General features: G+C 42.2%; 2 protein-coding genes across 3 annotated transcripts; one reads left to right on the top strand and one right to left on the bottom strand.

Moving 5' to 3' along the window:
- Positions 1 to 92414: 92414 nt before the first annotated feature.
- KCND3 (potassium voltage-gated channel subfamily D member 3) lies at positions 92415 to 514004 on the top strand. 2 transcript variants are annotated; one of them, XM_040423873.1, is made up of 7 exons: positions 92415 to 93572; positions 442629 to 442791; positions 475934 to 476032; positions 488672 to 488764; positions 496607 to 496663; positions 499220 to 499467; positions 513809 to 514004. In XM_040423873.1, exons 1-7 carry the CDS (start codon positions 92467 to 92469, stop codon positions 514002 to 514004), a joined length of 1962 nt encoding a protein of 653 aa, XP_040279807.1. In that variant the 5' UTR covers positions 92415 to 92466. The 2 variants fall into 2 exon arrangements, with proteins under 2 accessions (XP_040279807.1, XP_040279808.1); XM_040423874.1 differs by lacking the exon at positions 496607 to 496663 and having other exon boundaries at positions 92467 to 93572.
- A 14421-nt stretch (positions 514005 to 528425) lies between these two features.
- Positions 528426 to 550110, bottom strand: DDX20 (DEAD-box helicase 20). The gene is made up of 12 exons (XM_040423872.1): positions 550022 to 550110; positions 548221 to 548449; positions 546348 to 546442; positions 546090 to 546258; positions 542966 to 543080; positions 539201 to 539343; positions 538981 to 539119; positions 536117 to 536175; positions 535532 to 535614; positions 534308 to 534413; positions 531681 to 531782; positions 528426 to 530535 (listed from the first exon to the last, which is right to left on the bottom strand). Exons 2-12 carry the CDS (start codon positions 548402 to 548404, stop codon positions 529415 to 529417), a joined length of 2316 nt encoding a protein of 771 aa, XP_040279806.1. The 5' UTR covers positions 548405 to 548449; positions 550022 to 550110; the 3' UTR covers positions 528426 to 529414.
- Between the last annotated feature and the right edge of the window lie 26606 nt (positions 550111 to 576716).

The following is a 576716-nucleotide window of genomic DNA, read 5'->3' as shown; positions in this document are numbered from 1 at the left end:
CTCAATCCTGGAGATGTGACGGCAACCCTGGACCTCAAGGATGCATATTTGCACATCCCGATTCATCCTGCTTCCAGGAAATATCTCAGGATCGCGGTCCAGGTGTCAGGTGTCACCAGACACCTTCAGTTCGTTGCCCTTCCCTTGGGCATTTCTTCTGCCCCTCACACTTTCACCAAGGTGGTAGTTTCAGTGGTGGCGGCCAAGACTCCAAGGACTGACCATCATTCCTTATCTGGACAATTGGCTTTTAAAAGCCTCTTCCTTTGTGGTCCTGACCCACCATTTTCATGTAGCGATTTCCTTTCTGTTCCGCCTAAGGTGGATCATCAACTGGCAGAAGTCAAACGTGAGCCCGTCGACTTCAGTAAGATATTTAGGCTTCATAATCGACTCCGCTGGGAGATCTCTCCGGTTGACTCCAGAAAGAAGATCCCGAATACAGAACATGGCAGAATTCCTATCCGTGCCTTGGTGAGTTCCAATTTTGACTCTCATGAAGATGTTGGGGTTCATGTCAGCGTCTGCGTAAGCAGTCCCTTGGGCTTTATGGCACCTGCAGTCGGAGGTTCTCTCCAAATGGAATGGCAGCCCCGCCAGGCTGAACTCCCTGTGCTCCCTGTCTTGGCAAACTTGGCATTCCCTCAGATGGTGGAGCCATCTTTTAGACGGGAAGTCTATGACCCAGCCAACCTGGGTCATATTGACAACAGATGCGTCCCAAGTAGGCTGGGGTGCTCATCTAGACGATTCTCCAGTGCACAGATCCTGGTCTCCTCAGGAGCGGCTCCTCTCATCCAATCTCCGCAAGATTCAAGCTATCCGGCTAGCCCTCCTTCACTTTGCCCCTCAGATCCGGGGCAAATCGGTGAAAGTCCAGTCAGACAATATGACTGCGGTACTTTACATCAACAAGCAGGGAGGCACAAGATCACTTGCCCTCTTATCAGAGATCGGGGTGATTCTGGAATGGGCAGAATTGAACCTTTCACACTTATCTGCGATCCACATTCGAGGCTCCCTCAATATGATAGCGGATCAGTTGAGCCACGGTCTTCCAACAGTGGAGTGGTCTTTACATACGGAGATATTCAAGCAGATAGTCCTCAAGTGTGGAATGCCAGAGGTGGATCTTATGGCAACAAGGTTCAACGCCAAGGTGGAGAGGTTTTGCTCCCTTTACAGGGAGGACAACCTCCTGGCGATAGATGTTCTGTTAATATCCTGGAGGTTCAGGCTGGCTTATATCTTCCCTCCCTTTTCTATGATACCGAGGGTATTGATGAAAATTCGGCAGGATCAGGCCTCGGTAATAGCCATCATACCGTTTTGGCCCAAGAGATCCTGGTTTACCCAGCTCATTTAGATGAGTCGGGGACATTATTGGAGGCTCCCCCCACGGCAGACCCTGGTGTCATGGGACACTCACCTCTGCCCAGATCTGCACAGGTTCAACCTGACAGCCTGGAGGTTGATCAGTCCCTTCCCAGAATAGAAGGGCTTTCAGAGTCGGTCCTGAGAATGCAGTCTCATTCAAGAGCAGACTCTACTAAGAGAGCCTACTCACAGATTATGAGGATATTCTCTTCTTGGTGTTCCTCAAAGGAGGTGGTGTCTGCAGATCCGCCCCTCCCCATCATCCTTCAGTTTCTGCAAGATGGCCGTGACAAAGGCCTTGCTCAATCTACCTGAGGGTTCAAGTTTCAGCCATTTCAGCTTGTTTCAACAAGTCTTTTTCGCAGGACCCGCTCATCAAACAGTTCCTTAAAGGAGCTGAAAGATTAAAGCCTACAGTACTGAAACCCATCCCTCAATGGGATTTATCAGTAATTCTCAAGGGGTTAACATCTCCCCCTTTTGAGCCTTTGGAGGAGGTAGATTTCAAGTTTGTCACATGGAAACTTGTTTTTCTCCTTGCTGTGACTTCGGCCAAGAGGGTCTCTGAGCTTCAAGCTCTATCAGCGCACAAGCCCTATACCATTTTGTTGCAAGACCGGGTCCTTTTAAGATTTCTCCCGTACTTTAGGCCTAAGGTTCCTTCTTTCCAGAATATCAACCAGGTGATATCCCTCCCGGTTCTTTCTAGACCTTCTACCTCCTCCGAGGAACCTGCTATACATCCTTTGGATGTCTCGAGATGCCTCCGGATCTATGTGGATAGATCAAGGAGTTCAGGAAAAATGAAAATCTTCTAATCCTGTTTGCCGGTAAGTTTAAAGGCCGTAAGGCGTCTAAACCATCCATCAGTCGATGGATTAATGAGGCTAATGGGGAATCCTTTATTTCCCAATCTCTAGACCCTCCGGGGTTTGTAAAAGCCCATTCTACGAGAATTGTAGCTACTTCTTTTGCCGAGAGGAGTCTTCTTCCGCTCGACATGATTTGTAAATCTGCCTCCTGGAGCTCTGAATCAACATTCATCTCCCATTATAGACTAGATGCCAGATTAGCTGAGTACTCGGCCTTTGGGCAGACTATTCTTAGTTCTTCCAGGCATGATGGCCCTCCCTAGGGGTTCTTCTTGCTATCTCCCCATCTGTTCTGCTGGTAGGACGTAAGGGAATCGTTAATTTCTAACGATAATTTGTTTTCCCTTAGTCCTAACAGCAGCACACAAATTTCCCACCCTAGTAATACTAGTTTTTTCTTGCTATAACACAATGGGCTGGAGGTGATTCCCTCCTTTATAGGGGAGGTTTAAGTGTTTAATTATTACTTGGGCTCATTAAAAATTCTGCCGGTCCTATCAGTCCATGGGGGGTGGTTAACCCCATCTGTGCTGCTGTTAGGACTAAGGGAAAACAAATTATCGTTAGAAATTAACGATTAGTGAGCACTACTCCTTTGCCGAGATAATCCATTCCAGCAGGAACTGCTGACACACTCCAGCCACATGAGGTCTAGCATTGTCTTGCATTAGGAGGAACCCAGGGCCAACCGCACCAGCATATGGTCTCACAAGGGGTCTGAGGATCTCATCTCGGTACCTAATGGCAGTCAGGCTACCTCTGGCGAGCACATGGAGGGCTGTGCGGCCCTCCAAAGAAATGCCACCCCACACCATTACTGACCCAATGCCAAACCGGTCATGCTGGAGGATGTTGCAGGCAGCAGAACGTTCTCCACGGCGTCTCAAGACTCTGTCACATCTGTCACATGTGCTCAGTGTGAACCTGATTTCATCTGTGAAGAGCACAGGGCGCCAGTGGCAAATTTGCCAATCTTGGTGTTCTTTGGCAAATGCCAAACGTCCTGCACGGTGTTGGGCTGTAAGCACAACCCCCACCTGTGGACGTCGGGCCCTCATATCACCCTCATGGAGTCTGTTTCTGACCGTTTGAGCAGACACATGCACATTTGTGGCCTGCTGGAGGTCATTTTGCAGGGCTCTGGCAGTGCTCCTCCTGTTCCTCCTTGCACAAAGGCGGAGGTAGCGGTCCTGCTGCTGGGTTGTTGCCCTCCTACGGCCTCCTCCACGTCTCCTGATGTACTGGCCTGTCTCCTGGTAGCGCCTCCATGCTCTGGACACTACGCTGACAGACACAGCAAACCTTCTTGCCACAGCTCGCATTGATGTGCCATCCTGGATAAGCTGCACTACCTGAGCCACTTGTGTGGGTTGTAGACTCCGTCTCATGCTACCACTAGAGTGAAAGCACTGCCAGCATTCAAAAGTGACCAAAACCTCAGCCAGGAAGCATAGGAACAGAGAAGTGGTCTGTGGTCACCACCTGCAGAACCACTCCTTTATTGGGGGTGTCTTTCTAATTGCCTATAATTTCCACCTGTTGTCTATCCCATTTGCACAACAGCATGTGAAATTGATTGTCACTCAGTGTTGCTTCCTAAGTGGACAGTTTGATTTCACAGAAGTGTGATTGACTTGGAGTTACATTGTGTTGTTTAAGTGTTCCCTTTATTTTTTTGAGCAGTGTATATATATATATATATATATATATATATATATATATATATACAGGTGAAACTCGAAAAATTTGAATATTGTGCAAAGTTTATTTATTTCAGTAATGCAACTTAAAAGGTGAAACTAACATATGAGATAGACTCATTACATGCAAAGCGAGATATTTCAAGCCTTTATTTGTTATAATTTGGATGATAATGGCTTACCGCTTATGAAACCCCAAATTCTCAATTTTGAGGTACCAATTTTGCTCAGGGGGTATGGATTAATTAGCTGACTAGATTGTGACACTTTGAGCCTAGAATATTGAACCTTTTCACAAAATTCTAATTTTAAGCTGCATTAATGCAATTCCTTTTATTTTGCATTACTGAAATAAATGTACTTTTGCACGATTTTCAAATTTTTCGAGTTTCAACTGTATATATATATATATATATATATATATATATATCTTGAGAAAGGCTCTAATGTTGAGCCAAAATGTTGCTATGCCGCATGGGTGAATAAAAAGATTTTATTTTTTCTATTTTTGGAGTGCTGCCCTTCTCTTGGTATTCTATATGGTGGGTAATTGCTGAGTAAATGCTTATTCCCATAGGGCGCTGCACCCGTTTATTACTATTATTATCTGTGCTGCCATTTTTTCTCATTTTATATATAAATATATATATATATATATATATATAATTAGAAGAAAGCAGGACTGGAAGAAGGCTCTTGTGAGCCGAAACGTCGCTAAGTTGCCAAAGTTATGGGTGAATAAAGCTTCACTGATTTTTCACTTTACTTGGAGTGCAGTCCTGCTTTCTTCTAATCGTATTGTTGGGGCATTACCGCTGCCTCTTTGGATTTTGCACCCGACTCCTGGTGGTGCTCCCGCTGGATTTTCTTCAGTATATATATATATATATATATATATTGTGGGGGGATAAGCTCGGGATCGCCTTTGCTGGGGTCAAAGGACACTTGTCTGTTTCACACAATTCTGACCAGCCACCAAGGTATAAGTTTTCAGCTGGCCTGGAGCCAGGTTTATTGAGCAGGTTGCATAAATAAAATAAAACAACAAAAAGAAAAGTCTTGCCTGTCCGGCACTTACTAAACATTAACGGTTCCTATCTATCTGCTGGAGGGCTTCTCCCAGCCAGCTCACAAAACAAGGCTTCAGCAACCTAGTACTCACAGTTTGCTCACTCACACAGACATGCTTTCTGTGTCCCCAGGCAGAGAGAGACTGACTGACCTCCTGACTCTGTTATATCCCCACCCTCAGTGCTGCTTCATTAATTACCTCACAGGTGAGAGTCTTTCACCTGCTACTTACATAGGAGAGGAATCTTGGGGAAATATACCTCCCTTCCACTACCAATCCAGCATTGGTATCACAATATATATATATATATATTGTGTGGTTTTGCCCTGGTAGACAGGCTATAGAGGCAATCAGAAAGTCTTTAACTTTAACAGTTCCGTGTTTATTCACAGATAAGGAAAAACAAAATGACCATTCACAATCTTGGTGTTTTGTTCACACAATGCAATGTCCATAGAACAAAATGTTCACCTGGTTTAGCAGTTTTCCACCCGCAGTCCACAGAAGGATTTAGGGGCCTGTTTCCCGGCATTCGGCTCTCAGCCCTTTAGCACGGCACAAATTCATAGGTCCTAAAACACAGAGACTCCCCAGCTTCTCTGTCAGATGGAGGATAAACCAACACCAGTAGGGATGAGCGAACCCGAACTGTATAGTTCGGGTTCGTACCGAATTTTGGGGTGTCCGTGACACGGACCCGAACCCGAACATTTTCGTAAAAGTCTGGGTTCGGGTTCGGTGTTCGGCGCTTTCTTGGCGCTTTTTGAAAGGCTGCAAAGCAGCCAATCAACAAGCGTCATACTACTTGGCCCAAGAGGCCATCACAGCCATGCCTACTATTGGCATGGCTGTGATTGGCCAGTGCACCATGTGACCCAGCCTCTATTTAAGCTGGAGTCACGTAGCGCCGCACGTCACTCTGCTATGATCAGTATAGGGAGAGGTTGCAGCTGCGACGTTAGGGCGAGATTAGGCAGATTAACTCCTCCAAAAGACTTCATTCTGTGATCGATCTGCAGCTGTGGATCATTGAAGTGCTATTATTGACTTGCTCACTTTTTTGAGGCTGCCCAGAGCGTTTTTAGATCACTTTTTTTCTGGGGTGATCGGCGGCCATTTTGTGACTTGTGGTGCGCTAGCACGAGCTATCACCAAGTGTATTTAACCATCGATAGTGTGGTTATTTTGTGCTATATCCTACATCAGCTGCAGGCTGAGCCTGTGTCACCCAAGTGCATTTAACCATCAACAGTCTGATTATTTTTTGGCCATATACTACATCAGCTGCAGGCTGAGCCTGTGTCACCCAAGTGCATTTAACCATCAACAGTCTGGTTATTTTTTGGCCATATATTACATCAGGGGCAAGTTGAGCCTGTCACCCAGCGCCTAAAAAATAGACCTGACATTTCTATTCAACCAAATCTGCACAGTTTTAGCTGGTCAAGTTATTTGTAGTGACCGTAAAAGCAGACTTTTTGTTCTGGGTTGAAAAAGCATTCCCAAATTTGCCATTCTGAAAATAACTAGTTTGTGGTATTTGAGGCCTACTTGAAATCTATCCCAAAAAGAAAATCTTACATTGAAGGTATTGATAGTGTCATTCAGAAAAACCTAAGACACACGCTAGTGTGCTGATAGAAGTGTCATTCTGTGATTAAACCTATAACTGTCACACAGCGCAAAAAAAACAGGTCTCACATCTCTATTCAACCAAATCTGCACAGTTTTAGCTGGTCAAGTTATTTGTAGTGACCGTAAAAGCAGACTTTTTGTTCTGGGTTGAAAAAGCATTCCCAAATTTGCCATTCTCAAAATAACTAGTTTGTGGTATTTGAGGCCTACTTGAAATCTATCCCAAAAAGAAAATCTTACATTGAAGGTATTGATAGTGTCATTCAGAAAAACCTAAGACACACGCTAGCGTGCTGATAGAAGTGTCATTCTGTGATTAAACCTATAACTGTCACACAGCGCAAAAAAAAACAGGTCTCACATCTCTATTCAACCAAATCTGCACAGTTTTAGCTGGTCAAGTTATTTGTAGTGACCGTAAAAGCAGACTTTTTGTTCTGGGTTGAAAAAGCATTCCCAAATTTGCCATTCTCAAAATAACTAGTTTCTGGTATTTGAGGCCTACTTGAAATCTATCCCAAAAAGAAAATCTTACATTGAAGGTATTGATAGTGTCATTCAGAAAAACCTAAGACACACGCTAGCGTGCTGATAGAAGTGTCATTCTGTGATTAAACCTATAACTGTCACACAGCGCAAAAAAAAACAGGTCTCACATCTCTATTCAACCAAATCTGCACAGTTTTAGCTGGTCAAGTTATTTGTAGTGACCGTAAAAGCAGACTTTTTGTTCTGGGTTGAAAAAGCATTCCCAAATTTGCCATTCTCAAAATAACTAGTTTGTGGTATTTGAGGCCTACTTGAAATCTATCCCAAAAAGAAAATCTTACATTGAAGGTATTGATAGTGTCATTCAGAAAAACCTAAGACACACGCTAGCGTGCTGATAGAAGTGTCATTCTGTGATTAAACCTATAACTGTCACACAGCGCAAAAAAAAAACAGGTCTCACATCTCTATTTAACCAAATCTGCACAGTTTTAGCTGGTCAAGTTATTTTTAGTGACCGTAAAAGCGGACTTTTTGTTCTGGGTTGAAAAAGCATTCCCAAATTTGCCATTCTCAAAATTGTGGTGAACTGGAACAATGAGGAAAACATCTAATAAGGGACGCGGACGCGGACGTGGACATGGTCGTGGTGGTGTTAGTGGACCCTCTGGTGCTGGGAGAGGACGTGGCCATTCTGCCGCAGCCACACGTCCTAGTGAACCAACTACCTCAGGTCCCAGTAGCCAGCAGAATTTACAGCGATATTTGGTGGGGCCCAATGCCGTTCTAAGGATGGTAAGGCCTGAGCAGGTACAGGCATTAGTCAATTGGGTGGCCGACAGTGTATCCAGCACGTTCACATTATCTCCCACCCAGTCTTCTGCAGAAAGCGCACAGATGGCGCATGAAAACCAAGCCCATCGGTCTGTCACATCACCCCCATGCATATCAGGGAAACTGTCTGAGCCTCAAGTTATGCAGCAGTCTCTTATGCTGTTTGAAGACTCTGCTGCCAGGGTTTCCCAAGGGCATCCACCTAGCCCTTCCCCAGGGGTGGAAGAGATAGAATGCACTAACGCACAACCACTTATTTTTCCTGATGATGAGGACATGGGAATACCACCTCAGCACGTCTCTGATGATGACGAAACACAGGTGCTAACTGCTGCATCTTTCTGCAGTGTGCAGACTGAACAGGAGGTCAGGGATCAAGACTGGGTGGAAGACGATGCAGGGGACGATGAGGTCCTAGACCCCACATGGAATGAAGGTCGTGCCACTGACTTTCACAGTTCGGAGGAAGAGGCAGTGGTGAGACCGAGCCAACAGCGTAGCAAAAGAGGGAGCAGTGGGCAAAATCAGAACACCCGCCGCCAAGAGACTCCGCATGCTACTGACCGCCGCCATCTGGGACCGAGCACCCCAAAGGCAGCTTCAAGGAGTTCCCTGGCATGGCACTTCTTCAAACAATGTGCTGACGACAAGACCCGAGTGGTTTGCACGCTGTGCCATCAGAGCCTGAAGCGAGGCATTAACGTTCTGAACCTTAGCACAACCTGCATGACCAGGCGCCTGCATGCAAAGCATGAACTGCAGTGGAGTAAACACCTTAAAAACAAGGAAGTCACTCAGGCTCCCCCTGCTACCTCTTCTGCTGCTGCCGCCTCGGTCTCTTCTGCTGCTGCTGCCGCCGCCTCGGCCTCTTCCTCCGCCTCTGGAGGAACGTTGGCACCTGCCGCCCAGCAAACATGGGATGTACCACCAACACCACCACCTGCGTCACCAAGCATCTCAACCATGTCACACGGCAGCGTTCAGCTCTCCATCTCACAAACATTTGAGAGAAAGCGTAAATTCTCACCTAGCCACCCTCGATCCCTGGCCCTGAATGCCAGCATTTCTAAACTTCTGGCCTATGAAATGCTGTCATTTAGGCTGGTGGACACACACAGCTTCAAACAGCTAATGTCACTTGCTGTCCCACAGTATGTTGTTCCCAGCCGCCACTACTTCTCCAAGAGAGCCGTGCCTTCCCTGCACAAACAAGTGTCCGATAAAATCAAGTGTGCACTGCGCAACGCCATCTGTGGCAAGGTCCACCTAACCACAGATACGTGGACCAGTAAGCACGGCTAGGGACGCTATATCTCCCTAACTGCACACTGGGTAAATGTAGTGGCGTCTGGGCCCCAGGCGGAGAGCTATTTGGCGCACGTCCTTCCGCCGCCAAGGATCGCAGGGCAACATTCTTTGCCTCCTGTCTCCTCCTCCTCCTACTCAGCTTCCTCCTCCTCTTCTTCCACCTGCTCATCCAGTCAGCCACACACCTTCACCACCAACTTCAGCACAGCACGGGGTAAACGTCAGCAGGCCATTCTGAAACTCATATGTTTGGGGGACAGGCCCCACACCGCACAGGAGTTGTGGCGGGGTATAGAACAACAGACCGACGAGTGGTTGCTGCCGGTGAGCCTCAAGCCCGGCCTGGTGGTGTGCGATAATGGGCGAAATCTCGTTGCAGCTCTGGGACTAGCCGGTTTGACGCACATCCCTTGCCTGGCGCATGTGCTGAATTTGGTGGTGCAGAAGTTCATTCGCAACTACCCCGACATGTCAGAGCTGCTGCATAAAGTGCGGGCCGTCTGTTCGCGCTTCCGGCGTTCACACCCTGCCGCTGCTCGCCTGTCTGCGCTACAGCGTAACTTCGGCCTTCCCGCTCACCGCCTCATATGCGACGTGCCCACCAGGTGGAACTCCACCTTGCATATGCTGGACAGACTGTGCGAGCAGCAGCAGGCCATAGTGGAGTTTCAGCTGCAGCACGCACAGGTCAGTCGCACTGCGGATCAGACCCACTTCACCACCAATGACTGGGCCTCCATGCGAGACCTGTGTGCCCTGTTGCGCTGTTTCGAGTACTCCACCAACATGGCCAGTGGCGATGACGCCGTTATCAGCGTTACAATACCACTTCTATGTCTCCTTGAGAAAACACTTAGGGCGATGATGGAAGAGGAGGTGGCCCAGGAGGAAGAGGAGGAAGAGTGGTCATTTTTAGCACTTTCAGGCCAGTCTCTTCGAAGTGACTCAGAGGGAGGTTTTTTGCAACACCAGAGGCCAGGTACAAATGTGGCCAGACAGGGCCCACTACTGGAGGACGAGGATGAGGAGGAGGTGGAGGAGGATGAAGCATGTTCACAGCGGGGTGGCACCCAAAGCAGCTCGGGCCCATCACTGGTGCGTGGCTGGGGGGAAACACAGGACGATGACGATACGCCTCCCACAGAGGACAGCTTGTCCTTACCTCTGGGCAGCCTGGCACACATGAGCGACTACATGCTGCAGTGCCTGCGCAACGACAGCAGAGTTGCCCACATTTTAACGTGTGCGGACTACTGGGTTGCCACCCTGCTGGATCCCCGGTACAAAGACAATGTGCCCATCTTACTTCCTACACTGGAGCGTGATAGGAAGATGCGCGAGTACAAGCGCACGTTGGTAGACGCGCTACTGAGAGCATTCCCAAATGTCACAGGGGAACCAGTGGAAGCCCAAGGCGAAGGCAGAGGAGGAGCAAGAGGTCGCCAACGCAGCTGTGTCACGCCCAGCTCCTCTGAGGGCAGGGTTAGCATGGCAGAGATGTGGAAAAGTTTTGTCAACACGCCACAGCTAAGTGCACCACCACCTGATACGGAACGTGTTAGCAGGAGGCAACATTTCACTAACATGGTGGAACAGTACCTGTGCACACCCCTCCACGTACTGACTGATGGTTCGGCCCCATTCAACTTCTGGGTCTCCAAATTGTCCACGTGGCCAGAGCTAGCCTTTTATGCCTTGGAGGTGCTGGCCTGCCCGGCGGCCAGCGTTTTGTCTGAACGTGTATTCAGCACGGCAGGGGGCGTCATTACAGACAAACGCAGCCGCCTGTCTACAGCCAATGTGGACAAGCTGACGTTCATAAAAATGAACCAGGCATGGATCCCACAGGACCTGTCCATCTCTTGTGCAGATTAGATATTAACTACCTCCCCTTAACAATATATTATTCTACTTCAGGGCACTTCCTCATTCAATACTATTTTTAATTTCATTTTACCATTATATTGCGGGGCAACCCAAAGTTGAATGAACCTCTCCTCTGTCTGGGTGCCGGGGCCTAAATGTGTGACAGTGGCCTGTTCCAGTGGTGGGTGACGTGAAGCCTGATTTTCTGCTATGACATGAATACAGATTCTGCGCTGACATAAGGCCAGATTCTCTGTTACGGGACCTCTCTCCTCTGCCTGGGTGCCTGGGCCTAAATGTGTGACAGTGGCCTGTTCCAGTGGTGGGTGACGTGAAGCCTGATTCTCTGCTATGACATGAATACAGATTCTGCGCTGACATAAGGCCAGATTCTCTGTTACGGGACCGCTCTCCTCTATCTGGGTGCCGGGGCCTAAATGTGTGACAGTGGCCTGTTCCAGTGGTGGGTGACGTGAAGCCTGATTCTCTGCTATGACATGAATACAGATTCTGCGCTGACATAAGGCCAGATTCTCTGTTACGGGACCTCTCTCCTCTGCCTGGGTGCCTGGGCCTAAATGTGTGACAGTGGCCTGTTCCAGTGGTGGGTGACGTGAAGCCTGATTCTCTGCTATGACATGAAGACAGATTCTGCGCTGACATAAGGCCAGATTCTCTGTTACGGGACCTCTCTCCTCTGCCTGGGTGCCTGGGCCTAAATGTGTGACAGTGGCCTGTTCCAGTGGTGGGTGACGTGAAGCCTGATTCTCTGCTATGACATGAAGACAGATTCTGCGCTGACATAAGGCCAGATTCTCTGTTACGGGACCGCTCTCCTCTGTCTGGGTGCCGGGGCCTAAATGTGTGACAGTGGCCTGTTCCAGTGGTGGGTGACGTGAAGCCTGATTCTCTGCTATGACATGAAGACAGATTCTGCGCTGACATAAGGCCAGATTCTCTGTTACGGGACCGCTCTCCTCTGTCTGGGTGCCGGGGCCTAAATGTGTGACAGTGCCCTGTTCCAGTGGTGGGTGACGTGAAGCCTGATTCTCTGCTATGACATGAAGACTGATTCTGCGCTGACATGAAGCCAGATTCTCTGCTATGGCATGAAGAGACTGATTCTCTGCTGACATGAAGCCAGATTCTTTGCTATGGCATGAAGAGACTGATTCTCTGCTGACGTGAAGCCAGATTCTCTGCTATGGGACCTCTGTCCAATTGATATTGGTTCATTTAAATTTTTTTTATTTTAATTTTAATTCATTTCCCTATCCACATTTGTTTGCAGGGGATTTACCTACATGTTGCTGCCTTTTGCAGCCCTCTAGCTCTTTCCTGGGCTGTTTTACAGCCTTTTTAGTGCCCAAAAGTTCGGGTCCCCATTGACTTCAATGGGGTTCGGGTTCGGGACGAAGTTCGGTTCGGGTTCAGATCCCGAACCCGAACATTTACGGGAAGTTCAGCCAAACTTCTCGAACCCGAACATCCAGGTGTTCGCTCAACTCTAAAAAACCAGCTGAGACTGCTGGCTGGGTTTTATATAGGCCAAAAAAGACCCGGCCTGGAGTGTGGGAAGCGGCCACCCACCCAGCACTTTGGGTACTCCCAGTTAGAGCCGGCCCAAATCGGCTTTACAGCCATACTAACAACAAACAGTGTCAGTCAGCACTAGTTGCCGTTGACACTTAAAACTACCGGCTCTTACCTCACCGAGGCCAGAAATCTCGGTGACACATACCTTCCATCAATGATGGCCTTTTGCGCCTTCCTACATACCTCCTCCCTTTGTTCAACCCTGAGGGGGTGAACACCCACCAGACAGTGTACCCGGGACCGGGCATCTGCGTTTCCCTGTAACCTGCCTGCCCTATGTTCCACTGAAAATTTTAATTTTTTGTAACAACAAGAACCACCTGGTGACCCGAGCATTCCTCTCTTTGGCCTGGCTCATCCACTTGAGAGAGAAGTGGTCGGTTACCAGAAGAAACTTTCTCCCCAACAGGTAATAGCGGAGAGACTTGAGTGCCCATTTGATGGCCAGGCACTCTCTCTCCACTATACTTTTCCTAGTCTCGGCTGGGGTAAGCTTTCGGCTCAGGAAAACAACAGGATGCTCCTCCCCATTGATGTCCTGAGAGAGTAAAGCTCCGAGGCCCACTTCAGAGGCTTCGGTCTGTACCACAAAATCCCTCTTGAAGTCAGGCATCACCAATACCGGGGACCCACACAGGGCAGACTTCAAAGCGGAGAAAGCCTTTTCCGCCTGCTCATTCCACTGAACAGTCACTGACTTAAATCCCTTCAAAAGGCCTCTCAATGGTGCGGCGACTGTAGTAAAATTGGGGACACACCTCATATAGTACCCCATCATACCCAGGAACGACTTTACTTGCCGAGTAGTGACAGGTCAGGGCCAATTCCTAATTGCCTCAATTTTGTTCACCTGAGGTTTGTTAGTTCCGCGCCCAATTACATGCCGCAGGTACTTGGTCTCTTTAACCCCTTAGGGACACAGCCTTAATTCACCTTAAGGACCAGGCCATTTTTTGCAAATCTGACCAGTGTCACTTTAAGTGCTGATAACTTTAAAACGCTTTTACTTATCCAGGCCATTTTGAGACAGTTTTTTCGTCACATATTGTACTTCATGACACTGGTAAAATGAAGTAAAAAAAATAAAAAATTTAGCATAAAAAAAATACCTAATTTACCAAAAATTTTCAGTTTCAGTTTCTCTACTTCTGTAATACATAGTAATACCCCCAAAAATTGTGATGGCTTTACATTCCCCATATGTCTACTTCATGTTTGAATTATTTTGGGAATGATATTTATTTTTTGGGGATGTTACAAGACTTAGAAGTTTAGAAGCAAATCTTGAAATTTTTCAGAAATTTACAAAAACCCAATTTTTAGGGACCACTATAGGTCTGAAGTCACTTTGCGAGGCTTACATAATAGAAACTGCCCTAAAATTACCCTATTCTATAAACTACACCCCTCAAGGTATTCAAAACTGATTTTACAAACTTCATTAACCCTTTAGGTGTTGCACAAGAGTTATTGGCAAATGGGGATGAAATTTGAGAATTTCATTTTTTTGCCTAATTTTTCATTTTAACCCATTTTTTCCACTAACAAAGCAAGGGTTAACAGCCAAACAAGACTGTATCTTTATTGCCCTGACTCTGCTGTTTACAGAAACACCCCATATGTGTCCGTAAACGACTGTACGGCCACACAGCGGGGCGTAGAGTGAAAGGTGCGCCGTTTGGTTTTTGGAGGGCTGATTTTGCTGGACTGGTTTTTTGACACCATTGAAGCCCCCCTGATGCACCCCTAGAGTAGAAACTCCATAAAAGTGACCCCATCTAAGAAACTACACCCCTCAAGGTATTCAAAACTGATTTTACAAACTTTGTTAACCCTTTAGGTGTTGTACAAGATTTAATGGAAAATAGAGATACAATTTCAAAACTTCACTTTTTTGGCAGATTTTCCATTTTAATTTAGAACGGCACAAATTCACAGGTCCCAAAACACAGAGACTTACCAGCTTCTCTGTCAAATGAAGGATAAACCACGACCAGCTGAGACTGCTGGTTGGGTTTTATATAGGCCAAAAAAGACCCGGCCTGGAGTGTGGTGAGAGGCCACCCACCCAGCACTTTGGCTACTCCCAGTAAGAGCCGGCCTGGATCGACTTTACAGCCTTACTAACAACAAACAGTGTCAGTCAGCACTAGCTGCTGCTGACACTTAACACTACTGTCTCTTACCTCACTGAGGCCAGGAATCTCGGTGACACATACCTTCCATCAATGACGGCCCCTTGAACCTTCCTAATATATATATATATATATATATATATATATATACTTAGTATCCAACCAAACCCATGATGCAGTTCTCTGCAGTTATCCCTAAAATATCAGTGACATCCAGTGCAGTTTTTCCGTAGACGGTGTCCTCTGCAGACAGTTAAATTATCCACGCTGCATCTCCTGTCTAAAGTATGTGAATCCCTAAAATATCAGTGACATCCAGTGCAGTTTTTTCGTAGACGGTGTCCGCTGCTGACTGTTAAATTATCCACGCCACATCTCCTGTCTCACGTGTGCTCATCCATAAAATATCAGTGACATCCAGTGCAGTTTTTCCGTAGACGGTGTCTGCTGCGGACTGTTAAATTATCCGTGCCACATCTCCTGTTTAAAGTGTGCGCATCCCTAAAATATCAGTGACATGACAACCAGTGCATTTTTTCTGTAGATGGTGTATGCTGCGGACTGTTAAATTATCTGCGCCACATCTCCTGTTTAAAGTGTGCGCATCCCTAAAATATCAGTGACATCCAGTACACTTTTTCCGTAGACGGTGTCTGCTGCGGACAGTTAAATTATCCACGCCACATCTCCTGCTTCAAGTGTGCGCATCCCTAAAATATCAGTGACATCCAGTGCAGCTTTTTCGTAGACTATGTCCCCTGCGGATAGTTACATTTTCCGCGCCACATCTCCTGTCTAAAGTGTGCGCATCCCTAAAATATCAGTGACATCCATTGCAGTTTTTCCATAGACGGTGTCCGCTGCGGACTGTTAAATTATCCGCGCCACATCTCCTGTCTCAAGTGTGCTTATCCCTAAAATATCATTGACATCCAGTTTAGTTTTTCTGTAGACACTGCGAACTGTGACATTACCTGTGGTACTTGTCCTGTATAACGTTTCCTCATCACAAATACTGTTGTAAATTATTTTGCACATTCTAAATCCTACACTACTGTACGTGTGACATACTTTCAAGAATGAAAAATTAGAAAAAAGCAGCTCTTACCTGCTTCCTACTATGCAGAGCACGGACAACAGGCCATTGGCTTTGCTGTTCCAACGATAATCCAAAAAAACTCTAGGAATCCAGCTCAAAGCATAAAAAGGGGACTCTTTATTTCAGCGGTTAAAAACTTCCAGTACAGGATATAATGTTACGCGTTTCAGACCTCTTTTAATTCGGGTTCTTCATCATGACAAGAATACTTTCAAGAATATATCACATTTAAAATGAAGAAGGCGAGCAGTAGGGGATGGGGAAGAGGCCGTGATGCTGATGGTGCACGCAGAGGCCGTGGCCCTGGGCGCGGAGAAACTGTGCCTGCTGCCAGAGCACAAGAAAAACAATCATCCAAGATACCTAGCTTTATGTCCCAGTTTGCAGGGCAGTGCAGGGCGGCGCAGGACACCAGTCTTGAAGACAGCCCAGTGCACGCAGGTGGTCGGTTGGATTGCAGCAGATAATGCTTCCAGTCGGTTAAGCACCACCCTGTTATCCACCAAGTCCAGTCTTAGTAGCCAGGAGTCTGATCCACACAATCCTCACCCTGATCATGATCCTCCTTCCTCCCACCATTTACAGTCTGGCCAAACAAGTGATCCCACACTCAGTTATATTCCGAGGAGCTCTTTTCAGTGCCATTACTTGATTTCGCCCTCTCGACAAGCACGCTTGAAGAGGGACATGAGATCTTGTGCCCTGATTCCCAACCTCTTGAGCATCCACAGTCACAAGAACATGACGGGAGTGAACGGCAATTAGAGTTTAATGAGGTGGATAATAATGAAACACAGTTGCCAATGAGTCAACCGCAATTACTGTCTCAAGAGGTTGATGAAGAGGATGAGACACAGTTGGCAATAACTGAGGTTGTGCTTAGGTCAACAAATCAGGAGGATGATCAGAGTGAGAAAGTGGAAGAGGAGGTGATGGACGATGAGGTCACTGACCGAACCTGGGAAGGTTGCAAGCCGATCGAGGACAGCAGTACAGAGGGGGGGGGGCTCTGCAGCACCGCAACAGGCTGGAAGAGGGAGTGGGGTGGCAAAAGGGAGAAGGCAGGCCACACCAAACAGGCCCGCAACTGTTTCATGGAGCACCCCCTTGCGGAAATCTCCCTTGCCAAGGGGTAGATGTTCCACATTCTGGCACTTTTTTGAAGAAAGTGTGAACGACAAATAGTAGTTTGCGACCTGTGCCATACGAAAATGAGCTGGGGTGTGAACACTAGAAACCTCACCTCCACCAGCATGATCCACCACATGGTATCCAAGCACCGTAATAACTGGGACAAACGCCTGAGTCCACAATCTGTGTCTGCAGGTCACACCACTGCCTCCTCTTCCCCTATGTTACGTGCTGGTCAATCCGCTGTCGAAGGCGCAGGCCCGGATGCCTCCCGCTCTGCACCTGGACCTTCGCGAGCACCATCAGCGACCACATTCACTTCCGTGTCCCAGCGCAGCATCCAAATGTCCTTACCCCAGGCCTTTGAATGCAAGCGAAAATACCCTGCCCCCCACCCACAGGCCATAACACTAAATGCGCAGCTTTTCAAATTACTGGCCCTGGAAATGTTGCTAGTGTCTAGTGGACACTGAGGCCTTCCGCAGCCTGATGTCAGCGGCCGTCCTGCATTATGCAGTCCCCAGCCGCCACTATTTTGGCTGACTTCATGTTAGGCTGCCTTTCCTGTGACCCACGCGTTATACGCATTTTAGACAACACGGATTACTGGTTGTTCACCATTCTCGACCCCCGCTACAAAGACAACTTCTCATCTCTCATTCCTCTGGTGGAGAGAACGAGCAAAACGGTGCAATACCAGAATATCCTTGTTGAAAAATTTCCATCTGACAGTGACAATGCTGGTGGCAGAGTCCGTAGTTCCTTGGCCAACCGAGGAGGGGAGACAAGGGGGACACACAGTAGTTCCAACAGAGGCAGGGCAACACTCTCCAACACTCTCGAGCACCCGAACATCCCTATGTGTTTGGCCCGAGCCCCCCAGCACCCGAGCTCTACGGTGTTCGATCAGCACTAGTGGCAAATTATTCTCTAAATAAATCCCTTGAGTGCTGGAAAATGTGTAACATGCCTTATATGTCCAACAGTTTGAAAGACCTTGTATGGATGATAATGCATGAGTGTGTGCCAGCTAAAGATTTTCAGCATCGAAGGGGATTAAGTGTAAAATCTAAGTGCCCCAGAAGGAACTATGCAAGTGATGAAACAACGATGCATGTTTTCTGGAATTGTTTCTTTGCCCAAAATGTATGGAGAAAAGTCGGGGTAATCTTAAAACATACATGTGACCTCCAGAGATTAGATGAGCTTGTGTTATATGGCTTAGAAAATACAGTAAAGCCAGAAAAGAAGAGAGTAATGTAGATCATGCTCAACTGTATAAAAAATGCAATTTGGAAGGTGCGCAACATCTTGCTCTTCAAAAGAGATAGCATTGAAGAAAAAGACTGTGTGAATTTGGCTCTGAGCGAAATGTATGTATACTATTGACAAGATCAGAAGAAAATGGGAAAAACAGCTGCCATGATATGGAATATATATATATATATATATATATATATATATATATATATATGGAATGTTTTAGTTTAATTCATAGTATAGGAGTTTTTTTTTAGATAAGATAGATTTGTGTTTAGAGATAGGATGTTTTTTGAGCTAAGTATGCTTATTGTTTTTTTTCTATTTTCAGATTGTGTTGTAAGTTTTTTAATTTTATAATAAAGATGTTAGCTGGTATTGTATGTCTCATATTGCACAAGGCTGCCATTGTAATGTATGCTGACTGTACCTGTTTCAAGGTTGTTGGCTTGCACATAACTGGCTTTTGGCATACAGACTTTGTGTGATTGTTTGTTACATGTTGTTTATTGTATGTTATAGGTAATGATTTATTTTAAAAATAAAATAATATAGCATCCATAAAATTAAATTATTAATGATAGGTAGGAAAATACTTATAATAAAAGTTAATTAATGATAGGTAAAATAATAACTATAAAAATAAAAGGTATGGATGATAGCATAATGAGGATTAAGCGAAGCTATATACAATAAATGTGAAAAGTTTATAGGTTTATCTAGTGATAAAATAATCTAGAATATTCGCTATTACGATGATATAGCATTATATTCTAGATCTACGCAAATTCTCGAAGTGCCGATATTCGCAATAAAATTCACGATTAGAATTAGGGTTGTCCCGATACCACTTTTTTAGGACCGAGTACAAGTACCGATACTTTTTTTCAAGTAGTCACCGATACCGAATACCGATACTTTTTTTAAATGTCATGTGACCGTTTTGGGGGATCTGTGGATGACGCACTGTCATGTGGGGGATCTGTGGATGGCACTGTTATGGGGGACCTGTGGATGGCACTGTTATGGGGGATCTGTGGATGGCACTGTTATGGGGATCTGTGGATGGCACTGTTATGGGGGATCTGTGGATGGCACTGTTATGGGGGATCTGTGGATGGCACTGTTATGGGGGATCTGTGGATGGCACTGTTATGGGGGATCTGTGGATGGCACTGTTATGGGGGATCTGTGGATGGCGCTGTTATGGGGATCTGTGGATGGTGCTGTTATGGGGGATCTGTGGATGGCACTGTTATGGGGATCTGTGGATGGCACTGTTATGGGGATCTGTGGATGGCACTGTTATGGGGGATCTGTGGATGGCACTGTTATGGGGGATCTGTGGATGGCACTGTTATGGGGATCTGTGGATGGTGCTGTTATGGGGGATCTGTGGATGGCACTGTTATGGGGATCTGTGGATGGCACTGTTATGGGGGATCTGTGGATGGCACTGTTATGGGGGATCTGTGGATGGCACTGTTATGGGGATCTGTGGATGGTACTGCTATGGGGTGGGATATCTGTGGATGGCATTGTTATGGGGTGGGGGGATCTGAGGATGGCATTGTTATTTGGTGGGGGATCTGTGGATGGTGCTGTTATAGGGGATCTGTGGATGGAACTGTTATGGGGAGGATCTGTGGATGACACTGCTATATGTCATCCACAGATCCCCCTCATAACAGTGTCCCCCAATACACCGGGCCCCGCCGCTCACCGAAGTATTTATAAACGTGAATCCTTATCCTGTTGTTAAGTTGAACTAACGCTGCCCTCTCCCATGTTCCCCTGTATCCCCCTGTATCTCCACAGCACTTACTTAAGCTTCCATAGCAGGCAGAGCGGACGGCACCAGTAACGTCACTCACTGACGTCGCGCGCCTGCTCCGCCTGCTTCACTCATAAAGTGGGCGGAGCAGGCGCTCTACGTCAGTGAGTGACGTTACTGCTGCCGTCTGCTCTGCCTGCTATGGAAGCTTAAGTAAGTGCTGTGGGGATACAGGGGGGACATGGGAGAGGGCAGCGTTAGTTCAACTTAACAACAGGATAAGGATTCACGTTTATAAATACTTCGGTGAGCGGCGGGGCCCGGTGTAAGAGTACAGTGACTGCACCGGGCCCCGCCCATAGTTACGCCCATAGTATTCTATTTATGTATCGGGGCGGGGTATCGGCGGCTGAGTACCGCCGAGAAAACTCGGAATCGGTCCCGATACCGATACTAGTATCGGTATCGGGACAACCCTAATTAGAATATTTGCGCTCAACAGTATCTCTAAATGAGTTAATAAAAGCACTTCCATATTTGGGTATTAACCCTTTCATGACCAAAGGTCATTGATGCCCCAGTGTCCAGGTCAAAATTTACAAATCTGACATGCGTCACTTTAAGTGGTAATAGCTTTGGAACACTTTTACTTATCCACGCCATTCTGAGATTGTTTTCTCGTGACATATTGTACTTCATGACAGTCATAAATTTGAGTCAATATATATCTCCTTTTTTTTTTTTTAAATCCCAAATTTACCAAAAAATTTTAAAAATTTGCAATTTTCTAAATTTCAATTTCTCTGCTTCTAAAACAGAAAGTTATACCTCATAAAATATTTATTACATAACATTCCCCATATGTCTACTTTATGTTGGCATCATTTTGGAAATGTTATTTTATTTTTTTAGGACGTTAGAAGGCTTAGAAGTTTAGAAGCAATTCTTCAAATTTTTAAGAAAATTTCCAAAACCCACTTTTTAAGGACTAGTTCAGGTCTGAAGTCACTTTGTGGGGCTTACATAGTGGAAACCCCCCATAAATGACACCATTGTAGAAACTACACCCCTCAAGTTATTTAAAACCAATTTTACAAACATTATTAACCCTTTAGGTGTTCCACAAGAATTAAAGGAAAATGGAGATGAAATTTCTAAATTTCACTTTTTTAGCCGATTTTCTATTTTATTACATTTTTTTTCTTTAACACATTAAGGGTTAACAGCCAAACAAAACTTAATATTTATTACTCTGATTCTGTGGTTTACAGAAACACCCCACATGTGGTCGTAAACTGATGTAAGGGCGCATGGCAGGGCGCAGAAGGAAAGGAACACCATATGGTTTTTGGAAGGCAGATTTTGCTGGATTGGTTTTCTGAACGCCATATGTTTTTTATTTTTCTACCGATCGTCTTGTGCAGGGGCTCATTTTTTGCAGAAAGAGTTGAGGTTTTTATTGGTACCATTTTTGGGTACATAGGATTTTTTGATCATTCATTATTACACTTTATGGGACAAGGTGGCCAAAAAATTGGCTGTTTTGGAACAGTTTTTTTTTTTTTTTTTTACAGCGTTCATCTGAGGGGTTAGGTCATGTGACAGTTTTATAGAGCAGATCGTTACGGATGTGGCAATACCCAATATGTATACTTTTTCTTATTTATTTAAGTTTTACACAATAATAGCATTTATGAAACCAAAAAAATGATGTTTTAGTGTCTCCATAGTCTGAGAGCCATAGCTTATTTATTTTTTGGGCGATTGTCTTAAATATGGGCTCATTTTTTGCGGGATGAGGTAACGGTTTGATTGGTACTATTTTGGGGTATATTCGCCTTTTTTGGTCGCTTGGTGTTGCACTTTTTGTGATGTAAGGTGACAAAAATGGCTTATTTTTTTACACCGTTTTTATTTTTTATGGTGTTTATTGGACGGGGTTGATGATGTGATATATTTATAGAGATGGTCGTTACAGACGCGGTGACACCTAATATGTGTGGTTTTTGTTTGTTTTTTTTTATAGGAAAAGGAAATTTATTTTTTACATTTTTATTTATTTATTTTTACTTTTATTATTTTCACTTTTTTTTTTATCAGTTCCCTCTTGGATCTTGAAGATCCAGTGGGGCTGATGGTTGTACTATACTTTGCAATGCTCTTGCATTGCAAAGTATAATACAATCAGATGCCTGTAGGTGGCAGCACTGCACGCCTATACCATGGCAACCGGACGCCTTTGCAAAGCGTCCGGTTGCCATGGCAACCATCGGGCGCTGCGATCGCAGCAGCCCTGATGGTTAAGAGAGAGGGGGCCCCCTCTCTCTATTACCCCCATGGATGCCGCTACTGCGGCATCTATGGGGTTACAGCAGTGTCAGCATAGAGCTGACACACGCTGCTGATGGCGGCGGCTCAGGAATGGAGCCGCCGCCATCACACACAGAAGGGGGACCGATCGGGGGCAGCGCTGGAAAGGGGGGAGGGGGGACAGCATTTTACAAATTACAGATCGGGGCAGGAGGGGGCGGACCGCATGGGGGTGGGCAGGATAAGATGATGGACAAGAAGGAGGCACAGATCGGTGCAGGAGGGGGCGGACCGCATCGGGGGCAGGACAAGAACAAGGAGGGGGCACAGATCGGGGCAGGACCGCATCGGGGGCAGGACATGAACAAGGAGGGGGCACAGATCGGGGCAGGACCGCATCGGGGGCAGGACATGAACAAGGAGGGGGCACAGATCGGGGGCTTCAGGACACATTACCGATTTCAGGCTCTGATCTGCAGAGCGCAGATCAGAGCCTGAAACCGGCATTTTAACACTGCCGCGATCCGATTGGTTAGTCTGCACAGACTAACCAATCAGATCGATTGCCGGCAAGGGGCCACTCTGATTGGCCCCTTGCCGGCATTACCGCACTGTATGCTGTCCGTGACAGCAGCAGGGCAGGGGCAGAAGCTTAAATCCAAGCGCTTTGCAGCGCTTGGATTAAAGAGCTGCCAGAACGTGTATATACGTGGTAGCTGCACGGGGCATGTGCAGCTATCACGTATATATACAGATTGCAGTCGTGAAAGGGTTAATCTATCTTTTCCAGTACACTTGTTTGATTTAAACTATGTCAACTTGTTAAGAACTATTAAGTCTGGCCTATCAAGTATAAAACCTCTTGAGAAACTTCTTTAGAAACATTCCCATAATTCACATGGAACTTCCAATGTTCTTTTCAGGTATTATTTTCCGTCCTAGGGGCTCAATACCGGAAAAAACGGATCAGTTTTATCCTAATGCATTCTGAATAGAGAGCATCCGTCTTACATTTTTTTTGGCCGGAGAAAATACCAATTCAATTCTCCGGCCAAAAATCCTGAACACTTGCCGGAATGCCAGCTCCGGCATTAATTTCCATTGAAATGTATTAGTGCCGGATCCGGCTTTAAAATTGCCGCATTGACAAATCCGTTCTTCCGATCCGCGCATGCGCAGACCTTTAAATCTGTGGGAAAAAAAAATACTGGATCAGTTTTTCCAGATGACACCGGTATTTCAATGCATTTGTCAGACGGATCCGCATCCGGATCCGTCTGACAACTGCATCCGTTTGCGTCCAGATTGCCGGATCCGGCAGGCAGTCCTGGCGACGGAACTGCCTGCCGGAATCCTCTGACGCCAGTGTGAAAGTATCTTTACACATATACAAAGGATTATTTTGTGTTTTATTTGGGGCGGAGAAGCAAGAATTGAAGCAGATATTTTATATTTACCCTTACCCAAAGGGGACCTAATTATGAATAAAGATCAGTGAATCGAATCCAACGAAGTGGAACTTGCCGCAAAGCCGAATTTCCTTGTGCTTTGTGATAGCAAATCGATTTAACATGAAATAATGTAAAAAAAATAAAAATTATGCTTATCTCCTCCATTTGCTCGCGACAGGCCAGGCGCCACCATTTTGATTGACCCGCCTGACCTGAGACCACCTTGGCGCTTGGTAGGCGGGCTTAGATGTGTTTTGATCAAAATATATTGACTAAGTGTCTCAGATATTATCATATCAGAGTGAGGACTTTGTCCATATATAATGCTTGCATCTACTTTACTAAGTGCATTATTATCTTATTTCTGTGGTTTTCTTCAATAATATGGCCAGGGACATCCGCACATTTGTATATCATATCGTGCAAGATGTTTTTATCTTAGTTTTTTCTGTGGAATTTTTTTTGTCTGTAGTATTTGCTTGAGGGAGTGGCACCTTCAAGTGTGAATGCGCACCTATTTTATCTTGGGAGTAGCATTCCTCTGCACTTTTGCCCTTCCTATCCAATAGAGCGCCTTGATTAGGTGGTACATATGGGTGTGCTTACTCCTCCTCCCATTGGTTGCTTAATGCACATGGAGGTGACTAGGAGCAGCACACCATATGTGCGGCGTCTGCGCTCCTGAACATAGAAGCCCAATGGCTTAGGTAGGTTTAGCGTAGGACCCGCCTGACCTGAGACCACCTTGGCGTTTGGTAGGCGGGCTTAGATGTGTTTTGATCAAAATATATTGACTAAGTGTCTCAGATATTATCACATCAGAGTGAGGATTTTGTCCATATATAATGCTTGCATCTACTTTACTAAGTGCATTATTATCTTATTTCTGTGCTTTTCTTCATTTTGATTGAAGATCTCGGCCGAAATCCCATCCTTGTTGAGGTATGATGTCATAACACCGGCCGGCTTGACAACATCATCTTGGGCCGTGCGAGATTTTGAGCAAGATCTTCAAGCAAGATGGCAGCAGCTATCACAAGCAAATGGAGGCAGTGAGTATGATTTAATTTTTTTGTGTGCTAATTTTACCCTGTATTATTACTTTAAGATGCCGCGATCATGTATGAATGCGGCATCAGAGGGGTGCAATGATGGGGAGCGGCGCTATCTCCGCTCCCTGTCATTGCACCCGCTACTTTAAAAAAAATGCGCTTAGTGATGAAAAATTCGTCAAGAAGCAAATTTTTTTTTCATTTAGCAAAGCAGCCGAATCAAATTTTCCAAAACTTTGTTCATCTCTAAATATGTAAAGTAATTTTATTCCAACTATATGGACTAAACATATGTCCCAAGTGTCTAGAAATGAGATCCTATCCATATCTTGGTGTACTGTACACCAAGATATGGATAGGATCTCATTTCTAGACACTTGGGTGATCAAGGGGACAGATGGTAAGGTACAGACAGATTTATTCACTAAGAACACTGACAGATATAGTTTGCTGGCCTTCTCTAGTAGTCATCCAGCTTCTATTAAACAATCTATTCCCTATTCTCAATATCAAAGGGTGAAACGTATTGTTAGTAATACAGACACATGTCGAAAAAGATTAGATGACATGACTTATAAGTTTAGAGAGAGAGGCTACCCCCTGGAGTTATTGAAGGCACAGCAAGATAAGGTTGACATTACACAGGTGGCTAAAAATAAAAAGAAGACAAGGATCTTTTTAGTGGTTAAATACCACCCATGGACCCAACGCCTAAGGACTATTGTTAATCAAAATTGGCACATTTTATCTAAATCCTACCCACAGATAGGTGAGTTTCAGAGACCACCTATGATGTGTTATAAATGTGCAGACAATATCAGAGATAAAATAGTTCGGGCGGATGTGGGCAGTAATAGAATAGAAAAAAGACAAAGTACATTGTCTTCCCCTAGACAAGGTACATTTCCCTGTCTCAACTGTGTGAATTGCTCTAGTGTCATTAAGGGTCCATGTTTTTCTCATCCACATTCAGATGAAAGGATTTCGATAAGGGGTACATTTACATGTGATAGTAGATTTGTGATTTACATTCTCAAGTGTCCATGTGGATTATTATATGTGGGGGAAACCTCAATGAGAATGAAGGACAGACTGAGTAAGCACAAATCTACTATCAGAAAAGGTAATTTACTGCTTCCAATACCCCTTCATTTACATGAAAAAAAGCATAATATTGCACAACTATGGTATCAAATTATTGAGGGTGTTTCATTACCCCGTCGTGGAGGAGACAGAAATAAATTTCTACTAAAGAGAGAGGCCTACTGGATCAATTGTTTACAAACTATAGAACCCAGGGGCCTCAATCGTGAATACAATGTGTCTAGCTTCCTTTGATGTATCCTGCTTGTTTATAGTCTATAATTGTATTTTCTTATTTTCCTAGCGGAATTGATTACCAAATGAATTGGATAACATCCCACTATATACTTTTCCCTATATGGCCATTATCGTCAATGAGGGGCAGGAGTCTTGCTGATGATGTCAGTTCCTCTGTATTTCATTTGCCTATTTAAAGATTGCATGTGAGATGTTTGTATATAGTCTGAAGAAAGCACACTGGTGCTGAAACGCGTCACTATGAAATAATATGTGACCAATAAATCGAATTCCTGATTGAAATTCTGCGAAGTGCCGGTCTTTGCTACATTGTTTCCTCCGACGCCAATCCATTGACACGTGCACTGCAACTTCAAAAAGGTAGTGCCGACCTGTTATCTATTGAAAATTATAGTAGGATGATTCATTTTCTGTATTTTAATACCTCACTTCTTGTTACAATATCCCTAATCACAACTTTTTCAAGTATCTTCAAATAAGAAACGCAGTCAACTCTATTACTCTTAATAAACCATTGAATAACAACCCTTCTTTTATAGAAAAATGTCTGGCTTCTATTTATCCTAATTCTGGAAGGATCTCATTATGCCATAAACTGCTTAATGTTTCCAGTAGGGACTCTTTATAAAATATTAAGAAAAAGTGGGAACCTCACTTAACTAGACAAATATCTAACACACAATGAATGTTAATTAGTGATGAGCAGCAGGGGTCATATTCGAATTAGCGATATTTTCGTAATGCGAATGTTTATTGAGAATTTTTCAACTTAAAACTATTAGACAAAGAAGATTATAGCACTACATTAGCTAAATTACTCTATATTCGTGTTTTTTTTTTTCAAATATTCGCTATATTGCTATAACTTCGTTTTTTCGAATATTCGTAATATTCTAAAACAAGCATATATAGCAATATAGCGAATATTCAAAAAAAAAAACTAATATAGAGCAATTTAGCTAATATAGTGCTATAATCTTCTTTGTCTAATAGTTGTAAGTTGAAAAATTCGCAATATAAATTCGCATTACGAAAATTCGCAAACACTACTCCTAAAGTCAAATATACTGCAGCCTTCTCATTGGCCCACAAGCTAGAAGCAGGGAGGTATCATGTGTACTGATCAAAAAATTTTTTTTTCGAATATTAGAAATTCTAAATATATTCTAAATATTTGAGAATTTTCAAAGTACCTATATTCGCGATAAAAATTCGAAATTCGAATATTCGTGATCAACACTAATGTTAATCAGATGGATAGGTACCTGGATTTCCATGGAGTTCGGACCAGCATCTCCCTACCATAAAGCCACCACGGACCTGGACTTAAATCTTGGCGGGAGGAGGAGCAGCATACTTTTTGGCACGAACATGGTGTGTATGAATAATATAGTGTGCAAATAGAATAACATTACTTCTCGGCAGTTTACAATGAGATGAGATGTCCCTTTTATTTAGTGTTTGGAACATTTAGAATACAGTTCAAATTAGGGTACTTCTCACACTTGCGTTAAAGTTTTCCGGTATTGAGTTCTGTCACAGGGGCTCAATACCGGAAAAAAACGCTTCAGTTTTATCCTAATGCATTCTGAATGGAGAGCATTCTGTTCAGCATGCATCAGGGTGTCTTCAATTCAGTCACTCTTACGGTGTATGCTGCGGTATTTTCTCCTGCCAAAATTCCGGAACACATGCCGGAATGTCAGATCCGGCATTAATTTCCATTGAAATGTATTAATGCCGGATCCGGTACTTAATGTTCTGGAAAACCGGATCTCGTTTTTTCCGGATGACACCTGAGAGTCGGATCTGGTGTTTCAATGCATTTGTCAGCCTGATCCGCATCCAGATCCGGAAACAAATGCTCTCCGTTTGCATATGGATTTACAACAACGCAAGTGTGAAAGTACCCTTAGTTCTAGTCTTCAGCTGTTTTCCCGTTGTCAAATATATTTTATGCACTCCGCTGGATATTATATTTGGGGTATTAACCCTTTATCTTAGCTGCCTGCGATATCTGTGCTATAATACAACTGCAGGGTATAGTGAATAGGCTGCTGGTCTTTTTTTTTTACAGCACACTGAGGGGCTCTAGCACGCACCTCTAGAACATCATCTGAGGGTGTATCTTAGTAGTATACTGTATATTGCAATGCCCATGTTTCATTTTGGGGGCATGCCTATTGAATTATATATAAAATATTAATCTCTGGTGGCTATCCTTTGTCTTTGCACCTTTGATAACTGCTGGGAATCAATTTTTTGCGATTTACCCATTATTAATTGTCATTTGTTTGGATTTCTTTTCATTACTGGGCATTAACCTCACAGTCACCTAAAGAACCGACACCCTAGACGGTGCAGGAAAACGCATCAGCACATGTGTCGTTATTTCAGGTTACCACTTATATTTTGGGTAAAACCAAATAGCATATTTTATATGCAGATTTTTCTATTTTTTCATGTTTGGATTTTCCAAATGTGGTAATAATTATTGTTGGTTATAATAATTATAAGCACTAATGACGTATTTGATTACGATCTGTTTGGTGGATCTATCCCTTCTCATGGCATTCCAGGGCTCATAGGAGGTTTCTGACACAGGATCGCCCCTATCGGGATGGCCGTTTCGTTTTGTAGGCAGAGTTAACAGTCTGTAGGGGCAGTGAGTTGGATGAGTTATTTTTCCTTTTCCATATAATGTCAGGGCCTCTAACACCCCAGACTCCCTAGATACATTATGTTTAACTCACTATTTGTGGAGTATTTTTAGTTACTAATATTATTAAAGATTACGTTTTATACTGGTAAAGGTGCTCTGTGACGTTTTTTGGACTTTAGTAACACCAGTGATTAATTGAGACTCCTGATGTTTCTATAAATCAGACCTGTGACTAACAACATGGATGTTAGCCTTTACCACAGTTCCTAAATCTTCCAGATGTGTTACCCACTTAGAAAAAAATTCTATAAGTAGTACTGTATACTACTCCATATAGGTTAGCAAAAATGTACCCTGATATCGAATCTATCTTTTGCAGTACTGCTGAGGATAACTTGTTTCACCTTTTGTGGGATTGCAAGATGATAGCTGCTTCGTGGACCCAATTTTTCCATAGCATTTCTACAATCTGTGGTTTCTTCATTGCACCAGAACAAGCCTTGGCCCTTCTGTCTGTTTCCATTGATGACTATCCAAATACACATAGGACTATCATCAACAATTTGTGCATTATGACTAGAGTTGAGCGAACACCTGGATGTTCGGGTTCGAGAAGTTCGGCCGAACTTCCCGGAAATGTTCGGGTTCGGGATCCGAACCCGATCCGAACTTCGTCCCGAACCCGAACCCCATTGAAGTCAATGGGGACCCGAACTTTTGGGCACTAAAAAGGCTGCAAAACAGCCCAGGAAAGAGCTAGAGGGCTGCAAAAGGCAGCAACATGTAGGTAAATCCCCTGCAAACAAATGTGGACAGGGAAATGAATTAAAATTAAAATTAAAAAAATAAAAATGAACCAATATCAATTGGACAGAGGTCCCATAGCAGAGAATCTGGCTTCACGTCAGCAGAGAATCAGTCTCTTCATGCCATAGCAAAGAATCTGGCTTCATGTCAGCAGAGAATCAGTCTCTTCATGCCATAGCAGAGAATCTGGCTTCATGTCAGCGCAGAATCAGTCTTCATGTCATAGCAGAGAATCAGGCTTCACATCACCCACCACTGGAACAGGCCACTGTCACACATTTAGGCCCAGGCACCCAGGCAGAGGAGAGGTCCCGTAACAGAGAATCTGGCCTTATTTCAGCGCAGAATCTGTCTTCATGTCATAGCAGAGAATCAGGCTTCACGTCACCCACCACTGGAACAGGCCACTGTCACACATTTAGGCCCAGGCACCCAGGCAGAGGAGAGAGGTCCCGTAACAGAGAATCTGGCCTTATGTCAGCGCAGAATCTGTATTCATGTCATAGCAGAGAATCAGGCTTCACGTCACCCACCACTGGAACAGGCCACTGTCACACATTTAGGCCCTGGCACCCAGGCAGAGGAGAGAGGTCCCGTAACAGAGAATCTGGCCTGATGTCAGCACAGAATCTGTCTTCATGTCATAGCAGAGAATCAGGCTTCACGTCACCCACCACTGGAACAGGCCACTGTCACACATTTAGGCCCAGGCACCCAGGCAGAGGAGAGAGGTCCCGTAACAGAGAATCTGGCCTTATGTCAGCGCAGAATCTGTATTCATGTCATAGCAGAGAATCAGGCTTCACGTCACCCACCACTGGAACAGGCCACTGTCACACATTTAGGCCCAGGCACCCAGGCAGAGGAGAGAGGTCCCGTAACAGAGAATCTGGCCTTATGTCAGCACAGAATCTGTCTTCATGTCATAGCAGAGAATCAGGCTTCACGTCACCCACCACTGGAACAGGCCACTGTCACACATTTAGGCCCCGGCACCCAGACAGAGGAGAGCGGTCCCATAACAGAGAATCTGGCCTTATGTCAGCGCAGAATCTGTATTCATGTCATAGCAGAGAATCAGGCTTCACGTCACCCACCACTGGAACAGGCCACTGTCACACATTTAGGCCCAGGCACCCAGGCAGAGGAGAGAGGTCCCGTAACAGAGAATCTGGCCTTATGTCAGCGCAGAATCTGTCTTCATGTCATAGCAGAGAATCAGGCTTCACGTCACCCACAACTGGAACAGGCCACTGTCACACATTTAGGCCCCGGCACCCAGACAGAGGAGAGCGGTCCCGTAACAGAAAATCTGGCCTTATGTCAGCGCAGAATCTGTCTTCATGTCATAGCAGAGAATCAGGCTTCACGTCACCCACCACTGGAACAGGCCACTGTCACACATTTAGGCCCAGGCACCCAGGCAGAGGAGAGAGGTCCCGTAACAGAGAATCTGGCCTGATGTCAGCACAGAATCTGTCTTTATGTCATAGCAGAGAATCAGGATTCACGTCACCCACCACTGGAACAGGCCACTGTCACACATTTAGGCCCCGGCACCCAGACAGAGGAGAGCGGTCCCGTAACAGAGAATCTGGCCTTATGTCAGCGCAGAATCAGTCTTCATGTCATAGCAGAGAATCAGGCATCACGTCACCCACCACTGGAACAGGCCACTGTCACACATTTAGGCCCAGGCACCCAGACAGAGGAGAGAGGTCCTGTAACAGAGAATCTGGCCTTATGTCAGCACAGAATCTGTCTTCATGTCATAGCAGAGAATCAGGCTTCACGTCACCCACCACTGGAACTGGCCACTGTCACACATTTAGGCCCAGGCACCCAGGCAGAGGAGAGAGGTCCCGTAACAGAGAATCTGGCCTTATGTCAGCGCAGAATCAGTCTTCATGTCATAGCAGAGAATCAGGCATCACGTCACCCACCACTGGAACAGGCCACTGTCACACATTTAGGCCCCGGCACCCAGACAGAGGAGAGAGGTCCTGGTGACCTGGCTGTATACCACATAGTGGCAGTGTTTCCCTGTTGTATTACAGGCTCCAGCCAAGTGCACTACACCTCAATAAAGCTTTAAACCACAGAAGACCTGAGTGTCGTCCCTTAGAGTCCACTTAGAGTTTATGCCTAGAGGAGCTGGTGACCGAGTGAGTGTGAAAGCTGGAGGTGTCGCAGATGGTGCAAGGAAAAGAGGATTACATTTGGTGCCGTGACTCGGATGTCATCATTCTGCTCAAAGTGACCAGTGAATATACCTAAAGTCACCAGTGTGCGAGTTCTGAGGTGATTGTGCCACGGCGGAGCTGCTAGGTGGCAGATTGACCTTATTAGCAGTTTATATCCTCTCAGGAATAGAAGATGAGTGGACGAGCCAGAGCCCGCAGAAGAGCACGTGCCACGGGGCAGCCAAGCCAAGGACAGCCTGGACAGGAGCAAGAGGCTCAAGAACCTAGACGCATTGAAAGACCCCAGCAGCCACCAGCCGAGCCTTTGCTTGTGGGAAGAGGGCGCCAGAGAGGCCCGCCAGTAGTGGAGAGACCTCCGACTGATGTTCTGCAGCTTTCAGCTGGATTTCAGGACATATCCCTCGGAGAACGGGGTGGCCGCAGGCGTGACTTCCATGACCTTGGAGTGAACACCCGGCAGACTATTGAATAGAAATGTGAGACATGTTTTTTTTTTGCACTGTGTGACAGGTTAAGGTTTAATCACAGAATCAGACTTCTATCTGCACGGTAGCGTGTGTCTTAGGTTTTTCTGAATGACACTATCAATACCTTCAATGTAAGATTTTCTTTTTGGGATAGATTTCAAGTAGGCCTGAAATACCACAAACTAGTTATTTTCAGAATGGCAAATTTGGGAATGCTTTTTTAACCCAGAACAAAAAGTCTGCTTTGACGGTCACTACAAATAACTTGACCAGCTAAAACTGTGCAGATTTGGTTGAATAGAGATGTGAGACCTGTTTTTTTTTTGCGCTGTGTGACAGTTATAGGTTTAATCACAGAATGACACTTCTATCAGCACGCTAGCGTGTGTATTAGGTTTTTCTGAATGACACTATCAATAACTTCAATGTAAGATTTTCTTTTTGGGATAGATTTCAAGTAGGCCTGAAATACCACAAACTAGTTATTTTCAGAATGGCAAATTTGGGAATGCTTTTTCAACCCAGAACAAAAGTCTGCTTTGACGGTCACTACAAATAACTTGACCAGCTAAAACTGTGCAGATTTGGTTGAATAGAGATGTGAGACCTGTTTTTTTTTGCGCTGTGTGACAGTTATAGGTTTAATCACAGAATGACACTTCTATCAGCACGCTAGCGTGTGTCTTAGGTTTTTCTGAATGATACTATCAATAACTTCAATGTAAGATTTTCTTTTTGGGAAAGATTTCAAGTAGGCCTGAAATACCACAAACTAGTTATTTTCAGAATGGCAAATTTGGGAATGCTTTTTCAACCCAGAACAAAAAGTCTGCTTTGACGGTCACTACAAATAACTTGACCAGCTAAAACTGTGCAGATTTGGTTGAATAGAGATGTGAGACCTGTTTTTTTTTTTGCGCTGTGTGACAGTTATAGGTTTAATCACAGAATGACACTTCTATCAGCACGCTAGCGTGTGTATTAGGTTTTTCTGAATGACACTATCAATAACTTCAATGTAAGATTTTCTTTTTGGGATAGATTTCAAGTAGGCCTGAAATACCACAAACTAGTTATTTTCAGAATGGCAAATTTGGGAATGCTTTTTCAACCCAGAACAAAAAGTCTGCTTTGACGGTCACTACAAATAACTTGACCAGCTAAAACTGTGCAGATTTGGTTGAATAGAGATGTGAGACCTGTTTTTTTTTGCGCTGTGTGACAGTTATAGGTTTAATCACAGAATGACACTTCTTTCAGCACGCTAGCGTGTGTCTTAGGTTTTTCTGAATGACACTATCAATAACTTCAATGTAAGATTTTCTTTTTGGGATAGATTTCAAGTAGGCCTGAAATACCACAAACTAGTTATTTTCAGAATGGCAAATTTGGGAATGCTTTTTCAACCCAGAACAAAAAGTCTGCTTTGACGGTCACTACAAATAACTTGACCAGCTAAAACTGTGCAGATTTGGTTGAATAGAGATGTGAGACCTGTTTTTTTTTGCGCTGTGTGACAGTTATAGGTTTAATCACAGAATGACACTTCTATCAGCACGCTAGCGTGTGTCTTAGGTTTTTCTGAATGATACTATCAATAACTTCAATGTAAGATTTTCTTTTTGGGATAGATTTCAAGTAGGCCTGAAATACCACAAACTAGTTATTTTCAGAATGGCAAATTTGGGAATGCTTTTTCAACCCAGAACAAAAAGTCTGCTTTGACGGTCACTACAAATAACTTGACCAGCTAAAACTGTGCAGATTTGGTTGAATAGAGATGTGAGACCTGTTTTTTTTTGCGCTGTGTGACAGTTATAGGTTTAATCACAGAATGACACTTCTATCAGCACGCTAGCGTGTGTCTTAGGTTTTTCTGAATGATACTATCAATAACTTCAATGTAAGATTTTCTTTTTGGGATAGATTTCAAGTAGGCCTGAAATACCACAAACTAGTTATTTTCAGAATGGCAAATTTGGGAATGCTTTTTCAACCCAGAACAAAAAGTCTGCTTTGACGGTCACTACAAATAACTTGACCAGCTAAAACTGTGCAGATTTGGTTGAATAGAGATGTGAGACCTGTTTTTTTTTTGCGCTGTGTGACAGTTATAGGTTTAATCACAGAATGACACTTCTATCAGCACGCTAGCGTGTGTCTTAGGTTTTTCTGAATGATACTATCAATAACTTCAATGTAAGATTTTCTTTTTGGGATAGATTTCAAGTAGGCCTGAAATACCACAAACTAGTTATTTTCAGAATGGCAAATTTGGGAATGCTTTTTCAACCCAGAACAAAAAGTCTGCTTTGACGGTCACTACAAATAACTTGACCAGCTAAAACTGTGCAGATTTGGTTGAATAGAGATGTGAGACCTGTTTTTTTTTTGCGCTGTGTGACAGTTATAGGTTTAATCACAGAATGACACTTCTATCAGCACGCTAGCGTGTGTCTTAGGTTTTTCTGAATGATACTATCAATAACTTCAATGTAAGATTTTCTTTTTGGGATAGATTTCAAGTAGGCCTGAAATACCACAAACTAGTTATTTTCAGAATGGCAAATTTGGGAATGCTTTTTCAACCCAGAAAAAAAAGTCTGCTTTGACGGTCACTACAAATAACTTGACCAGCTAAAACTGTGCAGATTTGGTTGAATAGAGATGTGAGACCTGTTTTTTTTTGCGCTGTGTGACAGTTATAGGTTTAATCACAGAATGACACTTCTATCAGCACGCTAGCGTGTGTCTTAGGTTTTTCTGAATGATACTATCAATAACTTCAATGTAAGATTTTCTTTTTGGGATAGATTTCAATTAGGCCTGAAATACCACAAACTAGTTATTTTCAGAATGGCAAATTTGGGAATGCTTTTTCAACCCAGAACAAAAAGTCTGCTTTGACGTTCACTACAAATAACTTGACCAGCTAAAACTGTGCAGATTTGGTTGAATAGAAATGTCAGGTCTATTTTTTAGGCGCTGGGTGACAGGCTCAACTTGCCCCTGATGTAATATATGGCCAAAAAATAACCAGACTGTTGATGGTTAAATGCACTTCGGTGACACAGGCTCAGCCTGCAGCTGATGTAGTATATGGCAAAAAAATAATCAGACTGTTGATGGTTAAATGCACTTGGGTGAAACAGGCTCAGCCTGCAGCTGATGTAGTATATGGCCAAAAAATAACCAGACTGTTGATGGTTAAATGCACTTCGGTGACACAGGCTCAGCCTGCAGCTGATGTAGGATATAGCACAAAATAACCACACTATCGATGGTTAAATACACTTGGTGATAGCTCGTGCTAGCGCACCACAAGTCACAAAATGGCCGCCGATCACCCCAGAAAAAAAGTGATCTAAAAACGCTCTGGGCAGCCTCAAAAAAGTGAGCAAGTCAATAATAGCACTTCAATGATCCACAGCTGCAGATCGATCACAGAATGAAGTCTTTTGGAGGAGTTAATCTGCCTAATCTCGCCCTAACGTCGCAGCTGCAACCTCTCCCTATACTGATCATAGCAGAGTGACGTGCGGCGCTACGTGACTCCAGCTTAAATAGAGGCTGGGTCACATGGTGCACTGGCCAATCACAGCCATGCCAATAGTAGGCAAGGCTGTGATGGCCTCTTGGGCCAAGTAGTATGACGCTTGTTGATTGGCTGCTTTGCAGCCTTTCAAAAAGCGCCAAGAAAGCGCCGAACACCGAACCCGAACCCGGACTTTTACGAAAATGTTCGGGTTCGGGTCCGTGTCACGGACACCCCAAAACTCGGTACGAACCCAAACTATACAGTTCGGGTTCGCTCATCCCTAATTATGACTAGAACTAAGATTGCGACATCATGGAACACTTCTCAATATCCCTCAATTTCTGACATCCTTAAGGGTATCAGTGATTAGAGATAAGCGAAGTTTTCAAAAATTCTATTCGGACACTTTGCCGAATTATTCAAAAAATTTGCTCTGTTACGAATTAATTTGTCACGAAGCTCATTCAATTAGCTACTGTATATCATGGCCTGCAGGAAGAGTGTATGTCGGTGTACATCACAGTACATTGCAGCAACTACAAATTCTGGTAGTGAAACACTTACTGTGCATCAGTATGACAGGCAGGTCACATACTGTATATGGATGACATACACCATACGTCACTAGTAGTCTCAGTTCACAGTTCAATTATTTGGTCAGTTATTAGTCCAAAATAAAGAACAGGTGCAGATCTTTTCATGATACATTACCTGCGAGTGAGGATTGGCTCCTGATTTTGGCTCACCATACAGTAACTGCTGGAATTAACTGACCAAATAACTGACGTGTGAATGTTTGCGTCAGGTATAATGTACTTAACCATGCTGTGGCCCAAAATTCTACTATAGAGTGAAAGAGCAGTGCCATTTTATACCGTCTGCTGTTTCCACATAGATTGCTAGTTAACCTGTTAGCCACTGATTTTACTAAATTGTAAAAGAGCAGTCTCATTTCACTGTTTGTGAGGTGTCCACATTGATTGATAGATAAGATATTGTGTTACCCACTCATTCTACTACAGAGTGAAAGAATGGTCTCATTTTACACCATCTGCTGTTTCCACATAGATTGCGAAAGAGCCTGTTACAAGTAGAGGCGCCATGATAGAGTAGGGAGGGTGTTAGCCGCAAGAGGAGTCAACATAGTGGCCCAGTCAGAGTGGGGCGGTAGGAAGCAACAGCAGTGGCAGGAACATCACAATATAGTGGCAGTAGGAGAAGATGGCAGCAGGTGGGTGGCAGCATCAAAAGTGGCTGAAGCACGTGGCCAGAAGTAGAGATGGCCTTGCGGTTCGCCCGGCAGGCGTTTCATGGCAAACTTTGCTGGTTCGCAGTTATCCGAACAGGCGAACATATGGCGATGTCCGCCGTCGCCATATTCTTTTGCATTGTGCAGAACTTTGACCCATGACAAATCCATCAGGTTGGACAGGACAGCCAATTGAGATGTTTCAGCACATGGACACACCCCCTACACTATAAATAAACCCCATCTGGCAGCCATTTTACATTCAGTTTTTTGCCAGTGTAGGAAGAGGTTGCTGTGTTGAGCAGGGACCGACTATTAGGGACACCAAACGTTAGCTAATAGGGCCACAAAAGTCCTTTTAAGGACTGGTATAGGTGTGCTATCAATACGTGTGACATACAGAGGGGTGTGATATACCTATAATATACTTTCTAACATATAAAGTATATTATAGTGCATTTGTATTGTGCAGCAGTTGTGTGCGGTTCTGCTGCGATACTGCAGCTAGATAGAGGGACAAACGCTATTGGAATAACTAATTGCAACTGGTGTGATATGCCTGTTGCCCCAAAAAACAAAATCCGATTGAGGGGTGTGATATACCTATAATATACCTTCTAACATAGAAATTATATTATAGTGCATTTGTATTGTGCAGCAGTTGTGTACGGTTCTGCTGAGATAACGCAGCTAGATACAGGGACAAACACTATTGGAATAAGTAATTGCAACTGGTGTAATATACCTGTTGCCCCCCAAAAAAACTTATTGAGGGGTGTGATATACCTATATTATACCTTCTAACATAGAAAGTATATTATAGTGCATTTGTATTGTGCAGCAGTTGTGTGCGGTTCTGCTGAGATACCGCAGCTATATAGAGGGACAAACACTTTTTTTATGTTTATGGACTGATGAAATGAGAGTGAGTCTTGATGGGCCAGATGGATGGGCCCGTGGCTGGATTGGTAAAGGGCAGAGAGCTCCAGTCCGACTCAGACGCCAGCAAGGTGGAGGTGGAGTACTGGTTTGGGCTGGTATCATCAAAGATGAGCTTGTGGGGCCTTTTCGGGGTTAGGATGGAGTCAAGCTCAACTCCCATTCCTACTGCCAGTTTCTGGAAGACACCTTCTTCAAGCAGTGGTACAGGAAGAAGTCTGCATCCTTCAAGAAAAACATGATTTTCATGCAGGACAATGCTCCATCACACGCGTCCAAGTACTCCACAGCGTGGCTGGCAAGAAAGGGTATAAAAGAAGAAAATCTAATGACATGGCCTCCTTGTTCACCTGATCTGAACTCCATTGAGAACCTGTGGTCCATCATCAAATGTGAGATTTACAAGGAGGGAAAACAGTACACCTCTCTGAACAGTGTCTGGGAGGCTGTGGTTGCTGCTGCACGCAATGTTGATGGTGAACAGATCAAAACACTGACAGAATCCATGGATGGCAGGCTTTTGAGTGTCCTTGCAAAGAAAGGTGGCTATATTGGTCACTGATTTGTTTTTGTTTTGTTTTTGAATGTCAGAAATGTATATTTGTGAATGTTGAGATGTTATATTGGTTTCACTGGTAAAAATAAATAATTGAAATGGGTATATATTTGTTTTTTGTTAAGTTGCCTAATAATTATGCACAGTAATAGTCACCTGCACACACAGATATCCCCCTAAAATAGCTAAAACTAAAAACAAACTAAAAACTACTTCCAAAAATATTCAGCTTTGATATTAATGAGTTTTTTGGGTTCATTGAGAACATGGTTGTTGTTCAATAATAAAATTAATCCTCAAAAATACAACTTGCCTAATAATTCTGCACTCCTTGTAGAATTGCTTATCTATTAACCAAGTTGACACTGTTCAATTAGATAGCTCTGTTCAGGAATTTGATGCAAAGTCTCCTATGGATCCTTTCAGCTTCTGATTACTGTCCCTGCAGTCTCCCTATGTTCTCCCTACAGTGTTTAAAAACTCTCCCTACGATCTCGCTACACTGTCCCTTCACTGTCCCTGCAGTGTCCCTATCCAAGACTCTACAATTAAAGTTTTATAAAACACTGTCCCTAGCACTTTTCACATCTCTCCCCATGCCCAGTTCACTGTAAAATGGCGACTGGGTGGAATTTGGATTTTTATAGGGCTGCGTTATCACTGAGGCTGGCTAACTGCTGATTGGCTGGCTGCACTTCATTATGGGTGATCTCTTGTTCCTAGGCTTCTTATTTTCACTTTGTAAAACATGCTGCAACCATTTTTGGAAAAACTCGATTTGTTACCACGAAGCTCCAGGAAATTTGTTGTGAATCAAATTTTTCCTAAAATTCGGATCAATTTCCAATTTTTGGATGCTTCAATTAGCTCAACAATATCAGTAAAAATTGTTAGTTTGAATGAATGTTGCCCTCAGCTCCAAACCAGTTGCTCATGTTAAAGACAAAATGGAACATTTGGTTGTCTAGTAATTATAATTGTCTGCAGCAATTATCTTTTCTAGCTTAGCCCTTTTGTGTATATACAATACTAATTGTTTACTTATCTCTTTATGTGTCTCACATAAAGACACATTCTGATTTTGTGTGCAATATTATTTGTTATTTAATTAAAATTAAGGGGGTTGGCCACCTTCTGGCTACTTGTGACCAATGTGTATGTAAGATGTAATGATGAGCGGCATAGGCAATATTCATTTTTGCGATATTTCACAAATTTATTGCATAATATTTGCAATAAATTAGCGAATTCTAGAATTCGTGATCTCCAGTCATTATTTTCAGCGATTGTGCAAATCGGCACTAATGATGCGTATATTTTTTGTGCAATACATGCAACTTCACATTTTATGAGGTCTGAGTAGATATTACTGATTGGTGCACTAAGTATTGTTGTGACATCACAGCACTATGTCTGTAGCATGTATGTATGGACAGCAGAGAAATAGTAATTCCTATCACACTACCTAACACCCTGCAATGAAATCTATCAGCTACTCTATATCACTATCTAACCTGCACTGACTATCTCCCACTAACTATCTGCATTATATATATATATATGAGCTAACTATATAATGTAATTGGATAAGGAATATGATCCAGATGAAAGCACAGAGCACAGCAATGTCACTGCTCTCTCTCTCTCTCAGAACTGCAAAAAAACTGCAGAAAATGGCTGCTGGGGAGTTTCTTATATAGTAATGGGGTAGGCAAGTTTCCTATTGGTTGCTAGGGATGTTGCTAAGCTCTGACAAATATATTGCAGCCTTCTCATTGGCCCACAAGCAAGAAGGGAGGTTACAGATGAAAAAAAATCTAGAATATTCTCGATTCCGAATATATAGCACTATATTCTACATCTTCGCGAATTCTCAAAGTGCCGATATTCGCGATAAAAATTCGCGATTAGAAAATTTTCGATCAACACTAGTAAGATGACTATATGGCACTTACAAATATGGGCTTTGTTGATTTTCTGTGCCGCTTGCTAAATTTCATATGGTGTGTCCCCTTGTTAGGCAAATCTATTGTGCTGTTTGCATAAAGGTCCTGTCCATAAGAAGGCTGCTGACCAGACACATCACTTCAGATACATTGTTCAGCCTCCTCCATTCAAACACACTGCACCGATGGAGATGATTGGCCTGGTCACATGACCCTCCATCACCAGCCATTTTATGAACAAGACCTCTTTGTGGACAATGCAAAAAACTTTGCAAACAATGGAACGTACTTTATGAAATACAGAAAATGGTGCAGAATTTCACCAACAGGTACATTAGTAAGGTTACCATATAATCATCTTACAAACACATTGGTGAACAGTACCCAGAAAATGTCCTAAATGTCCTAAATGCCCTAATAATACTTTTTGCAATATACATTACTAATTAAATTTCCTCCTTAAAGCGCACGTTTCCCTGTGCAGGGGTAACCATGTGCTATGCCACGATTTAGTAAACCTCAGGGGGTCACAGGCAGGAGCAGCAATGTGTGCTCCTGCCTATATTCCGTGCGTTGCTGCCCCATTGATAAATTGTAGACTACGTACTCTGTACACCGCTGAGAAGTCAGCGGCCTACAGAAAATTTAATTTAAAGCACACAGGGAAAGGTGCACTTTAGGGAGGAAGAACTCTATTAGAAATTCAAAATCTATTAATAAAGTATATTTCAAAAAGTATTATTAGGAAATTTAGGCCATTTTACAAAAAAACTTAATTAAAAGTTAAGTTACTCTTTTATGTTTCAAGAATATATACTTTCCCAAGTTATGAACCACATGGCAAACCTGACGTGGTTTACCATGAATTGCCGTACTTGCTTTAAAACTGCCGAAATCTGTGGTGACCCCTTGCTCTTTTAGGCAAAAAACTAAATTAGTCAGCACATCCCAATGCCCAGGTACACGTTGCCATAGCTGAAAATACAAAACCAAACACAATGCAACAGCTCTATGCAAACACAAAACATATAGACCAATGCCATACTCACTACAAAAAAAATACTCGTACTAATGCTATGCTCATTAAATAAATGTGAGATTCTTGGCAAATATATTTTGATCAAAATAATTTGTGCCCGTCCACCACGGCAAGGTAATCTAAATTCGTACAGGAACCTATGCTAAATGCTACTTCTTATGGTGCCCTCCAATAAATTTACAGAAGGCAGGTTCCACATATATACAGAGTGAGCTCAGTATATATGTGGAACTTGCCTTCCATAAATTTGTCAGAGGCCTTTTGGCACCAAAAGAGATAGCATTTAGCATAGCTTTCTGTCTAAATTAAATTACCTTGCCATGGTGGACGGGTATAAATTATTTTGATCATGTCATCTTTCATGATTCTGGCAAGGTGCATAAATTGGCCGTATGGGATAGCAGTTTTAATGTGTGGTGGATGGTAGCTCATGTAATGTAACAATGCATTCATGGATGTAGATTTCCTGTAAATAGTGGGATATAGTTGCCCATCTCTCACTCTGACTTTAACATCAAGAAAGTCCAGCTCATCTTCACTTAAAGTGCTGGTGAACCGCATATTCATATAATTGGTGTTGTTTAAATAATCCACGAATGCATTGAACATATCCTTCTCCCCCGTCCAGACAATAAATATATTGTCTATGTACCTTAAAAAGACTTTGATGTATCGTATAAAGGGATTCTGAACAGTGTAAATATATCTTTCTTCAAACATCGCTAAAAATTTATTCGTGAAAGTGCATGAGATGGGTATCCCCATAGCTGTTCCTGATAGCTGTTTAAACCATTCCTGATTAAAAATAAACGCATTGTGAGTCAGAATGAATGACAGGGACTCTGTCACAAACTCAATGTGTTGTTTACTTCTTCCCACTTTATGTAGAATGTTGCGGATAGACTCCACCCCCAGCTCCTGTGGAATCCTAGTATACAGACTCTCCACATCCACAGCGGCTAAATAAAAGCCGCCTTGCCATGTAATTTCCCCCAAGGCTTCCAGAAAGTCGGTGGTGTCCTCCAAATAAGAGGGGACTCCTTTTAACACCGGACTCAACATCCAATCCAAATATTGGGAAAGGGGTTCGGTTAAAGAACCGCTCCCCGACACTATGGGGCGCCCAGGTGGATGCATCACCGATTTGTGGACCTTGGGTACTATATACCATACTGGTTTAGTGGGGAACTGGGGGTAGAGTCTTGGTTAGGAAGCCTCTATCTACATACTTCCACAATAGTGTTTTAAGTTGTTGTTGATATTTAATGGTAGGATCTGAGCCAAGAGGGGTATAGGGGTTCATATCTCTGAGTTGCCTGTCAGCTTCTCTCATGTACTGAGTTTTATACATAAACATCCACATTGCCCCCCTTGTAGGCTGGTTTGATAATTATCTCCTTGCAATTTGCAAGCCATTCTAATGCTTTTTTCTCACCATCACTGAGATTTGATTTTATCTGCGGATATATCAGAGCTTTGGTTTCTTTAAGGACCTGCTTTTGGAATAAATCTAAACTGCCTCCAGCCGACAAGGGAGGGGGGGGGGGGGGAAATGTGGATTTGATCCCTTGTGTGAAGGGCTCAGGTTCCTCTATGTATTCCGGTATCTTTAAATCCTCACTTTTGTGTAGATCTAATTACGTGAGGACCACCTGTCCATCCTGCTCCTCCACCCCATCTCCTAAATGAAAACCTAAGGGTCCTATAGGTAGGGGTGGTACTATTTGTGCATTATCTTCCGTATTGAACTTGTTTACCTAAAAAGGTTTAAACAGATTCAATTTCCTTATGGCTTTAAACATGTCTACATCAAATTCAGATACCAATCCATAATTCAGGCCCTTCGATAATAATGAAAGACAATCACAGTTCAAAATAATGTCAGTCAAATTCACCACATTATGTCCCAATGGTAATGGAGTATCTCACCCACATCTTGTATCGCCTCCACGCCACCTGCTTCCTCTTGTACCTGCTCTTGCGGGATCCTGCGTCTTGTCCTCCCCCTCCTAGTTCCTCTGCTAAAGGGGGGTGCTGTCTCGCTATGTCTTGACTCTCTGTCTGTGCATCATCCATGTTTATTCTAGCGCTGTTAAGTTTCTCCGATGTGCTTGAGTCAGACTCAGATGTCCAGTAATCTTGCGATCGCTTGTTCCTCCTGCGTTGGCTCCTCCCATTGTAGCATCTTCTGACAGGTTTGCAATCGAAAACATGGCTGTTATCAAAGTCATTTTTATCTCGTAAAAATTTATCTTTTTTCTGCTCTTTAATCTCAGCTTGTATGGGTATTAGAAGTTTTTCCTACTTTTTTATAAATAATAGATTTTCTGTGCGTCTCATTTTCAAATCACTTTTTACTTTGTTCAATTCCGCCAACACATTATCATATTCTTTTTCATTATGTGCCAAAACAAGTTGCATTAATTTGGAGGAGTATTCAAGGTGAATAGATTGCCATTGCTCCACAAAAACAGGATTATCGTTAAATTGGGACACATCCTTATACATCCTGAGTCCCCTTGGGACCCTATTCTGAGCAACATACGACTTGAGAGAGTGGACTCTCCAGAACAAACGCATCTCTCTTTCTGCTAGATGCGAGACCTTTAATTCCAATGTTTTAATGCTCATGATTTGTGTGCTGTCTCCATTTTCACACTGTGTAAAAAACACGCTCGCGTCCACACGTCCTTCATTAATTGCTGCATCGCTCGAGTCTAGTGCTGTGATATTCATTGTGTCCATTGTGATCTCGACACTCATGTTGATAAGCGTGCTTTGGCTGACTGAAGTCAAGATCCAAAGTAATATGAGAAATAAGAATTATTGCAGCTGGCACTGCCACACGTGTCTGTATGATCACTTAAATCACTTTATCGCACTAAGGCCTCCTGCACACGACAGTATTTTTTCACGGTCCGCAAAACGGGGTTCCGTTGGTCCGTGATCCGTGACCGTTTTTTCGTCCGTGGGTCTTCCTTGATTTTTGGAGGATCCACGGACATGAAAAAATAGTCGTTTTGGTGTCCGCCTGGCCGTGCGGAGCAAAACGGATCCGTCCTGACTTACAATGCAAGTCAATGGGGACGGATCCGTTTGACAATATGGTGCAATTGCAAACGGATCCGTCCCCCATTGACTTTCAATGTAAAGTCAGGAGTTAATATACCATAGGATCGGAGTTTTCTCCAATCCGATGGTATATTTTAACTTGAAGCGTCCCCATCACCATGGGAACGCCTCTATGTTAGAATATACCATCGGATTTGAGTTAGATCGTGAAACTCATATCCGACAGTATATTCTAACACAGAGGCGTTCCCATGGTGATGGGGACGCTTCAAGTTAGAATATCCTACGAACTGTGTACATGACTGCCCCCTGCTGCCTGGCAGCACCTGATCTCTTACAGGGGGCTGTGATCAGCACAATTAACCCCTCAGGTGCCGCACCTGAAGGGGTTAATTGTGCTTATCATAGCCCCCTGTAAGAGATCAGGGGCTGCCAGGCAGCAGGGTGCAGACTCCTCTCCCTCCCCAGTTTGAATATCATTGGTGGCCAATGTGCGCCCCCCCCCCCGCCCCCTCTATTGTTTTATTATCATTGGTAGCCAGTGTGCGGCCTCCCCTCTTCCCCCCCCCCTCGATCATTGGTGGCAGCGGAGAGTTCCGATCGGAGTCCCAGTTTAATCGCTGGGGTTCCGATCGGTAACCATGGCAACCAGGACACTACTGTAGTCCTGGTTGCCATGGTTACTTAGCAATATTAGAAGCATCATACTTACATGCTGCGCTGTCTGTGACCGGCCGGGAGCTCCTCCTACTGGTAAGTGACAGGTCTGTGCGGCGCATTGCTTAATGATCTGTCACTTACCAGTAGGAGGAGCTCCCGGCCGATCACAGACAGCGCAGCAGGTAAGTATGATGCTTCTAATATTGCTAAGTAACCATGGCAACCAGGACTACAGTAGTGTCCTGGTTGCCATGGTTACCGATCGGAGCCCCAGCGATTAAACTGGGACTCTGATCGGAACTCTCCGCTGCCACCAATGATCGGGGGGGGAGGGGAGGCCGCACACTGGCCACCAATGATATTAAAACAATAGAGGGGGGGCCGGGGGGCGCACACTGGCCACCAATTATATTAAAACAATAGAGGGGGGGCCGGGGGGGCGCACACTGGCCACCAATGATAATACAATAGAGGGAGGGAGGGGGGGCCGGGGGGGCCGCGCACTGGCCACCAATGAAATTAATACAATAGAGGGAGGGGGGGGGGGCCAGGGGGGCCGCACTGGCCACCAATGAAATTAAAACTGGGGAGGGAGGGGGGGTCTGCCCCCTCCTGCCTGGCAGCCCCTGATCTCCTATAGGGGGCTATGATATGCACAATTAACCCCTGCTGCCAGGCAGCAGGGGGCAGTCATGTACACAGTTCGTAGTATATTCTAACTAAAAGCGTCCCCATCACTATGGGAACGCCTCTGTGTTAGAATATACTGTCGGTTCTGAGTTTTCACGATCTTCGGATCCGTCTGTATGAAAGTAACCTACGGCCACGGATCACGGACGCAGATGCCAATCTTGTGTGCATCCGTGTTCTTTCACGGACCCATTGACTTGAATGGGTCCTTGAACCGTTGTCCGTCAAAAAAATAGGACAGGTCCTATTTTTTTGACGGACAGGAAACGCGGATCACGGAAGCGGCTGCAAAATGGTGCATTTTCCGATTTTTCCACGGACCCATTGAAAGTCAATGGGTCCGCGAAAAAAAACGGAAAATGGCACAACGGCCACGGGTGCACACAACGGTCGTGTGCAGGAGGCCTAACTCAGTAGCTTCAAGGTGGTGCTCTGCTGGTAATGTAAGTGATCATACAGACACGTGTGGCAGTGCCGGCTGCGATATTTCTTATTTCTCAAAATATTATAATATGTTGCAAGAGGGGTCAGGAGTGAGGTGTGACGAAAAATATAGGAAGAGGAGGAGAGCAGCTGGCTCTGTAGAAGGACCTGACAAGAGTTAACAAGAAGGATCTGGCTGGCATATGGTGCTAATGGCCCTGGGTCTCCCTGGGGTTTGGTGTCAGAGAACCCCTGGTTTTGGGGCTCAATGACACTTGCTGAGACTCTATAGATAAAAAAAATACTGTGCCACTCTGCTAATTGAGTCTCTTATAGACTTTTTTTGGTCAGTTATATAACTTTGAAGCAACTATTTAGTCCACTGAAGCAACTATTTAGTCCACTGACAGTACGGTCATTTTTCTTTTTAATATACAGTAATTATATGTTGGTATGTTAAAAATAAAAATAAAATTATACTCAACCTCTGACCCCCAGCAGCTTTTCTCCCAACCCATTGCTGCTGAATGGAGATGGCAGATGGACATTCATCAATTACATCATCAGCTTATGCCTGCATTTAGGTTGTTACTACACATTCAGGTTTTGTTTAATGCAGTTTTTGAAGCCAAAACCAAAAGTGGATAAAAAAAAGGAGAAGTAGTACTTGTACTTAAGGCTACTTTCACACTGGCGTCTAAGTCAAAACGGATCTGTCTTGACTTACATTGAAAGTCAATGGGGGACAGATCCGTTTTCAATTGCACCATATTGTGTCAGTGAAAAAAGGATCTGTCCCCATTGACTTACATTGTAAGGCCTCATGCACACGACCGTTGTTCGGGTGCTGTCCGCATCCGTTGCTCCGTTCCGAGGCCCCGCAAAAAAAATACATGTCCTATTCTTGTCCGTTTTGCAGAAAAGAATAGGCATTTCTACAATGGGCCGCCCGTTCTGTTCCGCAAATTGCGGAAGGCACACGGACGGCTTCCGTTTTTTGCAGATCCTGGGTTTGCGGACAGCAAAAAAACGGAACGGTCGTGTGCATGAGGCCTAAGTCAGAACGGATCCATTTGGCTTCGCATAGGCAGGTGGACACCAAAATGCTGCAAGCATTTTAGTGACCGCCTAAAGAACGCAACGGAGACCAAACGCAGCCAAATTGATGCATTCTGAATGGATTCTTATCCATTCAGAATGCATTGGGGCTGAACTGATCCATTTTGGACCGCTTGTGAGAGTCCTGAAACGGATCTCACAAGCGGACCCAGAAACGCCAGTGTGAAAGTAGCCTAATCCTTTCACTTTTTTCATTATCCACACTTTATTTGGGCATCAAAAACCTGAATGTGTGGCAGTACCCTTAGACTATGCTGTAGCCCAATTACAGGTGTTAGATTGCCACTGGAAAAAAGCAGAAGTCTGAAATTAATGGCGACCACTAACCCAGTTTTATAGTAAACAGGAATGTCCGAGTTGAATCTAGCTATTAGGCCCTACCATTATATCCAAAGTTACTGTTTGATTAGTCTATGGACATTATTGACAAGGAGAAAACAAATTATCCATATATCATTAGCAATAAATTAGAACAACTGGACTTGCATTTTTTATTGAAGGCATTTCCTTAGTCATCTGACTGGCTTTCTCGGAATGACTTGTACAAAAAATCTCTGGCATTAAATACTGGTAACTTATGCAATTAACATAATACTGTATTTTTACCACAATCAACATGAGATCAAGGATCTTATGGAGGTAAGATGCTGATTGCAATTGGTATGAATGAAGCTATTAGATGTGAAGTTTTGAGGCTATAAACGTCCAATTTTTGTGAGTGGTAGAATTCCCACCTACTATTCTGTGGATAAGGCATAGCTTGCTACAACCGGAATACCCCTTTCAGAAGTAACCAATGTACGTTGGTACATTTTTGACAGGGTATCGAAGGTCTAATATTTATACAGGGAATTTATTGCACGTCTATGGCACTGTTTTCTAAAGGTGAGCTGTTTTCTTAAGTATCACAGCCATGGAAGTCTGAAAAGCAAACTTGACTAGTTGTATTCAGGAAATGGTTGCCTTTGCAGTGTTAAAAGAGTGAAGAACTAGACAAGATAATCAACCCTAGCTTCACTCTTCATTAAATGTATACGAGCTTCATTTCTGCTGCTGTGTTGAGCTGCATTTCAATTAATATATCGTGAGTGAAAGCTCTAATATTAATTATTCAGGTATTTAATGAGAAATGTCCTACCCTGGTGTTAACATATTATGGAATATAGGCTTGGACCATCTGTAGTATGTTTAGCCCTGCAGTCCTTTTAATACATTGCAGTGCAGGTTGTATTTATATTTAATGGGGTTATCTGAGTTATTTATTTTGTTCTTTGTATGTTTCTAACTAATTAAATGTAACAGCTTTACCATGCACTTACTGCATCTGTAGTTGCTCCTTTCTCAGATTTCACTGAGGGTCACATGACCTGTGATGTCAGCTTCTCTCCCTGCTCTGATGATGTCACTGTCCTGGCCATGCAATCCTTCACTGCCGTCTGCTGCTGTCTGCTCTCTCCCTGAATTCTTAACCCCTTCAGCTGCACAGACTCAGGGATGAAGGCTTTACTGAGTAGCTGCAGGCAGTGAGGAGACAAATGCTGGGCACAGGAACTGACAGAGGAGTTCTGCAGAGCATTGCACAACAGGTAGGGGGAAGAACCTGTGTGTATTAACAGTGTCATTGCACAGCTGGAACCTGTAGTCCTACACATACAACATGCTGCTGAGTATCCCAAGAGCAAGTAGAATCCAGTAGCGCAAATCCTTGTAATGTGCAGGTGGGAACAATCAACACATGGATATAAATAACAACCATCACCCCCCAAACAAATGTTTGTGTTACACGTGGAACGTAGGTGTCTAAGCATGAAAACAGTATAAAAAAAAACACAGAACCCCATAGAGTAATCAGGAGATCAATGCATAAAAGGTCAGGAGTAAACTGAGTGATGCAGCAGATAAAAAAGTTAATCTTAACTCTATAAGGCATCCCTTTCAGATGTTCAATAGGAAACTTGTCCATGTTCTGGTTGTAAACTCAGGCTTGTCTTAAAATGTACCACAGATGGATAGAGTCTTGTGTCATGCTGCAATTTTCTCATTTGCCCATGCAGATGATCACTCATCTATCAATTCAGTTGAAAGGGTTAGTGATCGGTCTGTGTACCATCCATTCTAAATTCGGACGGTACCCAAAGAAAACACTTTTCATCTAAAAGGGCCCTGCTATTCTAGTTAAAACTATGGATTGTGCTAAAGAAAGGCAGGGACAAAGAAATATAAAAAAAATTGAGGAGAAATGTCTGTTAATGTACACAGAGGCATGAGGCATGGAGGGTTTTGCAAACTGGTGCAGATAGATACAAACATGCAAGTTGTCCCTGACTTTCTCAGTCAAAAATTACTGACATGTTACCCCAATGTACAGTAAAACTAGTTCTAGCGTTAAGGAGATTCTTGAACCATTTTAGACCTAAAAACTCCTAAAAAATCTCCTTGAAGTGAATAAGTTTTAGCAGTTCTCATCCACACACTGCAGAAAAAAAATTATAGCAGAAAACGGCTTGTGGTACAAATCTGCAGCATGTCAATTGATGCTGCAGATTTTCATTGTGGATTCTACCCTTTGCAAAGAAATATCTTCTAAGAAAGAGAACCATCTCACCAGCGCCACCTCTGAGTCAAGATCCAACTTTCCAAAGACTTGGAATTTGACAAGGGAATATAACCACCTCAACACTGCAATTTCTAAATGTGTGAATGTACTCTTAAAAAGCAAAATGTGCCAGAATTCTGTACAAATGCAATAACTGGCATGCACAGGGTTTTCCAGATTTATTATCTGTTTCAAACCTTTTTTACATTTCAGTAGACAGTTTTGAAAAATGTCTAGAAACAACTGGTGTACCAAATTGATTAATGATGTGCACCATTATATGGGCCAAAATATAGGTGTAAAGCAGACCTACATATCTATGTTTTTCCTGTGTATACTGTATATTCATTCATGCCACCTACTGAACATTCATTCTTTTGGGTCTCCTTCTCATTATTAGTATTAGGAATTCCTTCATTCATATTCATTTCACCAAAAAAAAAAAAAGGAATGAAGAGAGAAGGAAAAACATTCCCAAGCATTCAAATTTGTTTGGCTCCTACAGCTTTTTAGTTTAGATTTAAATAGTGCCCAAGTTATGTATAAGGGTACTTTCACACTAGGTATTTTTATTTCCGGCATAGAGTTCCGTCACAGGGGCCCTATACCGGAAAAGAACTGATCAGGTATATCCCCATGCATTCTGAATGGAGAATAATCCGTTCAGGATGCATCAGGATGTCTTCAGTTCAGTCATTTTGACTGATCAGGCAAAAGATAAAACCGTAGCATGCTACGGTTTTATCACCGGCGAAAAAAACTGAAGACTTGCCTGAATGCCGAATCCGGCATTCTTTCCCATAGGATTGTATTAGTGCCGGATCCGGCATTCAAAGTGCCGGAATGCTGGATCCGGTAAAAATGTGAGAAAAGATACAAGACGGATCCGTCTGTCCGCATGACAAGCGGAGAGACGGATCCGTTCTTGCAATGCATTTGTGGAACGAATCCGCATCCGAATGCGTCTCATAAATGCTTTCAGTCACATGCAGATCGGCAGATCCGGCGGGCAGTTCTGACTACGGAACTGCCCGCCGGATCACACTGCCGCAAGTGTGAAAGTAGCCTAATGTACATTTGATAATCCCATGACTCTTATACTTTGCCAGTACATGGTGTCATTATTTATGCACTGTAATATATTATGTGCAGTAACACTGCTGTATGAACTCTCTACAATCATGTCATTTGAGCACTCAAAGTCAGTATTAGGTGGGTATTGTATGGGTCTTTCATCTGGGTATTTCATTCGCCACAAAGCCGAATTCCCTCACACTTCGCGGTAACTAATCAATTTTCCCTGAAATGGCAGGGAAAAAATACATACTCACCCCCTCCATTTGCGAGCGAAGAGGCCACTGCGGAAATCTTGATTGAAGATCATGCGTGAAATCTCGCTCATGGTGACATATGCCGCAAGAGATTTTGTGCGGTGCATTAAATCAAGATGACCGTGGCGGCCTCTATGCGATCAAATGGATAAGTTGAGTATTTTTTTTATTTTAAATATTTTTTTTATGGATTAACCCCTGAAAGTCCTAAATTTTAGTCCCAAATGCTGCGATCAGTGATGAATGCCTCATCTGAGGGGTTCAATGATCAGGGGCGGCACGATTGCTGTTCCCCATCATTGCGCCCACTACACACAAAGAAATGCGCTTCATGATGAATAAATTAGTAATTCGTCATTAAGTGAATTTCTTTGTGAAATTTGGCGAAGTAGCCTTATCAAATTTGTCATAACTTCGCTCATCTCTAGTAGTAATGTATGGACTACAGTCTACCTTTGTACGCTACCTATACTAGGATCAGATGTTACTTTGGTCACAAGTGAATGGGAACCATTTTGTAATGTAGATACTGGAACCTGATGAAGCTCCTGTTCCTAACATAGAGAGTGGTTTGTCAGCTTCGAGCAGTGTTTTCATATGTAGAGACTTGCTGTATCTGCAGTAAGTGCTTATATGTCTCACAAAGGCAATTCCTTTGCAAACAGAAGCCAGCCAAGCAGTCAGCTAATCGACGTGGCTCTGGCTTTATAAGGTTGGCCACACACACAAGAAAAATGAAACATTCAGCCAACAGCTATCTTTCCTGACCCCACCGTAGACATGCATGCTATGCTTGGTGGAGCATGTATGTGTTCTCAATGGGGAGTAAACCACTGCCACCCACCTATAACAGTGGCGCATCTCTCAAAGACAAAAACAATTGGGCATGTTGAAATCCAATAGCTAATTCTGTCTTTCCCCATCTGCAATCAGAGGAGTACCAGGAAGCCACATACATGCACATACAATACTTTAAATGTGTGAGGCCACGTCATCCTGTAATTGTAGGGTAAAGTCATTCCTGGCCATACAAATGAACGTTAGACCATGTAATACAGGGTTCGATTCATATGGGCCAACTCATAGGGTTAGTTCCAAGTGGGAGACCTCCTTCTATGACATGAATTCTGCCCCAAAAAGGCATATGGAAAGATGTTGTCTGCAGTGGGCACCTCCTGTGTGTGTGGGGGGGGGGGGGGGGGCTGCATTTTTAAACAAAATTAAGACCAACATTTTTTAAACATGTTAAACTAAAAATCTAAATTATTCTCATAGGAAGCCATAGAAAGAAACTTGTTCTACTTTTGTGGTTTTGCTGTTAGATCTCTTCCCTTTCGTGAGTCAGAAGTATGGTAAGAACTTGTACACTATTATTATTATTATTATTATTATTAGCCTTATCGACAATGCATATATCTCTATATTCAACACCTCCAGCTTTACATTAAAATTTCTGATCATTGTGAGTGTCTATTGCAATCTGCCATAGGAAATGAAAAGCAGGAAATATGTTATCTCGTCATCCCCTATCTTCTGCCTTGAAATACAAAGGTAACATCACATTGAGTTGGATTATGATGCTTTAAAATGAGAGATTGATTTTAATGTGTCAAATCGTTCCCCAAATCCCATTTCTACGAATCCGTGCAAATCTTTTCTTAGAACAAGCTAATTATGTTCCTAGCACCTCCGAAAAATACCATTGAGACCCAGGATTGTATGGAACGAGGACACAATAAATGTTCTGGGTAAGGCTTGTCTGTGCTTTAAAATGGATACTCCCTAACTGGAGTTCTGTAAATTAATAGCTTGTGACCCTGCCTGCTTTACACACACACACACACACACACACACACTCATATGCCAATGTAATTTACATGCAAATCTACAGAGCTGTGTGGATGCTATTAACCCTTCCAATAGCCGCACTCCACTCCTTTCTAAACAGAATGCTGGGGGTTGTACTCCTCAGAGATGAACCTGCCTTCAATCTCTGTAAATGATATATGTCAGGCACATAAGTATACAAATGATATCTCAATCCCTGCAGTCTATGGTATATAACATAGAACAAGACATTGTACATCAATGCTGTTTGCTCTAGCGCCGTCCATCTCTGAGAAGGAACAGTTAATGAACCTTTAACTCAGTAATTATGGTCTTGAAATAAATTTGTACATTTGCCGTAATACCCACTTCCCTTCCCTCACATACACGCAACAGAAGATGTGAGTGACTAATGGTGCTGTTTGACTATGCCAGAAAATGCAAATCATTGCCTGCCTGCCTGTCATAACACATCATCCATTCACGCGTCCCCAAAGGAATACTGGACTGGAACGGGTTAATCAGCATTTTAACTCATTCTGCCAGCTGGAACCTGAGCACGTTTTGCTCAGAACTATCATGTGACCGTGCCTGCTAAGGGGTTAATCTCTTCATCACCCTCCTTTCTCCGCCTGATCCTGGTGAGCATGGGAGGTCTGCTCATCCAGCAGTTGATCTGTATCACAGCATCACCTCTGAGATATAGGACAGTGCAAGAGCCTAAAAATAGCTCCACACACAAAAAAAGCAACCTTGAAGTCATCAGCAAGAAAAGGCAAAAAAAAAAAAAATCTGTAAGGTTTGTCTCCTCTACAGTGTGTGGACCTGTTACATGCTTGTGCTGAATGCAATGTAGGAAGAGCAGGAGTCTGCTTCTCCAAGCAGCATGTGAGGGAATATTAGGTCTACATTCAGCTAGAGAGTAGGGCGCCACCTGCCTTTTAATCCATATTATTCTCTGCAGGAGTAAAGCTATAGAGAGAGAGAGAGAGAGAGAGCAGGGGGAAAAGATGAGAATTCTTCAACCTGCATGCTCAGGAGGTGATGCTGGCTGGACCATGTCACTTCTACTCAGTGATCAGGACATGGATGTTCCTCAAAGGTTTCCCAATCCCATCTTGCTGCCCAGAAATGTTTCCTATTCTACATGATTCTTTCAGGATCTCCACTCTACAACAACCAGGAACTAGAGGATCCAAAATACTAAGACTTCTTCACGAGGTAAGGACGCAAGGTCTCCAAATAAGGGAAGAACCTGTTTGTGACTGCTTCTTCTCATCACCTCTGACGGATGAGACCTGACATTTCCTATCTCCACATGAAACATTGCTCAGTTGGGAAACCTCTAACTGATAGCTCCTCTCTTTTTGACGTGCAGCTTCCATTTCTTAACATGTGAAACCGAATGAGAGAAAGGGACATCAAGCTTTAGTAGGACAAGACTGACTCTGGGGAAATCCTTGCTTAAAAAAACAAGAACTTTGCAAATGACAATGTAAAGCATCGGTGGAAGAGGAGAGGGGGGTTGCTAATGAAATGGTCCTGTGGTGCTCTAAATGCGGGAGATCAAAAGCCTTTTAATACCTTTCATAGTGATTCTCAAGCCCCTCATCTTGTTGAGGATGGAATAAAATCAGCAGCACTGTGGGTAACTTTTCAGCAAGCTTCCCAGTGCTGAGCCCCATTAGCATGCAGTGTCAGATGTGTTGTGTGTTTAATGATTTCATTTGCTGGTGTGCCTCATAGCTCACATCTCTCTGTTGTTTTACAGGGGCTGCAAGCAAGAGAGAAGCAGACTTTCAGCTTCAGCTCACCAAGGCTGGGTACCATTTCCAGGGGTTATAAGATCCTAGTTGGATTTGATAAGATCAACCTCCCAAGCACTGTGTACACAGTGGACATCAGAATACTGAGCTGCTGGAGGTGTGGCACCTCTGCTTTCTACTTTTTCTCTTGCTGATTTCGCCTTCTTATTACGTCTGTCAGATTTTTTTTTTTCCCTATGATTCTGCAAAGAAAAGAGGGATAAAGACAGCTCTACATTGCATGCATTTTGCCTCTGATTTCTGAAAGGGTTTCCGCAAGCGATGCCTGCTTTATGCTTAAGGTAAGCAATAGCGTACAATTTTCCTTTTTATTCTTTGACTACCAGTTGACTGTACATGTGGGGGAAGTTTTAACTCTGTGTATACCTAGCCTGTTGCTGATGGCAATCACGCGGTGATTTACTATTGAGATTTACTAAGCCATCACTGGCAATCTGGAAGCATATTTACTGTTTGCTAATCTGAGAAGCATGAGATTTAAAGGGGAAAAAGTGATGTGCAGAATAAAATGGCTGATCCGGAAAACAATCATCTAGTAATCCAGCTGGGGTTATGGGAAAAGTGTTAAAAGGTAACAGGGTAGGCACAGTAATGCAACAAGTGGCTGATCTTCTGTTTCCTGCATTGTGACTGATGACCTGTGTGGCACAGGGGCTTTCTGGTGCAGTGATGGTTTATCTGGAAGAGATTACTTGGATGTCTTGGTTTGTTTGGTTTTTTTGGAGGGGGGATTTTATGTTTCATTAAGGATATGCAGAGATTGAGAACAAAAGACATCAAAATCCTCTCTTTTGATAAAAGAGCATTAATAGCTGTCTAATAAGATTGTCATCGGGTGTAGAAGTTAATGGCATGGAAATCACAGTGCACTCTAGATTGTGTGCTTCTTCTTCTGCATAGAGCTCTGTCGTCGGGGGGAAGTCATTGAATGAAAAAGCTCCACCATTGTATTTGGCGCTGAATACAAAAGTGTGCAAAGAAAAAATAACACAATCATAAAACAAGTGTATGTCTTGTATGTAGCCTTGGACACCAATGTAGTGGTGATGTATAATGATGACTCCCTGTATAGTCTTATACTACTCATCACTACTAGCATAGCAAGGATCCTACAAAGACTGATGATAATAAAGAATTGGCCGGTCCTCATCTTCTTCCATATCCAGTTCTATTGGTGAGAGTCATCCCATTGTAAGGTGAAGAGATTGAGATGTGGGAGTCTCTAAATTCTAATTAACTGATGTTCCAAACCATAATTAAGACTGTGAAGTCTTCCTCTTTCTCCTCCTCTTCCCCTTCCATTGCAGTTCATCACCATGACTTCATCTGCAGCTCTCAGATGTCATGTGTGATGTCACCAGAATCATCAGACCAAAATAATTGCAATTCACTGAAAGCAAAAACTGTCTTGCTTGCAGAATTCACATCCTGGCAAAAGAAATATGAACCTTTTCACAGGGCGCTGTGCCCTAATGCTTTTGTATATAGTTCATGTATATACTCATGGGGTTTTGAAACATGTCCCATGTATAAGCCACCGCTACTTCAAGTTTTCTACGCAAGTGTTATTGTGTCTTTAAGAAAATGTCAGTGTACCAGTCGGACTGTTAACGTGCCATTTTGCTTAGCCAAGTAACCCTTTCACTGTTTGCTACAAACAGTACATGTTAGGAATAGAAGTGTCAAGGAATTATTATGTAGATATAACAGATTATTTCCAGGCAAAACTAACACGAAAACATGTACTATTGTAATATCTCAGCAATTGAATGATATTTCTTCACAGTTAAAAAAAAAAAAAAAAAAAAAAAAACAACTCCCTTTCTGTTCGTTCTGCATAGTCTTGGCGGGCCCCTTCCTGCTATCATATAAACATTGTCACGTCATTTGGAAGTAAATCATCTTTCTTTTCAAAGCTTTCATGTACCTTGCTCAGTAAAGGTCAATTGTCCATGTTATAAAGGAGTCTGGTTTCCATTCCCATATATTTTATGCAGTACTATAAGGAGATGTAGCTGACAATTTATTTAACAGTTTAGAAGCTGCTTGGTGAGTTGCCCATTCTTCTATGTGAAAGATTAATTAATAATAATGACCATGAATGTTCCCTGTACCATTTTTAGTGATGGATATGTACTGCTTCTAAAACATTGTGGAGACAAAACATAATTTTTTGCTTGTTCTTATATGTTCAAAATGTTCCCCCTATTCGTAACAGGTCAAAAAGATAACCCAAGCCTAACTCAAAATGATAAAGAAATATCATAATAAAAGTGATAATGGAAAGAGAACTGTAGAATCTATAAAATGCAGAACAACATGAAACCAATGGTCCTCAGGAACCTACCATGGTAGATGGCATTGGCAATGTTTTGAATTGGATATAGACTGGGAGCTCTGCTACAATCATCAGCTGCATTAACAGAATGTTCTCTTCTTCCACAAGCTTCTCTTGATTGCGTTGATGTTGATGAATAGCCACTTTAATGTCATTTTGGAGACAAAATCTGAAGATAATCTGGAAGATTGCTAGGGAACTGTATTATCTGTCTCCATATCAAATAAATGTTTTTGTTTCGGAGGCCCACCCAGTGTCTGGGCCATGGCATACCACTTCTAGTAAACGATCCCAGGGAGATAAGAGTCCTGCAGTCAGGTTCATCATTATTCTTCAATGAATCTCTAGATGTCAGTGTCAGACTGGGGTTCCTTGGGCCCACCAGAGGAAACTATTCTCAGGGCCCAACCGTTATATCATCAATACAGTCTAATAAAGTTTGATTCAAATAAATAATAGAGCCTAGTGACAGGTGATCAGCTCTAAACTCAGCTCCAATTTTTTTTTTCCTCCTGTACCTTTGGGGCTCACATTGGTATAAAAGTCTAGGCTTACTGGAGGTACATAGTTGGTCGGTCAGTCCGAACCTGCTAAATTTTGCTTAATTTTTTTTTCTCCAAGACTAACTTTACAGTATAGTATAACATATAGATAGCTACTGAGAGCAGAGTCGTTGGCATACCCAAATGTTTTCCCTAGGCACAATACCAAATACAGCCTAAGGGTCCATTCACACATCCGTATGTGTTTTACGGATCCTCGGATCTGCAAAACACAGACACCGGCAATGTGCATTCCGCATTTTGCGGACCGCACATTGCCGGCACTATAATAGAAAATGCTTAATCTTATCCACAATTGCGGACAAGAATAGAACATGTTCTATTTTTTTCGGGAGCCGCGGACCGGAAGATCGGCGGCGCACTCCGAAAATGCGGATGCGGAGAGCACATAATGTGCTCTCCGCATCCATTCCGTCCCCATAGAGAATGAATGGGTTCACACCCGTTCCGCAATTTGCGGAACGGATGCGGACCCATTATTACGGACGTGGGAATGGAGCCTAAGAGTGTCACTGTTTCTGGGAAACATGTTGACCCTGTTTAGTTATCCTGGACAACCCATTTTAAAGGAAGGACAACCATTTGCATTTTGTTTTGGAAATGGAAAGTTTAATAGATTGGTCCACACCAATTCATCTAGTCTTCGCTTATATTATTTCCTATTTATTTTTCTCTTAAGATAGACTTTCCAGACTAGATTTTCCAACCATTCCAGATTTTCTGCTGGAAGTTTCTTAGAGGCATCTACTACTCTTTCAGTAAATTAATATTTTATGGCATTGCTTCCTTTTCCACCCCCCCCAAATAATTTCACATTGTGCCTCCTTGTTCTCATGTTGCGTTGTATTCAACCTTTTAACATATTTAAACGTTTCATGTTCCTCCCTTTCCTGTCTTTCATCAAGGCTACACAAGTTATGCTCTCTAAGTCTTTTTACCATAAGCAGTTTGGGGTCATTTATCAAGCTTAAAGGGATTCTATCAGCTGGATTTTAGTAACAGAGCTTATGAACTCACCACATCAGTCTCTTCGATTTGTTTTAAAATATACCAGTATTACTTCCATCTGTCTTGTCATTTTGTTAAAAAAATCGCTTTTATTAATAAGCTTATTACCTCAGTAATGTGCCCAAGGGGCTGTCCCTCTGGCCGTTGGTGCCCAGCCGCGCTCATTCTCTAGGAGCCCAGCACCGCCCTGCTGTTAATTATTCACTCCTCTCATCGCCGATGGTGCGCCGTTATCTCGCGTATGCGCCCTGGATCCACTCACTGGTCAGCGCCCGCGAGCGAAGTGGGGGCGCTGACCAGTGGATCCAGGGCGCATGTGCGAGAATACCGTGCACCATCGGCAATGAGAGGAGTGAATAATTAGCAGTGGGGCAGTGCTGGGCTCCTAGAGAATGGATGCGGCTGGGCACCAACGGCCAGATGGACAGCCCCTTGGGCACATTACTGAGGTAATAAGCATATTAATAAAAGCAATATTTTTTTTTAACAAAATGGCAAGACAGATGGCAGTAATACTACTCGAGGAGACTGATGTGATGAGTTCATAAGCTCTGTTACTAAAATCCGGCTGATAGAATCCCTTTAAATACGCATGCGACTTCTCCCCGCTCACGCCAGGTCTGTTTCAGGCATAGAAAAAGGTCTAAATGTAAGACAGCTAGGAAGCTGTCTTACACTTAGACCTTGCAGAGGATCCGCTGAAGTTATAAAGAGGCCTCTTCATAACTGCAGAGGAACCACCGCTAGCTTAGGGGTTTAGACGCTGGTCTTAATTAATTTGACCCTATATATTCACTGAATACTTGTTTGCTTCCTCTTAGGGCAAGCTACTGTATTGTACATACATCTGTCTCAGCCAGAAGTTGGGCCAAGAATATAGTGACCATAAATATATAGAGGCAGCAATATATGTGTATGCAGCACCATATTAATTTGGTCTGCAAGCTAAGTGTAAACAAAATAGAACTACTTTAACACCTTAAGGACCCAGCCATTTTTCAACTTAAGGACCCAGCCATTTTTCAACTTAAGGACCAGGCCATTTCACCGCGAAACAATGATTTTGATACTGAGAGAAGAACATGTGATTTATACTAAAATGAGCGTGCTGATTCCAAATATGAACTTGGAATTTGCCTGACATGTCTAAATTTTAACCCCTTAAGGACCTTGGGATTTTCCATTTTTGCGTTTTCGTTTTTCACTCCCCGCCTTCCCACAGTCCTAACTTTTTTATTTTTCCATTCACATAACCTTATGAAAGCTTATTTTTTGCGGGACAAGTTGTACTAATGGCACCATAGTTATAGTTATTACTTTACATTCCCCATATGTCTACATGCTTGGATCATTTGGGAATGCCATTTTATTTTTTGGGGACTTTTTAAGGACCAGTTCAGGTCTGAAGTCACTTTGTGAGGCTTACATAATAGAAACCACCCAAAATGAATTTTAGAAACTACACCCCTCAGGGTATTCAAAAATGATTTTACAAACTTTGTTAACCCTTTAGGTGTACCTCAAGAATTAATGGAAAATGGAGATGGAATTTCAGAATTTCACTTTTTTGGCAATTTTCCATTTTAATCAATCTTTTTCCACTAACAAAGCAAGGGTTAACAGACAAACAAAACTCAATATTTATTGCCCTGATTCTGTAGTTTACAGAAACACCCCATATGTGGATGTAAACTGCTGTACGTGCACATGTCATTGCGCAGAAGGAAAGGAAAGCAGATTTTGCTGGGATAATTTTAAGCTGCCATGTCACATTTGAAGACCCCCTGATGCACCCTTAGAGTAGAAACTCAAAAAAAGTGACCCCATTTTAGAAACTACACCACTCAAGGTATTCAAAACTGATTTTGCAAACTTTGTTATCCCTTTAAGTGTTCCACAAGAATTAATGAAAAATAGAAATGAAATTTCAGAATTTCACTTTTTTGACCAATTTTCCATTTTAATCAATTTTTTCCACTAACAAAGCAAGGGTTAACAGCCAAGCAAGACTCAATATTTATTGCCCTGATTCTGTAGTTTACAGAAACACCCCACATGTGATCGTAAAGTGCTGTACGGGACCACGGCATTGCGCAGAAGGAAAGGAACGCCGTATGGTTTTTGGAAAGCAGATTTCACTGGGATAATTTTAAGCTGCCATGTCACATTTGAAGACCCCCTGATGCACTCCTAGAGTAGAAACTCCAAAAAAAGACCTCATTTTGGAAACTAAGGGATAAGGTGGCAGTTTTGTTGGTACTATTTTCTGGTAAATATGATTTTTCGTTGCTCTATATTACACTTTTTGTGAGGCAAGGTAACAAAAAATAGCTGTTTTGGCACAGTTTTTTTTTGTTATTTACAATGTTCATCTGACAGGTTAAACCATGTGCTATTTTTATAGAACAGGTTGCTACTGACGCGACAATACCAAATATGACAACTTTTTTGGGTTGTTTGTTTCAGTTTTACATAATAAAGCAATTTTGAAAAAAATGAAAGCCATATTTTTTTTTTTTTTTTTTTTTTGGGCAACTGTCTTATGTAGGGTCTAATTTTTTTTGGTATGAGATGACGGTTTGATTGGTACTATTTTATGTTGCGTATGGCTTTTTGATCACTTGGTATTACACTTTTTGTAATGTAAGGTGACAAATAATGTTCACCTGAGGGGTTAGGTCATGTAATATTTTTATATAGCCGGTACTTACGGATGCAAAGATAACTAATACACATACTTTTTTAATTTATTTACGTTTTACACAATAACATCATTTTAAAATTTAAAAAAAATAATGTTTTTGTGTTTCCATATTCTAAGAGCCCTAGTTTTTTTTTTTTTATGCGATTGTCTTAAATAGGATCTCATTTTTTGCTGGATGAGATAACGGTTTGATTGGTATGATTTTGGGGTGTATATAACTCTTTGATCGCTTGCTATTACACTTTTTGTGATGTAGGGTGACAAAAAAATTGCTTTTTTGCGTTTTTATTTAATTTTTTTACGGTATTCATCTGAGGGGTTAGGTCATGTGATATTTTTATAGAGCAGGTTGTTACATATGTGGTAATACCTAATATGTATGAATTATTTTATTTATTCAAGTTTTACACAATAATATCTTTTTTTGCGGGATTAGGTGACTGTTAGATTGCTACTATTTTTGTGGGCATACGCCGTTTTGATCACTTGGTGTTGCACTTTTAGTCATGTAAGGTGACAAAAAAATATTTTTTTAGCACAGTTTTTATTTAATTTTTTTGGACGGTGTTAATCTGAGGGGTTAGGTCATGTGATATTTGTATACAGCCAGTCGATACAGATGTGGCGATACTTAATATGTCTACTTTTCTTTTTTGACAGTCAGCTTTTTACACAGTAAGATGCTGACAGTTGCCTAGGAGACCTAGCCCTCAGGCTGGATCTCCTGGGCTTCCGTAGCTAGCAGGCCCCGCAGTGCGGGGCCCTGATGGCTAAGGAGAGTGAGCGCAAACCTCCCATATGCCGCAGTCAGCGCTGACCTCAGCATATGAGGGGTTAATCCACCGGCATCGGCATTGTCACCGATGCTGGTTGATGCAGCACTGATCCGGCTGTCAGTAACAGCAGGATCTGTGCTGCTGATCGCAGCAGTGAACATGGGGGGAGGAAGAACCGCAGGACGAGAATACTCGTCTTGGGGCGCAAAGTACCGGACATTTAGGATGAGCATTCTCATCCTGGGTCGTTAAGGAGTTAAAGGGATTATTCAACAAATATTATGTATAGCTAAATCTAGCCTATAACTGTGTTTGTTTTTACAGTTATATTAAGAAGTGCTTATATCCCCAGATATTACTGGAATGTTAGAACAGCACCACCTACTGTTTCTTTTCAACAGCCTTTCGGTGTCCACCTCAATAGATGTGCAGAGGTAGACAAACATGCTCAGTTTTGCCATCTCTGTTCCTTCAGGTATGCAGAGGGTTCTCTGCAGTGTCTTTCTAAGAAGAGATCTTGAACATGTAATACGTGAGACTATGGCCCCTTTACACTGCTCATTTGAGCAGGCAATTGTCTGCTCCTCAGTGAAGGAGGCCACTACATTTACATACAACAATTTCTTCCACAGTATGGGGAGGAGCAATTGGTAATGTTATTGCTCGTCCCCATACTGAATCATTGTTTGCCAAAAAAAGCAGAGTGCTGTTTAGACGGCACAATCTACTGCCGGCAACCGATGATTTAGGTGTCCGCATAAACAATTTTATTACCTGATGAATGAGTGGTTTGCTTGTTCATTAGGTAGTCAGCTGAACCTTTACACCACCAGATCATCTTTAACGACAATTTCTACTAATGCCTGTTAGCGATGATTTGCCCGATGCTCAAGCAGTGTAAAGGGGCCACTAGACAGTTACTGTAATTGCACTTGTTTAGCATCTCCTCTGAAGCAGCCAACTAATCTCTTATACACCCAAAGTGGGAAGGAAAACTGAGTATGTGTGTCCACCTCTGCACATTTACTGAGGTGGACACAGAAAAGTTGTTTCATAGAAACAGGAAGTGGTGCTGTGCTAACACAATGGGCTGGTTTTAACTGTAAACAATATATTTCTTGGGACCACTGATTTAAGTATTTTCACGTACATACATTTCCACACTAGACTCATAAGAAACTGAAACTTATATATTGATTCAAGAGTATTGGTCAACTGTGTACTGTTCTTCCTTCCAAACAACCATATATTTAAGATCAGTGCTGGCTAAAATTCATTTTGGCCAATCGAGCAGGCAATAAGACCAACTGGCAATCCTACTAACATCATTCACATCAATCAGGCAGACCAATAGAAGATAAGACACAATAATGGAACTTTATATATAGTCTGTGGAAAGCGAGGGGACAACATTAATAGATATAAGTGGTTGTCACTCCACATCTATTACCGGTTTAGGAGACAATGTGTCTGATCAAGATGATGGAAAAACATTGATGCCTATGCAGGAGGAGGACTTAGTAATTACTTCATCAGATGGAAATGGCCTTTATCTTACTATATTCATTCATATTAGAAAATTTCCCTCCCCTACAGTCAGTTGTACAAGGCATACATGTTTATGGGGGAGTTGAGAGGGATACAGTAATTACTGGCCGAACAGTCATTAGGCTGACATAATGTAAGTGGTCAGTGAAAGATATATTTTCGATATTTCATATTTGATATTTCAGACTCCATTTTGATGGTTTTGGAGTGCTGCTTTTTACTCTTTAGCAGTATAATGTTTGAGCCTCTGCCTGGTAATGGTGGCCACAGCTCTCAAGAAAAAAAAGCTTGATTTTTTTTGCCATTCTTGAGATAAGACATTTTTAAGTGGGTCAGAAACGTATGGTTGTTATCTATGACCATTTCATGGTACCCCACTTGGGGATAATTGACACACATGGACTTGGCAAAGTTTAACTGGAACAGTATTTTACCCAGACTGAGGGAATGAGCATGTGGATACAGTCTGTCAGAGAGGGCATAAACTTGTTGGTTTCACACAATATTGTGGCACAGAGCAGGTTACACACACACACACACAAATATGAGGCACAAGTTTGATATGTAGCAATAGAAATAGAGAAGTCTCTACTGGTAGCAGTGCAGTTTCTAAATCCTCATAGTCAGATGCCAACAGTAATTGGAAGGTCTCTGAATCTCAGTACACAGTCAACTTATACTAGGCAATTGCCCTAACAAGAGGACAGTATTTTTACACAGGCTACGATGCAGCTCATAAACGCAACATACAAAGTATAACTGACAGTGGCCTGTTCATGGTCTCAGGTAGTGATGAGCGGCAGTGGCAATATTCAAATTTGCGATATTTAGCGAATATTTGATAGAATATTCATCATATATTCGTGAATTCGTGACTTTGAGATTATTTTCTTGATCGTGAAAAATCGTCAATGTAATATTCGCGTTATATGCGCGAAATACAGGCGTGGGTCACTATAGCTACATATTTCAAGCTGCTAGAAGTTTCCTGAGACTGAAAAAAATGGTTGGCACGGCAGAACATGGTAGCTTTGTATGCAGAAAGAGTGCTCCAAAATGCAATATCGGCACTAATGATGCAAATATTTTGGCGCAATATGTGCAACTTCACATTTTAACAGGTCTGACTACTTATTAGTGATTGGTGCACTAAGTATAGTTGTGAACTTGTGACATCACAGTACTATGTATGTATGTAGCATACATACATACATACATACAGCACTATGTATGCAGCATGCATGTATGGACAGCAGAACCTATCAGCTACACTATATCACTACCTAACCTACACTGACTATCTCCCACTAACTATCTGTATTATATATATAAGCTAACTAACTAACTATCTAATGTAATGACACAGGAAAGCACAGAGCACAGCAATGTCACTACTGTCTCTCTCAGAACTGCAAAATACTGCATACAAGGGCTGCTGGGGAGGTTCTTATATAGTAAGGGGTAGGCAACTTTCTTATTGGTTGCTAGGGATGTTGCTAAGCTCAAACAAAGACATTGCAGCCTTCTCATTGGCCCACAAGCAAGAAGGGAGGTTAATGATGCGGGAAAAAAATCTAGAATATTCCAAATCACAAATATATATCACTATATTCTAAATATTCGGGAATTCTCGAAGTGCCGATATTTGCGATTAATATTCACTATTCAAATATTCGCTGCAAACACTAGTCTCAGATCCCTGAAGTCAAGGCAGTTGGGTGTGTCTTCGCACAATACAGTTTCTAGACTCACTCCAACAGGCCTCCTCAACAACAGAAGTCCAGTGTGGGCAGCGATCCAAAATCAGATATTCAGAGTTTCTACTCTCTGCAGGATCCAATCTTGGATCTTCCTCACTGCATTTGAAGTCAGGAAGGTGCACATATCTCTGCAGAAATATACCTGATACATTCTCTTACTGATGACCTACAAGGTGCCCCAAGCACCTTCTAATATCATTAGGCTCATCTCACTTACCAGCAACTCAACATCTTTGTCCCTGTCGCTCAATTCCATCCTTGGGTGGACTGGGAACTTTAAGGAGGGCCTGGAAAAAACCTAAAAGTGGCCCCATGTTGTAGGTGGGTCCAAATTGACAGAAGGCATGACAACAGAAATAGTTGGGGCCAGAAATACTGTAGAGCAGAAAAAATACTGTCCCAGCAGAACCAAATACCTCAAAGCAGCACAATATACTGCCTCGGCTTAGCCAAATACCATAGTGCATCACAAAATACTGCAAAACCAAAGACTACAGTGCAGCACAAAATACTGCTGCTCATGCCACAACATGAACTGTATCATTATCCTGAGGACAGCAATACAGTTGAATTCAGAAGGGCACCTGTGGCCTCTGTCCAGGTGCATAAGTGCCTGAGGCTCCTACATTAATTAATGATGAGGGAATCAGATCTTTATGTACTTGGCTGGTGGGCCAATAGGGGGGCTTGGGATTCCCTCTGGGCATTAGCCCACTGGAAAATTTCCCTATAGGATAAATGGTCAGTCCACCTATGATTCCATCTGTCAGACACAGGCAATACAGCATCTCTGCAGCCAGCATCCTCTTCTCCTGGCTCAACAGCAGCTCACTGGAACCCTACTGCTTCTCTCATTTGGTTATAACTCTCTTTCCTCAAATGTTTGTGTCCATACATACATTCAACCCCTGGCATCACCTCACAAGCACATGCCCAAACTCTCATACCATGTGTCTTCAGCTACATAACCTCCTTTTCTATTTTTAAAGCCTTAATTTATTGCCAAACAGTGACAGCATCAGGAATATGTATTGCAGCAAGGACTGAATCACATGTACACAGGTAGGGCACTGCATCACATCACATCACATCATACAGTGAAAAGTTTCACATTTAAAGATGCAATATCTGCAATAAAATTCAAGTAGTTGGCAAATAACATTATGCATAAAACTGTACATGTCACAACATAATAAGGCATTGGGTGCTAGTTACTTCACTGGCAGTTTAAAGTGCAAGGATACATTCACAAGAAGGGGGTAGTTGAGTGCTCTGTCCTCATCAATGCACCCACTAACACATTGTCATTCAAACTGAATACCATAAGGGCTAGTGATGTGAATTAACGCATGCCACTAGCACTTTTGGTCCTGGCTGTCAGGAAGATGGCTGCTGGAAAATCTCCTTGCCATAGCTTTTCTTTTAGTGCATAACATATAACATTTTGAACAGTAACTGTTCCCTTTTTGGGGACCATAACTTTAGGTTCCTTCTCAGTTGCAAAAGGAAAACCAATGATGTTTCCTCCACATGCTATCAAAAGAAAGTTTATAACTTTGCGTCTATTAGTTAATAATTGGGTGAAGGTTTAGAAAATTTTCAGACTAATCTTTCTCTACCTACATTGCAGTCTGTAGAATGTTAGAAGGGGAGGTCCTTCGGAAAATATTCTACAGTTTTCACTTTTTCTGTAATTGTATATAATTGAAAATCTAGCATAGCCATGGAATTATTCAATAAAATGTATCTGTATAGCGCCACTGTTATGCAAGCGGGTGTGGAACCACTGCGCCACTGACTGGGTATACTCTGGATAGGCGTAACTAAGCCACTACCTGGTCTTCACTGGAGCCTCTGATAATGAGGATAGGCTTGGGCCGTTAAGGTAGTTGTCAGGAGCTAATCCAGAGCAGTCCCAGAGTCAGTGGCAGCTGACCAGGGGGTCAGAGTCCTCGGTGCCAGCACTGAGGGGACTTGCGTGGCCAGGAGGTTCCGGGTCTGGACAGGTGGCAATAAATAGAAGTCAGTAAGCGAAGTCTGAGGTCAGAGGCAGGCAGTAAACAAATAAAGTCCATAAACGAGATCGAAAGTCAGGGGCAGGCGGCAAGCAGGCGAAGTTCATAAACAAAGTCTGAGGTCAGAGGCAGGCAGCAAACAGGCAAAGTCCAGGAGTTCAATAAGCAAGGTCTGGTACACAGCAAAGCAGACAAGAGAGACACCTTAGCACTTGGAGATTGACAAGCTAAAACCATGAGGTGGCTCAGGCAACTTCCTGTAGTAGGAAGTGCCTTTAAATACCTGCTGCAGACAGACGGCGTGTATGTGTTGCTTCATAGGTGAAGAGAGACACACCCGCGCAAGCTCAAACACCAGTGCAAGTCTCCAGCAGGAAGGAAACTCTGGCATGGAACACAGATAGCATAGTTAAGCTACCTGTAAATGGCACAGTTAAAATTGGTGTGAGCAAAACCAGTGGCAATTGAGTAGGCTGACTGACCTCATAGAATAGCATGTTTATTGCTGCAGAAACACTGCCAAAAACACACCAGGTACTGCTAATTAATTTAGCCCTTCCCCATTTATGGTACTTCAATAGCGAATGGAGCTCAAATGTGCTTGAAAGGTGTAACATGCTACTTCTCATGTGGATTTAAAATCAGTGGTTGGAACAATGCAACCATGTACACATGGTTGCATTATTTTTTTTTTACATCTTAAGTGTGGATTATGCAGCTGAAGAAGTTTTCCTCCATAAAATCAGCAGCAGATTTTGCCCATGTGAGGATTTTCCTTTAAGGCATTTTAGCTTGTTGGTTCCTGGGTTTTCTTAATCCTTTCTTAAGAGATCTTCAAAACAAAGTTTTATGTTTGGTATACAGTAAAGCTATATGTGTGTATTTAGTCATTTTACTTAACATTTTATGACTGCTTACTGTTAGCAGATTAAACAATTATAGAACCTAAAAAGAACCCTGCATACTAGCCCTGCTCATAGGGACATAATCTAAGCAATGTTTTTGCAAAATAGACTTTATTCACACCAGTATCATGGCACTGTTTTCAGTGTAGACATTTATCCCAGGTTCATTCTTGAGCTAAAAAAAACAATTCTGACTAACCCTGTTGACTCCTAATGGGTCCATCAGTTTTCTACCTGAGTCTATGACAGCATGGGCTCTGCTAATCCTTTAGCCCAAATATATAAAAACTACCAACGGAATACAGAAAAGCCAGTGTGAATGGAGCCTTAGACTCAGCGTAGATTCCAGGATCATATGTTTCGGATTGCCCAGCCTAGATAAAATTGCAGTCGACCATCAACCGTAAAAAAAAACACATTATTTCTGTGCAGTTTTTAGCCTTTGGATTTAGGAAAAATTGTTCTTATTCAAGGATACCAGTAGAGGTCTTGAAAAATGGTCATGAATTGAAATACAAAGTATATAAGAGAGTTTAATATCCCAATGATACTCAATGATTAAGTTTCATTATCATAAAGCCTTCATAAAAAGTGCATACAATGAATTGTAATGTAAAGAATTATTATAGAAGAAACTTCATCTAGTTGCCACAGTAATTTTAGCTTTAGAAATCATCTTGAAGGGGTTCTACGAGAATTATTTAAAATGGCCGCAAGCAGCCAGTGCTAGAAAGTAAGCAGGACTGGTTGCCTCCACTTGCAGAGCTGCCTAGGGAGTGAGGAGGTAGGGCCTCACTGCACATTACCACTTTACATTTGAATATACTACACATTGGTGAGTTTTCCTGTCAGGCTGCTCAGCCATGATGGCATATTGTAGGCCGGATCACATCATTACTATCTATTGTAAAGCAGTGTAGTGTGTAGGGAGGCCCTGCCTCCTTACCAGGCAGCTCTGTAACAGGTGGCAATCCGTCATTCTCAAAGTCTAGGACAGGTTGCTGGCAGCTATTTTAAATCATTCCAGGAGAAGCCCTTAAAAGCCAATCATATCTCCTATAGCCTTGCCTTTTATATAATTTTAAGGTTTACAGATATTCTTTTAGGACCACAGAATATGGCTCATTTCATATTAGCCGCAAATTTGCTCGACACTGTTCTGCTCTTCCGGTATAAAGAGAAAAATGACCCATTTATTCAATGCATATAATGTACCAAGAATTCAATGTCCTTATCCAACACTAAAGGCATACATGCTCAGATGCATAATACTGTCTAAAAGTCAGCATAGACCTACAGGAGACAAGCAGAAAATATGGTAATAGATTTGGTACATGTTGGTTGATATAGTAGAGACTTGCTTCTCCTTACATTACCTCTTGGTCTACATAAATAGTCATTTTGGTGCATTTTAGGACGTCAATTTTCTAATGTGTGTAGTAAGTTGTAAACAATTTCTAAAACACATAATAAATCTGGCACACACCATTTATGCTAAATCCTGCCCAGTTATCCTTCTACTTAAGATATTTAACTACTCAGTATTAACCAGAAATCACTACTATTAGCAACCGATTACATACTAGTATTGGTTATTTTAGATAAAATGGAAAAGCAAACAAAATCTTGTGATAGGTCTGTCAGGCCGTCTCTACTATTTTCATAAGAACATTGTAAATGACTACATAATGAGAAGGAAATGATGCCAAATTACTGGTGATAATTCAGTCCATGGTATAGTGTATGGGCCCAGTGCTTGCTGCTCCTTATATCTTGTAGTATAAATGGTAGTGTTGCTCTAAAGTTGGGTAAACAAATTAGATGTAGTTAATGGACCCTGATTACTTCAGAAGGTTAGGGGAAGAGGAGATTCAGGGAATAGAAGAACCGAGAATGTTTGACAGCATGCATAATCCTTTTGTTCCCATGGGGTTTAGCTACATGCAAAGGTGTCAAGCAGTGGCTTTCTTCCCTTTCCCATTAACAGATCATGAATACTTGTCCAATTGTTTGGCCGCTGCTGACAGTAACACAACCTCTGCTACATCTGTTGTGTTACATTTGCTCATCCTAAATATCTGTGACATTGAGTGCAATTATTTGGCCGCTGCTGACAGCGACATTACCTGAGCTACATCTCCTATATAATGTTTGCGCATCCTAAATATCTGTGACGTTCAGTGTAATTTTTTCTTAGACGCTGGTGACAGCGACATTACCTGCGCTACATCTCCTGTATAACGTTTGCGCATCCTAAATATCTGTGACATTTAGTGTCATTTTTTCTTAGCCGCTGGTAACAGCGACATTACCTGTGCTACATCTCCTGTATAACGTTTGCACATCCTAAATATCTGTGACATTCAGTGTAATTTTTTCACCACTGATGACAGCAACATTACCTGCGCTACATCTCCTGTATAACAATTGCGCATCCTAAATATCTGACGTTAAGTCAAATTTTTTTGCCACTGGTCACAGCAACATTACTTGCGCTACATCTCCTGTATAACGTTTGCGCATCCTAAATATCTGTGACATTCAGTGTAATTTTTTCACCACTGATGACAGCGACATTACCTGTGCTACATCTCCTGTATAACATTTGCGCATCCTAAATATCTGTGACATTCAGTGTAATTTTTTTCTTAGCCACTGGTGACAGCGACATTACCTGTGATACATCTCCTGTATAACGTTTGCGCATCCTAAATATCTGTGACATCCAGTGTAATTTATTTGCGCATACACTTACAAAACCTGTGCTACTGTATGTGTGACATACTTGCAAGCATATATACCATTTAATATGCTCAAGGCGAGCAGTAAGGGACGGGGAAGTGGCCGTGCTGCTGATGGTGCACGCAGAGGCTGTGGCCCTGGGCGCAGCGAAACTGTGCCTGCTGCCAGAGCACAAGAAACACACTCATCCACAATACCTAGCTTCATGTCCCAGTTTGCAGGGCGGCGCAGGACACCACTCTCGAAGTCAGACCAGTGCGACCAGGTGGTCGGTTGGATCGTAGCAGATAATGCTTCCAGTCGATTAAGCACCACAAAGTCCATTCTCAGTAGGGCAGAATGGATAAGAACATTGCTTAGGAATGTGTGCAGAATAATATAAATGGAGCAAAATAGCAATTAATGATTCAGTGCTATTTCCCAAGTACTTCTGACAAGTCATGCTTGCTGGGCATAATATTTATTGTGATATAAAGTTTTTCAAATCAGCAAATTACATGTTCTTGCAAATTCTGACAAACCATCTGTCCAAGACCGAGCTAAATTCAAAGTACCTTGTAGCAAGGGCTCTTTTTTATATGTAGGACAAAAGATTAGCAGGTGTACAGGTATGTTAGATTGAAAAGAGTATTACAACAACCCAAAAACCTTATTGTCTACTCACCGCTAAATAGCACGTGCCCAGATGTCAGTTTTTTTTCTGTTTGATGGTTTAATTTGATCATTTTGCACAATATATTTCAACAATGGCATACAGCGGCTCATTCAGTCACCAAGGATTTCTCAGCTTTCTAGTTACTGCTAATATTCACGTAACAGAAACGTTCATGAACTCAACTGGCGTTTGATAAAATACAAATATAAAGCCTAAATAGCAATGCTCTTCAAATCTGAACTGTATACTGTCTGATAGTATAATTATATATCAGTATAGTTTCACTACATGGACAATACATCCCCAAAATGCATCTCAGAATTAGAATTACCTCCTTTCCAAATGGAAATGTTTTCATACTGGGCAGAGGAAACGTATATTCTTTAGGGCTTCTATGTCAATCCAACAGCAGATACAATTGGTTCCATGAAAGCCTTGTCTAGTAAAGTGAAACCAGAATACATGTTGCTGAGAATGACTGAATTCTGCGGACTGATTTGCAGGACGAACCATGAGGGAGTTGAATGACCTACAGACTGGGTACTTCTTGTACTTCTTGTGAAGGGGTTGCTTTAAATAATAGCTAGTGACAATTGAGGCTAAAAAAAACATATGTCCATCCATTTCAGCCTACACCCTACAAAGTTGATCCAAGGGAAGGCAATAAACTCTTATGAGGTAGAAGCTAAATCTTCTATGTTTGTGTAGAAACCTTCTTTCCTCTAGTCGTACTGGATGTCCCCATATCACGGTCACAGTCTGGAGTATAAATAGAGATCTCAGCATTCCTTTTTAATATATTTATATATAGTTATTAGATCATACGCCATCTTTTTTTCTAAACTGAATAGCCCTAATTTTGATAATCTTTCAGGGTACTATAGTCCACCCATTCCAGTTATTACTTTAGCTGCCCCCCTCTGAACCCTCTCCAGCTCTGCTATGTCTGCCTTGTTCACAGGAGCCCAGAACTGTACACAGTACTCCATGTGTGGTCTGACTAGTGATTTGTAAAGTGGTAGGACTATGTTTTTATCACGGGCAGCTATGACCCTTTAATGTACCCTATAATCTTATTGGCCTTTGCTTTGTTTCTACAGCTTAGTTTGCTGTTCACAAAAATTCCTAAGTCCTTTTCCATGTCAGTGTTACCCAGTGTTTTACCATTTAGTATGTACTGATGACTTGCATTATTCCTTCCCATGTGCATAAACTTACATTTGTCGTTGTTTAACCTCATCTGCCATTTATTTGCCCAAGCCTCCAATCTATCCAGATCCATCCGTAGCAGTATACTGTCCTCTTCCGTGTTAATTACTTTACACAGTTTATTATTGTTGATAAAAATATATATTTTACTGTGCAAGCCTTCTACAAGATCATTAATAAATATATTGAAGAGAATAGGGCCCAGTACTGACCCCTGAGGTACTCCACTTGTGATAGTGACCCAATCTGAGTGTGTACCGTTAATAACCACCCTCTGTTTTCTATCACTGAGTCAGTTACTTACCCAAATACAGACATGGCATTCCAGGCATTCTCATTTTATATATAATATGGAAATAGTAAGAGATTCGCTTTTCGGCAGCTAGCACCCCCCACCAGCCCTGTTGAGGGAAGCATGATTACCTGTTTCCCACCACTTGGTTCTAGCTTCTTTGGTTTGTCGCACTCCCGTTCTCTCAAGCAGCACGTGACCTTTTGCCAGAGACTGGCACTGTAGATACTGGAGCAGATTTACTAATCCTATAGATGGCTAAAAAAGGTTGTCTCATTTCAGAAAATAGCATTTATCATGTAGACAGTTAGTACAAGCCACTTACTAATGTCTACTCTGTCCATATTGCCTCCTTTGCTGACTTAATTCATTTCTTCCATCACATTATACCCTGCCCGTTTCCAGGGGTTATGGCCACACTGCAACACAGATACATGGCCGGCACTTTTTCCTACAGTGTGCAAGTCCGGCCACTGCTGGTGGATTGCAGGGTTGTTGTAACCATGGAAACGAGCAGTGTATAATATGATGGAAAATGAATCAAGCCAGTAAAGGAGGCAATATGAATAATAACAATATGAATAATAACAATACATTAGTAAGTGGCTTGTATTAACTTTCTCTACATGATAAATGCTATTTGCTAAAGGGGGACAACATCTTTAAATTTTGTTTATTACAGGGACTCATACTGAACACTTTTGACCCATTCAGTTCTATGGGGCACCAAAATATGCAGACAGCATCTTTTCTTCTGTTCCACGGCCCCACAAAACAAATAAAACATGTCTAATAGTGATAGACGAACATCGGCCTGGATAAACTGCGCGTTCGGCGCGGGACCCATTTACTTTAATAGCAGGCGAACCTGAAAAGCCTTCAGTTCATATTTGTAGCCACCAAATACTTACTAGAAGTGCACAAATCGTCCCACAACATGGACAGTGACATACCAGAAGGGGACCAATGGCAAAAATTCCCACAAAAAATATGTATTTTAATCAGGGGCCATTTTTATGCGTCTTAAAGGGAAACTCTCAAAAATGTGCCCTGCTGGAGCTTAGAAAATTTTTATTTTAGGCCATGGGAGTACGGGACCCAAAAATTAGGCATTCACCTGACAGAAAAGAACTTGTGATTATGTGGCTTGCGGTACATTTGGCGGTCACTGGATAAAAATTTTAAAGTAGGCCACTGGAGTAGAGGCCCCAAACATTAGGCGTTCACCTGACAGAAAAGAACAAGTGATTATGTGGCTAGAGGTATATTAGGCGGTCACTGGATAACATTTTTACTGTAGGCCAGTGGTGTACAGGCCCCAAACATTAGGCATTCACCTGACAAAAAGGACTTGTGATTATGTGGCTTGAGGTACATTAGGTGGTCACTGGATAAAAATTTTACTGTAGGCCAGTACAGGCCCCAAAAATTAGACATTAACCTGACAGAAAACAATTTGTGAATTGATTATGTTACTGGAGGTACATTAAGCGGTCAGTAGATAAATATTTTACTGTAGGCCACTGGAGTAGAGGCCCCAAACATTAGGCTTTCACCTGACAGAAAAGAACAAGTGATTATGTGGCTGGAGGTACATTAGACAGTCACAGGATAACAATTTTACTGTAGGCCACTGGAGTACAAGCCTCAATAATTAGGAATTCACCTAACAGAAAATAACTTATGATGATATGGCTGTATGTACATTAGGCGGTCACTGGATAAAAATTTTACTGTAGGCCAGTACAGGCCCTAAAAATTAGGCATTCACCTGACAGAAAAGAACAAGTAATTATGTGGCTGGAGGTACATTAGGCTGTCAGAAAGTTCACCCAGTGGACAGTAAAAGTTCTGTACCTTCCCTGCCCATGTTTGCTAGACGACGTGTCTGTGGTCAGATGTATCTTGGCACCGACACTGTGTGCATCAACTTATTAAGCTCGAACATTTGGGCCACGGAAGCCTGCCTTCTGCCAGATGAATGCGACGATGGCACAGTGGAAGGTTGAGTGGAGGAAAAATGGAAGGAGAGAGGAGAAGGAGAAGAGGCAGGATGTGGAGTGCCGGGAGTGTGGCTTTGTGGGTTCTGACGGCGTTGCTCCCACTGGGCTCAGTGATGGGAGGCCAGGTGCATTCTTAAGGCAGTCGTCCCTTGGTGAGTGTTGGGCTTACCGCGACTTATGCATTGACACCACAGGCTGCAGATGGCAACACTATTGTCACCAGCTGACACGTTAAAAAAAGACCACACTGCGGAGCCATGTGCCGGCATCCTGGGAGTGCAAGATGTGACCGTGCATGGTGGATGGCTCGCTCAGATACATTTGCAGTCTGCTTTTTGCCTCTTGTGCACTGCAAGTTATGCCTGCTTCTCCTCCTTCTCCTCCCTATCTGTGCTGCTCCATCTCTCCTTCTGAACTCCTTTCCTCTTCCTCTCTTGTGGGCACCCACATCACATCCATTTACATGTCATCAACTTCACCACCCCTGACATTAGAGATTTCGGAGTAGGCAGCAACAGCGGGGACCACCCTCCTTGGGCTGATCTGGGTAATGTCGTCACACCGCTGGGTGGCGGTCGTTGCTACCTACTCTTCCTCATCCGATGCCAAGAATGGCTGCGCATCAGTAAGGTCTGGGAATGGATGGGAAAATAATTCCTCTGACTCAAATGGAGGGGCTATGGTGGTGGTGGTTGTGGTGTTTTTGGGGGTGCACACAGCAGAGAGTGAGGAGGGTGCAGATACAGAGGATGAGGAGGGTGCAGAAGAGGAAGGCTGAGTGAGCCACCCAACCAACTCTGGTGCGTCCTTTGACGTAATCGCATGCACCTTCTCCAACTTCCCACTTAGGATCTGGCATGGTGCAGCTGCCCGACCCCTACCACCCCTTCGGAACGGCCTGCCGCTTCCTCTGCCTGTCATTTTCAAAATGACCCTGTGCCAAAGTCCCTAGAGAAGAGCAGTGTTTGTGGAAGCAGGTATATATTTCTTAACCCCTTAAGAAATATTTGATGGAAGCAGGTATATTCCACCCCTCAATTAGTATTTGGTGGAAGCAGTTATATAGAACCCCTTAATCAATATTTGATGAAAGCAGGTATATCGCAGCCCTCAATCTGTATTTTGTGGAAGCAGGTATATCAAACCCCTTAATCAGCATTTTGTGGAAGCAGGTGTATCGCAGGCTTCAATCAATATTTGGTGGAAGCACATATATCAATCCCCTTAATCAGTATTTTGTGGAAGCAGCTATATAGAGCCCCTTAATCAATATTTGGTGAAAGCAGGTATATCGCACCCTGTAATCTGTATTTTGTGGAAACAGGTATATTAAACCCCTTATTCAGTATTTTGTAGAAGCAGATATATTGCACCCCTCAATCAGTATTTTGTGGAAGCAGGTATATCAAACCCCTTAATCAGTATTTTGTGGAAGCAGGTGTATCGCAGGCCTCAATCAATATTTGGTAGAAGCATATATATCAATCCCCTTAATCAGTATTTTGTGGAAGCAGGTGTATCGCAGGCCTCAATCAATATTTGGTGGAAGCAAGTATATCAATCCCCTTAATCAGTATTTTGTGGAAGCGGGTATATCAAACCCCTTAATCAGTATTTTGTGGAAGCAGGTGTTTTGCAGGCCTCAATCAATATTTGGTGGAAGCAGGTATATCAATCCCCTTAATCAGTATTTTGTGGAAGCAGGTATATAAAACACCTCAATCAGTATTTTGTGGAAACAGGTATATAGAACCTTTGAATCAATATTTGGTGGAAGCAGGTATATCGCACCCCTCAATCAGTATTTTGTGGAAGCAGGTGTATCGCAGGCTTCAATCAGTATTTGGTGGAAGCTGGTATATCAAACCCCTTAATCAGTATTTTGTGGAAGCAGGTATATAAAACACCTCAATCAGTATTTTGTGGAAACAGGTATATAGAACCTTTGAATCAATATTTGGTGGAAGCAGGTATATCGCACCCCTCAATCAGTATTTTGTGGAAGCAGGTGTATCGCAGGCTTCAATCAGTATTTGGTGGAAGCTGGTATATCAAACCCCTCAATCAGTATTCTGTGGAAGCAGGCATATAGAACCCCCTTAATCAATATTTTGTGGAAGCAGGTATATCAAACCCCTTAATCAGTATTTTGTGGAAGCAGGCATATAGAACCCCCTTAATCAATATTATGCACTATATACTTTTTATGTTAGAAAGTATATTATAGTTATATCACACCCCTCAATCAGTTTTTTTTTGTGGCAACAGGTATCACACCAGTTGCAATTATTGATTCCAATAGCGTTTGTGACTCTATATAGCTGCGGTATCGCAGCAGAACCGCACACAACTGCTGCACAATACAAATGAGCTATAATATACTTTCTATGTTAGAAAGTATATTATAAGTATATCACACCCCTCAGTATATCACACCTATTGATAGCACACCTATACCAGTCCTTAAAAGGACTTTTGTCGCCCTATTAGCTAGCGTTTGGGGTCCTTAATAGTCTGTCCCTGCTCCACAAAGCAACCTCTCCCTACACTGGCCAAACACAGAATGCAAAATGGCTGCCAGATCGGGTTCTGTTATAGGGTGGGTGTGTGTCCATGTGCTGAAACATCTCAATTGGCTATCCTGTCCTACCTGATTTGTGTGACATGGGTCAAATTTCACAATGCAATGCAAAAGAATATGGCGCAGGTGGACATTGCCATATGTTTGCATGTTCGGCGAATCGCGAATGCGCAAAGTTCACCACAAAACGACCGCCGGGGGAACAACAAGGCCATCTCAAATGAATAATAATACTTGTCAGTGAAAATCAGGACATGGCCCCATTGAATTGTATGGGTCCGCAAAAATGTGGAATGCAATAATTTTTTTTTTTTTTGCGGACATGCTGAACCTTCCCCAAAAAAACGAATCTGCATTTTTGAGGACAGCAAAAACATACCACTGTCTGAATGAACCGTAAGAAAGAATTTTAATGCAAAATTGTGGTGCATTTTGTCACTAAATGTTGCACATCAAACCACGTCCATAATGCCACACCGCTTTTCCAATATCCCACAACCCAGGTTATGCTAGGCACAGAAGGCTAATCGACCCTTGAATCTCCAAATTTTCACATATTTTTGGTGCAAATTTAAGGCAGAAATTAGGCACACTCCCATTAGTAAATATGAGCTATTGTGTGGCAGTCATACACTATACATCATTTCTGCTATGTATTTTGATGACAGCACTTTATAGAATTCTTATATAAGCAACATTATTGAAATGTGGCCAGTTTTTGGAACTGTTATTTAGACACCAAACTGTATGGTGGAGTTAATGGTACACTGTATGACAAAAAACCTTACGGATGATACCAATATTACATACCATACAGTGCACCACCCAATATAAGGACCTGTTAGAAAAAATCATGCATTGGAGATGCTTGAAAGGTCTTGTATTGTAATGCCACGTTGATGGATTATGCTTTGCACTTGCAACAGATTCCAAGAGTTCAAGGTAGATCCAAACAAAAAAAAGTTCAACAAAAAAATACAGAAACCATCGCAATAATATTAGAAATAATGTCACAGCACAGAAATAATGCAAAAATAAAATCACCCTTCGATTGTCAATAGATATCCCTAACTGCACAGTGGAGTGGAGATGTTATTAGGGCCCATAGCAGCTGCTATGCCTGCTACCCTGTTAGATACACCCATGCCCCTAGGATCAATATAAATAACTTGAGAACAGAACACTGTTATGTAACTGAATTTAACACAAATGTGTTCCAGTAAAATCTATATTTTGCTAAGAAGCTTAAAATACATTTCCTTGACTTTATGCAATGCTGTCTCACCTTTACTTTTTAACAGCAGCTTTGTAAGTTCTCCTCAGCAGGATGGTGTAATTGATAGCAAGTCGGCAAAATGAATTTACACACAATGGTTCAATTCGTTCTCACAACACTGTGTTAAACCAATAAACACATTTTTAAGCGCACAGTGACGACAGACGTGAATGCAGTGCAGAAGGAATGGATCAGCTCCTGATGTTAATATTAACATAGGTAATGAATGGATAAACAAATGGAACCAGCGCAATAAAGCATAAGCGCTAGTCTATAAATGATGCAGTAACATAAATAACCTGGCACTAGGAAATAATACAGAGGTACATAGGCATTGTCTTTTTATTGCCACATTACTTTAATTGCTGTCAGAATCCCCTGTGATATGATTGAAGGACTTTTTAAATATTCATGCAATAATAAACTGTACAAAAGACATACCGTTTTCCCTTGTTTCCCTTTGTTTCTATCATGGGTTAAATAAATAACCTCTAGTGGGTGCATGTGTACAGCTCTGTTATCCCAATATCACATTTTATAGGGCCGCATTCAATGGGAGTTTTGTATATCATCATGAAGTCCTTAGACATAATAGTAACATTCAGTGGAAGGTGTGGAACGAGAGAAAAATGATGCTTAAAGTGAATGGTTTGCCTTAAACCAATATTCAAAAGGTGACTGAGTTTTTATAAAACTTTTGATATGTCATAGAGGCATCAAAGGTTTTGATTGGTGGTCACCTGAGTGCTGAGACCCCCATTAATTGTTAAAATGAGCGAGGAAAGTGCTCACATATCACGCTATCTCTCCTCGCTGCAGAGTATGGAATCTAGACAACCCCATAGACTTTGTTTTGCGTCACTCCTGCAAAGAGGAGAGAAAGTGCAATATACAGATGCTTCTCTGTCCTCCTACTAGTGATTGTTGGCTGCCATTGTAAGGTATGCTATCTGTTATCTGTCTCATGGATAGATTGTTGGCTTTCACATACCTGGCTTTTGGCATATAGCCTTTGTGTGGTTGTCTATTGTATGTCATTGATAGTAGGAGTCCAAGACGCATCCAGCCATCCTCTTAATGCTGTTTCCAAACCATTTTGATGGGGTTTCCATCAATTTCTAACCTTTTTTTGTGAACCAGACACCCTCTCTCCTTCAGAGCAGGGGGTGCCTGGTTTGATGCTCGAGTCTCCCATTGACTTTCATTGCATTAAATTGTACTCGAGTATTCGGCTGAGCACTGCAATGTGCCTAGCATAGCGATGCTCGAGCTGAACATCATGCTCGCTCAACACTGGTCTTTAGATCTCAGAGACAGGATTGTGTGGTGGCACAGATCTGGAGAAGGGTGCAAAAAAAAGTTCTTCTTCACTGAAAGTTCCAAAGGGCACACTGACCTCCATAATTTGTAAATGGAATAAGTTTGGAACGACCAGGACTCTTTCTAAAGTTGGCCACCTCACAATACTAAATAATCAGGGGAGACTGGCCTTGGTGAGGAGAGAGGTGACCAAAAATCCAATGAACACTCTTGTTAAGCTCCAAAGATCCTGTGTGCAGATGGGAGTAACTTCCAGAAGGTCAACCATCAAGGCAGCATTCCAGAACTCTGGACTTTATGGCAAAGTGGCCAAAAAGAAACTTCTTCTCAGTAAAAGATGCATTAAAGCCCTCCTGTAGTTTGCAAAAAAGCCAGACTGTGAGAAACAAGATTCTCTGGTCTGATAAAACCAATATTGAGCTTTTTGCCTCAAATCAAGTGTCATGTCTGGAGGAAAGCAGGCACTGCTCATCACCTGCCCAATACCATCCATATAGTGAAGCATGATAGTGGCAACATCATGCTGTGCAAGTGTTTTCAGTGGCTGGGACAGGGAGGCTGGTCGGGGTTGAGGGAAAGCTGAATAGAGCAAAGTACAGAGAACCTGATCCAGCCAACACAACAGAAGAGTGGCTTAGGGACAACTCTAGGAATGCCCTTGTGTGGCCCAGCCAGAGCCCTGCCTTGAACCCAACTGAACATCTTTAGAGAGACCTGAAATTGGCTGTCCACAGACAGTACCCATCCAACCTCTCAGAGCTTGACAGGATCTGCAGAGAAGAATGGCAGAAAAAGCCCGAAATCCAGGTATGCAAATCTTGCAGCATCATACCCAAGAATACTGGAGCCTTTAATTGTTGCCAAAGATGCTTCAGCTAAGTACTGAATAAAGGATCTGAATATGTATGTCAATGCAAGATTAAAATTTTTCCTTTTCAATAAATTAGCAAAGAATTCTAACATTCTGTTTTCACTTTGTCATTACGGGGTGCTGAGTGAAGAATGATGGGGAAAATCTTGTGTTTTTTTTTATTATTATTTTAGCATGAGGCCGCAATCTAAAATGTGAAAAAAAAGTTAAAGGCTTTCCAAATGCATTGAATAACGAATATTGTAGAGTAGATCTTATTGTACTATATGTATTCAACGCCTGCTCTAATTTTGGATGAAGTACACTCCCCCTTTCACCCCATCAATCAGGACATAGAGTGTAACCCAATATTATTTCATACAAATTTTACATTTTCAAACGGAAAATGCAAATGTTATCGCACTCTACATCCAGCACTCTCCCCTGCCTCCATGCTGGATGAGACATTGGTGTACATTTTGGCCAAAGCGTACACCAATGTCTCATCCAGCATGGAGGCAGGGCAGAGTGCTGGATGTAGAGTGCGATCACATTTGCATTTTCCGTTTGTATATGTATTTCGCCATAGTGATCTGCACCTACATACGGGTTGTGCTGACTCAACCCCCCACATTTTTTCTTTGTAGTATATATTGGAGGCATGGCGATCTCCTTTGAGTCATGCACACCTGACCAGTCAATCTGTCCTGGAGGCTGGTTTTAAAGTCAGTATAAAACTGAGTCTGCTTATATAGAACCTACCAGTAGCCATTTGGCTCCAGGAGAAGTATATGGTGGGCTCAGCGTGCATGTTGGTACTTGCATCCCTGGATCCGATGAAAGCTGTAATGGCACCGAACGGGGTTAAAAGCAGAGTGTGCTTGGCGTGCACGCTGACCTGCATTCCCTGGACTTTGTGTGGCTGTCATGGTCCATAAACAGGTAGGAACTAGTGTTAGGGACCACTCAAATGAGGCAACCTTGACGTGGTGAGTGGCTTATTACGCTTTGGCCAAAATGTACACCAATGTCTCATCCAGCATGGAGGCAGGGCAGAGTGCTGGATGTAGAGTGCGATCACATTTGCATTTTCCGTTTGTATATGTATTTCGCCATAGTGATGTGCACCTACAGGCAGGTTGTGCGGGCTCAACCCCCCACAAATTTTACATTTTGATACTCAGAATAAGTGATACAACCCTTGAATGAGTCACTTTAAGACTTGTATTCTGCATTTTTCACCAGATTTCTCCTACTGGGTCATGACTAGCTGATGTCTTCCATATACTGCACACAGAGAAGAGGAGATCCTGCTCTCCTGTTTCCCAGTAGTGTAACCTTAGAAACAGCAGCAGTGTGAAGGACATTATACAGCAGTAATGTAAAGCTAGCACTGGGGTGAAATAAAAGAATACTTGTAATAATGAGAGACTGGATGTCAGCAGCCAACTCACAAGTCAACAGGGCAGGCCTGAGGTACAGGACTTAGGTCTGTGATGGCTAACCTCCAGCACTCCAGCTGTGGTAAAACTATGACTCCCAAGATGTACACTTGCTTGGCTGTTTTCAGAATTCCATAGAAATGAATGGAGCTTGCCGGGAGTCGTAGTTTCACCACAGCTTGAGTGCCGGAGGTTAGCCATCACTGACTTAGGTGGTAGTTGGATGAGATAGGTGCAACACAGGCCAGTGTTTCTCCACACTCTGTTGGCTTAAAATCTCTGATTGCCACAGAGGCTGTTCTACTTCGACATGAATCCTCACACCATGACTTAGCCAATGATGCAGTGGCACAGCTCCTGCAAGCAGGGCCGGTGCAAGGATTTTTGCCGCCCTAAGCAAAGATCAATTTTTCCGCCCCCTCATGTCACTCACTCACTGACAGACAGACACACACACACACACTGACAGACAGACACGCACTCAGACACTCACTGAATGACGTACGCAGAAACTCACTGACAGACACACATACACTCACTCACTGACAGACACACATACACTCACTGACAGACAGACACGCACTCAGACACTCACTGAATGACGTACACAGAAACTCACTGACAGACATACTCACTGACAGACACACATACACTCACTGACAGACAGACACTCATTCACTGACAGACACTCACTGACAGACATACACCTACCCACTAAAACACACACACACACAGAGAAACTCACTGACAGACACTCACTGGCAACCAAACACACACATATACTCACTGACAAACATACACATACTCACTGACAAACATACAGACACTTACTGACCGACAGACATCCACACTCACTGACATACACTCACTTACTGACATACACACACAGACACTCAATGACAGACACACACACACACTCCCTGACATAAATACACAGACACTCAATGACAGACACACATACATTTACTGACAGAAAGACAGACATACATACACTCACTGACATAAATACACAGGCAGACACTCACTCAGTCAAACACTTAAACACTCACCTCCCTGGGGTCCAGTGTGGTGCAGCTGCTCAGTCCTCCAGCGCGCCGTTTAGTATGTCGGGGCCGGAATGACATCATATTCCGGCATCACAGAGGGCGCCAGAGGGAGGAGTGGGGAGCTGCTAGAACAGCCTCCCTTGCCGCCCGCCTCCTTTCCTCCGGTAATTTACTGGCAGAGCAGGCACCTGCCATCAGGGTAAGCAGATGCCCGCTCTGCCATATTTAAGAAGAACCTCCACCTCCTGGCCCCCCTCTAATGGCGCTGGGGGCGGCTCAAGAGCCACTCGCCCAGGGCTGCAGCCCCAGTCAGGGGGAGCCCACCAGGACGCCCCCAGCAGGCCGGCGCCCTAGGCGAATGCCTAGTTCGCCTATATGGTTGCACCTGCCCTGCCTGCAAGGCTGGTCAGGGCCACACTTAGCTTCTTAGCGCACTCACTTCTCTATTCTGCTGACAGAACAGAGATATACAGTATGTTGAAAATCACCTGACCTGCATGCCCACACTGGCAAGCCAGAGCAGTGGCTCCTCCCTACCCTTAACCATACACACTATACTTTAACTGCTCCTTTGGCTGGGCTGCATACATCCATGCCACCATTACAAACAATAAACATAGCAATAGTTTAACATTTCCTGCCTAACACAGATGGTGCTTTTTTTTACAACCTTATATACCTACTCTCCAGCAGCCCGTTTCCCCTCCATACCCTTCCCTCTTTATAGAATTCTATGTGAAGCATGTAACCTGATCCCTCAGTGAACTTATATAATATATATTATAAAGTTTCATATAGTCACTTGTACTCTTGTGTTATGTACAGTTTGTGCCTATTTGAGATGTGTTTGTCCATCTTAATGAGTATTTTTGTAATATCTATGAAAAACTATTGTATACTTTAGCACGCTTATTAAACACTTCAAATGTGACAACTTTACAAGTGTAGTTACAAGTGTTATAAATATGTGCAGATGCAATAAATGTGTGACAACATACTTAACAAAATGTTCAGTTGCTATTATATGCATTGGATGGGAAAAAGAGATTTCGTAAAAGACTCGGACATAGAGGAGGGCATATTTACAGAATAACCCCAACAGAATAGGTAGGTAGGGATGCACTAGAGAAGGCGACTGGAGATGAATTGTCAGTGAGCTTTTTTGACAGCTTTAACAGTGTATGACAAATAGTATCTTGCTGTATATAGGAGCACATGCAAGCTGCATAAGAAAAAACTCTTGAATAGCATTAATAAAATTTAAATACAAATGTATTTTTTTTATCACACAATAGAAGTAATCCAGTAAAAAAAATAATAATACATTCTTACAGCATTTAGGTGAATAGCCTTTAAATATGAAATGTATGATGTCAGTCTAGATATGGAGGAAGATATATCTTCCTGGAGATATGACCCAATTATTAAATATGTTAAGTTATGCATATGAAATGGGAGTTCCTGAGTCAATTATGGATGTGTGGTTCCTAGTAATAATACAAAACATTTTAGTTGGAGTCCTACAAAAAAAAAAAAATATTCTAAATTTACAGTACTCATGACAACCTCTGGAAAAAGGGGGTACATGCATTGAAAGATTTTGATACAGTGGAGTGGGGATTCATGTGGAAGGCCTTATTTAGGTTCGGAGATAAATGTATTGGTTGTATACACGTACTTATACGGTACTTTTTGTTTCAACCCTATTAACCTCCTGATAGACTGAATGTGACTCTAAGATGCCGCAATCAGCATTGAACGTGGCATCTGAAGGATTAAATGATGGGGGAAGGGGGGACGTTATTGCCGTTCTCCACCATTGCGTCCGCTCCATACAATTGAATGCAATTCATTGCAAAGTAATTTGTAGGGAATTGAATTTCTCGTTGAAGTTCGGCGAAGCAGCCGAACAGAATTTTTTTAATCTTTTCTTATCTCTAGTATTGAGATTCTCCCTGGACTCTTTGCAGCCTTAATCTAACTTTAGCTCATGAAATGGAGAACAGAAATTGAATTGCAAATGGCACTGATGAATTATAGGGCCACATCTGAATGAAAGAGAATGTTCTTGTTTAGGGGCCTGATGACATTTACTTAGGCTATATGGTTATATACAAAAAAAATCAACTTTTTACTCCTTCTTGTGCATAGGAGGGATGTGGGTGGGTTATAGAGTGGAGGAGAGTTACTGATCAAGATTCTGGACAATATTTAATAAAGAAAGGTTCATAAAGAAAATGCTGCAAATATAATACTATTAAAATATATCATCTCTGTTTATAAGGAAATTTCAGTGGGTAAGCTCTCCAGGTGATAAGGTATCAAGAGATTTAATAAAATTACAAATAAATAAAATAATATTTAAACATCATCAGTGGTGTTATAATGTAACAAAGAGTATGCGCATATCTTGAATAATAACAAGCAGGATTATTGTCCCATTAATATACTGTGAATTCATATGATGATCTGTCAATGCACATTTAATATACGCATCGTCTGGCTGGCCTTTATTTGATGTGGACTAGAGATGAGCGAAGTATTTGAAAATTCGATTCGGCTGCTTCGCTAAATTTTGCTAAACAATTTGCTTTGTGATGGGTTACTTTGTCACAAAGCGCATTTCTTTGTAAATAGTGGGTATAATGATAGGGAGCGGAAATTGCACTGCTCCCCGTCATTGTACCCTTCAGATGCCACGATCATCGCTAATCTCTGGATATGACATAATATTAAAGTGTAAAATAAAAAAATAAAAATAAAACAAACATACTTACCTCATCAATTTGTTCACAAAGAGCCGGCCGCAGCCACCTTGAATAAAGGTCAAAATCTCGAGTGGCTCTTGGTGACAACATCATGTCAGCCGCCATTGTGACGTCATAATGTCACCGCGTACGGGATTTCAAGCGGGATCTTCAATCAAGATGGCGGCAGCTGTTAGCGATCAAATGGATGAAGTATGAGTTGTTGTTTTTTAACGCCATTTCAGGAAAAATCGATTTTCCCTAAGATTCACTTAATACTAATGCGGAGCATAGGGACCAGTAAATGGACAACTCAAGTTGCATTCAAGAGCGTGCACTGGACCATCGTCCTTCAAATCCAATTGGTCCTTCATGTAGGCACTTTGGGCAGACGGAGACGCCAAGCAGGCGAACAGCTATTTCCGGGAGTCAGAAGTACCCAGTGAACTACAAGCACGCGTCATGCAAAAAAACTGTGAGTAACCAGGTCTGCCACCGCTATAGTGTGCGATATACAGTCAGGTCCATAAATATTGGGACATCGGCACAATTCTAACATTTTTGGCTCTATACACCACCACAATGGATTTGAAATGAAACGAACAAGATGTGCTGTAACTGCAGACAGTGATGGCCAGTTCGCAGTGTTCGCCGATGAACACATGCGATCTGCCATCTTTATTCCCAAGCCCGGCGATGCAGAGGTAAGTCCTTACCTGTGCCTGCGCCGCGAGCCGCTCTGAAACACTTGCGGTCACCGGGAGCAGGCAGCTCCGAGTACAGCCTTCATCGGGTTGTTCTAGGAACTGCCTGCTCCCGATGACCGCATGTGTTTCAGAGCGGCTCGCGGCGCAGGCACAGGTAAGGACTTACCTCTGCATCGCCGGGCTTGGGAATAAAGATGGCAGATCGCATGTGTTCATCGGCGAACACAGCGAACTGGCCATCACTGACTGCAGACTGTCAGCTTTAATTTGAGGTTATTGACATCTTAATCAGGTGAATGGTGAACGGTATAAAAATTACAACAGTTTGCATATGTGACTCCCACTTGTTAAGGGACCAAAAGTAATGGGACATAATAATAATCATAAATCAAACTTTCACTTTTTAATACTTGGTTGCAAATCCTTTGCAGTCAATTACAGCCTGAAGTCTGGAACGCATAGACATCACCAGATGCTAGGTTTCATCCCTGGTGATGCTCTGCCCGGCCGCTACTGCATCTGTCTTCAGTTCCTGTTCTTGGGGCATTTTCCCTTCAGTTTTGTTTTCAGCAAGTGAAATGCATGCTCAATAGGATTCAAGTCAGGTGATTGACTTGGCCATTGCATAACATTCCACTTCTTTCCCTTTGGTTGCTTTTGCAGTATGCTTTGGGTCATTGTCCATCTGCACTGTATAGTGCCGTCCAATGAGTTCTGAAGCATTTGGCTGAATATGAGCAGATAATATTGACCAAAACACTTCAGAATTCAACCTGCTGCTTTTGTCAGTAGTCACATCATCAATAAATACAAGAGAACCAGTTCCATTGGCAGCCATACATGCCCACTCCATAACACTACCACCACCATGCTTCACTGATGAGGTGGTATGCTTAGGATCATGAGCAGTTCCTTTCCTTCTCCATACTCTTCTCTTCCCATCACTCTGGTACAAGTTGATCTTGGTCTCATAGGATGTTGTTCCAGACCTGTGAAGGCTTTTTTAGATGTTGTTTGGCAAACTCTAATCTGGCCTTCCTGTTTTTGAGGCTCACCAATGGTTTACATCTTGTGGTGAACCCTCTGTATTCACTCTGGTGAAGTCTTCTCTTGATTGTTGACTTTGACACACATACACCTACCTCCTGGAGAGTGTTCTTGATCTGGCCAACTGTTGTGAAGTGTGTTTTCTTCACCAGGGAAAGAATTATTCGGTCATCCACCACAGTTGTTTTCCGTGGTCTTCTGGGTCTTTTGGTGTTGCTGAGCTCACCGGTGCGTTCCTTCTTTTTAAGAATGTTACAAACAGTTGTTTTGGCCACGCCTAATGTTTTTGCTATCTCTCTGATGGGTTTGTTTTGTTTTTTCAGCCTAATGATGGCTTGCTTCACTGATAGTGACAGCTCTTTGGATCTCATCTTGAGAGTTGACAGCAACAGTTTCCAAATGCAAATATCACACTTTAAATGAACTCTGAACCTTTTATCTGCTCATTATAATTGTAATAATGAGGGAATAAGACACACCTGGCCATAGAACAGCTGAGAGGCCAATTGTCCCATTACTTTTGGCCCTTAACAAGTGGGAGGCACATATGCAAACTGTTGTAATTCCTACATCGTTCACCTGATTTGGATGTAAATACCCTCAAATTAAAGCTGACAGTCTGCAGTTAAAGGACATCTTGTCCGTTTCATTTCAAATCCATTGTGGTGGTATATAGAGCCGAAAATCTTGTTGTGTCAATGTCGCTATATTTATGGACCTGGCTGTAACTATATCCATGCTACATTATTTCAGCTATTAATGCTTACCTGAATGGAACACATTTTTACTACAACTATATAAGCTGCCAGCAGATATATTGTTTTAATCAAATAGTGATGATAGTCCCATGACTATCATCAGCCTTTGGACGCTGCACAAATAGCTGTTTAATTTTGTATTATCTGAAATATAATACTTTTTTGTGGCCACATAACATCAACATCATCCTTAATGTGTACTGATAGACAGATTATCATATGAATGCACAGTATATCAATGGGACAATAATCCTGCTTGTTGTTATTCAAGATATGAGCATACTCTATATTAAGGTATAACACCACTGATATTTTAATTTTATTTTGTTTATTTGTAATTTTACTAAATCTCTTGATACCTTATCGCCTTAAGAGCAAACCTAATTTCCTATATATATATATATATATATATATATATATATATATATTGGCTCTGGTGTACTCGGTGTATAGGCAGACCATAGCATGTTAAAAGTGAGCCGCTTTATATATATTTTTCATTTATATTCACCCTCAAATAAATCTACTCTAGAGTTAGAGGGTGTTTTTGCCACATTGAAAACACATTGAAATCCCTTACATAAAAGGGAACATGTCATCATAAAATTATCTACTGTTGAAATCAAGTTTTTATGTTAAACAAATTTGATTTTTTCTTACATTTTTCATGCTTTATATTAAAAAAAAAAATCCTAAAATTGTCCAGTTTCCACTCTGGCCACTAGGCCTAAAGAAAGTCAAGACTTCTTGAAAATAGACTTCTATAGGAATTTTTTCTGGGCACACCCTGTGATCTGTGCAGATGTCCAAAAGGAGTATAAAATAAATAAGCTGGGATATCCTCTGTTGTGAATGGTGGACCAGTGTTATCTAAACAAAAGTGATATATGTCATGGTAATCATGGTAATCATGCCTGTAATGATAATGTGATGGCTAATGAAAAATAACCTTTTATACAAAAGAAAGTCTTCTTGACATATTATTAGTCCTAGTGGCCAGCTTGAAAACTGCACAATTTTTGTTATTTTATTTTTTCAAATACAGATACTGACATGGAAAATTAAGTCACCAAAAACTCTAAAAAAATGTTTACCATAAAAATATTTTAACAATAGCACATTTTCTGATAATACATTTCCTTTTAATGATAATACAGGCTTCTCTAAGATATGTGCATAACAGTGCATAATGAGATGTTATTTTGGCTAGGTTTTCTGGATCAAGACAGCTTGTTTCTAAAATAGTCTGTATACGCCCAATTCACCAGGATCCCTGGCAACACTGTCAGTCTTTAGCTGGTGAAGATGATGTGCAACAGTAACTGGATAGAAAGTTCCAACTGCAAAATTTCACTATGCAGACAGTACCAACTCTAAATGAGGGCAGTTGACTGATTGCTCAATATTATGATGTGGTTTCATAATGTTACATATAGATAAATAGACAGATATAAAACAGATAGATAGATAATCGATTAGATAGATAGATAGATAGATAGATAGATAGATATACAGTAGCTGCCCATGGAGCTGACAAAGGGCTATTCAGTCTTTTAATCTATACAGTTACTTGCATAAATTGACACATTTAGGAGACACTTTTCTAAAGGTTTAGGTTTGAGTAAACCACAATTATCTAAGAATTGCTATATTACCCGGCCAAAGAACCATAGTGAGGAAAATGAGTTTTTGATCCCTAAAGTGATACTTCTAAGGTGATTAATACTTAAATTAAATGAGTTAAGCCATGTTCACATCTCCAGCATGCCTGATCCAGTAGGCTGTTCCGGCATAAATGCTGGCTGTAAGCTGGACAACACCGGACCTCAATATGGTTAATAGGTATTCGGTGGTGATCAGTAGAATGTGGCAATGCCGGATCTGGTGAACTCCGGCAGGCTTTTTTCTGCTGGAACAGCCTGATGGAAACGCTCACTGGACTGGAGGTGTGAACATAGCCTTGCCCAATATGTTTTATATCCCATTTATCTGAAAAATTCAGTTCAGCAGTTTAGAAAATTAACATTTCCAAACTTTTCAATTTACTTGTTCTCACATCTATCTATCTATCTATCTATCCATCAAATAATTTTCTTGTTGAACCGCAGCCTATCACTGACAATTTAAATATTTAGAGATGTGTATTTCATACTTACATCTTGACCTGCTTGACTCTTTGCAATAAAAAATTGTTAATATGCCTTGGTCTTGCCAGTAGTGCATTACCGCTATAAAGGAAATGATATGGCAAGTTATGCTCCGGGTCCGTATATTAAACTTTTGTGGTTTACCACAGTTTATATAGTAATGTACAATCAATTACAAGGTTGTCAAACATATTTAAAATGAACTGAAACCTCCAAGGAGAAAGCCTTACCCATTGCCACTTACTATTTGAAATATAGGCCAGATCTCAGTCTTTAGATCAGATGTTACTTTTTAAATTTAAGCACTTTGAACAAGCATCGATTAAACATTGTGTTACTATATTATATTGTACAATAGCAGTCTATGTGATATATGTAACTATTGGAACTTCTGTGTTCACAATGCATATTATTCCATTATCTTGTGGAGATCGAAATCAATAGCAGATTATTTAATAGCAATATTTATGGGCTTTCTGTGATTCCTAGAAATGAATAAAATAAATCAATATTTTAGGGTCAGCTACAAAAATATTCTTGTGCATATATTAAGAGCTGGTGATTTTGAAAGCTATAGGGGGAATAGTAATCACCTAGTTATGCTCCTGTACTTTGTACTGTGTTCTGTTCGAATTTCATTATAGACGTTAACATTTCTATATGGTGCCTATTCAGATGATATTGACTTTATTCATTTTTTTCTGTAGATGGCGTTGATCTGAAATCAAGTTGGTATTAAAAGTACTCAAGCAGCCCATCGGACCTGGCGCCCTCATGGCTTCCGGTGTTGCAGCATGGCTGCCCTTTGCAAGGGCTGCTGCCATTGGGTGGATGCCTGTGGCCAACTGCCCAATGCCATTGGCACCAACTGACAAAAACAAAAGACAAGATGAGCTAATAATACTCAATGTTAGTGGGAGGAGGTTCCAAACCTGGCGAACAACTTTGGAAAGGTACCCAGACACCCTACTTGGAAGCACAGAGAAGGATTTCTTCTTTAATGAGGAGACCAAGGAATACTTTTTTGACCGTGACCCTGAAGTGTTCAGGTCTATTCTAAATTTTTACAGAACTGGCAAGCTTCACTACCCTAGGTATGAATGCATCTCTGCCTATGATGAAGAACTGTCTTTCTATGGCATATTACCTGAAATAATTGGTGACTGCTGCTATGAAGAATATAAAGACAGAAGAAGAGAGAATGCAGAAAGGCTGATGGATGACAATGAATATGAGCACGGTCAAGAACCCATGCCCTCCCTTAATGCACGCCAGACTATGTGGCGAGCCTTTGAAAATCCCCACACCAGCACTTTAGCCTTAGTCTTCTACTATGTGACTGGCTTCTTTATTGCAGTGTCCGTGATCACCAATGTGGTTGAGACTGTTCCCTGTGGCACTGTGCCTGGAAATAAGGAGCTTCCTTGTGGTGAAAGATTTGATGTAGCCTTCTTTTGCCTGGACACTGCATGTGTCATGATTTTCACAGTTGAGTACCTCTTGAGACTTTTTGCAGCCCCAAGTAGATACAGATTCATGAGAAGTGTCATGAGTATCATTGATGTGGTAGCCATTATGCCATACTACATAGGCTTAGTCATGACCAACAATGAGGATGTGAGTGGCGCTTTTGTCACCCTGCGGGTTTTCCGGGTCTTCCGAATTTTCAAGTTCTCACGCCACTCCCAGGGTTTACGGATCCTTGGGTATACCCTGAAGAGCTGTGCCTCTGAACTGGGATTCCTCCTTTTCTCACTGACAATGGCAATCATTATCTTTGCCACTGTGATGTTTTACGCGGAAAAAGGGTCATCATCCAGCAAGTTCACTAGCATCCCGGCTTCGTTTTGGTATACCATTGTTACCATGACAACGCTGGGGTAAGTTTTACACTTATTATATTCATTCAGTACAGAATAAGAACCTTCCTATAGCCATGAAACCCTTCATTTATTTCCTTCAGGTAGAATACCGTTCATGTACAATGACATTTAATGACACTCCATTGGGATTTCAAATGCATTTTCCTTTTTCGCTAAGCTGCTTACACAGACACACAAAATCAATTAGAGGAGATGGGGCCGAAGTAAAACAACAGATTATAATTATGCTTATTCTTTGTGTGCACTTTACATCTACCTGCTTTCTTGATTAGCTGGCTGTTGATGAGATGAAGGTGACTTTTTATAGGACGTCTTGGGAGTCAGGGAGGTCTATGTATACATTAAACACTATGTCATTAACTTGAATGAGAGGAACAACTGGCGTGATTGAGATTATCCCATTAACCTTATATGCACAGACATTAAAATGTAACAGGAAAAATGCAGCTTTGCCGTCTTTCCTTGTGATTGGGGCTGTCTGTAGCTGTGAATAATCCTTTTACGAGCAAGAAATGCTTTCAAACCCTTGATTTCGGCTTACAATTTCTGGCCTCCCTTTTTCATACTGTATTGCATCTGAGTAACATCACTTATACATTGGAGTAGCTCAAGGATATCTGATCCTATTTTCAATGCTTGGATTCACGATAAAAGTACATAATAAGGGGAAGGGTATGGCTAACATGTATCCTGTTGTTAATGATAGAAGTGTGTGCATGCAAATCAGCCATTTATTTCTGGATTCTGCAAGGGTTTTCAAGAATTTGGAATGTGAAGGTATTGTAGAAGGTCTCTCATAATGCCTGTTATATCACAATTACAGTACCATTCATCAGAGTAATAGAATTTAAAGAGGACCTTTCACCAGAATAAAGTATCTAAACTGACTATATATATACGTGTAGAGCGGCGCGCAGGGATCCCCCTGCACTTACTGTTATCCCCGGGCGTCGCTCCGTTCTCCGGTTATAGCCTCCGGTATGTTCATAGTTAGGCTCCACCCAGGGGAACCTGCCGGCGTCTCTTTTTCCTATGCTGTAGCACTGGCGAATCGCAGCGCTCAGCTCATAGCCAGGCTATGAGCTGAGCGCTGCGATTGGCCAGCGCTACAGCATAGGAGAAGGAGACCGCGGCAGGTTCCCCTGGGTGGAGCCTAACTATGAACATACCGGAGGCTATAACCGGAGAACGGAGCGGCGCCCGGGGATAACAGTAAGTGCAGGGGGATCCCTGGGCGCCGCTCTACACGTCTGTATAGTCAGTTTAGATACTTTATTCTGGTGAAAGGTCTTCTTTAAATCAGATGTTTGGTCCTCTACGTGAACAAAAAAAATAGTAGCACCGTTCAACCAAATCTCTCTGACCAGCATTTATTGACATGAAGATCTTGACCTCTTTGAAAAGACCACCTCTTTATCAAGAACAGATTTTCTGTGACAGATTTTCAATTTGTTTATATCCCATTTTATCTCGACTGGCCTATTCTTTGAGACAATCTTCCCTCCTGTAAGACCATTTTCCATTGCAGTTGTGGGTGGTTCTCTCAAAGATGTTTCACTGTAGGAAGAACTGACCATACAAAAACGTGAACTCATTACAGTGAGACTATACGTTCATGATGTAATGGAAGGTCTCATACATTGACAGTTAGTATTGAATTTGTTGAATGATATTGGCTCTATTTTCTTGTATTCATCATGGAGTCCCAAAGTTGTCTTCCATCTACACTACCTCAGATGGAGAAAATACAAAAGATATATGACAAATGTGTATGATACTACAGTATATTATCTAAATCAAGCTTTACCAAACAGGTTAGTGGTAAATAAAACCAAACTAAGGGCACTTATGGGGTGTTCAAATTGAATATATATATATATATATATATATATATATATATATATATATGTATTGTACGTTTGATGGAATGGTACATTTTCATTTTTAAAAAACATTAAACATGCCATAGTTTTGATCAGAGGGAATCCAGGTGCTGAAACCCACACCTATAAAATGAAGGAGAAGAAGTTTTCAGCTGACCTCTGTGCCCATTTATTTCTGATCAGCTTTGCATGGATCTCTTTCAGGAGCTGAGTGAGCAGTGCATTGATTCATATAAAGTTAAAAGAAAGAGCAAATTGAACGTAGTACAAATCCATGAACAGTCAATAGACTTTCGTTGGATCCAGACACTGCTCACTCAGCTCTCCCAGGACCTTCAAACAGAGCCAAGCAGAAATGAAGAAGCAAAGCACTCATCTAAGAACTTCTGCCCCTTCATATTAGCAACTGTGGGGGGTCTCTTTATGCAAAACCCTACCAATCAAAAGTTCTAATGTGTCAAAAGTTTTTAAAGACCATAAGTACTTTGTTAGACTCCTGGTCAGTCTGTATTAGACTTCACTGGTGGCAGTGATACATCTGACTTGTGAGCTGCTTTGCATTCATGCTTCAATATTATATCTGAATTGTGCGTCCTGCCTTCTTAGCAATAGTAATATTTTATATTGTGTTCTAAGATATGTTGGTTTAAATATGTGGCATTACAAGGTAGTAGGATATGTTAACTATGAAAGGAGGTGTATGTTCTTAACATTTGGAGAAGACAAGGCATCTAACATTGAATACTAAGTATCAGGCACATCTGAAATTCCTTGCTACAAGGTGGTTTTTTGGTCTTCAAGTGTTGCTATGCTTACATGCTATACTAATGAGTGCTATTTCTGGCTGCCAAGGTTGCTTCTCAACTGTCTTCAACATGTGACTTCAGGAGGTGGTAGAATAGGTTAGCTTTGCAAGCTAAGTCAGGTTTGCAACAAATGGAGAGGTCAAAAATTCCTACTCTGAACACCAAGTCTAGAGCATGTGGAAAATCAGTTGTTACAAGGTGCTTTAGTTGACCGCAAGTGTTGCTATGCTATACTAATGAGAGCTATTCTTGGCTGTCAAGGCTGCTTCTGTACTGATGTTGAAAGGAAAATGTAATGGGCATATTTGGATTTGTGTGACCATTTTAAGAACAATTTTCTTAATTAATGAAGGTAGTAATTACTTATTTACTTTATATTTTTTAAATACATTGTATTAAGTAGAGCATACCCTGGGGGTTGATTGCTATCTGATCAATAGAGATTGGCTTTATTCTGTGATATCACATAGTTTGTTTCAAAGATCATTTATTTTAAAATAGGACAATGGAAAATTTGCCAACATATTCCTCAGAAAACTGTAGAGAAAGGCTGAGCAATACATTTTGTTATGTGACATTTGGGCTGCTCATTTCTCTTGTGCCTTCCTACCTTAGGTAGAAAGTATTCAGATGACTGATAAGATTTCTGAAAGTACATGATGTTAGGTCTCATTTTTTCTCTCTAATAAAATCCTTTATTCTTACAGATTCTAGTTCATAGCCCACCGCTGTTCACCGGAAAGTATTGTAATGGTTTACACTACAAAAGCAGGACTTTTATATCTGCAAAAATAACATATCGTTAACAAAATACAGTCAAAGGCTTAACTAAAGTTTTTTTTTTTCATAGCAGTTTGATATAAGATATTGCAAACTATCCAATTAGGCTCAGGATGAAGAGGATATTTTCCAAGATTCTGATCCAGTGAAATTGTGGACCACAGTTTGACATCTTAACGGCTTCTCTGAGATTTTGATATTAATAACCTCCTCAGGAAACAGGATAGGTCATCAATATCAGATCAGCGGGGATCCAACTCCTGGCATCCTCATCAATCAACTGCTTGAAGAGGCCATGGTACTCTTCCTAAACTAGAGACGTCACATTCATCAGTCACATGGCCAAGTGAATGGGACTGAGGTACAGTACCAAGCATAGCTGCTATCCAGTGGACAGTTCTGTGCTTGGAAAGCTGGAAGGAGGCCACATTGTTGACTGGAGCATCGCAGCCTCTTCAAACAGCTGATGGAAAGAGGTGCCTCCATCAAACACATACAGATGACCCATACTGAGGATAGGTCAATCAGTATGAAACACTCAGACAACCCTTTTAAAAACCCTCAGGAAGTAATATTTGGGGATTTTCACCACATGACCCAGTAGATCTGGCTTTTGTCTGAAAGGTTGATGTTATTGAGTTTAGGTTTATAGTCACTTAGTAGTATGTACTGGCTGGCTTTACTCTGGTTCTGGGTTTCCATTGGGGTCAGTACAAAGAGAAATATTTGTGTGATTATTGGGAATATATGTTATGGCCACCATAATAACTAATTATCAAGGAGAACCTATAAAGCTATCCACCCCTGTGATGGTTGAATAAGAGATTACTCAAGAAAACAAACATTTCCCATTAGATAATAGCTTTAGTATGATACTTTTACATAAACTATATGATATAGCTTTGCGAAAAAAACAAAGTTACAATCATGTGATTGGGGCCATTTCAGAGAATAGTCAGACGGTTCAGACTGAGGGCATGTCATTTTGGCATTCACACTAAAGCAAGATGTACTAGCCTAGGTTTCATGTGCACACTGCACATGCGCCAATCTCCTCAGCTCAGTCTCATGTCACCAATTGTATGTTCGGTTCTCAGAAGGAGCTGAAGTGAGTACATTTTGTTTAACTGTGCATACCGTGGACTACAGTACCCAGAAAGATTCTGAAAATTAGGGTTATTCACTTTAGAAAACGAGTGAGGAGAGATCTAATAACTATGTATAAATATATCAGGGATCAGATGACTGTGACGAGGGGACATCCTCTGCGTCTGGAGGAAAGAAGGTTTGTATACAAATATAGAAGAGGATTCTTTATGGTAAGAGCAATGAGACTATGGAACTCTCTGCCTGAGGAGGTGGTGATGCTGAGTACACTAAAAGAGTTCAAGAGGGGCCTGGATGTATTTCTGGAGTGCAATTATATCACAGTAATAGTTATTAGATTTCTGAAGAAGGGTTGTTGATACAGGGAGTATTCTGACTACTTGATTGAAGTCGGTAAAGAATGAGGAAAATTGGCTTCTGTCTCACAGTTTTTTTTTGCCTTCCTCTGGATCAACATGCAGGATAACAGGCTGAACTGGATGGACAGAGGTCTTTTTTTCATCCTTACAAACTATGTTACTATATTACCCATAAGAAATGGCTTTAGCCTGTACAGCATGACTATTCCCTAAAAGGCCACCTCCAACATGACTAAAATCAGGTATTTGCGTACAACACAGATAATTATAACCTTTCTATCATGCAGTTTACGTAAAAGCATGATGCTAAAGCTATTAAATAGCAAAATTAACATGGCGTTGGCTTAGGGGGAGTAAACCAACTGACAGGTTCCCTTTAAGGCCCTTAGGCCCCTGTTCAAAATACATGGCCCCCACCTATCAAGTCTAATTTATAATACTAATGTCTTATAGGTGAAACAGTCCTTTTGGCTCCCTCAGACATTAGGGTCCAGTTGTAACTTCTACCTTTGGGCCCCATAAATATGCCTCTGATCCTATATTGGTTGAAGAAAAGTATTGCTTTAAAAAAAAAAATTTCATGTATTTTACATAATTTTATTAAGAATAACTGAAACAGCATAGATCTGTGAATACGAATATCAACAGTAATTACTTTGGCACACAAAGTACCTTCAACATCACAATGTAGGTCTAGGAAATTGGGAAAATTATCCATGAAGACGTTGATTTGTTTTATCTGACCACATTACATACCTTAACATATCTTAACATCTTAGATTATATTGAACAAGCATTAATGTTGTGCAGTGATCAGTGCGCATGTGCAAATACTCAAGAGATTTACTTACAGGTATATTAATTGCACACAATCCATTTCATGGCTGAGAGAGTGTTATGGTGCTTATGGTAATTGTCACAATTGATGTCCATGTTCAGCACGTCTCATGCACTGGATATTATATAGGAGTTATACTATGCAAATGTGACAATTTTACTCCATAATGCATTTCCATCATAGGATCTTTTATATAATTGGGTCCATTGTAGATGGCAGCTCAGTCATACATGAGTTGATAGATGAATGGAGTAGCATATTCCCAAACTGTAAAAGAAAACACATGGCTCACACATCCACATGAAATGCATTGATCTATTGCTGCTTAGTATAATGTATAAGCATGTTCAGGAGGCACCTTGTATGTGTTCTGATCATAGCATAGGCCCACTCACCATGCCAAGATGGCCTCTTTGAGTGGATTACTACTGTAATTTGGCACAGGACCTGCAATACAGCACCTACAGACATCCCAACAACACCTCTGCTTTTAGGCTAAGCACCCATGGCACACGGCCCACCAACCCACAGCACCACAGCCACAATAATCACCATGCAACACTGAACCGTGTAAAGAGATCTTAAAAGCTCACCCTTCCATATGGTCTCTAAAACCAGACTGCTGCTGGCTTGAACAGAAAGAATGCTGATACCATAAAAAGAAAGGGGACAGAATGCAAATGTGCATTTATTGCTGCTAAGTATGATTTATAGACATGTACATGAGGTACTTTGTATACACTTTGATCTACATCAAGGTGGCCACTTTTCAGTAAGTACTGTGTAGTGTAAGTACCCACTTAAAAGAGGCCACCTTGATGTGGTGAGTGGGCTTATGTATTTTGATCACAATGTATACAAGTTGCCTATAAAATATGCCTAGCAGCAGTAGATCAATGTATAATATGTGGATGTGCAATCCATGTATTTTTTCCTGCAGTCTGACATATCCCCACATGCAATAAAAGCATAATTTGATGGCTCAGCACTTCCATTAAAGGGGTTGCCTGGGTTCAGAGCTGAACCCGGACATATCCCCTTTTTCACACAGGCAGCCCCCTGATATTAGCATTGGAGCATTTCATGTTCCGATGCTCTCCCTTGGCCTGCACTGTATGTTTACATTTTAAGGCCTCATGCACAGGACAGTGAATAATGGCCGTGTGACGGCCGTCTAAGTAACGGCCGTCACACGGACATTTTTAGCACCAATGAAAGTCTATGGGGCTATTCACATGGTCGTTCTTTTAATGGGCACTGAATAGAGTCCATTAAAAAATAGGACATGTCCTATTTTTGTCCGTTTTCACGGTCAGACGGACCCATTGAAATCAATGGCACCGTTTTCAACGGCCAATTGACAGGAGTGCACCCTCAAACTCACCTCATCCTCTTGCTCGCGGTGTGGCAGTCTCTTCTCTCTTCATTGAGCAGGACCTGCCGAAGGACCTGCGATATGCATGGTGACGTAACCACATGGGAGCGCGCAGTGACGTCATCACACACCTTCAGCAGGTCCTGTTCAGTGAAGAGACTACTGCAGCGTGAGCAAGTGGATAAGGTGAGGTTTTGTTTTTGGCTGTGGGACACTATGGGGGCATTATTTAAATCATGAGGGACATTATAAAGCTGGGGGTGTAAAAAAAAAAAAATCACACACTATGGGGGGCATTATTTAAGATGGGGGCCTACATTGGGGGCATTATTAAAGCTGGGGGCGGTAAAAAAAAAAAATCATACACTATGGGGGACATAATTTTACCAGGGGGCCCTAAAGGGGGACATTATTAAAGCTGGGGACAGTTAAAAAAAAAAAATCCTACACTATGGGGGACATTATTTTAGTTGGGGGGCCTACCATCTTGTGGAAGTTCTCAGAAGCCTGGGTCTAGAAATTACTGCCAATCAAATTCATCCATTTTTCATGTCCGTTTTTAACGGACATGAAAAATGGATGCAAAATGGATGCAAAACGGACATTAAAAACGGACACACGGCCAGAAAATGGATGCACACAGTGATTTGGCCATGAAAAACTGACTGTGTGTCCGTTTTTGAAGGACTTTCTTTTTCACTGTCGTGTGCATGTAGCCTTACACTGCTAGGCGGAGGCTTCCACCCAGCAGTGTTGGCGTTGACATCACTGACACTATTGGGCGGGCTTTTAGCGCTGCCCTAGCCTGTTTTACAGGTATTACAGGTTTTATAGGCTAGGGCAGCACTAAAGTCTGCCTATTAGTGCTGGTGACATCGTCAGGAACACTGCTAGGTGGAAGCCTCTACCTAGCAGAGACCTGGTACATACCAGATCTGCAGAAAAAGCTCTGAATTGCACAGGTCAAGAGAGAGCATGAAATGCTCCAATGCTCATCTCAGAGGGGCTGCCTGTCTAAAGAAGGGGATATGTCCAGGTTCAGCTCTGAACCTTTAATTTCATTGTTCTGCTTCTATAACAGAGCAGTTAAATGTGATTTGCTGAACTGCTGTAAAACTAGCCTAACCCCAAGTTTGGACATGCATTAGAGCCATTTTAGTACTTTTATATTGGCAGAGGGAGCGTAATAATGCTATAGGCATAACACAGTGTATCAGGCTCCTTATTGGAATAACCTATGTTTTTAATAGAAAGGAAAACTTGCTCTTACATTGATTGCATATGGGCAATACAGTGGACCTGCCTACAGTGAAAGAATTGCTATTTTATACATTTTTTTTTATTTATAACAGTGTATGGCACCATATTTTTTGGTGTCGCTTTGATTCTCATGTGCAACTGAGTAGATATCACCTAATCTTCATGGCTTCTCCTCATTTCCAGGTTCATTCAGCATGTTCATTTTTAAGCAAAAACAACTTGCAAATTTTATGTCTGTTTACAGTATCAACTCTACTATTCAGAAAACATTTAATAATTCATAAGTAAAAATTCATGCTTGCTCTTGTTTTCTGCTCCCTTTGCCTATGTGAAATCCTTTGACATGTTTAAATTTAGAGCTCTGTTGAAAATGGAGGGGCTCCCTTCACCTTTGTGATTGTTTTTTTTCCTAGAAGACATCCACGCACATATAATCCATATGATTTACTGAGGAACAGGATTTTACCTTACTGACAGCATATGTTCTAGCACACATACAGTATAATGAATGCTATTGAACCCCACCCTCAATGGTAATGGCTGTCCTGAAAACTACAGCCAAGTCATACAAGTAACATGTATGTAAATATTATGCATCATAGATATAGCAGAGACACGCAGAAATGTACAGTTATGATAGCTACCATATGGTTCCTTGATATGGCATTGTTCTATGAGGCAATGGGCAGAATATCTCTACAATACTGCGTGCGATTGAGCATGTCCTGATATAGAGCATGCCATTGGTCATGCAAACTTACGGTATGACCTCATAGACTTTTATAGGTACTGTATTATGGCTCCGTACAAAAAAATTCCACAATATAGCTGTGTGCATGAGCTCCTAGAGCACAGATTAAGATTCTTAGGCTTGGGTAAAAGAAAAGGCTACCTCACCACAGATTATATCAGGTGCTAAAATGTCTCAAAACCTAATGTACCTCTGGACATCTTACATAAAAGGGTTTTCTGAAATTTTAATACTGATTACCTATCCACTGGAAAGGTCATCAGTATTTGATTGGTGGGGGTCCGACACCCCCACCAATCAACCATTTTAGAGTAAACCGGCACTCCAGTGAGCGTTGTGGTCTTCTCCGTGGTTACTAAGCTCAGTTCTGTGCATAGTATAGTGCCTGTGCTAGGTATTCATGTCAACAGGGCTGAGCTTCGCCTACGCCACATGCAGGGCTGGTTTTAGACAAAATGTGGCCTTGGGCAAAATCTAAAGTGGGGCTCCAAATCTTGTAATAATGTACTAGCAACACAGTTACAATCTGTCAATTCCGGCGCTCCTTCACAGATTTACACCCTGTAAAGCTCCTCACACAGTTCTTCACCCTCATGGCCCCAGAATACGCCACATGCCCCCTCCCCTCGAAGCAACGAGTTCCCCTCACTCACGGCATCTGAGAGTGTTAAAAACCAGAAGCGCAGGATTCAGCTTCAGGCGCGCTTTCCCCCAAGGGAGATCAGGGAAAGCACTCTATTCGAAAATGAGTCGCAGCCTGTACTAGGCTTCCAGGCTCATTGTTAGTATATCCCAGTTCAGGCCACTAGATGGCAGCACTGAACTGTGATATAGTGATTTCTATACAGAATAATGGAGCAATTTACATCTGATGATTGTAAGTTGTGGTCCACTTGGGGGACTTAACAGAAAGAAACAAAAAGTAGCATTATAGGCATCGCCGCATGCGAAAGCACCCATACTATTAAAATATATTTTTTAAAGTTAGCCCATATGGTAAATAGCGTAACAGAAAATGAAAAAAAATGCTGATTAGTTTTTATCATCACTTTATCTCCCAAGAAAATTGAATAAAAAGTGATCAAGTCATACAGAACCCAAAAATGGTATTGTCAAAAACGACAGATCGTCCCTCAAAAAATGAGCCCCCACACATCTCCGTGGACATTACTATAAAAATGTTATGAGGGTCAGAATATCGCGATGAGAAGAAAAAAAAGTTTTTTACCAAGTGAGCCCTTATGAGGCTTAGCTTGCTGCAGTGAGCGAGCCTCTAGAGGTCCTGAGTGGGGGGGTTGTTAGGGTTGCCACCTTTTCAACAAAAAATACTGGTTACACAAGTAAAAAGGTTGGTGTGGGTTAATACGGGTGTTATTTGATCATATTTTACATTTTGCTAAAAATCTCAATGAAATCAAACTTTTCACTGTTGGTGACAGCCTGTGTATTTAAGTTTCATTTAGCCTCTATTTTAAAATGTTTCTGTGGGGATTCAAACTCACAACCTTCTACATTAAAAGCAAAATCCTTAAACACTAGGCTGTAGAGCTCAATAACTCAAAGAAGTTTCTCTTGTGTTAAAAACCTCATAGAAGTTTCTCTTGTATTATACAAGAGAAACTTCTATGAGGTTTTTCAGCAGACATTTAGCATTGAGCTTTATAGCCCAGTGGTTAAAATATTTACCTATAATGTAGAAGGTTGTGAGTTTGAGTCCCTAGAGAAAGATTTAAAAATACTGGTTACACAAGTTAAAAAGGTTGGTGTAGGTCAGGGATCAGCAACCTCCGGCACTCCAGGTGTTGTGAAAACTACATCTCCCGTCATGCACACTTGCTTAGTTGTTCTCTGAACTCCCACAGAAGTGAAAGGAGCATGCTGGGAGTTGTAGTTTCACAACATCTGGATTGCCAAAGGTTGCTGATCCCTTGTGTAGGTTAATATGGGTGTTATTTGATCATATTTTACGTTTTGCTCCATTTTTTTCTCAATACATTTTTTTTACTGTTGGGAACACCCTGTGTATTTAAGTCTTATTTAGCCTCTATTTTTAAAAAGGCTCTGTGGGGATTTTAACTCAACCTTCTACATTAAGAGCAAGAACCATAACCACTGGTCTATAGAGCTCAATGCTAAGTCAATGCTAAGTCAATGCTGAAAAACCTCATAGAAGATTCTCTTCTGTTAAAAACTGCATAGAAGTTTCTCTTGTTTTTAACAGAAGAGAAACTTCTATGAGGTTTTTCAGCATTGACTAGTATTGAGCTCTACAGCCTAGTGGTTAAGGGTTTTGCCTTTAATGTGGATGGTTGTGAGTTTGAATCCCCACAGAGATATTTAAAAAAATAGAGTCTAAATTAGATTTATATACATGGGGAGTCCCTAAGCATAATGACCATTATTGGGAATACCCCTTCCATGTTCATTACACTGACTCCATATATGGACACATGCATATATGGAGTCAGAGCAGGGACTCCTAAGCCGGGAAATTCCCCACTCTGGAGTCGGACTGAAACAGGGGGCCCCTTAGAGCAGTCTTTCCCAACCAGGCACACTGGTTGAGAAACACTGCCTTAGAGGATCGGGCCCAGTTTGATGCTGCCCCTGGCCACATGACCAATGAACGTGTCGTCACTGGCCTAGGGAAAAGTAGAGAAGTAGCGGCACCTTCTTGAACAGCTTATCAGGTGTAGGACCCCACCAATCAGATACTGATGACGTGTCCAGAGGATAGGTCATTAGCATTAAAATGTTGGAAAGCACATTTTCTTAAATGTAGCGGAACCAGATCACTCTTCACCATCCTATTGCAAGACAACTGATAACTGAATGCTACTAGAGGTGAGGACGAAGCTGTAGGCCCCAATGCAAAATATGTGACAGCACCCTCAAGCTTTTTGTAGTAGGTTGTATATGAATGTTAGCAGATAAGTTTAGACTTATTGCAACTCTATATTGATGGAATTACAATGAGGTATAAGTCTTTAAGGGGTTTTCCTGGAGTTTCAAATTGATGGCCTATCCTCACAATAGGTAATCCATAACTTATCAGTGGGAATCTGAGGCCACAAAGAGAGCACCGCAGCCTCTTCCTAGGTTCATCATCAGATCATGTTCATCAGATGAGGATAGGTCATCAATATTCAACTCCCAGAAAACCCCTTTAAAGTATATATATATATATATATATATATATATATATATATTTCATATACCGGTATATCTTTCATTTAGTTAAAAGGGCTTTCTGCTTGAGGATTCAGAAATATGGAAAGAACTACTAACAGCCAGCTGAGAAGGAGAGATCTGGGATTAACTCATCTTAATGTTAGTGTGGTTCCCAACTAGTGCTGAGTGGAGTTTACAAAAATTCGATTCGTCTGCTTCTTTGAATTTCATAAAGAAATTCACTCTGTGAAGAATTATTTTGTCACGAAGCACATTTTTGTTTAAGTAGCGGGTGAAGTCACGGAAATAATTCACTAGAACAATAGATGCAAACATAATATATGGACTAAGCCCTCACTCTAATGATAACATCTGAGACTCTTAGCAAATATATTTTGATCAAAACACATCTGTGCCCACCTACCCAGCGCCACGGTGGTCTCAGATCAGGCAGCTCCTGCTCTAAACCTACCTATGCCGTTATGCATCTATATTCAAGAGAGCAGACACTGCACATATAGTATGTTGCTCCTAGTTACCTCTATGTGCATCAGCAACCAATAAGAGGAGAAGCACACATACCTATATGTACCACCTTAATCAAGGTCGCCTATTAGATAGGTGGGGCAAAAGTGCACATGAATGCTACTCCCAGAATAGAAGCGCCTTCACACCTGAAGGTACCACTCCTTCAAGACAAATAAAAAAAATCACGGAAAAAAGATGTATGATATGATGGTAACTATGTGCATGGCTACATTTATAAAGTCACGGAGAATAATGCGCTAGAACAATAGATGCAAACATAACATAATATATGTTATCACTCTAATGATAAAATCTGAGAGACAAATACAAATCAAAAAAATCACGGAAAAAAGATACAAAACATTCTGCACAATATGATGGTAAATATGCTGATGCAATGAAGGGGAATGACAATTCTGCCGCCCCGTCATTGAACCCCTCAGATGCCACGTTCATCGCTTTCAGGGGTTAATCAGTTACAATAAAAATAATAATACTCACCTTATTCGTTTGAGCGAGTAGAGGCTGCCGTAACCATCTTGATTGCAGATCCCACGCAAAATCTTGCTCGGTGTGTGATCACCCTGGCCGGCGTGGTGACATGATACATGACTGCACACAAGATTTTGCAGAGAATTTTTAATCAAGATGGCTACGGAGGCCTTTTCGCGCTCAAATGGAGGAGGTAGGGGTTTGATATTATATGGTGTTTTAACGCCACTTTTGGGAAAATTGATTCATTAACAATTAGCACAAGGAAACTCGACTTCGTGGAAAAATTGAATTTTCCCTGAAATTAAGTGCAGATGTGTGCAGATATCTAAGAATAGATATATAAAATATGTGAAAAATAGCAGTGCTCAGATCATTGCGATATTCAATACCCGTGTAAAATCATAAAGTGTCTCTGGAGACTCGGCATTAGCAATGGACAGTCCGTCTCACTGGTTAATAGAGATGGTCTCCAGAGACACTTTATGATTTTACACGGGTATTGAATATCGCAATGATCTGAGCACTGCTATTTTTCACATATTTTATATATCTATTCTTAGATATCTGCACACATCTGCACTTAATTTCAATAATAGAAATATTATTGTTTCTTTCACTAATTTATTGTTATTATTGATTTATTTTCTTGCCAGCACATGCTACTTATATTGGTGCACTTTTTGGATTGTACTTACTCTTTGGATTGTATTTTATTTTTTAATTTTCTATCAAATACCGCAATTTTCTTGTTTGCATTTATTTTGTGGGGATTTACTTGGTATCAGCCACTGCTGTAGCTAACTGATCATATACAGGCAGCCGGAACAGATTTTGGTTCCATATTCATTTTCATTTTTATATCTTCTATTTTGGCCGGGACAATAGGCCTCCCAGCCTTCTTATCTATCAGCTATATCAGTGGACTGATAATTATATTGTACTACCAACTTTTATCAATTTTTACCGACTTTTATCATTTATTTTAAGAGTCAAGTTCTACTTAGGGCATATAACTTTTATGTATGGTGACCATTGTTTATATACTGTTACTAATAAATCAGTGTCGCTTTACTAACTTTGTGGTCCAGTTATAAGAGTGCCCATTCTTTCTATATTACAATTATCAAAAATATAATAAGCAAAAAAGCCCTTGAAATATTTGTAAGGGTTGACCTGGCTATAACAATATCTAAAATGCTCTAACACTCTAGTACTAATTATCTAATACTTAAGATGACTCACAAAAAGCTTCATATTTTCTACATCATTTATTTGTTGCACTACAGTGCAGAATTGTGTATTTGCATTACTTTAAGTTTCAGTCATTACACATATCTATATATAGTGTCCAACAGGCCAATCAACTCATTTATCATCCAGATTGAAAAGTGGAAAATCATGAAAATCATATCTAACGTTTGGGCAAAGTGCTGTAGACGCCAGTTCAGTATATAATGTGAGAAAGCAGTGATGGCTTTCCACCAGGCTATACTCTTAAACCACTGAATCCAAAAGAGAAACCACATTAATTTGAGCTGGATTCTGATCTCTCGAATCAACAGCTGTAGAGCCTAGATAAGTGGAATGAAACATGGATATTCAGTTTCTGACTCTGAACGTCGTTCTGTGCTCTGAATCCAGTAATTGCCTTATCTCCATAAAGTCATTCCAGTCAAGTAAAAGGCTAAAACCTGAGTAAAGAATATTACAGTACCTTATCATATTAGAGCCTTTAGGAAAGAAGAAATGGCTTAATAGACATGCATGCTGACACATAAGTTGTATTATAAAATTAATGTAAGTCCTGTTTGCTGTATAATTCATAACATTTCACAAGTTACAGGAAAATAAACAGGAGATAATCTCCAAATCTCCAAATCACCTGATCTGAGGTTGACGGTTCTCATTTGGAATCAGCTTAAGACATCCCTAACATTGTAGGTAGCTGATAAAATGGGGCATCTAAAAAAAATGTATTGGGCACATGAATATTTCAGTTGCATTATGTAATACAGGAAGTCGCTTATCCGCATTCTTAAAGGGAATGTTTTATGAATTTAATCTGAGAAAATGGTTTTATTTTTATGTTTCTTTTCATTTATTCTTAAAAACTTTCCTAGGGGTGGTCATATTGGAGGCCCACACATAGAAATATAAAAGAATGACAATAAAAGAACACAGTTGGTCCATCTAGTCTGCTTTATATTATTTACTTTATATTGTTATGTTAGGATACATGTTCATCCCAGACATGTTCTTCCAGTCAAAGAAGAAATATTTACATCAACTCGGGAGCATTGCAGACAACATGGTTAGATCCCTTGTTTAGGGATCATACAAAAAGTCTACCACAACATGGCGGACTGATCCTTCTTTGTCTTTGCATCGACTGTCTTCTTACATATTACCATTAGTATTGAGCGTTCAAGATAGAAATCGGAAAACTTGGATTCGCAACAAATCCAATTTTACTCGCGCTTCATGCTAACGAATCAGTTTTTCCTAAAATAGCAGCCGCACATGTTACAAAGTGAAAGTAAGAACCCCGGGAACGCGATATCACCCATAATGCCGCACAGCCAGCCAATCCGCAGATAGTCATTTCCTGTGATGTCACGGCCATATAAAACCCTCATCCTGTGCGATCTCCGCTATTGTCCTGTGAGCTGAGCATATGGAGAGACGTGGCAAGCGCTATGTGCTATGGACATGTGCTATGGACAGTGTTGCTGAAAATGATTCATGTAAAAATACTGGAGAGAGAGAGTGCAGGGAGAGTACAGGGAGAGTGCAGGGAGAGTACAGGGAGAGGGCAGGAACAGAGACTTATTCTACGTCAGTTTAATTTATTCCTACATTTACTTATCCCTATATCAGCCGTAAATGTAATTCAATACCAATAAGATGAAAGCCTTTATAATTCCAGTGCCAACCAATAGTATCCAGTCTGCACCCCTTAGGGTAGCAAGGTCTTACTGATGACCATCCTCATCTTTCGTTGGCTTTACTTATTGCAAATCCTCCTTTTGGCCTCCATGTCCTAGAAAAGTCAGCAAGATGCAGAGAGAGGAGGAGCTGGATGTTCTGACTAACTATTCTCATTGATATTAGATGATGTGGAAAAGGAGGAAAAGTATATGGCAGTAGAAGGGCTCCCACCTGTAGAACAGGAGAAAGCTGGGGTTGGAGAAGTGGGTATGCCAGAGCTGATTAATATTCAGTGTTTACTGTCAAATAACCTGGAGGATATTGCATGTAAGAAGAGCAATAATATGCTTATTATCCCCCCAACCTAACCAGCCAAACCCTATACCAGCAACAGCCTGTTTAAAGGTGCCATTAACAATGAAGAAGGACTATACAGTGAATTCTTCATTATTAAATGAAAACAGTATGGCCTCTCCGTGTGGCCGCACCCTAAGGCAGAGTGGCCTGGGTATACCTGATTTATAATGATTTGTGACAAATACATTTTTTACAAATCAAATTTCGTGGCTAACTTGGACAAAGTTGTCGAAACAAATTTGTTCAAAACTTCACTCGTCTCTAATTACTATATTTATTTATGTGTCATTTTTCCTATATTGATAATAATGTATTTTCCATTACTGGCTTTCCATTACCAAAACATATTATTAGTTATAATCCATAAAGAAAATGTTCTGCTAATTATCTTATATCTGTCAATGTATTTTCTTCCCAGTTTCAGGGTATATATGTAAAATGTAACTTTCCATCATATTAGAAAGCTGTAATGCATTTTTTATTAATTCAAGTGTCATTGTCTAGAATGTTATCACTGGTTTTGTTGCCTGGCAACAGGAGGAGGTTTTCATTTATTCCTTTGTTTGTAGTCTTATACACATATTTGTCACTGCTTGGGAAATAGTTTTAATTAGAGATGAGTGAATTTAAAGTTCGATTTGGCTGATTCTCTGAATTAAAAAAAAAAATTTGCTTTGTGACGAATAACTTCATCACGAAGCGCATATTTTGTAAGTAGCAGGTGCAATGACAGAGAGCTGCAATAGCGCCGCCGCCGTCATTGTACCCCTTAAATGCCGCGTTCATACATGATCACTGCATCTGAGTGTAAAATTAACAATAAAAATAAAATTATATCAAACTTACTGCCTCCATTTACTCGCGACGGGCTGGCCGCCGCCATCTTGCTTGAAGATCTTGGCCAAAATCCTGTGCGGCCCGTAATCTCGTGCCGCACAGGATTTCGGCCGAGATCTTTAAGCAAGATGGAGGCTGGCGGCCCATCATGAGCAAATGGAGGTAAGTTTTAATTTCTTTGTTTTTTTATACTGTTTCAGGTTAAATTGATTCACTGACATGAAGCACGAGGAAATTCAGCTTCTAGTCGAATCAAATTTATCCTAAATCTGAGATTAAAATACAGAATATTCTCAGATGAAGTAATTTCAGTATTTTGTTTGGATTTAATTGAGGATCTGGACTGTTATGTAAAATGCATTAAAGGGATTTTTCAGGAATTTGATATTATTGGTTTATACTGCAGTAGTAAATATGGTAGTAAAATGAAACAAAAACATAGTGCCCCAGTAGTAATAAAACCCTCCTGTAGTTCCCCTAGTAAAAATAAGGCCAATTATAGTGCCCCCAGTAATAATAACAGATAAATGTCCAAAAGAAGCAGGCTGAGGAGCACAGGAGACCACAGAATTGCTTTATTCATGTAACATGTTTCAAAAGCGCGTCGCTTTTTCTTCACTTTCTTCATCAGTGTCTGATGAAGACATCGGCATGCTTTTGAAACGTGTTAAATAAATAAGGCAACTCTGTAGTATCCTGTGCTCCTCAGCCTGCTACTTTTGGACATTTTTCTGCTAGCATTGGGGATCCCTCTGGATTACCAGTGGGTGGTGCTGAGGTAACCTTCATTCCTTCCCTTGAAGGGTCAATGTGCCTCTCAGAGTTGTGAGTGAGTGCTGTTCTAGTGCATGCATACTTCACCATGGAGCGCCTGTGTGCTTTTATTTCTGTCTTTCAGCAATCCCAGTATATAAGGCTGCCTGTTAGTGCCTTAATAATAATAAGGTCCTCTTTAGTGCCCCAGGTAGTAATAGTGCCCAAAGTAGGAAAGAAAAAAATAAAATACTCACCTCACTCTCATTCCATGCCACCATTCATCTGCAAAGCAGTACACAATACAGGCCTCTTCTGGCCTGAAGCCTGATATGCCTGTGTCCCAGACTAGGCAGGTGCAATGATGTCATCGCTCCACCTGCATTGTTTATATGTTCTCTCCTAGGCTTCAGGCATAGTGGCCTAGTATGGTGGATGGTGGAACGGGAGCTATCAGTGCCTGTGCCCTGCTGCAGTATTCAACTGTGTCCACATTCTGAGGTAACCAATACAGTTGACTGTAGGGTGCAGCAGGGGGATGCTGATCTCTTGGGTTTCATGCATTTGTACAGTTAGGATAGGCTATCAATATTAAATTGGCAGGTTTGAACACCTGAAACACCATGATCGGCTGAATGAAAAGGATTGAGCATTATTTTGTAGTGGTTGTGTCTGGCATTGCAGCTTGTTGCTGCTTGTTTTCATTTAAAGGTGTTGTCAACAAAAAATATTAAAAAATTTTCAAGGCAGCATTCAAAATTTTTCAAGGCAGCACCTGGATCTGAATACTTTCGTAATTGCATGCAATTAAAAATGTAGTATAGCCACTGAGTAATTCAATAAAATGTGTCTTTACAGCGCTGCCCACTTATTGTTCATTTCCTCATCTCTCTGTCCACCTCACTGAGGTGGTCACACATGCTCAGTTGGAAAACCTCTAAAAATATTTCAGATATTTATAAGGGCACAAAAGCGTAACAAAAAAAAATCAAGTGGTGGAAGTAAAGGCCTATGAATTCTCCATAGGTGTATCTCTCAACACCAGACTGTCAGATCACAACTTATGAGTGACACAGCTGCAGTTTGGTTTGGAGTCAGTGTTGGGAGGAGTCTGGTCTGCCATCTTTATTACTCAGGAGTCTGGTCTGGTTAAGGGGTCTGGTGTGTACTTATTTAGGATGGCCTGTTCTTGCATCTGTATTTATTTAGAAGTCTAGGATCTGTATTTGTTTAGAGGTCTTGCCTAGTGTCTGTAATAAGTAAAGGGTTCTGTATTCTTTTTTTTAGTTATGATGTAGGGATCGCCTGTACTATTTGTGATTTGTGATTTCAAGAGACCCTCTGATTCAAGAAAAATTATTCACATTAACTTTTCAGGTGCAGATCTACAAATTCAAGGGGTCCTCTTCCGCCATCCAAAATGGCCACATCACTGCTCAGACTGCCTGATTAATAATGTGCTTTTGGTAGCCGAAGAAAATTCCTGCTGCCATTGGATTGGCCAGCACTGCTCACATGAAGAGTGCTGACCATTCCAAGAGCAGAGCTGGACAAGTAAAAAGTGTCTTAGGCTACCAAATAAACAGTGAGCACCAGAAGCAATGCAGTCATCTGCATTGGATGGCAGAAAAAGACCCTGGGAATTTGTGGATCTGCAGTTAAAAAGATGAAAGAGGTCGCCAGATAAGTGTTTTCTTTATTCCGTAGTTAATTTAAAAAAAATCTTAAATCAGAAGGTAAATGCTGCAGGTTGGTTGCATGTTCTATATAAATTGGAAAGGCATGAGGAAAAAAAAGTTCTGCTATACAGTATATAAATTTTATTTCTGAAGTTCCTTCTGAAAGGCAAGTACAGTATGTCACATTTTTACCATGCCCATTTCATGTATGGCCCCATCCCTATTAGACTGGCTAATCAGATTTTTGTACCATAGAAATTATTTTTGATGGACATCCACCAATTTACAAATCGACATTTCCTGCTCTTTCATAGTGATTTGTTTGGGACTAAAGGAAGAAGTCATACCCACTAAATACTTACTTTATAGAAGAACAACTTGTTACACATAAAACCCCTTTCCAAGGCTAAATTGGAATGACTGTGAGATTGGGGCATTTTGGATCACCATTTATCCTATGTTGTTCTGTCAGGTTTAGTAGAACCACTGTTGTTCTGGGTCTTAAGGGGAAACACAAATTAATAAGGCTATGGAGCCTAATATACATGATGAGTATTGTAGTCCGGCCAATGCTGAGCTGCATTTCTGGGGAAAAACATATGTAAATTAGCATCAATTAGTTCTGATGGCGTTTGATAGGCTTAGTATTTTTTTTATTTATTTTTTTTGGGGGGGGGAAGCTACTTTTATTATGTTTCTCAGAAACCCAAATGTTTGCAAATTAGCTTACCTTTATGAAAAAGCACTGATTGAACAGTTTGAGGCTACCACCAGGGAAAAATCTTTTTATGAAAAAGCACTGATTGAATGGTTCACTACTACCACCAAATTTCCACCTGCTGGTTTCCAAAAGAACATTGCTGCCCAATTGCATTTTGCTGAAGATCCTCTGGACAAGCCTGAAGGCTATTGGAATGTTGTTTTGTGGACAGATGAGACCAAAATAAAAGTTTGTGGTTTGGATAAAGGGAAACGCTGCATAAAGATCTCATCCCATCGGTGCAACACAGTGGTGGTAGTATCATGGATTGAGTCTGTTTTGCTGCATCATGGACAGGGTGGCTTGCCATCATTGATGGAACAATGAATTATGAATTATACCAGCATATACTAAAGGAAAATGTCAGGACATCTGTCCATTAATGGAATCTCAAGAGAATGTGAGTCATGTCGCAAGACAAAGACCCTTAACACACAAGTTAGGCTCCATTCAGATGTCCGTAGAATAGGTCCGCATCCGTTCCGCAATTTCTGGAGCGCGGCCCAATGTGCTCTCCGCATCCGCATTTCTGGAGCACGGCCCGATCTTCCGCTCCTCAAGAAGATAGAGCATGTCCTATTCTTGTCCGCAATTGCGGACAAAAATAGGCATTTCTATGGGGGTGCCGGCTGGGTATATTGCGGATCCGCAATTTGCAGATCCGCAATGCACTACGGACGTCTGAATGGAGCCTTATTCTCCCAAATGGTTAAAGACTAAAGCTAAAGTCAAATTCCTGATCTTAATCCAATAGAAATGTTGTGAAAGGACCTGAAGCAGCAGTTCATGGGAAGAAACCCAACAACATAATAGAATTGAAGCTGATTTGTATGGCGGAATGGACTAAAATTCTTCTAATGTGCAGGACGAATCAACAATTACCAGAAACCTATAGTTGCAGCTACTGCTGCACAAGGTTTACATACTTTTAACACGTGATATTAGTTCATATTTATTTATTTGCTTGATTGGTTATCCTTATCTAATTTTAGCACTTATGGAAATCTGATGTCGTTTGATGTCAATTTTATGCAGAAATAAAGAAAATTCTAAAGGGTTTGCAAACTCTTGAGCACCACTGTACATTATTCATATCTGTACAATAAGTGCTAGTGCTTATTTATGATTTGTTCATCAAAAAACATAATCTGAAGACATTGCCAAAAGTGGCATTTCTTGATTATATTGAAAAACTGAATGGTTATTGAATATGTTCTAATGATATAAAATGCTAAGTACTCAGTGATTGTATACTGAATATAAGTCGTGTCTCTGCATTAGTATTAATACCTACTTAGGATTAATTAGATTAGGTTTCTCAGATGATACATTTTAATATGGTATGCTTGTTGTAGCCAAATATGTAGACTTTCAAAGGTCTTGCTTAATTAAAAATCAAAAGATTAAAGCACTACCCACATGGCGTGCACAGATTAGGGTGGGTTCACACTAGCGTTAGGGATTCCGTTATGGCTTTCTGTTATAACATGGTTATAACAGAAAATAACGGAATCCATAAGACGGAATAGACTTGTATTATGGTGGAATGCAAAACGGAAGCCTTTAAAAGGCATTCCGTTTGCTTTCTGTCCTAATAAAAGTCTAAGGGAATCAAAGCGGATCCGTCTGGGTCCCGCTATGCAAGACGGAAAACAAAGTCCTGTCTGGGCATTCCGTTATTTTCCATTATAACCATGTTATAATGAAAAGCCATAACGGAATCCCTAACGCTAGTCTGAACCCACCCTTATAACGTTACATGATAGAATGCGCAATTATGTAAGTGCCTAACGTTACGCTATCAGTATGTTAAAGTAGCCCATTGGGTTTTTAAGTTCCTTGAGATGCAGCAACGGTTATGACTGCATATTACTTGAGAATTATGAGATGCCTTTAAAGAGAAATTTCAGGCAGGCTGTAAAGGTCACTCATGAACTGGAAGAAATGAGGATTCACATATGGAGTACCATTTTATAATGTAATGCACAAGTTTGACGGCAAAGCTGGGTTCACACAGTGTTGTTATTGTTATAAGAGCAAACCAAGGAAAATGAACCCACATAACTGAAACCATTAGACTCCGACAGACCTCATTGACCATAATGGGGTTTGTAGGTAGCCTGACTTTACAGGAGCCTAAGCAACAGAGATATAAAAAAGTAGTGATCATGAGGTTAGACATTGTTCTGGACATTCTGCCCAAAATCCTTGAAAGAATACTACAGATTGCCTATCCATAGCCTAAAATGTCTGCTTCCACATAATGGCCTGTATTAGGCAGCATATCAAATGGAAACACAACAAAACGCAGTATTAGAGACCCATTAGTTGAATATGGTGGGTTCTGAAGTGTTGATGTAATTGCATTCTCTACAGTATAACATAAAGCTTAAGAGTATGCATGATAGTTTTCATCGGTAGTTCACAAATGTGTTATAAGAGTGGAATCTTACCACAATATGTACTGGATGTGGGATATGTATATAGAGATATGTATCTGGTCAATACAAGCAAACAATGCCCATCCTGCAGATGCAACATGATTATTAAGAGGAGCATTGATTTTAATACTTTGGGTGCATCTTAGGCTGTCCATGCACCAAATATGAAATCTATGCCAACTAGGAGCTGGCGTACATTTCAGGCATAATTTGTTCCAGATTTCTGGAGTATTTTAAATTAAATGTGCCAGGCCACCTAGTGCCAGCCTCACAATGCCCACTTTTTTTGAAAGGTGTCAAGCAAAGTGCAAAACCCACAGGTTAAGTTTTGCAACTCTTTGATGTCAGAAAATGGAAAATCAGGGCTTAAAGTGGTTGTCCTGGTTCAGAGCTGAACCCAAACATAAGCTCCCCTTCACTCATTTAGCATGTATGAGTGGAGCATCGGAGCATTTCTTGCTCCTATGCTCCCCCTTACCCTGTGCTGCATCATGCAGGGCAAGGACTTTTTCTTTATTACCAGTGACATCCCGGGCTTCACATGGGTGTGCTTGGCGGAGCTGAACCAGAACAACCTCTTTAATAAATGTAACCCATATAGTTTATATTATGGAGAATGAATTCTGCATTTTATTTACCATATTTTTAGCCCTACAAGACGCACCTGACCAAAAAAGTACCTAAGTTTTAGAGAAGGATCAGATCAGACCCCCAATCTTCATCAGACCTTAGATCAGACAAAAGATAAATAAAACAACTTACCTCTCCTGCTCAGGATGGCTCTGCCACTTGGGAAATCCAGCTTGCTCTTCCTGCTGCACTGTACTGTGACCTTACGTCCCACTGGATCTGGTCATAGTGAGCGCTTATGTTCACTACGTTCTAACGCTGTACACTGTCAGGACACAGCACAGCGTCCAGAGAAGACCAAGCAGCGGTGAGTAAAGCCAGCACCAGAGATGCTATATTCACTGCTCCTTGGTCTTACAGTACTAATCAGCGCTTCCAAAATGGAAGCTCTCATTAGTATTTGCATTAAAAGACGCAATGCCATTTTGTGGGGAAAGAGGTAACTTATGTGTAAAATGAAAATTATGGTACACCTATGCATCTTAAAGAGCTTGTTCAAAATTAGAAACTCGTCCCCCTAATTATCTGACTATACTATACTGCCACTCCATTCATAGCGGGGCATGAGACCTCCCATTCTTGAATGCACAGTCTCATTTCATTGTAACCTACAGATGATAGATAGATATATAGTTATAGGCCTCTTTCACACGAGCGACTTTTCTGCGCGGGTGCAATGCGTGACGTGAACGCATAGCACCCGCACTGAATGCTGACCCATTCATTTTAATGGGTCTGTGTACCTGAGCATTTTTCTTTCTCGCATCAGTTCTGCGTTGCGTCAAAAAAGCAGCATGTTCTATATTCTGCGTTTTTCATGCAGCCCTGGCCCCATAGAAGTGAATGGGGATTCAGTGAAAAACGCATTGCATCCGCAAGCAAGTGCGGGTGCGGTGCGTTTTTCACTGATGGTTGCGAAGAGATGTTGTTTGAAAACCTTCAGTTTTTTATCACGCACATGAAAAACGCATCAAAACACATTGCATCCGCGCGAAAAAAACTGAACAACTGAACGCAATCGCAGACAAAACTGACTGAGCTTGCTTGCAAAATGGTGCGAGTTTCACTGAACGCACCCTGGACGCATCCGGAGCCAATCGGTCACGCTCGTGTGAAAGCGGCCTTACAGTCTCAGCCTTGTTGCTAAATCCAATAAAGAATATGCAAAGCTATACATGTATCAACAAGCCTGCTGATAATCTCTTTGCATAAATTAATTGCCGACACTCAAGGTCGTAAACACTGCATCCGTTTTTGTTGATTTAGCTTTCAAAAAGTCAAATGGAGGATCTGAACTTGAAAATATGGTATGACATTCACATTACATGGAGGCGCCTTAGGCAAGCAAGCCACATCTCCAGATGAAGGCTCGGGATGAGGGGCAGAGCCTACATGTGTCTAGATAACAAAGCGTAAGGTGATGGGGAGATAATGCATGTGTCAAAGACAGAACGGAGGTCTGTGCTCCTGTAAGCGAAACCACAGAATATGGAGTCCGTGTAATGCATTGAGAAAAAAAGAGGCAGAAAATGCCAATATACTTTTGACTGCTCCAGATTTTTTGCATTCACATCTAGGAGCACAATGCGATGAGAGCTTAATGAAATATTGAATAACTGATGCCAAACTGTTGACAGATGGACTGGCATTAGATTTCAAAAACTGCCTCCTTCCTCAGAATAACAATGCTACGTATCTCCAGTGCTTTGTCAGCAGTCATTTAACCCCCCCCCCCCCCAAAAAAAAAAAAAAAAAGAGGTTTCTACTTGGATCTTCACCACCCTACTTAATTCTAATTAATGTTTTCTAATGGTAAACAGAAAACCTGGAAATCCTTCTGTAGATTTTGCCACCTTGATGTGCAGCGAGTGTGCTATGAATATCTATTGATTTTGAAGCCTAGATAAGCAGCTGTCTCTCTCTTTGATTAAATGAAAGTTAAATGGACTCTAATGGACGATTGCTTTTTAAGGTGATCCAGTTTTAGCAGTGCCAAACAGGATTAGTCACTTCGAGGTTTGTTATATTTTTCACATTTGCCTGCTAGGGTCAGTAGAATCTACACATTAAATGATGAAACGGATAGATAAATAGTATTTTAATCTGCTCTAGACATTAGACTAAGGCCTCTTTCACACGGGTGAGATTTCCGCGCGGGTGCAATGCGTGAGGTGAACGCATTGCACCCGCACTGAATACCGACCCATTCATTTCTATGGGGCTGTGCACATGAGCAGTGATTTTCACGCATCACTTGTGCGTTGCGTGAAAATCGCAGCATGCTCCGCTTTGTGCGTTTTTTCACGAAACGCAGGCCCCATAGAAATGAATGGGGTTGCGTGAAAATCTCAAGCATCCGCAAGCAAGTGCGGATGCAGTGCGATTTTCACCCACGGTTGCTAGGTGACGATCGGAATAGGGACCCGATCATTATTATTTTCCCTTATAACATGGTTATAAGGGAAAATAATAGCATTCTGAATACAGAATGCATAGTAAAACCGGGCTGGAGGGGTTAAAAAAAATAATAATAATTTAACTCACCTTAATCCACTTGTTCGCGCAGCCGGCATCTCTTCTGTCTTGTTGTGTGAGGAATAGGACCTTTGATTACGTCACTATGTTCATCACATGGTCCATCACATGATCCATCACCATAGTGATGGATCATGTGACGGACCATGTGATGAGCGTAGTGACATCATAAAAGGTCCTATTCCTCACACAACAAGACAGAAGAGAAGTTAAAAAAAAAAAGATTTTTTTTTTTATTTTTTTACCCCTCCAGCCCTATTGTACTATACATTCTGTATTCAGAATGCTATTATTTTCCCTTATAACCATGTTATAAGGGAAAATAATACTATCTACACTACAACTAACCCAAACCTGAACTTCTGTGAAGAAGTTCGGGTCTGGGTACCACAGTCAGTTTTTTATCACGCGCGTGCAAAACACATTGCACCCACGCGATAAAAACTGAACATCGGAACGCAATCGCAGTCAAAACTGACTGCAATTGCGTACCTACTCGCGCGGGTTTGCCGCAATGCAACGGGACGCATTTGGACCTAATCCGGACACGCTCGTCTGCAAGGGGCCTAAGTGTTGCTGCACTCGATGTGGATTACATGCAGCATTTTCCCTGTGTTTTTTTTTTTTGCTGAAAAACCGCAGCAAAGTGAATGAAATTTGACAAATCTCATATACACTATCTCATAGCTTTTTTTCCTTAGGTGCGGAAATTGACCTGTTAAAATCCACCGCATGTCAATTGTTTGTATGATTCTGCCCCAGTCCATAGACTTCAATGAGGTTGTTTACGTGAACAGGAAATCCACCATAAAAAACGCATAAAAACTGCAAAGAAAAAAAAAGTGCCTATACCGCAATAAATAGTTCAGATTTATGTGGGGGGTTTTTTGTGCGGTTTTGATGCAGATTTCATGCAGATTTTTTGCACACAAAATTTATAATTTCCCTTACATGTTTTTTTGGCTTAAAAAAGTCGCAAAACACAAAATTCATAACAAAATATAAAAATAAAAAAACTCCAGATATTTATTCACCACTTTTCTGTGGCTAGTTATAGATGTCACAGAGGTTATCCTAATCAGAGATGAGCGAATCAATTCTTTCTTAAGAATCATCATTCAACTAAATTTTTTAATAAATTCTGAGACAGAGAGATAGAGAATTTTCCAGGAATTAAAAGTACTTTCAATTTGGATTGAATTCCAAGGTCAATTCAGGTGAATTGGACCAGAAAATAATTTTAAGACGTTCGCTCAACTCCAGCCCTCATACTAAGTCCCATTTGCCACATAACAGTACAGTAAATAGCAATCAAGAAGGAGGCCCTTGCACAGATTTTGCATTTGGGCCCAGAGGATTCAAGATACACCTTAAACTCACTCAAAGACTTTTGGCATGAAATGGACAGAAACTTCTCCATTAAAGCTCAGCTCAAATATTTGTTGAGGCTTTCTGTTGGTGTTTGATCACATTTGACGGCAAGAATAATGCTGTATGCAGTGTCATTTATGCCACCAAAACAATGGAAACCTTAAAGGAACGTCAATTGATCAAGTTACAAGTCAGTAGAGTCTATCAGGCATGGTTGGGATCTGTACGATCAATCTGTGAAAAGGTCACGACCACCATTATTATCCTGAACCATAATTGCCATGGTAAATAATAATAATAATAATAATAATAATAATAATAATAAATAGTATTTGAAGAATAAATTGTACTGTTATGTTACACAGCAACAAGAGAGAAACTATGAGAAGTATATATATATATATATATATATACTTACCAATATTTAAGAGCTTGCATGTACTGTGACTAATTTTGAGAGACATTCCTGGCAAATCTGGGTTTTTCTGAGCTGAAAACGGATGAGGCTTATGTAAACCACACCCATTAGTGAGTGGTGGGTATTCCCATGGGCAAGGCTTCAAAGCTCTGAATTTACAAGAAAGTTAGTAAATTGCACTCAGTGGTGGGAAATTTATCAAACTATTTGTGCCAGAATTTTGGTATAAAAAAAAAGGTAAAAATTTGATGCACGCTATGGCCCTGATTTATCATGCCTTCAATCCATAATTCTGACTTCAAAAAATCACATAATGGGGCTTTTGTGACTTTTTGGGCTCACTTGTGCAAAAAATTTGCATTTTTACATCACTCACTCCAGTTTTGAATTATGGGTGGAAATGTGAGAGTGGTTAGCTATATAATTAATTTTACTCCAGATTTATCACTTTTATGAAGTAGCAATCTCACTCGAATAGGACAGTGGAGTAGGAAATATTAATATATTGTGTTTATATATTATCACATGTAAGACATCCTTCCATACCCATGAATAGCATACTGCTATGAAAACCTCATTTTCTGTAATTTATGGGGTAGTTAATCTGGAAAGTAATCTCATCCTGGTTTTATGCCCATTTTTCCCTATTCAATTATCAATATCTTACATTCAATATGCATATACAGGTGAAACTCGAAAAATTTGAATATCGTGCAAAAGTCCATTTATTTCAGTAATGCAAAGTAAAAAGAATTGCATTAATGCAGCTTAAAATTAGAATTTTGTGAAAAGGTTCAATATTCTAGGCTCAAAGTGTCACACTCTAGTCAGCTAATTAATCCATACCCCCTGAGCAAAGGGTACCTCAAAATTGTGACTTTGGGGTTTCATAAACTGTAAGCCATAATCATCCAAAGTATAACAAATAGAGGCTTGAAATATCTTGCTTTGCATGTAATGAGTCTATCTCATATGTTAGTTTCACCTTTTAAGTTGGATTACTGAAATAAATAAACTTTGCACGATATTCTAATTTTTCGAGTTTCACCTGTATCTAATATACATACAAACATATCGAATCAAATCTAATAACCTTACCATAACATACTTGGAAAAAAATAATAATATATACTAACATTATTATATAATTGCTAATTTTTTTAAAGAAAGCTGTGTGTCATTGTAAAAGTAATTTCTGTGTTAAATTTAACACAAAGATATTCCTCTTTGCTTGGGGCTCTATAAAAACTGGAATTAACGTCTGTGTTTTCTCCATCAGTAAAAGATTGTAGGTTCTGTCAGGTGCAATGATGACCTGCAAATGAAATGCTGAAGGATTGAATTCTATTAATTCATATTTAATCGGGTTTTATCATTTCATTCCATAAGCAGAATATTGAACTTCTATTTATTCTCCATTTGTTCTGAAAGCCTGTGACCAGGGTGAGAAATTGCCACCAAACCGTGCTGAGGCCTCTAGAATTTATGAATTGTTAAAAGATGGGGGTCAATTCTAATATCCTTTTTTTTCCTACCTTTTTTGTGACTTCAATTGGAAAATTGAATTTAAGGAAGAATTAACATATAAATCTAATTTTTGTTGTTCACTCAGTGAGAAATAGCCAGGATTTGAATCTATTTAGAGACCGTCCTTCAGATACACTTTTACTGAAGTGAAACCTTGCTGAGCCCCAACTGAGAAGTATCCGAAGGTATGATTGACTGCAATACTTTGAAAGCACTTTAGAGAATGCTCATTGGGAGTTGAAAGGTTTATGACTGACTTTCCTATAATCAGGTGGCAAGTAACCCGGCTTTAAATACAACCCCCGAAGATTGCTGGCGTATTTTGCAGGCCAGTGCGGCAAATTACATTTATTCACCCAAAACCAATTCAGAAACATTTGATGCGTTTACAGCTCGTGGTTTCACTTCTTCTATAAAGCAAAGCAATACATTCATTTTCCCTAAAGAGCTTTTGGTGTTTTCATCTATACAGTTTATTGTATTGTAGCAACTGCAATATCGATGGATACAATGAGAATGTATTTTATTGGGAAGAATTAAGTCACAACCTTACTGAAGATGAGCATGACCGTGCCAAGCAGCCAGGCATTTGCTGCACTAACCGTGTGTTAATAATGGAAAACGGGTTCACGTTATACACAATTGATCGGTAAAAAGCTTTTCATAAACTGCAAGTATCAAATTCCAAAAGATTAATGTGGTTTTATTTTCCCCAAGTCAATCAAATGGACAGGAGGGGCAATTGTAGATTCATTCAACTAGGGACTGTTCCGACATCAACACCAGGGGGACTTCAGACATGAACAGTATGTGGGTATGCTCTCTCAAATAGATCAGCATGGATCACCTCCCTTAAAGGGGCTATCGACAGTATATAGTATTACATGGTGGGCTTTAGAACCTTTCATCATGATCTTGGACTCCTATCTGCTGTAGTATATGTGTAGAACTGCAAATAAAAAAGGAGTCCAAATTGCTGCTTTTTATTTTCCTACTGTTTAAAGGTGCACTGAGATACATTGTTAGGACCTGCTGTGCATGCGCACAGGAGTCCTCTCCATTTATGTTAGCACAGCACAACAGTCCGGACTGTGTATTTCACCACATCTTTGAGCACTGACCGCTGGGAAATCGGTGGGCACTAAGAAAAAAAATGGCAATCTGAACTCCTTTTGTGCAGTACTACTCATGTATTTCTGAAGATAATAGTGCAGAATTGTGTTGACAGATTCCTTTTAAGATGAATACCCAAAGTTTTAAGTTCTCCAGAACAGGAATGACGCTTAAGAGCAGCTTTCTATTCCAGATCATAGAGAGGAATCCAAGAAGGGATTCCTCCTCTATGAGGTCCATATGCACCAACAGGGAATATGGACTAGGGTTGCCACTTTCAGTCTCCTTAACTATCCATTAGGAAATGTGATACATGAAGTCACATACCTACTGAGCCTCTGTGAAACTGCACAGGTGTGTTTTCTTACCTTTCCTCTTGGCTCGAGGAATTCAGAGATGAGTGTAATGAGATTGCTAAATTTCAAATAAAAACATGCTTGCGTTACTGTGTCGGACATTGTGATCTAAGCCACTCATCTTGAGGTACCTGGAGCCCCTGCCATCAACCAATCAATGGACATGCTCAAAGAAGCTATTTTAAAATTCTTGCTAGAACTCCAAGTTATTTGTTATATTCTTTGGGGATCCTAGTAGGAAGGATTCAATTCTTCTGTAGCACTACCACAGGTCAAATGAAATATTACACAGCATTGAGATCACAGGAAAATCCTTGTAGTTCACGGACATGCTAGGCTCTCCAATAAGAGAAATGTTCTTTAACATTAAAGTACCCTATTAGCCTACTTTCACACTCGCGTTTGGTGCGGATCCGTCGTGGATCTGCAAAGACTGATCCGTTTAGATAATACAACCGTCTGCATCCGTTCAGAACGGATCTGTTTGTATTATCTTTAACATAGCCAAGACGGATTCGTCTTGAACACCATTGAAAGTCAATGGAGGACGGATCCATTTTCTATTGGGCCAAACGTTTGGCTCAATTTCGGCAGACGGACAACAAAACGCTGCAGGCAGCGTTTTGGTGTCCACCTCCAGAGCGGAATGGAGACAAAACTGAGGCAAACTGATGCATTCTGAGCGGATCCTTTTCCATTCAGTTTTGGACCGCTTGTGAGAGCCGTTTTGGACCGCTTGTGAGAGCCCTGAACGGATCTTACAAACGGAAAGCCAAAACGCCAGTGTGAAAGTAGCCTTACTGTTTAAAGAGGACCTGTCATGGGAGTAAGTACATGTGCTTACAGCTGCCTCCTCCCTGAGAATTGCATTTTTATTATTATTTTCTCATCAGCCCCTTTCCCCAGTTCCTGAGATCTGCCCATCCCCCACATTATTTGGCGTGCTGTATCTTAGTAGAGTGTGGTATGCCATTGGGGCAGCAACCACATCTATTTTCTGTGGGAAGTGTCTCTCACACTGTCTAATCAGAGCAGACAACTGTAGAGCGATGCAGAAGCATAGTAGCATCACAGGTGGATGGAATCTTCAGTGAGGACAGGCAGCTTTACAAGACCAGTCAGCTGGATAGACATCACATCATTGACTGGTTGTCAGAGGTGGGCCGCTGATGTTCAGTTCCTAAACCAGGAAATTCCTTTATTGTGGGGATCCTTTTATTAGCCTACTTGCAACATTTTCACTGAACAATTCAAACAAACCTAAGAGGAAGCCATTAAATTGGATATATTTTGAGATCTTTGGCGATGATGATATGTTCTACACTGATAGCTCACATTATCCTTGTTGAATTCATAGAGGTACTGCTAATGATTGGACCTGTCAGATGCTATAGCCATTGCAAACAACATCCATCTTCAGAGTTTTATAGTCAATCTCTGACTAGTAGCAGACTTTCAACAACCAAAGGCATTAAAGGTAAAAATGACCATACACACGCATAGTTGAGAGAGATACAGTATATGTTTGTTGGCTGACAGCTGTCTAACGTGTATGGTTGGCATAAGATGATAAGTTATATATCCTATATACCAGGGGATCAAACAAAAAATGCATGGTAGGACAGCACCACTTACTTGAAAGCATTCAAAAAAACTTTGCGGCGGTGCTTTATTGTCGGGAGCACACCCACTGATTAATTGGTATGAATTAGTACCCTTATATAATATAATGTGAGTCACTTGTAAACTTGTATGTAGCTTGATAAAGACTATTGTCGAAACGTTGCTGCTGAATATTTGGTGGATTAAAGAACATTGAACTAGCTTTTGGAGTGCCGTGACCTTCTTCATCTTCACCTATATACCAGGGGTGCACAACCTTTTCTGGTAGGATAACCATACCTTCAGACTGAACCAAATCCCAAGGGCCGAAAATAAAACTTAAAGGGGCATTACCAACATGATAAACTTTCAAAGGCATGTCTGTGACAGGATGGTTGGGGGCACAAAATGGTAATCAAGTGCTGCAGGTTGCGTACCCCTGCTTATATACATATTTTTTAACCAATATTTATGGAACCCTACAATCAAAAACTCCAAATTCTTATACAGATTTAAGGGTTTGTTTATCTTGAGATTGTTTTCATCATTATTTATGTTAAGCTTGAAAATTGTCTTAAATCTTTCTATAACCAATAGTCTTGAAAAGCTTTCTATTACCATGGGTAATACATAAAACAGCTGAACAAATTCACTCCATTCAACAAATGGTGAGCCTTGCACAAATTAGGCTGAAATGTACAAATATCTCATCCCTATTGGAAGTAGAGCATCTGTATTCCCTATTTTACTTGCCTTGGGCTGAGCATAAATATGTTCAATAAATATGGCTCATACAACTTTAATGATGTGACCATCCTTTGTTTACAGACGTCCCATTTACCCTACGAATACCCATCTTGGGTTATGTTTCTGTATGGGCTTACCAAATAACTATATCAGCAAATATCTCAGCTAGAAATTTTTCTGCCACTGACCGTCCTAAGGATGAGCCCATATGAATGATTTTACATAGAAGTGTCACAGAATAAGTAGTTAACGTGCAGTATAGCTAGCTTTGTCACTTACAAAGATGATGATATGATGATGTATGAACCATGTTCCCTACGCGACAGGAACGTTTAAAAGTGTCCACATTTTGGCCTCAGCACGTGAACCCCATGATGATAAAAGTCTGGCTATTTGCAACTAAAATACATACACAAAAATGCTCCAATATTAGGGCCCATTCACAATTTTTCTAAACGGATGTGGACCTATTCATTTCAATGGGCCGCAAAAGATGCGGACAGCACATATGCGCTTCCGTGCCGCAGCCCTGCAAAAAAGATAGAACATGTCCTATTCTTGTCCATATTTGCAAACAAGAACAGGCTTTTCTATCATAGAGAAGACGTTTAGATCCACAAAATGCGGAAAGCACACGACTGGTATCCGTGTTTTGTGGATCCGCAAAAACAGATACATTCGTGTGAAAAGACCATTACAGCTATGTGACGGTGACCCACAAGACTGCCATCTAACTTCTTTAAAAGGGTTTTGCTTGGTGGGGGCCCCACTCTTGACACTTTTGCAAATCAGCTGTTTGAAGGGCCTGTGGCATTCCTGTCAGTTCACAGCCCCTTCATTATTTTCACTCAAGCCATCTACTAGCATGTCGTCAACTGAAATTTACTAAGCTGCAATACTGTGCAACATGGCTACTAAGTAGACGGTACACAGACAGACAGTCCCTTGAAAAGGCTGAAACACTGAGCATCACAGCTCTTTCAAAAAGGGGTGCGGAGAGTCAGACCCAAATCAATCTGATTTTGATGGCTAATCCTGAAGAAACCATATAGGACATCACCTTTGGTACTCCACATGTTTGTCTGATGTATTGAAATGGAATCAAATGGCAGGGCACAAAACTAATATGCATTTAAGTGTATAGGCAGTTGTGTGAGCAAGCTTGGCCACCACACCTGGACCGCAGTGCTCAAGGACAATGGCTCACAAGCAAGAAGAGGACTATAGGCAATAAAGCAAGAGCGGTCTAGAGAATAAAGAATTTAAAAAAAATTATAAAATTATTTACTAATAGGATTGGATAAGCGTTACCAGCAGAGAAGAAGGAATTGATTCTAAAGTTTGGAAATTCGATCTGAATTTTCAAAAAGTTCTTATTCTACTGAATCTGAAATTGTGTGTGGTTATATTCGAGAGAATTGAGGAGGGAAAAGTGAAAGAGAGAATTGATTCTAAAATTTGGAAATTTCTATCAGAATTTTCCAAAAAGTTCTTATTCTACTGAATCTGAAATTTTTTGTGATTATATTCGAGAGAATTGAGGAGGGAGAAGTGAAAGAGAGGGAGAAGAAGAAAGAGAAGAAGAAGGAGAAGAGGAAGATTGAGAGAAAGAGAGAGGAAGAGAGAGAGAGGCAATAAAGTAAGGCTAGTTTCACACTTGCGGTTGGAACTCCGGCAGGCTGGTGTAGTAGATAACAGCCTGCCAGAGTTTTGCAGATCCGGCATTGCTGGATACTATCGCTTTAACAAGATCCAGAGATCCGCCTTCCAGAGATCCGGCCAGAACACCGAAGAGATCTTGGGAATGGATACTTTTCTAAAAAGAAAACTAATCACTCCTGCTTGGATAGGGGTTTCCTTGGCAGTATTATTAACCATGTTTGTTAAGATGAAATACCCCTTTAAAATTATAAATTAAGCATGGCTATATGTGTTCATGCCAATATAAGTCACAGGATCACTTGTTTCCACACAGCTAATATAGCTTTTTGCCTATCTAAATTGACCTCTGCTTCAGAGATTGAGACAAGTAATATACGTTATCCACACCAGGCTGCCTACAATTGCCTGCTACATGTACTAATCTCACAATTATTAGTATGAAATTGTTTCCATAGCATTCTATATCATTTTATCCCTGGATGATCACCTACTCTGATATAAAATGTTCCCTACCGGCTATGCAATAAAACCTTCTCCATTACCAGAAGTAAAAAGGTAATTACTGGGGCACTGAATGGATATCATCTATTTTTAGAGATATATAAGGAGAGATGAAACTGAGTCCCACCTCAGTAATTTGTAATGGTTTGCATGAAATTGCTGACTAACAGATTACGCCTACAGAGTAATTGTTAATATAGGTTAGATAGAAAGCCTGTGCTCTTGTGGACTCACATTAGACAGTCAGGATGGGCTATGTATCTCACCTGATTGACTATTTCAAAATGGAATCACTGTGGTATTTCAGACCGTAAGGACATACTTTCATGTACCATACTCTTTTCTCTCAACTTCTTCCATCAATATAATATCAAAATATTCACACGTATACACAAAGCAAAAGCAAAAAGGACGTTTAAAACTAGTTTTCACTGTAGTTTGACTACATAATAAATTACCAAAGGCTATTATAAAAATGAGGGTCTACAGTAGCTAGGGTGTGTTCTTTAAAGCATCAGTCACAGTGTTCTCTATGTAATTGAACCAAAGTCTTCCCCTATACAATTCTAGTAATAGTGTGCCCATATAGTGCTATAACACCCAATACAGTGCTATTCGATGTCAGACACATGGTTTTCCCTGCAGCAGTTGAGGTTTGTGTTAGAAAGAAGAATATTCCACAGTTTACCCTATAAGGTGTCAACCACAGAACGTCCCAATACGAGATAAACCAAAATGATTACTCTGTACAGTACCAGCTATAGTATGCAGTTCCATAGGGGGCAGTAGATAAGGGGGACCATTGCCACCTTAAAAGGGTTTTGCATAAATGTGGGCGGTTTAGGCAAACCCCCACTACTTGGTTGGACCTGCAAAGACAAGCTTACTTACCTACCTTCCGGCAATGGATCCTCGTTCCTTCTCTTCCTGGCCGGCTCCGCTGTTATCCCTCGCTGAAAACATTCAGTTTGGATCACGTGACCATTTGTCATGCTGTAAGGGGAGCCAGTCACCTCTGTGGCCAGTGATTGGTGTTGTCTTCAGCGTGAAAGTGCAGCAGGGCATCGTAGGCCGGAAGGAGACAGAGCAGGGAGCCAACATCGGAAATCGGGTAAGTAAGCTTCCCTTTGCCCTACATATTTGGTCAAGTTGGGGGGGAGGGGGGTTGCCAAACCTCCCCCATTCTTGCAGCAGCCTCTTTAAAGTAGCTTGGCTGGGTTCTCAGCAGCAACAAATTTTAATGGTCATCAATATCAGATTGGTGGGGGGTCACAAACCTGAATCCCAACCACTTAGCTGTTTCAGGCTGCCATGGCAACGGTAGCTGCGCTATTTATTGATCTGGATGCCGATATCTCTGTACACTGGTAGCGGCCATACCAGGCTACTGCAGCCCTGAGCTTCAATTTGTCGGAAACATCACGGTGTGCCGAGCCTTCTGCCTCTGCTCTATGCAGTGTTATTTTCTGGAGCCACCCCAACCAGAAACAACCGATCGTGGGGATGCTAGGTATCAGACTCTCATCAATCTGATATTGATGACTTTTCTGGAGGATACTTCATCAATATCTGTAGCCCAGAGAACCCTATTGACTAATGAATTTATGGCTCACAGTTATTGCTTACAGGACATACCCTATGATCAGCTACTGGAGAGGAAGGGGCCCATATACTGCTTGTGCACATGGGTCCTCTGCTATCTGTACCTGCCCCTACAAGAAATGCCCACATACAGTGCCACCAACAATGACCCTTGAGCCACAATGACTCCTCAGTGACTGTCAGCTCAGATTGTATAGTGACTTTACATGACTTTAGTCATATTTTCTCTCCTGTCTAGGGCGACAATGTGATTGTGTGCCCCCTCGAGAAGGAAAGCCTGCTACACAGCAATATATATTTATAACCTGCAACATTTTTCACTTTCAAATAGGAGATGATGTCTGTCCCTGGATGCTATATTACTTACATCATTCATTTACTACATGTCTCCTACTGCAAGGAAAGCAATGAGATTGAATATGAAGGTTGAGCTCTGTGTATATGTGTACTCCGAGCCTTCCTGAGTGCACCTAATGGGAAAAATCTGGCTTATAAAGTGTATAAAAAAAAACTAAGGTTTACCATGCTGAGCTATCCCAATTAATGTGATTCTTGGCAAACTATCCACAGGATATAGACACTCAATATAACATTATGAACCATGAGTTTTTAAATATTGTTTGACAGCAGGCATGAGAATCCTGTTATTAATACCTTTCAGGATGGAATCAATGGCAGCTGTTCATTTTTTAACTCTGTGCTATCTATATGAAATTGTCTAAGACTTCTCAACCTCAGGTGATATGGCCATACATACAGAAGAGAATGTAGTCGGCTCACTGCTAGTACATGATAGCACAGGTCTCCGATATATGTGTTCTGGAGCTGGAATGCTCCGCATCCAGTGATTCGGTGATATAAAAAAGGTAATTCTTCAGCATCCGTCATTAAAATATTTTACTTTATTGCATAAATTAAAAACTAGTCAGGGTGCAATTTTCCAGGAAGAAGCTTACCCATTTTTGATGAAATATTTCGTCCTCAGTCATACCATAATATCTTACCCTGGACATTTGGTTAAAATAGAAAAAGAATGCATATATCACATGCGGTTTCTTTGGTGTTAATTGAGTCCATTGCACATTAACCCTGCTGTAGCCAATAAAATAACATGCTCCATTGCTCCATATAGAAACTACAACCTATAGCGGCTATTGAACTGTTTGGCATATCTGGATTAGTAATATCATGTGCCCTGGGCAACACCATGAGGAGCATTCGTTAAAGTTTTTATGACACAGTTGTGGCGTAAAAAAGTACCAAATTATTGCCAAATCATACCATAATTTGTGACTTTTTGAGCTTCCGGGCACTTTTCTAAAGTGGAGGAAAAAGGTCAGGGCCTAGCAGGAGGTGGCAGAGCTTTGCACAGGCCACCAGATCTACTATACGCACAGGCTGCTAGAGATGTGCCTAATTTATGAATAGGCTTCTGCCTCTTAGTAAATAAGGTACATCTCACTCCAGCACAGAGGGACCAAGACTGGTGTATGGTAATGCCGCTCTTGATAAATTTCCCTCAATGTACCATAATAACATTTGCAGGTATGTCCAAAATGATTCTCTTTTACATAATTTATCTGCACAGTCAGGTTTTCAGTACGGTTCATAATAGAGATGAACAAATTGATTCTGCACAAATGAAATTTGTTACACACTTTCCAAAAGATTAGAATTTGGTGAATAGAAAACTTTTGTGATTTGTCCCACACAACACGTACAAAAGGTACTATTTTACAAATCAGAAGACAGAAAAGAAGGCATCTGCCACCAAAAAGGGATCATTTTTAACTGTATTAATTTTTTTTTTTAAATCCACGTTTTTGACCATGCTGTTTGTTACCACCAACTCCCATACGTTTATCCATATTGCCATATAGGTTGCAGTCAGTTTGTCATTACTAATGCAGTCCTGGTATTAAAGACCCTGGAAGGTTTTGAAAACATTCCTAGAAGACCCTAGAATGTTATGCACGACTTTGAGGCAATTGGGGCATTTTGCTCTGAATCAAACCTGACGGACGATTTGACCTTTCTAGTTTCTGTTCTTTCTTAATACCATATACTGTATTTGGAAGGAATCCACATTCTCTACTAGTGTTGGGCGCGAATATTCGAATCGCGAATATTAATCGTGAATATCGCCACTTTGAGAATTCGCAAATATTTAGAATACAGTGATATATATTCGTATTTTTGAATATTCTAGATTTTTTTTCATCTGAATCCATGATCCCTCCCTGCTTGTACCTTGTGGGCCAATGAGATTGCAATGTCTTTGTCAGAGCTTAGCAACATCCCTAGCAACCAATAGGAAAGTTGCCTACCCCTTACTATATAAGAACTGTAGTGTTTTGCAGTTCTGAGAGAGACAGTAGTGACATTGCTGTGCTCTGTGCTTTGCTGTGTCATTACAATAGATAGTTAGTTAGTTAGTTAGCTTATATATACAGTGACCAGGAACGGGTATACGGTTACACTGACGCCAAATTATGCAGTGGGTCAGGATATGGGTATAATAGTCTATAGTTTGTTTGTGACGCCAACGGTCACAGGGCCCTCTAAAGTGATATAACTCACACCCTAGGTGAGGAATGCCAAAATGGTGTAGTTGTAATGGTGTCTACCTGGGTACGGCTGGACTCCTGGCTCCTGGCTCACTAGCAATAAATTGAGTTATTTCTAGTACGAGTAATAGAGGGATTTGCAGCAGAAATTGAGATCCAGACCTTTAGATAAAGTTCAAACTCATCTTTACTGAGAGTAAATTTCATCCAAGCAAGGTACAGCCTTTGTCTTAGGTCCCAGCAGGCTTTTGCAATGTTTGGCAGGAATTTATCTTCTGCTCTATCAACCTGGATCTTGCAGGAAAGCACGTCTGCTTTGTAGCTCTAAACATGTGGCAGGAATTTGGCTTCTGCACTTTCTATCTTCTGCTGTATGGGGACTGACTAGCTGAGGAGGAATATGACTTCACCTGGGTCTCTGGACTTTACTCACAGTTATTTTCTCAGGGTATGCTTTCTTCCTGGAACTGGAGTTCGTCTGCTTTCTGCAGGGCTCAGGCTGGGGATTATTATTATTATTTAATGCACTTATATAGCGCTACTATATTCCGCAGCGCTTTACAGACATTAGCATCCAACTCCCCAATGGGGCTCACAATCTAAGGTCCCTATCAGTATGTCTTTTGAGTGTGGGAGGAGACCGGAGTACCCGGAGGAAACCCACACAAACACAGGGAAAACATACAAACTCCATGCAGATGTTGCCCTTGGTAGGATTTGAACCTAGGACCCCAGTGCAGCAAGGCACCAGTGCTAACCACTGAGCCACCATGCTGCCCAATGTGATCAATGTCTCAGCCGAGACAAGATCCTGGCTTTTCTTCCCAATATCGGGGAGCTCCTAACACACTGCCTTCCCCAACAGGGGTGGCTGGCACACCCCTCGAACTGCCTTCCCTCCCCATGCTGTAGGATGTTGGCACAGCCCACTCTGCTCACAGAGGGGGAGCTAAGCTGGAATGAACTATTCTAACTTAGAAATACTTAACTGAACCTAAGTCCTTACCAGACCATTGCTGCCACCTGCTGGTGAACATGGAAATTGCAACAATTATTAGATTTAACAAGATTTATGCACATCTGTGAAGATATCATGTAAAATTACATCAGATGACAAAGTGAAAGCTCTTAACAGATTGTAGCAGGGTAGAAGAGTTTAGTAACACAACTCTAGGGTGTTACATATATAATACAGAAAGTTAGTGGGAGATAGTCAGTGTAGGTTATATCCTGATATAGTGTAGCTGATAGGTTCTGCTGTCCATACATACTGTACATGCTACAGACATAGTGCTGTGATGTCACAAGTTCACAACAATACTTAATGCACCAATCAGTAATATATAGTCAGACCTGCTAAAATGTGAAGTTTCACGTATTGCGCTAAAATATTTGCATCATTAGTGCTGATTAGCGCAATCACAAATATATTGGAGCACTCTATCTGCATATAAAGCTATTGTAATGTTCTGCCGTGCCAACCATTTTCTCCAGTCTCAGGAAACTTCTAGCAGCTTGGAAAAGTTAGCAAAAGTGACCCACGCCTTTATTGCGCGCATTACGCAAATATTACATTGCCGATTTTCACAATCAAGAAAATAATCGCAAATTCTCGAATTCATGAATATATGACGAATATTATACAAAATATTTGCGAAATATCGCAAATTCGAATAGTGCCCCTGCCGCTCATCACTATTCTCTATAGCTACTGCACAAAATGCTGGAACGCAGCTAACATTTTTCTGGATTCAGGATATCCCAGATATGTTCTCCTAAGCGTTTCTGCAGTTTTCTAGCAGTTCAACAAGTGATATACAACATGTCTTTAGGGGTCACTCATACTGTCCTCACATTGTGTATATGGTGTGCATATATTTCTTTCTTGATTTGGGTGGGACCAGTCAACATGTATGGGGGCTCCCAATTCTGCACCAACAACAGATGTTGGGAAACAGAAGAATGAGGCAGTTGGATTTCAACATAGCATATCCTTTTGATCTTGAGACAATTAGTATTTTCAGAGGTATCTGACAGTGCCTTTCTGCTTTCTCCCTCAGCAAGACACATGCATGCCTGGCTGTAGAGGGGTCGGGAGAGATGGACATTGTTAGTGTATAAAAAGGATTAGACAGTAAAACTAAAATCTTGAAAAAAGCAAGCAAATAGAGGGCTTTCCATAATTGCTGCAGTTGGCTGTTCTTGGACACATTCATTTATCAAACCAAGTTCAAGGAGATCATTATAATTTGACACGGGAGGGGGGTTCGACGATTGCATTTTAGTTGCGCATACAACAGTATGTGATTACGTAGAATATTGCATAAGTTGTACACGTGGTAACATGCTAATAACTGCTTTGTTTGGTTATCCAAAAGAAGAAAATGTTAGGGGTAATTTCAACCCATCCATCCAGCAGACATTTAGAAGTCACACTCTAAAGTCCACTTACAGTACTAACCACATCTTTCAAAGAAAAATGAGCACGTACTGTAGCTTTGATCTACCTTTCCTCTAAGCTGGAACATGACATGGATGAATATTTCCCATTATCAGTAAAGAGCTCCATGTATCAGAACAGAATATAAATGAACGAGCAGTAGCATCTGATGTTATTGTCATCTTCCAGCCTTCTCGGCTCTTCATAATATTTCCTACACGCCTGGGACAAATACAGGCAGCATAATTAATGCAAATAACGTGAAAATGCCAAACAAAGACAATTTGTGTTCCTTGAAATAATTCCAAGGAAATTAGAACCCTAATGCAAGCCCTTCGTCCTAGCATCGCTCTAATTTATAACACAGATTTTTCTTTCGTTAAGCAGGAGTATTGTAGTATAGAAATGAAGGATTTGTTGATTGATTTAGTTTCTTGATCGCATTGCTTTTCTGAGTAATAGTGATTGCAACGTGTATTAGTGTGTTGTAGTGCCTGCTTTTTTTTGTCTGTATTCTCAGTTTCCATGTTTGCTATTTGATTTAATAAAAAAATATAATAATAATATATATATACAAAGTGGTCCCTCAAGTTACAATATTAATTGGTTCCAGGACAACCATTGTATGTTGAAACTATTGTAACTTGAGTAATTCGGTCCAAAGCCCCAAAATGTCATCCAAGATAAGAAAAAATGAAGATTTAAGAAGAATAAGCAGATAACTAAGACAGATAAAACAAGTCCTTACATATAACAGTCAGGAATAGCTGCTAACTAGCAACTAATACAGTATTTTACTAGAGAAGTGGCCTTGATTGGTTGGTTCTGAGTCTGAGACATTGAATGTTGAGTCTAGTTTCAACTTACGATGGGTCAAAAAAGACCATTGGATGTCGAAAGTATTGTATCCTGAGGCCATTGTAGGACCACTATATATATAGAAGAATATAAAAAAAAAAAAGTAAAACAAAGACAACAAAACATACAGAAGTTGTATTCACATGAAAAGCTTTCTACCGTCTTGCCTTATGTGCCCTATGTCAGGCCACAGACATGCTAAGGACATTATAGAAATGTAATATAGTATAGTATTAAATAGTAAAAAGATTACTTCTCTAAGAGGGTACTGCTGCTTCTCAATAGTGGTTTTTCTGATGCTTATCCAGAGTTAGCTCCCACACTTCTTAAAACATTTTTTTCCTCCCTGCATTCAATGATCTATGTGTCCTTCCTTACGTTTCCTCTTGGGTCCAGTTATCCAAAGATGTATAGCATCAGGTGACCAGACTTTTGCTTTACTCACAACACCCACCATCCAATCACAGCCAGGAAAAAAAAAACAGCTCACCTTCTCCCTGGCTGTGACGCGGTCTGCTGTGATTGGACCGTGGCACGGCCAGGGAGAAGGAGACACCCATTGGGAAACCCAGGCGTCTCCTCCTCCCTGTACCGATGCTCAGGATTAACATACTGGGCGCAAAGCAGGGGGGCACAGGGGGGCATGCGAGGGATATTTGAAAAAAACAACCAGGGTGGCAGCATCAGTAGAGGTTACTCCGCAAGGAAAGGTATTTAATTAAGCAAAAAAAAATTCATGAAAGGTCTTCTTTAACATGATGAAAATAATTCAACATTTGAAAAATCATTCTCACTCTACATACAATTTCTGTACATTCAACATTTTGACACATGGGGAGATTTATTAAAACTGGTTTAAAGGAAAACTGGCTTATTTGCCCAAAGCAATCAATTAGAACCTAGCTTTCATTTTCCTAATCGGCTTTTAAAAATGAAAGGTAAAAATGGTTCCTATAGGAAACTAAGCTAGTTTTCCTTTTCCACAGTTTTAATAAATCTCCCCCATAATGTTTAATCAGAAATTTATCTATATATATATATATATATAATATATATATATATTCATATATATACAGTGGGGGAAATAATTATTTGACCCCTCACTGATTTTGTAAGTTTGTCCAATGACAAAGAAATGAAAAGTCTCAGAACAGTATCATTTCAATGGTAGGTTTATTGTAACAGTGGCAGATAGCACATCAAAAGGAAAATCGAAAAAATAACTTTAAATAAAAGATAGCAACTGATTTGCATTTCATTGAGTGAAATAAGTATTTGAACCCTCTAACAAAAAAAGACTTAATACTTGGTGGAAAAACCCTTGTTTGCAAGCACAGAGGACAAACGTTTCTTGTAATTGATGACCAAGTTTGCGCACATTTTAGGAGGAATGTTGGTCCACTCCTCTTTGCAGATCATCTCTAAATCCCTAAGGTTTCGAGGCTGTCTCTGTGCAACTCTGAGCTTGAGCTCCCTCCATAGGTTTTCGATTGGATTAAGGTCCGGAGACTGACTAGGCCACTCCATGACCTTAATGTGCTTCTTCTTGAGCCACTCCTTTGTTGCCTTTGCTGTATGTTTTGGGTCATTGTCGTGCTGGAACACCCATCCACGACCCATTTTCAGTTTCCTGGCAGAGGGAAGGAGGTTGTCGCTCAGGATTTCACGATACATGGCTCCGTCCATTTTCCCGTTTATGCGAATAAGTTGTCCTGTGCCCTTAGCAGAAAAACACCCCCAAAGCAAAATGTTTCCACCCCCATGCTTGACGGTGGGGACGGTGTTTTGGGGGTCATAGGCAGCATTTTTCTTCCTCCAAACACAGCGAGTTGAGTTAATGCCAAAGAGCTCTATTTTGGTCTCATCAGACCACAGCACCTTCTCCCAGTCACTCTCTGAATCATTCAGGTGTTCATTGGCAAACTTCAGACGGGCCTGCACATGTGCCTTCCTGAGCAGGGGGACCTTGCGAGCCCTGCAGGATTTTAATCCATTGCGGTGTAATGTGTTTCCAATGGTTTTCTTGGTGACTGTGGTCCCTGCTAATTTGAGGTCATTAACTAACTCCTCCCGTGTAGTTCTAGGATGCTTTTTCACCTTTCTCAGAACCATTGACACCCCACGAGGTGAGATCTTGCGTGGAGCCCCAGAGCGAGGTCGATTGATGGTCATTTTGTGCTCCTTCCATTTTCGAACAATCGCACCAACAGTTGTCACCTTCTCTCCCAGCTTCTTGCTAATGGTTTTGTAGCCCATTCCAGCCTTGTGCAGGTCTACAATTTTGTCTCTGACATCCTTGGACAGCTCTTTGGTCTTTCCCATGTTGGAGAGTTTGGAGTCTGCTTGATTGATTGATTCTGTGGACAGGTGTCTTTTATACAGGTGACTAGTTAAGACAGGTGTCCTTAATGAGGGTGACTAATTGAGTAGAAGTGTCTAACCACTCTGTGGGAGCCAGAACTCTTAATGGTTGGTAGGGGTTCAAATACTTATTTCACTCAATGAAATGCAAATCAGTTGCTATCTTTTATTTAAAGTTATTTTTTCGATTTTCCTTTTGATGTGCTATCTGCCACTGTTACAATAAACCTACCATTGAAATGATACTGTTCTGAGACTTTTCATTTCTTTGTCATTGGACAAACTTACAAAATCAGTGAGGGGTCAAATAATTATTTCCCCCACTGTATATTTGAACCACACAAGATACTTTTTTTCAATTGTATAAACTTCCATTGGTTTGAATCAATTGTTTTAGGACAAAAGACAGCACTGGGTATAATCCCACAAAATCGATAATTCATTGTATTACAAAGTCAAAAAACGAAGCCTGCTTACATGGTCTTACCGTTTCGGCTAAACTACTTACTCATGGCCCGCTTATAAGAAGGAAAAGCCCCACCCCTCACTTAGAGCCCAATAATTATTCCCATGACCACCTTAAAAGGGTTGTCCCATCAAGGGCAAATCTGTTTAAACATACCTTGGTGGGTGCTCATGCTTCTTGCATGACCAAGGAGAAGTTTAAATCTTCTGGACGCTGCAATCACACGTGTCATGGGGGTGGTCACTTTATGTGCAGTATTCTGGGCTATCTGCACTAAAGACTAGTTCTCAGATCTCGCTGAGTGAAAGCTCTTGAGGTCTCCTGGTTGGATGCCAGAGACAGTAATATAGAATCCATAGGTCACAAAGGATACTATATATGTGGTCTTCCAGGTTCTCTAAGTTCTGTACCATCTTGTATTACATGGTTGCCCATTCATATTTTTATGCTATGGTAGAAATGTGTGACCACCCACAACTTTTATTAACACTAACAGTTGATCACTGGGGGTTCCCCTTTATTCCATTTAGTTATGTATGGCCTGATTTAGTCCAATGACCCATCTACTACACAACTTCTTACTATGAAAAAGATAACATATATAATGAATGCAACACTTAGGGCCCCTGCTGTTTGAGAAGGCACCCCCGCTTCAGTGACCACCGTGGCCTTCTCTGTGCTCACCAAGCATAGTGTCATATGTTGTATTGTGGCTGTGCTTGGTATCAAGCTCAGCCTCTTTCACTTTTATGGAGCTGACCTGCACTTAGGCCACGTGACCCATGAACGCGTCGTCACTGGCTTAAGAAAAGCTAAGAGAAGGCTGCGATGCTACTGCGAACATCTGATCGATCGGGGTCCCGGGTGCTGGATCCCCACGATCAGATACTGACGACTTTTCCTGTGGATAGATAATCATTTATAACCCCCTTTAACATTCTTGGTATGATTATTAATCTAATTTGGAGTTTAACCACCTTCACAACTGCAATCGGGTTTTTTCCTGCCCTCTTGAATGATACCACTTTATATAATCTACATTATTTCCAAAAGTTAAAAAGGATTAGGTAAAATGTTTTCTATATCTACAAGATCAACATACTGTCACGAGGGTGTCAAGAGCCACGTCTGACTCCGTTATACCCGGGGTCAGGAAGTCGCAGCGGGTGGCTGCGCGCTCTGTCTAAAGATAGGTGCCAGCCTCAAAGTGAGTTAGGGGTCACCACCTTTCCCTCTCCCTTGGACAGGGCCTTCCCATTTCCCTCCCTTTGCGTCACATATGTGATCGGCACGCCGGTCATGACATTATATCTGGCCACCAGAGAAGTGGGAGATGGGAATATAAGGAGGTTGGGATTGCTGGACAAGAAACAGCTGAGGAGGAGAAGCTACGGATCCCTGAGTGAGCCAAAAAGGATTGCAAGGCAAACCCCGAAAGCTACCATTAAGAAACAGCACTATCTTTAGACAGAGCGCGCAGCCACCCACTGCGACTTCCTGACCCTGGGTATAACAGAGTCAGACGTGGCTCTTGACACCCTCGTGACAGTAATGTCATGACCGGCGTGCCGATCACATACGTGACGCAAAGGGAGGGAAATGGGAAGGCCCTCTCCAAGGGAGAGGGAAAGGTGGTGACCCCTAACTCACCTTGAGGCTGGCACCTGACTGCCCTGACGTCCCTAGACGGGTTTCTCACCCGTACGCCGATCACGTGCCTAAACCCTGGCTTTCCCTGAGATGAGCCCTACGTAGTGAATAGGGCGGTGGGAACACTAGTCCGCACCACTAACACTAAAGGGAAACACCAAGGAGAGGACAGACAATACAGACAAACATATAATCCCAGGTGGGCGACAACAGCGGACAACAAAAGCCCAACAGGGATCCGGAGGGTAACGCTCTGGAACAACAACTAGGAATCACAGCTACACAGCTCCAGTGGGTCAGTATAGAAGTCCAGGCAGGAAGCTCTATATCTGGCAACCAGAGAAGTGGGAGATGGGAATATAAGGAGGTTGGGATTGCTGGACAAGAAACAGCTGAGGAGGAGAAGCTACGGATCCCTGAGTGAGCCAAAAAGGATTGCAAGGCAAACCCAGAAAGCTACCATTAAGAAACAGCACTATCTTTGGACAGAGCGCGCAGCCACCCGCTGCGACTTCCTGACCCTGGGTATAACGGAGTCAGACGTGGCTCTTGACACCCTCGTGACACATGCTTTTTGGAAGTGATCACAGAATTGTTTTAACATGCTGAGTACTATGGTTTTTCTGAAACTTGAAATAATATAACTGATTGATTATTTCTTTTCTCACAGTTTATATTTCTTTTCTCACAGTTGATAATACAGTACATTGAGTTTATCTAGTTAGCAATGAGCCCTGTAATACAAGAGAATGTCTCATTCTGGATTTTAATCATGTTAATTTATACCAGACACCTAAACCTCTAGTATTGTGTTAGTCCATGTATATTTTCTCTTTATTGCGCTATTGATTTAAAAAATCAATAGTATTTGTATAGGTTTTTTTTTGTGTGTGTGTCCGCAAATGGAATTTTGCAGCGCTTTTGTCCCTTGGTAATGAAAACTATAACAGAGTTTTAATGGATCTGTTAATCTTGTGTCATATTTGGCATTATATTTATATGCTATATAATGCCATATATGACATTATATGGCATTATATTAGTTCTCCAGCAACAAATAATTTCTCTCTAGGTATTTCTCTTAGCCACATGTGCAGGTAATGATTTATCTACCAAGGTATACGAGGCCACCTATACACACCTCTTAACTGATAATAATTTATCTTCTTGATGTTTCCAAGATCGGTGTCCTCAACACTTTCTAGTATTGGCAAAGGGCACTTTCTATTTCCCAAATAGCCGCTGAGTCAGTGCAATGCTAGACAAAGAAAAATTTCTTCTGGCAGCAGATCTTAATTCACATTGCAAATGGTAAATTAAACCCATATTCTTTTTCTGCGGTCAGACACTAATTGTTGAACTGGACACCAGGCTTGAAGACACACAAAAAAGAAATATATCTACAGGAGAAGACTATCTTCTAATGGCATCTAGAAAGGCACTTCTTGTGGTGAAAGATAGTTTTATAGAGTTTCTTCAAATAATGATGCCCTACAGTGCGATAGGCCGATCTGTCTCTATAAAAATCTTTCTTTCTATCCATCTATCTATCTATCTATCTATCTATCTATCTATCTATCTATCTATCTATCTTTTACCTGAAGTTACAGTTGCAGGAGCACACTTGGCCATACATGGTTTCACCATAGAAGAAAATACATTAATAATCCTTAATAAGCAAACACTACTTTCAACTGCAGTTGACTGTAGGACGCACTTTTGGCATGTGGTGGGTGAATATGGTGCATACGGTCCTATCAGTCACTTACCAAATACATTGGACATAAATGAAGTGTGAACAGAACCTAAAGCTGGCCATACACATACATTTTGTCAGCCAAATCTGCTGATCTTGGTGGGACTGGCAGACCATCTAATGTGAATGGACATATGTTGGAGGAGGTTAGGATTGGGTAAGTTAATCCGGATCCTTTTGGTTTCAGAGAAAAATGGCCTCCTCTTTCTACTGAGAATGCATGCTTGCTCTGCCAAGTGGAAGAGGCATGTGTATGAGGGGATTGGGAGTGATAGCCATTGGCTGAACAGTGAAATTCCGATTTAAATGAAATATTTGGTAAATGATTATCATTGTTATTACTGTCATAATTTTGGGTAAATGATGCTGAACAAGCTAAACCATAGTAAGCTGTTCATACTATTTAACTTGTACACCAGCTATAAAAATGGCATATAATAATAAAATGTGTATGGAGAAAATTATTCTACATATGAAAAACAAAATCTTTGTGGGACATCGTTACAACAGTTACTCGATAATATTCATCCCAAGAAAATGTACCAGAAGTTCTTTAGATTTATGCTACAGGAGACCATTTCTGAAAATGCTGCTTCCTGGTCAGCATGGTGGCAAACTAGTTAGTACTGTTGTCTTGCTGCACTGTAGTCCAGGGTTCAAATATTTTTTTATGATCTACCTCCAAAAATTTTGGTTTCCTACCACACCCCAAAACAAATATTGATGTGATAAGAGGATTCCTATGAAATTGGCCCGAGTGTATATCTTAAGGAAATTAGATTGTGAGCCCTAATAAGAGACTGATTCAAATAATGACACTGCAGAATATGTTGCCGCAGTTTAAGTAATAAATATATTTCTAGTCATACAACCTATAAATGTTTTTATATGTCTTGCACTGAATCAATTTATTTTTCAGTTGATTCATCCATAGCTCTAGACACTCGCATGCAAATGTGGTCTCTGGTGGCCTCATTTCTATTCTGGACAAATGTGATATAGCAGCACCATTTGCAGCTGTAATCATAGATCATGTATGGATGAAGTCATGTGACCAAAGGGCTTTTGCAGGAAGGCACTTGAGAGAATTTTATGCTCTACGAAGCATGAAGGCCAAGAAGTTTCTTAGCCACTTACTAGGAGCTGTTATTGTGCTGTCATTTAAGAGAAGGATATATCTAAGTGCTCAAACGAAACCCATGCATTTTACTGAGCATGGTTAGAAGCGGGTTAGGCTTCATAAATTGGTCTTTAACTCAAAGGTTACTTATTTCATTTGATACAGTGACACAGTTTCATACCAATCAGTGTAGTAGCATAGTTTTAGTTCATTATCTTTACATTTAAGAAGCTAATTTTATTTAAAATTAGTAGGGTTGAAGCATCCGAAATGGACTTCCATCCGAATTCCAGGGAAAATTCTATTTGCCGCGAAGCCGAAATTCCTCATGCTTCTTGGTATTGAATCAATTTTCCCTAAAATGGCGGTAAAAAAAATAAATCATACTCATTTCATCCATTTGAGCATGAAGAGGCCACTGCAGCCATCTTCATTGAAGATCCTGCGCAAAATCTTGTGCGCGGTGACGTATGATGTCACCATGCTGGCACTGTGCAAGATTTTGCGTGGGATCTTCAATCAAGATGGCCGCAGCGACCTTTCGGCACTCAAATGGATAAGGTGAGTATTATTTTTTTTTTAAAACAATTAATCCCTGAAAGCCCTCATTTTTCATCTCAGATGCTGCAATCAGTAATGAATGCGGCATCTGAGGGGTTCAATGACGAGGGGGCGAGGGCCCATCATTGCGCTGCTACTTTCAAAGCAAAGGTGCTTCGTGATGAAGTAATTCATCACAAAGTGAATTTCTTTGTGAAATTTGGCAAAGGCAGCCAAATAGAATTTTTGTAAACGTCTCTCATTACTAATAATTAGTATATATCGTAAACTTCTATTTGTTTGACACATTCATATAGGAAACGCAACACTCAGAAAGAATTTCTGTCTAAAATGTTAAAAAGGTGACCTAACATAAACAAGAGTGGTGACCACTGTAGACTGCAATCACTTTTCAGTGGTTCCAGAGTCCTAGAGTAAGTCATTGCTATTACAAAAAACCTGAACCTCAAGGCTGTAAGATATATGGAAAAATCTATGCTAGCTGTAGGAATTATCAGGGAAGTAGAGAAAATTTATTAAAATAATTATTTAAAATACTAAATAATAACACAATAAATGAAGTATAAACTATGACATAGTGTAAAATGTTTTGTGCTTCCTATAGTTGATGTTACACTATGGTTTCTATATTGCAGCAGCTAATGGCTATTATCTCCATTACACTTTTTTTCTTTTTTCATATACGAGGAAAAGAGTAAGCTGTATGCAGAGTTGAATGTGTGCCAAAGCAACAGAGGATCATCTAATGTGCCTAGGATCATACACAACAATGGACTCCAAAGGTCTACCAAAAGATAACCCCATTTGGAGTGAATAGATTGCTAATACAGTTTATTTTTTGTGGGTTGATTCATAAATAACCAGGCATTAAAGGCTATACCTTTATTAAACATTTTCAGCAGCTTTTGTAATACAGGGGTTAAATTTCAGTCTGTTTACTCTGAGTCCTATCAGATGACAGCTCTATCTGCTGACCTCATAAACAATTATTTAAGCCATATTCTTAACAGTTTGATATCAATTCAGCTATAAGGAGTGTCATCTGACAGGACTCACAGTAAACAGAAGTGACCATCTACAAATAGACTGAAATTTAAAGGGTTAATCTCATCTCAGACATTGAGGCATAATGATAGGATCTGCCCCCAATGTCTGAGGGGTGGTGGTCTTACAGTAGAAGTGGAGGTGCTATCTACATATTCTGTATAGCTAAATTATTAGCTCTCTGATTAATTCCTTCTGGTGGGCCCAAGAAGCCCATTCCAACAGTGAGAACATTTTCTATCCAGAAACCGGGGGTCATTTATTAATACTGGCATTTTAGATGCCACTCTTAATAACCCCTATAACCAAAGTTATGAAGAGGCGCCTAAAATTGGTGAATGAGATGGGCCTACAGCCTATTCCCGTTCCCGCCCACGCCACACCCACTTTTTTAGACCTGGCGTGAGTGTGGAGAAGTCGCAGATTTTGGCTCAACTAATCTGCGCCAGAAATACACCTAATATATGCGTATTTCTGGATAATAAATGACCCCCTCCCTCAGTTTGCACTTGCATGCAGTTATGGGACAGCTAGGCTCCATAAGGAATAAAAGGGAAGCGGTATAATAGGCATATAATATATGGAAAGAGGTTTCCTTCATAGACAACTCCTATAAGTTTTCTTAAAGTAGTGCTAAATCAATAACACCTCAGATTTCTATGCACTCATGCGGTCATAGTCACTTTCTTTCTTTTTCACATGACATAATGTTCAGTGTCATGGATTTATAAGTCATTGATTTTTTTTAAAATTAAAATCGTTGATTTACCACGGCCAATTTGATCATTTGATTTAGCGTACAGTGGTTACAGAAGTCATGTGAAACCCTGACTTGTGAAGTCAACACTTTAAGAAAATCTTACGAGTTCTAAAAACTGCTCTTATATAATTAACTGTTCATGCAACTGCAAAAGTGTTGTTGAACATCACAGAAAATGGTTTACAGTACCTATTTTAGATGCATCCATCTGGCAGTTGCCCTGGGTCAGTCTATTGATGACAGACTGCCTAGGGCTTATTTTTACACTGGGTAATATACCATATAATATATGATTAAACAATAGGGGTCATTTTTATGGCTCTACAACAGTTTTCTGGTGTAGAAAAATGGCAAAATTTGTCACGTGACGATTTGGGAAAAAGTTCTCCAATACAAATACAACTTAGAGCAGGGTTTGAGCAGGGGCGGACTGAGAACTAAAAATGGCGCTGGAAAAAAACTTAAAAGTGGTCCCATGTTGCAGGTGGGTCCATACTGAAAGTAGGCAACATAATTCGGCAGAGACAACAGAAGTAGGAGGGCCAGCAATACCATAGCGCAGAGCAATATACCTCGGCCGCTGAATCAAACACCACAGTGCAGCACAATAAACTGCCACTTGTGCCACAGTATTCAACTATATAGCTGTCCTGAGGAGGTCGATACAATTAAAGGGGCTGTACCACGAAAAATATTCTACAGTTTTTAAACCAGCAACTGGATCTGAATACTTTTGTAATTGCATGTAATTAAAAATTTTGTATAGCTACAGAGTTATTCAATACAATGTATCTGTATAGGGCCACTTAATTTCTTATTTCTTTGACCTGCTGACTGAGAAGGCCGCACATGCTCAGTTTCAACTTTTAACTGTCTCCTGAGTTGTGATAGGTAGAGCATGGACACGCCCTCTTAGCTGAAGCAGAAAAGACACTCCCCTTGAGATTTCAGCTTGATATAAATCTAGCAGAGCAATGAATGGGGAGATTTCTAGATCCATGTGAGGTACAGAGCTGGTTCTAGCTTTGTTAGAAAGAGATTGACAAGTACTATATAATGTCTGATTTTCTTTTTTTACATTATTTATGGGATAACCCCTTTAAATTCAGGAGGGCTGCTGGCTGAGTGAGTAGGAGATAATCAGATCATTATGTACCTAGCTTGCGGCCATGAGCAAGGCTTGGGTGTCCCTCCTAGGCATCGGCCCACTGGGAAATTCCCCTGTAGGGTCTATGGCCAATCCACCTTTGGGTGTAAGTGGCAGTAGGTTGGCCACAGACGGGACCTCTGAGGCCTGACTCATTTAATTAACATGTGCACCAGAAAATTGGTGAATATTACACAAGAAATCTGCCCCTGCTCCAAGCTGGAGTACATTTTTGTTCTGGCACGCAACCAGCAGAAGATTCAACACATTTGTTAAGAGATGTACAGTTGCACCTCTTAATAAATAGGTCCCATCTTCTTCCAGAGGGGTTTTTAATAATACTGAATTGTGAAACACTGGTTGTTAGTAAAATGACCCCCAATAGTGCTGCTTCGTATGATTGGGTAGTGGAATTTGGCTTCCATAGTGGAATATGATGTATGGGGTAATACTCTACCTATTGTATGATTTTATATGTACGGTATCTCCTGTAGTTCAGTTGCTTCTAGGAAGAAATAACGGTAAGGGTTTGAATGAGTGTTGACCAAGGATGACATCTACATGGTGTGAGTTTTCTCTGGAAACTCCGGGTTCCTACCATGCTCCAAAAACATACTGAGAGGTGACAATTTTGTCTAGCGGTAACAATTTGTGGACAGTACAATGGTATATGATGGCAATATATACCATACGTGGAAATAGACACAGTATCGTAGCCCTCCAGAAAAGAAAGTCAAATGAGGCTCCTCTGTAACTTTCTCACACTTCAGACACTTTTTTAATAGCCATCGCAGTCATACAAGTACAAAATTAGATCAATTATCGCCTTTAAGATCTTTTCTACACTGTTCTCGCAGTGCAGTAATACATGTACTTAAAAGATTTGGATGCAGAAAGATCATGAATCACTGGGAAAAATAATCGAAGAGGAAAATAGGCAAATAAAACATTTTAGCATTAATCAAGAAAAAAATGACTTCTGTTATTCCAGCTAGTGGACAGTGATGTATGGGATGCCCAAGGCACCGTGTATTTATGAGTTGCCTTATGTGTTGGCTTCTCTATTATGCATTAGCATCGGTGATATCCTCGGCAGCCAATGGCCTTGCAGCTTCTCAACAGGGAGGACATATTCTATGTTTCGGAAGTAATATGGTGTGAAAGGCTGCCGCTTATGTCTCATGATTATTGTACACTTGTATTTACCTACAGGCAATTTGAAGACACTGCATTCGCTGGTATTTAAATGTCAGGGTGTGTGTGCGTAGCATATATTAATTAAAGTGACATAACCTCCGCAGTTATGAATATAATAAACCTATTACAATGACAGAATAACTAGCGAATCAGTCAGATAGCTAACTGTGTAGAATCAGGCGCTTTACAAGCCTGTATCTAAAATATTAAGAATCTGTAACCCATGGTGATGCCAAAATATCATTAATACCGGATGTCGGTGGCTTGTTAGGACCACAAGTCACAGGATAACCTGACTGACAGGACACATGGATCTAGTACTAGGTCTTGAGCTACAGGGGAACAGGTCTACTGATGGCCTCATGAGCGCCTATTACATATCACTGTTACAAAATATAGCTCGGGGCTGTCTACAAAATGGCCGAATGTCAAAGATCAGTAAATAGCTAGAAAAGCAGCCGTTGTCAAACAGTATTACCCATAATGTCAGACAGTCTGCGGCAAAGTCTTCAGCATTGAAAATAGTATGCGGTGTGCTCATTCTGCATAGTAAAGCTGTGCTGGCTGCAAAATGTACTGTACACTGGAGGAACTAATAGTTTACAGCAATCACAACTAAAACCGACAACTTACCTATTCACACATAAGTGAGTGACTCACAGTATGTGACGTGTTCACACTGCAGATGTGTCGGCAGATATTATCACTAGGTGACTTGCTGAATCACAAGTTACACCCTTGGTTTAAATTTGGATCCCGAGAGGAGTTGTTGGAAATTCCAGCATAAGAGATAGGATGCTTTGTTAATGTATATACAGTTCCTGGTTGTATTTGCAATTGTTATGCTATGTATTTACACCAGCATGACAGGGTTGGCAGGGATAGGGTTAACCACCCCGTTCCTCTACTCTTGGTAGGAGTAAGCTGGTCCTGCTTCCTGAGTTCTAGCTGGGACAGTGATACAGCTTTCCTAGAAGCTACAGCGTTATATAGTCAGCAGAGTGGCCAGCAAGCCACAACTTTATAGACTTTGCTACAGGTGAGGGACTACGGTTTAACCACCCATCACCTAGATTACATCCAGAACAGACCAACTCAAACCCTGCATTACACAGTGGACACCTTTATCTACCAGTGCCAGCTAACAGCTGTTAGTCAGAGGTTTAAAGTAGAGTCTTCAGGAGGATAGCATATCAAAGGTTCCATAAAACTGCCACTTTGCCTGCCAGCATACCTCATCATCTGAGGATAGAATTTGCACTTTGTACTAACTACTGCTGGATGTACTACAAGTCAGAGAGTTTTATTCTTTTACTTCTGTCATGAGTCTTTGAATCAACTTTACACTGCACCCATGCCTAGGGGAAAATGGCCTAGGGAGTACACCGTGACACATCTCATCAAGGCCACTACCACTCCCATCCTCTGCACTGGCTCCTCAGGGGTTCGCTACATACACCTTATCCATAAAGTTGTACTGTACATAAAAGCTCATTTATAGAATAGCCGTTTGAAATTTTATGAGGTAAACCAACAATTGTACCCCCCCTCCCCCCAGTCTGCCACAAAAAAAACTAGTTCTAACTAAATATGTATCAGAACATGGAGCAATTTGTTATAAAAGTCTCTATGCTGGCAGAATCCATAGTATGTAATCATAATTAATCCCTATAATTACCATTATGTTTCACGCCCCAATTTACTGCTCCATATGATCAGTAAGATATTGAAATTGAGACTCCACCTTTGATTTAGGCCTCATGCACATGAAATAAACTGTTTTGAGGTCCATAAATTGCGGATCCACAAAACACAGATACTGACTGTGTGCATTAAATTTTTTCCCGTTCTGCACATTCCACCCTATATTAAAAATGCCTATTCTTTTCCGTAAAATGAACAAGAATAGGACATGTTCTATCCTTTTTGCAGGACGGCGGAATGGACATACAGATGCAGACACAGTTTCTCCTAGTTGTCTGGTTTTATTCTAGGAAGAAATATTGTGTAGCCAGAAACTATCAATAAGGTGACATTGACTGATCTGTTATTAGTAATTTCCATCTAAAGGGGTTATCCCATGATTATTGTAAAAAATGAAAATCATTCAGCATATACTGTAGTACACGGCATTTATTTTTTTCTAGGAAAGTTAGAACCAGCCCTGTACCTTATGTGGATCCAGAAATTCTCCCATTCATTGCTCCAATTGCGCTGCTACGTGGTGTGTCCTGTAACTATCACAGCTTCTAACAGTAGATATGGCTGGTATAAGTAGAAGGATGGAATTGAGGATGTGGGTTCACAAAGTGGACAGAGAAATGAGGTGATAGAAAACAGCAGGTGGCGCTATACAGATACATATTATTGAATAATTCACTGGCTATACTAAATGTTACAAAAGTATTCAGATCCAGGTGTTTGTTTGAGAATCACAGATAAATTTTTGTGGGACAACCCACAAAAAGTACATAATAATGTGATGTGAATGGGATGTGGTGATCACTAGTGTGGAGCGAATCGAAGTTAACGAAGTGGACCTCAATCCGAATTTCATGGTAACAAATAATTTTTTCCTGCAATGGTGGTAAAAAAAGCAAACAAACATATACACCTCACCCATTTTATCGCAGAGAGGCCATTGTGGCCATCTTGATAAAAGAAAAGCGTCAAATCTCTCGCTGACGTGACAAATGGATGAGCATGTACATTTTTTAACCCCTTATTAACCCCTGAAAGGCCTTAGTTTGACTCTCAGATGCTGTGATCGCTGTTGAACGCGGCATCTGAGGGGTTCAATGACGGGGGGGGCAGAGCGATCGCCATTCCCCGTCATTGCGCCTGCTACATACAATGGAATGCGATTCGTAACAAAGTATTTTATAACTAACTACATTTCTTGCCACAGTTCAGCGAAGCAGCCAAATCTAATCTCTAGGGATCATTGTGTTCCTAATCCTCGGTAATCCGGTAATATTACCAGTGAAAGCCATGTCTGCTTACTTATTTTTCCTGTAGTAATTGGAATGAAACCATTAGACCCCTTACAGACGAGCGTGTCCGGATTAGGTCCAGATGCGTTGCGTCTGCGATCAGGGAAAATCGTGCGAGTACGTACGCAATTTCAGTCAGTTTTGACTGCGTTGCGTTGCTCAGTTTTTTCCGTGCGAGTGCAATGCGTTTTGCACATGCGTGAGAAAAAACTGATTGTGGTACCCAGACCCGAACCCGGACTTCTTCACTAAAGTTCGGATTGGGGTTAGGTGTTCTGTAGATTTTATTATTTTCCCTTATAACATGGTTATAAGGGAAAATAATAGCATTTTTAATCCAGAATGCTTACTTAAATGTGGCATGAGGGGTTAAAAAATAAAAAAAGTAACTCACCTCATCCACATGATCGCACAGCCGGCATCATCTTCTTTCTTCTTCTTTCAGGACCTGCCAAAGGACCTTTGATGACGTAATCGCGCTCACCACATGGTGAGAGCAGTGACGTCATCGCAGGTCCTGCTGAATGAAGATAGAAAGGACCTTTGATGACGTAATAGAATCTTCTATCTTTACAGGATGGGGTGAGTTATTTTTTATTTATTTTTTAACCCCTCAATCCACATTTTACTAAGCATTCTGTATTAAGAATGCTATTATTTTCCCTTATAACCATATAAGGGAAAATAATACAGTAAATTGACTTCAATGGGGTTGCTTATGCCTATCATGCATGAAAATCGCACCACATCCGCGCTTGCTTGCGTATACTTGAGATTTTCACGCATCCCCATTCATTTCTATGTAATAATATAGAGCATGCTGCGATTTTCACACAACGCACAAGTGATGATTGAAAATCACCGCTCATGTGCACAGCCCCATAGAAATGAATGGGTCCGGATTCAGTGCGGGTGCAATGCCTTCACCTCACGCATTGCACCTGCACGGTATTCTCACCCGTGTGAAAAGGGCCTTATATGGAATTCAGATGAAAGGCTGTCAATCTAATGCATGGATAGGCTGATCAGAGCAAGAGTTATTTTAGACATACACATAAGCCCTAATAATAGTTACAATAAAATGAATCTGTATTAGTAGTCTGCTTGTTGATGGTTTCCATAAGTTATATTTTCTTTCTCTTTCTCTGGATGTATTTCTGGAGCGTAATAATATTACAGGCTATAGCTACTAGAGAGCGGTTGTTGATCCAGGGAGATATTCTGATTGCCTGATTGGAGTCGGGAAGGAATTTTTTATTCCCCTAAAGTGGGGAAAATTAGCTTCTACCTCACAGGGTTTTTTTTTTTTTTGCCTTCCTCTGGATCAACTTGCAGGATGACAGGCCGAACTGGATGGACAGATGTCTTTTTTCGGCCTTATGTACTATGTTACTATGTTACTAGTGTTGAAATGAAATTTTGTCATGACATAGTTTAGACCTAGAGCATAGAGAGCCAACTTGTCTACAAATGGAGGCATGTTCCATTACAACCTAGCACTTCCACACCACAACTGCTAGTAAGGATTTACGTTGGTCTTGAGGTTCTATTATCTGTTAATATTTGTTAATATTTATATTACAAAGCTCCCTTTTTATTTTCGGCATGACCTCATATGCTATAACATATGTCCACTACTGAGATATCTGAATTCATCACTATGCAAGGTGTATAGAGCCAAAATGATCTGGGATGTCACACCAGAGCGAGGTAGAAAATTTCACAGTTATCTCATCTCTTGATCAATAAGACAGTGTCCCGTGCTGCTAGGAAATCTGTTGCATGAGCTAGTGAATAAAGACAGGAGGAGATTCTAAGCAGCTGGAGATCATACACATAGGCCTTTTATGTTCATATTAAAGTTTTTCCAAGTGAGAATTTTTTTTATTATATTAACCCAGAAAATGCAGGGCTTGCCAAAACTTGAAAACTATCTCAGAAGTGGACCCCAAATAGTTTGCATTATGTATGTCACAGAGGATAAAAAGTTTAACCTGTGACATTCCATTTTTTACTCCCTCTTTTCCCCAAGCCATAACTTTTTATATTTTTCTGTATATGGGCTTGTTTTTTGCAGAAAAGTTGTGCTTACTAATGGCACCATCTTATATTAAAAATAATTCCAAATCAGTTGGAATTGGGAAAAAAACACAATTCTGCCATAATTTTATGGGTTTCGTTTTTAAGGCTATGTGGTAAAACTGACCTGTTTTTAGACAGATTGTTTTACACTTACATTAAGTCCTTTTAGGGGACTTGTACATGCAATTATTAGATCCTTTGTCCTATAGACGGCAATAAATTACCGTTGAAGGCTATGGGAGTCTCATTATGTTCCTATGAAGCCCTGACACAGACAGGGCTTCATAGGAACATCGCTATGGTAAGCTCGGGAGCCTCTAGAAGGCTCAAGGCTAGAACGGCACCACTGATCTTGACGTGGGGGTGCCGTTCAGGCCCCAGGAATGCAGTGCTCCCAGGAAAAGCCTCTCAGATGCAGTGGTGACATGCCCTTGATCATCGTTATAGCTGATCACAAACATTAGCCCCGGGTGTCTGCTGTTTAAAACTGCAGAAATTCGGCAGCTATGGCACCTGATCAGCTTCTGAGAAGGTGCCATGTTTAAAGACCCCCAAGGTAGGAAAAGGGTTAAGATTAGGCTCTATGGTAAACACATTCGGCATATATGCTAGGGAAATCTCTTAATATATACTCCAAACCTATATCCTCAATACAGGGAGTGCAGAATTATTAGGCAAGTTGTATTTTTGAGGATTAATTTTATTATTGAACAACAACCATGTTCTCAATGAACCCAAAAAACTCATTAATATCAAAGCTGAATATTTTTGGAAGTAGTTTTTAGTTTGTTTTTTGTTTTAGCTATTTTAGGGGGATATCTGTGTGTGCAGGTGACTATTACTGTGCATAATTATTAGGCAACTTAACAAAAAACAAATATATACCCATTTCAATTATTTATTTTTACCAGTGAAACCAATATAACATCTCAACATTCACAAATATACATTTCTGACATTCAAAAACAAAACAAAAACAAATCAGTGACCAATATAGCCACCTTTCTTTGCAAGGACACTCAAAAGCCTGCCATTCATGGATTCTGTCAGTGTTTTGATCTGTTCACCATCAACATTGTGTGCAGCAGCAACCACAGCCTCCCAGAGACTGTTCAGAGAGGTGTACTGTTTTCCCTCCTTGTAAATCTCACATTTGATGATGGACCACAGGTTCTCAATGGGGTTCAGATCAGGTGAACAAGGAGGCCATGTCATTAGATTTTCTTCTTTTATACCCTTTCTTGCCAGCCACGCTGTGGAGTACTTGGACGCGTGTGATGGAGCATTTTCCTGCATGAAAATCATGTTTTTCTTGAAGGATGCAGACTTCCTCCTGTACCACTGCTTGAAGAAGGTGTCTTCCAGAAACTGGCAGTAGGACTGGGAGTTGAGCTTGACTCCATCCTCAACCCGAAAAGGCCCCACAAGCTCATCTTTGATGATACCAGCCCAAACCAGTACTCCACCTCCACCTTGCTGGCGTCTGAGTCGGACTGGAGCTCTCTGCCCTTTACCAATCCAGCCACGGGCCCATCCATCTGGCCCATAAAGACTCACTCTCATTTCATCAGTCCATAAAACCTTAGAAAAATCAGTCTTGAGATATTTCTTGGCCCAGTCTTGACGTTTCAGCTTGTGTGTCTTGTTCAGTGGTGGTCGTCTTTCAGCCTTTCTTACCTTGGCCATGTCTCTGAGTATTGCACACCTTGTGCTTTTGGGCACTCCAGTGATGTTGCAGCTCTGAAATATGGCCAAACTGGTGGCAAGTGGCATCTTGGCAGCTGCACGCTTGACTTTTCTCAGTTCATGGGCAGTTATTTTGCGCCTTGGTTTTTCCACACGCTTCTTGCGACCCTGTTGACTATTTTGAATGAAACGCTTGATTGTTCGATGATCACGCTTCAGAAGCTTTGCAATTTTAAGAGTGCTGCATCCCTCTGCAAGATATCTCACTATTTTTGACTTTTCTGAGCCTGTCAAGTCCTTCTTTTGACCCATTTTGCCAAAGGAAAGGAAGTTGCCTAATAATTATGCACACCTAATATAGGGTGTTGATGTCATTAGACCACACCCCTTCTCATTACAGAGATGCACATCACCTAATATGCTTAATTGGTAGTAGGCTTTCGAGCCTGTACAGCTTGGAGTAAGACAACATGCATAAAGAGGATGATGTGGTCAAAATACTCATTTGCCTAATAATTCTGCACTCCCTGTATATGCAACTGAATGCCATATAGATGCATACATCTCCAATTACATAGTTACTGTAATGAACCAATGGGTGTGTAGCCACTGTGCTACTGACTGGAAATACTCTGGAGGGGCGTAACTAAGCAACACCAGGTTTTCACTAGCGCCTCTGGTGGTGAGGATAGTGGCAGCTCGTCCAGCAGACCAGAAGATACCAACAATGTTACCAGCAGAGACAGACAGCGATACAGATGCAGGTACAGGTACTACAGACAGGCAAGGCATAACAAAGGCAGAAGCAGTTACCTGCGCCGCAAGCGATAGAAGCTAAGCGGCCCCAGGCAGAGCTGCACACGGATGGTGGTTCCCCCTCGGGGAAGCCAGTGACCCCCTTCTGGGGGCAGACATAAAAAAAGAACAGAAGCAGACATGAACGGAATAACAGAAGCAGTAAGGACTGCCAGACAGACAATAACAGGACATGGAACAGACGCAGATAAGCTCTGCTAGGCTCTACAGGAATACAGACATGACAACAGACTCAGTTAAGCACTGCTAGGCTAGCAAGGAACAGAACAGGAACAAATAACAAAATACAGGGCAGATACAGATAGAACAGGACATGGCAAAACAAGGAACAGAATACAACAATGTAAACCTAGGCAGAACCCTATAAACGGACAGATGGAAAGACCCCTTGGGTCAGCAGCAAGGAGCAACACCAAGAACGGAACAGGATAACAGACAGACAAAACAACTAAACCAGAACTGATTCCAGGAACAGGACACACAGGGAGAGATAAACTCACCTAAAGAATTATTAGGAACACCATACTAATACAGTGTTGGACCCCCTTTTGCCTTCAGAACTGCCTTAATTCTATGTGGCATTGATTCAACAAGGTGCTGATAGCATTCTTTAGAAATGTTGGCCCATATTGATAGGATAGCATCTTGCAGTTGATGGAGATTTGAGGGATGCGCATCCAGGGCACGAAGCTCCCGTTCCACCACATCCCAAAGATGCTCTATTGGGTTGAGATCTGGTGACTGTGGGGGCCATTTTAGTATAGTGAACTCATTGTCATGTTCAAGAAACCAATTTGAAAAGATTCAAGCTTTGTGACATGGTGCATTATCCTGCTGGAAGTAGCCATCAGAGGATGGATACATGTTCTCATTCTGTTTACGCCAAATTCGGACTCTACCATTTGAATGTCTCAACAGAAATCGAGACTCATCAGAGCAGGCAACATTTTTCCAGTCTTCAACAGTCCAATTTTGGTGAGCTCGTGCAAATTGTAGCCTCTTTTTCCTATTTGTAGTGGAGATGAGTGGTACCCGGTGGGGTCTTCTGCTGTTGTAGCCCATCCGCCTCTAGGTTGTGCGTGTTGTGGCTTCACAAATGCTTTGCTGCATACCTCGGTTGTAACGAGTGGTTATTTCAGTCAACGTTGCTCTTCTATCAGCTTGAATCAGTCGGCCCATTCTCCTCTGACCTCTAGCATCCACAAGGCATTTTCGCCCACAGGACTGCCGCATACTGGATGTTTTTCCCTTTTCACACCATTCTTTGTAAACCCTAGAAATGGTTGTGCGTGAAAATCCCAGTAACTGAGCAGATTGTGAAATACTCAGACTGGCCCGTCTGGCACCAACAACCATGCCACGCTCAAAATTGCTTAAATCACCTTTCTTTCCCATTCTGACATTCAGTTTGGAATTCAGGAGATTGTCTTGACCAGGACCACACCCCTAAATGCATTGAAGCAACTGCCATGTGATTGGTTGACTAGATAATTGCATTAATGAGAAATAGAACAGGTGTTCCTAATAATTCTTTAGGTGAGTGTAGGTGCTTAATGAGTGCACCTGCAAAACCACACCCAGGCACAACAGACAGGGGAGTTAACCCCATCAGCACCAGAGCTCAGAACAGGACACACAAGAACAGAACCGGGCGTTGCCCATGGCAACCGGCATACGTGGGATACAGAAAGAGGTGTTGCCCATGGCAACCAGGAACACTGAACAGAACTACAGACACACGTATGTGTACCCCTAGACACAGTCAAGGGGTACACACGTATAAGGGCAGGTTCACACCAGATACCGCAACCAGCACGCAGCCAAAAGCAACCAGCCTGCACAAAATCACCCGCAGCAAGTATGCAAAAGGCGTGCAGCCAGCCTGCACAGAAACACATGGCACGGTGAACCGCCCCGTGACAGTTACATAGTAAAAGTAGCCATATACATTAGTCTAAAGTTGATCAAAATGGACATACATACATAGTGCTGTGATGTCACAAGTTCACAACAATACTTAGTGGAACAATCACTAATAAGTAGTCAGACCTATTAAAATGTGAAGTTGCACGTATTGCGGCAAAATATTTGCATCATTATTTGCCAATTTGCGCAATCGCGAATATATTGGAGCACTCTATCTGTATATAAAGCTATTGTAATGTTCTGCCGTGCCAACCATTTTTTCCAGTCTCAGGAAACTTCTAGCAGCTTGAAAAATGCTGACATAGTGACCCATGCCTGTATTTCGAGCGCATTACACGAATATTACATTGCCGATTTTTCTCGATCGAGAAGATAATCTCGAATCCACGAATTCTCGAATATATGACGAATATTCTACCAAATATTAGTGAAATATATCGCAAATTTGAATATTGCTCCTGCCGTTCATCACTAGTGGCTATAAGATCTTCTTTGAAATTGTGTTCCCAGAAAGTTCTTTCGACCATCTCCCGGTTTCATTGAAAATGTATGTCCAGTTTGAGCATCTGTAATGTCCAATATGGACTAACGTGTGTATGGCTGGATCTGCTTAATGATTGTTCATCAGATAATTAAGTTCAACCAAAGGATGTGAGCGCATGACAATGAAAAGGAGGGCTATGGCTAAACTTGGATGCTTTCTAAGAAAGCATCTTCCGCCATTACCAAATTCTTAGTATTTTCCATAATGTCATAGCTCAGTGGATTAATTTCCACTTTCACCACATGCAGTGATCCTATGTTCTATCATGTTGTCTCCCAGTAGGGAATAAAAATTTAAGCAGCCATATTTAGCAAAATATTGTTGATTTTTTATTTTTTTTTAAATACCAATAGGCAACAGTTGTTTTATTTTTTTTATTTTTTTTCAAGTGGTGTATAGCAAAATGCTAAGACATTCAAAAGGCAAAAACACCCATCGCCTCAAGCACACTGAGCCACTGTTCATGTATGTATTGAGTAAAGTAAAATGGGGAGATACAAAAATAAGCGTTTATACCGAGAAACTTCAGAATACTAAACTCTTGATAGAAATCATCTCACATAAACAGAGACCAAAGAGACAGCAATAATACATTTAAACTTTTGTCTAGTAAATGACATGACCTTTTCCCATGACAGAAGGGTCTAAAATCTCTTTCTTTTAAACAAATAAAATGTCAATGTAACCTAATGATGATAGCAGCATCGTACAGCAGCGTACTAATCACATTAACCTGTGTTTTTATAGCTCAATATTTTCTGTACAAGAAGTTAACCCCTGCAAGACCAGCTTTCGGACCTCACCAGGTCCTTTGCCAAGTATTGTGAGGTTTAAAAGCTTATGATGATGTAGATCCTTTCACCAAATAAACACCGTTTTAAAAAGACACTTCTTAAAAATATTTTTAGCACATATTAACAACCTATACAGCAATATTCAGTTTATTTTTTACATATATTTTTTTTTTATAAAAGCAAGCGGATGGTTTTCTGAATATATATTTTTTTAAGTCACATTATGCATTCTACTAGCTGTTCTAGCTCTTTAACTTCCTCTTTCTTTGGATTTATATCATGGCAAACAGTCTTGGTATAAGAGAACTTGTTAGCACTAATTGCTGTGTAATCTGCAGGCAGCATGTTATTGAGTAAGGGTGGGTTCACACTAGCGTTACGGATTCCGTTATGGCTTTCCGTCATAACATGGTAATAACGGAAAATAACGGAATGCCCAGACAGAATACAAAATGGAAGCCTTTAAAAGGCATTCCGTTTGCTTTCCGTCCTAATAGAGGTCTATGGGAAAGCATAACGGATACGTCTGGGTCCCGTTATGCAAGACGGAAAACAAAGTCCTGTCGACAGGACTTTGTTTTCCGTCTTGCATAACAGGACCCAGACGGATCCGTTTTGATTCCCATAGACTTCTATTAGGACGGAAAGCAAACAAAATGCCTTTTAAAGGCTTCCGTTTTGCATTCCGTCATAATACAAGTCTATGGGCAGCAAAACGTATCCGTCCTTCCGTCCTATGAATTCCGTTATTTTCCGTTATAACAAGGCACTTACTAATGTATTGTGATTGTCCATATTGCCCCCTTTGCTAGCTGGATTCATTTTCCCATCACATTATACACTGCTCGTTTCCATGGTTATGACCACCCTGCAATCCAGCAGTGGTGGGTTTTAGTGATGAACGAATCGTGCTTCGGATGCTACATCCAAAGTCGATTTATTCAAAGCTTCGGATTAATACTGTACAGAGATCCGTCTCCGTACAGTATTAAAATGTATGGGCTCCGATGAGCCGAATTCAGTTATTTGCAAAGTCACACGAGACTTTGTTGAATAACTTCAGTAGTTGATCTTTAGAGTGAAAAAGCACTTCCAAACTGGAATCGAACTCGGCTTCGGTTCTGAGGTACGAGTCATACTGTTATCCCATTTCTACGTCTACTATTATCACAAAGATTGCCTTTCAGATACCATCTCCCCCTCACAGCAGCAATAAACTGACCATTGATTACCAATCTATATAAGAGGTCTTATCATTTGTGCTGAGAGCTACAGAAGAACAAAATTTTGGTTTCATTTTCAGTGGTACAGTATTGCTGAAATTAAAATGAAAAGCAGCCAAAAAAAAAAAAAGGTTTTCTATGAATGCTGAGTTTGAAAACATAACCCTTTCTGTCAGAAGTGTGCTTTTATTGATATTGAAAAAAAAGTGCTGTGGACTTCACATACACCGCTGAATAGATGTCATATCCTAAGGAGTACTGACAGCACAACAAGACTTTATTCCGAACTTTGCCACAGTGGCCTTTATTCAAATAAATGGGAATCCTAAAATGACAGCTTAAAGGGGTTGTCTCACTTCAGCAAAAGGCATTCATCATGTAGACAAAGTTAACTCAAAGCACTTTCTAACGTATTGTGATTGTCCATATTGACTCCTTTGCTGGCTTGATTCATTTTTCTATCGTTTCCAGGGGGCACGACCACCGCTGCAGCTCAGATAAGAGGTCGCCGATGGGAACTGCTGTGCATGCATGCCTAGGCATACTCCCATGGTCTCAGCCACCAGAGAGGGCGGTGCTTTTTCCTATAGTGTGCAAGCACGACCACCATTGATGGATTACAGGGTGGTTGTAACTATGGAAATGAGCAGTGTATAACGTGATTGAAAAATAAATCAAGCAGCAAAGGAGGCAAAATGGACAATCAAAATATATTAGTAAGTGCCTTGTATTAACTTTCTCTACATAATAAATGGCACTTGATGAAGTGAGACAAACCCTTTAACACCTATCAATAGGACAAAGAGCTGAAACTGTTCCCTCAAAAGACTAGAGGAGTATTGATTGTATGTAGTCATGCACATTGGGCGAGCGATGGCAGGATTAATCAAGTCACACTATATAATAATGAGTTTAAAATTTCACGCTAAATTATTAATAACCACTATAGATCTCTTATTCTTAATTCAGCCTTTCTAGATTAACTTCTGAAAGCTGCAATGAATAAATATCGACATGACTAAGCATACATTGTGTCAGCTTCAGAGAATATGGCACCAGCCTATAAATAAATTATCATACATATACAGTCTTCTAGGAATTATCTTTTCAGAGATGCTCATTCAACCACCCCTATGAGCAACTATATTTAGGAATAAAGTGATTTTCCTCTTGCCGCCATACACATCTGCTTGGGACCATCTCCAACAGACCAGATGTTCTAGAAACCTTTACAATACGGCAAAATTTCCACACACGGTCCCCTGATGGAGCTTTGCTTTATACTCCATGCTCTACAGGATAAAACAAGGAGGTTATTGAAATGACCATCATCCCTATGTATATGAGACTGAACCCTGCTGCCATCTGTCACATCAGCACTTCAGTAATGGAGGCTGATTAAATGTGTAAAAAAGATATCACCTAAATACTTCCATCGTCAAAGGCAAATAATAATATGATCCGGTAACAGCGAGGAGGCATCTTTAGGCATAAACAGCTGTAAAAACAACGATACATATGCAGAACAATTGCTTATCACTAAGCTAACCCACGGGCGTGGAAATATCTCACAAAAAATGGCTGGAAAATGAGGTTAGAAAAATATGTCTTCAGTTTGGAAAAAACACTTTCTATGTCAATATGAAGATTTTGGAAAAATTATGAAAAATTACTTCTATGAAGGCAAATCAGTTGTGAGAGGTATTTTAATGGGAGGGGGGGTTGTTCATAGTTTGAGCACTTAAAGGGGTTATCCAGTTTATAAAACCTTTTTTCTTAAACCCTATCAGGCAATTCTAGGTTAATAGACAACAGGATCCTCTACTCAGGATCTTCATCTCTTGGTCAGAACGGAGAGTGCCTACAAAATGTGACTCTTAGGACTTTTCCTGTCCTGTATTAAGCCTCATGCAGATGTCCATGGAACACGTTCCGTGAGATACTGGACTGGCATCCTGCTCAGTGGCGCACCTACAGGGGGGGTCCAGCGGGTCTGGACCCCCCCTAGAACAACCAACCGAATTTTTTTTTTTTTAATCCTTCAGGGCCGCACCGCCGATCACCACAGGCGGCGCGGCCCTGGATGTAATTGCGGCCGCGGCAGTGGTGGGGGGGCAGTGGGAGTACTAGGAGATGAGCGCTTCCATTGTGGAAGCGCTCATCTCCATATCTAATCCATCTGTATCGCCGTCCTTAGGACAGCGATACAGATGCCTGTGCTGTGCTGCGCTGCGGCAGGGGAGGGAGAGGCGTGTCCCTCCCCTGTTCTTCTGATAGGCCGCAGACACTAATGCCTGCAGCCTATCAGAGGCCGACTCAGGCGAGATGACGTCATCATCACGCGCCTGAGCCGGGCAGCACACAGCAGGGACACAGGCCGGAAGAGCCTGCATCGCATCGCTGCTGATGGAGGTAAGTATCAGTGTATTTTTTATTTTATGGGGGCACTAAAGGGGAGAACAGCACTATGGGGCATCTGGTGGTACTCTTTTTTTTTTTTAAGTGGCACTTCTTACTGGCACATTATGGGGGGGGGGACCATGGGGGAGAGGAGCACTATGGGGGCTCTAAAGGGGCTTTTTTTTACACATTATGGGGAGAACGGCACAAGGGGGCATCTGGTGGCACTATAGGGGCATTATTTGGGGGGCACCATGGGGGAGAGGAGCACTATGGGGGCTCTAAAGGGGCTTTTTTTTTTACACATTATGGGGGGCACTACAGGGGAGAACGGCACTATGGGGCATCTGGTGGCACTATAGGGGCATTATTTGGGGGCACTATGGGGAAGTGGGGGTACTAAAGGGGCCTTTTTTTCTTATTGGCACATGGGGGCATTATGGCATCTGGTGGCACTAAGGGGGCATTTTTCACTGGCACATTATGGGAGGCACTATAGGGGAGGGCGGCACTATGGAGGAGTGGAGCACTATTGGGGCATATGGTGGCACTTTATGGGGCGGCACCATGGGGGAGAGGAGCACTATGGGGGCATCTGGGGGGTCTAAAGGGGCTTTTTTTTTATTGACATATTATGGGGGCACTATAGGGGAGAATGGCACTATGGGGCATCTGGTTGCACTATAGGGGCATTATTTGGGGGCACTAAGGGGAAGTTGGGGCTCTAAAGGGGCCTTTATTCTTATTGGCACATTATGGGGGCATTATGGCATCTGGTGTCACTAAGGGGGCATTTTTTTACTGGCACATTATGGTAGGCACTATAGGGGAGAGCGGCACTATGGGGGAGTGGAGCACTATTGGGGCATATGGTGGCACTTAGAAGGGGCATTTTTTACTGGCATATTATGGGGTACACTATGGGGAAGGGAGAGGAGCACTATGAGGGAATTTACTGGGGCACTATATAGGGGTATTTTATACTGGCATACATTATGGGGACATTAGCTCAACAGCGGGCACTAAGCGGGGGTATTTCATGTACTGTCATATTGTAGGGAGAATTATTAGTACTAGGAGGTATTATGCGGAGCTTTGCTAATACTGGGGGGCTATGAGGAACATGATTACTAGTATGGGCACTATAGGGGCATTATTACTACTAAGTGTGCTCTGGCAGAGAATTATTTCTATTTTGGGGAGCCCTGTTACTTTGGGAGGCACCCTGCCACAGTATCAGCTTAGCACAATAATTTTTGGGGGACATTATCTTTATACTATTAGTGTCTGGGCGCAGTTATTTTTTTAGAGCACTGTGTGCCAATAATTGTTGAGGGGGGCACTATCTGTGTGGTAGTAGTATTTCCAGGGGGACTGTTTCTGCAGTATAGTATTGGGGGCACAGCGGGCACAGTATTGGGGGCACTATCTGTGTGGTAGTAGTATTTCCAGGGGGACTGTTTCTGTAGTATAGTATTGGGGGCACAGCGGGCACAGTATTGGGGGTGGCAGGAAAGGGTGTTCAGAAGATGTGAAGATGATGGAAATGTGGGAAACTAATGTCTGTTTGTTAATCTCTGCAGAGATGGGAGATGGCTGAAAAATCATCATGGCGGTCTGGTCTGAATGGAGAAGATGAGGAAAGAGAACGTCTAGAACAAAGGTGACATCACTGGATGTAAGAGGTATGTGGTGCTATGTAGGAGAGGAGATGTTCCGGCTCCCCCCCTGCCATTTGCAGAAGGAGGATTCAGAGCTGGGTGAGGACGGTCAAGGGGGGCAGCAGGCCACGGGCGGGTGGCAGATGGTGGGGGGAACCACAGGCCTTGAGCAGGATCAGGGGAGGGAGGAGAGCGGAGGAGCTTCCTGGCTGTAGCTTGTTATATAAGCAGGCAGTGCAGCCAGGACAGACCCTCCCCTCTCCGTATGATGTGTAGAGACAGGCCGCAACTATAGAATGTCAGCTGTACAGTGTTTGTTGGGAGTGGCCTATTATATGTAGGAGGGGCTTTTAATAATGGGCGGGGCCAAAAAATTTGCCGCATTGTTATTTTCCTGCAGGCCTTTTAGAATCGCCAAGTAAAAGAATCAGCACAACACACTACACCCTTTCCCTGCATTTTTAAATATAAAGGGGGCTTTGAAAAATTCAATTAGCATAGCGCACTACACATGCCGCATTTTTTTGCCTTTCGGACCCCCCCTAAAGAAAATTCCTGGGTGCTCCCCTGATCCTGCTTAGTGCAGGAGCGCACGGCATCAATGGTTGCTATGACGCCATGCGCTTCATGCCGCCGCCGCAGTACAGTAATACACTCGTATAGATCATACAAGTGTATTACTGTACAGCAGCGGCGGCACGAAGCGCACGGCGTCATAGCAACCAATGACGCCGTGCGCTCCTGCACTAAGCAGGATGCCAGTCCGGTATCTCATGGACCGTGTTCCACGGATGTCTGCATGAGGCTTTACACTTAAAAATACGATTTGAATGGGCATGGTGTAATACTTCACTCCACCATGATGGCACTTAAGGGCACACAGCATAAACTTACTGTATACTAGGCAGTGTGCTAAATTTATCATAGTAGCTAACAAGATATAAAAAAAAATTGGTGCATCTTGTTAGACCAAGATGGTCTGCCTGCTCACTGAAGGATCATATCATCCTATAGAAGTCTATGAAGAGGAGAAGTAGAGTAGGAGGCAGGAAATAAGAAAAAACTAGACAGCACAGAAATGATTCAGGAGACAATACATTTTTTGTCTAACCTCGACTGCGTGGACTGGGAACTTAAAGTGGTCCTGGAAAAATAAAAAAAAAGTGGCCCCATGTTGTAGGAGGTTGAAAATTGACTGAAAGCGAGCCAACAAAAGTAGGCATGGATACCAGAAGTAGGAGGGGCAGCAATACCATAGTGCAGCGTAAGATACCATTCCTGCAGAACCAAATACCCCAATGCAGCACAAAATGCTGCCTCAGTAGAATAAAATATTACAGTGCAGCATATAATACTGCCACCCTTGCTGCAGTATTCAACTGTATCACCATCCTGTGTATGGTGATACAGTGGAATTCAGGAGGGCACCTGCGGCCACTGACCAGGTACATAAGTAACTGATACACCTAGCATTAATTAATGCTGAGAGCATCAGATTGTTATATCCCTGGCAGCCGCAAAGTGGACTTGAGCGTTCCCCTGGACATTGGCCCACTGGGAAATTTCCCTGTAGGGTCTATGGCCAGTCTAACCCTGCCCAACTGCTTTATTAACATTACTGCTCAGTACTTCTCTATAATGTCCTATATGCTGCTTCTGACTGATTGTGAGAGAGTAGAAGAGAAGCTGCTCTCTCTTTCTTTGCTGTCTCTGTCTTTAAACGCTAACAAAAGTAAACCTAGCTTTCAACCTTGAATTTCAGCAGGGTCAAAATTCCCAATTAAGTCTGTAGGTAAAATTATTGTGGGGCATATTTTTTAGGGCTGTCAGTGTCTAACTTGAATATCTTAGGTCCACCAGAGGAAATTATTCTATCCCGTTGTCTGTACGAGCATGAGCATGTCCACATTGTAAACTTTGTGATTATCATCGGTTAGTTGTAAATCTCATAAAAAATACAGTATACCCTACAGGCAAGTATTTTACTCCAAAGTCAGGTTCAAATGTGCTTGTCTTCTACTGGACCTTTGACGCTCTTAATTGAATGAGAGCTTGGGCCCACCGAATGATCCTCTAGTATTATGGAGGATCAGTTCAACTCACCATTTGGCCTCTTTCAGAAGGGCGTCGCGTGTGAGGGCCGGATAGGATGCGGGTGCATCGTGGGAAAATGCACAATTTTTCAGCGCGAGTTCAAAGCGTTTTGCACGCGTGTGAGAAAAATCTGCATGTTTAGTACCCAGACCCGAACCTAGACTTCTTCACAGAAGTTCGGGTTTGGGATCGATGTTGTGTAAATTTTATTATTTTCCCTTATAACATGGTTATAAGGGGAAATAATAGCATTCTTGATACAGAATGCTAAGTAAATTAGGGATGGAGGTGTTAAAAAAAAATAAAGAAAATTAAACTCACCTTATCCACTTGATCACTCAGCCCGACTTCTCTTCTTTTTTCTTCTTTGATAACCTGGGAGGAAAAGGAGCTTTGGATACGTCGCTGCGCTCATCACATGGTCCATCACATGATCCAATGATCGTAATTTACTTAGCATTCTGTATTAAGACTGCTATTATTTTCCATTATAACCATGTTATAAAGGAAAATAATGATCGGGTCCCCATCCCGATCATCTCCTAGCAACCATGTGTGAAAATCGCACCTCATCCGCACTTGCTTGCGGATGCTTGCTATTTTCACGCAGCCCCATTCACTTCTATGGGGCCTGCGTTGCGTGAAAAACTCACAATATAGAGCATGCTGCGATTTTCACGCAACGCACAAGTGATGCGTGAAAATCACCGCTCATGTGCACAGCCCCATAGAAATGAATGGGTCCGGATTCAGTGCGGGTGCAATGCCTTCACCTCACGCATTGCACCCGCGTGGAAAACTCGCCCGTGTGAAAGAGGCCTTAATGTTGTAGTTTTAAAACCCTTTTACACAAGTCGATAATCATTTAAAAAAAAATGTAAAATGGAACGAAACTGATCAATTATCAAGTAGTGTAACAGCATTGAATGATTGAGCATCAAGCAATAATTAGTAGATTTGTCCCTTTTTCGATTGTTCATGTGCCTCGGCACAAGACACATGTAATTGCCAGCTTGCTGGGGGTCTGACCATTCCCACAGTGATGATAATTCATTCAAACAGGGGGTGTAGTGAGTACAAAACAAGGAGCAGAGATTGTCTGTTCTCATGATTGATGGGTCTCCCAGCTGTCGAACCTCAGGCAATCACACATTTATCACCTTTCATGTGGATAGGTCATAAATTTTGTGTTTGTGAATACCCCTTTAAGTTATAACAAGCAATTTCTGTACTAAATAATGTTTAGTGTGAAAAATAAGTTCGGAAAGCACTATGGCACTCAGCCAGAATTTGAAATTACCAAGATATTATAGCGAGAATGTTTTCCTTGGCACTGCATACTGTGAAAAATGTATTAAACTTGAGTTAAAGATGTGGCAGAAACTACTAAAATATATTGTAAAGATATAGTCTAAACCTATCAATATTTGATTAACCTAAATGGCAAAATTAATGTCAGTCTTAACCATCTCTTCAAATGTGCATGTTTTCATACACCATATAGACACATTTTCCACTCCTTGGATAACCCTACTGGGCACTTCCTACTGTGAAGGTGACAGCTCCTGCTGTTTCTCTCTTCAGGGGGATATTTGACTAGGTTCCTTACTCTTATAGGCTATGATTATATTCTATGGTATAAAAGCACAAAAACTAATATAAAAGTGCACATCAAATTTCCCCTGAATAAAGGCCACCCCCTACCAATCATAGTTGTGAAGCTATCCCTCTAGAGCAGTGGTTCTCAACTCCAGTCCTCAGGGCCCACCTACCAATTATGATTTGAGAATATCCCACAAAATTAATACCTGTGGTAAGTCCTGATGCACTGACGCTAATTATATCAACTGCTCAATACTACGGAAATCCTGAAAATATGACCAGCAGGTGGGTCCTGAGGACTGGAGTTGAGAACCACTGCTCTAGAGGAAGATCTGCAGATTGGCTGGCTGCACAGCATTATGAGTGATCTTACTTTCCCGGGCTTGTCTCCTCTACACTTACTTTCACTTTTTAACTTGTGCAGCCACTATTTTAGGAAATTTGATTCGCTACTACGAAGCGTGAGGAAATTCATATGCGTTTAGAAAAGAAGTTTTCCTAAACTTCAGACCGAATTCTGCTTCGGATGCTTCGCTTCACTCAACACTAGATATAACTATTTTCGGAAAACATTGGGACAGATATACTAGGACTGGTATTACAAATGCCAGCAAGTGTAAAGTCCATCAGTGCAGAATGAGCCAAATTTATTAAGAGGCACAGACCTCTCCAGGCATCTGTGCACAGGAAATTTCAGTCTGTCTCTACAAGCTCTGAGCTGGAGTTAAACTATTATTTACACCACTTTCTGACAAAAATTGTATTAAATCTGTTGGGCTCCTGAGGCCACACTCCATCCTGCTAGACCCCCACCCACTTATATACCCACTTCTGAAAAGTGGTGAGAGAATTATAAAGTTGCCAGTATAGCTCATATATGCATAGGCTATAATTTGCAACTTTTTTGAAACATGTGCAGTGAGCCCCTGGTGAGCTGATGCAGAGGATAGGAGTAGTAGTAGCCCTGATGAGTTGATGTGTCACAATGTGCTCCCTCAAGCTGTTTTTTGCTGATGTGCAGTGAAAAGGTGTATAAGGAATCAGGCCAGAAGTAGAAGAATAACAGTCTCTCTTTACTAAGTGCAAAATAGAATTTGTAATACAGTACATGCAGTGTAGTACATAGTGCAATTTTTCTTCCCAGATGGTGAGGTATGGTGGCTGGCAAAGTGGCAAACAATGGTACCTCTGGTATGGTATCGTGCTGATGTCTCTCTCCGGAACTTCTGGCTAACAGCTAAAAGCTGGCACTTGTGACTGTAGGTTTCCACTGAGTAATGCAGGATTTTTTAATTTGGCCTGGCCTGGATGTGGGCTAAGGTGATGAGTGTCTGAGCCTTAGTCCCTCACCTGAAGGAAAGTCTGGATAGCTATAGTTGCTGGTCACTTTACTGACTGTAACGCTGTAGCTTGGCAGAATATCTGTAGTTTTGTCTATAAAGTCTCTCTGAAGTACTGGTCTCACAGATGAGTTGGTCCCTAAGGCCCTTGGAGCAGGAGCAATAGAAAGTGTTTCCTTACTCCTCATAGTCCTAGCTAAGACTCCCCTTTCCAGGCAGGAAATAAGACCAACCTTCTCCTACCAAAAGGGGAGGAATGGGGTGGTTAGCCCCATTCCTGATGCCAACCATACCTCACCTGCTGGTGAACGGTGCAAATATTGCATAACATTACAAACCAAACATATGCAGATACTCCCTGTACTTGTGTAGTGCAAATGTGAGGATATTTGAAACACTATAAATATTGCATTGAAAATTGCATTCCAACCTGTCAGAAATCACTCAATAAAAATGCATATTACGATCAATTTCCTAATTAAAAAATGATTTTGTGCCGATGCATAGATAATAGATTTCACCATAAGAATACTTAAAGAGTAACTGTCATTTTTATTTTATTTGCTAGTTTATTAGAGCCAGGCATGTATACCTGAGTTAGTCTGTCAATAATTGACAAAAGATCTGTAATTACCTTATAATAACAGCTTTCATTAATGTCCTCTGTCCCTTTCCACTGCTCTCTTAAAAGACCATTGCTAGGGCTTGTCTGTCTTCCCTTTAGTGTAAACAGAAGACCGAAGGGCGGTCCTTCACACTGCATGCCTGCATTAGGCTTCAGAGTGAGGAGGTGTGTCTCTCAGTAATCCGATCTGATTGGCTGGCAGGGAGCTGCTGACTACAGCAAGTGTGTATGGGAAGCGAGGGAAATCAGTTTTGGCCTCAGAGAACTGGCAGAGGAGCCATCTTGAGAAGGTCCTCATGTTGTAAATGTTTAAACAGCTGTAACTAAGGGAAAAACTCAAGGAAACAGTGGTATATAAAGAAACTAAAGATTGCTTTATGCATAATGCTGCTGCAGCAGTAACATATGCTAAAAAATATTTTTTACGAAAACATGACAGTTACCCTTTAATAGATGTTACTAAACTACTAGTGTGTATGAGTTGAGCAGATCTCAACATAAAGAACATAAAAGCAACTAAATGACTAGGGTTCTGTTCACACCTGTATTGTGGATTTCTTTTTAATAGAGAACTCATGATTCAATGCTGGACCTATCATTCAACAGATATTAGTGGTGCCCAGTGGACCCCATTGACTTATACAGGGGTCCGTGAGGGCTGTATGTTATGTTAATTGCTTCCTGCAGAAAAAGTAATGTTCTACAGTAATTAGCAACGAAAGTTCCTAATGCAGTCTCTTACACAGATGTGAACTTTAACTTATTAAAGTTGCTAAACTGCAAATGTGAAGAAAGCGTAATGCAGAGCCACTTGCAGTAGGCTTTGTGACAGTTTATGGAGGAATGTAAAGCTCTGTGTGTTATTTTACCATGCTCCCTCCAAATATGAGGGAGATGTTCTTCTTTGCAACATTGCATTCTGTATTGCTTCTAGGGGAGACTAGCTAAGTAAAATACCATCCGCTACAGCAACCATGATACTATGCATAGTACACTTTAGTTACAGAAAGGCCCAATTTACCCCTATGGGGGACCTATAATGGAGTTGAAACACAGCCATGTGTATAAGACTTTAGGTTATTTTCATATCATGGCTTCTGTTTATAACAAAGCCAGGAAAACTAGGCCGGATCTGCTTTCAAATGGATGCTGAGGAACCCTGACAGACCTAATTGACTTTAAAGGACCTTTTCAGACTCCAGATATTGATGACATCTTCAGGGGATCAGTATTAGATTGGTGGAGTCTGACACCCAGCACCCCCACAGACTCAATTGACTTTAAAGGTGTTTTCAGATTCCAGATATTTAGTCTTTTGGTTCTTTTCACATCATGGCTGCTGTGTAAAACAAAGCCAAGAAAACTAGGCCAGGTCTGTTTTCAAATGGATGCTGAGGAACCCTGACAGACCCAATTGACTTTAAAGGTCCTTTTCAGACTCCAGATATTGATGACATCTTCAGGGGATCAGTATCAGATTGGTGGGGGTCTGACACCCAGCACCCCCACCAGTCAGCTGTTTTCTGCAGCCTCCAATGCCTGAACTACCACTTTGAACAGAGCCGGAAGCATAGCTCCGTTCAAAGTGAGGTGACCATGCCGATGTTGCTGAGCTGCAATAACCTAGCAGGGTCACCACGTTTTGAAAGGTGCTGTGCTTATATAGATCTTGGAAAACTCTTCAGTGAAGACTCTGAATGGTGGTGTTGACAGAGCCTTAAAAGTTACTGTTCTGCTACCAACAACTGTGACAGATGAATTTAAATTGAGAACATACAGTCCATTAATTGTCGACCACTGTGTATGTTAGGCTAGTTTCACACTAGCGGCAGGGGACTCCGGCAGGCTGTTCCGGCGGGTGAACAGCCTGTCGGATCTGTCCTGCCGCTAGTTCACGTGTGCCCCAGGACTATTGAACCAGGATAACATTAATACGCTTTTCTTCTCCTTTATCAGGGAAGCATCTACTAGAGGCGTGCTTTATCCTTGGCAATTCTTTAAGTAGCAATATCCATGCCAACTTCTTCACAGCGTGTAAATGCCTAGAAATATGATTACACTGACCCATAATTACAGAGCAAACTCACAGTTTCATTTTCCCTCAACCTGTTTAAGAAATATTTCATTAAATACAAAAGAATTTCTTTTATCCTGTGTCTACAGGATGCTGAGAAATATCATTACTTTCTAAAGCAAACAAATGTAGCTTGAGATAATGATGTTTGTGCTAAATCCCAACTACATGAAAATGCAGGCTTTGTGCTGTTTGACATCATACTTTTCTATCTTGTAATGAATATTTTTTTGTGATTCAGGAAAGCAAATAAAACATCCATAGGCGCATATTGAGTCACTGGCATAAACTCTTGCCCCTGACTCATGGAGCTCCATCCATTTTCGCCAGCACTTTACATGTAATTAGCAAAAAACAATAAGGTTTCTAGGAAATGTTTTCATAGTGTTGTCATTGGCCTGTGCTGTATGTTATTCCATATCATTGAGCCAACAACACCAGGATCTTAGCCTGATTTGCTTTGAAGCCCATTAGACGACTGCTGCTAGCAATTTACTTAAGAGTGACCATACACACTGAATAGCTGTTGGCCGAACAATCGGCTGACAGGTGTTGCTCCTGACTCCGTGCCAGCTCCCCCATACACATACATGTTCGGCTTGGCTGAATGTTTATGTGTATTCAATGAGGATATGGGAGAAAGCCCCTGCCAGACACTTTTGGTAGTGGCTTATCTCCCAGGAGAACAAAAGAATTGGGCGAAAATATTCATTTTGACCGATCCTTCCCTTCCCCAACGTCATTTGTCGGCGGAGAGTCAGGATTTCTCTAGACACATTAAACTGCTGGCCAAACTTCAACTCTCGGTGGTTATGGCTGACAATAGACTAATATGTATGGGTGCCTTAATACAGTATAGTTGTAACGGACAGTGGGTGTGGACCCACTGTGCCAACTAACCAGTTTGACTTTGGGTTTAGCCTAAGGCCGTTCTCCTGGCTGTTCCCTGGAATTCACCCTTTAAGCCCTATATAGGGATCTGCACTTTGCGGCAGGGCACCAACCAGGCTCTACCTCCTGGAGTATAGTTGACAGCTGACCCATGGGGATCAGAGACACCGATGGAAAGCAACAAGGACTGAGGCAACAGGCATAGTCTGAACACAGTCCAAGATCAGGGAAGGCTAAGTATGTATGTATTCCAGATAGCCGTTCCAAGGTCGGGGCAGGCTGAGTATGTGCTTAGTCCAGGAAGCTGTTCCAAGGTCGGGGCAGGTGGCAAGGAGCAGAATTAGTGGACAGGCAAGGTATGGTACATGTGTAGTTAAACAAGAGATCACACTTTTACTGGTTACTAGACACTAGAAAACCTTAAGGCTCAGACAAGGAGGTGGTTCCACAGCCCAGCTAAATAGGGAGACTGATCAGCAACTTAGCCAGCACCTGGAAAGGGGCAGGAGGAAAGGATTAACTTTCACAGTCCTGAAAGGAAGTTCCCTGAGCACTAGTCCCAACACACACAGGAAGACAGAAGCAATGCCCCCACCTACCCAGGACAGCAGGACAGCAGCGGGCATGGAGCACCGGTGTGACAATAGTGATGAAAGCATGAATAAAGACTGAAGGTGGACATCTCAGTGGCATGGTGGATGAAAATTAGAATGGGAATGTGGTGCATTGTCATAAAGCATAATCAGGGTCGGACTGAAACTCTTACAATAATGGACCCTCATTTTTAAAAAAAAAAGGACCCTTAAGGTCCAATATACACAGAGAGTGGGCCCCCAGAATCATTCCCTCTGTTAGACCCAAAGTACTTCAGTCTGAAGCTCAGCATAATGCTCGTAAATGACCGAGATATATAGATGTAGTTGATATAAACAAGTTTGACATCTCGTCTCATGATATTATGACACAAAAACCATTGAAAATGTCAGTTAATATTTTCTTGCAATTGTTTGCTTAACATGCATTGGGAATGTATAGAGCCAGCTATGGATGAAAGAGGGGGTGCTGTTTTTGGGGAGAACTTACACTGTGTTGGTAGGGGCTTTCTATAGTGATCCTTTTAGGGTAAGACCTATAACAGCACATTGGATTCCTTCATTTGCATCCAACCCTTATCTGCTTCATGGACATACATATGGTGGCTTGCAATGTTTGGTTTGATGCTGCATGGCAAAGGAGTGTATGAGTGAATATCTCCATTTTCTCCATAGTACAATGTCCTACCATGACCGACCTTTTCTCTACAAACATACTTGATGACAAATGTTGCTAGCTACATGTTGCACTGTGTGTCCTTGTGCTATTGTAGCACATTTAGGCTGATAATGACCCATAGGAAGCTTTGTTTGAGATCAAACTGTGTGATATTTGGTTCTGTTATAATACACAACCTGGCATCACTCATATTAGTAATTGCTGAGGTTATCCTCTCTTTGTTTAAACATAAAGTGGTTTTAATAAAGGATTTTTGTAATTTGTTAAGAAAATTTGTTTTAAGATAAGTTTGTTTCCATTTTTTTTTGTGAAAAAAATATATTTCCAAGAGGAAGGGACAGCAAAATTTAGACTTGTAATTTTATAGAAATGAAAGTATTTACTTAAAACAAACATGTCAGAAGAGTTGGAAATTGCCATGATATCATTATTATTTGTAGTAGAATGGAAAGGATCCTCCGAGAATGGGAACTCCTCTTGATATTGGCAGGCTGCGTACAAGGGTTTTAAAAAAAGGACTCATCTGTCACTGTCACTTCAGTATCAATACCAAGCTCCCTTCTCTCCCGCTTTGGGTCCCTGCTGGACTGGAATTGTTATGCACTGTCTACACCAGGGGTGCACAGCATTTTTTGGTCTGGTGGCCGCATTGTCACATCGCTCTATTTCAAGGGGCCACAAATAAAAAAAATGTTGATCCTCGCTCACCTGCCTATTACACAATGATTAAACAATATCGGTCACAAAATACACATAGATTTACGTTCACATATAGTGATCCTATGTGAAAGGAGTACCAGAAAATAACGTACCCACTCTGTGTACATCAACCAAAGATAAACTGAGACTAAACGGGTTTTTGTAGCAAAATATAAATATACTTTATTGAATAATTGTCATAAAATATTAGATAAAAAAGTGGACCACACCTGAGGGGATATAACACAATAGACCAGTAGGTGGAGAACAATAAAAAACAACCACAATTGGCTGGAATACACACTAGGTACACTGATGTATACAGAAAATCACACAAATATCCAAGTCGTATCAAAGTGCAAGTGCATATCTCTGTAAGCATGAAGGAAATAACCATCAATACCCTAGAATTGGGCTGTAAGCAGAGATGTATACATACATATAAGTTAGTCACTTAAATGGCCGTGTCCACTGTTAGTGAACACAAATTCTATAAGAAAGGGATCGCAACAAGTAAATGCAACAAGTAATCCCTCTAACACATATAGCAAATGGCCAAGTGTAATAAAAACATATAGCATATGTAGGCACCAACCACTTATACAAAAGCCTCACACCATGGAGTAACATACCCATAAACCAGTAGTGTTCACCTCAGGAGAGCCACGTACCCCGATGCGCGTTTCGGCTAAAATGCCTTAATGACTAGACACTTTTTTGTGATTTAGCGCGCGTGGTGGTTCAAACGGTTGTAACAATTTTTATTTGGGGGAAACTGTACAAAATATTTTTTTAAAGTTTTTTTTTTTTCTAACTATAGCTCCTTATTCTTTAAATATGCAAACTGACACCAAAATAAATCATTATAATTCCCTATTATATGAAGTTAATATTATATTAATATATTATATAGTTTCACTGGAATGGGGCGGTAATGGGGATGGTTATGGTTGGTGTGGATGTTTTTTCTTTTATGTATTTTTTTTCTTTTTATTTTTTTTAACTTAATTTTTAATATATTTCTGCTACATAATATGTCCCCCAAGAGGTCATAAAAAGACCTTGAGGGGCACTGTCACTTTTTAAAATTTTGCACTATTTCCTTTTTAATTTTTTCCTTTTATTTGTATTTTATTAATATTTTATTGTATTATTTTTTTTTATAATTGGTTTATTACTTATTAAATTTAATATATTTTTGCCACATAATATGTCCCACAAGAGGTCATAAAAAGACTGTTGGAGGGCAATGAACATTTTTCCTTTTTTTTATTAGTATTTTATAATTTTCTTCTTTTTTTAATTTCCTTTTTCTTTTCTTTTTTAATTTTTTTTATAATTTTCTATTTTTTGTGCCATATAATATTTTATTTCTCTTTTCTTTTATTTATATTTTAATATATATATATATATATATATATATATATATTATTTTTTTTATTTTTTATATATATATATTTTTACCACATAATTTGTCCCCATGAGGTCACTGAAAGACCTTTGGGAGACAATAAGTGATTTTTTTTGTACTATTTCCACTTTAACTGGAGCATCCTATGTAGCCCCGGTTACAGGGATACCAGTTTGCTGGGGGGCTTTTTACCAGGGCTGAGGTGATCAGGGTCTACTGACCCTGCAGCTCTGTGTTCCTCTGCCCCCGAGACACCCAGCGATCACGTGATCGCCGGGACCACACTGCAGAGCTCTCATAGAGGAGAAGGCAGAAGCGCTGATAAAGTGCTTCTGTCTTCTCCTTGGAATCCCCGCTCTCACTAATAGGTGGGGACCCTTTCCGCTCCTGCTACAGTGCAGGAGCAAAACCTGTGATCCATCTGCTGTGCGGCGCTCCACAGGATCAGCTGTGTTTCTGCCCAGCAGGGGGCCGCAAACCATGGCTCTGGGGACCCCATGCGGCCCCCAGGCCACAGGTTGTGCACCCCTTGCTAATTATTGGCCTCAGCGATGGCATCGGTCACGTGTCTCCACGCATCACTGCTGAGACCATTGATTGTCCAGCGGTAGTGACGTGCATTCAGACAGGGGGTCACACATCTGGTCCAGTGGGGATTGTAAGCGGAGAAGGGAGCTCTACAGTGGAACTACAGGTCAGTGACATTTTTTTTTTTATCCCTGCACCTTGCCTGGAAATATCAAAAGGGGTTTTCAGTCTTGGAGATGTTATGGTAGTGGTCCTCTTATTATTAGTAATAATACTTGTAGTAATAGTTAATGTTCATCTTCTTATTATAATTATAAATATTATTATTAATAGTAGCATAAGGATATTATTGCTATTATTATTATTATTATTATTATTATTATTAATATTAATATCATATTAATCCTATTCAATGTAGTAGTAGTAGTAAAGGTATTAAAGGGGTTGTCCCACAAAAATATTCTAGAGTTTTCAAACCAGATCTGAATACTTTTGTAATTCCATGTAATTAAAAATTTAGCATAGCCACTGAGTTATTCAATAAAATGTATCTATATAGCGCCACCTGCTGTTTGTTTTTTCTTATTTCTTTGACCTGCTCAGTTTTATTGTTCGACTGCCTCCTGAGCTGTGATAGGGAGAGCTGAGACACGCCCCCTGAGCTGTAGCAGATATAATTGTAGTACTATTATTAGAAGAAGTAGTAGTACTTCAAGTATTTCATATTATTATTACTACTACTACTAGTAGTAGTAGTAGTAGTAGTAGTAGTATTATTAGTAATCTTATTAAAATAGCAGTAGTAGAAGTAGAAGAAATAGTGGCAGGTATTGTTACAGTACTATTATTAATAGTAATAAAGGTATTTCACATTATTATTATTATTAATCTTATTATTATTAGTATTATTTGTAGTAGTAGTAGTAGTAGTAGTTGTAATAGTAGTAGTAGTGATAGTGATAGTAGTAGAAGAAGTAATGATAGAAGTATTATAATACAATAATTATACTATTAATATGAGGTATTTCACATTGTTATTATTATTACCAATCCTATTAATAGTAGTACAAGTAGAAGAAGCAGCGATAGAGGTATTATAGCATTATCATTGTTATTATTATTATTATTATTATTATTATTAATAATAATAATAATAGTAGTAGTAGAACTAGTGATAGAAGTATTTAATAATACTATCATTATGCTATTAACAGAGGTATTTCACATTATTATTATTATTATTATTATTACTAATCTCAGTAGAAGTAGCAGAGGTGTTATTATAGCATTATTATTATTATTATTATTATTATTATTTATTATTATTATTATTATTATGTCTCATTATGGAATTTCCCTGCTTTCAGCCATTAAAAAAAAAAAACCAGTGCAGCAACAATATAAATATTACAATTAATGTAGCTTTGCTCAAGTAAGTTGCTCCCAGACATGCTGGAAAGACCACTTTATGTCTAAAACCATTATGTCTAAAATCTAAGAATTATTCACACAAGCTGCTGCCTCTCTGCGATGCCACATTAATTTGGCTCCAGTTATCTTTGGGTTCCACAAGCTTTCGATACCTTTTAACAGACCAGCATGAGTAGAGATTTCTCATCGGCCCTTTGATGACACAGCTGCCAAGCGGTGTAAAGACTCTAGCATTTATTTGATGGATGCTATTTTGGTCCAATATTTCCAAGCTACTCAATAATTGTCACTGTTTCAGATGGCTGTGTGCTGGAAAATGGCTCTCTATATTACCCAAAGGCAAAAATAACAAAGATTGTGGTACAAAAAAAATTCAAACTCGGTTAGGCTTCAATATACTGCCTTTTTTTAGGGTACTTTCCCACTAGCGTTCTGGATTCCGTCGCGGGAGCTGGCAATCTGTAAGCAAACGGATACCATTTGTATGCGGATCCGTCTCACAAATGTATTGCAATACCGGATCCGTCTCTCCGGTTTTCATCCGCAAAAACGGATTCAGTATTTATCTTTTTCACATTTTTAAAGATCTGCGCATACGCAGACCGCAAAACCAGATCCGTTTTTCCAGAACACTTAGGGCCGGATCCGGCATTAATGCATTTGAAATAATGCCAGATCCGGCATTCTCTCAAGTGTTATGGAATTTTGGACGGAGAAAATACCGCAGCATGCTGCGATATTTTCTCAGTTCAAAAACCGTACAGTGACTGAACTGAAGACATCCTGATGCATCCTGAACGGATTGCTCTCCATTCAAAATGCATTAGGATACAACTGATCAGTTCTTTTCCGGTATTGATCCCCTAGGACGGAACTCAATACCGGAAAAAAAAAAAGCTAGTGTGAAAGTACCCTTACTTTTTTTTCTCTTTGGCCTTGTCACCCAATAATAAAGCCGAATATGATGACTAATACTCTGAAGCAATTAAGAACAGGTTGCATAATGGCGAAGCAGAGGAAGAGAACATATGGCCACAGGCAGTAACAGCACAATAATATTAGACAAGTAACTTTTCTGAAGAATAAATGACATTTGGAAAATTAAAGTCATATGGAACAGACTCTGAGATTGCTAGCAGTGGGGGGAAAAAATGTTCCCTTTTTTTCAGGAGAAAATCCAAATGTTGACATGTGATTGATAGTTGTATAGCCTTAAGTTAGAATTTTACATTGGTGCCTAAATTCTCTTTCTTGTTGAACCTCTTCAGAAACAGACATGTAAAATTGGTCAAACGGAACAGTGTGTGAATGTTGCAGGAAAATACCTTAATACCATCCATCATTTCTGGTACCCCTGAAGATATTAGTGTGGAAGGTGTTTGAGAAGTATTTCTTCTTACACCTTTTTATATATGCCAAAGGTATATCTTCAAGCTTCCCCATAATGCTAGTGTCTTCTAATGTTGCAGAGTGACCTTGGGACCCCCGTCAAGACCTCATTCACACGACCATATTTTCGGCCAATCCATTAATTTCTATGGGGCTTCAAAAAAGCACTGTATGCTGTCTCATCCCTCAAAAAATATAGAATATGTCCATTTTGTAGAAAAGAATGGGCATTTTTACAATGGGGCACGCAAAAAGTGTGAAATGCACAACAACGTTATCTGTATTTTGCAGATCCGTGGTTTGCGGATCACAAAATACATACTGTGGTGTACATGAGGCCTAAATGTGACTGCTTCCTTTGCCCCCCCGATAGCCCTGAATCCCATCCAGTAGACATTGCTTCTTGGAAAATATGTAAATTGAATATCTTCTGAAAAAAGTGTAGACACTCTCCCATACAAATATCAACATCTGTGTAACAAAATAGTTTGATTATTTGCAAAGTTTTTTTTCTATCTTTTGCATATCTTCTCACTTGTAGGTACTGTATGTTTAGGTCCTATTTAGGCAACCACATGTAGCATTTTGTCTTTCTCTGTATAGACCTAAACCTAAAGGTAACCTATTTCAATGAAATCTAAATTTCCTACATACATTGTTGAAGACTTGCAGGAGTAGCTGGGTTCTCAAATATGTATAGTCCTGAGACGGCCAAGAAGTGCCTCAGTGCTAATAGTTTATAGAAGAAAAAGGAGAGAAAAAGAAAGGAGTGGAACATGTATTTATGCACAGGAAACCCACCTCCCCTTCCACCCCAACTACCACTCAGCCCTAATGCTAAAGACATATTTAGATGAACATTACATTCACTGCTACCAAACATAGAGATACCTATTACATCCAGTGATGTCTCCCCTAATATATATGTTCTTTCTCCTCATCTTCGCTATTGGAAGCAGACCGCCATGATGACATCTTTCAGCCACATCTCTTCTGCAGAGTTTGCCACACAGGCATCTAAATTCCCATTATCCTACCCCTCCTGGAGCCCTAACAGTGTTAATCTGCTGCTATCCCCAATCCTGTACCCTCTGTGCTCCCCAATGTCTACAAACACAATGCTGCACAAATAATAGTGCTATAAACATAGCCCCCCCAGAGTAATATTACTCCCAAAAGTCCCACCAATAGTAATAATGTTCTCCCAGTGTGCCTTATAGTACTAGTGCCCCCTACATTGCCCTCAGTAATGACAATGCTTGACAAAAGAGGGCACATTAGTAGTAGTGCCCTCAATATTTTCCCCACTAATAATAGTGTCCCTCCACAGAAGTAATAATGTAGCATTACTGCTACACTAATAAAAATGCTGTCTTCTCTAGTAATAATGCTAGCCAGTAGTAATAAAGCTCCTGTATGAGGCATTCCTATAGAGTCCCAATACTAATGAGGCCCCTCTATAGTGGCCACAGTAGTAATTAGTGATAATGCCCCCTATAGCGCACCCAGCATTGGACTACACAATCAAATGTTTGGGCTAGGGCCTCCCAGGAATATTGCTGAGTGTTTTGGGTGATTATGGGCCCCCCAAGGAGCCTCAGGCCCCTGGCAGCCACCAAAAACACCCATTGATGAGTGCTGTCCACTACAAGGTTGATGGAGCTGTGTAGTTCCTGTGCTGACATCTGACCAGCGATGACGGAGTTATATCCAACGGGGTCAGGTAGGGATGGCCTATCCTGAAAACAGGTCATCACTTAGTAAAGGCCAGACAAACCCTTTAACTTCAATAGGGAGGCAGAAATCTACAATCATCTCAGTAGATTTGACCCTTGTGTACACTTCATCAGCGAAACTACTTAGTTCCCTCATAACAACTGTCACTTTCATGATTCCTGGGTGTAAATGCAATCACTCAGTGAAGTTCTGCATTACAAATCAGGGATCGTTTTTCAGCAATCCATGGAACCATCCGCAAACAAGAGAAATGCATTTCCCATGACGAGCTGCTTTTATGCATTACTATGTATTTTTCTCCCTATGTGTCTGTGTCTTTGTTTCGTGGCTATAACTAAGCATAATGGCATGTTGTGTATCCAGAAATAGTCTTGTCACATAGAAAAGAACAGCACTTTATTTAGCTCCAACTAGAATCAGTGTTAACCTCTTTTATATCGGTATAAAAGGCAGTCGTGAATAGTTCTACCAATTTTTTTTCAGATCCTTCCTTTTGCTTCCCAAACGAGAAAACTTTGGTACCTCGAAATCATATGTAAAATAGAGCCCTAGCACCTGATATGCTGATCTATTGTAGCACAATTCCAGTCATTCTATGCATACAAAGAAACCAGTTATATATAAGCAATCTTTTCTGAAGCAGCTTCATTGTGCTGTAGGAAATTTCATCTGCATCCTAATGAAACAGCATTCTAATCTCCTGTACAAGAAGTGACATAATGGACCGCTTGTGATCAGTGCGTTTTAGACAAAAGAAATGCATTTTTAAATATATTCAACAGGGTTGTCTCATCGAGTATTATAAATGCTGGATCCTAGCCGGTACCCCCTCTGTTAGCCCAGATGGATAGCTGCTCCTTAAAACTGGCCATACACTTTAGATCTATGCCAGCCAAAGTTACCGATTTTAGGCTCGGACAATCATCTAAAGTGTATTGGACCTCCTGATTCTCCCCTGATGGCTGATGTTAGAGAAGTTAAGGATAATGCATGCTGGATTTCAACCATCCTATCCCTTAGGCTATAAGCCACTCTCAAATGATAATGGCAGCTGATTTCTTCCCTCTCATCATTAACTATATATTGGAGATGAGTAAATTTACCAAAATGTGTTTTGAGTCCGATGCAGTCAAATCAAGCATGGAATTTTTTTTTGGTCTGCATTAATTCAACCTAAAGCACCCAAATTGCCCATAAAAGTCATAATACTGTATTTATAACACCCTGAGGTCTCCAAGGACTGTATTCAACTCCTTCCGAGCTCTTGAATGCCAAGTTACCATTAGTAATGTCAAAGTGACAGTGACAAATGTGGCGTGTGGTAACAAACTCGCTGCTTAAAAACGCACCGCACTGTCTGATTATTTTTAAACAGTCCAAAAATGATCCCTTTTTGGTAAAAGATACATTCTTCTCTGCAGTGGTGCACCTATCCTTTCTGCTGCCTGAGGCGAAAATTTAAACGGTGCCTCCCAGTATGCCAATTTCCTAACCTAACCCCTTTGCCACGATGGAAGCGCTCATTCCCCATGGCTCTTCCGCTGCCCCCCTCTCGCCCCTACCTGGTGCTGCCTGAGGCGATTGCCTCACCTGGCCTCATTGGTGGTGCACCCCTGTTGCTCTGCCTTCCGACCTATAAAAGGGCAGCCACCACTTTCTGTAATTTGTACGAGACAAATCACAAAAAATTTGGATATGATTTTTGGAAAATTTATAATGAATTTGAATGGTTTAGAAACTATTCGGTCATCATCTCTACTACATATACATGGCTCAACCAAGCAAAATGTTAAAGATAGCTTTCGACAGTTCTCAGTATATGCTCAGCTAAATAGGGAACTAAACCCTGAAAAAACATAAATACCGCACATACATTCAATCCATACACACACACAGCTTTGTCTAGAAGGTGCCCCCAAAACTGCTGTCATAGGAGAGATCTTGCAAAGAACTTGCATTCTGCAGACTGCATATTAGATTAATATGGCAGTAACTCAACTTTCCCATGAAACTAAAAGGTAAATCTACCTAGCCATGGCACAGATTTAGTATTCTGCGGTCTATTATAGTTCCACATGATTGTAATCCAGTTTTCCCAGGACTGTGAAAGGCAAATCTGCCTTGCTATGGCCCTATTTAGGAGTGAGGAGGGGGATTTTTCTTGGTAGATTTTGTATTCTGCAGACTCTAGTACGGATCCATATGGTAGTAAACAAATCTATTTTGAACTAACTAGGAGATTCCTTGCAACAAAATGGCCACTCTCGCTGTATAGAAAAAAATTATCCAGGCTAACCCCAGCCCTCTCCTTTATGTCCTGTCTCACATACACTAGCATGAGGGGAAGGGGGGGTGACACGGCTGCAGTCTGAGAAAACCATGCATTGCTTTTCTATTGTATTTTTAATGGCCTGCAATTGCGATCTCTAATGAAACAAGAGCCAATAACAAAGACACATAAGGATATTATGTTTTGTATGTTCTTTTTATGTGTTTGAATTCTGGCTTTAGTTCCCCTTTAAGAGCAGCTTCAGCTGTAGTGGACATTTATAAATGCACAGCTATTCATCTGAATGGGCGGCATATAATCAGTGTCTGACTGAAGTCCCTTGGGCCCACCAGAGGAAATGATTTTGAGGGCCCACCCTCTGTGTATATAGGACCTTAAGGGCTCTGTTTTACTAGGGGTCCATTATTGTCAGAGCTTGGATCCGCTGGAGGATCCTCTGGTGCTGTGGTGGGCCAGTCCAACACTGCATGTAATAGGAAAGTTCTCTGACAGCTGCTACAGCAAAAGGTCTGGTTGGTTGTGGCCTACCACCGGCAAGATCAGATGATTGCAGGGTCCAACTTTGCTAACCCTCATGAGTACTGAGAATGCAGATCTGCGGCCCCTACAAGTATTTCCCTGCATATCTTCGTCTGGCCACACACAGCAGCATGGCGGAAAAGCAGAGTTTCAGCACTGTAGTTACTTCATTATCTGGATTCCAGCGATAGACTATCCGTTTTTTCAGATGGGAATACTGTTTTAATAATCCAAAATAGAGATAGCTGCTGAATATAATTTAAAAATAAGAAGGTAACTGCATATTACGTAGACAATCTATTCATCGCCATAAATGAACTGCAAACTTAATGAGCATGAATATGTAACTGCGCTGGATGGAGGTCAGAAAGAAACCAGCAAACACCACCGGCTCATTATTACCAGGTCAGATCAATAGGCCAGGGCTATTTATAGAGGTAGGCTAAGTGTGACTTAATTAGTAGCAAATCGAGCTGAGACTCCTCTGCTTCTCTCAGACAGTCTCCGAGATTTAACAAAATTCCTAATGCCGTGGTGAAGAGGGCCCATGTAAGATGAGGTAAAGATAAGAATTTCATGTAATGTTATGTTGCAAAGAAGGAGATTTATTTCCATTTTCCTCTTGGAGTTCTCCTTATGTCACCTTAAATACACTGGGGCAGATTTACTAATACATGAAGTCAATGGGTCTGCACACGGCCAGTGCCCATGTTTTCACAATCCGAGGTTTGTGGTCACACGTTTGTTGACTGCGCCCTTAGAATGTCTACACTAGTTTTCACTATCAATTTGTCGGCTTATGTGTCACATTTTTGGAGCCTATTTTGACGTACAGTGTTGCATCCAAGACAACCGGCCTTTCCCCACGATACTACACCTCTCCTTTCCGCCAAGCCACATCCCCTTGTTAGATGAGTTGCCAAAAGTGCGTAAAACAGTTAAAGGACCACTCTAGTTAAAAATGAAAAATCAGCTATCACATGTTATTTATATGTGTTGTGGAATTTTTCATTTTTACATGGAGTGACCAAAGTTTTTTGTCAACTGGCACATTTGAACAATTAAATCACCCCCACACTCTTTCTGTAGGACAGCGCACCGTCATTTGGCAGGTGCTTCTTTTGATAACTCGCCTCAATACATAAAGGGATCAGAACTAACTTTGCTAGGTGGCTGCAACAATGTCAACGAGGGCAGTCACATTTAATGTTCCTTTGTGTAAAATGAATTATGTGAGCATTCTGTGGAGACCAGCCAAGAGGATACGCAATATACCGAAGACTGTCGAAAGAGTATTACATTGCCATGAAATTACATGGAGTAGAGTGTAAGGCCTATTGCACACGACCGTATGGCTTTTTCAGTGTTTTGCGATCCGTTTTTCACGGATCCGTTGTTCAGTTTTTTGTTTCCGTTGTGTTTCCGTTTCTGTTCCGTTTTTCCGTTCCGTTTTTCCGTATGGCATATACAGTATACAGTAATTACATAGATAAAATTGGGCTGGGCATAACATTTTCAATAGATGGTTCAGCAAAAAACGGAACGGAAACGGAAGACATACGGATGCATTTCCGTATGTGTTCCGTTTTTTTGCGGACCCATTGACTTGAATGGAGCCACGGACTGTGATTTGCGGGCAATAATAGGACATGTTCTATGTTAAAACGGAACGGAAAAACGGAAATACGGAAACGGAATGCATACGGAGTACATTCCGTTTTTTTTTGCGGAACCATTGAAATGAATGGTTCCGTATACGGACCGTATACGGAACGCAAAAAAACGGCCAGTAAACGGGAAAAAAAAACGTCCGTGTGCAGGAGGCCTAAGTGATCTAAGCTGAGTCAATAGATGCTGATCTTGCGTTAAACACCAAAAAAAAAAACTATAGTAACTGCTGGGAGCCCACAGAAAGGACAAACAGGAGGCCAGGTGTAACAGGTCTTAGGGTGTTCTTTTCTTCTGCTGATGGTTGCATTAACCCATTTGCAGCTTGAGTTAGATATATTCTGTAACAAGCAGTCTCTTATTTTCTATGTGATAAATGATAATGGTCAATGATAGAAATTAGACAAACCAAATATCATAGTTAACAATCCCTTCTTGCCATAGGGTAGAAGTTCAGCAAAAGTTAAATGCTGAAGCTCTGACCCAGTGTGCTGATACATCTCTAATCCATGTTGCTAAGGTGCCTGAAATCAGTGGCACTGCACTGTCATAGCAGGTCATGGAAATATCTGACCAGGTTATTAAAATATCTGTGTCATAATGGTTGGGTATATTAAAGGGCTATTTCAAATTAGTTTTTTATTTCATGCCCTCCCTTCCTTGTTGACACATTAAAATTTGCCTACCGGGGCAGAACTGCTTCCCCCGGTCAACCCCCAATGAAAGTGTCAGTCATGACTGATGACACATTCACAACCCTGCAGTCTATAACCACAGCGCACGCGTATGAATGAGCCTCTCGCTAGCCCTGTCAAAGCATAAAATACTATCCTGCCCCCTAACTTGTGCAGTCAGGCAGCCTTAGGACCTGCATGACGTCAGCAGTCAGTATCTGAGGATGCTTAACTGCGCAGGCGTAGATGGCCTGGTTAGGGGAGGGAATAGTATTCTGTTCTCTGACAGCACAAGCGAGAGATTCATTCTTATGCATGGGCTGTGATTATGGAGGGCAAGGGGCAGGCCATGAATGTGTCATCAGTGATGACTGGCATGTTCATTGTGGGTTGTAACCAGGTTAGGATCATGTGCACAATGTAGGGCATATGATCCAGGCAGCGCCAGGAGCATAGCATTTGACCAGGAAGCGCAGTGCTGATCTGGTAGGCAAGTTTTGATTATCAATGAAAAGTTGTTAAACTGAAAACGGGAAGCATGCAATGCCTTAAATGCCTTTAAGGCCTTCATACACATTAGTCTATTTTCAGGGGGATCGGCTACCTACAACCTAATGTGTATGGGAAAAGAACTTAGGGAGAATTGAGGTTGCTTTCTGTTGTACAGACCCTGGTCCCACCAGAGTATCCTCCAGGACTCTAGTGGACCAGCCCAACTTTGGCTGCAGTGGCTTTCTTTCCGCAATTGATAGAAGTCCCCCTTACCCATGTATCTTTTTCTTTGTCTGAAAATATAGCAACTAGATGGGAAAAGTTCAGACATTACAAAGAAACATTTAATTTTATACAACCACGTGAAACCGTAACATTGTTTAATGAGTTTATGTAATAATAATTCTATATACATTAATACTTATTGTTTACTTCAGCATCATACAGAGGCTAGAAATATCTGAGAGAAGAGTTAATTGAAGGCACCCTTTTAAAGCAAAAGATCATTTCAAATCCAGAATACAAATCCAAGTGGGAATAAGCAGACACCCTAAATTTAGTGTACCTCCAGCACAAAACATACTCATGAATAAGTGAACAAGGCTTGGATGAGAGACTCGCTGTGCACAGATCCACAGCAGGCTGCTTTCATATGAGCATTTTTTATTTTACTTCAAAGGCTCCTATTGACACTTCTCAAATCGCAATCTGACACATGCGAGCTAAAATTGGGAAAACAGTATCTTGGCATTAAGACTCACATGATAAAATGCATTTAGCTGCAGTAAAATATCTCTACATGACAAACTGATGTTACAAGGACCATTCATATCTCCGATCAATTTTTCAGTATGAAAAGAAAAGGGCTGTAGTTTGGGTTTCAAAATGACTGATAACCCAGGAATGAAAGCCATTTTTATATGACAAGGTTTTATGAAAGTAAAGTGTGTTACTTCACCATGGATATTCATAACTTTTGAGACCTTTTTCTCCATGATTCAAGGGTTGTCTCATCAAAGGATATCACTAGGATAAGCCACCAATTTTCAGTTGATAGTCGGCAGAACTTTTAGGAAAGGAATATGCTTTTTTATCCCCACATGCCCCTATTTCACTTTTTCTGGGTGGCAGATAGTTGGCCATGTATTGCAAGTAAAGTGTGTTACTTTACCATTGATTTCATACCTTCTCAGACCTCCTCAGACCTTTTCTTCATCATTAAAGAGTTGTCTCATCACAGACAATGGTGACATATATAACTAGGATATGCCACCAATTTCCAATCGAAGGTTGGCAGGACTTCTAGGAAAGGAATATGCCATTTCATCTCCACTTGGCTCTTCTACACTTTTTCTGTGCACCAGATGATTGGCCATACTTTACAAGTAAATTGGATAATCTAAGACCTTTTTCTCCATCAATGAAGGGTTGTCTTATCATAGACAATAGTAAAATACATAACTTTTTTTCGACGTCGACGTTGGCAGCAAGTAGCTCATGAAGGAAGTCACGTGTCCTTTGTTACTGTCATGGATAAAAGAGTTTCAAATAGGGATGACAATTGGCTTTCAGGCCAAGGGTGGCAGTATTTTTTAAAGTGCACAGTTTTTGAACTTTTTTCTTGCTGCTGTGGTAAAAGTGTATCATGGACAAATGGCACCATTGCAAATAAGCAACATGGAAACCGTGTCATTGATGTGAGAGGTGAACATTAACTTCAAAGGTGCACAAGAGCCGACCGACACTACAATGGAGCAGCTCACCATCAAAATGAACCTCAGGGCTACAGCCGTTTTGCTAAAAAAAAAAACTGTTCAGCAAATCCTACTGCGTATGGGGCTCCGAAGCAGAAGGATAGTCATTGTACCTCTACTAACGAAGTTGCGTTGGCAGAAAAGGCTTCAATTTTCGCTGCAGTATTGGAATTGGTGACACAATAGATAATGGGATTTACGTTTCACTTTTTAAATGTAATCACTCCCTAGAGAAACGTTGATTAGCGAGATTAAAACACTAAACTTTAGTAGGTATATATTAAAATGATAGACCGGAGGGACTTATTTATCACATACCAAGAAAAAAGAAAAGAAAAAAGTATTGCTAATGACCTAAAATCAACTACACATTATAGCAGAGCTCGAGGCCAATCCTGTCTGCTGTAGCGCCTACTGACAGATGGGGTGCCCGTAGCTACTGTGTGCCATTGAGCCAATGAACACAGTTTGCCGGAGCCCTAGATAGAGCTATAGATAGGATTAACTCCTTAAGGACACAGCCTTATTTCACCTTAAGGACCAGGCCATTTTTTGCAAATCTGACCAGTGTCACTTTTGTCACATATTGTACTTCATGACACTGGTAAAATGAAGTAAAAAAAATATATATTATTTATAAAAAATACCAAATTTACCAAAAATGTGTAAAAAAATTGCAAATTTCCAAGTTTCAATTTCTCTACTTCTATAATACATAGTAATACCTACGAAAATAGTTATTACTTTACATTCCCCATACGTCTACTTCATGTTTGGATCATTTTGGGAATGATATTTTATTTTTTGGGGATGTTACAAGGCTTAGAAGTTTTGAAATTTTCAAAACCCAATTTTTAGGGACCAGTTCAGGTCTGAAGTCACTTTGCGAGGCTTACATAATAGAAACCACCCAAAAATGACCCCATTCTATAAACTACACCCCTCAAGGTATTCAAAACTGATTTTACAATATTTGTTAACCCTTTAGGTGTTCCACAAGAATTAATGGAAAATAGAGATACAATTTCAAAATTTCACTTTTTTGGCAGATTTTTCATTTTAATAATTTTTTTCCAGTTACAAAGCAAGAGTTAACAGCCAAACCAAACTCAATATTTATGGCCCTGATTCTGTAGTTTACAGAAACACCCCATATGTGGTCGTAAAACGCTGTACGAGCACACGGCAGGGCGCAGAAGGAAAGGAATGCCATACGGTTTTTGGAAGGCAGATTTTGCTGGACTGTTTTTTTTGGCACCATGTCCCATTTGAAGAACCCCTGATGCAACCCTAGAGTAGAAACTCCATAAAAGTGACCCCATCTAAGAAACTACACCCCTCAAGGTATTCAAAACTGATTTTACAAATGTCGTTAACCCTTTAGGTTTTCTACAAGAGTTATTGGCAAATGGAGATGAAATTTCATAATTTCAATTTTTGGGCAAATTTTACATTTTAAAACAAGGATAACTAGGCACACTCAGAATATCTGGACCATTTGAATTTATTAGCATATATTAACATGTATTGACAATGAATAACCGTATATACTGACGGTAATAATAAATACCTATCTGCTATAACTACAACATAAAACACAACATAATAATAGTAATACAATATAAAACAAATGGAAAATGGTATTCTAAAATGTACTAAAATTCGAGGAATAAAATGGAATAATCGATAATAAATCGTATGAATATTCAGGCGAATATTCGTATGGGAAAGTCTCGTAATAAATGGTAGCGATAAAACAATGTCTTCTAACAACGTCCCATTCGATATTTTAACAGGGCTATCCAAAAGTTATCAAGGTCCCAATGCACAATCAGTGAATGAACTGAAGCGGCCTCCCGCTAATAGCATCCACCAGCGGCGTCCCACTGGAATATTGGTATAAAAGTTTTAAATAGCTGGATAAAATCGCTGGATAAAATCGAACGGTCTTACCGTCTCCCTTGATCAATCGACATAGGTAATATTGTGGTCCTCTGGATATGCAGACCAGTAGTTCGTCATAAATTCGCACACTGGCAATTGTTTGACACTGGCAATTTGGGGTCCTGTTTAGGCTAGACGCATTTCGGGGTATTGCATTACCCCTTCCTCAGTAGCACAGAGCTACTAAGGAAGGGGTAATGCAATACCCCGAAACGCGTCTAGCCTAGACAGGACCCCAAATTTTGTACCACTTGGGAAGCTGGAGGATTTACTGGATTATCGCAAAGAAGGAATCGTCTGTCACACGAATGGTATATTCTACAAACAACCTGTAAGGTCTGACTCCATGGTGAAGGCCTGACTACACGTGTCAAACAATTGCCAGTGTGCGATTTTTTGACAAACTACTGGTCTCCATATCCAGAGGACCATAATATTACCTTTGTCGATTGATCAAGGGAGACGGTAAGACCGTTCGATTTTATGCAGCGATTTTATCCAGCTATTTAAAACTTTTATACCAATATTCCAGTGGAACGCCGCTGGTGGATGCTGTTAGCGGGACGCCGCTTGAGTTCATTCACTGATTGTGCATTGGGACCTTGATAACTTTCAGATACCCCTGTTAAAATATTGAATGGGACGTTGTTAGAAGACATTGTTTTATCGCTACCATTTATTACGAGACTTTCCCATACGAATATTCGCCCGAATATTCATACGATTTATTATCGATTATTCCATTTTATTCCTCGAATTTTAGTACATTTTAGAATACCATTTTCCATTTGTTTTTATTGTATTACTGCATGTTGTGTTTTATGTTGTAGTTATAGCAGATAGGTATTTATTATTACCGTCAGTATATACGGTTATTTATTGTCAATACATGTTAATATATGCTAATAAATTCAAATGGTCCAGATATCCTGAGTGTGCCCAGTTATCCTTGTTTTATTCTATTGCCTTTTTGGAGTGGACTGGGTGAGTCCACTCGACTGAGTGCACCTCTTGGGTCAGCAGTTACTCTTGTGCGTCACATACACTTCTTTTTTTCCAAATTTTCCATTTCAATCCATTTTTTCCAGTAACAAAGCAAGGGTTAACAGCCAAACAAAACTCAATATTTATGGCCCTGATTCTGTAGTTTACAGAAACACCCCATATGTGGTCGTAAACTGCTGTACGGGCACACGGCAGGGCGCAGAAGGAAAGGAATGCCATACGGTTTTTGAAAGGCAGATTTTGTTGGACTGTTTTTTTTTACACCATGTCCCATTTGAAGCCCCCTTGATGCACCCCTAGAGTAGAAACTCCAAAAAAGTGACCCCATTTTAGAAACTACGGGATAGGGTGGAAGTTTTGTTGGTACTAGTTTAGGGTACATATGATTTTTGGTTGCTCTATATTTCACTTTTTGTGAGGCAAGGTAACAAGAAATAGCAGTTTTGGCACCGTTTTTATTTTTTGCTATTTACAACATTCATCTGACAGGTTAGATCATGTGGTATTTTTATAGACCAGGTTGTCACGGACGCGGCGATACCTAATATGTATACTTTTTTTTTATTTATGTAAGTTTTACACAATGATTTCATTTTTGAAGCAAAAGAAATCATGCTTTAGTGTTTCCATATTCTAAGAGCCATAATTTTTTCAGTTTTTGGGCGATTACCTTGGGTAGGGAATGATTTTTGCGGGATGAGATGACGGTTTTATTGTCACTATTTTGGGGTGCGTGTGACTTTTTGATTGCTTGCTATTACACTTTTTGTGATGTAAGGTGACAAAAAATGGTTTATTTAGCACAGTTTTTATTTTAAAAATTTTACGGTGTTCATCTGAGGGGTTAGGTCATGTGATATTTTTATAGAGCCGGTCGATACGGACGCGGCGATACCTAATATGTATACTTTGTTTTTATTTATGTAAATTTTACACAATAATATCATTTTTGAAACAAAAAAAAATACATGTTTTAGTGTCTCCATATTCTGAGAGCCATAGTTTTTTCAGTTTTTGGGCGATTATCTTAGGTAGGGTCTAATTTTTTGCGGGATGATGCATATGCACCCCAAAATAGTGCCAATGAAACCGGCACCCGGTTTGATTGGCACTATTTTGGGGTGCATATGACTTTTTGATCGCTTGCTATTATACTTTTTGTGATGTAAGGTGACAAAAAATGGTTTATTTAGCACAGTTTTTATTTTTTACGTTGTTCATCTGAGGGGTTAGGTCATGTGATATGTTTATAGAGCCGGTCGATACGGACGCGGCGATACCTAATATGTATACTTTTTTTTCTCCCTATTTTCTACCAATTTTTTTTACTTTATTTGGGGAAAATGACGTTTTTGTTTATTTTTATTTGAAACTTTAACTTTTTGGGGGGAAAAACTTTTTTTTTTCCACTTTTTTTTTCCCTTTATTTTTTTCCCTTTATTTTTTGTCCCACTTTGGGACTTGACATTTTGGAGGTCTAATCCTTTACATTGCATTCCAATACTTCTGTATTTGAATGCATTGGCTGTATGGGTAATACTGTGCGTATTACTCATACAGCTTCCGGCCTGTGAGATCCAGGGGGCTGGATCTCACAGGCTCGTCACCAGAAGGCAGCGCAGATGCCTAAGGAAGGCATCGCGCTGCCTTCCATGCCATCGGGTCCCCCCTACAGCCGCATGGGGACCCGATGGCACCACCACACGCCGCCACCACAATAGGTAAAAGCCACAAACCGCAGGTCTGAATTGACCTGCGGTTTGCGGCGATCGCCGACATGGGGGGTCACGGGACCCCCCGCGCATTTAGCCGAGGTGCCTGCTCAATTATTTGAGCATGCACCGGCTTCAGATCACCGCCCCGCCGTTGCGGCAGTGATCAGAAATACACAGGACGTACAGGTACGCCCTGTGTCCTTAAGTACCAGGACATAAGGGCATACCTGTACGCCCTGTGTCCTGAAGAGGTTAAAGAAAGCAGAAACAGTTAAATCTATGGATAACATGTATAGGGTGCATAGCCGCTATAGTTGCCGGTAGGACGAAATAGATGTCTGAGTACATGGAGCGAGTGTGCATACCTAGAGTGGTAAACAAATAGACCACTGACAAATTGGTGCTCATATTAAAGCCCCTGACCCCTGGCTCAGCACACTGCGGCAAACGGTGTTCATTGGCTCAACGGCACACAGTAGCTACTGGCACCCCATCCGTCAGTAGGCACTACAGCAGATAGGATTGGCCTAGAGCCAGTTATATAGCTACAGTGTGCATTTGTGTGCAGCGTATAAAATATCCATGTTTCAGCCTACAACATTTAGTAGCCACTGGTCCATCATCTGTCATAAAGCACCACAGCAGGAAGTTTGGGTTGTAGGACCAAGTGCTCTGCTATAATGTGTAGTTAATTTTAGGTCATTAGGAACACTTTTTTCTTTTCTTGTTTCTTGGTATGTGATAAATAGGTCCCTCCGGTCTATCCTTTTAATATATAACTAATAAAGTTTAGTGTTTTAATCTCGCAAATCTACGTTTCTCTAGGCAGTGATTACGTATAGTATTGGAATTGGACCTGCAATGATTGGCAAAGGGTTGCTTTCTCCAATGAGTCACGTTTTCTGCTTCACCAAATGGATTGACGTTGGCGTTTCTGGCCAAGAAAGGTGTGAGAAACATCAGAGAACATATACCCTGCAATCATTGGTGCAAGAGCACAAGCTGGTGGTGACAATATTATAGTCTGCAGAATATATTCATGGCATTCAATGTGCCCACTCATCCATGTGGATGGCACTCTTAACAGATTTTGGGTATGAATGCATTCTTGCAGCTCTTGTACATGCTGGCTGTCTTCCCTGGGGTGAATGGGATCTTTCAGCAAGAAAATGTGACCTCACATGGCTAGAAATGTCTGACATTGGGTTGGGTGAGCATGACCAAGTACTTCCAAGTACTACCCTGGCCTTCTAATTCTCCAAACCTGATCCCAATTGAGCATTTGTGGGACCACCTTGATCATTGTGTTTACTCTATGGATGTTCGCCCACACACACTTCTGCAGCTGTGGGATGGCTCCAGATACCTGTGAGAACCTATCCGAACCTTATTGAGTCACTGCTAGCCCATCTAGGTGCTGTCTGTGCTGCACACTGAGGGTACTATTAGAGATGAGCGAATCCCACGAAGTGGAATTCGATCCGAATTTCAGGAATTATTCGATTTGCCTAGAAGCAGAATTTCCCCGTGCTTCGTGTCAGCGAATCAATTAATCCTTAAATTCAAACGTACCTTCTCCATTTGCGCGCAAAGGGCCGCCAGCCTCCATCTTGCCTGAAGATCTCAGGGCGAAATCCTGTGCGACGCGAGATTACATCATCATGCCGGCGGTCGTGATGATGTAATCTCGCGCTGCACGTGATTTCAGCCGAGATCTTTAAGCAAGATGACAGCAGCCGGCCTGTCACGCGCAAATGGAGAAGGTAAGTTTGATGTAATGTACTTTCACGCTGTTTGCACACTCAGATGCCGCAATCATGTATGAACGCGGCATCTGAGGGGTACAATGACGGGGGTGGCGCTATCGCAGCTCCCTGTCATTGCACCCGCTACTTACAAAAAATGCGCTTCGTGGCAAAGTAATTCAAAGCAATTAACTAATGGTCATAATAATGTGACTCTATTGTGTATATCAATAGGATATGCCACCAATTTCCAGTTGGGTATCTTACCACTGTGATGGGGACGCAACTGCTGTGACCCCCACTAATTGTTAGAATATTGTGGCACAACTTATAGGAAAGGGATATGCCATTTCACCTCCTTCTGGCTGTACTTCACTTTTTCTAGGTTATTATGGTCAATGGTAACCATAATAGTCAATGGTTACCTGTTGTCACTTGGAAAAAGCCAATATTCTTGTGAAATATTGCTTAAGAATTCAAAATAAAACAACTAATGAAATTATCCACCCTTTAAACCAATAGCAAACACAAAACCTGGATATTAGCCCTATGTTCTCCAACCACGGAAACTGTATTGAACTTATGCATCTGGAGTGTTAAACTGTACATCCAGTTTATGGAGTATAAAGAGTAATAAATCACAGAGCTGCATTGTAGGCAATGTTCAATTTTATTTGTATTAACTTATTTGTAGTAAGTGCATGACATGACAGGCATCACATTCTACCCATAAAATAGTGTTTACAGTACCTTGTCAAAGTATTCACCTTATTGGTGTTTTTCCTGTTTTGTCACATTACAGCCTGGAATGAAAATGGATTTTAGATAGATTTTGTATAATGAATCAACAAAAATAGTCAAAATTGTTACCAGTTAAATGAAAAAAAAAACCTTTTAAAAAAAAATAATTATATATCAACTGAATATGTATTTATCCCCTTTGCTATTAAATCCCTAAATGGGGTCTGTTCCAACCAATTAACTTCCAAAGTCCTATAATTAGTTGAATCATGTTTTGAGTTCAATCCCATGATTTGGCACATGATAGGAATATAAATTAAAAAAAATTGAAAGCCCCCTGAGTTTGTAACACTACTAAGCAAGCAACATGAAGACTGAGAAGCTCTCCAGACTGGTCAGAGACAAAGTTGTAGCGTTGTATAGAACATCCCTCGAGCACCATTAAATCTTTCTTAGCAAAAGTAAGGAATATGGCACAACTACAAACCTGACAAGAGAAGGCTGTCCAAAAAAATCACATATCGAGCAAGGAGAGCATTAATGAGGGATTCAACATAGACTCCAACGATAATACTGAAGGGTATCCTAAGATCCATAGCAGAGATGTGCATGTGATGGAAGTATCTGTGCATAAGACGACTATAAGCCGTACACTTCACAGAGTGAGGCTTTATGGAAGAGTGGCCAGACAAGAAGCACTGCTTAAAGAAAAAACATAAGAAAAAGGCAAGTGGCAGACTCCCCAAACACGTGGAAGAAGGTTCTCTGGTCAGATGGGACTAGAATGGAACTTTCTAGTAATCGTGGCAAATGCTATGTGTTTCACAATCACAACCCAACACTCACTACACCATCACTCCAAGAACACCACTGTGAAGCATGGTGGGGGCAAAATGATGCTATGGGCATGCTTTTCATTGTGACTAAAAAACCGGTCAGGATTGAAGAAAATATAGATTTGCATATATTTTTTTCCAGTATATTTTGTTTACATGATAATGGGGTTAGTTGTGTTGCCTCATGTGCTTCAATACTAGTTTCCAGTGATGAGCGGCAGGGGAAATATTCGAATTCATGATATTTCGAAAATATTTGGGTGAAAATTTGCAATATGAAAATTTGCGATCAACACTACTCCTAAAGTCAAAGATATTGCAGCCTTCTCATTGGCCCACAAGCGAGAAGCAGTGAGGGATCATGGGTACAGAAGAAAAAAAATCTAGAATATTTGCGATTACGAAAATATAGCACTATATTCTAGATATTCGCAAATTCTCTCAGTGCCAATATTCGCGATAAAAATTGTGCAGGGAGAGGGAAGAGATCAGGTATTGCAAAAAATGTGATCCTATGTTAACCCTTCCAGCTTTATAATGCAGTTTTTACCTTTAATTGTAATTGTGTCTGTGATGATAATGGGGTGACTGCTGAGAAGTGATCTCTATAGAATAGGAAATGTCAGCCTATTGTGATGCTCAGTGGTCAGTACGAAAATTTCTACATTTTATTTAATTTTTTTTCAATATAGCTAACAACATGGGAAATTAAAACGATATAATTAATTTATTTAGTGATATAGTGTATTTCCATTCACCACAATATTGCATATTTATTTATGAGTTTATTTTTGGCTATTCATATTGAATCTGTTCTCACTGACTATAATGCTCACAGACAGCAGAATGATAAGAGATTCAATTATATAAGATTAATTAACAGCTTTATGAATTTTATTCAAGTCCATTATATTAACAGAATAAAAAACAAGCTGTGTGTTAGCCATATAAATCATGCCTGAGAAAATCCAGAGGCTAAATAATTTCTTCCACAACCATGCCCAGCTCCTCAATTTTAACTTGGGTATCATTAGTGGAATAATTACATAAGGATCTATAGATAATTGCATGTCATCAATAAATCTCAGGGCCTGCATTGCGTTTGTCATGAAGATAGATAACTTTGGTTTTATCAGCCTTATTTCTAAGTTCGGCTGATATCTGAAGAAGTGGATTCCTTTTTCATTTTACTTTTTTATTTTAAATCTACTTTATAATGGAAGCATAGATTGTAAGAACTGTAGACGACAGATAAAGCTTGTTGTAAGGCCGTTCCCTGCATTGGGTATCTAGTTTTAAAAGGGGCATCTGAACTATATTGTGCCCTGTGTAACTTGCCATGTTAGAGACTACCTTAGTATTCTGTTTTAAAGTTTTGGGCTTTTTTAAAGCTAGGTTCACGCCACATTTTGGTCTGTATGTTCGGCTTTGGCATGTAGTTTTGCCACTGTTATCTGAGGTGCCATCAGGGTTGGCAGAACCTTGGATGGGGCCCTTGTGTTGTACATTCTACAGTACGATACCACACAGTGCCTAATTATAAGTGACATACAGTACGGTGCTCAAATAACAGTGCTATACTCCTACCAAGTGGCATACTTGCCATGGAGGCAGACCATGTGACTGCTATGGGATCCAGGGGGAGGTGGGGCCTGGCATTGAACTCCTTCTTTCAGGCATGGGATTCAGCCAGTTCCCTCAGGTTCTTCAGATCCGGTTGTTAATATTACAGCGGCAGCTGGAGATGAGCGCTGGAGTTTAGCTCCTTAAGCTTTTTAAAAGTTGGGTGGTATGTGTGTGTAGTGTATATATGGTGTATTTATGTATGTGTAGCATGTATATGGTGTATTTATGTGTATGTGTGTTGCATATATATGGTGTATGTATATGTAAACATGTGTCGTGATGCCGCGTGTCCGTCGTTGATTAGGGAACCTGTTGTTAAACATTTGAATCCCACCCTGCCTTTTTTAGTATCTGGCAGCTGCCACTAAGGAGAGCTCAGTGCAAAGACATTATACAGCTTCCATTTATTTCAATAGTACCTATAAATTCCTATGCACTGAGTGGCTCCTAGTTGTGGTAGTAGGTAGACAGCTTTATTATGTATTATTTCAAGGGAAGCAGTAGACAGATATGTATGGTGGAGATTTGTCCGTGCATTTATGAAGCGTCCGCTCCACCTTTTTCGACATAGAAGTGAGGTAAAGTGAATGAGGCTGAGCACATATTATATATATATATATATATATATATATATATATATTGTGGGGTTTCGCTCTGGTAGATAGGGTAAGCGGACGCAGTACAGAGACAAAAGACAAGTTCTTAATGCAAAACTTCAGTGTTTAATCACACTTGAGGCAAATGCACAAAACAATGCGTTACCTTTCAGTCTTGGTGTTTACTTCACACACAATGGAAAGTACATCTTGGTGTTACTTCACACAAATTGGAAAGTTCATACAGTATAAGACAAGTCACCTTGATGTCAGTTCTGCCTCCCGAAGTCCACGGCAGGCTTTAGGGGGTCTGTTTCCTTGACCCATGGGTCTCAGCCCTCCAACCTGGCAGCAAGCCATAGATCCCAACACAGATATCCTGCTGCTGAGCCCAGCTGCCTATTATTATTATTTTTTTAATTATTATTATTATTAAAAATTTCCTTTTTTAATATATAAAATCTACCTAATGTATCAACACATTTTGCTATGGGGTCCAATGAGATCTGTGTACACCCCTGCTCCTAGCAACATAAAGTGCTCAAATAATACCAACATACAGTGACGAAATAACTCCATACATAAAGTAGTCAAAAAAGTGATTTATTAACTTTGAGCTTGTTTCCACTGTCGAATTGTAGAACCAGACATCCTTGCTTTAAAAGGGATTTCCCATCTCAGGGACGCTAGGATATGCCCCTGTAAAGGATCTCCTGACACCCCGACTGGGTACCTCCATTGATGGATGCTCCCAGTGCCTCCTATGGACTCCAAGCACTCCACTCGAGACCGATACCACCACAGGAACCAGGAACAGCTCTTACAAGAGCTAGGAGTAATAGCCAGGGGAGTATACACTTATAGCAAACCCCACACACATGAGATGAGGCTCTATGTTGAATGTAAAACAGGAACTCTTTATTGAACACACAGCATTGACTTATATACACATGACATACTGATGACATGACATAGCAGCCAATCCTGTACAGTTTAAACACAAAACTAACCCTATTCAACAAACACAATGGCATTGTCTGTGACACAATTAACAAACACACTGGCATTGTCTTTGACGCAATTAACTAACACAATGGCATTGTCTTTGACGCAATCAACAAAATACAATTACCAAAACACATTGGGCTCTGCCTGTAATACAATTACCAAACATAATGGACTAACTTAATCACTCACAGACAGAAACCACATATTTTTCCCAAAACACAGAAAACACCTCAAAACCCCACATATCCCCATAATGTATACATTCATGGATAGCTCTGATCTGGGTGAACAACATATCCAAAAATCACCCAGATCCGAGCAGGGGTTCCCGAATTCCATGGAAGTCACATTTGGCCGGCCGCAAGCATGGCTTTCCTGCCCAAAACAGTTCCACAGATTTAAGCTGTGCAGCCGGTCTGTCTTCTCCTTCAAAGTTAGTATGGGCCATAATCCTGAGGCAAGAGGCTGGCAAACAGGCCCCTCCAAAACCCAGTGGCGAGGTTGGTTTCGCCACACATCTCCCCCTCCCAGGGAAAACTAACCAGATACCTGACCTCACGCCGGTCGGTACCTGAGTTAGTCTGGCAGTCGACCCACAACCAAATACTGGACCTGTTGAATTTGGTCGCCTGTTCAGTGAGTGCACCAAGGTTATGTTGGTAACTGGTACTCCCGGTCTCTGTGTTGCTCCCTGGCTTGGAGTGGAGGTTGCTTTGTGGGCAGGGATCAGCGGTACTCTGCCCTGGTGCCAGCGCTACCACGGAAGAAGCCTGGTTGGAGCCTGGTTGTTGGAGGGGGAGACCGACTGTCTCCCCTTTGGATACCCAGCTCTGCTGCTGGAGGGGAAGACCAACTGTCTCCCCTTTGGCTAAATAGCCCTGTTGCTGGGGGACAGGACCGACTGTCCCTACCCCCTGTGCTGTAAGTGCAGAGACCACGATCCCATCTGCACGGTTGTGGTGCTTACTGTCTCCCCCTGGTAAGTTAAGCTGCCGCTGGGGAATGGAGACTAAGCTCCCAATTCCCAACAAATCCTTCTGTTGCTGTGGGATGGAGACTGGGCTCCCAATTCCCAACAACTCAATCTTCTGCTGGGGGACAGGACCGACTGTCTCTGCCCCCTGTAACTCAGCCTGCCGCTGGGGAATGGAGACTGGGCTCTCAATTCCCAATAAATCACACGGCCGCTGGGGAATGGAGACTGGGCTCCCAATTCCCTGTAAATCACCCAGCCGCTGGGGAATGGAGACTGGGCTCCCAATTCCCTGCAATTCACACTGCCAATAGGGAGAGGGGGTAACAAGCTCCTCTCCCATACATACTTCCAGCCTCTGTCTCCGCACTGACTGTCTCCGCACCCAATACAGTGTCCTGTTGCTGGGGAAAGGAGACTGGGCTCTCTTTTCCCTGTAGGACACTCTGCCGCTGGGGGACAGGACTGACTGTCTCTGCCCCCTGTAACTCAGCCTGCCACTGGGGAATGTGGAGACTGGGCTCCCAATTCCCTGCAGGATCAGTGGAGAGACCACGGTCCCACCTTCACCGGCCACCTGGGGTTTTTCCCAGTAAATCTCCACAATATCCTCCCAGCTGAAGGGCTCTGGACCTGGGTCTGACTTCTTGCTGTCCTGCTGAGCCTTCCCAATGGAGTGGAAGAGATCTCGGTAGTCCTGCTCCAGTTCCCACTCCAGGGTTGCTAGGTGAGCCAGGTCTTTCTCTACCTCATGGGGGTCATCCTAATCCTGCCTAGCCTCCCTCTCATAGAAAATGTCCTGAAGTCTGGACTGTGCAGGGCTCCCGAAGTCAGGCTCTTCAAAGGACTCCCATAACAAGCCAGGACCATCAAACTCCTCTCCCTCTGGCTTGTCATGCTCAGCTGTCCAGGGTATATACTGTGCCATATACCACCAGCGCCTGGTAGGCATCCTCCAGCCATAGCTCCTGCCATACCTGGTGCTCTAGTTCCTTCACCCATTCCTCCAGGGGCTGCTCTCCCAGGAAGGGCATCCGTAGGGCCACTTGCTTCTGCATCGCTGCTCTTCACTGGGGAGACTCTTGCCTCGCTGGTGTTGTACATTATCCAGGGCCTGGTACCAGATGCCTTTCCTTAATGCATCCCGGCCATCCAGGTCTTCCTCATCATACTCCACTGCTGGTTCCATTCTGGTGCTGTCAGGGTCGCTGTACCAGGACATGCGTTGCCCTCAAATTGTAAAATCCATGGAATGGTGTCTCCTGTAGCTGTCCTTCTGGCTGTGGGAACGATCCCGCCTCTTGCCACCACTGTAAAGGATCTCCTGACACCCCGACTGGGTACCTCCGTTGATGGATGCTCCCAGTGCCTCCCGAGGACTCCAAGCACTCTACTCGACACCGATAACACCACAGGAACCAGGAACAGGAACAGCTCTTACAAGAGCTAGGAGTAATAGCCAGGGGAGTATACACGTATAGCAATCCCCACACACATGAGACGAGGCTCTATGTTGAATGTAAAACAGGAACTTTTTATTGAACACACAGCATTGACTTATATACACATGACATACTGATGACATGACATAGCAGCCAATCCTGTACAGTTTAAACACAAAACTAACCCTATTCAACAAACACAATGGCATTGTCTGTGACACAATTAACTAACACAATGGCATTGTCTTTGACGCAATCAACAAAATACAATTACCAAAACACATTGGGCTCTGCCTGTAATACAATTACCAAACATAATGGGCTAACTTAATCACTCACAGACAGAAACCCCACATTTTTCCCAAAACACAGAAAACACCTCAAAACCCCACATATCCCCATAATGTATACATCCATGGATAGCTCTGATCTGGGTGAACAACATATCCAAAAATCGCCCAGATCCGAGCAGGGGTTCCCGAATTCCATGGAAGTCACATTTGGTCGGCCGCAAGCATGGCTTTCCTGCCCAAAACAGTTCCACAGATTTAAGCTGTGCGGCCGGTCTGTCTTCTCCTTCAAAGTTAGTATGGGCCATAATCCTGAGGCAAGATGCTGGCAAACAGGCCCCTCCAAAACCCAAAATCTCATAACTGCAGCCTGCAAAGTCCTGGAGGGCGCACCGTGCATTGGCGGCTTCCCTCCATTCATTTCTATGGGGCTGATGAAAATAGCCGAGTGCTGGCTCAGCTCTTTCCATCAACCCCATAGAAACGAAAGGGAGCAATAGCCGCGCAAGCGTGGTGTGGTCCCATTCACTTCTATGGGGAGAGTGCTTGGTGGTGGCCGGACCCGGGAAAACCTGAGGTCCTTCAGCCACCATTTTCCCTGCTACATTTTCGATATACAGTACAGACCAAAAGTTTGGACACACCTTCTCATTCAAAGAGTTTTCTTTATTTTCATGACTATGGAGGCATCAAAACTATGAATTAACACATGTGTAATTATATACATAACAAACAAGTGTGAAACAACTGAAAATATGTCATATTCTAGGTTCTTCAAAGTAGCCACCTTTTGCTTTGATTACTGCTTTGCACACTCTTGGCATTCTCTTGATGAGCTTCAAGAGGTAGTCCCCTGAAATGGTCTTCCAACAGTCTTGAAGGAGTTCCCAGAGATGCTTAGCACTTGTTGGCCCTTTTGCCTTCACTCTGCGGTCCAGCTCACCCCAAACCATCTCGATTCGGTTCAGGTCCGGTGACTGTGGAGGCCAGGTCATCTGGCGCAGCACCCCATCACTCTCCTTCATGGTCAAATAGCCCTTACTTTAAAAGTTTTCCCAATTTTTTGGCTGACTGACTGACCTTAATTTCTTAAAGTAATGATGGCCACTCGTTTTTCTTTACTTAGCTGCATTTTTCTTGCCATAATACAAATTCTAACAGTCTATTCAGTAGGACTATCAGCTGTGTCTCCACCTGACTTCTCTTCAACGCAACTGATGGTCCCAACCCCATTTATAAGGCAAGAAATCCCACTTATTAAACCTGACAAGGCACACCTGTGAAGTGAAAACCATTTCAGGGGACTACCTCTTGAAGCTCATCAAGATAATGCCAAGAGTGTGCAAAGCAGTAATCAAAGCAAAAGGTGGCTACTTTGAAGAACCTAGAATATGACATATTTTCAGTTGTTTAACACTTGTTTGTTATGTATATAATTCCACATGTGTTAATTCATAGTTTTGATGCCTTCAGTGTGAATCTACAATTTTCAAAACTCTTTAAATGAGAAGGTGTGTCCAAACTTTTGGTCTGTACTGTAGGTGCGGGTCCCATCAGACGATGGGGATATTTCCTAGTGATATGCCCCTACAGTCTCAGATGGGAATACCCCTTTAGGTGGATAAAACGTTACATAATTTGTTAAATGCACCAAGCTGTGCCACAATCAGAATTAACCATTTTTGTAATTCACGCCAATTCAGACCTGGTATTGGTGGCGCTACAATTTAACAACAAAAAAGATTGCAACCTCTGCTGCTAAACTACAGTGATGCCATACACTAGTGTGTGATAGCAGAAAAAGGACTTACTTTAGACCACAAGATTTGCCCCCACCTTTGGCTTGGTATAACATTGCTATAAAAATTATATAATGTAGCCTCATTTATCACACAAACATATGCAAGAATTATTTGGACTGACCACTAACAGAGATATAATAGCTGTGCTTTGAAATGCTCAACTGGGTCTGGCCATTAGCTGGTGTGAAGATCTTGAATATTTTACAGTAATGTTTATTCAGAACCACAGTACCTTATTTGTGACCATTGCTTTATTTCTGTCTAATCGGTCCTACCCTACCCCGAACATATTAGGGCTGATGTTGGAGCCTAAAGCTGGGGCTCTAATTAAATTGCTTGTGTGACGGTAAGTGATCTTTTCAGTCATTGACCTCTTGTGATAAATGGTCTTTAAAGGGGTATTCCGGTTACCCAACCTATTTTTAAAAAATCCAGCTATATGCTGACTGTACTGTATTATCCCTAACCTGACGTATTTCACCTTCCAGTGGATCCCCTGTACCTTTTACTTCATGCTGTTATCTGTCATTGCAATCCTATTCATGGCCGTGGTGCCTGCCCACATGACCAGAAAGAGGATCGTGAACTATAATTCCCATAATCCTTTGCTGCAGTGCTGTGGCCCTGTGCATTCATGAATGCCTCCACTCCTTTTCTGGCTGCTAGGAGAGCCGTATGACGTGCACATCTCAGTAAGCCCTCTCCATCCCAATGATTGTAGAAATGGTGAGCTGTACAGATACGATGGACCTGAATGCACATGTCAGTACTCGTTCACATCGCTGGGTGGAAACTCCCTCTGGCTAGAGAGGAAGGAACTGCTCATGTTCTACCATAGCTTGAGAAGAGACTACAGGTCATAACCAGGGAAAACAGAGGGTAAATATTAGGCAGGGAGAACAACAGAGGTAAGTTTTTTTCAAGCAGACAGTAGAAAACTTTTAATAACAGTATATTGGGGACATTATTATTTTGATAAACTCTCAAACATAAGTTCAACTTCTATTAGAGGCACAAGGTCGGCTAGATCGGGATGTACGGGCCGGCACATGCTCATTAAACGCTCTCGTGCCTCTGCCCATAATGGGGAATGAAGTGCGCAGGCGCGGCGAATCTGTTGCCGCTGGATTTCTCACTAAGAGGAGGACATAATCAGAAGAGCCTACGGCGGGCCAGAGGGGTGAAAGGGGAGGGGTTTCATATGAAAAGCGCCGAGGGGCCTGGGCAACAGCCGCATGAACACCACACCTGAGCACCTTCAGAAGCTAATTAACATATTAAATAAAAGTGTTTTTCTGAGAAAATGGGCGATGGACAGCAATAAAGAAGATAGCATTCTAATATGGGGAATGTAATGGAGATCCTGATGTTAGTGTTCTATAATGGTGATTTTAGGTGAAAGACTCCCTTTAAGTAACGTGCCCCTTTTATGGCCCATTTGGCTAGAAGTTTATCGATCTTTGCTATTCTTCAATATCTATTGTGTGGTCTTTATACTGTACACAATAGAAATGATCTCAGCTAACTCCTAATACTGGACTCCTAAAGAGTGCATCAACAAAGCATATGTGTCAGTGGATCGTTATTTATGGTATCATTTGCCTTGCAAAGCAGGAGCGAGCGAATACAAGCTGCATAAACTACCGCCTGAGGTAGAGCAGTTTGCAAGACCAGTTCAAAGAGCACATTTCCAGTCTCTTGATCTCAATGAATGTTGACATGCATATATTTTGAACATTATTTTCTCTCACAAGATATGATAACTTCTACTGTCACAATGTAACACACTCCCAATGATATGACTTTGTTTATATGGCACCAGCATATTCCAAACGGACCTTAGAATTTACCATATTAGGTATCCATTCAAGGAAACACCCAATAACCTGTATACTATAGGAAGGCAGTTAAAAGGTTGTAGAATATTGATGAGCTATGCTAAGGACAGGTCATCAATATCTGATCAGTGGGCGTCCGACTCCTGACTCCTGACTCTAATCGGTTGTTTGAAGAGGCTGACAGCTGTGGTGAACGCTGCGGTCTCTTCCTAGGCCAATGAGGTCACATTCATTAGTCACATGGCCTGGGTTTAGCTCAATCCCATTCAAGTGAACGGGACCAGTCTGCATAACATTATACAATGTACGGCACTGTGCTCGGTCTCCTGTGAGGAGGCTGCATTTCTCGCCAGAGTGCCGTGGCCTCTTCAGACAGCTGATCGGTGGCAGTGCTACGTGGTGACCCTATCCTGAGCATAGGTTATCAGTATTCTTCTTATGGAAACCCCTTTTAAGGATGACTTTGAGAAAGGCGATAAAAACTGTGCTAAGCCTAGGCAGGCATTTTTATTTTGGGGGGTTCATGAGCGGTGTACAACCTCTATCTATCTCTATTTGCGGTGACCTTCATGGGGAGAGCCGGGAGGAGTGGAGTAGTACTCATGGCACTGAAAGGAGTGGTAGTGATTAACAGTGGTTGTCCTCACTCCAATGCTCCTGGGGCCATGCAAAGAGTGGAGGGCACACCCATTCTTCCTTTAGGGAACACCCTGGACTTTCTGGGGCTCCTGCCTGGTGTTAGGTGGGGTGCCCCTGATGTCAGGTAGATGGGTGCAAGGCAGGACTTCCTCATAGTGCAGGTATTGCAATGGTGACAGCATTGCAGGTGTTGGGTGCAAGACAATAAGGAGGTCAGTGTAAGATAAATCCAACAAGCTTTACTGAAGTAATCTTGGCAAATCACACTGACGAGGATAAGTTCAGTCTTTCCAGGGTACACACACAATCTTTGGAAAGTCTGTAAATGTGAACGCAGGCTATATAGTAGCTAGCTATCTCTGAATCTCTCTTTATTATATCGAGACAAATCCGCAAATTGACCACAGGTGTGCAATTCCATTCTCATTAAATGTTTCTGCAATTTCTTGGCTGAGAGGTGCAGATCTTAGGTCGGATGATCAATATCTCCAAAGTGTGGTTGGCGACAAAGCAATATACTCTTTCCATAAGCAGCACAGTCCAACACCATAGGTGTGTGTTACCTTTGCTATCACGCACTGTCTCTTATGGTCCTCAACAGTCTGTGAATATCTGTTTTTGTCTCAGAAGTTTGGCACTTGTCCTCAATATGTAGGGATGGAATCCCCCTGTAGCAGGTCTCATACTGCAAAGACCAATGCAGTTCCTCACACTTCAGCTACTGAGGCCAGACTGTTTGATACAAGCAGACTACTCAGATCCTTCTTCGGAGGGGGCAGGTCCTGCCTTCCTCTTGCTGAGTAAGGTATGATAACTAAGCTGTTTCCATTTTCATGTCCCACTTTCATCTTTTAGAATCACATTCAAAGCATCGAAAGTGCATAAATCCTTAATGAGACATTAACCCTTTTAACAATGAATTTAACTCTTTACCAGTGATCCACTGGGTCACTACATATAGTCTAATTATCTATCTGGGTCGAACGTTCACCTTCTAGCAAGACAATGACCCTAAACATACAGCCAAGACAACACAGGAATGGCTTTGAGACAACTCTGTGAATGTCCTTGAGTGGCCTAGCCAGAGCCCTGTCTTGAACCCAATCGAACATCTCTGAAGAGACCTGAAAATGACTGTCCACCGACAATCTCCATCCCACCCGACAGAGCTTAAGAGGATATGAAGAGAAGAATAGCAGAAAGTCCCCAAACCCAGGTGTGCAAATCTTGTGGCATCATACCCAAGAAGACTGAGGGCTGTAATTGCTGCCAAAGGAGCTTCAACTAAGTTCTGAGTAAACAGTCTGAATACTTATGTGAATGCAAGATTTTAATTTTTCTTTTTCAATAAATTAACAAAGATTTTGAACATTCTGTTTTCACTTTGTCATTAGTCATTTTTTAATTTTAGCACAAGGCCACACACAACATAGCAAAATGTGAGAAAGTGAAAGTTTCTGAAGACTTTCCGAATGCATTGTGTATACAGTATATTCCAGTATATTTACAAAAAATACAGTCTATAGCGCTGTCGGCAAACAGCATTACAGTCATTTGAAATCTATAGCCCTATACTACACAATAAGTAATCCTATCAGCAACTGCTATTTTTCTAGTGAAATACTATGTCCTTGTGGGCCTAGTATGCTGGACCTGCTCATAGAGAAAACTATCAATTCCCATGGAGTATTAGGCTTGTGTACTTGCTAACAAAAACTACATTGCCTTTGTGCTTATCAGAGAAAAATGATGGCTGGGGAGCATTCAATATTTACTCTGCTGATATGTCGTTCCCCATAAAACACTTTATAGGATTGGAAAGGAATTTACTATCTAGAAAACTTTCTGGTCCGTGTTCTTTTATATAAATTTAGTAGCATCAAGGGGAAAGAAATTTAAGACACAAAGTAATGATTTGGTTAGTCAGTTTAAAAAAGTAGAAAATTATTTTAAAAATTGTTGATTATTTTTTCAGCTGTTTAAAGATTACATGTCATCTTGTCAATGTATACAACTGTCAGTTTGAAGGCCCACTTTAATAATTTTAATAAGGGTCACCTTAAACAGGGATATCTACAGTGGTGCTTAAAAGTTTGTGAACCCTTCTGAATTTTCTATATTTCTGCATAAATTTGGTCTAAAACTGCCAAAATTATACAATATAAAATTTCTGTGATGGCAAAAGTATGTGAACCAGTGTCTGATGTGACCCCCTTGTGCAGTAATAAATGCAACTAACGAGGTCATTTATTAAACAGAAATACGCCTATATTAGGTGTAGATTTTGCACCGCAATCTGTGACTGTTCCCTGCTCATGCCAGGTCTAAAAAGTTGGCGTGGCTTGGGCGGGGGAGGGAATGGGCCGGTAGGCGTAGAAAATGGTCTAAGTGTAAGACAGCAAGGAAGCTGTCTTACATTTAAAAGCGGCATATATCATGGATTATATATTATCAGATGTAACCACTTTAGCCTGCGATTGGCTGCAGTTATTTGCAGCAACATGTTATCCTTGGAGGCCGGAAGTTCAGAGACTGGCAAGGGACCAGAGAAGAGATACCACAAAAGGACCACGTTGAATATAGTGTTTTTTATTTATTTATTAAATTTAAATGTTTTTTTTTTGTTGGGATAGGTCATTAATAGCATGACGTCGACAGCCTCTTCAAACAGCTCATTGACGGGGTGTCAGGAGTCGGACCCCTGCCAATCTGATATTTATGAACTCTACTGGTAATAGGTCATCAATATCAACATCTCGGACAACACCTTTAAACTAAACTGGAGTGGCAGATTTTTGTGTGTGAATATTGGATTCTGTTGCTATCAATTTGTGACATAAATTGACATGCTGCAGATTTAAAAGGTCACTAACTTTTCACAAAACTTTGCAGAAATCAATAGTACAAGTGACCACAAGAAACTTTAATATTTAACAGTGAGATATATATTGTTCTCATGTTATTAGCTGTTAACGCCCCCCCCCCCCCCATCTTGCTAATTGCTTTTCATTTTGAGAAATACTTTACTTCCATCTTCAGACAGACCAGCTCTGTCAAAGTATGCTGTTACATATGTCAATAGAGGTCTAGAGAGGTGAGGTGGTAGCACATGAGTGAGACAGAGGAGACAAAGAGTCTGAAGAACTACATAGGAAGTTTCTATCTCAGCTCAAGAGCTAAATTAACAGTCAAACAGGTCAGTGCTTCTCTGTTCCAAATGAATAAGAGAAGGTTAGGAAGCTGAGTTTCCTCTACTTTCTGTGTGTGAGCAGTGGATGGCAGCTAGTCTGCACCCACCATGAGAGAACTGCAAACTAGATAAAACTGCTAAAGAATGCCAGATAGAAGTGATATTATGGTTAGAAATAATGTTATTCCTCATGTACACACACTTTTCTACTGATTAATGCAAAGTTTGTTGAAACATTAGTGATGCTTTAAATATCAGCACTAAAGGTTAATTTCTGGGGAGACAATTTCCACAGACCTCATTCACTTTGCTGCTATAGTATTCCACGGTGGATAAATGTACATTTAAACTTGCAGCAAACTGAGTACTGTGCATAGTGCTCAGCAAAATGAGGAGTCTTTCAGCTTCTTTTGGCCAAGCAGAGATGTTTCATAGAAGTTGATTGGCTGTGCGCTCCTATAGCTTTGCGCTCCTTTGGTAAAGTCAGTAAAACCAGAATGTGGCCTTAATTCTATGTGCAGAAGTGCTTGTAAGCTACACCTGAGCTTCCAATTTGCAAGTCTTTTTTTTTTCTTGGCGTATCCTAAAAGGGTGCAAAAGTTGCATTATTTGGGGCATTCTAAGATAGAACAGGTGAAGGCTCTATGAATGGCAATTCAAAAATAGATGTCCTTGTTTAGAAATGCTACCACTTTAAATTTGCCTTTTGTATCATCCACTGCGACATAGTGCAGAAAAAAGAAAATTAGATGCTTTATGTAATAAGGTTTTGTTGTCAGCAGGCAGGACATTTACAACTTGATACACGAAATTTGGCTTTTTAATATCTTATTATTGCTCTTTCTGTATATTTTATTGCAGATTTGATAAATATCGACAATACTTTTTTTTTCAATTTTTTTCTTCCTCATAGTGTAATTTTCAGTCATGATATTTATAATTATTGACTTTACATGGTCTTTGAAATTCTTTTGAATAATTCATGTTATATTAGCATATATAGTAGATCGTTTTTCGACTATGTGCAGTTGACATGTGTATGATTATTCGAAACCAACAGAATATTTAGCTATTACATTCTCACATTTGACTCGGGAGGACTAATTAAACAAAAGAGTTAACTCTGTCCTTGAAATGTAGACATGTAAAAAAGTGGACCTTCAGCTGTGTTGTGGTGCCACAAACTGAGACACGTCTGATATGGTCTGCAGTTAAGAATTTGACATATTGATACAGCAAGAAAATGATGTTGTCTTCTTACATTTTGTTCCGGAGCTGTCACTGAAAGCATAGACTACCTTGAAGAATTTTAAGGAGGAATAAAAAATCCTTAACAGTACCTTTGGGGCAGCTGTTCACAAGAGATAATATGTCTGTGCCACAAGGATCGTTTACTTTTAACATTGGGAACTTTTATAAAGTAAAAATAATTTAGATTTTCTTTTTTAGCAGTTTTCATTGTATGTATTTGTACCCAGTCCTGTATAAGGACTGAAACTATATATTACTTTATATCACTGTTATATTTAATACATATATATCAAATTCATAATATATGATTATCCTTTAATGAGAAATCCAGGGTCAGTTATTTCTTGTCAACCTTTTTTTATAGCTTTACAACTGTAGCTCAGATGCCGCCACCGTCATCTTGATTGAAGATCTAGCGTGAAATTTCACGCTGCCTATGATGACGTCATACGCCACTGCGCATGGGATTTGGTGCGAGATCTTAAATCAAGATGCCGGTGGATGGCTCTTCATGCTGAAACTGATGAAGCATGATTTTTTATTTTATTTTTACCGCCAGTCAGGGAAAATCGATTTGCTACCACGAAGAACAAGGAAATTTGACTTTGCGGTGAATCAAATTTTGCCTGAAATTTACATCGAATTCAACTTCGTGGAGTTTGATTCGCTCAACACTAATTGCTATAAATAAGATTAGGTGTTGGTATCATGCTTATATCGAAACCCTAGCTTAGCGCAAGCCTCCCACAGTAGTCATTATTGATGGGCAATAGTGGACTTATTGGTTAAAGGGCTTGTCCACCTTTTTTAACAGAGCCCTCCAGTGTGTTGTACCTGTTGAAAAACTCAGTTACCTGCTCTCCATTGTGCACTTCCAGCTCTCTGGCTCTCATCACTAGTATTTTGGATCCTGTCTGTAAACTTTTGGATGGTCATGGTCATATGCGCAGCTGCAGCCAATGACTGGCCTCGGTGGTGAGACCAGTCATTGGTTGCAGCTGTGTATGTGACCCTGTTTATTAGGAGGTTTACAGGATGGGGAAGCCAAGGAACCATGAGTTTTTTTTACACGTACAATATGCTGTTAAAAAAAAGTCCAAAACTTGGACAACCCCTTTAAGGTACTTTTTCACAGGCAGATGAATTGCCTAAAACAAGCTTCAGTAGACAAAATAGGAAGTTGATCTGCACTTGCTTTCATTTTAATTCAACAATTACCATGAGGGGACATTGTAGTGTCTACTCGAGCACTCCTAGATATGGACAAATAGATTAGATAGATAGATAGATAGATAGATAGATAGATAGATAGATAAAATCTTATTGTTACACTAACCAGTGTTTAACTTTGCAGTAATCTTTAGAATTAGGTATTTTTGCATGTACATTTATGCTTTAAATATATATATACTTATGTCTCCACTCATACAAGAGAATTCAGAGGTGGCAGCATTGCTTTGGTGAAACCCCTTGGAGGACTCCCCTTGAAGCAAAACCTGGTGTTTGCTCTTGATTTACATACAAATCATTATTTCTCTATTAGATTTGTTTTGCTCTTATAATTACTTGGCTTCCTTTGTAATGCTTTTCTCCACAGCTACAATCATGTTTGCCGCTTCTGCTTTCCCAGCAAGTGTGATAATTTGACCTTTTTAATTTCCCTTGGGCATTCATGAGAATGGGTCATCAGGAGACAAAAGGCATTTGAAATCCAGATAGTAGTCGGTGAATCGATGAAGGAATTGGGAAATAGGATTGCCTGGTAATTACTAATGTACTGGACTGCTAAGGACATAGAGAGATAGGAAATGGGACCACCAGCTTGGCAGAACATGTGCCGATTTTGTGAATTTAAGTTTTAAATTTGGGTTTCTCGACATTCTGGGAAGCATGTATTGAGCAGAGTTATATTTTTTTCCATCTAAACTTCAGTTGATTTGTGTCATGAAGATGCACACAGCAGGTAAAGGGGTCATTCATTTTCTCTAGGCGCCATGAATGAGAAGTAAAAATGACAACTCTTGGACTTTTGTGACTCGTGAAGATGACTGCTATCCACATTTCAAAGTGTACTAATTAAAAAGTGAAAAAGTAATGTGAAAAAAATATATATATATTTCAATGTGTTGACCATATAGTCAAGGTTAATATAGTCAAGGCTAATAACTGTTCCAGCTTGCCTAACAGAAGGACTGCCGTATAGACAATCCTTAGCATTTGCTGTAGTATTAAACCTATAATGTGTGTATCCCTTACTGCCGCATTGTATATTACCTGTAGTAATTCCTCTAACTTGCTATTCTCTTGTCCTGCCGTCAATCAACCTGCAGCAGTCTGAGCTCATAATCATTAGGCAGGAAATGGGCTTTTTGGTAAAGGTTGTGTCATTTTGACGGAGCAATCACACAGTGGGGAGCCCTGCTGAATTCAATGCGTCTGGGGACAGCAAATCCTGACTGCTCTTGTCAAGACAAAGTGTATATGCTTTAAGGAAACAGTGAAGGGCATCTTCCGGCAAGGACATTATTCCACCAGCAGCTGAAGCTCTGAACTCAGTTACTAGAAATAGTCTCTTGAAGCGTTATTCTATTATTACACATTTCTTTATTTCCACATATTACATTTCTTTCCTTTACTTGACATGAGAACATTTTTACTGGGGGCAAGTGAGCAAATATTAAATTTGTAAATGAAAAAAGAAGTTGCAAATTGACAGTCACAAGCATGTGTGATAAAGGATTTTCCGGGTTCAGGATATTGATGGTCTTTTCTCAGGGTAGGCCACGGATAGCAGATCTGTGGGGGTCTGACTCTCTGTATCCCACAAATCAGGTGTTTGAATTGTCCACGGAGCAGTTACCTTACTCCATTTGCCTGCAGATATTCACTTAAATGGGACAATGCTGCAATACCCTGCACCACCGCTGCCATAAAATATGTACAGGAAGACATATTGAGGTAAAAACCACAGAGGATACAGACCTCTCACGGGCACTATGATCACTTTAAACAGCTGCACATCAGGTAGAGAGAGTCAGACCTCCTCCGATCCAATATTGATGTCCTATCTTAGACTCCATTCAGACGCCCGCATGAATGGTCCGGTTTTTAATGGGATGAGAAAAGATGCAGAGAGCACACAGTGTGCTGTCCGCATCCGCACTTCCGTTCCGCGGCCATGGCTCTGCAAAAAAATAGAACATGTCCTAGAATAGGCATTTTCTATTATACTGCCGGCCATGTGCACATGGCCAGTGTCAGTGTTTTGCGGATCCGCAAAACACTTACGGACGTGTGAATGGACCCTTAAGAAGAGTTTGTCAATAGGCTGATCGCATTTAATAGAGCAATACTACCAGAAGACATCGTAGGTATGTCAAACTGAGCATATATTTTATACAGTGGCATAACTACAATTGACTGGGCCCCACAAAAAAAATTTAATGCCCCCATGACCCCTGCCCCCCAACAGCTTCTTTGCAACTCCCAACTCACGTGCAACCCCCAATACTGTGGCTAATCAAGATTGAGCTCTCATACGAGGTCCAGTAGCCACTCTGTCTGTTTCCTACATGTATATACTGTATGTCATGTCACGGTATATACTGTCATTGTATAATACTATTGAGGGGACCCTGACAATAAAATCTTTTTGTCTTCCTCCTAAGGGGGCTCCTTATGGGTCTGGGCCCCAAACAGCTGTTTCCCCTATAGCTACGTCCCTGATTTTATATATTGTTTGTGGTTATTGGTCAATGCAATATTTTGCTATATTTTTATCTGTATGAGAACAACCATGTATATCCTGTGACATAACTAGAACTGACAGGGTGTCTGCATGTGATTCCTGGATACTCACTGCCTGGTCCATGGTAGTCATCCTCACGGGTAGCGATATGTTTAGACCTAACCCTAAATAGTCAATAGCGGAGAATGTGTGCAGAAGTATTAACTAGAGATCCCTGCTGCGCATTTGTAAACTTGACGTCAGTGTTCATTTCCCTTTCGTTGTGTGAAAACACTAATGGTCTCATGCGATTGGATAAATGGTCATTTTCTAGTGCCTGGTGGTATATGGGTGTCAGAAGTACAGTCAGTATTGTGTATTGGTATGGTGTATCTCTTATGTTGAAGTGGTCTTGTGATCTAAAGTATGATGCCCTGCAACAACTGCTAGGGAAGAAAACTGCTTATGGATTGACACAGCTAGTATTAACCTCTGTTATAGCTACAGACCTCATAGCAATAATGTAATCTACCTGTATAGTAAGTGGACTCATCCTCACCCAATACATTACACATTTTGTATGAAAATTAAACAGTTTAGTGAGTAATTGTAACCTGCATCGGCTGTCTACTAGAAGAAATACCAAGACTTCTGATGCCCATGCCAATCCCTTTCCACTTATTGTAGCAGATAGTGGTACTGTGTCACAATTTCAGGGGCATTTGTCACCAGATACTTAGACACCCTTCCAAATATTAGCCTGGGAGTACTCTATCACCCAACACATACCTCACTGCAAGGGTTGGATTGGCAATAAAACTTACAGGGAAATTTAACGGTGGGCCGATGCCCAGGGTGCCATCTGGGCCCTATCTCATGGCCAGCCAGTGGAAGTTTTTGGGGATGTATTTTGTGCTGCTGGTAGTATTTTGGGATGAACTGTGGTATTTGGCTCTGTTGGGGTGCTATAATGTGCCACAATATGGTACTGCCGACCCTGCCTTCCATCAATTTGGACCAAACTACAAAGAGGGGCCACTTTTAGTATTTTTTCCAGGGCCACTTTAATTTCCCAGTCTGCCCCTGCCTCACTGACTTCCCGATTGAAGGTTGTTGCCTTCCTGTGCCTTTAAAAACCATTACCGAGCACTCCGACCACTGATATTTGTGTGTGAAGTAGTAAAGACTTTCTTAACTTTAGACATAACACTTGGTAATAAATATCCAGGTTTAATATTTGAATCATATTTGAGTCTGTCATGCTGTCTTAGTTTAAATTCAAGATCCAGTGCTCTCCAGCTGTAGTACATTACATTGAGAATTGATATCAATGGTACATGATGGACACAGCAAATCCTGTTAAGACCATGTGATGCCTACAGCCCATCAGGCAAGTTGAAATCATTTGCTGCAGGGTTTTTTATACTGTAATTTCCAAACGTAATATATCCAGTTTTCAAGGTAGACATTGATGTAATGTCTTTAGCTATGCCCCCCACCATGCATCAGCGCAATACATTTCATTATACACAAGACACCGACATAAATTCTTTATGATTTTCTCCATAATCAACACCATATTGTAATTTATAATCTATTACTAGTTCTTTTGCCTATTTAAACCTAAACCTATGGTGTGTAACTTCAATTACAGCTCCAAATCATATCAATTAAACTAGCATTAGCGTATACAAAGCCTGAATAAATATTTAACGCACAGTGGATGCTAATTATTTTTAATTATGTTGACGGAAGAATATTGCGTTTTGAGTTATTTTACACTGTGAGTGATAATTTTAGTGTACTAACTGTATGTATGCCTTTAATAAAGTATTCATTATTGATAAGATGTTAAATATCACATCACTGCGAAGAAAGTTCTATCCGTATAAAGATATGGCTTTTGGAATTCCATGTTAAATATGCACATTAAAATTGTTCATTAATGTACTGACATAGCATATAAGCAACGGTATGAATTCTGCAGGGCATACAAGATGTTCACACGGTAAAGACAATGGACCTTTTTAGTGAGCTCTATGGGTAGTTTGTAGAGTTAGATTTTTCAAAAATGTTAAAAAATATGAATAAATTATTATTTTTCCTACAAAATATACCATGAAGATGCATAGTTATAGGGGTGGAGAAGTAGGAGTTGTACCTCAGGTCTGGTGCCCAAAGACCCTTCTGCCACAAGAGATTACACCTGTATTATAAATCATACATGATAGTTGGGAGGACCTATTACAGGCCTTACATTTGGACCCTGGGCTTTCACGCAATGCCTCAAATGCTATACATTATGATACTTGTCTGATTCATGGTATTAATTGAATGTCTTTTTACAGCACATTACAAAACCTGAACCTTGCAGTTGTTCATCCCAAGGCCCCCAAAACAAGGTTCTCACCTTGTGCTATTGATAGTTCTGGTGTCTTCTTATGAGGTAGAAAGAGGTAGATAGTAAGAGTTAGTAGTAGTAGATAGTAGGTAGCCTTAATATATCCTAAAGTAGCAGAACCCAGATGCAAATGCCATCTTTTCACCACTATAGATACACCCTTGGAGCAGGGGCATAATTATAGGTTGTACATCAGTTGCAGATGTGCAGTGAAGGATGAGAATGGTAATTGTGGCCCAGAGGGTGGTAGTAGTACTCCAAGTTCATAGTGGCAATCTCTCCCTGTGGCTCTGCAGTGACTGGAGGAAGCACCCTTTCTTCCAATGGGACGAACCCTGGTATTGGGGCTCCTGCCTGGTGGTAGTTGGAGCGTTCTTGATGTCAGATGTTGGTCTGGGTGTGAGGCAAGAGAACAGGTGCAGTGGCCTGTGAATGATGGAGTCAGAAATCAGGCCAGTTGGTATCAATAAATAAGTTTCTTTACTAACACACAGAATATGAGTAGTAGTATATCCGACAATAACAAGGCACAATTTCAAGACATGTAACACAGTGTATTCCTTCCCCAATATCAACGTATGGAAAGCAGAAATGATGGAGATCGTAGTACTCCCTCTCTCGGTCTCTTTCTAAAGTCTCTCAACAGAACCATAGGCAACAATGACGTTCTTGTTAACTGTTTCTACAATTTCCTGGGCTGAGAGGTACAGATTTAAAGGATGACTGTCATATTTTCATCAAAAAATCAATTTTAGCATATGTTACTGCTGCATCAGCATTATGCATAAAGCAATCTTTCGTTTCTTCACTTACCACTGTTTTCTTTGAGTTTTCCCTTTAGTTACGGCTGTTTTGAATCCTACATTATGAGGATCTTCTCAATATGTCTCCTCTGCCAGTTCTCTGAGGCCAAAACTGCATTCCCTCAGGTCACATACAAACTTGCTGTAGCCAGCAGCTTCCTCCTAGCCAATCAGATTGGATTACTGAGAGACACGTCCCCTCACTTTGAATCCTAATGCAGGCATGCAGTGTGAAGGACCGCCCCTCTGTCTTCCTAGCTGGAGACAGATGAGCCATAGCAACGGTCTTTTAAGGGAGCAGTGGAAAGGGACAGAGGACATTAATGAAAGCTGTTATTATAAGATAATTACAGATTTTTTTGGCAGACATTGACAGACTAACTCGGGTATACATGCCTAGCTCTAATAAACTAGCAAATAAAATAAAAATGACAGTTATCCTTTAAGATACAGCTGGCCAAACCATCTCAAAGTGTGGAAGGGTACATTAGCAATGTTCTCTCTCACAGAAACAAAGTCCCTATCAGCCATAAACATGCACAATACATATAGTTACATAGTTAATACGATTGAAAAAAAACATAAGTCCATCAAGTTCAACCAAGGGATAGGTGGGGACGTGAATCCCAGAAGGAATTGAGACTCAGATTTCTACACGTTTTCATAAGCATTAATGTTGTTTACTTTTAATAATTCATCTTAACCCTTTTTAAAAAACTGTCCACTGTTCCTGCTGTGACCACGTCCTGAGAAAGTCTATTCCACAGCTTCACAGTTCTTACAGTAAAGAAGCTGTGACGCTTGCGGAGACTGAACTTTTTCTTCTCCAGTCGGAGGCAGTGCCCCCTTGTCTTTTGAGCGCATTTTACATGTAACTGTTTTTCACCGTATTTTTTGTATGGCCAATTTATATATTTGTATAGGTTAATCATGTCCCCCCCCCCCCCTCCTTAGACGTCTCTTCTCAAGACTAAATAAAGTAAATTATTTTAATCTTTCTTTATATCTAAGACCCTCCATGCCCCTTATCATTTTAGTCGCTCTCCTCTGTACTTTTTCCAGCTATAGTGCGTCCTTTCTATGGACTGGTGCCCAGAACTGAACTGCATATTCCAGATGAGGCCGCACCAACGCTTTGTAAAGTGGTAATATCACATCTCTGCCCCGCGAGTCCATGTCTTATTTAATGCATGACAATATCCTGGTGGCCTTAGAAGCAGCTGATTGAAATTGTATGCTGTAATTTAATCTACCATCCACAAGGACACCCAAATCCTTCTCTTTAAGTGACTCCCCCAGTGTTACATCCCCTAGGACATATGAAGCATAGAGATTATTACTACCAAGATGCATAAATTTACATTTGTCCACGTTGAAACTCATTTGCCAAGTTGATGCCCAATCACTCAGAGTGTTCAAGTCAGCTTGTAGTATATGGACATCTTTCATAGACTGTACAGTACTACATAGCTTAGTATCATCTGCAAAAATAGAAATGGTGCTATTTATCCCGTCCTCAATATCATCATTAATAAATAAATTAAATAATAAAGGGCCCAGCACTGAACCTTGAGGTACACCACTTATAACCTGGGACCATTCAGAATAAGAATCATTGACCACAACTCTCTGGACACGGTCCTTCAGCCAGTTTTTAATCCAATTACTTTCCAAGCCTATAGACCTTACTTTACCTATTAAACATCTATGAGGGACAGTATCAAAAGCTTTTCCTAAATCCAGAAACACTACATCCACAGCCACCCCTCTGTCCAGGCTTCTACTTACCTCCTCATAAAAACAAATCAGGTTAGTCTGACAACTTATGCCCTTGGTAAACCCATGTTGGGTATCACTTATAATATTATTTATAGTCACATACTCCTGTATATAGTCCCTTAAGAGTCCTTCAAACATTTTTCCCACAACAGAAGTTAAACTAACTGGTCTATAATTACCTGTGAAGGACCTTGATCCTTTTTTGAATATGGGCACCACATTTGCATTGCGCCAATCACTTGGCACTGTACCAGTACCTAGAGAATCTTTAAAATTATAAACAGGGGCACAGCAATGACTGAACTGAGCTCTTTAAGCACTCTTGGGTGTAATCCATCTGGACCCGGAGCCTTGTTAACATTTACCCTATTTAACTTGTCTACCAAGCCAAGTGAGTATATTACTGGATGTACTAACAGCCCCAGCACCACAGATATCAGCTCCTTTCTCTTCTTTTGTATAGACAGAGCTAAAAAAAAACTATTAAGTAACTCTGCCTTTTCCTTATGTTCAGTGACTACCCCTTCCTTTGCCATTATTTAGGGGTACCTACCTGCTCAGACCTAGGTTTTTTTAGCATTTATATATTTAAAGAATTTTTGGGGATTTGTTTTGCTCTCTTTTGCTACCTGCTGTTTGTTTTGTATTTTTGCTAATTTTATCTCCTTTTTACAGATTTTATTAAGCCCTTTGTATTCTTCAAACGCTACAGCTGACCCCTCAGATTTGTATTTTTTAAATGCCCTCTTTTTGTCTTTTATTGCCCTTTTTACAGTAGCTGTAAACCATGGGGGGTTTAATTTTGGACGTTTATACTTGTTACCTAAAGGAATGAATATTTTAATGCAATTACTCAATGTGGATTTAAAGCTCTCCCATTTATCCTCAGTATTATTATGTGACAGTAGCTGCACCCAGTCTATGCCCTGAAATGCTGCCCTCAACCCAGGGAAATAAGCCTTTTTGAAATTTAGTGTCTTTGCTCTGCCTGACAGAGTTTGCTTCTTATAGTTTAGGGGGAATATAATTATATTGTGGTCACTATTACCTAGTGTTTCTCGAACAGTAACATTTTCAACAAGCTCTACATCATTAGGAATTACTAGATCCAACAGAGCATCGCCCCTAGCGGGAGCTTCTACAAACTGGCCCATAAAGTGGTCCTGCAGCAAGTTGAGGAATTTTCTCCCCTTTGTGATTGAGGCAGAATCATGTCCCCAGTCAATGTCTGGGAAGTTAAAATCTCTCATTATGACCACTGTACCAGCTAGTGCAGCCCGCTCTATTTGGTTATACAGTTGCGTTTCTATCTCTTCTGTGATGTTAGGGGGTCTATAGATTACACCAACTATTATTTTTTCAGTGTTTTTATCCCTATGAACTTCCACCCGTAAGGTTTCCACATCCTCACCATCCTCACCCACAATTGCCTCTTTCACACCTGTCTTCAGATCACTCCTCACATACAGGCACACACCACCTCCTTATCTATTGACCCTATCTTCCTAAATAGGGTAAAAACCTTAATATTTACAGCCCAGTCATGCGAAGAATCCAACCATGTCTTAGCCACACCAACTACATCTATGTGTTCTTCTAGTACCATAGCCGCCAGCTCCCTCATTTTTCTAGCTAGACTTCTGGCATTTGTGAAAATACATTTTAAATTACTATTACCTATAAAGTAAATATCCAGGATTTTTGGGTTATCGTGGTTGATGTTTGTATGTAACAGGTTCTTGTTACCAGCAGTTCTATTTTTCATAAGTGTATAGTTCTGCCCAGTCTTCTCCCTACTTTCCTCACTAACCCCCAGCCCCCACTAAATACCCACTGTCCCCTTCTATATCCCACTCTCTATCTACACTATCTACCCCCTTATTAGTATGACCCCCCACCCTCCCCCCAGATCCTAGTTTAAAAACTCCTCCAGCCGTTTAACCATTTTTTCCCCCAGGGTAGTTGCACCCTCCCCATTAAGGTGCAGCCCGTCCCTACTGTAGAGCCTGTAACCGACCGTGAAATCGACCCAGTTCTCCACGAACCCAAACCCAACTTCTGAACCACTAATTTAACTCCCCAAGCTCCCCAAGCTCTCTGGTGATGCTCATGGCACTGGTAGTATTTCTGAAATTACTACCTTGGAGGTCATGGATTTGAGCTTCTCTCCTAATTCCCTAAAATCATTTTTAAGGACCTTCCATTTCCCCCTGACTAAATATACCCCGACCCCGAACACCCGGCAGACAACACACTGTTCGGCATTCATGGTCTCGGCGACAGATGACCCTGTCTGTCCTCCTAATAATAGAGTCCCCTACCACCAGCATCTGTCTAACCTTTGCTGCAGTCCTTTTCCCATCCTTCCTGCAGCGGTCATCCTCCTAGTTGCTAGGAGAAACGCCCTGCTGCAGTGTTGCTGGTCCTGGGCTTTCATCGCTAATATCAGCCAAACAGTTTTATTTACTAGGGCGTTCTAGCTCAGGACTAGCTTCCCTGGCACTTTTTCCTCTACCCCTTCTTCTTACATTAACCCAACTGTTGACCTGATAGTCCTGATCTTGCCCTCCTCCTCCCACCTCCATTTCACTGACCCCAGTCAGTGCCTGCACAGTGAGGTCTAAGCCTCTCTCCAGGTCTGCAATGCCCCTAAGTATTTCAAGCTACTTATTTAGATCCAAGATCTGGGCTTCTAAATATGCAACATGATTGCATCTAGTGCAAATGTATTCACCCTCGAATGGCTCTTCAAAGCATGCAAACATTGCACAGGACACACACTTAGTAGCATTGTCCATGGAGCACATGTTTAAATGAGGATGAACAGTAAAGAAGAAGAACAGTAAATATGAGTTAAGATTTAGACCCTGTCTGCTGTAGTTGGAGGACCAGCTAGAATCAAGCCAACAACACACAAGGAAAATCTATCAAACCTTAGTATCTTGCTCCTTTTCTTAAACTCCGGTTCTTTAACTCCATTTATTCAGCAGCCACTTAGTGCTGCAAGTTTCAGATAGAGCAAGCTCTGGAAGAGTTCAGTGGTGCAATTAATAGCACCTGGAAGCACAAGCCACTCCCTTTAACCAAGCAGAGAGAAAAAAGGGGTTTAAATGACAGTACACAGCAGAGATGCACATGTAGGTCCTCACTGTTCCTGAGGCCAAACTATCTAAGTAACCAGGGGGGTGACCAAGTCCACCTCCTGGCAACGTAAAAGAATAAGACATGGTGTTAACCCTTTATTGCCCATACAGTGATATTAGGCATACAAATACAATAAATCAGAACATTTCACCTAATAATACAATATTACAGCAATAAAAAAAATTGCAGTAACCATGTTGTTGTGGGATACAGCAGATGTATCAAGCCACCTGATGGGGCATAATGACCCCTTTATTGCATCGGAGGACACAAGCACTGTGAAGGTTAACTTAATGGTTGGGTGGCCCGGGTGAAGACTTCTCATAGTACTCATGTGATACAGTATATGGTATGGATCTGCTGTGGATAGTTTTCCATTTGTGACTGTATTATAACATTTCTTAAAAAGGGCTTTCAGTGACTGTAAGGCAATGTAATAACAACTTTGGGTACCATCGCCACATTAACCAGGCACAGTGCTCTATATTTGGCTGCGGCTGTGCCTGGTACTAAAAGCTTTGCAGTCCCATTCAGGTTAATAGAACTGAACTTTAGTGTCAGGCACGGTCACAACCAAGTGTACAATGCTATGCCTGGCAAACAAGCCAATCTGCAAACATACCCAGAGTTGGACCCTCAGATAGTGATGACCTATCTAAAGGACAGGCCATCAGTATTATTGTCAAGGAAGTTATTATATATTGTAGAAAGTATAATTTGCTTAAAGAGAAACTGTCAGCTGGATTTTGTGTATAGAGCTGAGGACATGGGTTGCTAGATGGCCGCTAGCACATCCGCAATATCCAGTCCCCATAGCTCTGTGTGCTTTTATTGTGTCAAAAAAACAATTTTATAGATATGTAAATGAACCTTAGATGAGTCCTGTCTCCTCCATGCTTGAGTCCAGCGTTCTCTGAGTCTGACCCCAGCCACGGCCACTGTGAAGGAGAACAGCACCGCCCCACATCCTCCGAATATCCTCCTTGCTCCCCGACGTCACAAAGCTAGATCGCCGTAATCTCGCGAGGGCCATGTATACATGAACAATGCTGGTTTATGTGATAGCATTTTCTTATTTTGTCTATTTTGGGTCATTTCCTGTAGGCACTAACAAATATAGTTTTGTTCCTTCTTGGTATACACTATATAATGCTATACTACATGCTAGTAATAGGGTCATAGGAAGCAATGACACTGTCATGCACAAAATCAATTTGCAGAGATTGTGATACAGGAGACTGAAATAATAAGAAACTCCTACGCATGAGTATAGCTGGGGCACAGCGGAAGCTCACGCACTTCCAGCAGAGAGTTGACCTCTTACCATCACTGTGGGCACTGGTGCAGCTGTCAGAAGACATCAGCAAAAATGGCAAAGGAGGAGAAAAAGTGCCAAGCTGAGAGCAATCTACAGACATGGATGGCACCGCTGGCAAAGTAAAGTGGCGTACAAAGCCCTACAAATCTATGATTTGTCCCCTTGCCACGTTCAGGTCACCTAGAGGCTTATATGCATATATAAATGTAGCAGAGCCAAGTTTGTCAATTCGGTCACAATTCATTCATCTCTTTTTATCTCTCATCATTTGCCTTTTTACATGTAATCTAATCTACATACTTTCCCCATATAGTGTAGCTTTGTGTGATATGTATATTACATGTATATATAATTATTTTTATATATGATATTAAATATAGTAACATAATAGTAGAAATATGTGTAAATTCCATAATGGTATGAATTGCTTTCCTTGGATACTTTTCCAGAGGTGACTCTTTCAAAGGGGATAAGCCATCAACATTTGCTCAATGAAGGTCTAAATTCTGTCACAACCCCACCAATCAGATGAATAAAGGGGCCACGTTGTTTCAGTTGTGTCTGTGCCTCATACGACAGATCAATGCAGCATGGTCGCATTTAAATGAATAGAGCTGAGCTGCAGTACCAACCATGACCACAACCATATAGTAGGCGCTGTGTCTAGTTAAACAGTGGGGGACCTTCATTCAGCTGATTGGGAGGTTTGCCTGTAGACAAACCACCCCTGATCAAATATTTATGACCTATACTTTAGGCTACTTTCACACTAGCGTTTTTGCTGGATCCGGCAGGGTTCAGCAAAAACACTTCCGTCACTGATAATACAACCATCTGCATCCGTTATGAACAGATCCGGTTGTATTATCTGTAACATAGCCAAGATGGATCCGCCATGAACTCCATTGAAGATTAATGGAGGACGGATCCGATTTCTATTGTGTCAGAGAAAACGGATCCGTCTCCATTGACTTGCATTGGGGGTCATGCCGGATCCGTCTTGCTCCGCATCCCAGGACGGAAAACAAACTGCAACATGTTGCGGTTTGCTCTCCGGTCTGGGAACGCAACTAAACGGAACGGAATGCATTTTGGAGCACTCAGTTCTGTTAAGTTACGTTTTGTCCCCATTGACAATGAATGGAGACAAAACGGAAGCGTTTTTTCCCGGTATTGAGATCCCAGGACTGATCTCAATACCGGAAAACAAAAACGCTAGTGTGAAAGTAGCCTTAGACAAGTCCAGAACAACAGTTTTACCAGTGCCACCTTCAGGTCATAAAAGGTACTACATCCCACAAAGAAAAATCTGATAGTTGAACATATTATTAACAATAGTAACATTCTTGTGGTTTTTCAAATGAAAATAACAAAAGCTTTATTTCCCTGTTGTGTCACCTAAGCGCATCATTTGTTTATGCGGTTACAGTCTATTCATGTCGCTATACAGGAAATTTCATACTGTAGTCAACAGATACATCATTCACTGTGGGACATGCATTATATCCACAGTAGTGCAGTAGTGAAACACGCAGAACGTCTGTGCACATGTCATACTTCTTGATTATGTTATTACTCCATAGAAAAATTCCTCCTTTCATCTTATGTTCCTTGAAGACTCAATCAAGTTCATAGTGTAATGCAAAAATGTCTGCAGATCTGTCGTGCATCATCTTACACCGTTTTTGCATTAGAATTACCAGGAATGAACAATAAAGGGAATCTGTATCCAGTTCTATGCTGTCCTTTGTGGAGGCAGAGACCACCATTAAAATGCTAAGTCACTTACACTTTGCTAAAAGCAAAGTGCAAGCCTTGGAGTCCACTCAACACTGTTCTCCTAGATCTTCCCACCCTCTTGCAGATGATGGACAGCTCTCGTCCTGAGGGGTGGAGAAGTTGGGAGCTCATGAATATCAGGACTTTTTAGCTTGTTCACTGTACTGAATGGACTCCAGCTTTTGGGCTCGCACTGTAGATACTCAATTCAGAGGCCCGTTCCACACTAGCGGTAAACTGTTCCGGTAGAGGAACATAGACGGATACTACCTTTTCCCCGCCAGAGCCCATTGACTATAATGAGACCCATGGGGATCCTTCCTGTTCCTGTCATTAGTGCCGGGATTCAGCCGGACAAAAACCTCTGCTTGCTCGGCACTAATGCCGGAAACAGCAGACTCGCATATCCATTCCGCGGTCCTGCAAAAATGAACGACATGTCCTATCCTTGTCCATTTTGCGGACAAGGATAGGACATTTCTAGAGGAGTTTTAAAAGAAATAGTGGCATGCACATGGTCACGTTCTGTATTTTGCGGATCAAAACGGATATGGTCATGTGCGTGATCCCTAATGTGTATAGCTGAAAGGGTAAAGGAGGGGTCTGGAAATAGATTGATTTATTTTTCGCCTGTAAGTACAAACGGATTTATTTTCTCAGGGTATGTTAAACCTCAAAAACAATTGAAAATGTGGATCCTATATACTGTTATTTCTGTTTTTCAACTATCAACTCAGATTTATTAGCTGAAACTGTGACGGCCTTCTAATGCTCCCTCGCGACATCCCCCGACCCCCCCCCCCCCGCTTCTTCCCACCCAACCCCAATGAATACAGCGGACTTATAAGTAGGTGCCCACTGTATTCTTAGATCACTCTTTTAGCCAAATAGCACACACTTTTGTACTGTTTTGGCTACTAGTGATGAGCGGCAGGGGCATTATTCGAATTTGCGATATTTCGTGAACATGTGGTAGAATATTTGTCATATATTCGCGAATATTCGTATTCGAGATTAAATCTGCAATGTAAAAATCACGTAATGTGAAGTGGGTCAAAAACGAATATATAGCACTATAGAATATATTTGTTTTTTAGAATATTCGTCATTTTTTTTTCCATCTGAAGTCTTGATTCCTCCCTGCTTAAGTTGCTTGTGGGACAATGGCTCATTAGCCCACAAGCAAGAAGCAGGGAGGAATCATGCACTATATTCAAAATATTAGCAAATTCTCGAAGTTGCGATATTCGTGATAAATATTTGTAATTCGAATATTCGTGCTCAACACTAGGAGTATCCGGAATAAGCTGCCCATACAGAAATCAGCTTCATGAGGTTACAGATCTGCTTTCACCAGTATGCCTACATAAAGACCTTATAAAACCAGCCACTTCTGTTAACTTAGGTTCTTTTCCAGGCGACCCATCAATATTCTACCAACAGGCACATGAGGAGTAGACAAATGTGTATATTTATCTCGATGAAGATGGAGCGGTTTTGTAGCTGCCAGACATCACTGGAACGTTTGCTCTAGGATAAAACAATTGGACTTGGCTTAGAAAATTCTATCTGATCAAACTTTTGAAAACAGATGACCAGGGCATTACAGCACGTATTCAAATCTATTTCTGTTCATGGGACATCTAAGCTTTTCTAAGGAAAATTCAATCTGGCCAAAATTTTGGTCCATCTCTCTCAGCCGAGGATTCTCATTGTCTGCAAGGTCATTTCCTCTTCTCTAAACCTAGCTCTTTTTATTCTTTGCTATTATCTAAGGGTTTTCAGTTTGTTATTTTATATACAGGTCCTGGTTAGAGTTATTTGAGTTTCCTGTTCACTTCACACATAAATCTCCTGATCTTCAGTACCGATTCAGCTCTACAGCTCTGGTGTAGTTTAGCTTATCCTTTGGGACTTTAGTTTTATATTCCCAGAATTCCCAGCATACTCAATTCACATGATGTAAACTTGATCTCTTATCTATCAGATTTTAAAGAGGAACTTTCATGTTTTTTTATGAATTGAGGTAAATACCTTTCTTCGCGGGGTACCCCTTCTCCCTGGCTGTGACGCTCTCCGCTGTGATTGGATCTCGGCATAGCCAGGGAGAAGGAGACGCCCATTGAGAAACCCTGGCGTCTCCTCCTCCCTGTACCAATGCTCAGTATTAGGCCTCTTTCACACGACCGTATGGATTTTTCAGTGTTTTGTGGTCTGTTTTTCACAGATCCATTGTTCCGTTTTTTGTTTCCGTTTCTGTTCCGTTTTTCCGCGTGGCATATACAGTATACAGAAATTAAATAGAAAAAATTGGGCTGGGCATAACATGTTCAATAGATGGCTGCGCAAAAATGGAACGGATACGGGAGACATACGGATGCATTTCCGTATGTGTTCTGTTTTTTTTTTGCGGACCCAATGACCTGAATGGTGCCACGGAACATGATTTGCAGGCAATAATAGGACATGTTCTATCTTTTAACGGAAATACGGAAACAGAATGCATACGGAGTACATTCTGTTTTTTTCGCGGACCCATTGAACTGAATGGTTCCATATACCGTATAGACCATATATGGAACGCAAAAAACGGCCCGTAAATGGAAAAAAAAAACTGTCGTGTGAAAGAGGCCTTAACTTACTGAGCAGGAAACCTACGGGGGGGGCACAGCAGGGAGCAGGAGAGATATTTTTAAAAATCAGGCAGGGTGGCAGCATCAGCAAGTAAAGGTATTTATCTAAATTAATAAAAAACAACGAAAGGTCCTCTTTAAGCTCATTTTAGTGAAGCCAAGTTACTGATTTGTTGGTACCTTGCATTAGCATGGCACACTGAAAGATATGGGTACTTGAAATCTTCCTGAACATCCAGCATGGATACAGAAAAATATTCTTCAATTTTGTATATTCAAACATTTGCATAGCATGGTGATGCTGCTTTTACATGTATACTTGCATGAAGCCTGACTGGCAGTACTGATCCTGTATAGCTCCTTAGTATGGAGCCGTTCAGATTTGTAGCTGAAAACAGGTTATTTTTTTATGGTAGATTTCTAATTTGGTGGCGGTTTTAGAGGAGTATTTGCAGGTGTTTTAGAAGATTTGTTGTGTTGATTGTTTGGAAGAGTTTTTAGAAGAGGTTTTAGATACATTTTTGCCACCTCACTATTTTAACTCCACCAAACCTTTATCAGGATGGTACTTTGCAGTGGTTATACCTAGAACATACAGCAGGGATCGGCAACCTCTGGCACTGTGGCTGTTATGAAACTACAACTCCTAGAATCCTCCTTTGAGTTCTTTGGGAGTTTACAAGCCAAATTAGTGTGCATGCTGGGAGTTTGTCTTACAGCATTTGGAGAGCCGAAGGTTGTTGATACAGCACTTTTTATGATACAGGGGTTAAATTTCAGTCTATTTGCAGACTGTCTTTCTGTTTACCCTGGGTGCTGTCAGATGAGGTTCATGTGGAGCTCTTATCTCTGATCTCCTGAACACTTTAAGCCACATGGCTACACAATTTAGCTATAATGAGGGTTTATGAGGTCAGGAGATCAGAGATAAGAGCTATTCACAGCTGTAATCTGCAAGGACTTTAGAGAAAACAAAAGTAGAAATCTAAATTAAAAATAGACTCAAATTTAACCCATTTATCACAAAAGCTGCTTAAAATTTCTAATAAAGACCATTTGCAAAAATGATTTTTATCCAAAATAAGTACTCTACTACATCGGTACAGTCATAAAAATACAGTTACCGCCAATGTGTCCATGGCTTTTAATGTAGATGTGGATGTGGTCTACAATGAAAGAAGAAAAAAACACACAAGAAATTATTTCAAATAATATATATATTTTTTATTAATACTAAATAAATTAAAGGGGCCAAGCAAACCACCCCATCATCCCTTTATCCCAACCTCCCTCCACCTTACAGCTATATAAAATATATTCAAACACGCCTCTAGTGGCACCCAAAGTAAATTAAAAAATAGATGGATTTAACAGGTTGGCGAAAAATTGGAGGAAGCTTATTGTATATGATGGGGTGGGTCACTGTTGATATAGTAGGTTAAATGAGGTAAGGTAAAAATGATAAGTCATATTGAGAATCAGCAGTGGCCATGAGAGGGGCGGATGTTTTCTAACTTCTTACGTGGCCCATCTGGGTGCAAGTAGAGCCATACCTAGGGCATGTTATATGTGACACTGGAGCATTACAGACCCCACACACCATACGCATCAGGTTTAATAGATCTCTAACTTGGGGCAGGAAGTCTCCTGAAATGTAGACTGCCACCACGGCATTATGAAAACTCATGAAATCCTCTTGATTTTCAAGTCGCGACTCGCATCCCATGACAGTGAGATGCGAGCCCGTAATCGAAACAATCAAAATGATGATCACTGTTGACCCTCTGAATAAAGGAAAAAGCTTCGCATTCAGCCTGATGCTGCCTTTCCAATGTTCTGACGGTTCTACGACTAAGGCCTCAGGCAAAGGAATCTGTGTAGGGGAGAGCAGCCAGTCCAGATGGGGTGTCCACTCTGGCAGCAGCTGCCAAAATTGCTTCTAAAAGCACCAGCACCTCCATGACTTCAATAGAAAAATCTACCTCTAAGGCCTCTTTCACACTACAGGGTTTTTTTTCCGTTTTGCGGGCCGTTTTTTGCGTTCCGTATACGGAACCATTCATTTCAATGGGTCCACAAAAAAACTGAATGTACTCAGTATGCATTCCGTTTCCGTGTTTCCGTATCTCCGTTCCGTGCAAAGATAGAACATGTCCTATATTTGGCCGCAAATCACGTTCCGTGGCTCCATTACAGTCAACAGGTCCGCAAAAAACCGGAATGCATACGGAAGTGCATCCGTATGTAGTCCGTGTCCGTTCCGTTTTTTGCGGAACCATCTATTGAAAATGTTATGCCCAGCCCAATTTGTTCTATGTAATCACTGTAGACTGTATATGCCATACGGAAAAACGGAACCGAAACACAACGGAAACAAAAAACAGAACAACGGATCCGTGAAAAACCATACGGTAGTGTGAAAGAGGCCTAAGAAGTAAACATGCCACTCCAGAAGCAGATCTCAATTTCTACAACTGAATCCGTGACGGATTTAAATTGTGTGAACATTAGTGTTGATCACGAATATTCAAATTGCGAATTTATATCGCGAATATAGGCACTTCGAGAATTCGCAAATATTTAGAATATAGTGATATATATCTGTAATTTCCAATATTCAAGATTTTTTTTTAATCAGTACACATGATCCCTCCCTGCTTCTAGCTTGTGGGCCAATGAGAAGCCTGCAATATCTTTGACTTTAGGAGTAGTGTTGATTGCGAATTTTCGTAATGCAAATTTTCGCAATGTGAATTTTCAATTGCCGAGTAAAAACATGATTCTTCCCTGCTTCTTGCTTGTGGGCCAATGAGTCATTGGCCCACAAGCAACTTAAGCAGGGAGGAATCATGACTTTAGATGGAAAAATAGCCAAATATTCAAAAAAATTTATATATAGCACTATATCGAATATATTCGTTTTTCGAATATTCGGAATATTCTAAAACAAGAATATATAGCAATATAGCGAATATTCAAAAAAAAACTAATATAGAGCAATTTGGCTAATATAGTGCTATAATCTACTTTGTCTAATAGTTGTAATTTTTTTCTCATCTGAAGTTCAGAAGTATCAAAAAAAGATTATATCACAATATTAGCTAAATTGCTCTACATTAGTTTTTTTTCGAATATTCACTATATTGCTATATATTCTTGTTTTAGAATATTATGAATATTCGAAAAACAAATATATTCGATAAAGTGCTATATATTTGTTTTTTAGAATATTCGTAATTTTTTCCCATCTAAAGTCATGATTCCTCCCTGCTTAAGTTGCTTGTGGGCCAATGACTCATTGGCCCACAAGCAAGAAGCAGGGAGGAATCATGTTTTTACTCGGCAATTGAAAAATTTGCGATAAAAATTTGCATTACGAAAATTCGCATTACAAAAATTTGCATTTTTTGCATATTACGCGATCATTACCTTGCCGATTTTTCGAGTAAAAAAATTGTAGAATATAACGAATATTCGAATTTGCGAATATTCTACAAAATATTTGCGAAATATCGCGAATTCGAAGATGACCCCTGCCACTCATCACTAGTGAACATATCCTCCATGTAGATAATGTTTCTAGGGGAGAGTATATACAAGATTCATATGCAGTTTGATGGAACATGCAATTATTTTGTTTTCGGTCAGATTCTTAAAATCAGCATGCCTTCATATGCAACTAGGGACATACAGAGGTAAAATACAGGCTAAGGCCTCATGCACACGAACGCATCATTCCGTGTCCGTTCTGTTTTTTTTAATGGAACCATTCATTTTAATTGGTCCATAAAAAAACGGAAGGTACTCCGTGTGCATTCCGTTTCCGTATATCCATTTCGCAAAAAAATAGAACATTTCCTATTATTGTCCGCATTACGGACAAGAATAGTACTGTTCTATTAGGGGCCAACTGTTCCGTTCCGCAAAATACGGAATGCACACAGACGTCATCCGTATTTTTTGCGGATGCGTTTTTGCGGACCGCAAAATACATACGGTTGTGTGCATGAGGCCTAATGCAACCTTTATAGCAGCCCTATTATGACTTGGTATAAAAATATGCCATGTGTATGAGCCCTTATGTTATTTTATTAGTAAAGGACACATATGGTATGTCCTAAGCAAACACTAAAAGAAAGAGATAACTTTGCTCATTGAAGCGTTATTCTAGTTTTAGCAAATTACACTTACTCATTATGGAATAAAAAGTGATACGATTTTCCAATATAATTCTACATTATTATTTTTTTTTGCTGAACTGACATGAAGAAAACTTGGCTTCTTATCTATTTTAATTCTATACTTTTTAAAGTGGGCCTGATTGGCTCCTCAACAATACTTCCTCCAATTTTAACAAAGAATCCTCTAAAGCTACCTTTGTTTTTAACATTTTTTTGCAGCATTTTTTTTTTGCAGCTGTTTTTAAACTTTTTTTTTTATTGTAATGGTATGTTCAGATATGACTGAAATGTTGAGCACTTACCATTGCATTGTACAGTACCAGCACAGTAGATTACATTTTAAGAAACTCCCTAACCCACCCACAGAATATAAAATCTTCATCGTAAAGTGACCTGTGGTGGTATGGGTTTTAAATCTGTAGCATAAATGATCTCCACTGCAGGTTTCAGCCTTTGCAATGAAGAAGGTGAAATCCGCGGCCATTTCATGTTAGGCCTCATGCACACGACCGTTGTGTATTATGCGGTCCGCAAATTGCGGATCCGCAAAACACGGATGGTGTCTGTGTGCGTTCCGCGAAACGAACAAGAAAAGGATAGGTTATATTTTTTTTGCGGACCACGGAACGGAGAAACGGATGCGGACAGCACACAGAGTGCTGTCCGCATCTTTTGCGGCCCCGTTGAAGTAAATGGGTCCGCATCCAAGCCGCAAAAACTGCGGCTCGGATGCGGACCAAAACAACATTCGTGTGCATCAGGCCTAATACATATGATTTTTGCTGCAGCTTTTGTTGCAGTTTTTGCCAGCTGGCAAAATCCACAGTGGACTTTTCTGGTATATTTTATGTTAAATGTGAACCTGTGAATGCACACTAACACTTGAGTTTTTTTCTGGCACATTTTAATTGTTATAGAGATGTCTATGGTAAAAAGAACAATAAAAATGGATGCCTTAAGCACGCTTCATTTTGGAAAGAAAATTAAGAAAACAGTAAAAAAAAACAAATACAATGCACAAAAAAGGCCTGAAAAAAAGCTTTGTAGTGCATTACATAATGTACTATAGTTTAGAGTAACATCTGGCTGCATAAAAATGCTAAAAAGAAGACAGCAAAAATGCTACACAAAAGCAGTAAAAGAAAAAACTGCGAAGAAGAAAGGGTGAAATATATTTCAACATGACAATGTCTCAAAAACTTGTCAATGTCTCAAAAACTTTACATCTTGTCTCATGCTGTTCACAAGTCGACATATTGCCTGCTGAGGCATGGCACTTCTCTTGAAGGGTGGGCCTCAGGTCATTGAGGTTCTGGAGTACAGAGCTTCTACACAGCGACTCAGCTGATCCTATAGGTTTTCAATGGGATTCAGGTCTATTGAAAGTGCAGGCCAGTTCAATTGAGTTACCCCAACAGTTTTGAATGGTCTGACATGACACTTGGGTGCCACTCACCTACTTTAAATGTACCTGGAGTTGTTTGGCATTCATGATCCAGTTCCGCAGGGCATTGTTCACAATTAAGTTGTCATCAGTGTGGGATGTGGCCAAAGGACGTCCACTTCTATGACTTTCTGTGACTCTTCCAGTCTCTCTGTATCTCTGTGTTAACCTACTGATGACACTCTGTGGCATTCTAACCTCAATGGCCACTTCTGTCTGAGAACATTCTGCTTGAATCCTCGCAATGGCAAGGTACTGTTGATCAATTGTTAGGTGTTGTCTTGGTCTCATGATGTCATAATGTGAACAGCATGATGAGGAGGACTGTTTAAATACCAATTCTAATTGAACCAGGAAATGTATTGGGCGATTCATCGATCAAACACCAGTTGTGAATTTTGCCCTTATGTTCCTTGGCAGAGAACAGCAAGTTGTCCTACTTACCGTATATTTACGACTAATAGTGAAAAGCATTTTTTTTCTCATCCCTGAATCTTAAATGATATGCAAAATTTGTAGTAGAATGATCATGCTACAAGATCATCTGTCAACAACAGCCTTTTCGCCTTTTCGCCTTTTCTAGGACTTAATTAAACTTTATTGCAGGGCCATGTTTGTGCTCATGATTGAGGTCAGTAGTTCACTGTTCAAAATGGCAGCACATCATTGTTCAGTAGTACAGTATAATTAAAGGGACGCTATCATCTTTACGAATAGTTCTCATTTACTTGAGCACTAACGGTGCATTAAAGTAAAATTTGACTCCAAATGACTGATCTAAGGGTACATGACTGCTTATTATTTCATTACAAAAGTCCCATATTTGTACATACAGAGAAATCCATATACACTTGTACATGGTCACGTATAATTTAAATTGCTCACTTCTACTCTTTACTGGTCCATGTTCTACTACTGGCAAAACATGTATATTTATGGGAGGCTCAGGAATCATAGCTTTTGTCCAAACTCTTATAAGTTAGACAGCTTTAAGAATATGACTGCTATATGCTTCTATGACAGGAGAAATATTAAAATTAGGCCTCACGTCCATGGGGTGCATGGCCAGTGCCTGTGTTTTGCAGACCTGCGGGATTGCAGTCCGCAATTCAGGCACGGAAGCCCCACGGTTATGTTAAAAGCAAGGCCTCTTCACCAGCTTTTATACTTATATCCACAGTTAATCCCAGAAATTTTAAACATTTTTTTTTATTCTCATATTTGGATGACTTTCTTCTATTTCAGTGGGTGTGCAACAGCTCACCAAGCACCTGTATCTTTCAGGATGCATTGCAATTAGTTATTTTTAACCCCTTCTTCCCGTGGATAGAAAGTAGTCCCTCACATATATCCCCGGAGATACATATGGTATGTAGTGTCCTCCCTCCAATTTCCTTCTCCACTACCTAGAGAGAGAGAGAGATATGGCTATATATTATAGAAATCGGGATAAATGAATGAAAGGCATTTAGGCCGCTTCACCTACTTCAGTATGAGACTACTGTGCCACCACTGAGGGGAGGGGAAAGGAGCAGGGAAACTACTGAGCGTGTTAGAGCACCACCAGCAAGGGCATTACTAAAGAGTAAAATGTAATGCACATTAAGTTAGGGGTTTCAGAGTGTGTTCCTCCCCCTCCTTAGACCCTTGATACTGGAGTTGAGCATGAACCCTTTTTCACAGAGTAACATGCATGCTATGGCTGTCTGTGGATGCATCATTTGCGCCTGTACCATTCATATATGTATGTTCAGTTGTGAAATGCATTTTTGATCTATGAATTGCTCCACGTCCTCCAGAATTGCTGTGAATCACCTCCTACTCCCCCACCCCTCGTTCAGAGACTGTGACCCTTATACTGTATATGCAATGAAAAGATTCTTGTATAAAGTCGTAATATCATATTATAGTTTCAGATTTGCTAGGATTTGTTAGTGCGGTAAATATCTAATCGAAGGAACTACCGGTAATATGATGTAATTAAAAGAACCCCTAAAAGGTATGCCTTGAAGCATCTCTAAACAGGTTGTCTCATTTAGACCACTAAAGCACTCTTTACATTAAACACATTAGTGTGATGTTTCGTTCAGGTAAAAGATTGCACTTATCGTTGAGAAATAGACAATGTCAGACGTCCTAATGAGAACGTGAGGTGCTGCGAAGAGACAACTAATCCCATTTCTTCTCCAGACTGCCGTCTCTGTCTTACATCCACCCTTCCTATGAATAATGAATCAGCTGGTACCTTTCTGAACATTTTGCTTGTCACAGACTTGTTAAACCTTCCCTTGAGGAATAATGCAGTGTGCGTACATTAATCAGGTATTGACTCACTATCGAGGATGAGAAAACACCCATTAATAGTGTTCCGTTAATGCAACAGTCATCTCAGCCTCTTCTCCGCTCACTTCCTGAGAAAATCTCTGCAAAACATGACAAATACTATGGTACTTCTCATAGTGGGAGACCTTTATTTTTAATGAACAGAAAGGGTTCATACTTAAATAAAAATTCCAGAAAGACCTTGAAATGAAACTGGGAGCAATTGCATAGTGATTTTAAAGAAGGGATTTTACATGTTTTTTGCATTAGTGCTAGTCACTTCTCTGTTAAATTAGTAAATGCTTCTGACATGCTAACCTCCATTTCACATTGGAGCACATAGCAAAAAGAATTCTGAATATTATGTAATGGGAATAAAAGCTTTGTGACCCTTAAAGGGATTGTGCACATTTGGGGGAGGGTTGGCATCACCCCATCCTGGGCAAACCTGTGAATGGGGGCATATTTGCCTGCTTCCTAACTCTCTGTGACCCTTGCTGCTCCTCTCAGGCTCCTGGATGTAACCTTCCGGTTGGATGCCACTGCAGTCAATCGCTGGCTGCAGTGGTGACCAGGAGTAAGTGGAGCGATTGGCTGCAGCGGCATTAAACTGGAAGTGTATATCCAGAAACCAGCGGTTGCAGGAGTCAGCGTTAGGAAAAAGGTAAGTATGTTTTCCTTGGCAAGTCTGCCCAAATGTGCCCAACCTATGGCTCTCCATCTGTTGCAAAATTACAACTCCCATCATGCTCTGATAGCCACATGCTGTTAGGACACGATGGGAGTTGTAACTCTGCCACAAGCTGAGGAACATTTACTCCAGTTGCAGTCCATAAATTAGATGTCTTATGTGGGTGCTAGACCTTCGGATGTACAGTAGCTTAAAGGGTTTGTGCATCATAAGTGCAAATGTAGCTAGCACCACGACTCAACAGATGAGTATTTTATTCTTATTTTTTTAATGGACATTTCCTGTGGGTCTTCAATTTTGCCCTCATGTCAGACAACCTCATTAAAACTGTAATCACATTTTTAGTTTTGATGCTGTTTTTTGAGCCAAACAGAAGCTTTTTTTTTTTTTTTTTAATCAACTTCTGGCTTTGGCTCAAAAAAGTGCATCAACAAGCATCTGTGAATCTAATCTTATTGTGGAATGTTGTCTAATACTAGCATGCTACATCTCTTTAGAATACTTTTACTCACAGCGCTTTTTGGGGGGAAAACACTGTAATTTTTATGCAGTTCTTTTAATCAAAGCCAGAAGTGGATCCAGCAGAAAGGAAAGATAATCCTTTTACATTTCCCATTTGTTTTTAATCCACTTCTAACTTAGTCTAAAAAAATAGGAATAAAAAATGCTGCGTGTTCTGCCATAATTCATGATACAGATATGTCCTAATATCCACTCATCACTATAATTCAAACTTTGTTCTGATGTTGCACAAAAATAAACGTTTTCAAGTTTATCTTGTCCAGCAAGTGTAGCTACATGAAGACACTGTCTGAATAGCAATTAGCCCTGGGGTTAATCAAATGAAGGCCCAAAGCTTAAAAAAGTGCCAAGCTCATTTATGGATTTGAGTAGAAATCTGAGTAAAAATACTATCATTAATAACAATCTTACAATTGCTTGAAACAATGTAATTATAATTCATCTTTGTAACTGAAATATGGTTCCTGGTTGTCTCCCTTCTCTGTAGCTAACAGGGTTGTAGGATATGATAAAGAGGTCAGAACAATAGGAAGGCCCGACTTCTAACCATTATCATGCCTTCAATGGTTGAGAAAATGCAAATGTAGCAGGCTTTCAAAAGAACTTGATATCTTCATTGCCTGGTCATCATTAAATGGCCAGTTTCAGACTAACTTAATGCGGCCAATTGTAAGGCTGACCAAATCGTTATTTTTTCTGGACCTCCACCCTGATACACATGAACGGTCAGTTCAGACCAGCGTACGTGTATTCTGATTGGGAAGAGGGGAGTAATAAGCTGCTACCAAAACCCTCTGGAGGTGACTCATCCCCCCTGAGAACAAAAGTATTGGAATTCTTGAAATTCAGCTGCCTGATACTTCTGTGGGACACGCCATAAAATTTAGACTGTTTGGCGGTCCTGCTGAAGTCAGTGGGTGTGGCTGACATTAATCTAATGTGTACAGCTACCTTAAGGTCCATATTATGGCCACAATACCATGACTTACCAAAGTTCTACTGAACTGAACTTACTTATAAGATTGTATGGCTACCTACATTTAGTGCAGTAGAAATGTAGTATGTCCGAATACTGAGGCATAGTAAAATGTGTTTGCATGATAGCTTTATGTAATGGATTTAAAGGGGTTGTCCAAGATTTTTTTTTAAAAGTAGCATAGTGCAGGAGACTGTATGAGATAAACTCAGAACACAAACTCACCTTTTAAATGTCCCACTGCCCCCACTCTGCTGCTCTGATCCTTGCTGGGCCTGTGGTGGTCATGTGTCACTCATCATTCACTGGACTGCTGGCCTCAGCAGTCAAGTGACTTTCAAGAGACTTGATTTGCAACGGTAGGCATGTAAACAATAAACGGCACGTGATCGCTGCAGGTCCAGCATGGATTGGAACAGTGGAGAATTTTTTTTTCTTTATTTTATACAGCCCTGTGCTCTCTGGCATTTTTTTAATTTAGAGAACCCCTTTAACTGTCTGTGTTAAGACAGATTTTTAGACCATTTTCAAATCACATTTTAGTCAGTAATTTGTCTCAGTATTTGTAAGCCAGAACAATAAGTGGGTCTAAAACTCAGAAAAGGTGCAATTTCTTCAATTTTTATCAGGGTAGTTTCCACTAATCTGATGCACAATTTTGACCACAATACTGAAATACGAAAGAGGACATTTATCATCCCCTTGTAAGTCCAAAAACTGGAGTTAAAAAGTTGCAAAGTTGCACACCATGGTGTCACGGCTGAGGATGGGGAAAACGGTGAACCCCATAACGCTCTCCCTCCGGAGAACACGCATGTATGCCGAAAACGGCAGGCCATACATGCTGCACCCTCTTTCGAAGGCGTGCAACCTCACCCCAAAAAAAAAACACGGTGAGGGAATAAAAATAAGGGGACGCCAACACAGAACACGGTGAAGGAATGGCGGGGAAAAGCCACTCACCGCGCCGTCAGCGGCGATACCCCCACAACGCTCTCCCTCCGGAGAACGCGCATGCACCCCATAAGCATATGGCGATGCATGCTTCACCCTCTTTCGAGGGAACGCCACGTGAGGAGCCTTTGTGGTCATACTGTCACGGCTGAAGATGGGGGAAAACCCTCAGCCGTGCGATGACGGAAGATGGCGGTCGCTGCTTGGCCAGGAGCACAGAATTAGGGAGCAGGTCACCTCCTAACGCATCCCTAATCTGACCCTGACTCCTAGCTGCATGAGCCGACCTTGAAGGTAGGAGGGCTCATGCTCCGGAACCTCGGATCCCTAGTAACCCTCCGCAGATCCCTAAAGCTAGGAGCAGGGTAAGACGACCTGTTCCTCCTAGACACGGAGGAACAGGAGTCTCACAGGCCAGGCTACAATAAAGGGGAACATATACAACTCATGGCAGTGGCAGGTAAATGCCATAAGCACAACACCCACCTGCCACAGACACAAAGCCTGGAACCCATGTGCAAGTGCTGCAATAAGAAACATACAACAGACACATCTTCATCACATCAAACAAGATTTATGACCACAAGGGTGGCTCTCAGTGGCAGATGGTATAAACCAGGAGGGTGCCTCCAGCTTACAAACAAGGCTGGAGTACCTCTCAGCTTCAGGTCTCCACTGAGGCTTTATAGGCCCATGTAGCCACACCCACACAGACACACCCAGTGTTCACACACACACACACAGAAGGGAATTAACCCTTCTCACACCAGGGAAGGGAAGACAACCACTTAAAGGAGAAAGTGTCCAAATGAACATCACACTGCAGCTGTTACCGCAGGCAACGACATGCGTGACAACCATGTCCTGGGAGTCAGCCTGAAGGCCGGGACACTGCCACCACATGTACACCATACCAAACGTTGCCACGGGCAGCCACAGTGAAGGGAAGTGTCACAGTGCACACCTACATAAACCTCGTGCACACCAGACATACAAAGTGCATAACATACACACACACACAACCAGGAGTTACCGCATGCACTTGACAGCAAGCTGCCCAGCAACAGCTCAGGCTGCTATACTGCCAAGAACAACCATGTTACCAGCGGCAACCACACATGAGGCAACATACCAGCAGCCCTCACCATGTGGTTGACAATAAAACCAAACCGCAGGCAACTGTATGCGGATCCTGAGTGACGACCGTCACCTTGGTCGTGACACATGATTGCCCAAAAATTTAAGAATTTTTGGGGTTTAGAGCTGCACTCACCAGTTCTCCTAAAAGTGAGCAGAATGGGGTGGGGAGTAGGCGGTGCAGGGGTGGCTATAGCTGACTCGGCACATTTATTATAATCTATGCCAGGAAATAGGAATAGCTTTTAGCGAAAATCTACACCAGCAATGGATTTCAGTTTGGGCTCATGGACCTGCACAGATGTTCCACAATTATTAAGAGGCACGTGGCTTTTAATAATTGTGGCGCAGCTGACGCCAGTGGGAGAAAGATTAAAACCGCCATGTAAAATGCTGCTCTTTATAAATGTCCCCTTAAGTTTTTTTCAACTTAAAGTCAACAGGTAACAGTGTGATGCTACAATCAATGACCAAATAAGCTCTGCTATACCTGTCATGGAGGTAAAAAAAAAAAACTTTTCTTGTAATCGTGACATCGCTAAAGTGACACAAGTGACAATTTTGCTTGCAACTAGAAATTAAAGACAAAGTAACAGTGCAGAATAATTGGCAGAAATTAGACGCTACCTGTGCTTTGATGCACATGTCCTTTCTACACTGTAGTCATAATCAAACCCCGAGAGCAAGATTAGGACTCCATAACTGACAGTTGCCATACAGTAGATTGCCTGTGAAAGGCACTCTCCTCCGTCTCTGTTCATCCAGGGTTCTCACCACCTGTGCAGCCACACATTGGAGCCTTTCAAAGATGTATCATGTGTACTGTAATTAAACTAGACAAGGTTTCCATTAATAAACCCTCCCACACTCTTCTAATTACCTGATAATTAGAGGGAGGTTCAGAATGTTTACTGTGGATGAAACAGCGTGAAATGTATCATACAAGATAAAAAGCTATGAAGGAGGAGGCTTATTTTTTTTATTTAGTAATTCCTGGAGGAAATCATAAAAAAAACATCCATAATAAATTGAGCAGAAAATATGAAATGTGAGCTGGCGACAAGCACATAGAATTACACTATGCAAGCATGTCAGATGCTGGTTGGTTTTATTTTTGCATTCTAAAGTAATTAACATGAGTACAGGGACTAGATTGTCACTGGCTTCCATGTTTTCCCTTATTGAGGTTCATTTGCTTCATTATATGAATGATATTATCTGATATCTAGTGGTTTATTGGCTTAGAGTTGGCTACAGCTAGCCCCTGGCTAGCTTGTGGTGGGCTTGTGTCTATACAAAGAAGCCAGTCTTTGCCAGCAAAGGTGCAGTAAATGGCAGCCTAAACTACTGTTGAGACAGGAAATAGACATCAGACTCTTTCTACAATACCCAGCGTCACGAGCTTAAAAGCAGACAAGCAACCAACATTGAAACATTATCAAACACAATCCAACAGCACTCTGCAAGCATAGAATATATGAATTAATACTATACTCACCTATGTGAATAAATATGAGGTTCTTAGCAAAAATATTTTGATAAAAATAATTTGTGCCCACCCACCACAGCAAGGTGATCTTTTTTGGACAGGAACATAGACTAAATGCTACCTCTTTTAATGCCACACAGCCTCCAATAAATTCTAGTGCCAAATGGGATTCAATAAATTTTGGGAAGGTAGCTCCACATATGTCCTGAACCCACTTTGTATATTACCTTTCCTTGGTGCCAGCTGGCCTCCAATGAAGACAAGGAAAGCAGGCTTCAGCTTTATAATACACTAAATTAAAATCAGCCTGCAGGAAAGGTGATTTAGTCAGGAATGCATGACCAAAATGACGGAAACCACCACACCTCCAAATACGTATTACAAAGAAAAAGAAAAAAAGTTAGTCAGTGCACCCTAAGGTGCAAATACAAAAAAATATATAGTGCAAAAGCACTCTGCAAAACAGAATATATGAACTTATGCTGTACTCACTATATAAATAAATGTGAGGTTCATGGCAAATATATTTTGGTCAAAATAATTTGTGCCTATCCACCATGGCAAGGTGACCTGTTGTTGACAGGAACCTATTTTCTGTTCTATCAGTGAATGTCATGCTTCTTGTGTGTATCCTGATCCATATGTGTCCCAATTTATTCTTTGATCCTGATCTTTATTCTGATCCTGTATCTGTGTCTATGATCTGGTTTGCTTGTGACCTGGATTTGTGTCTGTTTGGTCTGCTTGGGTTCTGGCTGTGTGAATAGGTCCCTGCAGTTCTAACTATGGGTGCTTGGACTAGCATAGGGACTGATGAGCAGCTTGGGGCTGTCATTTAGGACAGATCCTCCAAACAGATAGGGACAGTGGTTGGGTAAGGTCTTGTCACGGATGGTGTACAGGAAACAAGATAATACAATACAAACAATGACTTACTGGACCCACAACTAAGGAACAAAAGGGAGACCCCTGCAATCGACCTGCCGCTCTCCCTTATTGCTCAGCCTATGCGACCACCCCAAAGGTGGATGGGCGCATATCCACGTACCTCGGCTATCTTAGACCTGAAGGCCCTACAATAGTGAGGGGACACGACCACCGGCTCCCTACACAGACACGGAGGGAGTCAGGGTCACCTGGATCCAGAAAACAGAAAATCATAAATACATAAACAGAACTTATCTAGCAGACGACAGTGGACAGAGAACTGGGAACTGGGAACTGGGAGCTGGGAGCTGGGAGCTAGGAACAGCATGCACACACACTCCAGGAAGTTGTATCAGCCGCACACTACTGCCTTATGGGGAGGAATTTAAAGGGAGGTAATCAGTCTGACTGCATGACAGCTGAGATAGACTAACGAGGTGAGGAACAGAAACCAAAACAGAGAAACTCAAGGAGGAGGATCTGGACGGCTCCTGTCAGAGCTTCTCAGCTGTCTGGTTGTGACAGTACCCCTCCCTCTAGGAGTGGACTCCGGACACTCAGGGCCCACCTTCTCAGGATGGGACCTATGGAAAGCCCTGATGAGACGAGAGGCCTTAATGTCCGTCACTGGGACCCACATCCTCTCCTCAGGACCATAACCCTCCCAATGAACGAGGTACTGGAGGGAACCGCGGACAAGACGAGAATCCACAATCCTAGAGACCTGAAATTCAAGATTTCCATCAACAATAATCGGAGGAGGAGGCAAAGGCGAGGGTACAATAGGTTGAACATAAGGTTTCAATAAGGACTTATGGAAAACATTATGGATCTTCCAAGTCTGAGGAAGATCAAGACGGTAGGCAACAGGATTGATGACAGACAGGATCTTGTAAGGCCCAATAAACCTAGGACCCAACTTCCAGGAGGGAACCTTCAATTTGATATTCTTGGTAGACAGCCACACCAAATCACCAACATTCAGGTCCGGACCAGGCACACGTCTCTTATCCGCCACACGCTTATATCTCTCACTCATGTTCTTTAGATTATCCTGAATCTTTTGCCAAATAGATGACAAAGACGAGGAGAATCTGTCCTCATCAGGCAAACCAGAAGAGCCCTCTCCAGAGAAAGTCCCAAACTGCGGATGAAACCCATATGCACCAAAAAATGGTGACTTATCAGAGGACTCCTGACGACGGTTATTTAAAGCAAACTCAGCAAGGGACAAAAAAGAACACCAATCCTCCTGATTCTCCGCCACAAAACAGCGCAGATATGTCTCCAGATTCTGATTGACACGCTCTGTCTGGCCATTCGACTGCGGATGGAAAGCAGAAGAGAATGACAAGCGAACCCCCAAGCGAGAACAGAAGGCCTTCCAGAATCTGGAAACAAACTGCGTGCCCCTATCAGAGACAATGTCTGAAGGAATCCCATGCAATTTGACAATGTGGTCAACAAATGCCTGCGCCAGCGTCTTAGCATTGGGCAAACCAGGAAAAGGGATAAAATGCACCATTTTGCTAAAACGGTCCACCACCACCAGAATCACAGACTTCCCCGAGGAACGAGGCAAGTCCGTTATGAAGTCCATGGACAGATGTGTCCAAGGACGGGAAGGAATGGGCAAAGGAAGGAGAGGACCTGATGGCCGTGAATGAGGGACCTTGGCACGAGCGCAAGTCTCGCAAGCTGCCACAAAACCCTCAACCGACTTACGAAGCGCAGGCCACCAGAATCTCCGAGCAATGAGATCCAGTGTGGCTCTTGTCCCCGGGTGCCCAGCAAGGACCGTATCGTGATGTTCTTTAAAAATCTTGTGTCTCAAAGCGAGAGGCACAAACAACCTCCCAGGAGGACAAAGATCAGGAGCTTCTGACTGGGCTGCCTGCACCTCTGCCTCCAATTCAGGAAAAAGAGCAGAGACCACCACACCTTCAGCCAAAATGGGACCCGGGTCTTCAAAATTCCCACCTCCCGGGAAACAACGTGATAGGGCATCTGCCTTCACATTCTTAACCCCAGGGCGGAACGTAACAACAAAATTAAACCTTGAAAAGAACAGAGACCATCTGGCCTGTCTCGGGTTCAGACGCTTGGCTGACTCCAAGTAGGCCAGATTTTTATGGTCAGTAAACACGGTAATAGGGTGTCTGGCTCCCTCTAGCCAATGGCGCCATTCCTCAAAAGCCAACTTGATGGCCAACAATTCCCTATCTCCCACATCATAATTTCTCTCTGCGGAGGAGAGCTTCTTTGAGAAAAAGGCACACGGTTGCCATTTGGCAGGAGAGGAACCCTGAGACAAGACCGCACCCACCCCAACCTCAGAAGCATCAACGTCAACTATGAAGGGTAACGAAACATCAGGTTGTACTAGGATGGGAGCGGAAGCAAAACTCTCCTTGATATTAGAAAAGGCCTTACGCGCCTCTACCGACCAGGAAGAAAAATCTACCCCCTTTCTGGTCATATCAGTGAGTGATAACAACAGAGGAATAATTCAAAATAAATTTCCTGTAATAATTAGCAAAGCCCAAAAAACGCATCAGCGCCTTCTGATTCTCAGGAAGCTCCCACTCAAGCACAGCGCGAACCTTCTCGGGGTCCATGCGAAAACCAGAAGCGGAGACAAGAAACCCCAGAAATTGGATCTCTGGAACCGCAAACACACATTTTTCCAGTTTCGCGTATAATTTATTCTCCCGCAGGATGAGTAAGACCTGACATAAGTGTTCCTTATGAGTCTTGAAATCAGGAGAAAAAATCAAAATGTCATCCAAATACACTAATACAAATTTTCCCATCAAATGATAAAAAATGCTGTTGACGAAATGCTGAAAAACGGCTGGGGCATTCATCAAACCAAAAGGCATAACTAAATTCTCAAAATGGCCCTCAGGGGTATTGAAAGCCGTCTTCCATTCATCTCCTTCTCTGACCCTAACCAGGTTGTATGCCCCTCTTAGGTCTAATTTGGAAAAGACTTTCGCCCCAACAACCTGGTTAAACAAGTCCGGGATCAGAGGAAGCGGATAAGGATCACGAATAGTGATACTGTTCAGCTCCCTGAAATCCAGACAAGGTCTTAAAGAACCATCTTTTTTCTTAACAAAGAAAAAACCAGCGGCAACAGGTGACTTCGAGGGACGTATGTGTCCTTTTCTCAGACTCTCAGAGATATAAGCACGCATAGCGACCCTCTCAGGTTGGGAAAGATTGTATAAACGAGATTTAGGCAGCTTGGCGCCTGGGATGAGATCAATAGGGCAATCATACTCCCTGTGCGGAGGTAAACCCTGAACTCCACTCTCAGAGAAAACATCCAAAAATTCAGAGAGGAAAGGTGGTACAGTTTTAGTAGAAACCTCAGAAATAGATGTTATGAGGCAATTCTCTCTGCAAAAGTTACTCCAACCATTTATTTGCCTCGCTTGCCAATCAATGGTGGGGTTATGTTTAGTGAGCCAGGGTAGCCCCAACACTAGAGGAGTAGGCAAACCGCTAAGGACGAAACATGACACATCCTCAACATGAGCATCATTCACAATTAAACGGATATTGTGAACTATGCCCTTTAATGATCTCTGAGAAAGTGGAGCTGAATCAATAGCAAAAACAGGAATATCTCTTCCCAAAGTGCATACCTGGAAACCATGAGTTATTGCAAATTGATTATCAATGAGGTTGACAGCTGCTCCACTATCCAAAAAAATCTCACAAAAAATGCTCTTGCTCTCTAGCGCCACCCTAGCAGGCAGGACAAAACGGGAACTAAAAGCAAAAGGAAAACCTTCAATTTCCGCCTCAACCCTGCCAATAGTAACAGACGGAACATTCTTAAAAGATTTCTTCCTTTTTGTCTCTTTATTACTCCCAGAAAACTGCCTGAATCTCCTAGAGGGACAAACATTTGCCAGATGATTTATACCTCCACAACAAAAGCAAACCCTCCCCTGCGGGCTGAATCTTCTATTGTCAGAGGCAATCAACCCCAGCTGCATGGGCTCCTGCTCAGAAGGGGCTGACAGCGACTGAGACCCCTGTGCACAGAATGACACCGCTGCACTGTCCCGGGACTGAGTATGACAGGAAGGAGAGATCTCTCCTCTCTCTCTAAGACGCCTGTCAATACGAACAGCCTGAGACATAGCAGAATTCAAGGAGGTAGGTCTTTCATGAAAAGCAAATGCATCTCTCAATCCCTCTGAAAGACCATAGCAAAATTGACTTCGGAGTGCAGCATCATTCCAACCCGTATCTGCTGCCCATCTCCGAAATTCTGAGCAGTAAATCTCTGCGGATTGTTTACCCTGGCATAACAGACGTAGTTTAGACTCAGCCAGAGCAATACGATCCGGATCATCATATATCTGACCCAGGGCTAAAAAGAATTCATCTACTGAACGGAGGGGCCGTGCCCCCTCCGGCAGCGAAAAGGCCCAGGACTGAGCGTTACCCCTGAGCAGCGATATAATGATACCCACTCTTCGTTCTTCATCACCAGAAGAATGGGGAAGAAGGTGAAAATGGAGTTTGCAAGCCTCTCTAAAACGTACAAAATTCTCACTACCCCCGGAAAACGTATCCGGGAGCGAAATCTTAGGCTCAGCACAAACTCCATGAACGCAAGCTGAACCGGTCACTTGAAACTGAGAAAAAGTCTTACGGAGGTCAGCTACCTCCAAAGCAAGACCCTGAAAGCGTTCAGCCAAAAGTGTAACCGGATCCATGCTTTAGACGGTTTAGGCGGCTGATAATGTCACGGATGGTGTACAGGAAACAAGATAATACAATACAAACAATGACTTACTGGACCCACAACTAAGGAACAAAAGGGAGACCCCTGCAATCGACCTGCCGCTCTCCCTTATTGCTCAGCCTATGCGACCACCCCAAAGGTGGATGGGCGCATATCCACGTACCTCGGCTATCTTAGACCTGAAGGCCCTACAATAGTGAGGGGACACGACCACCGGCTCCCTACACAGACACGGAGGGAGTCAGGGTCACCTGGATCCAGAAAACAGAAAATCATAAATACATAAACAGAACTTATCTAGCAGACGACAGTGGACAGAGAACTGGGAACTGGGAACTGGGAGCTGGGAGCTGGGAGCTAGGAACAGCATGCACACACACTCCAGGAAGTTGTATCAGCCGCACACTACTGCCTTATGGGGAGGAATTTAAAGGGAGGTAATCAGTCTGACTGCATGACAGCTGAGATAGACTAACGAGGTGAGGAACAGAAACCAAAACAGAGAAACTCAAGGAGGAGGATCTGGACGGCTCCTGTCAGAGCTTTTCAGCTGTCTGGTTGTGACAGGTCTACCTTTATGTCCAGTTTGATTCTGATTATGTTTGTGTCTTGTATCATTTGTTTAATAAAGTGTACATTTTTGCAAACTCTGTGTCCGTATGTCTGGTCTGTGAACGCTTGTGATATGTTCACAGGTTCTGCTAACCCCTGAACATGAAATCTATGCTAAATGCTACCACTTTTAAATACTTTATTGGAGGCTGTGTGGCACCAAAAGAGGTAGCAATTAGCATAGACTTCTGTCTAAAATAGGTCACCTTGCCATGGTAGATGGGCACAAATGATTTTGTTCAAAATATATTAGCTAAGAATTTCAAGTTTATTTATATAGTGGGTATAGCTTTAGTTCATATATTTTTTGTTTGCACAGTGCTGTTGCATTGTGTTTGATTTTGTATTTTCAGCCATGACTATGTACACCTGTACATTAGTATGTGCTGACTTTGTTTTTTGGCCTTAACATTGAAACTAAAATGGGAATAATCAAATTCAAAGGATATGCCATAAACGTCTAATAGATGCAAGCCCCATCTCTGAGACCTGCACTTATTGCTAGAACCTCCAAGCCGGTCCCACCTCATCCTGTCCTGCAGCCTGCCATATTCAGGCAGAACTGGGTGATTGTGTTTACAGGAACAGCTGAGCTCACTGTGCTACTCTGTTTCGATAAGGCCTCATGCGCCCGGCCGTTGCCGTATTGTGGCAGTATGCGGGCACCGGCGGTGTACATGAGGCCTTACTCTCATTGAGGTGAATGATACTTATGGAAACCAGTTGTGACCAGGCTCACAGCATGAGGAGAAGTTGTGCTGGGGGCCCAAGAAGAACTTTTGCACTCCGGCCTGTGGGCCCTTAGTTATTCTATTGATGAAAACCACATCATACAGTGAATTATGCTGCTTCTGTAACTTGTGGATTGTGGAAACAGCTGTGCTATATTGTTTCAGTAACACCCATTCACCTCTATTGGATTTAAGAAAAGAGTGTAGCACAGTGAGCTCAGCTTTTTCTGTAGATCCTGCTATATTGTGCTGTCTGGATACAGCAGGATAAAGGGAATACGAGATAAGGTTGAGATGAGGCTTATAGTAATAGATGTGGAACCCAGAGTTGTGTCCTAAGAATATGCCCTTTTATGCCTCTGATTAAAATTATACCTGTCTTGAGAAAATCAGGTTACTGCATTCTTGAGAAAAAATACTTTTATTGTTTATGCAAATGAGGCCTTCAGTGCATTGAGGAGCATGGCCAGAAATAGAAAACTGAAGAGCTGCAGCGCACCGAGGTGCTAGTCTCCACCTCTCAGTGCACTCAAGCCCTTATTTGCATGAAAAACAAAGTTTTTTTGTGGGGGGAATGCCATAATACATTTTTGCAAGCCAGGTATCATTTAATTCAGCAGGATCAAACCTAAAAGGCAGTATGCATGGTTTAATAGGGTTAAGCCTACTGACAAGTTAGGCCTCGTGCACACAGCATTTTGGTCTGCTAACAACCAATACCAAAATATGGATAATGTCACGCTTCAGTGTGGGAGGGAAACCCACACCGAACGTAGGAGGGAAAAGGGGTGAAGGGAAAAAGCCTGGAAACTAGGGAAAGGATCACGTCACCTCCTAGAGAAACCCTAATCAAAGTCCTGACTGACTTCAATTATGAACTGACTCCAGAGGTAGGTGAGTTCATACACAGTCACCTAAAGTCCTAACTGACCCTGTAGTACCCTGGAACTAATGTCAGGACAAGAGACAACCTGTTCCTCCAAAAGGTAGGACGAACAGGAGTCTCCCTCAGGCCTAAACACAAATGATAAGGAAAAGGGCTACACAAGAAAACCCAAACAATAAACAAAAGGGGAAGAGGACACTTAACTTCAAATGGCTATGGAAGCACAGGAACTCTGCTGAGATCCAAATACCAGCAATCCACAACAAGACTGAAGCTATAAACCGCCCAGCACTAAGGGAGAAGCTACAATAAATAGAAAAGGTTAAATGACCACATAAGGAACACCTGAGGCAAGGGGTGAGGCCATTACCAGAAACAACACAGACACAAATTGATCCACAAGGAACCTGTCAGATCAAACCACGTGATGCCAGTCTCACTGATCTCCTGGCACCTGTTACGGGAACGTCCATGACAAATATGTATCTTCCAAGTAAATTCTGTGTTTTTCTCACTCCCATAGATAGAAGATGATATCCTAGTCCACAAAATGCACCAGAATATGGCCTCATGCATATGGCTGTTGCCCAGCCATGCCCGCATTGCGGCCCGCAAACTGCAGGTCTGCAATATGAGGGCACCAGCTGTGTGCTCACCGCATCACAGATGTAGACCCATTCACTTGAATAGGTCTGCAATCGGGAAGGAGTGGTGTGGAACAGAGGCACAAAACCCCACGGAAGCACTATGGAGTGCATCCATGGGGTTTCTCTCCGTGCCTTCTAATATTTCCAGTACGGAAAAACGAATTGGCAAATAAACTGATTTATGCATGACCCCATAAAAATGAATGGGTCAGTGTGCTGCCCACAAAAAATGCAGACTGCACACGGATGAAAATACAGGTGTGTGCATGAGGCCTTAAACTGACCATATTTTATTAGTTAATATATGAACATAAAATTTCACAAATACAAAGTAGCAATCAGAATACAACTCAGTTCACTGTTGTATACCGTGTAACAACATATTAAAAATTTTATTTTTGGGAGATCTGCAACAATGTCTGTTTCCATGGCAATGCTTGCTCATTACAGCTGTTTTGAGGTGTTCGCCGCATATATATTATTCTGCTTATAGAAAGTGATGTGAATTTCCACAAGTGGGTGAAAAGTCCTTGGGGACAGTACAACTAATCCTTGGTAATAATACACAATTTACTGTACAAGAACCCCCTTGTGTTACTAACTTTTCTGCATTAAAGTATAACAAGTTTATAAAAGTTGCTAAATTCTTATATGAATAAAATCTATGCAGAAAATATTATAAGGACCATCCTTGTAATATCCAATATTCCGTACATAGTTATTTCGGTTGAAAATCTCCATCAAGTTCAACCAAGAAATTTTGAGTTTAAGTATGTGGATGAAGGGAAGGGGTTTGGGTAAGCTTTAGATATGTTTTCCTCTATTTATCCAGAGAAAAGTAAAAAAAAAATATGTAATAGTAATAAGGAATGAGCCAATCTGGATTAAAAAGGAAAAATGTCCCTTCTTATTGCAAGTGAAGATGAGACTGGATCAACATTCAGAACAAGAATACCATACAATTAAAAGATGTACAAACTGTGCGCTCCTTTATTTGGGTAGCCTGCTTTCCGTTAGCCCTTACCATTAGAACAGCGCACTACACAAATAACATGGCACGCTATGACACCATACTCAAACTGTGTAGTACTGTTTGTAAAGGTGGAAATTGCAACATCTGTACCTAAGTATTAATCTTATTTTGTTCTAAGAAATTGTCTAAGCCCATTTTGAAGCCATCAACTGTTCCTGCTGTGACCAGCTCCTAAAATAGTCACAGCTCATGGTAGAAAAACCATTTTTGCTACTGGAGATTGAGCTTTTTTGTCTCCAGACTGAGATTGTGCAACTTGTCTTTTGAAGGGATTTTACGTGGATCAGCTTTACCACATTTTGTGTAAGGGCCATTTTTATATTTGTACAAATCATTCCTGTCCTCACTTTGAAGCCTCCTCTCAAGATTAAGTCAATGTCATTAATTCTTAATTTCTTCACAACTAAGATCCTTCGTGCCCCTTACACTAGGTTCACATTAGTGTTAGGAAATACGGCAGCCTGTTCCGGTAGCCTCTTCAGGCATAAATGCCGGCTGACGGCTGGATAAAAACACTGCATGTGCTTTAGGCCTCATGCACACGACCGTTGTTCTGGTCCGCATCGGAGCCGCAGTTTTTGCGGCTCGGGTGCGGACCCATTCACTTCAATGGGGCCGCAAAAGATGCGGACAGCACTCCGTGTGCTGTCCACATCCGTTGCTCCGTTCCGTGGCCCCGCAAAAAAAATATAACATGTCCTATTCTTGTCGGTTTTGCAGACAAGATTAGGCATTTCTATAATGGGCTGCCTGTTCTGTTCCGCAAATTGTGGAAGGCAAAAAGGGGGCCTCCGTGTTCTGCGGATCTGCAATTTGCCGACCGCAAAAAATGGAATGGTCGTGTGCATGAGGCCTTAGGCTAGAAAACAGTCGGATCCCAATTGGATCTCATTGTAGTCAAAAGGGGTTGGACTGTTCCCAGAATTATCTGGATATGCTGGATACAGTGAACTCCGGCTGGTTGTTTCTCTGCCAGAACAGGATGCCGGATTTCATAACCAGCTAAGTTGCTTGTCTTTATGTTTTGTTTTTAAGTTGAAGGCATCTTTTCTATGACCTGATACTGATATTCTAAGGCTACTTTCACACTGGCGTTTTGGCTTTCCGTTTGTGAGGCCATTCAGGGCTCTCACAAGCGGTCCAAAACGGATCAGTTTTGCCCTAATGCATTCTGAATGGAAAAGGATCCGCTCAGAATGCATCAGTTTGCCTCCGTTCCGTCTCCATTCTACTTTGGAGGCGGACACCAAAACACTGCTTGCAGCGTTTTGGTGTCCGTCTGACGAAACTGGGCCAAACGGATCCGTTCTGACACACAATGTAAGTCAATGGGGATGGATCCGTTTTCTATGACACAATCTGGCACAATAGAAAATGGATCCGTCCTCCATTGACTTTCAATGGTGTTCAAGACGGATCCGTCTTGGCTATGTTAAAGATAATACAAACGGATCTGTTCTGAACGGATGTATTATCTGAACGAAACGCGAGTGTAAAAGTAGCCTAATTCCATAGCTATAAATTAAAATTATGGAGACAGGTTTGAACTTGTATGAGCAGTGTGATGTAAAGCAAGTCAAAAGATCAAAAGTTTCTGGCTTAGAAATAGATTCAGGGGATACTATATCTACTTATGGCTTAGAAGTAGTAATGTTTAAAAAGTGTCAGCCTGGGATACCTTGAGACCACTAGGAGGGTCCACCATCAATTTATTTGTGAAATATCCCTAGCTCCAAATCAACTTTAACTGGATTTCTGCTTGATCTTTGGAGCCCATTCCCATATCAGAACCCTGGCCCACCAGAGCATCCTCTGGAACGCTGATGGGCCTGTTTGGCTTTATGCTAAATAAAGTCCATAATCTGAAGTGCAAGTTTTATGTATTTTAACAAATTTTACCTACCGGAGTTGTGAATACTTGATTTACTTATTGAATTCCATAGAGATGTGCAAAGGTTTTATTTTGAAGTGATGTATGCTGATCAGGCTCTGTCATCAAATCCTTATCACAAAGCCATCAAGCAATCCCTACAGCTAAATGAACAGATGGAAAAATCATGAACCATAAGGTATTGCTTTTTTCAGTTTACTGAACAAGAGAAGATCTAACCTTTATGTCTTAATATTTAATTTAACTTCGCAATGGGTGAACGAAAAATCTTGGACAGTAAAATTTACATGTTAGTTTTACGAGGGCATATTTGTGGTTAGATAAGAATTTTATGACAGTTAAAATATGTGCTGAATCATGGGGAAATGACTCTGAGCCAGAAGTCTGAGCGGCTGAGGGACTCAGGCCCTCTTTGTGCCCCAAGGAGATACTGAAGTCCAATAGTTTTCATCCATCGGAAATTGGAGGGTATTACTTTAGTCCCCGTTAGTTAGGACAGTCTTTGTACACCTCTGCCCACACAGTACTTCAAATCTAGTCTATAATTGTGTCTTTCTTTGTCCTTCTTTCTCTTCTCTTGGTTCTACATATCCTGAGATGTATGGCATGAGAAGACCAAAAACATTTTAAAAACATGATTTTGAGATATTGAGTCACGAGATGTCTATCCTATGTGTTTTTGCTACCCAGTGGTTCTGTTGTCAATGGCAGTCAGAGAAGGCTTTTGCTGGCATGTCACAATATTCTGTTGAACTGGTTTTATGAGAAGTTGGAGACTTTAAATAAATTCAAGCTAGGGTAAGGATGGACACATCTTTTGATACTATATGACTTTTATTGAAAATTTCTACACCATGAAATATACTTGAATGGCCTTTTGTAATTGTATTGTCATATTTCTAAAAGTTCGATTGACAGTGATAATAGGGAACCACATTATGTCTTACACTATACTGTGGTAAAAAGCTTTGTCCCTCGCCTCTGCTTTCTCACCTCTGCTTGCTTCCAAGCAAGGCCTCCTGTTTTACAGTTAGTGCCTAATTAACCTTATGTATATACAAAGCACTATAGCCTCTCAGCTTCCACTTATGTTTAATAGCTCTGGCGCATTGTACAATGCATCAATTGGTATAACCGTGCCCTTTGTGCTCCTCCATCTTTGTCATGGTCTTTTTTCAAGATTTTGTCCATTAAACAGAAGGCTTTGAAGACACTTTTAAGATAATTCTTTAAACTGTTAGTTAAGCCTCCCTATTTCATTTGGAGTGTATCTCAAGGGCCAATCAATGAAATAGTTTTATCATGAAAATATACATACTGCTCTGGTAAATGGAGAGGCGGACAAGAGAGAGATGGAAGGGAAGAAGATAAAAAGGGTTTGTTTTCAGTGGTTGAGAATGTGAGAGGCAAAGCTTTCTGAGCGTGAAATTACTGCTTCTCATGGTTTCTGCTTGCCTGCTAATAAAAAGCCGTGTGGGACAAGAAAAATATTAGTTCTATAATCGAAGGAAACCAACCAAAATACCTCAGTAAACGCACAGGCACTAGAATGCTATGGACATGTTGCACCATAGGACAACAATGCCTAAATTGAGAAGTAATACTGACTTTAGAAACTGAACTTTGTCATGTATTAGATATGAGCTATATGGAGGGTGTTTTGATGCTTCTTAGGTCGGGTTCGCATCACCATTTATTTTTCCATTCTTCTGATCCGTCAGAAGAATAGAAAAGTAAAGAAAAAAAATAGATCCTGTGTTTTATATTGTACCTGTGAGTAAAGCAGTAATATGTATATGAGCTTTCTGAGCAGATCTCAGTGTGGTGAAGCTATAGTACATAGTGATATGATTGCTAGCACATGGCTCTTGGACACAGCTCTGCCCTCAGCATGTCTAGCCCTGTCAATCAAGGGGAGGGGAGAGTGTGCAGCGCACAGGGGTGTCACAAAGCAGTGCTCAGATGATTCAGCCCTGCCTCTTGGTGCTCGAACTTCTCATTTGCATATGCATATTAATGTAGATTTCTCTGCAGCTATTTATAGTACAGACAAAAGAAAGGTATTGTTTTAATCAGCATGATGAGCCCTACCAGGCAGTTTGTCTGGTTTAATAGGGTTGATCCTGGTGACAGAGCTTCTTTAAAGAACAAATGGATGAACCATGTTGAACTCCAACAGCCCAATCCCTTTTTCCCTGATATCTGACATCAGGAAGCCCCTATGCAAATTAAGTGATTGGCCACTGGGTTCTGTGAGTTTGATCAACATTAATCTGATGTATAGGCCATCTTAAGTCAAGTACCCTATAACTTAAAGAGGACCTTTCACCAGAGGAAAGCCTCTAAACTAACTATACAGAGGTGTAGAGCGGCGCCCAGGGACCCCCCTGCACTTACTGTTATCCCCGGGCGCCGCTCCGTTCGCCCGGTATAGCCTCCGGTATGTAAGTAGTTAGGCTCCACCCACTTGATCCTGCCAGCGTCTTCTTCTCCTATGCTGTAGCGCTGGCCAATGGCAGCGCTCAGCTCATAGCCAGCTCATAGCCTGGCTATGAGCTGAGCGCTGCCATTGGCCAGCGCTACAGCATAGGAGAAGAAGACGCTGGCAGGATCAAGTGGGTGGAGCCTAACTACTTACATACCGGAGGCTATACCGGGCGAACGGAGCGGCGCCCGGGGATAACAGTAAGTGCAGGGGGATCCCTGGGCGCCGCTCTACACCTCTGTATAGTTAGTTTAGAGGCTTTCCTCTGGTGAAAGGTCCTCTTTAAAGAGACTACATCAAAGTGTCCCTGAGACTTTGACCACACACTGTGTTTCTTATTAAAAACATAGCATTAGAACAGTATACCTCCTAAAGATATATTATATATCCCATAGGAAGCAACAGAATAATCGATGTACAATTTAGTGTGATATAGGCCACATTCTCATGAATAATACAATATTGGGGCATTTTCTATGTATCCCATTAGCATTCTGCTTTATTCTCCGGTTCTGCAAATATATCACAACAGGGAGTAATGACCTCTCAACATACCAATAGCTCCTTATTAGTCTAGTTACTTAGTCTTTTGCCATTTGGTAGTAATGTGCAGAGTATCAGCTTTGATGGATGAGGTCTAAGATCTTTGTGGCGAAGTTGTATCTCTATACTACTTAATGTTAAATTATACAGTGTACGTACTGTATGTATTTATTATTTATGCATATATAGTTTAATGCGCAGGTCAATGAGTAATTAGATTAGACATAGTGTCAGGGATTAGGTAGCAGGACAGTCCTCTTTATGAGTAGGCACACAAGAATTAAGTTTGGATATAACTGGCCTCAGCCAATTTTATTGTCATCCACGTGAAAAAAATCTAGGGAGTCATTTATTTACCTGAAATATGCCTATATGCAATCTCTGACTTTTTCCCGCTCACGCCAGGTCTAAAAAAGTGGGCGTGGTGTGGTGTGGGCAGGGACAGGAATAGACCGAAAGGCCTGTCTCATTCATCATTTTCTACACCTTTTTAGGCGTAGAAAATGGTGTAAATGTAAGCCAGCTAGGAAACGGTATTACCCGTACATTTAGAAGTGGCGCTGGATGCAGCAAAGTTATGTAGAGGCCTGCTCCTCTTCATAACTTCGGCAGATCCACCTCCAGCGTAGGGGCTTTATTAAGACCTACATCTAAAACGCTGGTCTTAACAAATGACCCCCATAGTGTATAGTTCCATAGCAATTCACAAGACTAAAAATCCTAGCCTTGTCAAGGCTTGTGCACTAAATGCACATTATTATAATGATCCTCTCTATCAGGACCCTGGGCCTACCACCTAGTTCCTCAAAGCCCTGAAAAGGACAAAATGGTGGGCTGAGATGTTGCATTGTACACATGGGTAAATACATTTTACATATTTCACCAATATTGGGGATCTGCTAAATTTTTATCTATCTATCTATCTTTATCTATTGTGGCAGTGGGCAGCCAGAGGAGGAGTGTCGGTCTGAGCAGTACCCCTTGGATCTGCACTTGATATTTGGTTCTGCTTGGCTGCTTATATTTCGCTGTTGCATAGATAGATAGATAGATAGATAGATAGATAGATAGATAGGTTGTTTAGATATTCCAATAGAAAGCAGCACAGCTCCAAGTTGGTGTTTGCTCTCACTCAGGACTAGGGATGAGTAAATCGACTTCAGATGAAACATCCGAAGTCGATTTGCATAAAACTTTGTTCCAATACTATATGGAGCAGGAGCTCCTTACAGTATTTGAATGTATTGGTTCCGATGAGCTGAAGTTATTTCTTCGCGAAGTCTCACCAGACTTCGCTTAAAACGTAAAAAATTCATTTGTACTGTAGAAAACCATTTCCCGAACTCGGGTTCGATTCCAAGTTACCACTTGCTCCGTACAGTATTGGAGCAAAGTTTTATGCTCATCCCTACTCAGGACCTAAGGCCAATGTCCTACTAACAATACTCGAAAAAATTGGGCAGCACTTCTGCACAGATTGAGAGATAGATAGACTGGGACTGGATTTCAGAAATGCACAGTCATTCTGGTCAGTTTACTAATTTGCATGCCCTGGAGTTCTGCCATTAAACGTCACTCCTTCACTCGCCCTTCACACAGTCAGATCTCTGGATTGATGGTGTAAAATTCTCACAGAACCATAATCCGAGACAGATGTTCACAGCTGCTCCTCCATCCCATCGCTGCACCACAGTAATTAAACACTGTGCCCCATTGGCTCAGGCATTATTAGTCTGCAAAGCCTGCAGTGAAAATGTAATAAATCTATTAATAACCATTGTTTCTGTCATGGAGAAACCCATTTAGCACCAGTCTTCTGCCTGTGACACATAAGCTGAGGTGAAAGACGAGAAAGGCGCATAACAATCTTGTTTTCTTTAAGATGCTAAGTTTGTAGTAATCCAAGTATCAAAAGTCTATACCTCATGCCTAGTTCCGATTTACACCCGGAGAAAAGCTTAGTGCCATCAGTTTGCCTTCTCGCAAATACCAAACACAGGCATGTCAACTCACCCAGATTTGTAGGAGTCACCTGGTGTTTATGGTCCCTCAACCTCTCACCTCATTGCTTGTGACTTTTATTCAGTCGGCTAACTTCTGTGAAAGAATTGTCTGGTAATAGCTGATTACCATTGGTTTAATGATACTGTGTGAGACATTGAGAACCCTTGGCAGTTGTTTAACGGGTATTCTCATATTTATGTACTGAGATTGGTTGATACCATAGATGATTCTTGCTTCCTGTTCTGTGAGTGGTTTGGAGATTGTAGCTTGGTGTTGCTGTCCTCTGCTGAACAGCCCATGCCGGAACTGAGATCGGGATAATGGCAAAGTGTGGGGGCTCCCTAGTAGCAATTAACAGGGAGGTAAGCAGGCTTGGACTGGCCCACAGATGAATCCCTTGATGGGCCCCTGAGCAAGGTGGGCCCCATTTCCCTACAAGTGGCACAGTAGATTTACTGTAATACATATAGGCAGTGTATATCACCTCATGCAGCCTATGTTCATATAAAACTGGGTAGATTATTTAAGAGTCTACCCAGTTTATTATTATAGATGCATTAGGTTGCTGAGATTGAGATGCCTTATGAGTACAGACTAGGCAGGACAGCCAGGATGTTCATTTTTCAAGGACCCACCTTCTCAAAGCTGCTGCTGGGACCCCCATAATCAATAATGTTGTAGAGTCTTACTGCTGTCTGCTGCTGTGTGGACAGGTAAAATTTGAATGTATTCAGGTGGTGGGCCCCACAAATACATTTTACTGATGGGCCCTAGGCACCTCAGTCTTACACTGGAGGTAAGTATAGTATATCAAGGAGGGGATTCTATGAGGGATGTGTGCAGGGGCGTAGCTAAAGGCTCATGGGCCCTTGTGCAAGAGTTCAGCTTGGGCCCCCCTTCCTTCAGAGATTTGTGGCAAGGGGCAGGAGAGCACATAGCCTTTCTGCGGCCTGAAGAAAACATTGAAACGGCACCGTCCATGCCAAATTCTTGTCCTAACCTCTTCCCTCTAGCCAGAGGCATAACTTGACCAGCATGCACTTTCTATATCACCAGTGTCTACTTATGCCACACAAGGTTCTTTGGGCCTCCTCAGGCTCCTGGGCCCAGTAGCGGCTGCTACCTCTGCACCCTCTATAGCTACGCCCCTGGATGTGTGTCATGTATGGAAATTTTAAGACCAGTATCTCCCCTATCTTACAACCCCAATTCTAAAAAAGTTAGGACGTTGTGTAAAATGTATATAAAAACAGAATGCAATGATTAGCAAATCTCAAAGCCATGTTTTATTCACAATAGAACACAGAACACATAGCAAAGATTTTGAATATCCCAACACCTACTGTACATAATAACATCAAACGATTCAGAGAATCTGGAGAAATCTATGTGCAGAAGGGAGAAGTCTGATGATCAATATTGGATGCTCATGATCCATGGGCCCCCAGGTGGCACTGCATTAAAACACACATAATTCTGTACTGGAAATCAGTGCATGGGCTCAGAAACGCTTCCATTGTCTGTGAACACAGTTTGCTGGGCAATCCACAAATGCCAGTTAAAGCTGTATCATGAAAAGAAGAAACCATATGTCAATACAATCCAAAGCACTGCCATATTTTCTGGGTCTAAGATCATTTAAAATCGACTGAGGTAAACTGTTCTGTGGTCAGATAAATGAAAATTTGAAATTCTCTTTGAAAATCAAGCCACACCATGTTCTGCGGACTCAGAGGAGAGGGACCATCCAACTTGTTATCAGTGCACAGCTCAACAACCTGCATCTCTGATGGTATGAGGTTACATTAGTGCCTATGGCATGGGCAGATTACACATCTGGAAAGGCACTATAAATGCTGAACATTACAATAGAGGTTTTAGAACAACAATGTCTCCTTCAGGGAAGGCCTTGCATATTTCAGCAAGATAATGCTAAACTTCATACTGCATCCATCATAACAGCATGGCTTTGCAGAAGAAGAGTCTGAGTACTGAACTGGCCGGCCTGCAGTCTAGACCTTTTACTAATAAAAAAACATTTGCCACATCATGAAATGAAAATCTAACCCAGGACTGTTGAGAGGCTAGAATCCTACATCAGACAAAAGGGGGCAACATTCCTCTCCCGAAATTCAAGTAATTGGTCATCTTACTTTCCAGAAGAGGGGATGCTGCACAATGGTATACATAGCCTTTTTTGAGATGCATTGATGCCATCAAGTTCTAAATGAGTTATTTTCTTTCATGAAATGTCTCACGTTCAACATCTCATGATCCATTGTGAATAAAACATGGGAATGTGAGATTTGCAAATCATTGCATTCTGTTTTTATTTACATTTACTTACATTAAACAAGGTCCCAACTTTTGGGGTTGTATAATATCCGATGGTCCTCCTGTTTATCTTAAATAATGTTCTTTCTGCCTATTAACCTCTATATCTCTGCAGATATTGCCCCCTCCGCCTGTTCTTCTCTATCTCTTATACTGACTGAAAACCATGAGTTTGTTTGTGAGCCTTTAGTACCTGTTAAAAGGCTTTAATCTGAATATTGTTTAACTGAATGGTAATAAAAAAAAAATTATTTGATAAAATCTACCTATATAGTGCCACATGCTGTTTGTTCTTTTCCTTATTTCTTTGTCCATCTAAGTAACACTGAGGTGGACACACATGCTCAGTTCTAACTTTCAACTGCCACCAGGCAGATCTTCTTTTAGAAGCTGTGAAAGTTACAGCAACACTCCCATTGAGCTGCAGAAGAAAGGACAGTCCCTCTGAGCTGCCAGCATGAAATAAATCTAGCAGAGCAATTGGAGTAATAAATGGGAGGAGCTATTTATCCATGAGAGGTACAGGGCTGGTTTTAACTTTATTATAGTTAATATAGCTACTTTGAATATATTTGTCATGTAGGGGAACCGCCCTGTTAAGTGACCCGGATGCAACTGCAAGGAGGATCTATTTCACGCACTCAACCTCTCACTCCCCTACACACAACCCTCATATTGAACCTAGATCACACCCCGTCACAGCCTTTCATGTACCCCAACACACTGCCACCATCTACTGTAAGACATTTAAATTAATTAACACCAATTAATTAGGGGCTCATAGAAAACCCCACAGCACCCCACTTGGAAGCAGGCTTACAGTAGCACTAGCCACACTTACAGCAAATACATGGTAACACAAACTGCACTCACACACTTAAAAATTGAGGTTACTGGGCTCATTCAGAGAGAAATGCAAAACTATTAAAGATGTGATTTAAAATACTAAAGAGAGTACAGTACTTAGTTACAAAAAATTTAAAGTAATTAGAGACATACATAAACGTGCACAAAAAAGGATGAAAACCGAAAGGCTCTAACTACTCAACGAATTGTGTGATCAGAGTCTGTTCTGGTTCCGGGGACAGGAGGATGTGGAACACAACCCAATGTTGATCGGATCCCTGAAAGTTTCCAAATCCCACATTTTTATCCCCCTTGGGCAGAGGATGGAGCTGAGAGGAGTCTCCTCCCACCATCCTTGGCCCAGCGTTCTGGGACGGCCTTCATATGGTTGTGTGTTCCACCTCTATCTCTCATCTGGCAAGCATAAAATATTAATAAAACATGTCTTCCCATCCACACTAATGGATATTTGGGCCCCAATATGTTTTAATAATGCATATTTCATCACGACAATCATTCTGATACCAAGTATGACTGGTGTAGGGGTCCCGGAATGAGAGATTCTCATTACACTGGAATGCTGGCTGTAAGGGGGGGGGATGTTTGGACTCCCTACAATGCCCACATGGAATGCAATTATTAATAATTAATATGTGAGCTGTACCAGAGATGAGTTATCACTTATGAGATATTTTCTTCATCTTCTAGTACTCTATTTGAAAAGCACCTAGATGTCTGCTGTACACCAGTGCCAATACATCTGTGTCAGGCATTACCATGAGACTCTAGTGTCCCGTCCAGGAAACCTTGTTACCACTAGTTTGTTAGCAGGAGGATGCTAATTTGATTTCTATAAAAGGTGACTGTCTATTCTCTCCTACCAGTCCAGACTGAATGGTATCGTATAGACATTCTTACAGAATGGTATGAAAATATATAGAATCACATGACATAGATATAAAAACATACACAGATAATAAAAGTTATGAAAAAGGTTGTCCCTTTCGTACAATATCTATGAGTTTAGTTTGAGGGCTGAAATAAATATAAGGTGTCTGTATATATCAAGCTGTGTCATTTTATATAAGCCAAGCCCCTTGAAAATCCCACTCCCATCTTTGCAGAGACCCCTGCTCATGTATTACCCTGTTAAGGGCTCTCCCAGGTTGACATCTCTGAGACTCTGAAATCATTGCTGGATAAGTAGGAGTTAAACAACATCAGAAAGCATGCTTTGTTGGTTTTAGATTAGAGGATGAGTTGCTTCATGTGTTGCCAGCAGGGACACACTGTTATATTCAACTGGCTATAGCCTGGAAATATCTTAACCTAATGCATCTCATTAGTTACATTGCCTTATACTGCAGCATGTAGGATCATTAGGAAGCATGGAATAAATGGAGTGGAAAGTCAAAAGTATAACTCCATATATCATATACATAGTTGTAGCTTTCAAAAGACGGTGAAATGTCTATGCTTTGCAAGAACTGCTATTGCACAAAATAATAAAAGTGATCTACTGTATACTATGCGTGATCCTAATGGATGAAAACCATCCAGTGTCTTACCAACAGTTGTTCAGACATCTGCCCATCCTTGGACTCCTGAAATATATAAATCTCTGCAATAGAATATAAATTGTAAAGATCATTCTTTACTTTTCTCCATTATTTTACCATTATTTATTAGGATATTTCATAGGACCGTATGTGGTCAACCGAAAGAATTGTGCAGAACAGGTACTCCTAATATACAATATATGTCATCTTAAAGATTTGCACATACCAAGGGCATACATACCATACAGCAGGGGTCAGAAGCCTCTGGCTCGCCGGTTGTTCTAATACTACAATTCCCAGCGTGCTACATTTACCTCTATGCAAGTTTCAAACACAGTTGAGCCAGTGTGCATCCTGGGAGTTGTAGTATCACAACAACTGGAGTGATGGAGCAGCTCCCATATTGCTCAGTTTGGCTGTGGACAATATTCCACAGGCCCTACAACATCAGCAAACAATGGTGTGGGGAATTGAAGGCATCATTCGAATCCATTTAATAAAAAAAAAAGTCCCAAGTAACTAATAACCACGTCTACTTTTCACAGTTTCCACCCCAAAATATATATTTTTTTTAAATCTTTTTCCCTTCTCTGTATCGCCCTCAGCACCACTACTAATCGGTGCTATTTGAAGAGGGGCTGATGGACACATGACCCATTTATCTGCTTCCTACATAAAACTTCCAAAACCCTTGCATGTATTTTTCACTCCCCAACTGCTCTACATCACCACCAATCATCCCCCTCCCTCCTCCTCCCAGTAGCTGTAAATATAGTCCCTAGTTCCCTAGCTATCTCCTTTCCCCACTGGCAGCTGTAAGTATAGTTTCCAGTAAATTCCCAGTCAGGGAATAATTGTACCATGGGTCTGGAAGAGTGTATTTGCTAGTCCTCTTGACACATATGAAATCTCACCTATATTTCACTTTACGATCTGTACAATAAATGTAATAAAATAAGCCTTTAAAACGGTTGTGCCAAGTGAAAAGTTATTATCTATCTAGGATATTGATAACTGTTTGATCGGTGGGGGCTCCACCTGCTAGGACCATGTCCATTTTGGAGAAATGGGGTCTGTTCCCTTGTCTCTACTCACCACCCAGTTCTCCTATCATATGGTTAGAGATCTGAATGTATCAGCCAACACTAAAAGGAGAGCCCATTTTTCTCTATTGTGGGGCCAATCTTCTCTAAATATGCTCCTGGTGCACACTATCTCCCCATGATATTGTAAAAAACGACAATATTAACAGCAGAAAGGAAAAAAAAAATCTTCCTTTCAATGTTGACTCAGAGTCGCCTTTTTTAACTACTTGTGTAGCCTTGTTCCGAGTTCAGTGGCATTTGTTCACGGCCTTCCTTCCTTTGGGAAGTAAGAGTGAGTGCCAAGTAGTGTGACCTTCTACTCAGCCTCAGCAGGTTCCCAAATGTTACAGTTCTCAATTGTTAGTTTTAATTAAATTCTTCCTACTATCCCCAGACTGAGCCTTCTCTTACTCAGTACTCTTCCCCTCTTGTGACCAGCAACATTTACTCTGACATATGTTAAGAGCTTCACCCTGATTCACCTGCTAAAAAAAGAAATCCAAGGTGTCTAGAAGGGGCGCAGTCATAAAATCACCTCAGCCCGAAGAAATCCTAACACAAACAGAGTTATTCTACCGCTGTGCCATTACAAATCCGGAGTCGCTTGTGGGTAATTTAACAATGCTTGCTTAAATTTTATTGCTGTTGACAAGGACTTAAGGGAGAATCGCGAGCTGCTTTTCTGTCTCACGGAAGCATCATGCTCGAACCGCTGGTGTCCAGACTCAAAGTGCACAGGGAACTGTTTGCCACGTTGATGGAGATGATGCAAATTGTCATTTACAAAATACAATAGGGAAAAAGCACATTGAATTGGATCTTCTATCATGAGATTCCCTTATTTAGGTTCCCCACTTTGGAGATCTTTTGGAGTGATCAAACAACATAAACAGAAAGTGGACACAATCTTGTAATCCACCGTGACTCCATTAAACTATTACTTACAGGGGTTAATTCATGAAAAGTATTGCAGTGAATATCACAATCCAAACTTTGTATTATCACAATTAAAATATTGTTATTTAATGTACATCAAATTTTCCACTTTGGTGGCGTCCTTTGCTGTTTCTTCTGGTCCACCTTCTTCTACATTCAATGGTGGACTGACATGCTTAGTAGTTTCCCTGCTCTGGGATCTCATTATGAAGCAGGTGAAGTGACCCAGACAACTATCATTCATTCATCCCTACTTCTATAGTCATAGAAATACATTGCTATACCTCTCTCTAGACAGTGGAGAAGGAAATCGGGGGAGCGGGGATCGCATACCACAGTGCTATTTATTAGTGGTATCAATGGATGTGTAATTTTTTATATGGAGGGGGGTTAACAAGAGCTCCAGGGGAAGCAGGTGCTTGATGGTCACATGTAATGAGCTGCTGCTCACCCACAGAAAGAGAAAAGACCACAGCTACAAAGGGGAATGTGAAAAATAAAAGAAGGGTGGAAATTATCCTGGAGAGCAAAGTCTTTTGCATCGATATAGTTAAAATATTGATTCCATTTTACTCCATTATTCCAGATTTTTTATTTTTTTATTTGTACTCCTTTGATGGGCCATCATGAATTTGTTGGTCAGAGTGTACAAGTCAGTTAGAGCATTGCTCATGCTTTGGTAGTTAATAAAAAGCACCACTCCCCCTCTATGGTGCCTTATGTGTCTAGTAGTGTTGATCGAGCACCATAGTGCTCTGGTGCTCGGGAGCTCGGGCCGAACACATCGGGATGCTCGGGTGCTCTACAGAGCACCCGAGCACAATGGAAGTCCATGGGAGAACCCAAGCATTAAACCAGTCACCCTCTGCTCTGAAGAGGGGAGGGTGCCTGGTTCATAGGAAAAGGTCAGAAATTGATGGAAACACCACCGAAATGGTTCGGGAACAGCATGGGGAGGATGTCTGGATGCATCTTGGACTCCCAGGTCGCTGCTGGGAACCATGTTGTCTGAGTAGTACGTCACTTTAACAGACTGACAATAATACGCACAAAACCGAAGATAAAATCAATTTTAGAGGAAAAATTGTTAGGAAACATTCTTTCCTGTATATTTACTTGTATATAAAGTGCAAGGGCTGGCAAAAATTACAAGGAAGAGGCACTCCGATACAACCTGTATATCAAATAAAGGAGGGCCTCATTCACATTGTGGTACAATTGTTCAGGTAGTCTGACTCCTACACTCATAAAGCCTATGCACTAAGTGAAAGGGCTGCCAAAAATTACAAGGAACCGGCACTACAATACACCCTTTGTTTCACATAAAGGAGGGCATCATACACAGCCTTGAAAAATTATGATTGATGGCCTGCTGGTGACCCTTAAAAACATTTGGTGCAAGGACCTGCTGATCTGACCATCTAAAACATTATGGGCGAGGGCCTGCTGCCGCTATGGTGAATCTAGATAACCTTGGCTCGATCGCACGCCCCCGATGATCCATTCGGGTGTCTGCCCTATCAACTGTCGATGTTATTTTCAGCATGAACCAGGGTGACCATGGGTAACGGGGAATCAGGGTTTGATTCCGGAGATGGAGCCTGAGAAACAGCTATGGCTACCACTTCCAAGCAAGGCAAATTACCTATTAGGTATAGGTAGGTGAGGGCCTGCAGGTGAGCTGACTCTGTAAAAGATTGTAGTTGAGGGATTGCTGGTGAGCTGACCCTCTAAAAGATTGTAGGTGAAGGCCTGCAGGTGAGCTGACCCTCTAAAACATTATATGCAAGGGCCTGCAGGTGATGTGACCTTTTAAAAAATTATATGCAAGGGCCTGCTGCTGAGCTGACCCTCTAAAACATTATGGTTGAGGGCTTGCTGCTGAGGTGACCATTTAAAAAAATATGGGAGAGTGCCTGCTGCTTAGCTGACCATTGAAAAAATTTACAGAGTCCAAAGCAGGCCGGGTCACCCGAATACTTCAGCTAGGAATAATGGAATAGGACTCCAGTTCTATTTTGTTGGTTTTCGGAACTGGGGCCATGATTAAGAGGGACGGCCATGGGCATCCGTATTGCGCCGCTGGAGGTGAAATTCTTGGAGGTTCTAAGACAATCAGATACCGTCGTAGTTCCGACTATAAACGATAACGACCGGTGATCCGGCGGCGTTATTCCCATGACCTGCCAAGCAGCTTCCGGGAAACCAAAGTCTTTGGGTTCCGGGGGGAGTATGGTTGCAAAACTGAAACTTAAAGGAATTGACGAAAGGGAACCACCAGGAGTGGTGCCTGCGGCTTAATTTGACTCAACACAGAAAATCTCACCCAGTCTGGACACGGAAAATATTGACAGATTGATATCTCTTTCTCGATTCTGTGGGTGGTGGTGCATGGACGTTCTTAGTTGGTGGAGCGATTTGTCTGATTAATTCCGATAACGACTGAGACTCCTCCATGATAACTAGTTACGCGACCTACTGCAATGAAGATTGTGTTGACCAGACTCTTGGATAGTGAGACTGGACTTGTAGGTGAGGGCCTGCTGGTGAGCTGACCCTCTAAAAAATTATATGTGAGGGCCTGCTGGTTATCTGACCCTGTAAAACATTATATGCGAGGGTCTGCTGGTGAGCTGACCCTCTAAAAAATTATATGCAGGGGGATTCAGGTGAGCTGACCCTGTAAAACATTGTAGGTGAGGGCCTGCTGGTGAGCTGACCCTCTAAAAAATTATATTCGAGGGCCTTCAGGTGAGCTGACCATGTAAAAGATTGTAGGTGAAGGCCTGCTGGTGAGTTGACCCTGTAAAACATTATATGCGAGGGCTTGCTGGTGAGCTGACCCTCTAAAAAATTATATGTGAGGGCCTGCTAGTGAGATGACCCTGTAAAACATTGTAGGTGAGGGCCTGCTGGTGAGCTGACCCTGTAAAACATTATATGCGAGGGCCTGCTGGTAATCTGACCCTCTATAAAAGTATATGCGAGGGCCTTCAAGTGAGCTAAGCCTGTAAAAGATTGTAGGTGAAGGCCTGCTGGTGTGCTGACCCTGTAAAAGATTATAATCGAGGGCCTGCTGGTGAGCTGACCCTCTAAAAAATTGGATGCGCACACGTTACACAGGAGATGTGGCGCAGCTAATGTCGCTGTCCGCAGCGGACACCGTCTATGGAAAAAGTACACTGGATGTCAGATATTTTTTGGATACGCACAATTTACACTGGAGATGTGGCGCACATAATGTCGCTGTCTGCAGCAGCCTAACTATTGTACGCTATTTAGCACAGGATGCGCTAAAAATAAATATTGCTGCCACACACAATAGTCCTTAGAAGGACTTTTGGGTCTCTGAAAAGTTTTGGTGGTAATAATATTCTTAAATCACTCCCTACACTGTCTGTCCCTTCCTCAGCACAGCTCTCCCTGACTAAGAATGAGCCGAACATGCGTCATCGGGTGCTATATAGCACCCAATGACGCGTTGCCTCCAGCCAATCACTGTAATGCCATCAGCCAAAATCGCTATGGCATTACAGTGAGGGCAGTACTTACCTGCACTTTTATTGGCTGCATAGGAGCCAAGAAACGTGCGGGGCGGAGACTCGAGCATTGCGCTCGAGCACATGAGGTATTCGCCCGAATACCGCCATGTGCCGAGCATCAAGATGCTCGAGCCGAACAGGTTTTCGGCCGAGCATGCTCGATCATCACTAGTGTCAAACTATTGTGCATACCACTTGTACTGGCCCTACAGTGGTATACCGTACCTCTTATGTATTTAAAGGGACTGTAGAGGAAGCTCCTAACCTGATGAAGTCTATTTGCTGCCAGGGGTTGTCTACTTTGAGGCACCCTGTTTTCCTGCAAAGTGAACCTGATTACATAGTTATGTGTCACGCTGTGGTAAACAACTGAGGCAGTTGGCAGCAAGTGTTCAGTTCCCCGGCAGTGCCACCACTGGAGAATATAGACTTAGGGCCCTATTTCACGGGAAAATGTAGCAGACAATTGTTGGGAGAGAAGTGTTCCTTCCTGTCAATTGCCTGCTCGCTAGAGGAGGAGACCGCTGCTATTACACACAGTTTTCTCCTCCCCAGTATAAGGAATCGAATGCATCGTTCGCCCCTATTTTCTCATTGTTTGCCAGCAGCAGAGCACTTATCACATGGCACAATCTGCCGCTGGCAAACCAGGATTTTTTAACATGGCAAAAGATCCCGATTACTAAATGAACGAGCGTTTGCTCATTCATAGGGAAATAAGCGGCAGTATTACATTGCCAAATGATCGCTAACGAGCGTTCATACGAATCATTTTAACAATAATCTGCCTGTGTAATAGGGCCTTAACACAGTCATTATTGAAATCAATGGACTGTCCTTGGAATGCATAAAAGCGTTGGGTTCTCCAAAGCAAGAGACATTTTTTTTAGCTCCTAAACATGGGAACTAGAGATGAGTGAATTTCGTTTCGGTTCCAATTCGGCCGAATCGACTGTCCAATTTCATTTGTGTCCAAAAAAATGTTTCCAAATGAAAAGTGCTCTGTTTGTCTGGTAAAGTCTCTTTCTTTTTCTCTGTCTCCTGAATTTAATTACACAACAAACAAATGTGAATTTTTTTTTACATTTTGTATCGAATTTTGGAATATCAGAATTGATTTGTTTATCTAGACAGATAGAAAGATCGATGGATAAATAGACAGACTGGGTGCTCAAATGGGTGCCATAGTATATGGTTAAAGGACTCCATAGGCAAAACTCAAGATAGGGTGCAAATTTGTATACTATGAGGGTACAACCACATTGCCAGGTTTCTGCATGCAGTTTTACAAGCCAATACCAATAGTGGATTCAAAAAAGAGGCAAAGTTGTATCTGTCCTGTATACTTTCTCTCTTTTTATGATCCACTTCTGATTTTGGCTTCTAAAACTGCATCAGTAAACCTGACCGTAAGACACATTTAAAGGGATTGTCCGGGTTCAGAGCTGAACCCAGACATATCCTCTTCTTCCCCCACTCAGCCCCTCTGACATGAGCATCTTTCATGTTCCGATGCTCTCCCTGCGCTGTATCACGTAGGGCAAGGGTTTTTTTGTTTACATTTTTACACTGCTAGGCAGAGGCTTCCGCCTAGGAATGTTCCAGGTGACGTCACCGCCACTGATAGGTGGGCTTTAGCACTTCCCTAGCTGTTTTACAGGCTAGGACAGCGCTAAAGCCCACCTATTAGTGCTGGTGATGTCACCAGGCTCATTGGTAGGTGGGAGCCTCTGCCTACCTTACCCATGAAGATCCTGATACATCACTGGATCTCTAGAAAAAGCCCTTGCCCTGCGCAATATCAGAGTGGGGGAAGAAGGGGATATAACCCCTTTAATGAGTAGCTTAGCTTAGCTTAAGGGGGTGCGTAATTCTGAGCCAATGTGTCTGAAGGAACCCAAAAGCCAACATGGAAGGACAAGCAGTGCTGCAAATAAGCAGTGCAGATATCTGATGATATAATTACATTGTGAAATGTCTTTCATTATATGGGAACGGTTGGGAAAAGACAATAGCTTGCAAGATGTATAGCTGCAAGCGATACATCTGCCTTTTCTGCATGTACACATACATACAGTAATAACATAAGCGACATATATAGATATATATATATAGATATGCAGTGTGTGGATATAGATATGCAGTGTGTGGCAGTCGCCGCCTTGCTCTGTTTTTACTGAAAATACATTTTCTGTGAGTGATCCTCCTAGACATCATCTTTCTTATGTACACTGGCGTATTGGTTGTGGTAATGTATGAGCGTATCCATGGTGATGATGGGGCCTTTAAATGCGATGTCAAAATGGATTGCAACCAGTCAGGAACAGGTGCAGATAAGATACTTCCAGCAGATGTCTGCCAAGGAGCCATGTCAGAAATTACATTGATTTTGACTCCCTTTCTGCTGCCCGCTGGAGAGTCTCGTCTGTACTATAAATAGCCGATCCAGCACGCACGCCGCTAATAGGTACCACTTGTCAATTTCCAGCACAGTAGGTATCAGATTATAATAAAGTCACAATAAATTCCTCTTAGGGTGAATCTGGTCTGCGTCTAGTCAAATACTGCAATGATTTGATAAAAGTATATTAAAAAAAGACAATGAAAATAGCTTTTTAAGATATCCAGGAGAGATTTCCCAAAGTAGCACAAAATGACTATAACAGCCATAATGTGATATAAAAGTGTGCAGGCAAAGCAAATGCTGTCCTCAGGCAGCATCTTTAATATCCTTGCGAATATAATAATGTGTCTTCAGTTTTTGTTTTCAAGCACTAGGCTGAATTTTTAGGGCCTTCAGCTGTCTGATTTGACATACATATAAGATAGATGGACCTCTCATGCCATACATATAACCCTTAGCACGAAGAGTTAACAAGCCTGACACCATCTTCACCCTTAACACTATCTGTGCTGGTAGAACCCATCCCTAAGACATTAAAATGGCCCTCACACAGCTTCGGGGTTACCATAGAAACTGGAGAACTGTGAATAATTGTGGAAGGAATTTGTATTAACCCTGTAGATAAAGGTAGTAAAAACAGCCCCTTGTACGATGTATAGAATATTTAGCGTCGCAGGTACCAGATTGTGAAGTGGGTAGGTATTCACATACAGTCTAGTTGCGTTTTTGGTTGGACCGCGCTGCCTCAAAAAGTCCCAGAAGAAAATTCATCAAGTCAGAGCCGTTCGAACTGATGGACATGGGTAAACATCAAAAACCACCCGAAGCCTCCTTCACTCCTTTACGTGCTTCTGTGGAGAACCAAAGGTCGCAGCAATAGTGAAGCACTGTCACCCAAGGTCAAATATCAAAGGGGTTTATTATACTCACAATATTTCAATAGAATAAAAGTAGTGTATACAGAGATCAAACACCCGACCCGAGTTTCGCTCCAAGCTTCGTCAGGGGCGTCCACAGAAGCACGTAAAGGAGTGAAGGAGGCTTCAGGTGGTTTCCGATGTTTACCCAGGTCCATCAGTTCGAATGGCTCTGACTTGATGAATTTTCTTCTGTAGATAAAGGTGCTGCTGTTGAGAGCATGGGAATATATTATTAAAAAAATATGTAGAATATAATATAGAAGTGACTGTGGCTTTTTCTGCACATGTGGTGATAATAAACTGCTATTTGTAATCGCACTGGCCAACTTTCTACAGTGCATTTTTTAGGAAGCAGAAGATTACAGCATGCTAAGAAAACTTTCCAGCAATAAGACGCCCCTATTAACATTGCGCCATGACCGTTTTTGAGTTGTACTCAGCCCCCTTTTGAGTGGCTCCGAGTCTCCTCAATTTCGGCGCATGGCGTTTTATCTACTGATGCATAATCCTGGTGCCCCATTCCATTAAAGTTCATGGAGAAAGCAGTCCTTCATGCAGAATCTGAGAGTTTTGTTGGCTGTCCCGGTATCCAAGGAGGTCTGCCCTTTTTCCAGAAGCATTCCTGGCATTCTGAGAAAGTTGGCAAGTATAAGTTTATACTCAACCCATAAAAAACACTCAAGAAGCCCAAGGACTGGTCGAGAGAGATTGTACCAACATGCCAAACTCCAATTTGACCAAGGTGTTTAGATATAGAGCAAGAGCAGTAAAATTCATTTTTACCCTATGTGATGGAACTCCAAGCTACTGATACTACTGCTATGGGTTTTTACCCTGTGCAAATAGAGCACTGTGGAAACGCAAGGGGTTGTACAGCATTTGAAAGACTTTCTTCAAGAAACAGCTCTGCAACTGTCTTCAGGTTGTGTGTGGTATTGCAACTCCGTTCCATTAACGTTATTGGAGCAGAGCTGCAACACAAGATACAGCCCATGGACAGATTTCTTACTGATTCATGTTTTTTGCTTTTGTAATCTTGTTCACGCCCTTAATGTCAGGTTATACTATCTCTGTGGTATACGCAGGGGCATAGCTAAAGGCTCATGGGCCCTGGTTCAAGAGTTCTAAATGGGCCCCCCTTCCCTCAGTGCTTTGTGGCCAGGGGCAGGGAAGCACATAGCCTTTGTGCTCTCTGAGGCAAAAATTGAAACGACAAACCCCTCATGCCAAACACTCCCCCTCCAGCTGGAGATGCAACTTGACCTGCATGCACTTTCTATAATACCAGTGTCTTCTTATGTGGCACAAGGGTCTTTGGGCCTCCTTAGGCTCCTGGGCCTGGTAGCGACTGCTACCTCTGCACCCCCTATAGCTACGCCCCTGAGTATACGGATAAAATAGAGATTGGCGGAGCAATGACAACCTCATTTTGCAATGTTTCCCTGCACCCTCCTTTAGTATGACTACAAAAAGTTAACTTTTTAGTTTTATGTTAACAGCAAAGAGCCAAAAAATCAACAAAAATGTAATTCACAAGGATCAGTCACAAACATAAATTGCTTTGAAATTTGCTCAGCAATAATTTATCTATTCACTGTCTTTTGTGAAGGCTCTCAAAGTAAAGCGGGACAGACAAATCTCTACTAGTAAAAGGTAATTAGTAGAGTTGAGCGAACCCGAACTGCAAAGTTCGGGTTCGTACCGAACTGGTACCGAACTTTGCGAGTTCGGGTACCTGGACTTTTTCACCGAAGTTCGGGCTCGCTGTTCCGGTGATTTTATTATTTTCCGTTATAACCATGAAAATAATAGCATTCTTAAAACAGAATGCTAAATAAAATGTCTACTGAGGGGTTAAAAATAAAAAATAAACTCATCTCATCCACTTGATCGCGCAGATGTTATCTTATTTTCTTCAGGACCTGCAAAAGGACCTGCGGTGACGTCACCGCGCTCACCACATGGTGAGTGCAGTGACGTCACCGCAGGTCCTGCTGAATGAAGATAGAAGGACCTGCAGTGATTTCACCGCGCTTACCATGCGGAGAGCGCGGAGACGTTATCGCAGGTCCTTCTATCTTTATTCAGCAGGACCTGCAGTGACGACGTCACTGCATTCACCATGTGGTGAGCGCGGTGACATCACCTCAGGTCCTTTTGCAGGTCCTGAAGAAAATAAGATACCGGCTGCGCGATCAAGTGGATGAGGTGAGTTTTTTTTTATTTTCAACCCCTCAGTAGACATTTTATTTAGCATTCTGTTATAAGAATGCAATTATTTTCCGTTATAACCATGTTATAATGGACAATAATAAAGTGAAGTTCGGGTCCCCATTGACTTAAATAATATATCTCATGATGTCTACTGTAGACAACTTCCATTCATGGTGCTTTACATGTCTCGAGTCACATCTCTGTGCAAATTAATAGGGTTGAGTCGGGTTCAGCCGAACTTCAGATCAAAGATCGGGTTCTGAACCCGAACTTGACCCAAACTTTACCCCGAACCCGAACTTTGACCTGAAGTTCGGCTAAACCTGGCTCAACCCTATTATTAGCACAGAGATGTGATTGGAGACATGTAAAGCACCATGAATGGAAATTGTCTACAGTAGACATCATGAGATATATTATTTTAGTCAATGGGGACCCGAACTTCACTTTATTATTGTCCGTTATAATCTTATAATCTTTATTTTCTGTGTGTTACTTGATATCTTGTTTTTGGACCATGCTGCACGCTTTATTTCATGTAGCATAGATAGGCTTTAGGACATATGTTGATGTCTTTGGTTGTTGGTTTGGAAATGTCCATTATGGATGCTTGACTATGATTTCTTCCATTAACCCAACAATTATGAAATTCCATCCACCTTGGAACACTGTAATACCTCAGTTATATATCAGTCAAAAGAATTAAAGGGGTTATCCTAGAAAAGATAATGATAATTTATCCTCAGGAATAGGATAGGTCAACATTATCACATCAGCAGGGGTCCAAGTCCCGGCATAACCGCTGATCACATGTTTCGGGGAGCCAAAGCTCAGGCTCCTGGCAGATTTCCAGTGACAGCGCCATACATCGTATAGTGGCAGTGCTTGGTGTTGCAGCTAAGCTCCATTGACTTAAATGGGGCTGAGCTACAACTAGGCCACGTGGCTGTTATACAGTGATGTAATTGGCCTAGGAAGAGGCTGTGGCGCTCAAGGACTCTTCTAACAGCTGATCGTCTGGGGTCCCGGTTGTCGCACCCTCTCAAATCTGATACTGATGGCCTATCCTGAGGATGAATCATAAATATCTTCTCCTGGATATCCCCTTTAACATACATGAGATTTTGATCTACGTATCCAGGTGTGATATACAGAAGGCTTGAGTTAAAGGGTTTCTACCACCTCGTTTTGAGAAATTTAGCTGTCAGACACTAGTGATCCGCTAGTGTCTGCTCTACCAAACAATGCTATTATAATAGCTTTTTGTGCAGCCGTTTCCATAAAAAACGAACTTTTATCGATATGCTAATGAGCCTCTAGGTGCTATGCGGGCGTCTTTTCAGCACCTAGAGGCTCGGTCTACCTTCACAAAATGCCGCCCAGGGCGTCCCTCCAGCCCGCCCATCTCCTCTAGAATGCGATCCTCCCTCTGAGTCAGCGGATCTGTCTTCGGCGCAGGCGCAGTTAATGTCTGACTGCTTTCTGCACAGACATCTCCATGGTCAGACATTAACTGCGCCTGCGCCAAAGACAGACGCGCACGGCGCATGTGCGAGAATTCGTCCGCTGACTCAGAGGGAGGATCGCATTCCAGAGGAGATGGGCGGGCTGGAGGGACGCGCTGGGCGGCATTTTGTGAAGGTAGACCGAGCCTCTAGGTGCTGAAAAGACGCCCGCATAGCACCTAGAGGCTCATTAGCATATCGATAAAAGTTAGTTTTTTATGGAAACGGCTGCACAAAAAGCTATTATAATAGCATTGTTTGGTAGAGCAGACACTAGCGGATCGCTAGTGTCTGACAGCTAAATTTCTCAAAACGAGGTGGTAGAAACCCTTTAAGTCCTGCAGTATCTACAATGGCTTGTGTTTTGACAGACAAGTCATTTTAAATGGTTGAGGCCCTGCAGTAGTTTCAAATATAAAATGTATGGAATTGGCTGCGTCCTTAACCATCAATTTTTATGAAAGCTTGCTTTGAAAGTTCAGGCTTCAAACACTTTTCTTTATAAATTGCATATAGCTCTAACCAACCCTACATCTTAGACCTTTGTCTAGTGCCGAATTAGGCTACTTTCACATATGCATTTTTAATTCAGGTTTTGAGATCCGGCAGAGAATTTCAAAACCTTAATTAAACTGTTCAATTGCATTTAATATATCCATATGGCTCCGTTTCAGCCAGATACGTAAGTATTAAATCAAAATACAACAAACTGGTAATGAACAAAAACTGATACAGCACGATTGAGTTTAATGCTGGATCTGGTTTGTTGTGTTTTGCAAAACTGGACACAAAAACGCTGCTTTCAGCGGTTTTGTGTCTGGCCCCAAAACGCAACTAAACTGAACTGATGCATACTGATCAGTTTTGTCCCTATTGACAATGAATGGGGACAAAACTGATCTGTTTAATTCATGTTTTCAGAACCTCTGCTGGATCTCCCAACCTAAATTAAAAACACAGATGTGAAAGTAGCATTACAGAAGCATTGTTTTTAGGGAAAATTGGAAGGAACATGTCACAGCTTAACAGGTCAGGTCCATATGGAATTTGACAGAAAAAATTCTGTATAAAATTGGAGGTCTATGGAGGTATAACAGGGCCCCATAGATGATTATGTATATTGGATGTTGCATGGAGTCATAATACAGACATGTGTATGAGACATTCTACAATTCCACTATTGACATGGAGATCATTATGCTTAATAAATCTTTGTTATCTATTCTGTCAAAAAACGCATGTTATATCAGAAAAATAATATATTCTACATATATAAATATGTGCTTTATTTTATAACAGTTTCCAGTTTTAGACAGGTAAATAGACCTAACACTAGCAAGAACCTAACCATGTTAGTAATAGCTTGTTACTGGGTATAGCTCAAACTGCTTTTATTCCATAAAAATCCTACAGTAATGGAAAAAAAGAACTAATAGGGATATCCAACCTTTGGCCCTCCAGCTGTTGCAAAACTACAACTCCCAGCATGCCCTGATAGTTGTAGGCTGTCCAGGTATGATGGAAGTTGCAGTTTTGCAACAGCTGGAGGGCCACAGGTTGGACATCCCTGAACTAGAATTGAAAGTATTTACAGACCTAATGTGTATTTACTGAAGATAAGCGTATAACAGAATTATGGTCATAGGATGGACCTGATCTGTAGACATCAGTAGGATACTGAACATTACAAACGTAGATGCTTCGATTGTTATAGTTAAGGAACTGAAGTAGAAGACATGTGGGCACTCTGTGTTTGCGGAAACAATCAGTCTGATTTGGGCTAGTTTCACACAAGTGCTTAGTATCCGGCAGCCAGGGCCGTCTTTAATATTGATTGGACCCTGGGCAAGAATTTACTTGGGCCCCCTGGATCCCGCCCCCCCCCCCCCCCCCCCGCACTTTGCTTTACTTGCTATACAGCAGCACTTACCTGTCACGTCCAGGGCCTCCAGGTGACGTCTCCTCTCTGTCATCATCTTCTCTGTAGATCTTCTCTCTCATCATCTTCTCCACTCGGTCTGGACAACTTCTCTCAGCCGCCTCGTCTCTGCAGAGTGTGACACACAGACATCTTAGCTTCCTCACATTCTATCATTATCCCCCAACTGGAGTCCCCACAGTGTTACCCCCCCCCAGGGGTGTAGCTATAGGGGGTGCAGAGGAAGCAGTCGCTACCGGGCCCAGGAGCATAAAGGGATCCAAAGACACTTGTGCCGCATTAGAAGACACACAAAGCACTGAGGGAAGGGGGGCCCAAGCTGAACTCCTGCACCGGAGCCCATGAGACTTTAGTTATGCCCCTGCCCCCCCAATACCCCCAAATACTATCCTGAAGAAACATTACTGCCCCCTATAGTATTAGTGCTCCTCATAGTCCCACCAATAGTAATTCCCTTCTAGAATGCCCTCATTAGTAACACTACCCCAACCGTGATAATGCTCCTCAACAATGCCCCCATTATTAGAAGAGCCCTCCCATATTAATAATACCCTCACAGAGTCCCCAGTAGAAATAAGGCCATCTATTGCTGCCCCAGTGGTAATAAAGCTCCCTACAGACCCATCAGTAGTAATAAGGCCCCCATAGTGCGCTTAGTAGAAATAAGGTGGATCTATAAGACCCTCCTATAGAGCCCCCAGTAGTAATAAAACCACCTATAATGTCCCCTGGATCTGCAGTGCCCCCTGCAGTTATAATCCTCCCTCCACCATACAGTCCCATGTAAATAACATCACCTCCTCCCCAGCCGCCTCCAACGCACAATCCAATGTAAACATCACCCCCTAAGGCTACTTTCACACTTGCGTTTGTGCGGATCTGTCCTGTACTTGTACAGGACGGATCCGCACCGATAATACAAACAAATGCATCCGTTCAGGACCGATTCGTTTGTATTAGATATGAATTTCTAAGTCCCAATATGGATCTGTCCTGACTTACATTGAAAGTCAATGGAGGACAGATCCGTTTACAATTGCACCATTTTATGTCAATGCAAAGGGATCCGTCCCCATTGACTTACATTGTAAGTCAGGACGGATCCGTTTGGCTCCGCAAGGCCATGCGGACACAAAAACGAGGCTTGCAGCATTTTGGGATCCGCCTCCAAAACGGAACGGGGTGCCGTACGGAGCCGAACGAATGCATTCTGAATGGATCTGCATCCATTCAGAATGCATTGGGGTTAAACTGATGCATTTGGGGTTGCTTGTGAAAGCCTTGAAACGGATCTCACAAGCGGATCCCCAAACGCAAGTGTGAACGTAGCCTAAACATTAAGTCCCATGTACATAAACATCATTCCCCCCCACCATCCACTTTCAACATACTGTATAGTCCCATGTAAATAACATTACTCCCTCCCCCAGCCACCTCAAGCACACAGTTCCATGTCAATAACATCCCTCCCTTCAGCCCTAACATACATCCTAGTTAAATAACTACAACTCCCAGCATTGCTCTGCCTCTCCCTTCACTTACCTCTCCTCATATACAGACATCAGCATTAGGCTCCTTCTCCTCTTCACTCCGGTCCAATCCTGCACTGGTCACATGAAGGTGACATCATCCAGGTCATCCTATCACAGCCTGTTTTGCTGATCACATGACCTGTGATGTCACCACAGGTCCTTCACCTCTTCCCAGTGTATTAGATTCAATTGTATTGCCGTTCTGTGTACGGCAATACAGTTGTATCTAGCAGGCAGGCAGGACATTCGGGGCCTGGGACAAAACATCCGAGGCCCAGGCCCCGAATGTTTTAACCTAGTGAATGGGAGTCGGGAAACAGAGCTCCCTTGGGCCCCCAGGAGCAACTGGGCCCGGGGCAGCTGCCCCTTTTGCCCTGCGGCAAAGACGCCTCTGCCGGCAGCCAGAGGCTAAAGTCTCACCATCCTGTCCCATTAACTATAATAGGGACTGGCGGTGATCAGGCTGCAACGCGGCAAATACTTCGAGAATCGGCTAGATGAAAACTCAGAACATCCTGATGGATACTAAGCGCTAATGTGAAAGTAGCATTACAGTTACTCTGAATCTAGGAGTAGGTAGCCCGGCATTAGAAAAATACTGGCACCATTGCTATATACTACACATTTTCCCTCTAAAGCTTATATTAATCTGAAAAGTCAAAAGATACAAGAAAAAAATTAGGCAACAGAAGCAACAAAGTTTTTTGAGTGATTATATGGTTCATTAAATATATCTCAGATAGTATGAAGGTAATTTGAATTAATCATCATTATGTGTCATCAAGACTGAGTAATAGACCCATGTAAAATGCATAAAACGGAAAGAAATGCGCAGTAAGCCTAAATATACCTTCAGTTGCCATGGTCCAGTTCTTGTGTGCTTATTTGTGTGACTTGATGTGTATATTAATTTCATGCAGCCTGCTGTTTCTCATTGGATAAAATATTAGTTACAAACCGAGATCACATCGACATCAAGGGAATAGCTATAGGGGAAGCAAGGGAAGCGGCAGCTTTGGGGCCTGAACTCAGAAGGGGCCCACCCAGGTGGAGGACTAAACGATTTTATTGTCAGGGCCCCCTCATTGGTATGATAATATGACATTATATACAGAGACACTGTAGGAAACGGACGGAGAGGCTGCTGGGCCTTGTCTGAGAGAGTGATCTTGACTAGCCGCAGATGTGGGGGTTGCATGGGAGTTAGGGTTGCTAAGAAGTTTCTGGGGGGCCACTGATCGACATTTAGCCAAAATGCTGACAAAAAGTGATAATGAGCTTATCATGGTTCCTACCCTGAATAAAGTGTTGCACTTGCCCCAGCCAGCCTCCAAATCCTGCTTGCACTAATAGATGCTTGCTTACTTCTTGACATATGGGACCATGAAATGTTCTCTACCATTTTCCATTCTGCAGATAATTTTCACCTCTTTTCAGAAGCAAGCTGTATGGGATGTGACTACAGATGTACTCTATGCACTTAGTTGACACTTTGTGTCTGATGTTAGGAGCTTCATATTCCACAGTTCTAGTTCTGGAGCAGAGCGTCAAAAGTCAGTTTCACTGACAAGTATGTTTCCCGAGATGCACGTTCCCCGTTACAATCAGAGAGATTTGCCAGCTTTGTGATTTATGAGGAATAAAACTAAACTGACTGCTGTTGAATAGTGAAACATTTACTGTATTTTTCAGACTATAAGACACACCTGAGTATGGAGCACACCCAGGTTTTATACAACAAAAAATTGGAAAACAATATTTCATACTGGTTCAGCATAGGTTTTTATGTTCCATCATTATATTATGCACAGTAGAAAAACACTTTAAAAAAATCATTTATTTTTGCATCGCTTCATTCAGAGAGCCATATCCTATTTTTCCTTCGACAGAGCAGTGTGAGGGATTGTATTTTGCGGGAGTTAAATCTGACATTTTCATTGGTACCATTTTGCATACATATGACTTTTTGAGCGTTTCTCTTTTGTAAAAATCATTGAAAACAATTGTTTATGGTGAGAGTCAGTGAGATAAAATGTCTTTTCTGATGGACTGAAGCCTTTCCCATCTGGCAGATGTATTTTAGACATTCCTTTCTAGTCATAGTCGTTATTGCTATTACTGAAGTGTGTAACAGGTATCGCTAGAGAAGCTCTCTGCATATTTTACGCTACAGATCGGTTATGGACAGGATAGGGACAGTGTTTGTGGTATGACTTATTCCTGCTGTCATCTGGACGTTTGTAAATGTCTGTGGTGTGGAGTCAGTAAAAGGCCTAATTAGGCACAAAGGCATGATTAGATGAGCAAACACTAATCTTCTCACTTCTTTTCTGGAAAACAGGCCCCCCATATGTGATAAAGATCAGGTTTGTTCTTTGATTGATGGGAAGGAAAGTGCACAGAAGTCTATGTTACCCCTCCACCTGGGGTCATGTACAAGTTGCACAGGGAGAGGAGGATCTACGGAATCTACGCCTCTCCTCCTCTCTCCTCAGCCTTCCTGCCCCCTCTCCACCATGCACCTTGACCTGAGAGCCAGTTGAATAGGGGACTGATGACCCAGAGTTTGTGGCAGAGAATCCCCATCTCAGAGTTTTGTCTCTCATACTGAACACTGATCCCTATCTGCAGACAACTAGGGCCTCTGACAGCTCTCTTTTTATACAGCTTCTAGCTGAACTAGAACCTTCTAGTGCAGTGGTGGCGAACCTATGGTACGGGTGCCAGAGGCAGCACTCAGAGCCCTCTCTGTGGACACCGGTGCCCTGAAAAATGTCTATAGTGTACCAATATACCTTAGACTTTTTCTGCCATTCATCAGCGCAGGACGCGATATTAACAGCACAGGCCGCGCACTGAATTTAGGCAGGCTATTATAGCTAAATGATAAAGTACATGGAAGATCTACTATATTGGTATTCAGGTTAAATTGCCGTGTTGGCACTTTTGCGATAAATAAGTGGTTTTTGGGTTGCAGTTTGGGCGCTTGGCCTGTAAAAGGTTCCCGATTACTGTTCTAATGGAAGGGGTGCAGTGGAGAAGCAAAGCCTAACAGAAACATTGTTGCAATTCCAGTCTGACCTAGATTTGTATTTAACCTCAATACAAGTCAATGGGGATGACTAAGCAGTTTCCAGATCTAGACAAAGCTTAACCAGACAAAGAATCACTGACACTGTGTCAGATTCTTCACTCCAAAACCTAGCTCTGCATATCCTCTTATGGTAACTGTGGAAATTTTTAGCTTCTCAGTGCATAAGTAGAAAGTCCCAAAGCCTGTCCGTATTAGCTGGCTCTGTATTAACCCCTTCTACAGTGTAGTGCAAATACAGGGTAATAACAGTGCAAATAAACAGGATATATTACAATAAACATATAAAATGCAGTACAACAATATAAAACATTATAGGTGTAAATCATGGTGCAAGTTAACTCTTCACACTGCACTAAAGTAGTTGATGGCTTTGCATAATAGCAACATGGGCAAAGGTCCACAAATGGCCATACTTCAAAGTACCCTTGTTTGCTGAGTGTATACTATTGACAAACTCCCCCTTCTACTCTTGGATGGATAACTGCTGATGACCCCAGCACCAAGGTAGTGTTCATGCAGCATCCAGTTGTTGTTGGTTCCAGGGCTCAGTCAGAAGCTGAAGAAGAAGAGGAGGCAGTGACAGCAGAAGAGCAGCTTCTGATTAGGTCTTTGGGATGTAGCAGGTTGACACAAACAATGGACACAGTGTTGAGGTCATCAGCCCTCATGCATCCACAAGCAGAAAGGAGAGTGTCTCAAGCTACTGACAGGTAGTCTAAGAAGCTGGCAGTCACTTTGTGACAACACCGAGGGAATCCTAAAATGGTAGGCACAAAAGGAGAATACCAGCTAATATTATACCATATTCCCCATATTCACATAATGTTAAAGCAAGGTTGCTTTAACATTAGTTCTAAGAAAAAAGATGCAGAAGAAATTATGATAACATATGATGCAACATCTCACTTGACCAGGGACAGAACAAAGACAATAATGACCCTCAGGGATAAATTCACCTCACACACTTGGTTAACCTCCATTTTTCAAATTCACTGAATATATTGAACATGAACTGTAATTACTATAGGCAAAAATAGCCATTTTCTCTGAAGCGGTCTTGTCATATGAGGCCCATTATAAAGAAATGCTCCAGTAATGGCCCTCCAACAACCCACAATGAAGCTAGAAAATGTTATGACTGTGCGATAGAAGATGTTTCTCCTGCTTGTGTCTGCATAGTACTGTGCCTTTTATGTATTTCTTTAAATTCTTTCAAAATCATAAATTTCATTGTAGATGCTATATACCTGGATGACTGAACAAGATGAAAAGGCAAGTTACTTCAATGTCTGTAAAATTTATATAGATGACTAAAATGGCTATAAAGCAACAGTATCCTCAGTATTGCTTTGTTAGAATTTCTGCACATTTGACCCATGCATTTTGTATGTTTGCGTGATTCTAGTTTAGTATCCCCAGAACGAAGAAGCTGTGCTGTGATACCAGTACAGTCCCTTCACACAGCTGATTGGTGGGGCGGCCTGTGGATCACACTTTGAGCAATTACTCATGAATGGCCTATCAAGGGTAGGCTACTGATGCTTATTCCCAGAAAACCCTTTAAGATATCTAATAATGAAAGTTTAGGATGTGTAAGATAGGTGTTAGACTATGTTTTGTTCTTTTAGTTTTAATGTGATCAAAGACCAATTACACTAAAGTCCTTAAGCTAGACTAACCATTACTACTAAATAACCAGGCTCGGCATAACCAGGCTCGGCATCACTTACACTGTACATTGCTTATTGCAGTTTGGGGGTGTTTTGGAGTTGACAGATTCCCTTTAAGTATGGGCAAGTTAAGATAGAAAGATTTATCTGGGCACATATATGTTTTATTATTATATTATTATTTTTCTTCTTCTGGTACAAATCTCAGCAATATGATTGTTAGGCATGTCTTAAATCAGTCTTCAAAAAGGGCCTCCGAAAATGAAGACTTGTGAAAATATGATTGTTAGGCATGTCTTAAATAAGTTTTCTAAAAGGGCCTCCGAAAATGAAGACTTGTGAAAATCTGATTGTTAGGCATGTCTTAAATAAGTCTTCTAAAAGGGCCTCCGAAAATGAAGACTTGTGAAAATCTGATTGTTAGGCATGTCTTAAATAAGTCTTCTAAAAGGGCCTCCGAAAATGAAGACTTGTGAAAATCTGATTGTTAGGCATGTCTTAAATAAGTTTTCTAAAAGGGCCTCCGAAAATGAAGACTTGTGAAAATCTGATTGTTAGGCATGTCTTAAATCAGTCTTCAAAAAAGGCCTCCGAAAATGAAGACTTGTGAAAATAAAAGCTATTTTAAACTTTCAGTGGCACTTCCAGAAGGATTGAATATGTTGGATATTTTGAACTTGATTTGCAAGTTCGGCATTCGGTTTGGGTTATCTAAGAACTCTGTAATGGATTCCGTTACTACGGACCATAAGAGAATTATATGACGGCATGCACCATGGAAGCCTTTAAGAGGCATTCCGTATTGCATCCTGTCATAATAGAAGTCTATGGCCAGCACAGACTTCTATTTTGACGGAATGCAATACGGAATGCCTCTTATAGGCTTCCGCGCTGAGGCCACGCCTATCACAAGTATATTCCAATGTAGCTATAATCCAGTACCAGCTTCTGGAAGAACTCAATAAACCACGTCACGGATGCACAGCGTGTTTACATCCAAAGAGATCAGCAACTATTTAATTGAATAAAATTAAAAGGGTTTTCCAACATATTAATACTAATGACCTATCCTCAGGATAGTAATTAGAAAAAAAGGGACTATGCACTCCAAAATTATAAGGTGCTGTGGGTGGCAGGAGAAGAGTCCCCAAGTATCAGTCCAACAGTGGGTCCCACGCACATTCATTTAAAACGGATACAGCATCCGGATGCAAGAATTGGTGCTTTATTGTGAAAAACATATGTCCATATTGACCAAAATAAACATAAACATTCATGCGTGCTATAGTGATAGCCACAATTAATAAAGGCAGCAGTAATCCATATTATATTGTATCCATCTGTTGGTTATCTGCGACATTCAAATCTCAGACGTTTCAGTCCAACTTGAACCTTCTTCAATGAGTCGCAGCAAGGCAGAGTGGAAAGAAGTGTATCCATATGGCGTAGAGTTGGAACGTGTGTGAAAGTCGCCCCAAAACACCTGAGATTTGAATGTTGCATATAACCAACAGATGGATACAATATAATATGGATTACTGCGGCCTTTTTTAATTTGGGCTATCACTATAGCACGCATGAATCCCTATGGATTTGTTTTTCACAATAAAGCACCAATTCTTGCATCTGAATACTGTATCCTTTTTTAAGTGTGCGTGGGACCCACTATTGGACTTATCCTCAGGATAGGTCATCAGTATCTGATCAGTGGGGGTCCGACACCCGAGACCCCCGCCCATCAGCTGTTTGAGAATGGACCTGTGCAATTGTGAGAGCCGCGGCCTTCTCCATGCTTACCAAGCACATCACCGTACATTGTATTGTGGCTGTGCTTGGTATCCCAGCTCAGCACCATTCACTTCAATTGTGCTAAGCTGCGTTTTAGGCCATGTGAACGATGAATGTGCCGTCACTGGCCCAGTAAAAGCTGGGAGAAGGCCTCAGCGCTGGTGTCTTCTCAAACAGCTAATCAGCGGGAGTCCTTGGTGTCGGACCCCTACCCTTCAGATACTGATGACCTATCCAGAGGATAGGTCATCAGTTTTAAAGTCTTGGAAAACACCTTTAAATCTTTATTCCAGTATTTGCATTAAAAAGTGCACATTTTCAGAACAGTCAATTAACGCGTTTTAACTACCTTGCAGTCTTCAAGGGGTTGTCTTACTTGAGCAAATAGCATTTATCATGAAGAGGAAGTTAATACAAGCCACTTACTAATGCATTGTTATTATCCATATTGCTTCCTTTGCTGGCTGGATTCATTTATCCATCACATTATGCATTGCTCGTTTCCATGGTTACCACTAGGGAGGAGCGAATTTCATATTTTGAAGTTCGTGTGTGGGTTCATGTTGTGGTATTTACTGAATTGTGTTATGGATTCCGTTACTACGGACCATAGCACAATTCCATGACGGAATGCATAACATTCTGTTATTCATTCCGTCATAATAGAAGTCTATGGCCTGCATAACGGATCCGTCCTGTCACGGGGTTCCGAAGGTGCACTCGGTCCCCCATTGCCCGCAGAACTGTTGCTTAGCTTTTGGAATGAGGTTCTGTGTTTGACCTCATTCCCAGGGCGGCTTTACTAGCTGGGTGGCTCCCTGATCCTAGTCTGCCTTGAGCGCCGAGCTGATCACTCGGTGCTCGACTGGTTGGTCTGTCGGTCATGTGACGCTGGCCACGTCACATGACCCTCACTCCCCACTATAAATACAGGCAGCCTGCTGGCTACAGGTTGCCTGTTATTTTCTAGGTTCCTGGCTATTTGTTGGACTGCTGTATACTTACCTGATCCTGTTCCCTGACCATCCTTTTGCCTGCTCCGCCTGTACTGCGCATCTGTCCTGGTATTGTGACCTCGGCTCCCACCTGACTACTCTCTTAGGACTCCTCTTGTACTTCTCTGCTCTCCTGGTATTTATGACCCTGGCTTCTCCTGACAATTCTCTGCTTGCTCCATTTGTACTTTGCAGCTTTCCTGGTATTGACTCGGTCCGTTCACGTCCTGTTGTTTGTCTGTCTGTCATCCCTGCACTTATTCCAAGTTAGGGATTGCCGTCCAGTTGTCCCCTGTCATTAGGACTCGCGAGGCAAGTAGGCAGGGCCAGGGGTAAGGGTGGAGCACAGTGGTCACTTCCCTCCCCCCTGTGTGTACGCGACCGTTACACGTCCGGTTTACATTACGCTGGAGTCTTCTCCTGCATTGATTTATATATCAGTATGCATCCATTCTGTTAGGATGTGATCGTGTGAAATCAAAATGGAACAAACCGGATCCGTAAATTGAAAGTCAATGGGTGACGGAGCGTTTTTTTTAGGATACTAAAAAACTACAACTGTCACCGTTGACTTACATTGTAGTGATGGATCCAGTTTGTACCATTACGATGAACGGACACAAAACCGCAGCTTGCAGCAGTTTTGTGTCCGGTCACAAAATGGAACAGAAGGCATCCTGATGCATCTTGAATGGATCTCTTTCCATTCAGAATGCATGGGGACAAAACTGAACAATTTTGTCCGGTTTTGAGATTCTTTTTGAGATGATTAAGGCCTCATACACACGACCATTCCGTTTTTTTGCAGTCCGCAAACCGCATTCAGTTTTTTTGCAGGGCCACGGAACGGAGCAACGGATGCGGACAGCACACGGAGTGCTGTCCGCATCTTTTGCGGCCCCATTGAAGTGAACCAAAACAACGGCCATGTGCATGAGGCCTAAGACTGCAAAGCTTCCAACTACCCTATATGCAATATTAAATGATGATTTTAGAAAGCATAACTTGTCCTGCAAAACACAAACCCTTAGGCCTCTTTCACACGGGCGTCGCGTGTGAGGGCCGGATAAGATGCGGGTGCGTCGCGGGAAAATGCGCCATTTTAACCGCGCGAGTGCAAAGCATTTTAATGCGTTTGGGCACGCACGTGAGAAAAATCTGCATGTTTGATACACAAACCCGAACACGGACTTCACAGAAGTTCAGGTTTGGGTTAGGCGTTGTGTAGATTTTATTATTTTCCCTTATAGCATGGTTATAAGGGAAAATAATAGCATTCTGAATACAGAATGCTTAGTAAAATAGGGATGGAGGGGTTAAAAAAAATAATAATAATAATTTAACTCACCTCATCCACTTGTTTGCCCAGCTCAGCTTCTCTTCTGTCTTCTTCTTTGATGACCAGGAGGAAAAGGACCTGTGGTGAAGTCACTGCGCTCTTTACATGGTCCATCACATGATCCAATCACCATGGTGATGGATCATGTGATGGACCATGTGATGAGCGCAGTGACGTCACCAAAGGTCCTTTTCTCCCAGCTCATCAAAGAAGAAGACAGAAGAGAAGCTGAGCTGCGCAAACAAGTGGATGAGGTTGTGGATGAGTTAAATTATTATTATTATTTTTTTTAACCCCTCCATCCCTATTTTACTAAGCATTCTGTATTCAGAATGCTATTATTTTCCCTAATAACCATGTTATAAGGGAAAATAATAATGATTGGGTCCCCATCCCGATCAACCATGCGTGAAAATCGCAACGCATCCGCACTTGCTTGCGGATGCTTGCGATTTTCACGCAGCCCCATTCACTTCTATGGGGCCTGCGTTGCGTGGAAAATGCACAATATAGAGCATGCTGCGATTTTCACGCAACGCACAAGTTATTGCGTGAAAATCACCGCTCATGTGGACAGCCCCATAGAAATGAATGGGTCCGGATTCAGTGCAGGTGCAATGCGTTCACCTCACGCATTGCACCCGCGCGGAAATCTCGTCCGTGTGAAAGAGGCCTTATAGTCATGTAGGCAGTCCTACTTACTGATTGACAGCTAATTGGCTATGCTTAGTCATGCAGAGTTAGCTGTCAATCAGTGAGCAGGTCCACCCACATGACTCCGAAGCATAATAAGAGTAGAGGTTTAACCTAAATAAATTACGGTACTGAATCTTTTCCCATAAAAACTATATACCAATCTTCTCAGATCCTCCTGCTCTATAACATGCTGATTGCGCTGCATTTTCATGGCGACAAGCTCCTTTTAAACCTGCATGTGCTATGTACATCAATATTGTATGGAAACACAAGAGTGGCGGCTAATGGGTTAAAGGAAGAGCAGCTCTTTCACCTGCTGCTGCTTGCAGAAATTGGATTGGAGAGACCTCTCATTCAGCCTGAATATAAACTTAGCAGGTTTCCAGGTCACCCGCGGCTCCGATTGTATGCAGAGATGACTGACATTCTGGCTGGCAAGTCAATTCACATACACTCATAGAATCTCCAGACCTGCAAAAGCAGAAGCTTTTGGCCGTGTAACATCTCCACCAGCACGAGAGCCGAAATAAATAAGCCTCAAACAAGATTCCTATTGCAATGTGTCATGCTGCTCCAGGTAATATGTCTGTTGGAAAAGAGAAAAATGAACCCAGCTTTTCATCTTTAGCAAGGGCAAAATTAAATCCATTTCAGCTCAGTTGGTAGGCCGGCGCGCGCTAAGCTAGCGGTATATCTGTGGAGAAATGAATGATGCCTACTAGGGACTTACTGCAGCCCCAATACAGATATAAAAGAATAACTACTTCTTTAAAGAACACTATTAAAGCATCTGCTCCTTTTACCTTCCCATGTATGTCCAGATACTTCCATGTGGAGTCAGCAGGCTATGAATTCGTCTCTGATATATCACTCCTCAGGCATGAAATTGAGGTTAAAATTACAAAGTCAAAGTTTCATACTGAGCAAAAATGTCAATTTCTTCTTTCTGTGTATAAACATCAGCCATTTATTTGCAACTAAAAATATACCAAGTTCTTCGTGGCCTTATATTGTTCTTCACTCTACTCAGTACCAAATCTGACACCGTTCCTTTGGCTTGACGTCCATAATTTTACCCTGAAATGATAATCTGGAGCTCCTTTTCAAGGTTGCTGAATATAATACCAGTCAGAGCCCATATGATAGCACTCATACCAACCGCATTTATAGTGCTTCACAATCAGCTACAGTACCCAAAGCCATAGTACACACTTGCCTTGATATTAAACAGTACCTGCTCCAAGCTTCTTTATATCTCTAACCAGCTAATCCTGGTTGCTTCTTTGGGAGTAAGCTATCTTACTCTACTGCTTGCAGATACAGCAAGCCCTTGAGAAGCTGGACCAGAGGATGGAAGTGGTAGTGGTTCTGACTATAGGATGAGTCAAGGTGGTTTCACTCAGGCCGTAGCTCCCTAGGGCTGGTGCAGTGAGAGGAGGATGCACCCTTTCTTCCCTCAGGGCACTCCCTATATTTTGAGCTCCTGCCTGATAGTAGTTTGGAGTGCCCTTGATGTTAGTGGTTGTATGGGTGGCAGGAGGTCTAGTAGTGCAATGGCCAGTGTATGGTGTGGTAAGAGTCAGGAAAACAGGCCAGGGGTAGAAGAAGAAATATCTCATTTTACTTGTGCAAAATAGGAGTTGTACTACATCCAACAATAATCTGTACACAATGCAAATCTTTTTTCCCCGATGGCGAGGTATGCTATTTTGCTAAAGTCTCTCTGGTAACTGTAATCTGGCATTTATGGCTGTAAGCACTGTGGGATATAGGTCTTTAGAGGCACATCTAGCCAGGGCAGTTTCTAGGGAAATTTACCAACAGGGCGAACATCAAAAAAGTGCCCCTTCCCCCCCAGATTGTGGGCGGATCTCTGCCGTACCCCATTGTAGTTGATGGGGCATTCAGTCTGCATCCATCAGTGCCGGATCCAGTGAATTCCGGCAGGCTGTTCTCTGCTGGAACAGCCTGGCAGAATCAATAACGCAGTTGTGAAAGTAGCCTAATACAGTGCCACATACCTCTTACATCCAGTGACGTCTCCTTTGATGTAGATGTTCTCTTTCTTTATATTCTCCATTCAGACCAGACCGACATGATGATTTCTTTCAGCCATCTCTTTTCTGTGCAGAGTTTGACAGACATCTTAGTTTCCTACTTTTCCATCATCCTCCCACTTTCTCAACATCCCATCATGCACCCCCAAAACTATACTGCATAAACTGATAACCCCCCTGAAAATACTAGTTACACACAGATAGAGCCCCCTTCAATAATTATTGGAACACAATGCTCTATGGAACACAATGCTCTAAAAATAACTGCACCCAGCAAAAAGTGTCTCTGACACTAATAGTGTAACCATAATGTCCCCCAAAAATAACTGTGCTAAGCTGATACTGTGCCAGGGTGCCCCCACAGTAATAGTGCTCCCCAAAATCCCAACAATAGTAATAATTCTGTGCCAGAGTGCACTTAGTAGTAATAGTGCTCCTACACTGCCCCCAACAGTAATTGTGTCCCAGAAGTAAAGTCATAATGCTCCCATAGTCCCCTAGTTGTAATAAAGCCCACCATAATGCCCCTGTTAGTAATAATTCTCTTTATAATGTGTGACAGTAGAAAAACACCCCCTTATAATGTGGGCCAGTACAAAATATGCCCCGTTGTGTGTCAGTAAAAAAAAAAAAAAAATCTCTTAGTACCCCCAGTAAAGCCAATGTCCCCAGAATGCCCTCATGTGTTCCAATGACCCGTACCGTGTGCCACTAGAAAAAACACTTAGTGCCCCCAGTTGAGCTTAGGTTCCCATAGTGCCCCTATAATTTGTGCCAGTATAAAATACTGTGCCCCCAGAAGATGCCCCATAGTGCTCCTCCCCTGTCCCCATAGTGTCCTCCATAATGTGCCAGTATAAAATGCCTCTATAGACTGCCCCACATAGATGCCCCCATAATGCTCCTCTCCACCCATCCCCATAGTGGCACCAAAATGGGTGCCAGTATTAAATGCCCCTATATAATGCCCCCATAGTGCTCTTCTCCCCCACTTCTCTATAGTGCCCCCCATAATGCGTGCCAGTAAATAGGGCCCCCAGTAAAAGCCCCCATAGTTCTCCTTTACCCCCACTTCTCCATAGAGCCCCCAATAATGCATGCCAGTACATAGGGCCCCCCAGTAAATGCCCCCATAGTGCTCTTTCCCCTCTTCTCCATAGTGCCCCCCATAATGTGCCAGTATATAGGGCCCCCATAGTGCTTCCCCTCTTCTCCATAGTGCCCCCCCATATTGTGACAGTATATAGGACCCCCATAGTGCTTACCCTCTTCTCCATAGTCCCCCCCATATTGTGCCAATATATAGGGCCCCCATAGTGCTTCCCCTCTTCTCCATAGTGGCCCCCTTAGTGCTTCCCCCTCTTCTCCATAGTGCCCCCCATATTTTGGCAGTATATAGGAAAAGGGTGGTTAACACTGTCCCTGCCACCCATACCAGGTGATCCTAGGTGTACATACCATTATGTAACAATAGGAACAAACCATTTGCAGATACCCCCTGTACTGGGGTGCTGCACAGACAGTTGCAATGCTGTCATCTCAGTTGGGGTACTATTTGAGTTCTAGTTAAAAAGCCTTGGGTACTGGCTGTCATTGAGAAAATCCATTTGAGGTATGGGAAAAGGTATGCAAATAAGCTTCCCTCCTTCCATGGTCAGACCCAAAGGTCCAGGATAAAAAAAAAACTATTGTGGCTTTCTTTGGAGCCAATCACTTGCCACTGTTTCTTTCATTCAAAATCTTTTAGCCTTTATTGATGATATAGGGGTTGGACCTTAAGAACAATTTCTAATTTACATTACTTTTTCCATGAAGCACTGCATGTAAGATTCCATATCCCACATGGATCTTCACATGGAATGTTCCTTCTGGAGAAGAACTAATTTGCACAGTTAAAAAGTGAGGACATAGTACTGCCATTAGAAGTTACTGGAGTCTACTGAGAAGAGATGGGGCAAAGGTCCACTCCAGATCTGCCACAATGAAAGTTTTTACAGTATGTAAATTAGATAAAAAAAGGAAGAAAAACTCTCATAATTGAAGTGTCAAATGTTTTTACACTTTATTACACAGTTTGCATTCTGTAAATAGGTGGAACATCATGACGCTACATCAGATAGCTTCCCACGTGAAGCTATATATAAAGAGACAGTACTATTTTAGTCTGTACTAAGAATAATTATATCACAAGCACATCTCCCATACAGTTTATTTAATCCATTACCATACAGCTACAGTAAACTGTGCTTAGCAACCCAGTATGAAACAAGCTGCATATGTATAACTAAGAGTCCATCTGTCATACTAACATATTAATACAAATGTATATTTCAGAGCAACAGGCTCTTGGCTTATACTATTTCAGATTCACATACCATAGTATTCATGGTGGATTTGGAGAGACAAATGATGTTTATGCCTCTTTTCAGAAATAAGCATAATCTGTGATGCCATTTCTGCCTAGAAGATCATATATGGTAATTCTCAGCATTCCTGCCGGTATATGACACAGAATGAGAGAAAACTATTTTCAGTGTCAAGCATAAAAACAAATCTAAAAGCAAAGCTACAATCAGAATAATAGTATATGTTTGCCAGCAATGAAAGTTGTACCTGGAAAAGGTGATCTGCTGAAACATCATGGTATTTTAGATGAACATTTCTTTTAGGCTACATGCACGCAACCGTTGTGTGTTTTGCGGTCCGCAAATTGCGGATCCGCAAAACATGGATGGTGCCCGTGTGCGTTTCGCAATTTGCGGAACGGCACAGACAGCCATTAGTATAACTGCCTATTCTTGTCCGCAAAACGGACAAGAATAGGACAGGTTATTTTTTTTTTTTTGTGGACCACAAAACGGAGCAACGGATGCGGACAGCACACAGAGTGTGCTGTCTGTGTGCTGTCCGCATCTTTTGTGGCCCCATTGAAGTGAATGGGTCCGCATCCAAGCCGCAAATACTGCGGCTCGGATGCGGACCAAAACAACGGTCGTGTGCATGAGGCCTTACAGTCCTGGAAATGTTTGAACAACCCTTTTTACTGATGGGAAAATTATGTTTTCTTTTGTATGAGTAGCTATATACTGTAAATGATCTCCCGTGTGCATTACTTTACGCCCAAAAATTGACCTGTGGTTCGAATGTTAAAATCTGCAGCATGGGATGAGATCAGGGTTAAAAATGTATCAAAATCTGCAACAATAAAAGCCACAAGCAACACATGTGGATTTTGGTGCAGATTTGGTGGAGAAAAGCAGCAAAATCGACATAAAAAATCCACATGGAAAATCCATGCGTAATATTCACCATGTGGATATACCCTTTGTGGGACAGAGAACCCATAATTGTCCATTGAACGCTATACTGTCACTTAGGGCTCATTCACATGACCGTGTGCCCCGTGCCCGCATTGTGGTGGCAAACAGTGGGTCCACAATATACAGACACCGGCCTTGTGATGTGGGCCCAGTAACTTGAATCAGTCCGCCACCCGCAAGCACTATAGAGAGCTTCCATGGGATTTCGGTCCATACATGTCTATTTACCCATTCAAGTGAGTCCACACCCGCAAACGGCATGCACTCTGCCATTAAGCTTGCATTGCAGACTGCTATTTGCGTTTCACAGAGCGGGGCACACACAAAATTGTGTGAATGAGCCTTCAAAGCTACAGGTCTATACTCCTAGTAGCTAACATGGTACAAAAACACTTGTTCCAAACAACTACTAGGAGCACTATTAGAGTCCCCCGAGAGTAGAGCGTTTCCTCTGCTCCTATCTGACCGGCTGCTGTGTACACTTACATACGCAGTGGACTGTCAATCACTGCCCTGAGGAGCAGAGGGGGCAAGGAGATGTGAAGGTGCTCTTCTCAGGACTCATACCTACGTGTTCAGTGTATTCTTATAGCACACCTCGTAGCGGTTTTGTGACATTTTGACTTGTAGGAATGTGTTTTACATAGGAGCACATAGGGCAGATGAAGCTGACAAATTTGCTTTAAATCTGGTCATAAGTATACATCATAATTGTCATACTATGTCTTGTATCACTAGATTGTCTTTTGACACCCATACACATTAGATTGTTGACCGTCAGCCAGCTGGACAGGGATACATTCTACGTGCCCAAAGAAAGAGTCCTCTGAGAGCCCTCTCGCATAACATTAAAGGTCTTGTGCAGTTTAAAAATATATATTTTACATTATTAGGGAATTATTATTATTAGGAAATTCTGTGGAATTAATAAGGTCCTTTGTTCAGGATCTTCAACTCTTGGCCAGGGCAGAAAGTGGATACAAAGAGCATATCTTGCTCTGGAGAACCTGTCCTGTCGTCCATTACACAGGTAACCCATTGATCTATATAGATAAGGTACTACTGGGAAGCTTACTGGTAGGGCTCTTGTACACAGGTCACAGGTTGGGGCAATTATCAGGAATGACTGTTTGTACGGGTGCCCGTTGGCCACTGGCCTATTTAAAGGTGCGATGGCTCCAGGCGTAATCGCATCTTTCCCACAGTACTAAAAATCTTCACTTGTCATCAGCACATCACCCTGTGTAAACAGCTGCCAACAAACAATGGAACCGCATGGGGAAGAATGATCGTAAAAACTTTTGTTCATCCTGATTTCTACATGTAAATTTAGCTAATGACCATGCAAAGATCAGAATGAACTTCCTCATTAATAGTCAATGAACTCTACTAATAAGTAGGGATTTTTCAAAGCAGAGACCCCTTTAAACAATCTACTATCTATAAGTGCATCTCAAACTTGCAAAATCTCAAGGCTTTCTCTGAGACATTGCTCCGGAGGCAGTTTTGTCGGGAATAATCATAAGCTTATCTTCCCTGCTTATTTATCTGATTTAGCAACATAATTAAAGGGGTTTTCCATGTGTTTAATATTGATGAACGATCCTCAGAATAGATCATCAATATCAGATATTGGGTCCAACTCACAGCACCTCTGCCAATCAGTTGTTTGATGAGGCCATGGAACTCCGGTCAGCACCGTGGACTCCTCGTAGCTTTCCAATGGTCCAATGGATAGCGACTGTGCTTAGTATTACAGCTCGGCCCCATTCACTTGAGTGACATTACCGGCCTAGGAAGTGCGCCACCGCCGCTGATCTGCATTGGGGCCGAGAGTCGGACCCCTGCCAATATAAAATTGATGAAGTAACTCATTTTAATGTTTTACTGGGTAGAGGAAGTCTATGAAGATACATTTTAAATTTTGCTATGGACTTCAACCACTGGTGAGGAGGACCTATTAGGAAATCCCAGCTTACGTTCCGCACTTTGGGCAAAGGTTTTTTTTTTGAAGGTCAGTTGAATGTAATATGTAAATTACTAGTCTCCTTGTAATCCATCCGTTTTCATGCATGTTGGAAAAAATCTATATGACTGTTTTTATCAGAGCAGCCTCTGTTGATGTGTGAAGTCTTTGAACTTAATGCTGGACAGCTTTCTAGTCTAAAAAATACTTGTTATCCATAGAAATTCTATTGTTTTTCAAAGATTTTTACAGCCAGAGGCTATAATCCATATTTATTAGGTGGGCAAATGCCTCAAGGAATGTGTCCCATGGATATTTAGGTTCATAGGAAAGCTGTCTTGAAATAACTTTTCTGGACTTCAGATAAAACAGCATGCTACAGAATGCACTCAAACACAAATTCACAAAAGAACAGAACCTGACAGTCAGTAGAAAAGAAAAAGGTTTTCATGTTTGTACACATAACCAAAATGAGTGCAAGGCTAATGGTTGGATAACGGCTATTCTTCTCATGTATTTATAAGAATATGGTAATATGGTATATAATTACTATTATTATTATTATGCAGAAGTAGAAGCCTGCACTCTAAACCTCACAACTAAAGAACATGGAAAAATCTTATAAGATGTGTTGAAGGAGTTCTACACCAATATAAAATAGAGTTACATAATGGCTCCCGGAAAAAAAGAGACCTCCGGGAAGAGTTGGCAATCATCCAGTGACAGCATGGATGGCTGCATTCTTATGGATTCCATATCCATATACTTTGCATTTGATGCTGGGATACTGCATCATTAAATGTATCTCTGACGCTCAAAATGCATTGAGGGGGTCATGTGCTAGATAAGAGGAGTAGCAAAGGGAGCACCGTGCAAAAGGGGCAGCATGGTTTATGGGAATGGAGGGCCTGGCCTATTAAATGGGGGAACCAATGTCCACAAAAATACCTGCCAGTTTACTGGTTTCCTCTATGAGACAGCTACAGGAAAAGTGATTTGGGATCATTCCAGGCTCCAGGAATTCTATATCTCTTCCAGGGAAAGCTGGATAAGATATAAGGAATCCAGGAAAGCTGAGTATCCCCAGCAAAGAGTCCTGTTTCTGGGCCGGGATTTTTATGGAATGATGGACAGTAGAGAGTAGCAAAGTTATGAAAAATTAGATTCGAAGTTTGACAAGAAATTCAATTAGTTTTGAATTAATTTGTCACAAATTGCCGTGTTAAAACCCCATTCAGCCTATCAATCAATGGGACCGTTTATGCAGCTTAGAGAGAAGTGCACCCATCTAACGGCCGTAAAAATAACAGTAATACGCTAGTGCAATATGGATTTTTGGGTTTAAAAAGGTAAAAAAAATGACTCAACTCATCCACTTGCTCACGCAGAGGCAGTCCTTCCTTTCTTGATTGAAAAAGACCTGCGAAAGGACCTGCACTGAGCGTGATGACGTCACAACATGCTCCCAGCAAGTGGAAGAGGTGAGTATTTTTCTGTTCTTTCTAAGACAACTCCCGTCACAAATTTTAGAAAAATGATTTGTTACCACAAAGCGCAAGGAAATTCAGCTTTGTTTAGAATAAAATTTTTCCTAAAATTCGGATCGAATACCACTTCGGATGCTTCGCTTTGCTCAGCACTAATGGACAGGTTGGTTGTGGGGCACCTTCCTAGCCTGTAAAATTTTTCTTTGTAACACAAGTCCAGCTCAATCCTGGGTTATTTAGTTGCAAGGTGTGCACTAGAGAGGGAGAGCCATCTGAGGAGACAGAACCTGTCTGGACAGACTATTGCTGAGGCGGCTCTCTTCAAAGTGGCATTTGCTCTTGTGAGGTAAAACACGTTCATGCACAATTTTAGACCTGGCGTGAGCGAGGAAAAGTCACAGATGGCAGCCAACATCTGCGCCTGAAATACGCCTAATATAGGCATATTTCAGTATAATAAATGACAAACTTTTTGGTACAAAAAAATTGGCTTCAGTGTCATACTTAGTGTAAAAAAAATTCCATCCCTTTTCTAAATTTGGGGCATTTAAGAAAATCTGGCAACTGTAGGTTGAGCCTTGCATTGTTTTAAGACACCAGCACTTAGGGAGAGACTGACGTATGGTGCATTTTGTATGTCATTTTTTTGTCAACTCAGGGGCTTGCAGACAGAAGAGCAGGTGTCTTAGCACAGGTTATAATCGAGCACCCATCTGGTACAGGTTAATATCATCACAGCTCTCCTTATCATTATCCTTGGGTTGATTTCCCATTTTTGTTTTCTGTACAGGTTCTCACTACCTATTGAAATATATGATGCGGCCAAACATAGATGTCCTCTGTATCCCAAGAAACATATGACCTTGCCACTTCCCAATGGTCATACCATAATACCACTTTCAGCAAGTTATGCTGTTCTTATATTTTGTTTTGTTTTTTTACTACAATCTCGAATTTTCCTTTTTTTTACATTTAAAGGCTAAAAGCAACAAGCCGTTAGAAAAGTATGATAATCAATGTATAATTATAACTTTGAGAAAGTCTACACAAGAAGGATTTTGATGCTCCCTGTTGGCTCACATTCCGCCGTGTTGTACACGCTCCCCTGTGGTATCCCAGTCAGTTTTAATATATTTCGCCAAACTTCCAACTGCTTCCTGGAGCGTGTCAAGAGTCATTTCTGCACTGACTGTCTGCAGAAAAAGCCTGTTAAAACTGTATAATGAATTACATGCAGCTTCTCCACTCTTTAGATAGAGTACAGTTCTCAGCGGTTTGATTTGTAAAAGCTGAAGAATTTGGTTTGGTCTATCGGCATGCATGATCAGTGTTCTGAAATGCTGTATCTTACCCTCTCACCACAGTCATGTGCTGAGTAATGTGACTTCATACCCTAGACTATTAAGATAAGTAGTGCCAACTAACCTCACTCAACCCACTTCTATAAAGATGTTGCTACTTTTTGTACTCAACTTTGCTATGTTGGCGGTCCATGTCTGTTGCTGTTCTACTACTTTGGGTGGGCCCTGCTCCATTTATCTTGTGTCTGGCGCAGTTTCAGCACTCCAGCAGAGGCCCTGGGTGCCTGTGTCCTGTGTGTCTATTGGAGATATTCTTCATTAAACCTCATCTGATTCTGCAGTACTGCAAGGGTTAACCCTCCTTTGGTTCTGTGTGCAGCTGCTTCTAATGTCTTAATCAGCTCTGCTATATATGCTGTGCTATTCATCTCACTCACTGCCTAGGCGATAGGTTTACTATCTTGCTAGATCCAGAAAAGGTGCTATAATATGCTTGTCTGCCCATGTACCCACTTTTGCTTGATTCCTGGATTCTGACTGACTGTTGCCTGACCCGATCCATACCTGGTCACCGTATTGACCCTAAGCTGTTTGCTCTGACAGTTTTGCCTGATCCCTCAATGTTTGCTCCAGTGTCTCTGAGCTCTGTGGGTCAGCTGTCAACCACAAAGGGACTACTCCAAAAGGTAGCAGTCTGATGGTTCCCCTACAGAGAAGTCCAGATTCATGTATAGAGGTTAAGAGTGAACACCAGGGGACTGCCAGGAAAGTGCCCTTGGGTTTAGCCCAAAGTCAAACAAGTTGGTTGATACAATGACTCTACAACTACTGATAGTTACAAACTTTTTCTCTCAATGCTCCTAAGTCTATAGTAGACATACAATGTATAGTTTCCTTACTGCTTTTTTATATTCTACATACTGTAATCTATGTATGCAACCACTCTACAGTTAGAGCACTTTTTCACTCTATACTGTAATGTGTATTTTGCTTGCACTATATCTTGCAAAATCAACGTTTAGGGCTGCTGAGTAAGTTCTGAATGTCCTCATCCTACCTTTCTGAAGTATAGAAGCTCTAATGAAAGTGAAATGCTGGAAATAAAATGTCTTATGCAGAATCTATGGCTGGCAATATTACTTATGCAATGATGGCTGTAATTTCCAACTGAGGCTTAAGTAACGACTGGCCAGGTCATATCCAAGTGTGAAGGCTGTCTCAATAACATTCCACTCACAGCAGTAACATCTATAGCTTTCATCAGAAATTACCTTGGCCATACAGATTCCAGACTTTCTTGACTCTTTGATATCTCTCTCTTTCTTGAGTACCGTAGAAATGTTAATTGGGTTGTCCACTTTCTGGATACTTTTGGCCAATGTGTATGTAAGTGGACTATATGACAATTACTATTATAGCCTTTGTTGATTTTCTGCGCTGTTTGCTTTATGTCCCTTTGTTGGGCAAATATTCTGTGCTGTCCACACAGGAGACCTGTCCATAAGATGGCCGCTGATGGAGGGTCATGTGACCAGGAAAAAATTACTCCAGACACATCACTCAGCCTTTTCCACACAAACAAACTTGCAGTGTTGCGAGTTTAGTGCAGGTTTATTGTATTTTAACAAAGGGGACTGAATTATTTGTCTGGTCACATGACCCTCCATCAGCAGCCATTTTATGGACAGGACCTCCATGTGGACAGCACAAAAGAATTGTCCATAAAGGCAGAACACTTTATGAAATTTAGGAAATGGTGCAAAATATCAACAAAGACTATATTAGTAAGTGACACAAGTCATCTTACAAACTCACTGTTCAACAGTAGCCAGAAAGTGGCCCAACCCTTTAAGGTTTTTCTCTCAGTACATAATCCTCAGAGAAGGCGATCCTCTGTAACTTTAGTCCAGTCCTGTGAGGAATGGAGCACTTGGAGCTTCCCCTCTCTCCCTTTGCAAACACACACTCTTCTAGACTGAGCTAGGGATGGATCCACACCTTAACTTCCTGTGGGGCTGTGTCAATGTGTGTGGGTAAGGCTTTATTCACACCTCTGAGTCCGTGATGACATCCGTGACCAGATGGTTAGTGATTCATTCGTGAAGATGTCAGCGAAGGATCAGTGTTTGGTCCATGTGTCCGTTTTTACCTCCTGCTGCTCCTATCATGGTGTATGGCAGTAGGACCCCACTGATCTAATTGTTATCCCCTATCCTGTGAAAAGCAAAAAAATTTAAATTAGCGGGATACCACTTTAAAGGATCACTGAGTCTTCACAAAACTTTTAATATGTTATCAAACGTTTTGATTGGTGGGGGTCTGAGGGCTGAAACCAGCACCAATCACTAGAATGAGGAACGAGAAGTGCTCACATATCGAGCTCTCCTTTCTGCAGATAACGGAATAAAGATGGGCCCATAGACTGTTTATTGAGTCCATCTCCTACAGTCAGGAGAGAGGGAACTCTATAGAAGAGCTTCTCCTTCCTCGTTCTAGCAATCATGGGGGGTCTCAGTACTCTAACCCCTACCGATCAAATATTTTGATATTTCTCTATGACATATAAAATGTTTTATATAAACTCAGTGACCTTTTAAGGCCTTTTCAGCCTTGGTCATTAAAAGGTTTAGGCATTTGCTGTTATATTTCTCTATTTTTGATATGGTACAGTAGGTACCCCCTTCTAACATAGAGATGGAGCAGAACTGAATATATCTGCGAACTGCAAAAGACCGTTGAGTTATCATGAGGTTTTACTTGTTGTCCTGCGGATAACCACTGACAGCATTTTAATAGAAAACATCCTTACCCACAGATGATGTGTAACCATACAGCATTTATCATTTATATTGTGGATCGCTGCTAGATTATGATCAATAAGTTCTTTGCCTGTGTACCTTGGATGAGCCAAACCTCAATACGTGAAATCTCTAGAGAGGCTGTAAGCTGTGAAGCCTTATTGTAGATGCCAACTTGCCATTTTCTCTTGGAAACACTAAAAGCCTTTGTTGACAATTATTGTACTTTTACAGCCGGTTATAATAATGAAACCTTTGCCAATTTAGCTGCAAGTCGAACCATTTACCTGTACTAACATCTATACATGTTGACTCGATAGACGTCACGTTGATTAAAGCACAGTGTAAAGCAGACTGGGGGCTTGGCTGATAGTAGGCTTGCACCTGGAAATGGAGGCTATTTTCTCTTTTGAAAGAACTCTATAATCACAGCCAATAAGGGTAATTCCGTGTAGTTCTATGTATTATAGTCAATTAGTACATAGATACATCAGTCAGGGGTTTCCACACAACTAAATTCATTTTTTAAATGGGAAAACCCTTAAAAAAAAACAAGATACGATCCATCACTTGCTAGAAGAATCATCAAATTGGAACATTTCATTTTAAATTCACTTTATTCATGGTTTTATTCATTATTTTAATACCTATGAACCCATAGTACATGCTATGCATTAGGGATATTACATAGTTACATAGTTAAGGGCTCATGAACATATTTTTTGTCCGTGTCCATTTTTTTGTGGGGCCTACTTGAGGAACCATTTATTTCAATGGGGCCGCAAAAAAACGGAAATGACTTTGCATGCATTCAACGTCCATATGTCCGCATGTCCATGCCGAAAAAAATGCTGCTATTCTCCGCATTACAGACAAGGATAGGACTGTCCTATTAGGGGCCGGCTGTTCCGTTCTGCAAAATGCATAATGCGCCCCGCCCGGTATCCGTGTTTTGCGGACTGCAAAGCAACAGCGGTCATGTGCATGAGCCCTAATACCGTTGAAAAAAGACATGCCCATCACTTTTTTGTTAATATGTTTGGGATTGTGAAAAAATTTACGTAAATCCCCCAAGCTAAAGCTAAATTGTGGTCCAGTGCTCAGTAGATCGCACTGATTTCTTAAAGGGGTATTCCCATCCCAGACATTTCTGCCATATTCACCTGTATGCTGCAGCCAGCCGTGGTCAGAAATGCACTTTCTCCATGTAATTGAATCTGAGTTACAGAAATAGCAGCTGTCCAGCCATGAAAATCCATGTCATGAAGCTCTCAGGGCACAATTTATGTGCAGATGTTAATGCCAGAGGAGCTTTTGAACTCTGCAGTTTTTGAGTCAGCAAAGCGTTGGCAAATTTTATGCACCATAGTACTCTCTGATCCTGCTCTGTAACTTCATGTGGTCTGTCACTTCGTGGCTAAATTGTTGTAGTTTATGAATGCTTAGACTTTGCAATAACACCACTCACAATGGATTGTGGAATATCCAGGAAGGATGAAATTTCCCAAACTGACTTGTTGCTGTGGTGTCATCCTATTATAGGACTACGCTCAAATTCAGTAAGCTCTTTAGAATGACCCATTCTTTCATAAATGTTTGTAAAGGCAGACGGCATGTCTACGAGCTGGATTTTATCCACCTGTGGCAATGGGACTGAATGAAGTAATTAAGAGGTGTGTCCCAATAACGAGCTGGATTTTATCCACCTGTGGCAATGGGACTGAATGAAGTAATTAAGAGGTGTGTCCCAATAACGAGCTGGATTTTATCCACCTGTGGCAATGGGACTGAATGAAGTAATTAAGAGGTGTGTCCCAATACTTTTGTGCATATAGTGTATCAATCTGTTGACTTAAACATATTATTTTGCGAATTGTTTCTGCTTTTCTGGTTCCATTTGCTTTAAACATTATAACTGCTAAGGTGTTTTGTGTTTTTTTTAAGTGATATTACTGAGAATTTTCCATGTACCGCAATAGTGTTTTATTATACAATCTGTGTTTGGAATTCTAAAGATTCTGATTGTCTGTTCTGTGTTAAAGACCACACAATAACCACCTTATTCCCTCCAATGGAATGGAGTCATTTCTGATGCATACCTCTTTAAATTCCTCAAGCATCTTCCTGTGCCTCCATTTGCTGCCATATGTTTGTCGACTCTTTGGATTTACATTACCAATAAACTTCTCTTTTCCTCTGTGTCAATAGCACTGAGCACAAAGTCCTTAAGGGAAATGCAAGCAATTATGGATCACAGTTTTATTGCTCAATCGCCGATATGCAAGATATGACATTGTAGGATGCAGATGGTTGGAGTGAGGGTATTGACTTTGTTGCTTTCATTAGCCAATGGAGTATGGGAAATCAAATCCATCAAATGGGACATTGCAGGGAACTGTAAAACATAATTGCCAAACCTGTAAAATTGACTTTCTCGCTTGTAAGGAACAAAGTAACAAAAAGAAGCAAATTGTTTTTGTTTGTTTTTTTCCTCAGAACAAGGCGGGAGTCATAGATATCTATACCAGAGAGTTATATTGATTTCATTCTATGATTACATTACACATCTGATCATTATTCTTAAAGAATGTCGGCAGTCACGAATGGATGACATTACAAACCCAAAGTGATTCTATACTATATCTCAACCTCGGTTATAACCAGTCAGATTTCCTAGTTGTGTTATGTGCGTCTTTTAAGTTTGCTATATATATATTGTGAGGCAGTGACAGGCCTCATGGTTGTTAGGGGAGATATATGGCAGGATTTGCTGTGTTTTCCCCACAATCACCAGAACTGAAGAAAGAACCAGGTGCAGTAATCACCTGGGGATAAAGGAATCCTCAGAGTGAGATGGGGTGGGGACTTGCACACAGAAGGCTGGAGTGGCTCTGTGTGGTCTGAGCCGGGAGGGCTGAGAGACCGCTATCCCCCAAGAGATACTGGTGTGGGAGCAGCCTGGAGACTGCTGGAGGTTGGGCTGGGAAAGCCGCATCTCATCAAGGGTGTGAACTGTGTTACGCTTTAGTCAGGAAAACCTATGTGTTTAGGTAGAGCCCAGACGGGCAAGGTAGGTTATTTTTGCTTTGTATGTTTTTTCGTTATGCCGTGTGCCACAATAAAGCACAGTTTGGCCCCTAAATCCTGGTGTCTGTGAAGAAGTGTGTGGTTGCAACCCCTGAAAAAGAGCTAACCCCGCACAATATATATATATATATATATATATATATATATATATATATACAGTACAGACCAAAAGTTTGGACACACCTTCTCATTCAAAGAGTTTTCTTTATTTTCATGACTATGAAAATTGTAGATTCACACTGAAGGCATCAAAGCTATGAATTAACACATGTGGAATTATATACATAACAAACAAGTGTGAAACAACTGAAAATATGTCATATTCTAGGTTCTTCAAAGTAGCCACCTTTTGCTTTGATTACTGCTTTGCACACTCTTGGCATTCTCTTGATGAGCTTCAAGAGGTAGTCCCCTGAAATGGTTTTCACTTCACAGGTGTGCCCTGTCAGGTTTAATAAGTGGGATTTCTTGCCTTAGAAATGGGATTGGGACCATCAGTTGCGTTGAGGAGAAGTCAGGTGGATACACAGCTGATAGTCCTACTGAATAGACTGTTCGAATTTGTATTATGGCAAGAAAAAAGCAGCTAAGTAAAGAAAAAGGAGTGGCCATCATTACTTTAAGAAATGAAGGTCAGTCAGTCAGCCGAAAAAATTGGAAAACTTTGAAAGTAAGGGCTATTTAACCATGAAGGAGAGTGATGAGGTGCTGCGCCAGATGACCTGGCCTCCACAGTCATCGGACCTGAACCCAATCGAGATGGTTTGGGGTGAGCTGGACCGCAGACTGAAGGCAAAAGGGCCAACAAGTGCTAAGCATCTCTGGGAACTCCTTCAAGACTGTTGGAAGACCATTTCAGGGGACTACCTCTTGAAGCTCATCAAGAGAATGCCAAGAGTGTGCAAAGCAGTAATCAAAGCAAAAGGTGGCTACTTTGAAGACCCTATAATATGACATATTTTCAGTTGTTTCACACTTGTTTGTTATGTATATAATTCCACATGTGTTAATTCATAGTTTTGATGCCTTCATAGTCATGAAAATAAAGAAAACTTTTTGAATGAGAAGGTGTGTCCAAACTTTTGGTCTGTACTGTATATAGTATTATAATATTTACCTCATACCTGGGTCTGTCTTCGGGTGAAGGTCTGAACTACAAAAAAAGATAAGGAAGAGCAAAACAGTGCTTCTAATCACACCCAATCTTTTTTTGTCCTCCCCACAAAGTAATGGTTCTGCTTTAGTGCTTCCCCACATAGTAATGATGTTCCCTTAGTGCACCAATACAATGAGAATGTCTCCTTAGTGCCACTTCATAATAGTGATGTACTGTAGTGCTCTCCCTAGACAGTAATGATGCTCTTTAGTGCCCTTTAGACAGTACTATGCCCCTTTAGTGACCCCCACAGAGTATGATGCCTCCTAAGTGCTTCCCCACACAGTATGATACCCCCTTTATGCCTCCATGTTCTATGATGCCCCTAAGTACTCCCTCACACTAGAATGTCCCATACGTTCCTCTTACACAGAATGCGGCCTTTTTAAGTGCCCCTTGACAAACAGTGTAGAGTGATGCTCCCTTAAGGGACCCTCCACAAAGAGTGAGGCTCCTTAAGTGCCCCCCATGAAGTGATGTCCCGCATTGCCTCTAATTTAAAAGCTCATTTACCCCATGTTTCCCCTGTCATTAGCTTCTTATGTAGTGACCAGGAAACGGGTACGCTGACACCACTTTAATGCAGTGGCCAGGTCAGGTGGATAATAGTCTGTATTTAGTTTGTGACGCCAATTGCAGCATGTGCAGGGTATTATCACAGGGCCCTTCCAAGGTGTTATAATGCAGGTCCCAGGTTAGGAATGCCAGAGTGGTGTAATGACTTATAATGTCTATATAGGTGGTGGTAATTGTGTCAACGGTGTCTCCTACCTGGGTACGGCTGGACTCCTGGATCACTTAATAAATTGAGTGTAGTGATAGTAGGAGTAATAGAGGGATTTTGCAGCAGAAACTTTTCTTTACTGGAGATAGCTTGTATCCAAACAGTATGCAGTTTTGGTCTTTGGTCCCAGCAGGTTTTGGCAATCATTGGCAGGAATAAATGCTTCTGCTTTGAACTGTACCTTCGGCTTTGTGGGGACAGACTAGCTGAGGAGGAATGGATTCTCCTAGGTCTCCGGACTTGACTCACAGATATATTCTCAGGGGATGTTTTCTTCCTGAAACTGGAGGTTGTCTGCAACTTTCTGCTTCTTTTCATCCAGTTGAGCTGCAGAGCTCAGACTGGGAAATTTGATCAAGTCTCAGCACGAGACTTGGTCCTTGCTGTCTTCCCTATGTAGGGGAAACTAAAAACTGGATCTAACAGTTTTTTTTTCCTCCTTGCTGCAGGAAGATGGAATCTTCCACTTCTCTTCAGCAGGGGGGCACAATAGAACAGGATCGTTCCCCTCTGAACGGCCATAACATTAAAACTATCTCTACCAATGATGTTGCCACCTGCTGGTGAACATGTAAAATTACAAGGAAAAAATTACATTTAACATGGTTTAGATGCACATTTGTGGAGACATAATACAAATCATATCTGATGACAATATAAAAGCTCCAAAAGGGCAGTAGCGGGGTAGAGGCGCGTAGTAACACAACTCTGGCATCGGTGCTTCAGTGCAAGCAGGCACAATTGTGAGTGGCATCACTGAGTGAAGCACCCCCCATCTCTTCTCCTGCTGTTGATGGCGAAGCATGGTTTTCTATTGACAAGCTGGAATGTGGTTTATCAGCACCAAGCCTGACAACCTTATAGAATCTGTACCTCTTTTAGGTACTGAGACAAATGCACATTAAGCTAAATATTTAAAAGATACCAATATAGAAAAAAAATAAAAGGGAATAGTAGATATACAACAGCCCTGTGATGCGCTTTATGGAAAATGTGTCCATGTAAGGGTTATGCCGGGACTGAAAAATTGGGACCATATCTCATAGATACATATATCATCATTATAGATAACAAAATACTTAACATTTTTGTTGTATAGCACAGTTTATATGCTTCATTGAAATACAAGATGTGTGTGCTCCCGACAAGAAGTTTGAGGCTAGAAATAAGACGTGCTGACCATACACATTAGATGAATGTAAGGTAAACCTGCTGATTTAGGCAGGACTAGCCAGCCCTCTAATATGGTGGTGTGCAATATGGTGGTGTTCCAAATCTCTACCAACAGCAGATGTTGGGTTAAAGAAGTATTGAGTAGGTTGTATGTCAACAGTTCCAATCCTTTGTTCTGATGGGATATACGCACTGAGTGTCTAGCTTCACCTTTCCCTACAGAGAACACATATGCGATCGGACAATCCAAGAGTTCTTTTGTCATAGGGAATCAGGAGGAATAGCTGCTCACCAAACAAGTGTTCTGCCAAAAGTTGTGTAAAGTGTATAGCCAGCTGTAATGTCTATATGTGAGAGGACAGGCTTGCAGACATGTCTACTATTTCACATCATATCCTGTAAGAAGGTTCCACTGGTTGCGAGAAATTGTTCACCATTTGTGGCAACATTTTGGATCAAATCAGTTTTACAAAGAGGCTATAAGAGCTTTCTGGACTTATATGAAGTTGCATTAATCAAATCTCCCCAACTTTTCACATACAACAGACCTTACTTGGGTCTAGACTAAATATCAGTATTACATGTAAACACCTTAAATTACTGATGTACAGTATGAAAATACGGCTCATCTAATTAATTGCAGCAATGAAGTCTACTTTGATATGATATAGAGATACGTTTGCACATTGAATGCTTGGGTGGACTTGCTAAATATTTTACATTAAGTAAAAAAAAGTGTTAAAATATTAACTGCTGTTCTTAATGTAGGTCATTGGCGTCAACAGGGAGTGGGTATTGACTGCACTAGACACATTTTCTGGGATCTGAAGCTAAGCATAGAGCTTGCTAGACACTCAAGGAGAATAACATTCACACTTGAATAAATACATCTGTCTTTTCTAGCATGTTCTTAATTATAAAAATTATTGAGTTGGTTTAATAATCCCAATAGTTCTCAAGTAATACGATGTTCATTTTCTACAATGACAAGTAACTACAGATCAACGGTCTACTGCAACCTAAAACAACAACTATTGGATGTTTAACCCCTATAAAACCAAGTCATTTCTCAGCCCTCAAGACCACCCAGATTTTATTTTATTTTTTTCATTTTCCATTCTTTAATGTATAACTTTTAAAATTTTGCATCAATGCAGCTGTATGGGGTCTTGCTTTTGGTAGAAAAAGTTATTTCTATATGTACCTTTATTTTACCATACCTCTAGAAATGAGTGAAGTTCCCAAAATTCATTTCAAGTCTGATTCCATATTCAGATTCCATTGGTTCCAAATAATTTTGATCCAAATTGAAAGAGCCCCAATTGTCCTGAAAAGTCATATGTTATATGAGGTCTCTGATGTCTCCTAGAATTGTATCGAACCCCTTTCAAGCTCTTCAGTGACAAGACAGCATTAGTAATGTCAAAGTGACAGCAACATATATGGCTATGGGTAAACAGATGACAGTGGATGGTAACAAACAGCCTGCTTAAAAATGTACTGCAATGTTGAATTTTCTTTTATTTTTTTCATTTTGTAGGTTAACAAATGGCCCAAAATGACCCCTTTTTGATGCCTTCTTCTCAGTCTTCTGATCTATAAAATTGTGGCCTCCATTTTGAGCGATTTGAATTCTCCAAAATTTGAATTTTTGGGGTTAATTGTAACAAATGTGATTTGTGTAGAATTGATCCATCTGCAAAGAATTTTGTTTTTAATTTCTGAATGCTAGTAAATTCTGTTGGTGCATAGAAATCACTTGAATTCCCTAAAATATCTATAAGAGACTACTTTGGGGTTCTTTGCTGGCTTCATAGTGAGGCTAGCCCAGAAATCACAGATACAAGGTGGGATGCCTTTCTCCAGTGCCTCAGTTTTCATCAAGACACTGAAGGGTTTACTGGCAGGAATTGGAGTTTTCTCCAATCCTAGCAGTTGCTGCAGGAGCACAGCTTTATATTACAGCCATGGTTCTGTCCGTGATTTCATGGATACAATGGCTATGCAGATGTGACGACCTTGCCATAATAGTCTGTTCAAGGCGCTGCAATTTTTTTTACCCCTTTCTGCATTGATGTCTAAATGAATCAATGTGCCCTGGTCCTTTGTGAAGTCCTTGGAATGAATGAATCATACCGTATGTCAGGTCTTTGTATTGACCACACATGTATTTGTACATGTAAATGAGATCACTTCTGAAGGCATCTTTTTCCAAGCTGAACAAGCCCAATTTTGAATTTTTGCGAGAGACCTTCAATCCCATTTAGTAATCTGGTTGCCCGTCTCTGAACCCTTTCTAGCTCTCCTATATTTATTATAGCATACAGAGCCCAAAACTGAATTCCATACTCAAAATGTGGCCTTAGGATTTATAAAGGGGTAATATTACATTGAGATTACAGGTTTTAATCTTTCTTTTTATACATCCTAAAAGGATTTGCTTTTGCAGCTGTCACCTGACATTGATTACTGCAACTTTAATATTATAGATTTTGTGTACTGATGTAAATATATAATTTGTTTGTGTATAGAGCATGTATTTCACATAAATGATATGGGTAAATTCAATTGTATTACTTTTCAAAATATGTATTTCCATGATTATGGTTGGGATACCCTTCTAAAAAATAGGCATTGAACAAAGAAGAAAATTCTTTCAAAAAAGTTAACTATATATTGTGCTAACTAGAGATGAGCGAATCGTTCAGAATTTCAGGAAAAATTTGATTCTGAACGAATGCGAATTTCCTCACGCTTCGTGGTAACGAATCACAATTTTTCCTAACATGGCGGCTACAATGGTAGCTAAAATTGCGGCTACACGTGTGAGGACATGAGGCAAGGAACAATGGGAAGGCGAGATGACACATAATGCCATGCATGCAGCTAATCAGCAGCCAGCCAGCCCGGTGATGTCACAGCCCTATAAATACGGCGGCCATCTTTGATTCTGCCATTCACCATCATACTTTGTTCAGGGACAGACGTTTATGCAGGTGCTAGGGAGAGTGAAAGAAAACCTCATTGTGAAAAAAAAAGTGTTTTATAAGTGCACGATAAGGATAGGGAGGAATCATTTCACATCATCTTAGTGCAGGGACAGACGTTTCAGGCGCTAGACAGAGTGATAAAGAAAACATTGTGAAAAACAAAGCGGCTTATAAGAGCACGATAAGGATAGGGAGGAATCATTTCACAGCATCTTAGTGCAGGGACAGACGTTTCAGGCGCTAGGGAGAGTCATACAAAAAACATCATTGGGAAAAAATATGATTTACAAGTGCAGGGAAAGATTATTTGGGGATCCAAATAGCCATTATACAATTTGTTGTAGGGGTGCAAGTGTTGTGTTGAAAAGCCTTTAGTGGCTTATATCTGAGGAAAAAGAGAAATGTATACTCTGTTCACTTCTGCAGCTTTATATGGTGAAAGCGTTTAGTGCCCTATTATAGTACAATATGAGAAAAATAGACGCTGTTCACATTTGGTGTCATCTGCGATATAAGCGTTTCTTTTCATATTTCTAGAGAAAAAGAGAAAAAAACACACCGTTCAAATTTGGTGTTATTTGCAGTAAAACCATTTATTGTCAGTTTAGTACAATACGAGAAAAATAGACGCTGTTCACTTTTGGTGTCATTTGCACTAAAACATTTATTGTCAGTTTAGTACAATATGAGAAAAATAGACGCTGTTCTCATTTGGTGTTATTTGCGATATAAGCGTTTCTTTTCATATTTCTAGAGAAAAAGAGAAAAAAACACACCGTTCAAATTTGGTGTTATTTGCGGTAAAACCATTTATTGTCAGTTTAGTACAATACGAGAAAAATAGACGCTGTTCACATTTGGAGTTATTTGCGGTTGTGCCACTCGGTGGACTCCTCATTCTGCTGCCAACTCCAGATCCTGTCATTGGCCACTTTGTGGTCTCTTCATGCTGCTTCAACCTCACCACTATGTCATAGGTCCACTATGTGGAATTCTAATGCTGTTCCCACCCTCCCCACTTCATGACTGGGCCACTATTTTGCCTTTCGGCTTGGCTGACATCATGATTTATATGATTTATTTGACCTTTCTTCTGATCTGTCAGAAGGAAGGAAAAATGAGATGCACAACGGATCCTTTCTGTGTAGCAGCTGTAAGGCCTGTATGGTCCCATCAGAATTGGCTTATGATTTGGTAGCCAAAAGCAGGAGTGGGTACAAAATACAGAAGACCATTCACGTCTCATCTCTGTTTTAGATCAACTCCTGTTTTTTTTGTTGCATTAGCAATACTGATGGATTATTGAGCAAATGCTGACCGAGTGAAGGCGTATGCTCAACAGACAGGATCAATTTTTTGTGGGTTATTGTTCTGATGGATCAGAGGAAGGGCAAATTAATCAGTGACTTCAACACATACTTACTGCTGGCACCCTCTCCACTCTGTCAGGGGGGCTCTACTTGTATAAGCGTTTAATAGAACAGGTTCTGTAGACATCTATGTGGAATCAGCTGATGAGGGTGTAAAAGGAGTGCGCTTCTTCTTGACACTAACATGGACCTGTAAGGCTATGTTCATACTTGAATTTTTGGGTCAGTTTTGGCGAATTTAAGTATACTTTCTTATAATTTTAATCAAGTTTTGGTTCAATTTAATATTAAATATTTAATGAATTTACTAATGAAAATTACATGTTGCCTAAGACAGGAGAGAATCGGCCAGTCTTCTGTTTATTCAACGACGTGGTGTTGCGATGGAGAAAGCATGCCAAGAAAACAATTCCTCTCCATCTGGAGATTAATCCTGTCAAGATTGCTGCAAGTGCGGTATTGGCTGCTCATCGACCAAGATACTTCTGGGGGAAACCTGCCTGGCATGAACAGGCCTCCAGTAGCTATAGACAATGAGAAGACAAAGCTTCAAGATAGCTTGGAGCCCGGAAGAGTCGCGAAGTTAGTCAAGATTCAAACCAACCAACCAGGCCCCGATCTCTTCGTCCGGTTAAAACATCACTGGTTCCCAGTCATCATGGAAATGAAAAGGAGGGTATCCTGTGGTGCACGGACATAGACAGGGTCTTCGGATTCCCCCTGCACTATACGGACGTCTCAGAAATGAACTGCTGCTCCCGACAGCAGCTCCTTGGAAGGTCATGGAGCGTCCCGGTTATTTGGCATCTATTCGCCCCTCTGAAGGATTATTTTGAAAGTGTGTAGAGGCCACATGGGGCCCCCACGCTGCAGATTTATTATGGAGACACCGGATTTTACAATATTACATTATTATTTTGTGCTTTAGCAATACTGATGGATTATTGAAAAAATGCTGACCGAGTGAAGGCAGATGCTCCACAAAGGATCCGTTTTTTGTGGGTTATTGTTCTGACGGATCAGAGGAAGGGCAAAATAATCAGTGACGTGAACACAAACTTACTGCTGACACCCTCTCCACTCTGTCGGGGGGCTCTACTTGTATAGGTGTGTAATAGAACAGGTTCTGTACATCTATGTGGAATCAGCTGACGAGGGTGTAAAAGGAGTGTGCTTCTTCTTAGCGCTAACATCGACCTGTAAGGCTGAGTTAATACTTGAGTTATTTGGTCGGTTTTGGCCCCATGACATCCCAAATAAGTGAAGTGTGCAGTGATTCTAAAAGCAACGCCTGTCATCTACATGTCATACTGACTCACAGTATTGAATTTTATGCCATTTTGCAGCAAAATGGTGCATTTTAGCCCATGCCCCTTTCCCAGAAAGGTCCATCCCTTCCTGCTAAGCCTCACCCCATTTTCAAGCAAGTCGGAAAACAGTGTAGAAACCTTAGTTGTGCCAGATTGCACCAAAATTGTTTCAATTTTTGCCACTTTTTAGACAGATTCAAGGTATTGCAGACACATTAGTAAACTTGGCCCAATGGGCCACTCCGACATAGTGAAGAATCTTCTTTGCTGCAGCCACCATGACAACAAAGACTTCCTCCCAGATGTTTTCTCCCACCTCCCTCCTCCTACTTTCTCTTCTCGGTCTACTGTTTTTCTTGTTTGTTCACGACTGGTTAAAAAATATTAAAAATATTATAAATAAAACATGTTCATAAAAAAAAAAGCCTCAAAATAATAAGTGCACATTTTCAAATATCTATGTTAAACTTTTTTTTGCTTAATCTGAGGGGTTGTATTCACTAAGCAATAGATTTACAGCCTAATAACAAACACATCAATAGTCTGGAAGATGGATCCCAGAGCTGATAGCTGAAGACAACTGTTTAGTTGGATATGGCTGTTTGATTCCATTTAAGGAGAAATTAGAGGCCCTCTGGGTTTTCCTTGTTAGCACACTTAAATCCTAAACAAGATGGCTTTGATAACTTGACATTTTGGTGAAGTAAGAGAAGGCCAGTGGAGTGTTTGTCACTCTGTTTCATTAATGTTTCACAGTGGGAGAATTTTCCATCTGAAGGATTGTCAATGCTGTTAACATCGTGTAATAAGTTACGTAAACCTCACCTTTTAAACGCAAATGATAGAGGATGATTTCTAGTTCCTGAGAGTATGAAAAGTAAATTAAAATAAAACATTGCCCATAGATAGCAGAGGATAGAAGTAATTATGTCGAATTTGGAAATCAATTTATAACAGGCTTTGTTGTGGCATTTCTGCTACAATATTGGAAAGCCTCATACATGGTAAAAGGAGATTGGAAAAAAATCTCGTCAGTAAATGCATGTTTTTTTTTTTTATTGTTTACCAAACAGAAATTCCATTATGGTTTATATAGATGTAATTTCTTTCCTATAGCAGAGCTGCTTAAAGGGAGTCAGTAGGAAATAAACTGTTTATCCAGGTACAATGCGTTGTAGGGTTAGTTCAGCTGCATATATTGATACCTTTCACAGCAAATGAGCTGAGGATGGGTCCAACCTCTTACTTCTCCTGCTCCTCTGCCATCTCCTCCCTTTCCTTCTTGTTTGATAGGATCAGATTTCTGCATATATATCTTGTCTGGTGCTGTCTATTAGGGCAGAAACCAAATCATTACATTTAAATGCCATAGAAAGCAGCAAGGAGCTGTAGAGGCTCAGGGTCCTGTACGGTGAACACAGTGAGCCACCTTCTCCTGGTGACTACAGGAGTCGATCAGTCTGACATAGGGAAAGATCAGTACAGGACAAGTACTATTGTACTGTACTGTAGAGGCACTACTAAACAGCCAATCAGTGAGCGAACCAGCAATAGAGGCAGATTAAGTGTATCATAGGCCCGGGATCGTTTACCCATGTTGGCCCCCTTCCATCCATTTACCCTGACTATCCTCCCTTTCGCATTCCTCCCCATATTTATTTTTTTATGGTGAATATTAAAGAAAGCTATTCATCACATATATAGTATAACACCCCCATCCCTTAATAATATATAGTAATATAGTATAAAAACACCGCACAATATACAGTATATAGTATAACACCCCATAGTATACAGTATATAGAATAACACTCCCACAGTATACAGTATATGGTATAACATCCCCTCATTATACAGTATATAGTATAACACCCCACATTATGCAGTATATAGTATAACACCCCACAGCATACATTATATAGTGTAACACCCCCACAGTATATAGTATAACACCCTACAGTAGATAGTATACCACCAGCACATTATACAGTATATAGTATAACATCCCCACAGTATATAGTATACCACCACACAGTATATACTATAACACCCAAACATTATACAGTATATAGTATAACACCCCCACAGTATATAGAATAACACCTCCACAGTATACAATATATAGTATAACACCCCACAGTATACACTATATAGTATAACATCCGCACAGTATAGAGTTTAACATCCCATAGTATATAGTATAACACCCCACAGTATATAGTATCCCACATTATTCAGTATACAGTTTAACACCACAGAGTATATAGTGTAACACCCCACAGTATACAATATATAGTCTAACACCCCCACAGTATAGAGTATAACACCCCACAGTATATAGTATCCCACATTATTCAGTATACAGTATAACACCACAGAGTATATAGTACCCCACAGCATTCAGTATATAGTATAACACCCCACCCAACTCATTTAGTGATTTTAATATGTTTGCATTGTAATTGTAAACATCAATATTGAAAAGTTTTGTAATCTACATCTAATGTATTTGTGAAATAAAACTGTAACAGCGGCTGCTGGTCCTGGGCGCCGTGCTCAGTGGTGATCCTTGCATCCACCACTGCAGTCCTGGGCTCTGCCGCTGTTGTGCTGTGGTGCTGAGGATTCAGCTCCACAGGTTCCACTCAGCCCTGGCCACAGAATGCTTGCTGCTGGTTTCTTGCTACACTGCCCTAGGGGCGGCGGGCATCACTGCTTGGGCTGCATGGGTTGGGTCATGTGACCTCGCTGACCAACCCAGGCTCTCCTGCAGGTACTAAAGTAGCTCAGCCCCCTTCCCAGAAGCCTCAATGTCAAGGTCCTTGTGTTTGCTAAGCTGCTGATACTCACGTGTGCTCCTGACTTATACCTTGTTCCTGGATTCTGCTACTTGTCTGATCCCTGTCTGCTTGCCTTGACTCTGCTGTTGCCGACCCAGATAGCCTGACCTGCTCCTGTGCCGCCTGCCCTGACCTTTTTCCTGTCTGACTACGCCTCTGCCTTATCCTTCGGTCCTGAGCTATTGCTCCTGGTAACGACGTCGCCTGTCTGACTATGCTTGTACTTCTGGTACCTTCTCGTGTGCCTATCGTCTTCAAGAGGTAGCGACCTGGTGTTCCCCTCGGGAAAATCTATCCCCACCATCAGGGGTACTGTGAAGAGTCGAGGGGTAGACTTAGACAATGCCCTTAGAGGAGGTAGGACACGTGGCACAGTGGGTTCACACCTGCTGGTTCGTGACAAAAACTGAAAATCATCAAAGCCACGGGTGCATTGTTAACTTTGCAGAGTAATTAGAAAACAATTTTTAGCGAGGAAAGAAAAGATACTTATATTTGACATAGTCCCGCAGCTTCCATTTTGACTAAACTGCAAACCATTTCTGAAAACAAGATTACATGTGAAATCAAATTACTTTCATCTGATTTTTTGGTTATGTTTTACTTCCTTTTCCCAGTTGGATACTTAATAGTAGAGCTGAGCTTTGAGCACTTTCTATATATACTGCAGAATGGAATTGAAATGGTTCAAAATGCTAAAAAAAAATATAGCAGATACTCACCAAAAATTCTAAGGCCTCTTTCATCGCTTAGTATTTGGTCAGTATTTTACATCACCATTTGTAAGTCAAAACCAGGAAAGATAATGGAAAGATTTTAGTTTCTTCTGTGTTTTCAACCAGCATCCGATTTTGTCTGATTAAGGCCTCATGCACACGACCGTTCCGTTTTTTGCGGTCCGCAATTTGCGGAACGGAACAGTCGGCCTATTGTAGAAATGCCTATTCTTGTCTGCAAAACGGACAAGAATAGGACATGTTATATTTTTTTGGCGGGGCCACGTAACGGACCAACAGATGCGGACAGCACACAGAGTGCTATGCGCATCTTTTGCGGCCCCATTGAAGTGAATGGGTCCACCCCAGAGCCGCAAAAACTGCAGCTCGGATGCAGACCAGAACAACGGTCGTGTGCATGAGGCCAAATACTGATGAAAAAAAATGATAAAAATGTAAATATAAAAGTGGTCTTAGGTCTATGTTATGCTCTAAATCATTTGGCAAAGACTACTTGGTCAGTATATGGTCTGTATATGTCATTCGTATTTGTAAGCCAAAACCAAAAGTGGATCCTACAGAAAAAGACTATAATAGAAATATATGTGCCTCTTCTGGGTATTGGACCCCCCTCCCCGATTTTTTCTCACAAATACTGATACAAAATACTAACTAAATACTGATCATGTCAAAGTGGTGGCCATATTCAAGGTCCACCCATGAAAATGAAAGTTTATCTGGTCAGCAGTTCATAGTACTTGACAAAATTCCCCTTAGCTCGCTCCAGGCATGGCAAATGCCGATCGTAAAATAGAGCTTACACAGTAACCAGGAATGGAGATGACTCTGACCCTGGTCAATTCACCCCTCAGATGCTGGCGTCAATAGTGACCACTGCATCTGTGGGGATTGGGATTGGGCTTCAATCAGTTGCTCTGACACCCTGGGGCCTTGTGATGGCCTGTCGGAGTGCGCTGTCTGCAAACCCACTGATGAAGAACATCTTCACAAGAAACCAGTTAAAGTCCCATAGACTGCAATAGTATTCTATTACAGTCTATGGGTAAATTATGAGAATTAGATGGTAGCATGTTCAAGTTCCCTTAAAGGACTAAAAAGTATAGTGAATGTGAAATATTTTTAAAAATATAAAAAAAATGCAAAAGTATACAAAATTCAAATCACCCCTTTCCAATTTTACACATAAAAATAAACAATAAACATGTAAAATAATTGGTATTGCTGATTTATGCCCACACTATTAAAAAACAATATTTATATTGTGCAAGGAATGCTGTAATGGGAGAAAAAAAATTGGAGATTTGCTGTTTTTTTGGTCATGTTACCTTACCCCAAAATATTTCAGAAAAAGTAATCAAAAAGTAGTATGTACCCTAAAATTGTACAACTATAAAAGTACAGCTCGTCCTGCAAAAAAAAAAAGCCCCCCACGTGGCTCTGTTGATGTAAAAATACAAAATTTATGGCTGTCAAAATATAGCAGAAGACTCGAGGCATCAGTTCACTAGCTATCAATGCTAGCATGAAGCACAGGAGAAGCGGCCTGACCTGGGAATGACAAGCGTACAGTACACTGTTACAGGAAGAGTGGAAACTCTGAAAGTGCTTTTACAGTTTATCTGATGAAGTTCCCTGTGTTGCCCTCTGTGTGTATACCATAGCTGTAAACACCGCCGGTTCTCATCTGCCAGACCCCTGACACACACAACCGGCGTGTCCAAATAAGGTTACAAAGAGCTCACCCTTTACGCCTAGAGCTAACATACACTGCGCAGTGCTGAGGCAAGGCACATCACGCTGCCTGTATGACCGTCACATGGGCTCGGAAGGGTTACTGCACTTTTTTAATCCCATGGAAAATAAATGTGATAATTAAAGCCATTTGATGAGAACAGTTAAAAGTTTAACCTGGAGATAAATTTTCAGGACGATGTCAAAATAGGTAGAAAATCCTCTGTATGTGACTTCAAAGCAGAGCTCAGCTCGTTCTGTGCCGCTCACTGGGTTTTATGAGGTGAGCTGTATTTCCTTTAAATAAACACAAGGTTATGTTTAGAGATGAGCGAATTTCATCTTTTGAAATTCGCTTCGTTTGGTGGTAAAAGCAGAATTGCGTTATGGATTCTGTTACCACGGAACATTAACGCCATTCTATGAGGGAATGCATAACGGAATGACTTTAGAGGCATTCCGTTATTCATTCCGTCATAATAGAAGTCTATGGGCTGCAAAACGGATCCGTCCCGTTTCCGTTATGCAGGGGATCTATTATGACAGAATGTCGTGTCCCGCTCTCAAAGTCAAGGTTCATGGTTCATTTTACGGTCTCTATTGCTCATACAAGCTGCTGCAATGTTCCGGTGCATTATTCATTCCTTTAAATGAGTGAACATCATTGAAAGGGTTGTCCAGGATTAGAAAAGCCAAGGCCAAAAATACCGCCATCCCTGTCACCAGGTTGTGTATGGTATTGCAGCTCACCTTCATTCATTACAATAGAGCCTAGCTCATAGATGTCGCTACAGAGGGGCAAGGGGGGGGGCAAATGCCACCCCTTGATTATTCCTTGCCCCCCCGCTAATTCTCCTTTAAAACGCTGGCCGCCGCCGCTAGTACAGCCAGGGACGTCTTTAACGTGGGGGAAAAGGGGCAGCTGCCTCTTGATCCCAGCTGGCCACTGGTGACGTGGGGGACGGCGGCAGGGCACAGGGAGATGAGCGCTTCCATCTCCATAGTCATCTGTATCGCCGTCCTCAGGACAGCGATACATATGAAAGTGCTGCGGCGGGGCAGGGGAGGGAGAGGCGTCTCCCTTCCCCGTTCCTCTGATAGGCTACAGGCACTATGCCTGTAGCCTATCAGGCTGGTGCAGGTGGAGCGATGATGTAATTGCACCACCTGAGCTGTACAGCATGGGACACAGGCCGGAAGAGGCTTGCATTGCATCGCTGCCAGCCTGATGCAGGTAAGTATACGTGTTTATTTATTTTTTATATGGTACTACTACTGGAACATGATTGGGGGGCATCTATGGGAGCACCTGTTACTGGCACATGATTGGGGGGCATCTACGGGGGCACTTGTTACTGACACATGATTTGGGGGGCATCTATGGGGGCACTTGTTATTGGCACATGATTGGGGGCATCTATGGGGGCACTTTTTACTGTCACATGATTGGGGGGCATCTATGGCGGTACTTGTTACTGGAAGATGATTGGGGGTCATCTATGGGGGCACTTGTTACTGGCACATGATTGGGGGCATATATGGGGGCATATATGGGGGCACCTGTTACTGGCACATGATTTGGGGGCATCTATGGGGGCACTTGTTACTTGCACATGATTGGGGGCATCTATGGGGGCACTTGTTGTTGGCACATGATTGGGGGCATCTATGGGGGCATTTGTTACTGGCACATGATTGGGGGGCATCTATGGGAGCACTTGTTACTGGTTCAGGACCCGACTAGAGGGACGGCCATACTGGACTTAGTATTAACCAATAGGCCTGACAGAACAACAGACGTGCAGGTTGGTGGACACCTGGGAAATAGTGACCATAAAGTAATAACCTTCCAATTATCATTCAAAAGAGCGTTTCTACAGGGAGGAACAAAAATACCAAACTTCAAAAAAGCTAAATTTAGCCAACTAAGAGAGGCCATAGGCCTAACTAACTGGGACAAATTCCTCAAAAATAAAAATACACCAATGTGGATAAATAGAACTGTAAAGAAAGCAATAAATGACAAAAAGAAAGCATATAAATCACTAAAACAGGAGGGTAGCACGGAAGCACTGAAAAACTATAAGGGAAAAAATAGAACATGTAAAAAACAAATAAAAGCGGCCAAACTAGAGACCGAGAGATTAATTGCCAAAGAGAGTAAAACTAACCCTAAAATGTTCTTCAATTATATAAATGTTTAAAAGTATAAATCTGAAGGTGTCGGCCCTTTAAAGAGTAATGAGTCGCAGAGAGCGAATATTTTTTTCTCCAATGTATTCACTGAGGAAAATAAACTGTCAGTTGACATGCAGAATGTAAAAATAAATTCCCCATTAAAAGTGTCCTGTCTGACCCAGGAAGAAGTACATCAGCGACTTAAAAAGATTAAAATAGACAAATCGCCAGTATAAACAAGTATAGACAAATCGCCAGGACCGGATGGCATTCACCCCCGTATCCTAAGGGAATTAAGTAATGTCATAGCCAGACACTTATTTCTGATATTTGCGGACTCTATACTTACAGGGAATGTCCCACAGGATTGGCGCATGGCAAATGTGGTGCCAATATTCAAAAAAGGTCCAAAAACAGAGCCTGGAAACTATGGGCCGGTAAGTTTAACATCTGTTGTGGGTAAACTGTTTGAAGGTTTTCTGAGAGAAGCTATCTTAGAGCATCTCAACGGAAATAAGCAAATAACGCCATATCAGCATGGCTTTGTGAGGGATCGGTCATGCCAAACTAATTTAATCAGTTTCTATGAGGAGGTAAGTTCTAGACTTGACAGCGGCGAATCAATGGATGTCGTATATCTGGACTTCTCCAAAGCATTTGACACTGTACCACATAAAATGTTAGTATATAAAATGAGAATGCTCGGACTGGGAGAAAACGTCTGTGTGTGGGTAAGTAACTGGCTCAATGATAGAAAACAGAGGGTGGTTATTAACGGTACACACTCAGATTGGGTCACTGTCACTAGTGGGGTACCTCAGGGGTCAGTATTGGGCCCTATTCTCTTCAATATATTTATTAATGATCTTGTAGAAGGCTTGCATAGTAAAATATCAATTTTTGCAGATGACACTAAACTGTGTAAAGTAATTTACACAGAAGAGGACAGTATACTACTACAGAGGGATCTGGATAGATTGGAGGCTTGGGAAGATAAGTGGCAGATGAGGTTTAACACTGACAAATGTAAAGTTATGCACATGGGAAGGAATAATGCAAGTCACCCGTACATACTAAATGGTAAAACACTCGGTAACACTGACATGGAAAAGGATCTAGGAATTTTAATAAACAGCAAACTAAGCTGCAAAAACCAGTGTCAGGCAGCTGCTGCCAAGGCCAATAAGATAATGGGTTGCATCAAAAAGGGCGTAGATGCCCTTGATAGTGGCATAGTTCTACCACTTTACAAATCGCTAGTCAGACCACACATGGAGTACTGTGTACAGTTCTGGGCTCCTGTGAACAAGGCAGACATAGCAGAGCTGGAGAGGGTCCAGAGGAGGGCAACTAATGTAATAACTGGAATGGGGCAACTACAGTACCCTGAAAGATTATCAAAATTAGGGTTATTCACTTTAGAAAAAAGACGACTGAGGGGAGATCTAATTACTATGTATAAATATATCAGGGGTCAGTACAGAGATCTATCCCATCATCTATTTATCCCTAGGACTGTGACTGTGACTGTGACGAGGGGACATCCTCTGCGTCTGGAGGAAAGAAGGTTTGTACACAAACATAGAAAAGGATTCTTTATGGTAAGAGCAGTGAGACTATGAAACTCTCTGCCCGAGGAAGTGGTGATGGTGAGTACAATAAAGGAATTCAAGAGGGGCCTGGATGTATTTCTGGAGCGTAATAATATTACAGGCTATAGCTACTAGAGAGGGGTCGTTGATCCAGGGAGTTATTCTGATTGCCTGATTGGAGTCGGGAAGGAATTTTTTATTCCCCTAAAGTGGGGAAAATTGGCTTCTACCTCACAGGGTTTTTTTTTTGCCTTCCTCTGGATCAACTTGCAGGTTAACAGTCCGAACTGGATGGACAAATGTCATTTTTCGGCCTTATGTACTATGTTAGGATTGGGGGCATCTATGGGGGCACTTGTTATTGGCGCATGATTGGGGGCATCTATGGGGGTACTTGTTACTGGCACATGATTGGGGGCATCTATGGGGGTACTTTTTACTGGCACATGATTGGTGGGCATCTATGGGGGTACTTGTTACTGGCACATGATTGGGGGGCATCTATGGAGGCACTTGTTACTGGCACATGATTGGGGGCATATGTGGGGGCACCTGTTACTGGCACATGATTGGGGGGCATCTATGGGGGTACTTGTTACTGGCACATGATTGGGGGGCATCTATGGGGGCACTTGTTACTGGCACATGATTGGGGTGCATCTATGGGGGCACTTGTTACTGGCACATGATTGGGGGGCATCTATCGGGCACTTGTTTTTGGCACATAATTGGGGGCATCTATGGGGGCACTTGTTACTAGCACATGATTGGGGGGCATCTATGGGAGCACTTGTTACTGGCACATGATTGGGGGCATCTATGGGGGCACTTGTTATTGGCGCATGATTGGGGGGCATCTATGGGGGTACTTGTTACTGGCACATGATTGGGGGCATCTATGGGGGTACTTTTTACTGGCACATCATTGGTTGGCATCTATGGGGATACTTCTTACTGGCACATGATTGGGGGGCATCTATGGGGTCACTTGTTACTGGCACATGATTAGGGGGCATCTATGAGGGCACTTGTTACTGGCACATTATTGGGGGGCATCTATGGGGCACATCTTACTGGCACATTATTGGGGGGCACTGTGGGGGCATCTATGAGGGCACTTCTTACTGGCACATTATTGGTGGCACTTTTTACTGGCACATTATTGGGTGGTACTATGGGGGCATCTATGGAGCACTTCTTACTGGCACATTATTGGGGGGCATCTATGGGGGCACATCTTACTGGCACATTATTGGGGGCACTGTGGGGGCATCTATGGGGCACTTCTTGCTGGCACATTATTGGTGGCACTTCTTACTGGCACATTATCGGGTGGCACTATGGGGGCATTTATGGGGGCACTTCTTACTGGCACTCTACTGAGGCCACAAATAAGGGGTATTTTATACGGGGGAAGGGGGAGAGGAACCTTATGGGGGCATCTACAGAGGCCACAAAAAGGGGTATTTTATATGGGGGGCTCTGTATAGGGGTATTTTATACTGGGGCACATTATGGTGGGTAATATGGGGAAGGGGAGAGGGGAGTACTATGGGCTCATCTATGGGGGGCGCTAAGAAGGGGTATTTTATACTTGCAAATTATGGGGGACACTGAGGGCATCTACTAGGGCACTATATATGGGGCATTTTATACTGGTACATTATGGGGGGCACTAGGAAGAAGGGGTGAGAGGAGCACTATGGGGCATTTACTGGGGGCACTATATAGGGGTATTTTATACTGGCAAATTATGGGGGCACTATGGGGACATTAGCTCAACTGTGGGCATTAAAAAGGGGCATTTTTGCACTGGCACATTATAAAGAGAATTATTACTACTGGGGGGCATTATGATAGGCTTTATTACTACTGGGGGTCTATGGGGAACATGATTACTAGTATGGGCACTATGGGAGCATTATTACTTCTGGGGCACAGTGGGGACATGTTGGGGGCACTGTATGAGCACTATTACTACCATGTGTGCTCTAGCAGAGGCACCTTGGCACAGTATCAGCTTACCACAATTATTTTTTGGGGGACGTTATGCTTACACTGTTAGTGTCAGGGGCACTATTTGCTGGGTATAGTTATTTTAGGGCACTGTGTGCCAATAATTATTGAAGGGCACTATCTGCATGGTACTACTATTATCAGGGGGGTTATCTGTTTCTGCAGTATAATATTGGAGAGCACAGTGGCACAGTATTGGGAGTGGTAGAGTGATTTGTCCAGAAGATGGGAGGATGATGGAAAAGTAGTAAACTAAGATTTTGTTTGTCAAACTACAGAGACGAGAAATGGCTGAAAAATGGTGGCCTGTTCTGAAGGTCTGAAGGGAGAAGATGAGGAAAGAGAACATCTACATCAAAGAGATGTCACTGGATGCAAGAGGTATGTGGCGCTGTATTACCCTGTATGTAGGGGTGGATGGAGGGGTTAGTAGTACAGTACTATCTGCACATTGTAAAAAAAAATATACTTTTGTGCTGATTCTTTTTTCTTCTCTATATTAAGTGACACTATAGTCACCAGAACCACAACAGCTAAACGTAGTAGTTCTGGTGTCTATAGCATGTCTCTGCAAGCTTTTTCATGTAAACACTGCCTTTTCAGAAAAAAAAGGCAGTATTTACATTACTGCCAAGGAACACCTCTAGTGGCCACTCATTATTATTAAAGTTTACTACTCTACGAGGTGTGTGGAGGGCGTGATTGCATGCTAGGGTGTAAGAAGGCGGGATCCAGGGGGCCCAAGTAAATTCTTGCCCAGGGTCCAATCAATATTAAAGACGGCCCTGAGTACAGCGGCAATGTCAGTTTTGCTAAACTGAAAGTACTGCCCATGCTGCCCACCCGCTTCACTACGGGCTCCTCGGCAGTCGGCAGCCAAATGAATCTTCCCCCGCCCACCTGAGCTGCTATTGGCTGGGAGGGAGATGGCAGCACTGCCATTGGCTGCCTGTGTATTTCAGCCTAGCAGGGCCTGCAGAGGCAGAAAATAATGCGTCTTGGGGATTTAACATCAGGAAACATCGTTGCACGCCCCTCCCCCTGCCACCACGCCTAGAGGAAGAAGGCACAAGGACAGAGCACATCAGAACTGTAAGTACCTTTACTATCTGCAAAGCACCCCTGACCAGCGCCCCCTGTGTTACATGCACCCCTGACCAGCGCCCCCTGCGTTACATGCACCCCTGACTAGCGCACCTTGCGTTACAAGCACCCCTGACCAGCACACCCTGAGTTACACGCACCCCTGACCTCCGCATTCTGTGTTACAAGCCCTTCCCCTAGTCGGGGGTAAAGTAGACTGACTCTAATTAGTCCCACTCCCTACCCTTCCTGAAGGAAGTAGGACTAGCCCACTCCCCTACATAGGGGGGGGGTTACAATGGAATGGCAAGTTCCATTCTCTCTAAGTACAGCTCTGCCATGTTTGCTGCCACCTGCTGGTGAACCAGGCACATTACATATGAACAGTTACATAACAACATTATTAGGAATGCACAGTGTGGAGGACCTGGAACATAATGCATAGATGACTTTATGTTAGAACATTAAGGACAGTAGCAGGGTGTAGGACTGGCAACACCACTCGGGGGTGTTAAATGAGCAAGGCTGCCACTGGAGAAAAAACTGTTGCAGGAACTTGAACTTATACCCAAGCTGTTCATCTTCACACAGTAGATAAGAATGTAGGAAGAATTTCTTTATAGCAACTACGGCAGCTATGGTTGGCTATGGCCGCTTGCACCATCGGGGTCCACATAGGAGACAGATAATATCTATTGGTGCTTTCCCTGACACAAGGGCCAGTGATTGGAAGCAGCGATGTCAAACCGGTTGTTGACATTAATAGGTAGTTTAATATGGCAGACCTGGGAGTCTTCGCAAGGTCTCAGGCTGCCATAACAACTCATCGTTACCCCACAATTTAGATGTATATTTATGTGGAGTGATTGGGAAGGAGTTAAGAATTTTTTTCTTTTGTAAGACTACACAGATCTATACTGGTCATACTTACATGGTCGTCATTAGGGGATGACATTGTGTAAAGATTATTGTTATACTTTTGTACTTTTCTTTTATACATTTATTTTTTTTTTTTATTATTTAGCTCTAGATTTGTTAACTAATTATGTGTAAAATTAAAGAAATGGCTACAACCATATACTGTTAAGAATCCCTGACATATAGAGTACATACAACATGTTCTCGCTTTTAGCTCTTTTCTCTACGGCTAACAAGTCCTGTTGATTTAAAGGTGACAGCGTGATTGTACGTCGTCTTCACAGTTGTCTATAAGGGATACAAAAGGAGGGTAAAACGATCCTAAGAAACCAAGGGAGAATAATGAATGAATTTATCATTGTACAATTTCTGCACCTTAAGGGCAGTCTGGCACCAAAATAGCATTCATGAGCTAAATGGAACACAGGAGCAGAAATAGCTTTCTAATCTTATAAACACTCAGTGGGTATAGATCTCAGCCTGATAATTTGATTAATGTTTCACAAGCTGCAGCTTTTTGTAAGGAGGCCATACAGATCTGTGCAGGACAAACCGTGATTCAAGGTGACATCACCGCTCTGGATATTTAATACAGTGATTTTTTATTAACAGTGTGAAGACTCACATAATGAGCCAACAAGTAGCAGTTTTGTCAGATTGCACTATAGTCACTTTCCCTTTATTTCCTGCTGTTTACTCTGCATGATATTGACCCTAAGCTACTGGACGGAGGTTAAGGTTCAAGGAAGTGTCATGTTTCTTCCAGATTCAGCGCAAAACACCTATCCACCGGCTATTTGGTGTTTTTTTTTTGGAAGAGTGGCTTGTTTTTTGTTTGTTTTTTATTAAGCATTTTTGGCTGTTTTTCTTTTTCATTTTGGCAATATTATACCATTGAAAAACATTACCATTCAAAATATTGTCCTTCTGTAGCAGTCAGCACAGAGAGATAAAGCTCCTATGTAGATACGTAACCCATTGTTAGTTTACTGCCGCTGCTAGGAAAATATGTTATCCATTCGTATAATAGTAGATTTGTAGAATTGGGATAAACAGAATGACAGCTCTATTGTTTTCTTTCTATGATTATATAAAAAAAAGTCCACAGAATAGCGTGACCCATTCCTTTTGAACAAGATGGTGTTTACTTGACTCATGTAAAGATGGACTGAAGACTTAGGCCCCTTTCACACAAGGGGCGAGTATTCCGCGGGGATGCGATGCGTGAGGTGAACGCATTGCACCCGCACTTAATCCCGCATCCATTCATTTCTATGGGGCTGTTTACAGGAGCGGTGATTTTCACGCATCACTTGTGCGTTGCGTGAAAATCGCAGCATGCTCTATTTTGTGCGTTTTTCACGTAACGCAGGCCCCATAGAAATGAATGGGGTTGCGTGAAAATCGCAAGCATCTGCAAGCAAGTGCGGATGCGGTACCATGTTATAAGGGAAATAATACAATCTACAGAACACCGATCCCAAGCCCGAACTTCTGTGAAGAAGTTCGGGTTTGGGTACCAAACATGCGCGATTTTTCTCACGCGTGTGCAAAACGCTTTACAATGTTTTGCACTCCCGCGGAAAAATCGTGCATGTTCCCGCAACGTACCCGCACCTTTTCCCGCCATGCCCGTCTGAAAGAGGCCTTCCAGACTTTCTGTTCAGCCTATTTCCTGCAGTGAGAAGTGTGGGTGCTTCTTTCTCCTTGTTCTAGCAATCGACAGTGGTCTCTGCACTCGGATCTCCAACAATCAAAAACATTGATATCTTGCTATGAGATATCCAACTTTTTGAAAGCACACAGTTGACAGTAAATCACTTGTCATCACGACATGGAATATTATCATGGATACAAGTGCCGGGAGCAGGAGCATGCATAAAGATATGGATTTCTACCCATAAAGGATATGGATTTCTTTGTAAGAGGTTCTAGACTCTTATAAGCTGACAGAAGTTTAGAATGAAGCTTTCAACTCAAGTGTGTAGCTTACTGAATGATGAATGATAGATCCTAAAGGATTTGGGCTTGGGTAGTCCAGAAAATGGGATGAGAAATATCCTGATTGCAATTTGCTTGCCACATGGCTAATACGTCCACCATGAATTCTCATGGTCATTCAGAGCAGTCGGGTGCCTACTGTCCTACAGACTTGAAGCTTTCAAGTAGGACTTTGATTTCATATTTGATGCCAATGGGCATGTGGATATCTACCTATAGTATTACTCCAGTTACATTAGATATAGCTTATTTCTGGGGAATAGTTAAAGGGGTTGTCTCACTTCAGCAAGTAGTATTTATCAGGAAGAGAAAGTTAATACAAGGCACTTACTAATGTATTGTGATTGTCCATATTGTTTCCCCTGCTGGCTTGATTCCTTTTTCCATCACATATACGTTGCTCGCTTCCATGATTTCGACCATCCTGTAATCCATTAGTGGTGGTCATGCTTGCACACTATAGAAAAAAGCACTGGCCTCTCTGGTGGCCGAGACCACAGGAGCGCACATAGGCCGGAGCCGCCAGCCATGAGGAGGGGTCTATGGCCAGTCCGCCCCTGGTGGTCACTTGGGTATAGGGGCACAACACCACCGTAGCCAAGCAAATAGACACTGGTAGGGAGGACCACAGCAATGTCACCAAAATGGGTAAATAAATAACTAAGGAATACTTCTTATTTTTTTTATCACATTTTTTTGCCCGGCTTAAACAACCCCTTTAAGTAAGATCTAATCGAAATATCATTTCAGGAATTGTCACATTGAAAAGATTGCATTGCCGTTCTGTGCTAAAGGTTAAACAGGAAAAATTAACTGTTTGTTACCAGATGGTCCCCATGAATTTCAAGATTCAGGTTCTCTCAGCAGGCGGCTACGTGTGCCTGTTGTCTCGTAGAGAAAACTCATTGCCAACCACAGATGCAGCTATTTACCAGTGAATTGCTCCAGCCTCTAGGTAGCATTTGGCCTGATCACATCCCAGCATGCTTCCCCCCATAAACAGCGTGAGCGCATCCCATGACGCTGAGGGAATGAAGACAGAAGATCCTATTACAGCCAAGGCACACCTGTTCCATTACACTGCATGCCACTATACAGACTGCTCCATGATCCTTCTGTAATGCAGCAGAGGGTTCATCCATAATTCATTCACATAGCTCGGCTACAGCTAAATTACTACGTGACGAGAGATCATTCTTGTCACCGAGATAAAATGATGTTAATTACCGGTCAGCAGGGCGATGAAGCCATACGCAGAAGCGGTGTGCGTATATCATTCCTCCGAGTACAATACGTACGGAGAGCATCACAGTCACCATGTTTGCTAAAAAAGGAACAAAAATACAATAGAATCAAAAGCAGTTAAGCAATTCTGAATAATTTCATGTTCGGGGATAATTTCATGTTCATGTTTCACGTTCATCAGATTTGTACCTATGACACTGTCTGACCTGTTATATGTGCGCTCGGCAGCTGAAGGCATCTGTGTTGGTCCCATGTTCATATGTGCCTGCATTGCTGAGAAAAAGGAAGTTTTAATATATGCAAATGAGCCTCTAGGAGCAACGGGGGCGTTGCCGTTACACCTAGCGGCTCTGCTCTCTCTGCAACTCCCGTGCACTCTGTACTTTCATTGACATTGCCAGGCGTGATCACGTTTACACTGCCCTGTCAATCAAAGTGCAGAGGGGACGTGCCGTTGCAGAGAGAGCTATGCTTTTAGGTGTAATGGCAACGCCCCAGTTGCTCCTAGAGGCTCATTTGCATATATTCAAATATAATTTTTCTCAGAAATGCGGGCACATATCAACATGGGACCAACACAGATGTCTTCAGCTGCCAAGCGCACATGGAACAGGTCAGCCAGTGTCATAGGTACAAGTCTGCTGACAGATGCCCTTTAAGTACCTGCTTTGTACAGTGAAGGTTCGGTATGCTGAAGCCTCAGGGTATATAGCAGTATAAAGCTATATCAATGACTTGTAGGTATAGTACATCTTCCTAGTTGTGCATTTCTACATTGATTCCCTGGAGAAGACAGTACCTCCTCACCAGTGACCCATACCTAGTAGTGATCCAGATGGTGATCTTACTGGTAGTCTGGTGATCCACTGGCTATGCCTGAATGGGTTTCATCCGGAGGGTAAAGAAAGGAGCGACCCTCTACAGTTGTAGGCACAGGACATAAATGGACAAAAACAATCACTGATGAAAAAAAAGATATTATGATTATGGTTGAGCAAATCGAAGTATCCAAAGTGGACTTAGATCCAAATTTCAGGGAAAATTCAATTAGGGTCCATTTACACGTCCGTAGAATGGGTCCGTATCTGTTCCGCAACGTTGCGGAACAGATCCGGACCCATTCATTTTCAATGGGGACGGAAAGTATGCGGACAGCACACAGTTTGCTGTCCGCATCTGCGGCTCCGGAAAAAAATAGAGCATGTCCTATTCTTGTTCGCAGCTGTGAACAAGAATAGGAATGATCTATTAAGTGCTGGCAATGTGCGGCATCAGTGTTTTGCGGTCCACAATATGCGGACCGCAAAACACTACGGACGTGTGAATGGACCCTTAGTCGCAAAGCCAAATTTCCTCGTGCTTCGTGGTAACTAATCAATTTTCCGTGAAATGGTGAAAAACAAAAATTCATACTCACCTCATCCATTTGAGCACAAAGAGGCCGCCACACCCATCTTTATTGAAGATCCCATGCAAAATCTTGTGCGCGGTGCCGGCCAGCATGATGATGTCATCATGCACCGCACAAGATTTTACGCAGGATCTTCAATCAAGATGGCCGCAGCAGCCTCTTTGTGCTCAAATGGATGAGATAAGTATTTTTTTTTACTGATTAACCCCTGAAAGCCCTAATTTTTCATCTCATCAATGAGCGTTGCATCCGAGGGGTTCAATGACTGGGTTGGCGGAATCGCCATTCCCTGTCATTGCGCCCGCTACTTACAAAGAAATGCACTTCGTGACAAAGTAACTCATCACAAAGCGCATTTCTTTGTGAAATCTAATTTTGTAAACCTTTGGGTCATCACTATTCTATGATTCTTGGTACAGTAAGAATTACAGGTCAACCCATGTAGTACAGCATGTGCATGTGTCTTGATTGGTTTCTTGAGACAACTTAGACCACCATTGATCTGTGCTATTCTCATTGATGTCCATTTTTCGGAAAAAGTATGCCAGTGATGGTGAAAAGATAAAAGAGTCTCTAAATATATTATGCATTATACACAGTATGTGAGTAGTACCTACATGTATTTTATGAGCTAGGAATGGTACCAAAACCAGATTTTCATAGTTTGCGCTGATGTGCACACAATCCTGTAGGCATAAGACATACAGTTGCAGCAATCCTTATCTTAAAATCCTTAATGTATTAACTCTACACATAAGCTGTGGTGTAATGCGTTACCAGCTGTCTGCACTGTGGGAAGAATATTTTACATGTAATACCCTATTCTACCACCAGATGGCACATGAAACAACTGTACGGCCCTGCTGGAGCCAACAGTAGTACCCCATGTGTATGCAGTATTGCATTTAATTATTTGCAGCTCCCGCTACTGTACAGCACTTCACATTAGCTGCAGATATTAAATTCTGCAGTTCCTAGAATAATTTATATGTATATTATGTTATGTATATTATGTTTTATATCTGCAAGTGTGATGATCAATCTTGCAAAGCTGGTTACACCACAGAATTTTCTCACAGGCCATACTGGTAACATGCTCCTGTCATTCCTGAGCTGACAAAACTCAGGGCCATTGGGCAGAATTGTTGTACAATGCATGCAGCAGCCGGCTATTATTTACGTCACTTACGCTGCCATCTGTTGGCCAGTACAAGCATTGCGTTATGTTTGTGTAACGCGATATGATACAGTATTACAACAAAGGTCATTTTAACGCCTGCTACAGCTGTACAACTTCATACAAATTGGGTTTGTAAAGGGGTAAGTAGATATAGAAATCTTATCCTGAAAATTGAGATCAGGAATGACAATGAGGAAGCTAGACGTCTACATGGGAAGTTTATGGGAAGTTCTTGACTTTCCCCACACTGAAGATGCGGAAGAGAAGGATTGGATGGGAGAGATAGCTTTTGACTGAAGGAGCTTTCAGTAGACAGTAATCAAAGGTGTATGACCACCTTAAGGGTAAATATACAAGGCCGGGTTGACTGTCTAATGTGTATGGGGGCCTCTCAACACTTCCCAGAAGGCAAATGTCTGGGTAAACAAGAATCGGACAGTGGCTTACCTCCGCCATGTTCAGAACATATGCGTGCTCGGCTAAGCTGACCAGTCATGTAAGGGGAATCGGATCAGATTGTCAGTTGAACGAATGCTCGCCAAACAGGTATCCAATGGCACCAAGTATTCCGTTACCATATAGGTCCACCACTGGACAGATAAGGCAATACACAGTTCCTATGTAAATCAACAGAATTATTTGTCAACAGATTTAAATTAAATGTAAATCAGTAGCGTTATCATAAAGCTCTCATAAACTTGTGGCAATTCCTGATGCATTGACTATAACTGAATCATCTGTGAGAAGATCCCGATGACGCTACATTCACACGACCGTATGTGTTTTGCGGTCTGCAAATTGCGGATCCACAAAAAAAACTGATGACGTTCAGTATGACTTCCATTTTTTTTGCGGATCCATTGAAACAATGCTTATCCTTGTCTGCAAAACGGACTAGAATAGGACATGTTCTATTTTTTTTGCGGGGTTACGGAACAGACATATGGATGTGGATAGCACATGGTGTGCTGTCCGCATTTTTTGCAGACCCATTAAAATGAATGGGTTCTCATCCAATCCACAAAAAAAACAGAACAGACACGGAAACAAAATACATTCGTGTGAATGTAGCCTTACCTGTATTAGCATAGTCAGGGGCATAAATACCATGGTGGCAGACCATGCGACTGCTATGCGGCCCAGTCTTAGTTGGTATTATCTCCTCTTCTACTGGAGGTGAAAATTTGGTCAGGACTAGTGCTGGATGAGCATGCTCGAGCATCGCTATACTCGGCACATCGCGGTGTTCGAGTCAGTGCATTTAAATCGAATTTAGCCTCTATTTCTGAAAAGCTTCTGGCGGGATTTGAACTCACAACCTTCTACATTATAGCCAAGAACTTTAACCACTACACTATAGAGATGCATGGCCAGTTACAAAAAAAAATCAAATATGAGACTTCTGTTGTATAGGAATACTTAAGTCTCATATTAGATTTTTTTTTTTTTAGCAACTGGCCATGCAGCTCTATAGTGTAGTGGTTAAGTTCTTGGCTGTAATGTAGAAGGTTGTGAGTTCAAATCCAGCAAGAAACATTTCAGAAATAGAGGCTAAATTAAATTTATATATTTTATATTTTTTTTTAGTAATTGTAAAAAATGTATGGCACAAAATAAATGTGTAATTACTAAAATATATATATATATATATATATATATATAAATATATAAAATCATACTTCTGATATATATGAATGCATAATATATGAATGCATAATAAGTGGGAAACTACTACTGATGTTTTAGCCATAATATATTTACATATATTATAATATATTATATATTCTAAATATATAACAATATATGTAAATATATTATGGCTAAAAACTTCTATATATATATGTTTAAATTAAATTTAGCCTCTATTTCTGAAAAGTTTCTGATGGTATTTAAACTCACAACCTTCTACATTACAGCCAAGAACCTTAACCACTACACTATAAAGCTGCATGGTCAATCACAAAAAAAAAATAAGATATGAGACTTCTGCTGTATAGGAATACTTACTACTAGTAAGTATTCCGATACAGCAGAAGTGTCTTTTTTTTTTTTTTTTTTTTTTTTTTTTTTTTTAAATAACTGGTCATGCAGCTCTATAGTGTAGTGGTTAAGGTTCTTGACTGCAATGTAGAAGGTTGTGAGTTCAAATCCTACCATAAACTTTTCAGAAGTAGAGGCTAAATTAGATTTAAATACACTGGGTGTCCCAAAGCACTGACTCCATATATGGACATAGCTATATATGGAGTCAGAGCAGGGACTCCTAAGCCAAACTAGAGCAGGGGGTTCCTGGTGTAATGCTTGGGTTCTCCCATTGACTTCCATTGTGCTCGGGTGCTCTACAGAGCACCCGAGCATCGCAAAGTGGTCTTCTCGAACACCAGAGAACACGACCAACACTAGTCAGGATTCTACCCTCTAAAGCAGTGGTGGCTCCCCTATGGCACGGGTGCCAGAGGCAGCACTCAGAGCTCTTGCTGTGGGAACCTGCTCCTGTGAAAAAGTCTATGGTGTACTAATATGCCTTAGACTTCTCCTGCCATTCATCAGTGCGTGGTATGAGCAGCACAGGAAGCACATTGAATGCAGGAAGGGTATTAGAGCTAAATGATAAAGTACATGGAAGATATACTATTGGACTGTAGTATTCAGGTTAAATTGCCATGTTGGCACTTTGGGATAAATAAGTGGGATTTTGGTTGCAGTTTGGACACACGGTCTCTAAAAGGTTCGTCATCCCTGCTCTAAAGGAACAACTTTTAGCAAATGAAGCAGTGGAAAAATGGCCCAAGGGTCATTGAAAAGGGTTTAGGCTGAAACCCTTCTGTCCTGTGTGGGGCCTGGTTTGATCCTTGCTATGGGGCCCTTACTTCTCTATGTACGCCACTGAGCATAGTCACAAGAAATATAACAGAGTCGCCTAAACACTTACATTAAACTTCCATCAGAATGTTCCTCTTTACCTTGCCGCATTCCTGTGAGTGATACCATTAATTTTTAGAGAGGCACTATTAATGTTTATTGGTTATCTTGGACCTTCTTGTTACTGCATACTTGGAAATAATTATTATGATCAAATGAAAACAAGCAAATTCTGACAAAGTCCAGTTTTTCATATCTTTAGTTACATGACCATTAGACACCTCCTTATGGAATCGGTGGTTGCCATTATGCAACGTTCTTCGCCCTATGAGTCGCCTAAATTATGCAACGTTCTTCGCCCTATGAGTCGCCTAAACACTTACATTACACTTCCATCAGAATGTTCCTCTTTACCTTGCCGCATTCCTGTGAGTGATACCATTAATTTTTAGAGAGGCACTATTAATGTTTATTGGTTATCTTGGACCTTCTTGTTACTGCATACTTGGAAATAATTATTATGATCAAATGAAAACAAGCAAATTCTGACAAAGTCCAGTTTTTCATATCTTTAGTACATGACCATTAGACACCTCCTTATGGAATCGGTGGTTGCCATTATGCAACGTTCTTCGCCCTATGAATTGCTGTCATTCCACAATAAAACTTCTGTCCTGAGAGCTGGAATAGTTATCTGCTCAAAAGATTACTCAGTAAATAAGCTGCTCCCCCCTAACACTGGTGAATAATCATCCAGCATATTGCTTGTATTACAGTGACAGATACAAAAGTAAATATATACTAAAAGTAGAGCTGTAAGACACTGTAAACATGTTCAGTTATGTGATGCCTCGAGACACCTGTTCCTTAATGCATTCATATGCCGATAACTTCAAATATCCACTGCAAAATCGCTGTATTTCCCTTATGGTGTTAGGATGTGGTGTTTTAATCAATAAATCAAACAAATGTCCATAGGACTAACTTACACCTATTATCCTACACCTCCTAAATCCTAAAACTTATTTGTGCCCAAACCCCTGAAGACCCCGGAGCATGGCGAAACATGTCGGGGGGCAGCGTGGATTGTTAGTTTTAACCCAGTAAAGTCACTCAGCCAACATATATAGGAACGCTTATCATGTTGTGCTTGGATCAAATACTGGCAGCACACAGCCAGTCAAGCCAATAAGTCTTACTCCAGATAGACCAATACAGGCAGGAGGCTAGTACCAGTTCAAATAGGACTGAGTGACTACTGATAATTTTAAAATTCTTATAGGTAATGTTTAAGATTAACTAATAAAGGTTAAGTTTTAGGATTTAGGAGGTGTAGGATAATAGGTGTAAGTTAGTCCTATGGACATTTGTTTGATTTCTTCAAATATCCATACACGCATATTATGTACTGTATTCAACTAGTAAATATATCTATAGTGCCAGATAGACCCGACCTTAGTGCCATGAGTGTCTTACTGATCATTAGCAAATATATCTGTAGTGCCAGATAGGGCCGACCTTTGTGTCATGAGTGTCTTACTAATCCTTAGTAAGTATATCTGTAGTTCCAGATAGGGCTGACCTTTGTGCCATAAAATCCTTACTGATCCTTAGTAAGTATATCTGTAGTGCCAGATAGGGCTGACCTTTGTGCCATGAGTTCCTTACTGATCCTTAGTAAGTATATCTATAGTGCCAGATAGGGCCGACCTTTGTGCCATGAAATCCTTACTGATCCTTAGTAAGTATATTTGTAGTGCCAGATAGGTCCGACCTTTGTGCCATGAAATCCTTACTGATCCTTAGTAAGTATATCTGTAGTACCAGATAGGGCCGACCTTTGTGCCATGAAATCCTTACTGATCCTTAGTAAGTATATCTGTAGTGCCAGATAGGGCCGACCTTTGTGTCATGAAATCCTTACTGATCCTTAGTAAGTATATCTGTAGTGCCAGATAGGGCCGACCTTTGTGTCATGAGTGTCTTACTAATCCTTAGTAAGTATATCTGTAGTTCCAGATAGGGCTGACCTTTGTGCCATGAAATCCTTACTGATCCTTAGTAAGTATATCTGTAGTGCCAGATAGGGCTGACCTTTGTGCCATGAGTTCCTTACTGATCCTTAGTAAGTATATCTGTAGTGCCAGATAGGGCTGACCTTTGTGCCATGAAATCTTTACTGATCCTTAGTAAGTATATCTGTAGTGCCAGATGGGTCCGACCTTTGTGCCATGAGTTCCTTACTGATCCTTAGTAAGTATATCTGTAGTGCCAGATAGGGCCGACCTTTGTGCCATGAAATCCTTACTGATCCTTAGTAAGTATATCTGTAGTGCCAGATAGGGCCGACCTTTGTGCCATGAAATCCTTACTGATCCTTAGTAAGTATATCTGTAGTGCCATATACGGCTGACCTTAGTGCCATGAGTTCCTTACTGATCCTTTGCTTCAGGAATGGGTGCAGCAGCATATGCATGTGCAGTAAAGACGACTTCAGTCCTGGCAAGCAGAAAGAGAGTACTGGGCATGCGTCAAATAACGAAGCGAAGGTGCAGTCTCAGTAAACCAAGGCCAGGCGAGATTACATCACTTCCTGGCCCTGTCTTTACTCAGGGGACCTGCACACACCTATCAATCCATTTGGTTGGATATCAAGGTATGTGGTGACTTTAAAACAGCATGGGTCTTCGGGTTGACTTTGGTATCCAAGTTAGCTTGCATAATGAACTGCTTATAATACATACTGCAGAGGTCTTCATTGCATTAGTTCATTTTATTTTTATTTTACCATGGGTAAAAAATAGTAACATTTTTTACTCAAATGTCAAATCTCATCTTCCCTACAGTATTGATAGGACACTGTGAACAAATCTTATCGCATTTATGAACAGAAATCAACATGACATAATAAGGTCTTGATTTACATTGTTTCCTAAGGTCAACCTCTCTGTGCTTCACTGTTCTCTTCATTCATCAGCCCTAGCTATTCATGGTTGTAAGTGTATGTGTGACCCTATATGACCCCTAGTGATGAGCGGCAGGGGCCATATTCAAATTCACAATATTTTACGAATATTTTGTAGAATATTCGTCACATATTTGCAAATTCGAGAATGCGAGATTATTTTAATGAATGCGAAAAATCGGCAATGTAAATATCGCGTAATGCAAATTCGTAACGCGAAATACAAGCATGGGTCACTTTGGCTACATTTTTCAAGCTGCTAGAAGTTTCATGAGTTTCTCCTGTGACTGGAGAAAATGGTTGGCACGGCAGAACATTAGAATAGCTTTATATGCAGATAGAGTCAAGTGCTCCAATATATTCACTATTGCACTAATCGACAGTGATTAGAATATTTATTCGCACTACGTGCAACTTCACATTTTAGCGGGTCTGACTACAAATTACTGATTGGTGCACTAAGTATTGTTGTGAACTTGACTTTGCTTCCTTCTCATTGGCCCACAAGCAAGAAGCAGAGAGGAATCATGTGTTCAGATGGAAAAAAATGCTGAATATTCGATATAATGGATATATAGCACTATATTCTAAATATTCGAGAATTCTCGAAGTGGCGAAATTCTCTATTCTAATATTCGCGCTCAACACTAATGACCCCCTCTGACGATGTGCCAAAATTGTTAAGAGGCAGCAATTCTGGCACATCTATGGGAGTTCTGTGCCCCAGAAAATGAAATCTATGGAACTGGTGCAGATTTGAGATATAATGTGCATCAGTTTTCTGGCATACGTATAAATAAATGTGTCGGGCCAGGGATGACCTCTCCACTGCCTACCTCCTTCTGCCTATTCTCCATCCACTTTTTGTAGAACTGATGGGGCTGGCAGAGAAGAGAGAAAAGTTACAGTAGAGGGACTCTCACGGATGGGGAAAACCCTCAGCCCTGCGATGCCAGAAGATGTTGGTCGCTGCATGGCCAGGACAGAGCTCAGGGAGCAGGTAACCTCCTATCATATCCCTAACTCTGACCCTGTCTCCTAGCCGTATGAGCCGACCCTGATGGTAGGAGGGCTCATACACCGGAACCTAAAGATTCCTACTAGCCCTCAGAGTGGCCCTCAACTAGGAGCAGGGTAAGATGACCTGTTCCTCCTAGGCACGGAGGAACAGGAGTTTCACTGGCCAAGCTACAAGAAAAGGGGAACAGAAACAACTTAAGGCAATGACAGGTAAATGCAACAAGCACAACACCCACCTGCCACAGACAACAAAGCCTGGAACCCATGTGCAAGTGCTGCTGTCCAGAACAAAAACGGACACAGCACACACCACACATCACACAGGAACCCAGGACCATAAGCTGCACCAAACAAGCATACCAAACACACACCTTCATAACATCATGTGTAACATAAACTTATGACCACAAGGGTGGCCCACACTGGCAGATGGTAAATAAGCAGGAGGATGACTCCAGCAACCATGGCTGAAGTACTCCTCAACTACTGGCATCAACAGGAGCTAAATAGCCCCAAGTGGCCACACCCACACTCAGACACACCCAGTGTTCACAGACAGAGAAGGGAATTAACCCTTCCAAAACCAGACAAGGGAAGACAGCAACTTAAAGGGGAAGTGAACACACAAACAACCCCGTGCACACCAAACATGGAAAGTGCACACATATAACACAAGTTGCCTGAGACAACCGCCTGCTATGACAGCAAACAGCCTAGCAACCAGCTCCAGCTGCTCTACTGCCACATACCTTATGTTGCCAGCGGCAACCACAAGAGAGGCAACATACTAGCGGCCCTCACCTGTGAACAACCAAACCAGACCGCAGGCAACAGCATGCGGTTCAGGAGTCACGACCATGGTCGTGACAGGGACCTGCTGACCATCTAATGGGTATTGGTTGTCCTGACTCGATGTTGAGGCAGAGAACTATCAGGCTGTTGGATTTCATCATGTCCAATCCCATTTTTTTCAGAGGGATAAGCTGCTGCCAGAGATGCATGGTGGTGGGACACTAAATACAGACATGTATGGAACACTAAATAAAGAAATAATTTCCCAAATCAAAAGTGTGAGGAATACTTTTAGAATTCTTCTATAATTGTCCCAGAAGAGCATCCATTTCTCTCCTTCTGACAATAATGTGTCTGCCTGTAAGACAACTGGCTGCCGAAACAGCCTCCCCTCACTACTTTGGAGACAAAGAATAGTAAGCTCCGCCTCTTGTCTAAGCCCTGCCTCCTGGTCAAATATGGAAGGAAATTAGCATCTGAGGTGCCTGAAAGATTCCTACAAGTATGATTGTTGCAGGGAAATGCCGAAAATCCTGCAGACTGGCAAACATTGTAGGCAAGTTCATTTTTATCATTCATTTCTATTTTGTGTACTTTAAATCACTGTACATCTGCTTCCTGAAGTAAACTGTGCTTATTAAGATATTACCTTTTTACTTGACTTTATCCTTAAAAACATATGTTCAATGGTATTATGTGTTAATGTTTTTGAAGTGTTTTACTTTGTGGGTTTTTGTTTCCACCAAAATGAGTGAATAATGCTTTGAACATGAGGTAATGGCAGTTTTTGCTCTGTCATCTTGCTTAAAAGGGTCTAGTCTGTAACTGACTTTGTCTTATAGACTTTTAGGGGAAATTCATGATAACCAGCTTCTCCTTTTGTACCCATCTCTGATTTTTGGATGGATTTTGAGAACTGTGCTTCAATGCTCCTGGTAACTATAGGAATAACAGTAAAACAGTATCCTTTAAACTGGGGCCACACGGCGATCTTGACCGCAACACCCATTGTATGAGCAAAGATTGCAGTGTGGCAGCGCAGCCATAGAACTGCGAACTAGAATTGTAAAAAAAAAAAAAAAAAAAACTGCTGGATTTTTTTACGATTATTAGTTTATAGTTGGGTCATTGGATGCAGGGGCATACTAGCCATAGGCCATACAGGGAAATTTCCCAGTTGGCCGATGACTAGAGGGCCACCCAAGCTCTCCACATGGCCACCAGCTGAGTACATAATGATCTGATGCTCTCAGCATTAATGCTGGGAGCATCAGGTCATTATGTACCTGGCCAACAACCTCAGGTGCCCTCTTGAATACTGTGGCAAGGGTGGAAGTATTTTGTGCTGCACTGTAGTATTTGGTTCTGCTAGAACAGTATTTTGTGCTGCACTATGGTATTGCATCTTTCTTCTACTTCTATTACCCTTGACTACTTGTGTTGCCCCGTCTTCTGTCAATTTGCATCCGCCTACAACATGGGGCCACATTTAGTTTTTTTTTTCCAGGGCCACTCCATTTTCCAGTCCGCCCCTGAATGGGTGCACTGCTACACAGTGATTTTTGGTCCTGCAAAAGGTGTTGCAGCCAAAGATCTAGCTGGGACTACTAGGCAACTGGGGCAGGCTGGAAGCTTAAAGTGTCCCTGGAAAAAGAGGGTCCGGACTGACAAAACGTGGCCCTTAGTGATGAGTGGCAGGGGCCATATTCAAATTCACAATATTTTACGAATATTTTGTAGAATATTCGTCACATATTCGGACACAAATAGGCGGGGTCACCAATATCAAAAATACCATCCCATAAGAAACATATACCCCAATATATTGCCCCAAAAGCTTTCCATCTTCTGTGTTGGCCATCAATAGAGGCCATTTTCTGTCCTCCTCCTCCAGTTCTCTCTGATTAAGTTATGGAGCAGGGTGCTTGAGAGGTGAGATGTGGGCAACAGCAGTTGAATTCAGGAGGGCATGTGCAGTCGTTGACTGGGTACATGGGTACCTGATTTTCCGAGGTAATTACCGCTGACAGCTTATTATGTACCCTGTCTGCAGCAGAGAGGAGAGCTTGGGTGGCCCACCCGGAAATGTCCCTGTAAGGTCTATGGCCAATCCGCCCCTGCTAGGCGACGTGTTACATGACCAAAATCATTTGTGTGACTTGTCTGCAACTTGCTGTCACGCAACTATTTTAGAGCTGTGATTTTTCTATAGAAAAACAGCCATGTAACAGAAAAGTTGTGGACAAGCTGCATGTTTCATAAATTGCATTATGGTCTATGTGCAATTTCAGACCTGTGACCAAAATTCCAATATTGTTGGATTTTTTGCAACTGCCGCAGTCACAGCGTGTCCCTGTCTATTGCAACCCTAGTAACAATCATTAGATGCGATGTTGCAATGCCGCAACGCAATCTTCATGATGCACGAAACCCCCAACCTTAACAGTGCTTTAAAATGTCAAATGTATTGTGAACATGATCATAATCTACCAATGGCCCACATTTACTAATCCTGTCTAATCTGTAGACAGACAATCTGTAAGTGTGCCAACACTATCATAGTAGCTGAGGCTGGATGATAAATCTGGAGCATCATTAGGCTATCTAGTCTAGTTTATAACACCTATTTGTTGGCTTAGCTGAAAAGAAATGTGTCACCATTTTTTCTTCTGCCAGTTAAAACTGGATAGTAAATCCTTTTTTTCTAATCTGTTTTTATTTTCTAATTGCAGATTTATATATTCTATTTCCTGCCATCTTGCCTGAGCTGTTCTTAACAGCATTCACAAAGCATTAAGGAAATGTACGCTTTACGGTAGCCCCGTGGTCCTTAGACACAATGGACTTCTGTGGGAGAGTTTTGTAGGCATTCTCTGAGAGAGTGATATCACCTATTGTGAATAGTGCCTCCTGTGTTATCTATACAAGGAGGTGATAGCTGTCCTTCTAATCCTGCCTATAATGATAAGCAGATAACTGCAGTAAAGTGCTCTGTACAGACCAAGAAGTGGCATCTATTATTAGGCTTAGTGGCCAGTGTGGTCAGGTTTTTTTGTTTAAATATAGAGCTTGATACAGAAGATTAAACATAACATCACCAAAAATTCTTCAAATGTATTTTTTACATAAAACATATTTTCTGATGACACATTGCCTTTAAGCTGAAAATTTGTCTACATCCCCCGAGCCAAAAATATGTACCAATATGCCAAAATTCTATCTCCAAGCCAAACATCTGTTCACCCAAAACTTTAGACCAGCTCTAAATTGGTCTAATCTCCACCAATTTTATGTGCCAGGGTCATGGATTTCATCTTCATATATGTACAGTATCTGAAAGACAGCTAAAAACTCAGCATTCACACATTCTAGTTTAAAACCAAGAGATTTCAATGATGCCAGAAAAAGTATATATATTTTTTTGGTACATCTGATTAATAAATGTGTCTAAAATGAGGTGTGCCAAGAAAGTGGCGTATTTACGATTTAGTAAATGTGGCCCAATCTTTTCAGAGCTGTGTAATGGGAGTTTACCATCAGTCATGTGGGGACTGGCCATAAGACACTTTGTCAATTAGATAAGGGCGCATTCACACTAGCTAATCATGGCTGATCAATAAACAGATTCTATTGATTTCCATAGGACAAACCGCTGCCAAAGTGCATCAGTTTGCAGTCCACAAAAGGCAGTTTTTCATAAATTTGTACTATTATCAATTAGGCTGAGTTCCCATCACCGTTTAGCTTTCCGTTCTTCTGATCTGTCAGAAGAAGAGAGAGAGAAAAACAGGATCCTGTAAAAAAAACAAAAAACGGATCCTCTTGCATCAGTTGTCATCCGTTTGAGCAGTGTCGGACTGGGATACCTGGGGCCCACCAATAAAATTTATTTTGGGGGCCCACCGTATGGATACATTCAAATATAATAAATAATCTAACAAGTTTTTTTATATAAACCTAGGCTGGTTGAGGTGCTGTACATTCAATATATGTATGTTGTGCAGTAAATCTAATGTGTTATGTGTCACCTGTGCAGGGGGTGGGAGACTAGGGGCCCACCTTGCTCAGGGGCCCACCGGGGGATTCCCCTGTACCCCTGTGGGCCAGTCCGAGCCTGCGTTTGAGCCATTTCCGTCTGAGATCTGTTTTTTAGACGGGGAAAAAAAGTCCTGCGTGCAGTACTTTTGTTTCTGTCTAAAAAAACAGATCTCAGACGAAAATGGCTCAAACGGATGACAACTGATGCAAGAGGATCCGTTTTTTTTTTTTTACAGGATCCTGTTTTTTTTTCTCTCTCTCTCTTCTGATGGATCAGAAGAACAGAAAGGGTGAATGCACCCTTAGGCCTCCTGCACACGACTGTATGGCTTTTTCAGTGTTTTGCGGTCCGTTTTTCACGGATCCGTTGTTCCGTTTTTTTGTTTCCGTTGTGTTTCTGTTTCTGTTCCGTTTTTCCGTATGGCATTTACAGTATACAGTAATTACATAGATAAAATGGGCTGGCAAGATGGTTCTGCTAAAAAACGGAATGGAAACGGAAGACATGCGGATGCATTTCGTATGCGTTCCGTTTTTTGCTGACCCATTGACTTGAATGGAGCCACGGAACGTGATTTGCGGCAATAATAGGACATATTCTATCTTTAAACAGAACGGGAAAACGGAAATACAGAAACGGAATGCATACGGAGTACATTCCTTTTTTTGCGGAACCATTGAAATGAATGGTTCCATATACGGACCGTATACAGAACGCAAAAAACGGCCAGTAAATGGGGAAAAAAAACGGTCGTGTGCAGAAGGCCTTAGGCCTCTTTCACACGGGCGTTGCGGGAAAAGGTCCGGGTGCGTTGCGGGAACACCCGCGATTTTTCCGCGCGAGTGCAAAACATTTTAATGCATTTTGCACTTGCGTGAGAAAAATCGTGCATGTTTGGTACCCAAACCCGAACTTCTTCACACTGTTCTGTAGATTGTATTATTTTCCCTTATAACATGGTTATAAGGGAAAATAATAGCATTCTGAATACAGAATGCATAGTAGGTGATCAATTGAGGGTTAAAAAAATAAATAAAAAATTAACTCACCTTCTCCTCTTGTTCGCGTAGTTCCCGGTCTCTTCTTTACTTCTTTAATGATGAGCTATGTACTAAAGGACCTTTGGTGACGTCAGATCACATGCTCCAATCACATGATCCATCACCGTGGTGATGTACCATGTGATTGGAGCATGTGATCTGACGTCACCACAGGTCCTAGCCGGTAGTTCATCTTTTAAGAAGTAAAGAAGAGACCGGGAACTACGCGAACAAGAGGAGAAGGTGAGTTAATTTTTATTAAATTTTTTTAACCCTCAATTGATCACCTACTAAGCATTCTGTATTCAGAATGCTATTATTTTCCCTTATAACCATGTTATAAGGGAAAATAATACAGTGAATAGACTGTCACCTAGCAACCATGCGTGAAAATCGCACCGCATCCGCACTTGCTTACGGATGCTTGCGATTTTCACGCAACCCCATTCACTTCTATGGGGCCTGCGTTGCGTGAAAAACACAGAATATAAAGCATGCTGCGATTTTCACGCAACGCACAAGTGATGCGTGAAAATCACCGCTCATGTGAACAGCCCCATAGAAATTAATGGGTCGGTATTCAGTGCGGGTGCAATGTGTTCACCTCACGCATCGCATCCGCGCGGAATACTCGCCTGTGTGAAAGGGGCCTAAGGCCTCCTGCACACGATCGTATGGCTTTCTCAGTGTTTTGTGGTCCATTTTTCACGGATCCGTTGTTCCGTTTTTTTGTTTCCGTTGTGTTTCCGTTTCTGTTCCGTTTTCCGTTCCGTTTTTCCGTATGGCATATACAGTATACAGTAATTACATAGAAAAAATTGGGCTGGGCATAACATTTTCAAAAGATGGTTCAGCAAAAAACGGAACGGATACGGAAGACATACGGATGCATTTCCGTATGTGTTCCAGTTTTTTTTGCGGACCCATTGACTTGAATGGAGCCACGGAACGTGATTTGCGGGCAATAATAGGACATGTTCTATCTTTCAACGGAACGGAAAAACGGAAATACGGAAACGGAATGCATACGGAGTACATTCCGTTTTTTTTTGCGGAACCATTGAAATGAATGGTTCCGTAAACGGACCGTATACGGAACGCAAAAAACGGCACGAAAAAGAGAAAAAAAAAAACGGTCGTGTGCAGGAGGCTATACATTTTAAATGTAGTACTACACTCAAGTGAATGGTCATCCATAAAATGCACCAACACACTAGATGGAGCAAGAACAGGGGGATCCTCTCTGTGTAGCCCGTGTGGAGCATATCGGCAGGGCTTATTCTACACTCTAGGTGATCTCTTATGTCGTTTTATTTTGTGGAATATTTTTTATATTTTTTTCAACATTTATTGATATTGACTTCCCACCAACCTTCCCAGCCTGTATTACAAACCTGTAAGCACTCCATGTATCATCCTATGGTTCCTCCAGTGTTTCTTATTAAATTTTGGTGACATATGAGTATGCATTCAAAGTAGAAGAACAGGAAGAGCACAATACATGTTTAATCACTGCACAGAATAGAATCAGAAATGACTATAATAAAACATGACATAAAGCAATACAATATCAATCCTCGTCATAGAAATATATCCCATAACTAATATGTGAAAAAGTTTCCCTGCGATGCTTTCACAAGCTAATGAAAAATAATGTTTGCTTCCCTGTCAGCTGTATAGACACAAGCAATCTACTTTTCCATGTATTGTAGAGCTAAGGAAACATTGCATTCCCACACTGTCAGAAAGATTCAGCACAGCAGGAGGATATGAAGCCTGTAAAAAAGGGCAAAAAACCTGAAAAACCTTTTATCGAGCCAGGGACTTCAGTATCCGCAGGGAAAAATCTGTATCAATAGAGCAAAATGACCTTGCTCAGACATAAGTCACAGTATAACAGTATATGCTAAATATATACTGTATATAGGGGCACTCAATATAAAACATTCAGCATTGGTACCATTTTCTGAGGAAAGTACTTTCTTAAAACAATCTAAGCAACATTATTCATATGTACTTTAGTAATAGTAGCTATAATAACAGGAATATCTCCCCCACCTTCCTGCAATCATCCATGGGACTTGTTGGCAGGAGGTGATGTCTTTGCAGTTATCATGCTTTGCCCATTGAGCTATATAGCACATCCAAGATACGCTGAGGTGTAGCTATAGGGGAAGCAGCTGCTTTGGGGCCCCAATTCAGAAGGGGCCCACCCTGGAGGAGGACTAAAAGATTTTATTGTCAGGGTTTCCTCAATAGTATTATACACTGCCTGTCCAAAAAAAAAAGTCGCCACCAAAAAGCCTTTAGCTTTGATTACGGCACGCATTCACTGTGGCATTGTTTCGATAAGCTTCTGCAATGTCACAAGATTTATTTCCATCCAGTGTTGCATTAATTTTTCACCAAGATCTTGCATTGATGATGGTAGAGTCTGACTGCTGCGCAAAGCATTCTCCAGCACATCCCAAAGATTCTCAATGGGGTTAAGGTCTGGACTCTGTGGTGGCCAATCCTTGTGTGAAAATGATGTCTCATGCTCCCTGAACCACTCTTTCACAATTGGAGCCCGATGAATCCTAGCATTGTCATCTTGGAATATGCCCGTGCCGTTAGGGAAGAAAAAATCCATTGATGGAATAACCTGGTCATTCAGTATGTTCAGGTAGTCAGCTGACCTCATTCTTGGAGCACATACTGTTTGCTGAACCTAGACCTGACCAACTGCAGCAACCCAGATCATAGCATTGCCCCCACAGGCTTGTACAGTAGGCACTAGGCACGATGGGTGCATCACTTTATCTGCCTCTCTTCTTACCCTGATACGCCCATAACTCGAACAGGGTAAATCTGGACTCATCAGATCACATGACCTTCTTCCATTGTTCCAAAGTCCAATCTTTATGCTTCCTAGCAAATTGAAGCCTTTTTTTCTGGTTTGCTTTACTAATTAGTGGTTTTCCTACGGCTACACAGCTGTTCAGTCCCAATCCCTTGAGTTCCCTTTGCATTGTGCATGTGGAAATGCTCTTACTTTCACTATTAAACATAGCCTTGAGTTCTACTGTTTTTCTTCGATTTGATTTCACCAAACGTTTAAGTGATCGCTGATCGCGATCATTCAGGATTTTTTTCCCGCCACATTTCTTCCTCGAATACGATGGGTCCCCACTAGCCTTCCAGTTTTTAATAATGCGTTGGACAGTTCTTAACCCAATATTAGTAGTTTCTGCAATCTCCTTAGAGGTTTTCTCTGCTTGATGCATGCCAATGATTTGACCTTTCTCAAACAGACTAACATCTTTTCCACAACCACGAGATGTGTCTTTCGACATGGTTGTTTAAGAAATGAGAAGCAACTCATTGCACCAGTTGGGGTTAAATAACTTGTTGCCAGCTGAAAGATAAATCGCCCATGCAGTAATTATCCAATAGGAGGCTCATAACTTATTAATATTTGCTTATTTAAATCCAGGTGGCGACTTTTTTTTTGGACAGGCAGTGTACAATGACATTATATACAATCACATGACATACAGTATATACGTGTAGGAAACTGACGGAGCGGCTGACGGGCCTCGTCTGAGAGGGCGATCCTGACTAGCCACAGGAGTGGGGGGTTGCGAAGAATTTGCTGGGGTGGGAGGAGCCTGTTCAAAAATTTGCCCACTCATTTCTAGTTATGCCACTGCAGATACGTAAATTATTTAAGTTAGTAAGACTACAGTCAAATGGCCAACTGTGTTGGAACAGCACCTTAAATTTCTGGGGCAGCAGTGTTAGGGCAACAAGTTTAGGCCTCATGTCCTTGGCCTGTCACCTTTAGGCCTCATGCACACAGCCATATTGTAGAGATATACAATTGAGATCCAAAATGCTATACCCATAGATTTTTATACGGATTACATTAAAAAACAACGGTTACAAAGAAGCCCTTGCCATACTTCACCATATACTTCATTACAGAATTAATCTTCGCCTTAAAGCGTAGCATCAATGTGAAGCATGGGAATGTGGTGACACCAGTTGGACTCTACATATAGGCTCCATGTCCAGTACATAAATGATAAATGTTATCAGCTGAAACACCCCTTGAAAGGATGCCTCTGCTATTCAGATGACCTAGGCAAAAGCCTGTATAAATTATCCACTGGAAACAACGGCATGTTCTCTAATAAGACCTGGATATAAAGTGTTACACAATGCTTGGTCTTCTAGACTCTGACCAAAAGACCTTCTTTGAAGTGATTTTCCACATTGCTTAAAAAAGTGGGCCTCCAAGTAAGTAACCCTCTAATGCCTGTAATATGTACAGGTAGATAGCCATCAATAACATTGAGCCAGTGTTTTTTCCCAGAAAGTAGCCTTCCATGAATGTTAACTGTTAGATGCAATGTCAGCACCCATACATGCTCTGAAGGGATGTGATGCTCATGCCCTGAAAAAATCTTGTGGTGTTCTTTGCATGCCGCCAATGCCGCCATCTCCCAGAGGCAACTTTCAAAACGTTGACAAGTATGTCTGATTGGCAAGTATCTGACTGCTGGGGTCTCTGCTGATCACTCTTTTCAACACCTACAAGCACTCAACTATCTCCGGCAGCCATATAGAGTTGAACAAAGAGGCAGCACGCATGATCCGTTCACATAGGGGAACATGGGCCCCTCTTCTATTCATCATCGAGGCCCCAGCATTCAGCACCCTGCTGATCAGACACATGGTGCAACCCCTTTAAGAGTTCCTCCATACTTTTTGTGATATACAGTATTTTGCTCACCCATAACTTGCCATGACTCTCTGCTTTTATAGAAGGTAAACTTTTAAATACTCTTAAATAAAGCTTGACAGCGTTATTGTAAGCCACTTCTGGTGGGGGTTGTAGGTTTTAAAGAATTCCCTCCTTGCACCCTTGTGATAAGCTAATAAGATCTCTTGACTGACTGTAAAAGACATGTCTAAAGCACATAATAATTGCTGTGGAGTTAACGGCCTAGACAAACCACAGCTGGTGCACAAATGGTGAGAGAAATGTCTTCCTTGTTAGCAAATAACTAACATGTTCTCACTCATGACAGGGTTTCTGGTCTTTGCAATGAATGTGATGCTTGGAGATCAAAACATGGTCACAGAGTTTTCGCTGACCTAAAATGAACTGATTTAACCGTTCTAATACATATGTACTGGTAAATCTCTCCACAGGTTGTTACTAAGTCATACAGCCCTTCAGGGTATACTTGAGCGAGAAGATACTGTATACTGTATATGCTTTCAAAAACATCTAAATGGAAGGAGCAATAAAAGTAATAATACTATTTGGCAGTACTTCAGAAAGTACATGCCCAGACAAAATCAGAATAATGGACATATCAAGGAATAGGTTTCAGCAAGAGCGCTTACAATCTGTACTAGGAAATTGGGGTGACACAAAAAGTTAAAAGTTCTTGATTTCTACAATGGTCCAGCCATCATTATACTAAATAGAGGAGTACGTATAAAGCTAATTACTGGGATGGATTTATACTTGCAACTTGAACTTTCAGATTCAGTTACCACAGCTCGGTCACCGATTATGTATCCCCACAATGGCATTTATCATCTATGCACAGGATCGGTCATAAGTGTCCCATCACGTCACTAGAATGGTCACAGTGAGGAGACATTTGAATAGGACAGCGGCCCAGCTGCTCCGTTCAGCATCAGTAAGGCACTCTATTTGGGATAGTTGACCGGTGTATGTTTTCATGTGAACTTTTTTTGGTCTTACCTCAGCCAACCCTCAGATCAGCTGTTTTGCTTTACTGCAGTGCTAGAAACCTTAAGCATATGCAGAGCTGTAGAAGAAAAACTGTTGACATTTGTTGATAAAGAGCAAGTGAAAAAATGATTAACCCAAAATAAGTAGAATGCAGTAATAAAAAAAATGTGTCCCCAAAGGTGTCCATAGCCTTTAAAGGTTTAGACAATGACTTAGTTAGTGAATTATATATGAGAGTGTTTTATTCTTTCTGGAGGAGAATGATTTTGCACATTGAGGATTGAAGAAATGCTCCACAACTGTAATGACTGAGGCTAATCCGCAATACCAGATGGTTCTAGTGATCAGAGGGGCCCCCAGTGATCAGACATTTATCACCTAAGCCACACATAAGGGTGGCCATGTTTCTTAAAGAGATTCTGTCACCAAGTTTTGGGCTATAGAGCTGCGGACATGCACGGCTAGATCGCCGCTAGCATGTCCGCAATATATCTATCCTATAGGGCTGTGTGCTTTTAATTTCTTTAAAAAAGGATTTTATAGATATGTAAATGAGTCTTGTATGTGTCCAAGGGGCTGTACTAACCTTCCTGGTGCCCAGCCGTGCCCAGCCACGCCCGCCTGTGAAGGAGCCCAGCACCGCCTATGTCCTCCGAATCGCCTCCTTTCATCAACTATAGATTGCCGTAATCTTGCGATGCGCGAGCTCACGCATGCGCAGTTCTTTCCCTGAGGCTGATGCCAGCACAGAGAAAGAACACTATACCGGCACTGCGCATGCGTGAGCTCGCGCATCGCGAGATTACGGCAATCTATAGTTGATGAAAGGAGGCGATTCGGAGGACAAAGGCGGTGCTGGGCTCCTTCACAGGCGGGCGTGGCTGGGCACGGCTGGGCACCAGGAAGGTTAGTACAGCCCCTTGGACACATACAAGACTCATTTACATATCTATAAAATCCTTTTTTAAAGAAATTAAAAGCACACAGCCCTATAGGACAGATATATTGCGGACATGCTAGCGGCGATCTAGCCGTGCATGTCCGCAGCTCTATAGCCCAAAACTTGGTGACAGAATCCCTTTAAAGCAATAAAGTATTTAAATTTAATCCTATATAGCCCCTTTTAATTGCAGTAACAACTTCCACACATTGAAGCTTGAAGCATACGGTACTTATCGTCATACATGGCAGGCTGATAAGAATTAAAAAAATAGATGATTATTGCTAAAATTATCTTTTTCTTTCCTAAAATCCAGATGTATAGTCAAAATATACTCATTAGTAGAAATAAACTGAAAATGGAGCTATTGAGTTGATATTCTCATTCGAAGACACTTTGCCTGCACTTGACCAAGTGAACTGTGCAGACGTTAAAGATTAATGCACCCAAGTCTTGCGAAGATAGCAATCAGCCCCTTGATGCAAACATTAACATAAGCAGCTTGTCTGCTCTCTCTGCTATTGTCATGGAACAAAGATCTGCTGCTCGGCTGATTTTCACTTGTTTTGCTCAGAAATAGCAAGGACAAAAAGCGAGTTCGGAGCAGTCCTTCTAAAAGAATTCTTGAAAATGAGGGGTAGTATATAATTAATGTTTCCAGTTCGGTGTAAAAACCGCTTATGAAGCATGGCTTTTAAAATGCAGACCTACTTAGCAGGGAAGGGAGGGGAGGCACATATACTGTAGGGTTTATATGCCTTCTAACTTGACAGTCTAGGCACTTAATATAGTCTTACATCATAATGTGCATGAGATCTATTGGCGCCAACAGCGGTAAGATGGACACACATTCCCATTTATAGCGTTATTAGATGACAGTGTCATAAAAACAAGATGAGAAGTAGAACAGATCAGATTAAGCCGCTCCTTAGGTGGCACAGTCATGTGGTACTTGCAACGCCGTCGTACCGGTTCCAACAGGTTCTAATTTAACTAATGAGACCACACTGTTTATTCAGTCTGCAAGCGCCACACGACCATTCAATGTGGTCTTACGCCTAAAGGGGTTCTCTGAGCTACAGATAATGATGACCTACTTATCTTTCAGACAGGTCATCAATATCAGATTGGTGAAGGTCCAATTCCGGGCACCACACCAATCAGCTGTTTTAGGTTACTGCAGTACTGGAAACCTATAGAATATACAGAAGATCAATCCACTGTGTAGTTTCCAGCACCGTCATATTGAAGCTTAGCTCTCATTCACTTGATTGGGAGCTAAGCCGCAGTAGCCGGGCACAGCCACTACACAGTGTATGGAGCTGTGTGCCTCAAGCTCGGTCCGCTCCATAGTAACAGCCTAAAATAGTTGGTTGGTGGGGGTTTCAGGTGCCAATCCCCCATCAATCTGATATTGATGCACAGCAGGCCATGCGAGTGGTATTTGAAAAACCAGGATGGCAGCAGGCTCGGACTGGCCCACAGGGGTACAGGGGAACCCCCCGGTGGGCCACTGTGCAAGGTGGGCCCCTTGTTTCCCATCCCCTGCATAAGTGACACATAACACATTTGACTTACTGCACTACATACATATATTCAATGTACAGCACCCTAACCAGCCTATGTCATAGTAACATAGTAACATAGTTTATAAGGCCGAAAAAAAATGACATTTGTCCATCCAGTTCAGCCTGTTATCCTGCAAGTTGATCCAGAGGAAGGCAAAAAAAAACCTGTGAGGTAGAAGCCAATTTTCCCCACTTAAGGGGAAAATAATTGCTCCCCGACTCCAATCATGTCGTACTTTTAGTCCGGCTGCCTCTCACCGTGCGCTGCCGGTGGCACATGTGAGCTAGCGGCAGGACGAATCCGACAGGCTGTTCACCAGCCGGAAAAGCCTGCCGGACTCCCCTGCTGCTAATGTGAAAGTACCCTTAGATTATTTATTATATTTGAATGTATCCATATGGTGGGCCACCAAAGTAAATTTTACTGGAGGGCCCTAGGTACCCCAGTCCAACGCTGGAGGGCAGCATCAGCGGAGGGTACCCCGCAAGTAAAAGGACTTAATTAAACAAAAAAAATTCCATGAAAGGTCCTCTTTAATAGACATCATGGCATACAGCACTATTATTGCCATCAATATGCCAATATAATATTGTGGCAGAAACACCAGCAGATCATAAATCAATAGGTTTTGGGCAACATTAAAGTAGAACTCCCACAAAAAAATTTATTCTCTGACCTTTTAGAAAGGTACATGATGTAATCTGTAGTGAATGTAATCTTCTCATCAGTGACTGTATTTGTGAGTTATAACCTCCCTTCTAATTCATAGCTATGTCATGTGACCAACTCTCTGATCTCCAACTGACACAAGACAGGAAGTCAGTTACTTCTCCATTCATTCATGAGACTGACATGGAGGCTCCCATAGGAATACATAGAGAAATTAACTTCCTGTCCACACATAAGATGCTGTGTTATTTGTAAAGTTTGATTATTGGTCATATGACACAGGTGAGAAGCAGAAGGGAGGGGATAACTCACAAATAGAGTCACTGATAATAAGATTACATTCACTACAGGATACATCATACACCTTTCTAACAGGTCAGAGAATACATTTTTTTACGGAAGTTCTCCTTTAAGACTCATTTTACAGCAGGTCCAGCATGCCTTCCAGTATGGTTTTTGCTATCAATGGAAACCACAAGATAATTAATACCATACCAAATGGCTTTAACCAATTGTACGTGCTTCAGGCCAGAATTGGAAATACATACTGTATATTGAATGTATATTTATAGGAGTCCTATAGAATGTGTAAATAAGGCTGAAATCTCTAAGTGAAGGATGTTCCTCTATGTATAATAGACATCTGCACCTAAAGAGGTGGTCCCACAAAAATATTCAACAGATTTGAAGCCAGCACTTGGATCTGAATACTTTTGTATGTGTATGTAGATGAAAATGTAGTATAGCCTCTAAGTTATTCGCTGAAATCTATCTGTATGGCGCCACCTGCTGTTTCCTCTTTTTCTAATTTCTCTGTCCACCTCACTGGGGTGGACGCACATGCTCAGTTCCATTAACTGCAGCAGATAGGGCATACCTTTTGAGAAATAATACGCCCCCTGAGCTGGAAGGCTGAGATAAATCTTCTCTTTCGGTGACGTCATCGGCGCAGGCGCACTGAGGGAGTGCTGAGGAGGCGAGCCTCCTTATCTCAGAGAGCCTGCGCCGAATCAACACAGGCGCGCGATTTTTGAAATGCTGACAGGGCCAGTCGGAGGAGGAGATCGGCTGGCCCTGTCAATCAAGAGGAGGAGGGGGCGGTTTTTTGCGGCTGCTACCAGCAAGTAGACGCCCTACTTGCTGGTAGACAGGTAATTAGCATATTATAAAAGTACGTTTTTTAACATATCTACTGAACGAAAATGATTAATAACATAATGTATAGATATATCGCAGGATAGGGATTATAAGTACACAAAAAAAAAAATAGGAGTTTAGTGGGGTGACAGAAGCCCTTTAAGGTGAAGAAATGATTCTGACAAAAACCTTTTCTGTAATACTGAACTGCTCTCGTTCAGTGTCTCTACCTGCTAAGTTAAGCACTCTATATGACCTGCTAGGAAAAAGAGAGGTGACAATTTCTTTGTGCATAGCTGGAACAGAAAAATGGTTGTCACTTTTCAAGCCAATTAAAGTGTTGGCCTGACAAAGGTAGTTAAATCTCTTTACTGCACAAGCCTTTCAGTTCAATATCCCTCCCCTTAGGCCATGGACAGGTAAACTGGCTGGCGTTACTCAGTAAGATGTGCCGTGAACATATGTACATAAACTCACCACATTAAAGAGGCTATAAAAAAAAAAAAATTTTGCTTCTTCTAAGAAGGGGGGGGGGGAGGATTTATCATGAGGGTGATATTTTAAGTCAGTTTTGCAGTAGTCTATGTTGGTGTCTATTGCACCAAATGTATTATGTCGCATGGTGTTAGTTACATTTGTTTAGAAATATTACTCCAGTTTATCTACTCCACTGGAGAGAGTCTGCTACTTTCTTTTTTGGGACTTTTTAAAAAGTCTCAATGAATCTGGAGTGGAACCCATTAGCATAGCTAACCATGCTCGGTTTACCACCCATTTAAAAAAAAAAGAAAAGGTGTGATGAATTCCCTCCATAGACTTGAACATATTTCTTAGGTCAAATGGATTAGAACAAAACTATACGACAGTGAACCCTCGGGTGGCTCATTTGGCCTAGTTTCTCACTTGGATACTGTGTAGGGTGTTCTCCTAGAAGTCAGAACATAAGTTTCTTCCATGCCATTCTCTGCCGACAGAAATCAGCACTAAATAGTGATCCACTTGTGTCACGTCCTGTAAGTGAGCAGCTAGTGTTACTTATGAAGCTTTTACTGCTTCTCCTATGGTGGATAGTTGTATGGAGGTCTGTTGCTGGCAATGCTATAGAGGTCAGCTCCTAATTAATGAATTTCAAATAAAAATTTGAGGTCAACCATTCAGAATATCAGAGGGGGTAGAAAGAGTGATTCCTACTCTGGTACATCAGATCAGTGGGGCTCTGACTACCGACTCCCGATCAGCTTTTTGAAGAGCCCAGAGCGCCACTGCCTCTTTATAGGCCAGTGACGTCACATTTATTGGCAGCAATGCCTATGTACATCTCAATTCTATTTAAGTGAATGGGCCTGGACTTACAATGTATGGTGCTTTTTCATTGTGTTCTGTGAAGAGCCTGCAGAGTTCAAGCAGCTGATTGGACCCCCAATATTCTACTCTTGGAAATTGTCTAGAAGTAGAAAACAGGGTTTTTTTAAGTACAAGAGTTGTCTATGCTCAGCCATATTCACTTCAGTGGAACTGAGGTGCATTACCAAATATCGTCCATGGACAGTGTGGCATGGTTTCTTTTTTCTACTCATGGAAAACCTCTTTAATGACATTGAACTTATATAACTAGTTAATATGGAGAAAAAATATATATATTGCATGTTTCTAGTCTACCAAGGATTGTCCTTGCAACCATTCAAGATCTGTCCTCATTCTGTTGTGTTGCATAATTCCACACATTGCTTGTCTTCACAATGAAGTCTACAATTACGGCAGTTTGTATCAGGCAGCTAGTTATGGTTCCAATTTACCCTTCAGGATGACTTCCTTGGTCTCTACAAAGTAATTGAGAGATTGCGAGTAATGCCGGGATCATATTGTGCACTGTGAGTGATAACGCAGCTATTGTTCACACTGGCCATTATCACAATGGTACAGAAACCTAAAACTCCACTTAAGCTGCAGTAAATGCTACTCCATTTTATAATATTCATTCTTCTACATACAATACCTCTATAGAAATATTCAAGGGCCTGCACAGAAAAAATGCTAGAGACATCTTTCATGTATTTGTGTATGTGTTCGCCGGTTGGGGATATGGTGGTGGTTGGAAGAGCAATTTAGGATAATTTGATTTGTATTATAAAATAACAAAGGAATTCATACTTGACTAAAGTCTTGCTGTGACTGTCCATAGAGCCCAAAGTAATGAGATAATTTGATACAAAATTGGGCATAATTCAGATAGAAATATGTCTGAGGCATTTGTCGGGGATCATAAAATTACCCAAAGTTAGTAAAAAAAGGCAAAAAAACATCCTGTCAAAAATGAATAAACTTAATTTAATTCCTAGTCACCACACCAGTACATTATTGCTGCATAGCTTTTATCACCCAATTCCTCACTATTATGGATCTTTGTCATCAGTGAAAATGAGGACAATCAAAGGTGGAGTTAAAATGCGAAGTGAATGAACAATATTTGGTGGAACTACCCTTTGCCTTCATAACAACATTAATTATTCTAGGTACATTTGCACACAGTTTTTGGAGGAACTCAGCGCCGTGGTTGCTCCAAACATCGAGCTAACCACAGACGCAATGGTGTAGCGTGGGGGAGAGGCCTGAGGGGCACCAAACTGCAGGGGGCTCTATGTCAGGCAGCGCAGTGCATCATTCACTGAATGGTGTTGTTGAGATGAGCGCAGTGCTACCACAGAGTGAACAGTTGAGCCCATACACTGCGTGCAGGCTTGTGGCCTACCAAATTGTTGAGCTTGTTCACAAAGATGAGTCATCAGAGTATGCGTGCTTGGCTTTCTCGTAGGCTTCGCCCACCATTTCTTCTAGGCCTCGAAAACAACGCTGCGAGTGCAGTCTGAGAAGAGCAGTGGGACAAGGCCGATCCATCAGGTATAATCTCAATTAGCACTGCTCTGCGGGCAGTAGGCAGAGCGGAGTTCACTAGTGCAGATAGGTAAGCCGGACAGGCTGGTGGCACTTTTCAACGGGAATCTTAGTGAGGGTAGTGGGAGGCTTCTGCCAGTGCCCAGGCCCAGCACCAAACATGGGAATTTTTCATGAAGTGACTGTAGTGCCGAAATAGGGATTGGCAGTGGGACTGGCTTGTTAATGGAGGGTTATTAATGTCAGGGGGCCTAAATGGAGTATGCACAGCATGTAGTACTAGTAAAAATTCTCATGGGCCTGCAGACTCAATTGAGCCATTCTCAATCCTCCATTAGAGGAGCAGAACAAACAAAATAATGGAAGTGCCACTTAACTGACCTGAAAAGAGCTGAACAGACTTAATTGACTATAATGGAGTCTTTCAGTTTCCTTTTGGAATCCTGTTTTTCATGGGGCAAAAAAGTCCTGTATGCAGGACTTTTTTCTCTGGTCTTTTTTTACGGAATCTGTGATAAAGATGCCGAATGGAGCCTCCAACACAAGTGTGAACAAATCTGTTTTGTTTTTTGTTTTTTTAAATACATGTCGCCACCACTCTACTGTGAAAAAGGGTGCACGGTAGCTGCATAACGGAAACGGGACGGATCCGTTTTGCAGCCCATAGACTTCTATTATGACGGAATGAATAACGGAATGCCTCTAAAGGCATTCCGTTATGCATTCCGTCATAGAATTGCGTAATGGTCCATGGTAACAGAATCCATAAAGCAATTCGCCTTTAACCAACAAACGAAGTGTGAACGAATTTCATAAGCGGAAATTCGTTCATCTCTAGTCGTAACCATGGAAACGAGCAGTGTATAATGTGATGGAAAAATGAATCCAGCCAGCAAAGGACATTCACAATACATTAGTAAGTGGCTTGTATTGACTTCCTCTACATAATAAATGCTATTTGCAGAAGTGATACAACCCCTTTAACTTTATCATTCATTTATCGGTTTAGTGCTCCTTTCAGACAAATCTTTTACTCTCCCGTTAGGACGTGTGAAGCCTCATTCACACGTCAGTGTTTTCCCATCAGTGATTGCGAGCCAAAACCAGGATTGGAGCCGCCACAGACATAAGGTATAAGGGAGAGATCTGCACCTGTTCTGTGTTTAGAGCCGCACCTAAATTTTGGCCCAAAATCACTGATGGAAATCACTGACGTGTGAATTAGTCTAAACACTGTGAGGCCAATCCAGCTCTCCGGGATTCTCCATAACCCTGAATTGGACTTGGCATCTCCAGTATTTCTGTCTCCAGCAAAGCCGAGATTCATCACCAGCCGTTTCCGGCAATTCTCGCAGCCTGATGTGCAGCTTCAGCAGAGTCGGAGAGCACAGTTCATATCTCTAACTCTCCGCGCTGCTGCCACATACCACTGTGCTGGCTGCAGTGCAAAGTGAGTCACAACTCGCAGCTCAGATCGAGAATTCCTCGCTGCGGCTGTTTACAATGTGTGTAGCCCTTAATCTAATTTATAAGGCAGGTCAGTTGGCATGCTGACATTCTGCTGGAAGGAGCTTTGGAACAAGAAGAGAGTGAATATTCAAACCACTCAGGTAGCACTTATCCTCTTTCAAAAGTAAAAATAATATACATTTACCTGGTTACTGGTTTTAACCATCCCATCATAGAGATGATGGAAAATGTCGTTTACACCTATACAGTGTTTTTAGGGGTTTTCCAGGTGTGCTGTTTTGATGTAGTGTTTGAAGAGTGGATTAAAAAAGAGAAGTAGAATCTTTGCCATATACAGATATGATGCACACCTGGCACTGGCTTAAAAAAAACTGCATACAAAACTGGCCGTTCCATGCATTGGGGACCGCAAATTGCGCGGGCATCATCCGTGTGGCTGCCGCAGACCCATTCAACATGAATAGGTCTGTGATCTGTCTGCACCACAAAAAAAATAGAACATGTTGAATGGGTCTGCATCCGTGATGTGGTGCACAAATGGCTGGGGTCGGTATATTGCAGATCCTCTCTTTGCGGGCTGCAATACGGAGCTGGGCGGCAGACATTCATGTGCATTCGTCTTTAGGCTCTGTTCATTCCACTTTTGGTGCACACGTCCAGTGTATGAGCTGAGGAAATAACCTCATTTAGGGTGGGTTCACACTAGGGTTATGGAGTCCGTTATGGCTTTCCGTTATAACAGGGTTATAACGGAACATAATGGAATCCATAGGATGGAATGCAAAACGGAAGCCTTTAAAAGGCATTCCGTTTTGCTCCGTTCTAATAGAGGTCTATGGGAAAACATAACGGATCCGTCTGGATCCCGTTATGCAAGACGGAAAACAAAGTCCTGTCGACAGGACTTTGTTTTCCGTCTTGCATAACGGGAACCAGACGGATCAGTTTTGATTCCCATAGACTTCTATTAGGACGGAGCAAAACGGAATGCCTTTTAAAGGCGTCCGTTTTGCATTCCGTCATAATCCAAGTCTATGGGCAGCAAAACGGATCTGCCCTTCCGTCTTATGGATTCTGTTATGTTCCGTTATAACCCTGCTATAACGGAAAGCCATAACGGAATCCCTAACGCTAGTGTGAACCCACCCTTACTAACATATATTCCAAATATATCCATGGATAGATTGGAAATATGGCAAAAAAAAAGTTTCCTTTGGCACAATCTGTCCAGTGTGCATTGGCATACCTTTTTCAAACTGTACTAGATGCAGGGCCGGTGCAAGGATTTTTGCCGCCCTAGGCAAAGATCCATTTTGCCGCCCCCTCATGTCACACACTCACTGACAGACACACACACTGACAGACAGACACGCACTCAGACACTCACTGAATGACGTACACATACACTCACTGACAGACACACACACACTCACTCACTGACATACACACACAGACACTCAATGACAGACACACATACATTTACTGACAGAAAGACAGACATACATACACTCACTGACATAAATACACAGGCAGACACTCACTCAGTCAAACACTGAAACACTCACCTCCCTGGGGTCCAGTGTGGTGCAGCTCCTCAGTCCTCCAGCGCGCCGTTTAGTATGCCGGGGCCGGAATGACATCATATTCCGGCATCACAGAGGGCGCGCGAGGGAGGAGTGGGGAGCTGCTAGAACAGCCTCCCTTGCCGCCCGCCTCCTTTCCTCCGGTAATTTACTGGCAGAGCAGGCACCTTCCATCAGGGTAAGCAGATGCCTGCTCTGCCATATTTAAGTAGGACCTCCACTTCCTGGTCCCCCTGTAACGGTGCTGGGGGGCGGCTCAAGAGCCGCTCGCCCTGTTGCCCAGGGCTGCAGCCCCAGTCAGGGGGAGCCCACCAGGGCGCCCCCAGCAGGCCGGCACCCTAGGTAAACGCCTACTTCGCCTATATGGTTGCGCCGGCCCTGACTAGATGGTGTAGTTGACTACGTTTTCCATTACACTGCCCAGAAGCATAGTGCGCAGTATATTTTTTTACATTAGAAAATAATGGTGTTAATGGTAGACATATGGAACTGTAAGGCATACTGCCACATACTGTACACACAGGCTATATGCACTTTTGTCACTGTTTAATAGTTGGTATTCAACAGAATTACATTTGTAATCATCAAAGGAACCCACTTATAAATTCATGGATATAAACTTGTACTTCCGTTCACTATTAGTATATCTCACCTCTACTCTTTGAGACTCTGCACATTTTGATGTGTATATGACTAGTATGGGGAGGATAGAAATAATCAAAATTCACAAGATGACCAACATTATGTACTGGTTCCACTAAGCTATACATACTACAGTAAGAAGCTACAGTAACTTCTGGCTGTGGTCAGATTGACTGTCAAAGCAGTTACTATATGGTTGAATTCAATGCACGTTATAAGAGATTATGCTATCCCATGTATAGAAAAAGCCAAGATATACTTCAAAGTAATTTATTGAAGGCTTATGTTTAAATCAATATTAGCGGATCTGGTTTATCTTCCAACAGCCATTCAGAAAAAATCATTCCTAACTATTTATTCTAATACGTAGCTTGTCCATAGTAAATCTTACTCTAAGTATCCATTTACACAACATGCTTAAAATAATTCAGCTAGAAATAAAAAAAGAAAATCTTTCCAAAACTCGAATGGTCCAGAGATATGAGGTTAATACTTCCCATAGATGTGGCAAGGTTATGGAAGAGGAGCTTAGCATACATCAACATTAAAGGGAATGTCAGTGAAAACAATACCCTTGTAAACTATTTCAAAAATTGGCAATAAAGTCTGCCACAGTAGACTGGAGTTTTCAAACTCCCTATGTTTTCAGTGTTGTTGCTGGTAATGACCAGTGATGGCCAGTTCGCCGTGTTCGCCCGCGAACACATGCGGGCTGCCATCTTAACTCACAAGTCCGGCTATGCACAGGTAAGCCCTTACCTGTGCCTGTGCCGCGAGCCGGTCTGAAACAAATGCGGTCACCGGGAGCAGGCAGTTCCGAGAACAGCCCGATGAAGGCCCCCGGTGGCTGTTCTCGGAACTGCCTGCTCCCGGTGACCGCATTTGTTTCAGACCGGCTTGCGGCACAGGTAAGGACTTACCTGTGCATCGCCGGACTTGTGAGTTAAGATGGCAGCCCGCATGTGTTCGCGGGCGAACATGGCGAATTGGCCATCACTGGTAATGACCACATCTCTTGTCTCAGGTGTAGCTTAGTGGTCATTACAACTCCTCTTTTTAGTCTGGCTTCACCCATCATGCTATGCGGTTGATAGCTTCAGTTTTGTATTGGAAGAGCTCGTGTGTTGTCCTCTTCTGAGTTCCTGCTTGTCCATTTACTTCAGAAGTTAAGTGTTCTTTCCCTTTTATATTTTTCTGTTTCCCCACTAGCTTGTTCGTTCATATTGGAAGGAAAAGGTCGTTTCAAGCCCTGACACTATTTCAGGGCAATTCAGGGTTTTCCAGGGTCATAGGTTCCACAAGATCCGTTCATATGGATAGGAGTCAGGGCTAGGCTTAGGGTTTCCATAGGTGGTGACCATTTCTCTTTCCCTAGCTTTGAGGTCTAGTTCCTTTTCCCTTCCCTCCTGTTTTCGGTGTGGTGTTCCCTCCCACATTATTTACGTGACATTTTGTCTGCTAAATGTGGTCTACACGTTTTTTGTGGAACATCATGGAAAATATGGTTAACAGAGCTACTGCCTAAAAATAGTGATTTCTGGTATCAAGATGGTGGACAGAGAAGAAGGATTAGTCTTTATTCTGTTGTCCTTACTTTTTTACATGTTCATATTTCCCATTATATCATGCCTTGAATTTTTTTTTTTCCTACGTTAGTGAGTCTTTGCAGTGCTTCCATGACCTTTTTGCTAACCATATCTCTGTTCTGCAGCTATCGGGCTGCAGTCCTCGCAGTCTATTCTCATAACAAAATGAAAACGTAACACACCTTAGGCATAAAAAGTAATAGGTGCAGAGACTGAAGTGAGGATAAGAGACATTGCTCACAGGCCTGTTACACAGGTGACATTTGCTGCTAAACTAAAATAACAAGAAGTATGCATCCTCAGAATATTACCTATGCTGCTTTGTGGAATTTCATTCAAAAATGTTATTTTCTAGATGGTTGATTCAAATAGTAATGTAAAGATCTGTTTCCTATCCTAAAAGTAAGATTATAAAGAATTGAAGCATGTCTGGCAACTGTGTGATAAGATTTTCTAATATGTGACACTTATGCCTAGGTTATATGTTGGGCAAAATGGTTAACTTGATCATGCAAAGAATTCGATTGCTAACAAGCTTTTTATAAAGATGTGTAGCCAAAAAGAATTCACTGTACTGTCGGCATATGCACTGGAAAAAATATCCCATCGTATATTGTGATGTTCCTATAGACTTTATAATGCGCCTAGTATAGTTGCATACATCTGTCTATACATTCATCAGAACCTTTTGACTAAAATTGCTGAATGCAGTGTGAATATCATGTCATTTGGTTTCATCCAGTATTAGCAAATCAGATGATCATGATGTGAAGGTTATCACTTGACCAACTTGATGGTGGAAGATATATGCTGGTTTACTAACCAAGTATATAGAAATCTGCAGCACTCGCCAATTAGACGAACAAATCCGGTTACTTTATTTGCACCAGCAGCATAATAACAGCGACGTTTCGACCAGCTGCTTGAGAAAGACCAGAGGTGGTCGAAACGTCGCTGCTGGTGCAAATAAAGTAACCGGATTTGTTCATCTAATTGGCGAGTGCTGCGGATTTCCATATACTTGTTATATGACGGGAGCCCCAGCCAGGATCTCTACCCGCAAGCACCATTACCACTACCCTCATCACTGGTATGTCTATCCCAAATTGGGAACTGTAGTGCTGCTCATCCTGTGTTGGTTTACCAACCAAGTCAGCGTAATTTGCCTACACAGTGGTTCCTCAAGATAGACTGGCCTCAGGATACAATATTTTCAACTTACAATGGTCTTTCCTGGGCTGTTATAAGTTGAAACTAGACTCCACATAAAAGCCTTAGTCTCAGATTCAACCAATCAACTTAGTGACATCTCTGGTGAACTAGTGTGGTACTACATGTACAGTACGGTGTAGTACTACATGTCTCTACATTCGTACTGCCCTCTGTCTGTGTTAGGATGAGCAGCTCCTTTGGATGTTAAATGAAAACAGCTCCATTTTATTTTTCTGGCACACTGTATACCCTGCAGAAGCCAATGTCCTCATGATAGAAAGTGATTGACAGCCTCTAGCATCTGCTACTGGCTGTTGTTCATAAGGACTTGCTTTATCTGTCTTAGTTATCTGCTCCTTTTTCTTAAATTTTCATGTTCTCCTATCTTGGGATTACATTTTGGGGCTTTGGAACCAATTATTCATTTTCCACAGAGTTATGGACTCACGTTAGAATGATTTACAATGGTTGTCCTCTAAGGAACCAATTAATATTGTAACTTGAGGGTCCACTGGTATTGCCATTAGTATAGATAGAGAACGATATAGCTATTTGGTTGTTTAACATTGTTGGATGCTGAAGAACAATTTTGAGCCACATCACCGTGGTTGTAATGGAAAACACGAAGGCTTTTGGGATTGTGGTAGGCTAAAGCATATTTATTTTACTTTAATACACAAGCCTAGTCCAGTCCCTGCTTATTATTTTGTCATTTAAAGTTTAAGATTTTGGCTTTGATTGTCATTTACCGGGATTTCTAAAGAAACTCTAAAATGAAAAATGAAGCATATCTTCAAATAAAATTTTCAGGCAAAGGCTGCAATTTACAAAAAATAAAACTGTACATGCCATTGTGTTCTGCATATGAGTAGATGTGAATGGGTTATTTGTGTTCGAGCTAGCTCACAGCAATATCATCCTGCCCACTGGCAGGATTGGAATTTTCAGTCCACAGAGTGATATAAGTAGTATGCTTTCTCATGCTGTAGCGCAAGCTCTGCTACATTTGCTCAGTGGTTAGCATTACTGTCAGCTGTTACTATGCATGCACACTATGTACAGGAAATTCCAGGCACATATTAATTAATCGACACATCAACATATGAATTACTTACTGAAGAAGTAAAACAGAACATATTTGCTAACAACTGATTTTCAAGTCACTCTCATTCAAGATTTCCTTCCAGCTATGTCATTGAGCAGAAGTCTAACTTGAAGCTATATTCCATAAATGTCAAATAGGTATATGTCCCACCTTTGATAATAAGAACCAGGTTCCCCATCTGTGGCTGCTGTAAATAAAGAGGACTGTCTACATTCACTAAATTGGAAAGTAAGCATGCTTTGAAATGGCAGAGGAGACTTTTGGCCCTTTGTGGCACTAGGGCTCAATTCAACTGCTACTACTGCACCCTCTATGGTGCTGCCATAATAATATATTATTAGTGAGTTATCTGAGATACAGTCAGGTCCATAAATATTGGGACATGGACACAATTCTAACATTTTTGGCTCTATACACCACCACAATGGATTTGAAATGAAATGAACAAGATGTGCTTTAACTGCAGACTGTCAGCTTTAATTTGAGGGTATTTACATCCAAATCAAGTGAACGGTGTAGGAATTACAAAAGTTTGCATATGTGCCTCCCACTTGTTAAGGAACCAAATGTAATGGGACATAAAAATAATCATAAATCAAACTTTCACTTTTTAATACTTGGTTGCAAATCCTTTGCAGTCAATTACAGCCTGAAGTCTGGAACGCATAGACATCACCAGACGCTGGGTTTCCTCCCTGGTGACGCTCTGCAAGGCCTCTACTGCAACTGTCTTCAGTTCCTGCTTGTTCTTGGGGCATTTTCCCTTCAGTTTTGTCTTCAGCAAGTGAAATGCATGCTCAATCGGATTCAGGTCAGGTGATTGACTTGGCCATTGCATAACATTTCACTTCTTTCCCTTAAAATACTCTTTGGTTGCTTTTGCAGTATGCTTTGGGTCATTGTCCATCTGCACTGTGAAGCGCTGTCCAATGAGTTCTGAAGCATTTGGCTGAATATGAGCAGATAATATTGCCCAAAACACTTCAGAATTCATCCTGCTGCTTTTGTCAGCAGTCACATCATCAATAAATACAAGAGAACCAGTTACATTGGTAGCCATACATGCCCACGCCATGACACTACCACCACCATGCTTCACTGATGAGGTGGCATGCTTAGGATCATGAGCAGTTCCTTTCCTCCATACTCTTCTCTTCCCATCACTCTGGTACAAGTTGATCTTGGTCTCATCTGTCCATAGGATGTTGTTCCAGAACTGTGAAGGCTTTTTTAGATGTCGTTTGGCAAACTCTAATCTGGCCTTCCTGTTTTTGAGGCTCACCAATGGTTTATATCTTGTGGTGAACCCTCTGTATTCACTCTGGTGAAGTCTTCTCCTGATTGTTGACTTTGACACACATACACCTACCTCCTGGAGAGTATTCTTGATTTGGCCAATTGTTGTGAAGGGTGTTTTCTTCATCAGGGAAAGAATTCTTCGGTCATCCACCACAGTTGTTTTCCGTGGTCTATTGGGTCTTTTGGTGTTGCTGAGCTCACCGGTGCGTTCCTTCTTTTTAAGAATGTTCCAAACAGTTGTTTTGGCCACGCCTAATGTTTTTGCTATCTCTATGATGGGTTTGTTGTGTTTTTTCAGCCTAATGATGGCTGGCTTCACTGATACTGACAGCTCTTTGGATCTCATCTTGAGAGTTGACAGCAACAGATTCCAAATGCAAATAGCACACTGGAAATTAACTCTGGACCTTTTATCTGCTCATTGTAATTGGGATAATGAGGGAATAACACACATCTGGCCATGGAAGAGCTGAGAAGCCAATTGTTCCATTACTTTTGGTTCCTTAACAAGTGGGAGGCACATATGAAAACTGTTGTAATTCCTACACCGTTCACCTGATTTGGATGTAAATACCCTCAAATTAAAGCGGTCAGTCTGCAGTTAAAGCACATCTTGTTCATTTCATTTCAAATCCATTGTGGTGGTGTATAGAGCCAAAAATGTTAGAATTGTGTCCAATATTTATGGACCTGACTGTAGGTATGGTTGAAAGGACATAGACAGAAGAAGAGAGCGCACATAAATTATGCTCCCCAATGTATTTTTCATTTAAACAATGTGCTTCAATTGTCATTGCCACTCAATAAATGCACGGAATTCCGTGGGCTGCTGATTTGAAATACATTGCCTTTATTGAATTCCTATAAAGTGGAAGGCTACACTCATAGTATAGGCATGTCACCTTGCTGAACAATAAGTTACAAATTGAGGTCTTCTCCTTCAGAAGCATTCCTTCTAAATGTCATATGGAATGTCTATGCTACAGCATAGTAGGACATCAAACAAGATCTAAGAGTTAACATATGATTAATAAACTTGAAAAAGGAAGGTCATAGATAAATTTAAAGTGTACCTACAATTTCAGATAACTTTGCAAACAAAGCTGCCATGTGTGAAAGGCCTCATACACGACCGTTGTTTTATTCCGTGTCCGTTGTTCCTTTTTTCGTGATTTTCTGCGGACCTATTGACTTTCAATGGGTCCGTTGAAAACTCGGCTAATGCACCGTTTGTCATCCACGTCCGTGATCCGTGGTTCCAGTCCGTCAAAAAAATATAACCTGTCCTATTTTTTTCACGGAAAACGGTTCGCGGACCCATTCAAGTCAATGGGACCATCAAAAAACACGGAGGCACACAAGATTGTCATCCGCGTCCGCGTCCATTTTTTTCCCTATCATTTGCATGGCAAACTTGACTTAGACTTTTTTTTACTTTCCTTCATGTCTGGTGATCCTCCAAAAATAAAGGAAGACACACAGAAACAAAAACGGATACGGATCACGGTACAACGGAACCCCATTTTGCGGAACGGAACACAACGGTCGTGTGCATGAGGCCTAAGTGAGAGATAGCACTATGTCTGACCGTTAGTGTTGATCACGAATATTCGAATTTCGAATATAGGTACTTCGAAAATTCACAAATATTTTGAATATAGTGATATATATTCGTAATTTCGAATATTCAATTTTTTTTTAATCAGTACACATGATCCCTCCCTGCTTCTAGCTTGTGGGCCAATGAGAAGGCTGCAGTATATTTGACTTTAGGAGTAGTGTTTGCGAATTTTCAAATTTTTATTGCGATTTTTTTCAACTTACAACCATTAGACAAAGAAGATTATAGCACTATATTAGCTAAATTGCTCTATATTCGGGTTTTTTCTGAATATTTGCTATATTGCTATAACTTAATTTTTTCGAATATTCGTAATATTCTAAAACAAGAATATATAGCAATATAGTGAATATTCGGAAAAAAACCGAATATAGAGCAATTTAGCTAATATAGTGCTATAATCTTCTTTGTCTAATAGTTGTAATTTTTTTCTCATCTGAAGTCCAGATTGGAAAAAAATTACAACTATAAAAAAAAAGATTATAGCACTATATTAGCTAAATTGCTCTAAATTTGTTTTTGTTTTTTTCGAAAATTCATTATATTGCTATATATTCTTCTTTTAGAATATTACGAATATTCGAAAAAATTAAGTTATAGCAATATAGCAAATATTCCAAAAAAACGAATATAGAGCAATTTAGCTAATATAGTGCTATAATCTTCTTTGTCTAATAGTTGTAATTTTTTTCTCATCTGAAGTTCAGATTGGAAAAAAATTACAACTATAAAAAAAAAAGATTATAGCACTATATTAGCTAAATTGCTCTAAATATGTTTTTTGTTTTTTTTCGAATATTCACTATATTGCTATATATTCTATATACAACTGCGGCCCTCCAGCTGTTGTAAAACTACAACTCCCACAATGCCCTGCTTTAGGCTGATACCTGTAGGCTGTTCGGGCATGCTGGGAGTTGTAGTTTTGCAACATCTCGAGGGCCATAGTTTGAGGATGCCTGTTAGAATATTACGAATATTCGAAAAAACGAAGTTATAGCACTATAGCAAATATTTGAAAAAAAATGAATTTAGCTAATATAGTGCTATAATCTTCTTTGTCTAATAGTTGTAAGTTGAAAAAAATCGCAATAAAAATTTGCATATTACACGATCATTACCTTGCCGATTTTTCGAGTAAAAAAAATCGTAGAATATAATGAATATTCGAATTTGCGAATATTCGACGAATATTCTACAAAATATTTGCAAAATGTCGCGAATTCGAATATGACCCCTGCCGCTCATCACTACTGACCATAAGATGATTTGTATCCAGTATTTTTAGAAGTTTTCCCCTCTGCTTTCTCCATCTCTGATTCCCAGTAGTTCCTAAGCTGGTGGGTGGGGATTAACTGGTATGATGTCTCCCATAGACTACACAGAGACTGCATGTTCTGCTACTGAGCAATATAGATGAATAAAGTACTTGGGGTGAGATATAACACTCTTCCTTCACCATAGACTTCTATGTGGGCTTGTAATCTGATCCTTCAGTGAGTTGACAAGTCGTGTTAATTCCAAAGAAAGAATTAGCAGAAAAATTCAGAGGTAATATTACTTTAGGAAGTGATGGGAGAATGAAAAGAGCTGATGGAAGTAGAAAAATATTATTTTTTTCTCTAAGATATAATACAACGTTTTTTTATATTCGCCTGTACTACTGATTTAAGTTTTGCATTTTTTTTATTAGTGGAGACTCTTTTAATCTGATAACCAAAGTTTAATGTCAATAGCTCTGACTTTTGATAAAGTTAGAGAGCAATAATAATAATCTGGGGGCAGAAGGGGAAAAAGATGCCCACATACACTGCAAGTTTGTCAAAGAGATAAAATACTGACTACTTGCAGCTGCTATTGGTGAAGCTCAATGTACACTTCTCTCTATGTTACCTCCTTAAATATGACCATCGACAGGACTGCAATCTCTTGTCTGACACTCTCCAGCAGTCTGTATGGTTACGGTACAGAAATCTGTGATATGTAGTGTTGGTACGTTAGTGATACTAGGTCACATGAGACAACATAAACTAATAGCCATATTCATTTTTTAGTAAAACCTTCTTTGAAACAACTGCCACCTGTGGGCATTAAACAAAAGCTCTCCACATTCGGGAGCAGTCATGTTTACTTGAAATACAAGCTTTACCTCAGACTGCCAAGAGAATTAATTGCAGGTCAGAGTATTCAGTGCCATTTGGACTGGAGATGTTTAGCCATATGCTTGAGATCTATTTCATTAAGAAACTGCATCTGTACCTCAACCCATCTCAACCACAGATTAGATTTTGCATTATGGCAGTAGGCAGGAGTCCCAAAAATCCTATTTATTAAAGTAATTATGCTTTGCATTACAGGATAGGAAAGGCCTTGACGGAGATAACTTTTCTGAATTTTCATTGCTCAGTCTGGTACGGATGAAAGAGACATTGCATGATTAATGTTGGAGACAGACGCTGCTTCGCTCATGAATACTGTTAACAGGATGCAATTGTCAAATACACTTGCAGTCGGAGCCCGTAATGCATCAGTTTTTTACAGAGAACGCACTGAATTTGGGAGAAGCTGTCCATCAGCGCTACATGGCAGGATTACAAATAATTCACTCGCATTTTAAACATGACTTGTGCCACCTAAATTGACATCCCCACAAAGAGAACAGAGGCTGCACAGAGACCCAGAAGGTGTGAAAGGTCCCTCTAATCACCATAAATGGGGGGGGGTCATGTTACAGATTTTTTGCACTACTGACCTGTTGTTGCCCGGACTGTGCTGAGTTGTATCATACTCTTATGAGTCCAGTTTTTACTATCACTCATTGTTTTATTAGTTTCATTATTAGACCGTTTTAATGACTTTTAATTTTATCAATGTAATAACTATGTAGCCACATTTTAGATACTCCTCATCTGTGTTGTCAGGTGTTTTTACCATGCCCTATTTATTGTAACTGTGTCTTATTTTAAAGGGAATGTGTCATCAGAAAATGACCTGTTGTTAAAATCACCGTTTTATGTTAAACATATTTTTAAAGAATTTCTAATTATGTTATGAAAAATTTTCCATGTCAATATCTAAATTTAAACAAAACCCATATATTCCTGCAGTTTTTGCACTGGCCACTAAGCCTAATAATAGGCGCCACTTCTTGGCTTGTACAGTTCACTTTACTGCAGTTATATATTATTCTATTCCTGCCTGTAATGATATCACCTCTGTGTATAGATAAGACAGGATCCACCATTCACAGTAGGTGATTGTCAGATCTTATCTATCCTTTTCTTGTACAATGACCTCTGCACAGGTTGCAGAGCATGCCCAGAAAACTCTCCCATAGAAGTCATATCTGGAGCTAGACACCTCCGCTAGAGAGGACATCTGCAGGGTATAGACCCTTCCTGTCTTTGCCAGTCCTGGTAACCTAAGTCTTCCTATCTTCATTTTTATAGTTAATATGGTTGAAAAAAGGCATAAGTCCATCAAGTTCAACCAAGGGATAGGAGGGGATGTGAATTTTAGAAAAGGGAGTAAGACCCAGATTTCTACACATTTCCATAAGCATTAATGTCATTTACTTTTAAGAAATCATCTAAGCCCTTTTTTTTTTTTTTTTTAACTGCCCATAGTTCCTGCTGTGACCCCATCCTGAGGTAGACTATTCCATTTATAAATAGATTGCACTGAACCTTAAGGGTACACCACTTATAACCAGGGATGATTCAGAATAGGAATCATTGACTACAACTCTCTGGGACAAAGATCTTCAGCCAGTTTTCAATCCAATTACAAACTATACTTTCCAAGCCTATTGACCTTAATTTACCTATTAAACAGCTATGAGGGACAGTATCAAAAGCCTTTGAAAAATCCAGAAACACTACACCCACAGCCGCCCCTCTGTCCAGGTTACTACTCACCTCCTCATAAATACTAATCAGGTTAGTCTGAGAACTTCTGTCCTTGGTAAACCCATGTTGGTTATCACTTATAATATTATTTACAGTCACATACTCCTGTATATAGTCCCTTAAGAGTCCTTCAAACATTTTTCCCACACTGGAACTTAGTGATCTATAATTACCTGAGGAGGACATAGAGCTCTATTTGAATACGGACACCACGTTTGCCTTGCGCCAGTTGCAATAACTGAACTGAGTTCTATAATAATTTTTTGGTGTAGACAATCTGGACCTGTAGCCTTGTTCACATTTATCTTATATAATTACCTTCTTTAATTCTACAGTTAGCCAATTTGGTAAATTACTGGATGTACCAACAGCAATATACAAAAATGGCTAATTGTAGATATTTTGCCAGTAGAAATCAAGAAGAGAGAGGTGGAAGAAGCCTGGAGAAGTATGTGAGGAGGAAAGAGTGTCTCCAGAGTGACATGCCCCTACATGGAGGAAAGTATGCAAAGATGCTGGATTGGTGACAGGTGGGCAACAGGTGGGCCCTATAGTAATGGGCCTTCCATTGTAACACAATCATATTTTATGCCTTCAACATTTCCACCAATTTTTTATTGCTGTCACCTTAGATAAATTTTTTAGGAGAAATGAACACATTTGTTAATCCATTTAGCCCAGATAATAATGATAGATTATGTGGGAAGATAAGAAATGAGTATTATTAGTTATATTTCTGAGTGGTAGGAATCTATAGAGGTATACAGCACAGGAAGAAGAATATTGGATTTTCACAACTTTTCATTTCTGACACCTAGAGCTCTGAAAAGCTTCATCTGGTTGCTCTGGTTGTTATTTCGTAAGGAACATACTTTTTTAATGGCTAGGTCTACCGGAGATATCTGCAGTAGTATAAAGATACAAGAAATCAATTACCAGTAAACCGATGAAGCCTTGCTCTATATTTCTCTATGGTACATTTCAAAAACTAAGATGAGGGGTTTCACTCTTTCTCTGCTGAGCTTATGTTGTGCAACAAAGGACACGTTTCTGATAGCTAAAAAGAACATTTTGCCTTGTATCAAATAAGGAAAAGTCATGGAAGGTTGCCTAGCATTGCACTACACTTTAGCCATTTTAGGGTATAATTATAATCTTACAGTATAAATTCTTAGCTTGGACCAAACCAATTACTTGATGTTGGGAACCATATCTGTTGCAACAGATTGATTCCATTGTGGTGGAAAGTTATCCCTGGAAGGAATGACAAGCAAAATGTAGCTCATTAACCAGTCTGCACAACACCCTAAGCCCTTAGTGTTTTGGTCAATGATTTCCATCAGTGATTGTGAGCCAAAACCAGGATCGGAGCCTCCACAGAGATAAGGGTAGTGGAAAGATAGGAGTCAGTTTTTATGATATAGAGTTTGAAATCACCTGCATAAACCTATATTTTAGAAGATAGCAGCTACCTGCAGCCACCGCTACAGGGGACTTACTGCATAATGTGGTATTATTGAGTTCAGTGTACAATAAGTAGGCAGTAAGATCTTACCGGGGCTGTCCAACCATTACTTGTCATATTCACTTTGCAGATCATATAAAATAAGAGTGAAGAGTTCTGACATTAACTTACATAGCATGGCGCCACCTGGTGATCAAAGTGTGTAGTATAATGCACGTCCATCTAGTGAGCTGAGTGCTGCTGGTCACACATGCTCAGTCACTCTACCCACAGGTACGTGTCTGCATAATGTTCATTGCACTGGAGCTAATAAAATGTCTCCCTTGCCTGAAGAAATCTAATTTTATTATCTGTAGCACTGTGCAGTGAATACAGAATGGCTATGCAGAGATCTGGTTGTGTGGAGAGTAATTGAGCATGTGTGACCGTCACCACACTGCTCAGTCGAAGCACATTAACGTCTCTATACACTTTGACCACCAGGTGGCGCTATGCTATGTAAGTAAATGTCATAAATCTTCACTGGATGCCATGTAAATGGCAAATATGCTTAATTTTTTAATGATATATTCTACTATACAAAATGAAAATGACATGTAACGGTGGGACAACAGCTTAAAACTCCCTCTAGTGATTGCAGGCCCTCGAAATATTCACTTTTAACTCTATACCTACGAAGGGAATTTGGAGATCTGTTTTAGATAAATGGAGCTGTGACCACGGTATAGAAATGTTAAGAAATGTATTGACATAGAAATGTAAAACTAAAAGCCACATGATGATAAAAGATGGACATTCCCTTTAAGCCCAGTATACACAAAACATTTTTGTGAGTACAATCATCAATTGATAAACACGACTTTTAGCATTCATGGAATTGAAAAAAATGTTAAGAATAATTGCTCAGTGCAACAGGGCCTTCACTCCATTCTACCTTCTTCGTTTCCTAGAATGGTTTATTTATTTTTTTAAATGCATTTTTTTGTTGCTTTTTATCCAATTTAGTACTTCGGTTGCTTCTTGACAACTCTCTTGATAAAACATAACCTCATACAAGGTCAGTTTATTTAGGAAGTTCCCAGTGCGGATTTTCAGGTCACACCAGAGCTGTGGATATCTGCCTTCTATCATTTACTATATGTTTAGAATTTGTACTTGTCATTCACATGTGGAGGAAACCTGAGGCAGTGCAGTGTCATCCAATTGCCAAATATATATCACCCCCCCTTCCCCCCCCCGATAACAGTTTCCCTGTTAACTGTTGTTCCTAGGAAGACGAGTGTAAGAGTCGGTCAGAGGTGAATACATACAGCAGTCTGGTCTGTGCATTTTCCAAGAGAGCTTAACCAAATCCTGGACCATGTTTCAAACGGAACCTAGGATTTGTAGAAAGTGACAGACTCAAACCAGTGCTAGTATAATTCTGCTGTCGGGCTTTTCTACCATTTCTTAGCATGCAAGAACTAGCTTCTAGCATACAGAGTTAAGTACTTGGTGAATCTAGCGTGCAGAATTTACATTAGGTCTCTCTTTATTGCCATGAGTCTCCCTGCAACACAGCGCCCCTGGCATTCCTTTAGTGCCACTGAAGACGACTCTTGTACTGAATGTCGCCGTCCAGAAAAATAGGGCACTCAACTCCTCACCAGAGGAATATTCCCAGCCCTGGCACTCCATGTCTGTGTGACCTAGATTTATTTTACAAAATCTGCAGGAGCACCAAAGGTAAAGGAAGAAACACATCTAAATATACGGTGAGATAACATATATGAGATGAGATAATATGAGATAATAGATGACAGATACGTAAAACGATAGATAGATAGATAGATAGATAGATAGATAGATATTAGATAGATATATAGATAGATAATAGATAGATAGATATTAGATAGATAATAGAAAGATAATAGATAGATAGATAGATAGATAGATAGATAGATAGATAGATAGATAGATAGATAGATAGATAGATAGATAACACATAAACTGATATATAGGTTAAAAACAGGTAGAGAGGATACAGAAAAAATAGAGGCAGAGAATGAATAGATAGATAGACGGACAGGTAGATATACAGTACAGACCAAAAGTTTGGACACACCTTCTCATTCAAAGAGTTTTCTTTATTTTCATGACTATGAAAATTGTAGATTCACACTGAAGGCATCAAAACTATGAATTAACACATGTGGAATTATATACATAACAAACAAGTGTGAAACAACTGAACATATGTCATATTCTAGGTTCTTCAAAGTAGCCAACTTTTGCTTTAATTACTGCTTTGCACACTCTTGGCATTCTCTTGATGAGCTTCAAGAGGTAGTCCCCTGAAATGGTTTTAACTTCACAGGTGTGCCCTGTCAGGTTTAATAAGTGGGATTTCTTGCCTTATAAATGGGGTTGGGACCATCAGTTGCGTTGAGGAGAAGTCAGGTGGATACACAGCTGATAGTCCTACTGAATAGACTGTTAGAATTTGTATTATGGCAAGAAAAAAGCAGCTAAGTAAAGAAAAACGAGTGGCCATCATTACTTTAAGAAATGAAGGTCAGTCAGTCAGCCGAAAAATTGGGAAAACTTTGAAAGTAAGGGCTATTTGACCATGAAGGAGAGTGATGGGGTGCTGCGCCAGATGACCCGGCCTCCACAGTCACCGGACCTGAACCCAATCGAGATGGTTTGGGGTGAGCTGGACCGCAGAGTGAAGGCAAAAGGGCCAACAAGTGCTAAGCATCTCTGGGAACTCCTTCAAGACTGTTGGAAGACCATTTCAGGGAACTACCTCTTAAAGCTCATCAAGAGAATGCCAAGAGTGTGCAAAGCAGTAATCAAAGCAAAAGGTGGCTACTTTGAAGAACCTAGAATATGACATATTTTCAGTTGTTTAACACTTGTTTGTTATGTATATAATTCCACATGTGTTAATTCATAGTTTTGATGCCTTCATAGTCATGAAAATAAAGAAAACTCTTTGAATGAGAAGGTGTGTCCAAACTTTTGGTCTGTACTGTAGATAGTACATATTTATTTCTGTGTAATAAGTATTTTTCAAAGCTCTAGAGCAGGCATCCTAAAACTGCGGCCCTCCAGTTGTTGTAAAACTACAACTCCCACAATGCCCTGCTGTAGGCTGATACCTGTAGGCTGTTCGGCCATGCTGGGAGTTGTAGTTTTGCAACAGCTGGAGGGACGGAGTTTAAGGATGCCTGCTCTAGGGAATACGACCAAATTCCCCAAAGAATCATACTTTGTAGCTTATCACGTTCAGTGCTGTAACTAACTGAAAAGTTGTGGCCATGACTGGCCATGAGCCCGCTACATTTCCATAAGGGTTCGCCCCTCTGAGACATTCAGCAGAGTTGAGAGGGCTTGATTGACGCTCTCTCCTTCAGATCCAGAGGTGCCTTTTGTATAAAAAATCAGGTTTTTCTCTCTTTGACAATAACACTAAAGCAACTGGTGATGTGTAAACTATCCATTGTGTGCGGATACACAATACACTGCGTGCAGAATTATTAGGCAAATGAGTATTTTGACCACATCATCCTCTTTATGCATGTTGTCTTACTCCAAGCTGTATAGGCTCGAAAGGCTACTACCAATTAAGCATATTAGGTGATGTGCATCTCTGTAATGAGAAGGGGTGTGGTCTAATGACATCAACACTATATATTAGGTGTGCATAATTATTAGGCAACTTCCTTTCCTTTGGCAAAATGGGTCAAAAGAAGGACTTGACAGGCTCAGAAAAGTCAAAAATAGTGAGATATCTTGCAGAGGGATGCAGCACTCTTAAAATTGCAAAGCTTCTGAAGCGTGATCATCGAACAATCAAGCGTTTCATTCAAAATAGTCAACAGGGTCGCAAGAAGCGTGCGGAAAAACCAAGGCGCAAAATAACTGCCCATGAACTGAGAAAAGTCAAGCGTGCAGCTGCCAAGATGCCACTTGCCACCAGTTTGGCCATATTTCAGAGCTGCAACATCACTGGAGTGCCCAAAAGCACAAGGTGTGCAATACTCAGAGACATGGCCAAGGTAAGAAAGGCTGAAAGACGACCACCACTGAACAAGACACACAAGCTGAAACGTCAAGACTGGGCCAAGAAATATCTCAAGACTGATTTTTCTAAGGTTTTATGGACTGATGAAATGAGAGTGAGTCTTGATGGGCCAGATGGATGGGCCCGTGGCTGGATTGGTAAAGGGCAGAGAGCTCCAGTCCGACTCAGACGCCAGCAAGGTGGAGGTGGAGTACTGGTTTGGGCTGGTATCATCAAAGATGAGCTTGTGGGGCCTTTTCGGGTTGAGGATGGAGTCAAGCTCAACTCCCAGTCCTACTGCCAGTTTCTGGAAGACACCTTCTTCAAGCAGTGGTACAGGAAGAAGTCTGCATCCTTCAAGAAAAACATGATTTTCATGCAGGACAATGCTCCATCACACGCGTCCAAGTACTCCACAGCGTGGCTGGCAAGAAAGGGTATAAAAGAAGAAAATCTAATGACATGGCCTCCTTGTTCACCTGATCTGAACCCCATTGAGAACCTGTGGTCCATCATCAAATGTGAGATTTACAAGGAGGGAAAACAGTACACCTCTCTGAACAGTGTCTGGGAGGCTGTGGTTGCTGCTGCACGCAATGTTGATGGTGAACAGATCAAAACACTGACAGAATCCATGGATGGCAGGCTTTTGAGTGTCCTTGCAAAGAAAGGTGGCTATATTGGTCACTGATTTGTTTTTGTTTTGTTTTTGAATGTCAGAAATGTATATTTGTGAATGTTGAGATGTTATATTGGTTTCACTGGTAAAAATAAATAATTGAAATGGGTATATATTTGTTTTTTGTTAAGTTGCCTAATAATTATGCACAGTAATAGTCACCTGCACACACAGATATCCCCCTAAAATAGCTAAAACTAAAAACAAACTAAAAACTACTTCCAAAAATATTCAGCTTTGATATTAATGAGTTTTTTGGGTTCATTGAGAACATGGTTGTTGTTCAATAATAAAATTAATCCTCAAAAATACAACTTGCCTAATAATTCTGCACTCCCTGTATGTACAGTGCATTGTATAATACTACCTTTATATAACACGTTAGCAAATGCTATTGATCTTGAGAGTTGCCATTGTGTTGAAACTTCTCTAATCTATTATAGATACCACATCTGGCCTACTTTTGCTCTGAATATTTTGTACACTGGCACAATGGTATCCTATATCGCCTGCAAAAGAAAGAACAGCGGAATAATCTGTGCGCGGCGGTAGCTAATCATTCACCATCAACAAAAGAGATCCCCCTTATTAATTAGAGGATCATAGATCTATATCTCGGTAATTGCTTTCTTCTGCCTTGAATGACTTGTGCGATGTAAAGAGGTGCATTCAGACATGTATCCGTCTGGCTGAGAGAAGCTACAGTATATAAAAGTTTAATTAAACTTGAGTGCAAACACCTACCCATAGCCCTTTAGAATATCCTATTACCCATGGTTGACAAGGCACAGCGTTAACCCAGCGCCATTACAACCTTCTCATATTTTCCTATTATAAATTGCATCTCATTACAGATCACAGATTTTAATGCAAGGTATGGCGCTTGCTTGGCTGAATGCACCAAAAGCTATGTTACAATAAATGCGCCGGCCTTAGCCAGTGATCAATTACTAGTAAATTTCTGTGCACTTAGCCTCAAAAATGTAATTAGATTAAATATTCAATTATCAGACAAGGAAGAAATAGAAAGTAGTCCTAAACCCCTTTCATAGAAGCTACATTTAAAGGTTGAATTCCCAATTATTTACAGAGGGAACGAGCACCCGGGGGACCAGACTGTAGAAAGATGTAAGAACTGCACCATTCTGCCCAGAAATGCTATGGGAATACTCTTGGATAAATATAATATTCTTCAGCCTTGGTCTGCACGCTAGTGCTGGGAAAATGTGCATTAGCTGAACTAGTAAAGGGAGCATTAGTCAGTATATACTGTATATTACCAGGAGCTAATCCGATGATTTGGAGGCTTTATTTTCATACTAGTGACCTAAATGCAGTCGCTTGATTATGTATCTGCCAATAGAATATAAAGGAGGGGATACGAAGAACATGCAGTCTACTGGGAATGCTAAAGGTTCACTGTCTGGGCCAATGGGTGGTGGTAGGCTCTGGATGACGGGCTTCAAAATAATCAGATATGACCATGGAAAGAATGAATACCGTAATGGAAAATGATCTGATGCCACCTGTTAGTGCATCTTAAATGCTATGAATGCTATGAACACCTTTGGTGGAATTTTTTAATTATCGCATTTTCCTCTTTTTGGACTAAAAATCATTATTTATTTTTTTAATTGGTCTTTATTAGTGTTGAATTCGATCTAAATTTCAGGGAAAATTCAATTCACCGCGAAACCAAATTTCCTTGTGCTTCATGGTAGTAAATCGATTTTCCCTAAATGGCGGTCAAAAATAAATAAAATCCTAATCCATTTGAGCGTGAAGAGCCGGCCTCCGCCATCTTGATCGAAGATCTCGCCCGAAATCCCGCGCGCGGTGAAGTATGACGTCACCACGCCGGCGGACGTGATGACGTCATCCCGGGCCAACGGAGATTTCACACTCGATCTTCAATCAAGATGGTGGAGGCCAGCTCTTCGCGATCAAATGGATGAGGTAATGGATTATTAAAAAAAATAATTTACACTGTAATATTGCTATCGGATGTTGCGATCTGCTATCAATGCAGCATCTGAGGGGTACAATGACAGGGAGTGGCGCAATTCCTGATCCCTGTCATTGCACCCACTAAGTATGAAGAAATGCACTTTGTGACAAAGTAATTCCTCACGAAGTGGATTTTTTTTGTAAAATTCGTCGAAACAACCGAATCAAATTTGTCAATACTTTTCTCATCTCTAGTCATTATTCATATTTTTAATAGTTTTTGTTCTTCACTTTCAGTGTATCTGCAGACCATTTCTTTCTGCACGACCGTTGTTTGGGTCCACATCCAATCCGGATTCTATGCAGATCACACATACCCATTCATTTCATACAAAAATCCATACGGTCATGTGCATGAAACCTTACACTGAATCCATCACGGACAGCTCAATCTGTAGCCCTCGTCTGACAGCTCATAAACACTTATTATAGCTAATATGGCTTAGGCCATGTTCACATCTGAGTTGTGAACTTCAGCAGTCTGTTCCAGCAGAGAAACAGACTGACGGAGTTCACTGTATCCAGTATAGCCAGATACCACGTGTATCGATGTATACCTATTCACTATAATGGAAACCGGTGGGGCTCAAGCTGCTTTCCAGCACACATGACAGCTTTCCGCCAGACAAAAAATGCTGCTTGTAGTATATATGCCGGATACTGAGACCAGATCAGAGTTCCAGAGTTCACAACACAGATATAAACCCAGCCTTAACTCAGTGTTTATGAGCTGTCAGGAGTTCAGAGAGAAGGGCTACAGATCGAGCCATCAGAGCAACTCTCTGACAAATTCACTGTAGAACAGAAAGAAATTGTCTGCATATTAACTGAAAGTGAAGAATGTAGCACAAAAACTGTTGAAAATGTTTAATAAAGACTAATTGAAAATATATATTTTTTGTCCAAAATGAGTAAAATGCGATCATAAAACAATGACAGGTACTGTATCAGATGCTAAAGCGGTGCATGTGTATGTGCGTTCTACTAATCTGAGAGTGTCATATTTCTATTTTGTGGCCTGTATACTCAGGACCTGGCTGTTGTGATGTCATTACTTGCTTTGACCCAGTTTATTCCACTACACTATTAATTTAGGACTCCTCTGATGTCATCTATTTTTTTGCCCCTTTGGACTGCGTATGACTACTTTTCTGTTATTACCCAGGTTAGTTTTGTACTTTTATTTCATTATCTGATGATATTCCCAACCAGACAACTACAAGACTTACAATGGGTCCAACAGGTACCATTCCGTGTAATTCTCTGAGAATCTAGCACTTTTGTGTATGGCTATTGGCATTATATTTTTTATGCCCTTTCAAGCAGTAATAGAGGAATTCACTGACTTTAATAGTCCAGGTCTATCCTTAGGATAGTATAAGGATGGATGAGATCTGCACACCCTTCAATGGTAGGTGCTCATAGAGAACAGTAGTCCGTTCCTATTAGTAAGAAGACTTAAAGGTTCTTTTTAGATAAAGCTTTTAATACATATAGTGCAATTCATCACATCATTTTGTACATGCTATTTTATCCAGAGATTATATCAATTATAAAGGCCATATGAGAGGAATGCATTATCTAAAAAGAACCTTATGGTGTGCCATAGATCTTCTTACTAATATCCTTAGGATAGGACATTAATACCAGATTGGCAGAAGATCCAATTCCCTGCACCCCTGCTGCTTGCCGGAGCTGCTGAACACTATTGGGGTCATTTATCAAACTGGTGTAAAGTAGAACTGGCTTGGTTGCCCATAGCAACCAATCAGATTCCACCTTTCATTTTTGACTGCTACTTTGGAAAATGAAAGGTGAAATCTGATTGGTTGCTATGAGCAATAAACCAGCTAACTTTACAGCAGTTTGATAAATGACCCCATATGTTACTGCTGAATGTTACACAGTACATGGAGCTGTGCTACTTCTGGCACAAAGTGGCTTCTGCAAACAGCAGATCACATGATGTGCCAGAAGTCGGACCCCTGCTTATCTAATATTGAAGACCTATGTTAAAGGAGTTTTCCAGTTTTTTGTTTTTTATTTAATCAACATCCCAGACTGCAGTACCTGGCTCCCAGGCTCTCTTCACTGGTCTTCGGGTCCCTGCCTATAACCTTTTGCATGGACAGTGTGACGTGTGCAGCTGCAGCCAATGCCTGGCTTCAACAATGACATGTATCCAAGTGGCATGTCACTGCTGGGTCACGTGCCACTTGGGGACACATGACCACTGAGGCCAGTTATTGGCTGCAGCGGGATACATCACCCCATCCATCCGGAGCTATACAAATGGGGAAGAGAAGACCAGTGAAAAGAACCAGGGAAACGGGACAGAGTGGCCGGGAGCAGGTAAGTATTTAATTTTCCCACAAGTACAGCAGGCTGGGGTGGAATGGCCCTTTAATCTCCCACTTCTACTGTTCCCGATTCTGTCAGCAGAATACAAGCGCTATTGTGTCTATGAAGAAAATAGATCTACCTATGTAACAAATGCCTGTGATAATCAAAGTGCTACATGAGCAAGGTCACCAAACTACACACAAATGCAGACTGCTCATATTAGAAAAGAAAAGTGATGCATCCTGTGAAGGAATTTATCACTGCCGTGTAATTATATTTATCGTACCAGAAGCGGCTCGGATATTCATTGATCCAATTTGCATTGAAAATTTGGATCCACACAAAGATGTTCAGTGACAACTGCCAAATAACTCATGAATATAAATAAGCTTTCCAATTAGACTGCCTGGAAATGAAGCCGATGCCAAAGTCACGTAAACCATGTGCTGGTGAAGAAATCATAGGAAGTTAGTCTAACCCATTTAAGTGACCCCAAGGAGCTGGTGAGAATATAGGTCTCAACCAGCCAGAGACTAATAATAGTCCATGACTAATTATGACTCTTTAAAATAGCTCTGCTCGCCCCCAGTACTGCAGACTGGACTGTCAGAGTGCTGAAGGAAATGGGTGAACCTTTAAGGTGATGAAGTGCGGCACTGAGCTAGGAGCTTGTATACGCTATAACTTATATTTCGTCTAAATTGGGAGCCTGAATTTACAATTCTAATTTCTTTAATATCACTAAGATAATATGCAGTGCTGCACGCATTAGAACTGACAGCTGCAATTTGTCCCTGTCCTATAAACCTTGCCGGCTCTTATCACGGTAGCACTGAAAAGATTGTTTAACCTGGAAAATTCTTTGGATTCAGTTTAAAAGGAAATATATTGTACCAATGGATCATTAAATAGGGTTTATGGTAATGTGGCGGGGGCTTGAGCGCTTTCTCTCATATCAATGCCCTATACACAAGACCATAAAGACTCTAGAAGCAAAGTCTAGCGGCAAGAACAAGGGATTTACTATAATATGGACAGCAAGATACACAATGCCCCCTTTTTCTGCAGGTGGTGCAAACAGGCGTCCATCAGTCAAACAACAACAGTCAAACAACCTCCGAATCAATAAAACTGAACATTAGTATTCAATAAATTAGGTTTATATATTAGATATAGAATATATGTGCACAAATTATTGTGTAGAATTAACTTTCTTGAAAGAGCTTTCCACTTAAAGAACATATCCGGTTGTGGGTCTTAAAAGGAGCTACTCAGGAGTGGCTCAGAGTCATATAAAAGATAAAAGAAGGGAAACACCCTCACAGACCCTCAATGCTTACCGAGTCCCAGTTGCTCTTCGCTCCTTGGTTCACCCTTAACATGCAGGAAATGTCTGGAGAGGCGGGTGGTTACCATTGTGGCCAGTGATTGGCTGAGCTGGCATCCTTAGGTATTTCCTGTGTGTCGATCAGGACCAGGAAGCAGAGACTAGCAGTAAGCATCAGAACAGGAGCTTTGAGAGGTTGTTGAGGGTGAATTTCCCTTCTTTTATTTTTAATGTATCCCTCTGAGACTTTTCTAAAGAATTCCCACCCCCTAGGCAGCCCCTTTAATATTTAAGCCGCTACCTTTGAGTAAAGGTTCCCTACTATATGCTTTACTCAATGTTTGCTGCATATAGTAACATAGTATATAAGACCGAAAAAAGACATTTGTCCATCCAGTTCGGCCTGTTATCCTGCAAGTTGATCCAGAGAAAGTAAAAAAATAAATAAATTGTGAGATAGAAGCCAATTTTCCCCACTTAAGGGGAAAAAAATTCCTTCCCGACTCCAATCAGGCAATCAGAATAACTCCCTGGATCAACGACCCCTCTCTAGTAGCTATAGCCTGTAATATTATTACACTCCAGAAATCCATCCAGGCCCCTCTCGAACTCAGTATGCTACACATACTGTATTATTTGTGATTACAACTTGCATTGTCAAATAGGAGTCTACCCTAATCTCGGAGGTTTAATTTAAGGTTCCTATGCCTCCATGTAAAATGTTTGCCTCAATGTTTTAGTAAATTCATTGCAACACAAAAATTGGAACAAAGCCCCTTCTGATGTATTTTTCTTTTTGGTCCACTTAGGCACCAGGGCCCAGTTAGCTATGTTCCTTAAAGTTCCCTAATGTCTTATCAGAGGCTCTTCTGTGAGGTCATGAACATGAAAAATGCTGAACAATCTATGTCTTGCCAGATAGATTGAATTCTATTTAAACCGAAGTAGGAACAAATGCTAGTTACTGACTCCCTCACTGATGTCACCATTCTCATTGCTCAAGTACATTCATTTACAAGGTAACACAAAACCTTGTAACCTTGTGGACTATAAATCAGAGTGACGGCTCTGGTCTGTCTGACACATCCCCTGTAGACAAATAAATGCGTTTATTGATACTAGATCATTGTTAACACTATCGTTATAGTCAATCAAGCAGGTCTCTGCACATTGAGGCATAGGAGGCCAAAGATGAACTGAGACTGAAGATCCTCTGGGTGACCACATGACAGTCTTTGAGAGCTAATACTGCTAATGATGATGGTAGCTATTGGACAGGTAATTCAGTCAGAATAGAATTTTGAAAAAATGAGGGAAGCCAATACCAATGTCCACCATTATATTTTTTATGACTTGTGACATATTTTTTTTCGATGTGTCCAAATGCTGTTAACATCATCCTTGACATTTTTTTCAGTTTTTGTATATCATACTTCTATGAAATGTTTCAATGTTTCAGCTATTATCCCTCTATAGACTTCAAAGCTTTGTACAGGGCTTACATTTATTCTGTCCATAACCCCAGTGTAATGTAAATTCCCCTACTAGCTTCAAACCTGTCTTGAAATCTATCAGTGAGGAGTTACGGTCTGTTAGTGTCGGCCTGGCATGCCTTGGGCCCACGAGAGGAAATGATTCTGAGGGCATGTTATCAATCGACACAGCACATGTGCACGGTCATTTTTTATTACATATTCTATTAATAGGTTATCTGCAAATCAAGCTATAAAAATTGTCCCTAGCAGCAAGCGGTGGGATCCAAATCAGCTTCAGCTTGAGTCTTCTTCTAGATCTTTAAGGTTTATGAGACCATCACAGTATCCTCTGTGTATTCTGTTGGGCCAGTCCAACTCTGGTTATAAACCTCCATCTTATATCCCATTCAGGACTGGAATCAATTTAAATCTCCTCTATATACTTTTCATACAAAATGTACAATGTTGAATTGGGTCCATACAGTGATCTTTTTTAAATACTATTCTACTAGAGAAGATACTCATACAAGGCTGAATCACATTTTCATTAAGACATCTAGATTTTGCGTCATGAGGAACATCTGGCTAATTTTTGTATCTTATTTTTGTATTTTTATTGAGAATTTATTTTTGCTATTTGATACCATTTGACACATAGCCTCTGAGTGCATATTGTTTGAGTCTTCCATCAGACATCCATCAGAGATGCTTCCAACATATTCTTAGGAAGGCCACTGTTGGTTCCATTTCAAAATATATATTTTTTGTGGTGTTCCCCTGTGTAGGAAAGCACAGTCTGCTGTGCTTTTCTGTAGAATTAGGAAAAGGGGTTATTGATGAATACTGACTCATCAAAGAACAATTTTTTGGTCTCCATTGGTTGCGTGGAATCCTATACATATGTTTAACATATATAGTGTAGGCTTCTTTTGGCATATATACATTAAATGTTGTGTTTAGATGCAGTCTAAGGTATCAAATTGAGATGAAAATTCACAATGCCATAGCATTTTGCATGGATTCTGTTATGGTTGGAAAAGAAGCATTGACCATGGTGATGGAACTAGCGAGGTCTTGAGTTTAACAAATAAAATCTTAAAGATTGATTGGTGCCAAGATGTGTTGTAGAAGGCAGTCGATATTCTTTGCAGTAAGGTTAGATGTTCTGGATGAATATGAAGTCGCTGCGTTGTGTAGAATGAAGCCAGCGAGAGAAACGGCTCATGGCAAAAAGGCCCTGGCTTATTCCCAGCTTTCCATCCACTGGAAGTCGTAGCGGGGTCTATAAATAAAATTAAAGCGCTATCAAAACGTAATACTCTGGCCATTCACCAAGCAATTAGCTGAAAAGACGGTATATTCTTAATAACCTTTTGGGCTGTTACACTTGAAAAAGTGTCTCATTTGAATACACATTTATTGCATTGTATACTGCGAATGAAGCATTAGTATTCACATTTAAATTAACATCACAGCAATGATAATGTTCTTGGGTATTCGCCATGTGCATTTTGCCATCCAAATTCCACATGCTGAACACTGGATCAAGCTATAATCATGATATGTTTATGCAGTAATGATTCTATTACTTTTCGGCAGCCTGGTGTGTAGCACTGTATCAGAGGCATACTGTACCTTGCTAAGCAAAAAGCAAGACAAAATGAAAGGGGTCTTGAACTTTTTATACATGTAAATGTTATGGTATGTTTGATAATACATATCTTGTTCCATTTAGTGTTTTTTTTTTGGGGGGGGATTAACAAAAAATACTCTGCTTGCTCTGGGGTTACTATGGTAGCATCCAAACAGTTCTGTATATTGACTTCCTGTCATGTGACGTCCTTTGATATAAACACATACAAAAGAATGGAGGCTACATAACAGGAAGTGTATGCCCAGAGGAACTTTATTTCCCTCATTATTATGCATATTGTATGGGGGAGATTTATCAAAACTGTTGTAAAGGAAAACTTACCGAGTTCTCCCTAGCAACCAATCAGATTCCACCTTTCATTTTCCAAAGGAGCTCTGAAACATGTAAGGTGGAATCTGATTGGTTGCTATGGGCAACAGAACTAGTTTTCCTTTACCTCAGTTTCGATAAGTCTATCTGGAAAATGTATACACCATAGAAATATTTGCTTCAATGTATCTTGAATAAATACTTCCCTTTAGGAAAATGTACACACTACACTGGCAAATAAAGTAATAGTATTGTCAGTTAACAGGAAAATAAAAAAGCGATGCTGGATCCAAACACAGAGGAAAGAGGCTGTTCATTGTGCCACATACTATAAAACATCTGTTTTAGTACAGCAATAATAATAATTAATTTATCTTGACTCAACAAGGTTTAGCAAGTAAATGTATATTTACTACCATCATTTCCAAGGTGAGGTGTACCAAAATTTCATATTGCGACTTTCATTTTCCAAACGGCCTCTAGAGACAAATAGAGTTGTAGTCTTCTTGATTTCTAGTAGCCACTTCTAACAAACAACACATCCCCTGTCTACAATATACAGTGATTGAGTCGTGACTAAGGCGTGTATTAGACAGGCACATAAGCAAATGATTGTCGGGAGAGAAACATTCCTTCCCGGCAATCGCCTGCTCGCTAGCAGAGGAGACTGCTGCTATTATATGCAGTGATCTCCTCCGCAGCATGGGGAGAAGCGATAGCTATGCCATCGCTTGCCCCCTTATTGTCTAGTGCAGGGATGGCCAACCTGCGGCTCTCCAGCTGTTGCAAAACTACAACTCCCAGACTGCCTACAGCTATCAGCCTACAGCAGGGCATGGTGGAAATTGTAGTTTTACAACAGCTGGAGAGCCACAGGTTGGCCATCCCTGGTCTAGTGGTTTGCCGGCGGCAGATTGCTATTAGACAGCATGATCTGCTGCCGGCAAGCATTCATTTTTAAGCAAAAAATAATTTCTAAAGTAAGAAGATGGCACTCACCCATGCAGTAATTTACAAAAACGATCCGGGATATGGTTTAACAATATCGGCAGAAATAACAGGGGCGGAATGCAGATGATACACACTGGTGAGGAGCATCTGCATTGCCCCTGTTATTTCTGCCGATATTGTTAAACCATATCCCGGATGAATAAAGGATCATTTTTGTAAATTACTGCATGGGTGAGTGCCGCCTTCTATTTTTGAACTTGTTGACATGTCTTTGGATTGGCGTTGCACCACAAGATTGCAGTGAAGACGTGTAAGTGCACAAGACATCTGTGTCGGTGAATCCCAGCAGATCATGCAACCATAACTCAAAAGTATTTATTTTTTCATTTTCATTGTATTGCCTACGTCTTTGCAGCACAGTTGTTTTCATGCTACCAGGACTTGCTGTGGAGGAATTACCAATGTAAAAGATTACAGTTCCTGTTATGTCTTTTCCCAGTCATAGACAATGTCTCTGTTTGGAAGCGCCTTCTTGTCTCTCTATTATAAGGGGACATGTATCATTCTAATTACCCATTGTTATCACAGAGATTGCATACTTGGCTACTGAGATTCTACTTTGTTACTGGCTGTGCAATCTGCGGCCCAGCATATGAAGCACATCCCCTTTCAGGAGCTGGGGGAGGAGGGAGGGCCTAGGCAAGGGTGGAGATAGAAGGTAGAGAAGAGGACAATATATGTCTGTACTTGGGGGAGGGATGTACATGGAGATAACCAAGTGTTCCGAGTATGGGACACCACACAAGAAGGAGGTAAACACCAGGGGGATGGTGGTTTGGCTGCATATTAGACTGGGTTACAGAGGTTTTTATCCAGTGGTAAATAATACTGCATTTAAGCTATTTTTTAAAGGACTCAATGGACAATGCAGGACATGTGAGGCCACCTGTATGTTTATTTCTAAAAAAACATTACACATCAAAAAATGTGATTACTAGCACTTTTATCCAGCTGCTTTTCACCTTTTCTCTTACCATTTGGCTCATGTGGTGTCTGTGGATACAACAGCCATGACGGTTTCAGCAAGGTTGTTAAGTGACAACATACACTGCGTGCAGAATTATTAGGCAAATGAGTATTTTGACCACATCATCCTCTTTATGCATGTTGTCTTACTCCAAGCTGTATAGGCTCGAAAGCCTACTACCAATTAAGCATATTAGGTGATGTGCATCTCTGTAATGAGAAGGGGTGTGGTCTAATGACATCAACACCCTATATCAGGTGTGCATAATTATTAGGCAACTTCCTTTCCTTTGGCAAAATGGGTCAAAAGAAGGACTTGACAGGCTCAGAAAAGTCAAAAATAGTGAGATATCTTGCAGAGGGATGCAGCACTCTTAAAATTGCAAAGCTTCTGAAGCGTGATCATCGAACAATCAAGCGTTTCATTCAAAATAGTCAACAGGGTCGCAAGAAGCGTGTGGAAAAACCAAGGCGCAAAATAACTGCCCATGAACTGAGAAAAGTCAAGCGTGCAGCTGCCAAGATGCCACTTGCCACCAGTTTGGCCATATTTCAGAGCTGCAACATCACTGGAGTGCCCAAAAGCACAAGGTGTGCAATACTCAGAGACATGGCCAAGGTAAGAAAGGCTGAAAGACGACCACCACTGAACAAGACACACAAGCTGAAACGTCAAGACTGGGCCAAGAAATATCTCAAGACTGATTTTTCTAAGGTTTTATGGACTGATGAAATGAGAGTGAGTCTTGATGGGCCAGATGGATGGGCCCGTGGCTGGATTGGTAAAGGGCAAAGAGCTCCAGTCCGACTCAGACGCCAGCAAGGTGGAGGTGGAGTACTGGTTTGGGCTGGTATCATCAAAGATGAGCTTGTGGGGCCTTTTCGGGTTGAGGATGGAGTCAAGCTCAACTCCCAGTCCTACTGCCAGTTTCTGAAAGACACCTTCTTCAAGCAGTGGTACAGGAAGAAGTCTGCATCCTTCAAGAAAAACATGATTTTCATGCAGGACAATGCTCCATCACACGTGTCCAAGTACTCCACAGCGTGGCTGGCAAGAAAGGGTATAAAAGAAGAAAATCTAATGACATGGCCTCCTTGTTCACCTGATCTGAACCCCATTGAGAACCTGTGGTCCATCATCAAATGTGAGATTTACAAGGAGGGAAAACAGTACACCTCTCTGAACAGTGTCTGGGAGGCTGTGGTTGCTGCTGCACGCAATGTTGATGGTGAACAGATCAAAACACTGACAGAATCCATGGATGGCAGGCTTTTGAGTGTCCTTGCAAAGAAAGGTGGCTATATTGGTCACTGATTTGTTTTGTTTTGTTTTTGAATGTCAGAAATGTATATTTGTGAATGTTGAGATGTTATATTGGTTTCACTGGTAAAAATAAATAATTGAAATGGGTATATATTTGTTTTTTGTTAAGTTGCCTAATAATTATGTACAGTAATAGTCACCTGCACACACAGATATCCCCCTAAAATAGCTAAAACTAAAAACAAACTAAAAACTACTTCCAAAAATATTCAGCTTTGATATTAATGAGTTTTTTGGGTTCATTGAGAACATGGTTGTTGTTCAATAATAAAATTAATCCTCAAAAATACAACTTGCATAATAATTCTGCACTCCCTGTAGTTTGTCTTGAAAAATGTTTATGTCTATTTGCATTACTGCACACAAAGTAGCATAGGCGTGCACACAGGGTGTGCCGGGTGTGCCTGGGCACACCCTAATCAAACTGACTCGAGGTTCTGTCAGGGCCAGGAAGCGCTGAAAGCGCTATACTCACCTCTTCCTTCCTGGTCCTCGGCGCTCCACTGTGAAGGCTGTGCACAGTGTGAGGCCGCGCTGTGACCTCACACTGTGCGCACCCACATAGCAGACTGTACAAGAGTGGGGGCAGTGAGGAGCGGCAGCATCCGGAGCAGGAACGGTAAGTATTTTTTTTATTTTATTTGGGGGCTGATATGAGACACTGGGGGCTGAAGAGAGGTTGCTGGGGGCTGAAGAGGGGCACTGGGGGGCTGACATGAGGCACTGGGGGGCTAAAGAGAGGCTGCTGGGGGCTGAAGAGGGGCACTGGGGGCTGAAGAGGGGCACTGAGGGCTGATATGAGGCACTGGGGGCTGATAGGAGGCACTGGGGGCTGATATTAAGCACTGGGGGCTGAAGAGAGGTTGCTGGGGGGCTGAAGAGGGGCACTGGGGGGCTGAAGAGGGGCACTGAGAGCTGATATGAGGCACTGGGGGCTGATAGGAGGCACTGGAGGCTGATAGGAGGCACTGGGGGCTGATATGAGGCACTGGGGGCTGATATAAGACACAGGGGGGCTGAAGAGGGGCGCTGGGGGGCTGAAAAGGGGTGCTGGGGCTGAAGAGGGGCACTGGGGGGCTACTATGAGGCACTGGGGGCTGATATGAGGCACTGGGGGCTGATATGAGGCACTGGGGCTCTTATCTGAGGTCTGATTGGGGGTCATTCACATTGGGGTCTGATCTGAGGTCTTATTGGGGTCTTATTAACATTGGGGGTCTTATTGGGGCTGCCAGCTGAGGTCTGATTAACATTGGGGGTCTGATTAATGGTCTGACCTCAGGTGTAATGAAGAATATTTTTTTCTTATTGTCCTCCTTTGCGTGTGTGTTTGTGCTTTAGGGTGCACACCCTAATGCAATAGGCTGCGCACGCCTATGAAAAGTAGCTAAATTAAACCCTGCCTACAAGTAGGCTGTTCTTCACCTTCATATGTATATACATGGAAGCAATGCAAATGATTCTGTATGTGCTAGTTCCTGAGGCCTCATAGCCGAGTAATACTCTTCTGATTAATGGCATATTTAATTGAAAGAGAACACATTACAAAAGGGGCCCTGAATGTTACTGGGGTCTAGCCTGCCACAGCCATGTGTTCTAATGTGGAAAAAAACTAAACAAAAAACTATTTGCAATTTTCAAAGGATGGCTGGTGAAAAGAAATAATGCTCCCTCCTTGCTTGAAAAAAAATGTTGGGGAGGGGTACTTTAAGTATTCAGGGTAGATATAACAGATAGAGTTTACTGACAGAGCCCTACTTGGAATGGTAAAATCTAACCCTGCACTGTCACAGAGACTGGCAACGCAATTCTCTGGGCAGGAAATTAAAGCTGTTTGAAAAATGATTTCTGGTTAATTATCGTGAAATCATCTCCTATAAATTGCACACATTCTAAAGATAGCTAGCGCTAACCAAGCAGAGAAAACCAGGCACGTTCTCCTGCCTCAAGTGAAGGCTCTGCTGCAAATAGCATCCTGAATATGTTTATTAATAAAAGGAGCGTGCATTGCAATTAGAAGACATGTTCATGAAGTGTTAAATGGCTCCTCAATGTATTAGCTGACAGAAGCCTTCTACAAGGAGATGTAGTGTATGTAGGTTTATGATATACAGTATTTGCAAGGTGTTCTTGTAGGTAGTGCTGCCTCATGAATGTTGTACTTTGTATATGTGAGGAGTGTATTCGCATTCTTACTGTGGTAGGACGGAGAAAGCAGAGGCCCCCCATGAAAGACCTTTGTATGTGTCCCCTGCTCTTCAACAGCTCAACCTAATCACCCTCTTAAAGGGGTTATGATATGGCTAAATAAATAAAATCTGGATGGTCAGATGTCATTTTTCAGCCTTACAAACTATGGGGGTCATTTAGTATTCTGAAATACGACTAAATTAGGTGTATTTCAGGCACAGATTGTGGTGCAATGGTCAGTTGCGCCACAATCTGTGACTTTTCCCCGCTCACGCAAGGTCTAAAATTGTAGGTGTGGCGTGGGCAGGCAAGGGGACCGGCCGGCAGGCCTGTCTCATTTACCTTTCTCTACGCCTGTTTTAGGCATAGAAAAAGGTCTAAATGTAAGACAGCTCGGAAGCTGTCTTACATTTAGAACTGGCGGAGGATCCGCCAATGTTATTAAGAGGCCTGCGCCACTTCATAACTCTTGCAGATCCACCGCCAGTGCAGGGCTTTATTGAGACTGGCGTCTAAACCACCGGTCTTAATAAATCTGCCCCAATGTTACTATGTTTTTTGCATCATTTAGGATCCATTTGATATTTATTGTCTTATAGGAGGGCAACCATCTCTCAACATCACTGCCAATCAGCTGTTGGACAGGGTCCTTCCTTAGCCTGAGACATCATGTCCATCAGTCACATGGCCTTTCTACAGCTAAATCCCATTCAAGCGAATGAGCTGCAATACCAAGCACAGCTATAATACAATGTATGGCACTGTGTTTGTTATATAATGAAGAGGCCACAGCACTCATTCAAATGCTGTGGATAGGGATAAGCGAACCTGTGGAAGTTCGCGGGTTCGGCCGAACTTCAGGTCAAAGTTCGGGTTCGGGAACCGAAATTGACACCAAACCAGGACCCCATTAAAGTCAATGGGGACCCGAACTTCACTTTATTATTTTCCGTGATAACATGGTTATGACGGAAAATAATAGCATTCTTAAGACAGAATGCTAAATAAAATGGTCATTGAGGGGGTTAAAAATAAAAAAAAACTCGCCTCATCCACTTGATCGCACAGCCGGTATCCTCTTCTTTCTTCTTTCTGCAGGACCTGCAAAAGGACCTGCGATGATGTCACCACACTCACCACATGGTGAGCGTGGTGACGTCATCGCAGGTCCTGCTGAATGAAGATAGAAGAGGATACTGGCTGCATGATCAAGTGGATGAGGCGAGTTTTTTTAATTTATTATTATTGACCCCTCAATGGCCATTTTATTTAGCATTCTGTCTTAAGAATGCTATTATTTTCCGTTATAACCATGTTATAATGTAAAATAATAAAATCACCCGAACACCGAACCCGAACTTTAGTAAAAAAAAGTCCGGGTTCGGGTCCTGGTCCCCGAACTCACAAAGTTCGGTATGAACCCGAACTTTGCAGTTCAGGTTCGCTCAACCCTAGCCGTGGACTCTTCAAATATCCGATCAGTCAGGGTGCCAGAAATTTTACCCCAACTAATCTAATATTGATGAACTAGAATATGTATGTCCTGGAAAACCCTTTTAATAATTTTGTTAAAGAACACAAAATATGGAGAACTAAAGATTCAGTTGACACAAAAAGTTTTTTGAAGAGCCATGTGGCAGTACCAAAGCAGGTGTGAATCATGTTCATTATTTTACCTGCGTCATTCTGCGTATGTTAAGAAATTGAAAATCCTGTGCCAGGTGTTGGAAATGTCAGTCTCTTTCTCATGAATACAGCAGTTCCCATGACATGATAAATAGCTCAATGTCTAAATATTAAAATACTTATTTTCCCCTACTCAGATGTTCATGCATTAATTAAAAATCTACGTTGTTAAATGCTTTTAAAAGAAAATGTCATACATATAGAATGTTCCATTAAACATAATTTAACTCTCTCTATATATATTATAGTATGGGATGGATAAAACTGCTTAAGCCTTGCCTTGTAAAGATGTATGAACATGTATGATATACACACAATGATATATACTGTATATAGTGAGAAGTGAATTTCTGTAAATTTGATTCGGGTCTGATTCGCCCTAATCAACCGTCCAATTCATTTTGATTCCCAAATCAAAAGTGCTTTAATTGCCCTGAAAAGCTGTAGATGACATTCAGGATCCCCTCCCTCTCTCTCTCTCTCTCTCTCTCTCTTTCTGTCTCTTCTCTCAATCTGTATCTCTCACACGTCTCCTAAATCAAATCAGCTATATTTCTCATTCTATAGAATCAGAATTTTACCAAAAATTTAGGTTCAATTTTGATTCTATAGAATCGATTGACTCATCTCTACATATAAATCTAAATTGTTATGCAGTTACGAAGCCAGCTTCCTCTGCTGCTATGCTTCAGTGTCCGTATTCCCTACATTTCTCACATTCACTTCATGTGAAAAGTGTTTAAAATAGTGTTTTATTGCATTTAAAGGGTTTCTCCAGGAATTAAAATAATTAAAATACTTAATTATTACTTTATTATAAATATATTTCCAAATATATTTCATTAGTTATAATGACTCATTTTGTCTAGGGAGCAATCATTAGGAGAAATAAAATGGCCGCCATCCTATTAGTACACACAAAACCTGTCCCAGTCACACAGGAGTACAATTTACTTCACAACACTGAACTAAAGAGCTGCCTTAGCCTCCCTGTTTGCTCTGCTTGTCAGGAATTATGATTATCCTGAATACACCTGATAAGAACTTCAGCTGAATCTCTGTGGGAATGGAATTTATGAGGAGACATGAAGTACAGATAGGAGGGTGGGGATGTGGGTAATAAGCAGTAGCACTTGTATGCAGTCACCATTGCCACAGCCCCACATTACCACAGTCTGTCCTGTCCTTCCTCTCTGTACTTCATGTCTCCTCATGAACTCCATTCCTACAGATATTCAGCTAAAGATCAGCTATATTCAGGATCATATTACCTGACAAGCAGAGAGAAGAATGAGGAAGCTCTTTAGCTCAATGTTGTGAAGTAACTTGGCCTCCTGTGTGATTAGGAGAGGTTTTGTGTGTACTAATAGGACAGCGTCCATTTTTTCCCCCTACAGATTGCTCCCTAGACAAAATGAGCCATTACAACTAATGAAAGATATTTGGGAATATATTTATAATAAAGTAATATTTAGGTATTTTTTAATTCCTGGAGAACCCCTTTAAAGAGGATCTATTACCAGATATTAAATTGTAGACTGTATACATTATTAAGTAGATCTCTGAGACCTGGTGAGGCTGGTGTACTTGCCTTGAAATTCAGAATGGCTGTAGAATCCTTTTCGAAAGTTTTCCCATTTAGTATTAAATAAGTCCATCTCTAGGCACCTCCACTGGACTTCTCTTTGTTCTCTTGACCCTAGTTTGTGTTGTGTTTTGCAGATGAGCACTTATATGACTCGCCCCCGCCACACAACTATCCCTGCGTTTAAGTCCCTGTGAGAAAAGTGTATTACAAATGTTTGTCATTGTCATTTGTCATTCTCCGCGCCCAGTACAGGTATCTCCCTGTCTGAGGGTAGAGAGAGACCTGTCAATGAAGCTGAAACAAGCAGACAGAAGCTGGTGGACAGCTGACCCCATGACTGCCGCATTTCAGAGTAAAACATAGTAGTCTGTAATTAAGGAGCCTGTTGGGATTTCACCTGCAGAGTGGACAGCTTGAATCTCCTGACAGGATAACTTTAATTGTGGGAGAACATAGGCTTATGGTGGTATGTCTTCAAAGGTAACAGTGTTAGCACAAGATTTGTGATGTCCAGTGGAAACCAGATTTAAAAGCGTTCAGGCATGTGTGACCACTAGTGCAAGGCACATTAGATGGATGTTCTGAGACGGAATAGAATGAGTAGCAGGGGGCACCATATCAAACATGGAACAGCAAAATCTAAAGACAGGAACATTTTCTGTAATATATTCAAATTGGAAAAGTATTTTGTTTAAACAAAGACCTCAACTCCATGTGGATGTATACAGCAGATCCAGGAATATGGGTATATGGTATCAGTGTCTTATTTTGTATTGAACTCTAATTCAATGTATATTGATTTATATTGAGTATTTTTGACACTGACAGATGGATGGGGACATGCCTTACACATTCTGGTGCTGGTCACTGTGATAATCATTACAGTGATAAATCACAGCGTGGGGCTTGTCTGCCTCCTACACCCCTAGATGGCCAAGCAGATGGGGCATGGAGCTATATTATTCTGTTCACTTCTGCTCATTTTTCATTTATTCCCACTTACTATACACAGTTCTCTGAATTTTGTCCAAAATCTGAACAGATTTTCTGTTACTGTCAGTTTCTAACTTGCAATTATATGACATTGTTAAAGGGGTTGGCATGTCCCCACTGCAGTTTTTACACAAGCGGTGGCAGGAGGACCGGACCAGCACCACAGAGAACGACGGTAAAACAAGGGGTGAGTATAAGATGATTATTTATTTTATTATTTTAGGCTATTGCAGGGCTTGTCCAAGATTTTTAATGATCAACTCCGTTAAAACCAGTAAAGTTACTAAGGGTAGTGACTCTTTTCATAGGGATGCGGTCTCGACAGGTGCTGTAATTTCTAGCAAACAATGAAGCTAAACATTTGACGAGTGTGCTGGTGTCAAGAAGACCTTGAAAGCAATCTATTTTTATGTTAGCCCAGGGGCCTCGCATCTTCTACGTACATCAGCCTCATTTGTTAACACTGTAGTGCAAGAATGTATGTACCTTATATGCATACCAGGGAATGGGGGCTCAGCCCTGGTGAGCCCCGTCCCATTTTCTAGTATGTGGCAAGAACTTGTATAGGAGAGAACAGACAATGAAGGGGGAAACAAACCTCAAGGCTCTTCTGTTCTGGGTTGCAAAACCAGCATCATACTTGAGGTTCCATTTTGATCTTTCCTATGGAGTTGCTCTCTTCTATGTATGTACATTACTTCTATAGTTCCTGTAGTGGAAAGCCTTTTTTCATGCTCTCACCAACCAAGGGAATGGTTATATTATAGTTGCCAACTCTCCAGGAGCATGCAGAAGACCTCCCAAACACTACCTTCTTGGTGACACCATGCTTCACTATATGGCATTTCCTCTAGTAGACCCACCCATTAAGCCACAGAGACCCTGCAGTTGAGCAGCAGTAGTCATCTGCAAGAGTTGGCTGTTTGTGGGAAATGATCTGTAGTCAAGCCTACCAGTGAAAAACTGAGGTTTTAAGAGACCTCCATGGTAATTCGAGGATTTCTGGGTCAACATTTGCCTTCATGTTGTAAAACCAAGCAGTTGCAGTCATTCCCTGAGGCTGAGCTGTAGTCAGGTTATTATCAGTAGATATGAGGAGAAATATGGCACTGATTGCAGAGATGGAGTGTCCTGAAATTCTGTATTTGCAGATGTTTTGGGCAAAATCTGATTAAGAGGTGTTATGGATGGTGAACTGGAAAGGAAGTCATTTTGGGGTATATTAGAAGGCACACTTAATTTTTTTTGTTGATTTGGGGAAATTTGAAAATTGGTTTGTAATTCATAGGTAGACAAGGGTTAACTAGAGAAGTTACATTGTAATAGGAAGAACATTTGGGTTGTATTATAGTATATGATACTTTTATTCTATGTATGAAAACAGAACTGGCCTGGTCTTTCAGTATAGTTCATGGGAACTGCAACGCACGGAGAACTACCAGGGGTCCCTTAAAGTGAAAGAGTTTTTTTGTTGTGACGCCAGTTGCATTTCAGCAATGAGGGATGGAGTCCCCCTAAGTAGATGGTGATGGTGGTACCCAGGTGTAAGAATGCCAGAGTGGTGTAAGGGTAGCCTAAAGTGTCCCTTTAGGTGTGGCTGTGCATGTGTCACGGTGCTCATACCTGGATATCCTGTAACCCCTGGCGTTGTTGTCCGAAGCAGTGCAAACAGGGGGAATAGTTGAGGGATTTGTAGAAATCATTGAGTCCAGACTTTGTATTAACATTGAAAACAGCTTTACTTGAATAGACTTGCATCAGGGAACAATCTTCTAACTTTATCCTGGTCACCAGCAAGCTTTGGCATAAGTTTTGGCAGGCAAACACATTCAGCTCTGCTACATCTGAACCTCTTTAGCTCTGCTATGCTGCCAGATTAAATAGAAACTTTTTCTTACTGCTGAACTTTACTTTCTGTAGTCTGGTCTGTCTTTATCTTTATCCAGGGAACTTCACTCCTGGCTTATGAGGCTTGCAGCTTAGGCCTCTAGGCCCAGTAGAGCTGAAGGTGTGCTCTGCTGGCTTGCACATCCATCTCCTTGCAGGGAGTACTCTAAACTTTCCTTAACTAGCTAGAATGGAAAACAGGTTCCACTCTAAACAAACTAGCTCTGCCATAGCTGCTGCCATCTTCTGGTGAACCAGGTACATTACACTTTAACAGTTACAAAATCAGAAATACAGATTCACAATATGCAGGACCTGGCAATAAACACACAGGATGACACCGTACCAGCATACACAGACAGAAGCAGGGCGTAGGAGTGGTAATGCCACTTGGGGGCGTTACAGAACCGCTTATGATTTGAAATATGGCCTCTTAAAAAGGGGTCTAGAAAAAAAGCCCCCAAATATACAATTACTAATCTCCTTCAAAGTGATTTCCTGAATTTAGCAGGTATGGTTTATATGGCAGTCTCCTTTGGGGACTCAAAATAGCCACATGCACTTCTTAATTGCTACACACACCAGTAAATTTAGTGATCTATTCAGCACCGCCATATGTTTAGCTTCTTATACCGAACTGACTCCATATCCTTGATTCCAATGTCCTGACCTGAACTGTGTCCACAGATAAGTCGAAAATGTCCCTGCAGCAAATGTTGACTTGACGTAAGCAAGCATGTGAATGTTCATACTGATTCATTGCTGTACATAAAGTAAGTACTTTACCGCCTTCATCTGATACTCGGCTCTGAAGCCCTGATAGAATACATTTTAAATACGTTAACGTGATTACTTCCCTATGAACAAGACAATTACTTTGCATTGCAGATCTTCCAGACAGTGAAAAAGGTTACAGCCTAAAAAACAGTCTTCTTCCATATTCCTTGTGACTTATTAAACGTAAAATTGGACTGTCAGACATTCACAGCTTTCTGAATCAAATGCAAAGAAGCTCAAATTGGATTTTGCCCACAGAAGACTCTTCTTGTTTAAGATAAGGGAATATCTCTTTTCTTTCTGTTGTGAATACAAAGAAGAGACTCTATCTAGTCTTTTACCCTAGCCACACTTTGCACTCGACAACATGTTCCTTCTTATTACAGCAGGCCGCATTTACTAGGTTGTAGACTTTACTTTAGAAACCTCAACTTACATCACGTATTCATTCTGAGCATTACATTTAATATTTTCACTTGATATGATGTGCTATTGCTGTTATTCCACACGGAATTAAAGTAGATTTGGACCCACACGATAAAATTGGTCATATATAAGTAGCCAGAGCACATTTTGGTAATTGTGTTTTATTGACTTACAGAGATATTGGTATTTTTCTTTTTTCTTTGTGGCTGCCATTTTGCTAAATTAACAACTGGAAGTGAAGCCATATTGGGTATCAATTTTGAATTAGCTTCTCAGAAACTGATGACTAACTGACATTTTATCAACATGTTGTATCAGTAAGAAAGTGAAATTTGCCAAGAAAATAAGGGTCCTTTTACATGGCCGACACAGCAGGCAATAAGCAAAACAAACAGTTCTGTCATCAGTATGTGATCGTTGTTTCTCATATACAATCATTGCTTCTGGGCAGCTATGGCTGCTTAGACATCATGATCTGCTGCCCAAAAACGATGATATTGGTGACCACACCAGTGATGCATTCACCTGATGAACAAGTGTTTGCTCATTCATTGGGTGATCAGTAGCACTTTAGACAGGGCAATTGGGTGATCACTACCTTTAGACAGGGCAATTATTGGGAGCGAAAAACTCCTTCCCGATAATGGCCCTTGTAAAGGTCAATGCACCAGTTTTTGTCCAGCTAGATCCCCGCCAGGTCCTGCTTGTTGGGCAGAATGAGTAAAAGCAAATGAAAAATAGACAAATATATCATGCAGTTGCCTTAGTCCACATTCACGTCTACTGGAGTGCAGATTTAGCTACAAAATGCATGAATTGGGAGTGAATTATTCTTTACAGTCAGCCTAAGACTGCTTTCACATGGCCAAATGTTGTTTGGGAAATTCGGTCAGTGTGATGGCCGCATTTCCCTAGATTGACTGTGGCTCATAGGACTCGATCATAGATCACTAGCCACGGTTGGTCTGAGACCACATTTCACAGACCACACATTGCTGGATTCACACACAGCATTTAGTAGCATTTTTCACAGTGATTTTGTTGCCTTTTCCCCCAAAAATGTGGTAGTCTACATTCACGGCATTTGTGGAGTTTTGTTAGTATTTTGGGGGGATGTCGTGTTTTCTGAAAATGCCACATGCTCTAGACATATTTTTTCAATGTTTTTCCTATAGGCTCCTGTATAGGACTTGAAAAACAGCATATGTTATAAACATGTTACAAATATCAGGAAAAAATGGTACGAGCAATGAATGAAATTTTTAAAAAGCTTTTGAAAATGGGAGAAAATAGTTGGTGTGAAGAAGACATAGAGGCATAGAGGAAGGTAGGAAGAAAACAGAAAAAATGAAGAGAACATACCACAATATATAGGGAATCCAATGGAGCATGTCATTCCTATAATATCCTGCAGGAAAACTCTCAAAGGTACAGACAAGGCCCCATGCACATATAAAATGGAGTCAACATACGGTACTCCTCTCCTCAATGTCTATATTATGTAGATTTTCCATTTAATTAAAGGGTTCTCCAAGACTTTTATACTGATGGCCTGTCCTCTAGATAGGTCATCTGATCAGTAAGGGTCCAAAACCTGGGACCCACGCCGATCAGATGATTGAGAAGGCACCCTCACTCGTAGTAGCGCAGTAGCCTTCTCGCAGGTTGCCCTAGGTCATGTGATGTCACATTCATCGATAACATGGCTTAGGCACAGCTCAGCCCCACTCACTATTGTATTAAATACAATATGAAATTGATTTTCAGGCTGCTATAAATAATGGCTTATAATGCACGTTATTATAAGTCAGCTCGAGCCATTGGATCATGTTGTTACTGGCCCTTTCAGTGTTGTCTTTTAACCTTTAAAATGCCATCTTGTGGTATAATTGTATAGTGATGAGCGCCAGGGGCTATATTCGTATTCGCAATATTTCACGAATATTTTGTAGAATATTCGTCATATATTCGCAAATTCGAGATTATTTTATTGAATGCAAAAAATCAGCACTGTAAAAAATCACGTAATGCGAATTCAGAACACGAAATACAGGCGTGGGTCACTTTGGCTACATTTTTTAAACTGCTAGAAGTTTCCTGAGACTGGAGAAAATGGTTGGCACGGCAGAACATTAGAGTAGCTTTATATGCAGATAGAGTCAAGTGCTCCAATATATTTGCGATTGCGCTAATCGGCAGTGATTAGAATATTTTTTCGCACTACATGCAACTTCACATTTTAGCGGGTCTGACTACAGATAACTGATTGGTGCACTAAGTATTGTTGTGAACTTGACATTGCTTCCTTCTCATTGGCTCACAAGCAAGAAGCAGAGAGGAATCATGTGTTCAGATGGAAAAAAATGCTGAATATTCGATATAACTAATATATAGCACTATATTCTAAATATTCGCGAATTCTCGAGGTGGCGCTATTCGCGATAAAAATTTGTTCGAATATTCGTGCTCAACACTACTCTTTTACGATCTTTCAAAATAGGAGCTGGCAAGTTAGTTTTTTTTCTGACTATTAACAGCATTATATGAATGCCAGGTTATGACCACAAGTTATTTGTGCATTTCTGGTGGGGCACAGGTCAAGTATATTACAAGGAACCTAATTATTGTTAGGATGAGGCGTTTCAAAGAATGTCAGACATTGTTAGTGATGCATTGTGTAATATAAATGTGTTCCCCACGACAAAGTCAGCTTCGGATGTCAGTCGATTTGGAACATGCAGGAAAACACAAGATCTCCCCCTAGTGGTAGAAAAGTAGATTGCAAACTACTATTTAGTATTGGTCTTGGTATTTGTGATGCGGATGTAGCAGGGCTGAGTTTGTCACAGTGGTATTGTATAGACCTGATTATAAGCCGATTTTTTAAAAATGCGCCAAATATGCAACCCCAGCATGTATCCGTCACAAAAGTATAATAAAGCAGCACTCGCCATAAGTTAAAATGGTACTTTATTTCTTCATTCCATAAAATCAGACATGATAAAGGATGCGGAGTGTACACAGGCTACGATAATTTTGCGCAGTCATGAGCTTCGTCGCCTCTAATTTATACAGGTGTAAATAATCTTTCTGTAAGACCATAATATGGCACCAGGGGCAGCACAGCAGCTGAATGGTTGGTTAATTGGCTTTCTGTGACATTGACTGTAGTCATGTACAGCGCTACAGAATATATTGGTGCTATATAGGCAACAGGAAAATGTTTGGTAACCATGAGTTAACATGATGGCTTCACCAGCTTAAAGCAAACCTCCAGTTCAAGAAGAATCATTCACATTAACTGGAAAACGAACACAATGCTCCCATGGTGCCCTCCTTTTCATCTTTTTAGCTGCAGATCTATTGATTCTCAGGTTCCTCATCTGCCATCCAAGATGGCTGCATCTCTTCTCAGACTACCTGATTCACACTATGCATATGGCAGCCGAAGACACTTCCTGCTGCCCTTGGATTGGCCAGAACTGCTCACATGGACAGAGCTGGCCAATCCATCCAAGTACTGTAGGAAGTGTCTTGGGCTACCAATGCATAGCGTGAATCAGTCTGAGAAGCAGTACAGCCATCATGGATGATCAAAGAGGAGCCCAAGAATTAGCATATCCTCAAGCAATGATACACACAATCTGTGGACAGTTCGAGCATTGTTCTTGTTGTAGAAAGCCTCCATGTTTTTCTAATCCTGCAAAGACAAGACAGAAGAACCACTAGGAAGTTCAACGTGGATAAGCATAAAGCTATGTCCTTAAGCAGAGGAAACAAAATGTACAATGAGGGTATGTAATAACTAGTAAAACACTGGGTAAAACTGACCATGAAAAAGACTTGGGGATGCTGGTGGACAGTAAACTTTAGCGACCAGTGCCAGGAAGCTGCTGTCTAGGCTAACAAATGCATCAAAAGAGGCATAGATGTTCAATAACATAGCTTTGCCTCTACACAAATCAGACCACACATGGAATATTGTCTACAAGAAGGATATAGCTGATCTACAGAGGGACATCTCCCACATTGGTGGCATATCACACCTATCTCTAGAACAGAGCTCGTAAAGTGAAGGAGATTGGACAAATCATGCCTTTATTCCTATGGGAGTGCAGAAAATAGCCGAGCGGCGTGTTTGGCTATTTTTGGAAGTGCCCAGAGGTGGGACCCACACCTATCAGACATTGGTGGCATATGCTAGCGATATAACACCTATGTGTGAGCCAACCCTTTAAGGGAGGTGTATTGACAATGTACAAATATCTGGACAGTACATGTTGGTGACCATTTATACCTAGGCCTGTAACTATGAGAAGAGAAAGTTTCATCAAGGTCATATACAAGGATTCTTTACTGTAAGAGCAATGAGACTGTGGAATTCTCTGCCACACAATGCCATGATGGTTGAGTCAGTGCACAGGTTTAATAGGGGCCTAGATGCCTTTCTTGAAAATAATAATATCACAAGTTATGGGTACTGGATTTTGGGAGGTCGGACATTGACCAGGGATTTATTCTGGGATTTTTTCTCTAATATAAAGTCATTGGCAACCAACGCATAGGGGTTTTTGCCTTCCTCTGAATCAACAAAGTAGGATTATAGATTGAACTTGGCGGACCTGTGTCTTTTCCAGCCTTATCAACTATGCATGTAACAATGTGTAATTAATACGAAGTAGATTGTGTATATAATGTATTTCCAGTGTATTGCACAAAGCAGTGTTTTCATCCTGCCTTCTGTCACTTATCTGATTTAAAATGGCAGTATACTCAAAGCGCAAACGGATTGAAGGCAGGCGTCAGTGGCTGGCAGGGTTAATGAGCTGTGCTTGTAGTGTGCAGTCATAGCGGTATCTCAGTATGTTCAGAACTGTTGAGCAGACAGTGAAGTTACAATGAATGATGCTAAGATTACTTCAAGCAATCCATTATCTCCGTCCCACATACTCTTCATACAGTAGAGCTGTACTTTGGATTTTAAGAGAGGTTATATTTGGGAGGCCATGAAGTAAAATTTGTTCATGAAAATGTCAGAAAACATCAAAAGCATGCCATTTAAAGTGAATATCAATAGTAGAGACATCTACGCAAGTTAGTTGACCTGATCTTTTAGTGGTCTAGTTTCAAGGGGTTTTCCAAGCTCCTCATATTGATGACCTATCCTCATCCAATTGGTAAGGGCTGGATACCCTGCACCCCCACGATTAGCTATTCCTTCCAACCTCCGGCGTGGAACTAGCACTGTGAATGGAGCAGGAAGCATAGCTCTGTTCAAAGTGTGGTGGCCATGTCAGGTTACTGCAGCTCAGTTTCCATAGAAGGGAACATTGTAGTATTACTAGAAAAATCTGGGTAGTTGGAATGTTGGAAGATTTCATCCTTCCTTCTGTTGGTAAGAAATCCCTGTTGGGATAAAAGAAACATAGGTAAAGATACTTGAGGTAGTTTTTTTGGCTATGTGTGTGCTCTTCAGTGGTCACTAGGATGGAAGTGTAGTATTACATGATGACCTTTTTAAAGGGAGTCTGTCACCACATTTGGCCATTATAGGCCGCTTACATAGAGTTCTGGCATAACTTTAGATGAATCAAATGGTACCTTTGTTGCATTCTTCTGCGGTTCACCCGCGGCAAAAACGGGCTTTTATTCATATGTAAATGAGGGCTCACAAGAGCCCGGGGGCGGCGTTAACTTCTTTGGAGCCCAGGCTGATCATCCTCTTTTGTTAATATCCCCGCCCCAGCCTCTGCCTCGGAACGCCCTTCTCTTCCCTTGCGTCCTCCTCCTCTCCCAGCGAAATCCCGCGCCTACGCTCTGCCTCGCTTGGCTGGGGCATGCGTACTGCGATGCCCACTCTTGGCACGGCATCGCTGTAGCTACTGCGCCTGATCCAGCCAAGCCTTGCTCTTACTTGGTAGGACATACAGAAGGGTAGTCTTAATGAAACAACCCCTCTAATTTCAATGATGGAAAAATATGGAATGGAAATAAATACAGGATCGTGGACCTCAGATATGGATCCCACAAATGAACGGTATTCTTTCTCCACACTAAAGGTACTCAACACAGCCCTCCAGTTTGGCCATAGATGACTCCATAGTCTGGGACAATATAGTAATAGGCCAGCACTACTCACTGTTGTATCAGTATTCCAGTTTGTGGTGGTGCCTGCAGCGTTGGATCCCGGTCCGAGGGTTCCCGTAATTTTCAGCAACAGTCTGTTGCTCCATAGTCTGGGATGTATCTATGGCTGGGATCATACACAGCATTTAGGTTAGTTTTTCATTGAATATTTTTTGCCAATATTAAGGGCTCATTCACACGACCTTGTGTGCCCAGTGCCCATGCTGCGGACTGCAAATTGCTGATCGTGGGAATCCCGTATGGCGGTGTGGGCCCATGTCCAATTTTATTGTGGTGCTTCTGATCCGCTCCGCACTGCGCCGTATCTTTAGGATTGCTGACCAGTTAAAGTCCATGGTTCTGCATCCATGATACGGGATTCACACTGCCGGTGCCTGTGTATTACAAAACCACCATTTACGGTCCACAATACGTGCAAGGACGGCTGTGTGAATGGACTCTTAGGCTGTTAAAATCAGAGGCCATGTGTTTCTTGGTGATAAAAGGAGAATTTTTAAGTTCTATATACACATTTGGAAAGATTTACGAATACTCTTCTCCAGTGCAGCGAGGCCAGGTTCACCAACAAGGTACGTATCCTGAATAATATAATGAATCTGAGGTTTACTGTTTCTCCTCATGGAGAGTGCCTAGTAGGCGTAAGGAGTCTTATAGGTCGGGTAAAGCTCCTCCGAGAAAAAAAAGATGAATGCTGAGCCTCTAATGCCACCAGATATAAGATAGGTATCCTGTAAATCAATGTTCAACCTTTTAAACAGGCCTTGAGACATAACTCAGGAATCTGAAGCTGCAGAAAAAATGGCAAGTCAGACTTGATCTTTCTTTCTGATACTTTTCTAAGTAAAAAAAAATATATAGTTGCTGAACATTTTGAAAAAGAAACTGTACTTGGGAAATTTACAGTAAAGGCAGAATTTAAAGTTTTATACCTGAACGAATACAATAGAAATTCAGGGGAAGTTTTGAGATGTTTCATGCTGGCACTAGTGTCTTGCTTCTCCTAGATATGGCAGCTAACCAGTCAGCTTCATGGGATGATTTACTTTCATAGTTTTCTCTACTGTAAAGCCGCCTTGGTAACAACATCAGCACAAATGTGTTTGTCCTCCTGCAGAATTCGAATGTGTCAACTATTCTATTTTTATGGTTCTAATTGATTTTATTTGTATTTAGTTTCAAGACTGCAAAAATCTTTGAAATCTGGCTTTTAAAAAAGAAAGTAAGATGGTATTAAATCAGCTAATGGATTTTAATTACTAGACAAATAATAAGCCAGACCTGGTTCCTTACTCCGGATACACCAGTTGTCACTGCAGTTGATTCTAATTTAAAGGAACAGTAGATCTAAGAATGAATGATTAAAGTAAACAGAAAAAAGCATCGTCCATACTGTTTGCCGAGGTTGTCCGCAGGTTATCAAACAGTTGTGTAAAAAGGTGGAAGAAAACTCGGTGCTCATTTCTTCCCGATCCCTTCCATTTTCTTAGCTGGCAGATTGCTATGGGCAGGTCTAACCATCTTATGTCTCCCATCATAAATGGAGCAGAGAGGAGGAAGATTCTTATCCAGCCAGTTGTCTTACAGATTTTTGTGAGGAGTGGTAAACTGCTGATCATATGGAACTTATACTGAATATTTTAGTACGATTTTAGGTCTTCTTATACTCTTAGATGAAGAGTCATCTACCCCATATGCCAGTTTTCTGGCTTAAAAAAGTTGCTAACCCCGAGTTTGTGACTTTTTATATGCCATTATGACTAAATGCAGTTGGAGTCGGCATTGTGACTCTGCCCTTGGCAGAGAAGGAGTGATAAGGGCGGGTCGTAGGTTGGTCTGGTCACATTTAGGCCTCTTGCACACAAAAGTATTTTCATTCCGTGTCCGTCCAGTTTTTTTTTGCAGACCGTATACGGAACCATTCATTTCAATGGGTCCACAAAAAAACAGAAGGTACTCCATGTGCATTCCGTTTCCATATTTACGTATTTCCGTTCCGCAATAAAATAGAACATGTCCGATTATTGTCCGCATTATGGACAAGGATAGCACTGTTCTATGAAGGGGCAGCTGTTACAGAATGCACACCGATGTCATCCGTATTTTTTGCGGATCCGTTTTTTGTGTGCAAAAGGCCTCATTATCATTTACTTCAGTTTCCAGTCGTAAATGTTGACTAAAATCCATGCTAGCTACAAATTGGCATAGATTTTAATCAGGCACAAGGACTGCCAGAGGATTTATTTATTCATGATGAAGCCTGCACGTAGTCATAAATTAAATGCATCTACCGGTGGTTCAGGGGACATCAAGACCGGCGTAGCACATGCCTGTCTTGATAAATCTCCCCCTTAGTGTTTCTTTAATCTAGCCTAAAATACAGTTCCAGTGCAGCCTTATGCAAATATGAACAGACGCCTACATTTTATTTATAGTTTCCAATGATTTGTTCTTTTATTGAACTATGCCCCTTTCAGCACTCGTGCCTATCATGTTTTATAGTGTGTTTGAATTTACTTTGACTGCACTTTTACCCAATGGATTCAAGGAAGTAATAGTTACATTGCCTAAAGCCTCCCAGCTTCAAAGCATGACCCCTTGTTCTAATATCGCTTGCTCCTTGAATTCTGCTCCCGTCCGTTCTTTGCTCTAAATCTGCAGGCTCTTCAGTTTTTTTGTTTTTTTTTTGATTTTCACTTGTTACTATTCTTACGACTGTACTGGAAGTGATAAAGCCCCTGAACCTTATTTGCATTGCGTACGTGGATCAGTTGTTTGTTTCGGGCCTTACTTTTGGGTAGGGGCTCTAAAGCGTGACTCCAGCTGATGAAATGTAAAATAAATCAAGCTTTATTGATTCCAGTTTATGCTTTCTGCATGTTTGGCAGATTTGATTGACAGGGAAGATAAACTGGTAATGCAAATGCCAAGTATTTCACACAGTTAGATAACAGTTTTCTGGCCGTATGTGAAATGGAAGCTGTTGACAGCAAAAAACAAAAATGAGCCTGGACAAGGATTTACTATGGTTCTTTGTGGTGTTAAATGATCTAGCGCAGGATCTTCTTTTAATTTTAATGGTTACATGAATAAGGGGAAGCTGGTAAAGAAGGCAGCGCACCGATGTCATAAAATATTTAGTAAGATAACTAATTATCATAAGTAATTATAGTTAGCTATTACTTTGGTACAATTTACAAGAGGTGTATATGTAGTGAACAATAAAAAGAATTTAGGATAGCCTTTAGTGATGAGCAAAGCTCTAAAAAATTAGATTTGCCAAACTTTGACAAGAGCTTTGATTTGCTAGGAATTAGGCCTCATGCACACGACCGTTGTTGTGGTCCACATCCGAGCCCCATTTTTTGCGGCTCGGGTGCGGACCTATTCACTTCAATGGGTCCGCATCCGTTGCACCGTTCCGTGGCCCCGCAAAAAAAATATAGCATGTCCTATTCTTTTCCGTTTTGCGGACAAGAACAGGCATTTTTCTACATGGGCCGCCCGTTCCGTTCCGCAAATTGCGGAAGGCACACGGGCGGCTTCCGTTTTTTGCAGATCCGCGGTTTGCAGACCACAAAAAAACGGAACGGTCGTGTGTATGAGGCCTTACTTTGTAACAAATCGCATTCCACTGAGATGCTGCTATCAGGGGGTTAATCAGGGGTTGAAACAAAAAATACACACTTACCTCGTCATCGCGCTATAGAATTGGCATGTTATTTTCAATCGATATGGCCGCGATGGCCTTTCTGCGATTGAATGGATGAGGTGAGTATGTCTTTTTTAGTTATTTTTTTCGTTTTACTGTCATTTCAGGAAAAATTTAATTGTTACCCCGAAGCGCCAAGAAATTCCAATTCGTGGTGAATCAAATTTTTCCTGAAATTGGGATCGAATTCCACTTGGTTAACTTTGATTCGCTCAACACTAGTAGCCTTGAATGAAAATATGGATGTGTAGAAAACGTCATAGAAAACATTCGAAGAAAGGCACGCTGGTTTTATGAGCAAATGTTGGCTAAGTGATTCCAATATGTGCATATGAAAGCCTGAGGAGTAATCGAGGAACAGTTCAAGCTGCAGCCGTGTAACAGGTTAATTGGGCCGGTTATACTATTCTATGCACAAAGCAAAGCTAGAATTTGTTGTACAGAGGTTTATGGAGAAAGAAGAAATAATAGTCTGATATTTTAGCCGCAGCCTCTGATAAAAGGAGACTTGTAGCACATCCCTGTATGTGGAGCAGCCCCAGGGAGAATCTTTTATTTTATTAGGATTGACACATTAATAACCTTCTATTACTGCTGTAATAATAAAAAACACCAAACAACAATATGAAAGGAGCTAATTCACTGAATGAAATGGAACTATATAAATGGAACATTCTGCGGAAAGTCAATTCTGTATATATTAAAACACACAGCGGAAAAGACTCAATATGTGGTCTGATGAAATTAGAGGATGAATGGAGCAAAAGGCATACCAAGCTTCATAAAAGAAGTCTACCTCAAGGAGAATAAAGGCTTCTTCATGACAAGGAGAAGAGAAGCAAACACAGAGTTAAACCAAATCGTTCTCCATGGAGGATATCAGAAATCCTTTCTATATTCTCAGTATTGGATCTGTTTCTTAGGTAAACTTCAAAGGAAACGTGTTCAAAGCAAACACTATACTATGTGAGAATACTCAATGGATAGCTAAGCCGAATACAGAAAAAACATGCCCAGTTACGTTACTACATCCCTGAACTCTATGCTGCAAGGTGATGACCGTCAACATCATAGCCATAGCGCAAAGCAAATGTAGGTGTCCTTATATGAGAGCTCATGTGCACAAAACATGGCACCAAGTAGTACAGAGTTGTAATACGGAGGTAACCTTATCCTATGGCGGTCTTGTACTCCCGTATGATGCAACATGTGTGTACAAAAGATTGTGTGAGCGCCACCTTATGAATAAAAATTGACAAGCTCCATCAGATGCCATACAAAACACCATATAAATAGGATAGGTCTTTGATGTCTGATCGGTAGAGTTCCAACTCCCAGCACCACCACCAATCAACTATTTGAAGAGGCCAAGATGTTCCGGTGAGTGCTAGGGCCTCCTCTCAGCTTACCAAGCACAGTGCCATTCATTGTATAGTGGCTGTGCTTGATATTGCAGCCCAGGCCCATTCACTTAAAAGGGACTGAGCTGTACCTAGGCCATGTGTCTGAAGAACATGATGTCACTGGTCTAGGAAGAGGCAGCAGCACTCACCGGAGTTCCATGGCCTCTTCAAAAAGTTGATCTGTAGCAGTGCCAGGAGCCACATATTTGTGACCTATTCTGAGGAAAGGACATCAATATTTTACTTCCAGAAAGCTCTGTTAAGGTACATATCCTATGTTTATTGAAATTCGGAGAATACTGATATAGAGATATAGGTGCACCCAACACTATGACCATAGTACCATTGGTTGCATCTATTGAGTACCCTCAGATGCATTGTTTGTACCCCATGGGTTAGGCTACTTTCACACTAGCGTTCGGAGCGGATCCGTCTGATGTTTCATCAGATGGATCCGCTCCGATAATGCAGACGTTTGCATCCGTTCAGAACGGATCCGTCTGCATTATTACTTAGAAAATTTTCTAAGTCTGAAAGTAGCCTGAGCGGATCCGTTCAGACTTTACATTGAAAGTCAATGGGGAACGGATCCGCTTGAAGATTGAGCCATATGGTGTCATCTTCAAGCGGATCCGTCCCCATTGACTTACATTGTAAGTGTGGACGGATCCGCTCGCCTCCGCACGGCCAGGCGGACACCCGAACGCTGCAAGCAGCGTTCAGGTGTCCGCTCACTGAGCGGAGCGGAGGCTGAGCGCTGGCAGACTGATGCATTCTCAGTGGATCCGCCTCCACTGAGAATGCATTAGGGCCGGACGGCTGCGTTCGGGGCCGCTCGTGAGCCCCTTCAAACGGAGCGCACGAGCGGACACCCGAACGCTAGTGTGAAAATAGCCTTAGAAATGTTGATAGGCCAGCCTCTTGAGAACATAAGGATATTGGTATATATGTTTGATATTTATTAAATGCAACACAATCCTAAAATTTTTGGGGCAACTTCGAATAAACCAAACTGGATCTAGATAGCTACAATGGATTCAGAGCCACTGGGAGGAGGAATACATTTACTGTGCAAAATTTTGCTCTATAAAGTTATGCATAATGATCTGAACTGTCAACATTTGAATCCCAAATTGTTGGATATTTTAAGCCCCACTCCAGTCCATCCAATAACACTCCCAAAACTACCTAGAAACACAATTTTTGGAGTAATAAGATACTCTCCTGAACAGCTATTTGGGGGTATGTCATTAGAGATGGCCTTGCAGTTCGCCCGTCGGTCGTCTCGCGGCGAACTTTGCGCATTCGTAATTCGCCGAACATGCGAACATATGGCGATATTCACGCCTGCCATATTCTTTTACATTGTGAAGAACTTTGACCCATGAAACATCCATCAGGTGGTACAGGACAGCCAATTGAGACGTTTCAGCACATGGACAGACCTTATAAATAAACCCGATCTGGCCGCCATTTCACATTCACTCTTTTGCCAGTGTAGGGAGAGGTTGCTGTGTGGAGAAGGGACAGACTGTTAGGGACACCAAACGCTAGCTAATAGGGCCACAAAAGTCATTTTAAGGACTGGTATAGGTGTGCTATCGATATGTATGACTTACTGAGGGGTGTGGTATACTTATAATATACTTTCTAACATAGAAAGTATATTATAGTGCATTTGTATTGTGCAGCAGTTGTGTGCGGTTCTGCTGCGATACTGCAGGTATATAGAGGGACAAGTGTTATTGGAACAAATAATTACTAATGGTGTGATTTACCAGTTGCCCCCCAAAAAAATTGATTGAAGCAGGGGTGTTATATACCAATAATATACTTTCTATATAGTGCATTCGGGTAGTGCAGCATTTGTTTACGGTTTTGCTGCGTTACCGCATCTACACATAGAGTGACAAACACTATTGGAACAAATAATTTCTACTGGTCCGAAAGGACGTTCAGCGCAGCAGGGGGGATCGTGACCGATAAGCGCACTCGCCTAGCTCACGACAGTGTGGACTACCTCACATTTCTAAAAATGAATGAGGCATGGGTCTCGGAGGAATTCAACACCTGTGACGAGTCGACCACGTTTGATTGAATTTCCTCATGACAGCCCACAAATATCCGCCACCACCCAGAACAAATCATGGTCCTCGTCTTAGGTAAATACAGCGGTATAAAAGGCCTTTTATGTGCGTTGAATGCCTAATTTTGTGGCCTGTACTGGCCGACAGTTATATATTTATCCTGTGACCGCCTAATGTTCCTCCAGCCACAGAATCCTACAAAGTTGTTTGCTGTCAGGTGAATGCCTATTGGCTAATTTTGGGGCCTGTACTGGCAAGTTCTCACAACAATACTTAGTGCACCAATCACTAATATCTCATGAGACCTTATAAAATGTGAAGTTGTGTGTACCGCGCAAATTATTTTTTTGCATCATTAGGGATTTTTGCAATGGTGCTTTTTTTTAAGCACTCAATCTGCATATACAGCGATTGTTCTAACATGCATGTAAAATGTAATCAAATACACTGCTTTAATGTCAAATTACTTACAGTGAGAAGTTCTTCCTTAACGTTGCGAAAATTGTTGCCAACCATCTTTTCTGATCGCATCCAACTTCGGTCTGGTAGAAACCAGTTGCTGTATTAGGCCGCGCCTATTTGGCGCATGCGCATACGCAAAAATTACATTGCCGATATTTCGCATTGAAAAAATTATGAATAGAGATCACAAATTCAAATAATACATCTGGTATGTTACTGTCCATGTTGTGGGACTATTTGTGCACTTCTAGTAATTATTTGGTGGCTGAAAATATAACCTGAAGGTTTTTCAGGTTCGCCTGCCATTCAAGTCTATGGGGACCGATGCGAACACACGGTTCGCGAACATTTGAGCGCGAACGCGCATTCGCGTTCACGAACCGTCCCGGCTAATGTTCGTCCATCACTATATGTCATATGTACCTACCTATGGATCTATAGGGGGAAACTAGTTTCTAAAGTTTAGCAATGGTCCTTTCCTCGGTCCATGCTCTCTGCCATCTCTTGGTTGAACTTGATGGACATACCGTATGTCTATTTTCAACCGTACTATGTTACTATGTGCATTATAGTTGGGTGTTGTTTACAATTAACATTAAATTATACTTATTATGAAGGTGCAAGCAGATAACAGGTCATTATCTTTTTTAAGGTAATTTATAAACATTTCAGCATTACGACTTTAGAAATGCCAAATTCAGATGAATTGTGCTTTTTATGGTAATTCTAATAGTATAAAACGTAGAGCACTGTCTAACTTTGCTGTTTTGAAGAGTGTAGGATTAAAATAATGTTTTTATGTTGACATAGGTTTTCTTAGATAATTAGAATTAATGATAGCTAGATAAGAACAGGGTTCTAAATGCTATAAACTAATACCTGTAGCAAACAATCACATTGCATCTCACATTTTTCTCATGCTGTAGGCATCTTCCATTTTTTGCTCAACCATTTTTTGCTCAACCCTCTTTCTTAAAGGGGTTGTGCCACAAAACATATCCTACATTTTTTGAAACCAGCACCTGGATCTCAATACTTTTGTAATTGCATGTAATTAAAAATGTATTATAGCCACTGAGTTATTTAATATAATGTATCTGTATGGCGCCTTCTGCTGTTTGTTCTTTTCCTCATTTCTTGTCCACCTGATTTTCATTTTTTTAAATCAATCATGGCATAACCCCTTAAATTATAGCCAGCAAGGATGCAGTTCTGGTAGAATATCTGTGGCCTTTTTGCTGAATTCACAACCCATGTGGACATACCCTTGCATGGTGGCCATCCATCTACTACATAGAAGGCTTTAATCCACCAGAGCTGAAACCACTCATACAATGCAACTCTCCATACTGGTTCTTAGAGAGGTCTAGAGAGGGGTCCGTACAGGGGCATAGCTATAGGGAAAGCAGTGGATGCAGCTGCTTTGGGGCCCAAACTCGGAAGGGGCCCAGACCAGGAGTAGGGCTAATTTTTTTTTATTGTTATGGCCCTTTCAACAGTATATACAATGACATTATATACAGTGACACTGTAGGAAATTGACTGAGCAGCTGCCGGCCCAGTCTAAAAAAGCGATCTTGACTAGCTGCATAGCTGCAGGAGTGGGGGTTGCACTGGAGGAAGGGGTTGTGAAGAAGTTGCTGTGAGGGGGGGTAAGGGCCCATTCAAAAATTTGCTGCAGGGCCCAGTCATTTCTCGGTAAACCACTGGGTCCATAGGGCATATACAGTAGACAGGGGCTATCTTCATGAGACAACACCATTAAAGCGAACAGCTCAGCTCCATTAAAGTGAATGAAGCTAAGCTGCAATACTGAAGTCAACCTGTGGACAAATGCAGCACTGTTTTTGGTAGAAAGTAGCTCTGTGTTTCTAATACCGGACAACCACCTTAAGGCTCATGTACACGACAGTGATCATGGCCAGAAAACAGATGTAAGTCCACTGCAATAGCCCCATGATCAGATATGAACTAATGGTATGATAAAATACTATGATACAGTCAGTTCGGGTCAGAGGAGCCTCAGTTGGCCAACAAACAGACTGTGTTTCCTGGGCCAATCATAGTTGTGTCAATCAACCCTTAAACACATCCCCAAACTGAGTGCACTGAAAATCCACTTTTTATGGATGTAATTCTTTCAGAAACGGCTCAGAATTTTGTAGGAAATGATGTGTCGCACATGGTAAATCAGCAATTTTGATATTGATTGCACACAGCTGCTAACTTACGTCTGCCTGATAAATTATTAATCTACGATGCTTGCTTTTGCTTCACATTAGAAAAGTAGGGTTGTTTATTCAGTGCTTATAAATTTATGGACCTGTTTAAGACGGCCATTATTTAAAACCTTTGAATTAAAATAAGGGTAATTACCGTATGGCCTTAGTCTGAGCCCCAATGTCTCGATCACCTCATGTTACACCCACAGGGGTTGAGGATGTTGAGATACATGACATTGTTTGAAGGGAGAGCTGTTGAAGATGCCCCTGTGCCAGCCTGTGACCTGGAGGAAATACAAAGGTCAGCAAAGGTTGTCTTGTCCTTTCATTGATCTTTCTCAAACTCCTGAATATTAGAGTATTTTGGTTAAACCCACCATCTTCTGTGGATCCAGGCATCTAATGTGTATGGGAAGCCCCTGGCTCTCCCCCAACAGATGATGTTGGGGAGAAAAGGATCAGGACAAGAGCGCTGAATTTTAAAGCCGAACTGTTTTGTTCTGCTGGGAGATGAGCCACTGACAGATGTTTGGCTCTCTCCTCTATATCAAATTAAATTCATAACTACTTTACTGAAATTAGTGTGTATGTGCATGGGGTAATCAGGAGTGAAAGCCTTCAGATGACAGCTATTGAAGGTCTAGAGGCACCTTCAGAATATTGGTGGCCACCGATTAGCTCCTTGAAAGGGCTTCAAATTGTACTTACACATTGTCTACATAGTACTGGTGGTAATCACCAAAAAAATGAAACTGACTTTCGTATGTATGAAAATCCAAAAAGCTTTATTGTAAATATACACTCACCTAAAGAATTATTAGGAACACCATACTAATACGGTGTTGGACCCCCTTTTGCCTTCAGAACTGCCTTAATTCTACGTGGCATTGATTCCACAAGGTGCTGATAGCATTCTTTAGAAATGTTGGCCCATATTGATAGGATAGCATCTTGCAGTTGATGGAGATTTGAGGGATGCACATCCAGGGCACGAAGCTCCCGTTCCACCACATCCCAAAGATGCTCTATTGGGTTGAGATCTGGTGACTGTGGGGGCCATTTTAGTACAGTGAACTTATTGTCATGTTCAAGAAACCAATTTGAAATGATTCGAGCTTTGTGACATGGTGCATTATCCTGCTGGAAGTAGCCATCAGAGGATGGATACATGTTCTCATTCTGTTTACGCCAAATTCGGACTCTACCATTTGAATGTCTCAACAGAAATCGAAACTCATCAGACCAGGCAACATTTTTCCAGTCTTCAACAGTCCAATTTTGGTGAGCTTGTGCAAATTGTAGCCTCTTTTTCCTATTTGTAGTGGAGATGAGTGGTACCCGGTGGGGTCTTCTGCTGTTGTAGCCCATCCGCCTCAAGGTTGTGCGTGTTGTGGCTTCACAAATGCTTTGCTGCATACCTCGGTTGTAACGAGTTGTTATTTCAGTCAACGTTGCTCTTCTATCAGCTTGAATCAGTCAGCCCATTCTCCTCTGACCTCTAGCATCCACAAGGCATTTTTGCCCACAGGACTGCCGCATACTGGATGTTTTTCCCTTTTCACACCATTTTTTGTAAACCCTAGAAATGGTTGTGCGTGAAAATCCCAGTAACTGAGCAGATTGTGAAATACTCAGACCGGCCCGTCTGACACCAACAACCATGCCACGCTCAAAATTGCTTAAATCACCTTTCTTTCCCATTCTGACATTCAGTTTGGAGTTCAGGAGATTGTCTTGACCAGAACCACCCCCCTAAATGCATTGAGGCAACTGCCATGTGATTGGTTGACTAGATAATTGCATTAATGAGAAATAGAACAGGTGTTCCTAATAATTCTTTAGGTGAGTGTATATAAACAGTACATACATGTATTATAAAACAGGCAGCACAAGGCGGGACACACAGATGAGGAGCAGGACCCAAGGAGAGGCCGGGAGATCAGTGCACAAAAATACAGGGAAAAAGAATACTAGCTGAAAGAGCATACCTCAGAGTCTCATAGCAGCAACGCCCCAAACACAATGCAACAGAGGCGATTGTGGAGACTGAGGTTAAGATGGAAGGAACACAAAGGAACACAATTAAACATACCCTGAATGGTGCAAAGATCTCTCGGCCAACTCCTGACCCAACGCCGTTTCGCCAGTAGATCTGGCTTCTTCCGGGGATGCAACAATGGTGGTGCAGGGAATTTACAGCTTCATCCCAGCAGTCAGACCTCCAGATCCCCCAAGTGAGACCTCCAGACCACCCCAGTCAGACCTCCTGACCCGCCCCAGTCAGACGTCCAGACCCCCCATAGACTGCTCCAGACCCACATTAGACCTCTCCAGACCCCCCATTAGACCTCTCCAGACCCCCAATTAAACCTTCATATCAGACCTCAGATCAGACTGTAAAATAATAAAGTCACTTACCTCTCCTGCCGCCACTCTCCCTGTTCTGGCTGTCTTCTCTTCTCAGGGCCCGCGCTTCAGTCACCTGACCTCCTGCAGCGTCAGGTCAGAGTGCGCTCTCTGTATGTCCTGACGCTGTAGGCAGCCAGGACACAGCAGCGCGGAACCTGAGAAGAGCGAGCAGGAGATGGGGTAAGTACTGGACAGCGCTCACAGCGCTTTACTCCCCCTCCTCCTACAGACTAGTGAGCGCTTTCATTATGAAAGCGCTAACTAGTATTCCCTTTATAAGATGCACTGGCACTGCATCTTATAAAGGGAAAAGCAATGAGCGCTTCTTTCTGTATTGATGGGCACTCATTGCTTCTGTTCTGGCACCCCCCTGAGAGCGCTGAGAGCCGGCACCCAGGGTGGACGGCCCCCCCCCCCCCCCGGGCACGCCACTGCTTACCTCATCCATTTGCTCATGACAGACCAGTCGCTGACATCTTGATTGAAGATCTGGCGCAAACTCTCGCACAGCCCGTTACGACGCCACCATGGCGGCTGGCGCGGTGACGTAATACGTCACAGCGCACGGCATTTCGTGCCAGATCTTCAATCAAGATGGCAGTGGCCAGCCTGTCGTGGGAAAATGGATGAGGTAAGTATTATTCTTTTGTTGTTTTTTACACCATTTTAGGGAAAATAAATTTGCTACCACGAAGCACACGGAAATTTTCCCCGAAATTCGGATCAAAGTCCACTTTGTAGACTTTGATTCGTTCAACACTAATACCGACTCTAAAACATAAACATACCATTCGTGTGAAAATCAGGTCCTCTAATCCAGAGAAATGCTGGATGATAATTCTAGCGCACCCCTAGGCTGTGTAGTCTAACTTCATAACACCTATTAATTACTTACTTTGCAACAGAATTTTGGCGTAAAATGTTGCTTTTTTCTCATGAAACTGCCAGTGACCCACTCCTACAAAGTCATGCCCTTAGCATGTAAGGAACAATAGATTATTCTTTTTCATTTAAATACCTTTTAAATATGTCTAAATTGAGGTGCTCCCAAAGTGCACCAAATTTCGGGCAATTTATTTACACCAGAATTCAGGCGCAGCCACAATAGTAAATGTGGGCCAATATAGCAAAAAGGAAAATAGTAATGTAAACATTTTCCAGGTGCATAGGCAAATCTGCATTGTGAAACATTAGACCCTTTCTTTCCGGTGGACTCAATCCACTGTGGGTTTATACATTGCGGTTACACTGCATAAATGAGAAGACAGAATAAAGAGACTTCAAAGTGAACATCTTTCTCTTGCTTAAAAAAAAAAGAGTAACTCATTTATTAGAAGTTATGATCAAAGGAGCTTCTGTTGATCAACCGTGTAGAGCGGACGGGGTGAAAGACAACACAGAGAAACCGTAGATGCTTCTGATAAGATTAGAGGGGGTGCGCTTCTCTCCTACTATGCAATTAATGGGCAGCTATCAAGGTAAATTTTATGCCTTGTATAACATTAGTAAATGTGATCTATTAGACCTTCTTTGTACACGTTCCTATCCTTCATGTGCTTATTATAGGTGCTTGCCGGGACCGAAATTCAGTATCCTACCATATTTATAGAATTTGCATACCTATTACAGGTCTGTAAACCAATTAACTGGATTAATGTTCCTGGTCTGGCTCCTTCTGCAGCCAGTTGCTTTAAAGGGGTTGTCTCACCTCAGACATAGGGGGCATATCGCTAGGACATGCCCCCAATGTCTGATAAGTGCGGGTCCCACCTCTGAGACCTGCGCAGGGGCGTGCCTAGTGTGTTTCGCACCCAGGGCGGGTCCTTTCTCTGGCACCCCCCCAACCCAAATACTTTAAAAAAAATTGTACCCCCTAACAGTAGTATTGCCCTCATTGTGCAACCTTCACAGTAGTTTTGTACAGATGTGTGCCCACTCACAGCAGTTATGCCCACATTGTGCCCTCTCAGAATAGTTATGCCCTCTCTGTGCCACTTTCACAGTTGTAATGTCCTCTTTGTGCCCCCTTCACAGTAATAATCCCCATTGTGCCCCTTCACAGTAATAATAGCCATTGTGTCCCCTTCATAGTAATAATCCCCATTGTGCCCCCTTTATAGTAATAATGCCCACTGCGCCCCTTCACGGTAATTATGCCCACTGTGCCCCTTCACAGTAATAATGCCCATTGTGCCCCCTTCACAGTAATAATGCTCACTGTTCCCCTTCACAGTAATAATGCCCACTGTGCTAGTAATGCCCTCTGTGCCCCCTCCATAGTAGAAATCCCCATTGTGCCCCCTACACATTAATTATGCCCACTGTGCCCCTTCACTGTAATAATGCCCATTGTGCTGCTTCACTGTAATAATGACCACTGTGCCCCTTCACAGTAATAATGCCCACTGTGCTAGTAATGCCCTCTGTGCCCCCTCCATAGTAGAAATCACCATTGTGGCCCCTTTACAGTAATAATGCCCATTGTGCCCCTTCACAGTAATAATGCCCATTGTGCCCCCTTCACAGTAATAATGCCCACTGTGCTAGTAATGCCCTCTGTGCCCCCTCCATTGTAGAAATCCCCATTTTTCCCCTTCACAGTAATAATGCCCACTGTGCCCCCTTCACAGTAATAATGCCCACTGTGCCCCCTTCACAGTGATAATGCCCTCTTGCTCTGTGCCCCCTCAATAGTAGAAATGCCCTCTGTGCCCCCAGCTGTTTGAAGAGAGGGCAGCGCTTATATGAGGGCTGCTTTCTCTGTTCTGTTCACCTGCTCGCCATAGCATTTGCAGTGGTGAGCAGGTAAACGGAGCAGAGAAGGCAGCACTCATACAAAAAAAAAGAAACGGACAACCCCTTTTAAAGACATACTTGGAAAACATTACATACAGCGCTACAGAACATACAGGGTCATACAGCGCCACATACCTCTTACATCCAGTGACTTCTCTTTTCTGATGTAGATATTCTCTTTCCTCTTCTTCTCCTGTTAGACCAGACCACCATGGTGACTTATTTCAGCCGCGCCTCGTCTCTGCAGAGTTTAACAAACAGACATCTTATTTTCCTACTTTTCCATCATCCTCCAACCCCATCCTGCCACCCCCAATACTGTGTCCACTGTGCTCCCCAATACTTTCCTGCAGAAACAATCCCCCTGAAAATACTGGTACCACACAGATAGGACCTCCAGACCTCCATATCTGACCCCCATTAGACCTCCAAACACCCCTTTATATTGTGCGCTAGTAATAAAAAAAACACCTTCCTTTCAGATCAGACCCCCTTATAAAACCCTAAATGAGATCCTCCAATCTCAGACCAAACCCCCTTTAGACCTCTATTTTAGACCCCATGTAAGACCCCAGTTTTAAACCTCAGATCAGATCCCCATTAGACCTCCATGTAAGACCCCGACCCAATATCAGACCTAAGATAAGACCCCCTTTAGACCTCCAGACCCACAAATCATACCTCAGACCAGACCCCCATATCAGACCTCCATACCCCCATTAGACCTCCAGACTTCCACTCAACCTCCAGACCCCCATTAGACCTCCAGACCCCATTAGACCTCCAGACCCCAATATCTGACCCCCATTAGACCTCCAGACCCCCAATCAGACCCCCATACCCCCGATCAGACCCCAATTAGACCTCTAGAACCCCCATTCAGACCTTCAGACCCCCAATCAGACCCCCATTAGACCTCTAGACTCCCCCAGTCAGACCTCCATACCCCCAATCAGACCCCCATTAGACCTCTCCAGATCCCCATTAGACCTCTCTAGACCACCATTAACCCCTTAAGGACTCGGCCCTATTTCACCCTAAGGACTTGGCCATTTTTTGCAAATCTGACCAGTGTCACTTTAAGTGCTGATAACTTTAAAACGCTTTGACTTATCCAGGCCATTCTGAGATAGTTTTTTCATCACATATTGTACTTCATGACACTGGTAAAATGAAGTTAAAAAAATCATTTTTATTTATAAAAAAATTTAATTTACCAATTTTTTTTTTTAAATTGCAAATTTCCAAGTTTCAATTTCTCTACTTCTATAATACATAGTAATACCTCCAAAAATAGTTATTACTTTACATTCCCCATATGTCTACTTCATGTTTGGATCATTTTGCGAATGATATTTTATTTTTTGTGGATGTTACAAGGCTTAGAAGTTTAGAAGTAAATCTTGAAATTTTTCAGAAATTTTCAAAAACCCAATTTTTAGGGACAAGTTCAGGTCTAAAGTCACTTTGTGAGGCTTACATAATAGAAACCACCCAAAAATGACCCCATTCTATAAACTACACTCCTCAAGGTATTCAAAACTGATTTTACAAACTTTGTTAACCCTTTAGGTGTTCCACAAGAATTAATGGAAAATAGAGATACAATTTCAAAATTTCACTTTTTTGGCAGATTTTCCATTTTAATAATTTTTTTCCAGTTACAAAGCAAGGGTTAACAGCCAAACCAAACTCAATATTTATGGCCCAGATTCTGTAGTTTACAGAAACACCCCATATGTGGTCGTAAACTACTGTACGGGCACACGGCAGGGCGCAGAAGGAAAGGAATGCCATACGGTTTTTGGAAGGCAGATTTTGCTGGACTGTTTTTTTTGACGCCATGTCCCATTTGAAGCCCCCCTGATGCACCCCTAGAGTAGAAACTCCCAAAAAGTGGCCCCATTTTAGAAACTACGGGATAGGGTGGCAGTATTGTTGGTACTAGTTTAGGGTACATATGATTTTTGGTTGCTCTATATTACACTTTTTGTGAGGCAAGATAACAAGAAATAGCTGTTTTGGCACCGTTTTTATTTTAAGTTATTTACAACATTCATCTGACAGGTTAGATCATGTGATATTTTTATAGACCAGGTTGTCACGGATGCGGCGATACCTAATATGTATACGTTTTATTTATTTATGTAAGTTTTACACAATGATTTCTTTTTTGAAGCAAAAGAAATCATGTTTTAGTGTTTCCATAGTCTGAGAGCCATAATTTTTTCAGTTTTTGGGCGATTACCTTGGGTAGGGTATGATTTTTGCGGGATAAGATGACGGTTTTATTGGCACTATTTTGGGGTGCGTGTGACTTTTTGATCGCTTGCTATTACACTTTTTGTGATGTAAGGTGACAAAAAATGGTTTATTTAGCACAATTTTTATTTTACATTTTTTACGGTGTTTATCTGAGGGGTTAGGTCATGTGATATTTTTATAGAGTCGGTCGATACGGACGCAGCGATACCTAATATGTATACTTTTTATTTATTTATGTAAGTTTTCCACAATAATATCATTTTTGAAACAAAAAAAAATCATGTTTTAGTGTCTCCATAGTCTAAGAGCCATAGTTTTTTCAGTTTTTGGGCGATTATCTTAGGTAGGGTCTCATTTTTTGCGGGATGAGATGACGGTTGGATTGGCACTATTTTAGGGTGCAGATGACATTTTGATCGCTTGCCATTACACTTTTTGTGATGTAAGGTGACAAAAAATGGTTTATTCGGCACAGTTTTTAATTTTTTTTTTTCACGGTGCTCATCTGAGGGGTTAGGTCATGTGATATTTTTATAGAGCCGGTCGATTTGGATGCGGCGATACCTAATATGTATACTTTTTTTCCCCCCTATTTTTTACCTATTTTTTAAAATTTTATTTGGGGAAAATGCCGTTTTTGTTTATTTTTATTTGAAACTTTTTTTTTTCACTTTATTTTTTGTCCCACTTTGGGACTTGAACTTTTGGGGGTCTAATCCTTTACAATGCATTCCAATACTTCTGTATTGGAATGCATTGGCTGTATGAGTAATACTGTGTGTATTACTCATACAGCTTCCGGCCTGTGAGGCTCTTCACCGGAAGGCAGCGCGAGAACCTTTCACCACCAGGTAAAAGCCGCAAACCGCAGGTCTGAATTGATGGCACACAGCACATGCGCGGCTGCCCTACATTCATGTCCTATTGGAGCACCGAAAATAGCCAAGCAGTGCGATGGGCTATTTTCAGCAGTCCCATTGAAATGAATGGGAAGCGCAACAAGCAATGCACAAGTATGGCCACAGCTTGATTCACTTCTTTGGGGCTGACGGAAAAAGCCGAGCCACCGCTCAGCTAGCGCACCCATAGGAATGAATGGAGGGCAGCCGCGCATGCCTGGTCCGTGCTCCTTAACTATGCGGGCTCCGTTCTAAAGAGGTTGGTCCTAGAGATATGCCCCCAATGTCTAAGGTGAGAAAACCGACATAGGTTTGTTAGAAGAAAAAGGGAAATGGCTAATCTCCTGTACACAAAAATAATAATTCTTTATGTTTTTATTTGCCTTTACTTTTAAGTGTAAAATGCAGATAGGATAAAATGAAAAATTTTAAGGGAGTGTAAAAAAATGGCAAGGACACTAATAATAAAAAAATTGTATGCTTACTGTCCCGGTAAGAATTGCAAGCAGGAAATCTGCAGTGTTTACAGTTGCAGTAAAGTGGATCCGATTTTTTTTTTTTTATTGCATCTATCCACAATGAGATGTACACATAATTAGTCTTATGTCAATTTGAAATCAGCAACATGTCAATTTGTGTTGCAGATTTTTGCCACTTATTTCACCCTTCGTCATGCAGAGTGACATCTTTGGCAAATATGCGGCATTTGCGGACCAGAATCTTCAGTAGACAGTTTGGTATTGGATTCTGTTGCTGTATATTTTGCCAGATATGCTGAGAAAAATCCACAGCAGACCTACAACATGTGGCCGTACTCTAAGGCTGGGTTCACACCTGAGCGTACTGTATGGAGCGCTCTGTATGCGCGATTTTATCGGGCGTTCCTATTCGCGGCCGGCAACAAGCAAACGCCCATTGTCGCACGTTCCCGGAAGTCTATGTACAAGAACGCGCGACCATACGCCCCAAAGAAGCTCCTGTACTTCTTGGGGCGTAGGGCGTTTTACAGCGCGTTCATACGCGCTGTAAAACGCTCAGGTGAGAACCATGCCCATAGGGGATCATTGGTTCTTGCCTGTTGAGCGTTTTACAGCGCGTAGGAATGCGCTGTAAAACGCTCAGGTGTGAACCCAGCCTTAGGGTATGGCCATATGATCAGGTTTCTGCAGGCAGTTTTGGAAGCCAAAAGCAGGAGTGGATTCAAAAAAGAGGAGAATTCATGTCTGCCCTGTATACTTTCTCCCGTTTTATGATCCACTCCAAAACTGAATGTAGAAACCAGAATGTGTGGTCATACCCATAGTGTTCCTTTAAAACTAGTTTACGGAGGACCTTTCACCACTTGTGACATGCCTGTTGTAATAGCTACATTCATTCCTCATGTGATAACAATTCTGGAGTATCTGTTTTCATCACTCTATGTTATGCCATTCCTTTATTATTACAAGTTATGAATGAATTGCTAGCAGTCTGCAGTAAGGGTACGGAGGGGTGGTAACAAGTTGGGGTCTGTACCTGAACAGTTTGACAATGGCAGCACTGATTGGATACAGTAAGGCTACGTCTACGCAACGACATTTGTCGCGCGACATTTTGTTGCACTAATGTCGCGCGACAATTTTTATAATGGCAGTCTATGGTGTCGCACTGCAACATGCAACATGCTGCGACTGCGATGCAACAGTTGCAGAAAAATCCATCTCGAATGGATTTTCTGTGACTGTTTTGTCGCAGTCGCAGAATGTCGCATGTTGCAGTGCGACACCATAGACTGCCATTCTAAAAATTGTCGCGCGACATTAGTGCAACAAAATGTTGCGCTACAAATGTTGCAGTGTAGTTGTGCCCTATCTGTCGTGCGCCTTATTGTTGCGCGACAAATGTCGTCGTGTAGACGTAGCCTTAGACTGTGCAGAAACACCCCCCCAACTTATTACCACCCGTCTGTACCTTACTGCAGACTGCTAGCAATTCATTCATAACCTCTAGTAGAAATAACACAGGAATGGTACAACATAGAGCTATAAGAATAGATGTTCCAGAATTGTTATTACATGGGGAATGCATGAAGCTATCAAAACAGGCATGTCAGGAGCTGTGACAGATCCTCTTTAAACAGTTAGTTTAAACCAAACCCACAACACCAAGGGCACTCCAACTACTGTCAGGCAGAAGCCCAAACATCACGGTGTGCCCCAACGAAATAAAGGGTGTGCCCTCCTAACACTGCCCTGGCCATAGGGAGCCTCAGGTGTGAAGATTGCCATTGCAAGAATTATTCACATCCTCTGCTCCGCTCCTCTGGGGTTTGCGGCACATGCTGTGTCAGTCCCGGCACATCCATGTATTATACGGTTGACCGTTCATTTGAGTGCCCAGCATGCAGAGGACATTTATAGCTACCCTCATCTTCATCACACTTTTTGACAGATTTCAGTGGTCAGACTCATGCTGATCTCCAGGCTGTCTTTAGTGAAATTTGAGACAACAGTTTCTTTTTCCTCTTTTCAGTTTTTACAAAAATGGTCTATCCTTCTGCATTTCAAAAAGCTGGTTCTATCACAGACACACGTAAACGCGTAAAGATAAGCGTGTTTAATCTCTAGGAATTACAGTAGCTCAGCCCCTAGTCTCTTGGGTCTGCTCTCAGTTTCAAATGATGCTCCAACAACATATTGCTACCGAATATCCAAGCTTGTACTGACACCAATTATTTCTTTGTTCTGTCTGATTGTGGCTGGGTACCCTTCCTGTTGCTTATTTTAGATATTTGCCGTTTCTATACAATAAAAGACTTTAGGCAGAGAAGTAAAAGTTGATGTCTTTGGCACACCCTACCGTTTTCTGTTTCCACTCACTCCAAAATTCATGCCCTAGGGCACTGCTGGCAGATGGCCGCTCTCTTACTCTGCTCTAACCAACCTTGAGCTGCAAATCAAAAAGAGGCCCATACAGAACAATAAATTAGGTCAGTCGGCTCTGCTTCCCTGGAGAGCAGATAAAATATATATTCGCAGCAATGCACAGGGCAGGATGTACATACAAAGACAGTTTAGAGAGCTTTACATACTGAATCCAATAGACATTAGAGGCCCTTGAGTAGATCTGGGATTTCCTACGGCACGGGCAGATGAGAGGACTCGCTCAGGGACATAGAGTCCTCAGACTGGGAATTGCGCACTTCAGAAGCAGTGATCTTCTAATTTTAGCCACTCCCTAAATGTATTCATGACCCTGTCTATTATCGCTATTTCAGTTGGAAGTTTTCAAAGTGCTTTCAAAGATATTTCTTTTTTTTTTTTTAGAACGGATCCCAGAAAGCAAAAAAGAATCCTTGTGCAACTACTATCAGGCCCAAACAAAATGGTCATACATAAAACTATAATCGGCACATGTTTACATACTGTATGATATTCAGATAGCTAGCATTTATGAATACACAAGTATAAAACATTTATTACAGAGGCATAGCTACACCCAGCCCTAGTGCCTGAGGGATCCCAAACACCCATCTAAAACCAGAATTATAAATGGAAAAAGGTAGGTGTAACTCATCCGTCCTGGCTCCATGGCGCGGCCATCTGTTCACCTATGAAGGTTGTTTGCTAAGCAACCTGTAGTGCCGCCTCCATTTGAGCTCTCTCAGCGGCATTGGTTTGCCATGGCACCCAGCGCTCGAAGATGACCTCATGGGCAGCATATTTAAGTCCAGGCATGGTCTCCAAATGCTGAGATCTAGGTAATCTTCTGCTACTTTCAATTTATCTAGTTTCCGACTCCACTAGTTTGTGACTGCACTTGCAGGTTCAGATTTTCCTCTGTCTGTTCTCCTGCTTAACCCCCTGGGTTTCTGACTGGTAAATTTAGTTCTACAGTTCTGAATTTGGCTTGTTTTGGACTTTGATTCGCTCTATGCTCTTGGTTATCACGGTCTACCAGTTGTCAAAGAATATCTGTTTCTGGACTTTCTCCTGACTTTCTCCTGACTCCCTCTGCCACATCACCACTGTCAATATGAGTCTGTTCCGAGTTAGTGTAACCTGGGGATTCACTGAGGGAAAGTCAATACTTTCTTGCAGGGGGTTAAAGGAGTTGTGTCACACATTGGAGGCATATTGCTAGGATTTTACATGGAACAGCTTTTCGCCATGTTTTTTATGGCCCATTTATATATTTGTATATAGATTAATCATGTGTCCCCCCCTTAGACACCTCTTCTCAATTCTTTTAAATTCCCTCATCAATAAGACCGTCCATGCCCCTTATTAGTTTAGTTGCTCTGCTTTGTACTATTTTTGCCAGCTCCAGGGCATCCTTTTAATGGACTGATGCCCGGAACTGAACCGTATATTCTAGATGAGTTCACACCAAAGCTTTATAAAGTGGTAAATGTTGAATGTGGAATCATGCTCCACGGTGATTATGGTGTAATACATATTTTCATATGTGCTTTTTATACCTTAAGGTAACTCCAGTCATACAGTAGAATATGTTTACCCACTTTTAAATATGGTAACCTTAGCTGCATAAATTAATTAAAAGAAGGCAGTAATATCAGGGAATTAATTCAGGGCATGCAGCTCTTAAATGGAAACTGTCAAGACATATTGAATTTATGCATGAGTGTTCCTCATAAAAATTTAAGTAAAAAAAAGTATTTTCTGTTGGATAATATATAGTACTTACATATTACTTGTATATTGAGTATTTTTGTACATATACTTTAGCCTTTAACTTTGATGTACCAAACATGCTTTACCTTACGGTCATGTTCTTGTGTTAATTTTTATCAAGAACCTGGAAACTGTAAATCAATTCACTAATGTATGCCATCGTATGTGAGAAGTTTATGACATTGTCTTAGTAATCTTACCAAATTTCCAGTATTTATACATTCTTTATATGGTTGAATTGAGGCAAAGAACGTCAACCTTTGTGTTAGGAACCCAAATAGGGCTCTGATGTAATAATTTAGAAGGTCTCCTGCAAAGTCTATGGGAAGGTTTCTTGAAGTTCCAAGTGTTCATTTTGATTGTTGATTCTCCAGAACAGTGGCACATTCGCAATAAGCTAAAATAATGTGCTAATAAATTATTTGAAACAAATCAAGAACTAGACCAGTTGCTTAAAGGGGTTTTCCAAGGTCACACTATTGATGGCCTATTCTTCAACTAATTGGAGCAATCAAAGACTCATAATTATGACCCACTGTATTCAGGAGGTGAGAGCTCCTACCACCTTTCCCTACCCCTATTAACAGTGATTGACAGCAGTAGCCTGTCAACCATTGTGATCATGTGCTTTTTAGCTAATAGGAGAAGAGGCCCTACCCTGAAACTTCCAATGTTTAGGTAATAGATCTGCTTTAAAGGGGATATATATTAATAGAAAATGACAAATTATCTGGGAATGATTTAAAAGGGCTGCCAGCAACCTGTCCTTGACTGTGAGCAAGACTGGTTGCCACCACTTGCAGAGCTGCTTAGAGGGTTGAGGGGGCAGGGCCTCACTACACCGCTTTATAATAGATGCTACTGATGTGATCCTTTCTATAATATTCCATCATGGCTTAGCAGCCCAATAGGAAAGCTCACCAATGTGTAGTATATGCAAGTGCCAGAGTGTAGTGTGCCGTGAGGACCTACCCCTAACCACCCTAGGCTTCTCTGCAAGTGGTGGCAACCAGTCCTGATCACCTTTTAGGACAAGTTGCTCATTGCCTTTTTAAATCATTCCTGGAGAACCCCTTTAAATCTCATTTTTATGTTAAACATATATTTTTTAGAATTGTTGATGATGTCATTTTTATTTTTCCATATCATTATATTTTAAAAATAACAAAAATTATGCAGTTTTCACACTGGTCACTAGGCCTGACAATATGTTGAGACCTCCTGTTCTGTACAAGTAGCCATCGCATTATCATCACCACAGGCAGAATCACAGCTATCATAGTTGTATAGGTAACACAGGATCCATCACAGCTTATCTTCTCTTTCCTGACATCTGCACAGTCACAGAGAAAGCCTAGAAAAATCTCCCATAGAAGTCTATAAGGCCCTTGTTGCCCATTGTGTCTATGGCTCATGTCACTGTACTGCTAGTGTTGGGCGCGAATATTAGAATAGCGAATTTTAATCGCGAATATCGCCACTTCGAGAATTCGCGAACATTTAGAATATAGTGCTATATATTCGTATTCGGGAATATTCTAGATTTTTTTTCATCTGAACCCATGATCCCTCCCTGATTCTTGCTTGTGGGCCAATGAGAAGGCTGCAATGTCTTTGTCTGAGCTTAGCAACATCCCTAGCAACCAATAGGAAAGTTGCCTACCCCTTACTATATAAGAACCTCCCCAGCAGCCATTTTCTGCTGTTCAGAGAGAGACATCAGTGTCATTGCTGTGCTCTGTGCTTTGCTGTGTATTACATTAGATAGTTAGCTTATATATATATAATACAGATAGTTAGTGGGAGATAGTCAGTGTAGGTTAGATAGTGATATAGTGCAGCTGATAGGTTCTGCTGTCCATACATACATGCCACAGACATAGTGCTGTGATGTCACAAGTTCACAACAATACTTAGTGCAGCAGTAATATGTAGTCAGACCTGCTAAAATGTGAAGTTGCGCATCATTAATTGCCAATTTACGCAATCGCAAATATATTGGAGCACTCTATCTGCATATAAAGCTATTGTAATGTTCTGCCATGCCAACCATTTTCTCCAGTCTCAGGAAACTTCTAGCAGCTTGAAAAATGCAGCAAAAGAGACCCACGCCTGTATTGCACGCGCAATACGCGCATATTACATTGCTGATTTTCGCAATCAAGAAAATAATGTTGAATTCTTGAATTCACGAATTTATGACAAATATTCACCCAAATATCCGTTAATTATCACGAATTCGAATATTGCTCCTGCCGCTTATCACCAGTGATGGCCAGTTCGCAGTGTTCGCCGACGACGGGCTGTTCTCGGAACTGCCTGCTCCCGGTGACCGCATGTGTTTCAGAGCGGCTCGCGGCGCAGGCACAGGTAAGGACTTACCTCTGCATCGCCGGACTTGGGAATAAAGATGGCAGATTGCATGTGTTCGTCGGCGAACACCGCGAACTGGCCATCACTGCTTATCACTATGTACTTCCAGTTAAAACCAGATAGTAACACACACCCATTTTTTCTAATCTGTTTTTATTTTCTGATTGCAGATTTATTTATTCTGTCTCTTGAACGTGATTATGGGGGCTGCCATCTTGCCTGAGCTGTTCTTTACAGCATTTACAAAGTATTAAAAAAAACTCCTTTACGGCAGCCCCATGGTCCATAGACACAATGGTCAGGAGGGGACCTCATTGACTTATATAAGAGAGTTTTCTAGGCATGCTCTGTGGCCTGTGCAGAGGTCATTGTACAAGGAAAGAATAGATAAGCTTTCATAATCAACTATTGGCACCTATCTGTCAATCTAATTAGGCCTGTAATTATGCGAGTAATGCGAGAGATGAGTGAATCGAAGTTGACAAAGTGAAATTCGATCCGAATTTCAGGAAAAATTCGATTCGCACCGAAGTCCTTCCCATCATCTGCTGGTCCTGATGCTCCTGATCCTCGTCCTCCTACTCCTCATCAGTTATTTTGTCAGCAATTGATCACCGAAGCGATTGCCAAGAGACAACAGTATGCGTGCACTCATCCAAAGGAGCAGAAGCTGAACATGCTCCTGGCCAAGTTGCTGGTGCTGCAGTCCCTCCCTTTCCAAGTGGTGGACTCTGCACCTTTCAGAGAACTGATGGCTTGTGCCGAGCCAAGGTGTAGAGTCCCAAGCCATCATTTCTTTGCGAAAAAGGCAGTACCAGGCCTAAACACATATGTAGAAGAGTAGATGGGCCAGACCTTGAGCCTGTTGGAGTCTGCCAAAGTGCATGGTAGAGCCGACATGTGGAGCTGTAACTATTGTCAAGAACAATATATGTCCCTTACAGCCCACTGGGTAAATGTGGTTCCTGCCCAGCCAAACAAGCAACTTGGCCAGGTGATGCTGCTTCCTCCTTCATGTTCTCACACCATCCTGTGACAATGTCCGCCTCTGCCTCCTCATCCTCCACCGTGTGCTCAGCCTCCACTGCAGGGACAATTCACGGTGCTCCTACAGCATACCACATGTGCATGGCACGGCGGTGTCACGCTGTTCTGCACCTCGTTTACCTGGGTGAACGGAGTCACACGGGGAGGAACTGCTCTGCATCTTTCATCAAGAAATCGAATCCTGGCTTTCACCTCAACAATTCAAAATCGGAACCATGATGACCGACAACAGGAAGAACATGGTTTCGGCACAGCATCAAGGAGGGCTGAGCCATGCGCACTGCATGGCGCACTTGTTCAATCTGGTTGTAAAGCGGTTCCTGAAGTGTTATCCCCATCTGCAAGACACCCTGAAAATGGCCAGGAAACTTTACATGCACTTCGTACACCGCAAAGCACACCCTACTTGAGCTGCAGCGGCAGAACGGCGTCTCCCAACATAGGCTGATATGCAATGTTTCCACCAATTGGAATTCCACCCTCCATGTGTTGGAGTGATTATAAGAACAGAGAAAGGCCATAAACCATTTGTTGATGATACAGGCGGACAGATGTACCCCCCTGTTTAACTTCTATGCCAGCCAGTGGCAGCTCATGCGTGACACCTGCCGTTGCTCAGGCTCTTTGAGGAGGCCACTTTATTTGTCAGTCGCCAGGACTACGGGATGAACAACATCATTCCACCGATTCATGTCTTGGAACAGATGCTGCTAAATCTGCCTGGCCAGGGGATAGGAGACGTGGAGACTACATCTCATGGCCACATGAGCCGATCATCCATGGTGCCACACCTAAACTTTGTCAAAAGAGACATGTTTCTTCTGGCTACCTGCTTCAGCTACTATTCCGATGCTGCCACCCGCCTGATGCCACACACCTGGTGCCAGGTGCTCCTACTGCCACCCACCATCTTTAGCTGGTACTGGTATTGCTCCCACTATGTTATTGGGACCTTCTGTGGTCTCCTCATGATGCTTATAGCTTACCACTATGTCACTGGGCCATTTTGTGGTCTCCTCATGCTGCTGCCTGCTACCTCAACACTCTGTGGTCTCCTAATGCTGCTGCTACCTTCCCACTCTGTCACTGGGCCACTCTGTGGTCTCCTCATGCTGCTGCCACCTCACCACTCTGTGGTCTCCTTATGCAGCTGCCACCTCAACACTCTGTGGTCTCCTCATGCTGCTGCTATCTCACCACTCCATGACTGGGCCACTATTTTGCCTTTTTGGCCGGTTGACATCATCATTTATTTGACCCTTCTTCTGATCTGTCAGAAGGAAGGAAAAATTAGACACACAACGCATCCTGTCTATGTAGCAGCTGTAAGGCCTGTATGACATGGTCCCTATTTTTCATCAGAATTGTACAAAACATCTCTATTTTGGATCCACTCCTGTTTTTTTTTTTCTTTGTCTTTAGCAATACTGATGGATTACTGACCAAATGCTTATCAAGTGAAGACGGATGCTTAAAGAGGACTTTTCATGGTTTGGTATTAATTGTGATAAATGTCCCCCGCTGATGCTGCCACCCTGCCTGATTTTTTAAAATATCACTCCTGCGCGCCGCCCCCCCCCCCCCCCCCCCCCCAGTAGTTTTCGCGCTCAGTATGCTAATCCTGAGCATTGGTACGGGGAGGAGGAGATGCCAGGGTTTCTCAATCGGCGTCTCCTTCTCCCTGCTGAAAAAATAAAACCTGGAAATGCATTTCCATACACTGACTCCCATATTTTTTTTAATATTTACATCTACGGAGATGTGTTGCAGCTAATTTTTTGCAGAGCGGTTTAAAGTGTACATGTGGAAAATCGCCCATTTTGTGAATTTTTTTCTATTACACTGTTTACCATTCAAGACAAATGCGTTTAGATTTTAATAGTTTGGGCATTTTGGGATGTGGCAGTGCATATTATCTTTATTTTTTATTATTTATTTTTAATACGGAGAAAGGGGGGTGATATGAATTTTGTTATATTTTTAAAAACATATTTTACACATATTTAAGTCAACTTCGGGGACTTTAGCAAGTATTTTGTTAGATTGCTTGTTCCATAGACTGCAATGAATTACCGTTGCAGCCTATAGGAGTTGCACTACGATTCCTCTTCTTCCCCTTCTTTCTACAATTCCTATGGAGCCCTGCCACCTGCTATCACAAGGAACAAAGGGCTTCCCCGAACTCCTCACAGGGAAGCTGTTCAGGACCCAAAAGCATAGCGCTTCAGGAAAGCCATCTCTGATGTTGTGGCCACAATTGACCACAGCATCTGAGAGGTTAAATGTCTGCAATTGGCATTATCGCAGATCGCAGACATTATCCTGGTGTGTCTGCTGTGTGAAACAGGAGAAACCTGGTGGCTATGGAGCACGCCATCTTCAAACACCAGACTTCTGCCATACATGGTGGAAGTTCGAAAGAGGCTTAACAATAGGTCATTTTCTGATGATGCAATCCCTTCAAGTGGGTATTCAGGTGATTAGCTGCTAAAGCGAGCCGTGTTTATTATTGAAACTGGCCAAAGAAATAGTTTCCGGTAATAACAAACAGTCTGTATAAGAGTCACTGTTAATGTACTTGCCTAATATATCCTTTAAAATTGCTTCAGAGGTGGAGCTCCATTTTGAATTCTGGTATAAAGCAAAGCATCAAAGCCTTCATCAACATTATAGCAAATGTGTAGCAGAATGCTGCCAATGCAGCGTGGCATATGTATGAACGCTGGTACACAGGTGCCATAATAATTGCCAGCATTTTGTAAATATACCTCCAAACAGAAAAATAAAGGTATATAGATGTGAATAGGGTGTAATGCACGGTGGCTCAGTGGTTTGCACTATCGCCGTGCAGCACTGGTTCAAATCTGACCAAGGACCACATCTGCATGGAGTGCACGCTCCAAAGGCATACTGTAGGGAATTTAGCGTGTGAGCCCCAAGTGATAACTATGTGCTGTGGAATTTGTCAGCATTATATCAGTCAGGGCCGTTTTTAACGTGGGGCAAAAGGGGCAGCTGGCCCGAGCCCAGTTGCTCCTCGGCTCTCCGCTGTGAAGGCTGCACACATGTGAGGTCGCACTGTGACCTCACACTGTGCGTGCCAGTTCACAGCACAGCAGACTGAAGAGGAGGAAGACCAAGCGCGGGCGGTGAGGAGCGGCGGCGTCCGGAGCAGGAAAGGTAAGTGTTTTTTTTTTTATTTTACTTATGAGGCTGATGGAGGCACTGGGGGCTGAATAGAGGCATATGGGGGCTGAAGAGAGGCATATGGGGGCTGAAGAGAGGCATATGGGGGCTGAAGAGAGGCATATGGAGGCTGATGAGACGCATATGGGGGCTGAAAAGAGGCATATGGGGGCTGATATGAGGCATATGGGGGCTGATATGAGGCATATGAGGGCTGCTATAAGGCATATGGGGGCTGATGAGAGGCATTGGGCTCTTATCTGAGGTCTGATTGGGGGTTATTCACATTGGGGTCTGAGCTGAGGTCTGATGGGGGTCTGATCTGAGGTCTTATTGGGGTCTTATTAACATTGGGGGTCTGATTGGTGGACTGACCTGAGGTGTCATGAAAAATATTTTTTTCTTATTGTCCCCCTCTAAAACCTAGGTGCATCTTATGGGCCGGTGCGTCTTATAGGGTGCAAAATACGGTACTTGCTTGCTTCTTCCGACCTCCTCTGCCTTTTGTGTACGCAGCGCGCCGTGACATCACGCGGAGGCACTGCAACGCTAGGGTGAGCCGAGCCCCGGTCTCCTTCCTGAACTGCAGAGCGGTGCCCACTTCCAGCCCTGAGCCCAGCTACCCAGAGCACTGATCCTTAGCCTGCTGGAGTCTTCAGAAGTATTTACAGTAATTCACGCTATATCATATATATATTACTTGTTTTATGTGAGTAAGGGTGCTGGGTGGTTGGAGAAGGGGGTGGATTGAGAAGGGGGAGGGAGGGGTGGATGGAGGGGTTAGTAGTACAGTACTATCTGCACAGTGTTAAAAAAAAAAGTATTGCAAAATACTATATATTTGTGTCAGAAGTTGTGCTTTTTTAATTTTTAGAATAATGATACAGCCATATTATTTGATACTTTTGTGATGATTCTATTTTTTAGATATATATTAAGGGACACTATAGTCACCAGAACCACAACAGCTAAACGTAGTAGTTCTGGTGGCTATAGCATGTCTCTGCAAGCTTTTTATTGTAAACACTGCCTTTTCAGAAAAAAAGGCAGCATTTACATTACTGCTCTAGTGGCCACTCATCAGACGGACACTAGAGGTGCTTCCTAGCCCAGTGCTGCACAACATGCAACACTGGCATTCACGCTAAACACTCAAAGCATCTCTATGAAGCCACGCATGCGCAATAGCCTCCCAATGCTTCCCTATGGGAAAGCAGTGGGTTGGCTATGATATACTCACACACTGATCTGTAATACACTCACAAACTGCACATTCTTGTGACTTATATTGCTGTAGAGCTTGCGATACTCACACACTGCACTTTTCTATGCATTTTATTGCTGAGGTGATCTGTGATGTACGAAGGCGGGATCCAGGGAGCCCAAGTAAATTCCTGCCCAGGGTCCAATCAATATTAAAGACGGACCTGATATCAGTGAATAAAAGAAATAATAAAATATGCAAGTGATTTGGTCAGAGTATTTTAGGAAACTGCAGACAATGGTGCTCTGCCTAGCTCTAAACATATACTTTAAAGGGGATGTCCAGAGATTAAAAAACATTAAATAAATAGCTTTCTTCCAGAAACAGCACTATAGCTATCCGTGGTTTGTGTCTGGTACTACATCTCAGCCCCACTGAATTGAACTGGGCTGACCTGGAATATAGTATTTAGAAGAAAGCAGCCATGTTTTTCTGATCCTGGTCAACCCCTTACTGTGCTCTAGTTTTCAGAAATCATCATGACTTTTGAGTCTCAAGATTGTATATCATTCAAAATACCAAATGGGATCAGCGATGTTACTTTAAATATACATAACCATCTGATATTTTAAAAGTTAATCACTGTTGGCTCACAGAGTAGAAGGGTTTAACAGTTCATAAATTTCAAACTAAGCCCAATTTAACCTTCTGACATCGATTTTGTCTCCTTCTTAGAAGGATTTCCATGCATAATTTTATTCAGCTAGAGGCATTGTCTTTTTTAATTAAAGCTTATGAACACACAGTAAGGATTGAGAGAGGTTTAAATGTGAGGCATCACAATCCTGTCAAATTTAGGGCACTTTTTAGATTTACAGTTATGTTTTAGTTGTATCGTCTGGTCATTTTATAGACTGTGCCATTGTACTAAGGTAAAAAGAGAGAGAGAAAATGGATGGATAGTGACAGTGGAGCAGGGACGGAGAGAAAAAGAGAGGAAGAAATTAGGAAAGGAAAATGGAAGAACGAGAGGCAAAAAGGGAGAAATTGTTGAAGGGAGGGAATGAGAGAATAAGAAAGTGAAGGATACTGAGAGTGAGGCAGTAAGGAGGAAAGGAAGCAAAGGAAGGATAGAAAAAGAGAGAAAGGGGAAAGGAAGGAAAGAAGGGAATGAGGGTAAAAGGAAGAGAGCGTGTGCGAGGGAATAGGGGAGGAAGAAAAAGGAGAAGGATATTAAGGGTTGGATGGGAAAGAAACAAGGGAAGAAGTGAAAAAGAGAAGGAGACAGGGGAGAATAAGGAAGGTAGGATGAAAGGAGGACAGGGAAAAAGGGAAAGTGAGTAAAAGGGAGAAAGGGAGGAAAAGAAAGAATTAGAAAGAGAGAAATATCAAGAGTGATGCAGGGTGAAGGGAAAGAAGCTAGGCAAGGAGAGAAAAAGGAGAGAGCATGGATGGGAGGAAGGAAGGATGTGATGGACAAAGGAAGAAGTATGAAGAGACAGACAGACATGGAGAATGGGGTGGCGAAGAGTGGAAGGAAGGGTGAGATGGAAGGGGAGATATAGAGATATACAGAGGGGGAGAAGAGATGAGAGAAAGAGGGAGAGAGATCTGAAGAAAGGGGGAAAAGGGGGTGTTTGTGAAACAGGAAGAAAGAACAAGAAGGTGAAAGGTAAAGAGAGAAAGGGGGAGACAGGATGGAAGGGAGAAAAACAGGTGGAGAGAGGGAAAGCAAGAGGTGCAGAAAGGGAGAGAACTAGAAGGGAAAGATGGTTAAACAGAGGGAGGCAGGGAGAATAATAGGACAGAAAAAAGTAAGACAGGAGAGCGAGGAGTGGTAGGGCAGAACCGAAGAAAAGGAGAAAAGGGAATAAGAGAAAGGGGGGACAGGGAGAAAGGAATAATACTGTACTCTACTAAAATGCAGTTCATCATTAATATTTGCACAAAAACAACATTGACTAATCAGTAACCTACACCCCATACTATTCAAAATGGGAACCCTGGAGTGTGCCAGTGTTAGGCTGGCCATAAACATTCTTTTCTTAGCTGAACCCGCGGAGAACGGCAGGTTCAGCTGACACACTAATGTGTGTGGGGAGCTCCCAACTCTCCCCCGACAGATGTCGAGGGAGACAAGGGTCAGCCAAAATGAATATTTTTGCTCGATCCTTTTGTTCTCCCATGGGATAAGCCACCACAAGAAGTGTCTGGCAGCAGCTTTCTCCACTCTCTCTATAGAATTCAAATGCACGTTGTGGGGAGCTGGGAGCAAGTTGTTTGAGATAGCTGTCAGACAAACTATTGTTTTTGAACGCAACTATAGGCAACTATAGGCCAGTAAGCCTGACATCAATAGTGGGGAAATTAATGGAAACTATACTTAAGGATAGGATTGTGGAACATCTAAAATCCCATGGATTGAAAGATCAAAAACAGCATGGGTTTACTTCAGGGAGATCATGTCAAACTAATCTTATAGATTTTTTTGATTGGGTGACTAGAATAATAGATGGCGGAGGTGCAGTAGACATTGCTTATCTAGACTTTAGTAAGGCTTTTGATACTGTCCCACATAGAAGGCTTATCAATAAATTGCAGTCTTTGGGCTTGGACTCCCATATTGTTGAATGGATTAGGCAGTGGCTGAGGGACAGACAACAGAGGGTTGTAGTCAATGGAGTATATTCAGACAATGTTTTTTGTTACCAGTGGGGTACCTCAGGGATCTGTTCTGGGACCCATATTGTTTAATATCTTTATCAGCGAAATTGCAGAAGGCCTCGATGGTAAGGTGTGTCTTTTTGCTGATGACACAAAGATTTGTAACAGGGTTGATGTTCCTGGAAGGATACACCAAATGGAAAAGGATTTAGGAAAACTAGAGGAATGGTCAGAAATCTGGCAACTAAAATTTTATGTTGATAAGTGCAAGATAATGCAACTGGCGTGTAAAAACCCAAGAGCAGAATATAAAATCAGTGATATAGTCCTAACCTCAGTATCTGAGGAAAGGGATTTAGGGGTCATTATTTCAGAAGACTTAAAGGTAGGCAGACATTGTCATAGAGCAGAAGGAAATGCTAGCAGAATGCTTGGGTGTATAGGGAGAGGCATTACCAGTAGAAAGAGGGAGGTGCTCATGCCGCTCTACAGAGCACTAGTAAGACCTCATTTGGAGTATTGTGCTCAGTACTGGAGACCATATCTCCAGAAGGGAATCAACACGGTAAAAGAGGAGAGAATATTTAAAAGAAGAAAAACTGCTACAAGAGGACATAGTTTTAAATTAGAGGGGCAACGGTTTAAAAGTAATATCAGGAAGTATTACTTTACTGAGAGAGTAGTGGATGCATGGAATAGCCTTCCTGCAGAAGTGGTAACTCCAAATACAGTGAAGGAGTTTAAGCATGCATGGGATAGGCTATTCATAGTATTCAGTATATTGGGCAGACTAGATGGGCCAAATGGTTCTTATCTGCCGACACATTCTATGTTTCTATGTGTATGGGCAACTTTAATTCTGAATCTGAAATAAATAACTAAGCAAATGCATCTCAAATATTGGCTTTAACCTGTAATATTTCTCTCTATTTTAGGTATGGTGACATGGTACCCAAGACTATAGCTGGAAAAATCTTTGGATCTATCTGCTCGCTCAGTGGGGTCCTTGTGATTGCACTGCCAGTCCCTGTCATTGTTTCAAATTTCAGCCGGATTTACCACCAGAATCAGCGAGCTGACAAGAGGCGAGCACAAAAGGTTAGTAGGATATAAGTCACTCCATAAACATATCAGAGGAAGTGAAGCTAACTACGAAGATATACTTTATGTATTAGGCACAGCAGTCATGGAAGTCATTAAAGGGAATCTGTCTTGTTGAACATGATGTCTGGTCTGCAGGGAGTATATTGACAGCAGGAGGAGCTGAACAGATTGATATATAGTTTGATGGTAGACTTGTATTTTATGAATTTATATTCCTGCTCTTCATATGCTTAGGTGTCCAGTAGGCGGTTTTATCAGTGATTGACTCATCTCTGTATGTAAACTTATGCAAAGTATGCCACTGATAGGACCAACCACTGACTCCTAAACAGTAGAATACATTGCCAGCTATACAGAATCTTTTCCCACCACACTATATATCAGTCTGCTCAGCCAATTCTACAGTATAATATGCTGTACGTGGATCGGACACCATTTCCAACCTGACAGATTGCCTTTAAGTTATGCATTATTTGCTAAATTATATTTCATGTCATTCGAATGGGACATCTTTACAATTGCAGATTATACTAACCCTTCATGTGACAAATGGTTTATTGCAGGGATGCTCAACCTGCAGTCCTCCAGCTGTTGTAAAACCATGCCCACCATAGGCTGATAGCTGCATGCTGTCCGGGAATGCTGGGAGTTGTAGTTTTGCAACAGCTTGGGGGCTGCAGGTTGAACATGCCAGGTCTATAGGAAACTGAGACCAGTATATTGCAAGCTACTAGTGCTGAGCAAGCATGCTCGGCCGAACACCAGTGTGCTCCACCGCGATGCTCGAGTCAGTGTATTTAAAGGGAGTCTGTCATCAGCATTTCACTTTTTTAACCCTTCCCATAGCTCCCTAGCATGCTTACAGTTAATAAAAACGTTACCTCTGGCATCAATCCTGGATTTATAGAACCATCAAAAACGATCTTTATAACATATGCAAATGAGGGCTCGCAAGTGCCCAGGGGGTGGCGTTACCCTCGTAGGTGCCCTGCTAGCTCAGCCTTTTCATTGCTTTCCCCCGCCCCTTCTTACCCTCCGCCCGCCCATCCTTTCCCTCTGACCGCCTATCTACCAACTTGTTATTCCGCCAAGATCCCGGGCCTGCGCACTCATTCCTTTGGCCGGCGCATGCGCACTGCGATGCCCATTCCTTGTACGGCATCACAGTAATTAATGCGCATGCGCCGATGGACCGCCTCCTTTGTTGTGTTTTCGCGTCGTCAGCGTGCGCATGCGCAATAGTTACTGTGATGCCATACAAGGTATGGGCATCGCAGTGCACATGCGCTGGCCAAAGGAATGAGTGCGCAGACGCGGGATCTCGGCGGAATAACAAGTTGGTAGATAGGCGGTCAGAGGGAAAGGATGGGCGGGCGGAGGGTAAGAAGGGGCGGGGGGAAGCAATGAAAAGGCTGAGCTAGCAGGGCACCTACGAGGGTAACGCCGCCCCTGGGCACTTGCGAGCCCTCATTTGCATATGTTATAAAGAACAATTTTGATGGTTTTATAAGTCCAGGATTGATGTCAGAGGTAACGTTTTTATTAACTGTAAGCATGCTAGGGAGCTATGGGAAGGGTTAAAAAAGTGAAATGCTGATGACAGACTCTCTTTAAATCTAATTTAGCCTTTATTCCTATGCAGAAGATCGCTGTACAGTGAGGGAATCCCTCAGTGTGAGTCCGCTGCTTAGGAGTCCCTACTCTGACTCCATATAGCTATGTCCATATATGGAGTCCGTGCTTGGGGACATCCAGTGTACTTAAATCAAATTTAGCCTATATTTCAGAAAAGTTTCTGCCAGGATTTGAACTCACAACCTTTTACATTAGAGGCAAGGCACTTAACCACTCAGCTACAATAGCTGCATAGCCACTTAGCCAGTTACTTTAAAATAAAAAAAATAAAAAGAGAGACTTCTACTCTACTGTACTTCTACTGAGACCAATACATTTTTTTTAGTGACTGGCAAGTGTAGTGGTTAAAGTTCTGGGCTGTGATGCAGAAGCTGTGAGTTCAAATCCTGTCACAAACATTTTCAGAAATAGAGACTAAACTTGATTTAAATATATATAAGTTTTTAGCCATAATATATTTACACATATTATTATATATTTAGAATATATAATATATTATAATATATGTAAATATATCGCAAAGTGTTCTACTCAAGCACCCGAGCACACAAGTACTTTGGTGCTTGCTCAACACTACAAGCTACCCAATAGATCAAGCACCGGGAAATGCTGGTTAATCATGTGTTAAATACCATCTCTGCTTACATAGTTTATTGGTTCTCAGCACAGATGGCTTAGAAGGGCAGATTACTCTCTTATTCTGGGATTATCAGACAAGAAACCACCAAATAACAAGGGTCATGATAAAAGTCAAAGAACATATCAATCCATTTAGCATCTTTGGGAACTGGATCAAATTTGGTCATATAATCATCTAATTTGTTGTGCAGTGCCATTGGGTCAGCATGTCTGCTGCACATTTCCTAGAGAATGTATGCTTTCTTGCATTGGAATCATTCCCGAATACCAAATGTATGCCGTCTAATGTATTTTTAATATATCTGTATGATATGGTAATATGAGACTGAAAAAAAAAACTTGAATATCTTGCTAAGGCTATTTTCACACTTGCAGTAGGTAGCCTTTTCCGACAGGCTGTTCCAGCAGGGGAACAGCCTGCAGGATCCGTGCTACCGCTAGTCCACTGTGCCGCTGGAAGTCCGCTCTGGCCCCATTCACTATAATAGGGGCGGGCCGGAGGTCCGGCCGCAGCACGGTAAACAAGCCGAGAGGCAGCCGGACAAAACCGCAGCATGTTGTAGTTTTTGTCCGGCCGCCTCTCGGCATGTTTGTCGTGCTGCGGCCAGACCGCCGGACCGCCCCCATTATAGTGAATGGGGCCGGAGCGGACTTGCCCCTGCCGGAAGAGCCTGCTGGAAAAGACTATCGCAAGTGTGAAAGTAGCCTAAGCGCCCTACCCCTTCTTTGCCCTCAGGGCAGTGCCTGTCAGTCTCTGAGACTAGATGGCTGGAGGCAAGGGATAAGGTAGAGACCCTCTTAAAACAAGTTTCTAGTTGGTAAAAATAAAGTGTTTTGCAGTCCGCAAAACACGATGCCATCCATGTGCATTCTGCAATTTGCGGAACGGAGCGGACCACCCATAATAGAAATGCTTATTTTTGTCTACAAAACGGACAAGAATAGGACATGTTCTATTTTTTTGGTGGCCCCAGACCAACGGATGTGGACAGCATGTGGAACCAAACCACGTTTGTGTGCATGAGTCCTAAGGGGGACATTTATCAAATCAGAAGTGTCAGTTTTGTGGTCAAACAAAGTCGCAAGTCATGGCAACTGTGACATTTTCTGCAAAATTTGGTTAATTTTCTATATTTCATGATACTCCCCACTCTTCACAGTAGTCTAGACCTGGATTATGGCTCATTTACTATGTGTGACTTTTCCAAGCGTCGCAAAAAAGTCGCAACCCACGCCAGGCAACCTCCTGGTCTACTTTTACACCTATGGCTACATTCACACGACCGTATGTGTTTTGCATCCGCAAAACACTGATCCACAAAAATTATGGATGACGTCCTTTTGGCATCCATATTGCATCCTTTTTTTTTGAGGATCCATTGTAACAATGCCTATAGGACATTCTCTATATTTTTTTTGTGGGGCTATGGAACGGACATACGGATCCGGACAGCACACGATGTGCTGTCCGCATTTTTTTGCAGACCCATTAAAATGAATGGGTCCTCATCCAATCCGCAAAAAAAACGGAACGGACACGGAAACAAAACGTGTGCATGTAGGCTAGATTCACACGACCGCATGAGTTTAGCATTTCGCAAACTGCGGATCCATTGTAACAATGCCTATCCTTGTCTGCAAAACGGCCAAGAATAGGACATTTTCAATTTTTTTTTGCAGGACTACGGAATGAACATATGGATGAAGATAGCATTTTTTGGCGGACCCATTGAAATGAATGGGTCTGCATCCTATCCACAAAAAAAAACGGAACGGACACGGAAACAAAATACGTTCGTGTGAATGTAGCCTAAGGCTAAATGCACACAATCAGGATTGCGTGCGGAAAATCCGCACCATAGGTCATGTACATTGTATTCTATGAGAATTTGAAGTTCTCAATGCACACGATGCAGATTTTTTCCGCGCAGATTTTCACCTGCGGTGCGGATTTTAAAATCCGCAGCATGTCAATTTATTTTATTTTTCCTGACCGGATTTTCTTCATTAACTTAGTAAAATCCGCACCAATTGATTGACCGCACAAATTTGCCTGCAAACACCTGCGGATTTCAGTGCGGATTCTCCGCACATGAATACTGAACATGTGCATGTACCACGTCCGCAAAATGGGTCCGCATCCGTTCCGCAATTTTACAGAACAGGTGCGGACCCATTCATTTTCAATGGGGTCGGAATGTGCTGTCTGCATCCACATTTGCGTATCCACACTTCCGTATGGCCAAAAAAATAGAACATGTCCTATTCTTGTCCGCAATTGCGGACAAGAATAGGACATGCTCTATTTTCTTGCGGAGCTGCGGACCGGAAGATCGGGGACGCGCTCCAGAAATGCGGATGCGGAGAGCACATAGTGTGCTCTCCGCATCTCTTCCAGCCCCATAGAGAATGAATGGGTCCGCACCCATTCCGCAAAATTGAGGAACAGATGCGGACCCATTTGCAGACGTGTGAATGGAGCCTAAGGCATCTTGCACATGAACGCTTCATTTTTTTCATTTTTTTGCATTTCATTTCAATAAATCCGCAAAAAAAACAGAAGATACTCCATTTGCCTTCCGTTTCCATATTTCCATTCAAAGATAGAACATGTCCTATTATTGTCCGCATAACGGATAAGGATAGTACTGTTATATCAGGGGCCAGCTGTTACGTTCCGCAAAAAACGGAATGTACACGGACGTCATCCGTATTTTTTGCGGACCACAAAATACTGAAAAAAAGCCATACGGTCGTGTGCAATAGGCCTAAAGGTGTAAACCACATTGTACTCACACCACATATACTATTAAGGTGCACCAGTTCATACATTTGGTGCAGGCACACAAAGCAAGGCCAGACTTAAAACTGACACAAAAACTATTCTAAATGATAAATGACCCCCAAAGTGTAAGGGGGTAATTTATCAAACCAAATATGTCAGACCTTTGGTCTAAAAATGTCGCACAACATGGCAATTTTGACTTTTTCGTGACATTTCTGCGACATTTTGGAGACGTCACTTTTCAATGTGGTCTATGTTTAAGGCAGCAAAGTGAGATGAGAGCTGGAATATGGCACATTACACTTGAAATGTCGCAATCCTACGCCAGGCAGCCTCCTGGTGTATTTTCTAGGACTTAGGCCTCTTGCACAAGACCGTATGCCCTCCGAGACCTGGTCCGTGAGCGGGCCATATGTCCCGAAGCGGCATTGATTGTAGATTACAATGATGCTGTGCATGTCGGGCAGCCCGCGGGGCTATCGTCCCGCACTTATACGATCTTATGAGTGCGGGACAATAGTCACAGAGGCGGCCCGACGTGCACAGTATCATTGGTGCTGTACGCTCACGGACCGTATATCTCGGAGGGCATACGGTCGTGTGCAAGAGGCCTAAGGGATACAACAATGCAGTTGGAAACTGCACCAGTTCATAAAACGCAAAACCCAACTTCAAAGTGAATCTCAAATGATAAATGACCCCCTAAATGTATACAGCAATAAACACGCTCGATTTCTTGAGTACTGGTAAGAAATTCTAGAAATATGTGATCGCTCGGAGCCCTGTAGAAGCGAGCAGCTGCCGAATTCCCTTGCGCAGATGGAATAAGCTCCCTGTAACTATATGGAGCACTGGAGATCACAACTGAAGCCCTGGGTGAATAGTTCACTCTGACACTGGCATACCCTTCCTTGTAAAACAGATTCAAGTGGCATTACCAGCCCACTGCTGAAGAAAACTAATCTGCCAGAGCCTAGAGAAATCCTCTTTGCAGTGCAATTGATACATAATTTGACCTTATAGTTTTTCGTTTTTTTGATATGAATAGAGCTGAGCTGCAATGTCAGGCACAACCCCTGGACAGATTTGGGACTGTTTTGCAAAGAAAGGAACCATATTTTCCTAGTCCTGAACAAACCCTACCATTATCACAGAAGTAAAAAAAATCAAGCAGAACATGTTCCTCTAGTCCAGGCATCCTCAAACTGCGGCCCTCCAGCTGTTGCAAAACTACAACTCCCAGCATGCACGAACAGCCTACAGGTATCAGCCTACAGCAGGGCATTGTGGGAGTTGTAGTTCTACAACAGCTGGAGGGCCGCAGTTTGAGGATGCCTGATCTAGTCAGTAATTGTCTCCTACGTCTACACGGATCAACAATGGTCTGGTCTTCCTTAGAGTTTAAATTGATGTAATTAGGTTATTACTAAGGACGGTGTAAGAGCTCATGCACACGACCGTTGGGTGGTATGCGGTCCGCAAATTACTGATCTGCAAAACAAGTATACCGGCCGCGTGCATTCCGCATTTTGCAGAGAGAAAGGACGGCCCCTAATAGAACAGTCCTTTCCTTGTCCATAACGTGGACAATAGCAGGACACGTTCTATTTTTTTTTTGCGGAACGGAGGAGTGGACACGGAATGCGCACTTCAGTGTTTTTGCAGCCCCACAGAAGTGAATAGTTCCGCACACAGGCCAAAAAAAAAAAAAGTTTGTCTGCATGAGCCCTAAGGCTTATTTTCCATTCCAACAAAAAAAGTATATAAACGGATCCTGTGCATCAGTTGTGCATATTTGGCACCCGTTTGCGCCAGTTCCATCTGAAATTAGTTTTTAGATGGGAAAAAAAAGTTCTGCATACAGGATTTTGTTTCTGTCTAAAAAAACTAATCTCAGACGGATGCTAAATGTGCACAACTGATGCACAGGATCATGTTTTTTGCTTTTTTTTCTATTCTTATGATGGATCAGAAGAACGGAAAATGAAATGGTGATGTGAACTCACCCTAATCCATGCTGGTGATGAGCTATGCCTGGTGCACATTTTACAGCCAACCTTTTTGGTCAACCAATGTTCGTTGGATGAACAGAAGAATGTTCCATTCACTGACAGCAAACATACGTGTTGTAAATGAAGAGGAACTGTAACGCAAAGTATAACAGAATGTTGCTGCTGGTTTATACCATGGAAATGACTTGTTAAGAGCAGCTTTTATATGGAGTAATGGACATTAGTTGGCCTATATGTTGTTATCAGTAGAGACTGGTATGTGAATAATGCTGAACAATAATTCTGATTATATCCATTATAGCTTGATATGGAAAAATCAATAATGGCTGACTACTAGAGTTTAGTTTGGTATAATGAATACTGATCACCTGTAGCAGTGATGGTGAACCTTTTAGAGACCGAGTGCCGATCTTCAACCAAAAACCCACGTATTTATCGCAAAGTGCCAACATGGCAATTTACCCTAAATACTACAGTCCAATAGTATATCTTCTATGTACTTTATCATTTGGCTATAATAACCTGCATACATTTAGTGCGCTGCTTGTGCTGTACATAGTGCGCCCTGCGCTGATGAATGGCGGGTAAAGTCTAAGGCATATTGGTACACCATAGACTTTTTCCAGGGTGCGGGTGCTCACAGACAGGGCTCTGAGTGCCGCCTCTGGCACCAGTGCCATAGGTTCGCCATCACTGGCCTATAGGGTTTATCAGTACAGCTTGGTATATAATACTGAATACTGATCACCTATAGGGTTTATCAGTACAGCTTGGTATATAATACTGAATAATGACCGGCCTATAGGGTTTATCAGTACAGTCTGGTATATAATACTGAATAGTGGCCGGTCTATAGGGTTTATCAGTACAGCTTGGTATATAATACTGAATAATGACCGGCCTATAGGGTTTATCAGTACAGCTTGGTATATAATACTGAATAATGACCGGCCTATAGGGTTTATCAGTACAACTTGGTATATAATACTGAATAATGATCACCTATAGGGTTTATCAGTACAGTCTGGTATATAATACTGAATAGTGGCCGGTCTATAGGGTTTATCAGTACAGCTTGGTATATAATACTGAATAATGACCGGCCTATAGGGTTTATCAGTACAGCTTGGTATATAATACTGAATAATGACCGGCCTATAGGGTTTATCAGTACAGCTTGGTATATAATACTGAATACTGATCACCTATAGGGTTTATCAGTACAGCTTGGTATATAATACTGAATAATGATCACCTATAGGGTTTATCAGTACAGCTTGGTATATAATACTGAATAATGACCGGCCTATAGGGTTTATCAGTACAGCTTGGTATGTAATACTGAATAATGACCGGCCTATAGGGTTTATCAGTACAGCTTGGTATATAATACTGAATACTGATCACCTATAGGGTTTATCAGTACAGCTTGGTATATAATACTGAATACTGATCACCTATGGGGTTTATCAGTACAGCTTGGTATATAATACTGAATAATGATCACCTATAGGGTTTATCAGTACAGCTTGGTATGTAATACTGAATAATGACCGGCCTATAGGGTTTATCAGTACAGCTTGGTATGTAATACTGAATAATGACCGGCCTATAGGGTTTATCAGTACAGTCTGGTATATAATACTGAATAATGACCGGCCTATAGGGTTTATCAGTACAGCTTGGTATATAATACTGAATAATGATCACCTATAGGGTTTATCAGTACAGCTTGGTATATAGTACTGAATAATGACTGGCCTATAGGGTTTATCAGTACAGCTTGGTATATAATACTGAATAATGATCACCTATAGGGTTTATCAGTACAGCTTGGTATATAATACTGAATAATGACCGGCCTATAGGGTTTATCAGAACAGCTTGGTATATGATACTGAATACTGATCACCTATAGGGTTTATCAGTACAACTTGGTATATAATACTGAATAATGATCACCTATAGGGTTTATCAGTACAGCTTGGTATATAATACTGAATACTGATCACCTATAGGGTTTATCAGTACAGCTTGGTATATAATACTGAATACTGATCACCTATGGGGTTTATCAGTACAGCTTGGTATATAATACTGAATAATGATCACCTATAGGGTTTATCAGTACAGCTTGGTATATTATACTGAATACTGATCACCTATAGGGTTTATCAGTACAGCTTGGTATATTATACTGAATAATGATCACCTATAGGGTTTATCAGTACAGCTTGGTATATAATACTGAATACTGATCACCTATAGGGTTTATCAGTACTGCTTGGTATATAATACTGAATAATGACCGGCCTATAGGGTTTATCAGAACAGCTTGGTATATAATACTGAATACTGATCACCTATAGGGTTTATCAGTACAACTTGGTATATAATACTGAATAATGATCACCTATAGGGTTTATCAGTACAGCTTGGTATATAATACTGAATAATGACCGGCCTATAGGGTTTATCAGTACAGCTTGGTATATAATACTGAATAATGACCGGCCTATAGGGTTTATCAGTACAGCTTGGTATATAATACTGAATACTGATCACCTATAGGGTTTATCAGTACAGCTTGGTATGTAATACTGAATAATGACCGGCCTATAGGGTTTATCAGTACAGCTTGGTATATAATACTGAATATTAGTGATGAGCGGCAGGGGTCATATTTGAATTCGCAATATTTTGCGAATATTTTGTAGAATATTCGTTGAATATTCGCAAATTCGAATATTTGTTATAGTCTACGATTTTTTTTACTTGAAAAATCGGCAAGGTAATGATCGTGTAATATGCGAATTTTCGTAATGCAAATTTTATTGCGAATTTTTCAACTTACAACTATTAGACAAAGAAGATTATAGCACTATATTAGCTAAATTGCTCTATATTCTTTTTTTTTTTTTTTTTTTTTCGAATATTCGCTATATTGCTATAACTTACAGAAACACAGAAATGAAGTGGCAATTCTGGAGGAGCTGCTCAGCCCCTGACACTGTGGCGTGTCTTTTATTGGGGGAGCAGCCCGACCGCATGTGGACCGCAATAATCGACTAACCCCAGCAAAATATGCATACAATGGAGGATGTCGACGCGGTCCACATGCACCACAAGAAGCAAACTACACAGAATGTAGCAAATAAACATATGAAACACAGAGAGGAAATGCACCAAACAGAAATGCTACTGACTATACTGGGAAGTCATAAATGCAGGTATTAAAAGCTGAGACTTTCGCCAATATGTTCCAGTCAGGAAAATATCGGAGCCCATCAATGCACCACGTCACGGTCACTCAGCATGGCAGAGGGTCCTAGCCGCTACTCTAACTATGGTGTGAACACGGTCTGGGGGTGATATAATTCAGCTCACAGCCAAGCTTCCACACAAAGGCCCAGCATGAATACTGTGGCAGTACAATGTGAATGAGGCCAGGCTGTGAGCCACACCTATACCAGACCATGTGATGGAGGTTACCAGGTGCAACAGAGTGTTTGAACACACTCAAATCTAACAAGACAGAAACACAGGAATGAAGTGGCAATTCTGGAGGAGCTGCTCAGCCCCTGACACTGTGGCGTGTCTTTTATTGGGGGAGCAGCCCGACCGCATGTGGACCGCAATAATCGACTAACCCCAGCAAAATATGCATACAATGGAGGATGTCGACGCGTGTGTTCAAACACTCTGTTGCACCTGGTAACCTCCATCACATGGTCTGGTATAGGTGTGGCTCACAGCCTGGCCTCATTCACATTGTACTACCACAGTATTCATGCTGGGCCTTTGTGTGGAAGCTTGGCTGTGAGCTGAATTATATCACCCCCAGACCGTGTTCACACCATAGTTAGAGCAGCGGCTAGGACCCTCTGCCATGCTGAGTGACCGTGACGTGGTGCATTGATGGGCTCCGATATTTTCCTGACTGGAACATATTGGCGAAAGTCTCAGCTTTTAATACCTGCATTTATGACTTCCCAGTATAGTCAGTAGCATTTCTGTTTGGTGCATTTCCTCTCTGTGTTTTATATTGCTATAACTTAGTTTTTTCGAATATTCGGAATATACTAAAACAAGAATATATAGCAATATAGCGAATATTCGAAAAAAACTAATATAGAGCAATTTAGCTAATATAGTGCTATAATCTTCTTTTTTATAGTTGTCATTTTTTTCCAATCTGAATTTCAGATGAGAAAAAAATTCCAACTATTAGACAAAGAAGATTATAGCACTATATTAGCTAAATTGCTCTATATTCGCTTTTTTTTTTTGGAATATTCGCTATATTGCTATATATTCTTGTTTTAGAATATTACGAATATTCGAAAAAACAAAGTTATAGCAATATAGCGAATATTCGAAAAAAAAACGAATATAGAGCAATTTAGCTAATATAGTGCTATAATCTTCTTTGTCTAATAGTTGTAAGTTGAAAAAATCGCAATCCCAGGCTATGAGCTGTGCGCTACGATTGGCCAGCGCTGCAGCAAGGGACAACCCTAATACAAAAACTCCGCCCCGTACAAAAGAGGGAGCTGCACACACCGGAGCCTATACCGGGCGAACGGAGCGGCGCCCAGACATACTAGTAAGTGCAGGGGAACCACTGGGCGCCGCTCTGCCCACTGATATAGTTAGTTTTTAGTTTTTAAACTACTGAAAGGTCCTCTTTAATAACAAAAAATCTGGGAACTGTGGCGTGCATTTCTATTCAGTCCCCTGTACTCTGATACTCCTAAGGCTACTTTCACACGCGTTAGGAGCAGATCCGTCTGGTGTCTGTACAGACGGATACGCTCCTATAATGCAAACGCTTGCATCCGTTCAGAACGGATCCGTCTGCATAACTGTTTTTTTTCTGATCTGATTTTTCACTTCGTGAAAACTCAGATCCGACAGTATATTCTAACACAGAGGTCGTTCCCATGGTGATGGGGACGCTTCAAGTTAGAATATACTAAAAGAACTGTGTACATGACTGCCCCCTGCTGCCTGGCAGGTGCTGCCAGGCAGCAGGGGGCAGACCCCCCCCCCCCCTCCCTCCCCTGTATTTAACTCATTGGTGGCCAGTGCGGCCGGCCCCCCTCCCTCCCCTATATTTAACTCATTGGTGGCCAGTGCGGCCGCCCCCCCCTCCCCCCCTGTTTTTAACTCACTGGTGGCCAGTGCGGCCGGCCCCCCCTCCCTCCCCCCTCCCTGTTTTTAACTCATTGGTGGCCAGTGCGGCCGGCCCCCCCTCCCTCCCCCCCTAATTAAAATGACCGACCCCCCCATCATTGGTGGCAGCGGAGAGTTCCGCAATTTTAGAAGCATTATACTTCTCTGCGATGTCTGTGGCCAGCCGGGCGCTTCTCCTACTGGTAAGTGAAAGGTCTGTGCTATAAGCAATGCGCCGCACAGACCTTTCACTTACCAGTAGGAGGAGCGCCGGGCCGGTCACAGACATAGCAGGTAAGTATAATGCTTCTAAAATTGCTAAGTAACCATGGCAGCCAGGAATGCAGTAGCGTCCTGGTTGCCATGGTTACCGATCGGAGTCCCAGCGATTAAACTGGGACTCCGATCGGAACTCTCCGCTGCCACCAATGATGGGGGGTCGGTCATTTTAATTAGGGGGGAAAGGGGGGGCCAGCCGCACTGGCCACCAATGAGTTAAAAACAGGGGGGGGAGGGAGGGGGGGGCGGCCGCACTGGCCACCAATGAGTTAAAAACAGGGGGGGAGGGAGGGGGGGCCGGCCGCACTGGCCACCAATAAGTTAAAAACGGAGGGGGGGCGGCCGCACTGGCCACCAATTAGTTAAAAACAGGGGGGGAGGGGGGGGCCGGCCGCACTGGCCACCAATAAGTTGTCACGGCCATGGCTATGACCGTGACTCCTGAACTGCATGCGGTTGTCAGCGGTTTTCATTGGTGTTCAATCACAGGTGAGGGCTGTGGTATTGGCCTCACCTGTGGTTGCCGCTGGCAACAGTATGTATGTGGCAGCGTAGCAGGCTGAGCTGTGCCATGCAGCTCGCTACGCTGCGCATGCGGTTTTGTGTGTGATGTGTGGATGTGTGCACTGTGTTTTATGTTATTGTGTGCACGTCCCCTTTAAGTGGTGTTTTCCCTTCCCTGGTGTTGGAAGGGTTAATCCCCTTCCTAGTGTGTGTGATCACTGGGTGTGTCCGACTGTGGGGTGTGGCTTCTTGGCCTATAAAGCCTCATTGCTTTTGTAGGCCTGCAGGTTGCTTCAGCCATGCTTAGCTGAGAGCAGCCTCATGTATTTGTTACCTGCCAGTAAGAGCCACCCCTGTGGTCATAAACCTTAATGTCATAACCATAATGTCGCTTTAAGTTATTTCTAGTTATGTGTGATGTCCGTGTGATGTTTTATATGTGATTTTGTGCAGCTATGGATCTGGGTTCCTGTGTGGGGATGCGTTTGTGATCTGCACCCTGCTAACACAGGGATCCAGTCAGCAAGGCTGTGGCAGGTAGGTGGAACTCTTTGTTCACCTGCCATATCCATAGAGCTGTTTATGTCTCCCCTTTTCCTGCAGCTTGGCCGTTGAGACTCCTGCTCCTCCGTGTCTAGGAGGAGTGGGCTTGTCTTACTCAGCTCCTAGGTGAGGGTCATCTTGAGGGCTAGCAGGGACTTTTAGGTTCCGGAGCATGGGCCCTCCTACCATCAAGGTTGGCTCATGTAGCTAGGAGCCAGGGTCAGGTTAGGGATGCGTTTAGGAGGTGACCTGCTCCCTAATCCTGTCTTCATGGCCAAGCAGCCGTAACATCACCGGGCTTCACACGGCTGAGGATTTCCCCCATCCTCAGCCGTGACAGTATGACCACAGTCGCTTCTTACGTGGCGCTCCCTCGAAAGAGGGTAAAGCATGCACTGCTGTCTACAGATGGGGTGCATGCGCGTTCTCCGGAGGGAGAGCGTTATGGGGCTCACCATTTACGGCGCGGTGAGTGGCATTCCCCGCCATTCCCAGCTCACCGTTGTCCGTGTTGGTGTCCCCTTTTTGTTTGTCTTTCCCCTCCCCCCCCCTCCCATTGTTCCTTATGCCTCACCAACTTTCCCCTTTTGTTGTTGGGAGGGGCTTTGAGGGGTGGGAGTATGCTTCCCTCGAAAGAGGGTGAAGCATGTACCGCCCTCTGCGGAAGGGTTACATGCGCGCTCTTCGGAGGGAGAGCGTTCTGGGGGTTTCGCCTCTGACGGCGCGGTGAGTGGCGTTTCCCCGCCTTCCCTTCACCGTTGCCTCGTTTGGCGTCCCCCTGATTTTATAGCACTAGGGTGTTTTGTTTGGTGTGCGAGTTGCACACCTTCGAAAGAGGGTGCAGCATGCAGTGCCATATCAATGTGGCCTGCATGCGCGTTCTCCGGAGGGAGAGCGTTCCTGGGGGTTCTCCGTTAACGGCACGGTTGGTGGCTTATTCCCCGCCACCTTACCTTCTGTGTCCGTGTTGGGGATCCCTCGTCCCTCTCCATGTTCCCATCTCTGGTCGTCTGCTGGCAGCACTCCGTAAGTGGTCTGGCTGCGTGCTGGTTAGGAGTGTCTGCTGGCAGCGACTGGAGTGGGGACGTGAGTGGAGAGTCCCCTCGTCCATCTCTCAGTGGTTCTTTTCTCTTTGTTGCTGGTGCGGGCTGCAGTCCTCGTCGGACTGGCTAGTGTGAGCCGGGAGAGGATGCAGCTGACAGCGACCCCTTTTTAGAACCGGCACTGAGAGTGGACGTCCCCTTCTCCTATCCCCTTGTCTGAGTCCCTCACGTGTCTTTTTTTGGTGGGGGGGCTTTGAGGGGTGGGAGTGTCACGGCCATGGCTATGACCGTGACTCCTGAACTGCATGCGGTTGTCAGCGGTTTTCATTGGTGTTCAATCACAGGTGAGGGCTGTGGTATTGGCCTCACCTGTGGTTGCCGCTGGCAACAGTATGTATGTGGCAGCGTAGCAGGCTGAGCTGTGCCATGCAGCTCGCTACGCTGCGCATGCGGTTTTGTGTGTGATGTGTGGATGTGTGCACTGTGTTTTATGTTATTGTGTGCACGTCCCCTTTAAGTGGTGTTTTCCCTTCCCTGGTGTTGGAAGGGTTAATCCCCTTCCTAGTGTGTGTGATCACTGGGTGTGTCCGACTGTGGGGTGTGGCTTCTTGGCCTATAAAGCCTCATTGCTTTTGTAGGCCTGCAGGTTGCTTCAGCCATGCTTAGCTGAGAGCAGCCTCATGTATTTGTTACCTGCCAGTAAGAGCCACCCCTGTGGTCATAAACCTTAATGTCATAACCATAATGTCGCTTTAAGTTATTTCTAGTTATGTGTGATGTCCGTGTGATGTTTTATATGTGATTTTGTGCAGCTATGGATCTGGGTTCCTGTGTGGGGATGCGTTTGTGATCTGCACCCTGCTTACACAGGGATCCAGTCAGCAAGGCTGTGGCAGGTAGGTGGAACTCTTTGTTCACCTGCCATATCCATAGAGCTGTTTATGTCTCCCCTTTTCCTGCAGCTTGGCCGTTGAGACTCCTGCTCCTCCGTGTCTAGGAGGAGTGGGCTTGTCTTACTCAGCTCCTAGGTGAGGGTCATCTTGAGGGCTAGCAGGGACTTTTAGGTTCCGGAGCATGAGCCCTCCTACCATCAAGGTTGGCTCATGTAGCTAGGAGCCAGGGTCAGGTTAGGGATGCGTTTAGGAGGTGACCTGCTCCCTAATCCTGTCTTCATGGCCAAGCAGCCGTAACATCACCGGGCTCCACACGGCTGAGGATTTCCCCCATCCTCAGCCGTGACATAAGTTAAATACAGGGGAGGGGGGGATCTGCCCCCTGCTGCCTGGCAGCACCTGCCAGGCAGCAGTCATGTACACAGTTCTTTTAGTATATTCTAACTTGAAGCGTCCCCATCACCATGGGAACGCCTCTGAGTTAGAATATACTGTCGGATCTGAGTTTCACGATCTAACTCAAATCCGATGGTATATTCTAACATAGAGGCGTTCCCATGGTGATGGGGACACTTCAAGTTCAAATATACCATCGGATTGGAGAAAACTCCGATCTGATGGTATATTAATAGGGACTCCAGACTTTACATTGAAAGTCAATGGGGGACGGATCCGTTTGCAATTGCACCATATTGTGTCAACGTCAAACGGATCCGTCCCCATTGACTTACATTGTAAGTCTGGACGGATCCGTTTGGCTCCGCACGGCCAAACGGTGCCAAACTGATGCATTCTGAGCGGATCCGCATCCACTCAGAATGCATTGGGGCAGTACGGATCCGTTCGGGGCCGCTTGTGAGAGCCTTCAAACGGAACTCACAAGCGGGACCCCGAACGCAAGTGTGAAAGTAGGCTAAATAATATCCAGTGTGACCAATTGCATTCAGAAGTCACCTCATTAGTAAACAGAGTCCACCTTGGGTGATTTATTCTCAGTATAACTACCGCTGGTCTGCTTCCTTTGCTGGCTAGATACATTTTTCCATCACATTATAAACTGCTCCGTAAAACACCAAAACAAACGTATCATAAATATCTCGCATGGAGTTCTTCGTATTATCACCTACACAGCTCAAAAAGCATCCATACAGAGAGCAATTCTATTTAGTTAATTCCTTTATTGATGGTATATCAATATTGGTATGGTATATCAATATTAAAACATATACAGAAAACAGCACATCATGGGAACACTACGGTGTTACAAATAATTGTATAAAAACAGAGTGAGCTCCAGACCAATAAGGGACTAGTATCCCCCCATACACAAATAGAGCAGTGTCAGCTTAGTGGGGCGCATGTAGCAATAGTAGCACCCAGGACATGCATAGTAAAACACTCCAAACACTTAAGGAAGTGTGGACCTGGGTGCAGCCCTCACAAGGCAGAGACGGCAGAGACTGCAGAGGGGGGGGGGGGGTCGACACAATTTAAAGTGCAAGTGCAAAGTATACCTACTGACCCTGGTCTGAAGCAGCCGGCCGACGATCGTTTCGCTTAATGCTTCCTCTTGGGGGATACTAGTCCCTTATTGGTCTGGAGCTCACTCTGTTTTTATACAATTATTTGTAACACCGTAGTGTTCCCATGATGTGCTGTTTTCTGTATATGTTTTAATATTGATATACCATACCAATATTGATATACCATCAATAAAGGAATTAACTAAATAGAATCGCTCTCTGTGTGGATGCTTTTTGAGCTGTGTAGGTGATAATTATAAACTGCTCGTTTCCATGGTTAGGACCACCCTGCAATCCATCAGTGGTGGCTGTGTTTGCACCCTATAGGAAAAAGTGCTGACCTCTCTGGCGACCAGGACAGTAGGAGCTCACATAGACTGGTGCTTTTTTCTATCGTGTGCAAGCACAGCCACCGCTGATGGATTGCAGGGTGGTCGTAACCATGGAAACAAGTGCAGTAAGCAGGATTGGGACAGATGCACACTGGCGCAATATTAATAGTTTTTAGTTCGTGACGCCAATTGCAGCTTGCGCAGGTACTGTAACAGGGCCCTTTAAGATGTTATAGCTCACGTACCCGGTGAGGAATGTCAGAGTGGGGATAATGTCTCCGTGTAGTGTCAACGGTGTCTCCTACCTTGGTACGGCTGGACTCCTGGATCCTGGCTCACTTGCAATAAAATTGAGTGTGGTCAGTAGGAGTAATTGAGGAACTTTGATAGCAGTAAATGAGATCCAAACAGGTATTATGATCCAACTTGTCTTTACTGAATGGCAGCATAAATCCATACAAGTTACAGCAATAGTCCTTTATGTTCCAGCAGGTATTGGCAATATGTGGCAGGAATTTATATGTATTCTGCTTCTTATCATATGCCTAATAGAACTGGCAGGTACCTGTCTTCTGCTCTGTCTGTAATCTGCTTGGTTTGGGCCTGACTAGCTCAAGGAGGAATTTGGCTTCTCCTGGTCTTTGGATAAGTACTCACGGGACTGCTCGCAGGGTATGATGGCTTCTTCCTGGAGATCTTTAGTTCTGGAGATGGCTGCTTGCTTGTCAACCAGCACTGAGTTAGATGACTCAGGCTGGGAAGAGGATCTTTGGTTGGGATCCCTGTTTCTGGGAGCTCCTACCAACACAGCCTTCCCCAAGAGGGGGGCTGGTACACACTGGATCTAACTGGTTTCTTCCCTCCCTTGCTGCAGGGCGTGGGACCAGCCCACTTCTGCTCCTAGAAGAGGGGGAGCTAAACACTGGAATGAACTATTCCAGTCTAGCTATACTAAACTGAACTAAACACATTGCTGCCACCTGCTGGTGTACATGGAAATTACAGCATAATATATGAAACAGGCATAGAAAATACATATAATGGAAAATGCAATGTTAGACTACACAAGATGACAATACATATGCACCTGACATGTTATAGCGGGGAGAAAGAGTTTAGTGACATACTCCGGGATGTTACACAAGCAGTGCATAATGTCATGGAAAAATGATTCCAGCCAGCAAAGAAAGCAATACATTAGTAAGTGGTTTGTATTAACTTTCTCTACATGATAAATGCCACTTGCTGAAGTGAGACAACCCCTTTTTGAAGTTTGCCACAACAAACATGTGGAAGAAGGTGATCCGGTCAGATGAGACCAAAGTTTAACTTTTTGGCCTAAATGCAAAACGCTATGTGTGGTAGAAAATAACACTGCACATTACCCTGAACACACACCATCTCCACCATGAAACATGCATTTCTTCAGCATGGACAGGGCAGCTGGTCAGAGTTGATAGGAAGATGGATGGAGTTAAAGGGAACCTGTCACTGGGATTTTGTGTATAGAGCTGAGGACATGGGTTGCTAGAAAATTGCTGTTTACAGACGCTCTCCATCCCATCTGACTGAGCTTCAGTTATTTTGCAAAGAATAATGGGCAAAAATGTGAGCTTCTAAATATACAAAGCTGGTAGAGACATACCCTAAAAGACATGTAGCTGTAATTGCAGCAAAAGTTGGTCCTACAAAGTATTGACTCAGGAGGACTGAATACAAATGTACGCCACACTTTCTAGATTTTTATTTATTAAAAACTTTGAAAACAAGGTATCACGTTGTTTTCACTTCACACATACCGGTACTTATTACTTCGTGTTGGTCTATCACATAAAATCCCAATAAAAATCATTTAAGTGTGTGGGTGTAACGGTATAAAATATGAAAAAATTCAAGGGGTATGCAGGCCTCTCCATAATCCGTCTTCCTAGCTGTCTTACATTTAGACCATTTTCTACCCCTAAAACAGGCGTAGACAATGGTAAATAAGATAGCGTGCTGCCCCCCCCCCCCCCCTTCCCCGCCCACGCCATGTCCACAATTTTAGACCTGGCATAAGACCAACCGTTGCGCCGCCATCTGCGCCTGAAATACGCCAAGTTTAGGCTATTTCAGATTAGTAAATGACCCCCTGTATGTTTAACATAATAATGTGATTTAATAAAGGAATATGGTTCACTATCTGGTTTTAATTACTAAAAAATAATACAGTAGGTGACACGTTCCCTTTAAGGTTTGACTGAAGTGCTGAACCATTCATAGCTCACCACATAAGGATTGACGGTGTGATAGACATCCCAATATTGGGTATTTTCTAATCATACTAGTGGAAAGAAAAGGGATGCTGATTCTTTTGACAAAGGGCTAGTGCTGCCCGAAACGCGTCAAGTAAAGAGAGTTTTTATTGCATGAGCATTTTTTCAATAAAGTCTCCAGTTTGTGGATCTTGTATATCGATGCCCATGGGACACATATATTTGCTGTCAATTTCTGTGGAGAGACCTTCTTTAAACTCGTTTTCATACATACCGTATCTACGCAATATGTTCTGCAATGGCACTGCAAAATAAAGTATGGCTATCAATTAGTATTCGATTGCTGTTACAAAAATAGTTTTGCATGGAATAGCTAAGGCACATTGCAATTACTGAATAGTTTGAGGGCTAAGACATGACGATAACAGATAAGCTGTAACTATGGAAACCATTGTCTTCTGTATCAGCTTGTACAGTAGAAAATATAGAGTGGGAAGGATCGGCTGAAGTGGCCATTGCGGACAGTAAAGAGTGGGGGATAAGATCTATTTTTTATGTACTACCTATGTTGGTAATAAATAAAAATGGTTATGTGGTATTTATAGTAGAACAAACTCAAAACCCTGCGCAATATCTTGCGGAAAGTTTCAGGCCTGCTTCAGTACAGTGCAAGTGATAATAGTGGAATAAAGCTGTAAATCAGGAGCTGTAAAATGGTGATAATTACTACCAAACTAATCTAGTCCGTAACCACCAGCCTAAAAAAATAAAAAAAATCACAAAAACATCTTTTTTTTTTCTCACAAACACAGGAAAAGAGTTTCCTATCTTTATGGACTGTCCAGAAATTTCTGGACGGTTGGCAATCCTGCTTTGGGCGCACCAAAGGAAATTATTCTGGGGGCCTACCCTCTGTGTATATAAACCTTAAGGGTCCTGTTTTACGCCCAAAGAAAGGATAGGGAATGTGAAAAGGTCCTACAGCTATGACACGACAGGTGATAAGTGTCTGATTGATGGGGGTCTGACTGCTGGGATATCCTTGATCAAGGGAACGTGGTCTTAAGACCTATGTGTACATAGATTGGTGGTAAAGTAATTTAATGTCTCAGGACCCCTTTTTTCATGATCAGTGGGTGTTCCAGCAGTCATATCCCAGCAATCTTATATTTATCACCTATCCTGTAACATAGTAACATAGTATATAAGGCTGAAAAAATATATTTGTCCATCCAGTTCGGCCTGTTATCCTGCATGTTGATCCAGAGGAAGGCCAAAAAACCCTGTGAGGTACAAGCCAATTTTTCCCACTTAAGGGGGAAAAAATTCCTTCCCGACTCCAATCAGGCAATCAGAATAACTCCCTGGATCAACGACCCCTCTCTGGTAGTTATAGCCTGTAATATTATTACACTCCAGAAACACATCCAGGCCCCCATTGAACTCTTTGGCCTCTTTCACACGGGCGTTGCGGGAAAATGTGCGGGTGCGTTACGGGAACACCCGCTATTTTTCCGCGCAAGTGCAAAACATTGTAATGCGTTTTGCACTCGCGTGAGAAAAATCGCGCATGTTTGGTACCCAAACCCGAACTTCTTCACAGAAGTTCGGGCTTGGGTTAGGTGTTCTGTAGATTGTATTATTTCCCTTTATAACATGGTTATAAGGGAAAATAATAGCATTCTGAATAAGGAATGCATAGTAAAACATCGCTGGAGGGGTTAAAAAAATAAAATAAAATAATTTAACTCACCTTAGTCCATTTGATCACGATGCCCGGCATCTCCTTCTGTCTCCTTTACTGAACAGGACCTGTGGTGAGCATTCATTACAGGTCAAGGACCTGTGGTGATGTCACTCCGGTCATCACATGATCCATCACCATGGTAAAAGATCATGTGATGGATCATGTGATGACCGGAGTGACGTCACCACAGGTCCTTGACCTATAATGAATGCTCACCACAGGTCCTGTTCAGTAAAGGAGACAGAAGGAGATGCCGGGCATCGCGATCAAGTGGACTAAGGTGTGTTAAATTTTTTTAATTTATTTTTTTAACCCCTCCAGTGCTATTTTACTATGCATTCTGTATTCAGAATGCTATTATTTTCCCTTATAGCCGTGTTATAAGGGAAAATAATAATGATCGGGTCTCCATCCCGATCATCTCCTAGCAACCGTGCGTGAAAATCGCACCGCATCTACACTTGCTTGCGGATGCTTGCGATTTTCACGCAACCCCATTCACTTCTATGGGGCCTGCGTTGCGTGAAAAACGCAGAATATAGAGCATGCCGCGATTTTCACCCAACGCACAAGTGATGCGTGAAAATCACCGCTCATGTGAACAGCCTCATAGAAATGAATGGGTCGGTATTCAGTGCGGGTGCAATGCGTTCAACTCACGCATCGCATCCGCGCGGAATACTCGCCCGTGTGAAAGGGGCCTTAGTGAACTCACCATCACCACCTCCTCAGGCAGAGTTCCATAGTCTCACTGCTCTTACCGTAAAGAATCCTCTTCTATGTTTGTGTACAAACCTTCTTTCCTCCAGACGCAGAGGATGTCCCCTCGTCACAGTCCTGGGGATAAATAGATGATGGGATAGATCTCTGTACTGACCCCTGATATATTTATACATAGTTATTAGATCTCCCCTCAGTCGTCTTTTTTCTAAAGTGAATAACCCTAATTTTGATAATCTTTCAGGGTACTGTAGTCCCCCCATTCCAGTTGTTACTTTAGTTGCCCTCCTCTGGACCCTCTCCAGCTCTGCTATGTCTGCCTTGTTCACAGGAGCCCAGAACTGTACACAGTACTCCATGTGTGGTCTGACTAGCGATTTGTAAAGTGGTAGGACTATGTTCTCATCACGGGCATCTATGCCCCTTTTGATGCAACCCATTATCTTATTGGCTTTGGCAGCAGCTGCCTGACACTGGTTTTTGCAGCTTAGTTTGCTGTTTATTAAAATTCCTAGATCCTTTTCCATGTCAGTGTTACCGAGTGTTTTACCATTTAGTATGTACGGGTGACTTGCATTATTCCTTTCCATGTGCATGACTTTACATTTTTCAGTGTTAAACCTCATCTGCCACTTATCTGCCCAAGCCTCCAATCTATCCAGATCCCTCTGTAGATGTATAGTGTCCTCTTCAGTGTTAATTACTTTACACAGTTTAGTGTCATCTGCGAAAATTTATATTTTACTATGCAAGCCTTCTACAAGATCATTAATAAATATATTGAAGAGAATAGGGCCCAATACTGACCCCTGAGGTACTCCACTAGTGACAGTGACCCAATCTGAGTGTGTACCGTTAATAACCACCCTCTGTTTTCTATCATTGAGCCAGTTACTTACCCACATACAGACGTTTTCTCCCAGTCCGAGCATTCTCATTTTATATACTAACCTTTTATGTGGTACAGTGTCAAATGGATATACGACATCCATTGATTCGCCGCTGTCAAGTCTAGAACTTACCTCCTCATAGAAACTGATTAAATTAGTTTGGCATGACCGATCCCTCATGAAGCCATGCTGATATGGCGTTATTTGCTTATTTCCGTTGAGATGCTCTAAGATAGCATCTCTCAGAAAACCTTCAAACAGTTTACCCACAACAGATGTTAAACTTACCGGCCCATAGTTTCCAGGCTCTGTTTTTGGACCCTTTTTGAATATTGGCACCACATTTGCTATGCGCCAATCCTGTGGGACATTCCCTGTCAGTATAGAGTCCGCAAATCCTGTAGATAGGCAATAGGTCATTATGGTAGGACAGCCCTTTTAAATAAACTGTAGATTATGTGCAATATGAGGAGGTTAAGATTTGGTAAATTTCATGCCAGACATTTATGCTTAAAGGGGTTAAAGGTTTGTCTCACTTCAGTAAATGGCATTATACACAGCACATATCCGTGGTTATTACCACCGTGTAATCCAGCAGTGGTGGCCGTGCTTACATACTATAGGGAAAGGATGGAAGTGCTCATAGGCCAACACCTTTACCTTAATACACAATACATTAGTAAGTGCCTCGTATTAACTTTCTCTACATGATAAATGCCACTTGCTGAAGTGAGACAACCCCTTTAACTCCATTAGGTGTGCTACAGTTAATAGGGTTAGGCATAAATGTCTTGGTGTGTGCGTTGCGTGTTTCCTATGTGTGATTGGTGTGCGCTGCATGTGTCTTGTTTCTGACTGACTTAAGTACAGGATATCCATATATGTGTAATATCTGCCACATGTATGTCTGTGCATTTTGCTGTGAATGTCTGCCATCATACTTCATCTTTAATATTTCTGTTATCACTGTAAGTGCTCACAACCACGAACGTTGGATGTTTTGCAGTCCGCAAATTGCGGATCCACAAAACATGGATACCAGCTGGGTGCATTCTGCATAACGGCCGGCCCCTAACAGAACAGTTCTATGCTTGTCTGTAATGCTTAAAATAATAGGACATGTTCTATCATTTTCCAGAACGGCCATGCGGACATACAGACACGGAATGCACACTGAGTCATTTTTTATATATTTTTTGCGGCCCCATTGAAGTGAAGTGAACGGTACAGACATGGAAAAAAAATAAGTTTGTGTGCAGGAGCCCTAAGGTGGGCCCCCAGAATCAGTTACACTGGTGGGCCCTAAGTACCCCAGTCCGACACTGACTGAAAGCAATCAATACTGAAGGGCTGTTTCATAGTAAAGGAAGTACAAAATCCAGAGACGACAGGTGCATACTGATACCCAAAGGTGCGACCACACGGTCAGGTATCTGCATGGAGTTTTGGAAGCCAAAACCAGGAGTGAATTCAAAAAAGAGGAGACTTCATATCAGTCCTTTATAGTTTCTCTCCTTTTATGATCCACTCTGATTTTGGCTTCCAAGACTACATGTAGAAACTGTGTGCATATACCATTAGGCCCCTTGCAGATGAGCGAGTATTCTGCGCAGGTGCCATGCGGGATACGAACGCATTGCGCCCACTCGGAATCCGGACCCATTCATTTCAATGGGGCTGTGTACATGTGTGTTGGTTTTCACACATCACTTGTGCGTTGAGTGAAAATCGCAGCATGTTCTATATTCTGCTTTTTTCATGCAATGCTGGCCCCATAGAAGTGTAAGGGGCTGCGTGAAAATCGCATCGCATCCGCAAGTAAGTGCGGATGCGATGCGTTTTTTACGGATGGTTGCTAAGAGATGTTGTTTGTATACCTTCAGTTTTTTATCACCCGCGTGCAGCCTATCAAGCATATACAAGGTGGAGTTCCAGTGCATCAGGCAGTCACAAATCAGACGTCTGAAGGACAGGTGGTGTCGCCGCTGAATGTCAGCAAGGCGAGCCATGGCCGGGTAAGATCTTCTAAAATGGCCAGAGATTTTCTTGGCCTGCCGCAAGACGTCCTGGACCCCGGGGTATTTGGCAACGAATCGCTGCACGACTAAGGACATGTGCCATGCACGGCACGTGTTTTATTTTGCCCTGTTTCAGCGCGCTCAGCAGATTGTCACCGATGTCGCACACCACTTTACCAACTGTCAACCCAGATAGCAAGGATCAGGGCAGTTTCTAGGGAAACTTACCAACAGGGCGAACATCAAAAAAGCGCCCCCCCTACCCGATTGTGGGCGGATTTCTGCCGTACCCCATTGTAGTTGATGGGGGCGGCGGGCATTCAGTCTGCATCCAGCAGTGTCGGATCCAGTGAATGCCGGCAGTCTGCTCTCAGCTGGAACAGCCTGGCAGAATCACCAACGCAGTTGTGAAAGTAGCCTAATACAGCCCCACATACCTCTTACATCCAGTGACGTCTCCTTTGATGTAGATGTTCTCTTTCTTTATCTTCTCCATTCAGACCAGACCGCCATGATGATTTATTTCAGCCATCTCTTCTCTCTGCAGAGTTTGACAGACATCTTAGTTTCCTACTTTTCCATCATCCTCCCACCTTCTCAACATCCCATCATGCACCCCCAAAACTATACTGCATAAACTGATAAATCCCCTGAAAATACTAGTTACACACAAATAGCGCCCCCTTCAATAATTATTGGAACACAATGCTCTAAAAAATAACTGCACCCAGCAAATAGTGTCCCTGACACTAATAGTGTAACCATAATGTCCCCCAAAAACAACTGTGCTAAGCTGATACTGTGCCAGGGTGCCCCCACAGTAATAGTGCTCCCAAAAATCCCAACAATAGTGATAATACTGTGCCAGAGTGCACTTAGTAGTAATAGTGCTCCTACAGTGCCCCCAACAGTAATTGTGTCCCAGAAGTACGGTAATGATGCTCCCATAGTCCCCTAGTTGTAATAAAGCCCACCATAATGCCCCTGGTAGTAATAATTCTATTTATAGTGTGCGCCAGTGCAAAAAATGCCCCGTTGTGTGTCAGTAAAAAAAGACAAAAAAAAAACTTAGTGCCCCCAGTAGAGCCAATGTTCCCAGAATGCCCTCATGTGTTCCAATGACCCGTACTGTGTGCCACTAGAAAAACAGTTACTGTCCCCAGTTGAACTTAGGTGCCCATAGTGCCCCTATAATTTGTGACAGTATAAAATACTCCTATATAGTGCCTCCAGAAGATGCCCCATAGTGCTCCTCCCTGTCCCCATAGTGTCCTCCAATTATGGTTGCCAGTATTAAATGCCCCTATATAATGCCCTCATAGTGCTCTTCTCCCCCACTTCTCCATAGTGCCCCCCATAATGTGTGCCAGTAAATAGGGCCCCCAGTAAATGCCCCCATAGTGCTCCTTTACCCCCCACTTCTCCATAGAGCCCCCCATAATGAGAGCCAGTATATAGAGCCCCCAGTAGATGCGTCCCCTCTTCTCCATAGGGCCCCCCCCATATTGTGCCAGTATATTGGGACCCCATAGTGCTTCCCCTCTTCTCCATAGTGCCCCCCATATTGTGCCAGTATATTGGGCCCCCATAGTGCTTCCCCCCTTCTCCATAGTGCCCCCCCATATTGTGCCAGTAGATTGGGTCCCCATAGTGCTTCCCCTCTTCTCCATAGCGCCCCCTCCATATTATGCCAGTATATAGAGCCCCCATAGTGCTTCCCCTCTTCTCTATAGTCCCCCCATATAGTGCCAGTTTATAGGGCCACCAGTAGATGCATCCACTTTTCACCATAGTGCCCCCCCATATTGTGCCAGTAAATAGGGCCCCCATAGTGCTTTCCCTCTTCTCCATAGTGCCCCCTCCATATTGTGCCAGTATATAGGGCCCCCATAGTCCCCCTCCATATTGTGCCAGTATATAGGGCCCCACCCCCCTTCTTGCCATACTGTACTATAATAAAAACAATAAACACATATACTTACCTTATGCTGGTTAGCGATGCGATGCAGGCCTCTTCTGGCCTGTGTCCCGGTCTGTACGGCTCAGGCGGCGCGATGATGTCATCGCGCCGCCTGCACCGGCCTCTGATAGGCTACAGGCACTAAACCTGTAGCCTTTCAGAGGAAGGGCCAAGGGAGACGCCTCTCCCCTGCTCCTCTGCACCGTTCATCTGTATCGCTGTCCTAAAGACGGCGATACAGATGAATTTGGAGATGAGCGCTTCCACAATGGAAGCGCTCATCTCCAGTCCTGCTGCCTCCGGACAGAAAGGGCCCCCCTCCGGCGCTGGGCCCTGCTGATGACACCCCCCCTCTTCTGTCCTAAAGGGATGTGCCCCGGGCTGTCGCACCCCTCGCCCGCCTCTAGAAACGGCCCTGGCAAGGATAACTTGCCACAATCTTGTGGCAGGGTTAAATTGTAAGTCTTGTTAACTTGCTGCACACATTCTCTGGCAAGTTGTACACTTGCAAAGCACTTGCAGCACAAATTCTAGTTGACACTTTTTCAACTTGCAGCAAATCTGCTTGGCAAGTCTCTAGCAAGAGCATAATAACTTAACGAGAACTTGCAGCAAGTTTGCAAAAGCAAGTTATTCTGGAGACTTGCAAAGTAGACTTGCTGCAAGTTTGCAACATACTTGTGAAGCTTGGCAAGTCTGCAATAGCTTAGCAAGTCATTTTCAAAATTGCAGCACAATTTCTTGCTATCTGGGAAATTGAGCAGGGTTAGCCACTGATCGGCCTGTGACCGCAGAGCTGAAAGCAGTGCAGGACCGGTGTGGCTCTTGGCTTCCAGGTACAACAGCCGCAGCACAGCATGGCAACGTCTCACCTGTCACGTCGAATAGGTTCTGGGGAGCTTGGGGGATGCAGCGGAAGAGGCGGTAGCAGTGGAAAAGAAGGAGTCAGCCGAGGAGGAGACGGAGGATGGAGTAGAAGGAGGAGAAGAAGAGGCAGGCCTGCATGCAATCCGTGGCGGTAACACCAAATCCACACGGGTGCCACGGGTTACATGCTTCACGGCCATCAGAAGGTTCACCCAGTGGGCAGTAAAAGTTATGTACCTTCCCTGCCCGTGTTTGCTAGACCACGTGTCAGATGTATCTTGGCACCGACACTGTGTGCCAGAGATATATTAACTTGCCGCTGAACATGGCCATATAGCTCTGGGATGCCCTTCTGGGAGAAATATTTCCTTCTGGGGACTTTCCATTGTGGTGTGCCAATGGCCACAAATTTTCTAAAGGCCTCCGACTCCACCAGTTTATATGGCAGTAGTTGGCGGGCTAGCAGTTCCGACAAGCCGGCGGTCAGCCGTTGGGCAAGAGGGTTATCTGGCATCATCATCTTTCTACGCTCGAACATGTGGGCCACGAAAGCCGGCCTTTTGCCAGGTGAACGCGATGACTGCATGGTGGAAGGTGGAGTGGAGGACAAATGGGAGGAGAGAGGAGAAGGAGAAGAGGCAGGACGTGGAGCACCGGGAGTGTGGCTTTCTCGTTTCTGACGGTGTTGCTCCCACTGGGGTCGGTGATGGGAGGCCAGGTGCCTTCTTAAGGCGGTTGTCCCTAGGTGAGATTTGGGCTTACCGCGACTTATGATTTGACAGCATAAGCTGCAGATGGCAACACTATTGTCAGCAGCGGACGCGTTAAAAAAAGCCCAGACTGCAGAGCCATGTGCTGGCGTCCTGGGAGCACAAGATGTGACCGTGCATGGTGGATGGCTCATTCCAGATACATTTTCAGTCTGCTTTTTGCCTCCTGTGCACTGCGAGTTCTGCCTGCTTCTCCTCCTTCTCCTCGTTATCTGCTGCTCTGTCTCTACCTCTGAACTCCCCTCCTCTTCCTCTCTTGTGGGCACCTACGTGACGTCCATCGACACGTCATCACGTCACCTTCAACACCACTGACATTAGAGATCTTGGAGTAGGCAGCTACAGCGGGGACCATTCTCCTTGGGCTGATCAGGCCCGGGGTTGAAGGGGTTAATCATCCCTTCTCCCCAAAAACCAAGAATTAAAGGTTCCTCCTTTAGTTGCTTATAATTTGATAGCATAGGAGTGATCAGCATCAGTGGGCACCCCCTCCCCCAATAGCATTGTGTCTATCTTTAGGACAACCTATTGTAATTAGGTGAGTGCAATCCTTTGTATCTTAATCACCATTCATTAATCATGCATCAAATCCACTACCTGCAAGACTGTGAAGAGCCCCCTTTTATTTCACAATTCATTCTAGTAACCAACACAATGCATAAAAGGTAGGATACAGCTGCCACAAAAACACAGCTCGGATACCCTGTGTGAACATGACACAGTAACAATATAATAGCCATAATGTTAAAAAAAAGTATTAAAAACTTTCAACACAGTCATGAGTCACATCAGTGATAGATTACGACTACTTTGTAAATTCAGCCACCAAAATCCAAGGCAATCATTTCAGTCAGGAATTGTTAAGCACGGCATTTTAGTCTGACTGTGAGAAAATATTTTTTCCACCTCGTTGTTTTTACATCTGAATGATTTATTGCAGTCTACATATTCTTTTTTTTTTCACCCACCGCTTTGTTGCATATAATCTCACCACTGGTTATTACTCACGCTGAATTACTGTATGCGACACAGACAGCAATAGTAATCTGCTGCTCAATAGTGGTCCGATACATTAACACGAGCCCCCCATGAGACCAGAAACCTAGGAAAGTGTAAAGGCTAAAGCCCTGGATATGAATGGAAATAAGCGGCAATGAACAATGTCGGAGCTAAGCACAGATTTCCCTGAACTCATCGGTGCGCAGGAGAGCTGTGCTTAATTAAGAATTTGCATTAAATACATAAAAGGAGAAGCTGATAGATAATTCCTCCTATGGATTCCTAGGAGCATACCGTCTCTGATCTCTATGAAGTGTCCCACAGCAGTAAGTGGTTTAATGGAAGACAACTTAGCGGAAGAGCTGGAGCTGGATCTTACTTATTTAATTCTTACTAATTATATTTAAAAAAGCATGTATGAGCCCAAAGTTATCCTCATGGCCCAAAATGTGATCTTGAGAAGGGAAGTCAATTCATGAGTTCCAACATCAAGGCCAGCGTGTGTCACCTTGATAGGTAGGCCTGTAATTTAGGCCTCACTCACCTCACGAACGTCCTGGTCCTTGTGCCGTCCGCATTTTCTTTGACCATTTTTAGCCTATAGTCCACATTTTGCGGACATATTCTATCTTTTTGCAGCACGGACATACAGACCATGTGCTTTCAGCATCGTATGTCCGTTCTACAAAAAGATAGAACAAATCCTATACTTGGCTGCAAAATGCGGCCCACAGACTTGCTGAAGTCCATGGGTCAGCAAAAAATGCGGTTGCAACACGGACGGTATCCGTATTTTGTGGATCTGCAATTTGCGGACCACACAATTCATACGGTCGTGTGCATGACTCCTTTTCCAGCTCTCCTTGTGCCAGAATGGAATCTATGGTAGCTCACAGCTGCCGTAGGTTTCAGTCATTACTTACGCCAGTTTCTATATAAATGATGAATTAGCTGGGGTCGATGGTCCCACCCTTACCACACCCTCACTCTAACCTTACCACACCCTCACTCCACCCTAACCACACCCTCACTCCACCCTTAACTCACCCTCACTCCACCCTTACCTCACCCTCACTCCACCCTTACCACACCCTCACTCCAACCTTACCACAACCTCACTGCACCCTTACCTCACCCTCACTACACCCTTACCTTACCCTCACTCCACCCTTACCACACCCTCACTCCACCCTAACCACACCCTCACTCCACCCTAACCACACCCTCACTCCACCCTAACCACACCCTCACTCCACCCTTACCTCACCCTCACTCCACCCTAACCAAACCCTCACTCCAACCTTACCACAACCTCACTCCACCCTAACCACACCCTCACTCCACCCTAACCACACCCTCACTCCACCCTTACCACACCATCACTCCACCTTTACCACACCCTCACTCCAACCTAACCACACCCTCACACCACCCAAACCACACCCTCACCCCAACCTAACCCTAACTCCACCCTTACCTCACCCTCACTCCACCCTTACCACACCCTCACTCCAACCTAACCAAACCCTCACTCTACCCTAACCACACCCTCACTCCACCCTTACCTCACCCTCACTCCACCCTAACCAAACCCTCACTCCACCCTAACCATACCCTCACTCCACCCTTATCTCACCCTCACTCCACCCTAACCAAACCCTCACTCCACCCTAACCACACCCTCACTCCACCCTTACCTCACCCTCACTCCACCCTCGTCACTCCTCCTTCTGACCAGACTTGGCGAGGGGTGATATGAAATGCAGATTACAACTAGAAAAGTAGCAAATGCATTGACAATCACAAATCTAAGCCAAAAGAATACATAATGATACATTTCCCCCTAAGTTCAACAATTTATCGTTTCTGGACTGGTTTAGGGTCCTCCTACTTTATTGGGAAAAGATAGTTTTTGTTAACAGATTAATTGTGTTATAACTTGATGCAATAGGGTTATACTATTGCATCAAGTTATAACAATGTTATACTATGAATCAATGAAGAAGACCTTTTGAAGGTTGAAACGCGTTGATTGTTAGGTAGGAGAATTTATCGCTTGTATTTTTAATGGAAGAAATAAAAATCTCTTGATTTTACTCGCTGGATCCATATTGGACTTTTTGCAGCATATTCGGACGGTTTGAACACAGCCGGGATCCATGTAGAGCAGGTCAGAAGACCTAACCACCTGAGAGCCAGACCTCGTTCTTCTTTAAGGAACTGAAAAAGGTGCCTGATAGGAGAGCAATACAAATGCAGAGTATTCATGAATGGCTCATTATTTTCCACTCTTGGCGGCGATATTTACCTCTACAATTACAACACTTGGCTTCCATTTAAATTCCAAATGTAATTAACTAATAATAATTAGAGGGAGAGAGGCGCAGTTCTGCATGAGCTCTTGGAAAGATTACAGTATAAAATGTGCCCAAATATAATTACGACAGGTTCTATTTTCACATATTTACCTTTTATGATTGAGAAGAATAGCAGAGGATCCGGCTTCTCTTGAAGCGGGAATACGAGCAACCAAAAAAAACTTGGAGCTTTTGATTAGGCAAATTACAAGTACTTGTCCACTATCTGCAATGAGTGATCTGTGTTGAAAGAAAGCTGTACTGTTTGATGCTTGTGATAGTTGCTGCTTGACTCATTCTATCAGATACAGAGGAGTGTGCAGAATCTCAAACACATTATCACACCAGCCCGTTCCTTCATTCTGTGCCGTACAATTTCTCTTAGTCAATGACAAAAGGCTTTTTACAGTATTTTTTTTTATTCCTTCCCGCCTACATAGCACCAATGTACACAGCTCAACTATAACACTGAAACCACCTGCCCAATTGTCAGTAGGCCCACCTTGTCCCTCTGCAGCATCTCTGACCTATCAAGGCATAGATTTCACAACCCCATATGCAGCAAGCTTTCTATCAAAGAAAGCATTACATTTTTAGAAATTTGTACTTTTATATTTCTTCTGTGGATCGAACCAGGTAGATTAGCCTTTTCTGCTCACAATTTTGTTGCAGAAAACTTCTGTGATGTGAAAATCAGTTTCATTCATTTGAATGGGGTTGTTTTGGTGGAAAGGCAAGCCCATGGATTTCTGTAACCCTGGAGAACTTCACTACTGAGAATTTTACTGGACTCTTCATTGATTTCAGTGTAATGTGACCTGCAGTGCCATAGAATGAATCTCACATGGACATTATGTGAAGACCCTGCAAATAATGATGGCCCTCAAAATGAATTCTTCTTTACTAATGCAGTCTGATGCAGTTCACACCCTTGAGGTCATTACAGTGAAAATTAAGGCTTGATAGTAGCACGCGGTAAATGTAAAAAATTCTATAGGCTTCGTTACAGTTGTTGATAACTGCTTCTAGGTCCATTTATTCTTTCAGATACATTTTATAGTTTCCAGCTTGTTGTTGAAACCTCTATAGCTACAACTCTTAAAAAAAATGTTTTTTTTTTATGATTGTATACAGCTTTGATGAAACAATGAAATATTATGGTAACAATGGATATTTATTTTCTTATACAGAAAGCTAGACTTGCTAGGATAAAGGTGGCCAAGACAGGAACTTCATCTGCCTACCTACACAGTAAAAGAAATGGTCTACTGAGTGAGGCGCTGGAAATGGTGGTATGTATGGCGACTTGTACTTTTAGAGCCTGTCTGTTTGACATAATTAAAAGAAACTCAAAGCAATACTTGTTCTATGGGGTTCTACTACAAATTTAATAAATGCACATTAAAGGTTTTTTTTTTTAATTAGAAAAACATGGCTAATTCTAACAGAAACAGCACTACACCTGTCCATGGGTTGTGTCTGGTATTGTAGCTCAACACCATTGAATTGAATGGGGCTTCACTGCAATACCACAACACCTGTGGTAAAGCATGGCATTGATTTTGAAATTAAGCAATCATGTTTTTCCAATCCTGTGTCCGCTACATGGCTTCTGGCAAACTGCAAATGGGAGTTCTTATGGCTTGCTTTCAAAAATTGTTTTCTTCTTGATCTTGCCACTCTTCAATAAAGGCCAGATTTGTGGAGTACACGACTAATAGTTGTCCTGTGGACAGTTTCTCCCACCTGAGCTGTGGATCTCTGCAGCCCCTACATAGTGACCATATGCCTCTTGACTGCTTCTCTAATTAGTGCTCTTCTTGCCTGGGCTGTCAGGTCAGGTGGATGGCCATGTCTTGGTTGGTTTGCAGTTGTGCCATGCTCCTTCCATTTTTGAATGATGGATTGAACAGTGCTCCGTGAGATGTTCAGAACTTGGAATATTCTTTTTATTTTTTAAACTTCTCCACAACTTTGTCCCTGACCTGTCTGATGTGTTCCTTGGTTTTCATGATGCTGTTTGATCACTAATGTTCACTAAACCTCTGAGGCTTTCACAGACAGATCTAGTTATACTGAGAATAAATTACACATAAGTGGACGTTATTTACTAATTAGGTGACTTCTGAAGGCAATTGGTCAAACTGGATTTTATTTAGGGGTATCAGAGTACAGGAGGCTGAATACAAATGCACGCCACACTTTTCAGGTTTTTATTTATTAAACATTTTGAGAACCATGCATCATTTTCTGTTCACTTCACACATAATTGCTACTTTGTGTTGGTCTATCACATAAAATCCCAATAAAATACATTTGAGTTTGTGGATGTAAGGTGAAAAAAATGTGGAAAAGTTCAAGGGGTATGAATACTTTTTCAAGGCACTGTATATTTAACTATAGAGCTACCACCAATGCGACTGACGGTCTGCTGACCCTGCAGCTCCCCTACTTGCTTAGGCCCTCCCTGCTGCCAACTTAGCCATGCCAACAACATTAGGACAATTTTTAGATTTTATTTTTCTCCAGGGCCAGTTTCCAGCTGGCAAAAGCAGTAATTTCTGGTTTCTAATCTGTTCTGGTTTAGCATTAGATGGCTCTATGTTATGCAGCCATTGTGATTAATTTGCCTATACTTTCCGTAATGGGGTTATCCGATTGAGTTGCACTTAGGCCACATGACTGATGTTCGTGACGTCACTGCCATAGGGTAAGTTGCAAGAAGGCCACAGTGCTTGCAGGAGCGCCGGGCCTTCTCAAACAGCTGATGGACTGGGGTTCTGCTTGTTGGACCCCCACTAATCAGCTCGCTGCCCCTGCCCTGTATGCAAGTGGCCTAGCCATGACAGTAAAAAAAAGGGGTGTGGTTTTGGGGGCATCTTTGGGGGATGTGGCTTAACATGACACCAATTCTTTCATCATTCTTTGAGTTCTGCATTTTAAAATAAAATGCACTTTACTGTTTTTTTTTTACATTATACTGTATGCCCCCATATAGTATAATGTCCCCTGATGTGCCCAACACAATATAATGCCCCCTTACACAAAAACACAGGTAAAAAACATAAAAACATTGCCGGTAAAAAAAAAATATTATCAGCACTAGTCTTTGGTTGTGCATACCGGCTGGGTGGCCACCCTGTGACAAAGTGGCTTGTACCCTACTTAATATTCAGCACCTAGAGCACAAGCCCCGGCAGCGCCCCTAGCTATTCTCTGAATGCACACATCTAAATCGTGACCAGATATTCACAAATTTGGACAGGCAGTTGTCACCAAGTTTACACTGCAAAATCAACATCTGATGGAAAGTACGGTAATTGGACACAAGGAGCAACAATATAGGGAAACACGGTGCTGCCTAATGGGGGGAAACTGGCAAAACTCGCCAGAACAATTGGAGAATTAATTTTAAATCTATGTCTTCGGCGCAGGCGCAGTGAGTGAAGGCCGCTCTCATGATGCCGGCTTCCTCACTGTGACGTAGTCGGCGCAGGCGCAGTGAGGAATCCGGCACCAGGAGCGCATCATTCACTCACTCCGCCTGCGCGGAAGACAGAAGTGAACGGCGCAGGCGCGGGATTTCGTCGACGATGCGGTGGACCGTGCCATCAATCAAGAGGAGCTGGGCGGGCAGAACAGGGGACCTGGGCGGGATAAAGGGTGAGTGGACGGAGCCTCTAGGTGCTGATTCTATGCCCACATAGCACCTAGAGGCTCATTAGCATATAATAAAAGTGCTTATTTTATCAGAACGGCTGCAGGGAGAAAGGTAAAAAACACACTGTTATGTAGTGCTGACATTAGCGCATCGCTATATCAGTCAGCTACATAACAGTATTTCTGGTTATAGAAGCCCTTTAAAAAAATGGGGTTTAAAAACCTTTTTGTTTCCAGGCTACTTCTGCACATTCTCCATAGCTACCTGAGATGCACTTAAAATATATGGCTGTTATAAAACTAAGCTTTGCATTGGGATTCTACAGCTTTATTGTCCATTTCTAATAGGAACAATGTGATCCAACATATTTTCAGTAGTCTGCTTGGAGTAGAATGGTCAGAATTACAATTAGGCATTGGAGATGAAATTGGAAACAACTTTTACTGTTCCTCGGAATCTGGGCATTAAAGATTAACAGCCTCTGAGAAGATAAAAAAAATTGACATTCCTCAGTGCTTGAAACCTTTAAACTGAAAAGATGATGACACAATTGCAATCTCTCGAGACTTCTTAGGCCTCTTCCTCAGGCATCTTTATAGACAGTATCTGAAGATGCACATATTTATACACCAAAGTAAGTAGGCATAATGAGGTAGATGGGACTAGTGATGAGCAGATGAATATGAGTGGGGGGGGGACGACGACGACAAACCATTGTAGCAGTAGATTGTTGTAGCAATTATAGATAAGGAATGTGAAATTGTTATAGTCCTTTAATAGATATTCAGCCCATACATGCAGAGAGGTCTGAGGGCCACATTTCTTAAGAGATGTAGAAGGACATAAATCCATGAGACACATTTATTTCTGATCTGAGTGTGTCAAATGTGGTCATGAGTTTTTATTCAAATCGAATAGAATGAATAAGGGGATATGGTGGCTCACTCTGTCGAAAACTATGGAATGGGTGCTACTAAGCCTAATGACTCACCCAGTCAAAAAGAAATGTGACTCACCACCTGGACCACAAGGAGAATAAAAGAAGCCCGATTCATAGTTAAACACCTGAGTAATTTATTATAAAAAAAATGCAGATATATGACATAAATTGATAGATATAAAAAAACATAAAATATGAGATAAAAATACACAAGAAATTGCAATAAATATAGTACAATGTAAAATCGAGGCTGAGGTAGTTGTATATAGCAGCAATGTATATTGACAGCGTGGATAAAATCACTGGCCCATTATGGAGCAGTGGATGTCTTCCAATTTGTTATTAGAATGTTCAGTTCTAAGACATCGATGTTAGATGGTAATAATAATCGTAACTAATATCGCATATGGTGTTCCCAGCTTGGTTATTTATCATCGATGTGCTGGCAATAGAGGGTTAGGCATAAGATTGCTGACTGGTGTATTGCAATTACACTTCCCAATGCATATGTGACCTGGTTAAGAAGTTAGAGGTAATTGAGTTGCCCTACGACTTGAGCACACAGTGGCGTCCCACATGGCTGCAAGGTCGGATACAGCGATACCTGGTTACAAGTTGTCAGCTGGAACGACTCAAGCGATTCGACAGTCACTTGTCTGTACGGTCTCCAGTTGCCTTATGGACTGTCTCCAGGGGCGTAGCTAAAGGCTCATGGGCCCTGGTGCAAGAGCTCAGCTTGGGCCCCCTACTTTGTGGAAAGGGACAGGGAAACACATAGCCTTCGTGCCACCTGAGGCAAAAATTGAAACAGCACCCCCCCTCAATCCAAATTCTTGACCTAACCCCTTCCCTTCAGCCAGAGGTGTAACTTGACCAGCATGTACTTTCTATAATACCAGTGTCCTCTTATATGGCACAAGGGACTTTGGGCCCCCTTAGGCTCCTGGGCCCGGTAGCGACGGCTACCTCTGCACCCCCTATAGCTACGCCCCTGACTGTCTCCAACCGTGGGGATTATTCAGGTAATGTCTCCCAATTGTCAGGACCGAATATTTAAATCACACCGTTCCATATATGCCGAGTGGGAATAAAGCCAGCCTCTATAGTGTTGAACCGTGCATGAAGGAGGGTCCAAATCCGGGGTAGATAGATAGATAAATGTCCATCAGCTGATGTGCGGGTCTTTAAACAACAAAACTCGTTTCGGGATCTTTTCCTGGCCCCTTCCTCAGTGGTACCAATTTCCTCTAACTTCTTAACCAGGTCACATATGTATTGGGAAGTGTAATTACAATACACCAGTCAGCGATCTTATGCCTAACCCTCTATTGCCAGCACATCGATGATAAATAACCAAGCTGGGAACACCATATGCGATATTAGTTACGATTATTATTACCATCTAACATCGATGTCTTAGAACTGAACATTCTAATAACAAATTGGAAGACATACACTGCTCCATAATGGGCCAGTGATTTTATCCACGCTGTCAATATACATTGCTGCTATATACAACTACCTCAGCCACATATGCGATTTTATATTGTACTATATTTATAGCAATTTCTTGTGTATTTTTATCTCATATTTAATGTTTTTTTATATCTATCAATTTATGTCATATATCTGCATTTTTTTTTATAATAAATTACTTAAGCGTTTAACTATTACTCAGGCTTCTTTTATTCTCCTTGTGGTCCAGGTGGTGAGTGCTCAGCCTTTACAAATATTTATGAGTTTTTATTCTCCTGTCCGAGATTTGAAATTCTCTTTTAATATCAAGACTTTCATACATGAAAGTCTTGATATTAAATGTAGTCTTGAAAGCTTGCAATTTTGTCATCATATTTTCAGTTAGCCATTAAAAGGTATCAACCACTGAGGAATCTCAGTTTTTATCTTCTATTTATTGGCTTACACGGTACAAATATACTTTTTCTTTTAACAGCCCCTGGGAAACATTCTACATACATGATTGGTCAAGCTCTTAACTTTCTGGGTAAGGGTAGAAGGTCGAATCACTAGTGATGCCATTCCTAATATTATTATCTTATTTTGCTGGTAACGCTTGCACAGTGCCAATATTACATTAAGGGTAGGGACACACAATGTGAGGTCTGCATCTGCCAAAGCCCTACTCACACATTGAAGCTTTATTTTAAAGGTAATATCTCTGTTACACCGACAACATTGTGCAGCCAGTGGCAAGTTCTTGTGATTTCTGACCTGCTAGATTTGCAAAGTACATCTAGTAGTGACATCAGCACAAGAACTGTGCCTCAGGAGGTTCATAAAAGGGGTTTCCATGGTCAGGCAGCTGCGCAGAGACATCAGATCACCATGCACAATACCAGAAGTTGGTTGGAGTAATGTAAAGCACACCACCACTAGACCTGAGCAGTTTTCTAAACACACTTTGATGGACAAATTACGGTTTGAAGTAGAACACTACCTGCTAGAATGAAAAGTGCCTGCTGTAAAATATAGTGGAAGGAGATAAAGTTATGGGCTTGTTTTTGAGGATTAGGTCTAGGCCGTATAATTTTAGTGAAGGGTAAAGTGAATGCTACAGCATACAAAGATAATTGTATGCTTTTAACTTTGTGGCAGTGGTTTGAGGAAGGCCCTTTCCAGCATAATTGTGCCCTGCCACAAAGTGAGGTCCATAAAGACATAGTGTGACGAGTCCTGACATCAATCCCATTTGCCACCTTTGGGAAAAAATTGGAATGACATTTTTGAGCCAGACCTTCTTCCATAACATACAGTAAGTGCCTAACCTTACACATACAACATGTTTGGTGGAAGGCGCACAAATTTCCACATGCACACTCCAAAGTTTTTTATAACACCTTCCTAGACAATCAGAAGCTGTTATAGCCGTCAGACGGACTCCATATAAACACTATGTAAATAGGTGTTATGGTGATGTCCACATACTTTTGTTGTGAGAAACTATAAAAATATAAGGAGTCATTTACTAACCAGAAATGCACCTACACTCACCTAAAGAATTATTAGGAACACCTGTTCTATTTCTCATTAATGCAATTATCTAGTCAACCAATCACATGGCAGTTCCTTCAATGCATTTAGGGGTGTGGTCCTGGTCAAGACAATCTCCTGAACTCCAAACTGAATGTCAGAATGGGAAAGAAAGGTGATTTAAGCAATTTTTAGCGTGGCATGGTTGTTGGTGCCAGATGGGCCGGTCTGAGTATTTCACAATCTGCTCAGTTACTGAGATTTTCACGCACAACCATTTCTAGAGTTTACAAAGAATGGTGTGAAAAGGGAAAAACATCCAGTATGCGGCAGTCCTGTGGGCAAAAATGCCTTGTGGATGCTAGAGGTCAGAGGAGAATGGGCCGACTGATTCAAGCTGATAGAAGAGCAACGTTGACTGAAATAACCACTCGTTACAACCGAGGTATGCAGCAAAGCATTTGTGAAGCCACAACATGCACAACCTTGAGGCGGATGGGCTACAACAGCAGAAGACCCCACCGGGTACCACTCATCTCCACTACAAATAGGAAAAATAGGCTACAATTTGCACGAGCTCACCAAAATTGGACTGTTGAAGACTGGAAAAATGTTGCCTGGTCTGATGAGTCTCGATTTCTGTTGAGACATTCAAATGGTAGAGTCCGAATTAGGCGTAAACAGAATGAGAACATGTAGCCATCCTCTGATGGCTACTTCCAGCAGGATAATGCACTATGTCACAAAGCTCGAATCATTTCAAATTGGTTTCTTGAACATGACAATGAGTTCACTGTACTAAAATGGCCCCCACAGTCACCAGATCTCAACCCAATAGAGCATCTTTGGGATGTGGTGGAACGGGAGCTTCGTGCCCTGGATGTGCATCCCTCAAATCTCCATCAACTGCAAGATGCTATCCTATCAATATGGGCCAACATTTCTAAAGAATGCTATCAGCACCTTGTTGAATCAATGCCACGTAGAATTAAGGCAGTTCTGAAGGCAAAAGGGGGTCCAACACTGTATTAGTATGGTGTTCCTAATAATTCTTTAGGTGAGTGTATATTAGGTGTATTTCTGGCACAGATTGCAGCGCAAAGGTCCTTTGTGCCACAGTCAGAGACTTGTTGCTCACACCAGGTCTAAAAAAGTGGGTGTGGGCAGGGAAGAGCCAGCAGGCGTGTCTTGTTTACCATTTTCTACACCTGGTTTAGGCGTAGATAATGGTCTAAGGGTCCATTCACAGGTCCGTAGTGCATTGCGGATCTGCAATACACCCCCATAGAACTGCCTATTCTTGTCTGCAATTGCGGACACGAATAGGACATGTTCTATTTTTTTCCGGAGCTGCGAACCAGAAGATCGGGGCCGCGCTCCGGAAATGCGGATGAGGAGAGAACATAGTGTGCTCTCCAGATCCATTTCTGCCCCATTGAGAACGAATGGGTCCGCACCCGTTCCGGATATTGCAGAACGGATGCGGACCCATTCCACGGACGTGTGAATGGACCCTAAATGTAAGACAGCTAGGAAGCTGGAATTAATGACCCCAAGAGTGTTTTGTATTTTTCCATGTCACTAATTTACTTATAGTACTTTACACTGTCTGATAATATGAATCATAGTCTTAATGTTAGAGAAATTTACTATTCTGGCATGGACCTTTGTAAATTTGGAGTATCGTAAATCTTGCACCAAATTTATGCTAGAATTTTGTCTGTGCACCAAAAAGCTGTCCAGTCTAAGTTTCCACTACATATTGGTTGGCGCAGTTTAATTCCACAATGAGCATTTTGTGTATTGTCATTAGTAAATCTGCCCCACTGTTCTCTAGAGATCTTTTCTCAGTAGTCATCTCATTGTCATCACAGGCAGGATTACAATAAAAGGTAACACCTCTAGTATAAAGTTATTGGCAGGTAACGTATGATCACAACATTAACAATAGGTGATGATCACCTCCTCCTCCTCGCTGCACTGTGACTTTTGCATATATCACAGAGCATCACCACAACACAGTCCTATAGAAGTACATTTGGCATCTTTATCAAAACTGTCTAAAAGAAAAACTATGTTTGTTGTGTAGCACCCTGGAGCAAGGGTACTTTGGATTATGGACGTTTGTGGACATTTGCCCCCCTGGCTGCTATGCAAAGCCATCAACTCACTACTTTATGGCACTTTAAAGGGTTAAAATGCACTGTCATTTATGCTGTTGTGTGCACTTAGTGTTTTATATTGTTGAACTGTATTTATAAGTTTATTATACTATATCTTGTCCATTTGCACTGTAATTGCACTATATCTGCACCGCACTGTGGTTAAAGGGTTAATGCACAGCCAGCTAATACTGAGAAACTTTATGAAACTTACTATGCAAACCTTTGGAGGTATAAATAGTCACCCTGACCTTCTGACTGGACTGTCTGGTTTAGCTCTGTTGTTTATGTCTGAAGACTTGTTTATGCCTAAAAAGACTGCTTAGTCATTGATATAGACTATTAAAGCCATATGCAAGTCTGCGACAGACAGAAATTGTAACAATGTCTCTGTTTAGGCTGTGCCTCTCCACTCCCCCACCACTACACACACACACACACACACACACACACACTAGAAGGTTCTAGTTCAGCTACATCTGAATATAAAGAGAGCTGTTAGAGCTCCTAGTTGTCTGCAGATAGGGACCAATTTTTAGCAGAAGAGACTCTGCCAGTCTGCACAAGTGACCAGAAGATGCTGAGATGGGGATACTCTGCCACAGACCCTGGGTCACCAGCCCTTAGGCCAGGGAAACAGCCTTCTGAGTGAGAGAGGAATAGCTCACGCAGGCCTTTTCTCAGCATGAAACCATCTTCTGCTAGGGAGAAAACTGGAGGGGCCAGCTCAGTGCATCACCTACATTGTTGTGCACTTGAGTTCCACCACTAAAAAGCACACTGGTTTACTGCAAGCCTTGAGACTCTGGAATTATTTCCCATTGGATTGTAACTCACCTTAACATCCCCTCTGGAGAGCAGCAACACATGGTGATACTTCGGCGGTGTCCAGAAGACCCAGCATAGTGTTGGAGCCACCCCAAACCCGGCCACTGCAGTTTTCCATAGCAGTGAATCAAAGCGCACATTTAAGTTAGCCAGAAAGTCAAAGAAATATAAACTGAGCTCTGATTGCTTGTTATGGGAAACAAAGACAGTTTTTCTTGTAGACCATTCTAAATCCCAATGTCAATTCCTGAGTTCTCATGTTCAGTAGTCCGCTGTAAACAAAGTCTCCAAAATAGCTCTTGCTACAGCTCAGGCTAAATGAAAATCAGAAAATCAACTATACAAGCAAAAAAATAACACAATAAGGCTCTTTAGAGGACCTGTCACCTCTCCTGACTAGTGTTGATCGGGCACCAAAGTACTGGGGTGCTCTGGCCCAACACATCGGGATGCTCGGGTGCTCTACCGAGCACAATGGAAATCAATAAGAGAGCCCAAGCATTAAACCAGGCACCCCCTGCTCTGAAGAGGAGAGGGTGTCTGGTTTACAGAAAAAAGTTAGAAATTGATGGAAACACCACCAAAATGGTTTGGAAACAGCATGGGGAGGATGTCTGGGTGCATCTTGGACTCCTATTACCTACAATAGACAACCACACAAAGGCTATATGCCAAAAGCCGGGTATGTGCAAGCCAACAATCTATCCATGAGACAGATACAGTCAGCACACCTTACAATGGCAGCCTTGTGCACCATGAGACATTCAAAACCAGCTCTCATCTGACTGAGAGCCAGTTAGCCTCAAAGTTACTTCATATCTGTTGGATGGCTTGGGTGGACCTGCGCACCTAGATAATTATCATTAGGGTGACAAAAAGTTTTCTGATTGTCCTAACATAATATTCAATAACCTTTCTATACAGTTTTGTCATGTAAACTCATTTGCATAAACATGGACATATGCAAATGAGCAGAATCTGCCTTGTTTTTCAGCTGAAAATTTGCGACAAAAATTTGAGATTACAATATTTGCGATCTACACTACTCATGAACAGCGCCATCTATTGGATTCATAGTCTTGTCATAAGACTATGAAACCAATAGATGGCGCTGTTCATAAGTCATGAACAGCGTCATCCATTAGATTCATAGTCTTATGATAAGACTATGAAACCAATAACATATAAAGCATCATCAATCCTTACATAAAGACGCACTACCATGAGACTACACAACAATAAATCCACAAGAACTCCGAAATGAGACACTGCACACCTCCAGGAATACCTATAATAAAAAGAAAACTTTAAACCACATCACCTGTATAGAAGGGGGGAGGGTTTTTGGGGGAAGGGAAATGTTTAGGGAAAGGATTATTGCACTGTTTATATGTGTTTTATCTTTGTTTTCACTGCACATATCTGTAAAAAGGAATATGACCTGTAATTTGATCCAATATGTACCTTTGAATGTAAATGTGCAAATTATATCAAAACCTAATAAAATGCATTTAAAAAAAAAAGACTATGAAACCAATAGATGGTGCTGTTCATGAGTCATCAACAGCACCATCTATTGCATTCATAGTCTTTTTATAAGACTATGAATCCAATAAATGGTTCTGTTCATGGGTAGTGTTGTTCGTGAATATTCTAATCGCAAATTTTCCATGCAAATGGTGTTTCAGCTGAAAAACAAGCAGACTCAGCTAATTTGCATATGCTCATGATTATGCAAATTAGTTTACATGACAAAACTGTATAGAAAGGTTATTGAATATTATGTTAGGACAATCAGAAAACTTTTTGTCACCCTAATGATATTGATCTAGGTGCGCAGGTCCACCCAAGTCATCCAACAGTTATGAAGCAACTTTGAGGCTTACTGGCTGGGGAGGGAGGGGGGGAAGCTGGTTTTGAATGTCTCATAGTGCACAAGGGTGCCATTGTAAGGTATGCTGACTGTATCTGTCTCATGGATAGATTGTTGGCTTGCACATACCCGGCTTTTGGCATGTAGCCTTTGTGTGGTTGTCTATTGTATGTCATAGATAATAGGAATCCAAGATGCATCCAGATGTCCTTCCCATGCTGTTTTCAAACCATTTCAGTGGCGTTTCCATCCATTTCTAACCTTTTTCTGGGAACCAGGCACCCTCTCTTCTTCAGAGCAGGGGGTGCCTGGTTTAATGCTTGGGTCTCCCATTGATCTTCATTGTGCTGTGGCATACACAGTATTCAGCCGAACACTGCGATGTGCCAAGCATAGCGATGCTTGAGCCGAACTGCTGTTCGGCCAAGCATGCTCTCTCAACACTACTCCTGACTTTTCCATTTTAGTAACTACTTGCATTCTCCATGTAATAATAATCCTGGAGCATCTATTCTCATCACTCTATGATGTACTATTCCTTTATCATTTCTGCTAGAAGTTATAAATGAACTACTAGCAGTTTGCAGTGAAGGTCCATTTGGGAGTTACCATTTGCGAGGGGGGGGGGGGGGTCCCTGCACAGTCTGACACTGGCAGCACTGATTGGATAATGTCAGACTGTGCAGAGACAGACCCCCAACGGTTACCACCCATCTGGATGTTGATTGCAAACTGTAATGTAATTCATTCATAACTTCTAGCAGGAATAATAAAGGAATGGCACAAGGAGAATGTAAGTATTTATTTATTATACTCACTTATATAGCGCTACTATATTCTGCAGCACTTTACAGACATTAGCATCAAGCTGTCTCCAATGGGGGTCACAATTTAAGTTCCATATCAGTATCTCTTTGGCGTGTGGGAGGAAACCAGAGTACCCGGAGGAAACCCAAGCAAACATGGGGAGAAGATACAAACTCCATGCAGATGTTCTTCGTTGGATTCAAACCTAGGACCCCCGCTCTGCAAGGCACCAGTGCTAACCACTGAGGTGACAGGTCCTCCTTAAGAATTCCACAATAAAATGAACGATAGTTTATACACGGATAACATTGTGTAGGAAGGATCAATGAAGCAAACCTAAAATATCAACAATCCAAATAATACAAACTTTAAAACAAAAGTGTTGCAACACTGAAAGAAAAATACTAATGTATACCCATTACTGCTAAACGCATGCATTGCTGACAACTTCGACCTGTCTTTATCATATGGAACTTGTGCTGCATCTATGAGCAGTGGAAGGAACCAGTTAGGAGGAATTAGGAGGAAGGATTATCAGGTATAGTCTTCTGAAAAGTAACCTGTGGCCGGACAATCCACTTTACAAGTCACAGCTCAGAACCGTTCTGATCCCTTATTTCACAGTGGGCTTTATTAAATGCATTAATGTTAAGCTCTGTCTCTGCTTAGGGCTCCACCGAGGAAGAACCGCACATTGCAAAAACAGCTTCCCTGATAGAAAGTCAACACCACCACCTGCTGCACTGCCTGGAAAAGACAACTGTAAGTACAACCGTGGCCGATGACACAATCTGCTATGTATGGCTCATTCTATGAACCACCTGTCTTCCCAGGGATGAATGTAACCCGCACAATGCATGTGGCTAGTGAGATCTTCATACAGAACTATCAAAGATACCTTAATGTGTTAGTTTTCCTTAGACTTTAGGTAAACTTACTGCAGGATCTTAAAGGAGCTGTCTAGCCATGTACAATTTTTTGAAAACCGCTTAGAGAGCTATAAAATAATAAAAAAAAACTCTTGTGCTTCTGCTCCAATGCCTCCCGATCCCTTTCCAGTTTCTGTACTTCCTGCTCCAGCAATATGGTCTCATCGTAAAAATATGACCACTGCAGCCAATCACTGGCTGATCTGTGAACACCACTGAGGTCACCGCTGTGGCTAGTGATTGGCTGTAGCGGTCACAAGTCCATGTCAAGAAGTCTTAGATGGAGAAGGAAGTACAGAGACTGCCAGGATCGTTGAAGGCAATCTGTCAGATTTATACCTATGAAACTGGCTGACCTGTTGTATGTGCGCCGAGCAGCTGAAGGCGTTTGTGTTGGTCCCATGATTATATGTGCCGTAATTGCCATAAATGGTTTAATATATGCAAATTAGCCTCTGGGAGCAACGGGGCGGTGCCATTACTCCTAGAGGCTCCGCCCTCTCTGAAACTGCCAGGCGTTCTCCACTTTGATTGACAGGGCTAGGCAGTGAAAACGCCATCACAGCTGATTCTGTCAATCCAAGTGCAGAGGGAACGTGCAGCTGCAGAGAGAGCTGAGCCTCTAGGTGTAACAGCAACGCCCCCATTGCTCCTAGAGGCTCATTTGCATATACTAAAGCATCATTTTTCTCAGCAATGCAGGCACATATGAACATGGGACCAACACAGATGCCTTCAGCTGCCAAGTGCACATGTAACAGGTCAGACAGTTTCATAGGTACAAATCTGCTGACAGATGCCCTTTAAGGTAAGTATAATTTCTAATATTCTAAGTGGCTTCAAAAATTTTAAGATGGTTGGACAACCCTGTTTACACACACACAAAAAAAAAAAAGTTTAATGACAAATTCATCAATTACTACATCTGCAAGTTTTACACAAGCAGGATTCATTTGTTTAGCTGCACAGTAATCAATACTATTATGCCTGAAGAATCTGAATGGAGATGGTCATGATAAATAGCTGTGGTCGTAAGCGTAGCTCAGAAAACTGGTTAATGAGCTTGGCTTTACTTGTCCATTTAAAACATTGGGGCACATTTATTAAGACTGGCGTTTTAGATGCCGGTCCTATTAAGCCCTATAGCTGGCGGTGGAACGCCGAATTTATGTAGCGGCGCCAGCCTCGACATAACCTCGGTGCATACAGTGCCGATTCTAAATGTAAGACAGTTTCCTTGATCTCTTATATTTAGACCATTGTCTACACCTAAATCAGAAAATGATGAATGAGACAGTCCCCTCCCCTTCCCTGCCCACACCATGCCCACTTTTTTAGACCTGGCGTGAGCGGGTAAGAAGACGCAGATTTTGCCGCACCATGGAGTGCGACAGAATCCGTGCCAGATATACACCACAAAAATGGCGTATACCTGGTCATAAATGACCCCCATTATGTTTCCTAGGAATTATAAGAATCTAGAAGGATATGTTTATTGGAGAAAACCGTACAACTAAAAGGAGGTTCTAGTACCCTGTTGGGCTGCCTCTAGCCTGGATACAAGATGAGATATGGTGGACATGGAGGCATTCCACATGGTGTACTGCAGCACATTTGCCCACAGATGTTGCAGCAGGGCCTGTAGATCCTACAGACTCATAGATTGAATAGATTGCCAAAGCTGGTGTCCAGGCTCTCGGCTTTGATGTGCACATGGACCCTTGTGGCCTTATACAGTAGTCACTTACAATCTCAGTAATGTCAAATCCTAAAGATCTTCTGAGACATTAAAGGTATTGCGCAGGGGTTTTATATTTATGACCTATCCTCAGGATAAACACAGGTTGAAAGCAGCACTAGTGTACCATAGATTCTTCCAGGAATGCACCAGCCACCGTGCAACCTCAGATCCACTATGGTTGCTACATAGATACCTCAAAAAAGGTCAATGACAGCATGTCCTCCAAAAGTTCTTTATTCACAAAGGGTCCATAATAATGTACAAAAAGAAAAAATGCAATGTTTCGACTTGAGAAAGACTACCATGCAGTCGAAGCGTTGTATTTTTTCTTTGGCACTTTTTATCCTCAGGATAAGTCATCAATATCTGATCAGTGGGGGTCCCACGTCCAGCACCCCTACCAATCAGCTCTTTGAAGAGGAGGCAGAGCTCCGTCGCCTCGGAGGCAAGTGTAATTACAAGTACTCGCTCCAGTCACTTGAATGGAGCGAGTACTTGTAATTACACTACTCCGACACTGCAAGGGAGACGATGCACAGTGTAATGAAGAGGAAGCAGAGCTCACATGGAGTGCCAGCTGATCGGCTGGAGTGGTGGTGTCGGACCCCCACCGATCCGATATTGATGACCTATCCTGAGGGTAGGTCATCAGTATAAAACCCCTGTACAACCCCTTTAGGCTTCTCTAAGACCAGTAACAAATTTTTATATCATAAGGACTGGTGGAGGGATTTGAAAAAAGGCTGACCTGTCAACCTGCGCTCTTGATCCAGCATTGGGCGCCCTTCTCCTCCACTATTGATCTCCGGTGGACTGGAAGTGTGACATGCCGTCTACACGCATGCACCACGGTTGGCCACTCAATGGCCTTGGTGGTGACAGCAGTCACATGTTGTCACACCTCTAATCCAGCAGAGACCAGACGTGAAGAAGAAGGGAACTTTTTTTTTGCTAATCCCTGCACCTGTAAGAGAATCCCTTTGATATTGATGGCCTACATATGGTTGTGGCTGTGCCTGGTCTTACAACTCAGTCTCAATCACATGTGCTGTATGTAAAATGCCTGGGTAAACAATAAATGGGACACAGTGACGTCTTAATTCAGCTGATTGGAGGGGGTGTCGGGAGTCAAATGTCCACAAATCAAATAATGATAGCTCAGTCTAATGTTGATCTATCAACGTTAACGGTCTAGAACAGCCTTATAATATTCATTATATTAGAGCACATTGACAGCCAGCATAACATGTTCTAAGGAAGATAATGTACCATACATATAAAACCAAAAAATCCAGTTGATATCTGCAGCAAATAGAAAAAAAACTTTCCCCCAACTGTCACCACCATAAGTTAATTAGGGCTACATAAGAATGTTTCACCAAAAATATTTTACATTAAAAATACATTTGTGAGCTCAGTTCTCTGGCTCGTGAATGCAAGGCTGCACAATGTCCCGAAGAAAAAAAATCTAATAAATGTGAAATTTACGTGGAACAATGTTTGTTCGTGCTCTTTTATTAAGTCAAGATTGGTTTATGAAGCACACCGCTAGATGTTCTCTGCATCTTTACATACTGCAGATTACAAAATGCAGGACAATTTATTGCTGGCAAATTAACATATATAGGGGTTCATTTACTAAATGATATATGACAATTTTGTAAAGGTTATTTGCACCTCAATCTGCGACTTTTCACCACTCATGCCATGTCTAAAAAAGCAGGAGTGGCATGGGTGGGGAAGGGGGGGGCACTAGGCCCGTCTCATTTATCATTTTCTACGCCTAGCACAGTAAATTTGTTAGCAGTTAAAAATAAATATTCTGGAAAAGTCCAGATCTCACCAGATCAGTCAGTGTGGTACTGTTAGATGTTTCCAGTAAGCCGAATTGTAGCCAAGGCAGTCGGCTATTAGGTGCAGGAGCGTCCCTCTTCCTTTCTCCAAGCTGGTGCAGTCGCAGACACTGCACTTACACATCGCTGTGGCTGTTCCTTTGCTTCGTGGAGTCTGGGAGTTTACTGCACAGAATTGGAAAACAAGAGCACCCTGGGTGGTATCCGATGTAGTTTATTTTACATGCTTAAAATTATTCTTACAGAATTAAAATCTTGTGGTTATGCATATAAAACATCATAGGGTTTTAAGATGTTCTATATGCATAACCACAAGATTTTAATTCTATATAAGTATAATCTTAAGCGTGTTAAATAAACTACATTGGATCCCACCCAGGGTGCGCTTGTGGAAATGTGGATTCAAATACAGGGATCCTCTTTTTGAGCAGGGGTCCTACTGGATGTGCAGTATCAATCTTATCAGCGTATTTTCCTCCGGTGATAGATATAAAACATCACAAGTAGAAACATGACATAAAATTCTGTGCTAAAAAAAAATACATGATCAATAAACTAAAGATGAGCAAATTTTCAGAAATTTGTTTTGTCTGATTCGGCGACATTTTAAACAATAATTTGATTCATAGCCAAATCCATTCTACATGAATTGAATATTCTCCAATTCCCCTAAAAATTGGTATATAACACCCTCTAGTCTCCTAGGACTCCCCCCTCCCTTTTAACCTCAAATGCAATGACAACAATAGCAAATAATTACACTGACCTATATATAGCTATGTGTAAATGCATGGTTGACGTCATTAACAAACAGTGTGTTTTAAAACACACTACACCGTCTCGTGTTCAGCTTTTTCTTGGTGTTTTGGGAAAAAACTGTGACTTGTTGTGACCAAGTGTCCAAAACACACATATGTTATTGTCATAAGAAAAAGTGGCTTGTTCTGCACAAGCATGCAAAAATGATGAGTAAGGAAAAAAATCAGTCTGTCCTCTCCATTAATATAATGTACTTGTCCTGAACATTTACATCGTCTATGTTCATTATTGTCTATAAGAAATTCAACAGAGCAACAAGCACAGCAGCTTATTTTTTCATATCTGCATTATTATATTGCATTGTCTGTCAATGCTATATAAATGCTCCTGTTCTTATGCAATGTTTGCTTCTAATTGACTGTACTAGATTGAGTTTGCCTTTGTATTGAAAACTTTGTTTTTGCTTTCTCATTAAACTATTTTCTTGCCAGAATGCTACTGAATTGGCTATGTGATATTTGCTACAAATTGGCTCACTGCTGGTTTGAGATTTGCCTACTGAGAAGAAACAAAAAATATCTATTAAGACAGCTAACTGGCAGGGCTTAGCGGGAAAGTGCATAACTGATGATATGATAAGATATGCATGTCAGGAGCTTCATACAAAGCACTTCATGGACAAACTTCCCAAAAAAAGATTTAATAATACATTTATTCATTTCACTTTTGCATCTCCACCGTACTTTCACCTTCTTCTTCTGAAGCAAGAGTTAAAGGGGTTTTCCTGCAAAGAAGGATAGCTTATAAGTGATCCCTAAGGGTCAAATCTCTGGGAACCCCAGCAATCATGAGAATGGACCTCCTGACTCTCCATGACAATAGAGCACTAGCACTCTGTTCCTTTCACTTCTATGGGAATACTAGAGATAGAGCATGTACTCTACCAGATAGTTAACTTGGAGATTGTGGACATCTGTTCTTATGATTGCTAGGGGTTCAGCAGTAATACTCCCGGTGATCAGTGGGTAGGGAATAAGTGTTTTTTTGGTGTAAAACCACCTTAAAGTAGTGGTCTGAGATTTTGATATTGATGGCCTGTCCCAAGGATAGGTCATCAACATCTGATTGGTGGGGGTTCAACTCCCAACATCCCCTCTGTTCAGCTGTTTGAAGAGGCTGTAGAGCTCCAGTGAGTGCTATGGCCTCTTCATAGGCCATATGATGTCACGTTGATCAGTCACATTGCCTATTTGCAGCTAAGTCCCATTCAATAGCAAGCACAGCTGCTATACAATGTACGGCGCTGTGCCTGATGAGCTGTGAGGAAACTGTAGGACTCAAACAGCAGCCTCTTCAGACAGGATAGCCCATCGATATCAATATCACGGACAACCTCTTTAAAGTAAACCTGTCACTTTCAGTATGGTGAGGCATGTTATAGAGCAGGAAAATCAGAGCGGATTATTGTATAATTTTGGAAGAAAAGAGTCAGTATAACTAGTCATTTGTTCATTTAAATCTCTGCTCTTTCTAGGAGTCCAGTGGGTGGTCCTATTCAGTTATTGACATCTGTTCATCACTGATAAGAATACCCACATGGCTACTAAACATAGAAAGACCAGAGATTTTCATAAATAAATTGCAAGTTATATTGAATCCTTTTGTAGAAAACTATATATTAATCAACTTAGCTACTAGTGCTCTATAACATGCTTCCTGCAGATATGACTTATTCCCATCTCAGACATTGATGGCATATTGCTAGACTATGCCATCAATTTTAGATTAGTGCTGGTTCCACCTCTACGACCCGTTCCTATCTCCAAAATGGGCCCCCCGAAATTGAAAGAAAGCGCACCTCACAAGTTTGGCTTTCCTCCATTTCCTCCATTCACTGCTTTTTGGAGTTCTGAAAATGGCCGAGCACTGGCTCTGTTATTTTTTGAAGCCCCTTAGCAGTGAATGGAGAGGGGGCCATGCATGCTTGGTGCCCTCTCCATTCACTTCTATGGCTTCCTTGCCCAGAAATTTTCAGAACTCCCATAGCAGAGAATGGAGAGCACTCTGCGCATACACAATGTGCTCTTATTCACCAAAGGGACCCAGTTCTGGAGATAGGAATGGGTCGCAGAACCGATCTGAGATTGATGGCATATCCTAGTGATATGCCATCGGGTTTGAGATAGGCCAACCCCTTTAATATACAATGTCGGTAAGAGCAGTGAGACTATGGAACTCTCTGCCTGAGGAGGTGGTGATGGTGAGTTCACTAAAAGAGTTCAAGAGGGGCCTGGGTGTATTTCTGGAGTGTAATAATATTACAGGCTATAGCTACTAGAGAGGGGTCGTTGATCCAGGAAGTTATTCTGATTTCTTGATTAGAGTCGGGAAGGAATTTTTTCCCCCTAAAATGGGAAAAATTGACTTCTACCTCACAAGGTTTTTTTTGCCTTCCTCTGGATCAACTTGCAGGATAACAGGCTGAACTGGATGGACAGATGTCCCTTTTCAGCCTTATAAACTATGTTACTATGTTAATGTGACAGATTCCCTTTAAGGCTTCTTCCATTGGCCTTACAGACATTGAAAGGAGTGGTAGGGCACATGCTCGACTGCCACACCATTCCAACTCCTCCTCACTGCGGTCATGCAGTGAAGTTGAACGGGGTGCCTTGAGGTTGGTCCCCATGATAATGATTGGTGGGATCCCAGCCATGCGGCACCCAGTGATAAAGTGACAAACGTCCATTGTGGGACGTGATGTCTACCATTTGCATCAGTGAACTGTATAATAGGATTGCGTCCATGGTGGATCTTTCCTTTTGTGTGGGAAGAAAATCTCTATCCAGAAGTGAGGCAATTGGTAAGCCAATCATTAGAATTATTGTTTGTGGATGCTAAATATTGAGAATAAAAAAATTGTTTAGAGCACAAAGGTGCACCTTTATTGTCACAAGAGCGATCTTCTAACAGACCATAAATTATTCTGAAATAATAATAATGTTGATAAGAGACTGTCAATCAACAGCGGACATAGGGGAACATTACTGCCCAAAAGCTATAGAAGTCATGATACCAGGCTATAATCCAAGGGCGCAATCTTAGATAATGTAGTCACTATTTTTGTAAATTTCATGCCATTGGAGTATTAGGTTCTTCTGTGCTAAATGACCTTTAGAAATGAACAACTTGTGACAGTGAAGCAGACCCTTGTCCTTTAAAACCCAGCATGTGCGATATGGAATGTTGGAGCTGAGAAATGGAATGCTGGAATGTACAATCAATTTGTGTTCTTATCTTCTATTGGCATGTTGTCCTGTAGGGATTGTCCTATCTTGTGGATGATCCCCTATTATCTGTACGAACTTCCACTTTCAAGGTATTACATTTTCTATTTTAATTCATGTGTTTAATTAAGGATGGGCAAATTCGCAGGTTTTTTAAGTCAGATGCAAAACAATTGACAATCAATTAGAGAGAGGATATAATGTATTTGTAGGGCCGCCATCAGGAGTTTGAGTCTAACACAGCCAAGAAGTCTGCGTCCTTTGACCCCTCTTTATTATGGCTCTAAGGGTACAACATAAGGTGGCAGAACCCCTGGGGCAGTAGGGGTGAGATGCCACATGGCAGAGGAAAGGCACAGGGAAGGCTCTGTGGGAGAAGTAGCGGGTAGTAGTGGGGGAAGGGGAGCAGGGGAGAAACAACCTGGCAGGGGCTTTGTGGATAACAGGGGAAAAATGGTAGGTGGGAAGGGGCTCTGTTGGGGGCAATGGGGAACAATAGGTGACAAGGCTCTGTGGGCAGAAAATGGGGCAGAGAGAATGAAGTGTTATTGACAGCAGGGTGGGCAAAAACCTGCAATGACTATGTGAAGGGACAGGTGGCACTGTTCCCTTTAGAGGGGCTTTGAACCTTTGGGAGGGGAATTTGGCAACCCCCTCCCCCCTTTGGCAGACATGTGAAGGGAAGCATACTTACCTGCTTCCTGGCGCTGACTCCCAGCTCCTTCTCTCCCCAGCCTTGGCTTCTCTCCTTGTCCCCTAGGCCATAAACGCAGCAAATTACTGGCCTCAGCAATGACCTGCTCCTCTTGGGTCACATGACCATCTGACATGACACAAGAGGAGACTCTTGTGGCCAGCAGTTAGCTGTAGCGGCATCAAAACAGGAGAGAAGGAGCTGGGAGCCAATGCCAGGAAGCAGGTAAGTATGTTTCCCTTCGTAGGTCGGCCAAAGAGAGGGGGTTTGCCAACATTCCCCCCCCCCCCCCCCCCCCGCCAAAGGTGCGCACACTTCTTTTTAGTTTCATGGCAGCATGGCCACACAGCTCGGAAGCTAACCCCCGGTAAAGTCTGCTTCTGAAAAGACTCCTTACGTTCTCTCCTTAATGTTAGGAGAGAGTGATCCTGGATTATAGGGATAACTGTGCAGTCATACAATTACAGCTGCACAATACTCTCTATCCCTTCCCAGCACTCATCTCTATGATCAGTGCAGGGAGGAAACAGGAAGCTAAACTATCAATGTTCAGCCTGACAATGCTGAAGCCTGGAGAGGTTAGTAACCCACTAGACCCCAAGTATGCAGCATTAACCCTTCCACTACCCTCTGCTGGAAAGCATAGCCATTTAAAAATAGGTATGCAGGGGCTCTGTTGGTGGGCAAGAGGGAAACACTGCCAGGGGAAGGAATAGTTTAGCAGGTAATGGCTAGCAGCCTTTTTTTCCCATCTTTGTGGACAGGCACTTTAAGGCAGTACCGACTACGACCACACAGCCCTAATGGCGGCCCTACATATTTGCATATACTTTTATACACTTTGTTTCAATCCATTGCCACAACAAGGTCTATGTCTAAACAATGAAACCAGTGAAAATGCCCACTCTTGGTTTTAAGTTGGTTTCTGTGTAATCCACCCACTCCCAGATTGTCTAAGGCCTCATGCACACGACAGTATTTGCGGCTTGGATGCGAACCCATTCACTTCAATGGGGCTGCAAAAGATGTGGACAGCACTCCGTGTGCTTTCCGCATCCGTTGCTCCGTTCCGTGGTCCGCCAAAAAAATATAACCTGTCCTATTCTTGTCCATTTTGCGGACAAGAATAGGCAGTTATATTAATGGCGGATCGCAAAACACACAACGGTCGTGTGCATGAGGCCTAACACAGAGAAAAAGTTTGCTAAATGTGGTCAATGAGTCAGTGTCAAATGGAGTCGAAAGAAAATAGATCTATGAATGATAGATAGTGCTTTCATGGTAAACTCTAGAGAGTTATACTGCACAGTAGGCAAGAATTTGCCATAGAAGCATTCAGCAGAAATAATGGAAGTAAAGTACTGCAGCAAAAAATGTTATTTCTGTCTAAATGAGAAGTAATATGAGCGCATTAAACCGGGAAGGCGAGACAAAGGTTATTGCACTTTTTTAAGATTCCATCTCGCCATAAAATCGAAGCATACTGCGTCCTTACCATTATAAACACGAGTTCAAATCTGAATTGCAGTAACCCGTTAAAGGGCTGTAAATGGATTTTTGTCTAACTGCAGTGCCATTTGATTATAGGGGTTGTAGCGGGTATTGAAGCTCAGGTTCATTCACTTGAATGGGGCTCAGCCATTATACAAACATAGCCCATGGGTAATAGCATTACTGGGGGGGGGGGGGGGGGGGAAGCAGCAGACTTTTTTTCTAATTTCTATCAAGCCCTTTCATTCTAATTGAAAAGCAAACGCACAACACGCTGGATATAGTTCTAATTTGCCTGCTGAGAAATTGGTTTATTAATAAACTGGAGCTATAAAGTGAGTTGTGCTTGCTTGGAAGTGTAATGCCGTTACTGTGCTGTATCTCCCTGTGATAGCAAGGCGTTCTGTAGACTCAGCAGTATCTGCCATAATCATTCCGGCATTGATATTTTGTCTCTCCACAGAACCATGAGTTCATGGACCAACAGATGTTTGATCAGAACTGCTGCGAGAGCTCCATGCAGAACTATCCCTCCAGCCGCAGCCCGTCACTCTCCAGTCATCATGGATTTTCAAGCTCTTGCTGTTCTCGTCGGAACAAGAAGACCACGCATCTCCCCAACTCGAATGTTCCGGCTACAAGGCTACGTAGCATGCAGGAGCTTAGCACTATCCACATTCAATGTGGAGATCCACCTTCTCTAACTGCAAGGTAGGACTGGGAGGGCAAGATGAAAGCATGGGGCAGATGCATTAAAGAGGATCCCTCACCTCTCCTGACAAGTCTGTTTTAGTATCTACTTGCATTCGCCAAGTAAAACAATTCTGTTGGCAAAATTCTCATCCTAGTCCTACTAGAAGTTTATAATTGAATTGCCAGCAGTCTGCAATAAAGGTCCATCTGGGTGTTACCAGTTGGAGGTGTGACACTATCCAATCAGAGCTGCCAGTGAAAGACTGCAACCATCAGCACCACCACCACTGGTAATACCAAGTTGGACCTTTGGTGGCAAGTGATTCATAAACTTCTATTAGGAATAATAAAGTCATAAGAATAGATGCTCCAGAATTGTTATTACATAGGGAATGCAGGTAGTACGATAAACATGTCAGGAGAGGTGTCAGGTCCCCCTTTAAGATTGACATTTCATATGTCAAACAGAAGATCATTGGAGCAAAATGCGACACATTTCATAAATTTGTCGCCTCTTGAAATACAGAAAATGAAATCTTAGCCTGCTATGAGAAGGGTAGATTTGTGCCACTTTTTAGCATTTTCTATCTTTAAACTTAGGCCTAGTTCCCACTTCAATGATTTGATCAGTTATTTCTATCAGTTATTGTTGAGTGAATCGAAGTATCCAAAGTGGACTTTGATCCGAAATTTAGGGAAAGTTGGATTTGCCGGAAAGCCGAATTTCCTTGCGCTTCGTGGTAACAAATCAATAATTTTCCCTGAAATGGCGGTAAAAAAAAAAACAATCATACTCACCTCATCCATTTGGGCACGAAGAGGCCGCCACGGGCATCTTGCTTAAAGATCCCATGTACAACGTCACCACGCCGGCCAGCGTGATGACATCATCATGCACTGCGAGAGATTTTGGGCTCAAATGGAGAAGGTAAGTAAAATGTATTTATTTATTTTACTAATCAAACCCTGAAAGGCTTTAATATGCATCTCAGATACCACGATCAGTGATGAATGCAGCATCTGAGGGGTTCGATGATGGGAGGCGATGCAATCTCCGTTCCCCCTCATTGCACCCGCTATTTACAAAGAAATGCACTTTGTGACAAAGTATTTCCTCACAAAGCAATTTTGGCAAAGTAGCCAAATCTAATTTTTAAGAACTTTGCTCATCTCTAATTGTAAGCCAAAACCGGGTGAGGGTAAAAAACCCAGAAGATGCAAATCCTTCCTTTATACCTTATGTCTGTGGAGGCTCCTCTTCTGGTTTTGGCTCACAATCACTGATGGAAATCACCGACCAAATCACTGAAGTGTGAACTGGGGGAATTTATCAAAGAACGGCGTTTTACACCGAACTTTGCTATCTCCTGAGCTGTCAGAGTATGCGCTTGATTTATGACAAGATGTACACCTCATCATAAATTAGGCAGTAGAGTAATTTAGACAGCACTCCAGTATTTAGATTAATGCTTTTTTATTTGCCGGACATAGAGGTCCTTTTTGGGACTGAAGCTGGGGCTTCAGTCCCAAAAAGGACCTCTATGTCCGGCAAATAAAAAAAGCATTAATCTAAATACTGGAGTGCTGTCTAAATTACTCTATTACCTACCAGTTCCGAGGGGTGGATCCAGGAACGCACTTAGACGCGCACCCTAAACCTACCAGTCTCAGATAGAGTGCCGTGGTCATCTCGTGATTTCTATATCATAAATTAGGCAGGCCATGCACCTAAAATAAAATCTACACGTAGCTTTCAGTTACCATTTATGCCAGAAAACTGTGCCAGGGCTGATGGTCCCCCCCAACACTCCGCCCCCACCATGCCCCCTTTTAGGAAAGTTTCAATTCTTTGGTTCTTGAGATCTGCACACCTTCTTAAAGGTGGGTGCTCACAGAGGGATAAGTAAATATCTGAGAGAAATTCTATGGCACACCAATGGTGGTTGGTGTGCCATAGAATTTCTCTTAGATACCCTTTTAGGAAAGTGTCAAGGGCAGCGTAGAAACTACACTTGCGCCTAGATTAAGGTGCAATTGCATTTGTAAGGTCGCAAACCTGGGGTTTAGGGCTTTTTTTTTTTACACAAGAAACCTGGTATAGGAGGGATGAAAGAAAAATCTGCTGGACCATTTTTGACCATGGACATTTTTGCCGGACATAGAGGTCCTTTTTGGGACTGAAGCTGGGGCTTCAGTCCCAAAAAGGACCTCTATGTCCGGCAAATAAAAAAAGCATTAATCTAAATACTGGAGTGCTGTCTAAATTACTCTATTACCTACCAGTTCCGAGGGGTGGATCCAGGAACGCACTTAGACGCGCACCCTAAACCTACCAGTCTCAGATAGAGTGCCGTGGTCATCTCGTGATTTCTATATCATAAATTAGGCAGGCCATGCACCTAAAATAAAATCTACACGTAGCTTTCAGTTACCATTTATGCCAGAAAACTGTGCCAGGGCTGATGGTCCCCCCCAACACTCCGCCCCCACCATGCCCCCTTTTAGGAAAGTTTCAATTCTTTGGTTCTTGAGATCTGCACACCTTCTTAAAGGTGGGTGCTCACAGAGGGATAAGTAAATATCTGAGAGAAATTCTATGGCACACCAATGGTGGTTGGTGTGCCATAGAATTTCTCTTAGATACCCTTTTAGGAAAGTGTCAAGGGCAGCGTAGAAACTACACTTGCGCCTAGATTAAGGTGCAATTGCATTTGTAAGGTCGCAAACCTGGGGTTTAGGGCTTTTTTTTTTTACACAAGAAACCTGGTATAGGAGGGATGAAAGAAAAATCTGCTGGACCATTTTTGACCATAACCCCTTCTGCTAAATCCCACCCATTTTACTCACCAATTTTGATAGGGAGGGGTGGAGAGTTGCAAGTTATAGTACAGATAATCCCTGAACCATAATTTCTGACCTTGTTTTGTCCCCAAACTGGCACAAATTTAAAAATAAATTCCCCTATAAATAACTTGCAAAATGTCATATGGTAAAATTGTATTGATGAAGGGATTTAGGGGGATATTTATGAAGCTGAAATCCTACTATATTAGTCTACTATATTAGTATAATCTGCGACTTTACCCCGCTCATGCCAGGTCTAAAAAAGTGGGCGGAGAAGGAGATGTTCCGGCAAGGAAGCTGTCTTACATTTAGAAGCGGTGGTGGATCCACCGAAGTTATAAAGAAGCTGGCACCTCTACATAACTCCGGCGGATCCACCACCGGCGCAGGGGTTTATTAAGGCCGGCGTCTAAAACTCCGGTCTTAATAAATGCCCCCCTTAGTTTTGAGGGTATTATGGTTTCATCAAATAAAGGTTACTCTTTGTATTAGATCTCATGCACAAAACATGTTCACAAATTGGGATCCCCAAAATATTTATGCGCTCCGTGTGCCGTACGCATTTTTTTTTTTTTGTGGACCCATTGACTTCAGTGGCTCTGTGGCCCACATTTTGCAGACATATTCTATGTTCTGTGTGCTTTCCGCATCCACTTGTCCGTTCCACAGAAAGATGTCCTATACTTGGCCGGGAAAAAAAAAGTGGATGCAACATGGACGGTATCCATATTTGGCGGATCCACAAATTGCGGACCGCAAAAGACACATGATCGTGTGCATTAGGACTAAAAAAAGTTTTAAAAACGCACCACTTTATCACAGTTTTCAAGATCTGTGCTTGTAGGTTTTCAGTGAGAAATATGTCCCAATCATACAATGAGAATATGGGTACATGGACACACGGAAACATCCCATGCACCATGTGTTCATCAGATGATCAGGACAGTAGAATAGAGGTTCCTATTAAATGATTGCAATAAATGATATAAGGAATTGATACTGAAAGTACATTGTTGAATTGTGTAACTTTATATTGTACAAGGAATAACCTTTTTTTGCTGATCCCTTTAAGAATTCATCAGTGAAAAGTACCTGAAAAAATGATCACGAAAAATGAAGCAAGCATATGGTTTATTGGGAATCATAACAAATCTCATTTTACCGCTTGGTAGTAAATAGAGCTGTTAGTGGAAGCAATTCTAGACACAATAGGGGACTGTGTGTCAAAGAGGGATTAAGAAGTAATGAAGGCGTGCAAAAATAGAAGATTTTATGATACATCAAGCCAGCAAAATGAAGGAAATACTTAAAAAATACAATAACCCATCAACATCTGCCCTATAGAGAGGGGATCGAGAGGGTTTCTTATACGGTTATTATTAATATTTGGAATAGCAGTAATTAGGATGTGGGAAAAATTGGCTTTATCGTTACTCAGCAATAATTTACATGTTGCATAATACTCTTTATAAGGGGCAGATTGGGAACCGAAAGCAAAGAAAAATGGCCTCATGTTGTAGGTGGGTTTAATTTGGCAGAAGGCGGAGGCAATAGAAATAGGCAGGGGTCAGCTATACAATAGTGCAGCAGAAAATACCATCTCAGGAGTATCGAATACCACAATGTAGCATAAAATAATGCCCCAGCAGAACCAAATACTATAATGTGGAACAGAATGCTGCCTTAGCACCCCCAAAGCAACACAAAATGCCTCCCCAATAGCTGCCCCTCTGTGGCAATCTGTGCCAGCTGCCTTGTTCTGTTGCAGGGCAGGGCCGAGGAAGTTAGACACAGGCCACAGTTCCAAGCCAGCATGCTGCCTGGTCTTTCAACTTTACCAAACATACAGGAGAATATAGCACTATATATCTATTACATCTATTGATGTATGCCCTGATTGTAGACGCTCTCCTTTCTTATCCTCTCTAGTGATGAGCGGCAGGGGCAATATTCGCAAATATTTTGTAGAATATTCGTCATATATTCGCGAATGATATTCTTGATTGCAAAAATCAGCAATGTATTATTCGCGTAATGCGTGCAAAATACTGCCGTGGGTCACTTATGCTACATTTTTCAAGCTGGTATAAGTTTCCTGAGACTGGAGAAAATGGTTGGCAGGGCAGAGCATTAGATAAGCTTTATATGCAGATAGAGTGCACCAATATATTTGCGCTTGCGAATTTTGGGCAATTACTGATGCGCATATTTTTTCGCAATATGTGCAACTTGTGACATCACAGCACTATGTCTGTAGCATGTATGTATTGTAGGAAGGTGCAGGGGGTCCATCATTGACGGAAGGTACGTGTCACCAAGGTTCCTGGCCTCGGTGAGATAGGAACCGGTAGTCTAGTGTGTTAGCAGCAGCTAGGCTGGCTGACACTGTGTTTTTTACTTAGTGTGGCTGTAAAGCCGATCCGGGCCGGTTCTTATTGGGAGCAGCCAAAGAGCAGGGTGGGTGGCTGTTCCCCATGTTCCAGGCCAGATTTTGGGCTGGGAATAAAAACCCAGCCAGCAGTCACAGCTGTGTGTGGATTACCCTGCATTTTCATAGTTGAGCTGTGAAGCACTGTGGTCTTGGGTTCCAACCAGTTGGTAGCGTGCTGGAGAGCCGTACGCTGAAAATCAGGCTGCGGATTGCCATGGACAAAACAGTCCGCCAGGTGACACGTTTGTGCTGTGGACTTTATGTGGTGTAAATTAACACCAGGACTGAACTTTTGCTTTACTACCGTGTTCTTGCCTCTGTACTGCGTCCGCTTAACCTGCCTACCAGAGCAAATCCCTACAATTGGTGGCTTGGAGCGGGCAAGAGCAGTGAGGCTGACATGAACGCTGAAATATTTTTGGTTTGCATTTTTGGGCACAGTTGTATGTCAGTTATCAAACCAGCTAATTTCAAACCTGTGTCACATGACAAAATGGAGGCTGTTGTGAAGGCCCTCATGGAGGCTAATTTGCAGCAGCGAGAGACCAACCTGCACCAGCGAGAGGCTAACAAGCAGCAGCAAGAGACCAACCAGTTGCTGCTACAACACGCAATGGCTTTGCAGACAGCAGGAGCAACCCAAGCGTCCACGATCCCCGGAAAGCAGTCCGTGCAGTGATCCCTAAGATGACACCCACAGATGACATCAAAACCTACCTGGCGATGTATGAGAAAGTGGCCACCGGGGAAAGACTGCCCCAGGACCAGTGGGCTGAGGTTGTCGCTCATTTCCTGGCATCATAGTCTCAGCGGGTGTATTTCGACTTGCCGGACGATCAAGCGGCCGACTACCCAAAAGTAAAGGGTGAGATCTTGGCAAGACTGGGGGTGAATGTGCTGGTCCGGGCCCAGCGGGTGCATCAGTGGGGGTTCAACCCGGCTGAGCCAGTGAGACCCAAGTATTACAGGGAGTGCAGAATTATTAGGCAAATGAGTATTTTGACCACATCATCCTGTTTATGCATGTTGTCTTACTCCAAGCTGTATAGGCTCGAAAGCCTACTACCAATTAAGCATATTAGGTGATGTGCATCTCTGTAATGAGAAGGGGTGTGGTCTAATGACTTCAACACCCTATATTAGGTGTGCATAATTATTAGGCAACTTCCTTTCCTTTGGCAAAATGGGTCAAAAGAAGGACTTGACAGGCTCAGAAAAGTCAAAAATAGTGAGATATCTTGCATAGGGATGCAGCACTCTTAAAATTGCAAAGCTTCTGAAGCGTGATCATCGAATAATCAAGCGTTTCATTCAAAATAGTCAACAGGGTCGCAAGAAGCGTGTGGAAAAACCAAGGCGCAAAATAACTGCCCATGAACTGAGAAAAGTCAAGCGTGCAGCTGCCAAGATGCCACTTGCCACCAGTTTGGCCATATTTCAGAGCTGCAACATCACTGGAGTGCCCAAAAGCACAAGGTGTGCCATACTCAGAGACATGGCCAAGGTAAGAAAGGCTGAAAGACGACCACCACTGAACAAGACACACAAGCTGAAACGTCAAGACTGGGCCAAGAAATATCTCAAGACTGATTTTTCTAAGGTTTTATGGACTGATGAAATGAGAGTGAGTCTTGATGGGCCAGATGGATGGGCCCGTGGCTGGATTGGTAAAGGGCATAGAGCTCCAGTCCGACTCAGACACCAGCAAGGTGGAGGTGGAGTACTGGTTTGGGCTGGTATCATCAAAGATGAGCTTGTGGGGCCTTTTCCGGTTGAGGATGGAGTCAAGCTCAACTCCCAGTCCTACTGACAGTTTCTTGAAGACACCTTCTTCAAGCAGTGGTACAGGAAGAAGTCTGCATCCTTCAAGAAAAACATGATTTTCATGCAGGACAATGCTCCATCACACGCGTCCAAGTACTCCACAGCGTGGCTGGCAAGAAAGGGTATAAAAGAAGAAAATCTAATGACATGGCCTCCTTGTTCACCTGATCTGAACCCCATTGAGAACCTGTGGTCCATCATCAAATGTGAGATTTACAAGGAGGGAAAACAGTACACCTCTCTGAACAGTGTCTGGGAGGCTGTGGTTGCTGCTGCACGCAATGTTGATGGTGAACAGATCAAAACACTGACAGAATCCATGGATGGCAGGCTTTTGAGTGTCCTTGCAAACAAAGGTGGCTATATTGGTCATTGATTTGTTTTTGTTTTGTTTTTGAATGTCAGAAATGTATATTTGTGAATGTTGAGATGTTATATTGGTTTCACTGGTAAAAAATAAATAATTGAAATGGGTATATATTTGTTTTTTGTTAAGTTGCCTAATAATTATGCACAGTAATAGTCACCTGCACACACAGATATCCCCCTAAAATAGCTAAAACTAAAAACAAACTAAAAACTACTTCCAATTTTTGGGTTCATTGAGAACATGGTTGTTGTTCAATAATAAAATTAATCCTCAAAAATACAACTTGCCTAATAATTCTGCACTCCCTGTATAACCTGCTCAACCTTTTGCAAAAGTGGCTACAGTCTGACGTGCTGAGCCCCACTACTATGCTGGACCGGTTGTTAGCAGATATGTTCCGGAGGGCTCTGCCACCCCCTCTCCAGCAATGGATTGGCCAGGTCTCTCCAGGTAATGCGCTTGAGATGGTCGACTTGGTGGAGAGCTATGAGGCGACCCGGAACTTGCAGGGGGGTTCTTTTGGGAGGGGGGCAGTTAAATCCCGTAACTCTCCACCCCGGACCCGGCGACTGGTGCCCACCAAACCTCCCCGGGATGTAACCGCTGTGGACCCCGCTCCAATAATCTGCTGGCGGTGTCGGGAGCCTGGCCATGTTCGAGCTGACTGTCCACATCACCCATGGACACGAACTATGGCTTCTGTTAATCATTGTATGCCAGGAAACTGTGTGCAGTGGGTGCTCCGGAGTCGCTGAACCACCTGTGCCAGGTGGAGTTGGGAGACACTCCAGTGGTGGCTCTGTTGGACTCAGGGAGTCTGGTGACCCTGGTAAGCTTTGCTGAGTACACTGGCCATAAGGTCGGAGCCATGTGTATACATGGGGACTTAAAAGACTACCCTACTGCTATGGTGACTCTGTCCACGGTTTCCGGCAGGTGGACCCACAAGGTGGCTGTCGCAACCAACCTACATTATGAACTTATAATAGGGAGAGACTTCCCGGGCTTCCCGACACTGTGGTCGGTTATGAGAGTGACTGATACCCGTGAGACAGGGGTAACCCTAGCAGAGTGGCCCAGCTCAGGGGGGAGACCAGAACCCTATGAACCTGAGTCCGAAGGGCCAGCTGTAGGGGTGAACTCCACTTCGGTGGAAGAGGGGGAAACAACCCCGCTAAGTGTAATGGTGGGAGACATGGAGGACTTCTAATTCTGATGCTATCCCCAATACTGTGCACACTGTGCTCCCCAATGCCCTCAAATACTATATAGCAGAAGGAATAGTGCCATATTATATTAATACTACTAATAATAGTTCTCTCCTAAGAATTCTATTACCCTACAAAATATAATTTTGCCAAGTAGAGTGCCCCCAATGGTCACAGTGTTTTCCTACAGTGCTCTAATAATGCCCCCTATAGTGGCCCTAGTAGTAATATTACTAATACTATATTACCCTACTCGCCCAGAGTGGCATTAGAAATAAAGCCCCTCTGTAGTGCCCCAGTAGTCATAAAGCCCCCATATTTCCTCTAGAAGTAGTGATGCCTCCAGAGTGAATTCTAGTAATAATAATGCACCTGTAGTGCCCTAGTAGTAATAATTCCCCCTAGAGTGCCTCCAACAATAATAATGCCCCATAGCAGCTCCAGTATTAATAATGTTCCCTATAGTGCCGCCAGTAGTAATAATTCCTCCCTATAGTGCCACCCATTAAAAATAATGCCCCCAGTAGTAATTTTGTCCCCAGTATTAATAATGCCCCCCTATTGTGACCCCAATAATATCTGTAATTTTATGGAATTACATAAAAAGTGATTCCCTAAAAAGCTCATATCAGAATGATGAGCAATCTTCTTGTAGAACGGCAGTAATTTTCATTTCTATGCCGTTCCCCTGTGAACCTCTCAGCACTATAAGCTTGGATTGGCCTACCTACCTGATGTTCATATGCTGATTAAATAGAGAAAATATATGTTGGTCTCCACTATACTGGCCCTAGATGATATAAGCAACCTAAAAAGAGCTGCAACCTGTTGCTGCTAAGGACGAGCTGATAGAAAGCTTGCACCAACCCCCAGTTCTGGCATTCAGACAACCACCTGGCCTGAAACAAAAATTAATTAGGAGGAAACTTCATTTTCATGATGAAGACATTGCCAAGAAGCAGCCACATAACAGCATAATCTGCTATGTGTGGCCACATGAATGAATCATCTGCTCTGATGAGGATGAAAGAAATGGAGAAAAGATTAAGAAAACGTGCTAGTTGTACCATGAGAACAGGACTAGGGATATGGGACTGTTACCATATAGCATTATTAAAGCGGTGTCTGGTTTAGAAAAACTATTTTCTAATTCTCTATTAGGGTATTCTCAGTGAATAGAGGGAAGTTCCTCATTTACGGTCCATTCACACGTCCGTTTTTTCTTTCCTGATCTGTTTCGTTTTTTCAGGAACAGATCTGGACCAGATCTGGACCCATTCATTTTCAATGGGTCCTGGAAAAAATGTGTGCTGTCCGTTTCCGTTGTTCCGTTCCGCATGTCCGAAAAAATATAAAACATGTCCTATTCTTTTCCGCAAAAATCGGATCCTGGACCAATACAAAGTCAATGGATCCGCAAAAAACGGAAGACATTCGTATGTCATTACGTATGTCATCCGTTTTATGCGGATTCCGTTCCTGGAAATTAGGCTTCCTCCCCAGTATTAAATGTGACCAGTGCGGCCCCCTCCCTCTATATTCATTGGTGGCCAGTGCGGCAGTGCGGATTCCCAGTAAGTTTTCTACAGATCAGATTTTTCACTTCGTGAAAAACTCAGATCCGACAGTATATTCTAACACAGAGGCGTTCCCATGGTGATGGGGACGCTTCTAGTTAGAATATACTGAGAACGGTGTACATGACTGCCCCCTGCTGCCTGGCAGCACCCGATCTCTTACAGGGGGCTGTGATCTGCACAATTAACCCCTCAGGTGCTGCGCCTGAGGGGTTAATTGTGCATATCATAGCCCCCTATAAGAGACAGGTCTGTGCTAAAAGCAATGCGCCGCACAGACCTTTCACTTACCAGTAGGAGGAGCTCCCGGCCGGACACACATCGCAGCTCGCAGTCGCAGGTAAGTATAATGCTTGTATTTATTGCTAAGTAACCATGGCAGCCAAGACTGCAATAGCGTCTTGGCTGCCATGGTAACCGATCGGAGCCCCAGCGATTTAAACTGGGACTCCGATCGGAACTCTCCGCTGCCACCAATGATGGGGGGGGGGGAAGAGGTGAGGCCGCACTGGGCACATTTATTAATACTGGGAATCCGCACTGGCCACCAATGATGGGGGGGGGGGGGGAGAGGTGAGGCCGCACTGGGCACATTTATTAATACTGGGAATCCGCACTGGCCACCAATGATGGGGGGGGGGGGGGGGAAGAGGTGAGGCCGCACTGGTCACATCCGCACTGGCCACCAATGAATATATAGGGGGGGGCCGCACTAGTCACATTTAATACAGGGGAGGGAGGGGGTCTGCCCCCTCCTGCCTGGCAGCACCTGATCTCTCACAGGGGGCTATGATTCGCACAATAATTGTGCGGATCACAGCCCCCTGTAAGAGATCGGGTGCTGCCAGGCAGCAGGGGGCAGTCATGTACACAGTTCTCAGTATATTCTAACTAGAAGCGTCCCCATCACCATGGGAACGCCTCTGTGTTAGAATATACTCACGGATTTGAGTTTTCACGTTTCCGTTTTTTGCGGATCCGCAAAAAACGGATGACATACGGAAACATTTTCAGGAACAACGGATCCGCAAAAAACGGACCGAAAATCGGAATGTAGAAAAATACTGACGTGTGAATGTAGCCTTAGGAACAGGAAATAGAACAGAGAGTGACTACAGAGAGGTTCCTTCACTCTGGAGGACCCAGCATGTTCATGGACACAAGGAAAGGCCTCATTTCTTGAGTGGTGGTGCTTGCTACATCCAAACAGTTAAGTAGGAAAATTCCAGCACTCCAGAAATGAAAAGTCTTCATCTTTAATGGTCCGTTAAAAAATATATCAGTCAGTACATCCAGCTTACGCATTTCGAGCAGCTTACTCATAGCATAAGCTAGATGTACAGACTAATTTATTTTAAAATGGACCAATAAAGATGAAGGCTTTACATTTTTGCAGTGCTGAAATTTTGATACTGACCTGTTTGGATGTATCCTGAGCTCCTTGATCCTAGGGGTGTCTGTACACCCTCACCGATTGCCACATGAATTCAACAAAAAAAAATCATAACATGTTACACAAGTCTCTATTCTCCCCTAGAAATACTCTATAGGTTTTAGGGAAAGACGGAGCGTGCTGTATGCAGACGCTACATGACTCCGTGCTGAAAGAGCCGTACATGTTCTTATGCAGTAAGTAGTGTTGAGCGAAGTTTAGTAAAACTTTGATTCTAAATGAATCTGAATTTCCTTGCGCTTCATGTTAATGAATCCGTTTTCCTAAAATGGCGGCTGCACATGTTAGAAAGCGAGACTTAGTGTATAGGACACAAGCAGGGGAGCGCAATATCCTCCATAATGCTGTGCAGCTAGCCAATCTGCAGATAACCGTCCCCTGTGATGTTACAGCCTTATAAAACCCTCATTCTGCGCGGTCTCTGCCATTGTTCTGTGAGCTGAGCTTAGGGAGAGACGGGGTAAGCGCTCATGCACTAGGGACAGTGTTGCTGAAAATGATTAACAGAAGAATATTGGAGAGGGAGAGTTCAGGGAGAGTGCAGGGAGAGTGAAGGGAGACTGCAGGGAGAGTGAAGGGAGAGGAGGAACATAATCATTGCGTCATTTTCACTGTTTACCAGACTCAGCTCTATCAGGTTCTCTATCATTAAAAAACAATGGCTGTCTGCTGGGAATGCCGAGAGACAGAAAGAGAATAATTTAGCTAGTCATTACCTGTCATTAATGTCCTTGTATACATATTGATTTGGTCACTTTTCATCTCTGTACACTGTATCAGTTTCCTATGCATTTTGGTAAGTAAAAAATGTTATCCAGGCGTAAACTTGCAAAAATATGCCAAACGTAGCCTATGGAGATGCACAGTATATGCCGAACAGTAAGAATATGTGATGTGAGCATAAGCCGCTCATACACATTAAAGGGGTTGTCTTATTTTTCTGTTTCCACAGTGAGATAGCACTAAGTACCCACCCCAGGTACCCGGGCTTAGGGAAACAGCAGAGGGGTCCAGCGTTCTGCTGTAACTTCCATTGTACTGAATGGAAGCAAAGCGAACAGCATAGCAGAACCCTACTTCTGTAACTCCCAGAATACTCCATCTTGTCATGGAAACGTCAAAATGGGACAACCCCTTTAATTCTAGCCAAGCCTGACCGACCTTCAGGGCAGCCTGACTCTTCCCCAGTGGCAGATGTTAGGGCAGAAAAGGATTGGGCTGTTGGATTTTAACATGCCCAATCATTTTGTTCTTGGAGAGATAAACTGCTGCCAGAGGTATATTGAAGTGAATTACTTTCATCTCCCAATTCAAAACACATGTATACTTGGTCAAGCCGAGCATGCATGTGTATAGGAGGGGTTGAGACAGATAGCTGTTGGCCAAAGAGCTGTTGGGTAACAATTATCTAAAATGTATGGCCAGCTTTAGTCTATTACAACAAATTAAACATTCCCTATTAGGCCCCATGCGCACAACCATGTACGTTTTAAGGTCCGCAATTCGCAGATCCGTAAAATACGTATACGGTTTGTTCGCATTTTATTGGTGGACCCATTGTTTTCAATGGGTCCGTGGTCTGCATTGTGCAGACAAAATCTATCTTTTTGCAGAACGGACATACGGATATGGAAAGCACACAGATGATCAGTGTGCTTTCCGCATCCATATGTCCTTTCCACAAAAGGATAGAACATGTCCTATAATTGTCTCTAAAATGCAGACCGTGGACCCATAGAAGTTAATGAGTTAATGGGTGCGCAAAAATGCAGATGCTACATGGACTGCACTTGTATTTTGCAGATCCTCGATTTGCAGCATTTGTATAGCATTTACCTGCAATTAGTGATGAGCGATGTATTCAAAAATTCGATTTGGCTGCTTCAAAGTAGTTTGTCACAGAGCGCATTTCTTTGTAAGTAGTGGGTGCAATGACGGGGGGTGGCGCAATAGCCCCTCGGATGCCACGTTCATAGGTGATCGCGGCATCTGACTTTAATAACACAATGTACGGTAAAAAAATTAAAAAAATTAGTAAAATCTTAGTTATTACCCTCATCCATTTAATTGCTAAAACTCGGGTACCCCCATCTTGATTGAATATCTAGCGCTAAATCGGCCGACGTGGAGACGTCATACGTCACAGCGCAAGATCTTCAATCTTTGTGTTCGAATGGAGGTAAGCATGATTTTTTTTATTATTTTTTACCGCCATTCAGGGAAAATCAATTCACTACCACGAAGCATGAGGAAATTCAGCTTTGCAACAAATCAAATTTTTCCTGAAATTCCGATCGAATTTGTGGAGTTCGATTCGCTCAACACTACTTGTGATATGCCCAATTTTTGGTTAATGAAAAATATCTATAGTATAAAGCAAAAAAGCTAAAATAATAGTACTTTGCCTGCTTTAAAAAAGAAATTGAGTCCAAAATCAAGTAACGGTAAATCCTCAGCATGCCTCCTAGAAGCGTGGCAGCTCTGTCGGCATTCTTGAAATGCAACCATCGTGGCTCTGTAGGAGAGACTCTTCAAGCACTTCAAATACAGTACCTTACTATTGCCCAAAACAGGAGAAAGTATCAGGAGACAGTAGCAACAGTCTTAACACTTTCAGCCTGTTTTCTTACTGAAATATTTTCTGTCTTGCAGTCGATCCAGCCTGAACTCGAAGTCAGACGACGGCTTAAGATCAAACTGCAAATCTGCACAGATCACAACGGCCATCATTAGCATCCCAACCCCCCCAGCTTTGACACCAGAAGGCGAGAACCGACCTGCCAGCGCGCCTGGACGCACCACAAACATTCACAGTGCCAGCAACATTGTAAAAGTTTCCGCGTTGTAAGACACTGTAACTAGCGTAGTATATTGAGGCTGCCGTGTCGTGTCCTTTTTTGCTGCAAAATAGTGGAATTAGCAGTGAAGAAGTGACAAGCTTCTGCTAAACTTGCCATTTACCATCATGGAAAACTCACGAAGGAGCACTGGCTATATACATAGACGCCTATACTCATGCCTATAGGGTTATGTATATTTTTGGATGTTGGCTGCTAGGAAGTTTCATGGCAAGTAAAGGAGTTAACACGAAAAGCAAATTGACAACACTGTGTCTAAACACCTTTTTTTAAGGTTTTCGGTGGATAATATTTATTCATGAAGAAATGACTCAACTTACATAAAAAAAAAATCAAAAATAAAGGTTTGACAAGGATTAATTTTCGAAGGTCGTCAAAGGGGAACAGGGAAAAACCGATGCAATTTTCTTCTTGTAAGAGAATCTGCAAGAAACCAAAATGACACCGTTTTGTGTTTCTGATAAAAGGTTGGACTTGATGGGCTGGGGTGGGGTTTGGGGAGAACCGGTCAAAGAAAATTTTATTTTCCTGCATTTCCTGTGAGAGTGGACATTGAACTGTTCAGAGAACAGAACAGCTCCTAGCACATTTCAGGACGGGCACATTGTAGATGCGAGCACACACACACTCATCTTCCCTAGCTGATGTTCTTAATTCTTAGAGCATTTTTGTATTAGCCTTTAAAGTCCAAGCAGTGCAGACTGTGATGTTGTCAGGTATTATGTCTGTGATGAAAAAAATAAGACATCATAAAAAAGCAAAAAAAAACAAAACAATGAAAATCTTTTTGATAGCAGCATTTAGTTTACACACCACCGTTTATTTTATGCTTTATGATTTCTTTTAATACAGAAGAAGTTGCAGGTTCTGTAAAAAAAAAAAAGTTAAGAGAAGTACATGATAGGGGATCATCCCACATCCCATCAGATCTCAATGACTTGAGGACCCTGCAGTAGACATGCATTTTCTTAATTTGGAGTAATATGGATCTTTAGTTCAGTGTATATACTGTAACCATTCCTTGGTGTTTTCACATAGATCTATTGTGGCTCCGCACCTCAGGTGTTACTCAGACTGATCGTGGTGCAGCAGTGTGCTGTTATAGGAGATATATATATACTAAGATATATATATCTTAGTAAAGCTTAGGTCCAGGTACACTAGTGTATTCTTCCTTCCATACTGCCAATGCAGGCATCAGTTTACTTTCACGTAAAGACAGGGTTCCTAGGTTCGGTTACATGTAAGATGCTCCTTAATACTGTGAGGAGCACCTTGGAGCTTAGTCCTCTCATTCAATGGCTAGCACTGCTGATAATTTCTAATGGGCATGGATCATTTTCATTCACAGGGCATAAAAAAGGGAAGAAAACCCATCAGCACAGTAAGGGTTGAAATGACCCATCACCTTGTACACCCTTCCAGCATGTACGGTACAACAAACCACACTCTGCCTGTACTTAGTAGCATTGTGGCCTCTGTTAAGAATGGAAGCCACAAGAACTATATGGAGAAACAAAGCTCAGGTCAGTCGTTTTGACCACAGACGTGTCAGTAATGGACAAGTATATGTGTGTGTTATAAAGTCGTGTCAAGGATTGATGCAATGTAGGTGTTGAGCTGTTCACAGTGGTAAAACCTGCTCTAGCATTAGTTCTGTTGTCAATGCATTATGTTTACAAGAGCAAATTCATCTCCAAAAAACCGAATCCAAGCAAAGAATTCAGTTCTTTTTCTCAAGATAAAATGTATGGAGAGCCATGTTTTGTAGGAGGCCTGTATGATGGAGGGACACTTATTACTTGAACGTTGGTGGAATCATCTACCTTGCTTTCCATTCATTTTAAGTTCTTTCCACCGACAGTTATCTCACTTGTTGCATATATTCATTTTTTTGCATGGAACTCTTCCTGGATGTCAGCCATTTATTGTTCCGCACATACAACGATAAACAGTTTTGCTTCAGAATTGGCCTACACTCATAGTTGGTGTAGGATCAATGTCCCCTCTACTGTCACTTTTCTCGAAGAGATGACAGCAAGGAGGGTGAAAAAGCCCCAAAATCAGTAGTAGTAAATAATTAGGTAACATGTTTAAAGGGGTATTCCGACTAAAATACTAGTAGCCTATCAACAGAATAGGTCACAAAAGTCTTTCATCAGAATACCGCTTTGAAGACAGACTGTCATGAGATAGCAGTAGTGTAACCATAGGAAGTGTAGAGGTTGAAGGTGTGCTCAGATCCCGGAGACTTAGGTGGCTTCATAGAGGAACACTAGTAGGGTAAATGATAGTTTGAGGAGCCTGTTAAATGTTCTGGTTTAGGTGTCTGGAGATTCAAGTTTTGCCTCTGCTAGAAAGCCTTTCTATAGTAGGCTATGATTGCTGCCATACGCTACATCTTAATCTTCTTATAGTTTTGTTAGGGCATCTGCTATAGTTTTGGTAGGGCATCTAAGTCTAGCTTTTGACAGGGCTTCTTTATTAAAATATGCTGTATTGCTTGTACATCCTAGGAAATGAAATGAAAGTCATCATTGGGTACAGGTGCTTAGCTTTAGGTGATGTAAAGTCTGTAGTCACAACTGGGCCCTGGAGGCTGAGGGACCAAAAGGTCTGCCCCTTATGAGAAGATGATCACTACAAATATCATGTGATTGGCTTGGAGACCTTTTACAGATTTTGCATAGGGGGCCAGGAAGCAGCAATTACACCGGTGACTGGAGATGAATATATGTAAACCATTCTTAAAGAGGTTTTCCATGAATAATCACTTTTTATCCAATGTCTGCAGCCTTCTGCTGTAAACAGAAAATTCACAATTACCTGCTCCATGTGGCTCCAGTCCTCCATGCTGCCTCAGCTGTGTCCATGTTCCAGACCAGTACCCGCAATATTTACATCTGGCTCTGCATGGACATGGTCACATGCTCTGCTGCAGCCAATAACTGGCTTCAGAGGTGATCTGCTACGTATGGCCACATCACTGCTGAAGTCAGTTATTGGCTGTATTGGAGCATGGGACCATGACCATGCAGAGCTGTATGTAAACACTGTGGAGACTGGAACATGGAGGCAGCATGGAGAACCTCAGCAGAAGGAAGCAGGTCAGTATGATTTTTTTATTTTTTTTACGGAGGCAGGATGCAGGCATTAGATAAAAAGTAATTATTCCAGGAAAACCCCTTTAAATACTTCCCGATTTCCAATGCTATACTATCCAAAGGTACCCTTTATCTGTAGGAGCATTCTGAGAACATGGAGGGCTAAAACCAAAATCCCCAGTCAGTGAATGTAACCCTTTCTATGGTAGCCTCTATAAACAGTAGTGTTCAGTCTACTGAAGGCTCTTCAATGCCCCATTAATGGGAAAGAACCTTATATTAGGACGCTGGAGTCAATAAAGTAACTCCGATGTGGAGCATAGGCTCTGTTCACATTATGTTTAGAGCCTTCCTCGGATCTCCTGATGTATCCCTCTTTATAGCCACACAGTTGAGTACAATAGGCTTCCACTTTAAAAATATTTACCGCGTGGTATATGTTTTTTACCGTATGCTTTTATTATAGAATAGTCTACTAAGGTGTAGCAATGCATATGGCCTTGACAGGGGCAGAAGAACACTTGTTTGGTCTCTGTCAGGAGGATGGAGCTAGATAGATATTTTTGACATATACACCAGGAGCTTTTCCGGGCTTTATGCCCAATATAGGCTTTGAGCATAATGTGAACAGAGCTTTACTTAAGGTTACAAGCACATGGCCGTATCCATTTTGCAGCCCACAAACCGTAGAGCCATAAAATATGAATACCGGCTGTGTGCATGCCACAACATCTTTGTAGAAATGCCTATTCTTGTCTGCAAAACAGACAAAAATAGGACATGTTCTATAATTTGGGGAACGAGCACATGGATGTGGACATCCATGTGCTGTCCGCATTTTTTGAGGCCCCATAGAAATGAATGGGTGTGCATGCAGTGCCCAAAAAATGAGGTTTGGATCAAAAATACGGTCATGTGCATGATGCCTTATACACATTTTGTATTATAATATGTTTTTACTAGATAGGTTAGGGTTTATTGGATGATGCCACTGCAGTCATTACTGAAAAAAAATTGGGGTTTCTGGAGATGCTGCTGAAATCAAATCCACACTGGAGGTACATACAGTATAGTTCAAAGGAATGGAATCTAGTTGGTTGCCATATACCCATGAAGAATACTGTACAACTATGAAATAAAAATGATTTTTTTTTTTAAATTGTATGTACCTCCAGTGAGAATTCCATTTTGGAAAAGCCTCTAGAAACCCCATTTTTTTGTTCAGTAATTACTATACAGCTTTAAAGGCCACTTGGGCCCACTTGAGGAATTTATTCTGAGGGCCCACCCTCTGTGTATATGAGACCTTAAAGGTCCTGTTTATTAGGGGCCTGTCAGAGGATCCTCTGTTAATGTTCTGGGCTAGGCCCACCCTGGTGGTGAGACGGCAGCAGCTGATTTATTAAAGCGTTGGGCACTAAAGGGTGAGCAGAACTGATGCTCCAACAACCTTCATCTGCTATTGTTCCTTCACCCTCTCCCCTTTTTCTGTTGCCCTCTCTTTTATAAATCACCATTTCCATTAATGTTTCCAAGATCCATAGATAGACAAGCCACATCCCGCCGATGAACAGGAGATCAAAAACCATCTATCACCTCCTAATCACCTCCGTTTTTTTGGCACAATACATGACCTGTCGGCTCCCTGCCGCATAATCCTTCTACCATCCTCAGCGTGGCCTCACTTTTGTTAAATGCCGTGGGGAGGCACGGCTTTTTTTTCTTTGTGAATTGGTACCGTCTCTCTCTCATGTTAAGATTGTAGCTCACGTACGTCAGGGCATCATGCGACAATCAAATTGCCACTGCTTGAGCGTGAAATGTCAAGCTGAGGTGTGAAATGAGGAGCATTGATCTACCCTTTGCTGCCTATCAGGGAGTGCATTGCCAGGAAGGGTAATGGAATCTCTGCAGCACGCTTGTTCGTTCCTATGTGTGAGTTACGAGATACAATTTGCACAAGAAGCATTCCTTTCTCTTGATGTGTAACTTCTCCAGCAGCGAAAAGACACTGAGAGCCAAAGACTGGACTTTCCTGACAAGCAAAAACAGCAACAAAAAAAGATTTAAAAAAAAAAAGAAAAATAAAAAATAAAAAATCACTACCGGTACATGTCCCACAATGCAACGTGACAGAATAATACATGGGACAGGAAAATAAAAAATAAAAAAACAACAACAACAGTATCTGCAGTTTATTAACATGTTCACTGCCAGTCTCCTTAGTCTCTCGGAGGTTATACCATATCCCACAGAATGAAGAGCAGTCATTCCCAACCAATATTTTGTGGATACATATGTGTGATTTGGCCTAAAATAGGCCCTAGAAAAGTGACCTAGCTGTGTAAGAGATAGAATCGTTTCAATGTTTCAGTGTAATTGTTCTATTCTGTGTCTTTTCCGAGCTTTTCATTTCCTGACAGCATCATCTGTGTGTTACTTTCACATATGGCAGAGCCCATTCTCTTTGTTGTCTTGGCAAAAAAAAAAATGTTCTCTCGATTGCTTCCATATTTTTTTTTTATTTTTTAATTGAGCATTACTGGTGAGCGAGGCAATTTCCAGGCAATCAATATTGTACCAATACAAAAAGTACTGTATAATAATTAAGAAGAAAACTATATGTCGGATCTTCTCGTGAGAAAGAAAGCAAAAGGACGTGGAAAAAAAAAAATAATAATCACCTTTTTTTTTTCTTGCAGCTTAAATCCTGTTGTCTTCTTTTGAGATGTAGTGCATATGTTAAATTGTATATAATTTGCAGTAATGTCTTGTGCCACTGCTGTAACTAATGTATCCAATCCGGATTAAACTCATTATGTGCCACACATGGACAGTACAAGTTCTGAGTGTTCATTCATGGGATGACAGGTAAGGCCTCATCCATATGTGTGTTTAAATGGCCCCCACCAATCCCGAGAACAAGGGTCACTTTCCCCTGTCCGGATGGACCCACAGGCCGACCATTCGTTCTCCTGCTCCATTCATGCTCGATGGGACTGCTAGAGATAGACAGATCTCAGCTATCTCTGGTGGCCCAACAAAGAATGAAGGAAGAGGCTGGGCACATAGTCAGCCAGGGGAACGGGACCCCCACCGATCACTTAGTTACCACCTGTTGATAGGGGAGAACTTGAAAACTTGGCATAACACCTTTACATATTCTGGATGTAAAACTAGAACATAATGCCCAACCAGATGCTACAGAACCTGCTGAATAAAATGTAAAGGGGTATTCTGGTTATAAAAAGTTATCCCCAATCCACAGGAACTGAGCTGAGCAGATTGATATAAATCCCTGCCCCTTCTATGTTTAGGAGTCCAGTGGGAGGTTCTTCTAGTACAGAGTCACAGAGAGAAGGCTGGCAGTCAGGGATTAGTAAGGGTCTAAATGAATACAATGTGCACTGTAGACCCATACAATGCTGTTAGTTTCAGTAGAACTGTAGAGGATCTGGGAATGGAAAAAGTCAAACACCTGGGTACAATATGTCCATCAAAATGCAGCCTTTGGTTTGGGAACAGGCTATCAAATGTTCAGGCCAACATAATTAAAAATATATGCAATTCTCATCGTCTTAGTTAGGCCTCCTGCACACGACCGTATCCATTTTGCGTGCTGCAAAAAAAAAAAGGACACTGGCCGTCTACATGTCGCCATTTTTTTTTTTGACTCCTGCAGAAATGTCCTATCCTTGACCATAAAACGGACAAGAATGGGACATGTTCTATTTTTTTTATGGGGTTACGGATGCCAACGGCATACGGTGTGCTGTCTGTAATCTTTGCGGCCCCATTGAGATAAATGGTTCCGCATCTGATCTGCAAAAAACGCCGATCGGATGCGGACCAAAACTACGGCCGTGTGGATGAGGCCTTATAGTATCTGGTTGAACTAAATTGAATGTACTCTATAGATTACAATGTTCATAATACAGATTACCTTTTCACAAGAACATATGCACACATATGGAAATATCATTTCTATGGCTATTTTGGTTGTTTTGTCTCCTGGTCTTCATGTCCGACCAGTGCACATGTAGACAACCGAGCACAGCGAGTCTCACCAGGTGGACTGGCTCAAGTGGCACCATGTTGTTGATGGATTTATGCATTGCTTCTACAGTAATTCTTCTGCTTGTGAAGCTGCGGATTCAGTGGGTATTCCCGTTTCCTTCCATTGCTTCATTGCACAAGCTGCATCTCCTCTCCCGCACACCGACATAGATATGCAAGCTGGAATTTATGTATAATGCAACTCTGTAGTCTCCGTGGATGGCCCAGCTTTACGAACGTATCTGCACCAAACATCTGTCTAAAAAAAAGTGACGCAAAATGGGCATCTAGGGTTTCAGGGCACACTGGACATGGTATGGTTTAGGCCAGTTTCACACTGGCGTTTCACTTTTCCGGCAGGCTGCATGCAGCGGTATTTTCCCAGCCGCCTCTCGGGATATTTGCTGTGCTGCGGCCGTAACTACGGACGGTCCTCATTATAGTGAATGGGGCCGGGCAGACTTCCAGCAGCACACGTGCACACTGTAGTACGGATCCGGCAGGCTATTCCCCTGCCGGAACGGATAAACTCCATTATGAAACTGGCTTTAGTGGAAAAATAGATGGGGCTTCACTGGAAGGAGCAGGCCTCATATGCACTATTTTGTGCCAAAATTTCAGTGATGTAAAAATTCTGTCCGAAAGTAAGCCAACCAATAGTTGGTATAGAGTCGGAGGAAAGTATCTATCCCTGCACCAGATTCATCATCCAGCCTGAGCCTGATGCACATAGATCTGCATAGGTACTGTGTACACAAAACTGGAAGACATTTTAAACAAACATTACAGCAAAAGAAAAAAAACAACAACCATACTACAGGCCTCGGCTCAATTACTGTTTCAGACAGCCTTCGAGATGTATAAATCTGTGATGCAGTGCAATACAAGTGCATAGGAGATTATTGTACAGTATGCTCCATATGAAATGGTTTCGTATAAATCTGTCAGGGAAAAAAAATTCTGCCATGCATCACTGGACTCCATCTGTACAGAGAGGTAACAAGCATTATTTCTACACGGAGTCTGAAAGGCAGCAGCTTCACACATGCCCTGTGCCCATGGCTCTGCTACATACAGCGGATATGAAAAGTCTACACACCCCTGTTAAAATGTCAGGTTTCTGTGCTGTAAAAATGACAAATAAATAATTTCAGAACTTTTTCCACCTTTAATGTGACTTATAAACTGTACAACTCAATTCAAAAACAAACTGAAATCTTTTAGGTAGAGGGAAGAAAAAATATTAAAATAAAATGGTTGCATAAGTTGAATATTTTGTTGAAGCACCTTTTGATTTTATTACAGCACTCAGTCTTTTTGGGTATGAGTCTATCAGCATGGCACATTTTGACTTGGCAAGATTTGCCCACTCTTCTTTACAAAAACACTCCAAATCTGTCAGATTGCGAGGGCATCTCCTGTGCACAGCCCTCTTCAGATCACCCCACAGATTTTCAATCGGATTCAGGTCTGGGCTCTGGCTGGGCCATTACAAAACTTTAATCTTCTTCTGGTGAAGCCATTCCTTTGGTGATTTGGATGTATGCTTTGGGTCGTTGTCATGCTGAAAGATGAAGTTCCTCTTCATGTTCAGCTTTCTAGCAGAAGCCTGAAGGTTTTGTGCCAATATTGACTGGTATTTGGAACTGTTCATAATTCCCTCTAGCCTAACTAGCTGAAGAAAAACAGCCCCTTGGCACCATGCTTCACTGTGGTTATGGTGTTCTTTTGGTGATGTGCAGTGTTGTTTTTGGGCCAAACATATCTTTTGGAATTATGGCCAAAAAGTTCAACCTTGGTTTGATCAGACCATAACACCTTTTCCCACATGCTTTTGGGAGACTTCAGATGTGTTATTGCAAAATGTAGCCTGGCTTGGATGTTTTTCTTCGTAAGAAAAGGCTTTCATCTTGCCACTCTACCCCATAGCCCAGACATATGAAGAATACAGGAGATTGTTGTCACATGTACCACACAGCCAGTACTTGCCAGATATTCCTGCAGCTCCTTTAGGCTGAGTTCACACGGGTGAGATTTCCGCGCGCGTGCAATGCGGGAGGTGAACGTATTGCATCCGCACTGAATCCGGACCCATTCATTTCTATGGGGCTGTGCACATGAGCGGTGATTTTCACGCATCACTTATGCGTTGCGTGAAAATCGCAGCATGCTCTATATAGTGCGTTTATCACGCAACGCAGGTCCCATAGAAGTGAATGGGGCTGAGTGAAAACCGCAAGCAAGTGCGGACGTGGTGCGATTTTCACGCATGGTTGCTAAGATGACAGTCTATTCACTGTATTATTTTCCCTTATAACATGGTTATAAGGGAAAATAATAGCATTCTTTAATACAGAATGCTTAGTAGAAGGTCAATTGAGGGTTAAAAAATATTAAAAAAATTAACTCACCTCCTCCTCTTGATCGCGTTGTTGCTGATCTCTTCTTACTTCTTTAATCACGAGCTGCCGGCTAAAGGACCTGTGGTGACGTCACATCACATGGTACAATCACATGGTCCATCACCGTGGTGATGGACCATGTGATGATCTCAGTGACGTCACCACAGGTCCTTTGACAGGTCCTGAAGAAAGAACAGGAGACCGGCAGCTATGCGATCAATTGGAGGAGGCGAGTTAATATTTTTTTATTTTTTAACCCTCAATTGACCTTCTACTAAGCATTCTGTATTAAAGAATGCTATTTTCCCTTATAACCATGTTATAAGGGAAAATAATTACATCTACACACCACCGAACCCAAACCTGAACTTCAGTGAAGAAGTTCGGGTCTGAGTACCACATTTAGGTTTTTATCACACGCGTGCAAAACGCATTGCACCCGTGCGATAAAAACGGAAAGCAATCACAGTCAAAACTGACTACAATTGGGAAACTACTCGCGCGGGTTTGCCGCAGTACACCCGGGACGCATCCTGAACAAATCAGTCACGCCCGTGTGAACTCAGCCTTAATGTAGCTGTAGGCCTCTTGGTAGCCTCCCAGACCAATTTTCTATTCGTTTTTTTTATCAATTTTGGAGGGACGTCCAGTTCTTGGTAATGTCAATGTTGTGCCATATTTTCTCCACTTGATGATGACTGTCTTCACTGTGTTCCATGGTATATCTAATGCCTTGGAAATTCTTTTGTACCCTTCTCCTGACTGATACCTTTTAACAATGAGATCCCTCTGAAGCTTTGGAAGCTCTCTGTGGACCATGGCTTTTGCTGTGGGATGCGACTAAGGAAATTTCAGGAAAGACCAACTAGAGCAGCAGAACTTTATTTGGGGTTAATCAGAGGCACTGTAAATGATGGCAGGTGTATGCTGACTCCTATTTAATATGATTTTGAATGTGATTGCTTAATTCTGAACACAGCTACATCCCCAGTTATAAGAGGGTGTGCACACTCATGCAGCCACATTATTTTAGTTCTTTTTGTTTTCTTCCCTCCATCTAAAAGATTTCAGTTTGTTTTTCAATTCAGTGGTACAGTTTATAGGTCACATTAAAGGTGGAAAAAGTTCTCAAATGATTTATCTTTGTCTCATTTTGTTTTTACAGCAGAGACCTGACATTTTAACAGGGGTGTGTAGACTTTATATATCCACTGTATGTGCCACCAAAGCAAAGATTGGCCAGAGGGGATTTAGGCTTGGCTTTCACTACGGCCAAGGTCCGTGAGAATTGCTGATACTTTACATTGCAGACTATTAATCACTTGTCAACCTGAACCAGAGACTAATTATTGCATGAACCTTTGTATAATCGTTCCAATTTGAGCAATTATGGCCGCATGTAATTGCGCACGAACCACAAGCGATATATCGTTCATTTTCTGTGGGTCAGATAAATCTACCTGACTGAAAGTCTATGGTCGTTGACAAAGCCCCTCGTCTAATCAGAAATAGGCCTGTCATTAGCAGTATAAATTCTGCAGGGGCAAAGATGGTAATATTCATCGACTCTTGTTTTGTGCAAACGACTTGCTAAATCGTTGCTTGCGCATATCTGCCCTGTCTTAATAGAGCCCTTACTTTAGTCAGTCCAAGATTGTGCAGAAGAACAAGGAACAATTACTGCATTAACAGCATGGAAAGCAGGTTTATTGAAGGCTTACATCGTTGGCATGTATATGTTCAGATACACTAGAAAATTTTAACTTTGACCCAGAGCATAAAATGACCATTACAAGCCCGCTGTACTTTTCAAAAATGTTAAGTACAAGTCACAAACAGTAGCTAAATGAAGGTTAAACAGTTCCTGAAGAACTGGCTAACCATCATTTGCGTGCCCAACAGAAGATGTCAGGAGAAGGAAGGGCTCACCCTGTTGGGTTACAACGCACCCCATCCGTTTGTTCTCAAGGGAGATAAGGTGCTGCGTTGTCTGGCAGCAGTTTCTTCCCTCTCCCTATTGAGGACACCTGCACAGTTGGCTGGAGGGGCGGCGGTGCTTTTAGTTGGAAGGCATAGCTGTCTAACAAACGAGCCTTTGGCCAACATCTAAACCGTATGGCCAGCCTTAGGCCTCTTAAACACGGATGTCCCGGATTTGCTCAGGACGGGTCACGTGTGCATTGCAGGAAACCCGCGCGAGTGCGCACGCAATTTCAGTCAGTTTTGACTGTGATTGCGTTGTTCCGTTTTTGCAGTGAAAAAACTGAATGTGGCACCCAGACTTCTTCACTGAAGTTCGGGTTAGGTGTTCTGTAGATTTTATTATTTTCCCTGATAACATGGTTATCAGGGAAAATAATAGCATTCTTAATACAGAATGCATAGTAAAATGTTGATTGAGGGGTTAAAAACAAAAAAAAAAAAAAAACTCATCTCATCCACTTGATCGTGCAGCCGGCATGGTCTTCTTTTAGGACCTGCAAAAGGATCTTTGATGACGTAAGATCCTTCTATCTTCATTCAGCAGGACCTGCGCTGACATCACCGTGCTCACCACTTGGTTAGCGCGATTACTTCATCAAAAGGTCCTTTTGAAGGTCCTGAAAGAAGAAAGACAACGGTGCCGGCTGTGCAAACAAGAGGATGAGGTGAGTATTTTTATTTTTAAACCCCTAAAGCCACATTTTAGTAAACATTCTGTATTAAGAATGCTATTATTTTCCCTTAAAACCATGTTATAAGGGGAAAAAAATACAGTGATTAGACTTTAATAGGGTCCGGGTTGCTCATCCCTATCATCTCCTAGCAACCATGCGTGAAAATCGCAGTGCATCCGCACTTGCTTGCGGATACTTGCGATTTTCTCGCAGCCCCATTCATTTCTATGGGGCCTGCGTTGCGTGAAAAGAGCATGCTGCGATTTTCACACAACGCACAAGCGATGCGTGAAAATCACTGCTCATCTGAACAGCCCTATTAAAGTGAATAGGTCCGGATTCAGTGCTGGTGCAATGCGTTCACCTCTGGCATTGCGCCCGCGTGAAAGGGGCCTTAGTCTTCACACTTCAGTGCAGGTCTTTATTTAGCAGTATGTACTCGGTCTTTCTAATTGAATATTCAATTCGATTTGATTGTGCAACATCATAGAAGAACAGTCACAAAAGCAATTCTGAATACAAGCAGTGCTATGGAATCTGTACAGCTTCAGCCCAGAGTGAAATAGAATTTAAAACTGTATGTCCCTTTAAACAGGATAGACGAAGAGCACCTATAAGCAGTAGGTCAGGAGCTGATTAGATTGTTTTCAAAGACTGTCTTTGGTCTTTCAGGACTCTCCTTTTTTTCACCAATAAATATGAAAAAAATTAAGCAGCTCTGTTTAGAATCTTGAAAAGATTGTGAGTTTACAGCTGTCTCCATGGTTACAGACTACAAGCAAACCCTGTGTAGTCTGAGCCCATAGTCATATTTCCATTGGTCCCCATCTGTATACCTACCAAATGTGCATTAGTAAGAAGTGGGAGAGAGATGGAAGGGGTTTCATTGTAAGATAAGACTATACAAATCTGTAGACTGTCACCATGGGAGACATGTACGGTAGGTCAGAATAGGAGCCGTACAGGAGATGTACACACACAATGGTAGGATACTTTCAAAGTAGCTTGACTTCGTATTTTAGTTGCATTAAAAAAAAAAAAAAAAAATGTAAAATTGGTTGCAAAGGTGAACATAACGTTTAAGATGCCTCAGATGAAACTACTTGGTGCAATCGACTCCCACAGTATGAGATGGGAGCTATATACAGGACCAGGCACATTATCTCTGTGCCTAGTATTAGATCGATATCAAAAGGCGAGGCAATCCTTGTTACCTCAGGGGGTCAATAAACCTAAAATCTGTGCGACCCAAGTTTGCTGTACTGTTAAGGGCTCATGCACAGGAACATATTTTTTGTCTGTGTCCGTTCTGTTTTCTTGGCAGAACCATTCATTTCAAAAGGGCCACAAAAAAAAAAAAAAAGGAAATGTCTCCATGTGCATTCCGTATGTCCGTTCTGCAAAAACATAGAACATATCCTATTCTTGTCTGTTATGCGGACGTGTGAATGGACCCTAAATGGTGCGGACCTATTCATTTTCAATGGGGCTGCAAAAGATGCGGACAGCACCACCATGTGCTGTCCACATTTGCACTTCCGCAAAAAAATATAAATAAATAGAGCATGTCCTATTCTTGTCCGCAGCCACGGACAAGAAAAGGCATTTCTATCATAGTGCCAGCCATGTGCGGTCCGCAAAATGCGAAACGCACATGGCTGGTGTCAGTGTTTTGCAGATATGCAATTTGCGGACCGCAAAACAGTTGCGGACGTGTGAATGGACCCTTTTGCAGGCAAGGATAGGCATTGCTAAAATAAAAAATTAAAATCACATTTAGGGCTCATGCACACGGTGCGGATCCATGTTTTGCGGACAGTGTGCATAAGCCTTAAATGTGATTTTTTTTTTATTTCAGCAAATAAGGCTTATTCATTAGTGAAAATTACACAATTTTCAATGTTATCAAAATCTCTCTCAGCAGTCATCCAATGGGAACCTTGCTTACTTCCGGGAGATAAAGAGGAGTCTCAGTCAAGTGATGATCACACAGGGACTGGACGAGCTAAGTGCCCAACACAGGTACTTATCCCCTAGAATGAATGACAGTCAGCAGAGAACTTCAAAACCACAAGGAATGGATATAGAAAGTACATGGTAAAATTGCACCAGATGGGGGGGGGGGGGGGTTGACCGTTGTGATTAATGGAGCCTTTACTAAAACTAAATGTATGTTACAAAGCACCGGCACTACATTTGCGGGTCTTTTCGATAGCTCTTTGACAGACTGACACGTCATTTGTAACATACCTTTAGATTAGTCCTGAATCCCTTTTCTCAAGCATCACCGGTTGTGACAGCTTCCATCGTGTATGTAATATGTATGTGATTACAGTGAAGCGGTCCTATCCAGAAAGATGCTGAGCTCCGTGATCCATAGCGTTATATGACTTGGAGCAGGATTTCTGAGTAAAGAGCATAGCACTCCCTGTCAGAACTCCTAGGAGAGACAGCGACCCCCGATGACTCTGTCCACACCGCTTATCTGATGCCCTAATACATCTGTAAATCGGGGTGGAAGATCAACAGTTTCCGCTACGTATTCACATATACTCTGCTTTTTACTCAGAAAACCTCTTCCAAATCTTATAAAAACTTATAGATCACAGATCTCGGCTTCTCTCCCTCTATCATACACTACTCTCAGACAGGGCAGCAGAAATCCCCCAAAAGGTTTGCTTTAAAGAAGACCTTTCAGGTCTCACGAATAAGACAACTAAGCATCAAAATTCTCCTTGACCAGAGCACAAGTTTCTACACAGTCACCAAAACATGTTCACAAAGGAGAAAGGTAACATCCAGGTGACAATTGACAATTCTAGGAGGAATAACAAATGTTACTAAAACACACAAGTCTCCAGGGCAGATAGGTACACTTTAATTCTTAGAAACTTTCTGGTTGTTTGGTCTTCCTTTAGGCGTTCATAAAGGCACTCGACAGGACTGGCAGTTCTGCACTGGAACGTAAAAGTTATGATTGAAATTTGCACTACGGAATGGTAAGGGTTAATAAACGATTCGGCCATTGGTTAATAATCTTTCCAAACCATGCACAGGTCTTATGATATAAACCAGAAGTAAAATAAAGATCCGTCTTCGGCAGAATCAACCAAACGTTTTGGAGACAGATGGAGAATAAACTGAATGTAGAGAGCGATGAAGGCGCTTCTGCTAGGAGGCATCAAGGCTTCAGCATCTCGTGGAGGTACAAGGAGTGCATGTGGTAGGCGGACATCCAGTTGGAGCATTTGTAAACGTTTCTGTAATAAGGGCTTGAGGCAGTGGAATGGTAGTGCTGCCATGCTTGATAATATGATCGCCAGTAGTCAGCGTAACTCGTGGTACCATAAGGATATGCCCTGGCATTCATATAGTCCAGCTGGTACATGTCATCCTGAGCTTCCGTACACAGTTCTCTTCTGGACAGCTGGGTTACTTTTTTACCCCGTTTCCGAACCTTTTTGGAATGATCGATAATTACACCTTTACCAACAGAACAGTTTGCTTTGACCAGGCTTGCCTGCTGCACGTCTTCTGGAGGTTCTGGAAAGTCATCCACATTCACCGGGCACATTGCAGCCCCTTCTGTCCTTTCAGCAGGAAGATCTGGACAGGAACTTGACCGTTCCTCGGCCTTCGGTTTCTCCTGCGAATCTCTGGATTCCTCACTACTGTCCTCACAATCCGATAAGGAGCTGGATGAGCTATAACTTTCATCACTGGAGTCCACACTTAGGTTACATTGCTCTGGGGTGTTTACAGCATCTGAAGACATGTCTATCGAGTTTTCAGAAGAGAGTCTCTCTGCGTGACCTCCTGTGTAAACGCGGATGATTTCCACGTGTTTCTCTAAGCCTTCCTTGATAAACTGTTCATAATCTTCGACGAGCTCGGCAAAGGATGATGTGCACACCACGGGATGTTTGAAAGAAGATAAACTTGGGATTTTAGGAAGGGAATTATCCAGCCCCTGCTGGATTTTACCCTCCTTCCCCAAGCCTTCTGTCTTTTTAGGTTTACTGTTATCAGCTGGTTTCTTAGGCAAGCTAGACGTCTCCATGTGCAGACATTCCTGTGGATTTTCTCTCTCTGTAGTCTTTTTGGCAACTTTCTTTTGCTTCGGTTGAGTTCTTTTAGTATTTTTGCTGCTTAATTCTGGTAAGGCATTTATGCCTGTATTTTGCATTTTGCTTGATTCATGCATTTTGACTTCAGACATGACAGTTTGAGATGTGTTCTTCATGGACATGATCTCAACGTTCCAGTCACAAGCTTCGTCCATTAGCCCATCTGGAATTGGCTCTGTACAGAAAGATTACACTTTTATTGACGGGACTGAAAAGTATTGAATAAAATCCTCTGCCATACAAGATGCGAAGTGTAAAGGTCAATAAAACCTTGACCCAGATTACAGTCTTTTCTAATTAGTACATGTGCCACCTAAAGAAAGAATCATACTCACCTGCTTCCCACCGCTCCGTCCAAATGCCCTGGCTACGTTTGGTAACCTTTTTGGTCCCAGGCTTTTTTACTTCTGACCAAGGCATGGATAGGGTAACATGCACCACTGCGGTCAATGACTGGCCTCACTGTGCAGTGACACATGCCCAAACTAAGGAAAAGAAGATCGATGGAAAGCAGGATAGTATGATTCTTCGATTAGGTACCATATGCTACGGGGGCTCACTAGAAAGGGCCACGCTATGAAAAGTAGAAAGCAGACTCTTATGTGTCATTGACCAGTTATAAAAGTAATAAAACTAACAAACCCTGTAATGTGACAGACTGTCACAGTGGTGCCATTATTAAAAAATATGGTATACTGCATTAAAACAGCTCTGTTATCAGACTATGCTGCACTATACAGAAGGAGCATAGTATGAGGACATATCCACTTTCCTATTAGCCAAATAATATTGTGCTGTTTGATTAAGAGGAGCAACCAAAGGATACGCCAAACATGTAGTTATGAGTCCAGTGTATCCCTCCAACAAAAAAAAAAAAAAAAAAAAAAAACATGAATAGTTTGGGCTTTATGTATATTCTTTCACGGTTCCTACTAGCCAAACAGCATAATTTTTTCTACATTTTAGTGCCATTTTGACTAATAGATTGTACCTGTCTTCATACTACGCAGCCTTAGGCCGCTGCACTACAGTAATACACTCCTATGATCTATACGAGTGTATTACTGTAGTGCAGCGGCGGCATGAAGCGCACGGCGTCATAGCAACCAATGACGCCGTGCGCTCCTGCTCTCAGCAGGAATCCAGGCCGTGTACCGCTCACGGCCGTGTGCATTCGGCCTTACACAGTCCATGACAGCCCCACTGACACAATCTAGTATTCTTAGCAGGAGCAGCAGTTTTTGTTTCATGAAGACACAATCTGAATGATTATTGTTCAGTGCCTATTTGGCAGAGATTCAGCCCGACAACCACATTTACCAGGTAGAGGAAGTAGTTGAAGGTTGCACTTCTGAGCTATTGACATCATCAAATTCTCTTCTTCTCCCCGGCAGCAGAAAGAGACGGAAAGTCCATAGGTACCTGTGACGGCATAGGTGCAAAATTAGATAAGCTTTCATACTTTTTCTTGACACTGGAACCAATCAGAAGTAAAAAAAAAATAAATGAAAACTGAACTGCAAACCACAAAACCATTTACACATATCAATGCATCCAGAAAATAAAGTGGAACTCCCACCTCGTGCAATGACCATCCACTGTGTGGCTAAAGGCACCTTGCTGCCATACAGTCAGTGGGCAATGTATATCACACACTCCATTCACGAACCTACTGTAGATTACGTATATCTAGAATTAGGTGCTAGGAGAGCCTATGGTGGAAATGTCATGCTTCCCCTTTGTAAGGCAGAGGATAATTAGAGGTGGGCAGTAGTCTGAGGGCAGGTACAAATAAAATACCAGAATGGATGTTCAACAATTCAGGCTACTTTCACCCCCCCCCCCCCCCCCCCCCCCCCGTTTTGTGCGGATCAGTCATGGACGGATCCGTTCAGATAGTACGACCGCATGCATCCGTTCAGAATGGATCCGTTTGTATTATCTTTAACATAGCCAGGATGGATCTGTCTTGAACACCATTGAAAGTTAAGGGGAGACGAATCAGTTTTCTATTGTGCCAGTGAAAACGGATCCGTCCCCATTGACTTACATTGTGTGTGATCCGTTTGGCTCAGTTTCATCAGACGGACACCGTCCGTCTCCAAAGCGGAATGGAGACTGAACTGATGCATTCTGAGCGGATCCTTTTCCGTTCAGAACGCATTAGAATGCAAACTGAACCGTTTTGGACCGCTTGTGAGAGCCCTGAACGGATCTCACAAACGGAAAGCCAAAACGCAAGTGTGAAAGTAGCCTCAGTCATTAGCATTTATACACTTTTACATCTTCCCTCAATAACCTCTGAATATATAATTACTACATGGTAACCTTTCCTATGGAACTTATTAAGGGAAGCCCCATGTGTAATATTAAGGGTCGTGCTTCCATTCAATAATAACTAGTGTAGAACTACACAACTGCAGTGTATGTATGTATGCAAGCCCCCTCTGATCAGAACCCCCGTGAGGCTCCATCCATTGCAATGACACCTTGGGGCCTTGTGAAGATTCCCAGGCCTGTCACAGTAAGGCCCCTTTCACACAGGCGAGTATTCTGTGCGGATGCGATGCGCGAGTTGAACGTATTGCACCCGCACTGAATACCGACCCATTCATTTCTATGGGGCTGTTCACATGAGCGGTGATTTTCACGCATCACTTGTGCGTTGCGTGAAAATCGTAGCAAGCTCTATATTCTGCATTTTTCACGCAACGCAGGCCCCATAGGAGTGAATGGGGTTGCGTGAAAATCGCAAGCATCCGCAAGCAAGTGCGGATGTGGTGCGATTTTCACGCACAGTTGCTAGGAGACGATCGGGATGGAGACCCGATCATTATTATTTTCCCTTATAACATGGTTATAAGGGAAAATAATAGCATTCTGAATACAGAATGCATAGTAAAACAGCGCTGGAGGGGTTAAATTTTTTTTTAAAATAATTTAACTCGCCTTAGTCCACTTGATCGCGTAGCCCGGCATCTGCTTTTGGCTTCATCTGATCTCTGTGCAGCAATAGGATGGTGACGTCACTTCGGTCATCACATGATCTTTTACCATGGTGATGGATCATGTGATGACTGGAATGACGTCACCACAGGTCCTATTGCTGCACAGAGATCAGATGAAGACAGAAGGAGATGCCGGGCTACGCGATCAAGTGGACTAAGGTGAGTTAAATTTTTTTTACATTTTTTTTAACCCCTCCAGCGATGTTTTACTATGCATTCTGTATTCAGAATGCTATTATTTTCCCTTATAACCATGTTATAAGGGAAAATAATTCAATCTACAGAACACTGATCCCAAGCCCGAACTTCTGTGAAGAAGTTCGGGTTTGGGTACCAAACATGCGCGATTTTTCTCACGCGAGTGCAAAACGCATTACAATGTTTTGCACTCGCGCGGAAAAATCGCGGGTGTTCCCATAACGCCCGTCTGAAAGAGGCCTAAGGTGCCAAGTCATGCTTCAGGCAAGGGTTGACAGACGTGGATATGAGTCTATGGTACAAGCGATCAGAGGATAATGAGATCAAGTCCCAGCGGAGCAGCTGTGGCCAGGATGTAGGTAAGTATGCTTCCCTTCACAGATCTGCTGAAGGAGGAAGGGATAGTCAAAGCCCTGCATAGGTGCACAATCTCTTTAATCCTTCCCCTTCTTGATTGACATGGTCAGGTTTCCTTCTAGTCATCTCTTCTGACCTTGTCAATCAAGGAGATAAAGGAATCACGAGGAGCAAGGTGTGGCTCAGGCCCCGTCCATCGGTGCATGTAACTTAATTTGCACATGGATTAAAAGTACTTTTTTGCCAGAATCAAGCAATCAATTGCTAAGTGAAAGCTATCATCAGCTCAGCTGGGCACACCCTTGTGCCCGGCTTAACAGTGAATATTGATGAGCTCAGAAAATAAAAACCACAAGACAGCAAAGCAGCTAATAAGCAGATTACCAAAACGGCCGGCTCTCCCGATTCGGTGCATATATGTCTCCCAGTCACATGGTACATCCAGATTTACAACCAAATTCACTTTCTCAGCATCAATACCACGTGAGGTCTAATGTGCAAGAGAAAACATGGAAAACATTCACATTATACAACGAAACAAAACTGAAAAATATGAAATTATTATTTTAAGAGGGTAGTAAAAATGGCCAGGATGGGTTGAAAATAAACAATCATGAGACACCTCATCAATAGGGATAAGCGAATCGACTTCGGATGAAACATCCGAAGTCGATTCGCATAAAACATTGCTTCAATACTGTATGGAGCGAGCACTCCGTACAGTATTAGAATGTATTGGCTCCGATGAGCCGAAGTTGTTACTTGGCGAAGTCTTGCAAGACTTCGCATAATAACTTCAGAGATTGATTTGTACTGTAAAAAAACATTTCCGAAGCAGATTCGCTCATCCCTATTCATCAATCCCCTGCCGATTCTCTGGTCCCAGCTCGAAACATAGGAAAAGACTAAAAATGCTGCTCCGTCAATGAGTGTCTGCAGCAGTGACCCGCGTCAGCCTGTGACTGGTTGAGCAGGCATTTTCAGCCATTTCCTGTATGTTGAGCCAGAACCGGCAGACCAGCATGGACCGGAGCAGCATTGGAACGGCAGCAAAACTAAAGAATGGTTGTGTTTCTTTTAGAGAACTTCTGTCAGAGACATGGATATTAAACTGGATCTCTACGTGGGACACAAAAGTGGCACTATTTTCATGCGGGGGGTAAACGTTCTATAAAGACAATCTGAGCAGTCTAAAGCGCTCAGAGTAGGTGACAGACTTTCTTTAAGGATTTATTACAAGGCAAGTTATAAAAGAAATTTTACGCAGACAAAAAGCAATGGTTACGGTTTGGACGACCAGTGCTTGCAACACATCTACAGCCCAGTAAAATAAAATCATTTGGCAGTTGGCAAGCACAGGGTGGGTATGATTAACAATACAGTATGTGTGTATGCACCGGGGAAAAAAGCTACATCACAACCGAAGACTAGATCAACCAGTCATGAGTTTGTCTGGTAACTGATTTTACGTGATGTCACGTGCCACAGGATGACAAAAAAAAAGAATGGAAAAGATGGCAGGGGCGAACACACCCCAACTCAAGAGCGTTTCTACCCATTCTGTTTTCTATCTTGTGCAATAGTCAGTCCACCAGTCAAGCTACTTACCAGATCAGTGGAAATCAGGACACGACAATGAAACTGCTTCAGTTTGGCCATAGCATCAAGTCTTTGGCTCTGGTTCATACTGCCTACAATGAGACATAAATCTTAAAGAGAACCTGTCAAAACTTTTTACCACCCCTAACTGCTGACAGTGCTAGAAAGGGGATGTAGAAACCAGTTTAAACGCAACTATGCTAATGCGCATAGCAGAAGCATAACTAAGAAAAAAAAAAGTGCCATGATGCTATGTGTCAGCTGGGTGTTCCTTTACAAGTGAAGTGTCCTAAAAATATTGGCAGTAAACCCTTCCTTGTGCTTCTGTAGTATGGGTGCAGTCCCTTGCATTATATGACATGCTATCCAGGGAACCACTACAGCTATCAATGAGTGGCGGGACATATGGGAAGGTTTACTGCCAAAATTGCGGGACATCAAAGATGGGACCCTACGCTAAACAGACTCACCCCTTCTTGAGCCTAGGCTTCCAAACAAACTCAGGGAACACGGGAGCCAGCTATAGCCTGCCCAAATTAAATAGCCTTAGATAGATGGGTGGACAGGGGGAAATCACCCCAAATGTACGCTTACCAGATATACACACTGCTGGAAATCCTTTGGCTGTGAGAACATCAGAGAGGTGTTGAGCCCTAGATGTATAAAATTGTTACAAGTCAATATGTAGCACGCTACAAAATATACTGGTAAATAATGCAGATGGCTACTTACACTGAGCAAAAATATAAACACAACACTTTCGGTTTTGCTCCCATTTTGAATGAGCTGAACTCAAAGATCTGAAACATTTTCTACATACAAAAAAGACCCATTGCTCTCAAATATTGTTCACAAATCTGTGTAAATCTGTGTTAGTGAGCACTTCTCCTTTGCCAAGATAATCCATTCCAGCTCACAGGTGTGGCATATCAAGGTGCTGATTAGACAGCATGAATATTGCACAGGTGTGCCTTTACTGCCCACAATAAAAGCCCACTCTGAAATGTGGGGGGGGGGGGGGGGGGGGTCAGAAAACCAGTCAGTATCTGGTGTGGCCACAATTTGCCTCATGCAGTGCAACACATCTCCGTCACATAGAGTTGATCAGGTTGTTGATTGTGGCCTGTGGAATGTTGGTCCACTCCTCTTCAATAGCTGTGTGTAGTTTCTGAATATTGACAGGAACTGGAACACGCTGTCGTATACGCCGATCCATAGCATCCCAAACATGCTCAATGGCTGACATGTCCGGTGAGTATGCTGCCCATGCAAGAACTGGGATGTTTTTAGCTTCCAGGAATTGTGTACAGATTCTGCAACATGAGGTGATGGTCGTGGATGAATGGCACAACAATGGGCCTCAGGATCTCGTCACGGTATCTCTGTGCATTCAAAATGAATGCCATCAATAAAATGCACCTGTGTTCGTTGTCCGTAACATTCGCTTGCCCATACCATAACCCCACTGCCACCAGATACACAACATTGACGTCAGCAAATCGCTCTGCCCTGAGTAGTGAAAACCAGGACTCATCCGTGAACCGAACGCGCCTCCAACGTGCCAGACGCCATAGAATGTGAGCATTTTCCCACTCAAGTCAGTTACGACGACGAACTGCAGTCAGGTCCAGAGCAGATGAGCTTCCCTGAGATTGTTGCTGCAGCAGTCTGGGTGACTTGTCTCAGACGATCATGCTGGATGTGAAGGTGCTGGGCTGGTGTGGTTACACGTGGTCTGCGGTTGTGAGGCCGGTTGGATGTACTGCCAAATTCTCTGAAAAGCCTTTGGAGACGGCTTATGGTAGAGAAATGAACATCCATTGCACGGGCAACAGCTCTGGTAGACATCCCTGCAGTCAGCATACCAATTGCACGCTCCCTCAAACGTTGCAACATCTGTGGCATTGTGCTGTGTGATCAAACTGCACATTTCAGAGTGGCCTTTTTATTGTGGGCAGTCTAACGCACACCTGTGCAATATTCATGCTGTCTAATCAGCACCTTGATATGCCACACCTCTGAGGTGGGATGGATTATCTCGGCAAAGGAGAAGTGCTCACTAACACAGATTAAGACAGATTTGTGAATAATATTTGAGAGTAATGGGTCTTTTTTGTATGTAGAAAATGTTTCAGATCTTTGAGTTCAGCTCATGCAAAATGGGAGCAAAACTGAAAGTGTTGCGTTTATATTTTTGGTCAGTGTACATGGCCACCAGTGCTTCTCTAGACTAACAGCCGACAACACAATGACCTCTGGTATTAGCACCCACTTACTGTAGTATCTACGCCTGCAAAACTGGTAAAATGTACAGTATCATGATACTGCAGAATAACTATTGAAAAACTATTCACTAGGTAGTCAGAAGAAGGCACTATGGAATAATTACAATACTGGAGATTATTATCGACCTCCCTGCTCCTTTACTATGGTTAAATGAACAGGTTTATCATGAAATAAGCAGTTGGTGTCAGCAACCGGAGACTATGGCGCTGCTGTCACAAATACAGGGGAGGGGAGGGACACAGAACTAGGAGCTCCTAGGAAGCCCCTAAACCTAATTTCTGTCAGCATGTATAGACCATGAAGGTGGGAAAATACATACGCCGGAACCTAGACCCTAGGAGCCCTGAAATGCCCTAGGTAGTGGCAGGGAATGAGACTACTGGTTCCTTCCCAGGTGAACGAACCAGCGTCTCCCTGAGGACTAGTAACAACAAGCACAGGGGAACAACCAAATACAAAGAGCAGTACAACTTAACTTATAGAAAATGGATAAGCAGGAACACAGGTAAGGTCCACACACCAACTCCTCCAAATCCAAGCAGAGAATATCAACCGCATGGTATGAAGTGTGAGACCAAACTAAGTAGGGGATGCAGTAATGACCACGGGCTGCACCTGGCAAGAGGTATGGTCATTACCAAACCACAACACTGAGAATCAGGAGACTGTCAGTTAACCTCACGTGCAGTCAGTCCCTACGATCTTCTAACCTCTGTCCCAGAAGGTACCGTGACACCTGTTTTATCATACCTTCACTCCAGAATTGTGGCATATAAAATAAAAGAAAAAAGAAAAAAAACTTTTGCAAGTGATCGAGCAAAATTTTGCAGCTTTTTTGCACTCGCTTGCGCAAAGTTTTGCGAATTTTTGCTTTTTTTTTCAACCACTCCAGTTTTGTATTGTGGTTGGAAAAGTGAGTGTGGTTAGCTATGTTAATGAACTTCACTCCAGATTTATCATTGAGACTTTTATTTTTATTTTTTAAGTCGGAATCTCACTCCAGGAGGAGGGTGGAGTAGGATAACTGGAGGAGCTTCTCTAGACAAAAGTGTTAGGTTTAAGGGTAAGACACTTATCAAGTAACATGAGACATCTGATAAATGTGGAATACAGTACTCCCACGAAGACTGACTTCACATTTTCCCCTCATGATAAATTCCCTAGGCGTTTACCTGCTATGTAAGTTAGAAAATACCAAGGCTTGGTTGAACGGAACTCGACAGAACAATTCAAGCAAGTGCTGAACCTTCTCTTCAAAAGTTTTGTGTGGAAGAGGATGAGAATTCACCACCTTGTAATACTGCTTTAACCCTAGTGAAGCACACAAAGACAAGATGTCAAGTCCAGTACGTTAATGGTATTACTGGAGTTTCTTTATCAGATTATACGTACCTATAAGGCTGGGGTCAGTTACATTCAACCTGACAAAGGTTGGCTCCCTCATATACTTTGTCAGTGCTTTAGCTAGGGATTCTGGGTATGTGGCTGAAACGGCTAACATTTGCTTGTTGGCGGGAAGAGAGGAGTAAATCCAGCTGATGACGAAAAAAATATTAGTGAGAAAAATTCTGTACACAGAAGAAAATCTCACCTAACAGTTTGTCATTCTGAAGGATTTCTGCATTATCCTAGTTAACGGGGTTGTCTCATCTCAGACAATGGGGGGGGGGGGAATCGCTAGGATATGCCCCCATTGTCTGATAGGTGCAGGTCCCACCTATATCGAGAACGGAGCCCTGAAAGTGATGGAGTGCGCACTGTGCATGCGCAGCCAATCTGCATTCATTTTCTATGGAGCCGCTGAAAATAGCCGAGTGCTGGCTTGGCCATTTCTGTCGGGCTAAAAGAAGAAGTGAATGTGAGCGGTGGCCGGTCATGCGAGGTGCGCTCCCATTCACTTCTATGGGGAGAACGCTTGACGGTGGCCGGACTGGAGTCCTCCATTCACCACCGTTCTCAATATAGGTGGGGGTCCCAGCAGTGGAAACCGCACCTATAAGACAATGGAGGGCATATCCTAGTGATATGCCCCCATTGTCTGAGATGAGACAATCCCTTTAAAAGGGGATGACCACTCTGTAATAATTAAAGGTCATTGGTTTCCTACCCTTGGTCCTGTTATCTTCTGTAATTGTCTGCCCTACCGGTTTAGGAGGGGGCAGCAGCTCCTGTATACAATGTCTAAATGATGTAATAAAAAACGGCTTAATTTGCAAACCCAGTCCTCTGGGCTGTGCATGCTCCCCTTTTCTACTGTGCAGACTCCACATCCAGCGCCTACTCAGTGGAAACCAATCATGTCTCCGGTGTCCCGGCCTGGAAGCTGCTTTGAGAATAAAGCACGGCCACTTGAGCAGACAATGATAGTGTGCACACTCGATTCTCAAGGCGAGGATGGGACACTACTGCGCAGAAGCCAAATGCTGTATGTGGAGTCTGCACAGTAGAAAACAGAAGTTATAAGGCCTAGAGTTATAATTCCAAATTTGCTACAACGGCACTCAGACCCCCCACTGATCATAAAGCGATCGCATATTGTACAGGTAAGTCTTCACTTTATAAGACAGGAATAACATATACAGTGTGCAGAGAAATGTAAATTGTCCATCTTATGTCCGTGGTTGCCACCTTTGCATCCTGATCTGCCTGGTGCAGAGCCATTCATACCAATAGATATACACTGCTCAAAAAAATAAAGGGAACACTTAAACAACACAATGTAACTCCAAGTCAATCACACTTCTGTGAAATCAAACTGTCCACTTAGGAAGCAACACTGAGTGACAATCAATTTCACATGCTGTTGTGCAAATTGGATAGACAACAGGTGGAAATTATAGGCAATTAGCAAGACACCCCCAATAAAGGAGTGGTTCTGCAGGTGGTGACCTGACCACTTCTCAGTTCCTATGCTTCCTGGCTGATGTTTTGGTCACTTTTGAATGCTGGCGGTGCTTTCACTCTAGTGGTAGCATGAGACGGAGTCTACAACCCACACAAGTGGCTCAGGTAGTGCAGCTTATCCAGGATGGCACATCAATGCGAGCTGTGGCAAGAAGGTTTGCTGTGTCTGTCAGCGTAGTGTCCAGAGCATGAAGGCGCTACCAGGAGACAGGCCAGTACATCAGGAGACATGGAGGAGGCCGTAGGAGGGCAACAACCCAGCAGCAGGACCGCTACCTCCGCCTTTGTGCAAGGAGGAACAGGAGGAGCACTGCCAGAGGCCTGCAAAATGACCTCCAGCAGGCCACAAATGTGCATGTGTCTGCTCAAACGGTCAGAAACAGACTCCATGAGGGCGATATGAGGGCCCGATGTCCACATGTGGGGGTTGTGCTTACAGCCCAACACCGTGCAGGACGTTTTGCATTTGCCAGAAAACACAAAGATTGGCAAATTCGCCACTGGCGCCCTGTGCTCTTCACAGATGAAAGCAGGTTCACACTGAGCACATGTGACAGACGTGACAGAGTCTGGAGATGCCGTGGAGAACGTTCTGCTGCCTGCAACATCCCCCAGCATGACCGGTTTGGCATTGGGTCAGTAATGGTGTGGGGTGGCATTTCTTTGGAGGGCCGCACAGCCCTCCATGTGCTCGCCAGAGGTAGCCTGACTGCCATTAGGTACCGAGATGAGATCCTCAGACCCCTTGTGAGACCATATGCTGGTGCGGTTGGCCCTGGGTTCCTCCTAATGCAAGACAATGCTAGACCTCATGTGGCTGGAGTGTGTCAGCAGTTCCTGCAAGACGAAGGCATTGATGCTATGGACTGGCCCGCCCATTCCCCAGACCTGAATCCAATTGAGCACATCTGGGACATCACGTCTCGCTCTATCCACCAACGTCACGTTGCACCACAGACTGTCCAGGAGTTGGCAGATGCTTTAGTCCAGGTCTGGGAGGAGATCCCTCAGGAGACCGTCCGCCACCTCATCAGGAGCATGCACAGGCGTTGTAGGGAGGTCATACAGGCACGTGGAGGCCACACAAACTACTGAGCCTCATTTTGACTTGTTTCAAGGACATTACATCAAAGTTGGATCAGCCTGTAGTGTGTTTTTCCACTTTAATTTTGAGGGTGACTCCAAATCCAGACCTCCATGGGTTAAAAAATTTGATTTCCATTTTTTTTTTTGGTGTGATTTTGTTGTCAGCACATTCAACTATGTAAAGAACAAAGTATTTCAGAAGAATATTTAATTAATTCAGATCTAGGATGTGTTATTTTGTGTTCCCTTTATTTTTTTGAGCAGTGTATATATATATAGCCATTTCAGGCATATTATTTCTTACTGAAACACACAGACTCCTTGGGGTCATTTACCAAACTGGTGTAAAGTATTGGCTTAGTTGCCCATAGCAACCAATCAGATTCCACCTTTCATTTTTCACAGCTCCTTTGGAAAATGACAGGTGGAATCTGATTGGTTGCTATGGGCAACTAAGCCAGTTCTACTTTACACCAGTTTGATAAATCTCCCCCCTTGAGCAGAAGGGCAGCAGTTGCAGATATGTGAGAAATGGGGGGGGCACAGACATTGGGATATAATTCCTTCTCTCATATTGCATTTATAAATAAATGTACAGCATAGTATACAATATAATTATAGGGTTAATCCAATTTTAGGCATTTATAAAAGAGGACCCTGTCCTGCGTGATAAAGGGGCCTCTGGACGTAGCATCCGGGCAGATAATGAATGAAGAGGTCTCCATTTACTTCTACTGGAGTCACGAAAACAGCCCATGAGGCTCAGCTAACTCCTAAAGAAGTCAATGGAGACAGGATCAGTAGGGACTAGTGTTGAGCAAACTTTTTTATTTTTTTAAGTTTGGCATCTAAAGTTCAGGTTCAGGTTATCAAAGAATCCTGGTATGGATTCTAAATTCCGTTATGGTCCGTGGTAGCGGAATACATAACGCGATTCTTCGATAACACGAACCCTAGACGCTGAACTTAAAACACAAGTTCGCTCAACACTAGTAGGGACCAGTAGCTATCAGAAATGTATGGCACTGTCGGTGGATATGCCGTATCTGTCCAAGATAGGAATACTGCCATAAATACACAGAATGGGACAAAAGGAAAATATGAAGCTTCAGGAACTGCTGTTTTTGTGCATCGCTGAGAAGGCCAATTACAGTCACAGTTTCTTACTTAATCTGCTCCTGGAAGCTTCCTTCTTCTAGTAGTTTGTCTGCTTCATCAAGGATAAATAGACGAATGCTGGATGTGTTGAGATAGCCAATTTCTATTAATTGCTTTATTCGGCCTGCAACGGGGAAAAAATAAAATACTGAAACGTTCACGGAAGCCCAGACTGGCAATATAAGCCAGAGTTTATTTTTACACATAATTAAAAGCAGATAGTGACTTCAGCCAGGAATGGACTCCAGCCATCAGTGAACAGACTCCAGAAGCTCCGAATGCCAGCACTTACAAAGGAATGGGACTGAACAGCGAGCATTTGTACTACGACTGGAAGAACAGCGGGCAAGGTGCAGTGCAGCAAAATCCAACAATGCTCTGTGGAAAAGCATCTTAAAGGGTTATTCTCGTCTCAAAAAGAGATAGCGCTTCATGATCAGAGGGGGTCTGACCTCTTGGACTCTACAAATGAAGGGACTGCTGCAATGGTTCAGTGCTATGTCCCATTGTACCTAGTCCAGTAGCATAAGCATATAGCTGTCAGCGTGCTTAGTGCAGTAGGAGAAGCATATAGCTGTCAGCGTGCCTAGTGCAGTAGGAGAAGCATATAGCTGTCAGCGTGCCTAGTGCAGTAGTAGAAGCATATAGCTGTCAGCGTGCCTAGTGCAGTAGGAGAAGCATATAGCTGTCAGCGTGCCTAGTGCAGTAGGAGAAGCATATAGCTGTCAGCGTGCCTAGTGCAGTAGGAGAAGCATATAGCTGTCAGCGTGCCTAGTGCAGTAGGAGAAGCATATAGCTGTCAGCGTGCCTAGTGCAGTAGGAGAAGCATATAGCTGTCAGCGTGCCTAGTGCAGTAGGAGAAGCATATAGCTGTCAGCGTGCCTAGTGCAGTAGGAGAAGCATATAGCTGTCAGCGTGCCTAGTGCAGTAGGAGAAGCATATAGCTGTCAGCGTGCCTAGTGCAGTAGTAGAAGCATATAGCTGTCAGCGTGCCTAGTGCAGTAGTAGAAGCATATAGCTGTCAGCGTGCCTAGTGCAGTAGGAGAAGCATATAGCTGTCAGCGTGCCTAGTGCAGTAGGAGAAGCATATAGCTGTCAGCGTGCCTAGTGCAGTAGGAGAAGCATATAGCTGTCAGCGTGCCTAGTGCAGTAGTAGAAGCATATAGCTGTCAGCGTGCCTAGTGCTGTAGGAGAAGCATATAGCTGTCAGCGTGCCTAGTGCAGTAGTAGAAGCATATAGCTGTCAGCGTGCCTAGTGCAGTAGGAGAAGCATATAGCTGTCAGCGTGCCTAGTGCAGTAGGAGAAGCATATAGCTGTCAGCGTGCCTAGTGCAGTAGGAGAAGCATATAGCTGTCAGCGTGCCTAGTGCAGTAGGAGAAGCATATAGCTGTCAGCGTGCCTAGTGCTGTAGTATAAGCATATAGCTGTCAGCGTGCCTAGTGCAGTAGGAGAAGCATATAGCTGTCAGCGTGCCTAGTGCAGTAGGAGAAGCATATAGCTGTCAGCGTGCCTAGTGCAGTAGGAGAAGCATATAGCTGTCAGCGTGCCTAGTGCAGTAGTAGAAGCATATAGCTGTCAGCGTGCCTAGTGCAGTAGGAGAAGCATATAGCTGTCAGCGTGCCTAGTGCAGTAGGAGAAGCATATAGCTGTCAGCGTGCCTAGTGCCGTAGGAGAAGCATATAGCTGTCAGCGTGCCTAGTGCAGTAGGAGAAGCATATAGCTGTCAGCGTGCCTAGTGCAGTAGTATAAGCATATAGCTGTCAGCGTGCCTAGTGCCGTAGGAGAAGCATATAGCTGTCAGCGTGCCTAGTGCCGTAGTATAAGCATATAGCTGTCAGCGTGCCTAGTGCAGTAGGAGAAGCATATAGCTGTCAGCGTGCCTAGTGCAGTAGGAGAAGCATATAGCTGTCAGCGTGCCTAGTGCAGTAGGAGAAGCATATAGCTGTCAGCGTGCCTAGTGCAGTAGTATAAGCATATAGCTGTCAGCGTGCCTAGTGCAGTAGGAGAAGCATATAGCTGTCAGTATGCCTAGTGCAGTAGGAGAAGCATATAGCTGTCAGCGTGCCTAGTGCTGTAGTATAAGCATATAGCTGTCAGCGTGCCTAGTGCAGTAAGAGAAGCATATAGCTGTCAGCGTGCCTAGTGCAGTAGGAGAAGCATATAGCTGTCAGCGTGCCTAGTGCAGTAGGAGAAGCATATAGCTGTCAGTGTGCCTAGTGCTGTTCAGAGTGCCTAGTATAAACATTGTATAAGTATAGCATATACAGTAGGTGGACATTTACTAAGACCATCGATTTAGACGCCGGTCTTAGTACCGCTGCACTGCTGATGGATGCGCCAAAAAGTTATGTGGAAGCGCAGGCCTCTGCGTAACTTTGGCGATTCCTCCAGAAGGCCGTCCGACATACTAAAATCTATGTCAGCTCCCTTGTTGGCATACATTTAAGTAATTTACCACTCCACAAACTGGCGTGGAAAATGATAAATGAGAAGGACCTGCCCGCCCTCTTCCCCGTCCACTTTTCTCAGCACTCGACAAAAGTGGCTTAAGTGGCAAAAAGTAGCAGATGACAAAAAGCCATTGCGACAAAATGTGCTCCATTAATACTCTGTGGCGTATAATTCATAATAAATGTCCCCCATAGTGTACTGATGAGGTTACTATTAATGTGAGGCACATGGTTTTATCCATTAGTCAAATAGTAAGTGACCTCATCAAGTACCTCCTCACATAATGGGCAACTGATACTTTGCAAAAAATAAAAAATACACAATCACATGTTGTCCTGTTTTTTTTTTTTTGGGGCGTGGTATCGAATTGGAATTGAGTATTGCAGTATTTTTCTACTGATTGAAATCGAACTCAAAATTCTGGTATTGTGACAAGTGTACTGGGCATAGGAGTCCAGTGGGCGGTCCTATATACAGTCGTACAGGGAAGGCTGGCAGTCCCTGAGCAGGACCGCCCGCTGGATTCCAAATCCTAGACAGGGAAGGGATGGAAATGACTACATTACATGTTATATTGAATCTTGACTATACACGCAGTATCTCAGCTCAAACTGCATGAGATATTTGGTGTGGGTAAAGAAACACAGAACTACTTCCTAGTACACTCGAAATTTTGATTACCAGGCGAGCCCACAGCTATGTGACACTTCTTCAGCCGAACTTTGTCTTGTGGCAGCGGAGTCCCTCCTATGAAAACATGGCACTCCAACCCTTCCAAGCAAATCCCTATAGATATAATAACTGAATGGATTTGAACTGCAATTTCTCTTGTTGGAGCCAAGACCAAAATCTAAAAGAAAAAAAAAAAAAAAACTGTTAAAGTTATACTAATATGACGGGAAGCAGCGCAGGGCGACAATAGGGAAACATTCAGGATACCTGGGTTGCAATATTTTCCAGAATCAAAGAATCTAATGCCACGGTGGAGAAGACACAAGTTTTTCCAGTGCCGGATTTAGCCTGAACGATTAAATCTAAAATTAAGGGAAAAAAATAATATTTAAGTGTACCTCTGCCACAATTTTTTTCTCCAAAGCTCGGTGGGGTTTTTCTTCAAACGAGGGACCAGTGGGCCTCAGTGCTGTTCGATGAGGAAAGTCGATTCACGCTAAGCAGAAATGATGGCCGCCAACGATGTTGGAGAAGTCAAGGAGAGCGCTATGCATCAGCCACTGGTGAACCTTTGGTGGTGGCGGTGTTACAGTGTGGGCAGGTGTGTCTGGTCAATACAGAACTGCCCTACACTTTGTGAATGGTACAGTACCAAGCCCATACTACTTGAATAACATCAGTAATCCAGTCACTGTGCCTCTGCATGAACTACACTGGCCTAATTTCATCTTCATGGACGACAATGTGGCAGCTCATCGAGGTCGCATCACTAGGGAAGGGCAGCTGGAGACTGGGGTACCTCAAGAGGAGTGGACTGCACTCTCTCCAGACCTGAATCCCACTGAAAGCCTATGGGATCAGCTGAATTGCCATGTAGAGGCTGGTAACTCTGTACCCCAGAACCTCAATGACCTGAGGGCTGTCCTTCAAGAAGAGAGGGATGCCATTAGGGCTGAAACGATTACTCGATTGAATCGAGTAATTCGACACAAAAAAATAATCGATGCAAATTTTTTGCACCGAGGATTCGTTTGTCATGTGACCATGGAGTGGGAGTGAAGGGCTTACTATTACTCACCACTCCGTGGTCTCCCGCCGGCCCGTACTGCGCTGCACTGTCCTCCTGACAGTTTTTTAGTTTTTTGTTATTAGAGTACTCGATTAATCGATAAAATACTCAATTACAAAAATAGTTGATAGCTGCAGCCCTGGATGCAAGGCCTGAGCAGACAATAAGTCGACTTCTGAACGTCATGAGACGTCGTTGTCAAGCTGTAATTGATGCTAAAGGCACATGACAAGAGACTGACATTTTTGTGGGGGTATACGCACCACTTTTGTTTCAATACATTGCGTGAGATGAGGAAATCACCATTGCATGCTTCTACTTAAAGGCCCTACTTTCATGATATAATATCACTGTAGTGTGGACTTTTTCTGGTTTCCATAAAATTCACCCGAAACCCAAATATCCCTAACTTTTTGTGAGTAGTGTATGTCGCTGGACTGGTCTGGTTTACTGGTCTCTCTCTCAAATTTCCCGTTTGTTTGAGTAACTTGGCCTACGGCCTTGAGTCTCCTGCCCCTCACGTCCCAGTCTAAGTGCCTCCCCCCCCACTGTCATGCTCCATCAGCTGGGTGCAGTGAGACATGCCCAGCTGGCGCTGATACAAAAAGCTGATTTTATTAGCTAAGGCTTAGTTCACACTACCACAATGGCGCTAGTGGATGATGAAAGCCAGAGGGCTCTGCAGAATCCATGGTAGAACAGATACCAGCAGTACCCACAAACCTCGTGGAATTACAATGGGTTCCATCAAGGTTTCTGTCATATTGATGGGAAGAGAGCTGCGTGCGGAGGTATTCTGTCTAATCTGCTTAGACTGCTAACCTAGCCTTACATTAAAGAGCACCTGTCAGCAGGCTCAACCCTATTGAACAGGCATAGTGCCGTGTAGGGTTGATCCCACTAATTAAAATAACTTAATTAAGTCTTGTGAAAATCAGTAGCGGCATTCCTGATGCAGATGAGAACTTGCGTGCACCAGTGGACATCCTGTGCTCGTGCATTCGGAGCACAGATGGATCTCCTTATCCTGGATAACCCCTTTAACTAGGCTGTTTTCCATCTTTCACTCACCTAAACCGCACCTTCCAAGCGGTATAGCCTTGCTCTGTATTGGAGAGGGTTTGGTAAAGCCAGCTGCCTCTAGGCCCTCAAGAACAGGCCGGGACAGGAGCAGAGAACTGAAGTCACTAGCCTCGCCAGGGCCCTGCAAAACGTCTCCAGTGCGAGGTCGAGAACCCAACGCGTGGGCGGCCATTCCTCCGGTCAAAAGGGAAACCCTTACAGATGCTTGGAGAACATCCTAAAAGACAATGGACAAACATACAGAAGTCATTGGCAAGCAGATATAAAAACATATCAGGATCTGGCATATGGACTCTGAACTCTGAAAACGGGCACGATACATAGTCTGAGCTGATAAAAAAAACAGCCAGACAGACCCCACTGAAATCAAGACAGAAGTGCACCCGTCTAATAGGCATTCAAAACGGACGTTAGAAATGTATAAACAAATGCAAAACTGCCGTGAAAAAGTGATAGTTTGTGTTTTTTAATGTCCATGTCGTGTGAATGTGCCCTTAGCTGAGACTATAGTCACATGCATCTTTTGTGTGATTGAAAATCTGCTCCATGGGGTGGTTTCAGCAGCAAGTCACAGCCGATCCCAGAAACGCCAGCCATGTATCCGTCCTATAGCGGTACGCTCCATAGAATGGTGGTACATGGAAGCATTGCTCCTAGGGGACGGTATCACCTGATGGAGCCTGTATGACAGCACTATAGACCCGCAAGGCGCAGAAGATAGTTGTCACGCATTAGGCTATTTTCACACTTGCGGCAGTGTGATCCGGCCGGCAGTTTATTTGCCGGAACTGCCCGCCGGATCCGCTGATCTGGATGTGACTGAAAGCATTTGTGAGCAGCATCCGGATGCGGATCCGTCTCACAAATGCATTGCAAGAACGGATCCGTCTCTCCGCTTGTCATGCATTCAGGCATGTCTTCAGTTTTTTTTCGCCGGAGACAAAACCGTAGCATGCTTCGGTTTTATCTTTTGCCTGATCAGTCAAAATGACTGAACTGAAGACATCCTGATGCATCCTGAACGGATTGCTCTCCATTCAGAATGCATGGGGATATACCTGATCAGTTCTTTTCCGGCATTGAGCCCCTGTGACGGAACTCTATGCCGGAAAAGAAAAACGCTAATGTGGAAGTACCCTTAGTGCACTTAGGCGAGCAAGCACAGGGAGAAATCTGATGGCGCTGTTAACACAGGCGAACACTGCATGGATTTCGGGGTGTGCACGTCACTCTCTTCAATGGGAATCTGCGGAAATCATCAATGGCTTTTTCTAGACCGTTCACAGTGGTTTTCTAGGATGATGATCGGGCTGTCGCCACCTCGCCCCGGTCTGAACCAGATGCTGCGGACGTGCATGCCACTTGACCACATCACAGACCGTTCACAGCAGGTTTTTCTCCTAGGTTTAACATATAGGTTGGGGGGGGGGGGGGGGGGGGGGGGGATAGAAAAGTGCGGTACACCGGCAACGGAAAAAACATCTATATTAATATAGCTATACCTTCATTTACACTTTTTTCACAACAGAAGTCTATGGTGACGGAGGCCACTGTACAGCATGCGTGTAACATATATGTTGTATGTGTAAAACGTGATGTGAACACCGCCTTATACTGCAATGTAGTAGAGCGGCCAATATTGCTTTGAGCAGCTAGACTTCTGGAGGGAGACACCAGTAATGTAGAACTTTCCTCCCAGACCTCTGCTGTGCACAGCTCAGTGCTGGATGTATAGAATATACAGGCTATCACATGGGAGCAGGCCTGCTCTACCTCTCCTCTCACTTACCACACGACCAGTACGAACAGCTCCGTCTCCTGCTACAACTAGCAGGCTAAAGGACCTTCGGTGACGTCAACAGCACGTGATCGGTCACGTGTGGGAGGAGTCTAACGCGTCTGCGCGGGAGGACAGTTCAGGGGGAGTGCAGTAGGCGGCGCTGTATGTTTACTGCAGAGCTGCGGCTGTAGTGCATGATGCGGTGTCTGGGACCTGTATGCAGTAGAGCTGTGTGGTGTAAAGACCTATGGTTGTATGCAGCAGAGCTGTGTGGTCTGCATGCGCATGTGCACACGTGGGTGTAGTGCGGGGATCAGCAACCTCCTGCACTCCAGATGTTCTGGAACTACAACTCCCAGAATGCTCTATTCACTTCTATGGGAGTTGTCAGAACAGCCAACCATGTTTGCATGCTGGGAGTTGTAGTTTCACAGCAGCTGGAGTGCCGAAGGTTGCTGATCCCTGGTGTAGTGCATGAAGCCGTGTCTGGCACCTGTATGCAGTAGAGCTGTGTATGTGAGACCTATGGTCATATGCATGCAGCAGAGCTGTGTGGTCTGTATATGCATGCGCCTGTGCACACGTGGGTGTGTAGTGCATGAAGCCGTGTCTGGCACCTGTATGCAGTAGAGCTGTGTATGTGAGACGTATGGTTGTATGCATGCAGCAGATGTGCTTGTAGAAGCGGAGGATGTAGAGTATGTGTCACAGCTGGGGCCTGTGTGTAATGTGCGTGCAGCAGAGTTGTGTCAGTGTCAGGTCTGCAATCTGTCCCCAGCTGAGGGTTGTACATTTTGGGTGATTTCAGAGGAGCTGCTCTTTTCACAGAACTGCACGTTAGGGTTAGGCCCCTTTCACACGAGCGAGAATTCCGCGCAGGTGCAATGCGTAATGCAAAAGCATTGCGCCCGCACGGAATCCGGACCCATTCTTTTAGAGTACTTTCACACTTGCATTGTTAGATTACGGCAGGCAGTTCCGATGCCGGAACTGCCTGCCGGATCCGGAAATCCATATGCAAACGGATAGCATTTGTTTCCGGATGCGGATCTGGCTGACAAATGCATTGAAACACCAGAAAAACGGATCCGGTATTTTTCTCATTTTTAAAGGTCTGCGCAGATCGGGAAACCGGATCCGGTTTTCCGGAACACTTAGTACCGGATCCGGCATTAATACGGTATTCCAGCAAGTGTTCCAGACTTTTGGCTGCAGTATTTTCTCCGGCCAAATACCGTAAGAGGGACTGAACTGAAGACATCCTGATGCATACTTAATGGATTACTCTCTATTCAGAATGCATTAGGAAAAAACTGAAGCGTTTGTTTCCGGTATTGAGCCCCTGTGACGGAACTCTATACTGGAAAACTTTAACGCAAGTGTGAAAGTACCCTTAAATGGGGCTGTGTACATGAGGGGTGGTTTTCATGCATCACTTTTGCGTTGCATGAAAATCGCAGCATGTTCTGTATTCTGTGATTTTCACACAACGCTGGCTCTATAGAAGTGAAAGGGGCTGCCTGAAAATCGCATCCACAAGCAAGTTCAGATGCGATTTTCACGGATGGTTGCTAAGAGATGTTGTTTGTAAACATTGTTTTTTATCACGCGCGTGCAAAACGCAGTAAATCGCATTGCACCCGCGCAGTAAAAACTGAACGCGATCGCAAACAAAACTGAATGGCTTTGTTTGCGAAATCACTCAGTTTTCACTGAATGCATCCGGACATAATCCCGACACACTCGTCTGCAAGGGGCCTTAGGTTTTCACCCAAGAAAGACGGACCTCACTGGCCACGCCCCCAACCTGATGAACCACACCCGCCTTTGTGAACCCACGCCCCCATTTTCGGCCGGGAAAAAAACGGGAAGGGGGAGGAGAGGGAAGAAGTTTCTGAGGGGAAGGTGAGCTGGGGGCAGGCGGGGTGCTTCTCTCCCACAGGAAGCCATGTCTGCAGCGCTAGTGACTGACTGGGGGTGAGAGAAGCCTCAGTCAGTGCCTCTGTCTGATCGTGAGTTACTAAAAGGGTGGACATCCCTGCGTCCGTCCAGGCCCTGCTCCGGACGGAAAACAGGAAGACAGAAAACCGGACGTCTGGCCACCCTAGTTAGGGGACGACCACACGTCACGGTCATGAGCCACTCGGGGCGCGTCTGGCTGTGGTTGAGAACTGCGCCGACAATTAGGCTGCAACTGCCTCTTATTTAGCTAATGAAGACTGCACTGTATAGGTGGTCCGTATTGTTAAAGGGGTTCTCTGGGCTTTTTCTATCGATGACCTATCCTCAGGATAGGTCATCAATATCAGATTGGCGGGGGTCCGACGTCAGGCGGCCCCGCTGATCAGCTGTATGGGGGGACTGACTCTCTCTTCCTGTTCACCACTGCTGTCCTATAGCGCAGGAAGAGAGATGGGATACACCTCATACAGCTGATCGGTGGGTCCCAGGTGTCGGACCCCCGCTAATCTCTATTGATGACCTATCCTGAGGATAGGTCATCGATAGAAAAAGCCTGGACAACCCCTTTAATGGCCGCGCAGCATGTTCAATACGCCATGGCCATTAACAATGAAGACCGGCTGTACAGTGCAGTCTTCATTAGTTAAGTAAGAGGCAGCTGCAGCCTAAGGGCTCATGCACACGACCGTATCTATTTTGCGGTCTGCAAAACACGGATGCACAAAAAATACGGATGACGTTTGTGTGCATTCCGTATTTTGTGGATCGGAACAGCTGGCCCCTAATAGAACAGTCCTATCCTTGTCCGTAATGTGGACAATAATAGGACATGTTCTATTGTTTTAAAGAAAGGACATATAGAAACAGAATGCACACGGAGTAACTTTTTTTTTTTTTTTGCGGACCCATTGAAATGAATGGTTCTGCAAATGTTACGTAAAGAGAACAGAACGGACAAGGAAAGAAAATACGTTTTTGTGCATTAGCCCTTAGGGCTCATACACACAACAGTATGTATTTTGCGGTTTGCAAAACACGGATCCGCAAAAAAAAAAGGTTGACGCCCATGTTGCAGCCATTTTTTTTTTTTTGCGGATCTATTGTAACAATGCCTGTCCTTGTCCACAAAACGGACATGAATAGGGCATATTCTATTTTTTTGTGGAACGGACTTGCGGACATTCAGAAACGGAATGCACATGGAGTCAATTCGGGGTTTTTTGCGGACCCATTGAAGTGAATGGTTCTGCATATGGGCTGCAAAAAGAAACAGATACAGAAAGAAAATACGGTCGTGTGCATGAGCCCTTATACCAGTGATGGCTAACCTCTGGCGCTCCAGCTGTGGTGAAACTACGACTCCCAGCATGCTCCAGTCATTTCTATGGAGTTCTGAGAACAGCCAAGCAAGTGTGCATCTTGGGAGTTGTAGTTTTACCACAGCTGAAGTGATGGTGGTTAGCCATCACAGCTTTAGGGCTCATGAACGTATGTTCTTTCCGTGTCCGCTCTTTCTTTTTGTGGACCGTATGCAGAACCATTAATTTCAATGGGTCTGCAAAAAAAAAAAATTTTTCGCATGTCCGTTCCGTAAAAACCATTACAGACAAGGATAGGACTGTTCTATTAGAGGCCAGCTGTTCCGTTACGCAAAATACGAATGGTCGTGTGCATGAGCCCTTATACTGATGGCCTTATGTCAGTACAATTCAGCAGATGCAAGGTCAGCCCCGATCCTGGCCGTTAACCATTTGATTGCTGTGGCCCATACCGAAGCTTGATCAAAGGGGACTCTCTTTACAATCGGGTCACAGGGTTTCCCCTTGACCCAATCAGAAACATCATCATGCCTGGCTCTGTCAATTATCAGGCAGAAAGCACGGCAGATGCAGAGAGAGCAGAGCCTCTAGCTGCCAAGCGCACATGTAAGGCCTCTTGCACACGACCGTATGTATTTTGCAGTCCGCAAAAAACACGGATAACATCCGTGTGCATTCCGTATTTTGCGGAACGGAACAGCTGGCCCCTAATAGAACAGTACTATCCTTGTCCATTATGCGGACAATAATAGGACATGTTCTATCTTTTGGCGGAACAGATATACGGAAACGGAATGCACACGGAGTACCTTCCTTTTTTTTTTTTGCGCACCCATTGAAATGAATAGTTCCACTAACGGTCCGCAAAAAAAAAAAAACGAACGGACACGGAAAGAAAATACGTTTGTGTGCAAGAGGCCGAACACGTCAGCCAGTTTCATAGGTAGAAATCTGCTGACAGATGCCCTTTAAAATAAAGTTATAAAATACACTGCTCAAAAAAATAAAGGGAACACTTAAACAACACAATGAAACTCCAAGTCAATCACACTTCTGTGAACTCAAACTGTCCACTTAGGAAGCAACACTGAGTGACAATCAATTTCACATGCTGTTGTGCAAATGGGATAGACAACAGGTGGAAATTATAGGCAATTAGCAAGACACCCCCAATAAAGGAGTGGTTCTGCAAGTGGTGACTACAGACCACTTCTCAGTTCCTATGCTTCCTGGCTGATGTTTTGGTCACTTTTGAATGCTGTCGGTGCTTTCACTCTAGTGGTAGCATGAGACGGAGTCTACAACCCACACAAGTGGCTCAGGTAGTGCAGCTTATCCAGGATGGCACATCAATGCAAGCTGTGGCAAGAAGGTTTGCTGTGTCTGTCAGCGTAGTGTCTAGAGCATGGAGGCGCTACCAGGAGACAGGCCAGTACATCAGGAGACGTGGAGGAGGCCGTAGGAGGGCAACAACCCAGCAGCAGGACCGCTACCTCCGCCTTTGTGCAAGGAGGAACAGGATGAGCACTGCCAGAGCCCTGCAAAATGACCTCCAGCAGGCCACAAATGTGCATGTGTCTGCTCAAACGGTCAGAAACAGACTCCATGAGGGTGATATGAGGGCCCGACGTCCACAGGTTGGGGTTGTGCTTACAGCCCAACACCGTGCAGGACGTTTGGCATTTGCCAGAGAACACCAAGATTGGCAAATTCGCCACTGGCGCCCTGTGCTCTTCACAGATGAAAGCAGGTTCACACTGAGCACATGTGACAGACGTGACAGAGTCTGGAGACGCCGTGGAGAACGTTCTGCTGCCTGCAACATCCTCCAGCATGACCGGTTTGGCATTGGGTCAGTAATGGTGTGGGGTGGCATTTCTTTGGAGGGCCGCACAGCCCTCCATGTGCTCGCCAGAGGTAGCCTGACTGCCATTAGCTGCCGAGATGAGATCCTCAGACCCCTTGTGAGTCCATATGCTGGTGCAGTTGGCCCTGGGTTCCTCCTAATGTAAGACAATGCTAGACCTCATGTGGCTGGAGTGTGTCAGCAGTTCCTGCAAGACGAAGGCATTGATGCTATGGACTGGCCCGCCCCTTCCCCAGACCTGAATCCAATTGAGCACATCTGGGACATCATGTCTCGCTCTATCCACCAACGTCACGTTGCACCACAGACTGTCCAGGAGTTGGCAGATGCTTTAGTCCAGGTCTGGGAGGAGATCCCTCAGGAGACCGTCCACCACCTCATCAGGAGCATGCACAGGCGTTGTAGGGAGGTCATACAGGCACGTGGAGGCCACACACACTACTGAGCCTCATTTTGACTTGTTTTAAGGACATTACATCAAAGTTGGATCAGCCTGTAGTGTGTTTTTCCACTTTCATTTTGAGTGTGACTCCAAATCCAGACCTCCATGGGTTGAAAAATTTGATTTCCATTTTTTATTTTTGTGTGATTTTGTTGTCAGCACATTCAACTATGTAAAGAACAAAGTATTTCAGAATAATATTTAATTAACTCAGATCTAGGATGTGTTATTTTTGTGTTCCCTTTATTTTTTTGAGCAGTGTAGTAATCCCATAATGGGATATATATTAAAAATGTTATAAATAATGCAATACATTTAAAAAAAAAACCTGAGAAACAAGATAGACATTATTTAGAATGGAAGACATTTTATTGTGCACACATTAATTTAAAAAAAACATATTAGGGATCCACACAACCATAATAATGGGAAGAATTCATTTCTCAGGGTATTTCATGTGAAACATGAATAGCAAATAGGGATGAGCGAACCCGAACTGTATAGTTCGGGTTCGTACCGAATTTTGGGGTGTCCGTGACACGGACCCGAACATTTTCGTAAAAGTCGGTGTTCGGCGCTTTCTTGGCGCTTTTTGAAAGGCTGCAAAGCAGCCAATCAACAAGCGTCATACTACTTGGCCCAAGAGGCCATCACAGCCATGCCTACTATTGGCATGGCTGTGATTGGCCAGTGCACCATGTGACCCAGCCTCTATTTAAGCTGGAGTCACGTAGCGCTGCACGTCACTCTGCTATGATCAGTATAGAGAGAGGTTGCAGCTGCGACGTTAGGGCGAGATTAGGCAGTGATTAACTCCTCCAAAAGACTTCATTCTGTGATCGATCTGCAGCTGTGGATCATTGAAGTGCTATTATTGACTTGCTCACTTTTTTGAGGCTGCCCAGAGCGTTTTTAGATCACTTTTTTTCTGGGGTGATCGGCGGCCATTTTGTGACTTGTGGTGCGCCAGCACGAGCTATCACCAAGTGTATTTAACCATCGATAGTGTGGTTATTTTGTGCTATATCCTACATCAGCTGCAGGCTGAGCCTGTGTCACCCAAGTGCATTTAACCATCAACAGTGTGGTTATTTTTTGGCCATATATTACATCAGGGGCAAGTTAAGGCCTGTCACCCAGCGCCTAAAAAATAGACCTGACATTTCTATTCAACCAAATCTGCACAGTTTTAGCTGGTCAAGTTATTTGTAGTGACAGTAAAAGCAGACTTTTTGTTCTGGGTTGAAAAAGCATTCCCAAATTTGCCATTCTGAAAATAACTTGTTTGTGGTATTTGAGGCCTACTTGAAATCTATCCCAAAAAGAAAATCTTACATTGAAGGTATTGATAGTGTGATTCAGAAAAACCTAAGACACACGCTAGCGTGCTGATAGAAGTGTCATTCTGTGATTAAACCTATAACTGTCACACAGCGCAAAAAAAAACCAGGTCTCACATCTCTATTCAACCAAATCTGCACAGTTTTAGCTGGTCAAGTTATTTGTAGTGACCGTAAAAGCAGACTTTTTGTTCTGGGTTGAAAAAGCATTCCCAAATTTGCCATTCTGAAAATAACTAGTTTGTGGTATTTGAGGCCTACTTGAAATCTATCCCAAAAAGAAAATCTTACATTGAAGGTATTGATAGTGTGATTCAGAAAAACCTAAGACACACGCTAGCGTGCTGATAGAAGTGTCATTCTGTGATTAAACCTATAACTGTCACACAGCGCAAAAAAAAACAGGTCTCACATCTCTATTCAACCAAATCTGCACAGTTTTAGCTGGTCAAGTTATTTGTAGTGACCGTAAAAGCAGACTTTTTGTTCTGGGTTGAAAAAGCATTCCCAAATTTGCCATTCTCAAAATTGTTGTGAACGGGAACAATGAGGAAAACATCTAATAAGGGACGCGGACGTGGACATGGTCGTGGTGGTGTTAGTGTACCCTCTGGTGCTGGGAGAGGACGTGGCCGTTCTGCCACAGCCACACGTCCTAGTGAACCAACTACTTCAGGTCCCAGTAGCCAGCAGAATTTACAGCGATATTTGGTGGGGCCCAATGCCGTTCTAAGGATGGTAAGGCCTGAGCAGGTGCAGGCATTAGTCAATTGGGTGGCCGACAGTGGATCCAGCACGTTCACATTATCTCCCACCCAGTCTTCTGCAGAAAGCGCACAGATGGCGCATGAAAACCAAGCCCATCGGTCTGTCACATCACCCCCATGCATATCAGGGAAACTGTCTGAGCCTCAAGTTATGCAGCAGTCTCTTATGCTGTTTGAAGACTCTGCTGCCAGGGTTTCCCAAGGGCATCCACCTAGCCCTTCCCCAGGGGTGGAAGAGATAGAATGCACTAACGCACAACCACTTATTTTTCCTGATGATGAGGACATGGGAATACCACCTCAGCACGTCTCTGATGATGACGAAACACAGGTGCCAACTGCTGTGTCTTTCTGCAGTGTGCAGACTGAACAGGAGGTCAGGGGTCAAGACTGGGTGGAAGACGATGCAGGGGACGATGAGGTCCTAGACCCCACATGGAATGAAGGTCGTGCCACTGACTTTCACAGTTCGGAGGAAGAGGCAGTGGTGAGACCGAGCCAACAGCGTAGCAAAAGAGGGAGCAGTGGGCAAAATCAGAACACCCGCCGCCAAGAGACTTCGCCTGCTACTGACCGCCGCCATCTGGGACCGAGCACCCCAAAGGCAGCTTCAAGGAGTTCCCTGGCATGGCACTTCTTCAAACAATGTGCTGACGACAAGACCCGAGTGGTTTGCATGCTGTGCCATCAGAGCCTGAAGCGAGGCATTAACGTTCTGAACCTTAGCACAACCTGCATGACCAGGCACCTGCATGCAAAGCATGAACTGCAGTGGAGTAAACACCTTAAAAACAAGGAAGTCACTCAGGCTCCCCCTGCTGCCTCTTCTGCTGCTGCCGCCTCGGCCTCTTCTGCTGCTGCCTCGGCCTCTTCTGCTGCTGCTGCCGCCGCCTCGGCCTCTGCCTCTGGAGGAACGTTGGCACCTGCCGCCCAGCAAACATGGGATGTACCACCAACACCACCACCTGCGTCACCAAGCATCTCAACCATGTCACACGGCAGCGTTCAGCTCTCCATCTCACAAACATTTGAGAGAAAGCGTAAATTCCCACCTAGCCACCCTCGATCCCTGGCCCTGAATGCCAGCATTTCTAAACTACTGGCCTATGAAATGCTGTCATTTAGGCTGGTGGACACACACAGCTTCAAACAGCTCATGTCACTTGCTGTCCCACAGTATGTTGTTCCCAGCCGCCACTACTTCTCCAAGAGAGCCGTGCCTTCCCTGCACAACCAAGTGTCCGATAAAATCAAGTGTGCACTGCGCAACGCCATCTGTGGCAAGGTCCACCTAACCACAGATACGTGGACCAGTAAGCACGGCCAGGGACGCTATATCTCCCTAACTGCACACTGGGTAAATGTAGTGGCGGCTGGGCCCCAGGCGGAGAGCTGTTTGGCGCACGTCCTTCCGCCGCCAAGGATCGCAGGGCAACATTCTTTGCCTCCTGTCTCCTCCTCCTCCTACTCAGCTTCCTCCTCCTCTTCTTCCACCTGCTCATCCAGTCAGCCACACACCTTCACCACCAACTTCAGCACAGCCCGTGGTAAACGTCAGCAGGCCATTCTGAAACTCATATGTTTGGGGGATAGGCCCCACACCGCACAGGAGTTGTGGCGGGGTATAGAACAACAGACCGATGAGTGGTTGCTGCCGGTGAGCCTCAAGCCCGGCCTGGTGGTGTGCGATAATGGGCGAAATCTCGTTGCAGCTCTGGGACTAGCCGGTTTGACGCACATCCCTTGCCTGGCGCATGTGCTGAATTTGGTGGTGCAGAAGTTCATTCGCAACTACCCCGACATGTCAGAGCTGCTGCATAAAGTGCGGGCCGTCTGTTCGCGCTTCCGGCGTTCACACCCTGCCGCTGCTCGCCTGTCTGCGCTACAACGTAACTTCGGCCTTCCCGCTCACCGCCTCATATGCGACGTACCCACCAGGTGGAACTCCACCTTGCATATGCTGGACAGACTGTGCGAGCAGCAGCAGGCCATAGTGGAGTTTCAGCTGCAGCACGCACGGGTCAGTCGCACTGCGGATCAGACACACTTCACCACCAATGACTGGGCCTCCATGCGAGACCTGTGTGCCCTGTTGCGCTGTTTCGAGTACTCCACCAACATGGCCAGTGGCGATGACGCCGTTATCAGCGTTACAATACCACTTCTATGTCTCCTTGAGAAAACACTTAGGGCGATGATGGAAGAGGAGGTGGCCCAGGAGGAAGAGGGGTAATTTTTAGCACTTTCAGGCCAGTCTCTTCAAAGTGACTCAGAGGGAGGTTTTTTGCAACACCAGAGGCCAGGTACAAATGTGGCCAGACAGGGCCCACTACTGGAGGACGAGGATGAGGAGGATGAGGATGAAGCATGTTCATAGCGGGGTGGCACCCAAAGCAGCTCGGGCCCATCACTGGTGCGTGGCTGGGGGGAAACACAGGACGATGACGATACGCCTCCCACAGAGGACAGCTTGTCCTTACCTCTGGGCAGCCTGGCACACATGAGCGACTACATGCTGCAGTGCCTGCGCAACGACAGCAGAGTTGCCCACATTTTAACGTGTGCGGACTACTGGGTTGCCACCTTGCTGGATCCCCGGTACAAAGACAATGTGCCCACCTTACTTCCTACACTGGAGCGTGATAGGAAGATGCGCGAGTACAAACGCACGTTGGTAGACGCGCTACTGAGAGCATTCCCAAATGTCACAGGGGAACAAGTGGAAGCCCAAGGCGAAGGCAGAGGAGGAGCAAGAGGTCGCCAACGCAGCTGTGTCACGGCCAGCTCCTCTGAGGGCAGGGTTAGCATGGCAGAGATGTGGAAAAGTTTTGTCACCACGCCACAGCTAAGTGCACCACCACCTGATACGGAACGTGTTAGCAGGAGGCAACATTTCACTAACATGGTGGAACAGTACCTGTGCACACCCCTCCACGTACTGACTGATGGTTCGGCCCCATTCAACTTCTGGGTCTCCAAATTGTCCACGTGGCCAGAGCTAGCCTTTTATGCCTTGGAGGTGCTGGCCTGCCCGGCGGCCAGCGTTTGGTCTGAACGTGTATTCAGCACGGCAGGGGGCGTCATTACAGACAAACGCAGCCGCCTGTCTACAGCCAATGTGGACAAGCTGACGTTCATAAAAATGAACCAGGCATGGATCCCACAGGACCTGTCCATCCCTTGTGCAGATTAGATATTAACTACCTCCCCTTAACAATATATTATTCTACTCCAGGGCACTTCCTCATTCAATACTATTTTTAATTTCATTTTACCATTATATTGCGGGGCAACCCAAAGTTGAATGAACCTCTCCTCTGTCTGGGTGCCGGGGCCTAAATGTGTGACAGTGGCCTGTTCCAGTGGTGGGTGACGTGAAGCCTGATTCTCTGCTATGACATGAAGACTTATTCTGTGCTGACATGAAGCCAGATTCTCTGTTACGCGACCTCTCTCCTCTGCCTGGGTGCCTGGGCCTAAATATGTGACAGTGGCCTGTTCCAGTGGTGGGTGACGTGAAGCCTGATTCTCTGCTATGACATGAAGACAGATTCTGTGCTGACATCAGGCCAGATTCTCTGTTACGGGACCTCTCTCCTCTGCCTGGGTGCCTGGGCCTAAATGTGTGACAGTGGCCTGTTCCAGTGGTGGGTGACGTGAAGCCTGATTCTCTGCTATGACATGAAGACAGATTCTGCGCTGACATCAGGCCAGATTCTCTGTTACGGGACCTCTCTCCTCTGCCTGGGTACCTGGGCCTAAATGTGTGACAGTGGCCTGTTCCAGTGGTGGGTGACGTGAAGCCTGATTCTCTGCTATGACATGAATACAGATTCTGCGCTGACATAAGGCCAGATTCTCTGTTACGGGACCTCTCTCCTCTGTCTGGGTGCCGGGGCCTAAATATGTGACAGTGGCTTGTTCCAGTGGTGGGTGACGTGAAGCCTGATTCTCTGCTATGACATGAAGACAGATTCTGTGCTGACATAAGGCCAGATTCTCTGTTACGGGACCTCTCTCCTCTGCCTGGGTGCCTGGGCCTAAATGTGTGACAGTGGCCTGTTCCAGTGGTGGGTGACGTGAAGCCTGATTCTCTGCTATGACATGAAGACAGATTCTGTGTTGACATAAGGCCAGATTCTCTGTTACGGGACCTCTCTCCTCTGACTGGGTGCCTGGGCCTAAATGTGTGACAGTGGCCTGTTCCAGTGGTGGGTGACGTGAAGCCTGATTCTCTGCTATGACATGAAGACAGATTCTGTGCTGACATGAAGCCAGATTCTCTGCTATGGCATGAAGAGACTGATTCTGTGCTGACATGAAGCCAGATTCTTTGCTATGGCATGAAGAGACTGATTCTCTGCTGACGTGAAACCAGATTCTCTGCTATGGGACCTCTGTCCAATTGATATTGGGTCATTTTTTTTTTATTTTTTTTTTTATTTTAATTCATTTCCCTATCCACATTTGTTTGCAGGGGATTTACCTACATGTTGCTGCCTTTTGCAGCCCTCTAGCTCTTTCCTGGGCTGTTTTACAGCCTTTTTAGTGCCGAAAAGTTCGGGTCCCCATTGACTTCAATGGGGTTCGGGTTCGGGAGGAAGTTCGGATCGGGTTCGGATCCCGAACCCGAACATTTCCGGGAAGTTCGGCCGAACTTCTCGAACCCGAACATCCAGGTGTTCGCTCAACTGTAATAGCAAACACTACATTTAAAAAAAAAAGCACAAAATCTCTTTTTTATCTCTTTATATTTAGGCAGCAAAAAATGATATAGATGACATCATGTCCTCAGGCAGCAACGTGCAGGGAAACAAAAAATAATAATAGCTGTCCCTTAAAGGAAATGTGTCGCCAATATTCTTTTCTGCCAGTTAAAATCAGATAGTAGCACATATCCTTTTTTTTCTAATCTGTTTTTTGTTTTCTGAATTGAATTGACAAAAAAAAAAATTGTTCTGTAAGAAACAAACCCTTATATGTCTATGTGAATGGAAAACTAAAAAGTTATGACTCTTAAAAGGCGGGGAGGCAAAAACAAAAATGCAAATTGGCTTGTTCCCAAAGGGTTAAAGGGGTTTTCTGAGATTTTTACTGATGACCTATTCTGTAAACAGGAAAATAATGTAGAGGAACAGAGCAGTGCGAATTGCGTCTTCTACTAGCATACACTATATGGACACAATTTTTGGGATACCTACACATTACACCTACAGGAGCTTTTATGGCATCTCATTCTAAATCCACAGATAATAAAATGACCCTGCGGTTCAAAAAATGTTTATAAAAAAGATTGCCGCACCACTTCTCAAGCTATCTAATGCGCACTTTCTTTTCCAGCCTTAGACCTCTTTCACACTACCGTTTTTTTTTCTTCCGTTTTGCGGGCCGTTTTTTGTTTTCGGTATACGGAACCATTCAGTTCAACGGTTCCGCGAAAAAAACTGAATGTACTCTGTATGCATTCCGTTTCCGTTCCGTTGAAAGATAGATCTTGTCCTTTTATTGCCCGCAAATCACGTTCCGTGGCTCCATTCAATCAATGGGTCTGCAAAAAAAAGGAACACATACGGAAATGCATCCATATGTCTTCCCTATCCGTTCCGTTTTTGCGGAACCATCTATTAAAAATGTTATGCCCAGCCCAATTTTTTCTATGTAATTGCTGTATACTGTATATGCCATATGGAGAAACGGAAACACAATGGAAACAAAAAAACGGAACAACGGATCCGTGAAAAACGGACCGCAAAACACTGAAATAGCCATACGGTAGTGTGAAAGAGGCCTAACTCTTGATTTGGCCAGCACTGCTAACCTATCCAAGTGTCTGTGAAGGTTCTCATTTATCCAGGTCATGGTATATCTGTAAAGAATAAATCAAGGCAGTAAGTCCTTGATTGAAGTCAGTTACTACAGTAAGTCCAGTTGCCTTGATTTATTCTTTACAGATAACCTATCCAAGGGCTACCAAATACACAGTGTGCAGCAGACAGTCTAAGCAGTGAGGCAGCCATCTTGAATGGCAGAGGAGGAGCCTGGGAATTCACAGATCTGCAGCTAAAAAAATAAAAAGGGGGGCCCCATGGAGTTGTTCTGATCTGTTAGGGAAACTGCAGTCACCGTCCAGATCACTGCTAGTGTGCCCAAAACCTGGTACCAGCCTTCTGAAACCTCCCTGGGTAGTATGAAACCAAGGCTACCCTTAGGTGTCACCAGAGTCCGCTGCGAGGTGGGATGGACTTGGCGGATTAGGACCCAGCATACATCTGCGGATTCAGATGACAGATTACTGGTGCAGGCACACTAGTAGCAGATCTCTCAGGAGAACCGGGTAAGTACAAGAAGCGTCATCAGGCATGGTCAGAATACCAGGAGAGACAAACACGGTGATTGGAGGAAACAAAAGGAAATCCAGGTGCAAGCCAGAGTAGAAGCCAGGAGAGTCGATGAGAGGAGAATCAGAAACCAGGGAAAATTCTAAACCAGAGAAAGCAATAGTAATCACACAGTACAGAGCCTAGACAACCAAAATACCCGGACCAGCTGATTTATATACCCCGCCTCGCTCTATGATGTGAAGACGTGGAGACTGAACCCTGATTGGCTCCGTTTTCAGTCATACTGACGGGTCCAGCAGCTGAGGCTTAGTAAACCTCCCAGATTGACGCTACACACCACTACAAGGAGAGCTCCTGACATAATCATTCCCCAGTTACCGGAGGGTCGCTTTAATATGGAATTGGTTCCCCCATTGCAGCTGAAACATCTGCTCTTCTGAGAAGGCTTTCTGTAAGATGGAGTGTGTCTGTGGGGTTTTTTATGCCCATTCATCCAAAAGACCAATTTTGAGGTCATACGCTGCTGATGAGAGGGACTGGCTCTCGGTGTGCATTCTGGTTCAGGTCAGGATCTCTGTAGGCCGGGTTCGGCTCTTCCACACCAAACCTTGCTTTGTGCATTGGAGCACAGTCATGATGGAACAGAAAAGGGCCTTCCCTAAACTGTTCCCATTAAGCTGGAAGTGTCTTGGTATGTGGAAGCATTAAGATTTCCCTTCACTGGAACTAAGGGGCCTAGGACAACCCCAGAAAAACAGCCCCACAGCAGTATCCTTCGGCTGGCACAATGCAGTCAGACATGTGGCATTTGCTAAACCCAGACTGATCCACAAAAAATCTTGGTATACAGCTCTCGTGTCATTAAAATCTTCTCTTTAGTCACGCGTTTCAAGCATATTACACTGTAGCTAAGAATGCGTAATGTCTAAACAAGATTATTATTATTTTTTTTTTCACTTTATTTTCCATGTACTAAATAAAGGAAGATTTGAATGACACAAGTGCTGCATACCAAGATTTTGGTGGATCAGTATAGTTTGGTAGCTAGTCCTATGTTATCTGTGCATTATGGATGATTGGAGATGCTGGGAGCTTTTTTCCATTTGAGTTATTATCCATCAGACAGGAGTGTGATTCATCTCTCCACAGAACAGGGTCCAGTGGTGGCATGCTGTACGCCAGGCATCCTCAAACTGCGGCCCTCCAGCTGTTGCAAAACTACAACTCCCAGCATGCCCGAACAGCCTACAGGAGGGCACTGTGGGAGTTGTAGTTTTACAACAGCTGGAGGGCCGCAGTTTGAGGATGCCTGCTGTACGCCATGCACTGTGCTTGGTATGCAGCTGCTCGGCTATGGAAACCCACACCATGAAGCTCCCTCCGCACAGTTTTTGTGCTGATGTTAATGCCAGAGGAGGCTTGGAACTCTGCAGTCATCGATAAATTAAATTGACAGAGGATGGAGACAGTTGGGGTCATTTATCAAACTGGTGTAAAGTAGAACTGGCTTAGTTGCTCATAGCAACCAATCAGATTCCACCTTTCATTTTCCAAAGGAGCTGGGAAAAATGAAAGGTGGAATCTGATTAGTTGCTATGGGCAACTAAGCCAGTTCTACTTTACACCAGTTTGATAAATCTTCCCAAGTATTCGTAATTGTAAAATACTGGCGATCCTTTTATTGGAGATGCGACGTTTCAGCTAACCAAGCTTTTTTCAAGTATCCACATACACCACTGTGTGCACATATATGTTGGAACGCACACACTTTAAATATTGATATAGTCTAAAATATTCTTAATTTCTGTTTATGGCATTATATTTGATGGATATTTGCTACATCTTTTACGAGTCCCGGTATCTGTAATGTAAGGGAAGCCCTCTTCCAAAATAGCCCATTACTTGGTAAACATTTCGGATGTTCATCTGGTGGTCACGGGCACAGTGGGCTGACGTTCCAGTGCATATAGGAAGTGATGACATCAAATTGTCACATACAACTGACCCTAGCGATAGTGTTGATCGAATTGGCTTTGGATTGCGTTATCCGAACCCGAGACATTTGAAAACTCTGTTAACAATATAGCCTCTGTCCTACCGTAAAATGGATGGGCTCCGAGGAGGTCTTAGCGAACTTGCGGCAAATATCGCGAGACTTGCTTCGTCCCGCCTACTAAGACATGACACTTTGTTTATTCGCATAAATGAAAGTGTCAAAATACGAAGCCAAACTCAGCTTTGTAAATGAGGCAGAAAGCCGAGTTCAGCTTCGTATTTCGACACTGTAATTTATGTGAAATGAAGGAAGGGTCACATCATAGACTTGAGATGAAGCAAGTCTCACGATGTTTGCCTCAAGTTTGCAAAGACCTACGCGGAGCCCATACATTTTACGGTACGATGGAGGCTATATTGTTAAAGAAGTTTACAGACGAATCGGGTTCGGATCCAGCAATCCCAACACTATTCTCTCCACACTAATCACAGAGAATGACCAATCATAACAAAGTGTAAAAGTGAATTGGCCTGTAAACATGATATATACAAAGAAGATTTATACAAGTATCGCAATAGTGTAAATCAAGAGTGCAGAGAATGGAGATGAACAGTGATGGCCAGTTCGCCCGCGAACACATGCGAGTTGCCATCTTTATTCACAAGTTCGGCGATGCACAGGTAAGCCCTTACCTGTGCCTGTGCGCGAGCCGGTCTGAAACAAATGTGGTCAGCGGGAGCAGGCAGTTCCGAGAACAGCCGCCGGGGGCCTTCATCGGGCTGTTCCCGGAACTGCCTGCTCCCGGTGACCGCATTTGTTTCAGACCGCCTCGCGCACAGGTAAGGGCTTACCTGTGCCTCGCCGGACTTGTGAATAAAGATGGCAGCTCGCATGTGTTCGCGGGCGAACTGCCTATCACTGGAGATGAATATCAGCCAGATAGTGCCTCACTAGTGCAGTATACTCATCACATCAACATTGCAGTTACACACCACTGCCACAGGCTGAGTGCAGGGGAACGGCTCATATCTACTTACTGTAAGGAGAGCACAAACCAATAGCGCATGCGCCCTACACTTAGGAAGCACAAAATGAGTGGCGCAGTGTGGTGATGTGCATGTGTAGCAGTAGTGGATGCGACATGACTATACTTCACTACTGAGGTACAATTATATTTATCTCCATTCTCTGCAATCTTTTGATACACACCGTTGCTATACTTGTATAGATCTTCTTTGTATATATCATGTTTACTAGCCAGTTCACTTTTACACTTTGTTATTATTGGGCAATGCATGACTTCTGTGATGTCATTAGGGTCAGTCGTATGTCACAATTTGATGTCATCACTTCCTATATGTAGAAAAGAAATGAATCAGCACTGGAACATCAGCCCACTATGCCCATGACCACCAGATGGACATCCGAAAAATAATGCAACGTTTAGGCAGTGCAACTGCCTTTTTCAAGCAGCTTTGCAAAGTTTGATGATGTCATCAGTTCCTATATACAGTGGATATAAAATGTCTACACACCCCTGTTAAAATGTCAGGTTTCTGTGATGTAAAAAAAATGAGACAAAGATAAATCATTTCAGAACTTTTTCCACCTTAAGGGTCCATTCACACGTCCGTTGTTTCTTTCCTGATCTGTTCCGTTTTTTGCTGAACAGATCTGGACCCATTCATTTTCAATGGGTCCTGAAAAAAATCAGACATTGAGCTGTCCGTTTTTTTCCAGGACCCATTGAAAATGAATGGGTCCAGATCTGGTCCAGATCTGTTCAGCAAAAAACGGAACAGATCAGGAAAGAAAAAACGGACGTGTGAATGGACCCTTATAATGTGACCTATAAACTGTACAACTCAACTGAAAAACAAACTGAAATCTTTTAGGTGGAGGGTAGAAAACAAAAAAAAACTAAAATAATGTGGTTGCATAAGTGTGCACACCCTCTTATAACTGGGGATGTAGCTGTGTTCAGAATTAAGCAATCACATTCAAAATCATGTTAAATAGGAGTCAGCATACACCTGCCATCATTTAATTAAAGTGCCTCTGATTAACCCCAAATAATGGTCAGCTGCTCTAGTTGGTCTTTCCTGAAATGTTCTTAGTCGCATCCCACAGCAAAAGCCATGGTCCACAGAGAGCTTCCAAAGCATCAGAGGGATCTCATTGTTAAAAGGTATCACTCAGGAGAAGGGTCCAAAAGAATTTCCAAGGCATTAGATTTACCATGGAACACAGTGAAGAGTGGAGAAAATATGGCACAACAGTGACATTATCAAGAACTGGACGTCCCTCCAAAATTGATGAAAAGACGAGAAGAAAACTGGTCTGGGAGTCTACCAAGAGGCCTACAGCAACATTAAAGGAGCTGCAGTAATATCTGGCAAGTACTGGCTGTGTGGTACATGTGACAGCAATCTCCCGTATTCTTCATATGTCTGGGCTATGGGGTAGCGTGGCAAGACTAAAGCCTTTTCTTACTAAGAAAAACATCCAAGCCAGGCTACATTTTGCAAAAACACATCTGAAGTCTTACAAAAGCATGTGGGAAAAGGTGTGGTCTGATGAAACCAAGGTTGAACTTTTTGGCCATAATTCCAAAAGATATGTTTGGCGCAAAAACAACACTGCATATCACCAAAAGAACACCATACCTACAGTGAAGCATGGTGGTGACAGCATCATGCTTTGGGGCTGTTTTTCTTCAGCTGGAACTGGGGCCTTAGTTAAGCTAGAGGGAATTATGAACAGTTCCAAATACCAGTCAATATTGGCACAAAACCTTCAGACTTCTACTAGAAAGCTGAACATGAAGAGGAACTTCATCTTTCAGCATGACAACGACCCAAAGCATACATCCAAATCAAAGGAATGGGTTCACCAGAAGAAGATTATAGTTTTGGAATTGCCCAGCCAGAGCCCAGACCTGAATCCGATTGAAAATCTGTGGGGTGATCTGAAGAGGGCTGTGCACAGGAGATGCCCTCGCAATCTGACAGATTTGGAGTGTTTTTGCAAAGAAGAGTGGGCAAATCTTGCCAAGTCAAAATGTGCCATGCTGATAGACTCATACCCAAAAAGACTGAGTGCTGTAATAAAATCAAAAGGTTCTTCAACAAAGTATTAGTTTAAGGGTGTGCACACTTATGCAACCATATTATTTTATTTTTATATTTTGTCTTCCCTCTACCTAAAAGATTTCAGTTTGTTTTTCAGTTGAGTTGTACAGTTTATAGGTCACATTAAAGGTGGAAAAAGTTCTGAAATGACTTATCTTTGTCTCATTTTTTTTACAGCACAGAAACCTGACATTTAACAGGGGTGTGTAGACTTTTTATATCCACTGTATCTGTGCACGCATTGGTGTATGTGTATGCTTGAAAAAGGCTTATTTAGCTGAAACGTTGCATCTGCGATAAAAGGATCTTCACCAGTATTTTGCAGTTCTGTCTCCGTCTTTTGTATTTGGATTATCCGTTATTTGGAGGGTGGATCTTACCCCTTGGAGGCGTACACCCACCTTCCAGTTCTGTCCATATCGGTACATTGTCTGCAGTAAGTGAGTCAGGAGAGTGTAGGCTCTATAATCCTCAACATTCCTTGACCCCGAGTTGCTGTGGTTCCTAACACTTCCGCTTTGCAATAATACCAATCACATCTGATCATGGAATATCTAGGAGGGAGGGAATTTCCCTGACTTGTTGCAATGGTGGCACCCTATTACTGGACCGCGCTCAAATTCAGTGAGCTCCTTAGAACGGCCCATTCTTTCATAAAGGTTTGTAAAGGCAGACGGCATGGCTAGGTGACACTGGGACGGAAATACCTTCATTCAAAGACTAAGAGCTCTTCCCCAATCCTTTTGTCCATATAGTTGTATTTGTGAAGATTCTCTATCCCAACAAGTGAGTTTTATGTACTTGCCTGTGACTTTCTTTCATCCGGAAAATGTGGAGATCAGGCACCTATCTGGTCCTTTGACTCTGTTCCCTGTTTCATAACATATGATTTTACAATCTACTCCTTCAGACTCATATTAGGCTACTTTCACACTCGCGTTTTGTGCGGATCCGTCCCAATTGACTTCCATTGTGTGCCAAGACGGATCCATTTGGCTGTTTCATCAGACGGACAGCAAAACGTCCGTCTCCAGAGCGGAATGGAAACTGATCTGAGGCAAACTGATGCATTCTGAGCGGATCTTTTTCCATTCAGAATGCATTAGGGCAAAACTGATCCATTTTGGACCGCTTGTGGGAGCCCTGAACGGATCTCACAAACGGAAAGCCAAAACGCCAATGTGAAAGTAGATTAATACTGCTTGTTCTCTCTATTCTATCATATGTATCCCTTCATGTATCACATGAGTAAATATTCCAATAAAAAATGCAGTTGTGGATTCACATTAAAAATCCCAATCTAGAGGATTAGCTGACAGTGTCTCCATGGCTTCCAAGTTTAATGCTGGGGATTGTCTCAATGTGTAAGTAGCGCCTACATCCAGGAGAGGGCAGCAAAGTAGTAGCTTTCATTTTCAGACTGCATTCTAGGCTGGGATTTGTTTTTAGAAACCACAATAATACAATTGTGTTTTAATTATCATTATTATGATTATTATTGCAATACAAATTATTACAAATATGCCACGTTACAATCTTTCCATTTCTGATAGGCCTGATAAAGGGAGATATCCAGGATCGATTGACATTTAAATAGTATAATAAACAAAGCAATTTGGGTATGATGCCATGTAGTGGCAGCCGAGATGCACCAACAATGTGGGCAAACAGCCATCATGCAACACGTCCAGTTTTCCATTTGATTGTTAATGGGCGAGTGATATTTGCAGCTTTAGGGTGGGTTCGAACGAGCGTTATGGAGTCCGTTATGGCTTTCCGTTATAACAGGGTTATAACGGAATCCATAAGACGGAAGGGTTCGGATCCGTTTTGCTGCCCATAGACTTGCATTATGATGGAATGCAAAACGGAAGCCTTTAAGAGGCATTCCGTTTTGCTCCGTCCTAATAGAATTCAATGGGAAAACATAACGGATCCGCCGGGGTCCAGTTATGCAAGACGGAAAACAAAGCCCTGTTTTCCGTCTTGCATAATGGGAACCAGACGGATCCGTTATGTTTTCCCATAGACTTCTATTAGGACGGAGCAAAACGGAATGCCTTTTAAAGGCGTCCGTTTTGCATTCCATCATAATGCAAGTCTATGGGCAGCAAAATGGATCCGCCCCCTTCCGTCTTATGGATTCCGTTATGTTCCGTTATAACCCTGCTCTAACGGAAAGCCATAACGGAATCCCTAACGCTAGTGTGAACCCACCCTTACCCGCATCAACATGTATGAATTTTTGACAATCAGTTTGAAAGCCACAATACCTTGCATGTTGGTGCGTTATTTTAGCCACGTCACAGCCGTGTCTCAGCTGCCTGGCGACCACTACATGAATCCATTAACTGCTAAATGACTTAACTTAGAGATGGTCCATACTGGGAAAAGATAGGAAAATTGGGATTTTGCCCTAGGGCAGCCACTAAACCCGTAAATTAAAGGGATATGCCTGCACTTTAATACTAGGATTTTTCATCAATAACTATCTGGCAGGGGTTTGACACCTCTAACCCCCAGCTGTTCCCAAGTACCTCTGGCACCAGAACTACACAGCTCCGTCCGTTGTGTAGTGGATATACTAAGTTAATGCGGCACAGCCATTGAAATGAATGGGAATGAGTTACTGGAGCCAGAGCTACTTGAGGATAGGCCATCAATGTCATGGAATACTCCTTTAACTGCTCCTGATCTGTGTACTAACATGTCTGTCTATACCAGTGATGGCCCCAGTGGGGCTTGGGAGTCACATGCAAGTTGTGGACCTCTTTTTATACCTCTTGCCTTTCTAACCCCATTGCAAACCTATGTCCAGAATTCAGTGAGGCAGTCAATTCTTCCTGACACTGTGCTAGAAGGTCAAACAGTATGTGCTTTTAAAAAAACATCAATCATAGATGGACCAAGTTTCTGGCTCCACAGATTGCTACAGTGTAATGCGTATGGAGAGGCGCACCTTATGGGTTCTTTGGATGGGGCAGAAAAAGTCATGCGGGGGCACATTCATTTTCTGCAGCAAAGAACAATTTTACTGTACACTAAATTAGTGGTAGCCCCAAAGGGGACTTCCCTGATCCAGGGCCAATGTTTGACCTCAATGCCCCAGGTGTCCAGCTGACTGTCTTGCAGTTGTCACACTTGCCGTGGGCTTCACTCCTCCCAATGCTGCAGTGTTACCAGGGGCTAATGCATGGAGCAGGGCATTGGGCATCTTCTGTCCCACATGATGGCACTAACTCTACTGTTTCCTCTCCCAGGGCGCCCATGTTCTCATCTCGCTGTCTCATCTTCAGACTTTGGTATCCCTTCACTGCTCCCTTGCCGTTGGGTGGTCACACACACCCTCTTCCAATTACCTCAGGTCTTTAGCTAGGGACCCGCTGAAGGTCTAGTCCTGCTGGCTAATTCTCTGTGCTGGCATTGATAATTGATGTTAAAGTATAAGAGCATTTTTGTAAGAGTATGGCATGGTCATAGTGGAAATCAGTCTTGTATAATAGGGGAGTTCGTATGCGTAATAGTAAGTAACCTGAAAGCACTTTCTATGATTATTTTATGTCCACTTCTATGTGAAGGTACTATTTTATGGATAATTCTGGTGGTCCCAATGCTATGTACAATCTCATACTGGTGTTATTACTGTGCTGGAATAGACATTGCACTGCGGAATAGGGGACACTGTGGGGACAGTCTGCTGTGAATGCTACAGTACATCGCTGAAGTCACTTACAGAGGGTTCGGTCATAAATCTGAAAAAGAATCGCCACGTGTCTATTCTTCTTTGATTATGCATCTATGGCTGAGTGTCTTGAATGGGATTATTGTGGCTTCAAAAAGACAGTGACCCCGTCACCCCTGCTGTATAGAGTACTCAGTATTGTGTAAAACACATTTACATCGATCGGCCATGCACACAGTGATACAATAGCTGAAATAATCAATAAAGCGCACATTTTTAAAGGTGCGCGGCTCAGACTGGGAGCAATCCTTCTGTAATATTCTGGATAATGCAATGATTAATTACACACCTCTCCAGTATGACAATGTCCCTTGAGTGCAAGGGCTGGAATTGTGCGCCTGAGCGGCTGTACGTATCCTCCGGCTCTTAATGTGGAGTTGATCTGTAATTTAACAATATCCTACAGCCTGATTTATTAGCTGTGCAGTTGTAGATAAGCAACTAGGGGTGTTGAAATGGAATTGAATTAGACTGTTCATTTGTCAAAAATGTCTAAAGTAGCCCTGCTAATTCATAGAGACCCTGAATTCTAACTGATCAAGGTATTGAGCAGCCAGAATGAACGGCCTTAGCCTTGCCAAGATATAGATCATGTTATTACCAATGTCACTACATGCAACTGACATAGTAACAATAGTCAATAGCAGCATGTGAATGTTAGTCATAAGGTTATCTAAATCTCTGGGATTTCTATAATGGAATATAGTAAGGAAGCTCCAGTAAAGGGCATATAAATGGAAACACAAGATAGGTATTGGACATGTGATATATAATATTAGACGTTTTCAGGCTCCTCTGGGGTTTTATACATAAAGTTCAATGAAATTAGCTTTTGATAATATATGGTGCTCAATAATGTGCCCCTCAAGAGCAGACGTCACACAGCGTTGCTACTGTTTGTATCCATTCAGAATGTCAATAGGCAAGGAACAGTGTTCTTGAAAGTTTGTGGACCCTTCAGAATTTTCTACATTGCTGCATAAATCCAACCGAAAAGTACATCAGGTTTTCAAACACAAGTTCTAAAAGTAGACAAAGATAAGAAAATGAAACAAATGATCCAACATCATGTGTCTGTGAGTGGCAAAAGTATGTGAAGCTTTAGAATTAGCAGATAATTTGAAGGTGAAAGTAGAGTCAGGTGTTTTCAATCAATGGAGTGAAAATCAGGTTTAAGTGGACGACCTGTTTTATTTAAAGAACAGGGATCGATGAAAGTCACAAACACATTTTTGGAAGAGTATCATGGCACAAACAAAACTAGAGTTTTGAAGACCTCAGAAGAAGATTAGTTGATGCTCATCAGGCTGGAAAAATGTTACAAAACCATCTCTAAAGAGTTTAGACTTCACCAGTTCACAGTCAGACAGATTGTGGTACAAATGGAGGAAATTCAATACCATTACCCTCCTTATGAGTGGTTGACCACCAAAGATCAAGCCAAGAGCAAAGCATGTAATTGTTCACAAGGTTACAAAGGAACCCAATGTAAACTCTAAGCAACTAAAGGCCTTTCTGATACTAGGTAGTGTAAATGTTCATGAGGCCACCATCAGCAGGACACAGGATTGCAAGCTTCTGCTCTCAAAAAACTAAATTGCTGAGCATCTGTAGTTTGCCAAAGATCACCTGGAAAATATATAAATAAGACTACTGAAATAATGTTTTATGGACAGAACTTTTTGGTTTAAATGGGAAGGAAAACACTGCATTCCAGGATAAAATCCTCATCCCATGTCCGAAATACGACAGTGGTAGTATCCTGGTTAGGGCCTTTTCAACTGCATCTGGACCAGGACACCTAGCCAATATTGATGGAACATGCCAGCAGATTCTAAAGGAAAATGTCAGGACATCTGTCCGTGAGCCAAATCTCAAGAGAACGTGGGTCATGCAGGAAGACGACCCTAATTACACAAGTTGTCCTACCAAAGAATGGTTAAAGAATCAAGTTAAATAGGCTTTCTCATAGAGGAGAGCTAATCTGTATATCCGTTTTCCCATGGAGCATTGACTTCCATGTAACGCCTGCCATGCACAAGAGAGAATGATCAGTCGTATTATGGCTGATAAGCCAACCATGGGATCGCTCATATGAATGATCCCGCCAACAAGGTGCCTTACTAAACTGGCCAATCAGGGAGTCTGTTTTTAAAAAACTGACTCCCCAGTCCTTCAGCATCATGGCAAATGATTGGCCAAATGCAGCTGATTGTGGCATACACATGTAATTTCAGCCAACAACAGCCATGTCTTATACATTATTTAATTGTCAGTCAGAATTGCTAAAATTGGCCATATTGGATCAATTTAACCATATGTGTATGGCTTGCTTAAGACTGCCTATGCCAGTGCTTGCTGTCTCTGTAAGGAGTGTCTACCATAGCAATATCAGTATAGTGGGCCTTCACTGACTGGTCAGCCCATGCCAACATGTCATTAAAGGGGTTTTCCAGTTTGCATCAAGAACATTTAAATAATCATTTATGAAGGTACCTGTACTTTTGTAATGTATTTCTTTTAACTTTATTGCTCCTATCTTCCGTTCTGGGTTGTGGTGAGCTGACCATGTCCATGCTACAGTTTCCTTTTCCTGTGATGTTATGTTCATGGGCGTGTCAAACCAGTAACGGGGCAGTGATGGGGGAGTGTTTATGCAACTAGCTAGGTGGGAGGAGCTATAAACTAGCCAGGTGTTGTTAGGGGTGGGGCTGGAGCTTTGGCAGAGAAAGGAGAAGTGCATCATGGGTTTGGTTGGATACAGCAACAGGAAGTTCTGCATACAAAATGTAAAGAAACCAGAGTGGTTTGTTTACGTGGTGAAAATGGGTCCAAGAGAGAGTCCAAGCTGAAGATGGGGAAGATGTACATGATGTAAGCAACTACCGTACATGATCATGTCTGTTCAAAACCGGATCTGCAAAACACGGACAGCGGCAATGTGCGTTCCGCATTTTGCGGACCGCACATTGCCGGCACTATGGAATATGCCTATTCTTGTCCGCGGACAAGAATAGGACATGTTCTATTTTTTTTGGGAACCGAATTGCGGACCCGGAAGTGCGGGTCCGCAATTCCGTGTCCGGGCAGCACATCGTGCTGCCCCATAGGAATGAATGGGTCCGCAATTCCGTTACGTAAAATGCGGAACGAAATTGCGGACGTGTGAATGGACCCTTAAGCAGACATATGAGCAGGAACATGAACAGCAAAGGAATGGGGAAAAAATCTAAAAGCAAGTATTTTGAATAGTTTATTATACTATTTTGGGCAAAATAAAAAAAAACCTTTTAAGTGAACATGATTGATCCAGAATGGCAGGGTGGACAGCTCAAAATAATGGACAACTGTATTTAAGAGAAGCACAATACACTGCTGGCATATAACCCAGTAGATGGCTTAATCAATAAGACATTTTCAGCTGAGTCTGGTGACCTTTGAATGATATTGTAGATTAGAGTCCTATTTCCATATCTCTAAGGACTGTGTTAGAAAATAAGTGTTTAGGATAATGTTTCCGAGGAAGAAACCATTAACACTTCTGAATCAACTGACAAAAAGGTCAAGGAAGTCATTTAGCCCTATAATTATCCCATATACTGAAATATATACTAAAATACATACACATCCTGTATGTGGCTTTCTTCCTAGAATTTTCAGGAACAGGAAGAATATGTTAAATTTTACTGGAACACAAAGAACGCAAACATGAACTTCCAACAAACAGCTCTAGCAGGTGCCGGAATTGAAAAATCTGTATTTTTTTTTGTAATAATATATCCGATGCTCATGTGTCA

The sequence above is a fragment of the Bufo bufo genome, chromosome 3 (genome assembly GCF_905171765.1).
Source record: "Bufo bufo chromosome 3, aBufBuf1.1, whole genome shotgun sequence".
Lineage (NCBI taxonomy): Eukaryota > Metazoa > Chordata > Amphibia > Anura > Bufonidae > Bufo > Bufo bufo.
The sequence above is the reverse complement of the archived record's forward strand: the minus strand, read 5'-3'. Positions and strand labels throughout refer to the sequence as shown.

Coding starts and splice junctions, on each gene's coding strand:
- DDX20 (XM_040423872.1), bottom strand. CDS start 548,404: ATGGCCGCCCACGCGTTGGGTTCTCGACCTCGCACTGGAGACGTTTTG. Junction 543,081..546,089: donor CATAGCTGTGGGCTCGCCTG/GTAATCAAAATT, acceptor TCCCCGTTGCAG/GCCGAATAAAGCAATTAATA. Junction 539,120..539,200: donor AACTGACCCCAGCCTTATAG/GTACGTATAATC, acceptor GTGCTTCACTAG/GGTTAAAGCAGTATTACAAG.
- KCND3 (XM_040423873.1), top strand. CDS start 92,467: ATGGCTTCCGGTGTTGCAGCATGGCTGCCCTTTGCAAGGGCTGCTGCC. Junction 93,573..442,628: donor GTTACCATGACAACGCTGGG/GTAAGTTTTACA, acceptor TCTCTATTTTAG/GTATGGTGACATGGTACCCA. Junction 496,664..499,219: donor TACGAACTTCCACTTTCAAG/GTATTACATTTT, acceptor GTCTCTCCACAG/AACCATGAGTTCATGGACCA.